General features: G+C 33.6%; 24 protein-coding genes and 6 long non-coding RNA genes across 56 annotated transcripts; 13 read left to right on the top strand and 17 right to left on the bottom strand.

Moving 5' to 3' along the window:
• The first annotated feature begins 2,199 nt into the window (after positions 1 to 2,199).
• On the top strand, positions 2,200 to 26,458 carry LOC111505795 (uncharacterized). Of its 3 annotated transcripts, none has more exons than XM_023160668.2 (8): positions 2,200 to 2,563; positions 15,014 to 15,371; positions 17,490 to 17,911; positions 18,117 to 18,288; positions 18,415 to 18,693; positions 19,170 to 19,465; positions 25,085 to 25,240; positions 26,187 to 26,458. In XM_023160668.2, exons 1-8 carry the CDS (start codon positions 2,510 to 2,512, stop codon positions 26,307 to 26,309), a joined length of 1,860 nt encoding a protein of 619 aa, XP_023016436.2. In that variant the 5' UTR covers positions 2,200 to 2,509; the 3' UTR covers positions 26,310 to 26,458. The 3 variants fall into 3 exon arrangements, with proteins under 3 accessions (XP_023016436.2, XP_074030079.1, XP_074030078.1); XM_074173978.1 differs by lacking the exon at positions 2,200 to 2,563 and adding an exon at positions 3,181 to 3,200; XM_074173977.1 differs by lacking the exon at positions 2,200 to 2,563 and adding an exon at positions 11,649 to 11,724.
• On the bottom strand, positions 9,940 to 11,863 carry LOC111505796 (uncharacterized). The gene is made up of 3 exons (XR_012465177.1): positions 11,657 to 11,863; positions 11,419 to 11,549; positions 9,940 to 10,602 (listed from the first exon to the last, which is right to left on the bottom strand). It is a non-coding gene; the product is annotated as an uncharacterized lncRNA (long non-coding RNA).
• Positions 26,459 to 30,526: 4,068 nt separating the features above from the next.
• LOC111505793 (uncharacterized) lies at positions 30,527 to 34,447 on the top strand. 2 transcript variants are annotated; one of them, XM_023160666.2, is made up of 5 exons: positions 30,528 to 30,733; positions 30,789 to 30,875; positions 32,664 to 32,879; positions 33,639 to 33,838; positions 33,890 to 34,447. In XM_023160666.2, exons 1-5 carry the CDS (start codon positions 30,679 to 30,681, stop codon positions 34,034 to 34,036), a joined length of 705 nt encoding a protein of 234 aa, XP_023016434.1. In that variant the 5' UTR covers positions 30,528 to 30,678; the 3' UTR covers positions 34,037 to 34,447. The 2 variants fall into 2 exon arrangements, with proteins under 2 accessions (XP_023016435.1, XP_023016434.1); XM_023160667.2 differs by lacking the exon at positions 32,664 to 32,879 and having other exon boundaries at positions 30,527 to 30,733.
• Positions 34,448 to 35,528: 1,081 nt separating this feature from the next.
• On the bottom strand, positions 35,529 to 38,007 carry LOC141481888 (uncharacterized). The gene is made up of 3 exons (XM_074174229.1): positions 37,828 to 38,007; positions 37,420 to 37,759; positions 35,529 to 36,040 (listed from the first exon to the last, which is right to left on the bottom strand). The coding sequence occupies exons 1-3, from the start codon at positions 38,005 to 38,007 to the stop codon at positions 35,529 to 35,531; spliced, it is 1,032 nt and encodes a 343-aa protein (XP_074030330.1).
• arg (arginase) lies at positions 37,936 to 49,206 on the top strand. Of its 2 annotated transcripts, none has more exons than XM_023160665.2 (3): positions 37,936 to 38,670; positions 45,479 to 46,102; positions 48,935 to 49,206. In XM_023160665.2, exons 1-3 carry the CDS (start codon positions 38,655 to 38,657, stop codon positions 49,186 to 49,188), a joined length of 894 nt encoding a protein of 297 aa, XP_023016433.1. In that variant the 5' UTR covers positions 37,936 to 38,654; the 3' UTR covers positions 49,189 to 49,206. The 2 variants fall into 2 exon arrangements, with proteins under 2 accessions (XP_023016433.1, XP_023016432.1); XM_023160664.2 differs by lacking the exon at positions 37,936 to 38,670 and adding an exon at positions 41,685 to 41,915.
• Positions 49,207 to 56,332: 7,126 nt separating this feature from the next.
• On the bottom strand, positions 56,333 to 70,212 carry LOC111505789 (fumarate hydratase, mitochondrial). The gene is made up of 6 exons (XM_023160662.2): positions 69,994 to 70,212; positions 69,754 to 69,879; positions 63,288 to 63,510; positions 62,239 to 62,554; positions 57,128 to 57,352; positions 56,333 to 57,035 (listed from the first exon to the last, which is right to left on the bottom strand). Exons 1-6 carry the CDS (start codon positions 70,096 to 70,098, stop codon positions 56,531 to 56,533), a joined length of 1,500 nt encoding a protein of 499 aa, XP_023016430.2. The 5' UTR covers positions 70,099 to 70,212; the 3' UTR covers positions 56,333 to 56,530.
• Positions 70,213 to 74,028: 3,816 nt separating this feature from the next.
• On the bottom strand, positions 74,029 to 75,758 carry LOC111505788 (dnaJ homolog subfamily A member 2). The gene is made up of 2 exons (XM_023160661.2): positions 75,598 to 75,758; positions 74,029 to 75,445 (listed from the first exon to the last, which is right to left on the bottom strand). The coding sequence occupies exons 1-2, from the start codon at positions 75,664 to 75,666 to the stop codon at positions 74,282 to 74,284; spliced, it is 1,233 nt and encodes a 410-aa protein (XP_023016429.1). The 5' UTR covers positions 75,667 to 75,758; the 3' UTR covers positions 74,029 to 74,281.
• Positions 75,759 to 76,820: 1,062 nt separating this feature from the next.
• Positions 76,821 to 81,512, bottom strand: LOC111505787 (uncharacterized). The gene is made up of 3 exons (XR_002722181.2): positions 80,873 to 81,512; positions 78,989 to 79,083; positions 76,821 to 78,886 (listed from the first exon to the last, which is right to left on the bottom strand). It is a non-coding gene; the product is annotated as an uncharacterized lncRNA (long non-coding RNA).
• Positions 81,513 to 83,370: 1,858 nt separating this feature from the next.
• Positions 83,371 to 84,109, top strand: LOC111505786 (alpha-crystallin A chain). Its single transcript, XM_023160659.2, has one exon. It carries the CDS (start codon positions 83,483 to 83,485, stop codon positions 83,993 to 83,995), a length of 513 nt encoding a protein of 170 aa, XP_023016427.1. The 5' UTR covers positions 83,371 to 83,482; the 3' UTR covers positions 83,996 to 84,109.
• A 14,607-nt stretch (positions 84,110 to 98,716) lies between these two features.
• On the top strand, positions 98,717 to 268,942 carry LOC111505785 (uncharacterized). Of its 6 annotated transcripts, none has more exons than XM_023160657.2 (7): positions 98,717 to 99,109; positions 178,025 to 178,090; positions 187,039 to 187,088; positions 233,905 to 234,773; positions 256,049 to 257,862; positions 260,220 to 260,415; positions 266,139 to 268,942. In XM_023160657.2, exons 4-7 carry the CDS (start codon positions 233,919 to 233,921, stop codon positions 268,620 to 268,622), a joined length of 5,349 nt encoding a protein of 1,782 aa, XP_023016425.2. In that variant the 5' UTR covers positions 98,717 to 99,109; positions 178,025 to 178,090; positions 187,039 to 187,088; positions 233,905 to 233,918; the 3' UTR covers positions 268,623 to 268,942. The 6 variants fall into 6 exon arrangements, with proteins under 6 accessions (XP_023016425.2, XP_074030075.1, XP_023016422.2 ...); XM_074173974.1 differs by having other exon boundaries at positions 98,718 to 99,109; positions 260,220 to 260,442; XM_023160658.2 differs by having other exon boundaries at positions 98,721 to 99,109; positions 260,220 to 260,346.
• On the bottom strand, positions 234,633 to 235,286 carry LOC141481786 (uncharacterized). Its single transcript, XR_012465176.1, has 2 exons — positions 235,035 to 235,286; positions 234,633 to 234,982 (listed from the first exon to the last, which is right to left on the bottom strand). It is a non-coding gene; the product is annotated as an uncharacterized lncRNA (long non-coding RNA).
• A 6,114-nt stretch (positions 268,943 to 275,056) lies between the features above and the next one.
• On the bottom strand, positions 275,057 to 275,871 carry LOC111505783 (alpha-crystallin B chain). The gene has a single exon (XM_023160649.2). It carries the CDS (start codon positions 275,737 to 275,739, stop codon positions 275,191 to 275,193), a length of 549 nt encoding a protein of 182 aa, XP_023016417.2. The 5' UTR covers positions 275,740 to 275,871; the 3' UTR covers positions 275,057 to 275,190.
• Positions 275,872 to 279,908: 4,037 nt separating this feature from the next.
• On the bottom strand, positions 279,909 to 280,753 carry LOC141481785 (alpha-crystallin B chain-like). The gene has a single exon (XM_074173972.1). The coding sequence runs from the start codon at positions 280,591 to 280,593 to the stop codon at positions 280,045 to 280,047; it is 549 nt and encodes a 182-aa protein (XP_074030073.1). The 5' UTR covers positions 280,594 to 280,753; the 3' UTR covers positions 279,909 to 280,044.
• An 11,203-nt stretch (positions 280,754 to 291,956) lies between these two features.
• On the bottom strand, positions 291,957 to 294,422 carry LOC141481784 (uncharacterized). The gene is made up of 2 exons (XM_074173971.1): positions 294,265 to 294,422; positions 291,957 to 293,030 (listed from the first exon to the last, which is right to left on the bottom strand). The coding sequence occupies exons 1-2, from the start codon at positions 294,279 to 294,281 to the stop codon at positions 292,571 to 292,573; spliced, it is 477 nt and encodes a 158-aa protein (XP_074030072.1). The 5' UTR covers positions 294,282 to 294,422; the 3' UTR covers positions 291,957 to 292,570.
• A 916-nt stretch (positions 294,423 to 295,338) lies between these two features.
• Positions 295,339 to 296,213, bottom strand: LOC111505784 (alpha-crystallin B chain-like). Its single transcript, XM_023160650.2, has one exon. It carries the CDS (start codon positions 296,021 to 296,023, stop codon positions 295,475 to 295,477), a length of 549 nt encoding a protein of 182 aa, XP_023016418.2. The 5' UTR covers positions 296,024 to 296,213; the 3' UTR covers positions 295,339 to 295,474.
• A 2,167-nt stretch (positions 296,214 to 298,380) lies between these two features.
• Positions 298,381 to 299,178, top strand: LOC111505782 (protein lethal(2)essential for life-like). Its single transcript, XM_023160648.2, has one exon. It carries the CDS (start codon positions 298,521 to 298,523, stop codon positions 299,070 to 299,072), a length of 552 nt encoding a protein of 183 aa, XP_023016416.1. The 5' UTR covers positions 298,381 to 298,520; the 3' UTR covers positions 299,073 to 299,178.
• Positions 299,179 to 302,705: 3,527 nt separating this feature from the next.
• On the top strand, positions 302,706 to 314,863 carry LOC111511080 (uncharacterized). 2 transcript variants are annotated; one of them, XM_023167084.2, is made up of 9 exons: positions 302,710 to 303,027; positions 304,027 to 304,161; positions 304,217 to 304,369; positions 304,424 to 304,573; positions 305,901 to 306,239; positions 307,612 to 307,769; positions 307,831 to 308,166; positions 310,633 to 310,818; positions 314,758 to 314,863. In XM_023167084.2, the coding sequence occupies exons 1-9, from the start codon at positions 302,890 to 302,892 to the stop codon at positions 314,804 to 314,806; spliced, it is 1,644 nt and encodes a 547-aa protein (XP_023022852.2). In that variant the 5' UTR covers positions 302,710 to 302,889; the 3' UTR covers positions 314,807 to 314,863. The 2 variants fall into 2 exon arrangements, with proteins under 2 accessions (XP_023022851.2, XP_023022852.2); XM_023167083.2 differs by lacking the exon at positions 314,758 to 314,863 and having other exon boundaries at positions 302,706 to 303,027; positions 304,217 to 304,573; positions 310,633 to 310,822.
• LOC111511081 (uncharacterized) lies at positions 314,860 to 379,067 on the bottom strand. 15 transcript variants are annotated; one of them, XM_074173954.1, is made up of 31 exons: positions 378,580 to 379,063; positions 378,367 to 378,519; positions 367,655 to 367,887; positions 367,510 to 367,534; positions 361,049 to 361,077; positions 360,900 to 360,993; positions 357,774 to 357,956; positions 353,626 to 353,670; positions 353,475 to 353,570; positions 353,255 to 353,413; positions 353,133 to 353,195; positions 352,999 to 353,079; positions 352,886 to 352,945; positions 352,483 to 352,578; positions 352,229 to 352,312; positions 352,126 to 352,179; positions 349,528 to 349,584; positions 349,232 to 349,459; positions 348,046 to 348,255; positions 347,349 to 347,411; positions 346,693 to 346,788; positions 341,324 to 341,407; positions 341,075 to 341,215; positions 340,833 to 340,967; positions 336,471 to 336,903; positions 330,243 to 330,544; positions 329,633 to 329,812; positions 328,895 to 329,296; positions 321,835 to 322,250; positions 316,981 to 317,173; positions 314,860 to 315,195 (listed from the first exon to the last, which is right to left on the bottom strand). In XM_074173954.1, the coding sequence occupies exons 1-31, from the start codon at positions 378,745 to 378,747 to the stop codon at positions 315,046 to 315,048; spliced, it is 4,713 nt and encodes a 1,570-aa protein (XP_074030055.1). In that variant the 5' UTR covers positions 378,748 to 379,063; the 3' UTR covers positions 314,860 to 315,045. The 15 variants fall into 15 exon arrangements, with proteins under 15 accessions (XP_074030055.1, XP_074030059.1, XP_074030058.1 ...); XM_074173958.1 differs by having other exon boundaries at positions 322,036 to 322,250; positions 378,580 to 379,062; XM_074173957.1 differs by lacking the exon at positions 357,774 to 357,956 and having other exon boundaries at positions 378,580 to 379,064.
• On the top strand, positions 322,700 to 325,079 carry LOC141481783 (uncharacterized). The gene is made up of 2 exons (XR_012465175.1): positions 322,700 to 323,417; positions 324,199 to 325,079. It is a non-coding gene; the product is annotated as an uncharacterized lncRNA (long non-coding RNA).
• A 2,719-nt stretch (positions 379,068 to 381,786) lies between the features above and the next one.
• LOC111517072 (uncharacterized) lies at positions 381,787 to 388,522 on the top strand. 2 transcript variants are annotated; one of them, XM_074173970.1, is made up of 4 exons: positions 381,787 to 382,217; positions 382,277 to 382,409; positions 382,454 to 382,661; positions 387,409 to 388,522. In XM_074173970.1, exons 1-4 carry the CDS (start codon positions 382,210 to 382,212, stop codon positions 387,477 to 387,479), a joined length of 420 nt encoding a protein of 139 aa, XP_074030071.1. In that variant the 5' UTR covers positions 381,787 to 382,209; the 3' UTR covers positions 387,480 to 388,522. The 2 variants fall into 2 exon arrangements, 1 of the variants encoding a protein (XP_074030071.1); XR_012465174.1 differs by lacking the exons at positions 381,787 to 382,217; positions 382,277 to 382,409; positions 382,454 to 382,661 and adding an exon at positions 386,427 to 386,679.
• A 3,974-nt stretch (positions 388,523 to 392,496) lies between these two features.
• LOC141481886 (uncharacterized) lies at positions 392,497 to 393,045 on the top strand. Its single transcript, XM_074174228.1, has one exon. The coding sequence runs from the start codon at positions 392,497 to 392,499 to the stop codon at positions 393,043 to 393,045; it is 549 nt and encodes a 182-aa protein (XP_074030329.1).
• Positions 393,046 to 395,183: 2,138 nt separating this feature from the next.
• LOC111506486 (aldehyde dehydrogenase 1A1) lies at positions 395,184 to 427,851 on the bottom strand. The gene is made up of 10 exons (XM_074173953.1): positions 427,693 to 427,851; positions 427,199 to 427,405; positions 417,201 to 417,366; positions 413,093 to 413,397; positions 405,608 to 405,710; positions 405,240 to 405,424; positions 401,415 to 401,579; positions 400,892 to 401,049; positions 395,616 to 395,687; positions 395,184 to 395,497 (listed from the first exon to the last, which is right to left on the bottom strand). Exons 1-10 carry the CDS (start codon positions 427,726 to 427,728, stop codon positions 395,428 to 395,430), a joined length of 1,467 nt encoding a protein of 488 aa, XP_074030054.1. The 5' UTR covers positions 427,729 to 427,851; the 3' UTR covers positions 395,184 to 395,427.
• Positions 427,852 to 428,264: 413 nt separating this feature from the next.
• Positions 428,265 to 434,195, bottom strand: LOC141481782 (uncharacterized). The gene is made up of 3 exons (XR_012465173.1): positions 431,555 to 434,195; positions 431,324 to 431,383; positions 428,265 to 431,219 (listed from the first exon to the last, which is right to left on the bottom strand). It is a non-coding gene; the product is annotated as an uncharacterized lncRNA (long non-coding RNA).
• A 14,544-nt stretch (positions 434,196 to 448,739) lies between these two features.
• LOC141481885 (uncharacterized) lies at positions 448,740 to 451,797 on the bottom strand. Its single transcript, XM_074174227.1, has 2 exons — positions 451,119 to 451,797; positions 448,740 to 451,054 (listed from the first exon to the last, which is right to left on the bottom strand). The coding sequence occupies exons 1-2, from the start codon at positions 451,795 to 451,797 to the stop codon at positions 448,740 to 448,742; spliced, it is 2,994 nt and encodes a 997-aa protein (XP_074030328.1).
• A 2,423-nt stretch (positions 451,798 to 454,220) lies between these two features.
• Rab5 (RAS oncogene family member Rab5) lies at positions 454,221 to 480,990 on the bottom strand. 2 transcript variants are annotated; one of them, XM_023161555.2, is made up of 4 exons: positions 480,792 to 480,990; positions 468,183 to 468,432; positions 463,624 to 463,913; positions 454,221 to 455,316 (listed from the first exon to the last, which is right to left on the bottom strand). In XM_023161555.2, exons 2-4 carry the CDS (start codon positions 468,425 to 468,427, stop codon positions 455,204 to 455,206), a joined length of 648 nt encoding a protein of 215 aa, XP_023017323.1. In that variant the 5' UTR covers positions 468,428 to 468,432; positions 480,792 to 480,990; the 3' UTR covers positions 454,221 to 455,203. The 2 variants fall into 2 exon arrangements, with proteins under 2 accessions (XP_023017323.1, XP_023017322.1); XM_023161554.2 differs by lacking the exon at positions 480,792 to 480,990 and adding an exon at positions 474,850 to 474,967.
• Positions 480,991 to 488,522: 7,532 nt separating this feature from the next.
• Positions 488,523 to 500,819, bottom strand: LOC141481781 (uncharacterized). Its single transcript, XR_012465172.1, has 2 exons — positions 498,435 to 500,819; positions 488,523 to 492,631 (listed from the first exon to the last, which is right to left on the bottom strand). It is a non-coding gene; the product is annotated as an uncharacterized lncRNA (long non-coding RNA).
• On the top strand, positions 488,637 to 498,173 carry Cdc6 (Cell division cycle 6). Its single transcript, XM_023161553.2, has 3 exons — positions 488,637 to 489,266; positions 494,437 to 494,603; positions 497,227 to 498,173. The coding sequence occupies exons 1-3, from the start codon at positions 488,637 to 488,639 to the stop codon at positions 498,074 to 498,076; spliced, it is 1,647 nt and encodes a 548-aa protein (XP_023017321.2). The 3' UTR covers positions 498,077 to 498,173.
• A 2,643-nt stretch (positions 500,820 to 503,462) lies between the features above and the next one.
• On the top strand, positions 503,463 to 515,313 carry LOC111506482 (aladin). Its single transcript, XM_074173951.1, has 5 exons — positions 503,463 to 503,720; positions 503,781 to 504,325; positions 510,136 to 510,389; positions 514,508 to 514,870; positions 515,071 to 515,313. The coding sequence occupies exons 1-5, from the start codon at positions 503,588 to 503,590 to the stop codon at positions 515,276 to 515,278; spliced, it is 1,503 nt and encodes a 500-aa protein (XP_074030052.1). The 5' UTR covers positions 503,463 to 503,587; the 3' UTR covers positions 515,279 to 515,313.
• A 33,389-nt stretch (positions 515,314 to 548,702) lies between these two features.
• Positions 548,703 to 557,486, bottom strand: LOC141481780 (uncharacterized). Its single transcript, XM_074173950.1, has 2 exons — positions 556,342 to 557,486; positions 548,703 to 551,098 (listed from the first exon to the last, which is right to left on the bottom strand). The coding sequence occupies exons 1-2, from the start codon at positions 556,359 to 556,361 to the stop codon at positions 549,223 to 549,225; spliced, it is 1,896 nt and encodes a 631-aa protein (XP_074030051.1). The 5' UTR covers positions 556,362 to 557,486; the 3' UTR covers positions 548,703 to 549,222.
• Positions 557,487 to 566,577: 9,091 nt separating this feature from the next.
• Positions 566,578 to 571,725, top strand: LOC141481884 (uncharacterized). The gene is made up of 2 exons (XM_074174226.1): positions 566,578 to 568,648; positions 569,045 to 571,725. The coding sequence occupies exons 1-2, from the start codon at positions 566,578 to 566,580 to the stop codon at positions 571,723 to 571,725; spliced, it is 4,752 nt and encodes a 1,583-aa protein (XP_074030327.1).
• Positions 571,726 to 576,716: the final 4,991 nt, after the last annotated feature.

The raw sequence follows: 576,716 nt of genomic DNA, 5'->3' as shown, positions 1-576,716 counted from the left end.
TAGATATAAGTGTGACACCCTGTAGAATCACTCCATTAACAGCATACCAAAATAAAACACACATACAAAATATTTAATCCTCCTGACAACACTGTTATGAAATAATGTACGAGATCACTAGAGGCTAAGGAGACACTTTCATTCTCAATCACGTACAAATCGAAACTAAGTCGAATCTTAGGTCTTCACTTGTTTTAATTTCGCACAAGAAGGTGCGTTGCAAAGGCGGTGGGCGTAACCCTGCACACACCCCCGCGAGACGACCAGCCCCAGAACTTGGGGACGATGCTCAACTATCTGTCGATGTACCTGAGGTAACACGATACCGATCGCGAAACAGCGACTATTTAGCATATCACAGGTATCGACTATACCTTGAGAGAATGATTTTAATGTGAATATGACTAGAATCCTTTGGTATAACAAAAAAGGACAGTTTTGAATCTAACCCATCATTTGTGTTCAATAACCAAAGAAGGACAAGGGTCAACAAGTACAACGGGTGTACAACGAGGGGAACGGTAGGAGGACGCAAATATAGACCGCTGACGCCCCTTAGCCCGCGGCTAGTTCCAAGGAAACATCTGACACAGGAGAAAGCCCTTAGCGGTGATCAGTAGCGGTACACTATAATTTATTATTCCACCTGCTGTGGAAATATGTGGGCTTGCAATAGGTAAATACATACTTGCAGAAACAAATAATAGGTATGTTATGAAAGTAATAAATGTGGCAATATATTACAAGGATACCCTGATGGGCCGTTGAACTGGGGAGGTAGGTGTATATGTTTATTTTACTGACTAGATTTTTGAACAAAAGAAAATAAATATATTTTGAATTTGAAATGTATTGAGGAAGTAAAATGAAATTGGAATTACCAATATAAAAAAATTGTACACGCCTGAATATTTTCGCGGAATTTGTATTATTTAAATTTGGGATTTTATTCTAAAAATTGGTATTTCGAGTAGAAAATACAAGTAGGTACAGTATGGAGTCGCGGTTACAGTATTTGAATGATATTTAGTCAAGAAACAGAAATAACAACATGTCTGAAGACTTTTGATAATTATGATTACTCATTGCATGGAATACGCATCGCATACGCATACCTATCGTGGTCGTCGTTAACCAGGGATATTTGTTTTAATACGACTTTTGTTTACGACGTTTCCAGGTTCCAGCAGTTACTTTGGTAATTTTTGTTGGTTGAAATTGTTAATAACAACCATAGGATAAGAAAAAAACTCTAAATATATAATATATATTTGCGATTAGGTAAAAGACAAATAGCTCAACAAAAGATAGCACTTTTCTCGCTCCGGGGCAACACACTCCCGAAATTTTGCCTCCGAAGCGGGTTCTAGTCATCAGTACATAATTATATTTCAGTTACCACCAACAAAATATAAAATTAGGCCACCACTTTTATCCTAATCGAATATCGTCGCAAACCAAGATGATTCTTCAAAACAGCAATAGGTACCTATCTTCTAAAATAATTATTTTTATAATCATCTAATGGCGCTGGGAAGGACAACAAAGTTTATCCACAAAACTTTCTTAATATATCAAATAGCCAATATTGAAATATTTTGAGGGTTCAAATTTATATAATATAACATCGATGAACTTGGTAATATATGTTTCAAATGAGCTAACTTAATTTACTGCTGAGTACACATTAGACAAAACTAATAAAACTTATTATTTCAATTCAATTGATGAGTTATATACCGAAGCGCAGAAGGGCCACATATTTTTATCATTTGTTTCTTGGAAATTACGACTTTGATTCTCGAAATTTCGACTTCAATCTTGAAATTTCGATTTTAAAGTTAAAATTTCGAGTTTGAAGTCGTATTTTCGAAATTACGAGATTAAAGTAGAAATTGCGAGATAAAAGTCGAAATTTTGAGATTAAAGTCGAAATTTTGAGATAAAAGTCGAAATTTCGAGATTCAAAATCGTAATTTCCAAGAAACAAATAATAAAAATGTGTGGCCCTCCTGCGCTTTTGTAGTTATAAGTCATTCGTCACATTCTAATTAAAGTGATCTATGAATGACAATTGTATTCTGAACAAATCTCCAAATAATTCCAGTAAATCGTTTCAAGTTTGGCCGCATCGTACCCCCGCCTATGGTACAGTAATGCAGTCGGTTACGTCGCCGGTCGCCAGCCGTTCTCTCTATACTCCCCCCACCAAAGCCAGTCCCAGAATGGCGTGGTTTGTGCCTTGTTTGCCCAGCCTGTAACTCTGAATTTAGCCAGCGTTGGGAGTTTTGAACCAAATTTATCACGCCCAATTGGTTACTTTGTCAATTAGCATTGTCCAAGAAGCTAATTTAACTAAATAGTTGAAACTAAAGTGAAATAGTTTTGTGACATAAAAGTGACCATCGATTTACGTGTAGTGCCTGTGTCTGGTGTAAGAACAGTTCACACAGCAGAAACGACTCGTAGTTAACAATGCACTTGTTATTTAATCTACTTTTGGAAAATAATGACTTCTGAAGTGGCAGAAGTTCGAGTGGAGTACATTGAAAATTCTACGCAGGTTAGTAAAGTTTTCTTCAAAAACACCCAATTCTGTCAAATACAGGGGCGGGCGGTACACCACACACTATCTGTGGGAGTTACTTTGTCCCGGTTTAGATAGGAGGAGGTCGAACATTCATGTACGGCGTATAGAGGTCGGATGGCTGTTCAGAACTCTTATTATTGAGTTAGTTTATGGGTGTGTTTTTTTGGCGCTCCACGTCCAATAATAGTCATTAAAACATTGCTGTTATAATTTTCTTGCATGCTGGGGGTCTTCGCACTTGAAAAAACTTGAGGTCGACAACTTGTGAGATTAAAAATAAAACTGAATGGACAATGTTAACTTCTTTCATGTACTCCTATATTTTTTCAATAAGATCTAGAACAGTAAAATAAAAGGTGTAAAATTCATAAATATTCAAGGGTTATATTCGAGTATACTTAATTCAGTCAGGAAATATGTCATAAATATTGATGTTGACAGCGTTTTATGTTTATTTTTTTCTTCGGTTAAATAGGTTTATGTATCTAAGCGCTAAAAAATACTGAAATATTGTTGTTTTACCCTGAACATTCCAATATTTTTTGGTACTGAAGGAAATAATCTCGCTGAACAATTAAATTGACAGCAAGGAGATGGGTGTAATTAATACGTAAGTACCTACCTACTATGTAGGCAACACCCATCGAAATTTGTCAATATTATCTACCAAGATTAAATTGAAAGTAGAGTATGCATATGTTTCATTATGTATAGGTAGGTAGAAACATACCTAGCTCCCGAGATATCTCCTTATCTATTTGACAAAGTATTTCTGTTCTTTTGTTGAAGTACCTACCACTTATCTATCTCTGTAGGTATTGTGAAGGAAAATTTTAAAAATCGTAGTCTAGGACTCAGTCCGAAATCGAATTTAATTTATTTATTCTTCAAATGTTACTTGAAATTTCAACTTTAATCTCGTAATTTCGAGTTAAAAAGTCTTAATTTCGAGGTTAAGGACATAATTTCTAGTTTGAAGTCGATATTTCAAAATCACGAGATCAAAATCGAAATTTCGAGATTCAGAGTCGTGATTTCCAAGAAACAAATTCAATTCTGTATTGAAATTTATAAGGTTCCAGTACCAGCACCAGCTTGAGGCTTCTATTGTCCTCGGTAGTATATTCGATTGAAAAGTATCAATTCACTATTCACTCCGACAAGGCCGTAGCCAGGGGGGGATCAAGGGGGATTCTCGTGAACAAGCACTCTAAGATTACTGAGAAAAAAATATTTTCTATAATTCACCATCCACTGTTTTTCATTATTTTCGATCAAAAATCGTTTTCCACGTATTTTCGTTTCAATCTCGTATAATTATTTATAATGCATTATAATTAAAGCCAGGTCTCGTGAACAAGCACTCACGATTACTGAGAAAAAAATATTTTCTATAATTCACAATCCACCATTTTTCATTATTTTCGATCGAAAATCGTTTTCTACGAATTTTTGTTTTAACTTCATATGAGTAAATACCTATATACAGAGTGGTCTCTTTTTTTGTAACTTGACGCAAAAATGCTCGGACAGGTCAATTTTGCTTTTGAGGGGGACACAATTCAGATGTATTTTTCTACCTGTGCCTTCAACCCCCTAGCGAGGGTGAGTAACAAGCCTAAAATTTCAAATGGAAAGTGGGGTCGAGTGATATATCATTTGAAAGGGCACAAAATCATCTTTCCAATGATACCTAATTTGTTGTATTTCACTCAAACATGTAGGTATTATGAAGAAAAACAACTACAACCCAGTACTTTCAAATGTGTAATTGACTTAGTAGAATCCTACTTCAGCAAGTGCTGAAAATGTGACCCATTTGCTTCCATACAATAATACAGATTTTGTTCAAATCTATTCCTAACATTTTGTAGCATCTCAGGTGTTATACTTCTACACTCTGCTGTAATTCGTTGGCGAAGATCTTCTATGGACTGGGGCTGCGTAGCAAAACATTTATTTTTCAAGTGTCCCCAAAGGAAAAAGTCTAAAGGCGATAAATCAGGTGACCTGGCAGGTCATTCGATGGGGCCTCTTCTTCCAATCCATCGTCCAGGAAACCGGCATCTAAAAACTCTCTTACCGGAGCAACATAGTGAGGAGGTGCTCCATCTTGCTGGAAATGAAGCCGATCATCATTATGATTTTGGTCATTTTCAATTATTTCTGTTATGAGAGGATCAATTGTATCTTCAAGCATGTTCAGGTAGACCTCACCAGTTAAATTCCCAGGAATAAAAAGTGGCCCTACGATATGACTACCTAATATGCCACACCAGACATTGATTTTTTGAGGGTACTGGGTATGGACCTCTCGGAATAAGTGAGGGTTACTGTCATCCCAGTAACGGCAATTATACCTATTCACAGCTCCATTCAAAAAAATGTACTCTCATCGGAAAAGCACGTGTTGAATGATAGGTGCTGATCATCAATTAGTAGCTGGCTCAGTTGTTCACAAATTTGCAGCCTTCTATCAGGATCATCTTCATTGAGTTCCTGTACTAATTTAATTTTGTACGAATGAAATTTATAGGCTTTTAATATCCGTATTATGAACGAACGGGAGACATCTGAGGCTGCAGCAAGCTGACGGGTACTTTGAGTATGATCCAATTCAACATGTCTCAAAACAGCGACTTCCACTGATCGGTTTCCGTGGCTGGTGTTTCACATTACAGACAGATCCGGTATCGGTATCAAACTTTTGGACTAACTTGGCAACGTACGAATCATTCACATTTTTCCCGGATGACTGTTATTAAAGAGGCGAGCAGTAAGTCTAGCACAACTATTATGTTGATAATAAAGTTTAACAATTTCAACTCGTTCGGGAATGGAATAAACCATTTTTACAGTAAAGTTGAAATAATTTCAAAAGCAACCGAACTGAATCAATGAACGTTTGCCTAAATTCTTTTTGTACACTTATCTGCTGTTGTTATTTGAACCAAAAAACGCACGAGAGAAATTGAGGAATGAATGTAGTAGTGATAAAAATGCTGTTTTTTCCGCATTTTCATTAACACCAAAAATATCGAGTAAATGTTCTTGCTTTTTTTATAACTATTCAAGTAAATACAACAAATTACCCTTTCAAATGATATATCACTCGACCCCACTTTCCATTTAAAATATTAGGGTTGTTACTCACCCTCGCTAGGGGGTTGAAGGCACCGGTAGAAAAATACATCTAAAATGTGTGTCCCTCAAAAGTAAAATTAACCTGTCCGAGCATTTTTGCGTTAAGTTACAAAAAAAGGAGAAAAGCAAGGTGCATACTTTTCGTTGGACCACTCGATATAATGTGTGGTGTGAAAAATTACATTTTAATGAATTCACGATTGTCAAAAAGCGACTTCTACAGATTTTCGGTTTTAAACATATTTTTTTTTATCAACTATGTATACAGTGCTAGTCAAAAGTCCCCTCCCCCCCTCGTATCTTTTGAACGGGTATACTTATAATAATGAAATTTGGAGGGTGGAAATAAACGGATGTAGGCTTCTTTACTGGTCATAACAGGTGACGCAATAGTCATAAATGACGTCACAAGGCCACTGTGACCAAAAATTTTAAATGGGACCCTATGGCAAGTGACAGCTCGTTTGAAAGGTATTGAAAATACCTATTCAGTCATACCAATTTTGTTTGGGTTTCGGCTGATTTTGATTGATAAATTGAAGAAATACGAAAATTATAGTTTCGCATTTAATTAATAAAGATTTAAGAACCAGTTCTTATAATAAGTGTTCAAAATGTGCTCCATCTACTTCCTGGCAGTAATGCATCCTATTGCTAAACTCTTGTCGTACTCGTCCCAGTGTGTCAGCGGAAATTGCCCTACATTCTTCAACAATTCGTTGTTTCAGAATGGCAATACTGTCAGGTGCTGTAGCGTAAACCTTAGATTTCAAGTACCCCCATAGAAAAAAATCTAATGGTGTAAGGTCCGGTGACCGAGCTGGCCATTCGATCGAACCTCGTCGTCCAATCCATCTACCACGATATTCTTCATCTAGGTAACGTCTTACTGCACCGTAATAGTGTGCAGGAGCACCATCTTGTTGAAACGTTATTTCCAAGTTGTCGAATTCATCTGGATTATCTTCTAGAATTTCAAGAATTAACGCCTCAATATCAGTTTGTAACATCTCCAGATACAATTCACCGGTTAAGTTAGCATTGAGAAAAAGAGGCCCAACTATGTGGTTTCCCAAAATACCTGCCCAAACATTTACTTTTTCTGGAAATTGAGTATGTTTTTCACGAAAGATGTGAGGATTTGTGTCACTCCAATACCTCACATTTTGAGTGTTAAAATTTCCATTGAGAAAGAAAGTACTTTCGTCACTAAAACAAATTGTCTGTGTGTAGCCTGGTTGTTGGTTCATTTTATCGGACATAGTTTCACAGAATTCTAGTCTTCGGTCGGGGTCATCATCTGAAAGTTGGTGCACCATTTTTAATTTGTATGGATGAAATTTGTTTTTAGCCAACACCCTATGTACTGTCCTTTGACTGACTTCACAGATAGACGCAACTTGGGCTGTGAAGAAGTAGGGTTCACTACCATTTCTCCAAGTATGTCAATTTTTTTGTCATCACTAATTGTTGGTCGACCAGATCGTTTGGCATCTTGAACACTACCTGATGCTTCAAACTTCCGAAGAAGCTCCCTCAAATAAACCCTCGATATAGGGCGATCGGGGTACCTCTCATTAAACAGTCGTTCCGCTGCATGGAAATTGTTTCTACATTCACCAATTATTAAGATAGCTGCTATTTTGTCGGCTACAGTACGTACCATTTTGCCTATGTAAACACTTAAACGTCTCGTTAAACAATAGCTTAGGTAAATTTTCAAGGTATAAACACTTTTGACAAGTAGATAATTCAAACACGTCAACCTTTTTGACAATGAACCAGAGGCGTACTTTAAAATCTTTATTAATTAAATGCGAAACAATAATTTTCGTATTTCTTCAATTTATCAATCAAAATCAGCCGAAACCCAAACAAAATTGGTATGACTGAATAGGTATTTTCAATACCTTTCAAACGAGCTGTCACTTGCCATAGGGTCCCATTTAAAATTTTTGGTCACAGTGGCCTTGTGACGTCATTTATGACTATTGCGTCACCTGTTATGACCAGTTAAGAAGCCTACATCCGTTTATTTCCACCCTCCAAATTTCATTATTATAAGTATACCCGTTCCAAAGATACGAGGGGGGGAGGGAACTTTTGACTAGCACTGTATATTGATTATTATTTTGCATTAGTTGTCGAGAAAAAACAGTTTGAGGCATTTGTGAATATAAGAGCACCAATCATAGTATCATACATTATTTCAATTTTTACGGACTTATGATGAAATTAATTTTTTTACTCTAGTAAGAATTGATGAACTCACCATAGATTGTCTCTACATCAGAAGTTGAGGATGAAAATTTATGAATAACTTCATACTAATCCAGATCAAACCAGCATCTATATTGTTTTTAAGGTATTTTATGTCGAGAATTATCTACCTACCCAATTCTTTTTGGGTACTTATTTAAAAATGTTCTTGATCAGAATAAACTTACCGAAGGTGATATTCAAATTGTTTTTGAAAAACTACTCACTTAATATAAATGATATAGTTTGTTGCTGATGGAATAATTGATCATTCGATCAAAAATTTGATCTGGTAATGTTTTCAGTACAAAATAAAAATTGTAAGAGCCCAGAAAGCTTCGATAAAATAATTGCTTTCAAAAAGTATCAAATTTATCAGTCTGTATTCATCAAACATAGATACTAAATTTTGTTTAAAGGTGGTTGACAATGTTTCGTGGTGCATTTCATTAGTTCGGACTTCCATTATCTAATCTAATACGATATAAATTGATTTGAAATCCCTGTAGAAAATAAAAAGATTAGCTGAAAAATAACAATCATATCAAGCAAAAAAAAACTGAAATTAAAATGAAATAAAATGCAAGCAACAACCGAAAAATTGAACTATTAACATGTGAATAAAATTTAAAAAAAATAAAAAATTATTAACAAGAAATGAAAATTAAAAATTAAAAGTTTCCAAACCAAGTTACTTCACGACGTTTCGATTGTTATATAGGTTATATATCCACAATCGTCTTCGGGTGATTTTTTGGTTGTTGCTTGTATTTTATTTCATTGTAATTTCAGTTTTTTTTTTGCTTAATATAGTTGCTATTTTTCAGCAAGTATTTTTAATTTTCTACATATTCTTTCAGGGATTTCAAAACAATTTACATCATATTAGACAATGGAAGTCCGAACTAATGAAATGTATAAAATTTTATTAGAACGATTATTACTTGTTCTCTAACTACCCACTCAAAGGAATGAGATAAAACGGTAGATATCAAGAAGTTGAACATATAAGTACCAATTGTGTAGATATCATTTTTGAGCTGATGTGTTATGTTTTTTCCGTTAACCACCTATTACACCCCTATGAACGACAGCCCTCAGAAGTCGAAACTTATGCGAGCTAAGGACTAACGAGGTCTTACCTTTTAACGTGTGATTCCTAACACGATGATATGATAAATAAAAATTTTAATGAAAAAGCCCGTATTCCTTGCGGATCTGAATTTCTACAATTCATTTCAGTCATGAATAAATTGTGAATCGAATTTATCACAAATAAATTATTTCTTAATTATGATGCTAGTCGACAATTCAGATTTAATATTCGCAAATAAGTACTATATAACTGATACTGATAAAGTTATACGTTGACGTCTCGACCCCTCCCCACCCTAATTTTTGGTATACCCACGCCTGCCTTATAGTACTGGTCGTAAAATTAGGCGAAGGATGTACGAGTCAGTGACTGAGGAAGGCTATTTTTCTAGGTAGTTAATTTTGGACCAAGAGGGTTGCGGGTAGGCTGTAGTCAAATGAAACGGATCGAAGGTTGTATTTCAAAGTCTCAGCAATGACTGGGATATAACCTTCGTCCTCGCAGTCAACGCACATACCACTGATGGTGTAGCAGACAAAACGTTCTGTAATAGAAGTTCCATTGACCACGGCCTATCAGCCCAGATTTTGTTTTCTCTATGTTCTTGTATTACAATCTTTGAGTTCAGTTTATTCTTGTCTCTACCAAGAAGTGAGACAATCCCTTGCGCGTCAAAAACTTTTAATTTTTTGTAAGAAGGCAGAAAAAATATAAATATGAGGACATGATACGAGTCGAAGAGTGCATTGAATATATAGGAAAGGAGTTTACATGGTTTTTCATAAGAAATGGATTTCATTTCATCTTTGATTACCAATAATTTTAATTTTTCAGATATATAGTGGCGGATTTTTGAGTCAAAAATATATTACGTCAACTCACTTGTTTCTAAACAACAATATTAATTTTTATGACTACATAAAAATGAATTACCATCCAGGCGATGGAAGAATACACATGCTTTATTAATTTATGCATCCGATATAAGTCGACAAACTAACGAAAACGAAAAGATGTGGTTACTTCTCTTATAATAGAAAATTGCTTTCAGTTTTGAAATGTATTAATAGTGAAAAACCCAGGTTGCGATTTTGGGTCGATTTTATAAAAAACATCAACACTATTAGGTCATTATTTTGTCAAAGCATTACAAGTAGTGGAAAGCTGCAGAGTCCAAAAACAAAGCATTCGTAATACAACACCAGCCAACGTTGTTTCGGTATACCATAGGAGTCTTCAGTGGTGCTGGGCTGAACCACGATGCATTATTGGATAAACACTGTCAGAAGACAAGCCACAGAAAGTAAAGGTGATGACGTCTCCCCTTAGGAAGACGCCAAAACATTAGATTTTATATTCCATTTTTACACTCCGATATCTGACAATTTCATTATTTCAGTATGTGGAATATTAGACAAAGCTATCGCTAATTTGGATTAAGAATTCATAAAACGATGTAAAATTCACTTTTTATTGAATTTTTTGGATTGTTGGTAATTCCACGTTCCACAATCTGAAAACAAAATTGTAATGAAAAACTTTATGCAGGTGTACTGCCAGTAGAATTAGTTTTCTCAAAAAAAAAAAAGATTAAATCAACACAGAAACAGAGGAGGGAAAGCTTCAGGCTTAATAAACACGGCCCATTTTTCAGCGACATCTGAACTTGAGAGCCGACAAGATCAGATGGGCGATCCAAAAATTTCATCCGTACAAATCACCAGGAGTGGATGGTCCTACTACCCAGTTCTACTACAAAAGGGTTTTGCTTATACTACATCTGAGCAGTATAGGTACGCTGTGTGGCCTGGGAATACATTCCACATGCATGGCAACAGATGAAAGCAGTCTTGCTGTCCAAAATAGAAAAAATATCAGACCAGACACAACAGTCAACGTTTTTTCTGAATAAAACCATATAGAAAGGTTGCTAGATCGATATATGAGAGACCAAACAAACGCTCAAGAAAAGACCTCTTGGGTAGTTCCCGTCAGTATGCGTACCAGACTGGTAAATCGACAGATCTAGCACTGGATGGTTTCAACAGGCTACTATTATAAGCCTCGATATAGGTACTATACGAGTATGTACCACTTTTTTCTTATTACCTCTTCTTCAATTGAGATCCCCAGTAATACGAGTATAATTTGATTTTCTCAAATATCAAATTAATTTTGTTCCAATCAAACATAGGCAGATCTTTTTCTTATGCATCGTCATTGGGATCAAAAATTATTCATCAATTTGTAGGACTTGATTGCAATTTATTTTGCTTTATAATTACTTGAAAATACCAATAATTAATTTGTCTTGTTATCTTGCATTTACCTGCACCAATATATCCAATATCTTTTTGTAAGTTTTCCTAAACCTTTGTTTTTCTTCTTTGTTTATGTTATTACGACAGAAAAAAATCTGTATTTTCACCAACTCTTTTCTCTTCAGACTTCATATTCCACCTACCAAGTTTTATAGCTATTTGAAACATGTTCAATTACGTAATTAGATCTAATCTAACTTTATCGAAATAATTATTTACACAAATAATATTTATCTTTGTGATTACCTCTATAGGTATATTGTCGAGTAATAACAATCCAAGAAGTGACAAGAAGTTTTGTAAAAGTTGGTTAGGTACGTATGGTTGTTGTGTCGCGTCGCGATAAAATACATACTTTAATAGATCATCGTTTTATTCCACAAGGTACCTAAATCGGACACAAAACAGTTAACGTTTGCGTTTAATCAGAGAGAGTACCTTGCACCTGCTTGCACTCAGTACATCGAAGAGAGACAGAGACACCAATTGATGACGTATTACTATCTTTTGATAATTTACATTGTTTCTATGAATTCGATTAAATACTCCATTACGGTGGAAAGTTTATTGAACAAAAGAGATTTTTCGTGAAAAATATCAAAGTTTTTCATCAACCTTTTTTTGGGAATTTTCACCATCCACAATTTGAAAAAAAATTATTGTAGAAATCCTCATACTTGGTTGGTGACACGCGCGCCGAGTATTGCATTTCTGGTGATTGAGAAAAGTGCTAGTTTTATTACTTCGATGAAACTCCTTAGCCCTAATATTGGCTTCTTCATATAGCTTGTATCCTCGGGTTTCTCAATCTCCCATGTCTTGCAGGCGCTTTGCATTCAAAGATCATGTGTAGTGCGGTCTCGTCTCCTTTCTGGCAGAATCTGCCTTAAATTTTCTGGTACACCCAGAATGCCCATATGTTTTTTGTTCCGACAATCCCCATTAGTAGACCTACAACTACCCTTACCACCTTGCGGTTGTGGTTCAATTCATATCGATTCAATTCAGAATGTTCTTTGTCGAAGAAAAAAAATTCTTATTGACAAGGCATAAATGAATAAAATAAATCAGTCAATTTACAGTAAATTATTTGAAGTAAAAATGGAACAATACAGGGTCTAACGCTTACATGTAGACAGGACATAAGATTCTACAAAGCAATTAAGAATTGATTTACATGTATAAATAAAATGAATCAGTCCTTTTAACCTCAATGGTTCAGGTATTCAAAATCTGTCTTCAAGATATTATTTCAAGCTATAATTTGCTTTCGTAAGTAAAAGTTCCTTCACATGTTTTCGGAATATTTTTGAGTCTGTATACTTTTAATTTCAAATGCTAGATGATTGAATATATTCCGACTCTCCAATATTATGGAATTTTTAGTTAGTTTTGAAGTTGGTTTTGGCAGAGGTATATTGGCATTTTGCTGGGTGTTATATTCTTTCGGAAGGAAATTTTTTTTTTGAATTAGACATACTGTTTCTAGAATGAAGATGTAGAAGATTGTTGGTATTCTACTCTCAATGAACAATGGTCTTCAGTGATCCAAACGCTTGGCTCTACATATATATCTTATCGCCCTTTTTTGTAGAACAAACACTGATTACATCAGCTGCCTGCTACAAAAACCCCAGAAAGCCAAACCATACCTCAAATGAGTTTCATGTCGTTTTGTGTTGATGTTGTCAACACAAAACGACATGAAATTTGGTTGTTGCTATGCTTTTTATTTTTCTTAATATGTATCTAATATGTTTTTAAAATAGTAATATTATCAACACGAAGAAACTACTTTTCGAGCCCTTAAGAAGAATTTAATTAAATTCGAAACTTAGGCAAAAAAGCAATTGTTTTTTAAAGAAAAAATCGATATTTTTACCCAACCAACCTTTCTTCAGAAAAATTATTGGATCACTAAACTAGTTAAATGAAAAATATTATGTTTTCCTGCTACTATTCCCAACCCCTTGGTGATGACCCTGATAGCATAGCAACCAGATGCAAGTTTTTTGTTCAGATATTTAAAGTGTTCATCAAACTTCAGAGTATTGTCAATCCATAATCCCAAGAATTTGGTGAACGTCTTATTTTCGATTATTCTGGAGGCTTAGGTTTCCAGAAACAAATTTAAACGAAATGTCATATTCAAATTGAAACCTAAAGAATTGGAATCACACCAAGATTTGACTTTCTCTAAATCAGCCTCAATTATATTTTTCAGAGAGTCTGTATCATTTCATCATTTCCATGCCATAGTAAGGTTGTATCGTCTGCAAACATTTTAAACTTCCCTTGTACATCGATATTAGATAGGTCATTCACATAGATAAGGAACAAAATAGGGCCGAGCACTGATCCTTGGGGGACTCCACCAGTTATTTTCAAGAGACTAGAATTTTGATTCTGTGACAAATATAGCATCAATTGTATTTTTGGATCTTTGAAAACCAAACTGTGAGCTACTCTGTCATCTTTGACAAAGCAGATATTAGTGAAATAGGACGAAAATTGCATGGCTCATCTAATTCACCCCCCTTGTGAATTAGAATCTTTATAGCAGTTTTCAGCACATCCGGAAATACATCAATTGAAAATGAGACATTAATTGATTCTGCCAGGGCAAAAAGGGCTTTTTCTAATACATTTACTGATATTTCATCAATTCCATGTGTTTTTTTATTTTTATTTCTCTAAATGTTTCCTCAAGTGTTTTCTCAGATATACATGGAGTAAAATGGTACTATAAGAAACTAAAAAATTTGAAGGATTAGAAATGATTTCTTGAAATTTAAGAATGTAATTAAGAATGTAATTTTTTATTTCCATGTTAATATACAATTTGTTGTATGACATACATAATTAATAAATTTCAATTATCTTGAATGAGTAACTTTCACCTAGACATTGAAATGCCTGTATTGTGATCTGTTACTCACCAAGATAAGAGCTCAGTAAGTACATTTTATAAAATAATAAAAAAATATGATAATATTATAATAATTCATGGTAATACGATTAGTGAGAAAGAGAAAAAAATAAACATTTTTTTTTCCAAACTCTGAGGAAACAAAAACAAAAAAAAATTATCTGAACTGTTAGGACAATATGTATGAAATAATATCTAAATAATGAGGAACTATATTTCTATTGCTCCTGGATCCACATGAAGTTATATCAAATATATATTCTGAGCAACATTCTGATATAACATTAAACATAAACGATATATATTTTATTAGATAATTAAACGAGGGGCAAACCGCTGGAGAAATGATGTAAACTAAATCCTTTATTTCCCGAGTAGTACCTCTAAATCCCGAGTAATTCCTCTAATTCCTCGGACCTGTACACCAAAATTTCACATGCGGTTTCCCCTCGTAATAACACAAATACTCCTACTGATTATAACAATTGTTAGCCAGTATGGTTTTGAAATAGAGGCCTAGGAAAGTAGGGAAGTGAGGGTAAACATCAAGCGTATGGGGAAGGTATTAAATATTCGGCTAATATTCAGGTTGTGTTGGTGAGACTAATGGGGATCCGGGGTCCTTTACCACTTATATTCTTCCTAGGCATAGTGTAACCTATTTAATTTTTCAGGAATCCAAACCAACCCCTTCGCCTCTGGCGCTACTGGCTGCGACTTGCATACGCCTAGGATCGACCTCGAGCGAGACTCCAGCAACAACCACGATGTCGTCCACTCCTACGCCAGGCACAGTCAAAGCTATGCCTGTAGGGGCAGGGCCACAGGTAGTGAGCGTCCCGGTAGGCATACCCCAGCAATTGCAACAACAACTGTTGCAACAACAAGCCGGAGCCCAGCAACTGGTTAACGCTGCTGCAGCTGCTGCTGCAAATCAAAACGCTGCTCTTGCGTATAACGTGATGCAGCCAATGCAAACAGTCACGGTGGACGGACAAGAAGCTTTGTTCATACCCGCCATGTCAATTGCAGGTATCTAGTTTAGATTGCGCTTGTATTTTCTCTGTATATACTTAATTTCGAATTCACTTTATCCATTTTACGAAACAAAAAGAAAGATTTTGGTTTTTGATATCTCCTTCAGAATACAATCATTCTTACAAGATCAAGGTACCGGTTTTTGGTAATTGCTAATTAGATAGTTCGAATTGTATTTTATATTCATAATGAATTAAGTTTGTAACAGTTATTCAAGTTTCCCAGATATTGTATAATATGCCAGAGAAATATGTTTTTAATTATTAGGTACGTAGCAGATCTACTCAAAATGAATATAGATTACAAAGAAGAAAATAAGTTCACTTTTGGAAAATGCGCTGAAAAAGACATATTTTTGTTCAAACGATTTGAAGTCAACATATTGGTCGATGTATTCATTGGTGAAAACTACGATGTCAATAAAAGAATAACGTAAATATATCAAGTAAAATGCCCCTGTCAGCGTGAATCTGGTGGATTCGACATTCAAAAATCGAAAAATTGCCACGGTATCAATTCTTTTTTGACAAATCTGCCTAAAATCCTAAGGTATTCATTTCAAAACGTACGTACTCTAGTAATCAAATTACGATATTCTTTCATATAAAATCAACACCTTCTTCAAATCAAAGACAATGCATGGTAACTTTTTTATGTCTGAAGAAGTTGTGTTCAACGTTGAGAGACAGAAGTTCGTGAATCGTCGGTTCTTTTTTTTTAATAATCCATTTTCCTAAGTGCATCTAACATTATATTCGTCAAATTTAATTTATTTCCGGATATTTTTTTTTGTAATAGAAGATTACATTTTGTGTGGAAGGATTTTAGATACAAGATAACCATTAGCATCGGATATAATCTACTCACATAATTTTTTGTAGATAGCCTTGCTCTTTTGAATTTCAGATGCTTGTCTTTGCCTTGAAATAATTTTATTTTTGTTTGAAATAAATTAAACAAACACCAAGACATCACACTTTTTCTGTAGAAAAATATATTAGCTTGCGCCCTTTTGAAATGAATAAAGATAACCCTAAATTCCTCGAATACCAAAAAGTAAAATGCATTAGACATTTTGTAGTAATCAATAGATTTAGTGAATTTTCAATAGAAACTGCCCAGTATTTGGATTCACCTAATTTCAATATTACATTATAGTCATTGCGTCATAAGAACTTTGATAACTACTTGTTAGTGTAGCTTTTCACGACACCCATTCCAACCATCTTGTACAATGTACAAGTTTTTACAGGAACCTTGCTGGATGCATGTCACCCAGTAGTAGTTATATAGTCAATCTATTCCTATCCAACAGATTCCTCAGTTCTTCACGACCTTCCCAGACTAGTCTTGATATTACTGTTAGGTTCATCAGTTACCCAAGCAACCTGACTTTCTGTAAAAATATCGATGTGTTCATTTGGTTGAGGTCTCAAATCAATGTACCTTGCGCATTGCAAGATTGCATACACTTCAGCCAGGAAGATTGATCTGTATTGACCAAGTGGGTAACTGAAATGGAGATTTTTTCCTGCACAGTAAATTCCAGCACCTATTTCATGTATATCAGGTGTTTCAAGCATGTTCTCAGGATGACTATTTTTTCTTCACTTTTCGCGGATATGCCGAAATTTCTATTTTGCCCGATCTCATGTAACTCTGTGAGGTGTCCAGTCTGATTTTGTCCACTCTCCCCCGTTATTACTAGATATAAAAGAGGAAGATCAAAAAGTGACTCCAATGCAGCTCTAGCTATATGGTTTTCATTGATTTCGTTATTGCCAAACATGCATCCTGCTTATCGGTCGTTCGTATTTATCTATTCAAGTTTCAGAGGTCCCCTCTGCCCTCTATTTTGATCCTTTCAGTAAGTTTTGGTAGGTACAGGTAGTTTAGCATAGGAACAATAACAGGTAGTAGTTAGGTACTACTGACAGGTAGTAGTTAGGCCACTAGCATATAAAATAAGTGACGTGGTAGTAAAATTCAGTCATAACGATCTCCTGAGACCGTCGTGAGACCGTAATTTTGTTCTGGTGTTGGGAAAGTGTTTTCAATAGAACAGTTCAGTGTCGACAGCTGAAAAATATCTTTACATTGCCTTTTTTGCAGGCGCTCAGCAGCCGCAGCAGATTTTTAGCCAAGGTCAAATACTTCGTTCCCCCAGCGTTCTCCCGGCTAATCTTCAGAACCTCCAGAATCTCCAAAATCTACAGAGTCTACAGAACCTGCCTACTGTACAATTGGCTAATGGTCAAAGCGTCACTGTCCGTCCCAACCTACCCCAAATGGTACAATTTCCAATGCAGCAAACCATTCCCATTCAAGTGCCAATCTCTACGGGAAATGGCCAAACAGTATACCAAACAATTCACTTTCCAGTTCAACTGTCCTCTCCGATGCCGAATATAATTCAGACACCTCAATTTGCAAATATTTTAACACCAAATGGACAAATACAACAACTGCAAATAGCTACTAGTGTAGCTGCCCCTCAAACGCCAACGTCTATGGCACAAAGCACTGCCCACATTGTAAGTATTTGATTACCATAATTTAGATTTTAGATATAATCAATGTAAGTGTTCTCCACGTTGACATTATCCCGGCATTTATTTACAGCAAAAAATACTGAATTCAGCAATCATTTTACTCATCAGTAGTTGTACTATTAACGTCTTCTGATTATGTGAAATGATTTCAAGACTAAAGTCTACAATTAAAATTATTTCTTTTCAGGTTGATGCTCCTCAACTGACATTTACAGGTGCCAATGGACAACAGTTTACTGTTATACCAGCTTCAAATCTACAACAAGTTAGGGGCGCAACTTTGGGAAATCTAGGAAATATAGGAAATATAATTCAAGTGCCTAACATTCAAGCAATACCAAACATTCAAAATATACCAGGTAATAATTGTTTCTACGCTTTTGGTTTAATAATATAATGAACATTCAATACCCCAAGTTTGAGAATAAAATATAAAGATTCTTAATAATGACACTTTCTAATAAATTCAAACGGTTATATTTCAGGTATCGGAAATGTACAAGTGATAACTCAGCAAGCTCCTCAGATCTCCGTAGGACAACACATTCAACAAGATCCCAATGATCCAAATAAATGGCAGGTGATACCAAATGTTACAGCCGCTGCTCAACCAGCCAACCCTGCCCCGCTCACCCCTAGCGTTGTAGTAACTTCTTCACCTATTGATAGTAATACTTCTTCAATGCAAAATGACCCTAATCAAGACGGTTTGCAGAAGCAGAGGGTTAGAAGGGTAGCTTGTACATGTCCTAACTGTCAAGAAGGTAAGCATTTTAGTTGAGTTTCTACTATTATTGGAGTTTCATGAATTTCACTGAATACAAAAAATATTATTCCATAAATCAAATTCCTATATCTAGGTTCAAAATAAGGATAAAAAAACCTAGATTCTTGATCAGAAACGACAAAAGTTATAATTTATGTTAGTTTAGCAGAAAAAAGAGTAACTATACGAATTTTCTAATGTATTATTCGTAAAAAATTCACGGCATGCACTTTTGGATTTTCACCCCTTTTTAAGAGCTTTTGATAAAAGCAACGAACATTTTGTAAATAATCTGTTTTTCCGTTAATCAGGCTGTGTTTGACAATATCACCATGAATAAGTCGAATAAGTTAAAAACCTCAAAAATTTTACTTTTAAAAAAGAACAACTTCAACAATTTTAAAAGCCTATTATGTAAAAGAAAATTTTGTTGAAGAATGAACACAAAGATGGATTGACTAATTATTGTTTCAGGCGAACGTCACACTGACCGAAAAAAACAACACATATGTCACATAGCAGGCTGCAACAAAGTATATGGTAAAACCAGCCATCTGAGAGCCCATCTTCGATGGCACACCGGTGAACGCCCCTTCGTGTGTACGTGGTTATTTTGTGGGAAACGGTTCACGAGATCTGATGAGCTTCAAAGACATCGAAGGACACATACTGGTGAGAAACGGTTTCAATGTAGTGAGTGTAATAAGAAGTTTATGAGGTCGGATCATCTATCAAAACATCTGAAGACGCATCAGAAGCAGAGGATAACAGTAAGTAAAGGCATACATCTTATTTGGAATTTGGATCTTGGCAAGAATGAATAAATTGATTAAAAAAGGAGTCTCTAAAAATTTTGCAAAAATCTATCTGCAAATGGAAAACCTCTGCACCACATTCAGTGGTTGCTCAGGGTTAGCTTGTTGAGGACATTATCAGAATACTTAAATACTAGGTTTATGACATATGAGTTGTACATGGAGGTCCTTTCCCAGTCAGGTACATGTCAATATCATCATTTCACAGGTGCAGGTGGCTGGCATCTTTAGAGATTTGTTTTATCACTCCCAATGCCGAAGGCAAACTGGCTGAAGGATGAAGGTTATATTCATGGTGACTCATTACCAATCACATGGAGGTTGTTTGGCTGGTGCTGCTAAGTCAGTCAGGACAGTCTTGTTGGTGTTTCGGTAAAGTTGGTGTCCAATATTTTGTTTATCTTCATTGTTTCTTCCTTCCCATAGAAATTGTTGATATGTATGTTAATTTCAATGGCTTCACAAACTAACCAGTTGTAAAAGCTTGACGAATATACACAAAGTTGGATGTCTTCGAAAAGTATACTGTGCTCTCCAAATCTCATTCATAATAATGATAAATAATATCGATACATAGTTATTAGTACTTAGATGCATATTCGTGAGTTTTTTTTTCAATGTTGAAGCATTTAGTTTTTCAATGCTTTTTTGTGTACACATTTTTACTTTGAAATATTATAAATTTGTGATGTACTGTTTGGAACTTTTGGTGTAGTAATGAATATTACTGAAGTTTTTTCCCCAACACCAAATCGTTATTTTTACACTTCGACATGTGTTTCGATCACCAAGTGATCATCTTCAAGAGGAAGATAAAAATAACGATTTGGTGTTGGGGAAAAAACTCCAGTAATATTCATATTGTACATTTATTTGATATTTTAGTTCATATTGTATTTTATTGCACATCTCAGGAATTACATATTTATTATAATCATTAGGATTTCCTACTGAAAGAATAAACATATATTCGTGTATCAATTGATCAACACTGGGAACTGGAAAGCATATAATAAACTGAAGATTGGGATACACGGAAAAATCAGCTATGGCAGGATAGGCACTAAGTTCTGGAGAGCACAGGATTCATTTTTTAGACACCCACCTTCTTTTCCACTAGTTTGCTTGATTGGTCAGGAGTAGCCATATTCATAACCTATGTCCGAGTGCACCAGTATATCTTCGACCTTGGAAGTGATAATACAAACCTCTAAAGATGAAACTCGATGAGTGCCAGATCTCCAAGTACTTCATTTGATTTATAAAAGCAGATGGTATTTCAATAATCTGCAAGCTTCTGCAGAGCGAAACAGGAATATGGCAGAACAGAACATATCACGGCAGAGGCTAGAGCCAGTATTGATGAATCAAAGGTTTCCTTTTATTACTGTAATATAAGCCAACGTGATACTTTATGACTTGACCTTTTTTTATTGTAAATAATACTTTTACCAAATAATTTACAACTAATTTTTTGTGAGAAAGAAAAGGCATTTGAAATATCATATGCTGAGAAATCATAAAGAGCATCTTTTCAGCTAATTTATTGTCAAGTGAACAAATTCTTTCTTCTATGACTTTTTTATTTACTGTTTGGCTTGTCGGCATAAATTACCATTTTTCATGGTACTTGAAAGTTCAATATCAATAATAATAATAATAATTTTTTATTATTTCCTTGTTAAAAAGTACATTGTTATACGTACAGTGACAAGGAAAACGTCTGAGGGTAGGACACGTTACAGAGTATAATGTTTGTAGTAATCAATAATCTAAAAATATGATACATATAGGTATATACATATAATTATTTGTTTGGCTTAGATTATGTAAAAAAATAACTATAAATAAATGAAAGTCAATTTCATCACATAGTTGTGATATTTTGTCATTAAAATATAAAAAAAACAGTTTAAAATTCGTCAAGTGTGTAGCAATTTTTTTCAATAAGTGCCTTTTTCAGTCTTGATTTGAAAATGTTAAGATTTGGTGATATTTCAATTGATTCTTGAATGAATTTATTAAACATTTTTGGTCCAAGATAAAGAAAACTTTTCTGATAAAGAGTTGTTCTATGAATATTGGGCATCAGTTTGCCTCTAGAACGAGTTGGATAATTATGTTGCTGGAAAGGTGTATTATGCTTGTTTCTATAAACGTATATACACAATTCATAAATATAGAGACCAGCAACAGTTAGTATCTTGAAATTTTTAAAAGCATTTCTACATGATTCTCTCCAACCAATACCGGCAATGATTCTTACTGCATATTTTTGCAAAATAAATATTCTTTCAGCAGCAGATCCGGTACCCCAATTCAAAATTCCATATCTCAAGTGGCAGTTTATGGTCGCATAGTATAAGCTCAGTAAAATCTCTTTACTACAAAAATTAGCCATGAATCTCAGAGCATAGCAGTTTTTTCTCAATTTAATACAGAGGGTCTCAATATGAGGAGTCCATGTGATTTTGTAGTCCAAGGTGACGCCTAACATTTTTGTAGAAGTACAAGATTCAATTGGCAGATCCCCATTTTCATGGATAACAAAATGTTCGGGCCACTTACTAATTGTGAACTTCATCATCACAGTTTTAGATGTATTGAGTGTTAGGTGATTTTTTTCTGCCCATATGTTTACTTGTTTATGTACATCCTGGGTTATTTCCTGTAGGGTCGTTACATCAATTTCCTTCACTATGAAATTTGTGTCATCTGCATACGCTACTGTGGTTCTAATGGCGCTGGAGGCTGAATGGATTCTACTATACTTTTTGAAATTTTCATTTTGCTATGGAGTTGTCGATATAAGATTCAGCACCATTGCTGGATTTCCAACCCCCATGGCGTTTTAAAGTTGAAAGATCTGTCCCTGCATTAACTAAAATAGTTGCAGATGACCTTTGGAAACAGTGGCCAGTTTATAATTCAGGGTTCGGTAATTGCAAAAATTTCAATATTTCTATTTTTGTAATTAAAAAAAAAACGTGTTTCATTTGTGCATGATCGAAGCTTCACATATTTTTTGTAAATTTGGTAGAATTCTCTTGTGACTGAAATTTCTAGCAACCTTGGTTTTAGTATCGGGTAATTTTATTAAAAGGGCCGAATTAAGATCTTCCATGTCATCAATTTTTAATTTTCAAGTTCATCACAATGGTATGCCCCTGTAAGGCCAATAACTAAAGCAGGCTGAAATCAAAAATAAACATTCATTTTTCGATAACAATTCATATCTTCATCAGCAAATACTTTTCATCAGGTGCATCTTTTAAAAATTGTTGAATTTTCCCAGAAGTTAATGTTTTTGACTGTTTTGGAGAATATTTTTCAGATTAGCGTTTTAAAAATGCATGTAGTTTTACGTATTTTGATATATCAACACAGTTTTTAGTAATTGAGGTACTACTCAGCATCGAGTACTGGGACCATAATGTTGATGATTTTAATCTTCTTGACAACTCTTCAAAATAAACTAACAAGGTATGTTCGTAACAAGAATTTACCTTGGCTTTCATTTTTCAGTTCATAAAGTTTCTGTAAGCGATTTAATATTTTTCACTTGATGTGCTTGGTAGCAAATTATTGCAAACATCTATTGCTTTTTGAACAATTTCTGGAGGTGTATTTTTCAACTCTAAATCTTCGTATTGCATTATATTCAATATTCAGTAAATCTGAACTATAACTATACTATAACAATCAACAATAAAACTATTTTCGTTGAGTAAGTTGACAGCAATAATTATGCAGTGCTTCGGTTTTGTTGTTATGGAAACGCCGACAATGGGCTACTTGGATATTGCACGCGAATCGTCGGCGTGGCGTTGTCAACATGAAGAACCTATCACATCAATCTGACATGTAACAATTGACTGACTTGGGTTCTCATGATAACAGTGAGAAATTATTTCTCACTGCGTGAGAAATTTTTCGTTTTGAACGTATGAGAGAAGTGGCACATTGTATAGCATCCATAGAAAAAGTACAGTGTACAATGCATAAGAAAATGACATATTTCTCACTCGTTATTGACTATTGACAAAAGTGTCAATTATGTGACCGTTTCCTGTTGAGTAAGTAGGCAAAATGATTCATAACTCATACGTTTGGACCAATCTCAATTGACCAGATTCATAACTCACACGTTTGGACCAATCTCAATTGACCAGATTCATAACTCACTACCTTCAAGACCAATCACAGTCGAGCAAATTCATTACTTTGTAGAATTGTTTTCAATCGCAAGTTAGCCTTGAGAATTTTCTGCTTGAAAATATGTTTACAAATGTCAAGCTTAATCAATGAACTGATATTTCGTTTTTAACGAAAAACAGGATTAAAAACATGGACTCGGGAACTGAAAACGGGTGTATCTCATCAGAAATTTCTATTAAGATGAAAAAATTTACACTTTTCAAAAATTTGTCTCTCAATAACAAAATGAGAGTTACTACAAACTTTATATCATACTAATTTGTAAGCTGCTTGTTGGAGTAGTTGTTAGAGCACAGGACTTGAGTGCCTGTGAACCTGGGTTCAATTCCCATTGGATTTCATTAAAAATATCTCGATATTCAATCTATTTGATGTTGGATGAAATGACAAAAATAGCAAATATTTTAAAATGCTTTTTTAGGTTGCTTTTGTTATGAAAGTGAATCGGGTATTCATTCAGGATATCACTCACAAATAAATCTTACTTTGAAATATTCCTTTTATAATTCATAGAAAAAGTATAGTATTCTTCGTAAAAAAGGCCATCACTCGTACGAATGATTTATGACGCTCACCTTCGGCTCGAATTGACAAACTTCATTCTCACAAGTAACGGTCACATTTTTTGCTCGTTGAATAATATACAATTACAAAAATGTGGCAATACAGTATTTACTATTTCTCTGGCCCCTGTACATTATACTAATTCTAGATAAATTGTTATAAATTATATTGAATGTTTTTCTCATCATTGAGGTTCATATGGATGACCACCGGTCGCTCATTTCAATTAGTTTCTACTCAAAAAGTTTATTCATACATTAGTTGTAATAAGTCTTTGCTTTCATTAGAAACCCAATTTTTATATGAACTTTCACTGAACTTCATTTTGTTTAATGGTTGTAATGAAACCAGGGACTCTGATTTAATGTTTCAACAACAAATTATATTTCACAGAATTATTTTGTGTTCTATATTTTAAAAAAGGATACTTTACGATTAAGTACGTTTAAAAACTTAGAAACTCATCTATATATTTTAACACTTTGTCTCATGCATTTCAGATGATACAGATATTTTTTAATATGTGATGAAATTTGCTGACAAACCAATTATTTAATAGTATTCCATTTGTAGATATTTTTTAAGAAATCAGATGCATATATTATGTTACATTTAAATATTATATTATTTTCCATTATTATCGTTATTATGTTCAGTCCTTAAAATTCAATAAGTTTTTTGAACATTATTTGTCACAGTACAAATCAGAAGGTAGCTCTTTTTGTTTTGAGTATAAATATGTTTCGTGAGTGTTTAACTTGTTTCACAAAATTTAATATATATTCTTTTTAGCGTCAAGATTTGACTGATGACCAAGATGAGGATGATGCCTGGGAACAGGATCAGCCAGATCCGGAGCCTGAACCACAAACTGATATGAAGCCAGTTTGGATTACAGATAGTAAAAACAATATCAAATATGCTATCACTCATGTAAATTACTCACAGGTATAGTCTTCAGTATTTTTTCTAGATCTTTTAGTTTGTAAAACAATAAAACTGATGTGATAGGTAGAATTGGAATCCTAATCAAATTATGGTGTTCTTGGATGGAAAGGTGCGACACAAAATTTTGTATCCTCGAGAAGTTTTTCATAAACTTTTTTTGAAAATTATAAGTGTCCTGATCCTTATATAAAACTCAATGTACTATTACGGAAATTAATCTATCTTTTTAAAAATAAAACAAATATTTATTTCAAGAATCATATTCATTGTACCCAAGATATAAAAAAAAACAAAACCAGAAGTTTGAAACTCAATGCATAAGTTTGAAAACGTCCTTATAGGACGAAAGTGCAGTAACGTTAGGTTACAAATAAAAGTGGTAAAAACAAAAAGTTTCAATTCTCTTTTTTTCATTATGATTTCCTACCACGTAGTAACGGCTACATCCATCAATTTATTTGATTCACTGCCAGATGATAAACAACTTGAACAAAGACAGTATATGCACACTAAAAGTAAAAAATTGGTGACTCACACATGATGTGCATATTATTCTTGATTCGCTATTGAAAATGTTAGTACCTCAATTTTATTATTTGAATTAGTACCTATAAGAAGTATTAGAAAAAATTAATATTCAATATAAATTTTGTTCCTTTGGAAATACTAACATTGATTTACTACAAGTATTATACTTATAGGGGATTTTCATTTCAGGAAGTTTATACATTATTTTTTATTGATTATATTTTGAATACATTTATATCATTATATATGTTAGATAGTATATTTGAGTTATTTCTTGTAATTTTGAATTTTTTGCTGAAAAAATTTTAAATAGTTGAAAAATATATTGAATTAAAATAAAATTCAATGAAACGTCTTCCATTTTCAATGAAATTTGTTCCTGCAGAAAACAGATAATCATATAACTTTTTTATTACAGGAGGCTGCTACATCAACCCAATCTGCATCTTCAGATAGTTCGAGTAATGAAGAAAAAATGATGATAACAATTAGTACTTCAGAACCTGATGATCTTATAATAGCTGATCCTTTAGATAGCTGAGCACAAATGTACATAGTAACGACCTCTTAAGATTGTTTATCGAATTCAAATTTTATTTAATGTTTGACTATTTATTGTAAGTTAGGAACATTTGTACTTAATGTTTGTACAGGAAGAAGGAAGAAATTATATACCTATTTTTATTATTACTTTCGTTTGGCTCATTTTTTTACACACTATACTCTTGAAAATACTTCAGTTGAACCCAATACAATTGAAAAATAATCAAAATTAAAATGGGATTCAGCTGAAGAATTTTATACGAATTGTTTTTCGGCCTTGCAGTGAAAACAAAAAACATGCAAATTGCGAATTTAAGTTTGACGATCAATGTCTAAAATTGCCTTTGTAAGGAACATCTTCTGAGAGCCTCATTTATCTTCAATATTCATGAAATGTGTCTTCTATTGATTTCGTAGATGGGGTCTTTGTAAGAGGATATTTCATTGCAGTCTATTCTCAGATTCATATTTGTTTTAAAAAACGTTTATGCCTGATTGTGTTTTTGTATTCTACATATTGATAATAATAATTGCTTTTATTAATAATTTATCTGGCAGAAAACTTTGGGATTTTTCCAGTATTTTTGAAAATGATTTATTGACATTGTGATACAAATTTTATGAGGGAATAATGAAAGAATATTGTTGAAAGGAAATTTAAGTACTAGGAAAATAATCATAAATAAGCATGTGGGTATTAATTTCTGCAGCAATTTGAAGATCCATAGTCAGTACAAATAAAAAAACGTCTTCTCTTTCCAGTTATACAAGCCTTGATTCGGTTTATTATGCTTTGAATGGTTTCAATAACATCTTGGTGAATAGAGTATATTCTTTACAAGACAGAATAACTTGATCAATAAAGACTCTCTTGTCAAGGTGGAATCTTGTAAAATTATTTCTAGGGTTTTCCCTGCAGCTAAAAAAATACTATCTAAAGAATGATTCATTGAATCTTCAAATATCATCATTACATTCAAGAGAAGTTTGAGAACAGACTACGCATAACATAACCAGGCATTGTGCATGAAAATGTGCAAACAACAAAGAAGAAGGCCCCATGAAATAATTTCAAATGACCAGATGAATTTGCAGAACAGGAGTGTTCGATTGATTAGAGTATAAGTACTTAGTACTTATACTTAGAGTAAGTTTTTGAGAGACATTCAGTTTTGAATTAGACCAAAAAAAGTAAAATAGTGCGATTATGAAATATAGTGTTTTTTCAGATGTAAATTGTGTGGTTGAATGAAGTTATTAAATTTGAATAAGCTTACCTATACATATATTTATTAAAAACCCATGTGTAGTCGGAAAATAGCAAACATTCGTGGCAGTGGTGACTTTAACGTAATGAGTAGTGGTGCTGAAGAAAGAAATTGAAGCAAATTCATTCTGGATAGTGAAAATCTATGTCAATAATTATGACACAATGAAAAGGCGTTCCCAGATATTGAGATTTGAAGGTAATGAAAGAACAAGATGAAAAGGAGAGAAAGAGGGAAAAAGAAAATAGGAGGAGGAAGCTTAGGAGAAAAAAGAAGACCAAGAATATACCTAAAACAATTGCAGCAACTAGAAATGGTAACAAAAAAACAAACAACAAAAACGTAAAAGAAAAAAAGAACTGAAAGAATCGAGAATGCTCGAGCATTTAAAGCAATAAAAAAATGGACTGTTTATACAAATTTATGAGTGCAAGCAAGAAATACTCAAAAGAGTAAAAACAAGTGCGAATCACCCAGCTAAAATATTGAAAGAAGTACAGTAAGTTTGAAAAAGTCACAAGCCAGTCATGGAAAAAGTGGGTTAAAATGTAATGACCTGTCAACAAATTGGAAGATCAACTTCAGCATACCCGCACGTGGCTAGTCAACCGATACCTCTTAGGCAGAGAAATACTGACGACAGCATACCAACAGCGACAAGACCATCACTAGGTAAACTTCTGAAGCCTTTACCTTTGTTAGCCAGTCATTGTGGGTATATACCATAGACAGTTCGAGGCAGCAGCAAATGCAAGCACCTGGACGGAGAAGTAAGAAACCACTGCAAGACAATGGAAATACTCCCATAACATTCATGAGAGAAGCCAAATACGGAGCAGACATCAACAACTATAGGAGAACTTGCAGGAGTATGGGGCAGATATATATATATATATATATATATATATATATATATATATATATATATATATATATATATATATATATATATATATATATATATATATATATATATATATATATATATATATATATATATATATGTATAAATAGAGATTTTATCGAGTGTGCATGATATAAATCAAAAATGAAAAATTCATGGATACAACACTCCAAACAGGGGGCAAACCGCGGACACGTGTTTCTGGCTATTGACCTCATCAGCGCGGTGCAGCCAAGTGTGAAGATGGGCAACACTTGTTTGCCGAAAGCAGGAAACAACACAAACGCACGGAGTCAACAACAGGAGCCAACCGCACATTTGTGGTTCCAGTTAGAAGACCTAGAATTCCCAGGCTACATCTAACACGACCACGTAGGCAGCTATAGCTACCTGCATGACATCCGGGTCCAGGATATAAATACAAATAGAAATTTTATCGAGTGTGCATGATATAAATCAAAAATGAAAAATTCGTGGATACAACACTCCAAACACGAATTTTTCATTTTTGATTTATATCGTGCACACTCGATAAAATCTCTATTTGTATTTACATCCTGGAACCGGATGTCACGCAGGTAGCTATAGCTGCCTACGTGGTCGTGTTATATGTAGCCCAACGATACACAGGGTGTTTATTAAACATGCCGCAAAAATTTAAGGGACTATTCTGAGGATATTTTGCCCTTCGATTATTTTTGATAGGACACTTTGTTTCGAAAATACGGAGCGAAAAAGAATTTCAACAATAACAATTTATTACCAAAAATTACATGTAATGTTTCTTAAAATACAAGAATTGTTGAAAATAAAAATATTCCAAGTTGTAGTAGAAGTACTTGGATCTTCTTTTATCATGAACAGCACATTATCTTCTACTTCTACTGTTCTTACTATCACTGACCTTCTTGGTCCTCCATTTCGCTTCAATGCTCCTGTTTCACAAAGTCATTGATGTATACTTTCGAATGTTTTTCTATTAGGCACACGATTAGGAATAAATCGTTTACTGTACAACTGCCTAGCTTCCAATAAATTGCCATCGACAAGTCCATAAATGAAATGCTTGTCAGCCATCTCTGCGTTAATATAGCCATTCATGATAGCCGACTTCACTAACAAGACTTTAAATAATAAACACAGAAAATGCACGTCAAATAGACAAAGTCAATCAGTTTCAACCTATTTGACACATACAAATGATCATCTACAAGACATACTATTCAAATTGAATATCTGCAGCCGTTTTTGTAGTAATCGGAATGTTATTGATAGGTACCAACGAAATTGTTAGATTGGTAGGTTCAGTGTGGTACGCTAATCGTATATTTCGGCTACGTTAATAATTTTAAAATCACCAAAATTGTTATTGTCGAAATTCTTTTTCGCCCCGTATCTTCGAAACAGCGCTATATCACAAATTATCAAAGAACAAAATACCCTCTGAATAGTCCAAGGAATAGTCGTTTATCTTTTGCCCCATGTTAAAAAACACCCTGCATATGTATTAGAGAATGCTGCAATGGAGTTCGAGGCTGCGAAAATTACTTCAGGAAGAATGAAAATGCACTTGAAAAATAAACTTTCCCGAAGAAGCAACGTTGAAGAAGAATATCAATATGTTCATACAAACCATCTGTAAATTGAGCGAGTCGTTTCATATCATATCGTATCATATTCTTCAGGAAGTGGCGTTGCAACAAATGCGAAAAGTTAAAGAACCTGCAAATGAACCATTGAAAACGAAACGATCAAGGCACGGATTACCAATGTCTCACATTATTCGAAGAAGGAATCAAAATGAATGATGAGGGATAACATGATATTTCTACATCAAAGTGAAGCAGTAGAAATATTTAAGAAACAGAAATATGAAATGTTAAGGCACTTTAGATCAAATCGACTGTATGTCTTTAGCATTGTCTAATAAATCTTTAGACAGTGTCTCTAGCCCTTAGTTTCAATTTGTTATGTAATCAACCATATCCCTGAGCGTATTGCGGGTGGCCTGGAACGAACGAATCTGTAGTACAGATACAGATATACGTTTTGTTTTGTATCAACCAGTAACGTCCGAGAATACCTGTAACGTCATGATTTATGATATATAAAAAAATTGCGGCATTCCGTGCGCCAATAATTCCGTGGAATTTCAAATTTATAACCTTAAAATAAACGTAACTGATAACCTATAAATGGATGAAAACAATTTATATAAGTCCTTTAATGAATTGATTGAAGAAAATGAAGGTAAAGTTATTGAACTCTCATGATGAATGTACACTCAAAATATGAATTATTGCAGGATGGATTTTGACAAAAAATGAACATGGAAAAGTAAAAGTTTCTTCTTGTAAAGAAGACGAGACAAATATCTATGAGAAAACAAGAGGTATAATGTATAATTCACATATGACCTTATGTAATACTTTTCATTCTGTTAATTCTAAGGCATTCTAAAAGGATTGGCTGTTAATAATGAGCAATTGAATAACAAAAAAAATCTTCCTGAAATAAGTCACGTTTCTGGAACAATATCCGTCATTGTCTTCAAAATGTACTTTGAAAAACAGTGTGCTAAACACAGAGCTGGATATGAAACTTAATAAGAGCGCCCGTACACGAGCCACATTTTGCATTTCACTAGTTCGGACTTCCATTGTCTACTATATAAAATGATTTGAAATCCCTGAAACAAGTAAAAAGGAATAATTAAAAAAAATAGCTGAAGATAACAATTATATTAAGCAAACAATAAACCTGAAATGAAATGATAGTGAAATAACCTTTTTTCATTCCTTTAATTTTTATTTATTCAATTATTATATTTTTACTTGTAGGTTATTTCACTATCATTTCATTTCAGGTTTATTGTTTGCTTAATATAATTGTTATCTTCAGCTATTCTTTTTTTAATTATTCCTTTTTACTTGTTTCAGGGATTTCAAATCATTTTATATAGTAGACAATGGAAGTCCGAACTAGTGAAATTCATCACGAAACATTGTCAATCACCTTCAAACCACATTTTGCAGTCGGATCGACCACACAATTGCAGTCGCTTTCCAGCGAACTCAAGCCGCCTATAAGAAATACTATACTACACGTACACGGGCGTTCACAAAAGTCAAAACGGACTTCTGCAGTCAACTTGCTGCTGATCTCCGCAGAGATGTCATCGCGGCATCTGCCGTACACTAACCACAAACTTGCAGTCGTTCCCAACAGCGTACATATTGGTCTCACAACATTCAATTTTTGATGTCAGTTGCCTCAACGGCAAGTGCGGTTTATAAGACCGCAAGTCAACCACAAAAAGTGCAGTCAAAATGGCCACAATATTGTGGTTGCCTCAACTGCAAATATGTGGTCCGTGTATGGCCGGACTAAGTCTCTATGTTGAAAACAATTTGAGCACTTCAACCCTTACCTCATCGCCTTTTGATGATAATCTCTACCGTAGTAGTAAATAAAACGTCAGGCATAACGACTTGTAGATCACAGCCGCAAAACCCAGAAAATAGCTTTAACACAGTTATCTTAGGCTGTGAAAGTTTACACTCTCATGTGATATTTTATATTTCAATATTTTTTATACGTCATCATTTCAACTTTCATTTTCAATTAACTATTCAATTAACCAACCAATGAGATACAATTGTTTTTTGTATTGCAGAAAAATCATTTTGATATCTCTGTGAAGCACTTTTTATTAAATATGAAATACTAATACAAAGTTTTTTGTTTTTTTTTTCTATAAACTAGTTTGATGAAGAGCTCCAACACCCTAATTTTCAACTATTTTGGTGAATTTTTATAGTGGGAGTCGAACTGAATGTAGCCATGTGATTTGATTCGTTTTTTTACAATAATTTCTTGATAATGTTTCATATAATGTTAACTTGAACAAGTATTGAAAACTTTTAGGGAAACATTTTCTCGATGTTTCAAGTGTTGATTAAAGTATTTGTTAACATTAAAAAATTTTCATAAATAATGAACAATAAACCAGAATTCAGATAAAATGTAGTTCGGTTGTACTGACCACTTTCTCTATTTTCATTATTTGTTAGTCTTGTTAAAAAATACAGTAGGTTGGTAGGTAGATAAGTCCTACAAATTCAAAAATAATTTATACAACTCTATCACAGTTGATTTTACTTTCATTTCTGTTTTTCAGATTGGTTAGTTATCGGATTTAATAAAACAAGAATTGATTTGCTGCAACTTCCAAAACCTGAATTAGGAAAAATTGTAAATTTATTTATTAGAGATTTGTTGAATTCAGAAAGAAAAAATGGATATTTTCTATTTAAAAGTGTCCCATATGTTGAAGTATTTATTTGTGGTACATTAGTTTCTTTTTATGTGAAAAACAATAAATATTATACAATAGGTAAGTCTATTCAAGATTGTAATGATTTTAATGTAACCGTTTCTATAAACTGTATTTTTAAGAAAAGTTTCAAAGATAGCATCTAAAACCTGTGGCGATTACTTCATTGATTTGATGGAACATTCATATTTGTAGTAATAGTTGGCTGACAATGTTGAAAATAATTATTACATATTTTTAGTTAGATATCATATAGAATAACAGTTGAATTGTTAGAAACATTAATTGTATTGTGACATGTACGTTTATAAAATTATAAAATCAAAACTGTATAATTGAACAAACAATAGATACAAAAATGCTTAGTTATCAAATCTCCATCCTGAATTTGACCTCAAGTTGGTTTGAATACTGAAAAGTGATTCACCATTCATTCTTACAGGAATGGTGAAATGCATTAGAATAAAAAAATATAAGAAGTATTATAGAATCAATATATTCACAATGATATTCAATTATCATCACACGAACAAGTTTCATTACTTTCTTTTTCTATTTACAGGGTTAGTTCACCTTCAGACCATCTAAGATGATAAGAACTATTTCTCAATTTATTATTTCTGTGTATAATTAACTTCTCAAACTACTATTTTATTAATAAATTACAGAAAAAATAAGTTGAATTTATTGTTTCTGAACTAAGGCTTCTTAAAAACTTTATGTATAGTTTCAGACTCTTTATTATAACTGGTATAATGAAATTTCCATTAAATAAACAAATACAAAAATAATCATTCCAAAATTATTGATCAATTTCAGTTGATGATGGGACGAGCTGTATAAAATGTATAATATCAAAAGATCATCTCTCAATACTTAAAGAAGACGAGGACTCAAATTCTTCGATTGAAAAAAGTGCAAGCAGTGTTACCATGAAAGCAGCAACCATGACAAATGTTTCTAAAACCTCTTTGAGAAACTCTGTTCCTGAATTCAGTGAACTAGAGCTGGGAAGTATAGTAAGTTTCACAATACCATATTTATTTTATAACATATATTTTAAATTTCAGATCAAAATTATTGGTACTATAGATGAATATGATGGAAATAGGTATATTTTCCCAAAGAAAATTGTAAAAGAACCGAAAGGGACAATATTTCACTGCACCCACCTCGAGAATTTGATACAGCAGTATACAGAAACATTCAACAAATAACTCTTAGTATTCATATAAATTGAGAGAAATGAATGAAGTCAGATTCAAATGATTTGTGATGTGTGCTTTTTTAGTTTCAAAAGTAAATAAGCGAACTGAATATTTTCCAGTCAATTTTAACATGTGATGGTAATATTGTTATCTACCGAACTCAAATCAAATCAAAGCATGCTTTATTATCTGAAGAACAGAATTCTTATTGACAAAGCTCCTAAATATAATAGTACATAAATCCTAACTGCTTAAAATGAGCAGGAAGTCATGATAATTAAATGAAATTAAAATTATGTAAACCAATATGGATTGTTGGATGTTAAAAGTGGATGTACTTAATGTATATATACAGTCATGTTTCTATAAAATATTTTCACAACAATACAGTAGAATAGAAATAAAAACAGTTTTCCCTAATTTATTCTGTATTAATTGGTTATAAATACAAAACAGGAAAGAATTGTCAGATGATAAAAACATTAAAATAATATATATATATATATATATATATATATATATATATATATATATATATATATATATATATATATATATATATATATATATATGTGGATATATACACATATACATATATATATATACATACACATATACATATATACACACATATATATATATATATATATATATATATATATATATATATATACACACATATATACACACACAGACATATATACATATACACACATATACACATACATAGACCCATGTACACACATATAATAATTTTATAAAATGTTTGATTTCTTAATACAGTTAATATGTACATACAGATATAGTCATACATACACACCTACCTTTAAAACTATTTAGTGAGAGACATAGATACGACATATTTTGTACTGCTGTCACAGCTATTCAAAATTTTGTTCAAAAAAATTCCCTCAAATCATAAAACGGTCTTGTTATTAAAAATTTTTTTACAGCCCTTCTGAATTTCGGAGTGCTATGAATATTTTTAATTTGCTTCGGTAGATGGTTGAACATTTTCGTACCATTGTAAACAATTGAATTTTGGTATTGGGTGGTTCTGGGGACTGATGAAGGTATATATTGGCCATTTGCCCTAGTATTACGTGCAGTGTCAGATTTTAATAAATGTAGTTTATGCTTATGAACTAAACTAGTTGATTCTAGCACGAAAATTGATGTTAACGTGAGTATCCTCTGAGATGTAAATAAGGGTTTACATGAAGTTTGGTGATTAACATGGCATAAGTATCTCAGTGCTCTCTTTTGTAGCTTAAAGATCATTGAGAACAACGCTTGCGAGCAGGCTCCCCAAAATGCTATCCCATATCTGATGTGAGATTCCAGGAGAGCAAAGTAGGCTTTTCTAGCAATAAGATAACCGATGTCATTTCTAATAACTCTGATAGCATAACACCCAGATGACAATTTCTCTGCCATTGCCATAATATGCTCATCAAACTTTAAATTATGGTCCAATACAACACCTAAGAATCTGTAATTATCAGATTTCATAAGTATCATCATCTAGTTGTATTTTGTCGATGTCCCATTTAAATGATAACACTTTAGTTTTCTTAGAGTTGAAGACCATTTGATTGGCATCGCACCACCTTTTTATTTCAGTTAGATCTAAGGAGATCAATTGGCCGAGAATATTCTTATCTTTAGTGTGCCACTCTATAGTTGCATCATCTGCAAATAAAGTGAACCTACCACTAATATTCAAGTTCGTGAGATCATTCACATATAGCAAAAATAATATGGGCCTCAAGGCAGAACCTTGTGGAACTCCGCTGGTCAATTTTTTTTCCTCAGATACTGCACCCGAAACTTTCACATATTGTTCCCGGTCTTGCAAGTAAGATGTCATCCATTTATGAGATATGCCTCTGATGCCATAGTACTCAAGCTTCTGCAACAGTATTCCATGATTCACACAATCAAAAGCTTTGGATAAGTCACAGAACACCGCCGCGGTCGCTTCTTGATTATTAAGAATAGTGTACACATTTTCTAAAAAAACTCTCCAATAATACGATAAAAAATTTGAATAAAACACTTCACATGCACATGTAAGTATACTATGTAAGTATAGACTAAAATTTAAAAAAGACTGTTAGAAGATTTATCTATAGTATAAGGCTCTAGATTGTATAAAAATTCGTTCACAGACTTCAAAAAAATGCTGCCATGTCTCTTATATCCTGTGGGAGAGAGTTAAAAAATTCAATTGCACCGTAAACAGTACTTCTTTCATACAGATATTTCTTATGTATCGGATATAAAAAATCATTCTTAAATCTCAAATCAAATCAAAATATGCTTTATTACCCAAGATATAAACATCTTATTGGCAAAGTCTAGTAAAGTAAAACATGTATAAGGGACAATTAACAAATATAAACTATAAAATAATGCTTAAACACCGGAGCAGAGTATATGGACAGAACAATATTAAGTCCAGCTGAACAGCTACAAATATAAGTACATGAATTTATGAATATTAAGTAAACGTAAATATATAATTCTATATAATGAACATTGATAGCCATTTTGTGTTGGTTTCAATAACTTGTTTACACAAAGCTACATGTCAATTATTCAATAGAGCCTTGGTAGAATTCGTCCACACTATAATAGGGCCTCCCAACAAGGTATTCTTTCACTTTCTTTCTGAATTTCTTTCCATTATATATTCGCCTTAAATTAATGGGAAGGTGGTTGAATAACTTCTTGCTATTGAAAATAATAGAATTTTGTGTAAGGGCTAGAGAAGGTGTGGGAAGGGAAACGGAGTAAGACTGACGTGTACTATAAGTTGCGGTGTTCCCAAATTGATTTTTATATTTTTTGTGGATAAGACACACTGTTTCCAAAATAAAAAGACATATTAAGGTCAGAATTTTTTGCTTCTCAAATAATGGGCGGCATGAATCCCTGTAGCTAGCCTTGCATAAATATCTGATGGCTCTTTTTTGTAGAGAGAATGCACAATTTCCCCAGAAACATATTCCATAACGTAAATAGGATTCAATTTGTGCAAAATAAATTGATCTTGAACTCTCTTGCAACAACTCTCACAGCATGACATCCTGCTGCTAGTCTTTTACATAAGTAGTCGACATGGAAATCAAATTTTAGATTTTCATCAATGAAGAGCCCTAAAAATTTGTTTTTCTCCAAATTTTCAATTTTTACATTTTCCAAGTGTACTTCCCCTATGTTACATCTAAACGTGATCACCTTTGTTTTATCGATGTTCAATGATACGAGATTGGAATCACACCACTATTTAACCGTTCTTATGTTGACGATGATTTGATCAAGTAAATTGGAGGATGTATTGCTATGCCAGAGGATAGTGGTGTCGTCAGCGAAACATGTGAATTTACCACTTATGTTAACATGGACCAAGTAATTGACATAAATGAGAAAGAACACCGGTCCCAAAACGGAACCTTGTGGAACCCCACTGTCAATGAAGCGTTCCTCTGATGAAATTACATCTAATAGAACATTCTGCCGCCGATGAGAAAGGTACGTCTCAAACCAAAGTAATGCCGATCCTCTAAATCCGTAAACTTCCAGCTTGCGAAGAAGCAGCATGTGGTCTACACAATCGAAGGCTTTGGTTAGGTCACAAAACATGGCCGCCGAAGATTCTCTGTCATTCAGATTGGTGTACAGGTTTTCCATGAGTGAAAATATGGCGTCTTGTGTACCTTTTGAAGACTGAAAGCCAAATTGGAATAAATTTATCACCTTGTTTTTCTCGAGGAAGGATATTACTCGTTTTTTACCAGTTTTTCTATGATTTTAGACAAGACGGGTAGCAAAGCAATTGGCCTAAAATTAGCTGGGTTGTCAAGATCGCCTCCTTTATGTAGAGGAATGATTGTGGCAATTTTCAGACATGATGGGAACATACCTTTAGAGAATGAGAAATTTCCATACTTGTTCCATACTTGTGTTCCATACATGTGTGTTCCATACTGGTTCCATACTTGTGTGTTTTATGATGCTATTGAAAGTACCTTTGTTAATTTATTGAAAATTTCAATGACTCAATAATGTATATCACTGGTACTGTTAACAACCTGTTCATTTTAAAAATTCCCCTACATGAGTCCCTGACCTTCATACCAAAGAGTATTCTGATAACACTTTTTTGGCAGACCACTACTCTGTTCAGCTCATGACTGGTGCCCCAAATGATGAAAACCTTATTGCAGAGTAATAATAAAGAGTATTGGGCCCAATATACTACCCTGTGGAACTCCCATATATGTCTCCAAAGCCTCTGATTGTGCTGTTGTATCTTTCAAGTTCATTTCTACGATTTGTTTTCTCAAATTCGAATTCCATTACTTCCAGAATTTTACTACTAAAATAACAAGAGCTGTCTCTATGGATTTCTTTTTCAAATAGGCATGTTGGTGACTGGAAAACATATTAAAGTTTGATAAGGAAGATGTTAGTCTTGTGGCCATTGCATTTTCGAATAGTTTTGATGTACATGTCAAAAGACTAATTGGTCTGAAATTATTAATGTATGACGTACTTACTTTATTATGGAGTGGTTTCACTATAGATCTTTTCAAATCATCAGGAAAAATTCCTTGCTCGAATGACATGTTTATCAGGCAAGTTAAAACACTATTTCATATATACAACTTTTAATGATATGTATTGGAACATCATCAATTCCACAGCTCTTTTTGTTTTCCATATTTTTAACAATTGCTATTAACTCATTTTCTGTGACTGGACTCAAAAACAAGGTGTGATTTTTGTAGGCTATCGAAGTATCAAAACCGCTCACTTTACCGATATTATTTTGTATTGACAAAATTTTGACAGCAGAATTTGCGAAATGGTTTTTAAAACTATTAGCCATTTCTACCAGATTTTCAGTATTTATCTGATTACAATGCAGTGAATCCGTTTCTTCTTTAATTATCTGCCACATCGTTTTGGTTTTGTTGTCTGATTGTACAATTCTCTTCCTATATGATCTTTCTTGGCATTCTCCAGATCTTTAGTTCCTTGTAAATTTCTTTATACAGATGATCAATGTGATATATTGATTCATAGAGAACTAGTTTATTTTTGATGTGGCTAATCTCAGGTGACATGAAAAATTTACTTATAGTCAACTTCTTCTTATATGATTTTGGAAAATAGAGATTAAAATAGTAGTTGAAAGTGTTACTGAAGGATGAGAATGCTTCATTTCGGTTTTCTACATTGTAAAGATTTGACCAATCCTCAGTAGATAATTTCATACGAAATTCCAGAATTGATTACAGATTATAGTATCGTGTCTAGATTCTAGAAGTGAGGTGAGTCTAATTCATTATATTACAAAGCAAGAGTTGTCGAGAATAATAAGAAATACTGGTTTGAATGACTATTAATTTTCTAAATCCATCAAAACTTGTTATAATATTATCTAAGCGTGAACTAGAATGAGAAGTTACCCTTGTTGGTTTCGTAATAGTTATAGTAGCATTGTAGCTGGTCAGCAGATCTCTGAAATCTCTTCTTTTTTTGACATTCAAATCACCTGCAATAAAATATACACAGTGTTTTTCATGTAATGTGTCCATCATATGTTGAAATTTAGATGAAAAAATTCCTATATCGCTTAATGGTGAGCTGTATACGCAGACCATGTTAAATTTGTTGTCGTCTAGTATTTTGCAAGCTGCGCTAGAGCATTCAAAAGCAAAATCCTCTGAGAGAGCGTTAATTTCATCAATGTGACTGCTGGAGATCTTCATCACATAATCTGCTGAAATTCCATGTTTGCCTTCCTCTCTGCAATGGCTTGATATTAGATTGAAATCATCAACTGTGTAGTATTATAGAGTATCCCATGCTCTGTTATGCATAAAACAGGGCAATTGAAATTTTCTATGACTTCTTGGAGCATATTCACAGTTTACTAGGGACTGTACATTGTGGTGCATTATGAAATTTTTCATATCATTTGGAACTTATTTATTTGATTCTTTTCTAAAAAATTACTCTGCGTGGTTTGCTTTACTTATTCGAGTTTCCATAGTTTCAAGGAGATGTCTTCCTCTCCCAAATATGTTTTCATTGCCACTTTTGAAGCCGAACAAAGTGGCATCGATTTGACGATTTATGTCCTGAAAACCATCGCTAATCTTCCTTTTCTATGAGCGGGAAAAAATAATCACCCATTATAAGTTAGCCTTTTAAGCAACAGCTTCACTGATATACCACGCATTCTGAATTTTCCCGATTTTAAAATGTCATTTAAATAAGGACTAAAATGGGCAACTTTTTTCTAATTTAGCGAACTTTATATTTCTCACAGTTTCTGATTTTCCCCTAGTGGCTCTTTTCGTCATAGATATATTGTATATAAAATTGTACAGTAAATTTTTAGTGAAACCAAGGAATATTTGAACATAATTGGTAATTCCAAAATTTAACTTAAGAACACACATGGTATTCATTTGAAATAAGATAATTACAATTATTTATCAATGATAATCAATATTGCTTTATTTTCAAATAGTTATTTCTATTGAATTGTTTTCTTACTGTGATGTTTTATCTTTTGATGATATTTTTGATATATTCATAGAATAGCAATTAATGTGAAATAATTAATTTATAGTGAAATAAAGTATTTTTGTAAAATTCATCTTCATACAAATACTCCTATATTTGAAAAAGGCTAGACAAGAATAGCTCCCTCTGACAATATGTGTTCAATTTTCATTTCAATCACATCATTCAAAAAATAAAAAATGGTTAACCTTTTGTCCACAAGTCAAATCTCAGTTTTCTTAAAATAAAATGAAAATCAGGGGTATTCAAGTCTATTAACTCTGAAGTAACTGAAATCAATAATATTCAATGAAAATGGCAATATTTCATATCGAGTGTTCTTAGGCTCACTTTCAAAATCGAGGGATTTTGTTGAATTTTTCATGACAAATCCTGTAACAACTACCTCAAATTTAAATGGTGTGCAAAAGACAAGATGAATGTTCAAGACATTCCAAAAAAATCAATGAATTAAATATAGGCCAGTAATGTGCAAGATAAATAGATGCTTTAAGGAAAAATATTTTAATTTTCTGCACCCTTAAGATTTTCTGCCCTGGAACCAACTTTGAATAATCGATTCCTGCAAACAAATTTGAATATTGAATAACTTCTTCAGGAAATATCATGAAAAAATTTTTTTTTAATCTATATGTGAATATAGATTCAAAAAACCGGAGGCTTTATTATGTGTGATTGACGACTTGTTTACTTTATGGTAATTCATGATCACTTAAATGAAATGAATAAAAACACTTTTGTCTAAATACCACTGGATTTTATTTTTATTTTACGACCGGTTTCGAGTTAGATCCCATTATCAAGTAGAGGCTTTATTTTTTTTAAGAACAAAACACAAGCACTACAGGAAAATCCTTAAGGCGCTCCAAGAGCGGTGCCTGTGCGAAATTTGTTGTGATGCATGACCACTTCATTGTATTTCCAAATGAAGTAAATTATTTGTCCTAATAATTTCATCGATTATGTCTATTTATATCATTAAATACAAAAGCTCATTAGATAATATTTACCCTTTGAACTTCTGATGTCGATAACAGAAAGTGATAAAAGCTTATAGAATAAATTACATTGAGAACTCAACATTGGTCAACTGAAGTGATAAATGAGATGTTTACAAAACCAAAAGTGGCGTTTAAAATCTTGAAAAGATGTATTCATACCAAGGAAGTGAAAATAGGAGTTATTGGAGTTCCATTTGATAAAGGACAGCCTAAAGTTGGAGTAGCTAATGGACCTGATGCATTAAGAAAAGCAGGACTCATTGAACAACTTGCCAACATTCGTAAGAAGATAGTTTTAAAATAATATTTCATCATAAATAGCAAATTTATTTATCGGTCAAGTACACTACAGAATTATTATAAAATCCCAAATGGTACATCAAGAAAGTTTCAATTGTTGAAACCAGTCAAGCATTAGAGTTCAGTTATGAACCCAACAAGTAAAATCCTCAATATAACTATTATAATTGCTTAAAAATAAATAAACCCATTTATTTTTTATCAGTCCTATACACCACAAACTATTAATAAAATACCAAATGGAACATAAAAAATATTAAAAAGACAAAAATAAGCTTAAAGACATTCAACACTAATGAATAATTAAATTATAAAACTAAAACGTAACTATGTCAAGTACATTACAGAATTGTAACAAAGTCCCAAATGTTACATCAATGTGCAAACAAACCCTAGAGTCAAATTATTACTTCATATTAAATAAAGGTATGCATTTTCATTTGTCAAATAGTGCATTAAGTTCAAATTAAAAAAAAGACATGTAGGAATACTAGAATAAGTTATGATTATTAAAAGAAATAATAAACGACTATTCAGAAGTTTAATGAACAATCTCTTGATGAAGTCGTCTAATTGCCATTTTTTTTGAATTTTAAATATGACAAATGAAAAAGATCAAGTTCTGAAAAGTATGTATTAAAATTTTTTTGAAGCCTACAACTTATTGCCATCGAGCTATAGTTAGTCTTGTGGAATCGCAACTCAAATGAAAAAATGCGATTGCTTCTTAAGGATCTTGAGTTAACAGAAAGGCAAAGGTCATCTAAAAAAGCTGAACAATTGTAGTGGAAGTTTATTATTTTATGAAGGAATAGAACCATTGCAAGTTTACGTCTGTCCTCAAGTGATAATAAATCTAATACAGACAGCCTCATTTGCGAGGTAAATCCATAGTAGGGTGGTAGGCCAAGTTTCCAAATTATATATTTAGAAAAGCGATTTTGCACTTTTTCAAGCCTCTCTTTATGACAAGAATAAAGAGGACACCAAATTACACTATTATATTCCAAAATACTCCGAACCAGTGAAAAGTATAATGTCTTTATAGCATCATATTCTGTAATATGCCGGGTATTCCTTTTGATGAATCACAGATATTATTGATATGATCAATTATCGAAAGTAATTTCCAAATCGCATAAGCTTTTGACAGTTTGAAGAGTTGCATCATTAATGGAGTAGTTTCCAATGACAGGCTGTCTCATTCTATAAAATCTCAACACATTACATTTCTTAATGTTAACTTTTAGACAATTAGTATCACAGTAGGTACAAAAGCTATCTAGGTCATTCTGTATACATTCAATATCATTAGTAGATTGCACTGTTTTGAAAAATTTAAGGTCGTCCGCATACAGAGAGATATTACAGTGTTTAAACACTGATTTAACATAATTAATAAAGAGTAGAAATAATATAGGACCAATGTGCGGAACCCCTGAAGTTAGATGAATTGTTTCTGACACATTGTCAGCTATCCTCACATTCTGCGATCCACCGGAAAGGTAGGTTTCAATAAATTTCAAGTATCTGCCCGTTATTCCAAGATTATTAAGTTTTAAAATTAATAGTTCATGACAAACTGAATCGAAGGCTTTAGCAAGGTCCGTGTAGATAACATCAACTTGGAACCCTTGCTCAAGCTTATTTGTGATGAAGTTTTGATAGACAGCCAAATTGGTGGCAGTAGACCTTCCCTTGTAGAATCCATGTTGTTCATCTATTATGACGTGTTTGAAATTATTGAATATTTCATCCGTAATTAAAGAATCAAATACTTTGGGAATACAAGAAATTTTCGAGATACCACTGTAATTCTGAATATCATTTCTGTTTCCACTTTTGAATACTGGAGAAAGGAAAGATTTCTTCCAAACACCTGGAAAAATCCCTGTATCAAATGATCTTTGAAAAAGTATTTTAAGGGGATGTGATAAACTGTGAAAGCAATTCCTTAACAATACTGGCGGAATTCCGTCAGGACCTGCGCCCTTTGAGACATCTAGGTTTTTCAATTTATTTTCAATTACCACTTCACTGAAGGTGTGGAAAGATAACGTGTTGTTAATATCGTAATTGGTATGGACTGGTACATAATTTTGAACAGGTGAATGAATCGAAAAGCAAGATTTGAAATGTACCGCAAAAGCATCGGCAATAGTTTTGGAGGGTCTCAAAGTTCAACCCATTATATGTCATAATAGTAGGTAACCCTTTATCTTTCCTCAATGAATTGAAAAATGACCAAAAATATTTGATGTTAGTAGGGATCATATCATAGGGATCTATATTAGATAGATATAGCAGATAACATTTATCTATATGATACTTGGTTTCCTTCTGCAACTTGGAGTAGGTATTCTTTGTAATCACAATCCACAATTTCTTGAATAAGGAGTTCTTTTTTTTATAAGTTGAATCAGAAAGGAGCTGTACTATTAAGGATACTTTGAATTAGTTATATACCGCTGTGGCACAAATCGAGTAAAACCTTCAAATAAAATTTCATAAAAGGATACAACTGCTAACTCAATTTCCGAATTAAGCTTAGAAGACCAATTAATGTCGGTTAAGTAGCTATTCAGCCCTTCGTAATCACGTTTATGAAATAAAAACACTTTTTCTCTATATCTGAATGTAGGCTGTAACATATTCTCTAAATCTAATTTAAGCTGGAGTGGAGGGTGATATGCATCTGCTGGAAAATTATTGAGCAGTGTAGTATCAGAAAGTCTTACGTCAATTGAAATTTCATCAGAGAAAACTAAGTCCCAAATTTTATCTTTAACATTTTTAACATCATTATATTGCTGAAAGCCCATAAACGGGAGTTCGTCGAGCAGAAATTCTACACGCTGGTCAGGTAAATACTCTGGAATCAAAACCTCATATGACCAAGTAACTCGGGGAAAGTTGAAGTCACCCACAATAATGAAATTTGCACCTATGTGATGTCTTTTCACCTCGATAATATGCTCAACAAATCTTTGATATGCATCGAGAGACGATTCAGGAACAAAGTAAACGACACACAATACAATCGATTTGTTGTTGATCTTAAGTTTCACCCAGACATCTTCAAACAAATTAGAATCAGAAACTCTTATTTCTGTAGCGTTATAGGATGATTTAATTGCTATCATAACACCACCTCCCCGCGTACAGTTAGTACTGTTGTAGTCACGATCTTTTCTAAAAATAAGATATTGAGAGTTACTGATTTCTGAATTAGCAAAAGTATTATTCAGCCAGGATTCCGTATTTAAAATAATATCTAAATATCTTATTAGGAGTGCTCTATTCAGTATCAACTTCTAAAAGTTATATTCTTCAAAATGAAGCAAAAGAAAATATTTTTGGGTTTGGTTGGAAATAAAATCAATTTTTTTCTGTTTTGTATGAACGGGACTTCCAAGAAACTCATGAATCTGAAATTTTATATGCTGAATATATTTGGATTATATTCATATTCGTCGCTATAAACTTTATAGCGATAATTAGAACATGAATAACTTTACTCTTTCAAAATGTTTCATTATTCTAGGGAACAATCTCACTATCAAAGACTATGGAAATATTTCTTATGAGGTCATGAAGGAAATAGATAGTGATATTCCAAACATGAAAGGATATGCACATGTAGCATCATGCACAAAATTATTATCTAATCAGGTGGAGAAAATTATCAGAGACGAAAGTATTTGTTTAACCCTTGGAGGCGATCATGCCATAGCTATTGGATCTGTAGATGGTCACATCAAAGCGAAAAACGAAGATATATGTGTTTTGTGGGTTGATGCTCATGCAGACTTGAATACAAACAAAACTTCTACCTCTGGAAATGTCCACGGAATGCCCATGGCTCTTTTAGCAACTGAACTTTCAGATTATTGGCCGTACTTACCTGGTATGGACTGGCAAAAACCAATCATTTCTATTAGAAATGTTGCATACATAGGGCTGAGATCAGTTGATTCTTATGAACGGCTGGTTATAGATAAACTTGGCATAACAGCTTTTGGAATGGAAGACGTTGAAAATTATGGCATAAGTACTATCGTTAATATGGCACTGAATAAAATAGATCCGGAAAAGAAGAGATCCATTCATGTTAGTTATGATATAGATTCTCTGGACTCTCTGGAAGCTCCTAGTACAGGAACCTCAGGTATGAAAAATTCATAAAACCAAACGAGTATAAAGGTAAATAAATTGAATTACTTCTTGATTAATGAATATTGTCAATCTATGAAGCCATAATTATTTCACTCATTTATTTCATTTGTTGGATAAATAATATATCAATAATTTTCAGAGAAGTTCTATTTATAATGGAAATACGTGATTTCAAACGGTTAATAGAAAGGAAATATCGGTTAAAAAATATTTTTTGGTCTAGAAAAAGTTTTTGTGGAGATGCAAAACCACTAGGTACAGAAAAACATTTGAGATGTTCTGAGAGCGGTGACATTGCAAAAATAACGATTTACTTTGCATTCCAAATGATTTAGATTATATTTATTCAACCTCTAGGGGTTTTATTTCAATTCTATTGCCAGGTAAATTGTGCGGAACCTTGAAGTGGTTAGTACATATACTTCCAATGTACAAATCACTAGGAGAATCAAGCAAGCTAAGTCAGGTAAACACTTCCTGTGAAATTCTTTGAGACAAGTTTAGAATTCTCCTTTTAATCTATCAAAGTTGTAGTTTCCAGCCGTTTTTAGAAACAATCCAGAAACCTTAGTATAATTTTAGCTTTATATAGATTTCTAACTTGCAGAATAAAAATGAATCATCTAATCTGAAACGAATCTAATAAAATCGCTTTTCCATACACTAGAATTAGAGCACTTTCTTTCGATCCACCAATTACTAAGTAAGTTACCATAATCAGAAATTGATGAAAACTAATTTCTCTCAACTAAATTAAAGCTGTTTATATTCATTTCTGCAAACTTTCACTTTGGTAATGAAGATCAAATGTGAAACACTTCTTAGTAAGGTTAGGTCTAAAGTTAGTGGGTCTATTCGACCCTCCACCGCAACCCGCAAGGGTTTATTGTGGTTCACGCCTATTCACACTTGGCCAAATAAACCCAGCTTCTGAACGAAGCCGATTAGTTTGTATGGTGAGTGGTCTTTCAGGTCAGATGGTAAGAGTACGGCTCTGCCGAACTCTAAGAACCCAGCGGGACAGGCACAAAGTGTATGCTCTGCTGTTTCATCATTTTCCAAACAGGCGACACACACACTGTCTTCCGACAGTCCAAGTCTCTGCATATGATTCAAATGACAGAAACCTGTAGGAAGGTCTATTATACATCCTAGTTCATCCCTACTGTAGCCAACATCTGTTTGGTATCAAGCTTCGATCCCTTCCCGACGTGGACCTTGCTGCCTTGGCAGCCCCTGGTGACCCTGAACCTAATGGACTCGCCTTTTGAAGAGTCGTAGTTCCAGTTCTGTTTACTAGCATGGCATAGATCCAGCCAGTTATGGTCGATTTTATACCCTTCCTAGCCAGAGACAATCCTATAGATTTAGCTAGTGCATTGTCAAATGCTCCTTCAATATACAGCAAGAAATACAAGGGATTGAGAGATTTTCTCAACGAGGTTGTTTAATGCTAAATCTGTTGATTTGCCGGCTTAACTGGTGGTTATTCAGGGTAGATGCATATAATGCTACCCTCCTGATGTGTCCGTCCAGTATCCTCTCAGGTCCTTTCAACAGGAAGGATGTAAGGCTGATTGGTCATACCGATTTAGGGTGTGGGTCTTCGACCCACTTTAGGTATATCCACCCTTGCTGCCAACCAACTGGTTGGTATATAGTTCCACGCCAGACTTCTTAGTAAGAATTATTTATAATAAGAGTAATAATTAGGACTAAAAATTAATTTTAGCCACTTCAAGGTAAGTTGAGAGTTTGTTTATGTAAATATAGATTTTTCTATGAAATCAGTTTTATTCATCTCCTAATGCTATTTGGGTTAGCGAAAAGCAAGTGATACTACAATTATAACTTCAAATAAAATGAAATAAAATAACTAGTGGAAATTAGACAAAAGTGTTTTCCTTCATTTCATTAAAGTGCTCGTGAATTTCCACAAAATAAACAAGTCATCAATCACGCAAATCAATTATATCACTTCACTATGAGATTTTGACAAAACAGTTTATAAAACTGCAATTAATTTTTCTTTCTGCAATATTGAACATGAATAAAGAAGCATTTGTATAGTAACTGTTCTGAAGAAGTCTCACAAAGTTATTGAATACGTTTTTCTTGAATTTGCATCAAGTATCAGTTAATTCCATCACATACAAGTTATGAACCCGAGTTCGCTAACCCAGCATTACTCAGGGATACAGTTACATCCGCTGTTCCAGACGCGACTACATGCTAAGTCGACAAAACTAAACTTATAAATTATTGTTAATTTAATAATTATGCATTCTTGTTACCTTGCTTGAACTGAAACGTTGTATTTGTTCAAAATATTTAAAAAAAAAAGTATTTTCGCATATCGCATACGTAACTGTTACATATCTGCTTTGTTTGAAATGTCTGGACTCCTCCTTAGGCCCTCAGTTTAACTCAATCCCTTTTTGGTGCACAGGAACGAAGAAAGTCACTAAAAGTCTCGATAAGTGCCGAAGAGTAAAAACCCACGTTTTTCTAGTCCGAAATCTGTTTCGATGCCGTGTATTTTTAACAAAAAACTGCACTTATCCTACCGACTGCGCCAGTTACGTATGCGATATACGGAAATACTTTTTTGAAAAGACTTTATTTTGAACAAATACAACGTTACAGTTCAAGCAAGGTAAGAAGAATGCATGATTATTAAATTAACAATTTAATTTGGTTTTGTCGACTTAGCATGTAGTTGGGTCTGGAACAGCGGATGTAACTCTATCCCTGAGTGATGCTGGGTCAGCGAACTCGGGTTCATAACTTACAACAACCATTTCCTAAACATCATATATTTCAGTTCGGGGAGGCCTTACTTTGAGAGAAGGTATTCAAATAATGGAAATGGTGTACAACACAGGCCGCTTGGGAGCAATGGATTTAGTGGAGGTAAACCCAAGTATAGGAACAGAACAGGATGTTAAAAAAACGATTGATGCTGCCATTCACATTATCTTAGCTGCCTTTGGCTATAGTAGAAGAGGACTGGTGCCAAAGAATGTAGATACCTTACCTTTACAAACATTTCCTCCAACTAGACAAATCATAAAGTAATATAACTTTATTTAAGAATCAATTTATTTGCATCAAAACCTTTTTAGTACATTTTGGAAAGGTTTTGCCTTTCTACTTCTCCATCTCTATAGGAAAAAATGTATAACCCTTCCAAAGAAAGGAATGAAGCAATTGATTACAGAATACCTAAACTCTACAAAGATGTGTAGATCATGCAAAAAAGTAACTTTCGGGCACAAACTGGAAGAATAGCCCTCTCGAAACAACTACTTTCATATAAACATTCAATTACAGAAAATGAAAAATACTTTTGAAACAACTTCTTTAATGTAAACATTGAATTATACAAAAAAACTTTCCTATTCAGTTTGTACTTCAAACATTCGTTATGGAATTGATTCAGGATTGCTACACAATATTGTACATGAAAGAGGTAACATTTCACTTACATGGAACACTGTCATCCTCAATGGCGGACTTCAATGTTTCGAAATAAGACACTTGCTTATTGCCTCTTCAGCACCAATATGGATAACATTACAAGATAAAGCACTCAATCTATTCATAAAATTACGACCTTATGTCACAAATGAGTTGAATCCACTCATGTCATCGATGACAGTATGTAATGACAGTCACTCATTTGATTTAATCCCAGCAATGAGAATCTTGTCTAAATTGAAAGTGGTATATTTTTAGAAGAGATTAATTTTTGGGAAAGAAAGGTTTTGGCTTTCTACTTCCCCATCTTTATACAAAAAATGTGGCAATCTTCCAAAGAAAAGAATGAAACAATCAATTTCAGAAAATGAACTCAAATATGTGTAGATCATGCAAAGAAGTAACTTCAAAACAAATACTTCTATATGAACAGTAAATTATACAAAAAACACTTATCTCTATTCAGTTTGTATTCTAAACATTCGTCATGGAATTGAATCAGGTATCATTCACAGGATTGCTATATAATATAGTATGTTTGGAGATCATTGGCCTAATGCAAATTAATGATACTATCCATGATAATAATGATAAAAAAATGATATAATTAGGCCAATAGACCTTAAAACCACAAAAAAATTATACCAGTTTCACAATATGATGTGAAAATTTCATAATTTTATTCATGGATATTATTATTAACTATATGTGGAAATGTAAATTTGATTCAAACCTATATTTTCACAACTACTGAAAGCTGAGCAAAATATGATAAATGTCTCTCACATTTGAAAATTGATTATGTCCGATGTTTCTACGGATTATTAGTTCAAAATATTTGTTTTGCTCATGTACTATCGAATTGTAATCAGATATATTTTGAATAGTCAGCAAAAATAGAAAGAATTTGAAAAGTTGTCGAACATAAAACTACGTCTTGTCATTCAAAGTATTTTATTTGAAAAAAAATATTAAAAACAACTGTTTCAAAATTTAAAGACACGTTAGTGATATTTTGATTAATCAAAAAATCTCCCTGTGAAAAATTGGCGGAAAGTAAATCTTTATCTCCAAGAAAAAGTGAAAGAAAAGCAAACGGAATGACAGTCATCACCCGAAGACGATTGTGGATACTATAACAATCGAAACGTTGTGAAGTAACTTGGCTTGAAATCTTTCATTTATTTTTTTTAATTGTTCAATTTTCAATTGTTGCTTGTATGTAATTTCATTCCAGGATTTTTTGTTTAATATAATTGTTATTTTCAGCTATTCATTTTAATTTTATTGATTATTTTAGGGATTTCAAATACATTGATGGATGTAGCCGTTACTACGTGGTAGGAAATCATAATGAAGAAATAAGAATTGAAACTTTCTATGTTTTTACCACTTTTATTTGTAACTAACGTTACCGCAATTTCGTCCTATAAGAACATTTTCAAACTTACACATTAAACTGTCTTTATAGGACGAAACTGCAGTAACGTTAGTTACAAATAAAAGTGGTAAAAAAACATAGATTTCAAATACCTTTATATCATATTAGACAATGGAAGTCCAAAATAATGAAATATGTAAGATATTATGTATTGTAAGTAATTGAATATAGTTTGAAAAGAAGAAACAAGTCTCAGTTCATTAGAAATAAACTATCACGATAAATAACAATCTTGGGGTGATTTATTGAGTAAATGTTGGTCCCAATCAACAAAACTAAATAGATTCGAAATCAGCATTTTTAAAATGATAATATTCAGCCATAGGAGTTATATTTTTATTTAAGGTACATTGATACTAGTAATATTAATATCATCCCCCTTTGGATAATATTTGTCCGGTGTTACGAAATGTTCATCGGATTTTGTTCAGAGTCGAAGGTTTGTTTTAGATATATTCAGAATCAGCACGTTAGCATCACACCTCATTTTTATTTTCTCAATATCAGAAGTAAGACACTTGACTAAGGCAGCACGATCTTTAATATGCCAGAGAATTGCAGCATCATTTACAAACAATGTGAATCGTTCAGAAATATTGATACAGCCTATAAGATAAATAATCAATAGAAGGAAAAAAAATTGAGCCCCGAACTAACCCACCACACACAATTATTTCACTTCCAGATATATTTCCACCCACTGTTACTCTCTGGTTTCTGCCAGCAAGGTATAAACTGAATAAATGAAGTTCTATACCTCGACTACCTATTCTATGCCTCATGACTTGAGCCATCTAAAGTCTTGGAAAAATCAAGAAACACTGCATTAGCCACCTCTTTTCCTTTCAGGCTCACATATACCTCTTCGAGAAAGTTGAAAATGGCATCTGTTGTTTTTTTCTTCAAGTCAGCAGCTAAAATTTTATGTCTCCCCAAGAAACTGACGACTCTTAAGTTTCACCAATTTCTCAATTATTTTTGAGTTTTGACAGAATTGAGATAGCTCTGAAGTTGAACGGATCATCAGTAGAACCTCCTTTGTTGAAGAGGTCTCAATTGCAAACTTCCAACTAGAAGGAATTACCATCAGTAAAAAATGAATTATTCATGGCCAAAACCAAAGCAACAAGTGCTTCATCATCTGCAGCAATAATTCTGCTGAAAATTTGTTGTCGCACGAAGTTTTGTTTAATATTGATATCAACTCAGTCGAATCAATATCATACAAAACCAGAGAATTTAATGTGTAGAACACCTTTTTCAAATTATCCAGAGGGTTGACAGCAGATTTTATATTCTCGGTTAATTGAGTGGCTATTGAGCAATAATATTTTTTCATAAATATAGATTCATATCAATTTCAGCTTGAATTCGGTTGTTTTTCTCCTGATATCATCAATTATAGCCCACGTTATTTTTTTGATTGTTTTAACTTATTTTTATAATATAAATCTTTCCGACACTTGAAGAAGCTGTTGTATAGCTAAGCACGTGTCACAGTTTTGTAAACTGTCATGTGGAAATAACACATTAAAGTGTTTCTGAATATATTTTTCTGTGTACTGCACATGTCTATACATATTTCTTTGTGCCAAAAAATCGTAACATAGAAAACTTTTGAAACCGGCAAAGTCTCAATGGATGAATATTCTATTTTGATTTATGTGGAAGAACTAGAACCTCTGGAACATGTTTCATAAGGAGAAATTACTTTCACATTATATTATGAGAGACAGTTTTCATGAACGAAGTTCATGTAAGATGTATTTCTTATGACCTCAAAAATATATCTCTCTATGTTTGCAAATGTTGAAGAACTTTATCAATATATTTTATTACATTTATTCTTGTACACATTCATAAACAGTTTCCATTTATCAAGTTTTTATAATTTTTCAATTTCTGTTAGGGTTTTGTTAGGAATGTAGGCTTTCACGGCTGGCGTCAATGTTTTGATTGGCTTCCGGGTTTTGCCGTGGTCTTCTATGGTTATAATTTCCAAACGTTTCAACTGCAACTGCGGCAGTCATCTTCACTGGCGTGGTTGAAGTATTCTTCTTGACGTGTCGAAATACTCTTATTGATGTGTCAACTGAAAAAGTTTCAGTTAACACGTCAAGTAGAGTACTTCGACCACACCACTGAAGATGACTGCCGCAGTTGCAGTTGAAACGTTTGGGGATTATAACCAAAGAAGACTACGGCAAAACCTGGAAGCCAATCAAAACTTTTGTTACCATACTCTGGCAAGTGTAAGCTGTATCAGCAATGACATTTATTGCATTTGAATTAATCACCCTGGTATCTGATCAACCATAATTTCGACTTGAAAGTCGTAATTTCGACTTTTATCTCGTAATTTTGACTTTTATCTCGTAATTTCGACTTTTATCTCGTAATTTCGACTTGAAAGTCCTAATTTTGGCTCAAAAGTAGAAATATGGTTCCTTGAGTGCATTATAATTTACTACAAGGTGATGTTAACAGGAGGTTTTTGAAATTGTTTTGCGATTGATATTTCAATGGAAATATTAGTATCAATAACTCACAACAGTAATTCTTTTATTGATATACATTCATCTCGAAATGAAATATATTTAATAATTTCTGTCACAACTATAGATACTTAAAAATGTAACTGGTGGAATATTCGCCAAACCTTTTCCTTTCTGATTATATATTTTATGTTTATGAGCTTTCAATATATGAAAAATATCAAGTTACACGGTATTTCCACAACTGTTTTATTTATACACATTTGAATATCCATATTTTTACTTGTTTCCCCTCGATAAAGTATATAAAAATTTGGGGAACCTCGGGTAGCAAAAAAATATAACTTACTGAATAGAACGATTTCTCGAAAGAAACAAGTTTTTTGATCTTATGAAGCACTTGTTTGCAACCTTTGATGTAGTAATGAATATTACTGGAATTTTTTCCCAACACCAAATCGTTATTTTTAACAACGATTTTAACAGTTATAAGATTAAAACAGTTCTAATATTTCTGTTTGAAGATGATCACTTGGTGATCGAAATACGTGTCAAGGTGGTAAAAATAACGATTTTGGTGTTGGGAAAAAACTCCAGTAATATTCAAGTTTTTTGATAATAAACATAGTACCTAAACCTTTAGAGATACTTGATTTTTTTCATAAATCTCAATTTACACATTATTTTTTGGGCATTTGTTCCAAATTTTTTGAACAACTCCTTGAAGTTTGTTCCACATATATGTATCTGTACTGTATAATGCAAAGAACGTGATGAAGAACAGTGTTAGCGTCCATAGTTCACATACATATGAGTTACTTAATTAACAGATTATTTTTTTTAAGGCTAATGATGACTTTTATGATCTTGTTGCTTCGTATTTTTCGTTAGGATTCCAATATAAAGAAACTCTAACATTTCTGAATGTTCTGCACAAAACAGATTTATCGTCGGACCTTGAAGACGTAAACATTTTTCAAGAATAGAAAATGTAGTGGTATTCACAGAAAACGAATTTAACACATCTGGTCAACTTCATGGTTACAAATGGATGCATTTACGTTGCTTGCAGAACAATTTCATTATAACATAGCAAATTGTTCAAGAACTCCTTAGTTTACTGGATCCAGTTGGAGTTGAAGGGCGCAAAAGATATCGGCTTCGTCGCAGGCAATACGACAATAAAGGTCCAAATTATCTATGGCATATGACAAATAAAAGTCCTAAGGTTAGACAAAATCATTAACTCTGAAACAATTAATAATTTGAACAATAATCATGTCGAACTAATGTTGAAACAAGAACAAATATTTCATTTGAATGTACACTTTTAAACATGCTCGTGTCAACGATATTTCATTAAATTTTACCACATTATTATTTCTCATTTTTACACTAGAAAAAATTTGTAATTTTGAAGATCATATCATCATCACATTCGTCATGATCAAAACAATAGAATCGAATGATACGAATTGATTTCTCTTTGATGTTCGTTTAGCTACCAATTGAAATTTTTTTCACAGAAATACAAATTTTTCCAGGTAATTGGAGGATGTTTCTTAGAAGCAGTGAAGTCCAACGGAGGATGTCCCAGAACTTTACGAACCGATATGGGCACTGAAAATGGAGTAATGAAGAGGATAGAAAAAGCCTTTCATGAAGTATTTGCTGAATCAACAAATTGACCATGTTTTTTGTATCGAAAAAGCATGCACAATCAAAGGATAGAATCTTGGTTGTCTATATTAAGCAAACATAATGCACAATACTGGATGAATTCATTTCAAACCCTAATAGAAGACAATTTATTTGATGGATCATTTATGGACAAGTCTCTAGTTTAATTTTGTTTCATACCATTAGTACAAGTGAGAGGTAAGTTGTTAATGAAATTTTAATTATGATTTTTATTTCAGAGTGATCTTGATCAAGTATGTTTGGAATGGAGTATTCATAGAATACGGAAAACAAGAAATGCTATTGCTCCAGCAGGGAGACCAAGTATATTGTATGCGATGCCTTCCCTTTATGGAGTTACAGATTACCTGATCAAGATTCCATCATTCGCTTTTAAACATTTTTCTTCGGAGTTTACATATCCCCGGACAGCCTGTGATGAAGATTTTTGGAAATTATGTTCAATTTTGATGAAAAAAAAAAATTGCACAAGGTCACCAAGATCCTTATGCCACAATTGATTTATACATTAACCTCAGAAGTGAATTAATTACGTTATTTCAATAAATTTTAGATTGATAATGCATTGATATTATTCAGTACCTTCGAAAAATGATGTTTCAAGATCTAATGACGCAAAAAAACTAACTGGAGCAGAATCGTTCCCGAACTTTCAATCAAAAAATGAGTAGGCTTTCTTCGTAAGAAACATACAACTATGAGAAGATTGGAGCACTGTCGAAGTGATTTGAAAAGAGTGTCGAAATTTCGAGATAAAAGTCGAAATTACGAGATAAAAGTTGAAGTTATGAGATAAAAGTGGAAATTATGAAATGAAAGTCGAAATTATGGTAGATCAAATAAACAAATAATCTTTGGCCCTTCTACATTTCAGGAGAACTCAATTGAATTAAACACTATTTTATAAGATTTTCATAAATTCGTACAACCTGGAGATTACATTTCTTTTCATATTTCAGAATATTAATTTCACTTCAAATGGAAACTTTCACTAATTGATAAATTCTGTGTTTGTGTGATCATTGTCATAAAACACATGTACTTCAATTCAATTTTCATTCGGAACTGAACCTAAAATTAAATTTCAAAGTATTTCAAATATTACTTTCTTTCCCAAGTTTCAAATATATTGAAAAAGGTTTCAATCTAGTTGTCTTATCACCATGTACACTATAATGATTCATCAGTACAAACATTTTTTGTTCATGATTTATATCATAGGACAATATTTTTCTTAAAAACAAAATACATATCAAACAAAACAATAATTAAAAAAATATAACATTCAGATCCGTCAATCCATTCATTTAGGTCCAAGCATCTCTTCTGGTTTCACCCACTGACTGAACTGTTCCTCGGTAAGATACCCTAATTTTATAGCAGTAGCTTTCAATGTAGAATTTTCTTTATGTGCAGTTTTCGCTATCGTTGCAGCTTTATCGTAACCAATATGGGGATTTAGGGCAGTAACTAACATAAGACTTTCGTGAAGTAGTTTATCGATTCTGTCCTCATTAGCTTTGATGCCTTCAACGCAGTTCGTTGTGAAGGCCTTTGTACTATCACCTAACAATCTGATTGATCTGAGAACATTTGCTACCATCATTGGTTTGAATACATTGAGTTCAAAATGGCCATTCGAGCCTCCTATTGTTACAGCAACATGATTACCCATAACCTGAGCTGCCACCATTGTGATGGCTTCACACTGGGTTGGATTTACTTTTCCTGGCATAATGGAGCTTCCTGGTTCATTTTCAGGAAGAGATAATTCTCCTAAACCACACCTTGGTCCAGAGGCTAAAAATCTGTAAAACATTTTTAATTTACCAGAATACATTGTGAACAATAAATGAAAGTCTGATGCAGTTCAAATAAATTAAATGAATATATTACTAACCTGATATCATTGGCGATTTTCATCAAAGAGCACGCTACAACATTGAGAGATCCCGAAACTTCCACCAATGCATCGTGTGCGGCAAGTGCTTCAAATTTATTTGGTGCTGAAGTAAATGGTAAACCAGTCAACTCAGAAATCTTGGCGGCACATTTTTCTGCAAAGCCTTTTCTAGTATTCAAACCAGTACCAACAGCAGTACCACCTATTGCCAGCATATACAACCTGAAAAATATAAAAGTTGAATATTATAGAATTCTTTTATGAGATGTAAGCAGACTTCAGTAGTGTTTTATGCGAAAAAAAGTAAATGAAAAAATATTACAATTGTATTTTACAATTATCATTCTTATTCATGTTTACATCCCACAGCCACTCGGGTATTGTTATTTAAAATAGAAAATAATATTCAATTTTAGGACTAGGAATCGCACGTTAAAAGGTAAAGACTTCCAATACCAATAAGACAATCGAAGGCCTGCAGTTTAATTTAAAAAATAACAAAACTAGAGGCACACCAGGATTTTAGGCCTAGAAATTTTCATGTTTCAAATGTTAGAAAGGTGAGAAATACATATGGCTTAAATACATGGACGATAATTGGTTTTTGAAAATAAATTGCACCCTTTTACAAGAACTTGAAGAAATGCATGGGTATTCACATCTACCTGAAAATTATCAAGTGATATTTGATGTACTTACATCCTCAAGTTCTAGATACAAAGATATTGGTCTCTACTTTTAGAGACATTTCTGACAGGAAATGTTGAGAAATGCATGTATGACAGTAGCTGTTTGGGTTGGCGTAAGTGGTTAATTGTCCATTGTATTGTGCAACCCGTACTAAAATTTGCAGGTTGAACGGTAAGACTTTGTTAATCCTTAGCTTGCAAAGTTTGATTTCTGAGGGTTGTCTTTCGTAGGGGGGCGTCAGTTGGTTAATGGGAAACCAAATTTCAACAGATTTAATTGATTATCATTAAAGAATAATTTCACAATAATCACTATATGAAATAGTGGCGGCAGACCAAGAAATGAAATCTAAAAATTATAGTTTTTTCGTGAATATCTCAGAAACGGTCATTGATAGTCGCGACCTAAAAAAATTTCATTGTCACCCTGATGAAAACTTTACTTTAATTTTAACATGAGGACAAAATAATACAGAGTCAAAAGGTACATCCTGTTACCCCTACCCGGGTGCAATTAAATTATAATTGATTTTGGCATGAAACAAAAAAAAAACTATAGGATTCATCAAGTGATATGAGAATTGAAATAAGTGTGACCAGGAATATGAATTTAAAATTTTCTTAAACTATGAGAGGAAAAACTAAACAAAAAATAAAAGTAAAGCTTTTGGTAAAGGAACTAGGCAGACATGGAACGTTTTATTATTATTATTATTATAGTTAAGTATTTAAAGTCATGAGAACATATTATTCACCTTGGTTCAGGTTCACATTCAAATACTATAACTACCTACTGCTCTAATATAAATTGAAAGGAAACATATTGTTTTGAAAAGATTAGTTTTCGAGAAAAAAATTCTCTTAGCGACTGGAGAAATGCACGGTAAAATAGATTCAGGGTCTCTCAGTCAAAAAATCAAACTCTGCTTTACTTTGCCAAGCTTTCGCTTCTAATGGGGTTTGACATTTGTCAAACCCACAAAAAAAATCCTATACATGTATAACTTTCTTGTCAATTTATATGTTCAATTTATTGTTTTTCTCTCAGATTTTTGATTTTTTGACTGAGAGACCCTGTTAATCTATTTTAATATATATGTATATTTTGCCAGGCGTGGATTCATTTCCTTGTGGTTTTTTTCTGTTTTGTTCATTTTATGATTGGTAAAATCGAAACATGTAATGAAATAGTATATATATACCGTGGTTCATTCTGTGTAGGTACTGTAGTTGATTTGACTTCAAAGATGGTTCTCATGAAAACTTCAGCAATTGTCTTTGCATTACTCTCTCAATATATTTTATAAACGTGAAGAATTTGTAATCACGCAGTTAGAGGAATATAATGAGATGATTCAGCTCGTAACATTCATTAACAATTTGCAAATATCTATCGATATTCCATCAAATGAGCTTTTTTCAATTCAATGGTTCATTTTTATCGATTCAAAAAAACATGAAAATTTATTTTTTGTTGGTCAAGGTCGCGCTAAATACTACTTGTGCTTCTCGATCGTTCTAGGTGTCGTGTTGCTTCGAGAATATTCCTGTCGGCTCCCGAAGACTTTCATATAAAATCACTACAAATAGGCAGAGAAGGGAGCCCAGTTGAAAGTACAGTACGAAGTAAGGCAATAGATATTTGAGTGTTAGTCTGAAGTTCAGTTGAAGTTTGTGTGTGGTATTGGCAGTGTAGCAGGGAAATAAAGTTGAGTTTAATTGTAGAGTGTGGTCAATTATTGTTGAACTCACGGGAAAAACGTAAGATTTGGTGTCGGAAATGAATCATTGATTGAAAATTATCTGCTTCGTGGTGAAAAAAAGAAGTGATGATTGCGATGGGATGGAAGAGCTAACAAAATGTTCGAGGTTTTGCAAGCGGACCTGGCGGATAATGAAAAACGCAGGAGAGAAGAATATGTACGAAGGATAGAAGAAAAACGTTTGCGAAAAATAGGAAAAAGACAGGAGACTTGCTGGTAAATATTCAGGAGAAACAAAAGAGAGAGATAGAGTGGAAGATCATAAATTATTTGTAAATATTGAGGAGAAACACCAGGAAGACACAATCAAATTTACCTTCATTTATTTACTCTCAAGTAAGTAAAGGGAAGGCATACGAGATTATTAAGGAAGAATTTGGGAAAGTATTTCAGGAAACAAAGAACGAATTTGAAAAAGTAGTCGACAGAAAATTCGAAGAGATTTTCCGGGAACTTCGGAAAGAATCACCAGAGCCGAAGAGGATCGCTGTGGAAAAATGCAAATTGGAAACAACACCTCGACTTTCTAGTAGTAATTTTGTTGAAACTCCAACTTTCAGAGGTGTATTTTCATGTTTAATTTATCGCAGACGATTTGAGACCGCTTGAAAAATGAGGAGAAAGCAGCAGCTCTTATACTAGCACTACAAGGAAAGACCTCCGAAATTTTGCAAAATATTCCAGTGAATAAGCAGAAGAATTATTGAGCAGTCCTATCAGCTTTGGAGGTCAGGTATGGTAGTGAGAACCTTCAACAAATCTACCAAGCACAACTGAAGGTGACAACTGAAGTCGAAAGGTTGGTAAGACTCACCTATACAGAAGCATCCGATAACTTCACCCACTGGATTAGTGTCTATAGTTTCATGAATGGGGTTCGTGACACGAAGCTGCAGTAGCCGCTAAGGATGGAGCATCATAAAAAATTAAATGTCCTAGAATTCGAAGTAGCCCAAAATGCTTCGCGCCAACAACAAAAAGTTCTAGTGAGGCCATCAATGAAAAAGAAATTGAAGGAACAGATCGATTTATGGCAGGTCTAGAGAAACTCTTTAAGAAATATTTGATGAATCGAACTACACCCAGTGAAGGAACATTAAATAGAAATGAAATTAAATAGAAACGATGGAGTGCTCATACTCATTCGCTCTCGTCCCCAGTATGAATTTAAAATCATGGCAATGTGTACTGCTATAAAGTTACAAGTTACCATAAATCAGATTAAACTTCTTACGGTTTTATATAGACCAAAAAAATATCGTCAATACAGAGCTATACAATTATATATCTATGAAGAAAAATAAATCAAATATTTTTCTTGGTGACATGAATATAGATTTACTTAAAGACAGCAATATTAATGTGGAATATTACAAAAATATATTGACTTCATTTAATTTCGTTTCTTTCATAAACAGTTTAACTGGACCAACCAGTAAAACATGTTTGGATCATATTTTTGTAAAAAACACTCTAAATCAAAACAACTATGACTCATTTGTCTTCAACTATGAAATAACAGATCACCTTCCCATAGCTTTCGGTAACATTTATAATGAAAAAACAACAGAAATTCTACGACAAAACAAATACAAAACATACATCAACTACAATACTCTGACATCTGATATTGAAAATGAACATTGGTTCGACATTGACTCTTGATGAAAAAATACCTATAGTATGCAGAACGAGATTTAAGACATATATGGAATTGTTTCAATTATAATAAACTAACATTAAATAAGCAAAAAACGCATTATCTTTAGTTTACACCTTATTCTAACCACCTGCAGTTGTTTAGTCGAAGTACTCTTCTTGACGTATCAACTGAAACTGATGCGCTCATTAGTACCATATTATTTATAGTGCTGATTTTTCGCGCACTTTCTGTAATAGCGGTTTCGCGCATACTTTCCACGCGATTTGGATGACTTGGCTTCGTTTTGGCGCCTTTCAAAACTGTGTGCCAGATCTTTGGTAGATATGTTTTCTCTTCCTTTTTGTTGGAGTTCTTTTGGTGTTTGTGTATTTATATGGTTTTTAAATACATTCTTGTTGAATAATGAATCGACGTTGTTAGTCTCTCGGTATTTTCGCCATTACAGAAAGTGCGCGGAAAATTAGCACTATAAATGCCAAGGCAGAAATTATAGCTTCGGTTTCAGTTGATATGCCAAGAAGAGTACTTCAACCCCGCCACTCGAGATGACTGCCACAATTGCAGTTGAAACGTATGGAGATTGTAACTAAAGAAGACCACGGCAAAGCCCGGAAACCAGCCATATACACACATACACTACATTGAAAAAATCTGGTATAAGTACTTATGAAGTTTGTATATAAATTGTTTTGCAATAAGGGCCTAACCTATTCTATTACTTTAGAAGGCCTTTACAAATTTATTGGCTGTTTCAAAAGAAAAACTAGGCATAGTTGAAATGTAACTTTAGAATAATATCTTGATCATTCAATATCAACAGTAGTATGAAGAATAATTTCAAATGATAAAAGGATTTCAAATTATAAAAAATATTTTAAAACATTTGCAGTATGAATTATTCGTACTGAAATCATTATTTTTATAAAAATATGAATCAAATAAGGTAACAAGTAAATGTATACAAGGATATCTTATTTTGGAAAACAAACTGACCTCGGTAAGGTAGCCTTAATTCTGTCGATACCAAACTGCATTTGTTGTACATATCCGCTGAATTCTTGTCCTAGGGTCAAAGGAACTGCATCTTGAGTGTGCGTTCGCCCAATTTTGATAATATTAGCAAATTCTTTAGCTTTTTTGTCAAGGGCTTCTGTCAGCGTTGTCATACCTGGTAACAGGGTGTGTTCTACTTCCATAGCTACAGCTATGTGCATTGCAGTGGGAAATGTATCGTTGCTGCTTTGACTCTTGTTTACATGGTCATTAGGATGGACTGGATCTTTCGAACCCAATTTACCTCCAAGAAGTTCTAAATGAATGCAATAATAAAACTATGAGTCTACATTCCATATGAATACCAATGAAAAAATGGGTTGACCAGTCAAAAAAAAACATGCAATTATTGTACGCAACGAGTATTAATGTGAGTACTACTACATTATCACAATGTAGATTCCAATATATTCCAATTAACCAACTGATCCAATGAACCGTCAAAAACTTATTGAATTCAAGTTTTAAAAATATATCTTCAATTGAAATTGATGGATGTTTATTGAAATATTCATTAAATAATTTACTTTGTTTTGTTGAAAAAAAAAGTGGATTAATTTGTTTCTCCTCTTTTGTGTAATTGATGACTTATTTATTTTGTGGAAATTCATGATCACTTTAATGAAATGAATGAAAATACTTTTGTCTAATTTCCACTAGTTATTCATTTATACGACCGGGTTCGGGTTTTATCGCGTTATGATTAGTTAGGTTTTATACTTGATAATGGGATAAAACCTGAAACCGATCGTGAAAATAAAATAACTAGTAAAAATTAAACATGTTTTCACTCATTTCATTTCATTCATTAAGTTATTTCTCCTCAATAATAGTCTACATCTTTGTTGGGATAATGTTCTGATGCCAACTTTTTGAAAAACTAAAGAATTTTTATTATTGAAGGTGCCACCAGAAGAAATATATTGAATTAGTTGCAATTTTGAAGCTATTCAAAGCACTGGTAATTAGTAGAAAAATAATCTTCTAACCTATTGCTCTATTGCTTATAACCTCGTTCGTGTTCATATTCGTTTGAGTTCCAGAACCAGTTTGCCAGATAACAAGAGGAAAGTGGTCACAGTAAAGTTTTCCTGAAATGACCTCATCAGCGGCTTGCGAAATGGCATCTGCTATTTTGGCATCAAGGCCATATTCTTTGTTAACAATTGCTGCAGCTTTCTTTAATATTCCCATTGCTGTTATAACTGGATACTGAAAAAAATAGGTATACTATTATAATCAGAATTGCAACAACTTGATTTACATTTTAGCAAAAAAACATTTTAAAATACAAATCAGTTAGATAGGTTTGGCAATCTACCCAATATAGTATTCCGCTAACCGTAATATATTTCTTTTTTGATTTAGTGATGGAAAAAAATAATGATCACTCTCTCATTTTCAAAAAATCGCCTCTAGGCTCTTAAGTAAGTGGAATGAATAATCTTTATTAACAAACTAGATGACCTCAAAAACAGTGACATCAATAATTATAGAACAATAATCTTATGAAAAAACTTAAATACTGTAAGTTTTCTCATTTAGATTGTATAGAACGTAAAAAGTTGAATAAATCCGAAACAAGCACTTTCCCCAATCGCGCACGTTTCATTAATCAAAATGAAGGAGATGGAAGAGTTTTCTTCGGTTGATAGTCTTAAAAAAATCCACTGTCCTTCATTGAATTTAGATTTGTAGCATTAGGACTGTTCATAAATTCACTCAGAATATGATGATCTCAATCCAAATTTTACATAAACGTACTTAGTATAAATAACTTAGCAATGTGTTTCTAATCATGTGATCATACTCTGCTCTATCAGAGTAAGTAAGTTTATGACACAACTTAGTCCAACTTTTCACAGGAAGTTACTTTGAATATTTTGTACTGTTTAAATTTGCCATTTGAACAGTACAAAATATTACTTATGAACTTATATCTCCAATAATCAGAGTAATAAGTGGATTTTATTACATTGTATAAAATTTCTCATGAATGATAAGACGTTTCAATATCCATTATGAACGTTTAGTGTTCCAAATGAGAAAAAAATAGTGATTTATGTGAAGTTTAATACAGGCAAGGAGAAGTAGTTGTTTGAAAAGGGTTTTTCTTTTTTTATTTATATCTGAAATAGTTTTCCCAAAACGAACCCTTTTACAACTTGCCAAAACTTTAACACTCTTTACTAATAAAGTTGGTGTTTAGGAGATGAACTGGAGAAATTTCTATTCACTATCGACATGGGTGGAAAAAACACGGTACCCGAAAAAACGCGAGTCCCGAGAGATGATGGGAATTAGTCAGTCAACTCGAGTGAGCCAGGTGAGAGCAATGTTATTCATTTAGTTGTTTATATCCAGATTGGAAAACGGGTGATGGTTTATTCGTTGAGTTCAATTGTGAATTGATGTATCTTTGGGTAAAATATATTTATACGATTATTATATCTGCTTTTCTTATAAAGCAGCGGTGGGATAGATTCACGTCTGTCATTGAACAAAGGTAGGAATTTTTCTTATTAATTGATCAGTTGAGATCAAATTATAGGAGTAAACAGGGAGACCTGAAAAGTCTAGTGTTGCTCAACACGCCTTGGAGTATAACCATAAAATAAATGAACATTATTTCAGATATGCACAGGCAGATGGGGCGACGACAAACCTGTTGTTTGCTGTATGCTTCAGCTTAATTCGAGGAATGATACTCTGACGGAATTCGATTTTCAATTATCGGAAATCATCGACTTTATGTTGATGATATATACTACTTTGCACTGACTAGTGGCCAAACAGCCCGAAACCGGTCTGCAAGTGTGTTCCAATAATTGAAAATCTATTGCGGCAGTTATATCGCCAATAGCATATGCAGGAATAACTTCAGTGAAGAATCCTGCACTGACACCTGTCGGATATAATCCAACGCCCTTCGTGGTATTAGGCAGGGGAGTAGTTGTTCTCTGAGAGGTGTCAGTCCATTAACCTACTGTGTAGGGAGTTGAGACTGGCCTGAACGAATTGTTCTTAGATAATTTGATTTATAGCCAGTCTTCAAGTATGCCCACTGACTATATGTGAAAATTTAACATTGTTGAGACCAGTACATGACACCAGGCTTTTGAATGCTTTCTAAATTCTGGAAATAGCAAACTGTGGCTTGAGAATTATGAACAGTGACAATTATTTAGTTTCAACCAACCCATTATTTTAATTTAAATCACTGTACAAATTAGCAGGAACTTGTTGAAGTTCCTGAGGTTCCAGTTCTACAGATGAGTACAAGCGATAAATCCTGGTACAGAATGGTTCAATGATTTCATAATCAAAAAATTGACTGTTCTAACACAGCTGAAACTACATTAGAGTAGGATTGAAATGGTTGAAAAGTTGTAATCCTATTTTAACAAAAAAGTTTGCAGCCTGACATTTGAACGTGGATGTGTATAGGTTGTGTTTTTAAAATTCACAAAACTCATTACACAGTTGCATAATGAATAATTTTAATAAAAAAATTATATTTCAACAACTCATGTTACCGAAACCAACCTTAACGCCTTGGTTTATTATCGTCAAATCTGTTGGAAAATGGTTTAACATTATGAAATAGGATTTACTGAGACCTGTAAACACCCATTGTGACCTTTATAACAATTAAGTCTATATTGTGAAAGAGTTATTTCAAGTTATATGCCCATGAATGAAAATGAGACTTGAGAACTACTAAACATTCATTGAAGTTTAAAATATTAAAAAGTTGCAAAATATAAAGTTCTTGCTAAATAAATAGACATGCACAAAAACATAAAAATTTATAGGAAATAATGTTAGTTTAATATTTAATGATGTCAAAACAAGGTTAAAATATACAAAATAATGAAACAATTTGAAATATTACAGTGAATAAAGCAAATCAAATATTTGTAAAAACTAAGACTATAGATAAGAATCATTAGGTTCATTAAGATTTAACTTTTTATTTGAGATACAATTTCAAAATTATTTATTTTTTTTTCAAATTTACCAAGTTTCCGATTTTTTGGCACGTTTTACTGAAGATGAATTTTGTCAATTCTTTTTTAAAAAGTAATGAATGTCACAAAACAAGCAGACTTTGTGTATGATTTATGAACGGGTTAGTAAGAACAGGCTACCCCTCAATATTGATAAAACAAATACAATTATTTCATGAAAAATGAGAATTAAAACTTTCTGTTTTTTACCACTTTGTCCTATAAGGACATTATCAAACTCTACATAATGTATAAGTTTGAAAATGTATACATAATAAATATATAGTAAGTTTGAAAATGTCCTTATAGGACGAAACTGCAGTAACGTTAGTTACAAATAAAAGGGGTAGAAAACATAGAAAGTTTCAATTCTCATTTTTTATGATGATTTCCTATGACGTAGTAACGGCTAAGTCCATCAATTTACAATTATTTTCGATAGAGACAATCAAATTCGCAACATTCAGAACAGATTCTTTCAAATGACGCCTCAATTAACTATATACAAAACAAGAAACTACTTGGATTAGTGAATGAATGCAATCTGAAATGGAATGGCCATATCAACTCGTTAGTGTGAAATTGTGTACATTATGTTATGCTCTTTGTGTATCCTCTCAACAATGTAACGTAGGCATTATCAACTTAAACCTACTGATTCGTTCAGAGAAATGATAATTTTAACTATAATACCACTCTATATTCATGAATTTTCTTGTTTCATGTACAAATATAGAAAAAAAAATTAAACAAGAGAGAGTTCAACTGTTCAACATTCCTATGAAACTTGAAACAAAGATTGGTACCACAAAACACTTGTCAAGTCTTTACCAGAAATGCATTTATCACAATGGGTTAAGGCTATTCAATAAGTTACCATATATCAAATATAGTTTGAAAAACCAATTGAGGAATTGGTAATTAGTGAAACTAATTATATTATTGAGGAATGCTTGATTTGATTTTACTGCCATTTTTTTATTTTTTTAATTTATTTACACAAGAGTAACTACCATCAAAACATCTATTCCTCCTTTTAATATTTATTTAATTATTTTCAAACAGGCAAAAACCTCATTACATGAAAATACAAATTCTCATAAATATGTCAATAATATAAATCATAAATAGAATTCTAATATTTATATGTGAATACAGTTACATTGTATATATGAGTAGCTACTACATAAAGCTGAATGGAAAAAAAACAAAGTTATTCTAAGCTTCAAAAGTATATTTTTAAACAACAGTAAACTTGTTTCGGAGGGAGAACAAAGATAATATTTTACATTAACAGGAAGTTGTTTGTTATTTTGATCATTGTAATGATAGGTGAACAGTAGATGTGTATGGTACATGCATATGGTACATCAAAAAATTTAATGAGTCTTGTTGTTCTTTTGGGAATTCTCTCTTTTAGTAAAGATTTGAGATTGGGACAGGTATATATTTTTTTATATATTTTGTAACACAACACTACTATTTTCTAGACTGGGTATTTTAAATTCATTTCGTAGTACTACTGATATAACTGTATTATAATCTGCGTATACTTTAATTTTTTGTAAAATAAATATCTCATAAATCTGTTTTTAAATTTTTTCTAATCTATTTTTATGAACAATATGGGAAGGATGCCATACTATAGCCCCATATTCAAGTTTAGGTCTGACCAAACTATTATAGAGTGTAGTAATCACTTTAATGTCATTGAAATGTGCATAATTAGTAGTGGTTGAGATGCTATGTAATCCAAATGTGGTTTATACTAGAGTATGAAGTCACAGCATATACCTAAATCTTTGGATAATTTAATACCATTCATCGAGTAATTCTATTTGTCTTAGTTAGTTTTCAGATACAAGACAGGACAGAACATTTGGTATATTGAACAGGTGCTCATTGTTCACACTCCATACATGAACACCATTGATGTCCTCTTGTATTTTGACACAACCTTGTGAGTTTTCGATCTATGTATAAAATTTAAGGTCGTCTGCGAATAACAGAGACTCAGAGTACTCAAGGGACCCCAGAGTTTGTGCAAAATTTCCCTATACAATTACCCCCATATGTTCCACTTTTTATTGCATATACTGCATAAGACTTTTTTAATGGTTAGTCCCTCTTTACTAGTTTTAGAATATTGACAAATCCTATAATCAATCATCTGTTAACTTCATGTAAGAATAGAATAGATGTTTTTCACTGATGATGGAATAAACAAATGAATAAATAATGATGACTATGTTTTTTAAGGCACTGAAATTTGTAATACAATCATAAATAGCTTATTGCATTTGAAATTTATATGTTTTTCTGTCGATGATTACTTAAAAGTATTTGACTTAATTCCCTAGTAGAATCGTAAACATGTATTCATTGCTAGTAATGACTGCTTTATTAGAACTGTTACATCTGGATGATGGACAATGCAGTTTTTCTATGTTGACTGGGAGAAGTTTATGCTCGAGCAAGTTTTTAAATTCAAAGTCTCACCATTGTCTGTAACTTTTGCCTTACAGAAAATTGTCAAATTCCAATAATATATGCTCTCAATTGAAAACATGACACTAAAATAAATATCAAATAGGATAGACCCCAAGACATCACGAGATTTCATATTAAATTTGCTACCATCTTAAACTACTCAAGTTACAATATATGAAACAAAAATAAGTAAAGTCCTGAAAAAAGTGATAATGAAATTTTTATTCAACAAGTTTTAAGATCATAACACAAGGGGTATAAACCCATTTATGTACAAATAAGGCACAAGCTGTGAAAGTTTTTAATGAATTGCCATTAGGTGTGGGCATGAGCTTTCTAACTTGTTAATTTTTTTAAAATTTTAAGGAAGGATCGATTATAACAGGTGTACTACATTGAACTTTGGTTTAAACATGAGCTTCAATCTATTTATTATATTTTGTTACATATATTACTGATGATCAGCATTAATGATATCCTAATGATGATGATGAATATGATTGTCCCTAATCATCAGTAATGCTGTTTTATGTAAGCTTACCTAAAATTTTATTTTGTCAGAATATCAAGTGCTTGTTATTTTTTCAAATTGAAAAAAATATTGTGGAACTAATACAAACCACTAAATATCATGGTGCCAGAAGGAAAGTAGGTATTCCCACCATCACAAAAGGTATTTTCCCAAAGTTAGTTAGGTGTGTAATTTTGTTAGTCAGGAATGTGTTTTATAAAGGGAGATGTGTACTTGAATTTGATCCATGTAAATACTTCCCTGAGAGTGGATGCTGAATCACAGACTGTTTTTACATGACTTAAAAAAAAGTTACTCCCCAATCTGTGGCTGAATGAGTATGGAATCTTTAAAACATAAAATTGAAATGAATCTATTTAAAGTTTGAGGAAACTGGTACATAACTGATTTTTCATAATAAAAATGTTATGGAAAAATAATTACCGGCATTCTTTCAAATTCACCCCCAATGGGAAAATTAATTGTTGATCTAACAGTTTGAGCCCCATAGTATCGATTTGATGGAACCTTCAATTCTCCAAAAGTATCCTTTTCAATTCTGTAATCAGCCTGTGGACAAGACGGACAATAATAATACATTTTATGTGGAACTACATGCCATTATATGTCAATATCTAGATATAGAATGACAATAATTCAATACTGATGACATAATCTACTCACCATAGTTGCAATTTGAGGAGCAAAAGATTCCTTGTATACTTTCAACACCGATTTAATACCAGCAGTCATACGACTGTGGGTTTTAGAAAGTCTTGATAAGGCCATTATTTGTTATTGAATTAAATCCACGTCCTTGAACCTTGCCAGAAATCAATTAAAAAAGTGGAACTGAAGAGAAGAATACAAACATCAAAAACCAGTTTTTGACAACTGTCAAATCCTGAGATAGATATCACTGAAGCCGTGTTGCCAGACTACCGAAACCAAATTTAAGATCATCATATTCATCCAATTATTTTATTTTATCGATACAAGACCTCAAAATTTTATTCATAAATTTTCATTTTTATCGAAAACTTTTATTATTGCTCGAAAATTATAAAGTTTGAATTGAAAACATTGACATATTATATTCTCAGTTGCATTCATAGATATAAGAATCAAATTAAATCAATTTTATTGATGACACATAAATGTTAATTTCATGGCTGTCAGTTTGATCGCTGTTCGGAAGAAGAGTTAAATCAATAATAATAACACAAGCCCTCAATATTTTATAAAAAAAATCAATGGTTTAATGAGAACTTGTTAGCTATACCATGAGAGCAAAAAATATGATAAAACCCTATTTTTTAGATTTCATTTAAATTCAGAATGACTATTTCATTCCAACTAAATATGATTAAGTTTCAATTATGATTCAAGATTTCTAAATAGTTGTTGGTATTCAAGAATGATTTATGTGAATCAGTTGTGAATCAGTGAAGTCTGACAATTCATTTTTCATCTAGGTCTCTGTTCTTTTTTGTATTGGTGAGCCTAATTTGATTTACATATTTGACTTTGCATTGTCTCAGTAGAGTTAGGATCTATAGTTACTGTCAGAAGTCAGAATCATAATATCAAATTGAACCTATGAATTTCTGTAGAAGCATTCGTCCAAAGTTATTATATTAGGTCACCATTATATTTTCATATTTTATTCCATTGATTCAATTCGATTAGAACAGTAACAGTGATTGAGATGCGAGAATGATGCATAACTAGCCCCCGAAAATCACGTATGATGCAAAAATAATTACAAGATATTAATTGCCAGTTTTATCGCTGTAAAATTCTGGTTCAGTGGCCTAGCCTTCATTTTTTTAATTTTATCGGTTTGAAAGAAATACTCGATTTAATACTGGTATTGGTGGCCTATCCTACTATTGTTTAATTACTTAATCGTTTTGAAGAAAATAATCACTGAAATCATTTCTACAGAAATTAAATTATAATTTTTCGAAATTAATATCTGCATCGATAACTATTTGGCAATACCTTGGCTCACTTTTTGTACATAGCCAATATTCATCATTTTTTTTTGTTACAATTTACGACCATAGCTTTTAAATTTTATATCTAAATTATTTCAAATTGATAGAATGCATTCATAAGTATAAATGGGTGTGCAAGAAATTGTTAAAAGTAATCTGTGACAAAAAGCTACATTACCATCTCTAAAATCGTTATGTTACCTTTTGATCCCAGTTGAAAATAATTGTAAACGACGCAAATAATGGTAACATGACAACGCTGCACGATGCCAGTTAAATCACAAAATACCTGTTTATAGGTAATAGGTATTGTATTGTGTGGCTGAGTTTTTTTCACTCTCTATCTAAGTAATTATGGCCTTTCTTTCTTGTTGGATAATGTGGCTGTGACGGAGGGATAATATACCCGCGGAAATAGTGTTTCGTTATTCTCTCTTTGATTACTCTCTGATACGAGCCAAAAACAACGGTCACTGCCTACCTATCTCAATTTTTCAACTTAATTTTCATGTTCAGTTTGAAATGAAAATGATAAATATTTCATGGTTTCGGCTGATAACATTGGTATTTACTTTTTCCAAAATAAAACTTACCTTTGAAACTATCGTATGTTATATGTTTAAAATATATTTTTTCCGTTAATCAGCTATCACACCCCTACGAACGACAACCCTCAGAAGTTGAAACTTGTGCAAGCTAAGGACTTACGAGGTATTATCTTTTAACGTGTGATTCCTAAGCCTGGGGCTTGAACCATCGCCGCACACATCGGCCGATTGACTGAGTGAACAAAGCACCCACGGCGAACCGCCCGGCCTAGGATAGAATTCTGCTGTACAGGAATATATCACCTTTGCATAAAGAGGTCACTTTTATTAAAAAAAAATCTATTTTCCTGCCCAATTTTTTACAGCCTTTGGTGAATAAATATGCCAGTCATGATTAATACAGTTGACTCGCAATAGTCCCGCATGTATGTATCGAGGTGCCAATAATAATTCTAATTAGATATTACATTGATAAACGCAGGAGGGCCACAGAGTGAGCGACATCTAGGCCATTTAATCTGAATATTAAACTCAGAAAATCACCGTAGTTAGACAATGACCTAGTCTCAAAACTTTTAATATTAGGTGTTACATTTATTTACTGAAATATTTGTTTCCATAAAGACTAAAAAATACAAAAATTGTGTTCAGTGAGGTAGTGTAAAAACAGTGTTTCGGAAAATGCAAGACCAGCCAAAAATCCGAAAGAACCAAAGGAAATAATAAAATTACGTTCACAATCACTAAACTATGGAAGTGCAGAAGGCCACATATTTTTATTATTTGTTTCTTGAAAATTACGAGTTTAAAGTCGCAATTTCAACTCCAAACTCAAAATTTCCAGTATAAAGTGGACATTTTCAGTTTTAAAGTCATAATTTCGTAAGAATATATAACAAAAGTAGAAACGTGGCTTTTCTGCGCTTGCGTAGTTGAGAACTTGTGAAGTTAATCTTCATTTCTTTGCATCTTTTGGATTGAAGCCGAAGTTTTAGTTCAAAGTGTTAATTTCAAGTATAAAATCGAAATTTCGAGATTGAAGTCGAAATTTCGAGTTTGAAGTCGTAATTTCGAGTAAGAACGATGACATTTCCCCTTACGAAGACGCCATCTATGGGATCGATAAAGAACTCAATCCTTGAATATAAAAAATAAGCAAGATTCCCAAAAGCAGTCAGTTTCAAAGCCAAGCTTTGACATTGGCTACCAACGAGTTTTGCCATCTCTCTTTCACTGCAAAGTAACTCGTTGTGAACTAGAGTCCAAACAAAAAGTATTTATGATTCAACATGAGCCATCACTATTTCGACCCGTCATAGGTTTAATCAGTAATGCTAGGCTGTGAGCCACAAATGCATAAGATTTATCCCATAAATGACATCTTCATAAGGGGAGATGTCATCGCTCTTACTTAGGCTTGTCTTTTCATGACAGTTTAGTCCAGCAATGCATTTGTGGTTCAGCCTAGCACCACTGATGAGACCTGAAAAAGACGTTACTTTTTCGAAATATTGTAAATATACATATACTTTACATTCACTATCAACATAATTTCTGCTAATATGACAATTTAATCGGCGATTTTTTGTTTTAGAATACATTCATGAATTCTCCTCAATAGACATTATTTTCTTATCAACATCCTTATATTTGTAATACATAGTGAAAGATGCATAGAACCCTTGATGTTTTGACGGACTTGTTTTTTCAAAAACTTTTGACATGTAAAATGAGATTGTATCAACTTTGTAAACATGTTGATTGATGAAAAGGTATCTGTCGCGCGTTTTTCGTCGAGATTTTTAATGTATGGACCTTAATGTAAAACAATCTTTCATCTTATATTGATTTATTCCAAAATGTAAACAACATTTTAAAGTAAGGTTCCAACTTGACATTGCCGAACTACGTCTTTGAGTTGTACTCATTGGATCTTTACTATTTATTTATCAAGAGTGCCCTAGGCTTCCAGTTTTCAACACAATATCTAACATGGGAAAGGGTTTTGAGTGGTCACATCAGGGATATTCTATGCATCGTGACATAGTTTTTGAGTGACTTTATTTGTATTATATTCTAAATTAGATCTATAGACAAATCAACATGAATGAATGACTAATTTATGAAAGTATCATACATTGGATGAACAGGGGAAAATAGAAATATTGGAATTTTACTTTAAAATAATTTGTATTATTTCACTCTACAGAGAAAATGAGTTAAATAAGTTCACATAATACATAACATTTAACATAAACAATGGTATACTGCATTTCTAAAAAATGTCAAAATTTGGTCAAAAAAATGTGGATAGAAAAATCTATGATCTGCAACTCATTTTTCTATAAGAGAATTTCATTTCACAATATCCTTATTTAGAAAGAAGCACAGAACAACATACATATTGGCAAAGGTAAAATTATCCTACTGATGTGCACATTGTATACCAGGTCCACCATGCATTTGATCTTCATCATCACTGGCATAAGCTTCTCCTCGACCTGAATTTGAACTTCTTTCGTTAGGGTCAAAGTCCAACAAATCCACCTCTTCAACATTTTCTCCTTGTGGCATTGTGAATGCAGATCGTGGAGGAAGTAATGTTTCCAAAACATTCAAATTAGCTTCAGTTGTGAAATGATTTTCAGGAAATTTAATTTCAAATGCAATATATAGGTTTCCCTTCTCGAAGGGATTTTTATAACGAGGCATACCTTCACCGATTACTGTCTTGACATCTCCAGGTTTAACTACGGTACCTGCAGGTTGTTTAATCAAAATTTCACGACCATCTAAATGACGCAAAACAAACGAAAATCCACACAATGCCTCGGTAAGTGAAATTGAGTGTTTCATATGGAGGTCATCACCGCTCCTTTCAAATTTTTCATGGGGTTTCTGCTGTAAAACTATAATCACATCCCCAGCTGCAACATCAGGTTGTTGATCACCTTCTCCACGGAAAAATATCTTTTGATTTTCTTTCATACCTTTATCAACATGAACTTCAAGAATTTTAGTTTCATTACAAACTTTCTTACCCTTGCAGGTAGTGCATCTATCTTTTTCTTTTATTACCTCACATTCACCTTTGCATTCTGGACATCGGACTTGTGTTTGTTGTGCCATTCCCGGGGCTATCTGGCGATAAGATACTTTAAGCCCACAACCATCACAAGTACGACATTTTTCAGTGTGACCACTTTTACTACCTTTGCCAGAACATGCAGAACATATTACATTTTTACTAAGTTGCAATTTAGATGTTTTACCACTGTACATGTCTTCCAATGTGACCTTCAGAGGATGAACTGTATCGTCACCTCTATGTGGTCGTCTATGCATGCCTGCTCCACCAAATCCTCCAAAACCCCCAAACAAATTTCCCCCGAAAATATGTGAGAGTAAATCATCGCTGCTGTGTCCTTCATGAGCTCCCTCTTGTAATCCCTTAAGCCCAACACGATCGTAAGTAGATCTTTTTCTTGAGTCTGATAAGATTTCATAAGCATAACTTATTTCTTTAAATTTATCGCCAGCTTCTGGATTTTTATCTGGATGGAACTCTTTGGCTAATTTTCTGTATTGCTGTAATTAAAAAAAACTTCCATAAAAATGTGACAAAGAATACATAGGTATCGGCCTTGTGAAAAAATTTTTGCCATCAGAACGGTCTGAACCACAGTTCTGATATAGTAATTAAATGAATGATTATAACAATAAAAAATCAGTAATCTCACCTTTTTTATTTCATTATCTGATGCAGTTCTACTCACTCCTAAAATATCATAAAGTTTGTTGTCTGCCATCTTTCTAAACAAGGAATGAAAGGATTAAAGATTGGAAGCACAGAACAAGAATGATGAACACTGCAAGTGACAATTGACAAGACATATTTCTTTTTAGAGAAAGAGTTGCCCTAGCAACTTTTGAACCAAATTACATGACACTTATCATTGATTCCTAACATTGTATACAAAGCAAACAATTTAAAATCTATTATTAGCTTACTGCCATTGAAAAGCGATATTGTCGTCAAAAATGTGATCATAATTATAAACTAACGTGCTCATCTGATTATCTAAATGAACAATTCGTTAAGGCTAGTCTTAACTATAGTATCTTTACACTATGTCTCCGACACCTATTAGAAAACAAGTACTCCACTGGCTAATACCACGAAGGGCGTTGGATTATATCCGTTAGGTATCAGTGCAGGATTCTTCACTGAAGTCATCACTGCATATGGCAATACAACTGCGGAAATCGATTTTCAGTTATTGGAACAGACTTGCAGGCCGGTTTCGGGCTGTTTGGCCACTCATCAGTGCAAGGTAGTTTCTATCATCGACATGAAGTCGATGATTTCCCATGATTGAAAATTGAATTCCTTTCAGAGTATCATTTCTCGAACTAGGCTGAAACGAACGACAAACAATATGTTGGTCATCGCCCCATCTGCCATGAACAAGGTAATCAACTGCATAGCCGAATTTGACCAATTCATCGTATAAGGAAGAAAACTTCACATTAACTGAGTGGGCACACTTAAAGACTGGCTGTATATCCAATTATCTAAAAGAACAATTCGTTCAGGCCAGTCTCACCTTGCCTACACTGTCGGTTAATGGACTGACAACTATCAGAAAACAACTACTTTCCTGGCTAATACCACGAAGGATATAAGTTATAAGGTATAAGTTATTCCTGCATATGCAATCCAAATAAATGATTCAATTATATAGTGATCCAATATTATTAGCCACAGGCATACCTCAGGGGACGGGCATATCTCATTGATATATATATATATATATATATATATATATATATATATATATATATATATATATATATATATATATATAGTGCTAGTCAAAAGTCCCCTCCCCCCCTCGTATCTTTGGAACGGGTATACTTATAATAATGAAATTTGGAGGGTGGAAATAAACGGATGTAGGCTTCTTAACTGGTCATAACAGGTGACGCAATAGTCATAAATGACGTCACAAGGCCACTGTGACCAAAAATTTTAAATGGGACCCTATGGCAAGTGACAGCTCGTTTGAAAGGTATTGAAAATACCTATTCAGTCATACCAATTTTGTTTGGGTTTCTGCTGATTTTGATTGATAAATTGAAGAAATACGAAAATTATTGTTTCGCATTTAATTAATAAAGATTTTAAAGTACGCCTCTGGTTCATTGTCAAAAAGGTTGACGTGTTTGAATTATCTACTTGTCAAAAGTGTTTATACCTTGAAAATTTACCTAAGCTATTGTTTAACGAGACGTTTAAGTGTTTACATAGGCAAAATGGTACGTACTGTAGCCGACAAAGTAGCAGCTATCTTAATAATTGGTGAATGTAGAAACAATTTCCATGCAGCGGAACGACTGTTTAATGAGAGGTACCCCGATCGCCCTATATCGAGGGTTTATTTGAGGGAGCTTCTTCGGAAGTTTGAAGCATCAGGTAGTGTTCAAGATGCCAAACGATCTGGTCGACCAACAATTAGTGATGACAAAAAAATTGACATACTTGGAGAAATGGTAGTGAACCCTACCTCTTCCACAGCCCAAGTTGCGTCTATCTGTGAAGTCAGTCAAAGGACAGTACATAGGGTGTTGGCTAAAAACAAATTTCATCCATACAAATTGAAAATGGTGCACCAACTTTCAGATGATGACCCTGACCGAAGACTAGAATTCTGTGAAACTATCCGATAAAATGAACCAACAACCAGGCTACATACAGACAATTTGTTTTAGTGACGAAAGTACTTTCTTTCTCAATGGAAATGTTAACACTCAAAATGTGAGGTATTGGAGTGACACAAATCCTCACATCTTTCGTGAAAAACATACTCAATTTCCAGAAAAAGTAAATGTTTGGGCAGGTATTTTGGGAAACCACATAGTTGGGCCTCTTTTTCTCAATGCTAACTTAACCGGTGAATTGTATGATTTTCACTATAAAGGGTTTTACACTACACCTACGTACATACGTACGTTCGAAGATAGAATATGCAAGGATCGTCTGGAGTCCATTCTATGAGATTCATAACATAGCCATTGAAAGAGTTCAAAGAAAGTTTTGTAAATTTCTAATTTTCAGAATAGATGGTTCTTACCCTGAGAGAGGTATCAGTAATGATGTCATATATGAACGTTTGGAACTTTTTAGTTTAGAGCATCGCAGAAAATGTGCGTCGCTCATATTTTTTCAAGTTAGTGAATGAGAGAGTTGACTGTCTAAAATTCTTGAACAAATTAACTTCAATGTACCACGGCCAGCTTCACAATCTAAATCCATTTTTAGACCTCTCAGAGCAAGAACTAACATTACGCTCAATTCCCCAATATATGTTATGTGCACAAATTTCAATAGCATTTGTACCCATGGTGATTTATTCTTCACTAACCATCATAACATTATTAATTAATTGCTAACATGTACTTGAAGTAGGTAATTAGAATTAGTTTTTCTTTTTTGTTCATTTTATTTTTCATTTATAGTTAAGTATTGTGAATAAAATTTTATATTGTCCTGTAAATGGGTAACTGTTGGACAATAAAGCTATTATTATTATTACAAAAACCGCCATACGTGTTTTGCTATACAATAGCTTCCTTAAGCGCTTGAGGAAGCTATTCAATAAACTGTATCAATTAGTTTCAAATAGAAAAGTGTCTTATTCAAATGCAAGACAATAGAAATCATTTATGTGTGAGGTTACTAAAGTTGAAGGTCTATTCACTGTGAGTTAGATTTTTCGAAAAGAATATGCTATACTTGAATTCATCAATCATCACGAAAGGTGCTTCTTCCTGAAATTTCGCTAATATTGAAAAAAAAAATTACCTATGATTTTTTACTTCAGTCCAGCTTGTTTCACCATGACAAACTTATTATAATGTGTTGAAATTGTTTATCTTGTTCCACGGGTATTGAAGCTACTATTTCAATTACTTCACTACCCGATGATGCCATTTTACCAAGCACTGAAGTCGATCCACCTCAAAGAGCTGAAAAATATGCACGGAGTTTAATTGTCATTGACCTGGTTTTCCTATGGAACATCAGAACTGACACTCGTTTCACCTATTGAACATAAAATATGCACTCACCTGGTGCTGGTTGTACTGTTAGGTTTAAATATTCTGTGGTTTTAGCAGTGACATGAGTTTTACCAATGGAAAACACAACAAAAAATTGATCACTCCTAAAAATATGCTCTTTTCAATTCATTAAAGCTGAGATTAAATGAAAAAAGCAAATTTGTTTGTTTCAATGATTTATAATCAAGATGTTATGAAAGAAATGAGTGATTCATCTTATAATGTTATCCAAAACGGTGCTAATAGACAAGTAAGTATTTTATCCAGGAACATCTAAGTACACAATTGAGGATGATAGTATTCCATGTAACTTTTTATATCAATACATTCTGTAGCGTTCCTATGAATGATATCTGAATAGAAAAAAATTATTTTCGTTAGTTTTTTCTTCCTTTTTTTTTGAAGTTTCTCACATTTTATGTTTAATGATGGAGAAGTAGAAAGCCAAAATGCTTCTTCCCATAAAGTACCCTCATTTTAAAGACTTGAAGAACAAAGAAATTTTACCTCAATTACCTCAGCAGTTAGATGAAATGCACATACTGATACAAAAACCTACTATCTATAACTTTCAACCAAAATCATGTGTATATGGACATTAATGTTAGTTTTAGTAACTTTGGTTGTCAGAAATCCTCCTTTGAGGTGCCATATGAACTGGTCATTAATATGGTGTCAGTGTGCTCTCCCAAACAATCAATTGGTAGGTATAGCCTTTCAATATGTATTGATCAATAGTAATGACTCAATTCCTCATTAAAAGTTGAACAACTTGCACTGATTGCATTTTCAGAACTAGTTGAACTTTGATTTCAATGTTAGGAAATTAAATTTCAATGTCTTGCAAAATGAAGATTTTATAAGAGTAGCCCTCAGGCCTAACTTTGTTCTAGGTACAATTATTGTTTTTATTGTAATTTGCTCAATAAAGTTGAATCATCGTTATTCTTACTGGGATGCAAGACTTTTCAATTATACTTCTATATTTTTTGAAGGTGGTTGACAATGTTTCGTGGTGCATTTCATCAGTTCGGACTTCCATTGTCTAATATGATATAAATTGATTTGAAATCCCAGGAAGAATCTGTAAAAAACTAAAAAGATTAGCTGAAAAAACAATTTTATTGAGCAAAAAATTGAAATTACAATGAAATAATCTACAAGCAACAACTAAAAAAATTGAACTATTAACACGAACTGAAAAATCAAAAAATAATCAACAAGAAATGAAAATTGAAAATATAAAATTAAAAGATTCCATACCAAGTTACTTCACGAAGTTTCTATTAGTATCCACAATCGTCTTCGGGTGATAACTTATATAGCAATCACCCGAAGACGATTGTGGATACTAACAATTGAAACGTCGTGAAGTAACTTGGCTTAGAACCTTTTAATTTTATATTTTTGATTTTCATTTTTTGTTAACAATTTTTTAATTTTTCAGGTTGTGTTAATAGTTCAATTGTTTTGGTTTTTTGGTTGTTGCTTGTATGTTATTTCATTGTAATTTCAGTTTTTTGCTTAATAAAATTGTTTTATCAGCTAATCTTTTTAATATTTTAGATTCTTCCAGGGATTTCAAATCAATTTATATCATATTAGACTATGGAAGTCCGAAATGATCTGTCTAAAATCTGTTTTTCCGTTAATCAGCTGTCGCCCCCATACGAATGACAACTCTCAGAAGTTGAGAAACTTGTGATGAAAATATACTTCTACACTTTCAACAAAATTTTTTGAAATTAAAGGGCCAAGTATATTAAAATAATTTATTATAAATCACCCAGGAGTAAAAAAATACTACTTTCTGAACACAGAATTTTTGAAATATTATTTTACACTTGGAATATCCACCAAATTAAGAATATATTCTTGTTGAACTTGTCTTACCCTAATATTAAAAAATTAGGAGGCCTCACATTTTCTTTTCTTACAAGCAGGTTCTTCTGTTTGGATGATCGGAATATTTCTACATTTTCTTTGGCTGTTCTTTATTGGGATCAAAACGTTCATAGTTAAGGCATAGTGCCTAATGAAATGTCTGAAAATTTGACCATATTCAACATTTTTCTCTTCATCTTCTCCAGTCACTTTTACAGATATTTCTTCAGGTTAGAAGTGTTGTTAAACGTTAAGATTGACCTGGAACTTATCTTCATCGACATCAACAGTCGAATCAAAATCTGCTTCGAAGGCAGTGGTTTTCCAATTCCCAAGTCTATCAGCCTTGGGGTCAAGTAACCTTTTGATAAATGTTAGTACCAAATCATTAGATGGTGGAAATTCATAAAAAGACAGGGGTTTCCAAGTCATTTTTTTCTCTCAATATAAGTCCTCTTCATACACCTAAACAAAATGTTTTAGTGTTTCATGATAAAATTTAGGTTTTTTAAAAAATACTCCCCAACTATTCAAAGAATCATTCTGGAACAATATTTTATGTATAAAACCTAATTTCTGGTTTATTCCAGCAAATTACGGCAAGCCGTAAACAGTAAACGTAAACAACGCCGTCTGCCGCCGCAAAATGAAAATTTTGACACCATTACTGGCAATTCATCGGATATTGATAATTTTGAACCCAAGAGGTAGAAATAACAAGTGATCAAGGAGAACAAAATTACGGTCGAATGGAACCTAGAAAACCAATCGTTTCGTCTGCTACTGAGGAAGATATAATCAGTAGTATGTTCGTTTACTGCGAAAACGAAAGTTATATCTCGTCTGTCGCAGTAGCAGACGAAACGCTTTTTGTACTCTCGGTTCTATTCGACCGCGACCTCCCAGCCTGGATTATGGTCTCTTTAATCATAACTGCGGTCACGAGAGCCTATGTTCTTATATTAACCAGTGACTATTTATATTGATGAAGGTTGGCAGAATTCTTTGATTATTTCTACTACAAATCACCTAATATTAATTAAAATTTGAAATATACGTTTTATACAATGAATTTGTAGTTGAAACAGTATGTAACAGTAATGTATTTAAATATTTACGATTTTACAAGTAAGGAATTGTACTGCAATAACTATTGAGAAGAGCTCCCAAGTTTTGTACTTGACACTGAGTACAAAAGATAAGGAGGTGCCAGTATGGAAAAATGAGAAACCGCGAGACATAAAAGGCCGGTTGAATTGTCATCTTATTTGAAAGACTTTTTCAATTCAGAAAGTTACAATTAATTCCGTAGAAAACCAAAGCTTGCCAATTACGTTTAGTTTTTTTCTGAGGTGATTCAAGAAGATATTGAAACTGTATATTATCGCGTGTATATTATTACAGATTTTTTACGACGTTTCGTCTCCAAGAAATCATCACAAATTAAAATTTTAATGTGGCAAAAATAATCACCCGGTCTAAGTTAGCATTTTGCTGGCAACTTCACCGATGCATCTCCTCAATTTAACCGAGTTTATATCTCCTAGGTTTCCGATTTCTTCCATATAGCAATCGCGATCCCTATCTTACAATTATTTTTCCATCGTCTTAAAAACTACCTAGACTAATTTCATTCCATTCAATAAAATGATTTAACTTTTTTTTTTCTTATATGCATGGTCAGAAAGTTAAGAAATAGGAAGGATAAAACAGGGAATTTGTATTAATTATATTATTTGAAAGGAATATTTTCTGCTTAATTCATTATAAATATAATAGAAAATTAGAAAAGATTATGTGATAGTTACCGACAATGTTGAATACTACAAAGCAGTCAGAAATTTCTACAAATCTACTGTTTGATCAAACTGTTTGATCTTCCTCTTGAAGATGATCACTTAGTGATCGAAACACGTGTCGAGGTGTTAAAATAACGGTTGGGTGTTGGGAAAAAACTCCAGTAATATTCATTATTACACCAAAGGTTCCAAACAGTTCATCACAGGTTCATGTGTTCTAATTTAAATATTTACGTTTTTTAATTTATTTCTGTTTGTATATTACCCGGATACAAATTCAAAAACACTATTTATTATTTCACTAACAGCCAAACAAATCTAAAAACTAAACTTTGTTAAAAATCATAAAAATAAAAGTTGTTTGGGAGGCATCATACTGCGCTTTATTTCAATCATAAAATATAAGAAAAAAAAATAATTTTCTTCTATTACCGTACAGAGCAAAAGCAAGAAAAGTACAATTATCTATAAGGATTCATAAGTATCAATTTGAATTTCAGTGTTTTTAAACGGTTTTTTACCTTACCCTGTTTGTTTTTTCAACGACAACCTTTGTATAGCGATAATAGCCGATGAATGAATAAGAGACGTTCGAGTTTACATCGTTTTAGACGAAGATAACCGAACATTCTAGAAATCGCCAATAAACATGCTGATAGAATGAGAAGAATTATCTAGATCTGGCCAATCAGGTATAAATAACCCAGTGGGCGCGTGGCGTGTCAGTTTGAATTTGAAAAGTCGCGATTTACTTCGAGTGGAATATTCCTACTTTTTATTAGTGAATTGTGAAGTGTTTCATTGACAACGTGTTTTTGAAATGTCGTTATTACCTTATTTTTTCGATGACCATTGGACGAGACCCGATTGGAGAAGAAATCGGGATTTATTCGACGTCGATTTCTTCCAACCCACAATTCCACGCTCTTTAATAAGATTTCCAGACTATTTTAGAAACTTAGAGGCAGCCCTTCAAGATACTGGATCTTCTGTAAAGTACGACAAGGATAAATTCTACGCTAATTTTGATGTGCAGCATTTCAAACCAAATGAAATATCGGTGAAAGTTACTGGAGATCGAACAGTGACGGTGGAAGGAAAACATGAAGAGAAACAAGACGAGCATGGGCACATCTACAGACATTTTGTGAGAAAATATGTCGTTCCCGAAAACTGCGACATGGAAAGATTGGAATCTAAGTTATCGACGGATGGTGTTCTTACAGTCAGTGTTCCCAGAACAGGTGAAAAGATAGATCAAACCAAAGAAATTCCCATTAGTCGAACGGGTAAACCGGCAAAATCTTTGGAAGACAAAAAATCTAAATTATGAATTGTGAAATTTCGAATTTCTGAATTGTAAAATTTCAAAGATTTGAATTGTACTTGGAAATTTAGAAGACTGGTTAATTGTGATTTTGTTGTTGAATAAAATTATATCTTGAAATTTTTTCTGTTTCATTATTCATGTAATGTAGATGATCAGATTCGTATTTTTCGACATGCAAGTTGTTTTTATCTTATAATATCCAAAATGATAATACATTTCATATATATATTCCACTTCGGATAGAAAGGAGTAGTTTTTCGATGACAAATTGCTTTCAAAGCGTCTCATCTAAAATGGTATATTCTTGTAATATACTTATCATTAATTCAGAGTGATTATAGTGTCAGTTGACTTTCGAAAGAGTTTAAAGTTATGTTTTAGAAAAGTAGTTCAAAAAGCTCATAACTTATAATAGTTCGATCCAATAACCTATTCCCTCTTTAGTCTTGAATTCAAATAGATTTTTGAACGAAAAAAAATGTTTGGATTATAAAGTATGATTTGTTCTGAATCGAATTCTATCATAAAATTAGAACTTTCAACGATTTTCCAACTCTGTAGTATTCTCATTTTTGTATCCCATATTCACGGAAACACGTGCACTACGATATGATGGTTGCGAACCACAAGGCGTAATTTTGTTTAACTATAACTTCATTCGCTTTTTACTTACATAAAATGAAATATAGAATTTGTAAATTTATTTATTGTAATAAGAAAAGTGATTCTATTACGGCCAATTGACTTTTTCTCTCACTAATAAATGTTTCAGAATTATTGAAGTTATTTACGATTCGTGTACTACTGGGGTAGACATTATCAAAGGCAATGAGGTAAAGACCGAAGTGCTCGAGTTGGTGCTCGAGTTGTTGTTCCCGTTGTTTCCAATGCAGAAACTACAATGCTTCAATTTGTATCCGGTTTTATATTATCATAAGTTTGCGTGGCTTGGTTTCCCTTAGTTGGATTACATGACCTTGTTTGTCTATTAAGGACAGGTATTTCTGTTCTGGTTTGCAGGCTGTCGATTTTTGAAAATTATTCCTGAAGTTTCGCTGGCGCGAGTGACTAGCTTCTACATAGTTTTATACATACTGAGTTTATCTCGGATGACTGAGTATTCCGACTGCGAAAATCATATCTATGTTGATTCAGGTAGTTTCTTGTGCTAGTTACGTTCTCAGGAAGTTTATTCCACATAAACGCAGTTCTCCAGATGAAAGAGTTCTTGAACAGTGAAGTTCGAGGTATGCTGAGTTGAATCTCAAAACGATGAGCAGCCACAGTCCGTTGATATGTATGTACCGATCTTGGTGAAATCAAATCCGCCAAGTCACTTGAACATCTCCCGTGAAAGTATCTATAGAAGAGAGACAAATCTCCAACCTTTCTTCGATTTTCTAGACTATCAAGGTTGCACGTGATGTTCGCGTCTCCAATCAGGTGGATGGCTCTTTTCTGGATGGAATCCAGCAACTTCAGGCTATGTTTGTTATCATGATGTTTGTTATCCTTGAACTTTTCTTAGAATGGGATTTCATATTCGTTGAGGTTATGAGGTTCACAGTTTCTTATCTACTGTTGAAATTATCCGTGTGTTTGTGGATCTCTATTGCATCCCGTACAAGTCGCCTATGGTTGGGGACAATGGGTTGGGGACAATGCGTTGGGGGCAGTGCGTGTTCCGCCACAACCGACTTCTTCGTTTGACCTAGTCTCAGAAGTGCACGGTATGCGATATTCCCCTGCTGCTGATAGTGGGTTCTTGGTGGGTTTGAAATCTGATTTATTGTTACGTTTCCTCAGGAGTTTTTTAATTCTGTCTGTGACCCTATGGTAGATACGCACGTGCAACCATCTGAGCCTCCTCCCCGTTTCAAAACGTGGAACTCTTCAGTTTCATGGCCTTGTTGGTCTCGGATAGACTGTATTCATTGGATCTCCAAGTCACTCGAATATGTTCCAGTTCTTCTTCTAGATACTTTGGTTCACATATTCTTCAAGCCCGTTCATTTCAGGGATGGACTAGGACGATGGTTAGATTTTGATAGGGCGTGCAGGTAACTATCCATTACACTTGGTGGGTTAGTCTAGCACCACATCGTTTGATGAATACATCTAGGAATACTATCCGCTGGTTCTATTCAGTCGCCATGGTCTCTATGCTGGGGCGTTGAGCGTTCAAGTGGTCTAGGAAACTTCCATGTTTCCAGATGACGAGGGTGTCATCCATGTAAAGTAAGCACAAAATCGGTTTCAACTCAAAGGCGTCGATTGCCTTCTCTTCAAAACTCCCCGCAAGAAATGCTCTGAAGAGTACGACGATATCACTCGGAAACAAGTAGGCCAGAGATAAGTCCCTTATTTTACCAACAAAGTCTGTCGATTTCCTGACGTAGGAATTCGTGTATCCCACATGAGACTGGAGGAACGAAGCCAGATGCTTCGCCGGGTGATAGGTAGGTGCAAACCTGGGTCAGTGATTATCGACCTCAGTGGCTTGTTGGGTTTATGTACCTTCGAAAGAACGTAGAGCTTGGATGTACGGTTTCCGACAGTGAGGAAGATTAAATGAGTTTGTTAAAGTTCCACAATCTTGATTGTGGTCAGATGAAGTTATAACAAGTTTAAGAATTTACTGTCTTAAACAAATTTATTTCTAACAATATTTTACTATCACAAACTAATATATATTCAACACTTAGCAACTAACGCTTAATTTATCTTCACTATTTGAATTCCTTGTTTAACCGCTCGATTCGCTTTCTGAATTCAACTCCCTTTCTGAACGAGGAGCTGGCTTTTTATATCGCTAAAGGTCCATCGTAGAATTCTGTAGTCGGTCAGGGCCGGCTTCAGATTCGTTACATTGCCCTCTTCTTAAAGATGTTCCATCACGAAATGTCATCCTTGGCGTGTGTCGATACCTGCAGGACTGTGAAGTTCGATGGAAGTAACACTCCACGGTCTTCATGCTCGGTCGTGGAAGATGGTTACCGCACACCAAAATCTTCTGGATCTGTAGATCGTTTCCAACATGCTTCTCACAATTCTCCAATCCAGCCTGTCGATCTCAGAGGCTAATTTCGAGATTGCCAAGTCCACGAGATTCTGGTCGAGCATCGTGTTCCTCAGTCTAGTAAGACTCTTCCAGACATCTTCATAGGACCGTTGTCTCGAGAATGCTTTTTGGTCACCAAGTAGAAAATGTTTCTCTGACCCTTCTTCAACTGTAGCACTCCTCCGACTTCAGGATTCTGTTCTCGTAATATTTGGAGCTGACCAAACTTCTTGCTGAATACCACAGCGATGCCCTTGGACATTTGGAGATCCTCTGCCACGCAGTGAGCAAGTGCGTATTCAATTGGAACCTTGAAAAGGTATCGTGGCTCTTCTTGAGTTACCCCATGTACGACCCATAAAGACATGAACTTCTGGAACGTTATTTCATCCTTGTTACCGTGTTAGGAATCACACATTAAAAGGTAATATCTCGTTAGTCCTTAGCTCGCACAAATTTCTCAACTTCTGAGAGTTGTCGTTCGTATGGGGGCGACAGCTGATTAACGGAAAAACAGATTTTAAACAGATCGTCTGTTGGTCTGGGGGCGCGAACTTGGTCGTGATTTCCAGCATAAGGAGCCAATCTATTGAAATGGACGACCCTAGGCTTTCCTCAAGGTGGCTCATGGATTCGGTAGACGAGGTCATTAATCTTTTTCTTGATTTTGTACGGACCTTCCCACGAGTTCCGCAACTTCGGTGATAAACCACGGTGTCGCTTAGGGTCACCTAGGTCACCGGTTTCAAATCCTCCAGCATTCGCCTTGATGTCATAGGCCTTCTCCATCCTATCGCTGGCACTCCGGATGTTCAGACGGACTTGTTCATGGATGTCGTCCATTCTCTGTCGAAGCTTGCTGACATAGTCTTCCTCCGCAGTGTCTTATTCTGGCGGCGTCCCAAATTTCAGATCGCAAGGAAGTCGCAGCTCTCCGCCCATTATAATACTGGCAGGAGTTTGGACGGTTGACTCGTGCACTGCTGAATGATAGGACAACAGGAACAGATGGAGGTACTGTTCCCAGTCTCTTTGATGGTCAGAGACTACCTTGGAGAAGTGGCGGTTTATGGTCCTTTTCATTCGTTCCACCATTCCGACTGTGGATGTAAGGCTGTGGTTCTGGTCTTTCGAATATCCAACAGTTTACATATTTCTTGGAACAGGTTTGACTCGAAATTTCTGCCCTGGTCCGAATGCAGTTTCAATAGGATACCGAATCGACATAGTCATTCCTTTACCAACCTTCCAGGTTGGCAAGGCATATGCTTCTGCCCACTTACTGAAGTAGTCCATGGCTACCAGGATGTATTTGTTCCCATGGTCGGACTCTGGGAACGGGCTGGCGATGTCGATGGGGATTCTCTCAAAAGGACTACCCACGTTATACTGGCGCATTGGAACTTTCGGTCGTATCCGAGGTCCATTACTGGCAGCGCATACAGCACACTTTCTGCACCAGTCCTTGACGTCGGCATGACAATTACCCCAGTAAAACCGTTTTCTTACTTTCTGGAGGGTCTTCGTTACTCTCAGATGTCCTCCAGTGAGTCCATCATGGATTTCTTTAAGCACCTCCTGTCGTCTATTCCTGGGTACCACTGTCTGGCGCCTGTCTCTACTACCGTCTTCAGACTCCAACACCCGCTTCAGAACCCCGTTTTCCAAGGTAAGGGAGTTCCATTGGGCACAGTAGGACTCAACGGCCGGCGAGTAACCTGCTACCTCCTGCCACGATGTTCTTTGATTACTTTTCTTGCATGTGATGATTAAACCAAGATCTGAGTCTTTTTCTTGGTCCTTCTTGATCTTATTGTCCACCCAGTTGTCTACAGCTGTAGTTCTATAAATAGCTGCTTCCTTTTCTTCTACTCGTCAGCAATGTGAGCGGTCATCGAGGCTTGATCTCCGTGACAAGGCATCTGCGTTTTTATGGCTAATCACAGCTCGATGTTCTATTCCGAAGTCAAATTCTTTGAAGTCCCTCAATCCAACGCGCTACTTGGCCCTCGGGATTTTTGAATTACAGAAGCCATTTGAGAGTTGCATGGTCCGTTCTCAACAGGACTCATCTTTCATACACGTATTTGTAGAAATGCTCTACACCTTTGACAACGGCCAACAGCTCTCACCTGGTGATACAATAGTTGCTGACTTCCGTATCTAAAATGAATTTTCCGAACGGAAAATTCATTTTAGATACGGAGGAGATACGGGCTTTTTTCTAGAACAGATGGCATTTCTTAGGACTAAGTTTCAATCCAGAACTCCTCAGACGCATGAATACCTCTTCCAGATTTTTCAAGTGATCGTCGAACGATTTTCCAACCACGATTATATCGTCGAAATACACTAGACACGTCTTCCATGAGAGCCCCTTGAGAACTGTCTCCATCAATCTCTCGAAGGTCGCTGGAGCATTACAAAGACCGAATGGCATAACCGTGAACTGCCATTATCATGAGCCGATGGTGAAAGCTGTCTTTTCTCGATCTTCTGCGGCCAATTCAACTTGCCATTATCCACTCTTCAAATCCAAAGTCGAGAAAATTGTGGAGCCGGCTAGCGTTTCTAGGGTATCGTCGATTCTTGGAAGAGGGTAGCTGTCTTTCTTCGTCACGTTATTTAGCTTGACCGAAACGGTCAAGATATAGAATAAGCGCTAGTAGCCTAAACTTTTTCACATCCATTGGTTTGAAGCTGCAATATAAAAAATAGTAATAACATGGCGACCATCACCACAAGTGATAAATTGAAGGTATTCGAGGAGCCCACGTTCGTACCCTCATTAGCCGACCAATCCAAGAGTGTATCACAGGATGTAACAAAATGAATACATGCGAATATCAATATTAATAATAATCTCAACGTAGCTACTATGATAAACCTATGAGTGAACCATAGAAACCCACTATCCATTATCGACTGCTCCCACCAACCCGATGCTATTAAGTCATCTACTGTCTACATCAAAATAGAGTTCGAGATGCGCAAAGTCAAGTTTCCAGCACACACCAAAGTATATGCACTCATCTTTGACGATGCTGTTTTGTCTCATAATGCCGTTAATGGCTGTGTTCAAACTGGAATATGATAAGATTGCCATGTGAATGTTTGATATTATCAAATAAAACACCAATAATTCTTTTCAAATTTAATTTTGAACAGATTGATATGTAAATGGTTGATATTGATAAATAAAACAATCAATAATTTTTGTGACTTCCATTCATTATCCTAATAGATATACGATATATATATATATATATATATATATATATATATATATATATATATATATATATATATATATATATATATATATATATATAATTCTACAAAAAGGATTTGAAGCTTTATATCTTCTATTTATTATCTGCGAGCGCTTTCGACAGTTGGTAGTACTGTCATCTTCTGGCACTCCTCAAACTGAACTGGTCATCCTGTTGTCTGTCTCTTTATACGGTCAGAGCGTCTTAACTCAGGTATTCCAGGTACTTTAGGTAAACTTGCCTGTATTTGTTCTGCATCAGGTACTCTTCTTCGTGTTAGATCTTCTCTAGGAATGTGTATGGTTTTGTTTAATATATTAAACAAAATATATTAAAATATATATTAAATTATTTATTATTTATATATTTTTATATTAAAAAATATATTAAACAAAACCATACACATTCCTAGAGAAGATCTAACACGAAGAAGAGTACCTGATGCAGAACAAATACAGGCAAATTTACCTAAAGTACCTCAAATACCTGAGTTAAGACGCTCTGACCGTATAAAGAGACAGACAACAGGATGACCATTTCAGTTTGAGGAGTGCCAGAAGATGACAGTACTACCAACTGTCGAAAGCGCTCGCAGATAATTAATAGAAGATATAAAGCTTCGAATCCTTTTTGTAGAATTTAATATATATATATATATATATATATATATATATATATATATATATATATATATATATATATATATATATATATATATATATTGTATCCTTTATACAACATATTTCAATTATGTACAATGTCATTATTCAAAACTACACTTTCTCCTACATTTTCTGCTTCCTCTTGTGAGGTTCAATCTCATGATTTTAATTGATATTACTCTATGATATTTTAGGGTAGGGAGCAGAATAATGAGAGGAAAGGCTTTAAGTCTGCTTCGATCATCAGCTCAGAAAATTCAATTTTGGTTCCAAACGAATATTTATGCCATATCGTCACACCAAGCTTATATTTCTTACTGCACTCTGACAGTTTCGCATCTCTCAAGTTCAAAATATACACACAAATCATAAATTGAATAATGCAAGTCATCCAAACTCAGATCGGCTAACTCCCATGACATCCTTCTAATAGCAGAATCCAAATTCACTGCTTTTGGCCAATTTTCAGCTGGGTAGTGCATCCACATATTTGAAGGAGGAGGAAGAGCTCTGAAAATATAAATTGTATTAATCAGTTTACATGTTTTGTTGTGAAAGGAAAAAGAGCACGCACTAAAATTTGAACATGTTTCAAGCGAGAGAGTTAATACATATACCATATTTCCACTATTTACAGTGATTTTGAAGAAATACTCAATATCTTCAATCTCAAATATCGAATTTTACCAACGAGGGGGTCTTAGCACCAGGATAATCTTGAGAATTTTAACCCATATATGTAAAAAATAATTTGGCTTTGGATGAATTCACTTCGCGAATTATATCTTCTGTGAATTGCTCTGTGACACGTTTTGGAAGCCATGATTTGAAAGAAGTATTACTTTCCTCATCCAATAATACTACTTGGATGGATTTACCATGTCGTGTAGAAAGTATAGACATTTTTTCAATGTTATAACCTTTATCTATAACCATTGATGTTATGGATCTCTGCTCTAAAACTTCGCTTTGACGAATAATCGCAAAATCAATCTTTTCAATATCAAATTTCAAATTATTAATTTCCAAAAAATGTAGAATAACAGTTTGAGAATATAAAATATGTTCATCTCTATGATAATGACGACGACAACACTCACTGCTTGGATTGGTAGATACTTGTTGCTGTCACCTTGGAACTCAACAAATACTCATCACCGATTCGAATACTTAAAGTCACCTGAGCCGAATGTGAAAGCAAGAAAAAACGTGATTATGTAGGAATTATCAGAACGGGGGGGGGGTTCAAAGTTACACTTCCTATACATTCAAGGTTATGTGATGTGGCCCTAGCTCATGGTCATGTATCAAGGACAAAGGGTCGTTACGGTCATATTATGTGCACATAATTCAAGATCGTGTGCCTATTCAGGGTCAGGATCGAGTGGTGTGGAGGCGGTTCAGAAGTGTCATTAGCACTCTACCACGACGATTCGCTGCAGCCAAGATTATTCAGTTGCTCGAAAAATATGTTCGTGACAGTTATACGAGTATTCCCCTAAATTCAGTTAGGAATTGTTAGAATTTGCACAAAAAAGTCTAAGAATAACAGCCAATAAATAGAAGGAACCTTGTTAAGAACCAATGAAAGAGAAACTGCCTTATTGTCAGTTTACAGATTTCCACGTGACGGTTTCCAAAAAATTCACTTGCTAGATTCTACTCTACCTTAAATTAGGCGAGTAAGCGAGTTTTTGTTATCGCATCTTCTGCGATTTTCTTCATCTCGAAAAAACATCCGAAAAACGGGACTTTTTTATTATTTGACTCGTGTGTTTGTTTGGGTTTATAGTATCAAGTGTAATTGTCAAATTTTGATAGTGTTAATGAAACCTTAGGGAAATACTCAATATCTTCAATTAAAAAATAGCGAATATTACCAACGAGGGGGTCTTAGCACCAGGATAATCTTGAGAATTTTGACCCATATATGTAAAAAATAATTTGGCGTTGGATGAATTCACTTCGCGAATTATATCTTTTGTGAATTGCTCTGTGACACGTTTTGGAAGCCATGATTTGAAAGAAGTATTACTTTCCTTGTTAGATATTGCAAATGTTTGCATTTCATTTCTTCGTACTTCCATTGTCTAGTATGATATAAATTGATTTGAAATCCCTGACAAAATGGAAAATTTGTAATGGAGAACTTTATGCAGGTATAGAACAACAAACATTTGCAACGTTTGTTTAAAGGTGGTTGACAATGTTTCATGGTGCATTTCATTAGTTTGGACTTCCATTGTTTAGAATGATATAAATTGATTTGGAATCCCTGAAAGAATCTATAAAAAAATGAAAAAATAAAAAGGTTACTTGAAAAAATAACAATTATAGTCGAATTGACTGCCGTGTTGGTCGGTGGTTCAAGCCCTAGTCTGAACGATCGATTTTCACTTGCTATCGTCCAACTCGTGTTAGGAATGTCACGTTAAAAGGTAATACCTCGTTAATCCTCAGCTCGCACAAGTTTCGACTTCTGAGGGTCGTTGTTCGTAGGGGTGTGACAGTTAGTTAACGGAAAAAGAGATTTTAAACAGATTTAAACAGATGTGTAGACCAGAAAAATCAGCAGTCGCCCATCATATTTTGCAACAAAACCATTCCATAGACTTTAATTCATTAAGATTAGTTAGAGAAGTTAACAACAACAGGCATCTAGATACCTATGAGAGTGTAGAAATAACTAAACATAATAATAATATAATGAATAACAATGGTGGAACCATACCTTATAGTATACTATATCTTGTTGAAATAATTTTAATTATTAGATTTATCTGACTATTACATAAGGACACATTGTAAAATTAATTTAAGACTAGTAGCTTTGTATATAGACTAACCAGTAGATAAGGCAATATTGTGAAATTAATTTAAGACACTCAAGAGGCAGGCACCTAGAGGAGATATCTATGGTATAAATAAGGATAACATTGTAAGTATACTTGATTTAATCTTCCTCTTGAAGTTGATCAATTGGTGATCGAAACACGTGTCGAGGTGTTAAAATAGAGGTTTGGTGTTGGGAAAAAACTCCAGTAATATTCATTACTACACCAATGGGGGTTCCAAATAGTGCGTCACAAGTTCAGTTTTTTTTATTATTAATTTCAAGATCGAGAATTCTATACTCTCATGTATCCAAAGTCACAAACAGAATCCACCCCTTTCGAAATAAAATAAATAAAAAAGTGTGAATATAGCTTACATCCAGGTTAGGCCATGTTGCCAGTAGCAGTCCAAGTTTTGACTTGTGTGTTCATTAGGTTTATGTCTGTTAATGACCAATATTAATGATGTTATGAATGACACCTTGGATGTTGCAAATGTTTGTCGTTCACATAGACCACTTAGCAACACTGCAGAGTATCTGATCATCAGCTCTTTCTTGAAGCTACTGGTTTACCACATAGTAGCGCTGCTGACGAAAATTGTTGGTACTTATCGACATGTCACTAAGTAGTTCGGTAAAGGAAAAAAATACTGAAAAAAAAAGGTCCTAGAACTTTCAAATGACTGGCCGCTTTTCATTCCCACTAATGAAATTAACACTCATCAGCGGTACAGACACAATTAGTGATATTACCGCAGAAATGTCTAAAAGTGGCGTTGTGTATAGAATGACTGTGTTCTCACCAAGATGCAGTCACTTCACCATGTCGGTGGCACTGCTTCCAGACATCAAGAATAAGATATTATGAATTGTGGTATCATTTGAAAAAAATGGCTACCGACTTCATGATAGCAATTTGAAATCGGCCAATATGTTGGACTTGGACTTCTCCTCTTATTCAGCTTTTCCCTTGGAGAATTAACTATAGGTATCGTTACCAATCACTTTTTTGTCCATTTTATCATGCTACGATGCACATGTTGCTGTTTTCTTGTATTTTTCAATATACCAAGAAGAATCACCAACGCGCTTCAGAAGCGCTACGAATGACCATCAAACAAATAAACTACCGTCATTACTTTGTTTTTCAACCTCATTGCTTTTCCGAAATAACCCGAGTTCTAAACTAATATCAAAACTACTCTTTAATGATCTGCGCCTCAATATATACCTCAAAAGATCACCTTCGAATTATTTCGAACTGTTCTAGTTCATTGAAGATTATCTCATGAGTTGTCATGTTGACAATTGACATCCTGATAAGAAGTCTGATCGCCACTTTCAGATGCACTACATTGTAGTCAGCAGCGTAACAATATTAGTCGTTATGAACGACAAATCAGGTAGTTTATGGAAATCATTGCCGAAATTATTTTAGAGAATTGTTTGGAGTATGTAAGTGCTAGGGGTCAGTTTTTGATGTATAATCTCAGGCACCAATCGTTGATTCTCAGGGGCGGAATGTTTGATAAAAAACTACTTAAATATAAAGCAAAACAAATATCTGGTAAGGCGTTGTACCTGCTTTAATTTTCAGTATTATTGTTTGTTGTACGAAGTGAAAAATAAAAAAGTAATTTTTGAGCAATTTAATTTCGTAGAAAGATGTAGTTGTTTCTAATACATTAACGAAGAAGTAGAAGGTTTTTCCCACAATATTCATTTCTTCAGAAAGCCCTTTTTTCAATAATGGATATACAGAAAAAATAATAATAATTGTTTGAAATTTTTTGTTTGTTCATCCATTTGTTATTTCCTTTCGAACAGAGCAATTCATGATAGAAAGTTGTTATTCCCAGCAATGGTTATTTTTCAAACTTATGCGATGAGTTTATTCACGATGGAATTATAGTGTGTCTTGTTAGATTGGTTATTTGAACACACAAAATTAATGTAAGTGAAAAGACCACATCAGGGCTCCAAAGGGGGTTGTGGAGGACGCATCTCGGCGCTCATGAAAAATGATAAATTCTAATTACCGCAACATCCTTGTTAGCAGAAATTTCGGCACGAAATACTTGAGGAAATTATACGGCAGTCTCTTGCAGCAGATACGGAGTACCCTTTTCTCCATACTCAACAAAATAATCTTCTGCAAGTACAAACAGAAGGAGTAGGACTCTTCGAGTGACACCGCTGACTAACAATGAGAGTACATGCCAATATTCAAAGCACTAAGAAGCATTCAACGGTCCTCAAGAAGTTTTTGGCGTAATTTGGCACTGCTCTTGTACAAGAATTCTAAGCATACATCTGTTTGAAATCTGTTTTTCCGTTAATCAGCTGTCGCCCCCATACGAACGACAACTCTCAGAAGTTGAGGAACTTGTGCGAGCTAAGGACTAACGAGGTCTTACCTTTTAACGTGTGATTCCTAACACATGGAAAAGATCATGGGAAAAATCATGGGATTGGAGGGATAGAGTGGAGTTAATTCATAACAGAACGTCGGAGGTCCCAAGAACATGTATCCGTCGTTAAGTAACTTCTGTATTCGAGACTTGACGGCGGTCAAACTGAAGATGATTGGTGAGGAAGGACATGAGAAAATCGCCATTGAATCAACGTACCTCCCATATGATAGTCAAAGAGCGCCATCAACCAGAGTTGTGAAAATGTTGGTGAGGGTCTCCCAAGCAGACAAATCACAGCTCATAATTGGCTGTGATGCCATCACCATCACCTGACCAGTGGGAGCACCAACCAAAATGAAAGAGGTGAGCATTTAGTACAGTTTGATATGACAAACAATATAGGTAATAAACTTACCTTGGTGAATACGAAACGTAAGAAATTGATAGATTAGTACGTACGTCATGTATAATAATAATAATAATAATAATAATATACTTTATTTCAAAAAAATGCAGACTAATACAGCTGAAGCAGTAATGAAGACATAGAATGAAAAGGCGTCACAGTGAAAAACATTAAACATTTGTATATATAAAATCTAAAAAAAATTAAATAATAAAGTAGATATGAAATATGTTGCAAAAATATTCATAAACATATATTGAAGACATATAGAGTTGCCTATCAGGTGGGAAAATTACAATTAAAATATTCACCAGTATTATATGGTTCATAAAGGCATACAGGAAGTTTAATCTTACAAGCCCACACGAATGTGTTGTCACTGAGGTATCCAATTTTTTATTGTAAAATCTTACATTTCATTCAACCATGTTTTGTAGTCTTTTCATCATCTTTTCTATGGATTTTCCGTATCAAATATATCCTTTGTCGTTCCTTTCGCTAGTTTTCACCTTACCTGACTTTTTGCATTGCAAATATTTTTAAGTGTTGTAACATTCTAAATACCAGTATCGTTTATTAATGAAAGTGAATTAATGTTAGAATATCAAATAATTATTTTATGGGAAAAAAAGGTTTTGCCTTTCTACTACTCCATCTTGATACTGTGGGATTCTTTCAAAGAAAGAAGAAAGCAATCAATTTAAAAAATTAACTCTATATAAAGATGTGGAGATAATGCAAAGAAGTAACTTTCAGACACAATCTGGAAGAAAAAGCCTTTTATAAACAGTTATTTTCATATAAACATTGAATTACATGAAAGACAGAAAATTTTGTTATTTTCGTGTAGGCACTACTCTTAGAACTTCTGTAGTGCTTCTGACCATTCACATTGGAAATGTTAGTAAGTATTGGCTCGTGGCGTATATATCAGCTAATTATTGTTCTTAATTTGTTAATATTTTTTCCTGACTATATTATTTCCTGTTTTATATTCCAAGACACTTATTTTTATTATTCTTTGAAACTAAATAAATTAATTCATTTCAACCTTTTTGCTGGTTCGGTATTTATTTCCTCATTTAAGAACACGCTTCCCAGATACTCACGAGTCACTTGCAGAAGTTTCGTTAACTTCCATTTCTTGCTCTGAGCTTTGCAAGTTCTGCATCTTCTTTTTAGTCTCTGTTTTATTTGATATTCGTGTTTATTACATATATGGTACGAACAGCATGAACAGCAACAGAATCACACTATCTCAAAAAATTTATGATATGTTGCCTGCTCTTCGCACTTCTACTATCATACTTTTTTGGTGCTTGCAGTTCTTCCATTCTTGTCCAGCCAATCTTTCTATTGAATCAAGGCATTGCTCAAGAATATGATTATTTACTTGTGTAGATCGAATGTTATACGGCCGTATGTAGGCGAATTTCTATGTACCTACCGCCCACTTTCTGTTTATTCTTCTTGAGGTTGTCCTCCGAATTACTGGAATCCAAAAACTTTCATTTTTAATTTCCATTTTGCTACAGCGAGTATATTTAGGTACGTCACTTGATACACGGATCTCTTAATTACTTCTCGTATATTTTTGTTTTGTATTTTATTTACCTCTGACTACCTATAATTTTTAACAAAAATTGACAAATAAAAAATTCGAAATTATTATTTCTTCCAGTTCATTTAAAAATTTTGTTGAGTAATTCTATCTTACAAGAAAATAATGTTTTCAATCAGTTGTGAAAAAATAACATATCTGACTTTTCTTAAATCATTTTGAATTTGCAATTGAAAATTTGCACTTGATAGAAAGTGCAGTCGAATTAAATTTTCAATAATAAACCAAAATCTCTCAACTGCTTATTCGGTATTGGTTCACCCACATATTATGAAATATTAATCATATGTAATCTGCATCACTAACAAATAAACAGTTGAACACTTTAATAAAGGGTTAATTCAGACCATCAAGAAGGAAAAATAGTTCAATGGCATCTGACAACGTAGTCTCTTGCAATCCCAAACGTCAGTTCGCTTGTGTCATAAATGTTCTTATCGTGTTTTACTTTTCAATGAAAGTTGAGAAAAGAAAAAAACAAGAAATTAAGAAAAGCATCAATGCAATTCAAATAACCTAGTTGTATACCTATATATTCCGATATCTCAACATTGTGTAACCAGTGGTAAGGACGCTGTCTAACTACAATAGAGTTTTATCAACAAGGAGGTGGTATTTCCAGCGAGCACTCTTCCAGACGTTCGGCAGTGTTCCTCGACTTCGAAAAGATTGGATTCATTGACGTAGTGACGCAAGACAGCGTTGGAAGCCTCGCATATCCACGGGTGGGAGACATCAGCCACTGCTAGCCAACGTCGCGCAATTGAGAACTGGAAGGCGCATTGTGAGTTGTGTTCTTTTTCGGGTGTCTGGAAAAGCCGATTTCACCCTTATATTGACTCTCGGTAAGTCCAGTTTGATTTCCTTTCGAATGAAACATCATCTTGCAAAATCGATACTGCTGTAGATTACTGTTTGGTAAAAGAAAATCGTTGAAGGTCCTTCTTTATCCAGCAAGAAAGACAGGTTAGGGTAGTTGTCCAACTGGTCATGTTACGCACGTGGGTTTTGGTCGGGTTGTTTCCGAATCCCGATAAATGTATCCCAAATTATTTCACGGCTCGACAGATCAGTCTTTGTGGCAACAACTTCTTTAACGTAGCCTTGTGATAAGGTTGTTATCAGTGTTTCATGGTGAGGGGGGTAAGGTGAGCGGAAGGCTAGCGTATACTTTTGAATTGGAGATGTGTAGGTGAATGCATGGCAACGATGTGCGATATATATATTATACTCGTATGTCCTCGATCATTGGATGGCTTCGCTAGTTTGTTCTTGAAATAATGCACTTGACTAGCCAGTGTTCGATCGAAATAATTCAATTGGACGTTGTTATGAAATGACGGGTTGACCCAAAGGTATCGTGCTACGTAATCGCATGACGCATTCATTATTCGGGTTTTCAGGATTTTGGGCTTTCTTCCAGCCTATGCAGACGAAACAAATTATTTTCTTACCTTTTATAAAAACAGTGCCGGCGAATGATAATGGCATTACCACTAAATAATATTTTATCTAACGAACGTTTGTTGATTGGAAAGGACAAAAATCCAACGATTTTATCATTTCTGAATCACCACTGTGAGTTATACGAATTTCAATTAAATTAAAAAAAAATCTTATGAAGAAATGACAATGACACTGACAATATAATATTTGAGATGAATTTTACTTTATAAATATGCACTGAATGATACACTTTTTACTGTTAAACTTACTTTATTACTCTGTCATTCAACCACTTTCTGTTTTTATAAAATATATGCGGGTGGTCAAAAATGAATAATAATTGAGATTTAACATTCTTTCTCATTTGCAATTGCGTTCAATAATGAATTGTAAAACAATCATGAGAAAAAACAATTAAAACTCTAGTCTCTTCACTTCATGACCAGATCTAATGACAGTTCGGTCAGGATCGACTTCTTCTTCTTTATTTTCCTCAAAAGTCTGCTAAACTTTTTTTCTTATCCTCATCCTCATTTCTACGTCACTTTTGAGTTTTCCCTTGTCCTCTCTGCTCTCGTTTCTTTTTGCTTTGTGCGCCTTGGCCTGTTTTACCGATTGATTGGAGCAGGGGTCGGCAAATAGTTTTAGGTGGGGTCCGGTAACTGCGGGAAAATTTTTACGAGGTCCAAAAAAACAACTGATAAAAATTAAGTGCAACCTATGTATTATTTTGGTTTCAAATCAAATTTTGAATTATAAAACATTTTTGGTCCAAAATTCTTCAGTGGATACCGTTTTACATATTTGCAAAGACACATCTTCTTGCATCTTTGGGTGCTCACAATATTTCAAAGGAATACAATATTGTATTCGTTTGAAAGCATACACGTTTTGTGTCATCACATATTATTTTCCATTTCCTTGTGATTCTGTGTTGAGCGCATTTGAATTTACAAAATATCTTTTAAAAAAGCCACGATCAGCATATTACGCTTGTTTGTGCTTTCTGGCTCCCTACACCTTCCGTATTTAATTTTTGCAAGAAGGAGGTTACTTCTTCTTTCATCAGCCAGTCAATAACTTGACCTTTACTTAGTTAACGAACATTTTGTCGTGTTGCAGTTAAGTCAGAATACGCTGTCAGAAAGAAACTCCCTGAAATGTCGATGCTGAAGAGCAGAATGAGATCTAATAAAATTAATCAACTTGACCAAGCTGTCTATCACTTCTTTCAGTGTAGCACTAAGTTTTCCACAAAGGGCTGCGTAGTGAATTATGCACTGATACGATATTAGACCTGAGTTTTTAGCCCTGATTTTCTTTACGACACATTTTTCATTGCCAATATTTGCTGGGGCCCCGTCAGTTGAAAGCGACGACACCATTTTATCTTAACTAATGTTAGATTTTGTAATAAATTCATCAATGACCTTGAATAAATCTTCACCTCGAGTGTAATCTTTCAATGGCAATATTGCTAGCAACTCTTCCCTAAAAATCTCACACTCAATATCAAGAAATCTTACGAAAATAAAAATTTGTTCATTATCAACAATGTCACATGATTCATCAAGTGCTATGGCGTAGCAAGGTGCCTTTTACAGGAGTTCAAGAAGAGTGTTTTCAATATCAGCAGCAAAAATTTCCGTTTTTCATGTATTACTTCTCGCTGATAATGGAATACTTTGAAATACAGCGACAACATATTTTTTTCTTTTGAAAGTACCGTGACTACTTCTAACATACATTTTTTCACCATCTCAGAATCTGAAAATGGTTTCTGCTGTTTATTAGGCGTACAGCTCACACGTAGCGCTGCTTCTATGGATTTTTCTTGCTCGCTGCAACGAACTATTAATTTTGTGTTTTTTTTTTTGTGGGAACTGAGATTGAAGTTTTACTTCACGAGCCTTACTGCCAAGAGGAAAGTTTTTATGGAATTGCAGATGAGTTGTTTCGTAGTGTCCAATTACCACCCTTAACAATAGCGACAGTTTTATTGCATATATGGCACACTGGAACCGCTTGAGGACTATTAGGCAGCGTACAACAATAATGTTCAGTCCATTCTGCCAGAAACCTCCTATTTTCACTGTCCACTTCCACGCTTTTTAGAATCCATATCAACATTAACAAATGAATGGTTGCTCCGCGGTTTGCACTACGATTGACAGTCTTGATTCCCTCGCTCGCACCCTCGATTTTGATACTCGCTTGTTTCAACAAAACAAAATAGTGGCAAGCGCGCACATACACACAGGGTAGATAGGAAACTAGTAAAACCATATCAGCTGTAGGTACTTGTAAAACAGGTTGACTAGGCAACTTGAAATAAAATAAGTACATACTTTGTTGAATTCTATTTTGCTTAAAAATATTACTTCAGTTAATACAGGTATAAAAAATATTACTTCAATTAATGAAGGTATCGTATACCTTATCTATGCATTAATTTTTATACTTGGTATATAACACATTACAATATTTGGCGGTCTGATGTTCGACTTTTCGCGGTCTACAAACGGACCGCGGTCTGCCTGTTGCCGACTGTTGGATTGGATTAGAGATTTCCTACGTTGCAAATATTCATACCTACTAGCTTGTCTGCGTCTTTGTTTTCCCTGTATGAAGTTTACTTAAACTTTATTTTTAGCCAGATTTTTTTCCAGTGGATTATTTCAGATTGAAACCTCTTGATGTTATGTTGATGGGTCCAAATATGCTTCGCTGTTCCCGATTTGATTGTTTCTCTTCGCTGAGTGCTTTTCTTATGGTCACCAAAACGGATTTTCAGTGGCCTTTTGATTTCATTGAGGTGGAACTTGTCGAACTCAAATGGTATTCACAATAACTAATACAATTTATTGCAATATTTTTACTATGAGAGTCTTATTAAAACCGCGACATATGTTTCGCTATATAATAGCTTATTCAAGTTTCCTCAACATTCACGTTTGAGGAAAGCTATGGTATATCGAAATACGTGTTGTGAAACTCTTACAGTGAAAATTTGGCAATAAATTTTATGAGTTATTGATAATATGGTGGATTGCTTTTTGTGAGGCTACTACGAATAGACCTGAAACAAGTTTCAATGCCTTTTAGACCTAACTCTTCTTATCCTCTCCGACAGTTTCTTGACATAAAGAAAAGATAGCACTGGTTGTGATGGTTCTTTTGTCTCATATCCAAGCTTATTGGGGCATCTATTCTACGTCAAAACTATTTTCCGAGTTTGTCGGCTGTGGTATATGCACAAACTTACCTCTATAAATGCGACAACAAAGACGATGAGACAATTTGCGAAGTGTTCCAGTGTCCTCACAGCAGATTCTGTAGTGGTTTGGTTTTTCAGTTTTCTTCCATTGGTGGTGGATGTAGCTTCGTTTCTATTGGTTGATTTGAATGACCTGACACGTGCGCAATCCAGTGCAGGTAATCAGATTTAAAAAAATTTAATTTCCTATTTTTTTCTATCTAGTCTTGCCTTGGATAGTAGTTCTAAGTTCTATCGAGCACTTGGATTTTTTCGAACGCGATAACATTGGTAGGTACTTTCTCTGATAGCATTGTAGCTCTACTGTAAACCGATACACAGCTACCCCCTCTGGAGTCCCTTGTTGTTCTTATGTTATCATGATGATTTTCGTTGGCCTGAATATAGATTTCACGTTGGGTTTCTCCAGAACTCCCCTAATTTTAACCATAACATTCTTTACATAGGTCCTGATCTACGATTTGGCATTCACCTTACTGGTCAAAATCGGCTTAGCTTCAGGTACTCATTCTCTTCGAAAGCATTTTTCAACTGAATCAGTTCCTCAAAGAGACTCTCAGGTTTACAGATGCGTTGTGTCCTCTCATCTAAAGTTTCGGTCAAAGGGATTTCAGATATAGAATATGTTCGTTTAGTTGGTCTTCATTCCTGATCTGCTTAATTCTTCGTCGAGACTTCACTTCGTGATGCAAAGACTAAGTTCACGCATGTTCTTGAAGATCACCTTCTTAGTAGATTAGGGGTGGTTGGATTCGTAATTCAGATACTTTTCCACTTATTGTTGGTCCTCTTCACCATTATATGTGTGGAAACGGCAATTCATAGTGGGATTCCTTTTCCATTGCATATGTTATTGAAGGTCTCACGCCTTTGGGGTGTAAAAAGGTGAAAACTTAGTTTGATTATCCATGTTTCTACATCATTTCATGAACTATTACAGTTATAATACAAAAAACCTTTCAAAAATATCAATATTATTTTATAGATCTCAAATAGGTTCTAACAAATTATTTAAATATTATTCGCTACTAAATTCTTAACATCAACGTTCTAGCCTGTCATTCTATACAAGTTATAACTTTTATAGGTCTACTATTATCATGGACCATGCACATTTGAAATAAAGAATATTTGTACTGGATCTTGATCTAGTAACAAAATCAAGTATCTACCTACAATATTTTTGAATTGAAAGGGGTATATTTTTAGGAGAGATTAGTTTTTGGGATGACTTCCTACTTTTCCATCTTCATAAAAAATGTGGGTAATTTCCAAAGGAAGGGAGAAATCAATTAATTTCAAAATAAACTTATAAGGTAAGTGGAAGTTTCCCAAATTTTCTATATGAAGATGGAGAAGTAGAAAAACCTTCAATTTCTTAGAATATTTTCTAATGTTAACTACTTCAACAACAGAGTGATTTTGAATACGGCGAAAATCAACATAAAAGACAAATTGACATTGACAGTATTGCGTCTTCATTGAAGATCACAATAAATGTTTAAATAATTTTCCAAAAAATGTTTCGCTTCGTGGAGCTCTTTTCTTCAGTGTACTTAATAAGATCACGTTATAAAATTTAAAAAAAAACTGATATTATAGTAACAAAAAATTAATGAATATTATATATATATATATATATATATATATATATATATATATATTTCTTTATATTTCTTTATATTCACTATTATATTCCCGTTTTTGTATGGAATATAGACATTCGGTAAGTTGAACAAAACGTTTTCAACGCCATAGACAATGTGAGTTGTCCCCATAACATAATGGTTTTATGTTAAAATATTTTCTTAACGACAATTTTTAATCGCTTATAATATTTTTTTTATTTCAGTTGTTTGAATAATTAGTTAAGAAATCTTTTCTATTTTGAAAATCATAATTGACATTCTTCTGCAAATTAAAAAAGTAATTTTTTAATAATAATTTCATTGTTTAATAACTTAACAATTTGTTATAAACAAATTCCCAACCACGATATATTTTTTCTTAAATTGCTTAATATTACAAAAACAATCATACGGTCCAAATTTTCGAAGAACATTTTTTGTAAATGAAATTTGAAAATTCGTGTATTGAGTAATATAATAATAATAATCGTCTTTAGTGTTTCTCAGCTGTAGTTTCATGGGTACATATATTTGAACAGATTACAGAGCTAGTTGCTGATATACAAAAGGCGAAGTTCAACTAAGTTGGCACAAGTGCTACTGAGTTGTTTTTCCACTTCCACTTTGAAATTATTAAAGGTATGAAAATAAATATTGAATTAATTTCATAGAGACATCAGTAAATGAAATCCTCCTAGACGAAGTATTAAGTTTTGTAAGATCTACTCTTTAGTATTACACAGTATTTGGTTAGGAAACACTTTCGACGTTCTGTATCTTTACAATATTGTGCAGCAAGAAAATTGCAATAAAATAAATTAATAGATGAAAAACCAAACAATTTTTTAATTAACAATAACATCTGTTACAGATCGAATCAATATTTGCGTTATTTATCATGCTAAAGTAAAAAATAGCGACAAACATAAAAAATGCTTGTTATTTTTATAAACAAATGCAAATAAGAATTAAATATTAATGTGAAAAATGAAAAATGTATTAATGTATGAATTTAATGTATGAGTTTAAAAATGTTCTTATAGGACGAACCTGCAGTAACTTTAGTTACAAATAAACGTGATAAATACATAGAAATTTTCATTTCCTCATTTTTCCTGATGATCTCCTACCACGTAGTAATGGCTACAACCATCAATTTATTGATTAATAATAGTTAAACATTTTTTGAAAAACTCATTTGAAATATCTATCAATTCTCTATGAAAATGTACTTGATAACATTTATTTTCATATCATTGATGGTTTCAAAGTTATATTAATTTTGAAATTTTGTGTTTCATGCAACTTTTGTAGCACATAATTTTAAAAATACAATGAAAAAAAAATCTTCGAAAGTTTGAAATGTATGATTGGTTTTTATAATTTTTAGCAGTTTAAGAAAAAAATTTATATCGCGAAAATTTGGGTATTTGTTTGTAACAAAGTGTTTAGTTAATAAATAATAAAATTAGATTTTTTCTTGTTAATTTAACCCTTAAACGGGCAAAATTTTAATACCAATAAAAAACATAAAATTTGGATTTTTTTAAGTATATATTATATAATGAAAATAATGAATAATCGAATATTTTTCGCCTCCTCACAAAAAAAATCAGAATGTGTCCTACAGGATACAATGCCCATTCATACGTTTCTCAGGTGGTAAATGGTGAAGCAGTTACGGGGACTATTGCCTGCCACGATACATAACCGTAGATTACATTTCTGACAAAAAACTGTTGTTTGGCCATTTGTGCAAAGTTTGCACCTCCCCTTCTCCACGAAAATCGGTAAATGTCCTACTTGGTCATATCTTATGTCATCCGTGGGTCTGGCACTCACAGGAACTCTAACTTTCTTGAATGGTTGCTCATTTTCAAGATCGGATTTTTGCATTTTCGTGAAGTCGAAATGTTTTTAAATTATCATGCTTTGTGTTCCCGAAAGCTTCCATGTCTCTTCTGTAAATCAGCCAAGCATTATTGACACCCATGTCTATGAGTTGACTGAATATCCCCAAATACCATCTCCTTGATTTGTAAGGCGTTTTATATAGGGCAGTTGGCATATCAGCCAAATCAACTCCCCCCATGTGGGTGTTGTACTGTTTTATAATTTAAGGACAATCTACACTAACTTTTTTCTTTTCCTCCTTACTATATCTTTTTACTTGAACTACAGATATGAGATACACAAGAGCTGGCAAGCGTAACACATTTGGTGTCTGCCCATTTCACTACTGCAATACTAGCTCCATTATCAACTCTATAGTCAAAATTTCCCCAGCCTTTCTTCAGAAGAGATTTGTCAGCCTCCAAATTATACCCTCGCAATCTATTATTTCTTATGGTTCCTAAACTATTTATTTTATATTCCTCCTTCAGTAAACAAATAAGTTCAATTGATGTGAACCAACTATCAAAATATACTGTACTCTTTTGAGGTTCTGGTATCGTTTTACAAAGTTGAATTACAACTTTACCACCTGAACCCAAATCGGATTCTTGTTCAGAAAAAATCATTTTCAAACCCAAAATCGCCGGGTGTCCTCAAAACGAAAATTTACCAAACTTTCTATCGAGAACCGTATAAATTTATCTTTCCTAAATTTCCCAAAAAATTATATTCACCTCGACTGCTGCATTAAGAACATTAGACAAGGCTTCGACTCCACCGACAAATGCTGTCCCAGCTGCTCGCAGCTTGCCACCATCATTTCCGTACTTTTTATGTTCTTGAATAGTGTCCACAATTGGTTGCGGATTTGCGAAATTGGCAATAAATTCCTGAAGCCTGCCATATTTATCATCCAGCTTAATTGGAATTGTCTCCAGATACCTCTGCTCCTGAACAGCCATGGTTCTTCCAGAGTCCGGAAAGGGAGGAACAAAAGAAATGGTCTAAAATAAATATATTATCGAATTGAAAATTTTGAATCACCTTCAGTGAAGAAGCGGGATTTCTGGCACTGCTCTCGTCTGTTTAAAAAAGAAGTCGTATTTTGTATTTTTTAATTTTTCAATTGTGATATTCAATGAGTTAGTACCCTGCTGGTGATAAAAGTTTTATTCATACCTCAAAAAAAGGTTTCGAAAATTGTATGTCGAACATAGATAACGATCATTACTTTGCCTAGGTTCTTCATCATACTGTTATAAATCATACTCGAAAGAAAATAACGCAGGCCGCCACTGTTAGCCACAAACCAATCGTGATGTAGCTAAGAGCACGCGAATGTACGATGTTCCCTGCCGCTCTAGAAGCAACGAGAATAATGCTACCGATTTCCATAGAACTTTAGCGAAATCTTTACTGCATTCAATTATGATATATAAATGCTACCCACGAGCATATCGGGACAGTCAAGTGGAAGATAAGTGCAGTACACGAAGCGATCAAGTAAGGCGATACACATTCGAATAATAGTTGAAGTTTTAGTTGAAGAGATTGTTGTATTTAAAGTGAAATAAAGTTAAGTTTAATTATTCAGTGACAGGTAACAATACCTCAGTTACACAAGTTTTTTTGGTATGTATTGCCTGAGATTCCCTGCTTTGGTTCCCTTATAAAGAATCATCATTTCGTCTATTGAGTAAAGTAATTCACCTTCAATTTGAGTATAATTCATTCGGACTTTCTCAAGCAGAGGCCTTATTTTGAACAAGCGATCTCCACCAATGAAAGACTTCATTTCAGAAGAAGATGTATTGATTGAAGATCCAGTTGCTAAAATGGAATAAACATTAGTTTGCTCCGTTATATATTGGAAAATTGGATCATCCCAAAATTTTTGAAAATATTGAAGACAAGTCAATATTACAAGCGCGGCTTCAAATTCGTTATCAATTGGAATTTGACTATGCTGGAAATATTTCTTTTTCCATTTGTAATTGGCTACTTTACATTTACTTTTTTGTTTTCGTGTTGTATTATTCATTTTTGAAGTTGAGGCAAAATTAGACATCATCATCAGTAGTCCAGGCATCATCATCATAATTATTCTGACCGGATATTTCTATGGGTAAATGGGGAAGGAAAACCACAGATTATCATGATCTGTTTGGATATAGTCCACATCTTCTTCAACAGATGACCCAACATCAGAAACATTGGTGTTTTCAGGCGGTAGAACTGCTATGTAGTCTTGTCTCCTATTTCTGCGGCCGTAAAAAGTAATAGGGCCAATTTCTGGAAACTGAAACAAATGCAAACTCACATTAGTTCCAGGTATATCTATGAATCCATTCCTTGAAATGTTATTACCAAAGTGGGCAATGTGTACTAGAGGATACAAACAATTGAAATCAACTTCTAGTGGGGTAAGAAAGTTCATATATGAAAACTGAGTACTGTACGAACAATTTGAAATATATAAAATTACCGTACAAAATACAAAATAAAAGTAAAACCTGATAATTACACTATTTAGCCAAGATTGTACTCACCTCGTCGGCGTTTGTTGACGACGCCATCGCTACTCGATAATAAATGTGGTTTCTAAACTTCACCGCAGCGGCTCAGTCTTCCCCACCACGCCAACACGCTTTGATGATTATGTACCTACCAGTATACATTGCCGGTTTCTCCATAACTGGCACACTATTTGCTTTGAAAATTTCCAATACAAATGTATTCCATGAGATACGTTAGCCGATTAAGGGAATGCCAATTATGATTTTTAAAATAGAACATTTCTTAACTAATCATTTGAACATTTGAAGTATGAAACAGAATGATTATAAACTTTTAATAATTGTTGTGACAGTGAACGTTTAGGTTGGTATTATTGGGAATACTATCATTGGATCTCCATTCATCGAGGAAAACCTAACTGGCGATCTCTACTTGAATCTGATTAGAGAAATAATAGACCCCTTAACTGTGTTCATTAAACACATTTTAGTGATTTGGTAAATTTGAAGAAAAAATTCACTGGGGCGTGTAGAGAATTTTGGACTGAAGTTTTTCAAAATGTTAGAGAGGACTTAGGGAGCAGACTTTATCATTGTTTAGAAAATAATGGATAATATTTCAAACATTTGATGATATAAATTTCTTCAAATTAAAAGGGGTATATTTTAGGAGAGATTAAGTTTTAGAAAAGAAAAGTTTTGGTTCACTTCTTCTCCATCTTTATACAAAAAATGTGGGAAACTCACAAAGGAAGGAAGAAAGCAATGCATTTCAAAATAAACTTTTTACAAAGAAAATTCATGATGTATTACCTACTTATTTGCATGATCTACTCATGTTTGTATATGTTTGGAACTTTCCCAAATTTTTTGTGTAAAGATGGAAAAGTAGAATGCCAAAAACTTTATCTTTCATAAATTACTTTTTATTAATTTTTCATGTTTTGTTTCAAAATACTTGTATGTGGTATTTGTGAAAATCTGATTTCAAAGGTGTTGTCTGCCCTTGCTAGGGGGTTGATGTAATTTAATTGAAGAGTACAAAATGTATCTTCCAAAAATCAATTTGCATGTTTTTAGATGCAAAACAGGGACCGAAATATGGAGGGTGGTACGTTTTTAAATTGACACCCTGTATACATGCATCAGTGTTTAGGTGCGTGCTAGATTTGCCGTCTTCCTTCGGTTGAGAAGCGAGGGTCTTTTCAACATCTGCCTGCTGGCACTAGCTGATTGTGATGGTGCATATTTCACATCAATTATATAGATGCAACATGTACCAGAGCGGGAAACGAATGAAAGCGTCCGGTACCAATTCCATTTTCTCTTCGTCGATGCTGAGTTAACGACTGTTTAATTCTTTGTATAATAAACTAGGCGTTTGTTGGTTAGATAAAATGTCACGGATGTGCGGTCATACAAGACAAGGCCCTTCCTCAATTGTTTCCGCCGCTTCGCGGACCATAAGGCGACACTTTTCTAGGCATATGTGTGTCTTTTCGTCATTTAGTCGTCTTTCGCAATCTTGAACAGGATGTCATTAGCGATAAATATGGGTTTTTTGGGTGATCTTGAAATTAGCAAATAGAATTTGACACGTTTTCAAGTATTTTATTATTTGAAACTATTCTGTTGCACTTGTTAAATATTTTCATTTCATTCTGTCCAGCACAGAAACAGAAACAGTTTCAACTTTTGACCGGTTCTCACTCAAAAATGATAATTAGCAATTTCACTAAAATATGTATGAAATGTAGAAGCTGTGCACAATATTTTTGTCATATTGACAAAAACTAATATTAATAACCATATACAATTATCATGGAAGTAACTGTCAGCATTAAAAGTCATAGCCAACTAGAAAAATACATACTGTGCGCCCTCGTCTCTAATATTTGATAGGGAAAACATTATGGCAATACATATACTCAATCAAATACTCTTCAACCAACCCAAATAAATGAAGAATGTCATGTAATCATAAAATAGACTCCAAACTATATTTTTTGTATTTTTTAGCTTCACAAAAATAAGTAATTTATATTTCATCTGGACCTATATCTATTGACACAGTTGAGGCACTTTTACTTATAAAATACATTTTCATACAAACTTGAGTAAGTGACAAAGATTGAAAAACTATGGAATGTACCTCCAATTTTAATTTCGAATATATTTTGCTTGACTAAAATTTGTATTTTTTTTTATTGGAGATTGTATCTTTTGATACCTGTTAATAATATTTAGCTCTTTTTACTTGTGAAATATATGTTTCTACTAATTTGACTGAATGGAAAATAGTAGAAAATTGTAAAATAGACTTCCAATTATAATATATATGTATAGTTATACATGCATAACTATAGTTATACTTGCATAACTATACATGTATAACTTTCTCGTCAATTTATATGTTCAATTTATTGTTTTTAGCTCATTTTTACTGCCCTGAAGAAGCGAAAGCTTGGCTGAGTGAAGCAGAGTTTGATTTTTGATTTTTTGACTGAGAGACCCTGTTAATCCATTTGCTTGAAGTCTCAGCTCTGTTACGCCAGCGACACAAAGTACGGAAATCGCATTTACAAAATGCCAAAATTAGGTACTTTTTAGGTACCGAAGTCAAAAATTAGGTGATCTGTAACTTACAACGCAACTCAATACTCAGAGCATTATGTAATGCTAGCAACGCAATGAAAATAATAATAAAATAATGAATGTTAAGGAAATACTATTAGGTGCTTATTAAGTGCTAAACGGTGAGGATCGTAAAATTTTCTAATTAATAAAGCTTCCAATTTCGCTAAACAACAGATCTAAGAATCAGGTCTCTCGAAAACGAAGACGAATGCTCAATCAGGTATAAACTAAGCGTGGTAATAAGGTGCTAATTAGGTACATGCAAGAAATTAAAATGAAAACGACCATGAATAGAGCGGAAAAAAATTTCGGGATACCTGATTTGAGAAAAAAAATCAACAATATGCAATAAAGTCTTGGAATGCTCGTAAACTAATACATAGACAATCAAAATAAAGTGCTCATTAAGTGCTCACTAAATATTTATAGCAAACCTAGATTCCATAATGGCTATAGGGCGCATGGATCTGAAAACCACTATGACTGAGTCAAATTTTACTTTAGACGAATTCAATAAAAAATTATCAATTTCATAAATTGAGAAAAATGAGAAATTATTGTCAGTTGAGCAAGATGCAATAATTGAAGCAACAATTTGTCAAAATAAACATGTCATTATTGCTGCAATGGATCAGTATTTTTAAGTTTTTTTTTCACTAATTATAGAAAATTATAAATTCAGTGAATTCCATAAAGAGTTGAGATATCGAGCTGTACTTCTGAAAGAATTTTTGTAACATTCTAAAAAAAAATTCTAGACGGTAAGCGGAAAACTGTTTTTATTGGATCACTCTATTCAATATAGACGAACCAGTTAAAAGTCATCTTGCAAACGCCTGCTAATAAAAAATATGTTTTTAAAATAAGAAAGTAATTAATTTTTTTTCAATTGTTTTATGTAAAAATGAGGATCGAAACGTTATTTTTTTCAATTCTTGACATATAAATATTTAATGAGCACCTAATTAGCATTTCATTCTCTTGCCCTTATTTATTGAAGAACGTACTGTAGGAACTCAGTCCATCAGGCATAGTGGTTTTCAAATCCATAAGCCCCATAGGCATTATGGAATTTAGGTTTACTATAAATATCTGTGAGCACCCAATAAGCATTTTATTCTCTTGCCCTTATTTATTGAGGAACGTACTGTAAGAACTCAGTCCATTAGGCATAATGGTTTTCAGATCCATAAGCCCCATAGGCATTATGGAATATAGTTTCACTATAAATATCTAGTGAGCACCTAATTAGCATTTTATTCTCTTGCCCTTATTTATTGAGGAACGTTCTATAAGAACTCAGTACATCAGTCATGGTGGTTATCGGGTCCATAAGCCCCATAGGAATTATGGAATCTAGATTTACTATGAATATCTAATGAGCACTTAATTAGCACTTTATTCTCATGCCCTTATTTATTGAGGAACGTACTATAAGAAATCAGTACATCAATCACGGTGGTTTTCAGGTCCATGAGATCCATATGCATTATAGAATCTAGGTTTACTATGAGTCCCATATGCATTATAGAATCTAGGATTACTATGAATATCAAGTGCATGAGTCCCATGCATATGGGACTCATGGACCTGAAAACCACCATGACTGATGTACTGTTTCTCAATAAATAAGGGCAAGAGAATAAAGTGCTAATTGGGTGCTCATTAGATATTTATAGTAAACCTAGATTCCATAATTGCTATGGGGCTCATGGATCTGAAAACCACCATGACTGATGTAGTGAGTTCTTATAGTATGTTCCTCAATAAATGAGGGCATGAGAATAAAGTGCTAATTAAGTGCATATTAGATATTCATAGTAAATCTAGATTCCATAATTCCTATGGGGCTTATGGACCCGATAACCACCATGACTGATGTACTGAGTTCTTATAGTACGTTCCTCAATAAATAAGGGCAAGAGAATAAAATGCTAATTAGGTTCTCACTAGATATTTATAGTAAACCTAAATTCCATAATGCTTATGGGGGTTATGGATCTGAAAATCACTATGCCTGATGGACTGAGTTCTTACGGTACGTTCTTCAATAAATAAGGGCAAGAGAATGAAATGCTAATTAGGTGCGTGCTGACTAGGTATTTATAGTAAACCTAGATTCCATATATATATATATATATATTTATATATATATATATATATATATACATCCCGATATCAATATGGCATCCATACATTGAATGCGCTGATAGGGCGTCCATCATAATTTGAAGAATTTACCGAATATATTTCATGGTAAGTACTAGAAAACTGATTTCTGTAGGCTGGCATGACATTTTTACCACCATAAAAAAATTGAGTTCACTATTGATTCGATAGTAGAGCGTCCGTCCGTCAAACATTCATAAGAACTCCTCAGTATACACCATCATCAGACATCTGATTGATAATAGGGAGTCCAATAAGTATATTTTCATACATGAAATAGATTATTGGGAATCCTTACAACGTTGCCAATATTTACCGCATTAAATGTAGGCAGCAAGTGGGTTTTAATTTCTTCACATCTGTTTTTCAACAAGCGTTGTGCCAACGACAAATTGCGTATGGATTTCAGGTAGCCGGTATGTATTTTATTTTTACATAGGTACCAAGTGATATTGACTGATCATGAAAAGTTTATTCCATAACGAAATTTTCAATATCATTCGATAATTTTTGTCTTGGTTGGCATATTTCCATTTTAACACTGTATGATATTTAAGCGAGCCGAATATAATGATAGGAGAAGTGAAACCGACACATGCATGGTGTGATTATTGAAAGTTCAACTTTAATTACAAAAAGTTCATTGTATATTTCCATTAGAAAACAGCAAGAATTCAAAGTATTCAAACTAGTTGAAGACGCCTAAATGACAGACGATAGGATAAATAATATGAATTACCAAAGAATGTAAATATTCACGGCCGTAGATGACAGTGTAAAATCTGTTTTCAGCGTTTGCGTGGTTTGCAGGTTTTTATGCCTGACGTTTCGTCTACTACTGCGGTATACATTATCAGAGGCGATGTGGTAACGGTTGCAAAGCCCGAGTTCGTGGTCGAGTTGTTGTTCCCGTTAACTGAGTTATTGAGCATTGAAAAATTTGGTTGTTGAAAATTGGACGTGCCTGAGTGTTTTGTTGAGCACAGTCATATTTACTCAGTGTCATATTTATTCCATTTGGCTGATACACACTACACAGGATAGCCATCTAGAAGGCATCAAGACCTGTCAAGATTCATTTCCGTGTATGGTATACGATTTTTCGAGTCATGCATTTTTCAATATTTCTTTAAGGACTGACCTAAATATTTTTTAATTTTTTCTAGAGTTTTTCGTTTTTAATACGCTTTTATTAGGTCGACCTGTATGTATGTATGTAACTATGTAGTCAAATCTAAGAAAACTAATTTAACCATCTTTTAAAGATCGTAGCGTTATGAAAATTGGCAGTTTTATGTGATTTTGATGACAATATGGTAGGTACTCTGGAGCTGATCTGATGATGGAGCCGGAAGATAGGCACTAGGATTCCATGATGAAATATCGTATCATAGTCGTGTTTGGTCTTGTAATGAACGTGAATCTCTTTTTATCAATGTGCTCCACAAGATCACATTATAAAAGTTCAAAAACATTATATTTTGTTCATTATGATTTTTTTTAGTAACATAACATATTGTTTTAATTTTTCTATATATTTATCATTATATCCTGTTTCTGTATCAAATAAAGACATTCGGTAAGTTGAACAAACTGTTTTAGCGCAATTTGTTTATAAATTGTGTATGACCGTATGGGAATTCAAAAAATTTTTATCTTCATAATATGATATTCAGAAAAAAATACGATTTTTAATTGTTTATGAACGTTTTTTTATATATCTCGAATGTTCAAATGATTATTCGGAGAATGTTTTCTATTTTGAAAATCATAATTGACATTTCTCTACAAATTGACAAAAACATTTTTCATAATTAATTTTATCATTTATTACCAAAACAATTTATTATTAACGCATTCTTAACCGTCAGAGTTAGTATCTGAGTTTGATACGTAGAATGCCTGAATCAGTTTTCGATATACTGGATGGTTAGTATTTTGTTGATCAACAATCATGCCGTACTCGAAGTTGAAATTGTCATCATCCCAACAACATCGGATGCACTCATCACTGTTTTTCTACTGCTTTAAGTTTTACTGCAGTTAGATACCTACTATGCAACTACAATGAACTAGTTTCAGTAATTCTAAACCTGCCAATGATTATGGTGTTTTCATGGGCAAAAACAGAGTCTCTGTTTTTTCTCATCCCCAATCTGTAGCTGTTGAAAGATTGTTAAGCTATGTTTGAACTTGACTAATCTGATCAAGAAGTGCTTTTTTCCGAACTTTCTTCAGCAGTCTCCGAAAATTATGGTTGAGGTGTCATTCGATTCGGAATAGCGTCTAGAAAGTTTTTGAAAACGGACGACTTCCGAAAATGAAAATAGCAAAAGTTATAAACAATTTAGAGAATAATAAAGAATGGATTTAATTTTTTGAAAATATTTCTAAAACTAATTGAGATTTTCAAAATCGAAAATTCGAAAATAGGAAGAAATTTCCTATAAAAAAGTTTCAACTCCCGGAACTGTAGGACCAATATATATAATTTTCCCGAAGCCCTGAAAATGAGCTCGAAATCGGCTGTCTGGCCGCGCGTGAGCCGTGCCTGTTTGGGCCATTTTTACTAAAAAAAATTTCAGCATTTAAAATATATAAATTAAGGAATGAAAGAATTCAGGCATATACTCAAATGATAAATGAACAATAATCTGTCGGTAAAAAATGTTTATTGCAGTTATTCGATTTATTACGCTATTGTTAATTAACAATTTTCTATCGCTCGATCATCAACAAATCAGAAGTTAGATGAACATATTTCTTTAAAATTTTTATCACTCATTGTTTAAAAATTTATTATAAACAAATGCATTGTTTATAACATGATTGAATTTTTTTTGGATCTTAATTTTTGATAAAAATCATGATTTTTTTCAATTGTCTCTTGAAGAAATTTTTACAATGCAAAAAAACGCATTTGTTGAGTAACAATTTTTTTACCACCAATTAATAATATTAAGAAACCAATTTTTTAAAATAATTATTCATCTTGTTTTTAATTCGGAACAAAAACAATTTAATTTTTAAAATTCTCCATTGTGTATTGAATAAACAATTTGTAATAAACAAATGAATTTTTTCATTTCATTTTTGTTCTTGTTGCAATTAATGAATGAAAAACAACCCTGTATTTTTTTTTAATTTTTTTAATTTTTTATCGAATTTTATAAATTTTGGCGCTCTATAATCAATCTATTTTTTCATCATTTAAATTATTATATTCATTAAACTAATGGAGATACAATGAAAAATCGCTAGACTCATTTTTTCTCCATTAATAAAAGAATATATTCAGCTGAAGTTTGATTTTTTTTATAAAATTATTCATTCGAATTATTCTAATTTTTTACAAATTTTTTTTTTTAAATATTGACAATTAGTGGTAAAAAAATTGTAAATTAACAAATGCGGTTTTTTGCATTGCACACAATTTTTCAAGAAACGCTATTTTTTTTTAATCATAATTTTTATTAAAGATTAGGATCCAAAATAAATTCAAATATGATATAAACGCATTTGTTTATAACAAATTTTTAAACAATAGGTGATGAAAAAAATATTTTTATGTAGCTTCTGATTTGAAAAAAAAATATACTAATAATAATAATCAAAAAAAAATTGTTCTTCGATTATTTAATAAACTTTTTAATTCAAAAATGCAGTAAATGGTTAATAAATAACTGAAAAATAATAATTTTTCAATATTTTGGAAGTAAATCAATTCCTAACCGTTATAATCATAACTCTATGGAAGGAAAAAAATTCCACACTTTTAGTTTGAAAAATATCACACTTGCAATAATGATAATCGAGTGATAAAAAATTGTTAATTAACAATAGCATAATAAATCTAATAATTGCATTAAAAATTTTTTACCGACAGATTACTGTTAATTTATCTTTTGAGTATATGACTGAATTTTTTCATTCCTCAATTTATATATTTTATATGCTATAAATTTTTTTTTGTAAAATTAACCTAAACACGCACGGCCTACACGCGGCTAAACACCCGATTTAGAGCTCTATTTCAGAGCTCCGGGAAAATTATAAATATTGGTCCTACAGTTCCGGTAGTCAGGACTTTTCGATAGGAAATTTCTTCCTCTTTTCGAATTTTTTTTTTTCGATTTTGAAAATTCCAATTAGTTTTTGAGATATTTCCAAAAAACTGGACCCATTTTTTATTTTTCACTAAATTGTTTATAACTTTCGCAATTTTCATTTCCGAAAGTCATTCCGAAACATTGGCAAATGTTTCTCTGAAAATAGCTCAGCATTCTTGGATTATTCTTTCCTTCAGTGGCTTTATTGAATCAGATTGCGTCGTCTTTAAAACAACCTATTTTAAGTAAGTGGCCCAGAGGAAAAAATCTAGAGGAGATAGGTCCAGGGATGTGAGAGGCCATTCAGTAGAATCTCTTCTTCCAATACATTGATCAGCATAATTATTATCTAACCATTGAATAACTGGAACTACAAAATAATAAGGTTCCCCATTCTGTTGAAAATGTAATACATTTTCTTTCAAAGATAAATTGCCGTGTATGTCTCTGTGATTCTCTAATTCATGAACTATCCGAGGTTCGATAGATCTTTCTAGCATGTGATCATACATTTCGCCATTTACATTTTCTTCTATATACAGTGTGTAACAACGAAAACCTAACAGAGCCGTTTTTGAATATAAAAAGTAAGATTTTCAAAAAAGCTCGGACACGTCGATTTCTAATTGAAGGGGGACACCTTTCAGACTAATCAGATTTTTTGTAGTACGCACCCCCTCAGAGAGGTGCGTCCGACGACCTTTATTTAGATGGGGAAAGTAGGTCGAGTGGCACCTTGTTTTAAAGGTCTTTCGAATACCTTCACAACTCTGTTAAAAGAAAATTTTTGTAACGATTAGTTTTCGAGATAATTTGAAGTTAAAATTGCCATGTTGATAATACATTAGACAGACCACTCGGTAACTTGTATGCCTAAATAAAAAAAATTTTAAGCAGTTCTTCTTATCAATTTTTTGTTAAATAACAACGTTCGATTGTTTTGTTGAAACGGGTCGTGTATTATTATTTGTTTAAACATTTCTTTCACTACTGCCGAAAGGGTTTCAGTTATTGCTTCATTTTTTGGCAACGACCAAAATGCTAATAAAACATCAATTTTATTTAACGAGCAAAAACCTGGTAAACACCTAAGCAGAAATCACGTTCTGGATTTGGTCACAAAATTCAGGGAGACAGGTTCGGTTTTAAATGAAAAAAGTGATGTTCAGAGAAGGGTAGTGAATGACGATAATGCGATTGTAGTGTTTGGTCAAGTCATCGCCAATCCCAGGTTAAGTACCAGAGGTTTATCCGCAATGGCAGGAATAAGCCATATGATCGCATGGAGAATCCTTAAAAACCACAAATACCATCCTTACAAAATTAAACTTGTTCGTGAACTCAATGAGGATGATTTTGACCGAAGACAGGAGTTTTGTGAGGGCATGAGTGAAATATTAATGCAAAATCCCGAACTGCTTTATAACATCTGTTATTCGGACGAAAGCTCATTTTATTCAAATGGTTGCGTGAACCGTTACAATTGCCGTTATTGGTCGGATGAAAACCCAAGACAATACGCAGAAATACATACCCAACATCCCCAAAAGTTGAATATCTGGGCCGGAATATTAGGCAATCATATTATAGGTTCATTTTTCATTGATGGAAATTCAACCGGTGATTCTTATTAACAACTTCTTGAAGAGGCAATTCAACCTTCATAAGTAGGTGCCACTCAATTTACCCAAAATGTAATGGTGGTAACCAACCCCATCCCCCGGAGAAATCTCCTCGTAATAAACAAATAATTCGACATCAAATGGACACGTATTAGCAGGTTGTCATAAAAAGCAAAAATTTATTTTTTTTATGAGAGTTCTGAACGTAACTTGCACCTTAAAAACAATTTGATTTATTTTAAAAAGAGTTGAACTCAATGCAAATACCTTTAAAACTTCAAATTATCTCGAAAACTAATCGTCACAAAAATTTTCTGTTGACAGAGTAGTAAAGGTATTCGAAAGACCTCTAAAACAAGGTGCCACTCTCCTTCCCTATCTATCCCTATCTATTATCGAGACGAATAAAAAAAAATAGAAGAGGCGTAAAATATTCAAGTCTTAATATTAATGCTACGATGGTAAAAATCATGTTTTTGAAAATTTACTAAATTAATAATAGAAAATAAAATTTATTCTGAATGAATTCTTTTATTTGATGAACCAAAACTTACTGCATCGAATGTAGCTTTGAAGAGTACCATTGAAGAGCATATCTTCAGAGCTTTCAGATAATGTATCACAAGTAGGTGGTTGCCTTTCAAAAATATGAAGTTGTGGTGGCTGGGGGCAAGGGTGTGAGAGAAAAAACAAGTTAGTCATCACATCATTTGTTTCTCCCTTTGTATTATGAAAGTTGTTTTCAGCGATTTCTTATATTTTATTTGGTTGCTCAGAGATAGACCTTGTAAGTTTTCAAATTGTCACCCTGTGTATGAAACCGGCGCCGACCTACAAACATACCAAATCAACGATATTTCTAACAAATCATTGAGACTTCCCTCTCGCAAAAACTATTGCATTGTTGTCAGTTATATGGACGCCTCATAATCGCTCACATGTATGAAAAATATACGGCACAAGTATACGCGTACCTCCCGAGCGCCACCAAAATAAAAAAGACTCAACTAGAATATACGCCAATACATATAATTTTGACAATGAAATTGATAAATAGGCGCCCATCTGAAATTTTGTCAGATGGAAGATAGGGAACCTCTGAACTGCCTGGCATGGTGAAACAATTCGGCGTCCATATATGGACGCCTCATTGAAACCGGACGCCCGATTGATAGAAAATTGTAAATGTACGGAAGCTCTATTGATAGTTGGATATATATATATATATATATATATATATATATATATATATATATATATATATATATATATATATATATATATATATATATGTATAACGTATATATTGTATATATTTCAAAACGAATTGTCAGTTCAATAAATAGGTTTGACGTTTGAGAACATTTTTGAAGTAGGTCAATTCTCAAAAATAATTGAAACACAACTGTAAAATAGAGAATTTACTTATCTTTGATTGCCTTCCAAGGAAGTTATGAATTTGATTGATTGATTTTGTTACCTAGTTACTCAAAAAGAAACGGTCACATATTGATGCTTTTTTCAATAGTCATAGAAATACTATTATTTTCCACGATCATCAGGATCCTTCCACTATCTCTCCACAAAGAAATAATATGGTAAATGAATTAGAGAACTATGTAAATTTGGTTCATCAACATCTGTAAAACAAATTCCCATCGTATTCTATGGTCAGTGCCAATTTTCTATCTCTCACTTACAATTTTTATACCCGATGGCATTGCTTTAGAATTTGTCTAGTTTAAATCTGTTTAAAATATGTTTTAATCTGTTTTTCGGCTAACCAGCTGTCGGCCCCCTACGAACTACAACCCACGAAAGTATAAACTTGTGCGAGCTAAGGATTAACGAGGTCTTGCATTTTGACGTGAGATTCCTAGCACGGGTTGAACGATAGGTAACGAAAATCGATCGTCCGACCTGTGGGCTCGAACCACCGTTTCATTTAGCCGTCGATTAAATGAGTGGAAGAAACCATTCATGGCAACCAACTATTGTCCGACCTGAACAAAGGAAGGAAGGATAGAAAGCACCAAAACTTCCAAACTGGAATGTATGTTTCAAGATAATATATTAAAATACCCTTAGTATCTCATCCTCAAATCAACACACAATAAGGTCTTTTCTTCCTTTGCAGATACCTTCGTTTTTTTTAAATCGAGCATCACATTTTTTAGAAATCAACTTCAGGTTGTTTCATTTTGCCAACTTCTTTGTTCATGGGAAATTAGAGCATAATTTTTTTATTGTTCTTATCTTCATGATCCTCATTGGTTAACACATTTGAAATTTTGCAGAATACACCATCTTTACTAAAATACTTTTAGTCTGATGATGCTACTTAGTTATCGAATCGCGCGTTCAGAGATAATATTTTTGATCTTGTATGGAAAAGTGTTTTCAATAGATCAATCACTTTCCATGTTGTTTTCTCTCTATGGGGCTAGTTTCATTTTTTCTCCAAAAATTCGAGAACTACTGTCACACTTCTTTCTACAACCTGTTTTTTTCAATTTTTTAAAGGAAATATCTCTAGATTTTTGGGAAATGAATAAAACGAATCACATTAAGATTTGATAAACTTTTTTATATTTTTTCTGGATATTCCGAAGTGTTTTTGAGAACTATAGGTTCCAGACTCTATTTCATTTCATTCTGTTTCTTTTCGCAAAATATATTTTTGGAAAATTTCTTTTAATTCTTCATCGTAACACCACGAAACATAATTTTATCTTCAGTACTTCGTTTATTCATCACTTCCTTACCCTATAGCATATACAGCGTGACTCACGGTCGACGGTAGGTTAGACGTTTCTGGAAAACGCAAAGTATGATTTTTCTGAAAATTTCACCTCTCACATTTCCTTACCTGCTCTATCGATCTAAAATATTTTCAGCATTGCGGCGTTGCCACTTCCATCAAAAAGTCCTAGCAACTTTATTTTTTTAAATGGAACACCCCGTATATTAATACATTTTTGGAATCGCCCTGGTATTTTAATACTTTTTTGTTGATAATGTCCTATACCTAATTGAAATTAAGTACATCAGTATTCTCAATTCATGAAAAGTTGATATTTTGATGATAGTTTGGACAAACTTGAAATATTCAAATAACACCAAGAAATCGACTCCGTATCATACAGGGCGTGCTAAAATTACTATTATTTCCATTGTGCATAAAAGTAGTCAAAAGTTAATTTTTTCAAATAAAACCCCCTGTATATTACTCGGTAAATTGAAAGATGGTGAAAAATGCTTTAAGATGATATTTCATGTCCTTTTACCTAAATCGTCAAGTTTTCTCAATAAAGTCGCTTCTTCTAGAAACATTTTTTTTTTAGAATTTGGATTTAGGTAGCAGTGGAATTATCAAGCTTATAGCAGTTCGCTTACTTTTATAAGTAATTTACAAAGAGTTATCGACGGTGTTTCGAATCATCTTCCAAAATGAATACAAATATCGATTATTCAAACGAAGTTCTTATGAAATTATTTATTATACACATGAACGAAGTGATCAAATCATTGTCAGAACGTGTAAAAAATTCAACCAAATGTATCCTGAATTAACACCAATGAACGAGAGGAAGTTTGTAGGGTTACAAAATATTCTTTAACTATGGCTCAAAGTTTCCAGGGAACAGCTGTACCAAAAATCAGTCATTTCTAGGTAAAAAGTAAAATTTTGTGGGCTAAAACATGTGAAAATACAGACAATAACAGAATAGGATGATTCAAAATAACAAAATTGTAAACAAAATATCACATTTTCACAATAAATGCTGAAAATGTTGTCTATTACATTCTAAACACTTTAAAATGTTTTTTTGTACGCGACTTGTGGTTGCTTTTTCAATTTCCTGGGGATCCAGATCTTCAATACTTCGCACTATTCGCCGTCGCAATTCTTCTTTGGTAGGCACTGGAGTACTGTATACCCTTTCTTTTAAAACACCCCATAAAAAAAGTCAACTGGCGTGAGATCGGTGACGATCGTCGAAGAGTTCGTCAAGTTTCCTGAAAACTTCCTGGGTGGAATGAGCTGGCGCTCCGTCCAGTTGAAACCACGAATTTCTATATTCCTCTAAAGGCAAATTTTCAAGAAAATCGGTTACAGTCGTCCTTAATATTTGGAGATATCTCTCTGCATTCAGTGTGTCTTCATAAATAAAAAAGCTAATTTTATTGTTCTTCAGAATACAGAAAACATTCAGGTCAAATTATTCTTGATAACCCATTTCTTTTGTAACATGAGGATTATGATCAGCCCAAAAATGTTTATTCCTTCTATTGAAAATACCATTCCTCGTAAATTTTGATTCGTCGCTCCAAATTATTTTTGACATAAATTCCCGATCTTCCTGTGTATGAACCAAAAGGGATTCACAAAAATGCATTCTACGTTCGAAGTCTTCTGCTTTTAGAGCTTGAACTTTGGTAAATTTATATAGATGCATTCCGTGATTTTTCAAAATTTGTTGTACTGAAACATGTGATACACCTAAATCTTTTTCTGCACTGCGAATGGAAGCTTTTGGATATGCATAAAAATATGCCAAAACGTTAACAGTATTGTCCTCAATTGAAGTAACAGGTTTTGGTAATGTTGAAAGCGCTTTTAACATGGAGCCATAGTAAAGAAAATTATTTTGTAATCTTACAAACTTCCTTTCGTTCATTGGTGTTAATTCAGGATACATTTGGTTGAATTTTCTACAAGTTCTGGCAATGATTTGATCACACTGTCCGTGTATAATAAATAATTTCATAAGAACTTCGTTTTAATAATCAATATTTGCATTCATTTTTGGCGATTTTTTGAAACACCGTCAATAACCATTTATCAATTACTTATAAAAGTCACCAAACTGTCATAAGCTTGATATTTCCACGGCTACCTAGAAATAAAATTCTTTAAAAATTATTTTTTGTGCAACTGTTATTGAAAATCTCTTTGATAGAAACACTTCAATCAGAACACCTACCAAAAAATCATTTAGAAAAGTTCACACATGCAGTTCGTGCTATTGGTAATATTAAATCCCTGTGAAGTTACTGACGATGACGAAGTAGTATTCAGTCCAACTGTAGAAAGTCCTTCATGACTAACTAATAATCCTCCTTAAAATAACGTGAGTTGGCGTATGTAGTTGTAACATATGCCTTGTAATCCAAAGATCGTGTGTTCAAAACCCATGGACCCTATAATTTTTTTTATTATCAGCAGTAACGTTATACAAAAAAAATTGTATGATACATTTGTTAAAAGATTTTATTTTGCTCGTGAGTTTGCTCCACTTGCTGACGCTCGTTTTGCAATAATCCCCACTCACAAAATAAAATGCCACTTTCACACTTGTAGGTAAAGTGTAGGTAAAAATAATCTTATTAAGAAAACTTGACGATTTAGGTATAGGGACATGTATATCATCTTGAAGCATTTTTCACCATCTTTCAATTTATGGAGTAATATACAGGGGGTTTTATTTGAAAAAATGAACTTTCGACTACTTTTATGCACAATGGAAATAATAGTAATTTTAGCACGCCCTGTATGATATGGAGTCGATTTCTTGGTGTTATTTGAATATTTTGAGTTTGTCCAAACTATCATCAAAATATCAACTTTTTATGAATTGAGAGTACTGATGTACTTAATTTCAATTGAGGCTATGTTTTGGTCCATATCTAGCACAATTTATTTTTTATCTCGAAAACAGATAGAGATAGGTATAGGACATTATCAACAAAAAAGTATCAAAATACTAGAGCGATTTCAAAAATGTATTAATATACGGGGTGTTCCATTAAAAAAATTATAATTGCTAGGACTTTTTGATAGAAGTGGCAACGCCGCAATGCTGAAAATATTTTAGATCGATAGAGCAGGTAAGGAAATGTGAGAGGTGAAATTTTCAGAAAAATCATGCTTTGCGTTTTCCAGAAACGTCTAACCTACCATCGACCGTGAGTCACGCTGTATAATAAATAAAATATCGATTTTTATTTGCAATAAACGTTCCGCTTCAGTTCAACAAATCGCGACGAATAGATTAGGCTTTCCTATATGGGTTTGAATAAATTTGAATTTCTTGTGGGCACAGGAAGAGTTCTGAACCATTAGGTACATTATCTTCTGAACTGTGTCACCAAAAACAATTAAATGGTGTCATCTCATTATTTTCAAAGCACTTCTAATCTCATTGTTAACTTCTGAAGGTTTAACGATAACTTCCGTATGCAAATTTTGGCAATATTTAGTCAAACGTTGGAACACCAGTCACAACACAAAAAAAGCGGACTTGATTTCGGCAAATTTGTTAAACGTGAAACTTAGAAGGCCGTATGGAAATGTTATACAATCTGAAAGTTTATCCCTAAATGTGTCTGAGAATAAAAAGAGACGATGTAAGATGGATGAGATCGAATGTGATCGTTTTTTATGGTGGATAAAAAAAATTGAACGAAATGAAAATTCTAGTCACCTACTGAAAATGCGACCTTGATTATCATAACGCTCGTCAAGAGATAGTATTTTGTTCTGGTGTGGAAAAAGTGTCTTCAATAGAATATGAAAGGCGGATATAGTGGGGAATGCAGTGAATATTTATATTGTATTTTTGTTGTTGTGGCACATCCAACTTCGAAATCTTTTTAAAAGTACCTTAAATCCCTTTGTATGGAATTATTGAGCACAGCTCGATTTTATAACATAAAAAACGTTTATACTAACACCGTAAAATCCAGTTTGGATTGTTTCAAAAGAAGTTGATGATCTAGAGGTCAATTACATACTTTATCTAAAAATAATAATGTCTTGTAGCGTTTGGTAAACTTAATTAAAATCACTGTGATAATATTTCGGGACGAGAAGTCATTTCGGATAATGATTATTATTTGAATTGAAAAGGTTATATTTTTAGGAGTGGTTAATTTCTACTACTCCATCTTGATACAAAAAATGTGGGAATCTTTCAAAGAAAGGAAGGAAGCAATTACTTTCAAAAATCAACTCTATACAAAGATGTGTAGATCATGCAAGATGGAGTAGTGGAAAGCCAAAAACTTTCTTTCCCCAAAAAATAATTATTATAATTTGAAGAGATTTGCCAGTACGGCCTAATTATCGGTGGTAAGACTACTGGGTTATTATTAGAGACTTATTTTTGATCGATTCAACAACTTATTTTTTCATAGAATGACATACGTATGACTTTTTCAACAAAATACTCAAAAGAATCACCCACCGAAATCTACAAATTGAAAAAGGGTTTTCTGTATACTTGCTGATTTCCATTCTAAACCAGTAAATTAATTGAAATAATTATTAAAAACTTTAGGAGAGTCTGCTGAAAATTTTGAAATTGTTCATCTAGCTAACCCAAATGGAATTCTTCATTTTCGCTATCAATTTAAAATCTTTTTGTGAAGAATGAAGTGGAAGCTACATTATTCCTTTTTTTATTGTGAGCTTATTCCGATTGTAGTCTCGAAAGAAAATTTCGGATTCTACCAATAAATTATCAGAAAATTTTCAATTGAATTTATTACCCAACCAGCAAAGTTGTTTTATAATTCCATGGTGTTGCAACAGTTTTATTTTATTAGTATTTTATAATTACTTCCAAAATGCTAATTGATTATATTAGATGGTCGGTGAACACAATACAGTTGTAGGCGATAAAAGTGTTTTATAAATTTGTCATAGAAACGTTTATGAAATAAAATTACAAAACCATTATAAAATAGTCAGGAAATTATCACAGAAACGTTTTTACAACTGACTTATAAAACTTATTTTCCTATAAAAGTGAATTGTTATGTAGCAGTTTTATAACACTTTTCTGCGAAATTTTATGATAGTTATAAAACTATTTCAAGCTTATTCTATAACTGTTTCCTGTAGCTTTAATGAAATTATTTTATTAAAATGCTTTCAGACACAATTTCATCTTCATTACCATATTGTCACTTCAATGATAATTTCGCAACTATTTTATAGTATGGTATATTTATTACAATTCCAAAACACTAACATAACTGTTATAAAATCAAATTGCTTTTGCTAATATATACTTGCTGCCACCAAAATGCAGCATTTGAGAACAACAGCTGACATCGATTCCTAATCACAGCTTTGGAAAATTCTTCAAAATTTTAGTTGTATTTAGTAAGAATATTTTTGTTACGTTATTCAAGTGGGGCACCATCGATGTCGTGGTGGAAATTAGTTCTTCAGCAACTTCTAAATATTTGATTTTTATTGAATATAGGTACCCCATAAGTGAATTCAATATTTTCAAGGCATTGGGTTTAGTAACTCAACTTTATTATTCACAATTTGGAAGACTGTAAAATACAAAGGGTTTGCACTTTCAAGTTTCAGTTTTTAGTTATCTATTTAGGAAACCTGGATATTTTGTTCTGAGTGAAGCAGTTTCGTGTTACAACTCTTTAAATGATGACAAATTCAGGTACAACAAGGTATGCTTCACAGACAGTATTCAGAAGTAACTCCTCGAATAACTAATAACTACTGTCATATAGACGGTGTCCCATAAAAGATACATAACTCTGGCTTTTTCACACTTTTTGTAACAACTTGTTTGAATGAAAATAACCCTGCTTGCTTTTTGGGTTGCATAGAATTGATAATTTTTTCTTGTTCTGTATCGTCATTCTTCAGCATTCGTTCTAATAGTTCTTCTTCAGCAATTTGGTAGGTCATCAAATGACTTTGTTTTAATTTATACATCATTGTGAACCAACTGGCTTCGGGCATAGAATTGTGGTTTCGTATTAGCTTATCAGCATCAATTTTTGGCCATGAGAGTTGGTTATTATTTACCCATGACGACGGAACTATGGTGAACATATAAACCTAAAACGTAGATAAAATGAGTCAAATCCAGCTTCAAAAAGACAAAACTATCAACTGAAAATATAGGCCTGAGTTATCAAATATCTGGTCAATTATTGAAGCTAATTAAAAGATATATTCTGACATCAAAAACTCACCCATCATTTCCACTAAACGCACGACAAATTAAATATCAACAATATTTAATCCGCGTTCATATAGGTTATGTCTAATATAACATGTATTTAGCATTAGACAACGAATATTTATCATAAAAAAGGTAATATGTGATGAATATAAGTAATTTATGTTCTAAGAGTCACCAAAGTGTCATTTATTAGCAAAAATGTTGCCAACTAACTTATAAACAATCACAATAGTTGTGTACCGACAGCAGAGCCACAGCGGAGCAGAAAGGCAAACAAATATTAATAGGGCCGTACTCTTAGTATTCTGTGTAAAAAAACCATCAAAATAACGGGATGCTTAGTTGTGTTTCGAAAAAATATTTCATATAGAAATGAGTTCTTAGGGTTGGATGGGAGTTCAGTTTTAGCAGCTAAACCATACAAGGTGATTCACGGCATTTAATTCATTTGGGAGTATCTAGGTTTCCGATAATTTTGTGATTTGAGCGTATGCGTTCGCGTTCAAATTCAATTGTATAGGTTCGCTACCCGCTTTCTATAATTAATTCGTGACAGTGTTCGTATCCATAAGTATTCGTTAGTGTAAATGGCTTTGATGTTGGGATGTTGACTAATTGACGTATGATTAATTTTTGTGGTGGGTTCGAATACTCTATTTGTAACAAATATTTTTTTATAATTTTTTGTTTAGTGAAAGAAGGGATAATGGTTGGTTTGGGTTAGTTTGATTTTGTTTCAGTTATTTCAGAAAATCCATCTATTAAAAAATATACGGTCGGAAATCTTAATAGTGAGTCTAGAACGGTTTGGTGTTGGGAGAAAACTCCAGTAATATGAGGTAACAATCTTGCAAAATACTTCCATATTTTTAATACATTGTAGCTTACAGCCAAAAAATAATCAGTTTCTATCGTTACTGTATTCAATTCTAATTCATCCTTAATTTTAGACACTATGATATGCATATATTAGTGTATTAATTTATACTTTCAATTTGATAATAATTCCTTTGTGTGGATACTGTAGTGGATTTTTCTGTTTGTATCCCGAATATATAAATAAAAATAAATAATAAGTCAATGGCGGCCATTTTGAACATTTATTGGGGGTATATAATAGTTTTAGATTCAGTTCAAGGTACCTCAAATAGACGAAGAAATGACTTGGTGTTCCATAAAAAAACTTTCTGGAAGCTTTTTGAGTTGCCCTGTATATTGTAAATACTAAAAAAACACTTTAAATTATTCCACCTAACCTAGTGCTTCAATTTTTTCTTGCGAAAATCAGGAAAAGGTTATGATAATGGTTAAAACCCGTCGTTTAGCCTTTATAATCGATAAAAAAACTTTTTAGCCAAAACATCAAAGACAGATAATATTTATCCAAACTATATGTGAGAAATCTTTTATTCATACTAGCACTTTTGTATAAACCTAAAGCTTTAAAAGTAGTCCGACTCTGCCGCAATACCATCACTCCCAGAACTAAGTGTTTCTTAACAGTTTTATAGGGGTAACATAGTAGCTAAAATACGTTGAAATGCTTGCTACTGATACCAATTCATTTTATAGAACGACGCCATTTGTAATGATAGCGATCCGGGATCTTGAAATTACATGAGTTGAAAATATGAAATACCGCACATATAGTGATATTTACAGCTGAAAAGTACATAAATATTATAAAATTATATTATTTAGAATCAAGTTAGTTAAGTTTGCGACTAGAAAATTAATATGTCGACAGAGTGAATTTTTGTATAATTAATAATTTTACCTAAAACATTTATAAATGAGTGGTGCGCTTAAATTTTGCTAATAATAGGCTATATATTTGTCAATAAAATTTCATTTGCAGTAAAAATATCAATCTTCGAAACATAAACAATGTCTTTAGTAGTTTTATGCAGAAGTGAAATTTTAAAATGGCTTCAACCTTTCTATTTGTTAGTTTTCAGTTGGTGACATATCTATTATATTTTCCTAGTGTCCAATACAAAATTACTTCTTGCGTCTTCAAGAAAACATTTTTACCACTTTTTCATTTTATTGTTATCGTTTTCGGCTGTATTATATTTTATAACGCCTTTTTGGAACTACTAAAAAACTCTTATAAAATTGTCTTCTGATTATTTTATAAGTATCGCTTAAATATGTTGCAAAAGTGCAGTGAGGGAAGTCTTTACAAAACTACTATTTAAGAGCGTTAGACAAATTTTATAGTAACTGCCAAAATGTTTATAAAACTGTTTTGTAGTGTTTGTAAAAGGCCTTACAAAATATTGATCATAACTATAATGCTTTATAAAACGGTGCCAATTTCCTATTTATAGCAGTTTTATAAACATATTGAAAACATTTCTGGGAGAAATGCAGTTTTATAATTTGTTTCTCCGAAACGTGTCCGCAACTATTATAAAATACGAAATTGCTAGTTGGGTAAACAACAGTATATTTTTTTACATGGTCTATAGTTAACCTCTAGGTCCTAGGCCATCAAGTTCTTCTGAGTTTGATTTCGAATGCACAATATCTAAATAAGAAATATTTATTCATATACATTATTGTATTAGTTATCATCTATTTTACGCTGATAGTATATAGTTCTAAAAAAAATCAAGGGTCTTTTATCAAGGTTACTGTTTCTACCGTATTTTTCAACAGATATGATCATTTACTCTCCAAAAATGTCCAATTATCACAGTCTCTCAATCTATCGAAAATGTGTTAAAAATAAAGGGTTCCATGCTTCAAAAGTCCATTATTATGTTTATATTGAATTTCAATAAAAGTTTTCTTGAATAACAATAACATGTCTGCAATATTATATTTTTACTGGGTAAAATTTTCTAGGAAAAACCCAATTTATTCAACAACACGTTTGTAAGAAGTTAGATTTTATGAAATATTTTTCGTAGCGTAATATAAACATATTAAGATAATGGCAACACTAAATGTAATTTTCTTGGTACAACCAATCATATTTGATCACCCAGATAAAATCAAATGGGAACAAATATGTCTTATGTAACCATATACGAGTAATCAAAAATCAACTGTAAAGGGTGAGCAAGGTCGACAAACATACGAGGTAGATAGTATATGCTAGTGCTTTAACAGGGTGTTAATGTACCATGTTTGCAGTAAATTTATTCGCAACATTTGAATTCCACCATCCAGTTGCTTTTGAGAAATTCTGATAATAGGGAACAGACGAGAAATGTAGAAAACTCATCTGTTTCAGAACATTTTGAAATATTTTTGAGTTCACTCCAATCGACTATTTATTTGAAGAAAATATATCCCTGAAGAAACATTTTTAAAAAACAGTTGCAGGTCGTGTCATTTTGTTTGACTTTAAGTAATTATCTTTTTGTCTTCAAGAAGCATTAGAGCATTATTTTTCTATTATCGAAATTGCTAATAAAATCTTTGAACATGTCATTTTGCATCTGCATCCTCTGTCAGAGGTAGCTAACTTAGTGATATAGTACTCAAGGTTCAGTTCTTGGTCCATTACTTTTCGTATTGTTTATTATAGATATCACTAAACTAAACAACTCGGCAATCATCACCGTTTTTGCGGACTGTACTAGTGTGCTGTGGTATAGTGAAACACCACAGCAACTCTTTGATACCATAGATAAATATAAACTCAATAAAACAATGGTGTTACTCCAATAGTTTAGCTTTGAACTTGTATAAAACTGGTAATATCAAATTCCGCTGCACTCTCCCTGATGTACCTATGGCAAATGATCAGATAAATACCTAATGAATCACGAACGAAATTTCTTGATCTCGAAATTGATAACAAATTGAAATAAATGCAATATTTTATATTTGTGTACGACACAAGCATTATGTTGTTACGCAGTTGGAGTTGGGTTACTCTGAGGCTTCAACTGCGTACTTCTCTTTGATAGAATCTCACATGAAATGTGGTATGGCATTCTGGGGTGTCTGTAGAACTTAGGGGTGAGTCTGTATTGCGACCACCTAAGAGCAGAGCAAAATGTCTGCGAAAAAATGATAAAAATAAAAATGTAAGTCTTTGTCTATGGTCGATTACTTGCAGTAAGTTGGGTAAGTTGAATTTTGTACGGGTGCAGGCCTAAGTCACGACGCAAAATTCGCCAAGTTATGGTCTGCGAAAGGCTAATTCCTTTGAACTACGCACGAAATCGACTGCCTTTGATTCTATTGCACACTCTCACAGACAGCGGAGATGTTTTCGACAGATCTCGTGTTTCGTCGACGTGTGCTAGTCGATCGTGTGCGGTAGGACGATTATGGCGACTGTAAAATGGGCGAAGCGCGCGGTACGCTGCCCAAACAGAACATCCATTTTGATAAAACTATTTTATTATTTGCACGTGTTGTTGAATGTTATATCCGTCAATGGTGATTTGGCAAAACAAACTGAATAAATTACAACTAATTTGACAGATGTAACCTCAACAAGGTGGATGGCCGTCATAAATTGTCATAGTTCGGAAGACCCTATTTATGAAAACACATTTATTTATCAGGTGCTAAAGCCATCGGTACCACTAACACAATAATATCCTCTGCTGAAACAGTATATCATGTAAGTTACTGTCCAGAGCTGATGATACAATTATTGAATGATCCATATCACTTTTTGACCTTTATTATTTTCGGCTACCTTTTGCAAAAAAGACTGATGAGTATACTTTCATTTTTGTTGTTATCTAAAAATGTCTCTTTAGAAATTTACATTCTTCAAATAAAAAATTTCAGATGATTAGGTTCCATCATTATTATAATAATAAAAAACAACTTGATTGATTAAAAAATTAGTCTGATAGATCAACTACTTTTTCATTGATATCAAGTGAATTTCTTCCTCTCAGTTGATCATTTTTACTTAGTCTGAAGGACCTTTCATGTACAGCATACCGTTTTTGGAAATTTAGACCACTTTGTCCCTGATAAACACTATTACACTACACTACTTGTCCACTTTATCTTTGGCATTGAAAAGAAAATCAGATAACCTGGCATATGGTCTGAATGCCGCTTCCGCATTGTTTTTTTTTGAAGAAACCCGCAATTATCTCTGTTCTTTTACCAAAATATGTTAGAGTTACCCATTTCTTAGGCCGCATAATAATGGTTTCAACGCAGATACAATCCAGAAGTTATTCATAAAACAAAGTCTAAATTCACAAATATAACCCCAGATCAAACATTCACAAATCAACAAATGGGTAACTCTAATATATTTTGGTAAAGGAACAGAGATAATTGCGGGTTTCTTCAGAAAAAACAATGTGGAAATGGCATTCATTCTGATTATTTCAATGCCAAAGATAAAATGGACAAGTTGGAGAAATCTGGAGTTTATAAGCTTAAGTGTCCGGAGTGTAGTAGGGTTTATATGGGACAATGTAGTCGAAATTTTCAAAAACGGTATGCTGAACGTGAAAGGTCCTTCAGATAAGGTAAAACTGATTCGACATTTTCAAACAATTTTTTGGCATGCAACCACAAGTTCCCGAATCTTAACGATACGGAAATTTTGCACTCTGCAAGGAAGGGTTGTAAACTCAATTATTTGGAATCCTTGGAAATTCATAAGCATAAACATTGCGGGTGCAACCTGTTAAATGATCAAATCGATCTCAGTTTACTCACCGGTTTTCAAATTAGCACAACCGCATTGTCACAAGTAATCAAAATTCAGGTACTCAGTTATGCACAGTACCTCTATTATTACCTACAGTGGTGTTATATAAGGGCTAATGTAATCAATCATTTTTAGTTTATTGTGTAAGTTTGAAAATGTCCAAATAGGACGAAACTGCAGTAATGTTAGTTACAAATAAAAGTGGTGAAAAACATAGAAAGTTTCAATTCTCTCCGTTCCTCTCCAATTCTCTCAAATTTCTCCATTCCTCTCATTTGGTTTCCTTTCTGGTAGATCTGAAAGCCAAAAAAACGTAGTGTTGATGAGATAGTATAAGATTCTTAGATATTCTCAACAGCTCGGTCGGTAGCCAGGCGGTTCGACGTGGGTGCTTTGTTCACTCACTCGAATTGACTGCCGTGTTGGTCGGTGGTTCAAGCCCTAGTCTGAACGATCGATTTTCACTTGCTATCGTTCAACCCGTGTTATCAAACACACGTTGAAAGGCAAGACCTCGTTAATCCTTAGCTCGCACAAGTTTCGACTTCTAAGGGCTGTCGTTTGTAGGGGTGCGACAGCTGGTTATTGGAAAAACATATTTTGAACAGATTTTTAAACAGATTTAAACAGAATTCCATCTCCACCAATTATCTCACTGGTTAAGAAAGTTTTCGGAACATTATCAAAATTAGTAATTTTTTTGCAATAAATATCTGAAACACCGGAACTAAAAATATATTTCAATAGGCAAACGCTAATTGATTATAATTTTGACACATGAAGCGATTTCAGTTTTTCATAAATGTAATTGTTCCATGGCATCAAAATTTTCTCCAAATATTGAGCCATTGATTAGATATTTGAATACTCAATGACTTCCGGTTCTACCGGAAACTCTTTTTTCTTCAATTTGATATATAATATTTGTTGCGTAACATATATTGTTGAAATATTCCAGTTGGTGCGCCTTGTATACCAACTTCTTGTAGGTACTCGGATATCCATCTCCTCAAGAAATAATTTTCATTTGTCAAAAGTCTGAATAGTTACGATTATGTTCTTGGCATTCCTCATCCTCATCAGTCGTCATGACCTCAAGAGTATTTCTTAAGGATGGCCTTCGCTAAAAAGGAAAGATGTCACATCTACAAGTTATAGCTCTCCTCCTTGACATTATGATAATGTGTTGAAGATGTTACATTCTAGTTCTTCGTTTGATTTTTTGTTCGAAATGAATATTTACATATTGGGTTAAAAGTCATGAAACTTATACGGGAGTAAAAAGAAATAATTTTTAGATTGCATGCCTATTTTCAGTACCATATTGTTGCTGTTTTGTTTACCACATGGTTACATTTTTGACTTTTTGGTTAAATTCCCGATTTTAATTCCTGAATTTGATTGCTGAAAAACCATAAAAAATAACAATTCTCCACGGAAAATAACTTTGGAGCAAAATATATCTACCATTTTCTTATAAATAGTACTTTCAACGGTTTTGTTTATAAAGGACTACCTATGTTCATTTCTGCAGGCTTTGTAGGGTAGGTTAGGTTAGATTTAGAGAGTTTGAAGGCCATTGTAGTTTGGAACTGGAAAGTCTCGGCCGCGAAAGTCCTAACCAATTTATGGTTAGATTTAGGTTCAATAAAAATATGTTTGTAAATATTTTTTTAAAATAAGCTCAAAACAATAACGAACGAAAAATACTAGTATTATTGTGAAAAAAGCGACGGGCGCTTGTCATACAAAAAATATGGCACAAAGCGCCCACTTTTTTTTCACAATAATACTAGTATTTTTCGTTTGTTATTGTTTCATGCTTATTTAAAAGAAATATTTTCAACTTTTTAGTTCGATGTTCTTTAAAAGCGTGTTTTTCAGTTTTATAAACTATATTTATTTATCATTTATTTATGCTATAAAAGCGTGTTTTCTTAGTCTTTTCAATCCATATTTATTTTATCTAAACTTTGGGATCAATCAGCCGTATATTGTTTAGAAAAATGACCATTGATATTTTCCGATTCTGGAGGCAGCAGGAGCGCGTGTTAATAAAAAAAAAACTTTTTTCAAATGAAGAAATATATTTAAAGTGAGTTCGAATTATATCAAGAAGGTTACGTACAGCGCCAAATGCCCGCGAATAGATCAAGCAATAATGTCGATATATCAAGAAGGACGTACAACGCCATCTGTCCGCGAATAGATCAAGCAATAATGTCGATAATTCTGTCAAATACAGATCCCGAGCTTGAGAGTTACAAACAAACAAACACATACATACAGGTGAAGCTAATAAAAGCGTGTTAAAAATAATATGTGTTTTGAGTATTTTCCGAACCAAGTATGGATAGGTTAGATTGCAGGTTAGATTTTGTTTCATTAAATAATTTACTATGAAAATATTTTTTTAGGCGGTTGTTTTATCGGAATTGACCAACCAATGCAACAGAGGAGCAAAGATCTATTTCCATGACTTTTTATAGGCTAGTCTTGAAACATCTCTGAGCGATTTCTTCCTTAATATTTTTCTATCTCTACTACGAAAATCATGACTGGTGTTTAATATTTGTCAGCTGAATCATATCGTCTGAATATGTATACGGGTTTATATTTACTTTACTGTGACAAATAAACTATTCATAGAATTATTTGAAAGTGGAATATTCATGTGGATCTTCTTCTCCTTAAAAATTTTGGGGATAAGTTGATAAAATTAAAAATAACTTGTTGCACTCGAATCAATTAATAACAAATTATATCGGGATATCCAGTAATTGTTGCCCTAATTATTATCGATTGGTATTAAGCGATTTATCGGGTGAAAAGAAAAGCTTATATCATTCAACAAACAAAACAAATACAAATACAGATATTGTCACTTTGAGTGGCAATTTTGCTGTAAGAATATTACAAATGGAGATAAAAAAGTAACATCTCATCAACTTACATCCACGTATATAGTAAATATTCCAAATTCATCAATATAATTTAAGTGAAAGTAGTACTCAATTCATACTCCCAAACAAATATGCTTGTTATCAAAGTTCAATCAATCAATCAATCAATATACTTTATTGTCCAAGAAAAGGTATTCTTATTGATTAAGCTTTCTATAATATAAAGTTAGTATGGGAGATATGCCTGAGATGACATACTTTTTTCCATACTTAATTATTAGTAGCTCCTTGAAGTTACAGAATGGGGAATGGTCCTCCTCACGAAAATCAAGTAGTTTTCATAAAAGAGCTCTAAAACAACGCATTTTAAACTTATCATTTCAACCTTTTTCTTTAAAAAATCATTTGAATACTTATTTAAAAAAGAGGAATGAAATAATGCATTCAACATTTAAAGGGATTCGTTTCTATTTCACCATTTGGCAACGTCGGTTATAGCTAATAAAGTACAATGAATCTGTTACCTGTATGAGACAAACAAAGATGACATATTTCAGAGATGTGCTGTTTTGTTTACTTATGTTCCGAGTTCCGAGACATTCTGTGACATATGACATTTTGTGCACCTAACCTATCTTCTTCTATATAAATAAATAACAAAACAACTGTTGTTTATGTGGCTTGTGGAGGTGGTATTGAACTATAATTTATATTTTGCCTTAATTGTTGATTTATAAAGATAATTCTCCTTTTTTAAAGTAGAATATCTAGGTACGTATAAATTATTTCAACTTGATATAGGCGCTGTTGCCAAGATGTGAATTAGAAACAAATCCCTTTAAAAATTCAAACCCAACATTTGAAACATCAATTTGAATTCTTTCCGAAGTGAATTTGAAAAACTCATGAATTAAACTCAACTTTATTTTGTTCAAACTTGCATTTGCTGTAATAACCCAAATTAAGGAACATTCCCCATTGGTAGGGAGTGAAATGAACATCCAAGACAATTATTTATTGAAACATATCTTTATTACTCTAAAAAACTTTGTACTTTTTTTTTTATACAAATTGAAAAAAAAAACTCTTCATATGTCATCTCATCAACACAATTGTTGGTAAGATGACATAGTGACATAGTGTAAAACTGCCTACTAAAGTTGGCATATATCGCAAACAAATATTTTTGTTGCTCTAAATACGCCGGCCTCGGCCCATTGCAAATAAGTCTGACATCGTACCCATGTTTCTCCCGCACGGGAACGCAAATATAATTCGTTACAAAATATACATGCAACATCATCCAAGTTGTGACTTTCAATTTCCGAATCGCTACCACAGTATTTCTGTATACAGTAGTTTCACTCAGCGTCGGTCCCTTTGATGTCGGTGTCCAGGAGTTTCATTTTTTATAATGATGACGTATTTGACACTAATGACATTTCTCCCTACTACAATCTCAACCAAAGCGTGTATACACTGCTCAACATAACAACTATTCATATAAACTGCTCAAAAAAAAAACAGTCTATGAAAACCATGTTGGGCACCTGAGAAAATTGTACAAATGATAATTTTGCATTTGTGTAATATTGAAGTAACCCAGATCATTTGGGCAATGATGAACTAAGTTTCAGGTAGATTTTAAAAATTCATGGAATCGGCAGATGTTCATATTCGAATGTGACAAAATATATTTTCATTTCAACAAGAAAAAAGACAAGATAAAGAACGTGTTTTGTTATTCATGAACCATGGTACGAATCCATGCGAAATTTCTTTGTAGTGATTTTTGGGGCCAAATATAGCATATTCATTTATTGATTGGAGAATTCAAGATGGCGGACGAGTTTGCCGATTCGATTATATTAAGGACCAATTATTAAAAATATTCCTAATCGAATTCATCACTCAAGATTAAGGAATCTGTAGAGCCTATTCTTTCTGAATTATGTAGTTACTATTCAGGACTTGAAGAAGTAAAAAAGTAATTAAGTATGTAGTGTTCAATCATACAAAAATAATTTTTTTGTGTGTATGTACTAACTATAAATGTATGTGAGAGTTTTCGGAGTCGGAAGTTATGAATTATTTACACTGTAAGATAATTTGCTGTTTCCAGCTTTTATCCAAGTAAAAATTGATGATAAAATCACTGACAAGTCCAAATGCATTTTGACTATACCATTATATATGTTTTCCGACAGAAAACAACTACTTCTTTAGCTAATAACTCGACATATATTGACAAATGTTGATATTTGAATCTATACAAGTCTAGATGTCTAATCAACCCCGAAAAGTTGCTGCGTAGATTAAAAACAGTTATTCTAAATGAAACATGTCCTATTAGTCAGCAACTTCTTATATAATGTAAATTTGACTATCAAAAATACCTTACGACTGTTAACCTTTCGGAATCCAAGTCGCCTCAGACATAATTGCAAAGATTCTCACTTTGAAGAAACAACTTTTTAAGAGCTCTCTAGGACAAATAGTGGGACTTCGCCTGATTCGAACAAGGAACCAACTGCGAACCGTTTTGAAGTGTTCCTCATCAGTGCAGACCATGCTATCACGGTTGTATACACACAGGGACTCGTTATTCCTTCTAGAGAGCTCTTGCACAGTACCATGGTTCATGAATAACAAAACTCGTTCTTCATCTTGTCTTTTTTCTTGTTGAAATTAAAGTATATTTTGTCACATCCGATCCCATGAATTTTTAAAATCTACTTGAAACATAGTTCATCATTGTCGAAATGATCTGGGTTACTTGAATATTACACAAATGCAAAATTATCATTTGTACAATTTTCTTAGGTGCCCAACATGGTTTTCATCGACTGTATTTTTTTGAGCAGTTTATATGAATATTTGTTATGTTGAGCAGTGTTTAAACGCTTTGATTGCATGCCTGTCTTAAACTCGTCGTTTGCGCAGACCTAAGACATCGACGCGTGGGTCTGCGCGTAGGAAACTTCAAACCACAAATCAGCCTTTATGAAATTACTGTATACAAAATACTGTGGTATTTCTGTATACAGTAGTTTCACTCAGCGTCGGTCCCTTTGATGTCGGTGTCCAGGAGTTTCATTTTTTATAATGATGACGTATTTGACACTAATGACATTTCTCCCTACTACAATCTCAACCAAAGCGTGTATACACTGCTCAACATAACAACTATTCATATAAACTGCTCAAAAAAAAAACAGTCTATGAAAACCATGTTGGGCACCTGAGAAAATTGTACAAATGATAATTTTGCATTTGTGTAATATTGAAGTAACCCAGATCATTTGGGCAATGATGAACTAAGTTTCAAGTAGATTTTAAAAATTCATGGAATCGGCAGATGTTCATATTCGAATGTGACAAAATATATTTTCATTTCAACAAGAAAAAAGACAAGATAAAGAACGTGTTTTGTTATTCATGAACCATGGTACGAATCCATGCGAAATTTCTTTGTAGTGATTTTTGGGGCCAAATATAGCATATTCATTTATTGATTGGAGAATTCAAGATGGCGGACGAGTTTGCCGATTCGATTATATTAAGGACCAATTATTAAAAATATTCCTAATCGAATTCATCACTCAAGATTAAGGAATCTGTAGAGCCTATTCTTTCTGAATTATGTAGTTACTATTCAGGACTTGAAGAAGTAAAAAAGTAATTAAGTATGTAGTGTTCAATCATACAAAAATAATTTTTTTGTGTGTATGTACTAACTATAAATGTATGTGAGAGTTTTCGGAGTCGGAAGTTATGAATTATTTACACTGTAAGATAATTTGCTGTTTCCAGCTTTTATCCAAGTAAAAATTGATGATAAAATCACTGACAAGTCCAAATGCATTTTGACTATACCATTATATATGTTTTCCGACAGAAAACAACTACTTCTTTAGCTAATAACTCGACATATATTGACAAATGTTGATATTTGAATCTATACAAGTCTAGATGTCTAATCAACCCCGAAAAGTTGCTGCGTAGATTAAAAACAGTTATTCTAAATGAAACATGTCCTATTAGTCAGCAACTTCTTATATAATGTAAATTTGACTATCAAAAATACCTTACGACTGTTAACCTTTCGGAATCCAAGTCGCCTCAGACATAATTGCAAAGATTCTCACTTTGAAGAAACAACTTTTTAAGAGCTCTCTAGGACAAATAGTGGGACTTCGCCTGATTCGAACAAGGAACCAACTGCGAACCGTTTTGAAGTGTTCCTCATCAGTGCAGACCATGCTATCACGGTTGTATACACACAGGGACTCGTTATTCCTTCTAGAGAGCTCTTGCACAGTACCATGGTTCATGAATAACAAAACTCGTTCTTCATCTTGTCTTTTTTCTTGTTGAAATTAAAGTATATTTTGTCACATCCGATCCCATGAATTTTTAAAATCTACTTGAAACATAGTTCATCATTGTCGAAATGATCTGGGTTACTTGAATATTACACAAATGCAAAATTATCATTTGTACAATTTTCTTAGGTGCCCAACATGGTTTTCATCGACTGTATTTTTTTGAGCAGTTTATATGAATATTTGTTATGTTGAGCAGTGTTTAAACGCTTTGATTGCATGCCTGTCTTAAACTCGTCGTTTGCGCAGACCTAAGACATCGACGCGTGGGTCTGCGCGTAGGAAACTTCAAACCACAAATCAGCCTTTATGAAATTACTGTATACAAAATACTGTGTCGCTACTATCCTTTTCACAGTCTTCTTCAGGTATTAAGACATTTTTTGCAGCTCGGGTGGATTTCCTTAGTGCGCTTTCTTGTCAGCAACTAGCTGCTTGTCTAAGTCAATATCTGGGGTGGTATTAATAACTCCATATTTTCCTTTTCTTCTATGAACAGGTCTTCTCTGTAACGCTGACGCTTTTAAGGTAATGGTGATATTTATGCCACAGAAATACTTCCAACTTCTCTATTTTCATCAAAATCACCCTTATTACTCATCACACCTGATGGTCATGGAGCAATGGAAACAACTTCTTCCTTCCGTTCTCGCTGAATACTTTCATCATTAGGAAAATCAGTATCATCGACAGGGCAAAACATCGGGAAATGTTATTTACAAAAGTTGTTCAGCATCGAAAAGTAGATCTAGATTTGAGGTCACGGCCATCTAAGTGAATATTTATTTTTTTACCAATTTTTTTAAATGGAGACCACGAAAAAATTTTTTTCTAAAAAGATAAATAGACAGTATCCTGCATATGACGGTTTATTTCAAAAGCCTGTAATTTTACGAATTATACAACTATGGTGTTAACCACGGTCAATTATTTTAAAGAGTAAAATAATTTTCAAGTTTTTAGTGCAAAGTTATTTTTATTTTTTGTTAACACCAAAAAGCACTCAAAATTATACAGTATTATAAGGAGAACTTAATATTCAATAATGCCAAAGTACAAAACATCAAAATGAATTGGGTATTTCGGAACAAACTCATTGATTTTTTGGAGATTTTCTTGTCCAAAATAATTCTCCAAAATAATCTCCAGAACATCGATGAGTTTGTTCCAAAATACCTATTTTATTTTGATGTTTTGTGATTTGATATTATTGAATATTGACTTCTTGTTATAATACTGTATAATTTTGAGTAATTTTCGGTGTTAACAAAAAATAACTTTGCACCAAAAACTTTGAAAAATTATTTCATTCTTCAAAAAAATTTATTGTGGTTTACACTATAGTTGTGTAATTCGTATTATTACAGGCTTTCAAGATAAACCGTCGTATACAGGATGCTGTGTATATATCATTTTAGCAAATTTTTTTTCGTAAACCCCACTTAAAAAAATGGGTAAAAAAATAAAACTCCACTCCGATGGCCATGACTTCAAATCCAGATTTATTTTTCAATGCTAAACAACTTTTCCAAATAACTTCTCCCGAGATTTTTCAAAATTAGAGTACTTTACTCTTGTCTCAAAATCAAATATTTGAAGGCTCCTCGTATATTACGTGTGCTTTACTGTATTTTGTTAGTGCATGTTTAGTTTTAGGGGATGCAAAAACTTTTATCAAGAATAACTTTTTGTCGAAAAACCCTTAATAAATAAGTTTCCCATATGGTGCATACTTTGGGGATGACACTGTATATGTTGTCCCCTTTTCGGCACTACTCAGAAAACCCACTTGTTTTCGCTTAGATGCAAAGATTTCAACATTTTCAGAAGGAACAGTTAACAACCCAGATTCATCGACATTCCAGATATCTCCTGATTTAAACGAGTACTGATGAATGACATCTAATTAACGTTGAAAATAATTTTCAATTTGCACTTTGTGGGAGGAACGGTCACAAACAGCAGTAATTCTGGTGTTCTCAGCGATATAGACGGATTCCGTTGCCTGAACCCTCTAAACCAGTCCCAGCCAGCCATTTGTTTCTCCCGCAAAAACTTTTGTAGGATAATTTTTCCTTCTGCTATCTGAAATGCTAGTTTTCGTTCATCAAAAGTTGACATCCCAAAAAGGCTAGTTTCCAAAGATTTAATGTGCTCTATCTACTAGCTCAATTTCTAATTCTTTGGAGAATGTAATTTGGTGGCCTCCCAGATAACCTTTGCTGGCACCTTTTGAGTAAGCAACTCAACGTCTCAACGTCAAAAAAAGAACATTGTATGTTTTTGATGTCATTAGTCATTCCATTCTTTTTTGTTTAACAGCATTCGATGGCTAGCTGCATTTTTGCTCGGAACAGTTTTGTCTGGATGATTTTCTCTCGTACCGACCCATCACTGTAATAATCAATAACTATGTTTGGAAATAAGCCATCAAATTAGCAAAATAAATATGATTGTATGAGATGGCATACATACTTGTATGAGAAAACATATCCTGCTATCTCATCCACACGAATAGTATGTCATCTCAGAAACAAATACAGGAAGATCCTTTTCCTAATTTATATTTTAGTAGCTCTGTTTTAATGACACCATAATATAGGATATACTAATTAAGCCACCAAAAAACATAAATACGTATTGGGACTTACCTTAATTTCAAATAATAATCAATAAGGAGGCAACAATCAGTTCATAAAAACGTATATGAGGCAAAAATCGAGTGACTAGCCTACTGCTGCCAAATGCTCAAGCATTCATGATATTTTTCGGTCAGAACAGCGCCAAATTTAAATAGGTTTACATAAAACACGTGTCATGCCGTCTCAGCCAGTATGCCATCTCAGACATATCTCCCCTACATAATTAAATTTGACAAATAGTATTATATATACGACAGGTAGACAAATAGAAAAATCTTCACACCACAAAAAGTAAGCATCAGCGTAAAAATATTTTAATTTGCATAGCTTATTATAATGTAAAATGAATATGCAAAATTTTATCAAAATACAAGAAAGTGAGGATCATCGTAAAACTCCTGTAGGGTATAAAATATGTTGTATGGAGATTTCTCTCAAGCAGGGTGGCAAATTGTTATATATCTTTTTACTCTCATACATTATTGATTTTTTCGTTAATTCTAAGTGGGGGATGGGAAGAGGTAAGTTTTTTCTTATTTGGCGAGTATTATGGCTTGTTCAAATGCGCTCTGTTTCGGAGACGTTGGACTTGTGCTTATGCTCCAAACAGAGTTTATAAAAAACGGTTTACAATGGTCGCATTCAGCTCTGGACATGAATCTGACTGCTCATGTCTGCAGGATGAAAATAGAATCAAACAATTGCTTGCTGCAATAACCCCAAAATGCAATACAATATCGCAGGTGTGATTCGATAAGTGAAAAATATGTCACCTTACTCATTGGCAGACACAGTTCCTCAGACACAACTCTTACTGCAAAGCAGCCCGAAGCCAGTTTCCTTTTGAGACTTTGGATGTGGATATGGAATTTTAGCTTACTATCAATTTCAATGCCAAAAAATGTTCCTTCTCCATCCATACAAGTAACTTTAAGAATGGGATTAAACTATACTTGACATTTCATAATGAAAATTTGCTATTTTTCATTACATTTTTGATGATGATAATAAAATTGATTTTTTTCATTTGGTTTTCGGAAAAATGTATTCAGAATAATTTGAAATTTGAAAACCTTACAGCTTCAGACTTTTGTTGAAAATGATTGAATGGTAAATAATGTGATTAAGTTTGCAATAAATGTAATGTGCTCATACTGCTCATTTCCAATATGTCAAGCGCAAGTTGTTGAAGTTTTTTGCCTAGAGTCGGTAAAAACTGAGACCTGGTAATACTTAGGTCAGCGAATCTCAGCTTTTTTATTTAACGAGACAGGCCCGTTGTTGCTTTGGAAAACATTTTCAGAATCGTTTTTTTTTTAACTTTTATTATCAATGTGCCCGTCCCTCAGTCTGCCTATCGTTTCAAAGTTTGATTAGTCATTATCTAGTGAATGAAACGAGATATCGATCTGAAATTCCACAGTTATAAAGTTTCACTTAATTTAGATGTCTTTAGTTTTTGAGGGTAATCCAAGAATAGGAAGGCAGTGTTTCCAGTAACTTTTCAATGTTTTTTTAAACTTCGAGTGACTTTGTTTCTGTAAAAAATTTTGGGAGTTATGAACATTGACATTTTTATTTCATTTTCATTTCAACTAAAATAGATCAGGCCATATGTAAACAAATTGTAATTTTCTGATTATACACTTCGTCAAAACGAGGAAGGTTGAATCTGAAAACTGGCGATATCGAATAAACTTACGAACGCTTCTTTGTTGGCCTCGGAGATCTCATCGAAAAACGTTATTACTGTTTTTTCGCAGTTACTATATATAGTTCAGGAAATATTTGTTAAAATTTAAGAAATCATGTATCAATTTCGACAATATTGAAAATATCAAAAAGTTACTTTTATTCAACTTTCTTCATCTCTCAGCGAGTGTTATAAAACGGGAATAGTTTAGGAATTGTTCGAGAGACTCAAATTATTTATCGGCTTAGAAAATTTCGGCAATGGGAGACAAACTGTACTGAAACTGACCATTATAAAAATTATAGAAAATTGTTTGCTGGCCATGCAGAAAACTTCATTACCGTTTTTTTGTAATTCTTAGTTCAGGAAATGTTGCTAAATAATGGTAAATACAACCCATATTCGAAATTCAGAAAGTTTTTTCGTGAAAGAAATAGTTTATAAATTGTCTCAAGAAGTCAATTCTCTCAAAAAGTCAATAGTTCAGGAATTATTTGCGAACTTGGAAACATGGTCATAATTCATATTATTGATATCCAATTATTTATAGTTGAAAAAATAATATGAAATATAGTTCATTAAAGCCACTCTCGGGTATACGATTGATCGTTATTTTCACGTAAATTCTATCTATTGATAGATTTAAAAATATTTCCATTGTAATACCGTCATTTTATGGTATAAAATTGAAATTACTAGTGGCAGATTTCCTTACGGTTGTAGTATTTACATATGAAAAATCACCCGTTTCGAGACTTTTCCCGTTCTTCAACTTCTACGTACTGGTTTGTTTATGATGATTTTCCGAGTTATTAACATTTTTCATTTCAATTGTGTCAGTATTGTTAGTTAAAACAAAGAAATGTATTTCGTCATTTTAATCGCCCGAAGCGTCATTTGGGAAGGCTGCTCAAAAATGACTGTGAAAAGGCTGCAATTTTTTATAGTTGAGAGTTCTGTCTTTCCGAGAGGGTTGCAGTCAAATAGAGCATGAGGGAGGCTCGTTGGTATCGAGGGAGGTAATGCACGAAAGGACGGAATCAGACTCTCTGGTATTGATCGACGGTCTTCAGGACTGTTGCTGGCCCTGGGCACAGCCACCTGCGTGAGTCGTGAGGGGAACGGTTCTTGCGAACCAGCAACGGGAGGCGATTCGCCCCTGAATGTTATTCGTTTATAAGTCCTCTCCAACTGTAATATTTATATTGTGTCAGCCCCAGATCAAGTTAGATTATTTTTTCCTTTGTCTGCAGCTTGCCGTTGCCGATCGCTCGAAGTTGAGGTAATGGAAATGTGGAGACGGAGTTTCATGTTCACTACAGGAAATATACTGAGCGAAATTAAAGTAATATTTTACCATGGGAATTATTGGATATCAAATTCGCTATGAAAATATTGAGGTGACAGTTTATTCGGAATTTACAAACTTATACAACAGAGGAGCTACCATATATTTTATTATTCTTTAGCCTAGTCTCAAACCATCTCTGAGCGATTTCTTCGCAAAACTATTTTCTATTTCTACTATGAATACCATGACTGATGTTCAGCTGAACCGTATCGTCTACTTGGAGTATCTTAAAAAATTATGCCTACATTAAAGACATCAGAACTGATATTTTCATTGTGATAGGTGATCAAGAGTCCTTCAGACAGGCACCGCTCTTAGAGCGCCTTAAGGATTTTTCTGTAGTGCTTGTTTTTTGTCCTAAAAGTTGGAAGTTACACAATTACACAAATCAAATGTTTTGGAAGGTTAATATGAAAAATTGAGTGACAAGTAAAACCCACAAGAGTCATGTGGAATATATTTGAGGAATTTCAATAATGCATTTGTTGCATTGTTGAATCACAGTTGAACCACCAATATTAGTCATTACACGGCACACTGAGGATACCTCTACAGTAGTATATGACGAATACAACGAGTGTCACCAATTGCATCGAACTCTCTAGTGAGTAGATGAATTTAGTCCTCCTCTTTTATGAAGAGGAGGACTAAATTGCATCTATGAGTTATCAGAAATTGGTGCCACTAATGTAGTGATTATTAATTATCATATTTTCAAACTTCTGTTTAATTTTTTTGTTGAAATTTCATGTTTTATTTATATTTCCTTAACTAAGTGTAAAAGTGGCACTTCAATCAATACACAGCAACTTTTTTCATATCCTATTCACTGATTCAACTCACTGTTGAGCTTGTAAATCCCATAGAAGTAGCTTCAGTTAGAAACCCTATCGATACCACAACCCAACTTAACTAAATCACAAGAATTCATCGCGAAGATCAAAGATGTAAGATTGCGAGAAGGAGAGATCTTAGTATCCTTTGACGTATCTTCGTTACTTCCAAGTGTAAACATACCAAAAACAATTGAATATTTGAAGGATCTTTCAGATATTTATGAAATAAGTGGTGAAGTAGTCGAAGAGCACATCCGGCTCACCAAAATTTGCATGGAACAAAATTGCTTCCAGTTCATCAACTTTTTTTATGGGCAACATGAGGGTATGGCAATGGGAAATCCGTTGTCTCCTTTCATGGCCAATCTGTTTATGACCAGATCTGAAATGGAAGCAAGGGAAGAGTTGAATTACTTTCCATGAACCTGGATCCGATACGTGGATGATGTATTTGCCATTCTCGATACGAATAGGAGTAAGGTAGATGACTTTGTATTTTGCCTCAACAACAGCTTTGCAAGTAAAAAATTCACCTATGACATTGAAAATAACGAAGAACTACTATTCTTGGATACACTAGTTATTAAAAATATGAAGTGTCTAGAGTTTGATGTATATGGAAAGAATACGAGCACTTTTAGGTATTTCCCTGACAGCTCCCATTATTGCCTACAACAAAAAATGGCATGACTTCAATTTCTTGTCCATAGATTGCTCAAATTTCCCTTGAGCAAAGAAAGGTATAAGATTGAGAAAAAAGTTGTTGAGGAAGTGGTTGAAAGCAACGAGTTCCATCAAACTTAGTGGATAAATTAATTAGAAAACAAAAACTTAGGAAGTATCTTCGTAATGCCTCGACTTTTCGAAACGAGAAAGATTCTAAATTCAAAGTGCTTCCATATGAACCCAAATACACCAGTGGGTTGGTCCGAACATAAAAAAATTGAATATAAGCGCATTCAAAACTGCACGTATACTTCAACAAGTGTTGGGCCGTCGGAAAGATAGGACGTTGGAAAAAGAAAAGTCTGGGATTTACGAAATCAGCTGCAAAGATTGTGATAAGAAATATGTTGGCCAAACCAAACTAACTATATGAGCTCCCTACAATGTTGCTTAAACTACGTTTTTTCCGTTAACTAGCTATCGCACCCCTACGAACGACAACCCTCAAAAGTCGAAGCTTGTCCAAGCTAAGGACTAACGAGGTCTTACCTTACGTGTGACTCCTAACACGGGTTGGACAATAGCAAGTGAAAATCGAGCGTTCAGCCTGGGGCTTGAACCATCGACACACCCATCGGCCAATTGACCTAGTGAACAAAGCTCCCACGTCGAACCGCCCGGCTACCAACCGGAACATGTTTCGCATGTTCGGTTTCATAGACCGGAGAAATCTAGTGTCGCTCAACATGCTATAGAGAACGATCATGGAATAAGTGAGAAATGTTTGAAATTGTTGAGACCGGTACATGACAACAGGTTTCTGGATGCCTTTGAAAGCTTGGAAATTGAAAAGTGCAGAATGAGTTCTTTGAATAGCGACAAAGGTCCTATTTCGAACATCCCTTTGTTTGGTCTTATACGTAATAATTCTTAATAAAAAACAGATAAATATTAGAGACAATCACTAACATAAAGAAAATACATAACAAATTAGAGGTATTAGAAACAGTCATAATGATCTCCTGAAGACGCTAACTTGATTTGCGAAACTCACGTCGAGAGACCGTAATTTTTGTTCTGGCGTTGGAAAAGTGTTTTCAATAGAAATATGAGCGCCTGAACTACATATTTCGCAGATTAGAGTATGTGTACTAGTTATTCAGGCAGCACTAGATTTGGGACTCTCAACTTTTAATGCTTGAACATATATGTAGGTAAATGAGTCTTTTTAATATACCACTATGGCAAAATTAGCTTTCGGAATCTTAAACCTTTCCAAAATGAAAGAGTTCATTAATATAAGGTTCAGATATTATTCCAGGAAACAGATAACGTGTTAATCTAAATTGTAAAAATGTTTAGTGTGATGCGAGGTCAGTCGCAGATATATTGAGTATTTTATGACTTTCTCGTTTTGTTTGAAGGTGATTGAAATTGTTTCTTGGTGAATTTCATTAGTTCGCACTTCCACTGGTTATTGCCAATATATATACGGAGTGGTTTGAAACTCTGGTCATTGAAGAAGCCCACAAGAAACCCCGAGTCTGGTTAAGATACGTTGACACCTTCATAATATAAAACAATGGGAATACTGCACTAGATGCCTTCCTGAAACAGCGTAAGACCTTCCATCACTTCCACAATGGAGAGGTACACAACAAATTGCCATTCTCAGACGTACTGGTGAAGAGGACCGATACTAAGTGGGAAACATCTGTATACCGAAAACTCACTCACACGGGACAGTATCTGAAATACGAATCCAACCACCATCAATCGACTAAAAGAGGAATCATCAAGACTGGATACCATGTGAGTGCGGAAAATTCTATATCGGTAAAAGTAAGAGGCCATTGAAAGTTCGCAATGCCGAGCACAAAAAACACATACAGCTAAAGGAAACCAGCAAATCAGAAATAGCAGAGATTGTTCGGAACTATCAACATAACATCGAGTGGTCCCAAGCTGAGATCGTACACAGGGTGGAACACTGGTTTAGGAGGAAATTCAAAGAAGCCGCACACATGTTGCACAACAATGTAAAGGCTAGCGCTTCACCGCTAAACCGGTGAAGCAGAAAGAGAGATAAGTGAAAGTACTCGAATGACCCATAAATAGTCATTTCTCGGAGGAATTAGTCCAGTCATCACCCGAAGACGATTGTGGATACTAACAATGGAAACGTCGTTTTAAAATATGTTTTTCCGTCAACCAGCTGTCGCACCCCTACGAACGACAACCCTCAGAAGTCGAAACTCGTGCGAGCTAAGGATGAGTTCGAAATATTTTGATGCAATTTACACCCAACATTGTGTAAACTGCATGGATGTAAACTGTTGAATGTAGTTATCGGGTAAAAAATAACGCTTCTTGAGTTAATTTCATGAATCTTATATTCTTTCTTTCACCATTAGATATGTGAATAACTTTAAACCAAATTCACAACATAACATCATATCATTCATTGATTTATCTCAATGATCTTATAAAAAACCCGAATTCATCATTCAGTATGCCGTCTTTTCATTCACAGACTTTGTGACATTTTTAATAAATAGGGGATTTTTTAGCACATCACTTCCGAATGGTATTCTCTGAATGTTCTTTGTTTGCAAGTGGTCTGTGCTTATACACTTTTTATTTCAGATAACCCCATAGAAAAAAGTCCATCAAAGTTAAGACTGGTGTTTTTGCCGGCCAATACTTTTCCCAATCTCGTTTTATCACTCTCCCTCAAACATCTGACTGATACACTGTTTCATTTCTACCGTTTGGTGGATAGATGCCAAGCTGATACCACAAATTCCGTCTAACACTTAGAAGCAGATTATCCAAAACTTCAGACAACTGATTCATAATTAAATTTCTTTACGTCTGCGTTCAAATTTTTTCCAAGAAAATATGATCCAATTATTTGGTTATGTAATAACTCTCACCACACATTTGCCTTGATTGATTTGCCTTGGTTACGGCATTCTATTTCAAAATTTGGATTATTGCTGAATCACCAGCGACAATTTTGGGAACTAAATGTTCCGTTCGACTTGAAAGTTGCCTCGTCTGTTCATAAAATCCTGTAGGGAAATGCGATATTATTTTGTCTCTCACCTTGGAAACAAAATGAAAATCCTACTCGAATATCGAAATCTATTCTTTCAATCTATTCGATATAGCACATTCTGACCACAGGTCAATGCGGGTATTTTCTGAGCAAGATATGACATTAAAGTCTCGTATTTATCAAAATTATGAAATTTGACAGGTTTAGAGTAGCACATGACAAAAAAAAAAAGAGGCTGTTTCTTACTCATTTGTCGAGCACAAACTAAATCAAAATCAAATCAAATCATTTTATTTCTTTAAGACAACATACAGTCGTATAAGAAAGAGTCATGGTTACAAACGCATGGTAGTACGGTCGGGATTTAAATGAAGAAATGTACAAAAGGAACATAACAGTACATTAAGGATTATGTAACACTGCGAAGACATGTTCACATATACATATACATAATACACAGAATATTGACTTAATAAAAATACAGATTCACATTAAATAAAAATTCAAGTTAAAAGTATTCATTTAAAGAGTATAGTCATTTCTCAACCAGGTATTCTATGAGTTTTTTTTAAAGTACGTTCATGTTTTAAGCTTTTAATGGAGGAAGGTAAGTTGTTGAAAATCTTTGCGCCGATTCGAGCTGGAGCTTTATAGGAAATATTGCGTTTAGAGAGTGGTAATCGTAAATCATCCTAACGACGTGTGTTGTATTCGTGGAAATCGTTATTTATGAGAAAAAAATCACTATTTTTGAACACAAAAATACAGACTTCAAATACGTAGAGGCCTGTACAGGTCAGAATTTCAAATCTTTTGAAGATTTCTCGACAAGAATAGTCTTTTTTCACTCCAGTAATACACCTAATGATTTTTTTCTGTGATACGAGGACGTTATTCGACAGTGTAGAGTCTCCCCATAGGCAAATACCATACCTCAGTCGACTTTCCACTTGTGCATAGTATAAGTTTATTAATTGTTGCTGTGTCAAAACAACTTTGAGATTTCTGAACATATAGTGGAGAGATGAAAGTTTGGAAATCAGGACCTTGCAATGTTCTTTCCAATCTAAATGTGAGTCAAAGAATAGTCCTAAGAATTTACAGCTGTTATTTATAGGCAGAGGTGTGTTATTTAAAATTCTATTTACATCTAACAGTTTCCTCTGATGGCTATGGAATTTCACAGGGTTAGTTTTGCCTGCATTAAAATAAAGAGTAATTTGATTGAACCAAGAAGTTAGTTGGCATAGAGCAGTTTCACAGATTTCTTTTAGTTCTATTTGATTTTTGTTGGAAATCAGTAGAGAAGTATCATCTGCATAAATAGTCATCTCAATATCCGGAAAGGAATTTGAGATTTCATTTATGTACAAAATAAAAAGAACTGGGCCCAAAATAGATCCTTGTGGAACACCTATATTAATATCGATATTGGCAGATGTAACATTACGAATTATATTATTTTGATGATGTTTCAGACTCACATACTGAGAATGACATCTAATAAATGATTCTAACCATTCCAGACAAACACCTCTAATACCACCAACTTTGATAAAAGAATATCGTGGTCCACACAGTCGAAAGCTCGACTCAGGTCACAGAAAATGCCCATTGGGACCTCTCCTTGTTCTATATGGTTTATGAGATTGTCATAGTACTCATAGATTGCGCTAGTTGTTGATTTACCAGGTGGAAAACCGTGCTGGCTATTTGTCAAAATATTATGCTCATTGATAAAATTCATCAGCCTGTCCAAAAATCCATATTCGAAAACTTTCGAGAAACTACTGCAAATCGTTATTGGTCTATAATTTTCCATGTAATCGGGACAGTGTTTTTTATAAATAGGAATGACTTTCCATTTCTTGAGGGTTGCGGGGAATTTTCCTGTTTCGAATGAAAGATTCAATAAAAAAGTCAAAGGTTCTATTATAACATTCATAACTTTTTTTAAAACGAAAGTGGGTATTTCATCTGGACCTGCGAATGTTTTATTTTTCAGCCTATCACTGAGCAGATTAAATAATTCCTTAAGTGAAAACGGTCTGAGAAATAGGAAAGGTATAAGAATTTCTGGGGTATTGTTTACTGCAGTATTTGACTGGGTGATCTTTTCTTTAAGTTCTAGCGGGACATTTTTGAAAAAGTTATTGAACAGATCTGATACAATAACTGGGTTTTCCACTTTTATATCATTGTATATCATTTGTGTCCTATTTTGTTTTTATTATTCATTTCGGATATTACTTTCCCGGATCATCAGAGTTGAGAATATTATTTTGATAGTATTTTTCTTTTTAGATTCCAAAAGCCGAGAGTGTCGTTGTTGTGCTTCTCTGTGAAAATCAGCCAGCACCGGGTATTTTTTTTTAATAAATAAAGATCCTTCAACTTACAACTAGATATTTTGACATCCATGTCCACCCATTTTTTAACGTTAGGTCTACTACACACCCGTCGTAATGGATAACTAATGTCAAAATAATAGAAGAACATCCCTATGAAAATATCGTATGCATGGTCAATAATATTAATTTGATAAAGTTCACTCCAGTTTTCATTACGGAGTGCAGTTTCGATATTCTTGTGAGATTCATCATTATATATTCTTGTATGAAACGTGAAGGAAGTGTCTCGCGTGTTTTGGGTGGTTTCCGAAATTTCATAGAAAATATATCTGTGGTCAGATATATTATTATCTAAAACAGCAGTGACTCTATTGCTTTGGAAATTAATGAAAATATTATTTATTGTGGAAAGGCTATTTCCTTGCACCCGAGTAGGGCAATTCACTTTGTGTATAAAGTTAAAACATGACAGCACATTGTTCAATTTAACAAAATATTTTGAGTTACTGTACGCGTCACAATTGAAATAGCCCACAAGTATAAAGCGAATATTTGGTTTAAACATAAACTCCAATATTTCTGTCAGTACGTCACAAAAAATATTAAGATCCCCACTGGGAGACCTGTAACAGTTTATTAAAATAAATTTTTGGTTATTGTCTCTCCAAGAGATGCCACATACTTCAATGTCCTTTTCTTTGCAATGGTTAGCTAGATATAAATCTTTGAAAATTAGATAATCTCTAACCCAGATGCCCACGCCACCTTTTTGGTGGTCTGTCCTACAGAAAGAGCTCGCTAGAGTGAAGCCTGGTATACATATGCTGTTTACAGAATCTGGTTTTTCATGTATCTCAGTCAAACATAAAAAGTTTAATTTTTTGTAAAAATATGTGTCGCAATGAAGTTCGTTTATCTTGTAAGGATTAATGCTAGCAATGTTGAGAACTAACAGATTCGGTGAAAAAGAATTACAGTCTATGTTTTGGTCGATTTCTTTTTCACAAACTCGAAAAAAACGTTGTACACTTGCCTCAAAGGGCCATATTTTAGGATCCATAGCCTTTCTAAAATTATGTTCAGAAATTGAAATTTTAAAGGAATAGGGTATTTGGTAGTAATACTTTCACATTTTACTTCAGGAAAGTGCATTTTCAACAGTTCCGTTAAATCATGAGGCGAGGTCTGTAGATCAATTCTGTAAACATGTAGATGTGTCAGTTTGGGGACACCTTTTACACGAGAATCTCCATCATAACTTCCAACAACCATTTGTCGTCTTCGCTTTCTTCCAATCGCTTCCTTCCACTGCCCATCATGCTGGTTTTCCGTGGTGGTGTTAGATGATCCCGACGGTGTAGGTGTGACATTTCTATCCGAGTTATCGGAGTTTATGTCAATAAATTTTCTTTATTTCAATGTATTTTCGACCTGGTTTATTCCATCACCCACATGTTGATGACTAATAACTGTTTGTTTATTGTTATTATCTGTTTTCTTTTTGTTCGAAGTATCAGCTTTTTTGAATGGTTTACTTTCGGCCTCATTTTTTGGATTTACTACCTTGTTAATGGCAGATGGTTTTTGCTTTGAAAGATGTGAATCTGTACTGACCACTTTTAGCAGATTTATATGATCATTCAAAATTTTTATTTGTTCTCGTAATTCACAAATTACGACGTCTTTCTGATTTATTATATATTTGAATAGATTAAAGTCTACCTTGTCATAGTCTTGGTCATCCATGGCATCAAAAAAATGTTCCATATCACAGGCTTCGGTGCTCACACAGCAGTTTATCACTTTGTTGCTGATGAATTTCACATTTTTTTTGTTTTGCACAACTTGGGTGATATACGTTGTGATATACATTTTCACATTTTGAAACTTGTTTCACGATAGAGTGTTTACATTTATTGCAATTATTGAGAGAAGTGTTCGACAGTACGTCCGTCTCGCCCGCCATATTGTATACACAACTAACTACGAAGTCAAATTTTCATTATATCTATTAATAAAAAAACATCCATATGTCGCGAACTTTATGTGTGACACTGTATATGATATATATCCAAAGCCCAGGGAATGGCATTCGGGATATTAGTAATGATTTGGGAAGGTGAACATCCCGAGTGAAGAAATATCAAAATAGAAAATTTATTATCATATTGCGATCTGTTGGAAGAAGAATCGCATTTTTCAACCTTTCTCATTCGTTAGCATCAACCGACTATCAGATTAATTTTTCTCACCTTTCTTAAGAATATTATTATCATTGATGATATCATGATATCAATTATTTCGTCTAAAATTTCACAAGGTTGTTAATTTGTGTAAATATATTTTCTATAAAGATAGTAAACGGCCTGATAATAATTTTTAACTGATTCACTTACTCTATCTATATTAATATCCAGACCATCCTGTATATTTCATCTCTTATCCAGTATCAAGAACTGCTGAATGCATTGACCTCAATGCATTGCTCTGCGTTAATTTCAATAATAATAGATGGGACACCGTGGTGAACTAGAAATCTTCATATAACCAGATCATAAAGTATTCTCTAGGTAAGTGAGAAGGCGATGGATGGGGTCAAAGGTATAGGGACAACGTAGAGGACGACTTACAAAAGATAAGCCCGCATGCTGTTCTGTAAAAAGAAATGAAAAAACCATCAGCGAACAGTGAGAACTACAATGTATTGCCTAGTAATCTCAGTAATGAGTATGAAAGATGTGAGGTCTTGTTTCGGTTGGTGAAATTTACAATTTGGTGTCGAGTTCATGAAACTGATTTTGAGTTCTCCGTAAATTAAAGGTAGCTTGTACTTTAAGTTTTTTCCTTCGTAGAAATGTTACCTTGATCATATGTAGTTACTACACTTCCAGTAACTTCTGGTATTTTCATTCAGCGGTGATTGTAACGGTATTTTTCGAGTGACTTTTTTTAATTTATAGCATTGTGTGTTTTCTTTCAATAGGCAACACCCTCTCATAGATAAACGAGGGTCTTCAAGGCGGATTGTTGTGAAACCAGGGTTCGACATCGAACACCAAATGAAAAATTGCTTCATGTCTCTTTCTAGCAGACAACTATTTGATAACAGAGCGAAATAGAAGAGTTTAGTAGTTACATCTATCCACGACCGGTTTTCAATCATAGATTCAGCGCTTTAGCTTTAGTTCTTGAGTTCGTGAGCAGTATTGATATAATGTACACATGATTTTGTGAAATAAAAGAAAGGGGCAAGTATTCCTTCTCAGTTGGTCGTCATTAGTATGGTGTTGTCAAATGTCACAATCGAAGAATTGCAAATTTCATTTTATTGATTTCATTAGATTTTTGGCTCACTCTGCAGTACCACACAAATGGTTGAAACTGGAATAGCATTGCAAGTCAAATATTTCACTATAAGGTAGGGTTTGTAGAGTTTTTATAGTGCAAGCAATATGTACTCGTCTTGGTAATACTCCACATGAACATGCTTTTGGTGGGATATACTTTCATTTCGTAAGTTGCTTGTAACAGTGTTCAACAATCGCACATAAATACCGATTTATTGAGCCTTCAACTTGTCCGATACAAGTATTTATTTTCTATTATGAGTATTGGAGGGATCACCTTGGAAATGTGTTGATTTACGCATTCGTAACAAATTGTCTGAATACCAGTTTTTATATATCTAGCTTGACAATTGACGGTAGTTTCATCCCCCGTATTGTAAGGGACGGAGGATAAAAAGTACATATTTCCTGATTTTTTGTGGATTGAGTGCTAATTCCAGCTCATATTACTGACTTTATGAAGTAGGCATTATTATGATCATCAGAAAGTGAGTTAGTGAGTGAAAAAAATCTGGGCTTTTCAAATCTAATATATGAAAATGGATGTTTGTTGGTTGGTTGGTAAGTGATAAACTTCTTCATCGCTCAACCGATCGTGATGAAACTTGACATGTATAAGTAATTTTTCATAGAGAAGGTTTTTAGGCTATACATTTTTCTGCAACTCGCCACTAGATGGCGCTTTAGAACAACTTTTTGAAAGCACTGTTCTATAACGCTGCGCACGCCGAAGTTCGTTGATTCTGATTCTGTCAAAACATTGGAACAGCAGCGATACAACAACAAAGTTTTAGTATTATATAATAACTAGAATATAACAGAGTATATACATTTGAAAAATGGTATATTCACGTAGACTTATGTAGATATCATAAACTCAGAATTTAGATTATCAAACCGAAACTTTTTCTACTTTTTCTGGATTTTCGTCAGTTATTTTTTTTATATTCAACCTGCTCTGTAGCGAAACCCGTGTAACATCGCACAATTTTCAGATCAGTAAATGGCATTTATCCTTTTATTATTTTAGTCATCCGCTATTAGTCTTCTTGTTATTTGAATTCGTGTTATGTAGTAGTAGCTTTAAAATTCACAAATTGTTATGACGCAAACGGCGAAGATATCTTGTCATCCTTTATTACTCCTGGAAAGTAAACTAATTTAAAGAGTAAACGAATTGGGCAAATTAGTGTCACACTCATATGTTCAGAACTTCTTTCGACATGTTTACACGAGGACTTATTTCATGACAATTTTATTAGGTACTCGTATTTCACAATTACGAGTATTGCATTCTTGGCTTTATTTTTCTCTCCAGAGAGTTTTATTTGAAGTTTTATAAATGTATCGGTTTATGTAAAAAATGTTTTTTCAAGTCCTTAGATTCTTTGAATTTTTTCTCATTACCCATCATTAGTATTTGATAGTGTAAATGGCTTAAAAACAATGCCACTTCTCACCTCACTCCCAATATCTCTTCTCTATTAGGAGAAGTAATTTTGAAGTTCTTGAAGTTTGCCTTCAGAAAGGCGATATAAATATTTGATGTCGGTAGCCAGTCGGTTCGACGTGGGTGTTTTGTTCACTCACTCGAATTGACTGCCGTGTTGGTCGGTGATTCAAGCCCTAGTCTGAACGATCGATTTTCACTTGCTAACGTCCAACCCGTGTTAGGAATCACACGTTGAAAGGTAAGACCTCGTTAATCCTTAGCTCGCACAAGTTTCGACTTCTGAGGGTTGTCGTTCGTAGGGGTGCGACAGCTGGTTAATGGAAAAACAAATTATTTTTTAACAGATAACACGCTAATATTTTTGAATTGACAGGGGTATATTTTTAGGAGTGACTAATTTTTTGGTGACGAAAGTTTTTGGCTTTCTACTACCCAATCTTGATATAAAAAATGGGGGAATCTTCCGAAGAAAGGAAGAAAGTAATCAACTTCAAAAAAAGTAACTCTTTTGAAATTGATTGCTTTCTTCCTTTCTCTGGAATATTCCCCCATTTTTTTTATATCAAGATGGAGTAGTAGAAGGCCAAAAAATTTCCTCCCCAAAAAACGCTAATACTCAAATGACCAGCTACATATTTTAACTAAAGAAGGAGCTTGACTCACTGTGGGATCTAATAACTTTTATAGTGCTTATCGAAATATACCACTTGTCTCGGCAATACTTTTCATGAAAATATTTCAACGGATTTTTTATTATTGCACTGAAATCGTCATTGTCAATGAACAACGTAAGTTGAGACTTCTCGCAGGAGACACTCAGAAAAAATAAATAAAAACATAGAGAATATGAAAAAATATGAAACGGTATATAAAAAAATGAGTTAGTAGGTATTTTTGTAATGGATTTATATTTTTTAATTTAAAGCTAAGGAAGGTAGATTGTTATTTGAAACATTTCGCAAAATGAAAGATACCAAAAAAATTTATGGGGTCAACAATATCCAATCTTGAACACCGATGTGAATTTTTTTGATACTGTTTGATTCTCTTTGGAGTTTCTCAATTTTTTTTAAATAAAAGTACTTATTAAAGACGAAAGTAATACAAATCATGAAATTATGAAATAACAACAAAAATTAATTGGCGCTCCCGGGCGACTTCATTGATTCCAGTGGCGCATATGTTTTTTCAGCTGCAGGAAAACCCAAAAAATCTGTAACATCACATCATCTGAAATTATTTATCTACTTTATTTGGGTAATTTTTGTTATTTTGGTAAATTTTCGAAATAACGTTCTATATTTTTCACCCAAGTCAGACAACACCCTCTATAAAAGGTCTGTCAACGTATTGTACGAATCTATTGAAAGTTTCTGTGACAAAGTTCAGACATATTTCTAATATTTATAAAAATGAACAAGATTGAGCCAAAAGTAGAATTTATATTTTTCCGGTTTTGTACTCATATCTCTGAAATCAAAAGAACTAAATTCGACTAATGGTACTCAATTTATCGCTTACGAGATCCATATACATAGAGTCTCGAATTTGAATAGCTCTCTATATGAGCAGATAAGATGGAATATCCATTGATTGAACACCAATACTAAAATAGCGATATCATCTACAAGGGACAATTTTATATCTCTTACAGCAAAAAACATATTTCTTTAACGGCATTCACTAAGGTATGAAACTAGTCAGTATTTCATTCCATTTTGGCAGCTCCAAGAGTTGTTATTCAAAATAGAATAAAAATACTAACATCAAAATTGTAAACAGCTTTTTTCAGATACAATCAATTATTCACCAAAGAGGCTTCTTACAAAACATAATATAAAGAACAATTATTGATTATCATGCATCCATGGAACACGATACCAAAGTAATTTAACCAGTAGAAGCCATTCAATATGATCCTCTACGCCCTCGCTATTAAATAACAGATATTGGCCAGTTTAATAGACCTGAATCTGTGAAGAGTTACTATTACAGGGGTTTTACGTTTATTACTTTTATATAGTATGTATTGTTTACTGGCTACTTTAATATTGATGTTTGTAATTTACCTAATAAATGAATTTTTAATTGTAGAAACTTATAAAAAAAGAAAGTAGTACAATTTATGAATCAACAACAAAAATTAATTGGCGCTCCAGGGCAACTTGATTGATTCCAGTGGCGCATTTGCTTTTTCAGCTGCAGGAAAACCCGGAAAAACCTGCAGCACCACATCATCTTAATCTGCCAATTTGTCTAAGATTTTCAGTTATTTTCAGCTATCTTCAAAAATATTTTTTTAATCATACCCCATTGACCAAAATGTATTGAATACGTTAGTATCAAACTCTTCAACATCTTTCTATAGCCCGTTTCAAATAGTCAAACTTCACTGATAGCTCAAAAATCATTTATTGATGAGTCGAAACTGACTACAAAGAAATCAAATATCCATGATGTTGGGAGAGCCCTGACCTAAGGACTATTTGCTTATTTTGAATCCCTGTTAGCCGTTATTTTAACTACTTACTATATACCGTTGTAGTCGACTAGAGCTCCAGCCACAGTTGTGATTTTTAGCAGAATAACCCAGATAAAAGTTTTTTTGTGAACTTCAGAATAGCCACTTTTACGTCTATGTTGATTACTTAATGATAACGGATACGCTTTTGAATTAAATTGAAATACAACTTGACACTATACTTCAATTACTGAGGATACACTACAAAAACACACTTTTGTCTATTTTCCACGATATTTCTTTATTGTTGACTAGTTTCGGCTATTACACCATTTTCAAAACTAGTAGTAGAATTATCGTGGAAAATAGACAAAAGTGTGTTTTTGTAGTGTATCCTCAGTGAACATGAATTTCCACAAAATAAACAAGTCGTCAATCAAAGAAATACTTCAATTACATTTTGAAATTATCATTACTCATTACTCTTTTTCAGAACTAATCTTCCAACTGATTTGAGAACTGATCTATTCTGTCTTTGCAACTTGATACACTCGCATATATAACCAAATCGTTATCCCTTGAGTTATCCGAAATCATCCGGAGTTAGCCGGATGTCAGCCGGATGATTTTTTTTCACTAAGTAAGAGACTTTCCATCTCTTTTCCAACTTGGAATAAACTGAAATTTGTACATCCACACAGTTCTCTCTGCTTGAAGAATATATCTCCTACTTCACTTCCTAGCTGCTTCTTTATCTTTATATGAAGAGGTTGTCTTATGAATTCCTGGACTTTTTTTTTGTTTGGATACACTATTTCTGTAAAAGTCGTAACGTTTACATTACTCTTACACGTCATGGCGATGGGTGATCCAGTAGTACTTCTTCCAAACTCGTGCCGGAGTCCAGTTGATACAGAACTACCACCCTACTCAAATCTCATGGAGTTAGTCCGGTACCTCTCTGTTTGTTTCATGGTAAAACCAGCAGATGTATTTTTTTGTATTATTTGCTAAAGAATAGGCCATCGCGTTGAGCCAGTTTCGAACTAACTCCACATCATTCTTTTTCTAAGATTTTTCCATCGTTTCTGGCACTTATCGATTGCTAAATTTCATCTTCTTCGGGGTTGCCGGGTCTGAAGTAGTTCTTTTACTACTAGGATTCCCTTTCAACAATTGATTGCATAGTTTTGTCTGGTCTCATTTTCGGGGTTAGTGATTCTAGCCTTCTCTCGAATATTGTTGATCTATTTTTTCATGCCTTGGTGACCTAAGCCTTCTCTTCTCCATCGTCGGATAGTGAATCTATTTTTCGTATATAGTGAAACATTGGTCGATCTGTAGGTGCTCTAGTTTTCCACAGTTATAGTAATATTATTTCGTTAAAATTCCGTTTTCTTGCATTACTTGATCAATTTATAGAAAGTAAACAAATCATCATTTGTTTACTTTCTTTTTCAATTTTGCTTCTTCGGACAAAGGTACTTTTCTGTACTGAATTGTCATTCTTCTGGAAGCCTCGAACTCTAATGTCACTATCAAAGCTTGTACTTCAATTTGCTTTACAAATCTTTTTATGACTTGAGGATAAGTCGTATTGATTTGTCGTTCAATATTGTTGGAGTTGACTCTGATATACTTGCTCCGAGTGTATCCATATCGCATTTCCAGAACTTCTTTCACTTTTGATAATCATTTTATTTACGGAACGTTAGGGAAACCTTCCAGTGCTTGACCTCACAGTGTTAGCATTAGTGCAGTAACTTTTTCCAGGTAGGCGTTGGCACTGGCTGTTACCTCAAATTATCAACCATGGCCCAAAACGACTTGTTGCCGAAATTTGAAAATTTTAGATTTTTTGCCTCGTAATGATCTTGTCGCTATTGGTAACAAGGAGGATCGGTTGGTTGGCCATTCGGGTATGAATAATATGTACCTCGCTCCAAACTTGTTGGACTTCTTTAGTCTTTTCTCTCTTCAGACTTGGATTGTATTGGTTCAGTTACCGGATTAACATATTTTTCTTCCGTCTCGTCTTGCACAGACTTTCTACATGTTAATCTTGCGAAAGATATTTCAGAAACCCCTCTTCTTCTTTTTTTAAATTTCTTCATTTTGTTCCATTTCAACAACGAACAGCCCTTTATCATTTGTTATTTTTCCAATTTCTATTTCGATTAGCTTATCCTAGATCAATTTGTTCGTCAGGTCAGACAATTGTGCTTTCTGCTTCGATAAGTTTGTTGGGGTTAAAATCGACACCAACATGTCTTGGCACAATCATGTCGCTGGAATTGCAAAGGCTGCTTCTCAAAAGCTTGGAACACTGTTCCGAACCAGAAAACTATACACAGCCGTGTTAGGAATCACAAGTTAAAAGGTGAGACCTTGTTAATCCTTAGCTCGCACAAGTTTCTACTTCTGAGGGTTGTCGTTCGTAGGGGTGCGACAGCTGGTTAACGGAAAAACAGTTTTTAAACCTGAACAACTTTTGATGCTCCATAAAGCTCAGATTAGACCTTATTTGGAATATTGTCCTCAAGTATACCCTGAAGTTGCTGGATTCCATCCAGAAAAGAGCCATCCGTCTGATTGGAGACGGGAACATCACGTGCAACCATGATAGCCTGGAACATCGAAGAAAGGTTGGAGACTTGTCTCTCTTCTATAGATACTTTCACGGGAGGTGTTCAAATGACTTGGCACATTTGATTCCACCAAGAGCGGTACATATAATCGTTTGGAAGTTCAATTCAGTACACTTCGAACCTCACTGTTTAAGAACTTTTTCATCTGGAGAACTGCGTTTACGTGAAATAAACTTCCTGAGAACTTTTTTCCAAATGGGTTTAATTTCCAGCGATTCAAATCGCTGTCCTTAAAAAAATATTCATTATATAGATGAGCCATACACGTTTTCACTTTGGAAATTACCTAGAAGAAAATACAGATTGTAATGTAATCACTCTTCGATTCAAAAATTGTTCGTTGTTGGTTTATTAACCCCATAAAAATGAATCAGTGGGAGCATGGAATATCTGCAATTTGATAGGGATCGAACAAGTAGGTATACTATCGTTCTATGTACGACAGCTTGTGCTTGCTTGCTGCAACCAAATCTTTTTGTTCTTGAAAGCACACAAATTGAAGAAGATCATTCGTCAAAAAATAGTTTGTGTAGAAAAATCTGAGAGACAGATTTGAGGAATGCCAGCGGCAGAATGAGCGATACCTGGATTTTAAAAGATAAAACTGGAACCACTGGCGTAGAATAAAAATCCAAAACAGGGACTTTTCTCAATCACCAGAAAAGCAATACTATTCTTAACGCGCGTTTCACCAACTAAGGCGTCTTCAGGAGGTGAAGATACTAATACTAGATATAATACTAAATATATACTAATACTCTCTATATCTAACAGGGTACTCTTCCACTTTTCGGGAACAAATTTTCGGGAAATTTTCTTGTCAAAGTTCCTGCAAATAACTCTTTGGAATGGGAACTTTGTCACTATTCATAGTTCTCATGCCACACCTTGCTATTTTCAAACTTTCGAAAGTATCTAAAAATCTAGTGTCATGTACCGACATCAATAATTTCAGACAGTTCCACGAGGAAATTTCTTGTAAATTTCTATTCGAAATCATTTATGTGTATCTCAATTGAAATTTGCGATGACTTTCACGAGACAGTTTCCCAAAAATATGTACTCGAAGTCGTTGATATGTGTCGGAAAGTGAAAGTGTATTCTTCAGATGTCTACTGAAGACGCCAATTTAGTTGGTGAAATGCACGCCAAAAAATTTGTATTTCTGGTGATTGGGAGAAGTGCTCGTTTTGAACCTGGATGATATCATTTTCAAAAGCACAGTAGATTTTTCCGTCTCGAAATCATATTTATACGTAAATGTCATATATAGTTGATTGTTATGCTCAATACTCGATAACGTGACTTAATTGATTCACCTCGAACTATTATACTGACCTTTAGATGACAGACTTCGTCAGGTAATTATTGTCAACGAGGTATCAAAGTACATCTTCTTTTACTGATTGTAGGACAAAAAAACTTGACTTCAATAACGTTCAACGAGTTTGAGTTATATAAGAAAAGTGAGCAGTTCAAAGGTAAAATTTACTTCGATGTTGTTTCGCAATTGAATCTCTTACAATTGACATTCTTTGGCATCGAAGACACGTGGAATGAATTTTTTTTGTATGAACCCATATGCATGAACGATGGCATGAAATCACAATGTACTATGACAATACAAGAAATATCGTATGACAACTTTCTGGTATTATTGCAATAAACATTGAGGAACTTGAATAATTCTTCTTAAATTTTTTTAATAGGTTTAGTCTTGAGGTCATCTTCATTTTATTTTCCGGTATCGTCCCTTAAATGGTTCTCATTTTTTCTATGTTCTCCTTTTTGTCTTTATAATTTGATATATCTCTGATTATTGTTCGCCTTTTTCTAATTTGTCAGGTACATGTTCACCGATTTACAGTAGGTGAAGTATTTCTATTAATCCGCCTCACTTAGAAAACTGCTTCTGGGTAAGATTTTTGAAGCCTTAATCTTTTATCTTTTGGCAAAATGTATATGAAATGTGCATTTAGAAAAAATGCATTCCAATACTTATTAAAATATTTTCCATCTTTTGAAAACCTGTATGTGTATAACTAGTTTTACTTTTGAAGTTTTCTCAGTGATTCATTAGTCAATCCGCTAGACTCTTGTATTTCTTTCCACACGCCATAAATAGTGTTGCAGTGTTGTGTAGCCAGTACTGCCCATTACTGCTTTTTCATAATATAATCATTTGGACTATATCACCTTCACAGGATCAAAACAATAGCTTCATGACATCCACATAGTCATCTGTTTTTCACAAGTTTTCATAACTTGATAGCATGTTGTGTCTTGTGTCGAGATTGCAAATAACGAAGGGCTATTTTAGGTTAGATTAGGTTAGGTTAGGTCAAAAGTGAGTGGGTCTATTCTACTCTCCATCGTAACCCGCAAAGGTTTATTGTGGCTCACACCTATTCCCAACTGACCAAATAAACTCAGATTCTTAACGAAGCCGATTAGTTTAAATGGTGAGTGGTCTTTCAGGTCAGCGAAGCATACACAAAGTATGTGCTCTGTTGTTTCATCATTTTCCAAACACAGGCGACACACACTGTCTTCCGGCAGTCCGAGTTTCTGCATATGATGATTCAAATGACAGTGACCTGTGACAAGGCCTATTAGACATCGTAATTCATCCCTACTGTAGTCCAACAACTATTAGGTATCAAGCTTCGACGGGTGAATAAACGCCTTGGAATGAGCTAATCCTGGAAGATTCTGCCAGAAGTCCATGAATCTTCTTGCCTTTCAGGTGTTCAATGTTTGATTGTCAAAGCCTAAAGCGATGCCAATGATAGTTTCTGGTCCGATGAAGCTGCTTGCAGCACCCTCCTTTGCAAGGGTGTCAGCAGCCTCATTGCCAGTATGGCTAGAAATTCAGACCAGAGACAATCTGTTAAGTTTTCCTATCGACGTCGTTCGACTGCCCGAGAATATTTTAATCGACTTGTGTATGAGGTTGAATTCTTCCAATCTTTCCGCACACAATTCAAAAGCGTAAATTTTCCGCATGAAATACAGTCGCTAAAGCTATCTTTCCTGAATGTTTTAATCACATAAAATACCAATAAAAAAGAATACTTACTTTTTCTGATATATTCGTAACAGCTCTTACTATAGTTCACAAAAAAATGGCGGTACAATATTTTCATATTCATAGGCTGGTTACAGGACAAGACAATTCAGTGTGGTCCTTTTCAATAAAACGAAGACACAAAATTTATAGTTCTCCCATATACACTAACGGATTGGTTCACTTCTGCAAAATACTGAATATGACTTTCAAAACTGCTCGTAGATTTCAAGAAATGTTGGGCAACCCGAAAATAAGACGACGAAAAAGGAAAAGTCTGAGATTTACGAAATAAGCTGTGAGGGATGCGATAAAAAGAATGTCTGTCAAACTAAGCGGATTATAATAGTTCGCTGTAAGGAACATATTTCACGTAGGTATTCGGTTTCATAGGCCTACAGGCTCAATGAGCCCAAGATATCGACAACAGGACAAGTGAGAAATACTTGAAATTGTTGAGACCGATACATGATTAGTCGTCTCCTGATTGCTTACTTTGTTCGCATCATTAACGCTCGAAAAAGCTATTGTATAGCCAAACAAGTGTCGCGGTTTTTGTAAAACCGTCTATAGGGAAAATCATACGATAAACTGTATTAATGAGTTTTGATATGGATTTTCATCAAGTATCGACCAGTTCTATTCAATTATATTAATTTCTTTTTCCCAAACAGAAAGAGGAACTACTTTATGATAAAGGAACATTTTTGAAATGAGATTTCTGTTTTTTTTTTGTTATGGTCTCCGAGACACAATTAAATCAACTATCTGGTTGTCACGATCGAAGATAAAATCCGTGTAGTAGGCCGTGGTGGAATGTAGCTTTCGTTATGTCTCGAAGACTCCGTTGTTACAGACTACTACACTACGAGATATAACTTCTGTCCCCGCAGTAAATGCATCTACCACTGATGATGTCTGCCGAAGTAGCCATCGGCCTGATTAGAGACGCGAACATCACGTGCATCCTTGATAGCCTGGAACATCGAAGAAAGGTTGGAGATTTGTCTCTCTTCTATAGATACTTTCACGGGAGGTGTTCAAATGACTTGGCATATTTGATTCCACCAAGAGCGGTACAAATCAGAAATACGCGACGGACTGTGGCTGCTCTCGTTTTGGGGTTCAACTCAGTACACCTCAAACTTCACTGTAAGAACTTTCATCTGGAGAACTTTCATCTGGAGAACTGCGTTTATGTTGATTAAACTTCCTGAGAAAGTTTTTTCTAATGGATTTAATCTCCAGCGATTCAAATCGCACAGGCACAGATATGAGAGCGCCTTAATGATTTTCCTGTAGTGCTTGTGTTTTGTCCTTAAAAAATGTTGAACCTTCGTTTATTCCAACTGAGGGGGTGGACGAACCAAAAGAAATTCCATATAATAAATGATTCAATACAATTAACTTTCACACAACTTTTTTTTATCTTTTGATGAAAATGTCATGACTTCCCTTAAGCAGTAAGAGTTTCAAACTTTTTACCGCTATCAGTGGGTAGAAAATTAACTAGTGGCAGATATCACGTACGCTCTGAATTGTCGTCAGCACTTGAGATGATTTTTGTTCTTATTGTGAAAGTAAAAAATCAAGGACTTTGTATAAGTGTCAAAAACAAACAGATTACATTCTATAAAATGATAAGATATACGATCAATCAATGGTGAAACAAAGAATAATTTCTGATATTCTTATACGCCGCATTTTATCTTGGCTTAATTATTTGTGTTACAAAAAAAAACCAACATTGCTAAAGATATTTGTTAATATCTTTAGAGACACTAAAACGAAATCCTTATCTTATCATTAGGTAAATACACAAGAAGTATGCAAGTACGGTGATGGTGTCATAGATTAAAAATCATGTGAAATTATTTTTTATCGCACCGCGATATCTTCTTTGTACAAGAATTTTCTACGAAAAAGAAAACTTAATTGTGAATAATAACCACTTCGCTGATTTTATCTATATGTTACTGCAAAGAAGGTGACTTGTTTCTAGTAAAAATATTTCTATGGATAATATTTGAACCAAATGAGTAACGAAACGTATTCAACACTTGATGTTGAGATTGTCAGAAAACCTTTTGCAAATGTGCAACACGTGGCATATTCAATGCAGTACTTAATACTTATATTTGCATAAAAAGGTGGGCATTGCCTTTTTGGCACCATCGAGGGCCTTTCTTCTGCATCTCTTACCATTCTTCTCCAGCTTTTTCTGTCAAGTACTTGTCTTCTCAATAATTTGTGAATCTACGTGGTTCTTCGCTTTTTCTTTTACCAGTAGAATAACACCCGAAAGCAAGCATGCTCACTATCATATTTGTGTTATGTGGACGTACATAACCACTATATAAGATTTTTTTCATAATCCATTCAGGTGAGGTGTTTTTTCTCATTCACAGAAAATTACAGCTGAAATTTATACATATATCTTTACGTTAACATTATAAGTTATGTTGTCTTCTGTAACCACACGTATAATCACGTATAACATTGCAATCACTACCTCAAGGATTTACCAATCAGCAAATTAAAAACCAAATTTGTATGGGAAAAGACATTACTGATAAATTCAAAAAAGATGGAGAGAATTTTGGTCAATCACAAACAAACTTTGAGCTTTCTTAACTCTCTCAATTATACCCAAGCACAAATTCATGCTGTAGATGTTAATGCTCAAAAATTAGGATTTTATTAACTAGGGTCTAGCTATATTTCTACTAGTTCCGACTTCCATTGTCTAATATGATATAATATGATTTGAAATCTCTGAAAGAATTAATAAAATTGAAAATTGAAATGAATAACTGAAAATAACAATTATATTGATCAATAAAGAGAATAAGCAAAACAAATAAAACAGAAATGAAATGAAAATTAAAAAGATTTCAAACCAAGTTACTTCACGAGGTTTCGATTATTCCTCTTCTGATTTCTTCGAAACGTTCTGTGGCCTCTTGCATCAGAGTTGACCTCTTCCAACGGTGGTAGTTGATTTGAGACCTTATTAGTGCTCGGCTGGCCGAGCGTTTGGCCGTTTCTCATGGGACTGGCAATTTCAGAAGAAAACCTTTGGGGATGTTCAACGTTTGTTTGGAAATGTTTGACAAAGGTTCGTGGTGAGTTTTACTAGTTCGGACTTCCATTGTCCAATATAATATCTGTGTACCTGAAACCTACTCACACGGGACAGTATATGAATCACGAATCCAACCACCATCAATTCACCAAAGGACAAATCATCAAGATTCTTGTGTATCGTGCTTTCGGGCTCTGTAATACGAAGCAAGGTCTCGAGAAGAAACCAGGCATCATCAAAAAAGATCTTTAACAGTTTAAGGTATAAGTTTGATAATGTCCTTATAGGACGAAACTGCAGTAACGTTAGTTACAAATAAAAGTGGTAAAAAACAGAAAGTTTCAATTCTCTTTTCTTCATGATGATGTATTTGGCGAAAGTGTTCCCCCTTGAAATAAAAATCGATGGGTCTGACCAATTTTCAATTTTTTTCATGAGTTCGCAGATTAGGGGGGGTGACAATTTTTAGCTGTATATGCCCCTCTCACACCAACTGCTCATATAGTGAGTAATACGACAAAAACTTCCTCGCACGGAATAGAAGTTGTCACATCCAGTGCCTGCCCTTCTGTACGTCAGAGGAAAAAGAAAATTGGGTCCAAGTTCAACATTAGAACCTGCTTCAGATCGGCAAACACCATCCGTAGCAGCCTCAAAAAAACCAAGCCATCAAACTCGGACTGCGATTCCAAAAATTGCATTAAGCGGATAACCTGTGAGTGAGGCTAATGAAATTCCGCATTGTCGAGCACAAGAGAAACACACATCTATGAGAAACCAGCAAATCGGGGATAGCAGAGCACGTTTGACATAACATCAAGAAGTACCAAGCTGAGATTATCCACAGGAAGGAACACTGCTTCAAGAAGAAGTACAAAGAAGCTGCATATATATTGCTCAACGAGGTAAGCAGTCGAACTAACGTAGATATACGCAACATATGGAAACCAATAATCAAGCGGAAAACAATCAACTCCCACTAAACCGGTGAAGCAGAGAGATAGAAGATGGGATAGGTGGAAGCATTCGAATGACCTATAAATAGATATCTCTTGGAGGAATAGTCCAGTCATCACCCGATGACGATTGTGGATACTAACAATCGAAACGCCGTGAAGTAACTTGGTTTGAAATCTTTTTAATTTTATTTTCATTTTTAATTGTTCAATTTTCAATGTTTTGCTTATTTTTTTTATTGTATTCAGTGCTCAATATAATTGTTATTTTTAGCTATTCGTTTTAATTTCATTTGAACTTTCAGAGATACTATACTATAAAATCAAATCAAATTCATTCATCACCGAAGTCCATACAAATGTTTAAAAGACATCATATAAACTTATTGTTCTGGTCATAACAGAACCTACAAACTACAGCAGTACAAATACAAAATGAGTATAATATTAAAAGTCAATAAACAATGAAGGTAACAAAAATACAAACATAAAATAAGTAGGTATATATTGAAAAGAAGTACTATCTGTTCATAAATAAAGGAACAATTAATTGTACAATCACAGAACATTAAAATAACAGAATGTTAATAATACTGATAATATAAGTTAATATAATAGTGCACATACACTCACATCAAAATTTCATCTGAGGAATAAAATACGTTTCCTTCCAAGTATTTGTGAAGAGCGTTCCTGAAGTAGTTTAGATTTGCAATTCGTGAGTTGGACCAGATAGTTCCTTAAAACGATTGAAACACCCTATAACTTGATAAATATAACAGTTTTGCTCAATCCTTAGACTGAAGAAAGGTTGGCGTACATTTTCAGTTGAATATTTGTGAATAGAACTAAGTATTTGATAACATTGAAGCCTCTTGTTTTTTATATTTACAGTAATTTGCGTTATATAAAGTGAAGGCAGTGTAAGAATTTGTAACTGTGAAAATAACCGTTTACATGAAGTCCTCGGATAAGCTCCCACCAGAGACCTAATAATTTTTTTCTGCATGAGAAATATTTTATTGACATGATCTGAATTGCCACAAAACATCAGACCATATGTTAATAGGGACTGGACAAGTCCATAATATGCCAATTTTAATACTTCCAAAGACACTGTTCTTTGTAGCTGTTTAATTATAAAGCACATAGTGCTTAATTTTCTCGCAAGAACATTGATGTGTTCCTCCCATGTCACCTTATAATTCCAAGAAATTTGATAGAATTCACTTGTTCAATGCTTTTATTATTGATTTTTATCAGATAACTAACATCATTGTTCATATTATGCGTTATGAATGTCATAAAAAAAGTTTTAGATACATTTACTAGTAGCAAAGATGAAATTCATTAACGGTGATATTTGCCCTCGCTACTGCATCCCATGTGTTAGTTTCTGAGACCAGTATATTCTTATTATATCATTTTAGACAATGGAAGTTCGAACTAGTAAAATTGATCATGAAACATTGTCAACTACTTTCAAACAAATGCCTAGCTATATGTTTCGTATAACATGTTGTTGAACAGCCCAGCAAATGTTCAACCTAGACTATGACATAAACCTCTCCATTCAGTATTTTCGAATTCGGTAGGCTTTTCCACTCTTTTATTGATAATCAAAAATATATTGATAACAATTTCACTTTTTTCTTATACAGTTTTTGCTTCTTTGTCTTTTAGCTAGTCCCAGGCTTAGGACAGTTGAAAATCGAAAAATGATACAAATAAAAAAATTCACAATGAATGCTATCGAATCATAAAAAAAAATCGAAAATAATCTATTGTTTCTTATTGAAACATAATTATAGTACTCTTGAAGTTATGACAAAGTAGATGCATTCCTTTGAGGTTCGTTTTGCTGCCGCAGTGCATATCGCACAAAAACGCTTACACTCACTTGTTTGTTGAAGAACCAAAGAACTGTGTCATCAGGTTAAATGGAACAAATTGCTTTGCTTTACTCTGCGGACTTGATATAAGTACAGTCAACGAAGAATCTGATGAGCTTTCTTCACTTATCGCTGGAAAAATTTAATTGTTGATAAGGCTACTGTTCCTTCTCATCTTCTCAATTATTGCAACAGAGTCGTAACAAATGTAGTTAATATATAAGAATTGAAAATTATTTTCATTTGTAAATTCTCTGCAACAAAATCTCCTTCCATTGAAAAAATATTTTATAAATTTCCTATTTTTTTCAAGGTCCATTGTTTTCGTGTGATGTCAGTTATAGGCGTCCTGTTTCGAGCCCATATTGGTTCATAGGGTTAACGGTAGAACCGAAACCTCTGGCGTAAAATAAATCCAAAACAAGCACTGTTTTCAAACATCAGAACTCCAAAACTCTTCTCTACCCCCGTTTCTCCAACCAAGGGTGCATCTTCAGAATATGAAGGAGAACAGTGGGAAAATTGCTTGTTGTAGATTGGTTTCAGGAGTCTAATTAATATTGGTCTCTATTTATTTCAGTGTCCAATAGTTACCGTCCTTCGTTTCTGTTTTGTTTCATTTCAGAAGGAAACGTTTTCATGTTGTAGTGTGCTTCCCCATCTTGTGACTGCAAGTCGTACAACAGTGATCAAAATTCTAACAATCACAGTAATGTATGAGTGTTACCCTCTTCCATATTGTATACATCACCTAACTGAATTCTATATCTCTTTCCTTCCTACTTTTGCCATTCCTTGTCTGAGAGTTCCATCTTCACCTTATAATATCTGAATTTTACTGTTCTATTGATTTCTTCACTATTTGAATCCTATACAAGTTGAAGTATTCCCTAATCTGATTTATCTCTGATAAACGATCAGTGAAGTTCAGGACGTTAGCAAATACATTGTTTACAGATTCTGCTCTAACCATTTCTTGGTTACTCTTCTGGTGATTAATTTCCTACTGCGTGGTTCTGGGCTATTGATTTCTTTTGAGGATCTGTATTCTGTACAGACTCTTATATCGTTCTGATATAAGATTTTTGACAGCCAATGAGCTAGAAACACATGTCTGCAGTTTGCTTATTTTTTGAGTGCTTTGTCCATGAATTTTCCTTGCTCTCGAATTTTTGAAATTCAGTTGGTTAACGGAAACACAGATTTTTTACCGTTTGTTTGAAGGTGATTGATAATGTTTCATGATGAATTTCATTAGTTCAGACTTCCATTGTCTAATATTATATAAAATGATTTGAAATCCCTAAAAAAACTAATAAAAAAAGAAGAATTAAAAAAATTGCTGAAAATAATAAATATATTAAGCAAATAAACCTGAAATGAAATAATACTGAAATGAAATACAAGTAAAAATAGAACAATTGAACAAAAAATAAAAAGTTGAGAGATTCTAATCCAAATTACTTCAAGACGTTTTGATTGCTAGTATCCACAATCGTCTTCGGGTGATGACTGTACTAATTCCTCCGAGAGATGACTATTTATGGGTCATTCAAGTACTTTCATTTATCTTCCCTTTCCTTTTTCCGCTTCACTGGTTTAGTGGGAAATGACCGTTTGGCGAGAATTGGCCATTTTTTACTTGATTATGGGTTTCCATATGTTGCGTATGCTTGCTTGGGTGAACATATTGTTGGACAACATGTATGCGGCTTCTTTGAATTTCCTTCTAAATCAATGTTCCTCCCTCTGTATAATCTCAGTTTGGGCCCACTCGATGTTATGTTGATTGGTCCAAACATGCTCTGCTATTCCGGATTTGCCGGTTTCCTTGTGCTCGGCAATGCGAATATTCAATGGCTTCTTAGTTTCACCGATATAAAATTTTCCGCACTCACAGGGTATCCGGTAAATGCAATTCTTGGAATCGCAGTCCGCGTTTGGTGGCCTGGTTTTCGTGAGGCTGCTACGGATAGTGTTTTCGGATCTGAGCAGGTTCTGATGTTGTTCTTGGCCCCAATTCTTCTTATCCTTTACGATAATCCTCTGATGTAGGAAAGTGCAAGCACTGGTTGTGACGGCTTGTCTTCCTTGCGAGGCTTCTGCTGTTTTTTAGACAAGAAGGACGTTCCGCACAGACCGGTCATCAGCTCCAGAGATTCGGCTACTAGATTTTAACTCCTCGCACGGATGCAAGAATCTAATCTAACCAGGATCGTTTCTGATTGCGTTACACCCAGCAATTATCCGATTTCTCAAATCTTCCACATGTTCCATAGGAGTTGTTGATAGATACCAACGGAGTTGTTAGATTTTTTATTACTTGGTAGGTCCAGTGTAGTACTCTATATGTTCATTTCGGCTACGTTAATAATTTTAAAATCACCAAAATTGTTATTGTAGAAAGTCTTTTTCGCCCCGTATGTTCGAAACAAAGCGCCCTATCAAAAATCATCTAAGGACAAAATATCCTTAGAATAGTCCAAGGAATAGTTCCTTAATTTTTGCTGCATGTTTAATGAACACCCTGTATTATATGATTATATGTTGTATAATTATAGATTTACCTATACCTGTTTACTGGTATACTGGTATAATGACTACTATAATGTTTACTGGTATAATGACTATAGTCATTAAATAGACTTTGGTCAGTAGACTGACCTATAGTCAGTCGACGATTAGCATTCGGAGCGATAAGTAACTACCTGCTAAAAACGAAGTGTTTATTGTTCTACTGCTGTATTCTAATTTTGTCAATTTTGTACATTTCTTCTTTGGACTAACTCTTCTACGCAGTGACTATCGTGCATTATTTTGACCTAACCATCCTGACAAGTAACATTAATAATAAAGGGGAATGGAACGTTGGCTTAAAGGCGTTAAAAACGTGTTTCAACAATATCCACTAACGAAGCTGAATGTTCAAAAGTAGTATGTGCGGAGTATACAGCAATTACCGAACCAGACGATGATGCAGCGACAGGTTCCACGGTTTCCTTTCAAAAAAAGGAAGTATGATGAATCATATATCAGTTTCGGATTTTTTGATTCCAACGTTTCACCTCTCCGCATGCTGTATAGTAAACTGCTTCCTAATAGTTCTATGACACTTGCTAAGTTGCGCCGACGTTTTAGAAACTGTACACCCCGAGTCTAAAGACAAGAATAAATAATTTTTTGTTGGTAAAAAAACAGTTATTGGAAAGTAAAAAAACTATGATGCATTTAACCTAAACTATCAATGAAAATGCCACGGAGGAATCATATTTAGGTAGCTATCGCATTGCACAAGCAGGTGAACTATCGCTGAGAATTCAATAAAACCATCTGTGTTAGAAATAACAAAATGTATGCTCGATGAAAAATCTGCAAAGCATCTTTCTACTTTGCCGCTATCAAACGATACTGTTTCACGAAGAATTCATGATCTGGCAAGCTACGTCTAACAAGAACTAGTAGGCCGGATTTCCTAAATAATTTGCTTTCCTCGAATGTTTCATTTACAACCAATATAACAATCCATTTAGCTACACTCAATGAAAAAATATACAACATAATTCTAACATTCATAATTAAATCTAAAATATCAATAACAAACGTAGTAACTCGATTTATTATGAAGTTTCTGTGGCAAAATGCACTCCTGTTTGATGACAGGGGGGTTAAAAAAAAGAACTAGTTACACGTCTATAAAAATACGATTCGTCTTGCAAATGGATGAGTCGACTGATATCGCTGGTCTGGCTATCTTGCTGGTTATCGTGAGCTATCCATATGAAACTTTTTTGAAGAGACACTAGCGGAGAAGAAATGTTTATTGAAATGAATATAATTTTTGAATAAAATAATCTCAGTTGGAACGATTGCATTGACATTTGTACAGATGGGACGATGACGGGTAAAACAGCAGAAGTAGTGTCACGAATAAAAAAATGAAGCGCCTAGTTAATTGTAGTTCAAGCTATTGTATCCTGCAAAGACGAGCACTTGAAGCAAATGCCGTCGAATCCAAAATCCCGATTGTTCTCATTATTGTTTGAAGATTATCGCAGCAAACATGAAACACTGCTGCGCTTTATAGAAGTGCTACGGCTGTCTCGGGGTAAAACTTTAAACAAGGCTATTTATTTGAACTTAGAGCCGAGTGACAAATGTTTCTTCCAGATACTTCTTTTAATTTGAAAGGCCGTTTCATTATAAAACTTGGTTGTTTTGACTGTCTTTTATGACGGATAAAAAACTGAATGGATTAAATTCATCACTGCGAGGTAAACAGACAACAGTGTTCCTGGCCTGTAACAAAATGAGTGCGTTAAAAAGAAAATTAGATTTTTGGATTATTTGCGTTGATAAGAGTAAAATAGAAAGCCTCACGTCACTCATGAGTGACGTGAGACTTAGAAATACTTCAAGATGAGGTATTTGAAGAATTGGTTCAATATCTTACTTCGATGCGCGCATCTTTTGAGAAATACTTTCCCGAAGAACAGAATAGAAAAATAAAACTGAATTCATGGATTCCTAATCCTTTTTTACTCAACTCTCTGTTTAAAACGACGCCTCTCAAAGATTTTTGGTGCAAAATCCGTGATGAATATCCAATGCTTGCCAAAATGACTGAATATTTTTCTCCCGTTCCCAACAACATATTTGTGCGAAACAGGATTCTCAACCTATGCAGCCACGAAAACAAAATACCTCAATAGACTGGTTACCGAACCTAATATGAGACTTCAACAGTCTTCTATCAAACCTAATATCAACCAATTGATGAAAAATTAAAAGACAGTTTCATACCTTCCATTAGTTAGATTTTTTTTAATATCTTCTATTATACTTGTTCTGTGAGTGAGTAATAAGTAACTGTTACATTGTATAGTTCGAGAAGCGTTGCTCTATACGTATTGGATACATCTCTCCTAGGGAAAGCCCATTCTTGGATTTCATGATAAACTTATGTAATTTATATGTTTTTCAAATCTGTTTCCTATTTCAGATACTGGAGATTTGGTGGAGTAGAGTGGCGTAGATTATAGAAGGTGGAAGAGTCGTATAAACGAAGGTAATCTTGAGTAATTTTTGTATGATAAAAATACTCTGCAGTTATTACGGATGACCTTATATTCTATTTGGAAGTTTATTCTAAACAGTGAACAGTTGTTTGGCTGGGTGCCCGGTCTTGTGCAAATATTAACAGAAATGCCACAACCCATCACCCATCGTATTTCTGAATCAGAATAACGTCTGCTGTTAGAATCATATGAATTTAACTTTTTACCCAAACACTACACGGTCAGCTTCTCATTCAGTTTCTATTGAATAATCATTAAGGTTTTTGCATTATAGGGAATTGGAACGAGAATGGGAAAATTTGGCAGAGTTAATGTTTTCAGAAGCCACACGTGTTTGACAAGGTCTTCTAATTTCAGATAATAGACCAGTTGATGGAGGGTTGTTTTTTTATTCAATTCACTACATTCATTTTCAATTTCATTTCGAATATGTGATCAACATCAGTCACATATAGATGTTTCGTTGTAATTTAGAATGTGGTTACTTTTCCACACATTTGAAATATTTTGAATAACACTGAATTTTTTAAAAAAAGTTCATTCTTTAACAATAAACATACAACATTATAAAACTCTTGTATAATGACAAAAAGAGAGAAAAATGTTCTTTAAATTCATTGAGAGGCAAATTTATTTGCAGTTCCGTTGCCCTCGATCATGAACTCATAATTTTTTTGGCCCTCGTACGCATAATCCGTTATAGTCAGAAACTAAATGTTATTCTTCTTTCCTTAACAAGGGATGGGTTTTTAAAGTATTACTTTTCCAACTCATCATAAAGGCCTGTTTGTCATGTCAGAGATAACTCTGCCCGTTGAAACTTTCCTACAATCGCCTGCAATGATTTTTATTAAAATTTTTGTTGCTTCAAATGCCTATGAAAAATGCGGTATAATTTGCAACATTTTCTTAAATAAAATTTCCAAATATCTACATTATAAGTCGGCCTACCCAAGGAAAATATTTATAACTTTTCGAATTTCTCCGTACGCCTCTATTTTTTTTATTCACTAGGTTTTGGTTTTGAGGGGTGTAAACGAGTTTCAACTACAATACTCTAGATAAATTTCGTTCCTTGAACGAAATAATACCGTCAAGACAAGGAAGCTATTACTAGGCGTGATCAATTTTTCCCCAAGTAAATCAATTTACTATTCAATAAGCTCGTGCATTTGGGAAACAATATTTGAAACGTCGAATAACATGGTTTCAGGTATTTTACCCCGATTGAGAAAACTTCTCAAACTTGTCGCTTCCTAAAACAAATGATTTCTTAATTTTTCGGATATGTTAGAACGAGTATTTATTCAATGTCGTGTCGTTTATCACTAAAACGATTCTGAACAATAGATACACCTGCTCGCACCTCTTTTTTACGTCCATCGGATAACCAGAGTAAATCGTTGGATGACTAAGAACCAATTCCAACATGAATGTCTGGAAACACTTAAATTACATTGTTGTGAAGAACGCGTAATTTAGTTGAATATTCATACACAAATGGAAAACTTGCCTCTTGAAAATCAGTGAGATGTGTTGTAACGTTACAATTATGAAGTCCAATTTGCTTTTTTGTCGCTTCTTCGAGGTTTTATCTATTCATTGGGTGACGTGATCAGGCAGAGTGTGATGTTGAATTATTCAAATAATTGATACAATGTAATTCTACTCTTTATTGCAAATGTGAAGTGATCCAAACGAGAATTAATGTGTTTGATAAACGTTTAAACTACAGAGACAAAGTAATATTCATATGAGCTAGAAAATAGGTGAAATTGAAAATATTGAAGAAGCCAATGTCTCCAAACTGGTTTCAGTAATAATGTAAGTAATGTTTTTCAGGAGGTATCTGATGAAACCCCCAATAGATAAATATATAAATCATTTATTTATATATTTTTCACTTTTACTAAAAAAAGTTATGACAATGTAAATAAATGGGAAGTATCCTTTGAAGTAAAAATGTGGTCCCATTCATTTGAATTGTGCCAACTTTCATAAATTAAGAATAAAAGATAAAAAAAGTAAAAGTTTGGCGTGTGAAACAATCATATTTCAAGGTGTAAAAAATTGATAATAAACATAATTATACAATCAATATTTCTCCGATGTATGTCTCTCTACACACAAATATTCTTCGGAATAGTTCATGCAAAGATAATGCGGTATTACCATTTATTGGAAACGAGATCATATGAAGCGATTTTGAAGTTTACGAAACTAGAATGAACTAAATCGACATATTTCAAGATATCAACACTTTTACACATTGTTATGATTGGGCAATGCAAATGGGTAAAGAGAAGTGAAATATTTGTTTAGACTTTGACGAAAGTCTAGGTACAATGAAATTCACAAATGTGATTAGATGAGCAGTTGACTTGAATCTTTCATATTAAGGGAAACCGGAAGAAGTTGGCATCAATTTTGATTTTTAACTTTTTTTCAATACTCGGAGAGATTCTAGTGAACGTACCACATAGCTTAACTTCAAGAGTACAAATTCATATAGGACCATTAAATCTATGTTCAGGTCACCCCAAGTATACTTTTCTGAACCCCGGATGCGGGGTTAAGTGACATAATGTGATATGGATAGGGATACTAAGCCAAACATTTTATTCAATCAAAAATTTTTCTTCGATGAATAAATAAATGAAAATGAAAAATCCTCGTGAAAAAATAAAACTCAAACAAGATAAAGTATGCTTGAATGTAGGAACAAACAATTAATTCTAAAAAACCAAAAACATAAAAGTAAATGATGTTTATTATCACCTATAGCTACCTTTGATTATATAGTTCTCTTAGATATGCGAACTGACCCCTTAACTAACTATGCTTCAGAAGGATATTCTAAACGGCATGGATACTACCCAGTATCACTCACCCGCAATAAAAAAATTTTGATACATCCTTGCAACGTCAGATTATTACTCTTTAAAAATCCGCCATCAGCAGCTCAATTCAATCTACGAATATACCAGATCAAAATAATTTACAATTTACTTGAAAGGCAGAAAAAGGATGAAACAGGTGTCCTTCTTTCGCGACAATTCCAAAGAGAAATACGTTACAATTGATGAGGCACATTACGTATACTCATTACTAGCAAGATGGCAACAACCTAAATCCAGAATAGCAGGAAGTAGAACTCCGGTCACCCCTACTGATCATTTCCCACAGAAATAACATATCTGATGTTTATATAACGAGTGAGGTTTAAACTTCTCTCTGAAGTAAATTTATTGTGGTTGGGATTCCAGATCATACTACAATAATCAAGTTTGATCCGTACTAACGCTACTTATGAACTAAATGTTGCAGTTAACGATGTCAATTATTTGCAGGAATAGGAAAAATTACTAAAGATGAGCTTTGCTTAGGAAATTATAGATGTACAGTTAAATTTTTCTTTCAAAAGTAACTTAGGTATCCTTATGTCATTGAGACAAAGCCAACACATTTCAAAACATAGTTGTACTCTCATATAATCATCGTATACCAGGTTTTTGAAAATGTGTGCAAGCAATGTGGCAGACTTGAAAAGGCAACAAACCCATATAATATGACGATTTCACATTCTATGTAGAAAGTCAGTCTGATATGTAATATCTCCATGTTGCTTGAATACTCTCGGTGATCCTGAATTTTGCGAGTATTTCCAATAGTTTTCCACGTAAGACTTTATAAAAGCCTCACTTGACTCCAAGTGAATTTTCACTCTACAGTCCAAGAAACTTGATACGTATACCGACAAGATGCCTAAATTAGTAGTGGTGCTACAAGTTTCAATAAAACCACACTGAAACAATTGAGTGCGAACGTGTCAAAATAACAGGTCTGCATATTTTAAATTGAAAAGAGAATCATTTTTTCAAGACAAGAAGCTCTTTGGCTATCATTGAACAAAAAATGAGAGAAACTACTCCAAAAAAGAAGAACTATTTATAAAGATGTGTAAAGGATACAAAGAAATTTATTTCAGATGAAAACTGTAAGAAAAAACTTTTTTTAATGCATCACAACCTCATATACGAAACCGGATCAAGAATTGAGTTAATGAAAAACTTGAAGAAGACAGAGAAAATACTCTGGAGTCCCCACGGCGAATCTGCTATGAAAAAATCATCTGAGAAAAGATCTGAAGAAATGTTTCAGCATGAAAGGAATCGTATCTTCCCTTACACCATCTATGCGATCGAAAGAATGTACAGTTGAGTCAAACAAAGCAGTTGTGGTTGACACCACTGATGAAGCCTACGGATGATCGAAACAGTACTATCTGGTGTTGATCTGTTTTTTACTTTCATTCAGAATAGTACAGGTCTACTCACTGGCCATTCACAGGATATCTGAACAAAACGGGGTGTATTAAGGAGACAATCGCTAAAGACAGTGGAAAAAAGACAGCTTGTTATATTTCTTGATAATGATAGGTATTGCAAACAAGCAGTTTATAGAAAACCACAACGAAGTTCAGAATAATACAACAAATATTCAGCAAACGACCTGTATAGAATGTACGAGAACAAGATTGTTGGAATGAATGCAATGTTCTTCAGAAACTTCATGAAAATGGAAAAGTCAGAGGATACTTGAGTAGCAAAACAATAGAATTTACTCGTCGAAAATCATTTTCTGAAGCTCAAGAACATTACCATCAGTATTCAAAAAGCAGAAAAATGGGTGAATATAGTTTTTCTAAAGAACCCTCTGCCAGACATAGTCAGATGTTGTTTCTGTCTAGGTTTTCCAAAACAGTTAATTTTATGTGATCGGAAATGCCTCTGCATCAACTATATACAGTGCGAACGTTAAAAGTCCCTCCTCTTAACAGAACAAGATATCAAGGTCGTATAAAATTCACATTGAAAGGTATTATTTTCAGTACTTTTTGATGAGACTAGACTTGTCGTCTAGAGGATGCTTTCAACATTTTTTCAAATAGAAAGGGGTCTTATAGTAACCCGTTTGACAGGAGTTTCAATTTTCTATCCAACATTTTTTCAGTTTGAAAATAAAATCAGCTGTTTCTGAGTGATTAACAATTGTATTCTAAACTCGCTTCAGTTCATTTCAGTATATGTTCAAATTGGCCACAATTCACTTCCTGACAGTTAGTCATTCATTATGGAATGTTTATGGGGTAATTTCGTTAGAAGCACCTTTCATTCTAACCATGAGCTCTGGAATAAACTGTGGTTTAAACATAAACTTTAGAATTTACCAGTCCTCACAAAAATCTGAGAATGTCAGATCAGGTAATGCAGCTGGTCATTTTAAGGGACCACAATTACCTTTCTACAAATTTTAATAATTGTCACCTAGCCACTTTCAAGAAAGCTCGTCGTAATAAAGAGAACGCAATAGATTACCTGATATGACTCCTCTGGATGTTTTTGAGGATATATCTGACATCTGAAGTGTAGGATACACAGCCGCTAATAGTTTCAGCACTCGTGGATGGAAAAAGAGTTGCTTGTAACGATGTTACTTCAGGATAGTTGAATAACATAGGAACAACATTGTAAACAAACTTCATTATTGACAGAGAGTCTATGATAAAAATTTATTCAAATGAACTGGAGTGAGTTTTGAATATTTTTTTGAGATTTTGATATTTATAGTTTGCAGATTCTTGAAACGAATATAAAACTGCTAATTACTCGAGAACGGCTGATTTGATTTTCAACAATAAAAATATATTAGATATGAATCAAGGTATCACAAGACCCCCCCTTTATATTCGAAAAATAAAATTAGTTGCGCTCTCTCGGCGATGAGAGCCTACATTCCTACATAACTTTTCACGTAAATTTGGTCCTACGTTCATAACTTGTTTCTTTCAAAAGTTAACAGTAATGGCTAAATGCGCCGTACGGATGCAAAGGCCAAGAAAACCTAAAGAGAGAGAGAGAGACCAGAAGCCCTATTTGCGTTCGTACTGTAATTTCATGATGAATTTTAATTTTATGTTGTAGTTTTTTAGTCAGCCTTCCTACTATTGAATATATTTTCTTCATCACCTTTTTTAAGTGGGAAGTTAGGAACTCATAAATATTATGAAATCAAATATAAAATGACCTTAAGGCAAACTATTAATTAGGACTCTCTGAAAATGAAGAGTTTACAAAATAACTCACCGCAAAAAGCAACGCCATCGTTTCTATTCGATTATTGTACATGTGGCTGGTAATAGTCGATAATTGTTATTTCTTTGTTTAGTTGTGAGGCCATCCGACATATAAAACCTTTTGTCTTATTAGCTTTAAATGTGTTAAGTGCGGCACGTGTTGTGTAATTTATGGAGTTGTTGGGTCAGCAAGTATACTTTGGTTAACCAAGATGCCATCCTTGCATATTCATACCTTTCGGATATGGAATACTCGAAGGTCAACTCTTCTTCTTTTTAGGACTGGTGTCGCAGTTGATCATCTTTATGGCATTTCAATGTCGAAATGGTGCGAGATAGATTTGAAAATGTAAATAAAGGTAACGCTCTGATCGAAGGTCTCTTATTAATTATTAAACTGTTTTATTTAGCTTGCCCTGTTTGTTTATTTGGGTCAAATTTAGCAAATGAAGTTCTGTTGACAAATTGATCATATATTTGATTCATTTAGTTTTCATTACAATACAATTTAATAAATTCTGTATTATCCAAGATGGCCGCAGCTACAAAATGGCCGATTACATATTTTTCACAACTACCTCAATATGGGTTTCAAATGACAAGGCTTCACTAGTAGAGTAGTAATACATTTTGAAAAAGATGCAAATTCAAGATGGCCGCAACTACAAAATGGTGGATTACATACTTTTTCACAACTATTTCAATATGAGTATCAAATGATAGGACTTGATTATTAGAATAGTAGTACACTTTAAAAAAGATGCAAATTCAAGATGGCTGCAGCTACAAAATGGCGGATCACATATTATTTCACAACTACCTCAATATGGGTATCAAATGATAGGGCTTGACTAGTACTATAGTAGTACTCTATGAAAAAGACGCAAATCCAATATAATCTATAAAAATAACTTTGTCAACACAGAACTGGGCTACAAGAAATGGATCTCCCATCCAAGTCAAAATTTTGTATCGTGTCGAGGACTGTGTGGCATTGGGGTGCATAAAAATTAGAAGGTAAAACTTGAAAATGAAATAAGTAAAAAAAAATATGTTAAACAAATTTCTTGAAAAAAAAGATATAGATAATATACTAAAAACTAAAAAATAATTCGGAAGATCCTAGGTACAGTCATCATACCACTCTCCTCAGAAATCTAGGATAGTAATCAGATAAAAAAATAATAAAATCGTATTTACTCAGGATACGCCACGTCCAACGATTTTATTATCTTTTCATCTGATCAATACCGTAAATTGTTGAGGAAAGTGGTGTAGGAACTCTCGAAATATTTTTTATAGTGTCCGACCGAAAGTTCGGTTTCGGTCGAGTTTCGGCAAAAACACGAATTTCGGTTTAGTTTCGGTTTTGGCGGCAAACCTGCCGAAACTACGACCGAAACCGAAACTGCATACGGGAATTCCCGCGCTGTGATCGGTAATGTTCGGCGCGTTGAATTTCATACAAGCGACGAAAACATTTTGCTGCGTCCACGTGCCTAATCATGTCATGACTCGAGACTCACTTTTTGATTTACCTACTTTGTTTATTACATAAATATTAAGTACCTATTGTGATATTAGGTAACAACCTAATAAGTAATTTTATGTTTATTAGTTTTGAAAAACCATCAATAATATTCAAATAAATACCTCACCTATTTTAAGTATTTTTAAGATGCAATTAATATTTTTTCTTAAATAAAATAAGGGTTTGTTATGTTGATTATCAATAAGTAAAAATGTCGAAGAGTGCATAACGTTGTCATTTAAAGATAAAAAAATAAAGACTGACTGATTATAATAACGTTTTCTTTATTTTTCCCTCAAAACATAATCCTTGTAAGGAAGTTTCGGTTTTCAGCCGAAATTCGTTTTCGGTTTCGGTCGTAAAAACCAGTTTCGGTCGGACACTAATTTTTTAGTTTCCAGTACATTATCTACATTATTATTATTATTTTTTTTTAATAAAACCGTTTACCATCATTTTTTTTACTTATTTTATTTTTATCATTAGAGAGGTGGGTGGAAAATGGAATCCACTATATTCAGCTCGATTGGATCTAAATATGCTGGTTAAATAATTGCGTTTAATTGTTTCTAATGGATTACTATCACCAAGACTGCTAGAGAGTCCTAGCATTGGCAAAATGCTGGACATTCATACTTTGAACAAACAAAATGTTTCGAGAGACAGGCTTCAGGGGGCTTCTACAGACTCAACAGACAAATAGTCAAGTGGTCACATCGCCAAAAAACGACGCAAATTACCGGTAAAATTATTTATTCAAATCACGCCCAATGAGGATTTTACTCTAGATATAACACAGCTAACACCAGCAACAGTCCATGATGAGGAAGAAGCAGAAACTGTCCAAGGTCAAATGTTTTCGAAATTAGGTCATTTCTGATAAAAATTAAATAGTTTTTCTGTGATTTCACAGCTTTTTTACTTTGTTATTTGAGTGTCAACATGCATTCACGATGCGAAAGTACCTTTTAGATGAAACTAAAATTTAAGAGAACCGCACTGGAGTTGAATTGATTGATAGTTATACGAGGTTTTAGATTAGTTCGGAGTTCCTACAAGAGACGAGATTGCAGGTGACAGTGAACCAGTGAAACAAGTGCTACAATTATAAGTGTTATTCAAGTACAGTGTTCAGTTATAATTTTCAATTATTGAATAAAGTTTTTAAATTTTTTCAAATGTATTACTTATTTATTAAAAATCCACGCATGTACGTAATATTAGTGCCAACGATAGTTCGCAACAATATGTCAGCTATGTTTTTATTCCAGATGGAAAACCAGATAAAAATCAACACTGATCTGATAAGTGAATATATTCGGTAAGTCTATCAGATACCATTACATATCGTAAAACCTAATTTTCTGTCGATTTTCTATCCAAGATTCATAATGGTCCCATTAGAGCTTTGTGAAAATTAATCCGCTCATGTATCCGATAAGATCGTCGAACATCTGTAAAGTTTACAACTTGACCATGTAGTAACGTGAGTGGTCACGCTGACACATAGCCTCGGGCTAGATGATACTTGGAATTTCGTTCCGATTATACGGACCATTATGAATGGGCGTCCTTTCCGTAACCACTTTCGTTATCGTTTGCATCTTTCAACTTCGCTCAGTATACGAGGTGATTTTGAAATGTTCATTCAGTTCACAACATTGTACTATGTTTCCAAATAGTAATAAGTACAAAACGGTAACAAAGTGCTCAAACAAAATTTTGTGATTTCATTATGATTTGCCACAGCTTGTATAGGCGGATTTATAATACTTTGCCGGGTACACCATATTTTATTATCGCAAACGGGTCGCAAACGAAATATTTTTATAAGCGTTGGGGTCGTTTTCTACCTGCAGCGGCGTGCGTATGGGTAATGGACGTTAAAACTAATAACTATGTTTATTTATTTATATACAATCAATATTGTTATATCATTTTGATTTGAAATTTTTACATAATAATAAAAATAGATATACTTATTTAAGAAAATATTAGATATTAGCAAAAATTATGGAGTTTTATCATCAAATAAATCTTGAGCCCAAACGAGTTCAATGTGATTGATTTCGGAATGTGAGGGGGGCAGGCGCAATTGGCGTGAAGTTATCCACAGATTTCTGACCACACATGCTGACGTAGAGGAAAATAAAAATCTGTGGTTGGGATACGAAATTATTAGCACCCGTACTAATATCTGTGGCTGGAAATACCTATTCACTATAGGTTGAACGTGAAATTATTGAGACTATTTGGTGTTTAACTTATTTGTAGAATCTTGACTAGATTGACGCGTCGATAATCGTTTTCTCATCAACAATACAGATTTAGGGAATAATAAAATTGTAAATATTAGACTTACTTTCCAGTTACCCATATAGAAATGATATCAGATGATGTGCGTCCATCAAAATCACACAACTTCTATAGTTTCGTGAGAATATTAACTTGGTGATGACAGTTTTCTTGTCATCTAAACAGATTTCGAAAAAGAAATTGTTGAAACAATCAGACTCATTTTTGAGATTCCTTGTATTCATGAAAATCACACAACTCTTATAGAACCTTGGGTAGATCGATAAAGTGAAAACTGTTTTCTTGTCACCCATACAGATTTCGAGAAAAAAATTGTTGCAACAATCAGACTCACTTTTTAAAACACCTTGTAGAATTGGAACCAGAAAATGTGCGTTCATGAAAATTACACAACTGTTATAGAATGTTGGGTAGATCAATATAGTGAAAACCGTTTTCTTGTCACCCATACAGATTTCGAGAGAAAAATTGTTGCAACAATCAGACTCACTTTTTAAAACACCTTGTAGAATTGGAACCAGAAAATGTGCGTTCATGAAAATTACACAACTGTTATAAAATATTGGGTAGATCAATATAGTGAAAACCGTTTTCTTGTCACCCATACAGATTTCGAGAGAAAAATTGTTGCAACAATCCGACTCACTTTTTAAAACACCTTGTAGAATTGGGACCAGAAGATGTGCGTTCATGAAAATTACACAACTGTTATAGAATCTTGGGTAGATTGATATAGTGAAAACCGTTTCCTTGTCACCCATACAGATTTCGAGAGAAAAATTGCTGCAACAATCCGACTCACTTTTTAAAACACCTTGTAGAATTGGAACCAGAAGATGTGCGTTCATGAAAATTACACAACTGTTATAGAATCTCGGGTAGATTGATATAGTGAAAACCGTTTTCTGGTCACCCATACAGATTTCGAGAGAAAAATTGTTGCAACAATCAGAGTCACTTTTTAAAACACCTTGTAGAATTGGAACCAGAAGATGTGCGTTCATGAAAATTACACAACTGTTATAGAATCTTAGGTAGATTGATAGAGTGAAAACTGTTTTCTTGTCACCCATACAGATTTCTATAAAAAAAATTGTTGCATCAGACTCATATTTTGAGTCTGTAAATCTGCATGGGTGACAAGAAAACGGTTTTCACTATATCGATCTACCCAAGATTCTATAAGAGTTGTGTGATTTTCATGAACACATAACATATGGTTCCAATTCTACAAGGTGTTTTAAAAAGTGAGTCTGATTGTTGCAACAATTTTTTTCTCGAAATCTGTGTGGGTGACCAGAAATCGGTTTTCACTGTGTTTATCTATCCAAGATTGTATGAGAGTTGTGTGATTTTCATGAACGCACATCTTCTGGTTCCAATTCCACAAGGAATCTCAAAAAATGAGTCTGATTGTTTCAACATTTTTGTTTTCGAAATCTGTTCGGTTGACATGAAAATTGTTATCACTACATCAATCTACCTAAGACCCCATAAGAGATGTGCGATTTTTATGCACACACATCATCTGGTTTCAATTCCACAAGGGGTTTTAAAAAGTGAGTCTGATTGTTGCAACAATTTTTCTCTCGAAATCTGTATGGGTGACAAGAAAATGGTTTTCACTATATTGATATACCCAAGATTCTATAGGAGTTGTGTGATTTTCATGAATCCAAGGAATCTCAAAAAATTATTCTGATTGTTTCAACAATTTCTTTTTTGATATCTGTTTAGATGACAAGAAAACTGTCATCACCAAGTTAATCTACTCAAGAAACTATGGAAGTTGTGTGATTTTGATGGACGCACATCATCGGATATCATTTTTATATGGGGTATTGGAAAGTAAGTCTAATATTAACCATTTTATTATTCCCTAAATCTGTATTGTTGATGAGAAAACGATTATCGACGCGTCAATCTAGTCAAGATTCTATAAAAAAGTTAAACACCAAATAGTCTCAATAATTTCACGTTCAACCTATAGTGAATAGGTATTTCCAGCCACAGATATTAGTACGGGTGCTAATAATTTCGTATCCCAACCACAGATTTTTATTTTCCTCTAGGTCAGTATGTGTGGCCAGAAATCTGTGGATAACTTCACGCCAATGCAGGCGCAGTATAATAATAATTTCGTTTCTTTGGTATCTTTTCGGCTACATATTCCGTGAAACAAGCTTTATTCAAATCAACTATGAACAATAGTTCTCTTTTAACCATACTTTCGTCAAATGGTATATTTTTTGTCGAAGCGACTCGATGATATCCACTTTTCTCCATATATTAGTTGGTATTATCTCAACTTTCCTGGAATGATAACTTGCATTATTCATCACAATAACAGAGTTTGTTCGAATGTACCTACGCCTATGGACCAGCCACTTGAGAATGATTTGTCACTCCGTTGCATAATGAAATAGACTATAGATCATATATGCAGTCGAAGGATGTTCATATTATATGCAACATCTATTTTAATATTATTTTGGAGGATCAAAATATTGGAACATGTAGTAATTGAAAAATACATGAATTTGAATAATGAGCTAGTTGCGAGGTTCGCTATTTTGACTTGAATGTAAATAAAACCCGCCTATCTATCATGACATGAGTTGCTTCTCTCAAACGAAGATGTATGTCATAGTGACGTCACAAATATGTACCTACCAATATTGCGCGCACCAGTTTTGTTATTCGCCATAACAAGTTTCACCTGGTCTTTGTATAAGTGAGCAAAGACATCTCGCCTTAGAAGAAATCATTTGTGGGGTCGACTGAAAAATCAATCCTTTCTTATCCAAGATAAACAAAGATCCCTACCGAAGGTAGGCTTTGACATCGATTGCCGAACTAGAAATTTTCTTCTGTGGTTTTGTTCAGCTTTCACTGCAAAAAACTAAATGAAACCTAAGCTCAAAGATGAAGCATGAAAGTGTTCGTGATCTGAAAGTAAACGCTACTAGTTCGACAAGGTCTCGTCTGTTCCATCTAGTTGCCAGGGAAAACTCATAATAGTTTTCTGCCGAGATCATAGATGGCTTCTTCGCAAGTGGAGATATCATGCCTATTTATACTCAAGCTTGACCTTTGAGGACAGTGTTCAGCTAGCATCACTGTTTTATCTGTTGAAAGGGTAAGGGAGCCAGGCTGCAACCTGACCTAAACCGAGACGACTTCCCACCACTGTCTTGTGCTGAATTACGAATGTTTTTTCAAGCTCAGGTTTGAATCACGTGGTCATAGTTATTAAATATTTGTGATCATGGTGTCAAACGTTGTATGATGCCAATAATATGGCACCATGCAATATTTCTTGTTCGATTGATGACTTATTTATTTTGTAGAAATTCATATTGAATATAGAATAAAGAAAATAACTTTTGTCTAATTTCTACTAAGTTTATTATTTGTTACGACCGGTTTCGGTCTAATAAATAATAAACTCAGTATAAATTAGACAAAAGTTATTTTCTGTAATCTATGTTCACCATGCAATGTTCATAAACCAGTACTTTCCTAATGCATATTCTGCAACTGCCGATTTATCTGTTTGGCCATAGCAGTAACTTCTTGACTGAGCTGGCATACACATAAAATATTTTCAATTTTAAGGAAGAGAGCTTAAACATAAAAAAAACATGGATTCCGGCACTTCATAACACAACGACTCTCCCAATAATTGAAGAAGAGTCAGATCAATCAGGTACAAGAGCAGTCACTCATTCGACTCCTAGTCCCATTATAAGTACAAACGCACCAGGACCATTTTAATTTTTTTTTATCGTGGCAAACTAGATCACTTCGATCGTTGCCGCTTCGCCTTTGATAATTTCGCTGCAATATCAGACGAAACGTCAGGTATACAAATCTACAGACACCGGCTAACAAGCCCAAAAACATCGGACCATTTGATAATCATGTATATTGGTCTAGCGAGGTACATGTACAAATATGTATGTACATGTTGCTAGTCAAAAATGAATAAACTTCAGAAATAAATAAATAGAAGTGAATAAATATACTAAAATTTCTGAAAATGTTATTCAAAACTAACATAAGGTCGGAGCAATTTCTTGCCCAACAAATACTGGCCTATTAGCCATTAAGAAATTCAGTCTTCTTTCGTTTCTGCATAAAAAAGATTCTAAAGACATTATTTGTTGTTGCTCAACTAATGTTCAATGCAATATGTGGATATACCACCGTTTTCTGGCGAAGTAGGCTGTGTTGAGTTTTACAGAAATCATAAAACGGATATTTTGTAAAACAATAAAACGGTTTTTTTGAAAATGTTTTTAACTTTTTGTGAAAACTTAAAAAGTGGCCCTCGTACTCGGCAGTTCTGTTTGTTGGTAATTGTGGCCATTTACCCTGCTCTACCTAGATGTCAGTTTCGAAAAAAATTACCGATTTGTTTGAAGTCAGTTTCGACAGAAATAAAAACAGAGAAAGTGCAATATCAATTATTCGTATAATAGATATCTAACAAGAGAAAATAAAATATCGCGTGTAACTCAATAACTAGCCGGTCGAAGGTAATAGTTAGAGTTGTTGAGGGTAGAGTCAGCGTCTTCGCGGCCTATCGATTGACGTTTGGAATCCATAAAAGCGTCAACGTTCGGCAGGGTGGTAGGTAACCAACCAACCAACCCTCAGCCATCATCGAGCAGTCCATCGATTTCTTGGCGAGGTCGCAACACTGCTGGCTCCCCCGTTAGCAACGACGTTGGTCGTCGTGTGCATGTGCTTCGCAGCCGAAGATGGAACAATCAACAAACAGAGCACCGATTTCTGCAGTATACCCCAGGCCTTTGGGCCAGATGTACGTGTTGCAAAGCGTCGGAGACCTCCTGGTCTGCGCCAAGACAAGCGCGCATCGAGCCACCGCTGACTACGACGTCCCCTGCTGTTAGGATTGCGACATCATCATCGCCTGCTAGATAACGAGGTATTACATCCATATCATTAATTATTCGCTAGTTCTAAGTTTGCTTGGCCGTTGGATTCGCGGAGGAGAGCCAGATCCATCGACATGTGTGCCGAGTGGATTCTTTAACGCCCACGAGATACATTTTTAGACGGTGCTCTTTTTGTGCGCCAAAGGTCGATCAAAGGTTGAGCCGTCTCTTTATGTTACCTTAAGCGAGTGCCGATTTCAAATTTGATCGAGCCACCGCGCCACTTACTCCCTTTGCATTTAATAACTGCACACACTCTCGCCGATCACTATTGCATCTCCGAATCCATGACATTGGTATGATACGAGGGGGGAACGTTTATTTACGTGTTTCACTATTTGCTCTGTATTTGTATAAGTCTACATTCCTAAATGTATTTGATTTGAGGCTCACCAGTTTAACGACAGATGGAGTTCAAAATAATTGAACCTCCGTTAATCTGTAACAGGGGACAATCAACAAATAACTAGAAGTGAGTTATAAACGAAAAATCAGTACGCAGTCAATAAGCAAAAAGACTGACTATGGTATGTATACCTTACTGAAAGTTCCTCATACTTGGATTGAGCAAGTGGTAGAGAAGGGACAAAGGTCTCTCATTTTATTTCATTTTCAGTTTCTCATGAATGGTTGCTCATTAAAACAATTGACTTTTCATATACAATTGCGGAACTCATCATATTTTTCATCCATTACGTTTCCTTCATCTTCAACAACTAATAAATTTTTCACTAAACTTTTCACTCAGAAAGTTACAGAGAATTAGTTTTCTCTGAAAATAGTTCCTTGGTTAATAATAATTTTATGTGAATAATGGAATAGAACCTTCCTGTTAGTGATTAGAAGTACTCAATACTTAATATAAAATTATGTACAAAAAGTAAAAAAAAAAAAATCTGTTTAAAATCTGTTTTTCCGTTAACCAGCTGTCGCACCCCTACGAATGACAACCCTCAGAAGTCGAAACTTGTGCGAGCTAAGGATTAACGAGGTCTTACCTTTTAACGTGTGATTCCTAACACGGGTTGGACGATAGCAAGTGAAGATCGATCGTTCAGACTAGGGCTTGAACCACCGACCAACACGGCAGTCAATTCGAGTGAGTGAACAAAGCACCCATGCCGAACCGCTTGGCTATCGACCGACCGAATGTTTCTTGAAATCACTTTTATCTATCACCACCGCTGATTTCAGTAAAAAATTTGAAAATTCTCAACTCTGGATTGAATTTACATTAAATTATAGTCCAGAGACCTGTTTTGAATAACTGGATTTTTCTCAAAATCCTTTCGTGAGATTTTTTTGTGGAATTGAGGTTTGAGGCGTCAGAAAGAGGAGAATAGCAAAAACTTATTTGTTTATCAGCTGAAAATTTTCATTGCATGACTACTCGGTTATACTTAAACTTTATTGAAATGCAACTGTACTTACGTTATAAAATAGAAGCTGAACTTTGTATTTGTTTTTTGTTTTAGAATAAGATGTTCTTCAGAGACCGGAAAGTTTCGACAGTTCTAACACCTGACCAGGCAAACTTAAAGATTAGGACTAGATGCGTGCTCTAATAATATACTTAGATCTAACTGGACTTTGTTGTTCATCTTTCGTTTCTAATGCAATCCTAATTTTCTGTTTTTTGTTAACAATGTATCTTAGCGAAAATTCTCTGTATACAGAATATAATAATAAATGCAAAAAAAATCAAAGACGTCATATAGCAGCTGGTTGCCTAGCTTCAGTGGTTCGTTCTACTATCCAATCAACCGCTATGTAAACGTTGGGTCAATTTCAACTGTGGAATTTCAAATTTTCACTGTGGATCGTCAAACCCTTGGTAAAAGTTGCACGCTAAACGGCAACAGCTCGATAATCCCTAACCTTATCTGAAGTCCTGAGGTTTGTCGATCTTAGGGGGGCGATAACTGATTGACAAGAAAACATATTCGAACTTAACAACCAGGTAATAGTTTATGAAGTGCACAAACGAATTTTGAAATATATCCTGAATGTATAACTCAACACGTCAACGAAGGATGCGCAACATAAGACATAACTCACCATCTCACTCTCATTCGCTTGGATGTATGAGTATAGGGCCTCGCGCTCGCATCTACACCAAACCTTAAAATTTGTCTGGCCAGAACTGTCCGCATTGAGGAAACATCCTCTCATAGTTATCAAAATAACATACAATATTCATCTTCCATACTATAATTTAATTACAGTTACAATTAATTAAAGTTTGAAGGTATCCGGCGAGAGGTTTTCACACCTTTGCTACCTATTAACTGCCAAAGTAAAGAGGATACAAACTTTATAGTAGTCCATCGTTCCCTACCTATGTCGGGGCTACGAAATGGGAAACTTTAAGCTTTAATAAAATAACGAAAGTCTGATATTCACGGGCTCTTGAACCAATGAATGATGTTTTTTATCAATATTCAAAACAGTGTCAGAGTGGATTCATGAACTAGTCTTAGGTCGCAAGATTTAAGTCGTAAATATTTATGTGATGTACTGTTTAGAACCTTTGGTATAGTAATGAATATTAGTGGAGTTTAGTCCCAACACCAAATCGTTATTTTTAACACCTCGACGCGTGATTCAATCACCAATTATTAGGTGTAATCTTCCTCTTGAAAATAACGATTTGGTGTTGGGATTAAATTTCAGTAATATTCGTAAATATTCATGTTCTCCATTTGTTACTAGTAAAAACTGACGACTCGCATAGGAATATCGCAATTGGAAGTCAGTGATTCAACTAATTAGTCAAATTGTTACTCAATTGCGATTCAAGACTAGTGCATGAATCCATCTTAAATTATTGATTTTTGTAGATAGAAGCTCAAGAACTCTCACTATGTTACACTATAAGTAGTCCAAATATCTTACCCTAGTTGGTATTTCTGCTTATTAACTTTCTGTCACTAATTTTTCGTTGACTAAATTATTAGTTTATTTACATACGTTTACTGAAGTTGAATAAAAAATAAATATTTAATTCTCAATTAAAATTGGTGAAAATCAAGTGGTTTTTTTATCTAATTGTAACCAAAATACAGACTCAGATGGAAGATTACCAAAGAGATTTCATGAAAACCGTCTATTTCATTCTTTTATAATTTCCTTAACACGAACATTACGATGATCTACAATAACAATAATAATAATTGATGTGAGATTTATTACACTCATAAAAGTATGTGAGTCCCTTTGGATATCTTTGAATATATCAATTAAAAAAATTTGAAATTCCTTGCACGTGATTAAAAAAAAACACTTTCCAACGTTATTAGATCACAACTCAACCAATATATAGAAATAATATATCATATTGTCAAATTGAATATATCAATTATTTTTCAATGGCTGGAACAATGAGTCTAAAAACAAACTTGGAGTCATTTGTGAAATTTACCTGTAAGTCGATATACAAAATGCTCTGACGAGTAATGCGATCATGGTGGATCATAGGGTATTCCACAGATGAAAAAAATTGAGATTATTTGGCTTTATACAGCACACTATGAAAGGCCATTTTCGTTTCCTTCTGGCTTGTCCATTTCTTCCAAGTCTCCGGAAAACACTGCATCCTCAAGGGCTCATTGTGTTTTCTCCCCATCTTTTTCATGCCACCCATTCCAACAATATTGTTTCCTGTTCTAGTTTGTACAGGTCTTTTCTGGACACAATTTGGTGTCCTCTTGATGGACAGTGTCCATTGAGTAGCCCTGTAATTATTCTAAGCCGATTTCTGCTTTGTAGAAGCATCAGTTTTTCGGTTCTTTTCTCGGACGATCCCTTCATAAAGGTTTTTCCGTATGTGTTTTCTCAGTATTATGTTTCTTACAGTCCTATTTCCCAATCTGTATCAATAACAATAAATTTGGTACTCCCGCAGATGGTTCAGGGCCTTTATATGGAGTTGAGGATCCGTGTCTGGGACACTTATCAACTTTTTCATTGCCCATGATACCTAAGAGTCCTGTCACCCAGTATATAGTCAATATATTTATGTTCGCCAGTTTCTCAAGGCATTTCCAGAGCAGCACTCTCGATGTCACTTTCGGGTTCGTCAGTGCCTCTAGTGCAGCCTGGCTATCTGTAAAAATATTGATCCGTTCATTTTGTTGAGGCCTCGAATCAATGTTCTTTGCGCATTGCAAGATTGCATATATTTCAGCCTAGAAGACTGATGTGTACTGACCGAGCGGGTAACTGAATTGAAGATTTCTCCCCGCACAGTATAATTCAGTTCCCGACTCATGTTCGGTTTCCGATCCGTCCCGTATACCAGGTGTTTCTGGCGAACATGTTCTCGGGATGATTGTTCATTCTCCACTCTTTGCGTTCTAACACTTTTACATGTGGAATATGAATGTCTGTGACTTGTGGTCCGAGAGCATAATAGATATTCTTTTCTCCATATATTCTGAAATTTCTGTTTTGCTCCATCCCATGTAGGCCGGTGAGTTTCTCAGTCACAATTGGGCCAGTCTTGCTCTTCCAATTGCTACAAAATGTAAAAGGAAAAGATTCAAGAATGTCTCCATAGTTGTGTATGTCATCATGGGTTCAACACAATCACAATAGTATAGAGCCAATATATGTCTGGTTTCAGTCCACATGTCTTTCCATAGGTGCATCTAACTAGCATCAGTGCTACCTCCGCCATTCTTTTCACTCTTTGTAGAGGTTGGTACCAGGTCAGCCTGGTGTCTAGTATAACTCCCAAGTATTCGACCTTTCCCGGCAGTTGTATCTCTTCACCTCGAAGTTTTAAATGTTCTAGGCCTTTTATATGGGTCCTTTAGGTGAATGTTAGTTTAGTATATTCCGTTGGGCTTATATTGAGCCCTACTCCGTCGATCCATTATGTTTTAATATTCAGAAGATGATGTAACTCGTCCACTACAATATTCCTTAACACTGCGAACAAAACTCCTTCCCTGAGGAAAGCAACTTAGCAACTTACAACCCTTGCCACTACTGTTTCTTTCATAGCCAGAGCTATGTCCCTAATGTGTTTGTCATGTAGTTGTTTTAATCGGTCTCAAAGCCATTTGATTCGATATGACTTCCCAAATCTGGAATTGAAATTTCCTAGGGAACCTAACAGATTTGTGAATGATGAACTATATATACATACATATACATACATATAATATATATATATATATATATATATATATATATATATATATATACATATATATACATATATATATATATATATATATATATATATATATATATATATATATATATATATATATATATATATATATATATACATATATATGCATATATATATATATATATATATATATATATATATATATATATATATATATATATATATATATATATATATATATATATATACATCTATCGAGATGTTCCTACGCAAATTTTAACTTACACCATCATCTTTATTAAAATGACATCACATCTTGTTCATTGGTGAAAACTATTTGAAAATCCATTCTTCAGTTTTCGAGTTTATCGTAGTCGGACAGGCAGATATACACGAAGCGAGGGACTTTGTATAATATGTATTGGTTTGAAAAACAGAGACCATTCATATTACTTTTATATTTAATCTATTTACTTTAATCCTAGCCAGAAGTACTAGATTTACGATGTATTTCATGGAGATGATTGTTAATTGAATGCACTTTCATATTACTCGGAAATATATAGTATGAAAACCAAAACAAATTTATGTGTGACGTACTTCTCTTTGGGGAAAAAACGAGTTCTTACTTTTCTACTCATTCATCTGTGCAAAATTTAGGAGAAGTTGGATCTAGGTTCTTGGAGTTGCCAAGTGATCGTGTGTTGGGCCATTTCCAAGTCTATGACGGCCCATGTCGTCGTGTATGGACTGATTTAATTGTGATTTCAATCGGACACATTTTAATTATACAAATCGAAGAAGTCGCCATTGAAATTGTTTATGTAGTTTCTTTAAATTACAATAAGAAACGTAACCCATTGTTAACGAGTTCTCAAACTATGTATATTCATATAACATTTCATTATTCTTGGAGGATATTGTCAAGGTTTCCGTTCCATACATGCAAGGAAATTGATAATTTTTCGACGTTTATAAGAATTTTCTAAATACACCACTTATGTGACACCATTATTTTAATGATGATCTATAGATGTGATATGATGCAGGAAAAAGCCGGAAACGAGAAAATGACAGATTTTAATGAACGATGTTTTCACCAAATATAAACTATTAAATTTTCTTCCTGAAGTCATTTGGAACGTGATTAATTTTCTGAATAGGAAAATCTCATTTAGTATTTTCAAAGCAACTACGAATCTCCTCATGTTTTGAAATGTTACTGAACACACAGCATTATTAAATAGTTTATAAAATTGAGGCACGTGTTACCGCTTACTAACTACAGATATTGTACAGGGTGAATCAACTGGGTGATTCAGCCGAGCGTGGCCAACCAAAGTTATATATTTTTAAATGGAACACCCAGTATATGAATACGTCATTCGATTTCATATTTTTTTAGCTCTCTCAAGAATTTCTATTTTCGAATTTCCATTGCGGCATTGCAAAATTATTCCAGAAAAACCTATTTTAATTCACCACCCGCATGTCTACAGCAATCAAGTGGATTTTTTAGGAATAGTTAGTATCACTATGATAATTTCTGGAATCTCAACTTTTAGAAACCGGTCAAGTTTCATTCATTTTCAAACACTCATAATTCAACTTTTTCAAATGTAACACCCTGTATTTTTTCATTTGTATGAAATGTTTTCAATACATTTTTATCGTAGGTATACTATACGAAAAACAGATATTTTACAAATTATCCCCAGTTCAATCAATTGTTGTAACGTAACCACAAATAATTCATTTATTTACGTTCACTTACTCAAAATTTTTTCAATGTGAACAATGACGCCTAAATTTTTTATTGAAGAGCGGAGTCCAAAAGATGTTCAAAATGGCGACTATTTTCCGCAACACATAATGTCAGTCTTTTTTTAAACGAATTCTGTACACGTTCCAGCATATCCTCTGGGATTTCCCTGAAAGATCTAGTGATTCTTCGTTTCATGTCTTTTATAAATGTGGTAGGAGTTTGGTAGACAATCCATTCGATATACCCCTATAAAAAATCCATTTTGGTCAGGTCAGGTGATCTGGGTGGCCACGCCACAGGCCCACCTCTACTTACCCATTTTTGATTGAAATTATCGTTGAGGTTTTCCCATACCTCAGTTTTAAAATGTGGTGGTGCTCCGTCTTGTTGCAGCTACATTCTAAGTCTTGTTCCATATCGAACCCCGTCCAATAAATTCGAAAACTCATGCCGAAGAAAACTTACGTATTTTCTTCCCATTCCAAAATTACGGACCGATAACTCTTTTTCCAATAATTCCACCCCAAACATTCAGTGACCAACGCTGTTGATGGTTTAGGCAACGAACAAAATGGGGGTTTTCCGTTGCATTGCATGTTATGTCGAATCACAGTTCCATTTTTATGAAAAATCACGAAATCAAAAAAATAATTTTCCTGTTTGATCTTTTCTAACTCCCATCGGCAAAATTGAACACGTTTTTCAAAATCTCTATCTTTTAACTCTTGCATCAATTGGATGTGCTAAGGATGAAATTTGTTTGCTCGTATCATTCGAGACACGCCGGTTTGAGAAAATCCCAATTTCTTGAGTACTCACATGGGGATTTTCAACAAGGTGAAGAGCAATTTGGAATCTCCTCTTTTTTTTGTTACAGTGCAGGTACGTTCGAACTTCTCGTGATTGACATTACCAGTTCTTTCAAATTTTGTTTTTAGAGCCTGAAATGCCCTTCCATCTGATTGTCTTCTTTAGGGGAACTTCTCTTTGTAAATCCTAGATGCAAGGAGACAGTTTCCGTCACTTTCACCCAAAGCATAGATTATATCTTCCAATATATAATTCATAATGAAAATGATTCATTCTACACACGAAAGAAACTTCAACACATGGCGTTATTGATAAATTCCGAGATTCATTTTTTGATGTCAGACATGGATAACTGGGTTATTAAAGAAAAAAACAGTATAAACATTCTTTAGGTTTTTTACGCATTTCTTACCGTTGAAACCGCTGATAAGTATCACTAGATGGTATGAAAAATACTAATGTACTTGCAATTAGTTTGAATATTCGAAAAACAAATTTAAGTAAGTGAACGTAAGAAAATACATTTTTTGTGGTTACAAAAATGTTGTGAAATGTTGAAACATTTCATACAAATGAAAAAATACAGAATATTCCATTTGAAAAAGGTCATTATGTCTGTTTGGAAATCAATGAAACTTGACCGGTTTTACCCAGCACTCTATATATATTGTTTCCGAAAGTTGAGATTCCAGAAATTATCATAATGATGTTGACTACTCCTAAAAAAATACCTAATTGCTGTAGACATGCGGGTGGTGAATTAAAAAAATATTGTCAGCAAAATAGGTTTTTCTGAAATAACTTAGCAAAGCCGCAATGTAAATTCGAAAACAAAAATTCCTTAGAGAGCTAAAAAATATGGAATCGAATGACGTATTCATATACTGGGTGTTCTATTTAAAAAAATAACTTTGGTTGGCCACGCTCGGCTGAATCACTCAGTATGCGAGAAAATAATTTTGAAAGATAGTATTTATCGATATGATCTTGGTATCTACTTCCCTTTAAACGTTAAGAGAGAAGGGATTTTTAATGTCCGTACTGTATACCATAGCTCTTAAGTCTAAATTAGGAAAATGATATACTGAAAATTTGATTTCCTGCATTTCGAAACTGAAACGTTTTGATAGTTTAGAATTAGTCGAAACCCCAACAGTACCATAAATAATTACAATAAGTTAAAAGCATTCTGATTTATTCTGAAACCTTGTTTTGAATGTGCATTTCAAGTGTGTGATAAACAAAATGGGGACAAAATTGGAATTTTAAATAGGACTATAGAAGTTCGTAACAATTATGAAATGATTCTCTAAACTTTTGATTTGAATACATTTCAGAAGAGTCTGTTCTGCAGTCATTAATTAATTGCGTTAAGGAGTATTGAAACATATGAATCATAAACATTATTTATCTTATTTCATCAGTTCGGACTTCCATTGTCTAATATAAATTGATTTGAAATCCCTGAAAGAAATTAAATAGAATAACCGAAAAAATAACAATTTTATCAAACAAAAAACTGAAATTACAAAGAAATAACATACAAGCAACAACCAAAAAAAATAAAAAATAGAAAAATTGAAAAGTTAATACAAGCTGAAAATAAATAAAAAATTAAAAAATATTATTAACAAGAAATGAAACTAGAAATTAAACAATTCCAAACCAAGTTACGTCACGACGTTTCGATTGTTAGTATCCACAATCGTCTTCGGGTGATAACTGGACTTATTCCTCCGAGATCTGACTATTTATAGGTCATTCGAGTGCTTTCACCTATCCCCTCTTCCCTCTCTTCGCTTCATTGGTTTTAGCGTGAGATGACCGTTTGGAGGAAGTTGGCTGTTTTCCGCTTGATTAGAGGTTTCCATATGTTACGTATCTCTACGCTAGCTCGACTAAATGCGTTGTTGGACAACATATACGGGGCTTCTTTGAATTTTCTCCTAAACCTCCTCGCGAAGAGAAACCAGCAAATCCGGAGTAGCAGAGCATGTTTGGTCTCATCAACATAACATCAAGTGCGCTCAAGCTGAAATCCTCCACAAGGAGGAACACTGGTTTAGGAGAAAATTCAAAGAAGCCGCGTATATGTTGTCCAACAACGCATTTAGTAGAGCTAGCGTAGAGATACGTAACATATGGAAACCTCTAATCAAGCGGAAAACAGCCAACTTCCTCCAAACGGTCATCTCCCGGGGTCTTCCTCAACAACTTTGAAGACCTCGGATTATCGAAGCACTCCAGTGGCGTGCTCGAAGTACTCTTCCTGACGTATTAACCGCAGTTGCAGTTGAACCGTTTGGAAATTGTAAGCAAAGAAGACCACAGCAAAATCGGAAACCTACCAAAACATTGACGCCAACCTACATTCCTATACTAGTGATTACTTACCCGATGGCTCACTAAAGCAGATTAAAATGAAACAAAAACAAAAAACGAATATCTCTTGAATCCAATGGCTGAAATATAGTAAATAATGGAAAAACTATAAAAGACATAAATCGTAAAAATTTGCCAACATGTTAATACTGCATTCTTTTGAGAAAAAATAGCACATGGGAAAAAATTGCATTTTGTAATTTTTTTTCGATTTATGAGAACAAATTAAAAATAGAAGTTTGACTTCGAAATTGAAGGTCAAGGGTTCAAATTCACAAGTCGTTTATAATTTTCAGCTAGAGAAAGCCGTTAAACCGAGATCGATATATTTTTTAATCAAGAGGTAATTCCTCTTTGATTTTTTTTTATTTTGATCTCCTTAAGTGGGGAGTGGTCATTAGTTAGTGATGCCCATCGAAGACAGGGCCCGACCGGCATAACCTCTTTGTTAAATAATGATAATTGGTCCTAATGATAATACTTTTATTTAAGGGCAAAAATGGTATGTGAAGATTATGATTTATCGTAGATTACATGATAAAAGCAATAATCATCGAAAGTTTCACATATATATTAAAATAATAGGAGATTTAAAAAACATTGATTCGACTAATACCTAATGCGTTTTTTATTGTGATTTTATTTATGACATGCGAATACTGCTCAAACTCAACAGGTAGGGAAAGTCAAGTTCTTCTTACCTGAAACTAGAGCACATCTTGTGTATCCCTGTTCTTCATTTGTAAATGAATTAATAGATGATATAAATATACTGGATGTGTTTTGCTAGCTGAAAAAGCTATAAATAAAAGAAATTGGTCAAAAAGAGTACGACTTTTTACAAACTCAGCAAAGTACTATTCATGAGACTATATAGAGATTTAGATATTCCATTACAACTCTATAATTTAATCGTCATTGAAGTGATTTATTATTATTTTGTAAACACATTCGTATATATGTTAACAACAATGTTGGAAAAGTCATAAATTATGTCTTTATCTCGAATCTATTCATCTAAATATATTAAAAATTCATAAGTAAATTGATTTAAAACATTTTGTTAAATGAACATCATACAAATTAAGGCACCGGAACATCGCGTTTTTCCGGTAATATATTCCCTTTTGTTCTGGCAAAACACTATATCAGCAGTTATATAAGGAGATAATTGTTACCGAGTTCTTTATCCAATTAGAGACTTGTCCTTGAAGATATATGTCTGGGTATTGTGGTCATCAATTCATTCATTTCAATTGCTCACAGGAGTGGACTGGTCCTCAGAGCGATCCGATGCATGTGAACATATTTTTTACTCTGCCAAAATATAACATTACATAATCTTGTAATGTTACATCACAGTTTTTTCTGACATCTGAATCACACATTAAAAAATTGTATGTAGCTGAATTATTAATTAATTTATGTATTATACCCAATAATAACAAGATATGATTTTGACGTAATCAAATCAATGAAACAATTACACCCCACTACTAAAGAACTATTTTAAACATATGTATTAATAATAAAACTAATGCTTGATGAATCCTCAAATTCAATCACCTATATCCTTCTAATTTAAAAAAAATCCACCTATACTAATAGAAAATGATCTAATTTTCTGAATTTTAGATATGGATATCGTTACTTACAAAATTGTAGATCGCATCAAAAAAGTGTTTTCCAAATTTATATATGAAGATTTGACGTACATTGAATTTTAGATATATACCTACTACTACTTTTTTTCCACAAAGCGCCAAGCCAATATAAAAGTTTCACGGTCCTTTACTTATTCAGAGTTCAGAGAAAAACTATTAATATAGAGCAACATATTCTATCATAGATCGGTTGATAACTAAAATAAATTAGAAATATTCACCTACTTTCCAAGTCACACAAATATATGACTTGGGAAGTACTCGTATGTCTCCTATAACGCATTTCAGGGAGATGCCCTCCCATGGCTGCAAGGCACTAACTTCTGGAATATTATCTACGGCACCCATGAAATATTCCAGTTTGTTGGCTGATATCGATGTTGTCGGATGTGGAAGTGCAATATTCCCACCTTAATGATCGTAGTTACCTTTGCATAAAAGATAATCCGTAGGTTAGTCTGAAGATACACTGGATTCTGCCACGCATAATGTTTCAGAGTTGGAGCGTAATCGTTTGCTGAACTGCTAAAAGAGAGTTTGTTTCTTCTCCTGATGCAGATTTCGCCTCTGTTGCAAAGTAGATCCATACTATATCCTGCCCTTGAGGTGGCAATAAATCGCTTCACAACTGCACCAGGTAACCTCCTAGGTTTCTGAACAGGATCGAGAGTTTGAGAACTCTTGCTCTTGATCAAATGTTGAAGTGGGGACAGTTGTAGTCGTTCAGTCAACGTCCACCTCCTTTGTAGGTAGACTCAGGAACGGGTTCTATGGTTACTTCATGGTTTATAAGGGGTTTCGCAGATAGCTAGGGAAAGGAGGTTCATTATGGCAAAGCCCCACATTACCGTGATAAAGCTTTCTACGATGAGAGGGCGCCCGATATCTCGAAAGTTCCGTTAGTGAATAAAATAGGGTTACCTAACCTTTGCTACGAGCAAAGCAACAAATGTTCAGATGACTGATCATGTTTTAAATATAAATGTGAAGCCCTGAATCACAGGAAGAAAGCAATTGTTGGACAACCCAAACTATGTCCATAATAATGAAACAAACATCCAACAAGAGAACTGTACAAAATTGTAGGAATGAGTGTCTTGGAAAGTTGGGAGAAAAACGCAAAAAGATCATTTATTCGGGACACTTGGAGAAAATGGTCAAGTGGGACGGCTCCCAAGTGTTAAACGAAATATAATTCTGATGTGTAGGAGAAGTGTTTTGTTGGATTCATTATATACCAGAAGTTTCAATTTTCTGATTCATTCAAAACAACCCTAAATTACAATACCTTCCTGTCACTCATACATCAATTTTTCAGCTGTTCTCTGCGTCCAATCGTCTATTGGTTATATCTGAATGTGTTCATTGTTCAGTAGTAAATTATTTTGAATACAGTGCCATGAGTCTATTAAAAAGGAGAAAGGTCCCTTTCCGGTATGATTTATTTACCAACAAACTAGTCCGGATCTGCAGACATTCACCCAACGAAATATCGAAACCCAATAAGTTGAACTTTCTTTTTCTTATCATATTTTTTATCAGCGCCTATCTCCGTCAAGTTTTGAGTTAGCCTCGTTTGTGTAAATAATCAACTTCTTAACAAGCCATACCTAGTTGAATATCGATTTTATCTTTGTACGAGCCTATTATTGATATTTTTAAATTAACCGCAAACTAAACGACCGACAAATGAAATAAGACGTGAACAGTAGGTACTTTATGTTTGTGGTTACAGCTTATCGCTAAAGTTTGCATGAATGTCAAACGGGTTTCAAAGTGAGCAATTTTGCGAAACTGACATAATAAACATTCAGTGTTTTGTTTTTTTTATATTTCATTTAGATTCTAGTTGGGGATCCTCTCAAATGTTTTTTTTTGAAACTTTCCAAGAAAATCCTGAATTTGTCACTTAGAAGGATAATGCCTAAAATACTAGCTATGCAATAGATATTTGGATGCACAAGTAATATAGTCAAATCCTCGTTTATGATTGATGTCTATGCAAGTTGAATTCACTGTAGACTAAATTCGTCTGGCAAAACTTCTTTCCATGATGACCCCTCCAAGATAAGAGTTTAAACATCAGGCCAGGTATGTTTCAAGTTGAAATTTCTAAAGCAGGTTCTGCTCGCTGCATAATTTCGACATTCCCCGCCATCGGCCAAGCTGATTGTCGAACGTAAAAGTATCTATAGAAAAATGACAAATCCCTTTACTTCGGGATTCTAGACTGTCAAGGTTGTTGTTCTCAGGTTGTGCTTGGGTTTAGAGGTTCATAAAAATATGTGTTCAAAATTTCAAAGAAATAGTGCTCCACTTTTCTGGGAATCCATATTTGTCAGTCAATCCAGCAACGTAATTGTGTCAAATTATCAACTATCATTCACTTTCTTAGATAAACATCTGAGTTTTCTCTTGATGCGGGGTCATTGTGCTGAAGCTACAAAAATTGCTACTGATGTAGTCGGCTACACGAGTATGAGGAACATATACAAATCCTATGCAGTTATCACTACCAATCTGATTAAGAGCTCATTTTTCAGGTACGACGACGGAATAGTAGACAGTTTACAATTGAATTGAAGTTCACGATTAAATCATTGCTTCCCAACACATAGAATTTTCATATTTCTGTTTAACCTCAACTTTGAGTAGCTTCATCTTCTTTGTCATTGGAAGATCAGTGTTAATGAAATTGATAGAGTTTCATATGTTATTAAATTGTTAGTGGAAATTACGTCAAAAGGTGTAGACGATGTTCAGGCAGCTGTTCAACTGATGATTTCATATCTTCAAAACTGATCACAATTTTATTATAATAGTCAATCCAATGAAAGCCTTGCAGTAAACAATAGAGGTCCCCAGTAAGGTAGTGTGATGGGACCACTATCTACCCGATAGTATGAAGGCTTTGACTTCTTTGTTTGCGGATGATGCAACAGTAAGAATTAATGACAGATCATCAGTAATAAACGAGTTGAAAGAAAGCTTAATACATCAATCCACGGAATGTTTTAGTATTTTACAGCTGATAAACTTATACTTGATGAAAGTAAAACCAAAACATTCATTTTTGGAAGGAGGAACTTTGTTGAAGACAATCTTCGATTTTCAGGACATATCATCAATGCAAGTTTAAGTTTGAAAAACACATCCAACAGTTAACCAACAAATTGTCCAAATCGATATTTGCAATAAGAATAATGAAATCAGTCGTGAACTTCGAAGCTGCTCTCTGCTTTTTATGAGATGTTTCACAGCATCATGGTTTTTAGAATCATTTATTGGGTACATTTCTGTCTCACTCGATCAGTATTTACCTTCCATAATAGTCTGATCTCTAGCATCGCCCGCTTTAAGCGCCATTTTCGCCTCTCAGTTAAAATTATAAATATTGGTGATAGAGTTCCGGGAGTGTGATTTTTTTTTAGAAAATTTCCTTCTCTTTAAGGATCTTTTTTCATATTTCGGATATCTTTCATATTTTCCGAGATATTTGCAAAAACCAAAACCCCCTTTTTTTAAATATTTATCAACTTTTGCAATTTTTCGAGCCACTCTTGGAATTTTTCAAAAAGTTGCTAGAGGTCATTCCGAATCGAATGAGCCCTGGATCATAATTTTCGGTGCCCTTGGACAGAAGTTTCAAAAAAAGGATCTTGTGACCCAGATTATAAAAGGGTATACCAAACACTGAGAGTTGTAAACCATGGAATATCAAATTAAAGGTAGATATACTTCCCTCAGCACACAAACATAAGTAACAGGTGAATGGAGATATCCAAAACTATCCCATGAGGACAAACTCTCGGTTGGTAATTCCTCACAACTGGTTGACATCCACCAAAAAAAATTGATAGGTGTCAATTCTTTTCTACAATCACTGGAATATGTCCCACTATCCAAATTTAAACGAGTGCTGAACTTCAACTTCTACAAGCAGAATAATGAATTTTCATTTATGTTAGTACCCATCATTTTAAAAAAAAGTGTAACTGTATTTGATTATTTCAATTAATGATTACTTATTCGTATGTCTCTGTTCAATCCATATGCATATTGTCCAAATTGTTTTTAAACACTGTTTATTAGCTGTAAGCAGCATATGACTCGTCAAAACACATTTGTGGGAATGATGAATGAAGTACAAACATTCATACATATTTTCAGTCAAAAAATGATATATAAATCACTCTTGCCAAGCAGAAGTTAATGGTAGTACATTAATCATTGAGACTATAATTGATATTGATTTAGAATATGATTGAACGAAAGTTATTCTTTGTGGAAGAAAGTCAGTTTTTTATCGACCTTCTTTAAGTATCTTTACCTTCCGATAAGTTACTGTGTAAATTCAAAGTATTTTTAACAAAGAAAAATGTTCCATTCATCATTAACTTGTTGTGAATGATGTTGTTGCAGAAGCCACAAATTACCCTTTAAGGAAATATTTTTTGTAAAAAAAGAACTAATTTATCGGGAAACATATCACTAATGATTACCAAACCAATAGACCTTTCGAATTATGTTATTTACGATTATATGTTATGACAACTCAACCTGGTCTCCAAACCTTTTTAGCAACTTCAGGTTCAGCATTAAAGATGAGTCATCCCGAACAAATGTGTTCAATTTCAATTGAACTTTTTGTAAAGAATAAGAACAAAGACACCGGGCTGTTTGTCAGTCGAGATAGACGAAAAACAATTTCAACATAGAAGATAACAGTTACTAACCGCATGATAAGATAACACCGATGACAATTCTGTTGAAGTGTAATGAAAAATACCTGGAAGTTCTTTGTGTGCAGACTTATAAGTATAATCATTCTTCTGGCACGCGAGCGTTTTATTATAGTTATAGTTATTGCACAATTCAATGTCAACTTGAGTTTGAGATCTGAAAAAATTTTCCCTCTGTCGGATATTATCACAAATGAAATGTATCTGGGAAAACATACTCAAGGAGTGTGGCCAACAATAAATCAATATGTAGATTCAACCAAGTTTATAGTTACGTAAATAACTATCATTTGATTTTAGTGAATATACTACTTTTCGAATCAATATTCAGTTTCTAAGAACTCTCAATTAGCATATCCCAGTTGTGGACGGCATTCAATCAAAATGTGAATATTTCGAATCTGTAGTAAAGTCCACAATAACGAAACATAGATAAGTAGCTATGCTAATTCCTTTGATCTTCAGATTGCTGCTTCTGTGACCTCGAGCATTTGAAATGGTTGAGCACTTGATGATGATTGTTCAATAGTAACAGATTCAGCACTAAAGTATATCAATAATTTAGCAATAATTTATAAGTAACATCAGAAGGGAGATGAAATTAAAGATAATTTTCAGCCTATTTTCTGCAGAAAGATTATTCAATCAAATTTTCAAATATAATTTTAATGTTTCTGATAAACTCTGGAATTTTTATGCATTAATACACTCTTGGGAAACAAATGTTTTGAAGAGAGCAATCAATTTCAAAAATTACTTCTATATAAAGATGTGAAGATCATGGGAAGAAGTAAATTTCAGACACAAACTGGAAGAAAAAACCCTCTCGAAACAGCTGTTTTCATATGAACATTGAATTATACGAAAAACACTTTTCTCTATTCCGTTTGTATTCCAAATATTCGTATGAAATCGAATCAGATATTATTCACAGGATTCCTACACAGTATAATCAATGAATATTACTGAAGTTTTTTCCCAACACCTCAGAGGTGTTAAAATAACGGTTTGATGTTGGAAAAAACTCCAGTAATATTCACTACTAGACCAAAGGTTCCAAACAGTGCATCACAAGTACAGGATAATAAATGAAAGAAGTAAAATTTCACGAATGCTTGGAATACAAACGGAATAGAGAAAATTGTTTTTCGTTCCTATAAAAATATTCGTTTCAAAAGAATTTTTCCTTCATATTATCAATCCCTTCTAAAAATATACCCCTTCTATTTAATATTTTTATTTTTTGTATAACACAAAAGGAAACGTTTTACCTTCATCTTTAAAAATTACTTCTGAATTATTACTTTTAAGTGGTTCTATGTGGCTTTGGTATGCTCCATCACAACAAGATATTTCACACAGTATCAACGATTCTACAAGGGAATGATATAAAATGTTCTGATGTCTATACTTTCTACGTCGAGAAGAGACGTTCTGATGATTGGGAAAAGTGCTTGTTTTTGAAGTCATTCTACGCCAGTGGTTCCAGTTTTACCTATTATTTGACTACTGTACTCAAACAATTCAATAAAATGTTTTCCATCGTTTTCTAAATAATAGAAGTACATCGTGAGCAGTCATTGAAATTGATGATATATCATTCATTTCAATGACTGCTTTCTAAATAATGATTTGATTATGGCAATGCCTCAGAAAATTCACCATTTTGTTTATTAGGTTGTGCCAGTAGTTTTTTTTTGAAAAATTCAATTAAAACTTCACGATTTTTAGAGGCCATCAATTCCAGGATATTTATGATTTGGTAGTAATTTCGTCGGTTAAAGTACTTCCGTTTCGTTTGTAAGTTTCATGAATTCAGAAATATCTGAGAAAAACTCCTTTGACAACTGTCGAAGAAGTTGAGAAATAAAAAGAAACAGCATAGGAAAAACTGTGTTAAGTATTATATAGTTTCTTAACTCTGTTTTTGATAGTTAAAATTATTAAATATGACAAACTACAAGTGTTTAAATTTCTCCATTACAACTTTAATATTTTTCTGATTGTGGGAGGTGAAAATACCAAAAAAGGTTGATAAAAACTCATTTTTCTCTACAAAAAATGTCTATCGTTCGAAAATCAAAAATATTTCATACATAAAAATATGGTTTGGTGATTTAATAGCTAACTTTTTAACCTAGACTGCTTCAGTATCGATTGAAAACTGATGTATTATTAAAGTAATTCAGTCGAACCTTTCATGATTTGCCCTCTCACACACACCTAAGTGTGACAAATATTCATCAAGTATCGTCATGATTCAACTACTCTCGATTCTTGGTATCGCCATCCAACCTATATATTTCCTCGGCGAATACGCCCTAAAACAAGATACCTCTCCCGTTTCCGTTTGCTGCAGAGACGAGACGAACGTCACAATTTCCGCGTCGTTCTTGCCATGACTCATGTCTGATATCGTATGTTATTTTTTCGTGCAATTATAACCTCCATCGCTCGAGAGCTGTTCCCATATAAACTAGCATTCTGAAGTTGTTTCGCCAGGAAAAGATCTCCAAGTCTAAGCTTATGCAATCATTTTTAGTAAAGACTGAATTCCAACCCGGATTTAATTATCTCCAATCGTGACTCCGGTCGTGAATGCCTATGTTTTCATATTTTTCACTGAGCAGTTTACAAAACTGCAACACGTGTTTCACTATACAATAACTTATTGATGCGAGCCTGAGCTGTGTAGATTATTCACAAATTAATTTCTTATATCACGAAATATTCCTAGGGTTGTATTTTGAATGGTTTCCGGATTTTGCCGTGGTCTTCTTTGGTTATAATCTTCAAACGTTTCAACTGCAACTGCGGCAGTCATCTTGACGTGTCAAGTTAAAATGAAACTCCCATTTCTGCCGTATCATTTATAGTGCTGATTTGTCGCGCACTTTCTGTAATGGCGGGTTCGCGCGTACTTCCTGCGCGATTTGGTTGACTTGGCTTCGTTTTAGCGCTTTTCAATGTTGTTTGTCAGATCTTTGGTAGATATGTTCTCACTTTCCTTCTGTTGAAGTTCTCTTGGTATTTGTGTATTTCTATAGCTTCTGAATACATTTTTGTTGAATAATGATTCGACGTTGTTATAGCCTTTCGGTATTTTCGAACAGGATCTTGTTTTGTGTTCACGTCAGCTGTGATTTTTTTGCAAGCATCTTTTTTACATCCACGAGTTCTGAATCGAAATGTGTGCATTTTCTAGAGAAATGTGTAAGTCATACACAAATTTATTCTAAAGTCTATCCCAAACGACCACTTTATCCTCTTTGCAATGTACACAGAAATCCTTCATTACGTAAATAGTAATCATGAAGGATTTGGCCCCATTTTGAGCGCCTAATTTTTCACTACGTTTTTTTGTGACTTCTATTGTAATTATGGAAAGACTTATGATTTACCTTCTTAAGAACCAAAATGTTCATCAACAAAAATTAACTCTATATAAAGATGCAAAGAAGTAACTTTCAGACAAACTGAAAAAAAGCCCTCTCGAAACAGCTACTTTCATATAAACATCAAACTACACGAAAGAAAAATACTTTCGAAACGAATACTTTTATATCAGATATCATTCACATGACTGATGCCCAATATAGTAAATGAAAGAGGTAAAATTTCACTCGTATATAGAGCACTGTCATCCTCTCTGGTGGACATCCGATTTTTTTGCATAAGACACTCGCCTTATCGCCTCTTCAGCACAAATCTTGATAACATTAAAAGAAGTACTCAATTCATTCTACTCAGTTCTATCTACTCACGTCATCGATGAAAAATATAAGAACATAGGCTTATACGACCAGAGTCACGAATGAAGGGAATTTAATCCAACCTGGAATTCAATCAGACGTTGCTGAGACTACAAGATATATCCTTCGTCCTCACAGTCAAGTCACATATCACTGAGGATGGCTGTCGCAGTAGTAGATGTTACTTTGGTTCTACACGACCACGGCCTTCCAGCCCGGATTTCGTTCTCTTCAATTGTTCAGTGAAAATTTAACAATGACGTCTTACTGAATAGACAAAAGTGTTTTTTGTATAATTCAGTGTTCATATAAAGAATATTTATTTGTATTGAGAGTAAAATTCAATGTTTGTATGAATGGAGCTGTTTCGAGAAGGCTTTTCTTCCAGTTTGTGTTTGAAAGTTACTTCTTTGCATGATTTACACATCTTTATATAGAGTTAATTTTTTTAAATTGATTGCTTCCTTCCGTTCTTTGAAAGAATCCCACATTTTTTTTGTATCAAGATGGAGTAGTAGAAAGGCAAAACCTTTCTTTCCCAAAAATATATCTCTCCTAAAAGCCCTACCTAAAAATTTAATGGTTTCATTTTGGTATATGTCTCAACTATCAACTAACTTATGAATTTATTTTTTGTTTTTAATAATTGTGCTGCCTATCACATACAGAGTCTTATCTTCAATCAATGCATTTATTTTTATTGTTTTTTTTAACTACGTTCAACATTCTCTACAACATTCCTGATGACCCCCGTAATGTTAGAAATGATATAGTTACGTGACCTTCCATACCTCAAGTATAGTTATTCTGATAATGATTATAATAGTGGTAGGGTGGGCATTCAGGTATTATTTTTGTTAACGAGCAGCTAATAGGTTACTGATAACATACAAAAACATTCTTTAAATTGACTTATCACTCCGAAAGGAACAGGTGTCGCCTAAATTCGAAATGAACGGTGTAAACCCAAGCATCTCCGTTATGTTTTCGATTTCGATGGAATCCTGTTTGTTTACATAATGCGACCAACTCTTAATTTCATTTGTCCACCATGACACAATGTGTTGAATTTTCCTTTTAAATTTAACGGTGACGTTTTTGTTTGCATGCTCATAACAGCCTGCTTGTATTTGTGCAGTATTTTATCTCGGATGACCTCTAAAGGAAAAATGTCATAGCTGTTGCATAACCGTGAAGAGAATCATTGCACGCCGAACGTGAAGGACATTCTTCCTTGACATAGTTTACATATACAAAGGCAGATTAAGTCGTGAGATTTTTCTTATACATTGCCTATGTATACCTATGTATAAAACAACGATAAAAATAAAAACAACGATATGTATACATTACTAATTATATCTTGCCAAACACTAATGACAACTTCAATAGATCGTCCAAAATCCAGAATTTCGCGACATTTGGCATGATTTGTGCTCTTAAATTTATATAGAAAACTGGCTTGGAACTTGAAAACAACTGTGTCCCATGAGGTCTTTGCTGGTGTTGTAATCGTCAATCTTAGATCTAATTTTAAAAAAATGTGAGAAACATCTGCCACTATGTCGACCTACTCGAGGAGGACCCCAGCAAATCTAGTTGTTTTTTTTGTTCTCGAAGACGATGTTGAAGAGCGGCCAAAGTTACTCCTGTTATTAGGAGAACATAACGAAAGCGCAGGTCTACTCGTGACGCACCAACGTTTATACATCAATTCTCAAGTTGTACGCTGTTGCCAGCTTTAGCTGTTATAAAATCAAACCTACAGCTACAAATTTCAGAGGAGATGAAATTGCAATTTGATGAGTCTTTCTTTTTCTCGAAGTTATGCGTCAACCAATTGTTTGACTTTAATCTGAAGCAGACTTTGTTTTTCCTTTTTTCCTCCGCTATCGCCCATTTTTGTCAGTAACCCTAGGAAGATTTAAATATTTTTCATTCACTAATACGAATTGTCCTTTTTCTTCGAGTTGTATATAACTAATCCCATTAGGTAATTTGTTCATTAATAATAATAATGTTGTTTGAAGCAAATCTTTATAAACACATATATTTTTCGTTAATATTACTCAAATGTGGTGCTATAAATGGAATATAAATAAAAGTACTTGTGCAAAAGATAATATTAATGAATAACACGTAGTGAAAAAATCTGAATCAATTTTAGTCAAAATATTTTGAAATTAGACTATAGGGAACCCATTTGTTGTTATTGAATAAAATAGAAAAAATCTAATTGCACCATAGACAATGAAAATAGCTTTCACTTGTGGTGAACAAATGTCATTATTGTGGGTCTAACATATTTGAATTTTTGGTGGGCATCAAGGTTAAATCAACTGAATCAAATACATTCAAAAAACCCCAAAGCTTAGAGATTAATCATTTAGTTAAATATGTGTTCATGATGAAAATGGAATAATTTTTTTGGTGTCACTTCTCCAGTATGTAAATGCCCACCGGTAAGAAATTCCGTTCGAATGAATTGCTGAAACTGAGGCCTATTTTGAGGCAAAAACAACTGAATTCACATAAACATTAAATTACATGAAAGAACATGTTTTTTAAACAACTACTTTCACATGAATATTGAATTATATAAAAATCGGACATTGCTTTGGAGTTGGAGTATGAATGTTTGAAATACAAACTGAATAAAAAAAAGTGTTTCGTACTCGAATGTCTGGAGTACAAACTGAATAGATAAAAGTGATATTCGTATTATCCAATATTCATATGAGAGTAATTGTTTCGAAAGTATTTTTATGTCATTCAATGTTCATGTGAAAGTAGTTGTTTCGGAGGGGCTTTTCCTTCAGTTTGTATCTGACCGTAACTTCAATGTATGATCTACACTACACATCATATAAGTTTATTTTGAAATGAATATCTTTCTTTATTCCTTAGGAAGTTTCCCATAATTTTTTGTATAAAGATGGTGAAGTGAAAGCCAAAAAGCTCTCTCCTAAAAATACATTTCTTTCAATTTGTTTATAATGTTGGTTATATGAGAAGAATATGTGAAATTTTAATTATGTTTATGAAGGGGTCAAAGGAAACTACATATTTCAATACATATAATGTATCATGGAGGTCATCTTTGAGTTTGATGACTTGGTGAGTTATTAGAATTGTAGGTGGTAGAGATTGTAGACTACCGGAATCAATATTCCTTCAAAACATGTATATGTTCAATAGGACAGTTTCAGCAGAACCGAGACACGTATTTTGCTATACAATAGCTTTCTCAAACGAGAATTCATACTCCTCTCAGGAAAGTATCGAATATCGAAATATGTATCGTGATTTTTTACATATCCCTTAATAGTGAAAATCATACAGTGAATAGTATCAGTTTCAATAAAACTGTAGTTGTACTATATTTTTCTACACTTTTATTAAATTGTCGAATTAGGTAATGAAAAATACTGCATCATCTCCTCTCTTTTGTTCTATTTTTTTACCCACAGCGATATTGCTAACTAAATTATATATTTGACTCAGGGAAATTTAGAAGCGTCGGCAACCTCGCCAACTGCGTAAATGTTGGCAATTTGAATATTTCTTCTCCTGTTCTGACTCTATAGATACATGCACGTTTGAACATCTGTTTTTCTTCGCTTATCGTTATTGCAAGGAAAGTCATTTTCAGGCGCAGTTTTCTACGTAATCCCTATTACTCATACAACGCTCCATAGATGTTCGCGCTGTTAATCATTTGCGATGGCTCATGTATGTTCCTCTGATATTACTTTATTCTTCAAAACATCTTCGGGAACTTTCAGGAAATTTCCAATGAGTAACGACCGATTGAAAGATACCTACTCATACCAATTATTTGATTTTCGATAAGACGGGTTTTATTGATAGTTAGTTATTCGTGTTCACTCTGATGTGTCTACATTGCCATATTTCTTGACCACATGAACCATGAGGACACGTTTTCTAAATCACTTGAAAACGTGTTCGTATTTGAAAGAAAGGAAAAATATATATCTATGAATCCCTATAAAAACTTTTTGGGAACATGTGAAATCACCCAGATATGTTTAATTCAAATATATTCAATAGTAAATATTTTTTTGGCTTTCCTCTTTTTTTTCAATTCTGTTTTTCCATTAGCCAGATGTCGCTGAATGTAAAGAACGGAAAACTTGCTTCCTCCTGCTGATGAGGAGTTGCGATAAAATATGATTCTCATATAGGTAGAATTTCAAATCATTACTCTTCCATTTCCCATAAATGATAAATCCATAAATATTTAAGAAAGAGAGAAATTATAAAAAATTTTAAGAAATTTTATTATTTCCTACTGTTCTCTGGGTCATATAGTTGGTACTTAGAGTATGCGTTTTTAGTGGTTGTATTTAAAAATGATTTTCCTATTAATACATTTGCAGTAATTAGTTCAACAGGGTTTGCTAATTTTGTAATCCTATTAAAATTCGTCATGGGGATTGTTGTAGCTGACAGCTATACCACTTTTGTAAATTTTTGCAGAATAACCCCACAGAAAGTTTTCCAAAAAACACAAATAGAAGATTTGTCTACATTTTAAGGCATCATATTTTACATACTATTTTGGATATTTTTAACTGCCGTTTCATTTTATTGACAGCTTCTGGTTTACAATATTATAGCTACGAAATCAATTCACAGAAAGCATTTTTTACAAGTTTAATCATTTATGATCAGGTAAACAGATTATTATTTATATTATCGCTAAGGGGTCGGGAACTATAAAGGAATTGATCTCTTGAAATATTTTCTAAGAAGCTATTTAATATATAAGGCCTAACATTACTGTATAGTCGAAGTGAACGATATTGTGCACTCTTAAAGTTGGCGGCACTCTCAAAGGCCAAAAAAACCAATACATAGAAATGAACCGGCAGGGAACTATTCCACGTGGACTGTAGACTTGGCGGTTCGTATTGGATAATTTTTATTAACCGAGTTTTATGATTGGCTGAAGAGTCATAAAATTGAATTTGAAGACATGTTACGGTGACGAATAAAAATCGTGGAATGCGGGAATGGTTGTCGCCGTCGTGTTCAGTTCAGGAACTGATCGCGATCTGAGTGTTGAAATTCAAAATAGTGCAGTTATAATTACTTAAAATTTTTGTTATTTGTTCAAAATGTGGCGTCCTTGGACAAGTACTAATAGTAATAACGAGTGTGATAACACAGACTTTTTTCAGTATAGTGATTCCAATAGCGATGGTGAACAATGCGAAAAAGAGATACTAGAGAATAAGATTCGGATGCATTTGAATATTGAAACACAGAGAGTATGTTTCAATGTATACAAGAATCTACATCTCAAGTTTGGTTTACAAACAACATCAGATTTGACCGAAATTCCTTTCTCAAATGTACGTAAAATAGTGAAATCATAAGGAAGAAATTGAATACTTTCGGCCATAACGTAAGCTGTTGTGACAAAACTCTTCAGAATTGGATAAAGAAACTAAGATTTAAATTCAAAATAATGAACAAACGTCAAGCAATTATGGAAAGCAGAAGAATAGTGAAATTGCGTAACAAATACTTAGAACAAATAGCTAAATAACTTGAGGACTGCAATGTTGACTATCATAAGAACATGAAAGCAATTTTTTTCGAGGAATGGTTTGAAAACACATTGATCCCAAATTTGGATGCGAATAGTGTAATAGTTCTTGACAAAGCTTCCTATCATTCGCGACAGCACATCTAAGTACCAATTAAAAATTCGAGGAAAGATGAAATACAAAGTTTTTTAATGGATAATAATTTGTATTTTGAAGATTACTATACCAAAAACCAACTACTTGAAGTTTTACAGACAAAACATTTGAAAAAGTGTATTATTCCCTTATGAGTATTGCTGAAAAGTATGGACACACCATACTGAGACTTCCCCCCTATTTTTGTATTTTCAATCCCATTGGGTTGATTAGGGGAGAATTAAAACAGAGCGTCAGGTATAAAAATGATTTTCCAAAATTTGATAAGAAGGTAATAGAGCTAATTAAAGAAAAAGTATATAATATTATCGAAGAAGACTGGCAGAAAAGGATTGAAAAAGACTATAATTCCTATATAATCAGAAATGATTATTGAATAACGAAATTAGTTAGCTCCCTAACGATGTTATTAAAGGGGAGCTGTTGGAAGGTAGGTTACACTATATCGTATCGTTTACTTAAACTATACCTACCTGTTAAACGATGACGAACGCACTCCACACCCATTAGGCGATTATTTTCTGTTGTTTTATTCCAATTATTCAAACTAACCATTTTATTTTTCATGTGGGTATAAGTCATGGTAGTCCGTGACTGCCCCACTTGTATTTAAACATTATAGACAAGGAAGAACTAATTAGCATTTATTAGCAAGTATAAAAGAATCTAATGTACGTATCGACATAAACATCAACACGAAGTTCTTTGAAGGTCAGCAGAGCAACTTGTGTTATTAAATGTGTATCTAGGTACAGGCAAACGTAATCGACTCAGTAAATATTTGCCAATAAAATTTGAAATACTGTCGTCGTAATAAACGTCTGCATACCATGTTTAACTCCAATATTAAACAAGTTAAAGTGATCTATGCGACCTATTTATCACATGTAGACAATTGTGTAATACTGCCAGATTGAGAAAATAGACCACACAAGAATTCAAGGTCTCAGCTTGCTTCTTTATTTAATTGGCTTCCGTTTCAAGACGTATGATAATTATTTTCCAGCGCGTTCACAGTGCATATGGATATTAGATATTTTACGGAGAAGAACCTACCTGTACCACTTTTCAGTGTAATTTCCAAGATTATTTTTATTGATATTCGCTGAAGTTGATTTTTCCCTCTGTATTTGCTGTGAAGTCATGATTTTTATCGGGGCCAAGCAATTTCGTTGAACGCGGGTAATTAATTTTTTTCAATCACATCACAGTAGAATAAATACTTCATTTTATCCTTTACTTCAATAAATAAAATATATGTAACAAGGCTCGGAAGTGTGTGTGAAAATATTTCGTACGGTTCAGATTATGCGAAAAATATGGCCTACTTGGCCTACAAACATTCATCAAAACATTTATTTTGTAGAAAATGGAATCTGATAGAGAATTGGAGAGAATCGTCCCAAAACTAAAGAAAAAGACATACATTTGTCGCTAGGTATTTTACCACAAACATTCAAATGTAGGTATGAGGCAGCATATGAAAAGTTTCAGAAGATGCGAAATTCCAGTAGGATTGAACCATTTTATGAAAACGTTGTGTTGGTGTACTTTGAGAAATTATTCAAGAAATATATATTTACACGTATCTGTACCAAAAGAATGTATATCTTTCAGCAATACTAATGGAACCTTGGGGATACCGGGCGCCGTCTCGTCGTAGAAAGCCTCACCACGGTAATGCTGGGCTCTGCCGTGATGGACCTCCTTTCCCTAGTTACTTGTGCGACCCTTTATGGACCATGAAGTTTCACCAAAGAAACCGAACCTAAGTTGACTAAAGGACTCCAAATGTCCTCCTTGTAATATCGAATCAAAAACAAGAGCTTTTCAGTTCTCCAAGTCTTGATCCTCGACAAACTTTAAAGACTAGGTGGTGCTACCAGGAAGCGACTTATCGTCTCCCTCAAAAGCAGGATATCTTATGAATCTGTCTTGCACCAAATTCTTGAGTAGCAGAAGCAAAATCTGCATGAGGAGAGGAAACAAACAGTTTTGAGCAGGTCAGCAGGTTGATAATGATTTGAACAAACCATGGGCGAAAAAGTATCGTCAGGTAAAGCTCACGTATGGGTGCCCTCATATGGGTAGGTTCCTGCAGACACAAGATTGAAATCTTGCAACTTGAACCTCAATATCGACCAATTAACTGGAATCTCCTCAGAGTATGGCATACTCCTAAATAACTACACATTCCGACCTGGATGGCTACAGCCAGACTCTCTCCTGACATACCAGGAGAGAGTCTAGCTGCTAGGTAGCTAGGTGGTACCCTGCGACCATGGAAAGGCGTCCAAAATGCGTCATAGGAGTCCTAGATTCATGAAAATGTAGCATGGTCTGCCAACCCCGGAGTGAATTATTCTGATTATTTTTCACAAGGAAACTTAGGCTCTCTTAGCAGAGCATACACTCTGTGTATGCCCGCTGCGGACTCTTCTCTTTTATTTTTTAATAACGAGAGTTTAGAAAATGATCCAAATTTTTTGAAATTCATTAAATTTAAAAACAAATATTTTCGAATTCATTACAACCTCCAATGATATCTTAGAGTCTGTCTGATGAGACACATGCCTCTTCCTTGGATTCCATACCACAGACACGAGCTTTTCCTTTTTATAAACTTTTTGACAAGATAATGGACAGTTGACTTGGATATGTCCTTTCCACAATGTGTATATTTTTTCAAATTATTTTGAAACAAATCTAATGTTATTAGTCATCCATTATTTTTACAATGTTTTCATGTTTCTCAAGTGATTTAATTTTATGAGTGTTCCTCACATGTTGCAGTTTTTAAAGAAAGCAATATTTCTCATGCTTGCATCTTATGTATAACCTCAAAATTCGTAAGTATTTTGCAACAGACTTTTGCAATTGTTGAACTTTTACTTTATTACTATAGAGTTCAGGAAGAAGAGACAATAGAGCCTCGACAGCTTGAACAAAAAAAAACAGTTCTCATTTTCTCAAAATATCAAGCAAAAACATCTATCACAAAATTTTTGCTGGGTGATTTACCCAAATATATTTATTATTCATATGAGAACAGCATTAAAAAATTGGAGAATACGAATTTATTGTTTACTAAACTCAAAAACTCGGAATCTTGGGCCTTGGTGAAATAAAAATAACCCGCCGTTGATTTTTCATTTGCAGACGCCAACATTATCCTATTGAGTAAACGATAGAAACTTAATCTTCGCCTAGAACAGATATATCTAATTCGCTTGTGGCCTATTTCTTGAACCAGACTGTATTCGTTATGTAACGACGGACTACTAAAATAGCGTTATATGTATATTCGGCTTATAAATTGTTAGAGCATCTGTTTATTGCTAAAGATAATTGTGAGAGGAATTCGGCCCTGAAAATTGCATGTGTGTTTCATCCACAGTTTCCATGTCGATATGATTGGAATAATACCGTAACCTTTTTTCGCAGATGGAGTTAACATGTCGTTTTGAACAGGAAATGTTTAGCAGGATGTACGAAGTTTGGTGAACAAACATGAGTATCGCTAAATTCCATGAGATTGAACTTTGTCCGTATCAATTCTTGCTTAAAATATTTTTCTTCAGAAATATTTGTATCCAAATTATTATTATCGGAATTTTTCTGTATTGAAAATATCTCAAAAATTGATCCTAAACAGTTAACTTTCACAGCTTGTTGTCTTGGATTTGTCAGACAAACATTTTTCATGTATTATTCAACGTATGGCATGAGCCAGTATATAACTTTTTTTAGTCAGTGGTTGACAATTTTATTAGTTTGGACTTCCATTGTCTGATATGATTCTACTATGATTCAAAATCGAGTTAGTTCACGACGTTTCGATTGTTAGTATCCACAATCGTCTTCGGGTGATGACTGGACTATTCTTCCGAGAGATGACTATTATGTTCCATCATAACTTTGGAATAACCATTACATTGAAGCGGAGAGAAGGAAGAGGGGATACGTGAAAGCGCTCGAATGACCTATAAATAGTCACAAGCAACCTTGATATCGAAGTGAAACTTGAGGCCTGTCACTTTTCCGCAGACTCAACCCGATTGATTCCATCTAGAGGTGGCAAACTACAGCTGCTCAATAGAGACATCAAGGAATATTAACGTTTCATTAGTTCGGACTTCCATTGGCTGGTATGATATAAATTGATTTGAAATCCCTGAAAGAATCTCTAAAAAATTTAAAATAAAAAGGTTAGGTGAAAAAAAATAACCATTATATTAAACAAAAAAAACTGAAATTATAAAGGAATAAAATGCAAGTAACAACCAAAAAATCAAAAGAATGAAATATTAACACGAAACGAAAATTTGAAAAAAATTAACAATGAAAATAAAAATACAAAATCAAAAAATTCCAAACCAAGTTAATTCAAGTGAATTAACCTTGGTTTGATACTGATGACAGCTAATATATATATATATATATATATATATATATATATATATATATATATATATATATATATATATATATAAAATCTAGAAAGGTTAATACAGTCAAGCTGCTGGAAAATAATTCCATGAAAATCAAAAAATAAATAGATGAGTACTTTTTGATCATTCCCATATTGATTTCAATGTAAGAGCCACCGGTAGACAGCTGTTTTTTCTCATTTTGTCTTCAATCGAGGAACGCCTGCCCGGTACTGACGATGCCCAATAGGCTGAAACAGCTGTCTACCGGTGGCTCCTAAATTGAAATCAATATGGAAATGATCAAAAAATACTCATCTATATATATATATATATATATATATATATATATATATATATATATATATATATATATATATATATATATATATATATATATCTATATATATATATTTATTTATTTATATATATTTATTCATTTTTCAAAAATTTGGATTAGTTCATTGCTGTATTTTGGCTCATAGAAAAAACTATAAACTTGGAGTTTTCGCATTTCTGAAAAACCTAGGAATCACCAAGATATTCTATTTTTAACGTTTGAAGGTGGTTGACAATGTTTCGTGGTATATTTCATCAGTTCGGACTTTCATTGTCTAATATAATATAAATTGATTTGAAGTTCCTGAAAAAATATTAATAAGATTAACCGAAAATAACAATTTTATTTGAACAAAAAAACTGAAATTACTCGAAAACGATTGTGGATACTAACAATCGAAACGTCGTGACATAACTTTGTTTGGAATCTTTTAATTTTAATTCTTCATTTTTTGTTAATAATAATTTTCAATTTTCAGCTTTTATTAATATTTCAATTTTAATTTTTTTTTGGTTGTTGTTTGGTAACATAAAACCAAACAACTTCTTTGTAATTTCAGTTTTTTTGTTCAAATAAAATTGTTATTTTCGGTTAATCTTTTTAATATTTTTTCAGCAACTTCAAATCAATTTATATTATATTAGACAATGGAAGTCCGAACTGATGAAATTCTATTTTAAGGTTTCCCTTTCTTTTCCTTTTCTGTCATCCTGTCTTTCGGTTGGCCTAGTACTCGTTGTAGTATACAAGCAGTATTGAAAGCTACTTTCATGTTTAATTTTTCTGTCAAGCCAGCGTTCGGTAAATTCATTGTCTTCGTCAGGACAACTAAAATAGAAGATATTTTTTACAAAGATGTAAATATGGAACGGTTACTAACGAGCGAATAATAAATAAACTGGAACAAAACCAACGGAAAAGAAATTATGTGTCATGGGAAAATTCTGAATACTAACTGATTTTTTCTTATCTTTCTTTACATTTTAATCATCGTTGTACTACTTTTGTCATATTTTTGGAAAATCGCTGAATCGAACTGAACCCATAGCCTTAACTAGTACGTCGCCTTGTGAAAATGCCCAACTTAAAACACAAAACCACTTTTCACGGTTCCAGTACAACAATTCGAAATATACCGGCCTAAAAGCATTAGAAATATTCATTTTTCAAACCGTTCTAAATCTGACATATCTACGTCGTCAATGTTCTTGTAGATCAACAATTAGAACGGGAAAAAAGGGGTCAAGGAAATGGCCAGGGGCCAAGAGTCAATAGGCGGAATTAACATACAATTGCTGAAGTAGCTGCTAGGACGACATTCGAGCTCGTCTTTGCCGGGATTCATAACAGAAGAGCCAACGACGGAAAACCAACGCAACGGCAGGATAAATCTAGATGTTGCCCAGCCTGTTGAAAATATCGATTATGTTATTTCGAAGAGTTCTATTCCGGGACTCTTGTTACCTGTAGCACGCTAATGGTTATGGATTGCGGTGGTTTCGTGATTAATATGCTAGAAGTTCACAAAAAGAAAAACACTTGACCAAAGACATACACTCGGAGGGATACAGGGAAGCATTACCAATGTCATTATTTTCCTATACCAATATTTTCTTACTTCCAGTCCGCATTTTAAATGATAACGATTGTCTCAGTAGACTGTTGCCATGCGCAAAGTGGCAGAAACCGTCACAGCCTTACGAGAATTTGCTCAAGATGTTCCTCTTGTCAGTGGGGAATGAATACTTTCATGTTGTCTTATGAAAGTATTGAAATGGTGCATTCTGTCAAGAACTCTTTAGTCAACCAACATCAACTATGCAACAACTGTAGAACCTTGTGACTTAAAGCCAGCATCACTGCCCAGAATCAGCATGGTTTCTTAAAATTTGGTGGTAGCTAGTTAAAAAACTCATTTCACTCGATAGGTGGTTTTGAGCCAAAATGCAACAATTGTTCAATTCGAATTTTTGGAAAATCAAACATGAAAGTAGGCTTTCAACAAGTATTGGGACACCTAAATGACAGGATGACAGAAAAGAAAACGGAAGGGATAGTTAATAAATATAGTTTAGGAAACTAAAAAACACGCTTTTAAAGAACATCGAACTAAAAAGTTAAAAATATTTTTTTAAATAAGCTCAAAACAAAAACGAATGAAAAAACTAGCATTATTGTGAAAAAAGCGTGGGCGCTTTGTGCCGTATTTTTTGTTTATCAGGCGCCCGTTTTTTTTTTTTTTTTTCACAATAATACTAGTATTTTTCGTTCGTTTTTGTTTTAAGCGACGGGCGCTTGATATACAAAAAATATGGCACAAAGCGCCCACGCTTTTTCCACAATAATACTAGTATTTTTCATTCGCTTTTGTTTTAAGCTCATTTAAAAAAATATTTTTAACTTTTCAGTTCGATGTTCTTTAGAAGTGTGTTTTTTAGTTTTTTAAACTATGTCTATTTTTCATTTTTTAGTTTCATATGCTATAAAAGCGTGTTTTTTATACTTTTTAAACTATATTTATTTCATCTAAACTTTGGGATCAATCAGCTGTATATTGTTTAGAAAAATTACCATTGATATTTTCCGATTCCGGAAAGGGAGCCTGAAAATGAGCTACCAAGCCCAAGGCAGCAGTCGCGCAAAGGAGGGTTACAAAAAAGGCAGCAGGCGCGCGTGTTGATAAAAAAACTTTTTACAGATGAATAAATACATGTAAAGTGAGTTCGAATTATATCAAGGAGGTTTCGTACAGCGCCATCTGCCCGCGAATAGATCGAGCAATAATGTCGATAATTCTGTCAAATACAGATCCAGAGCTTGAGAGTTACAAACAAACAAACATACATACATATATACATACACGTGAAGCTAATATAAAGTGTGTAATAAAAATAGAATGTCTTCGTGACTCATAGGCTTTTCAGAAAGATGAAGACTCCAAATTTATATTTTTTTCTATGAGCCAGAATACACCGATGGACTGGTCAAAATTTTCGAAAAATCGATCATTGAAGTAGTTTTCCAAACTGCTTGTATATTTCAACAAGTTTTGGGCAACCAAAAAAATATATAGTGGCAGAAAAGAAAAAGCCCTTCCTATGCGGTTTCGTGAAACTACATGTAGTCTCACAATTGTTTTACGTTTGTCGATGGTACTACTATTATACTCAAATAAAGTCAAGTCAAATGAATGCTGACATATGGTTCAGAAACAATAATCTGATGTTGAACCAAACTCTTTTACTTTTAACACATTTTTTGCTAAAGGACACACTTTTTTAGGTACACATCTAGACTATACTTTGAACTGATACATTGAAAAACTTAGCATTGAACAAAAGTATTCAAAAATACTTTATTGTGGGATTTTCACTAAACAGTTTTACAAAAAAGCAACGCGTGTTTCGCCCGAGGAAGCCATTGTATAACTAAACACGTGTTGCGTTTTCGTAAAACTGTAGTGAAAATCTCACAATGAAATGTTTTTGAATACGTTAGTTATGGATTTTCATCAAGTATCGGCCACCTTTTTTCTTCCGAAATTAAAAACCCAATCTCTTAACAGGCTCTTCCATCACTTAATTACGTTTTTTCCATTCAAATATTGAAATATTTCATACTACACACATAGTTGCTTTCACATAATAAACTGCGGACATTTCACATTTCCTAGTAAGTAAACTGTATATCGTGATTATACGTTAATTTTTTATATACTGAAGTATTGTAATTGTCATATATCGGAATTGATATATGGAATATAAAATGTAAGAATTCTAGAATTCTTAAAGATAAAATAACTTCACATAAAAGTGATATGAAGCTTAATAAGAAATCATGTGCATTAGCGCAACATTCTATAGAAACAGGACATAAACCAAATTACTCTAATATCAAAGTTTTACATACAGAAAATTTCCAAACGCCTTTTTATTGAAATGATTGAAATTAATAAGTCTTCTAATTGTATGAATAAGAGAACTGACATTGATAATCTCAGCAGTATATACATTAACTTACTGGAACTACATCAAAAATCATAATGATAATAATGAAAATTGTATCAATCAACTTTCCCTTTAGAGTCAAGGATTATCAAATCATCATGCCCATTGAAAAATGCCATTTATGTGAAGGTATGACATTTGTCAAACCAAAAAAATCCAATAATGTTTAACTTTCTTTCGTCGATTTATATGTTCAATTTATTGTTTTTTACTCATTTTTACTGTATGGTTTGTAATTCTATTCATTGGTAAAAAAACCCACAACTCAATAAATTATAGGCCCTGAAGAAGCTTCAAGATTCTCCGGTGAGGAATGTTATTATTTAAGCCAGGTATGAAATTGTTTTCGGATATTTCATGGAGGTGCAAAAGCAATACACCAAAGTCATGAAACGCTGAGAGGCCGATGAATGTTCAAAAGTAGCAAAAATGAATTCACATCGCTGTATATCATATTTATTTGGAGAAACTGTTTCTGGAAGATTGTTCCACATGACATCCATCTCCACTCCCACTCCATCAATCAAACACTTCCCATGAAAACATCTATAGAAAAAAATCCCCGACTCTTCTTCGATTTTCAAGGTGACCACTAGATAAAATTTAGCATTTTCTGGGTATGCTTAGGGGTGGAGCTCCATATATGGAGGCAATATAAAGAAGAAAAGCTCTGTGAAGCATTGAAGTCGGTGGGAGATTTACAACAAACTAATTGCTAAATCGCCGGTTTTGCTATTTCAGGACTGTGCCAGACATATTGCTATACAATAAGACACTCAACAAATTCACCTCATTCACCTTCACATAGAAAACTGATTCCTTGATTATTGTAGCATTAAATTCTACTTGGTTACTATCATCCCAAACCGATATTTCTTGCAGATCTTTAGCTATAAAACATCTTGTTGTCGTTAAAAATGTGCATTGGCAGCTGGCAATACTGGATTTGTGTTCTTTTCCAGTAGGTTTTTGATGTATAGAGAAAAGTTGCAGGTTATTTTTGATGGAACAGAAATAATGTTTCATAAAAAATTATCTATCTGACTAGTTCTAGTAGGGAGGCTGTCCTATATAAAACAATGTATTTTTTATAGAATTTCTCAGTCATCATCGTAAACATACTTACTATTGAAGTTCGTCTTTGCCTTAAAAGATATTGAGACTAACAACTTCAATATGACAAATCTTTTTAAATATATTTCGTTATTGAAACTACTTCAGAAATATTCTATGATCCTTTCACAAACAGGCAGATGAAAGAGTCAGGCGATTATTATAAAAAGTTTGATTCAAATGCAGAATTGATTAGAAGTGTTATCATAATGTTTGTTCAGAAAACATGATTTTCAAAAAGAAATCAATTGAAGCTGTTTGAATTTACCTTCTCTCTTTATTCATTTTTAGACTAGTTTCAAAAACGAAATATATTTAAAAAGATTTGACATATTATAATTGTTATTCTCAATATCTTTTGAGGCAAGAAAAACTTTTATTCTCAACTAGCAAAAGTAAATATGTGTATGATGATGACTCAGAAATTCTAGGAGATTGATATGTGAGGAGGTTGGCCTCAGATTCAATAATTGATAACTTCAAGAAAACCCAATAAATAAGTTCATACAGGGAATTTAAAGAAAATTAACGAATATGTATCAGTATACAGTGTGACACACTTAAGATGAAGACACAAATGTATTTTAGTCATTTTTGAAAGCAGATATTTGATTTTTGGTACAGGCATAGACCTTTAGGGGCTGCACTTTTCGCAATACTTAGGCCTTACACCTAACCCAATGCGATCCCGTGAAAACGGCAAATTCTCGAAATTTTCTCGCGTTGAAGATACCGAAAAAATGTATTTGAAAAAGTTTCTTGGAAATCGATTATGACCCCACATAAAGAATTTGAACCCAAAATTTGAAATTTAATTTTTTTTATAATTTTCATATTCAAATCCGATTTTCAGTTAATGGTTCCGAATAAGAAGCTACAAAAATGATGAAATAGTAAAAATGAATGAAATGTATGTATTGAAATAACTGAAATTTAATATTATTATTTTATCAAAAGTAAGTTAATCGATTAATCCTTCACTAGTCTGTCTCCAATTTTGCCCTTTTCGTGGAAACGCAGAAAGCTAGCTTCAAGGCTGTCACTTGAACTGAGTATTGGGAAAAGTGCGGCTCATGAAGGTCTCTGCTTGTACCAAAAATCAAATATCTGCTTTCATCTTCATCTTAATATAATATAAGAAAACGAGTTTCGTGTATCTTTCGGCTTATAGATCAAAATGAATGTTTAGTATATAAATAGAAAAATAAAAGTAATTTGTAACCCAGTATGTAACATTTGAAACAAACATTTGTGGATATGTAAACATTTCCTTAAATATTTTTATTGACTCTGAATTTCTGAAAACGTGATTTATTTTCTAATACAGTTTTGTTTTCCATTAGAATATTAATCCTTATATATAGCTTCGCCCTACTTGTTAACAGAGCAGAAACAAGAAATACCATCAATAATATAAAAAATCACAAGTCTGCTTGGATAAGTAATAATGGCAGATAAAACAGTCTTAGCAGACATGTTTATGAAATTAAAAACAAATTAGGAATGTTTTTTGTCTCCCGTTCAAAACATAAATGATTCAGCTGAAGTTTTTCTATCGAATTAGGTGCAGTAGTTATTATTTGCCATGTGTTGTTTGTCATCCAAGTTCATTTCAAATTACCGAACAAAATTTTTGGTAGTCATATCAATCTTCAGTTATTCGTGATTGTATGTTGTATGCATAGGCTGCTCGTTTACCATTCTGAAAGAGAAACGCGTCACATTTGGCAGAAATAATTGCTTATTGAGGATTATTTTTTGTTCGATAAGGTAACACGTTTTTCTGCCTTCGTTGGAAATTCTTGAAATAACTTTTAATTTCAAGAAACCGTTTCAATAAAAATATTCGATTTTACATCACGGGTTATTTTCTTTGAAACACCAATAATTGAAGCGATGATTATCAAAGAAATAAATTCCTCAGAAAAAATTCATATTTGTAACTTTTCCATGATAGGATTTGAGTTGGCAGAAATAGTGTTAAAATAATTGATAAAATGGCGAACATACTCAAATACATTATATAAAGTAAGGTGAATCAATCAGAATACTAGGAATTCACATGTTGAAAAAAGTCAAACGTCCATAAGATTTCATAAATATCCATATCTTCAACCTATTCATGGACAAAATAACCTTTGATAGTAGTGTAAGTTGGGAAACAGCTCAAAGAGATACCTTGGAAAAGTGATGGAATAATAACCGATAAAAAGTCAAACAAATTAGAATATAAGAATATGTGATATATAAATACATATATTGTATATTTTATATTGAAAAATATGAATATGTTATGATATGTTATGGTTTGTAAACAAAAATTGAACCCCAATTCCAAACGGCACTAAAAACTAATTGAGTTTAAAATTTTTTACTTGAAACCAATGTTGGGAATACAACTTCTCATTTTGGTAGAGATAATATAATCCAATAATTTCACACAATGGAATGAGGAAGAAACAAAAAACTCTGGTTTTAAAATGCGGAGATACATCATCTACGCCCATTCAGGTTCCATCAGGGGTAGGTACCACAGGGATCCCATATGGGCCCACTGCTGTTCAACTTGTTTGTATCGGACATAGAGTTTGTTTTCAAATATTCAGTATGTCTTATGTTTTTGGACGATCTCAAATTTTATCGAGCAATTACTTGCCGGGAAGATGCTGAATTAGTTCAAAAAGATCTCGAAGCTTTTTCCATGTGGTGTAGAAAACTTTTGTTAGAAGTAAACATCGATAAGTGTCAAATCATTACGTTCGCTAAAGTTAGAATATTCTTTGAATATAAATTGAATGCTATAGCTCATAAATGAGAAACATTTATTCGCGATCTGGGAGTTAAATTTGATAGCGAAATTAATTTTAATCTTCAAGTATCAGAAGTTGTAGCAAAAAGTCTCAAAATGCTAGGTTTTGTGTTGAGTATTTCTACTGACTTTTCAAATTAAAACAAAAAAGATTTTATATTGTGCTTTCGTAAGATCTGTTCTTGAATATTATTCGGTTATATGGGACCCATACTATAATGTAAATATCAAAATGATTGAGAATGTTCAAAAGAAATTCTTAAGGAGTTGTGCTTTTCACTTTGGTATTCAACGAAATGAATGTGAGTACAGTCAACTCTTAACCAAGTTAAATATAAAATCATTGGAAGATAGGAGAATTTCTATGAACTTGAGTTTCCTCTGCAAATTAATAAATAGTGAGATAAACTGCCAGAACTACTTCAACTAATAACTTTTCATATCAAACAAAAAAATACGAGAAATCCTTACTCGTATTCTGAAGCTGGGAAATCAATATCATAATAACTTAGATATGTTTAATATGTCACTTCAGGTCTTTAAATTGTAAGTACCAGATTCATTTCAACTTTTAGTAATGTAGTCACTAGACATAAGAATTTATTAATATTTTATATTTCACACTTCGCTACATGTAATATAGACATTAGACATGAGCATTCAAAAATACTTCGTAGTTCTTCACACTTTGTTAAATATGTTTTTGTAAATTGGCGTTGCCGTTAAATAAATAAATAAATATTGAAAAATAATCCAAATGAATAAAAATCTCAGACATGATGACTTGAAATGACTCATATTCTTGGGATTAAATCAGCAGAACTTAAATTCATGAAGTTAATTATAAAAAACATTTGAAAATAAGATGGATTAATGAAAATTCAAAATTGATATTCATTGCAGATTCCTATACAAATCCTGAATTTTTGATATATCTGTTGAACTGGGATCTGTGGGGAAGGAAATTACCCCCTCTTTGAAAGTGGTTTGAAATAGATATAGAGACAAATTACATCGAAACCCAGTGTCAGTAATTTCACATTGGTTTTATCAAAACATGATTGGTTATATCAAAATCAATAATTGACTTTTCTAAATTCGGTTCAAACAAATAGAAATACATTCAATGTCAGTTTAACTTTGTATTATCAAGTTCACCTATATATTTCAAAAACCAAAAATATGCGAATTTTCAATGAAAAATAGTTTCTTCCACCCAAGTTTCATTTCTTGAAACCTAAAAACGTGGAAAAATATAGATTTGAGGTTTTTATCATCCTGTGCAATTTTCAGGAGTTTTCTTCAAGGATTCGAGATGTAGTTTAAGAAATGACATCCAAAGTAGAAAGTATGTTTTCATTTGAAATGCATATACTTGTATTTTTCTGAAGTATGTTTTAGGTAAAAATCCTAATGAACCATGTTACTTCGAGTGATATTGACAAATTGAATAAATTTTTATCTGAATTTTATTCAAATGCAGTAACATTTCTGGGTAAATTTGGTAATTTAACATCGTATTGGATATTGAACGATAATCATTTTTTAACCATCTTCTTTGGGTATTTTCCACTCCACAATCTTGATATTTTTAGATTTTGGAAGATGAAAATACCCAAAGAAGATCGATAAAATGTTTCAAATATGTTTCACACCCAAACTGAAAATTGTTGTCGTTGAAAAGTATATCTTGACACTCTTATTACGTTAATTTTTAAACCTAACTGGCATATTATTAGCTAACTTGGTAATATTCTTTTCGTTCATACTTTTTTCTCTGTAACTCAAACAGTCCTTCACATAATGATAGGCCACGTTTTATCAATATATTTCTTCATAATATAGATTCTTAACGCATTTCTACCAATTATGAAAGAGCTATTATTGAAAAACCTTTGGGAAGAAACCAACACACACACACACACACACACACACACATAAGAAAGATGAACACAACCTAACATAAAACCTATTTTTTTATTGCTGTGATCTAAATAGTTCTTCACGTAATAATAGATCACGTTCTATTATTATATTTCTTCCTGTATAGATTTTAGCGCATTCCAGCCAATAATGAAAGAGCTATTATTGAACGACCTTTAGGAAGAAACCAACACACACACATAAGAAAGAACTCGACTCGACATAAAACCTAAATTCTTTATTTGCAGGAGCTCGAGTTAGTATGTCAGTGCCTTCGATGGTACATCGATCTGGAAACTCTCTGATAGTGCGCAGCTTGGTGAGTGGCGACGCTTTGTACGACTCGGCGGGGAACGCCGAAGACGCTAACGACGACGACGACTGTTGCGACCAACTCAAAGACTTGCCGGACTGCAAAGTTAAAAGGAACTACACGTGCTCGACGTGCGACTTTTTTACGCAAAATCCGCGAGTGTATCTTTACCACCTCCGCGATGTTCACCAGGAAAAGGTGAAGATATACGAGTGCCCGAGTTGTCTGTACGCGTCCAAGCATTTCCAAAAGCTGCTGCGCCACACCAAGATGGTCCACGGGGAAGGCGTCGTCGCGAAGAGGAAGACACCACCGCCCTTGGATGAGGAGGAGCCCGAGGAAGACCTGGAGGAAGTGGATGGGCGGCCGACCCTGTTCAAGTGTTCGGTGTGCGACTTCACGAGCAGGAACCAGTCGCTGATGTCGAGACACGAACGCGAAGAACACATCAAAACGAAGTTTTTCCGGTGCTCCAAGTGCACTTACGTAACGCACATCAAGGCGAGGTACACGAAACACGTCAAGTACCATTCGATGCCGATGATCAAGTGCGACATGTGCGATTTTCGAACGCCGTACAAGTGGAACCTCGACAGGCACTGCAAGAACCACAACGGGAACGGCGCTTTCAAGTGTTCGGCGTGCAATTTCACCGCGGACATCAAGCAAAGTTTGACGGTGCACGAGATGAACCACCATGTGCCTCCCGTGGGTCAGGCCGCGGGATTGGGCGTCGGACGTCGACGCAACAAAGTCGGCGCCAGCGACGCCACCGCCGCCGAGGAAGCGGCACAGAAGGCGCAGGTATGTAACTTTCAAAAATATCATTTATTTTTTCGTCCTTTGATAAATAATCTGGAATAAGGGGTAGCAGTTTGTGGACACCAAATTAGATTTGTTGAATTTACGATGTTTCGATGTTTTTTACCCCTTTTACGTTTAAAATTTCCACCCTCCGGCCATTGAAAATTTGAAAAATTAAATAACCCTTGGAAAAGTATCACTTGAAGTTTCTGAAAGTTAACAATTAAACAAATTTCAACGCTCATTTTGATTTCCTCTTACCGCTACTTCGTCCAGTTACATTCAACCACAATATTTTTCCCTTTCGATATTCCCAGAAAGAAAAAGTATGTCCATAGCCTATTTCACCAGAGCAGGTATCCGTGACACAAAAACACAATGCATACGGTATCTTACTCGTCCAAAATAGCGAGTCTGGAAGTTATTTCTTTTTTTTATTCCGACAGAAGCCATTTTTTTCCTCTTCTTTCCTTTTTTGTCTCGTGTATTGAAATATTTTTTTAATTCGAGTAAACGCACCATCGTATGTCTATCAATAATCTTATAGAAGTTCGATAGACAGTTTATTTTCTGTCTTTCTATGGGAAAATTATATTTATTGGAAAATTATTTTAAAAATTTGGTTTATTTATCTGGCTGCGTTCTATATCTATTTCAATGCAATTCTGAATGTTTAGATTACAAACTGAATAGGAGTAGGTGATTTCCGTGTAATTCAATGTTCATAAATTTAATTCTATTAGTTATTTTGGATGGATTTTTTATTCTAGTTTGTTTCATTCTAAGTATACATTTATCGATAAGTAGAAAACCAAAAGGTTTTTTTCTCGAAAACTAATCTCTTCAATAGTTTTATGAACTGGCATTGTGAAGAAAGCAGATGTATCTCTTGCAATGAATGTTTGCAGGGATTGTGAGAATGGTTTTCCATACATTTGAAAGTAGTTGTTTCAAATGGATTGTTTTCTTCCGGTTTATATCTGAAAGAAACTTTTGTGCATTATCCACACAACTTTGTAAATAGTTTATTTTGAGGTTAATTTTTTCATCTTGTATTGATTTTTTTTTCTTTCTTCCTTCGGAATCTTCTTACTTTCTATATAATGATGGAGAAGGAAAACGTTAAAGGTTTTCGTTCAAAAAAAATATTTATTTTATTTCTATAGTTTTTAACAGAATTCTTCTACCAAAATTATTGTTGATTGTCAGATTGCTAAAAAAAAATAAGAATTGGCCTAATTTTCAAATGAATAAAATTTTCGGAACAATTTTATACAATACATGCAAATATTTTTACATCGGAAGTATGAGAAATGTAGTTTTATTTAAAAATTTGTTATCTTCTGTTTTAAAAATGAAAATAAATTGTTTACACATATTTCATACACAGATAAATTAATCTGTAATACCAAATGCCAGTGATGTTCTACTTTGGAAAGTGTAAACTTGACTGAGATAATATCTCAAAAAAATTGAATGTTTGTCGTTGCTTTTTCTATCATCCTAGACCTTCTCGATAAAATGAACTAAAAAACTTTGAGACTGAAAACAAGCTTTGAGATACTACAAATTGTGTTATGTACCTATATGAATTTTACTGTATTACTAACTTTTTAAAACTTAATTTTGATTTATTTGTGATGCACTCTTTGGAACCATTGGTGTAGTAATGAATATTACTGGAGTTTTTTCCCAACACCAAACCGTTATTTTAAAACCTCGACACGTGTTTCGATCATCAAGTGATCATTTCCACGGTTTCGTGTTGGGAAAAAACTCCAGTAATATTTAATTTTGATTTGTTGTATATGGGATTTTGACAGAATTGTGGTATAGGGTTTTGGAATATTTGTGGATAATCATTAGGAAAAACTAAAAGAAATTTTATAGATTAAGGCGTTGTGATGCACTGTTTGGAACCTTTGGTGTAGTAATGAATATTACTGGAGAGGAAGATGATCACTTGGTGATCGAAACAAGTGTCGAGGTATTGAAATAACGATTTGGTGTTGGGGAAAAAACTCCAGTAATATTTTTTAGGTTAAGGCGATTTGAGATCGGACATATAATGGTATTTCATAATTTGAGGTTGATACAAGGTGTTCAAATAATTTTCGAACAAATGAAGAAATAGTTAGAAAGAGTTTGTAGGTTCTGATGTTTGAGAATCTAGAAAGTTATGCAAAATATAAAATATAATAAATAAAAATATAATCTAACTATACAGTATGTTATCCATTATTGTACACCGACGAACTTGTGCTAGAGCTAGAGGATGCAGAAAATTTAGCTGACAGAAAATAATGATCGATGTATTGAATAATTTAGAGATTGGCATAGGGCCTTGAAAAATTTTTAAGACATATTAATACACTTTTCTTCGTCAAATAGAATATTCGACAGAATAAGAAATGTGTTTCCGATATTCAGCTGGATCCGGTCTTCCATTACAGTTAATAATACATGTGACACCTGAAATTTGGGTATGCATTAATTCTTGCTAGTTAATACATGTATATTCTTCTTTACATTTTTTGTTATTAATGGTGACTGTTTTGCTGTGGTATCCAATTTTCTAAAAAAGAATTAATTGAAATGGCGTCTACTTGCTAAAACAAAAATTTTGCTGCCTCAGAAAATAATTATGATGAAATTTTGAATGCACTACTGCACACTTTTGGAGAAGAATTATCCACGATTTTCAACCATTCGATGGACTACCAAAACCAAAAAGGTAGAAATCTGATTCGTTATTTTTATTACACATACATGAAACCTGAGAAACCGATGCGACACGCCTGATGAAGATCGATTTCAATTGCGTAGTGAATCATTTTAAAGGTTAAGGTCGCATTTTTGTCTTGTGTCGTCTTTAGCTAGATAGGTGGCTACTTACTTAGTTCAAAATTAAATTGATAAGTAAGAACATACTTTGTTTGTATGATTTTTATCAAATATCATTATTTTTAGTTACTAGCGGCTACCCTCAGGGAGTTGAATTATTCGAAAGATCGGGAGAGAGATTATGGGAGAGATCGGATCTTGTTTTATATACTTCTACCAATGGACAGTCCCACCTAAACAAAAAGGGTTTCGAATGGTCCACATATAACACCATATAACTTCCTTGATTGTGCCAGATTAGTCTGGGATGTTCAAAAATTTTTCCCAATGTTTCAGACTATTTCGAACATTCCGCAACTTTCCAGAATGTTCAGGGATGTTCTAGTAATGCTAAAAACGCTTTTGGATACCCCCTAACTTTTTGGATTGTTCTAGTACTTTTTAAAAGACGAAACTTCCAGCACTTATATCTTCAAAAGCACGCTCATCAGGTAAACTCAAAAACCTTTTTCATGGGCAAGCTCATGGTTACACTATAACAGAAAAAATGTAGGCATATATGTTTTGCCCTCGTGCGGAGCCGGGTCGGCCGCTAGTCTTTTATAAAACTGAAGCACATTTTTATAAAAAAATGTAACGATAGTATAAAGTATGTCTTTCTCGATTTTGAACATTAGAGAAATTTTCATGTGTTGAATATGTGGTATTTGAAATATTTCGTTTCATTGCGAACTATTGTTCTTATTGTAGATCATAATTGGTCGAAGCTGATACAATCAGAATTGAATATTTTTCATGCTAATTGGAATCACGGAGATAAACTTAACTAGTAAACATTTATTCAAACGATTCGTAGAAAACAACTAATACCTGTCTAAGAAGTATTTTTCAAAGGAACGTGAAATGTTTTTGTTAGTAATCTTTGTGGTGATGGTTTAAAATTGCAGAATGATAAATAATGTTCAAGTAGGTCATTGTAAGGTGGGTTTGAGGGTAATGAGGCAATGGGCGGTATCGATCACAAACTGCAATATGCTCGACATGAAACTAGGAAGATAAGATAAGGCACATTCCTGAGAGTTTGTTAGTAATTCTGTAACTAGTTTTCAAGGTACTGAAAATGGTAACTAAATGTTGAATTGGGTAATGAACATAATAATAGGGGAGCCCAAGCAGGGATTTCGGGATTTACTAAAGCGCGGCAGATTAATATAAAGGGGGATATCTTGTACCCGGTTTAGTACCTCCACCAAATATGAGCCCCATATATAAGGCCGCCTGTGAGGGATAAAGGTTCAGATTAGTAAAAAAAAATTGCTCATCAGAAATTCTCGAGTGCGTCAGATTAAGGTAGGGTGAGTTAATTACCTGCTAAAAAGTTTATATTCCAGTAATCTGACAATTTGAGAGTGACGTAAAGAATGGGAAGGGCAACAAAGTTGTAAAAAAATAACGTCATTTCAACATTTTCGAGCGTAGCTGATGTTTTTTTTATTTTGAAGGAAGTAATTCAAGGATAACAGAAAATATAGGACGAAACTGCAGTAACGTTAGTTACAAATAAAAGTGGTGAAAAACATAGAAAGTTTCATTTCTCTTTTCTTTTTTAATTAATCAATTGATTATAAAAAATTAATTTTTTTTAGCATTTTTTTTTAATTATTTTCTTATAAATACAACTATTTTACTTGAAAAATATACACTTATTTATTTGCATGCTATTTTCTGAGCTTTTCAATGAATCAAGTTCTATGAATTAAAAAAAAATTGTTTTTGTCAGATTAAGCGAATCCCTTTAGATAATCGTCAGATTATGAGACAGCACGTCTAAAACATAGAGATGAACCATATATATTTTAATCTGACGCGCTTGAGTATTTCAAAATGCCGATTTTTTTGCACATTATAATAATGGCCGCGAGTTTGCGTCAGATCGAAATCGTCAGATTATTGAATGAGACCTTTTTTTTTGTTGCACTTAACACCCCCTTAGAAAATCTGCCGCGCTCGATTAAAATTTTTTTCTTTTCACTTTTAACCCTTATACGTATAACTACCCATATCATGCAAACGATCAGATTAACATACCAACATTATTAAAAATACGTAGGACTTTGATGCTATCAATATCTGCCTCGAGTATGTCCATGCAACAGTATTTTTTTATATATTTAAAGATGTATAGCCGCTTCCCCCACCGATGAAAAGGTATATATTATATAACATTTCTTTCTTCTTATTGTCTAAGCTTTGCAACCTCATATGTCTAAATGACGATCGAGTAAATCCCCATTTTGCATCGTGCATCATTTCAATGAAAAATTACAGTAATATTAGTTAGTAGTTTAGTGTAGTTCGAAACTTACCTAACAATAATTTCATAAATCATTGATTTAGGATAGTCCGGTAAAAATAAACGAATTTTTTGAATTGCATATTTATGTATCCATTATTACTAAAAAGTGAGTTAACATTATGCAAATTCCGATTACTAATGAATCGTTAAAGGAAAACTTATTTTATTGTTAAGCCGTAGTTCGCAGGTTTGTATACCAGACGTTTTGTGTACCATTGCGGTAAACATTATCAAAGGCAATGAAGCCCCGAATGGAGTGCTCGGGTTGTCCTCACATACAATGCATTTGTTTAATGTCCCCCCTTTTTTATTTTTTGAACGGGTCAACTTAAAAAAATTGAAATTTAGGATGATGAAATTAACGTATGAATACTTTATTTTGAAGTGAAATTGACAGATGAAACTTTTAAGATGGCGACTGGGCGCCATCTGAGAAAAAAAACTAAATCGAAAGGGGGGTCTTGTGACACATCATTTTCAAGTTCCTGACGAATACTTCACAACCCTAGATTATGAAGACAATATATTCACCTACTACAAAATGGCGGAACATTTAATAATTTCCTGAAGACAAAAACATTAATATCGATATTTCTAGAAATATTTTTTTTTATCTGCCATATGGCAATTCAAACAACCTGATAAGGTTTGTTAAGTTATTTTTTGTTTATAAAAACGACAAAATGTCAGTCGACAATGAACATCATCAGTTAGAATATTCTCATTTAGTTTTCAGTTTTACTAGTAGAAAAGTACCACGTCAACAATCTCTAAAATGGTCAATTCTCGTCCATTGGCAGAAAAAATTGAAGAGATTTTTATTTACGGTGCGACGCGTAACTTTCACGAGACCGAAAGAATTTTCAATGAACGTTTTCCAAATCGTCCTATCTGTGGAAAATATTTGAGGGAACTTGTATCCAAATTCACAACTTCCGGTATTATACATATCAAAAAACCCCCAGGTCATCCGTCCATTCTGGAAGAACAGCAAGTGCAAATAATTGGTGAGATGGTAGTAAATCCTGAACAGTCTACTTATTCCGTCACGAATGTTTTTGAGGTGTCTTCTTCTACTGTGTGGAGACTTTTGAAGAGGAATAGGTATCATCCATACATAATGAAAATGGTACACCCATTAACTGAAGATGACTCTGATCGAAGAACAGAATTCTGCGAAATCATGATGGAAACCATTGCAAGGCATCCTACCTATCTCTACAATATTTGTTTTAGTGACGATGTACATTTTTTTAAACGGCAATGTTCACAGACAAAATTACCGATATAGAAGTCACAACAACCCTTCCGGGAAACACATACCCAATATCCAGAAAAAATCAACATTTGGGCAGGAATATTGGGAAACCATATTGTAGGACCTCTATTTATGGATCAAAATTCAACAGGGGAACTGTATTTGAATATGCTGGAAACTACTGTTGACCCTCTCATCACTGAAATTGTTGAAGCGAATCCTAATGAATTCGATATGGATGTTATATTCCAACAAGATGGAGCACCACCACACTTCTCCAAGCAAGTAAGAAACTATTTGGATACTATTTTTCCCGGACGTTGGATTGGCCGTCGATGTCCTACAGAATGGCCAGCCCGCTCGCCAGATTTGACACCTTTGGACTTTTTTTATGGGGCTATTTGAAGCAAAAGATGTACGAAACTGAACCTGCTTCAATATTGGATATACGGCGGAGAATAATAAATATTTGTAGGGATATTGACGTTACTGTGTTAGAAAATCTTCGGCGTGAAATATCGGATAGGCTGTTCATATGTCAAGAAGTTCAAGGCAACCATTTCGAGCATATTCTGAACTGACCTCAAGCTCATTACCTCACATTATGTAGGTGAACGTCAATGTATTCAGGCTATTATTAAAAGTTCCGCCATTTTGTAGTAGTTGAAGATATCGATATTATATTCTAGGGTTGTGAAGCATTTGTCAGGAGTTAAAAAAAAAATGTTTGCCAGATGTCGCCCAGTCGCCATCTTGAAAGTTTCATCTGTCAATTTCACTTCAAAATAAATCATTCATGCATTAATTTCATTATCCCAAATTTCAATTTTTCTGAGTTGACCCGTTTGAAAAATAAAAGGGGGGGGGACATTACAGAAATGCACTGTATACTACATTCCAGGTTTGAGTCTCCAGCTTTATTTCATGGATGATAAGCGTGGCTTGATTTTTGTCTGAATAAATGACCTCTTTTTACAAGTGTAATTTAATGCAGGTAGCCAGACTTGACCAATGACCAATGTTGGAACAGAAACCATATATATCTCAATTGATGAAATTATGATCCTTGATACTTTTTGGCTTTTCAACCTTCCACGATCTAAAATATGAATAATTAACAAATCTAGGTAAAGAAGGGCAAATCGAAAAGTTGTCGATTTTATATATTTTGCCTATACATAAAACTTTTTGGAAAGTTATTTCTTTCTTTCCGTTCTCAAAACCTAAAAAAAATTGTAATTGCTTTGGCATTCTCTTTCCCGAAGCGAATTCAGCTTCACTGTACCCATTAACGTTAGGTTAAGTTAGGTCCAAAATGAGTGGGTCTATTCGACTCTCCACCGCAACCCGCAAGAGTTTATTGTGGCTCACAATTATTCACACTCAACCATATAAATCCAGCCTCTTAACGAAACCTATTGGTTTGTACTCATTTACTCTGAAGACATTTTTCAAATTATTGAACTTCTCGAGGAGACAACCAGGTACATGAACCGGATCCTCTCCGCTGAAACTTCAGTTTGATTGAGAGAACTCAGAGCTACTACCTAAGACTATATGGGGAGGTGATTAAAAATCAAAAACATCAAAAAACCATTTGTGATTTTTTTCTTTTTTTCATGTGTGTATTATTATTTTATAAATATACGTTTAGGTAGGTAAACGTGACAGATTCTTCTTACTAATTTTTCTGAAGGTAATGATCTAAATCTGTAAGAAATGAGATATGTTGAAGTACATAAATCGTGTAAGAAGCCAATGAATATTACTGGAGTTTTTTTCCCCAACACCAAATCGTTTTTTTTTAACACCTCGACACGTGTTTCGATCACCAAGTGATCATCTTCAAAGAGGAAGATTAAGCCAATGTAAAGCCAAAGTAAGAAGCCAATGTTATCACCAGATAATTTGCAAACTGCTTATAACAATGGATAAGCTATTGTTAGCCGTTATGTGGTATGTCAAGAACTGTATATAGACGTTCATTTATAGGTAGCATTAATATATTGGCTCTCTGATGAAATTTTATTTCGGAATGTAGAAACAAAACTCAATTGATGATGCAATACAGTCGGTCAGTTCCCGTCTTCATTCTATCTATGTGGAGCAACCTTCGACGCAATCAAGTCTTTCGTTCGTTTAGAGGAAGCCTCTTGAAAAAATAAATGAAAATAGCATACGTGGGTTGAATCCTATTTGTGAGTTAGGCAATGCTCCAAAAATGTGTCTACGAAATTGCTTGACGGCGCGCATCAGGAACCAAGCAAGGAAGATGAAAACGCAAAACTTCGTCGTCAAACGTCATTTAGTTAAAATAATCTAAGGTTATAGTTTCCACTGGAGTCCTTATATAATCTCATGGATAATGAATCAATTTCAAGATTGTTAGTTCAAAAATGACTAGAGGATGAAATTGTTGCAGAATTATGTATTTTATGTACATTCCGGTGCATCCTTTGAGTTTTAACAACTTAGTAAATGTTAATTTTGAATATATTCTTGTTATCATTTTGGAAAAAATAGAAAGGTGAAATATGCTTTTTATTACTGAAAATGAATTTTACTCGGAAATTATTATTTACTCCTGAAACTTCTCCATTTTACAATAAGTATACCTCCAAATGATAAAATAATTTCAAATATCTGACATCCATTCGTGGATGAAAAAAAACATGTCAACAACTGCTTCGCATATCTGAAACTCAATCATGAAAAGAATTGATACATTAACTAGAAAATTCTACACAACTCAACGAAAAGAGTATTGAAGTAATATTCCACAGTAAGAGTTGTCTTTTTATTTTATTCTTGAAATTCAGGCTACTTAAAGTTGAAATGTATTTAATTTCAACTTTTTCTCTATAGAGAATGTTTTACTGCATGATATTTGTGTAATGGATATGTAGGTAGTACTTCCACTAATGATTTAGTTATTGATTTTTTTCAAATAATAACAGTGATATTATTGGAAACAATGATGAGTTTGAATTTCCCGACATTTTCTTACCCACTTCAATGAAAAAGTTATTGAGAGTGTAAGCTTTTTCTTTTTTTTTTCAAAACAGTGGCCACTTTCGTTCATGATATTCTTAAACTGGTTTTTACTAATGGCCCCAGAAAAAATATCAACTACAGTCTATATTTTTCTATTTTATTTTTATAAAAAATATTTTTTGTTTTCTTTATCAAAGTGTTAAGTTTGTTCATACAGTGTCATCCCCAGCATCCTGTGTACCACGGTTTATTTCAGAATCCTGTAATATTACGAATAGCACAACTATGGTGTTAACTACTGTCAATTTTTTTGAAGAGTAAAATTATTTTTAAAGTTTTTGTTAACACCGAAAAGTACTCAAAATTATAAAGTATTGTAACGAGAACTTAATATTCAATAATATCAAATCACAGAACATCAAAATAAAATAGGTATTTCGGAACAAACTCATTAATTTTCTGGAGATTTTTTTGTCCAGAATAATTCTCCAATATAATCTCCAGAAAATCAATGAGTTTGTCCCAAAATACCTATTTTATTTTTGATGTTTTGTGATTTGATATTATTGAATATTAAGTTCGTGTTACAATTCTTTATAATTTTGAGTAATTTTCGGTGTTAAAAAATAAAAATAACTTTGCACCAAAAAATTTAAAAATAATTTCATTCTTCAAAAAAATTGACCGTGGTTAACACCATAGTTGTGTAATTCGTATTATTACAGGCTTTCAAAATAAACTGTCGTATACAGGATGCTGTGTATTTATTGTTAGTAGTAAATTGTTAGTAAATTTTATTTTTCGTAGCCCCCATTTTTTAAAAAATAGGTAAAAAATAAAACTTCACTTAGATGACCATGACTTCAAATCTAGATGAATTTTTTAATGCTGAACAACTTTTCTAAATAACAGAAGATCGCGTTTAGTGATGTTACAAGGCCAATAGTTATCCCAGGTTATGGTTTAATTTTTTTTCTGTTCTATCAAGTTTAGTAAAAATGAAATCACACGAGTTTTGTGATTTCTTATGAATCGGCTAATATAGTATACGAAATTTGTTCGAAAAAAAGGTGAATTTTTCCCCTTCAAAGTAGCCCTCTTCCGATATAATACATTTGTGCCGGAGTTTTTTCAAATCCTCGAAGCAGTTCTGATATGCACTTTTTGGTATGTTCTTGAGCTTCCTCAGCTTTCAGGAAAAACTTGTTAAAGGTTCTTGTTTACTGTGAAATATTACGTGTTAATATCCATTTAGTTGCCTCATGACCATCTCTGGATTGAAAAAATCTAATTAATTCTTTTGTTACCAAGTTTTGTTGTAAAGGTTATGACAGTGATTCTAATACATTGGATTCAACAAAGGAAAGTGTAGATTATGAGAGAGAGAATGCGAAAGTATTTAAAGTAGGACACACATCAATACAATGAAATTGTAACTTATCGCTGTCTGTACAAAAGATATTTGAGAAGAGCTCTTATCTACGGAATAGAACCAGTGCTGCAATCGTAAATGCTTTTTTTTCTAAACTTAAGGTAGGAACGTATTATACAAAAATGTTTTCACTTGAACACCACGGGGACGCAGTAGCGCTTAACAATAATTTTTTAAATTTTTGTCTATGCTTTTTCTGATTGATTCGGCCGTTACTTGATGAAGATCCATAGTAATTTCATAAACTACACCTCACGATTTGATCTCCACAAATTTTATTTGAAAAATATATCACGACATGTTTCACTAACACAGTGATTTTATCTATGCGTTTGTTAAGTTTAAAAAATTCTTAACCGATACAAGTGCTGTTTTCACTAGTGTATTGTGATGAGCTACACTTATTATTTAATGTTTGACTTATTTCAATCGGTGTTAGGAATCACACGTGTAAAGAGAAGGCCTCGTTAGTCCTTAGCTCGCACAAGTTTCTCAACTTCTGAGAGTTGTCGTTCGTATGGGGGCGACAACTGATTAACGGAAAAACAGATTTTAAACAGGTTCACAAATAAAAAAGTTTTCCATTCGTCGAAATTGAAAAAAAGATTCCAAACAAGGATATTATTGGGGGGAAAGTATCTCCAAAATAGCTTTTATACGGGAAAATGCGAGGATATCATAAAACATAGCTTTTAAACAAATTAGATCTGTTTCTAGCAGAAATTACTTTTTTGAAAGATGATTGTTTTGGTGTATGAACTTTATCAAAAAGAATAGAATATTACTGGAATTTAATCCAAACACCAAACCGTTATTTTTAACGTGTCAAGGTGTTAAAAATAACGGTTTGGTGTTTGGATTAAACTCCAGTAGTATTCATTACTACACCAAAGGTTCCAAACAGTGCATCACAAGAACAAAAAGTATAGGTATGCAGGATATCATTTCTCGATGATAAATACCAGATTTACACAAAAAGCAGTTTCCTGAAAAATAAGTTTCAGTTCTCTCCAATTCTGAACTCAAATAATTTTTTGTGGAGCAAAGCAGAGTAAAGATAAGAATCAGTATAATTTCTCAACTATGTTTTGATATGTGGAGAATAAAAACTCTCCACAATTTATCACCACAATTTATTATCAGTATCAGATGTTAAAACGTTAAAACCCTCAATCAGTACATGTTTCGAATCTATATAGGTTCATCATCAGCTAATTATTTAAAATTCTACAATTAAAGAAGAACAACATAACAATAGTTAATACAATGAAGTATGAAATACTTACATGGGGAAGAAAATATTCGATGGTGGAAGGTAAAAATACCCAAAAAAGGTCGATAAAAAATGTCAAGTATTCACTAAAAATATTTTGTTTTTGAATTGTTTCTATCGGTTTACAAAGATGATATTGTTAGGGGAGTGGGTAACAAATGAATATACTCTTTTGATGAGCGAAATACCAAGTTGTCACAAGAAGTAAGTAATATCCTAAAAAATAAATTTCAGTCTGTATTGAATATTATTTTTTGAAATGTTTACATCAGTTTGAGGGTATAATATTTTCAAGGGAGTAGCTGAATCGAATCTTTTGATAAGCGAATTACCAGATTATCATAAGAAGTAGTTTCTTGAAAATTGAATTTCATTTTTTCCAATTTTTTTTGAAAATCAGTTTGGGACAATGATATTTTCAGGGGAGTATCTAATGAATGCAATTTTTCGATGAGATAAATGATAGGTTGTCACAAGTAAAATAAATTGTCCAATCGCAGGCATCAGCTAGTATTGAACTATTTCGGAAAAGATCAAGTACAACAAGACAGAAATAGAGAAGTTATGAGTTGTTCAATTCTGAAAATGTTTACTTATTTTTTCTGTCACTTTTTAACCATTATCGAAAAAATGAATTGAATGGTCTGTAGCTCTCAACAAGATTAAATACAATTTTAACAATGGTGAATAAACACTGCAATAAAGATATCGATTCTTTGTTCGGTTGTCGACAATTAATCAGAACGTGATATTTCTAGTAATTATATCATTGATAAGAAATATATCAATTTGATTAAATCTACCTGTAAGTTCAATTCGTTGAATTTCTTAGAATTGATTACGCAACAGTTATTTGTGTTATTTTACATTTGAATAATTTAGTGCAATGAAAAATTCATAATAAAAGTAAAATCAAGAAAGTAAAGTGGTACATTTATTCAAGAAAATATTGAACGGCATTTATCTTTTCGCTATTTCTGGAAATAAACTAAATAGTGAGAAATGGAAAAGTTTCCTACTACGTAGTTAATAAACTTAATCATAATTTTAATTCTATATTTATTGAAAAATACATCATATATTTCGAAATAAAGTTTGTGAAGATCAAATCGTGAGGTGTAGTTTTTGAAACTTTATTTATTTTATAATCTATTCTATTTCATGAGTATCTATAATTCGTTATATATTTTGATGCAACCAAACTTATATTTTTTCTTGTTAGGAATCGCTCGCTAAAAGACCACTTTGTTTTGTTCAGGTCCTTTATTGCATTGTCTGCATCTATATAAGGTCTCCATCATACTATCCTAAGTTCTTTTGAAATTTTGAAAAAAAATATTATCTAATATGAAACTGATGACTGATATGGATGATATAAACAGGTACCAATTTGGCAGTCATGGTGTCGTGAGTGTCATACCAAGCTTCGTCCAAATAGAAAATTTGCCGTTGTTCTTGTCTATATTTAGTTATTTGTTCTATTTGTTACGCAATTCCACTATTCTTCTACTTTCCATAACTGCTTGACGTTTGTTTATTTTTTTGCTTAGCTTAGTTTCTTTATCCAATTCTGAAGAGTTTTGTCACAGCAGCTCACGTTATGGCCGAAAGTATTCAATTTCTTCCTTATGATTTCAGTTGTAGGAATCTCATTACTTTTGTAACTGTTGTATATTGTTTTTTCAATGATTTTATTAGATGAACATCTAAAGGTTTTGGTAATCCCGTATCACATCGCGTCTTGCGTTCATAAGGTTTGTTTTTGACTATTTTGCGTACAGTTGAGAAAGGAATTTTGATCAAATCTGATGTTGCTTGTAACAATTTATTTCCCTCGAAACCAAACTTGAGATGTAGATTCTTATGGGATGCATTGAAACATACTCTCTATGTTTCAATATTGAAATGCATCCGAATCTTATTCACTGGTATCTCTTTTTCGCATTGTTCACCATCGCTATTGGAATCACTACACTGGAAAAAGTCTGCGTTGTTATCACACTCGTTATTACTATCAGTACTTGTCCAAGGACGCCACATTTTAAACAGATAACAAAAGTTTTAAGTAATTATAACTGCACCAATAACGAATTTCAACACTCAGATCGCGATCAGTTCCTGAACTGAACACGAAGGTTATAACCAATGCCGCATTCTCCGATTTCTATTCGTCACCGTAACATGACTTCAAATCTGATTTTATGACTCTTGAGACAATCATAAAACTCGGTCAGTAAAAATTATCCAATACGAACCGCGTGTACTAGTTTGCTTCCGGTTTATTTCTATGTATTGGTTTTTTTGGCCTTTGAGTGTGCCGACAATTTTAAGAGTGCACAGTATCGTTTACTTCGACTATACTATTGACTATCCCGTATGTGATTAGTAAAAGAGGGTAACTTTCTGTCACTTGTTCGGGCAAAGGATATTCTTTTGAAAGAATGTGTTGCATGTCATTTTTCTCTGATATACAGATCGGAAGGAAAACAGGTCCCATATCAAACGTCAAATAATCAGAAACAATTTTGTTGTTCCAGTGAGTACTCGCAAAATTAGCGATTAACTATCGAATGACTGCACTATATAATGTCTATATTTAAAATTGTGAAAAACAATGGATTATTATAACAACCGGTTTAAGCTGCAATTAGCTGTTTTACGTAACTGAAGAAGGATGCAGAAAAATTCCACCTTCAATACCTAGTCACGAGATTATGACTTGTTGCCACAATACTCAGAGGATGTGACTCTTAACATTTTATTCAGTTATAAAAATTTTATACATTGCATAATATTTACTTCCTTGTATATTTAATTTCGCAGGCGGTTATCTCAAAATAAATAGCCGTCTAAAAATAAAAGCACTACTAACTGGCGGAATATCGGGAAAAAAGAAAGCCACGTGCTGCGAATGATTTCGAATTTGTTTTCTTCGCGACATCTATTTTCTCCAAAATAATCATAAGTTTTTTGTTATTCCGTGTAACGTTTCAGGTGGCCTTGACCGAGTGGAATGATTCACATTACTAATTCATTTCACGTAATGAATATTATAGAGAGAAATAATATCGCGGATAGATGAATAAATAACGCAGTTGTAATCAATTTATCATTTTATTTGCGTGGCGTGTGGCAGATTTAAGATTGTATTATTTGGTGTATGCGGGAAGTCAGGAAATATACTCAATGGAAAATGAAATATCTATCGTTGAATATGACAGCTGAACTCAGGTCGACTTCATCAAGATTGGGAAGTGAAAACGTAGTTTCTTGAAAAGTTTTCATTCCTTCTCGAGTAATCGACTAAGAGTATCTACCCACATCTACACAACACTAATTATGAATGATTGAAACGTGGAATGTTTGATCTGAATAAGTCCTCGGGGTTTCGATTAGGTTTCCGTAGATACTTTGTTTTAAAAAATTATAAATTCAATAAACTACATTTTATTCATCTAATAATTCCTTGTATCCGAAACACATTTTTTTTATCCCACTTCCCTTCGCACTTTACGCTCTGTGGTTCCTACAGTCTCATGAAGGCTTCTGAGAGTAAGACCAGTTTAAGTAGCACAAAGAAATAACTCAGCTGAATTTTTTGAAAGGCAATTACATGAAAACAATGTGCCAATGTGTCTAAGAAAATTGTAATAAAATTAAAACTATTATGGGTAATTTATTCAGAAAATATTCATATTCACACCAATACATTCTGAATAATGTATTCGTATGGAACAAAAAATATTATTTGAATCGCTGTTTAGTGTTATTTTTATTATCAACACGCTTTTATTAGCTTCACCTGTATGTATGTATGTGTTTGTTTGTTTGTAACTCTCAAGCTCGGGATCTGTATTTGACAAAATTATCGACATTATTGCTCGATCTATTCGCGGGCAGATGGCGCTGTATATAACCTCCTTGATATGTCGAAATTATTGTTTGATCTATTCGCAGGCAGATGGCGATGTACGTAACCTCTTTGATATATCGACATCATTGCTTGATTTATTCGGGGGCAGATGGCGCTGTACGTAACCTTCTTGATATAATTCGAACTCACTTTACATGTATTTCTTCATTTGAAAAAAGTATTTTTTTTATTGACACGTGTGCCTGCTTCTTTATTTGTAACCCTCCTTTGTGCGCCTGTTGCCTTGGGCTTGGTAGCTAATTTTCAGGCTCCCTCTCTGGAATCGGAAAATATCATTTTTCTAAACAATATACGGCTGATTGATCCCAAAGTTTAGATGAAATAAATATAGTTTGAAAAGACCAAAAACGCGCTTTTACAGCATACGAAACTAAATAGTGAAAATTAAATATAGTGTAAATAACTAAAAACCACGCTTTTAAAGATCATCGAACTGAAAAGTTAAAAATATTTTTTTAAATAAGCTTAAAACAATAACGAATGAAAAATACTAATATTATTGTGAAAAATGCGTGGGCGCTTTGTGCTATATTTTTTGTATATCAAGCTTCCGTCGCTTTTTTCACAATAATACTAGTATTTTTCGTTCGTTATTGTTTTAAGCTCATTTAAAAAAATATATTTTCAACTTTTTAGTTAGATGTTCTTTAAAGGCGTGTTTTTTAGTTTTTCAAACTATATTTTTTTGGTATTTAACCTTCCATAATCTGCTCAAGTATAATAAAGGGCACAATGCATAATATAAACCTCTGAAGAATTCAATTGGCCAATAACTTTTCATATTTTTCAGTTATATACTTAACTTCCCTCAAAACTTTTCTTTACGATGGCTGAAAGTAGTTTCTTTCCGTTCGTAAATTTTGAAATTATAGTTGTTCGAGTTTTTTATACTTCAAGATAGCTTTATTTTGAAATTTGGAATACCTAATTATAAAACAACGGCAGTGGTAATGTGCCGTACCTAGAAATAGTTTAAGTGGGATATTGATCCATTTGTTCATTTTTCCTGCGTGGATTGTTTTGGTTTTTTATCATGATAGAGCTGCGAGAAAGACTAAACTAATGTTAGTAATGGATTTTTTGAACTTACAACCCATTTTTGTTGTAGCCGATTCTCGTTTAATTCCATGCAGTCAAGTTTTCATACATTTAGGGTATCATACTGTATTGTTTTACAATACGTCAATAACTTCCTTAAACTCCCTCTTGAGCCAATGGTCTTTTATAGATGGCATCGTTTTCGAACCGCTTGACATGAATTCAGACATGTATTGTTCTTGCTAGTTTCCTCCCAATGTACATTTTCATATTCACCAGTCCTGACGTTCAATCTATTTAATGTTTCCAAGTCTTAAACTTATCACAATGTGAGATTGATACGCTCAGTAATTCTTGAATTGAAATACATTTTTTGTGTACAGGTTCAGTCCGATGATCTTTTTCTGAATAGTTTATTTAATAATATAGATATTTGGATGTGAATTGGTACTTGAGGTTTTTCAACTTGAAAAATTCAAATTTGATCCTAGTGTTGCTCTTATTCGTAGAGGACGCTACCTACTAATAACTCGACACTTTTTCCTGCATTCAATATCCAGCATTTATAATGATCGTAAGGATCACTTAACTGTTCGTTAACATGGCAACGCAAAAAATAAAATAAACTTACTAGCCTACTTGATACTTTGAAGGTGGGCCTTCACAATATTGTTCATTTGATTTAATTTTTCAGTAATTTTTCCGTTGTTTATTGTTGTTCAAAAATTAACGAGGAAAATGGTTGTACGTTGAATAGAAACAGTTTAAATAAAAATATCTCTATAGCAACTGCTTGAAGCGACTTTTGACCTGAATATATTTTTTTTGCTATACAAACATAGATACTCAAAAAAGTTATGACTCTTCAAAAGAGAAAAGACAAGAGCGAAACTAAAATCAACTTTGAGTTTCTCATGTTAAAAAACCAGTAACCAATTTATAACCAGATATTGACATTTTTTCAAATGAATATAAATACATTTTTCATATCAGAAACGAACGCTCATTACGCTCATTCGTGATATAAGCCCGTAATTTTATGAATGGATTGAGTGATTTATCTTATAATGTTATCCAGATTCTGAAGAGGCAATAAGACAAGTTTGTTATTCCGAAACTCCGATGTCCGCCATTGAGATTGACAGTGTTCCATATAAGGGAAATATCACCTCCTTCAATTACTATATCGTGTAGAAATCTTATGAATGATATCTCATTCATTGTTCATATAGAAGTAATTGAGTCGTAAGTATTTTTTCTTCCGTGTAATTCAATGTTTATATGAAAGTAGCTGTTTCGAGAGGGCTTTTCTTCCAGTTTGTGTCTGAAAGTTTCTTTTTTGTATTGAGAAGAGTTTATTCTGTAATCAATGGCTTCATTCCTTGCTTTGTCTCCCACATTTTTTTGTATAGAGATGGAGAAGTAGAAAATCAAAACCTTTTTCACCCAGAAATCTCATGCTTTTATAAACTTTTTCGAATTGACCATGCCCAAAAAATCATTCTGACACTTATCAAAAACCCTCTTTATAGTGCATATGGCCAATATGAATCACACACATGTATTTGAGTTGTTGTTTTTCAAAGATTTCAATGATTTCAATATGATATTGAGGAACAAGTAATCAGATCAATCTGAATAGTAGACACTTATTTAGCTTTAGAGTCGTGAAGTATTATTTTTTCACTCTTCTTCACTTTTTGGAAAGAAAAGTAGTTTCTTATAGTCATGTGAGTATATATAATGATATTCATTGAAGCAGGTGTTGCAGAATTGTGGAACAGAAAAAAAGCATTGTAAAACATTATTTTTAAGTATATTGTGTTATACTCCCTCTTTTTGCATGTTTCAGTGATCAAAACTGATTGAAATTAAAAAAATTTATCGAATTGATTAATTTAAAAATGAAATTACTACCATAGACTGTAAACAATGTACAAGGTTTTTATTAAACGTGCGGCAAAAAATTGAAGAATTATTACTTGGACTATTCTAAGGATATTTTGTCCTTTGGTGATTTTCGATTGGGCGCTTTCTTTCGAATTAACGGGGCGAATAAGAGCTTGGACAATAACAATTTTTGTAATAACGTAGCCATAATAAAAGTATAGCGTACTACACTGGACCTACCCAGTAATAAAAAATCTACCAATTCTATTGGTACCTATCAACAACATTCTGATAACTACAAACGGCTGCACACATTCAATTTGAATAGTATATCTCTTGTGATCCTGGTGTTTTTGAAAGAGTTCGAGAGTCGATGAAGAGAAGATTGGATTCTTGCATCTGAGCGGGGGGTAGTCATTTTCAACAGTTCTTGTAGATTAAGAAACATTACATGTAATTTTTGGTAATAAATTGTTATTGTAGAAATTCTAAATTCTTTTTTGCTCCGTATCTTCGAAACAAAGATCCCTATCAAAAATCATCAAAGGACAAAATATCTTTAGAATAGTCCAAGGAATAGTCCTTTAAATTTTTGCCGCATGTTTAATAAACACCCTGTATAATCGAAACTACAAGACTGAGTAAGTCTTGAACTATTTAGTAAGTTCGGACAAAATACGTAATCAATAACACATTCAGCATTATGAGCCATGTTTACTTTCGCATTTTCCAACATGGTACAATTCATGATTTATCGTAATCTTTTGTTAGTTTTCGGAGTTTCATACTGCTCTGAATAGACGAAGGACACGTAGAAAAACACAAGTGGAATACTGTAACAGGGTCGGATTGAGATCAGGAAATTAAAAATCTTTTTAATTAATAGATATTTACGATGACTCACAATTTTTTTATATATTTTTTTACTGAATGTTCCTATCACGTTGATTTCTAATGATAGACTGGATGACATGAGAAAAAAAATATTATTTTTGAAATAATTCATATTATTATAAAAACAATTTTGTTTTTTTCCTTATATACTTGAATATGTTGCTGCAATATTCAAATTCAATTTAAACGATAAAAATAGATAATCTAGTAAATATTTTACATGTTTGTGTCAAATACACGTAATAGCAAAATATTATACTTATGAAAATACATCATAATTCATAATTTTTTATTATGCGAAATATTGATTACGTTTTGTAGTTTTTCTGTTCATGAGTACGTGATACACAAAATGGGAAAGAAAAAGAGATTTCTTTCGAATTCAATATACGTTCCAGTTAGTATATCTAGTGCCAATAAATTTGGTTGTTTTTTTCTAATATGTATGGATATGGATATGTATGGATATATATATATATATATATATATATATATATATATATATATATATATATATATATATAATTACAATAATCACTTATTTAGACGTTTTGTAATCTTTACAATGGAAAATAAGAACACAAAACGAAAAGAGTTTTCAAAACATTATTGTCCTCAAATAATACACATTCGAATGAATCCATTTTTGAGATTGTTAAATTGTATTTTTACGTTTTCAATTTCAGGTATCACTTATCAATGTGTTTCTTTGAAAGAACACAATTGTTTCATCTGTTGTGTTCATGTCTGAACCTCTGCCATCGTATCATACTGGTACTAAATAATTTTTCGAAGGCATTGTAAATGTTCTTGCAGAAAAAATGTCTTGATTCATCTATTCAGTCATTGAAATTAGATAGATATTTAACTTCAATAAGTAGAATTTGAAACCTCTGTTGTAAAATAAATCTTTGAAAACACTTTTCCAGAAACTGGCTCCTAACCTAACCTTAAGCCATCAGTCTCCTGATGCTGCTAACTCTCCTGATGTTGCTTACTAGATTATTGAAATGCACGTCGAGGGACAGTATTTTTGGCGGGAAAAGAGTTTTCAAAAGGTTTAACTTCAAACATTTGAAGTTATTATTATTTAGTAAATGAGTCCGGTCCTGATGAAAAACATGAATAATATCTTATAGGTGTGCCTTACCTGCCGATACCGCTTATCACTAGCGCGTTAAACGGTGTGTGCAGTACAGCGCGCGATATGTGATAACACCACACCGATCTTTGCTTTGGGCGGTACAAAATCGTGCTTTCTTGGTTATAATTTCGAACGTCCATTGATTTCCGCTCGGCTTTCTTAAGATAAGTGTTTACTTTGTCGGGTTTACTAAAGTCGCGCTTTATTTGTGTTCGCAGGCCGCTAAGAGTTCAACAGAATCGCCAGAGAATCCAGCGGAAGAGACCAAAAAGAAACCGAAACCAAAATTAACAATACCCAAAAAACCGAAAGCTGCGGAAATTTCAAGCATTGAAGGGAAGCAATTTGGCGGATCGGACTTCATAAACCCCGATGACATAATCCATCACGCCAATGGAAAAGTTTATTTCAAGAATAAATGCAAATTATGTAATTTCAAGACCGCCTGGGACACGGAAATGGCCAAACATGAAAAGAAAGCACACAACATCGACAGAGAGGAGAACATACAGCCGGTGATCAAGAAACCTCCGAGACCTATACCAAATCTCATTCCCATTCCTCCCCAGATGTCCCTTCTGAAGTCAAACCAACCAAGACCAGACTACCAGTCGAAAACAGTCGAACTTCCAAAACCCAGTGAACCAATCATGAGCCAAAAGGATATTAACGACATTTGTGCGAAATCCTCTAACAGTGTACTCAAAGACTTCGCTTCATTGTTCAGTGCTGAAGACGTATTCAAATCGTCTGCATCAAAGGTACCTGATCTGATACCAGCATCCATGTACAATAATTTCTCGTCGCCGAAAAGTGATCGGCTAACTGAAGTATTGAAACAAAAGAATGCTTCTTTCTTCGACAGCCTCAGAGAAAAGTTGGAGCTAGGTACCGGAGGAAGTTGCAATCTAACCTGTAACGTGTGCGGACATGAAAGCAAATGTCTCACGGAACATGCTAAACACCAAAAATCGTGCGGAATCCAAACGGGGAAAGTCCAAAGCGTGATTCCAATGCACAACATCAGTTCTTCACGGTGTCAGTTTTGCAGACAAAGGTGCAAGTCTAGCACGGACCTATACAATCATCTCCAAATGTGCCCTGACGCACACAAGGCCCAAATGCTGACGATAAAGAAAGAGGAAATCGATTCGGAGAACGAAAGCGAGCTGACGATAAAGGAAGAACAGGTTAGCGATAACTCAGAAACTAAGCCGCACCCGATGGAAAACAAAGTGTTCGTGTGGAACGACATTCTGGTGCCAATGGACATCGAAGTGGATGACTCGAACTACGAGTACACTGAGGACAAAGTCGACGACAATGTCTCTTTGGATCTGTCCATTCGTACTCAATCGCCAATGGATAGCGAAAGCAGCTTTTTGGGCCAAGAAGTCAACAATCCCGGCAGTGTCCACCACTCACCGCTGCCCACGGGGTCCGATAAGGTGCCGACTCATGGTAACGATATATCGGTGGCTCAACACAAACGTGTCTTCAGGTGTCCACATTGCACCTTCTGGGCTTCTACGGCATCTCGTTTCCATGTTCACATTGTCGGTCACTTGAATAAGAAACCGTTTGAGTGCTCTTTGTGCGCTTACAGGTCGAATTGGCGATGGGACATCACGAAACATATCAAATTGAAGTCTGTGCGAGATCAAGCTCACGAATCTGCTAGAGTTTTGATGACAGATGAGACGGGGCGAAGGAATTATACCAAATATAATAAATACTTGACAGAGATTCCTGTGAGCGGTAATCAAACGATGGACACCAGCGGTGGTTGCGGTACCAGACCCAAGCACTACCACGAGAGGAATTCATCTCCTTCTACAAGCAAATCTGATACACCAAAACTGAACAGGGCTCCAAACAGCAACGACTTCAGTCCCTTGCTGAAGAACTCTCTGAGACCTCCACCAGCTCTAAAAACTGCCGATGGCTCGTTCTTGACTCAGTTTGCAGACAAGAAACGGCCGAGCAATGAGGGAAAGCGAACGCTATTCAAGTGCAAAAAATGCAATTTCAAGTAAGTAACATTATTTTATGTTTGCATTCATTGGATACGTGTTCTGCATTCAAGGTTTCACTTTTTGAATGCGTATCGTTATGTAATAACTTCTATTGAAATAAGCTTTATTTCAACCACGAAATATTGCAAATCAGTAATCTGGAATTGCTTTGTCGATAAGTTTTTATGGGCTACTAAGGAATGGTTAACGATATTACTCTCAACAAAGACTTTATCTTTTGCGAAAAATAAAACTTTCTGACAATGGAATTACTCATAACACTAGTTGAATTTGCTGTATCCAGATGTTGATAATTGAAAAATATTATTTATTCATCATTCATTTACGATCTCATTTATTCAAACGTCATTTCAAAGGATGAGTTTCTAAACCCAAATTTTTTATCATTCATTTACGATCTTATTTATTCAAACATCATTTCAAAGGATAAGTATCCAAACCCAAATTCATTGAGACGGACACAAACATTAGATGGATATATTAGAATTTTCTTCTACTTTTTAAACATTTTCTACCAATATTGTTCTTTTATTATTAACTCAAATATATTTTTGCCGATTTGAATGAAACGAGTTGTGTTTGTTAGTAGTAAGTAACAAGCGGCTTTTTTTCATGAAATTAGATTACGGATAATAATTTCAGTGACGTCGCAGAGGTTTACCTACCTGATTGATATTTATGGAAAAAATTATTGTACGCAACTATTTTTCTCCAAGTTTGATATTTTTATCAGATTGAACAATTAATAAAAAAACCGGTTTGAAAACAAGCTTTTACACAAACGTTCTAATTTAAAAAATTTATTTCTTCAATTGTTTGATCTAGGTTATTCTGCAACATATTCAAAATCTTTCCGCGTAAGATAACCTACTTTGTAACCTCTTTACTCACAGAATAACCTAGATCAAACAACAACAAATTATTTTTATATTTTTAGTGCTTTCCTTTAAAAAAAATTTTTATTTTTAATTTTTAAACATTTTCCGTTATTCGGAAACGAAGCAAGTTAAGACATACGTTCATACACCACCTTTAATTACTACTACTACTACTATACTAATTCGTGAGACGAAAATCTATTTCTTCAGAAATGATTCGTATTCAATTAAATATTGAATGAGGGAATGGGAATCTTGGCTTTTGTACTTTCGTCACGAGAATTGAAAATTACCACTATACGTTTTACGTCGCTAAAGGCGTAATTAGTTGTGGACATACTCTCATCTCATTACAATGGAAACTTTAATACCTAGTATGTAATACTAGCTATATATAGGTATACAGTTCTCCCTGAATCGTATAGGTATACACATAATTTTACCACTTCATTCGTTCTCTCTCTCTCTCTCATGAAACAAGTGAGGTAACGGATGAAGGGTGCAGTAGGGAGAGTATAAAATGGAATATTTAATGAGTAGGAGGAGTGGGACACTATTAATTCATACCATTTATCTATATTGAAACCTATAGTATTTTTACCATTCACAAGGTCTTGCAAAGTAATGTAAGTTGATCAACTTTCAGTACCCACTAAAGAATAACACTGAAACACTGATATAGAAATACTCCTTCGGTATCCCTACAACGTTTCATGGGAACTTTCTTCTAATTTTTGTAATATTTCTATGTTTAATTTGTCCATCTATATTCAGATGAATACACTGCTGTAGTTGCAGTTGCCACAGAATAAGGAAATTTCAAGAATATATCGCGAAGAACATCCCAAGAACATGCTCGATCGTTAAGAACTTAGAAAATTACTGGACAAGGGTGAATTAACTCTATGCTGGGTGTTATAGCCAAGGAAAAACAGCATGAGATTGATTAACATGGATCATGTCCATATGTAGGCTCAGAACCAGCTGTGGAGGTAACAAAACCTTTGGTACTGAACCAGATTGGAAATAAGAAACATAAAGAGTACTGGAAAAATATACCCAGTAATGCACAAAAGATGGCTTCCAAGTATCAGGAAAAAACACTTCCTAATTGAATAGCATTATGGCATTATTGAAGAGCGTTTTGTATTGAAATTTTTCAGGTCGTTGCCAAATTTAATCCATCATGTTTCGTTAATTTCCTGGAAAACAACTCCACTCAACACTAGTTATTGTGTGAGTTGTTCAGCTCTAGTATCAGTTGTATACACCATTCGAGAACTAGACATTCTATCTATAGAATGAAAAAAAAATCGCACTATAGAACATTGTAAAATTTGATACTCATCAATTTCTCTCTCACCACTTCTAATTCGCCATCTAAGTATTATTCGTTGGTTCTCCAGCTTTATACTAATCAAAAGCCTAAATATTGTAGTCGATATGAACTTCTAATTCTTTATCAAAATTTACAGAGACGCATCTAGGGATATTCTGCTGCAGCATGTGAAGGATCACTACCGTGTTCAACAACTGAGCGGAGCAGAAGCATCAACAAGCGAACAGGATATGATAAGGGGTACGAGTCCTGATAAAGATGAGGCAAGTGTAAATAACCTAACGGGGGGGAAGGGAGGCCCGGCACCCTTCCGTTGCGGTCATTGTAACCAGGTATCTAACTGGAAGCATGTAATTCAGGTACTAACCTTACTAACCGATTAACTATCATTTTTCTCACTGGCACAATCGGGAGGGAAGTTAGGAAATATTCTTGATCAAATTTCTTCACAAAATTATGGGCTTCGGTTTTTCATATGTAATATGTGGAATTGAGACAACTCATAATGAGCAGCTCTCAACTTTTTCATAAGACAAAAAAGGTCACTTTGATTGTGATTCTATGTGTTTATTAATGTGATGAAATGATTTCTGATTTAAAAATCGTTGTGAAATAAAAGTAAAGCAATGATCAATTTTTAATTATGAAAAGTAGGACAAGTCTTCATATCGAGAGCTTTTTTATCTATTCAAAAACAAAAATTGTGACTCAAAACTAGTTTTCAGCTTTTCATAGTTTTTTTGCTTCAAAATTTCAAGACAATTATTGTTATTCAGTCGTCTTTTATTGACTTATCTGGTAGTCAGGTAAATCTGATGACTAAAAATATTATTTCAACAAGCTATATATTATAAACTATTAAGTATTGGTCCACCATCAGTATTCATAATATTATCATGTTGACTTATTTCTAAGCTCCCAAACGCATCTAAATGCCTGTTGTTAACTTGTCCAACTAATCTTAATGAAAAGAATGGTTTTGTTGCAAAACATGATGGGTGACTGCTGATTTTTCTGGTCTTTCATATTTTAGATTTACGGTAAGTGTTTTTTATATCTTATTTTAATAGACCTTTTAGTTTTGCAACAAAACCTTTCCATAGACTTCAGTTCATTGAGATTAATTAGACAAGTTAACAACAAAAGGCATCCAAATGCCTATGAGAGCTTAGAAATAAGTCAATAATATATGACTGACAACGATGGTGGACCAATACCTAATAGTTTACTATATAGCTTGTTGAAATGATATATTTAGTCATCAGATTTACCTGACTAGCAGATAAGGCAATATTGTGAAATCATTTTTAACACAATTAAGACGCAGGTACCTGGAATAAATAAGGACAACATGGTATGTAGATTTAGTTCAATCTTCCTCGTGAAGATGATCACTTGGTGATTGAAACACGTGTCGAGGTGTTAAAAATAGCAGTGTGATGTTGTGATAGAACTCCACTGTTACTACACCAAAGGTTCCAAACAGTGCATCACAAGTTCATTAGGTTAGTCCTTTGAAACCACAATATTCAAATCCAAATTTAAACTTTCTGCTTTCTTCCTCTGATTAAATTTCTAATCTTCATACTACAGCTTTTTATTTTATTGTTATTATAATGTGATAATCAATATGTGCAGTCTGTTTCATTGATTGATTAGAATTCGAATAAATCCTAAACAAGCACTTTTCCCAATCACCAAAAATGCAATACTCTTCTCGACGCAGGTTTCACCAGCTAAGTTGGCGTCTTCAGGAGATGAAGAAAATTCTGCTGAAGACGTCAACTTGGTTTGTGAAATTAATACTTGGATTTTAATACAGCTTCTTCTATTCGAAAATGAATTAGTTCAGATAAACCAATGAATCACTTGCAGACAGAACTTTGTGGGTATCGACTGTTGATCAGAACTATCAATGAAGCTCATCCTGAAATATCAATCGTTACATACAAATGTACAATTAATTCCCGACCTGATTGTGCCAACGCTTGTTTTCATCAAAACGCTTCATTAGTTTATGTAAAAAGTCCAGACTTTTTTCAAAGTCACAAGGACATTTTGTAAATTACTTGTATCGAACACCGTTTAGTAGTGATTATTTTAATGACCAACTGCTGACGTAAAACCAATTGTATTTTGATCATAAGTTAGTGATCGCAATACTAAAGGTTTTTGTCTGTACTTGGATACAGTGAGACGTTTTACTCAAAAATTTCAGCTTGATATTTAAAATATGGAAACATCTCAAAATCTTTGCACATTATGCTACTTGTTCAATACAGAAACTAACACATTACTTTAATATCCTGCTGAACATAATCTAACGGAATAACAGGGTTGTAAATTTTGGATATTCATGCTTCCACTTCAAATTTTAATGTAAAGAACACAAAACATCAAATATAAGGAAGAATGAAAGGTGATTTTTGTATATCAGAATACCTCGAATAAGTGGACTTGACGATTATTCTTATGAAGACGCCATCTATGAGATTGATAAAAAACCCAAAACCTGCCATTCAAAAATAAATGCGGGTTCCAACGGTGGTCCTTGCAATCAATATTGATGAAAATTTATACCCATCCTATGAACTTTTTTAGTTCATATTCATTTTATCAGTGGTACTTTAACAAGGACAATCCTGAGTAAGAACTGAAGATAACAGTCCACTTCATAAATACGCCATCTATTAGATCTACAGAAAACTGTAACTTAAAAAATAAAAAAAAAGTCCTGTCCTTGGGACCTTTCAAGCTGAGCTAAGTCATGGGAGTTTTTCAGGAATGGATTTGATAAAAAGTAAAATTACCACCTTTCCGTTTCTCACACAAATCTCTAGTTGGTTGTCCCTTGGAAAAAATTTTTGAACATACAAAAATGCCGTTAACTATCATTATTTCTTGATTTCATATTTGAAGAAATAGGACAAAACACACATTTTCATTATAGTATGTAAAAAACGTTTGAAAAAAAAAATATAATGAAAGTCGAGTGGAGTCGAATATTTTATTTTTTGTGAAACTAATAAACTCGTCCTTCAGCAAATGTTAAATATAGACTAATGAAGCGTTTATGCATGTGCATGTCTTTTTTCAGAACCATTATTACTAACGTCTAGAGGTTTATATTCTTGTGAATATATTTATTGTTATCATAGACAACTCCAACCTGACTTATCAATTTTCACTCTATTAACGAAAATAACAAGTCTGTAAGCAAGTAGTCTTGACTTGTAAATTTCAAATATTCTGTAATCAACTTTCGGATAACAAAGGCCTTTTTTTTTAATCACCTCCGTTGATAACATGTAGAATTTCATGTTCAGCTTTAAAATGGTTTAGAATTCAGGAAACAGTAGATTCCTTTTTTTACACTGGCACTACGTCACTCTCATACTAATAATTCATCAAATATGTTTTAAAAGAATAATGTTATAATTAATTTTGCACTGAAAATCTATGTAAAAATTCAATGTCTATTTAAATAAAAATAGATAAGGAAGATCTTTGAAAGTTAGTTTAATGCATAAGTTCGAAAATGTCCTTATAGAACGAAACTGTAGTAACGTTAGTTACAAATAAAAGTGGTAAAAAACATAGGAACTTTCAATTCTCTTTTCTTCATTATGATTTCCTAGGACGTAGTAATGGCTACATCCATCAATTTATCTTTGAAACAATTTGTTTTGACAATTGAATCAGAATTATTACTTATTTATATATAAGAATTACATAAAAAAATGTGAGTAAGACATTGTCTTTTAAAAGAAAATAATAGTTTTAATTTGTCAAAATCATTTAATACAAATAATTGTACTGTAAAAAATGAAAAAAAAATATCCCAAATTCATGAGAATTGGCCAAAATTGTTGTTAAAACGATACGAAAATCTACTAAAAATGCTTTTCACATAAATTGGAAGTGTTTACTTGCAAAAAAAAGTTATTATGAGCGTAGGGTAATTTAGAAATAGATTCGAATGCATAAATTAAATACTCAACTACTTTTTGAAACTTTTCCAAAACTGTGGAAAATATGTAACGTTTTCATTCAGATACAAATCGGAAGTAAAACCCCTTCAAAACATAATTTTTTCGCATTCAATTTGTCCACCAAATGATATGAATATGAATGTTCTCTATGGTGCTTTTGGTATTTGAAAAAAGAAAAACAATAGTTGGTAAAAGTATTATACAGAAAAATGATAAAAGTAAATTTTCTTTTTATTTCGTTTCTTTAGGTAACTATGTTTTTAAAAATTGTCTACATTAAACTGTTACATTCACAAGATGATGTCTTTTCTTTTAAAAAATGTCTCGATTGGTGAAACTAAGAGGCCATTGAAAGTCTGAATTACCCAGCACAAGAGAAACCAGCAAATTGGGAATAGCAGAGCATGTTTGTACTCATCAACATAACATCAAGTGGGCCTGAGATGAGATTATCCACCGGAAGGAACATTGGTTTAGGAGAAAATTCAAAGAAGTTGCATATATGTTGTCCAACGACGTTTTCAGAAAGATAGCGTAGGGATACGCAACATATGGAAACCTATAATCAAGCGAAAAACGGCCAACTCCCACTAAACCGGTGGAGCGGAAAGAGGGACGAGGGGATAGGTGAAACCGTTCGAATGGCCTGTAAATAGTCTTTTCTCCGAGGAATAGTCCAGTTATTAATCATCACCCGAAAATGACTGTGGATACTAACAATTGAAACATTGTGAAGTTTTACTTTTTTTAATTTCATTTGTAACTGTTCAATTTTATAATTTTTGCTCATTTTCATTTTATTGCAATTTAATTTCACGTTTTTATTGTTCAATATTAGGTACTGTTTACCAAACTTGCTTATGTGATAAAGAGAATGTTTATTCTCAACATCGAGAATAAATTGAGACAGATGAGTGATCATAAAAGAATAAAAAAATAATTGAACCTACTAGAATTGTTTTCAAGAGGATTGTGACCCAAAATTGATTTTGATAAACGGTGCTACAAAAGACAGATTCTGAAACTCCTTGAAACATTTGATTATTAACTGTTTCAGTACATAATGAGAACTAATGTAATTAATTATTTTGTGAATATTCTTGCAACTGATTTTTTTTAACGTTAGTTCTATTTCAAAATAGAGTAAGGTCGATATTTATGTGTTGAATTTGTTATTTTTCATTTTATTCAAGTTTCCTTCAAATTATAAGAAATTGTAAAATCATTTTCAGTGATGAAATCAACATTAACAAAAAGTCTATAAACACTTCAGTAATTTCTATAAAAAGAATGTGCCTACCTTGAGGAGAGAATATTTTTTTAGAAAAAACCTTTTTGGATGCTTCTTCTCCATTAATGTATAAAGAATGTTTGATATACATCTATGTAATTCAATATTCATAACGAAAATTATTTGTTTCAGAGGGTCTTTTTTTCGATTTGTATATGGAAAAAACATTTACTTTTTTTCCATTATTTATATTGTTAACGAAAAAGTAAAACGCAAAACAACTTAAAGTTTGATTTACCTTGAGGTGTTCCAATTGTGTCACATTTACTTCATATTAACGTAACTCTAATTTTAAAATTTAATATTTTTCATATTGGACGGACATGCTCTTTGAGTCTCAATAGATGTCTCCTAACAACCTGAAATATCTGCCCCAAAAGAAACTATACCTTAGTATAGTGTCTCTACTAATTGAATAGAAGATTGACTATGCAAATTATAAGTTTGGTATCTTTCTCCGTATGTCTAATTTTCATTTTCAAAGTCTGTACATTGTGCGGCCTTGGGATCAAGAAAACTATTATAACAATTATTTTTGTTATAATTATCCACTTGTGAACAGGTACACAGATGACTTCATATATTCTATAGTTTGTACAATTATGAAAGCTATCAACTCACTAAAGTTGATTCGCCTGCTTCTTTGAAAAATTCAATTTTACACTATACACTGTTTCTAATTAAGAATCCTGTGGAGCACTATATGTTTTTACGCTTTTTATGTTCAAAGATGTATCTGAATTTCAATTTCAATATATATTTTTTTTTACAGAGACACTGCAGATTGAAACACAGTGGAGATATCCGAGTGGTAAGCAACAAAAATGGTCAAGTAAAAATTGAAGTTGAAGAATTAACCGACGAACCAGACCACATTGACATTTCTCAGGAAGGCACATTCAAATGCACTTTCTGTCCGTTTTCTAATGATGACAACATGGAGTTTGAACAACATTTGGCGGGACATATACCAGCAACTAATAGTATTTTGAAATGTTATTACTGCAAGTATTTCGTCTCTAAGAAAGAAGACATGTACGATCATCTCCGGTTACATGGAATAAATGATCCTGAAGAATTCCTAGAGAAGTTAGCATCAGAAAAAGCTGCAAATGATAGTGATGGAAAGAAGTTCAGGTGTGTGACCTGTCCTTATGTTACCAACTCCAAGTCGCAATTCACCTACCACAAGCAGTTTCATAAGCCAAGGGGTGGCCAGTATACTTGCTCACACTGCTCTTATAATGTAAGCAAGCGGCATTTGCTTCACCAGCACCTGAAGGTTCATGGCATCAATGTAGCTTCCCACAAGCAGAATGGTGAAGCAATGTACTTGGATGAAATAACAGATGAAATTGAAGAAGTTCCACAGATACCATTCCCCATTGATCTTCAAAATTTCCCGGACATACCTTTGGTCTGGGTATCGAAAAATGGAAAATTCTCCAAAATGTTCAAGTGCCGCTATTGTCCCCATGTCAACTTGCGGAAAGTTAATATACAAGAACACGAGAAGATGCATAGTATTCGAGAAAAGAATCCAAATGCTACTAGGTTAAGTGACATTGAACACAGGTGTACGGAATGCAACTATGTCTGCAATAATGCAGGTGTGTTATCATCACACTCGAAAGTACATCAGGGTTTATACGGTAGTGTTCACCGCTTGGTAGATCCATCCAAAACTGACGAAGAACAAATAAAAGAGCTTAGTAGGAGTACCGGTATCCATCCTGTTTCGGAGAATACCTCCCAAGACGATTCTGAAGCTGTTGATTCCCCTGTAATGGAAACAGATGAAATTGATAGCTCTTCAGGTTCTGGATCTATTTTGTACTTTTGCAAAGAATGTCCGGCAAGATTTTTGAAAGAAACTGAGTTCGGTATTCACAAAAGGTTCCACGGATCAAGGTTATTTTATAAATGTGATCACTGCAGTTACACCTCTAGAGAAAGACCTCATTTAACCTCCCATTCCAAGGTACATACAAGTGAATACCAAGATCGAACCAAAACTCTACAAAACATGTATCTGACGAGTTCCAACTATTCTCAACCAAAGATTCATGTTGGAAAAACCATAGACTGTGAACCAGTTTGGGTTGTTGTTGAAAACAGCAAGAGTAACCATATGGAAATGAGTACTTTATGTAGCATATTAAGTAAGCCCGTGAAATCTACACAGAATGTGCCATTATCTGGAACAGACTTGTTTCTTCAAAAATCGGAGGCTCAACAGAAACAAGCTGCTGAGTTGAACAGAGAGCCTCCTTCACCCCCTCCGCCCAAATTGTTGGATCTGGATATCAAAGAGTTAATGCATGGAAATCCAGATTTCATCTACCAACCCTACTTGAAAAACGGCCGTTTGAAAGAGAAGAGATACAAGTGCCATATGTGCCCCACTGCATTCGAAAAACGAGAACAGTACAGAGTTCATTTGGGTCTCCATGGTTCAAAGCAACGTTACAAATGTGATTACTGTGATTATTCAGTAAAGTATTACGCTAATTATGTACAACACTTAAAGAAACATAAGATGAATGCTGATGCACATGCTGCCAGACGTTCAAGTGACGAAGCAGAGTTAGAAATTGACGAAAGTTCAGAAGTTACCAATGAAGTTATTCCTTGTGGTTCTCGAGTAGAAGACACTAAACCAGGTGTAGCTGACCAGCAAGTTGCCAATCTGATACATCAGCGACAAGCCGGCCAGGTCAAAGATCCCATTGTTGAGGAGAAGAAGATTTTCTGGTGTCCGAGCTGCCCGTACACAAGCAGCAGAAAAGACGCAGTCGACAATCACCAAAAGCGGCACGTGTGCGTTTCAGGTGTGAAATGTACTTATACTTGCGAACACTGTGATTATTCTGTGCCCCAAAGTCACTTCTTGAGAGAACATAACAAACTTCATTTCATGCCAAATAAAGTGAACCAAGTAGAAGGTTTCATGAGTTGTGATAATATAAAGTTAACATCAAACCAAATCAATGAGGCCAGTAGTTCAGACGAAGACAGCATCGATGATAAAAGATTAATTTTTGAGGAACATGGGTCCAAATTTACCGAAATACTTTTTCAACCTCAATTAACTGCTGACGTCGCAGAACGTTTCAACAATAATGAAGGTGAAAAACAATTTGTCAATATACAAACTGGTGAAGTAGTTGATAGAAATGTCATTAGTGATATGCAATCCTCTCAGATGACAATCAAAGAGGAGTGTAAAATGGAAGTAATTCAGTCAAACTTCTAGTGATAATTATAAATTTATTATATCTTATTTATCAGAAATTTACTTAAAATTAATTAATGAATTGAATTATCGTGTTAACAATGCCTTAGTCATAGAGTATTTTTACAAAGTATTTTCACACGATGGTAGTTAAAAATTTAATACTGTGTAGTATTATCAACCATTTAATACCATATTAGATGTACATATTTTGTTTTGTTAAGAAGTATTAATTATTATTTTCATGGGGTTTAATGCCAAAGCATTCAATGCCAAAATTTGCCATAACTTTATTGTTGTTTTTGTTTTGCAGATGAGAAAATATATGAATTACAAATCAATTGTTAATTCAGTTTCAAGTTTATCCCAAACCTCATTGATTTTGCCTTTTCTAGAAGGTCTAGACTTCATTCTGAAAAGAGACAATTTTTCTCGTGTAAAACAGTGACAAATGCAGTTTCATTTATTTACTTGATAGAATAATTATTTCTAACAGCTGAGTTGATAATAAATTCAATATACATTGTACATTATTTTTTTAAGAAATTCAATTTCAAAGTGTATATATTTGAAAAGAGCGCCAGTTTTGGCGAACCTAATACGTAATATTTCATCAAATTGTTTAACGCTCAGAAAGACCATAATATATTAACAATGTAACCAATACTTCAGTACTTACTTTTTCTAATACCACTAATATCATATGAAGTGGAATTAGGTGTTCATAAACACTAGAGAAATGAATAACATCCCATCTATCAACTCATACCTTTAATATGGTTTCATTAACTTTCATTAAATCTAATTACAAATTACCATCTAAATAGAGAAATTATAGGGCAAACTCAAGTATAGGTTTAAAAAAATGTTTAGTTTACTTCAAGTCATTTTTTCAAATAATGAATTCTCTATCCAAGTTAGATTAAAATTTCCTAGAAAGGTATCAGCAAATGAATAAATATTGATGATATGTAGTTTAGGTTAACCCATTACAAGGCATTCATGCATTCTTCAAAGAATATTACTAAACATGTTATATCACATTAGGGGTGACCTATGTTCTCTAACAGCCCTATTTACATCATATGAAGAGAATTGGATAGTCGAAAAAGTCAGTGCATACCATCTCTGTTTGGTAGATGATAAAACAGCAGAGCACACACTCTGAACCTTTCGAGAGTTTCAATTTTACCGTCTCATCTCAATAGGCTCATCTGAATGCGTTTGTTATGAGGCTGGACTTATTTGGCCCAATATTATGTAAGAAAGTGAATAATGCGGTGTTTGGAATGAAAATGTTGTTGCTGCTCATATATCTCATTCCGCGTTTTTGTATTTTTAACCTTTCAAAGGCATCTAAGAAGAGTTTTTTCAACCTCTTCAAATTTGAAACAATCTATTGCAACAGAGCATAATCAGGTGGTGGTACTGCTGTTTTTTCCAGAAAGGTTGACTGATTAACAGGATCAATCATTCTTAGAAAAAAAAAATTCTTGCAAGTGTTTCGAGTTTAATTAATGTGAAACGTAAAAATACATTTTTGTGTGATGGAATTGGCTGGTACCTGATGAAATTCCATAACTTATTCAAGTAGTACTTAACTATAGGAAGATTTCTGGTAGACAGTTCACAGTTTCACTATACAATAAGTTTATCAACCGTTTTCATAAAATAACTACTTCTCTAGAGTAGGTAAACTCTTGATGAAGTCATTGTATAGAGAAACAACTGTTGCGATTTTGCAAACTGTCTATAGTCGGAATCTCACAATAAAGTGTTACTTGAATAAATACATTTTTAATAAAATTACTTACCGAAAAGAAGTTTTTTCATAAGAACAATATAACTTTTAACAATTAGACAATTAAATACATAATATAAAATAAAAACGCTATTCAAGACAAAAACTACACAATACTTAAATCAAACGAAGAGCTTTATCTAGAATTTTGATGAAGTTTTGCCTGTTTTTTTTTGATGTAGGAAAGAACCAGAAAAAAAAGACTTATTTTCGGTATTTTACTGATTGAATTGAAATATGCAGTATCAAGACCATTGACTCCTTGTATCATTGACACTATCATGTTTGAGGATATGTATAATTTCGCTCAGAAGTCTTTTTTATATATATGATTAAACATCAGGAATGTTGAATTGTATGTCTGCGGTCTCTCAGATTTTTGTTTTTGGAAAAAAAAATCCAGATGTATTTTCATTTGAATATATATCTCTGAAGCTAATTTACTTTCCACTTATTCATTCGAAATTATAGTGTTTAATCAGCATATGGAGAACTGCTTCAAATACAATTTTGAAACCACTGAGAAGTTTACAAAATGAGGCCCTTAAAATGTATTCTTCATCTTCTTTTCTGAGAACCGACTAAAAATCGATGGACAGCAAACGGTTTACTCAACATCAATTCTGTTTATAAATCAAAAGTATGCATTTTTCTGCAGTTTTGAAGAATAGAAAAAATTACACTTCAAAATTTATAGAAATGTACTCGTTTAAAAAACAGATGAGCTCAATAATCTGTCAAAAAAGTCTCAAATCTGCATTTTTTTCAGAAAATCCATTTTAAAAAAGGAATAAGTGCCTATAATTAATTCACAAAAAAATCTGAACTATGATATCCAATGAATTTTGTATTGACAAAAGAAAATTCCTTATTTGTCAATATTCATAAAAGAGTTGTTAACTGTACATATTTCCTAAGAAAGAAAAAATTTGTACACCTGTCACATATCTATATATTGTGGTGAAAATCTATTATTTCTATAATTAGGGAAGCAGAAAAATTCAGTGAATATATCTTTAATTAGATTATGAAATAGTTTGTAAATGTTCAAAAGAGGCAAAGAAATCATAAATGAACCTCCCTTACACTTCAATTGTTCACTTTGAAAAAAGAAATATCGTCTCTAAACGACTTTCAAAGGTTGTTTCCAAGTAACTCAGAATATATTTAACCCAGACCAAAGAAAAGTCATATATTTTAATGAAGCGAAGAAATTCGGATGAAAATAAGTCAGTATCAATGATGTGTTTCCTAGATATTCTTTAATATTCCTAAAATAAATAGATAGCCATGAAATCAGACTCAAATGGCATTTGGATGAGAGATCTGATGATTATATACCAATAAAATTTTAGTGTGCTGATGGTAAGTTTATTAAAATACTAAAAAGTGTTGAACATTTGTTCTGATAGTCAAATCAGACTGTTTTACAGTAGAAGCATATTAAAAATGCATTCATTTTTATAATCCTGCTTTTTTGCAACCTATTTTGAGTAACAGATTTGTATTTGTTAAAAGAAAATATGGCACACGAAAAGATATCCTAGCATCCAACTGAAGAGGACTAAGGATCAATACATGAAATATTTGATATTTTCAGTGTATATTTTCACACGTTTTTTTATTCATTGTTTAAAATCGCAATAATCAAATGTTTATTAGCGACTATGTAACAAAAACTAGTTAAATGTAATTAATTCAATATAGTTGATATCTTCAATGTTCGTCAGATGTATTAAATTTTCTAATATCTTTCTGCGACTGAAACATTTTTTATTTGTCTTAAGTTCATATTTTGTACCCTCTAAAATAATGTGCTTTACATATAATTGTTTATTACACACATCACATGTAAGTTTATCACTTCGGTCACTTCGTTTGATAAGGTATTCATGGATGTAATTCCTGGAAGAGAATTTTATGTGCCAGTACTGATTTCATTCGGTACTGTAATTTTTAGATTTGTGAGCCATGGATGACTTGTATAGCATAGAAAAAAAATTGTTCCAGGGGGGAGGGGGGGCAAATAATATGAAGAATCCCAATATTGAATATGAATAGTTGTGTATGATATGAAATGAAATCAGCGTTAGTGCCAGTCAGTGCTATAAATCTCAAATCAAGACCTACATGACAATATATCTTTTTTTTAAACATTTTCAAGTTACAGAAAAATCTGTTTATGCTATAAATCTCAAATCAAGACCTACATGACAATATATCTTTTTATTAATACATTTTCAAGTTACAGAAAAATCTGTTTCGAATCTACTTTTTCCTTTTTTCATCTCTTCCTTTGGGCGAAGTGTTCAAAAACTATTGCATTTCAATTTGCTCTTCAACACACTTCCACAAATTACAAATTCTCTATTGATTCGTCTTTGTATAGGTATAGGTTATACACCAAAAAGACAGTAAGAAACCTATGAATTTATATTTATAAACTGCCGTTTTTATAATCAACGTCAAATTTATGCAAACCTAGAAAATTATAACAAATCTACTGACTCATTCCTACAATTACAATAAAAGAAAACACTAACTGGGAATTCAAAATCATAGCCAACTATATTATAATTATTAAATTGCAAATTATTTTTTATGGTGTACAAAATAAATTAAAACATACCATGCAAAGTGGTTCATTTCATATGATGGGATACATATATATATATATATATATATATATATATATATATATATATATATATATATATATATATATATATATATATATATATATTGTAATTGAAAAAAATACCTAGTAGATACTATTTATTATACATTATGAAAAGTACTTATTCAAAATGTTCATGTTGAAGAGCTGAAGTTCATGATGTTTCTTAGGAATAATAATACTAGAATTATTTTTATAATACATAGGTACATAGAATACTTTGAATCCAATTAATAAAAATATTTATACGTATACAGTTAGTATGAAAGTACATGAATTCAACTGTGACGCAGTTCGAATGATTAAGGAGTCACTTATCCAGAAGTGTCAAATATTCGAAAAGCTTGAAGAATTTGAGCTAGCAGACATTCAAACTATCACATTTTTTACTTTCTGTTTCACAAATGTTTACACACAAATTAATATTATATTACATAATTGATACGTAAAACAGTCTTTAAAGCCTAGGTTTATTTATTCTCATCAACCTCCATCTCTTGACCCTTCAGTGAAGAGCCTGGGGTTTTGACCTCGGATCTCACAGATCGTGAAATAGATATATTTTATAAAACCATCTCGAGGCAAAGTTGAACAACAATTATTTTCATCAAAAAGTTTGGAAAAATATCTACCAGCATATAAAGAAAATATTCAGGTGGGACGGTAGCCTGGTGGGTTGACGTGGGTGGTTTGCTTCACTCAATCAACCTCTCTATGAACCGGTGGTTCAAACCGCAAGGACGATTTCACTTCCTATCGTCACACGTTGAAAGTTAAGACCTCGTCAGTCCTTAGCTCGCACAAGTTTCGACTTTTGAGAGTTATCGTTCGTAGGAAGGCGACAGCTGGTTAACGGAAAAATAGATTTATTTTAACATATGTTTGCCGTAAGGCAAGTGTTTTAAGGCAAAACATTGATGTCTGCCAGTGAAGATGATGACCGAGTTCCATGTAAGTGAAATTTTTACCTTTCATTTAGTATATTGTGTAGGAATGCTGTGAGTGATATCTGATTCAATTCCATAATGATTGTTTGGAATACAAACTGAATGAAGAAAAAAGTTTTTTGTATAATTCAACGTTCATGTAAAAGTACCTATTTGTTTCGAAAGAATGTTTCTTTCATGTAATTCAATGTTTATATGAAAGTATCTGTTTCAGGAGGGCTTTTTCTTCCAGTTTGTGTCTGAAAGTTCCTTTTTTGAATGATCTACATCTACACATATATGTATGGAGTTACTTCTTTTGAAATTTATTGCTTTCTTTATTTCTTTGGAAGATTCCCACATTTTTCTGTATCAAGATGGAATAGTAAAAAGCCAATAACTTTCTTTCCCAAAAATAAGTAATCTCTTCTAAAATATAACCCTTCAAAATAAAAAAAAAAGTATATTTTGTCATTTTTTTTTGAAATATTCATTATTTGCTCATTTTTTAAAAAACTTTCTCTTCCTTTGGTAAAAACTCTACATCCTAATCTGTGTTATAGAAATAGAAGACAATTATAGATTTTTTAAATGTAAACTGTTTAAACAAACAAATATTTTGTTAATTAATATATATTTTTATTTCAATATTCATAATTTACTTTTTTTTTGTAATAGCTTTACCTTCTTTCACAAAAAATATGCTATGGCCTAATCTGTGTTATGGTATATAGTTTATTGCAATCCTCAATTTCTACAATTTAAAAGTCAAATGCACAAATTCCGAATACGTAGAGATTCTCATTTATGTTATTCACAACACAATCCTGAAAAAATTATTCAATTTCACTACTTAAAATTAATAAAAATTCAACAATCTTTTGTGGTTTCAGATTTCAACCCAAATGAAAAACAAAACATGCTTAATCTTCAAATATTTTTATTTGCAGTAAAAAATCAATTAGCATTGGTTTCAAGGACCACCCTTCTGTTTCTTCATGTCATTTGGTTTTTAGAGTATACTCTCACAGATTTAAGAGAACAACAAAGATTTTGATAAACAAATTTATTTAAAAATGCATAAAAAATTAACATAACTTGGAAACATCTAGTAGCAAAAATAATACTCAAAAAAGTCTTTTCAAAGTAAATGTGAACTATTCCATTTAATTATACAGCCTTGGTTTATTTCTTCTCATCAACCTCCATCTTGTCTTCCTTTTTCTCAATAGATTTAGCTGGTTTACCAGTTTGCGAAATGGGAATGGATCTATGTTCTACCTTTTCACCAGTCGTAGGAGCAGTAATGGTCAAAACACCATCAGAGGAAAGTTTGGATTCAATACGTCCAATATCACACTGCTTTGGAAGGACGTATTTTCTTACGAAGTGTCTATAAATTTGGCCATGCTCATCTTGCTTTTCCTCGTGTTTAGCCTCAATCGTGATGGTGTTATCCCCAGTTACCTTTACTGAAATTTCTTCGGGTTTGAAATGTTGAACATCAAAGTTTGCTTGGAATTTGTCCTTGTCGAAACTAACTGACGATCCGGCGTCTTGTTGAAGGGCGGCACTGAGATTTCTCAAATCTCTCAAGTAATCTGGATACTGCAGCATCGATCTGGAAATGGGAAGAGGGCGGAAAAAATCGTCATCTGTCAGGATCCCCAAATTTCTTTGGCGGGGTCTCCACATGTCGGGTTCGTCAAAAATCAAATATGGTAGTAAAGACATCACGTTTCAATGATTTGAAATATTATGTCGATATCAACACTTGCAGTAAACAACTTTTAGTACTTTTCAAATTGTACTTCACCTCACTTCTCCACTCAAATAATATAACTGACTCGGCAAACTTCGCCGACGGATTATATACTGCTATTGGCGGACTCTAGATTGTTCGTGAAAGATTTGAATCTTATTGGCTGTCAAGCTGCCGCTTCTAGATGTTTCGTTTATGTTCGGAGGAGGATCGAGAACCAACCAGTCATCGGATATGAACTCTGGGAATATAACTATGGTTTAAGAAGATGAATAAAGAAACTTGTTTGCATGGAAAGGGGTATATTTTTAGGAAAAGATAATTTTTAGAAAAGAAATGTTTTGGCTTTCTACTTCTCCATATTTGTACAAAAAATGTAAATGAGAATCTTCCAAAGGGCGGAAGAAAACAATTACACTATACAACTCGGTAAGTCGAAAAATGTTTTTTTCCCACAGTAAATTGTTGGATATCTTAATTGGTGAATATCACTTGAACCATCCATTATTTCCATTTATCAAAATTTTTCAGTAAGTACCCTTTTTATATATGAGGATTGGTTTAGTGAGTAACAAATTTCGAAAGATTTGACAGTTTTTTTATATTGTTTTATCTGAATCATGAATATATCTGAAAGTGAAAAATTAATTAGTCACCGAAACTGCGTTTCCAAGAAGTACTGCTTACACATCTAAGTATCTAACGTAAAAATATAATTCATCATAATTCACTTATCTTTATTACATTGCTTTTCTGAACTGCTAATCCATCTCCATTTAGGACAGTGACGTTTGCGAAAGACCAGACCTTTATATTTACCTTATAAATGTCAAATCCGTTCAACTCAGAAAAATATCCTTCTGTATTGAAAAAAGGGCATTGAAAAAAAGTCTTTGAAAAAAAAAGTCCAACTTTGAATTTACCTGCATCATTACTGAAGAGAAATATTAAGTCAGGTCATTAAACCCGAGATGACCTGATCGAAACCACAAAGTGCGGCTGACTTCTGTTGATGACTGATATTGTTAATATGTTATTTTGTAATTGCAAAAAGGGATGCATGCGGAATCCGAAAAAGTGGATTAGGTATACTGTTAAACTGTAGCATGCCTACAGTGCAACGGCAACAGTCGTTTAAATACTGCGCCAATGATTCGAATAGATGAAATAGAGGACGATATTCAGTAAGTTTCAAAAAGTTTGCACCATATAGGATTTTTTTTTATTATTCATTTGTTAGAACAGTTTATTCTTGCTAAAATTGGTGCATTGCGGGAAACTTGGATGTGAGTTGACAAAATTCTAAATTTCCGAACGGGGTACAGGGAGAAAAAAAATAGAAATTTTGATCAAGAGTAAACTACCCTTATTTTCGACATTTTTGTCGTTGTTCACTTAGAAAAGTTGTTTAAATTTGAAAACAATATTCAGATTTGAAATCACACCCACCTACGTAACAAAACAAAAAAAATATATTTTATGGTTCTAGCTAGCCTCTTAAAAGAGTACTAGTATCTCATATATACCTTAGGCGCCTCCCTCCTATTACTATTATAATATTTCAATGCGAAATTAAGTCAAATTTATTATTCGAACTAGTACCTATATCGATGTTTGTTGAAAATAGTTTAAACTTTTACTAGTTTTTTTAGTGCAAAATTGATATTTCACTCTGTATGTGTCAATAATAACTATCAGTATGATTTAATGATAAGAAGTAATGACTAAATTTATGAATCTAAACAATTGAGTAATACAAATCGGTAAGTTTACGGTCACTTTAATTATGGTATTACCTCAAAGGTTAGTCCTAATTTACATATGTATTGAACATAAATAAAAACCAAATTACAAAAACGTTGAGAAACTTGAATAATGAATCAGTAAATCCTTCAATTTCCACTTGTCTTCTTTCCATCGCTAAACATTTTATTGTTCGTGCACAAAATTCTTTATTGACATTTTCTAAAAAAGATTTCGGTATACTGGCACAACACTGCCTAATAACATTTTATAATCCATCGATATTTTGAAATGGTCTTCAAGCATACACATTCTCCTTAAGGTATCCCCATAGAAAAAAATCTAAAGGAGTGAGATCGGGAGTCCTTGCTGGCCATGGATTTATCGAGTATCTACCAATCCATTTACTCTCAAATTTGCCATCAAGATATTCTTTAATTAATGTCGTACTATGACACGGCGCTCCGTCAAGCTGGAACCATAGCCGTTCTCTTTCTTGTTGTGAGAATTGATCAACAATTGGCTCTATCTCAATCATCAAAAAATGTAAGAACATTTCACTGTTCATACTGTCACGGAAAAATAATGGACCAGCATTTAATTTGTTATTGAAAATGCCTTACCAGACGTTTGTTTTAAAGGAATAATGGTTCTTGCATTCTCTTTTAAAATTTGGGTTTTCGTCGGCCCACCACCGGCAATTTTGCCAACTTACCGCTCCATTTGCGGTGAAACATGCCTCATCAGAAAACAACACATATTTGGAAAACTGTCTACATTCTTCTGTCTCTCCTTGTACCCACCCTCAGGATTCAAATCTTCGATCGAATTCTCATTCTTTCATCGTATGTATAAATTTGGGTTTTGATAATATTCTTTGTGCTGATGTTTTACTTAGGCCTGTTATGGATGATACAGCAGCAAGACTAGGTACTTCTCGGATTCTCAGTTACTGTTAATAATACATTTTGTTGTAATTAATTGTTCCCAGTTACCCATTTAGGATGTTTTTTGATAAATTTGTTGTCCACAGATCCCGTGGCCAAAAATTTTTGATAAATCCTCCCTACAGTTGTGTTACATGACGTAGATTAAATATTTCTGCTATTTCTCTGTTTGTTCTATTTTCCCAATGAATTAGAGTCATTTCAATTTTGTCATTTGCACTCAGCATTGTGAATAAATTTATAAGGACAAATCTCTAATTAGGTAATAAATTTCACGATGCTAATACTCACAGTTTAGAAACGCAAAATTATTTACTTCTTATAATATCAAAAAGTCAAAGGTAATGTGATTTTAATAATTCATAGACTAATTTTCAATGTGAAATATGAAATTCTTCCTAATCCATACACGATAAACGTTAATATGTACTGTTTTGGAAAAAAATACTTTTTTCAAGAAAAAAGTGTATGCTGAAAGACCATTTCAAAATATTAATGGATTAGAAAATGTTATTAGGCAGTGTTGTACCGAAATCTATTTTAGAAAATGTCAATAAAGAATTTTGTGCACGAACAATAAATTGTTTAACGATGGAAGGAAGACATGTGGAAATTTAAGGATTCAGTGATTCATTATTCAGGTTCCTGAATGTTTTTGTAATTTGTTTTTTTATTTATGTTCAATACATATGTAAATTAGGACTACCCACAATAAACCCTTGCAGGTTGTGGAGGAGGGCCGCCTAACCCTTTGTGGTGACACTATGATTAAAGTGATCGTAAACTTACAGAGGTTTTAATTAATTGTTTAGCATTAATTAATTTAGTCAATTATTTCTTGTCATTTTATCATACTGATAGTTATTATGGACATACATACAGAGTGAAATATCAATTTTGCACCAAAAAACTAGTAAAAATTCAAACCATCTTCAACAAACGTCGATATACTAGTTCGAATAATAAACTGGACTGAATTTCGCATCGAAATATTATTATGGTAATATGAGGGAGGCGCCTAAGGTGTATATAAGATACTAGTACTCTTTTAAGAGGCTAGCTAGAACCATAATTTTTTTTTTGTTTTGTTCGGTAGGAGGATGTGACTTCAAATCTGTATATTGTTTTTAAATTTGAACAACTTTTCTAAAAAAATTTTAATAATGTCGAAAATAAGGGTAGTTTACTTCTGAATAAAATTTCTATTTTTTGTTCTCTCCTCCATTTAGAATTTTGACAACTCGAATCCAAGTTTCCCGTAATGCACCAATTTTTATCATGATTGAAATTTTCTGACAAATGGATACTAAAAAAAGTTACCCATACGATGCAAACTTTTTGAAACAAATTGTATGATATTTTTAAAAATGTAAACTTTTAAAATCCTTTTTTTAATAGCATTGAGTTTTTAGGGTATAGGTACTACCACAGATTTAAGAGGACAACAAAGATTTTGATGAACAAATTTATTAAAAAATGTATAAAAAATTAACATAACTTGAAAACATTGAATAGCGAAAATAATACTCAAAACAGTCTTTTCAAAGTAAATGTGGATTATTCTACATTTAATTATACAGCCTTGCTTTATTTCTTCTCATCAACCTCCATCTTGTTTTTCTTTTTCTCAATAGATTTAGCTGGTTTACCAGTTTGCGAAATCGGAATGGATCTATGTTCTACCTTTTCACCAGTGGTTGGAGCAGTAATGGTCAAAACACCATCAGAGGAAAGTTTGGATTCAATACGTCCAATGTCGCACTGCTTTGGAAGGACATATTTTCTTACGAAGTGTCTATAAATTTGGCCATGCTCATCTTGCTTTTCCTCGTGTTTAGCCTCAATCGTGATGGTGTTATCCCCAGTAACCTTTACTGAAATTTCTTCAGGTTGGAAATGTTGAACGTCAAAGTTTGCTTGAAATGTATCCTTGTCAAAACTAACAGACGATGCAGCTTCTTGTTGAAGAGCGGTACTAAGATTCCTCAAATCCCTCAAGTAATCCGGAAACCCTAACAATGATCTGGAAATGGACAGAGGTCGGAAAAAATCGTCATCTGTCAGGACCCCTAAATTTCTTTGACGAGTTCTCCACGTGCCGGGTTCGTCGAAAAACAAATACGGTAGTGAATACATCACGTTTGAATGATTCGAAGTATATATCGGTTTCAACACTTAAACTGAACACGTTTTTATCACTTGGTGTTCTGCAGCTTCCCCTTATTGAAGAAAACTCAACTACCAAATATAACAAACTGTCTAGCCAATTTCCTCGACAGCTTATATACTACTATTGGCGGTTTCTCGATTGTTCCCGACAGATTTGAATTTCATTGGCTGATATGTTGCCGCTTCTCGATGTTTCGTATATATTCGGAGAACGATCTAGAATAGTTCGCAACTGATCATCGGATATGAACTGTGGTCGGTTCGAAGGTGGGAATTTTCAACAGCTAATTAAAAATAGAAATGGTATGGTAGAAATGATATGAGTTGCATTGAGCTAATAATATTTAAAGAAACGATGTTAACGAATATCACTCGATCTAAAAAAAAATTTTAGATGAATGTCCATTTTTTTTAAACTGTAATTTTATTTTTGAGAAATACTAATAAAGTCATCAGAAATAAATAACACCACCAGTTCGTAGAACGCTAGCTGCTCTCATTTCATAAAAATGACATCAGTTTCGATAATTTCTTTCATAGAAAACCATCGCATGTAATAATTATCGATGCAAAATATGTCTTCATATTTATTTAATATTTTTATATTGATTAATATGTTATAGAAAGTTACTGTTTTCTGGAGATTCAACTTTGATATATTTCAATAAAGATTTACAAGTAATTCAACAACGAATGATTTGCTGAAGAGAGTCCACCTTCGCATCGTTTATACATACTTATAATTACATACAGTGCATTTCTTTAAAGCCCTCCCTTTTATTTTTCCAACGGGTAAACTCAAAAAATTGAAATTTGGGATAATGAAATTAACGCATGAGTACTTTATTTTGAAGTGAAATTGACAGATGAAACTTTCAAGATGGTGACTGGGCGCCAATTAAATGGAAAGGGGGGTCTTGTGACACATCTTTTTGAAGCTCCTGACAAATCCTTCACAACCCTAGAATATATTGTCAATATCTTCGAATACTACAAAATGGCGGAACTTTTAATAATTGCCTGAATACATTGACATTTAACTACATAATATGAGAAAATGAGCTTGAGGTCAGTTCAGAAGATGCTCGGAATGGTTCCCTTGAACTTCTTGACATATAAACAGACATATAAACAGCCTATCCGATATTTCACGCCGAACATTTTCTAACACAGTAACGTCAATATCTCTAGGTACAAATATTTATTATTCTCTGCCGTATATCCAATATTGAAGCAGGTTCGGTTTCGTACACCTTTTGCTTCAAATGGCCCCATAAAAAAAGTCCAAAGGTGTCAAATCTGACGAGCGGGCTGGCCATTCTGTAGAACCTCGACGGCCAATCCAACGACCAGGAAAAGTAGTATCCAAATAGTTTTTTACTTATCTGGAGTAATGTGGTGGTGCTCCATCTTGTTGGTTTGCAATATCTTTATCGAATTCATTAGAATTTGCTTCGACGATTTCAGTGATGAGACGGTCAACAGTAGTTTCCAGCATATTCAAACAATTCCTGTTAAATTTTGATCAATAAATAAAGGTCCTACAATATGGTTTCCCAATATTCCTGTCCAAACGTTAATTTTTTCTGGAAATTGGGTATGTGTTTCCCGGAAAACGTGAATGTTGGTGTCACTCTAATAACGGCAATTTTGTCTGTGAACATCGCCGTTTAAAAAAAATATACATTCGTTATTAAAACAAATATTGTAGAGATAGGTAGGATGCCTTGCAATGGTTTCCGTCATGATTTCACAGAATTCTGTTCTTCGATCAGGGTCATCTTCAGTTAATTGGTGTACCATTTTAATTTCGTATGGATGATACCTATTCCTCTTCAAAAGTCTCCACACAGTAAAAGGAGACACCTCACAAACATTCGCGACAGAATGAGTAGACTTCAGGATTTACTACCATCTCACCAATTATTTGCACTTGCTGTTCTTCCGGAATGGACGGATAATCTGGGGACTTTTTTCTACAGATAGGACGAAACGAAAAACGTTCATTGAAAATCCTTTCGCTCCGTAAATAAAAATTGCTTGAATTTTATTTTACAATGGACGATAATTGACCATTTCAGAGATTGTTGACGTGGTACCTTCCTACTAGTAAAACCGAAAAGTAAATGAGAATATTCTAACTGAACAATTCTATTGACATTTTTTGCCGTTTTTATAAACAAAAATTAACTTAACAAACCTTATCAGGTTGTTGGAATTGCCATATGGCAGATAAAAAGGAATATTTCTAGAAGTATCGATATTAATGTGTTTATCTTCAGGAAATTATTAAATGTTTCGCCATTTTGTAGTAGGTGAAGATATTGACTTCATATTCTAGAGTTGTGAAGTATTCGTCAGGAGCTTCAAAATTATGTGTCACAAGACCCCCTTTTCCATTTATTTTTTTCCCGATGGGGCCCAGTCGCCAACTTGAAAGTTTCATCTGTGAATTTCACTTCAAAATAAAGTATCCATGCATTGATTTCATTACCCCAAATTTCAACTTTTTGAGTTGACCCGTTCAAAAAATAAAAGGTTGGGGGGCATTAAAGAAATGCACATAGTATGGTCTTGTCCGCAGTGAATGAAGCAACCACAGCAACAGATGAAATACAATTATAAATTTGAGATAGATCACGAAACTATCTGAACAAATTTTCATCTAATTTTTTTTCTTGTGGTTTTATCGTTTCGGTAATTTTTATAGCAGTCCTCATTTGATTGTATATTTGGGTTTGCATAGATTGTAATAACTAGTAGGTATAAAGGATTATAACAGAGCTAATATTATAACAGGTGCTAATATGATAACATTTAGAAATCTGTTATTGTCAGAAGAGTGGTACGATACTTATAACTCTAGTACGGTTGATGAAGCGTTCAATAACTTCTATGCCACTTACGAATATAATTTCCAAATGGCTTTTCCTCTAAAACGTAAATTCCTTAAAAACGGTAAGAAGCCTTGGTTTACTTCAGAAATAAAAGAGCTCCATCAAACTTTATGTGAAATGGCTAAAGTTGCAAAAATTACTAATATTGATGTTATTCGAGAACGGTACAGAAATTTAAAAGTTATTTATAGACATAAGGTACGGCAAGCTAAATTGGAATATAATGATGCAAGACTTGTTGAGACCAGTAATATATCTAAAGAAAGCTGGCAAATAATTAATGAAGCAAAAGACAACACAATATCTGTTACACCATTGCAAATAAATATAGAAGATAAACTTGAAAATGATAAATTCAAAATAGGTAATTACTTCAATGAGTTTTTCATGAATGTGGTGAATACAAAACCAGATCTGAACAACCATAAATTCTCCCCCTTTTCTTATAACACAATGTTTCTGTATCCGACAAGTCCACCTGAAATCGAAGACATTATAAAAAAAACAACTAAGAAACCTTCTGCAGGAATTGATGATGTTTCTGGGGTTACCCTTAAATTTGTCAGTGATATAATATGTAATGCACTATCTTTCATAATTAATAAATCCTATGAAAAAGGAAAATATCCAGAAGTTCTCAAAACCTCAAAGTCTGTGCCAATATTTAAGGGTAAGGGATCTAGAAATGACGTCGGAAGTTATAGAAACGTGTGTATACAATCTCAATTCGCGAAAGTCCTCGAAAGCAGTTACAATACACGGTTAAGCAATTTTATAGAACAAAATAATCTTATTCTAAATTGTCAGCATGGCTTCAGGCATAAAAAATCTACAGAAACTGCTATAAAAGAATTATGTAACCATATTTATTACTCCTTGAATGAAAAACAAAATCCAATAGCCGTTTATTATGACCTTAGTAGGGCTTTTGATACTATAGATCATAGATTATTAATAGAGAAACTTTATAGGATAGGTATTCGAGGAGTGGCCAACACTTGGATAGAATCCTATTTAAAGGATAGGTCACAGATAGTGGTTGTAGACAAAGTGAAATCTAACCGATTAAAAGTAACAACTGGTGTACCTCAAGGCTCTATTTTAGGTCCTTCACTATGTATTGCTTTCATTAATGATATTATATATTCATGTACATCTCATAACAAAATGATTATCTATGCAGATGATACAAACCAGCTGGTGGCTGAAAAATCTCTAGCAGGCACTGTTACAACTAGCAATACATGTGCGCGCGAATTCCAACAATGGTGCGAGAATAATGGATTATCAGTCAACATCAATAAAACTAGTCCATAGTCCATTAATAAGAATGGATCATAGGTCCATAGAGCAAGTAAAATATTGTAAATTCCTTGGAGTATACATAGATCAGAAGCTCACATGGAATGTTCATACAGATCATATTGTATCCAAACTAAGCAGTGTTTGCTTTGTTATTCGACAACTACAAGGAACAGTATCTCTGGAAACTCTTAAGCTAGCTTATTATGGTCTTGTTCAGTCCACACTGAGTTATGGTCTTATTGTTTGGGGCAATTCTGCTCATATTCAAAAGGTGTTTATAATACAGAAAAGAATTTTAAGATGTATGGTGAGAGCCAACCCTCGAGAGAGCTGTAGAGAAATCTTTGTTCGTTTGAAAATTCTAACTCTTTCATGCTTATATATATATATATTTAATAACTCTTGAGGTAAAAAAACGGCACTTCAGCCATGAGAGGGGTTTTATGATCCACAATTATAGTACACGCAACGCTAATTGTATACGTTTGCCATTCTCTCGCTTATCACTGGGACAGAATTCATATATGTATCAGGGAATTATTTGCTATAATCACACAGCCACACTAATGGGTGAAATTGAGAGCTTTAAATTATTTAAATCAAAATTGTTTGATATTTTATGTTCAAATGCCTTTTATTCAATGGACGAGTTCTTAGCATTCTGTTCATAGTATATATAAATTGGTATAGGGTAGCTTATGCTTTTATTTTTATACTAATTGTATTTGTTGTATGTCTGACTAGTCCGATAAGTTTTAGGGAAGCAAGTTTATATGCTGTATCTTGTAAAACTTCAGTGATGAATAAACATATCTATCTATCTATCTATCTATCTATCTATCTATCTAATCTTTCATAAAAGTAGATTACGAGTAAACTCGATATTACACTTCATAATGGAATAACTTTTTAGCTTTTGGACTATTTTGGAGGAATATCACCCGATTTATACATGGGCATATGTTGGGTTTTTGGTTACAAACATTTTAGGTAAACTTGGAACTGTTTTCTCATTCCAAAAAACTTCTAGACAAAATCAAAACACTTAAATCGTGAAATGTTTTTTATCTCATATTAGTTAACACAGCCAAAAGTTTTCTGACATCCTTTTGCCTGGAGTTATCTTCAATATTTCTTCATTTTCGGTGAACTTTTTTCCTCCATTTTCAATGGCCCTTTGATTCACTTGTTATGCTCAAATTCAGCTACATTATGGTATACGTTGAAAGATTGATAAGAAAAATGTTTAACTCGACTTAGTTATGTAACTTTGTATGTTATAGGTGTTCTTATAATTTTACAGTATACCTTGATTAAAAATGTCGAAAACTTATACGAGTGACTTATTTGAACTTTTCCCTATATCTGCATGATGTTTCATGTTGTATATGGCGTGTCAATTTGAGATATATATTTATTTCTCAACTATTTTTAACAGGTGTATTTTATTATTCATCTATGTTGTATTAGTTTAGCCTTGTATAACAAGTTAGTTGTTAACTGTCAAAGGGAGAACTAGAGACGTCATAAAAATATTTTGGCATTTTCTTGACAAATACAGAAAAAAAAATACAAAAAAATGCGGTCTTCCGACGGGCGTTTCGCTAACCAAGTTAGCATCATCAGGAATTGACTAGAAATATTTCTTACAAGCTATTCTAATGTTTCCATATGCATCTAGAAGAACCATTACCTTGCATTGAGGCTTTTTAAATTGATTCCTCATATATGTTGTCCTATTATTATTGACTACCTGCCTTATAACTATAATCTTTACCGTTTCTCTATCTGTGTTTACATACGAGTGCAAAAAATGGGATATTAGGAATGGGACCTAAGCTACCAAACTTTTTGCGTCAGAGTAGATCAAACCACATCTGCGAATCATCCGATTAAAGCAGATGTCCCGCAGGGGTCCTGCTCATCACCGCATCTTTATTCCTTATATACGCACGACTTTCCTATGTTTTCTAGATATACGCAAATGATATTGCGATATACGAACAACCGTTCTCGAGCGAGATGGCGAAGCAACAGCTTCAAATCCACCATGATAGGATGATCGTGCCATATTAACAAAAATGAAATAAAAATCATCCCGAGGAAGACAGAACTCGTCAACTTCTCGAGGAGATTAACGAACGTGCCACAATTTTCAGGAACACTTGAACTTGGCGACCCAATGAGCGGGTGCGGCGCGGCGGTAAAACGCACATATTTGCTCATTGCACGGAACTCTAAGCTCAGTGTTGACAACAAGTTGCTACTTTACAAACAAATAATCAGACCAGCTATGTTGTACGCTTGTCTTATATTCTGCAGTCTCAAAGGTACACCCTTGTGGAGACTCGAGAGGATGCAGAATAAGGTGCTCCATATTTCATTAAATGATCTGTTAGATCTGGCAGAAGTTGAGACAGTCACTGATCACATCTGAAGGCTGTCTCAAAAATGCTTCATGTTCTTTCTATCGAAAAGCCAAGGGACGTCACGGCAATTGAAGTTATCATTATCCTCGTAAGCACGGACTGATTTATGAAACTCTTGATATAGTGACAAACCTAAATACAGGTTATGAATAGCAACAATAAGACAATTCTCGCGTGAGCCTGGGCAAGAAGCGAGATGCTTTAAGCGGAGGACGTAATATAGCTCTGCTGGGCAGGGAGCCACCCATCACCATCAGCGGAGAAGTCCCCCATTCCTCACCATGGGGCTATGTGGTGACGTTTCTATCATGAAAATCCTGGGGCTCAACATTGAAATCTCCTCTTGCTTACGCCCCCCCCCCCCATTTCGTTATTTTCAATTTCATACGTGAATTTCATCAGTTCGGACTTCCATTATCTAAAATAATATAAATTGATTTGGAATCCCTGAAAAAAATTATAAAGATTTACCAAAAATAGCAACTTTATTAAACAAAAAAACTGAAATTACAAAGAACTAACATTCAAGCAACAACCAAAAAAATAAAAAATTGAAATATTAATAAAAGCTGAAAATTAAAAAATCTTATTAACAAAAAATGAAAAATTAAAAGATTCCAATCCAAGTTACGTCATTACGTTTCGATTGTTAGTAGTGATAACAGTTATCACCCGAAGACGATTGTGAATACTAACAATCGAAACGTCGAGACGTAACTTGGTTTGGAATCTTTTAAATTTTTATTTTAAATTTTTTGTTAATAATATTTTTTACTTTTCAGCTTTTATTAATATTCCAATTTTTTATTGTTTTGGTTGTTGCTAGTATGTTATTTCTTTGTAATTTCAGTTTTTTGTTTAATAAAATTGTTATTTTCGGATAATCTTTTTAATTTTTTTCAGGGATTTCAAATCAATTTATATTTTATTAGACAATGGAAGTCCGAACTGATGAAATACACCACGAAATATTGTCAACCACCTTCAAACAAACGTTCGTACGTGAACTTTATATTTGGGGATCTGTTGTTGAGATAAGTCGCAAAATCCTCTATTTTAGTCTTATAGGTGTCGAAAATAGCAAATACATCATCCACGTATCGGATCCAAGTTCGTGGAAAGTAATCCTACTCTTCCCTTGTTTCCATTTCATATCTGCCCATGAACAGATTAGACATGAAAGGAGATACAATCATTGCCGTACCCTCATGCTGCTTGTGAAACCGGAAACAACTGTCCCGTGCAAATTTGTTTGGGTTGGATGTATTCTTCCACTACTTCACCACATAGTTCATTTGTTTTAAAAAGATCCTCCAGATAATTGATTGTTTTTGATATGTTACTATTAACATATTTTTTTAAAACTATTCACATATTTTATATTATATACAAAAACCGCTAATGTAAGCTGAAGTACAAATTTATTTTTCTAACATGTGTAAATTATCTGACTAGTTTTCTTTTTTCATTTGTTTGAATTCATATTGACCAAGAATACTACAAATTTCTATGCATATATGGTCCCCATTGTTCTTCTTTTTGTATCACGAATCATAAATACATTTGGAGTCAATAAAATTAGAATGCAATATTTACTTTCTTGTACTTGGTGATAATAATGGCGTGAAATGTTTTTATAACTGCTTTATCGTTATCATAGTGAATGATGTAATTTTTGTCGAGAAGTGACTCTTTCAAAGGAGGAAGTCAACTTATAGGCACTTCACGAATAATTTTCTCGTACAATACCATCTGGACTGGCTTCCATAACCCATATCCATTTAACCACACTTCATAAGGTGAAATTTGGAACCTTTGGCGTGAAATGTGTGTGGTTTTCACACAAAAACAAAAATACTGTCTCTTCCAACAAGCATTTTGTTATTCAAATTAGAGTTATTAAAAGATAACTGAGACTGTAGTAATAAACAGTATTTCTGGAAAATTCCTCAATTCTCTTTTTACATGTTCTCTCTCCCCCACTGCACTGCTAGAACTTTGTCGCTAACTTCCCACATCCCACTAAACTTTGTTGCAAGCAACTGCATTTAGTACGCTTCTAAATTTATTTGCAGTTAATATGTATATGTAATATGTAAAATATGTACACCAAAGGAAAAAAATTAAAATGAATAAAGAATAGGCATATCTTTATATGATATCTCTGACATTTCTCTGAATGTTCATATTTCAATTTAGACATGGGGAGCAGCTCTCTGTTTCCCCCTGGATGAGAAGAGAATTGAAAATATGTCCCTCTTCTTCTAATGTGGTAATTAAAGAGTGATATAAATAGTTTCAATCCGCTCTTTGAGGAAATTGAAGCTGTTGACATAACCAGTGTTATTGACATTATACTTATCATTAATAACATCTTTCAATCTCATCAATAAATTTCCATTTCAGATACGAATTTTGTACCTATCAGCATTCTCACACGTTTACATTACATACCAATGGTTTATTTTTTAGATAGGAAAATTCTGAACATCTATAACATTTACCGATAAACATTGTCAACCACAATTAAACAAAGGTTTACGGGTTTTGTATCTGCCGTGTGTGCAAGAGCAATTCGAAGTTCTAAACGGTAATAATTACCATTCTGGAATAGTTCCGAATCGGTTCGGAGAAAACCAAAACACTTTGTGAACGATTGTAACTGAACCAAAACACATTTTAATAACTGCGCATGATCGAACTGTACAGAATTGTGAACTAAAACAAACCTATTATTTACCAAATCGGTAGAACTACCGATAAATAGGTAGGATTGGCAGCGACTGTTAGCTACCCAATTCTGTTGATACATTAAATACTGATATCTTTGTATATGGTTAGTCTATATACAAAGCTGACATCTTTGTCTGACATCGCACTGCCATCGCCCTCTAGTGGTCAGGATAAGTACTAAAAATTTTAGGTGACACGAAATGCCACTTCTGAGCTTCTATGGGCTTTGTATTCTTTGCTGCTACCTCTTACACCCAAGACCACATCACTTTCTACATGCAATAACATTTTCTCTCTTGTGGAGGTGTAAATGTTTCTTGCTGTTTTTCTGGGTTTTTAGCCTTTCTTAATCTGAAAAATAAATCGAAAATTTACTTCCAGAAAGTAATCTGAAAAATAAGTCGAGAGTTTATTTCCAGAAAGCATTGTCTAAGGATTTATAGTCAACCACAATGTAAAAAGCATTGGATGGAGGTTGCCAGAGCCACCTATACTGTTTTTACTAAAAATTCTGAAATTGTATCCCGTTATGTGGCGCCTTCATCGGAAGGAAAGCAAACTTTCATTGATGAAAGTGCAACAAAAAAGTATGAATGAAATAATGTTGACTTGAATTAAAGTCGAGATATAGTTTGCATTCAGATGTTTTAAAATATCAGATTTACTGAAATAATAACCAAGTATAGATATTGAGGTATATCGTTTCGAGGCAATTCCACTTATCCTATTTTCTTGAAATTTGGCAGGGATACATAATTCGAGTGACAATGCTTTAACGACATTTATAATAGAAGAAATAGAGGTTGAGTTTGGTGAATTGAAAGATTTTTATCAACATTCATGATAGATGAAGAGTTTTGTAATTCAATTCCGATTCTATTAAAAATTGGTATTTTGAAGTCGAAGACTAGATATTTTTACAAGAATCAAGATAGCGGATAAGCTAGGTGATTTATGATCTGATTCCATTTAAAATTAGTATACAGGTGCTTTTTGGGCCATGATTTTTATTACGTTTTTATTGACTCGGTTTCTTGTCTCTTTGTTCTGTACAAATCCTGTGAAGTGAAATTTGTTCAACTTCTTATTGAAATTTGGCAGATGTTCATAATTTCCGTGAGAATGCATTAAGAAATTTTTGTTACAGAAAAAGAAAACAAAATGGACGTGATATATGATTATGGTCAGATTTTATTAAAAATTGGTTTGCGGGGGTTTTTGGAGCCAGATATTATGAATTGATAGTCAAGATTACTAAAATCAAGATGGCGGCTCCAAGATGGCTACGAGTTTACTGATTTTGATCCGATTCAATTGAAAACTGATATGTGGGGGTTTTAGGGATCCGGGATTGTGAATTTTTAGACAATTCTCAAATTCAAGATGGCGAACGGGTTTTGTGATTATGGTTAGATTCGATTCAAAATTAGTATGTGGGGAATAAAGAGGTCGCAGATTAGGAATCTTTTGTAAAAAGAGAATTAAATAGGAATTCAATGACATTTTTGGTTGTTGCCAACCCCAAAATCTCGGTCTGCGACCGCGCCTGTTCAAAAAATGTACTCACCAGAAAGCATTCATAACATATTTATGATGCAGAATGGCATCTCACTATACACAGACCTCTATTATATTTTTATCTATCAAAATATATTTCTCCTTTCAATCAGTTATCTCAATGAAAATAAATCTTTACTTTCAGACTTTTCCAAATTTTTTATGATTTCTATTCCTGAATGTTTAATATTCAATATGAATGCCTCAATTAAAATTAAAAGATTATTGCGGAATTAGAAATTTTTCATCAGAGTTTTTATAATTAAAAAAAAATATTGTATGGTCTGTGTGTGTGCCTGTGTCAAAATAAAAAAAAAGATGACAGAATCAATGAAACCATATGAAAATTTTATTCTGTTTATTTGTATGAAAACGAAATAATAATAATAATAATATAATTCTTATAAGATATTTATTCACCTTCAAAAAAGTTTTACAGAAAACATATGTTACAATAGTCACACAGTTTTTTGTTTAGGTACGTCACAATATTGTAGAGAGTATTCTCAAACTAAAAAATATATAAGAATAAAGAAGAAAATTGTTAGTGTATCAAAAATTAGATATTTACATATATAAAACCAGTTACGCACATATACATATATAAACAGTTTGAACTTTAGAGGCACACAGATGGAAAACACAGAAACATTAATCACAAAATATGTAGTCCACACTCTTAACAAGCAAAATATAAGTATTAAGACCCATGAATTGAGAAAAAATTCATTTATATCCTATAGTGGATTCAGTAGCAACTAATTATGTTTTTAAATACCAAGTTTGTGATTTGTTGTCCCTGCCCTTGTTTTTATTCTACTTGAAATATCTTTACAGTATTTGAAAACTTGTGTGCTAAACAATAGATCAACAATATATTTTTAGTGTTCTTTACATTTTTCTTGTGCCTCAAACCATTCAGGAAGATACTTAAAAAGTTGTTTATTTGCTTTGTCTCTAATATTGCTGATTAAGTTTTTGGCACAGTACTTTTTGATATACTGTTTATAACACAGCATTGTTTTATGTGAATTGCCTCATAAAATTTGAGGGCGTTTTCAAACCACTTGAGTTTTTAATATTGTAATTTTTGTAAAAAGTCAATAACTCATCATCATCTGCCAAATCTTCCTCATTTTGTAAAATATCTCTACATTCACAACATTTATATCGGTCTAAACATTTTTTTACTAAGTAACCAGCAAGGAATACTACTGCGCAGGATTCCACTGTTGCGGAAAAATCATCTATTGGGTCTGCAGGTGCATTTGATGTTTCTGATACTTTACTTGAATTTGAAGACTCCTCCTCCTCCTCCTCGGTGGTCTCTAGAGAACTGTCCTCTACTGTATTAAAAATGTTTTCGTCCTCATCCAATGATCCTGGCAACCATTTGTGTTGAAAAAATCGTGGGTCGAAATGTCTGCTGCACAAAAATTTGTTTCTTAGTGATTTGGGCTCAGACCAGGCAATGTGATGTTGCCTGAAAAAAAAATACTACTAATTGGTAACTCGATAAAACAACTTGTTGAAGTTTTTATTTTTACAAGATTTCATTAAGTTTCACCTATATCGGTATCTGTCTGTGTGTCTGTAATCAAATCTTGCAAGTTAAATTTGACACACTTTCCATCTGATTGATTTGAAATTTGGTAAGTGTAGATAATTCGGGTTAAAATGCATTATGAAATTTTTGTTAGAAAAAACAAAACAAAATGGCGGCTCCATTATGGCGAACAAGTTTTGTGGTTATGGTCTAATTCTATTCAAAATTGGTATCTGAAGGGTTTTCAGGGTGGGAGATTTTTACCTGTTTCGGTATCTGACTGTGTCCACATACTCCACCTTGTGTGACTTTCATAATAAATATTCATCATTTCGTGTTTTTTCTTCAATAAATTTTAGAGTAGTAAAAAGTTATTTTCAAAATTCGATATCTCGAAAACGGCTGAATTTAGGAAATGATGTGTGCTATATCAATTTTGTTCAGAATTTCAATCAGAATGTAATATGGAATAATACATAAGGTGTTCTATTGAAAAAAAAGCAACTTTATTTCTTCAAGACTTTTTGACTTGTCTTGCTTACCTAATTTTCATTTAGTGTGGTAGATTTGGAAAAACCCTAAAACTTCTGTATTATAATATTTTTAGCTATCTTACTTTAAAAGATAATCGACCCTTTCCATACAAATCAGGGACCCTTTATAAAAAAAATGATGCAACAATCGTGGATAATCACCAACTGATAATTATTATTTTTTAATATTCAACAAAGTGGTGGTGGTGGTGACAAGCGTGGTTGAAGAACTTGAGCAAGGCAATCAAATTACCCAAAAGCTTTTCGATCTAACCCAAACTGTGCCTTTTGAAAAAATTAGGGATCAGGTACAGGTATTTCGATTGATTAAATAAGAACCTATCTGACAAACTGCCAACAACTAGTAGGTAATGTTCATGGTACTCTGTCAAACTTCCAAACTGTCAAAAACAGCTTCCCAAAAGGGTCTGTTTTGGTGGTCCAATTAGATAACGGTGACAAGAAGAACCATATATCATTATTCGTTTGCAAAACTTTTACATGAAGATAGTTGTTAAATTTTTTTGTAATATTGATATAAGAGTAGGACTCTTGCAGAATAATAGATCCATTGGAAGTTACTTTACATCAACATATTTTGAAATTGATATATTTTGGGAACTGTTGAGGTTTCTTACCTGAATGGAAAATCCATTGTTTACATCTTGTGGGATCTTTGACTGAAAAACGCAAAAAACTCAAACTATGGTCATTTCTAGTTTAGAGTCCACATTTGTTGTAGACACATTTATTGCCACACATCTGTAAATGATGATGAAATTGTAAAAGAAACAAAAGGCTAACAACTCTTGCTGATGAAAATAATTTCATTATTCATAAATTTTTCAACAGTTAGAGCACATTCATCACATATTTTGAAATATAAAAGTATTTTTTTGGAAAATGACCAACACCAACTTGAAAATTAGGTCACTTATTTTACAAGGGTACTAGCCAAAGGTCAAAGAACTAAATAAATTAAAATGGCAAATTTTAATGTATAATTTTTCACATTAGGTATGTGAAGAGGGTGCACCAGAAGGTGAAATGTAAAAAGATTAAAACTTCCTCTTTGAAGATGATCACTTGGTGATCGAAACACGTGTCGAGGTGTTAAAAATAACGATTTGGTGTTGGGAAAAAACTCCAGTAATATTCTTTACGCAATATCAACTGTGACAAATTTCAAAAGAAATATACCTGCCTATTTCCAGCTGAGGCGTTTTTCAGCAATATTTTTATTTGGTTTTCAGAATGAAAAGGGATTGTTTTCCGAATTTTTTTTTCATGGACTATTCAATTTATTTTCGAATTGGAAACTTCAGTGGTTTTTATTAAGTAACTTTTCAGCTTACCCTTCAGCAGACTCTTTGTAGATTTTTAGATTGTGTTAAACTGAAAAACCTAAATAACATTTTTTATTTGATTTGAAAGGGTTATATTTTTAGGAGTGATTAATTTTTTGGGAAAGAAAGTTTTTGGCTTTCTACTACTTTCAGTTTGTGTCTGAAAGTTACTTCTTTGCATGATCTACACATCCATGTATAGAGTTACTTATTTTCAAATTGATTAATCCTTCCTTTCTTTGGAAGATTCTCTCATCCATTTTTTAGTATCAGATGGAGTAGTAGAAAGGCAAAAACTTTCTTTCCCAAAACATTTTTTAATTTTCACCATGAAAGGAAATATTTCCTTTTCATATAAAAACACAATTTTCAATTTTCACTATTTATTAAAGAAATGATACAATATATAATGTACTCCTAGAAAAAAAAAACAGTCTTATTGAATTACAAAAATGTAATTATAATATTAAATATTACTTCTTCATGTAATAGTATTAACATATTATTTCTTCTCATCAACCTCCATCTTGTCTTCCTTTTTCTCAATAGATTTAGCTGGTTTACCAGTTTGCGAAATGGGAATGGATCTATGTTCTACCTTTTCACCAGTCGTTGGAGCAGTAATGGTCAAAACACCATCAGAGGAAAGTTTGGATTCAATACGTCCAATATCGCACTGCTTTGGAAGGACGTATTTTCTTACGAAGTGTCTATAAATTTGGCCATGCTCATCTTGCTTTTCCTCGTGTTTAGCCTCAATCGTGATGGTGTTATCCCCAGTTACCTTTACTGAAATTTCTTCGGGTTTGAAATGTTGAACATCAAAGTTTGCTTGGAATTTGTCCTTGTCGAAACTAACCGACGATCCGGCGTCTTGTTGAAGGGCGGCACTGAGATTTCTCAAATCTCTCAAGTAATCTGGATACTGCAGCATCGATCTGGAAATGGGCAGAGGGCGGAAAAAATCGTCATCTGTCAGGATCCCCAAATTTCTTTGGCGGGGTCTCCACATGTCGGGTTCGTCAAAAATCAAATATGGTAGTAAAGACATCACGTTTCAATGATTCGAAATAAATGTCGAACACTTGCACTAAACAACTTTTAGGTACTTTTCAAATTGTACTTCGCCTTTTACTGAATAAAACGTAACTTGGCAAATAATATAACTGACACAGTAAACTTCGCCGACGGATTATATACTGCTATTGGCGGACTCTAGATTGTTCGTGATAGATTTGAATTTTATTGGCTGTCAGGCTGCAGCTTCTAGATATTTCGTTTATGTTCGGGAGAGGATCGAGAACTAATCATCGGATATGAACTCTGGAAATAACTATGGTTATTTGAATAAATAATGAAGATTCTTGTTTGAATTGAAAGGGTTATATTTTTAGGACAGATTAATCTTTGGGAAATTTACTTCTCCATCTTTATACACAAAATGTTGAAATCTTCCAAAGAGAACAAGGAAACAATTATTTTCAAATAAAAAAAAGGACATTCGAAAAAACTACTTTTATATGAACATTGATACAAAAAACACTTTTTCCTATTAAGTTTGTACTCCAAACATTCGTTATGGAATTGAATCAGATATCATTTATAGGATTGTTACACAATATAGTATCTGCCATGAAACACTGTCTTCCTCAATGGCGGACATTCGATGTATCGTAATAAGAAACTTGCCTTATTGCCTCTTCAGATAGAGAAATAGAAAGCCAAAACCTTCCTTTCCTGAAAATCAACCTCTCCTAAAATATACCCCTTCCATATTAAACAAGATTCCTATGGCTGGGATTGAATAAAATACGTGAATGAATATCATTACGTACTGTCGTCGATGGCATGAGTATCTGTATTTGTAGAGTAGGGAGGGGGAGTGTAGCACAGCACTTAGGCCATATGTAACCCGTTGTACATCCTCCCGAGGAGTTGTCCTCCTAGGTCATATCCATCCTGTCCATTCCAGGAAGGTGAACAGGTCACTAGTAGACATCTCCTTTATATTGGCAGGTGTAGGTCAAGACTCGCCGAACACACACTCTCTTTGGCAACCTTGAGGTGTCTCACGGTGGCCTCCGCGAAGGTTTTGGAAGGTGCAGCGATATTACTGTCGTTGCGCGGCGATAACATGAGTAAATTCAACTCATTCCTGACATAGAGAGACATAATTTTATGAAATAATTGAGTAATTCATCTTGTATTGTTATTCAGATGAATGCTGAAGAGGCAATAAGGAACGTGCCTTATTCCGAAATATCAGATGTCCACCATTAGGGAACACATTGTTCCATGTCGGTGAAATTTTACTTTTTTCATATACTATATTGTGTAGCAATCCTGTAAATAATATCTAATTCAATGTTATAACGAATATTTGGAGTACATATTGAATAGGAAAAAGTGCTTTTTATATAATTCAATGTTCATAAAAAAGTAGTTTGTTTCGAAATATTTTTTTGATAATTCGAAGTTTATATGAAAGTAGTTGTTTCAAGAGGGCTTTTTCTTTCAGATATGAATTTGGAAAACAACGCAGATATTAACAAAACACATTTTCAGTGACGTAGAATAAAATTTCAATGTATTTTTCCCAGAATATATGATATGCAATGAAATCTCTATTAAAGAATTAAAAAATTATTAATTTTCAGTTGGGCCGGAACTCTACAACTCGGTAAGTCGAAAAAGATTTTTTCTAAGAAGCGAGATCGAAATTCACTTATCTTTATTACATTGCTCTTCTGAACTACTAATCCATTTCCATTTAGGACAGCGGCGTTTGCGAAAGATCAGATCTTTATATATGTCAAATTTGTTCAATAAAAACAAACTAACAAAAATATCCCTTTGTATTGAAAAAAAAATATTTGAAAAAATCCAACTCCAAGTTTACTTACATCATTACTAAAGAGAAATATTAAGTCAGTTCAGTAGACTCCAGTCATTAGGAGGAACGCCCTTTTAGCATAAAATTGAGTTTTTTACATTTGATTAATGACAGTTAAACAGATATAGTCAAACAATCAACAAATGTTTTTCAATAAAATATAATGATGAAAAGGAGTGCATAAGAGATCTGATCAGATAATCAACAATAAATAATATTCGTTCAAAGTCCAATAACATTTTCAACATATTCTTGGGTTCATAATATCACATAATCTGAAAAAAATCCAAGCCTGTCTTATTTCCTCATTTGAATAAAGATATCTAGGTGAATTGTGGTACATATTAAAAGGATTCATTTGGTGTTAGTCTTAATTCTCAAATATACTTTATTTCCCAAAAGTGTTCATATCCGATGAACGACTTTAACAGGAAAGATCTGGAACGTGTGCCGATTTGGTATCGATCGCGGCCGAACAAACTCGAGTATTCTAGAATAATATATGATCAATATATAAATTCATGCATTTTGTGTTGCCGTGTATCAGTCGCAGTTGTGGCAGTCGTAGACAAAAAACAAACGAGTAAACGTCAAAAGCCGAAGCCGGTAAAACCGATTAGTGATTCAAAGAAAATAGAAAAATTGTGATTGCAGTATGTCTTTATTACCGTTTTTGCTCGACGATTCTTTGGTGCGTCCCTCCAGAATCATGGATCAGCACTTCGGACTTGTTCTGGATCCAGAAGATCTTTTGCAACCCATGACGGTTCCTAGGATGCTTCTTCGTTGCCCTGCAGGATATATCAGGAACTGGAAGTCTACAGCTTCCAGTGATGATTCCGGATCCACCGTGAATTATGGCAGCGACAAGTTTCTGGCCAATTTGGATGTTCAGCAATTCAAGCCTGAAGAAATATCTGTAAAAGTAACAGGAGAAAATACTATAACAATTGAGGGGAAGCATGAAGAAAAGGAGGATGAGCACGGGCATATATATAGACACTTTGTCAGGAGGTATGTTCTCCCTAAGACCTACGATATCAACAAGGTTGAATCAAAGTTGTCTTCTGATGGAGTACTGTCAATATGTGCTCCGAAAGTAGATGGAGAGCAGATTGAACATAAAAATATTCCTGTTACTCAAACGGGGGAACCAGCTAAAACCGTGGATAGAAAATGTGATGGTGACAAACAAAATGCTAAGTAGGAAAAAGTTGATCTTTTAGCAACTTTCCATTTTCGAAGACTGCATTAATTTTTTTAATTTTTTTTTGTATGTCCAATAAGGAAATAATAAATTTTGTTCAATTATGCGTTTTTGTTTTATTTTACTCTAAAAGTTGAACTTCCATTCAGGATTTTTTTTTGTAGGATAAAAGCGTTCTCATTCAACTGAGTAGAGTTATTTACACTCTGAAAAAGATTTACTTGTTGTTTTCAAAAAAAAGTTTTCATTGGTGCTTCAACTTTTTTAAAATAAGGAGACCAAGAAGTTGGTCTTTTTATGTTAGAATGCTTTTTATATTTTCGTATTTTAGTTTTGAACTATTAATTAGAATATTCAATTTTTGCAGTTTATTCCAATATCCCTAGAGTAGAAGACTTATCAGTTCTCTTGAAAGTTTTGACCTAATGGTAGTCCATTTTACCATTTTTATTACCTAATTGCCGTTCCGAATTGTTTATGAAATAAAAAAAAATCAATTTTGCTACCTAGAAAAATATAAGGTAATTAATATCTATTTAAATAAAATCATATGACTTAACATTCAAAAAACTCGAAAAGTTAAAAAAAGTAGAATACATCTAGAATTTATTGACGTTTGGATATTTAACCTTTCACAATCTGAAAAATTGATCCGATTCAAGCTGGTTAAATTTATGAATCATCATTCACAAAACTCAGAAGGTGGAAGAAAGTAGAAAATACCTATAGTTTCTTGATGTTGGATATTCAACTTTCCACAATCCGAAAAATTAATATAGAGTAACAGAGCACACCTAAAGAATGGATAAATGATTGTCATAGAAAGGATCAGGAATACAGTTAGTTTTGGTAAAAGAATAACATATGACTTCAATGGAATTCATTGTATGAAACATATCTACTCTATAGTACGTAGCGAGTATACCTCGATGATATGGAATCTCAGAACTCGTTCTGACAAACAAGAAACAGAAACAATTTTATAAAATTTCTCTTGTACAAGTCATACAAAAAAATCCTCAGTTACCTACTCAATTTTCTTCTTATGCACAAATCCGATTCGAACTGAAAATTTCAAAACTAGAAGAAAGATTGGAACAGTGAAACGTTGTTTTCTTAACAAATTTGTTAAACAACATAATAGATTATACTGAATTGCCTGAAAAATATGTTTCTCTGTCCCTCTATCATGTTTTCTTACTGGCAAAAGGTAATTTGTTCTAGAGGTACCATACTGGATAACATGATGTGCACTTCATATGAAAGTTTCTCAAGAAGATTAAATATTGGCATGTACGATATCACTGCATCTAGGCTGAAATATGAACTCATCAAACTATTTTCTTTGAATTTGAAAATTGAAATAGGACTACTGTTGTGAATGAGTGGTATTTGATCTGATTCACGTATTAATAACACTTCATAAATGAATATGTGACGTTCTTTTTAATTGACATACCTATGAAAACTTGATAACTTTTTGAATAAGAATATGAGTGTCCCAAATAAGATAAATATATGTAATACACCACAACTACCTACTTACAAATGTCGATATTCCTGCAACTAGTAGGTACTGTAAGTACGTGGACTGTTCAAAAAGTAAGGTGAATGTTCAATTTTCAGGGGCTACATACATCGATTAACGATTTTTTATTTTTTCATGTTGGTACACTCGTCTCAAAAATATGTTCACAGTTTCAGCTGTTTAGCATGTTAAGTTTATTGGTAGAAGGTATAGAAGTCGCAAGTGTTTCGCGTGTTCAGCGATTTTCTGCTATCGAAAAAATGGATCAAAGGATTTGCATCAAATTATGTATAAAAAATGGAATTAAGTGCTCGAAAACACAGTGGAATGTTGACAGTGGCATACAGTGACTGTACTCAGAGTCAGAAAAATGTTTACGATTGGTACACGCTTTTCACAGAACACAGAAGGTCGAGAAGATCTGAATTATGAAGCTCGCCCTGGACGCATAATACAACAACAACCGATGAAAATGTTGAGTAAGAGAAGAAAATTGTTAAGGAGAACCGTCGGATCATTACTAGAGATGATGCTAAGGATGTTGACATATTGGTTGGCTCATGCCATGCAATTTTTTCAGAAATGTTGGGCATGAAGCGTATAGCAGGGCCACATCTGGTGGCGAATCATGGGACCAAAGTCTAATCGTTCCAATGGAATAGCACAGGAGAGCCAAGACCAAAAAAAAGCAGGCCTAGTTCGATCAAATGTCAAGGTTTTGCTCACTATTTTCTTCGATTACCGTGGCGTAGTACATCAGGAGTTCTTGCCACATGGTCGTACGGTCAATAAGGAATATTATCTTGAAGTTATGCGCTGCTTGCAAGAAGCAATACGAAGAAAACGTCCTGATTGTGAAAAAAACTATTCGTGGCTTTTGCATTACAATCACTCGTCATTGCTTGTTCGTAATTTTTTGACCAAAAACAATACGGTAATCATGCCTCAGCCACCGTATTCACCAGATTTGCCTCTTGCGACTTTTTCGTGTTTTCAAGATTGAAGAGTCCCATGATAGGATGGTGTTTTGCGACAATTGAGGAGATAAAAACCGAATCGCTGAGAGAGCTCAAGGATATACATACAAAAAGTGCATATCAGAACTGCTTCGAGGACTGGAATAAACGCTGTATTATATCTGAGGGGAACTACTTTGAAGGTGACGAAATAGAAATTAATGAACAAATAAATAATTTTTGAGAAAAATTAAAATTTACCAAATTTTTTGAACAGACAGCGTAGTCTCAAAATGAATATAAAATATTGAAGAAGAATTAAAACTAAAAAGGTTAAATGTTTTATAAATACATATATATATTTATAACTTGTGATTAGTCATCTAGCCTGTTTGTTATTAATTGAATAAACAAATTCTTAGAGAGAAAAAGAAAGAGATTGACAGAGGATCTGGTCATGTGTGAAGGTTTAATGGAAATTTTCACGTGCGTCAAATAAACCTCTGAAGAGTATATGATTAACTTGTATTTATAAATTTTTTATATTGTGTTTAAAAAAAACTTAGTTTTGACATTTCGGAAACAGTCTCTCTTCAAAAAAAACACTGAAGAAAAATATACCTAAAATATTATACATATATAATAAACGAGTACCTATATGTAACAGCTAAGAAGTGAAAGTTCTTATGTTTCACGATATTATATTAAGTTCAAAGGGTGTGCCAAAATATTTGTATTCATCTATAACCCTTCTTAGAATTTTATTAAATTTTGACTTTGAACTCGAAGTTTTTTTTTCGAAATCATTTGTGGATATTCTATGCCTTCTTAGAATTCTGATTATTTTTCCTGAATAATTTCATTAAATTTGAATACCACTCAATTTCAGTTGATACTACTGTCAACACTGTATTGGTAAAACTGGTAATATAACATGACATTTTGGAGAATCGAGGACAACATGTTTTTACATAATTATTGAATACTTGTAAATCAATTTTTCATAGAATATAGGGCCAAAAGATCTGATTCAAAAATTCGATATATTATTGTTTTCATTTATCTTGGTAGGGATGTTTAGTTGACTTAAAACTACTTATATTAGTTCAAATTTAGCGCGGTTTTGGACATAAGCTGCGCAATACGTTGTTTTGTTTGTCATCTGATTCTCAATGGTTCAGCCTCGGGACATATTTCGTGGAATTGTTCAGATGCGCCATTTTGCAAGTTTTACGTGGTAAACTGTTGTGGGAAGCTGGAAATTGAAAACTGTAGTGTTGATCGAAGACTTACGTTCGTGTCAGAATAAACGTTTGTGATTTCTGAAGGAATAATGGATATGAGCTCATATTTGACGGCCCCTCTGCAGCTAGATAAGATTTGCAGAGCATGTTTGACAGAAAAGGGAGATATGAGGCCCTTATTTGGAGCTTGTTTGGATGAAATGCTACATTCCTTTGCTGCCATAGAGGTGACACCTAATTTGTTTTGTGAAATCTCCTACACATTTCATTTTCTATGTTTCCTGTAGCTCAGGTTTTATTGTTGATTTTATTTATTATACAGGATGAAAAAAATTCAGTAATAATTTTTTTAAAAGACAATTTTGTGAAAGAATCAATATTTTTCAATTTTCGACCTTTCACAATTCGAAAAATAAATCTATATCAACCAGAGGGGTGAATTGAAATAAATCTCCGAAAAGCTACTAATAAATACAAACTTCTGAACAAAAGTATAATTATTTATTGAGTATATTTACTGACTTTTGCCTATCAAATGAGGTGAAATAAAAGAGAAAATTTATGTGTACACTGCTTTATCCTAGCTAACCAAAACAAGTCACAGTAACAATAAGTTGAAAAGAATTAACTCTTATATTTTTGTAAATGAATTGAGTTAACCTATTTTAAAAGAAATCTTCACTCAATAAAAAGTCAAATAAAATGTTTAGTGCATTCAAAAAATTGTTAGAATAAACATTTCTATTTCGATTCATTATGTTCACTTTGCTTATTTTTGGGTACATCCCTCATACCTTAATATAATGGGTTTCCTGCCACAAACATTCTTGATCTTCCTCAACACCAAAAAACTCAGCCTTATATTGTTAGGTACTCCTTATTTAGTTCAACATAACTTGTCTTTGGCTCTAAAGGTTAAATACTTCTTGTATTGTGGAGATTCCGGCCTACATTTTCAATTGAAGTAGGCAATGGTAAAACCAATAATGTATTACGATAATTGAATAATTTTTATTTCATAGAAACTCTTTGTTAGCCTCTGATATACTGCGAACCACTCTAATGGTTTTTATATATCATACAAGCAGCAGAGTTACTTTACTTGATTGTTCACAAAAAACCCTGAGATAAGAATCCAATTCTCTAAAGAAATTAACTATCTTCATAATGCAATTCAGACTCTTTTTCACTGAGAAATCAGTTTAAATTGTTTACTTCAATTTCAGGTATCAGAAGATGATTCATTCCCTTCTCTTATGTGTGTTCAATGTGTTCTGCAGTGTAGTAGAGCATACACTTTCAAACAGTTATGTGAAAGATCTGACAACATCTTGAGACAATATCTCTCTCCTGAATTTCAGGTAAACACATAACTTGAATGAAACCATAAAGTTATCAAGTGAATTCGGATTTCAGCAACAACTTGCTCAATCATTATCAGAGCAACAACAACAACAAGCTAAGCAAGAATTACAAGAACAGCTACAGTTTGCTGATGATATAAGTAATGTGGTCATAGAGGAGGATATATCAGAATTTGTTACTTATACTGATGAAGATCCTATAGCTGTGAGTGTACTCTTTTTTATTAAATATGTGTTTGTTGATGATTTTTTTGTTCAGGGAAAGGAAGGAATCTACACCATAGAAGCTACTACAGAGCCTGACAATTTAGATGAAAATCTACTAGAAGATATTAAGGTGCATAATGATAAGCTGAAATATCCTTGCCCAAAGTGTAATTTAGCATTTGCTTTGAAAGTAGATTTGAAGGTAAGATTAATATAAATTATTCATCAAATGAATCAAATCCTGTGATCCATTTCCTGATCATTGTCCAATTTTCTTTTTCTTTGGTAATTATCTTTAAAACAAACACAACTGCGGTGCATTTGTTTCTAGAGGTTTCTTAATATTTGTACTGTGTACATTGAAAGGGGATATATTTTGTGTATTTATACAAAAATTGAATATTTTTGTAAAATATTTTTTCTATTGTGATTTTCTGAGTATTTGTACCCTATCTTCAAAAATTGTCTTTTCTTTGTTTTACTGAATAAATTTTCTTTTGAATATTTTGATATTGAACACGAAACAGGAGTAATGTACCTTTTTTTACCCCTTTACAAAGGAAATTTGAAGTGTATACATTATATCAATTACAAAAAAAAGATTTCACATTAAATAACTTTTATGATTTTTAGTCAATGGGATTTGTTATGAATTTTGAAATATCTAGTTTCGAAAGAATAATTTTTTTTATTAAATCAGAGAAGTGTACATGGTTTGAGGTAAACGATATTATTATAAACTAAAATAAGTGGATTGTTGACTGAAAAATGATTTTTAAAATCTCAGGCGGATAATCTCCCAGAAGTAGACATAATGGTGGTGTTTTTTTTTAATAATTCATTGTTTGCTTTTGCGGAAATGTGGAGTGTCAAAGCCAAGGAGTAGGTAGGAAATACTGATTTTTAGTACAGAATTATCCTGAATATGGAATATGTAAATACAGAATGTCTTGATAGCGATAGAAATTTTTGGTTTCATATTTTACCTAATACTCATGAAATTCATGAAAACAGTCAATGAATAAATAGTGCTTCACGTTATTAGATTAAGTAAAAAATTAAGAAACTGTAACTCAATTATGCTACATTCTCTGCAAGTACTGAGAAAATATTTGTTTTTACTTGTTACAAAATTATTACAAATTTTACCTACAAAAAATAGTTTTTGCAAGTGAAAAGAGTGCCCTTTATTGATAACTCTTGGGAATCTTGTTCGTACCAAGTATTTTCTTCATAAAAGTTTTTTGGCATAGAATCGGTGGTTCTTTTGTAATGTGGCAACAAACAATATTTGTAGAAGTCACAATTTTTTTTGTCGCATTTTTTTTGTATGTTTGAATTTTTATCGTTTGTATCACTTTCTAAAATTGTTGTATTTGAAAAATCATCATCATAATCAGTATAAAAAAATACGTGTAAGTGGCCTATTGCAGAGGTCAATATAATGATGGATTGTTTGAATTTTGAATCTTGCTCTTGAAACTGCCGTGAACTGTATGTTTGAAAAATATAATTATTATCATTTTTAGGTCCATATGATGGCTCATCCCAAAGACCTTGACTTTGTGTGTGAAGTATGTAATAAAGGATTTGCAGAAGCAAGGATTCTGAAGCGCCACCTTAAGATACATTTACAGAGTAAACCTCATCAGTGTGATCAATGTGATATGTCATTTACGGAAAGTTCGAATCTTAGCAAACACAAAAAGAAGCACACCGGAGAATTAAGGAATATCAAAGGCAAACCACATTTATGCTCAGTTTGTGGTAGGGCTTTTAAATGGGCATCAAGCCTTTCAAAACACATGAAGTATCATACTGGTCACAAGCTGTTGTCTTGTGAATATTGTGCAAAGCAGTATGTTGAGGTATGCTGAGGATACCTCTAGTATCTGACAAAAATACTTTTTGCACGCTTGTGAACTGTGACATAAGTTTTCTTGATATGCGTTTTGCCAATCCAGTTTGGAAAATTACCTAAACTAATTCCTGAAAAATGAGTTAACGTTTATATAGCTAACAAGGTGAATTTCCACAATGAAAATCATTAAATCAATGATTCCTTGAAAATGTTCGGATGGAAGTGGAATTTTTTGTAGCTGTTTGTTATTCTCATGCCATTTGTTATGTGGAATGTTGTGAAAAATGTGTTGGTAACTAAAAGCTATATTCAAAAGTATGGGTATTTTTCCTGTAAACATCATCGTTACTCATTTCATCCGGACATAGTAGTTATTCATTGTTTTCAATTTCATATGTAAATTTAACATGTCATTAAGAGTTGACACTTTTTTCACTTGCTCTCTTCATTTAATTTTTTGATAAACAGATTAGCCAGGAAGGGAAATAATAGATGGGTGTCCTTTTGTTGTGCCATAATGACTGTAGAAACAGTTGTTAAACTGCAAACAATTCTGCTTCATGTAGATTCATTGATTTCAAATATTCAATGGCCTTTTTTGTAGGAACTCTTGGGAACAAAAAGATAGGAAAGAACACTAAAATCTCTCAATATTGCTTGACTGACTTGCTGAATTCATGAAAATTCAAGCCATTTCAATTTATAGTAAAATTTAAGAGTGTTTTTTTATTATTGTGTTAGTTATTTGGCCATAAGAGCGGACTTCAATTTTTGGGTTTTGCAGTCTTGAAGAATATTCAGGAATAGTCTGAAATCTTCAGAAACATTCAAAGTCAGCGTGGAACATTTTTTTTGTATGGGTGGAGCTACACATTGTTAGTAGTATAGTGTGTTGTGCTGCTAACATTCATTTATTTGGAATTGTATGATGGGAAAGGCAGTTATAATGTGATTAAAGTATCTAATGTATTTTTTTGGATAAGAATCAATATTGTATCCGCCTAAATAGCTTTCCAATACCATTATTTCAAACAATAAAATGGGTTTACTGTTCAACAATGGTTATGTCATTGCTGACTTTTTTGAAAACCTATAGAAAAATAACAATATGCAGTGGGTTAATTGTATTTCTGTTCAGACAGAATTGGTGGGGGACTATAATTTATGATATACAATGAAGTTGTGATGATTGCAATAAAAGTGTGTCGGTTGAATAAAAGATACCAGTTCCATTTCATTGGTACCCATTATTATCATTAATTGTTGGCAAAGCGTGTTAAAACAGTTTGTTATTGTTCTGATGTATGAAAATATTTTTGTTGGATTCATAGAATTTCATTTCTGTTTCTTTTAGATTTTAGAAACATTCTAATTTTCAGGCTAGAAGTTTGAGAATTCACGTCAGGTCTCACACAGGGGAACGCCCTTATGTTTGTGAAGTTTGTCAAAAACGATTCACTCAAGTATGTAACTTGGAAAAACATCTAAGAGTTCACACTGGTGAAAAGCCCTTTCAGTGTCCAGTTTGTGGGAAACGGTGAGTTCTAATAAGAAAGAATATTGAGAGACAAACCAAATGAAATAAATGACTTCTTCAGATTCACCCAATCTGGTTACGTAGGCATTCACATGAGAACTCACACAGGCGCCCGACCTTATGTATGTCAGACTTGTGGTAAGGCATTCGCTGGTTCCAGTACCCTCAATATCCACCAGCTGACACATACCGGCGAAAGGCCCCACAGTTGCAACATTTGCGGAAAAGCTTTCAGTCGCCATGAATCACTTGTCATCCACACTCGTTTGCACACAGGAGAAAAACCACACGTTTGCAGTGTTTGTAACAGAGGCTTCACATCCTCGGGTCTACTATCTGGCCATATGAGAACACACACTGGAGAGAAGCCCCATTCTTGCGATTCTTGTGGGAAAAAGTAAGTTTAAAATTTCACCCTATTCGAAATCTTCACAGAGACAACACAGACAAGCGATTGAGCGCGTATGTGAACCTCGTCTTTTTTGGCTCATAATGGCAATGTATTTCAACAACATCCGCATAATTTGCAGGGCGTTGATTGTATGCCTGTCTGCTCCGGGTCCACGTTGGTGATATTTACCTTTTACATTCAACAACCTCAATATTGACTAGTCATCTGAAACTCCTTCAGTATGCCATTATGTATATTTTCAAAGAATACAAAGCCAGTACCATGTCATAAGCCCCAGAGAGCGATGGCAGTACGATATCGGTATTTAATATGGTTACCAACAGAATTGGGTAGCATTCGCTGACAACCAGAGGGCAATTTAATTTAATATTGGCATACATCTGGACTTCAATATAATCCAACCTACTGGTTGTCAGCAATTGCTACCCAAATATGTTGGTGACCACATTAAAAACCGACATCGTACCGCCATCGCACTCTGGTGATCGTTATTGATTAGTTTCCTGCAATTTATGTCAACCAAATGAAGAGTCTACTTCATTTCAAAAAACATTTTTAGTGACATGTTTGCTTTTATTATTTCAATAGCACTTGATACATTTCAACTCTGAGAAACTTCAGGAAAATGACTTTCAAATTTTTGTTTGTTTTGTTGTCAGATAATCCTGAATGAGCCGATAAAAAATGTATGCGAGCAGAAAGTATGTTTTCAATCTGCAGCTCCTTAAAGTTCAATTATTCTGTACACATTGTGTAGCAACTATGATTTTGCAATTGATGAAGAAAATACTATCAGATATTCAGTGTTTATTTTATAAATTTGCTTATAGTCTTGATTATATGTAAAACCAAAATGAATTTCACTAGTTCGGACTTCCATTGTCTACTATATAAAATGATTTGAAATCCCTGAAACAAGTAAAAAAGAATAGTTGAAAATAACAATTATATTAAGCAACAATAAACATGAAATGAAATGATAGTGAAATAACCCACAAGTAAAAATATAATAATTGAATAAATAAAAATTAAACGAATGAAAAAAGAAAATAATAAAAAATAAAAAAGTGTAGAGATTCCAAGTCACGTTAATTCACGACGTTTCGATTGTTGGTATCTACAATCGTCTTCGGGTGATGACTGGACTGATTCCTCCGAGAGATGACTATTTTATAGGTCGTTGAAATACTTTCACTTTCTCTACTTTCCATTTTCCGCTTCACTGATTCCGTGAGAGATGACCGTTTTGGCGGGAGTTGGTCATTTTTTGTTTGATGATGGCTTTCCATATGTTTCGTATATCTACGCTGGCCTGGCTGAATACGTTGTTGGAAAACATGTATGCGGCTTCCTTAAAAAAAAAAATAATATAATTGTTATTTTCAACTATTCTTTTTTAATTATTCTTTTTTACTTGTTTCAGGGATTTCAAATCATTTTATATAGTAGACAATGGAAGTCCGAACTAGTGAAATTCATCACGAAACATTGTCAATCACCTTCAAACAAACCAAAATCTTACAAAGTACCAGGATTTGTGGCTAGAGTAAAGTACTCCGTAAAATTGCCACCGTGGCATATTTACTTTTAGAGAATAATTTTTTCACTTGATAATATTAATGTCGAAATGTTTTATGTTCTATACTTACCTATATTGAATCTTTCATTTAAAAATCCAATTGTTGATAATTTATACTTTATATTGAATACTAATAGTAGTATTTAATCCTTGCCAAGTTGAAGCAATCTTTCATTCTAATTTATAAATTAATTATTTCAACAAGAAAACTACAAATAATTGCTATAAAGTTTGAGTTCAATTCGATTCGGTGGTACTACATTACCAAGTTAACTGAGAAATGCCTATGCTCATTATAAAAAACATTTCTGTTTATTATTCTATCAAAAAATATTTTAAAAAAATGGTATATTTTTACATTGTTAAAAGTCCTTTATAATTAATTGAATGTGAAGATGAGGTGAAATATAGTGAGCATTGAATTTGAAATAATAAAAGAGACAATGTTTTTCATTGGTTCATAGATAAGTCTGACAAATTAATTTCACTTTCCAGAATGCATTATTTCCTAATTTGACACAGAATATGTCTTGCAGTATTTAAAGTTCCTGTTCTAGCATTATTCGAATTTTATTCCAAACTCCAAAAAACCATGTTTCTAAGATACATATTCTTTCCACGGATGTGACTTTGTACCCTATTCCAGAAAATTTTGTATACGAAGAAGGTGGGGAAAATCTCTATAACCCGCAAATTTCAGGTTGTGGTATAGAATTTCAGTACAATTATTCCACTTTTCAAAAAAATCCTTAAATAGTACATTACTTTTTGTAATAGGCTACAATACTCATGAATAAAAATTTGAGTAGTCAATTTTTATTCAACTAAATGATCATGATGAATCACTCATAATCCAAATATTTTTTTTTTAGATTTGCTAGTTCCAGTAGTCTAAAAGTACATATGCGGTCTCACACTGGAGATAAGCCTTATATTTGTAAAGTGTGCAATAGGGCTTTTTCCCAATCTGGACGCCTAACCCTACATTTGGCAACACATTCTATTGAGGAAAAAACAGGCATTTCAAAACTCGAGACCGTGCAAGTAGCAGAGTTGATGTGAGTAGAACCTAAGTATTTTTATGAACTAAAAAACTCTGGAAATAAATCCAGTCATATAATCTCAGACAGTCTTAATGTTTTTTCTGTAGTGCCTGTGTTTTGTTCTTGTAAAACAAACTTCAATATGGACTGGAATGATATAAAATAAAGCTTTGTTTTTGTTGTTACACTTGGTCGCTTCACCAAGTATATTTTTCTGTAACATTGAGATGGCAACTTGAAATGTATATCGAGTAGAGTCCTTCCAACTACACCCTAAATTAGTGCTTTTCTTCTTTAAAATTCCACCATTTCCACAATCATCACCATTTCTCTGTGTTTTAGTTTTACTCCAACAAAATAATGACTTACATTTTCATTCAAGTTATCCAAATAACAATAAAATGAAGTAATGATTTTCAAATATGCTTGAGAGTAAATATTAGTGACATTTTTTGAATACTGGATCATATGTTCTATTTTCCTTAATACATGTCTATTAATATGTTGTCTTAAAACAACGATAAAAATAAAATAAAAACAACAATAAAAATTAATTGGCGCTCCGGGGCAACTTCATTGATTTCAGTGGCGCATTTGCTTTTTCAGCCGCAGGAAAACCCGGAAAAACCTGCAGCACCACATCATCTGAAGATCTTGATCTAACAATGTCCTCTCTCTTATAAAACAAAATGTAGGGTGTCTCCAGAGGCTCCAATAAATTCAATGCATCGCCAGAACACTTTGTGACACGACTATCGTCAAACTTAAACCAGTCCGTTTCGTCTTTGACCAAGGCGTAATAATGACCAAATTCAACGCCAGAACCACGGTGAACAATGACTGCATGAATATTATAATAGTGGTCTGCTAGGTTGAAATGTTCATCTATTTCGAACCTTCCAAAAAGTTTCTTGCTTCCGTTAGAGGTTGAGTCTTGTTTGAAAATCATCAGTGTTATTATTAGATTGACTGGTGCCTCAGCTATACTTGTTTCCTTATAACAGTCAGTTAGTTTGGCGCATGTTTGACAATAACGTCGATCATCACCTGTTAAAAATTCCATTTTCAGATGATTTAACAATAAACTTCGCACGGACTGGTTATTAGTCATATTAGGAAAAGCTAGATGAAGTTCCAGAAATTCACATAAGTTTTCGGTACTTCTTGAATATTTACCACAAAGTAAACAAGTGAGGATTTTTCCAGCAAAAGATTTACAAACACAAGACGAGATGGGCTGTACGGAATCATTCAGTCCAGACCGGTCAGGAGTATAGATTCTGCTATTGTTTTGCTCATGAAGAGTATTCAACAAGAACCCCAAGAATTCGGAACAATCGTCTTGTTGTCCTAACGAGTATCTAGTGGACTTCAAAAACTCCAGGAAATCGGTTGGAGGGAAAGATGATACCTTCTTACGAAACTGCAGCTGCATGAACAGGTGTTTGAGTTTGATGAATAAGTAGGAAACAATCCCGTTCTCGTTCATCATTCATCTGGATAATATGATTTTTGCAACATTGAACTTTTGTCGAGTTTAAATTTGATTCTCATCATCCAAATAATTAGTCCATGTTCCTAAAAGTTTCTATGATATCTGGAAAATAATAAGAATGTTATTGCACTATGTACATAAAAAATGCAAAAGCAAGTCAGAGGCAGAAATGTCCAGTGCAAATACATAAATACATATTTAGATCATAGAGACAGAATGCAACGAGATGTGAATAATAGTACCTACTGCCAGTCTTCAGTAATAGAACAAGGATTTCTTCGGATCCATTCTTGGGGCATTATTTTTTTGATTAACGTTAATGATCTCATAAAATATCTTCATATACTTACCCGAGTTCATAAAACAGCATATGCGGATGATGCTGATCAGGTAGAGAACTAGTGGTAATCTACCTGATCTCCAGAAATGAATGAAAACTGTTTATGACAGAGTCATTTAGGCAAACAAAATTCAGGTGGCTCTCGTTAACAGTAACAGTAAAGAGGTTTACATTGCAATCCTTAGCACAATTATTCAAAAATTCTGAAAACCGCGAATGTTGTTGACAGTTCAAAAACCAAAATGCTTGGGCTCACTCTGAATCATAAGTTCACATAGGGGACCTCTGTGATAAAGTACTTAGAAATTAAGAAATTATTACAAATCAAGATTGATGGCAAATAACTGCAGTAGAATCTTTTACTAAACCTATATCATGCAGCTATCATCTGTCATATCCATTTTTTTAAGAAAAAACACAAGCAGTACAGGAAAATCCTTAAGGCGCTCTAAGAGCGGTGCCTGTGCGAAAGTAGCAATTCACATTGGATTTGAATCGTTGGAGATTAAATCCATTTGGAAAAACGTTCTCAGGATGTTTATTCTGCATAAACGCAGTTTATGAGGGAATGGAATCTTCAGCAAATAGAAAAGTATGCAGTTCGAATCCTTGCTCAAATAGATTGGAGACAAACTTGTAGAAATATTTTCAAGCACCTCAAAATACTCACTGTGACTAGTCTCAATATTTTTGTGTGCATTTATGTATACAAAAATAAGTCTTAAGTTTAATGCAAATCAACCTGTACTGCTCTAGAAACTAGAGCAGTGTAGGTAACTAGTACAAATCTCCCACCCGAAATTCTGTGTTCCAGAGGAGCCATCTTTTTCCTGGGTCTAAATTATACAAAAAGCTAGATGAATTTTTTAAAAACTCACCAAATAATTACAACTTCAAATCAAAATTGAAAACTTGCCTTGTTGAAAAAAATTGCTACTCCATAGATAAATTCAACTATGATCTTCATTGTATTTCCATTATTTCATGTATATCTTATACTAACTACACTTATTGATAAGACGGAAGTATTCAAGCGAAGTTTCATATTTCAATGCTGCCAAGCTTTATAATCAGCTGTCTCCCTAATTTATAGATTTCAGTATATTTAACTTGAAAAAAATATTCTTTTTTTTTTGCTTGAAGGTACTTGACAATGTTTCATGATAAATTTCATGAAGAGCTGAAATAACAATTATATTAGGCAAAGAAAACCTGAAATGACAAAAAAAAATACAGGCAACAATTGAAAATAAATAAAAATTAAAATATTTCAAGCCAAGGTACTTCATATCGTTTCGATTGTTAGTATTCACGATCGTCTTCGGGTGATGATGGATGAAATTTCTTCTTCTCGACCAAATATAAGAACTTGTTCTGATGATCTGGCTTTTCCATTGTTCATGATCTGTTATTATAATTTTTTATTATTGATCATTGAACCCTATATCGTTATTGTCTCAATATTGTTTCAGTTTCGTTATTTGTCTAATTGATTTATCATATTACAGTGTTTTGTCAAAATCTGTTAGAAATGTGAATACATTCGATTTATTACTTATTATTATTTTTAACTCAAATAAAACACGTTTTATGAATATTTTAATAAATCTTTCAAATATATACTGAACTGCAACTCTATTATTTTTTTTGCATCTGCCGATCTTTTGCCAATAAGAAAATCCTAGTATACAATCCTTTCGAACATTTCGAATAACTTTTATATAGTGTAGACTTTGGAATCTCTCTAAGTTGTTTTTGAAAAATCTCGATGACCACTGTTGGTCCTTGTCTACCAATTTATCCACTTTCCAGATGGAGATTTTTCCTACCAATTTCCAGCCTCATCAGAATTCATTTAGAAAAACATGGTTTGCCATTGCATAAATCCTGCAAAGAACTTTGTAGGGAGATCAGAACTTTTTAGATAACCATAATAAATTCAAGATGATATGATATGTCAAATTGACGTCTTTAAGGAATTTTATAAAAAAAAAATTGTCCGTGAAATAATGATTTTGTCCATGATTTAGCAATTTGTATTATTCTTTAATAATACTGATTGGTATAAAACCATAGATACAAACATTACATTCAACTGAAATTTAATGATTTTTTTCAGAACTGCTGACAACCAGACAATCCAAGTGCAGGCAATAACTACAATCTAAAACCTTCCCAATGTCATAAGTTTTGTGAATTGTGTTGTAATTAAAAACTCAACTTTATTGGACATTTTATTCATATAAAAACAGTAATTTTGACCAGTTTGATCAGTTGTAGACCAGATGTTATAAAAATAAAAAAAACTTATGCAATACAATAAATAATCACTTAACTACACATATTCATTATAAAAAATTCACACAAAACATATCTAATGGTCAGTAGAAAATCAAAATTTTGTTAGTTATTTTTTGGCATCTTTAGATACAGTATATTCGGAGTTGCCCATTTTATTTTTCCACATCTTATTTGTTCGTCTGACTTGAGCTGCCAAATCTTCCACTTTGCTAACCCAGTCTTCTTCCTCTTCTTCTTCCTCCTCCTCAGACTCATTCTGGAAAAAACATTTGTTTGACATTCTTTGTTTCATTATATTGTTGAAAGCCTTTGCTGAAAAACTTACTGACAGTTTTTATTTCATTATAAAAATTGACATTCGTGTTATTAATAACCTGAAAAATTATTTATTCATAAAGTATCAGCCAGTTTTTCACAAACAAATGTTTGTGAAGATTAAATCGTTAGGTTTACTTTGTGAAATTACTGTGGATCTTCATCAAGTAACTACCGAGACGATCAGAAAAAAGTATCATCATTTTGATGTTTAATTTGAATATTTTTTTTTATTGAAAGGCATTTTTTTTCAAGTTTTCAAATACGAAAATTGTAATTTTTGAGTTAGAAAAAAGTAAACAAGTAAATTTGTGCTCATATTATTTCAGTTAGTTGTATTTAAGTAAGTATCCCAAGTGTATTACTTACATGTTGTCAAACTTTACATCACATGTAATGAAATTATAATAGTACTATTTGAATTTTGTAGAAAAACACACATTTTATATTGAAAAATGTGTCCGGAATGAATGATTGTCAAAATTATAAAGTTTTGTGTAGGTTGCAACAAGTTTTACTTTGCAACAGTGCAATTTAATAAAGATTTAAGGTGAGATTTTGAATACAGTCTGAAAATTGCATTTAGAAAAACTAACCATTTTCAATATTTTTGAAACTTAAAACATATACTGTAGGCTTTACTCGTTATATTGTATATTCAAACCAGTAGAGAACCGGATTTGGAGTATGACAACTTATCTGTGTAGGACAGATCCAACTAAGACAGCAGTGTGTCCAGGACTTAACGAACTTCCATCGTATAAATATAGATGATAAATCAAATTTCAGTGAACACATTCGAATTTCATCTATTAAGTTTTCAGGACTACATAGATAAAAATTCATTGTGGTGTGAACATATGAAAATTTTACATAATCAAATATCTCACATAATTGATATACTTTTCTAGAAATTTTTTACAATTGAAATTTTCAAAATGTATTTATTAATTTTTGGTTCATTCAGAACTGTAGTATGGCATCGGTATAGGAAGAAGCATCGAATGACATAAATAAAAATACAAAAAAATAACAAAAAAAAATTGTAGCTATGTGAATCATATTATTTATAATATAAATGAAGTTTTCAGACCATATTCCAGGCACAATTTATTCACAGATAAAATTTTTTTATTTTTTTTTATAAAATTCAAATAGAGTTATTATAATTTGATCAAATGTAAAGTTTATTTGACAACTTTTTTTACAATAAACAATAACTTCTGCTTTGTTTTAGAGCAGAAATGTAAGTAAACACTATTGATAGCAGTTCAAATACCGAAATACAACAAACACAACTCATTCTTATTTTGTTTACCAACTTTGCATCCAACTTCAAATTTCATATTTGAAAACTTAAAAAATAATACCTTTAAATATAAAAAATTAATATAATGAAGATCAAAATGTCTTCTACGAAATATATTTTAGATTGTGTAGGTACAGAATCCCTGTGGGATCGCTGAGGGTATTTTTTTCAAATTTTAGAAGGAAATTCGAAATGGAATTAAAAATATTTTGGGTAATATAAGCGTGGTTTTTAACTACATATATGTTGGGATATCCATATTAGTTATCGAGACTAACAAATATCAATAAGGAATTCTGTGAAGAAAAATTAAGTTACATCCTTGGATACTAGGTGTGTCACTTGTTTTATGTATCTCAATTTCAATTAGAGTAATGATGCTTGTTTGTTCGTACTGTTGAAACAAAACATTCTCACCCTGAAAGTTGAAGAATACCAGTCACATTCGTTTGGATACGGACTTCTAGAGGGACTGTCATCGTGGACTGAAGCTGTTCCTTGAGAGCCCAAACTCCAGGGTGATTGACATGTTGGTGGCGCGAATTTAGGGCAACGGATAACTCTGGGACACTGCCTTTGTACAGGCGGAACACACTGATATCGAAGATCTCTGAAATTTGAAAATAATAATTGCGAATGACCAATGTTTTAACAATTTAATGATTGGTTAATATGTGATGCTTCACAATCTTGGAACATATTAATTATATTGAACAAGACAATTTCATTAGAACTGTTCATACTATGTACAATCCCCCAACACTGGTTTTAAACATCTTTTGAATTGCCATTGAGTGTGTGTGGTACTTTCCTACTGTTCATTTTTGAAAAGTTTGAAATATATTATGAGGGAAATAATTGTAACACCTGTAGTACTATATTTTTGTTTCGATATAAATTTTATTCTTTCTATTATATTTGTTTATATGTTTGTTGTACCTATGCTTATGGAGTCCCGGGACCAACAATACTATTGATCTGGGATAATATTTATACTGTAAATATATTTTAAAATACATTCAATTTCGTTTATTTCCACATACATGAATGATCTTTGCATAGTTCTTGGAATCGAAAATACATCTGTTATCTATAAGATTATTTATGAAATTTTATTTTCTATTAGAGAGAACAAAATCCGAGCTGGTAGACCATTGTCGAAAACATTTTGTAGAACAAACATTCCGTCTGCTACTGCACCAGATATCTTCAGTGGTATGTGATGACAAAAGTAGTATCTCGAAATCCCAGCAACGACTGAATGGGGAGCTGTGTTCACTTCTATTAATAAATTTGGTGTTGGTGGTAGGGTGTCCATACGAATGTCACTCATGAATGATCTGCATTTGTGCTAGGTTGTACTGATTGATCCACGTTGTTGACGAGTATGTTACTAGTGGGATGTTGATGGGAGTTGTATTCTACTTCATTTCTGACCTTAAGTACTGGATATCATGGTAATGGGTTGAATTAGATAGGACGGCAGTTTCTTCATATTTTATTACGTGGTCTGTTACTACTAAATGTTCAGCAATTGGGAATTCATCCAGTTGCATAAGTCGGCAGCTACGCTTGTTTCTTGTATCCTGGTGTTGATGCTGTGTTTAGTAGTCCCAATGTAAACTGAGCCACAGCAACAGGAAATCCTGTAAACACCGGCGGATGTCAGATGCTCTCTTTTGTCTTGGGCCAATCTGATTGTGTTGCATAGTTGATTAGTTGGCTTGTAAATAGTCTTAATCTTGTGATGTTATTATGCAAGGCAATAGGAAGTAGAATATTTCTTCTAAAATGTAGGTCCCCATTGATATATTGTGCTGTAAACCCTTTAGCCTGGAAAGTTTGGTCTAGATGACGAAGTTCTTTAAGAAAATGTGTCTCACAAATCCTAGTAGCACGATCAGCAAGGGTTTTCAAAATAGCACGTTCTGCCCTGGATGGTGGTTTGGGGTCTTGTTGAGATACCAATAAGTGTTTTTCTGTTCACCAGTACATCAAAAAATGGTGTTGTTCCTGTAAGGCCAATAGCTAAAGCAGCCTGATATCAAAACCAAACATTCATTTTTCGATAACAATTTAAAAAATTTCAATTCATACCTTTATCAGCAAATACTTTTCATCAGGTGCATCTTTTAAAAATTGTTGAATTTTTTCAGATGTTAATGTTTTGGAGCATATTTTTCAGATTTTTGTTTAAAAAATGCACGTAGTTTTATGTATTTTGATATATCAACACAGTTTTTAACAATAATTAAGGTACTCCTCAGCATTGAGTACTGAGACCATGTTGATGATTTCAATCTTCTTGACAACTCTTCAAAATAAACTAGCAAGGTATTTTCGGAACAAGATTTTCCTTGATCATAAAGTTTCTGTAAGCGATTTCATAATTTTTTCTTGGTGTGCTTGGTAGCAAATTATTCCAAACATCTATTGCTTTCTGAACAATTCTGGAGGTGTATTTTCCAACTCTAAATCTTCGTATTCATTATTTAATAAATCTGAACTGTTTATACTATAACAATCAACAATAAAACTATTTTCGTTGGGTAAGTTGACAGCAATAATTATGCAGTGCTTCGGTTTTGTTGTTATGGAAACGCCGACAGTGAGCTACTTGGATATTGCACGCGAATCGTCGGCGTAGCGTTGTCAACATGGAGAACGTGTCATATCAATCTAACATGGAGAACGTGTCATATCAATGTGACATGTAACAATTCATGACTGACTTGGGTTATCGTGATAACAGTAAGAAATTATTTCTCACTGTAATGGCGGATATTTCTCACTGCGTGATAAATCTTTTGTTCTGAACGTATGAAAGCGATGAGAGAAGAGGTACATTGTATAGCATCCGCAGAAAAACAATTATTCCATTGAAAATATACAAAAAGATAAGCAGGGGATCCAATGGTGCTATCAAAATTAGACGAAGTGGAAGGTTTGGCTTGTGAATCTTAGGAAGGCTGTAGGGTCTATACGGTAAGGCTTCAGATTTCCGTAATTGGCAGTTGGACTTGAAGAAGCATGGAGTGTTCATGAGAATGGTTGGACACCCCACCAGCATCACTCACATCCCCCTTAAATTCCAATACGAGTGAACACGGATCTCCCTAGTCAGTCATTACTCAGACTTCGAAATACTACCTTCGACCTTGCAGTCAAGACATACATCATTGAAGATGCCTGCCGCAGTAGAAGGAGAAACGTGACTCCAGCTGTAAAAACGTATATTCTCATACATGCGTTTACTGCACAGTAGCTTCATCAGTTGCATTAGTGTAGGTATATTCTTGTTTTGACTTGTCTATGAGAGATTATTCATTCTAAGATATGAATCAAAATGCCATCAGAGAATGCAGCACAATACATTTTCACAACTTGAAAATAGTTCAAGAAAATGCTTATTCACATTGAAAACTGCCTCATTGAGCATTATCGTTCAGATGTTTTGGTAATAATGTTTTAAGGGTACAGGCCACAAGATTATTACTAATTCATCGTATGAGGAAAGACTTAAGAATCGTAAAAATCGCAACAGAAATTATCGTTGAACGGTGATTTTGATGTCAAATTTGATCTACTTCTATTTGATATAGGAAGAATTTCTTCAAAAAGTTGTTAAGTTTTGATTCATGGGCGAAAAAATGAAGAAAATAACAAAAAATCAAAGTTGAAATTCGGATTTAGCATCCGAAAAAACATACAGATTGAATAGGAAACCTACTTCTATAATTTTCTTTGTTCATATTTCCGCTACACTATATTTTACTTTTCATTATCAACTCTACTGACAGAATTTACTAATTTTTGTTTTTTTTTTCTTTGTACTTTTAATACCTTTTATGAGTTTTGGACAGTCATATGTTCATTATTTATATTGAGTTATAAATTAACATACATGAATAGTCTTATACCAGTGTAAGTGCTGTTTAATATTTATGTTATGGTATAATATGTATGATCTATACTTCTATCGGCGAGAATACTTTCATTATTGAAACACATGTTGTAATGTTATGAAATGCTGTCTTTGGTTGACGATGTTTCATGCTACATTTCATCAGTTTAGAGTTCCATTGTCTAATATGATATAAAATGATTTGAAATCCCTGACAGAATCAATAAAATTAAAACAATTAGCTAAAATAATTCAATTATATTAAGCAAAAAAAAAACTGAAATTACAATGAAATAAAATACAAGCAACAATTGAAAATTGAATAATTAACAAGAAATGAAAATTAAAATTAATGACAGTCATCACCCGAAGACTGTCATCGCCCGAATCTTTCAATTTTAATTTTCATTTTTATTTTTTTTAGCTAATATTTTATTGATTCTTTCAGGGATTTCATATTAGAAAATGGAAGTTCGAAGTAATGAAATGTAGTATACATGTTGTTGAATATTGACCTTACCTTTTTATTATTATTTTACCACTGTCAGAATTAAGGAATTGTGTTGTAATTTATTGTTTTCCTTCTTGGGTTTATCCTGTTAATGAATAAAATAAATATATAGTCACAGTGACAGATATTCAAATTTTTATCGAAGTCAGGAAAGGTATCTAGGAGGATACAATCATTAAATTTTTTTATCACCCTTCTTAGAAGAAAAAAATCTGCCAGTCTTATTTTTTTGTACTCTGTTGCACAATCAAGGAAACTGTAGTATGCTTTTATTGCAACTAAATTACCCAGATTTCATTCACGTCAATACCTCACATTTCACCATTGATTTAACTAAAAGAAATTTGAATCGAAGTATGGAAATGATTTGTTGGTACAAGGGCTGGCAAGCTGTGATCGAATAAAACCTGTGGTACCAAACATTTCGTCGGCTGCAGTAGCATATGTAACGTTTGGATACTGCAGGTTCAATTCGACTTCGGCCTACCAGCCCGGGTATTGTTCTCTTTATTCATTACTCCGGCTGTGAAAGCCTATGTTTCTATATTAATTTGTTGGTATTTGTTTTCTATTCTAGAATACTATTGTCATTATTGCTGTACTATTCATTTATTATTGTTGCATTAATGCAATTTTCCCTTTTAGTCATTCCCAAGTCTTACGAATTATACCCTACATATCTTTCATGTACTGTAAATGGGTGAATTTTGTTGGGCGATCAACGATTTATTATTATAATAGTAGAAAAGTAGTTAGTTGTCGAATCATTATTCAAAGTTATTAGGGTTGAAAACTTGTATTAGTACTATTAATATTAGTTAGTGTCTCCCATGCAGAAAACCATATCTGAACATACTCTGCTTCTCGTTTCAACATATCTATGGTATTGCAATACTCTCTTTCCTTAGACATCACATACTGGTTTATCTTGTTCTGCTCTTGTAACCAGGATCGAAAATAATCAATAACATTTTTACTCTCGAAACAAATCTCATCTCGGCTATTTTTTACTTCATTGAGCTCAGTTTGTAACATTTGAATTGAGTCTTGATTATACCTTTGTTGTTTATTAGCAGAACTGTAAGAGGATTGCAGAGATCTCAGTTCGGTAAGGAGGTCATGGTTCTTTCGCATGAGGGCATCTTTTTCATTCTGGACCATCTGGAGCTCGGAAAGATACTGCTCAACCTGACCTTTCAGAAGCTGGCTTGATTCTTCTAGACCTGATACCGTGGACTGCATTCGAAGACTTTGCGAATGAAGTCGTTCATTCTGAAAAAAGATTAAAATCAATTTTTATCGAGACTTTTATCAAATTGTATGTATTATTTTTCAAATCTGAAAAAGGGACTATTCATTTTATACATTTAATACACAGATTTGAAAGGAAACTTACAAAGAAACACATAATTAAAACCAAAAGAGTTGTTCAGAATGCTCCTAAAAATAGTTCCTTTAAAATCAAATTGATTTTTATTACAAATTCAAAATGTACTCCAACTATTTATTAAGTTGGGAAAAAGCGGTTTGACTTTCTATTTCTTCCAAAGAAAGAAAAACATTTAATCGCACACTAGGAAGGTGAAAAACCTTTTCTTTCAGAAAGTCTTCCTTTTTTTTTCAATTTATTCTTTTCGTGAAATAACTTCATTAATATATTTTCATCTGATTTAAATAATATAATATATTTCATTAGATAGATAGATAGATAGATGCGTTATTCACCTCCAATTAATTTGCTTAGGAAAGTCAAAAATATATCAATGCAGCAATGCATGAATAGAATCTTACAGATACTAACATACAGGGTCGCTGATATGTATGGAAACGATCTATTATCTCTTTAAAGTAAGATGGCTAGCGAAGAATGTTAAGATACAAAAGTTTTAGGGTTTTCAAAATCTATCACACTAAGTTAAAATTGAGTAAACAGGATCAGTCAATAAGTCTTAAAGAAATAAAACTTTTTTTCTTTAATAAAACACCCTATATATTATACCATATTTCAATTCTGCTCGAAATACTGAACAAAATTGATATAACACATTATTTCCTGAATACAACCGTTTTCGAAATATCGAATGTTTTAGTCCATTAAGTTCATAGTCCATCAAGTTTCCTTTTGAGAGTTTCCAGCTTCATAACAACGCCGCGTTGATATTTTGTCTAACAGTGATGATCGTGACAACACATATCAAAAAGACATTTAGCGTAAATAATTTTCGAGCAAAAATGTCACGTTTAACTGATACTGAGCCTATTGAAATGTTAATAATCATAAGATACGGTGATAGAAGATAGAGTTGTGACCAAGTAGTGGATAATTTTATTGAATTGCATCCCAATCGGGAACCCATTTCTGAATCAACCGTTTCAAAAACATTGCAGCGTTTTCATAAAACTGGAGGTGTCAAAGATCGACCAAAAAGTGGAAGACAAGTAAGCGTTACAAATGAAGAAAATTCTCTGAATGTCATGTTAGATGTGGTGGAAAATCCAATAAATTTGGCACAACACAGGGCTTTGAATCATAACATGAGTCGATATTCCATTGAAAAAATTTGTAAACTGCAAAAATTTCATCTATATAATAATAATAATAATAATAATAAATATACTTTATTGTCTGAAGATACAATAATCTTATCGACAAAGTGTAGACATTCATAAAACTTGATATATCATGGTTCACATGATATTGTCAATAAAATATATGACTATCAATTAATTTAATTTTCAATTGGTTGTAACTAGTATTGAGATAAATAAATTAAATAACACATATAACATACTGAGCTGATGTTAGACGTCAGTGAACACTGTCTCAAAAAATTCCGTAATACTATATAAAGCCAGATCCAGAAGAGAAGTTTTCAATTTTTTTCTGAACACAGCATATGTTTCAGAATGTTTTATTTCTGTTGGCAGATGATTGAATATTTTGGCAGCGTTATATATGCATGAATTTTTTATGAAATTTGTTTTTGGGATTGGAAGTTTTATGTCATTTCTCTGGCGGGTGATTCCATCAGCGAACTTGTAAAGTGTTTTGTTTTTATATACTAGACAGGCAGTTTCGAGAATGAACAATGAGGGCAGAGTTAACAACTTACGAGTTTTGAATAGTTCTTTACAAGATACCCTGGGAGCCGCCTTACAAAGATAGCGAATTGCACGTTTTTGAAGAACAAAGATTGAGTTAAAATGTACTTGATTACAGACTCCCCAGAAAGCGATTCCATATCGAATGTGCGATTCGATCAAGGCATGATAATCCTGCATTGCTGTCGCTGTACCTAGTTCATTAACAACGATGCGTAGTGCATAACCACCCGAGGCGATCCTTGAACCTAGCTGTCTAACATGATGCTGGAAGTTTAGTTCCCCATCCATGTGCACCCCTAGAAACTTATTACATGCATTATTTCTTATTGCACCATCACCCAGAGGGATATCCGGCAAAGCACAGTGGAATGATACGCAGTTAGTTTTTTTAATATTGAAGGAGAGTAAATTAGCATCGCACCACTCTTTGATCTTTGTAATCTTTTGTAATCTTTTTGATCTTTGTAATCTTTGTAATAAAATTCATTTGGTATAAGATTTGACTGAAGACGATTTTGGTCGTAGAATCGAGTTCTGTGAAGTTATTATGGATAAATTAAATGAAAATGTCAACTTTGTCAACAACATATTATTTTCTAACAAATATACATTTTGTTTAAACGGGCACATAAATCGACATAACTGTAGGTATTGGTCAGACCAAAATCAATTTTGGATGGAAGAAGTTCACACTCAACGGCCACAAAAAGTAAATGTCTGGTGTGGCATTATTGGTGGACACGTCATGGAACCCTATTTTATAAACCCTGGATAGAATCTAGCAACATCCGGCTATGCTTACGTGCGTAGGCAGATATTCATATATGTGAGAAATATTCCAAGGAAAAGGTTTAATTTGAACTGTATAGAGCATCCACAGTTTCTCTGGTGTGTACAACTTTCTAGTTCGCCATAGCATTTGTTTCTGAAAAACTGCTTTTGGTTTCCCTCTTTTTTATTAATGATCCCTCTCTGAAATTACAATGCTCCACCCTATTATACAGTGCCTTCATTTCAAAACTCCCACCCCTAGTACTTCGTTTAGCAGGAAGAATTTGCCGTAGGCAAAAAACACGTCAATTTAGAAATCGAAGGGGAAGTTTAAAACCAGTCCCAGTGGTATTTTAGGTTTAACCCCCTTAACCCTAGCTACCCCCACTTAATAATTTTAATGGCACCCCTTTCTTGTAACACATCATTTTGAAGATCTTAAAAATCCTCACTTAACCCCGTTTAGAAAACTGAAATTGGTTGATCCGTTCTCGTAAAATAGGGCAAAAAGAAAATGAATTATAACTAAATGCAAAAATTTATGGAACCGCTACCACTGACTCAATAACGGTATGTTTATGTCCCTTTTTTAAATAGAGTTTTTTGCTTTAGTTGAAAGTGAGATAAGGGGACACAGTTGCTTCTTGGCGTCAGTTACAATTAAATGGTGAAAACATTTACTGATTTTAAACTGTTTGTCAAGTGGTGTCAGTTGCACCGACAGTAATACAAATCGTAATGGTGTACACTTTCCAAGAAAGAACTGAAATTATTTTTATTATGATGATGGTGCTGAAGATAGGTGTGCTCGTAGGACAGCCCGGGTTTTTAATGAAAGGCATGCAGGCCAAAATGTGAGTCACCGATATGTTCTAGAACTTGTTCGAAAATTTGAAGAGACCGGTTCTGTGTGTAACAAAGCAGTAAAGCAGCCGAGATTTCTTACGGAAGCCGCACAGATTGAGATTTTAGGCCAATTCGCCGTTGAGCCTACTACTTCAATTGCGAAAGTCGCAAAGTTAGTAAATATTTCAGTTGATTCTATACACAAAAATGTTCTTTCCTTACAAAATGAGTATTCTTCAGCAACTCTGTGAGGATGACTATGATAGGAGAATTGAATTTTGTGAAATAATGACTGCGAGAATTCAAAATGACCCGAATTTAAAAAAAAAACATTTGCTTCAGTGATGAATCAACTTTTTTTCTTAATGGCTCTGTAAATAAGCATAACTGCAAATACTGGGGTAATGAAAATCCACACTTGTTTCGAGAGGATCATACGCAATATCCACAAAAAATAAACGTCTGGGCTGGAATTCTGGAAAACGAAATAATTGGCCCTATTTTTATTCAAGAAAATTTAACTGGTATTTAAACTTATTGGAAAATGTAATCGATCCACTCATAACACAGTCCTTAGAACGCCAAGTTGATGAAGAAGACAACCCGCTCTTGGATGAACAAAATTTACATTTTCAACAGGACGGCGCACCGCCACACTACGCATTGCATGTCCGACAGTGGCTTGATAAACAATATCCTGACAAATGGATTGGCAGAAGAGGCGCTCTGGAATGGCCAGCGAGATCTTCGGATTTAACGCCATTGGATTTCTTTCTCTGGGGTTATTTGAAGACAATGGTATACAAAACTTCCCCACAGGACATTCAGGATCTAAGACACAGGATTACTGACACATGCAGACAAATTAATAACGAAACATTTACAAAAGTTCGACAGTAATTCGAGAATAGATTGTACTTTTGCTTAGCTACCAATGGTGAATATTTTGAACACCTAATAAAGTAAGGTACATTTATTCAATTGCAATAGCTATTATTTTATTTTTTATTATAATTAATTTTCTTTTTGCCCTATTTTACGAGAACGGATCAACCAATTTAAGTTTTTTAAACGGGGTTGAGTGAGAATTTTTAAAATCTTTAAAATTATGTGTTACAAGATAGGGGTGCCATTTAAAATTATCAAGTGGGGGTAGCTAGGGGTAAGGGGGTTAAACCTAAAATACCAATGGCACTGGTTTTAAACCTCCCCCTCGATATCTAAATTGACGTGTTTTTTGCCATTGCCCAAATTCTCCCTGCTAAACGAAGTACTAGGGGCGGGAAGTTTTGAAATGGAGGCACTGTATGTTGATGCTTTGAGATGCCATTTAATCCTCATCTAAAAAATTGGAGCATTAACATGGTATTTCCATGATGCAACCTAAATCAGTATTAGAGTGCGTTTTTTTGAACATTCCTATTTTAAAAATATAGTATTCACCCAGATGGCAACATTGATTACTCAATACTAGTCAACCAAAGCAATTTCATCCCATTGAATACTAGATGTATCAATGCTCCTTTTTGACGAACTGCCCAATAACATAAGCTGGGAGTTTCTTTTAGCAAACATTCCATTTAATATACCTCCAATAAGTAGGCATGCAAAGATATTTTACTGTGATCATGTTAGAACAGACATATTGAAGAGATCACCAGTTTCAATCATTTGTAACAATTTTAACCTAATATATGGTAGGTACATGTGATATTGATATCTTAATTATCTTTCATATTCTCTTTGTAGTAGCTAGTTTTGCTTAGAAATTCATACATACATTTATGCAGTGTGAACACGAATAGTGCCCCCCTCCTAACATTCGAACAGGGTGAGATATCAGAGCTTGTTGGAAAACAACTGGATTTTTGAATTAATTCTGATTATTGGCCACAATTTTCTGAATCGGTGGGTGAATGAGGTTTTGAAGAATTTTCAAATATAAATCACCAGTCAGATTTGCCTCTGGATATATGGAACCAACAATATGATTTCCCACCATTTCTGCACAGACATTTATTTTCTCAGGAGTGAGAGGGACCTCGAAAAATATGTGGGTTTATATCTAACCAATATCGCACATTTTGGCGGTTGACATTTCTGTTTGAGAAAAAAGTGCATATGTCACTAAAACAAATGCAGTTACGATTCACAATCAAACTTTCGGACATCAATCACAAAACTACATTCGTCTGTCAGGGTCATATTTCAATTCATGTAATATCTTCAGTTTACAGTGGTGAAACTTATCTGAGGTATTTCTTGATGGTGGTTATTGAGACATTATTCTCTCGATTAACTGTTGCCTTGATCTGCAGGGGGTCATTCACTACAGATGCAACAATTTCTATATGTTTCTTGTCCGAGATAGATTTTCCCTCAGCTCCACTAGCTCTAGCCATACTTCCAGTTGTTTGAAATTTCTCAACCAATTCTCTGAAATGATTTCTTCAGATCGGATTATCAAAAAATCTTGCATTGAATAGGTACTCTTTCTGCCTTATAAAAATTACGGCAGGCCTCTGTTTTTTCCTCTATCGACCTGGCGCAAACACAATATTCTCTGTTACTAGGGTAACATGGTATGGATTTCTATCTACATAGTCGATCATCAGAAAAGCCTAAATCGGATTAAGAACAGAAATGCGCTTATTTGTCAAATACCTTGATTCAATTTTATTTTAAATACGATTCATTTCCATGAATAATATCTTTCTCTTACACATTACAAACTTTGTGTAACCTGTGATAAGTAACTTTGAAGTTGTTTCAAGCCCCTTTTTGTTGCAAAGCTATGAATTATCATTTTTTCCATCTCCAATTCATACACCAATAACTCTGTTACCGGTGATCTAAAGTATTCAAAACACTAAAAAAGTAGTATTGAAAATTGTGAGTAAGTGAGCTAAGGGTCACAAGACTCCCTTTTTCCTGCGGCGAGTGATGTCTTACCATTCATTTGTTTATCAAAAAGTACAAAAAGTTATTCCCTTTCATCAATTTTGTCTGACTCTGATATCTTGCCCTATTCAAAGGTTAAGAGGGGTCTATTTACGTCCGAACTGTATAATTATTTGCCTTTGAAATATTTTCTATACATTTATCTAGTTTATACATTACATAAATTGTTATCGGATGTATTTATACCTGTTGGGAGTAAAGAATTATCTATCTGTTATTAAATTGTAACTGACCTCAACATTTAGCGCGCAATGTTTTCTAAGCAACTTGTTCAGATCTTCTTTAAGAGTGCTAACTTCTTCCTGTGCACACGCAAGCTGAACACATCTGGAACTGTTTGTTTCCTGCGCACTTTTCTTACATTCGTCCAGCTGTAAAGTTTTTAATTCCAATTGCTGCCTGAGAGATCCCAGTTCTCTCTGGAATTGGCTGGCCTGTTCCAAGTAGCGAGATTCTTCCATTTCTGCTTGCTTCAGTTTTTGCATTAATTTCTGTTTCAGATCATTGTATTCTCGATCTCTTTCCATTTGAGATTTCGATATCTGAGCTAAGTGCAATTGTGTGCGTTTACTTTCTTCTTCCAGTTGTTGATTCCTTTTCTGAGTTTCCGTTAATTTTTTTTTGAGTTCTATTACCTGAAAAGATTGAATGGTTATTATGACGTAGGTATACAGTTCATTGAACAAATTGATAAAAACTGAAAATATGTCATAGAATCGACCGATAGTAATGAGAATCTATAACCCATTCAAGAAACCCTTTGTGAGATTTTCACTACAGAGTTTTACAAAAAAGCAACACGTGTTTTGCCATACAATAGCTTCTTCAGGAGTCTCTATACTAAGTTAATATAGACACGCCTTGAAAATCTATTGTATAGTGAAACACGTGTTGCATTATTGTAAAACTCTAGTGAAAATCACACAATAAAGTGTTTTTAGAATATATAATAACTGAAAATATATAACTACCGATTTCTTGAGCGTTTCCACAATAGATTGATAAAATTCAACTTCACATGGGCAGTTGAGACAAATATCTTGATCCGTCTCCTCCCCAGTCTGTTCCATGTATTTCCTACAATCATCATTGTTGCATTTACTTTCGAATTGAATATTTCTTTTACTTAAGTTCTTGTTCAAATCCATTAGCTGAAAAAAAAACAACGGAAAATGAGTCAATTAATACATGCAATAAAAGAGTAACTGATCGCTGTCTATAAATAAAAGATATATTGAATAAAATATTGTATGGGGGGGGGTCTTTATTGATGCAATAGAACCCAAAACAAATTTTAGAATGTTCGTCTGTGCTTCTATACACACTGAAATCAAAAACAGGTTAAACGATTTGGGTGCGGCTTTCAATATTGTGTTGTGGTAAGCTTCGCTTAACATTTAATGTTTGATTTATTCAAATCGGCTCGTAAGTGAAAAACGTTATGCTAATCTGAAGAATCATTTGTTGGACAACTATGGAAATACTTTTCACGTTGGTTAACTATGAAACAGAGATAGGCAATTACATGGAGGCATTCTACTGTCAGAGAATCAGCGAAAATTCCGAATACTGACTACTCACGGTTTTTTTCAAGTCCCCTATTATTTTTCTATATCGTTTTATTTCTACTTCCTTGACAGTATCTTTTCTCGTCACAATGCCTAGCTGTGTTTTCAATTGATGAAGTTCCTCTCTTGCATGCCTATATTTTTCTTCACTCTTTGCTAGTTTGTCTTTCATATCTTCAATTATGCATTTTAAATGACACTGCTTATTTTTTTCTTTTTCTTTCATTTCATTCAACTCCATCTGGGCAGATTTCAAAGTTCGATTTTGATTGTTATAGGCCATCTCTAGCTTACACAGTTCAGCCGTTTTCTTTTCTGAAAATTACAGTAACGTGTATGAGGGGATTGTCTAACTGAAAAAATTAACATAAGTTGATTAAATAATTATTTTTATCAAAGAGTTTGAACTTCAATATAAGTACCATATAGATTGTTAATGAAGCAGACAGCTTAAGAGTATCTAAATCTACGTTTACACGGCATCCTAGGGGAGGATTTCTAACAACCAATGTTACTAAAAATAACATTAACGTTTATATAAACACCATTTTCATCGAACATTATCAAACCAGTTACTCAATGCCTAATATTTCGGAAAAAGGATTAACGTCATTAAACCGAATTTATTGGGTCGTGTACACCTACTTTGAGCAGTGTAATAATTTAGTGGCAAGAAAATTCCCTAATGCTTCAGAATGTGAATCAAATAGTATAACAGCGTTCTCGGTTCGACTTAATATTAGAAGGCAATTGGTGGATGAAATTAGACGGAAAAAAATTTAGGTTGACCAAGTATTTTCCCTATGATTAGGTACATATATTTTTGGTTTCATTGGTATTCGACAGAATCGTCCTTACATACTTTTCTATTCAGACGTTTAATAACGATAATTTATAATGAACTTTGAATTATAGCTTCAATTTGATCATATGTAAATATTTTGGGGATATATCGTACAATTCCTTTAGATATGACGAAGTTTTGGGGAAAGCATATGTTATAGCCTTCGTTTCTCAATTTCTCAGGAATTACAACAGGGATGGCTATCAAATGAAGAAATCGACAAAATGATTCATAAGAAAGGCCATCCTGAGTCATATTGAAACACACCTTGATGCAGCACAAATAACTCCTGTCACAAACGAACAACATAATACACACAATGAAACAAATAACAAAGTGTCATCGCCCAAATGTATTCAGAACATGCAAAGTAGTTTACCAATTAAGGTCAACCAGCAGACATTTTGTGAAGTTGGAAAAAGTTGTCTTCATACCAGACTATCCCAGTTTACACCCCAACTGAACCATCTTATGAATTCCACCGCTTATCATGGGTACTTAATTCCAATTGCCCAAGAAATTCAAGAAGTCGAAAAAAATACAAACCTGATCAACCAAAATGTCATTAGTGATTTTTTATACACGCGAATGCTTCAGAGCGAATTGGAGCACGCATAAATTTACCAACTGGGAAGAAAAGTACAACCAAAACACAATGCGCCAATATCAAAACTACCCTCTCTTCATTCTTACTTAATATCCAATCAGTAAGATACAAAACTTATAAAATCTTGATTTTCCTCGAATCACAGAATATGCCAGATTTCGTTCTTCTCACTGAACACTGGTTAAGAGAGGATGAATCATGTTATATTCCAAATTATGTCACTGTAGCCAAATATTGCAGAAATAACTCGGCACATGGTGGAAATATGATTCTAGCGAATGATGAAATAGTCAATGATCTTATATTAGTGAACATTGATAAGAATGACTTTCTTTTAGTAGAAAATGAATCAGAATTCTATTTGGTGCATGAAAAAAAGAACAATCTGCACCATGGACAAACGTTTTGAACTTTGATTGTTCAGTTAACATGTTTCAAAACTACCTGAGAGATATATTCGAGAAATGTTTTTCAATGAAAAAGTTCAAAATCAAAAATAAAGAAAAAACCCCTGGATAACCCAAGGAATAAAAAAAATCGGCAATAAATCTGAGATCACTACATACTATTAAAAAATTCATAACTGATGAAATTTTCACATATCATATTTCAATACATACAGAACCATTTATAGAAAACTAATAAAGCTTGCCAAACAACAATATTTTGAAGACAAACTATACATGGCTGAAAATAAAACAAAAGATAACTGGGCTATAACAAATAAAGTACGTGGAAAAGGTAATATATTGGGTATTAATGCGGATAGAGATCCTAACGTGTTAAACAACTTCTACTGTACGATAGCACAAAAAATAACATCAGAATTACAACCGACAATTCATCCAACTGAGTTTATAAAAAATATAAATATTACAGATAACTTTCACCTATTTGATACAGACATATATGAACTGAAGCAAACTATAAATGAAATAAAGAACAAAGCATTATCTGTTTATGAATGAAATATCAGTTAAAATTTTAGAAAAGAGAATTTTTAACTGCTTAAGTATTCATAACATACTATGCGAATCTCAATATGGAATCCAAAGTCATAAAAACATAGGCGATGCAATCTTCTTTTTTCTGGAAGATGTATAAATTGCTTTAAATAATAACAAATCTGTTGAGGCAGTATTCAGTGATTTCTCAAAAGCGTTCGACAGCGTGAACCATGAAACACTATTATTTAAACTTCAGTGCTATGGCTCTAGAGGATTGTCAAATAACTGGCTTTACAGTTATCTAACAGGCAGGAAGCAGTTAGTAAACCTCCAAGAAAATATATCGCATATTGAGAATAATACATCAGGTGTACCACAAGGTTTGGTTCTGGGTCCTATAATTTTTCTGCTTTATCTGAATGATCTGGTAACCATTGACATTAAAGGGAAATTCACACTTTTTGCGGATGGCACCACGATTCTTTGTCGTGGGACAAATGAAGATAATCTCAAAGACATCATAACTCTGGGTCTCTATAGGGTTGAACAGTGGTGCGATTCAAATTCCTTATGTTTCAACACAAATGAAACAAACATACTTTGCGTCAAACTCAATTTTGACGACTTACTTATAGAAAATCATATAGTTAACAAAACTCACACAAAATTTTTAGGGGTAACAAAATAGCATGTGGCTGCTATGCAGTTCGAGTTGTTTCTAACGAACTCAATCAATCCTCAGCCAGAACTGTGTATTTTTCCTTGATAGAGTCGACCTGAGATATGTAATTGCCGTTTGGGGTTTTGAAGTCGGCAACTACTAAATTCAGTATTCGTTCTACAAAAAAGGGCTGTCATGTAGGGCAAAATCACAAGACCATTGCAAACCACTTTTCATCAGTCAGAAAATTCTTACTGTACCTTGTTTATTCCTTTTAGAAACTGTTTGTCTAATTCACAAAAAGTTCTCCAACTCAGCAGCAAATAATGACAGACGTTACCACTCTAGAGGAAGTCGGAATTTACCCTTGCCAATCCCAAAATCAGCAATTACAAAATTTTCTTTGATATACGAGAGCAAGAAAATATACAACCACCTTCCAATGTGCTATAGGGCAATAGTTTAAAAATATTCAGTAAATTAGTTAAAGGAGTACTTCTGACTCGAAGGAATATTACTATGATGTATTTCAACTCTTAGTATTTCAGATGTTTACTACATATCTGTAATGATTTATTCATTTATTATCTGTGATGGTTTATACAGGGCTATTCAAATTCGTTTCTGTACATGGGGATCTCGTAAACGATAAAAGATAGAGTGTCGGTTAAATTGTGGCAAAGTTGTGTATTTCAGGGACCTATTCAATGATGTAAACAAATCGAATGTAGCCCTTTTGGTTCTTGAGATATACAGGGAAAACAAAAAAATCCCAAATTATTTTTTGCCTATATCTTCTTTATTCGCAGACATATTGAAAATCTGTCCGCATTTTGCTATTGGCACTTGATGTGGGCTCTCAGAATATATCCATGAATTTTTTATACAGGGTGTCATCTGACTTGGGGCACCCCTATCTTTGAATTTTTAAATACGGACCTGTATTTTTGTTGTAGTTTTTAGATCGTAGACGTTCACTTCAAACTGAGAAATTAAATTAAATTTTATATTTCTGGATGTTTCGGTAATATTCGATTATAATTGTGTGAATTATTCCGTTTTAAATTACGGCCCTGGAAATTGGTTGACTCTGAGTTGAATAAAAACATAATAGCAACTTTCACGTCTCCCTATGTATCGTAGAGTTTTTCGAGAGCTTTTTTTCATTTTTAGGTACCTATTCATATTTTTTCCATTGCTCTGAGCGTTTTCTACAATGAACTTCGAATAAGAAAACCTTTTATGATTATTTGAAACATATCTACATTGTTGTTATCTAAATAATGTTTCTCCAACATTATTTTCGATACTTTGCTACTCCAAATATAACAGAATTGAAATGATAAATTTTACACAGGATATGTGACAGAAATGGCCGATACTTGAAAACCCGAAACTTTCTCAAGTAACACGTTATTGAGAGATTTTCACTAGACAGTTAAAAAACTGAAACTGTTCAGTGGAAATTTCAGAATAAAGTGTTATTTAAATTACAAAAGATAGTTGGTTAGTAAATTAAATGAGTCACTTGGTTTCAAGTTTCAAAACACATTCGTCCGATATGAAATCTATACACCGTAATCCCATAAAACAGTGTCTTTGGGATCATTTAACACACCCATGACAATTGAGGTGACTATCCGTCACTGACAAGTCCGACAACATAACGTGCTAACGTCACCGGAGATAACTTGCTAGAATTCATGCGAGCGCTAACAAAGACAGACAGACAGTTTTGAATTAGTTTGACCTAGATCGCAAGGAGGTAGACAGATAGTTTCATCTGGAGCGCAGAATTTGAAAATGAAGAAGGCGATACAGTGCGATTATTAGGTGCGACTGAAGTAATGAATTCATTCAGTGTTATTTGTATGATCAAATAATTGTATTTGAATAAGCATACCACTCACGACTAGACGACAGTCAATAAAATCACAAGTAACACTTCTGAAAGTAACAGACGATATTCATATGTCCACGGTTCATAATTTACTAACCACCTTGGTGCTGCTTGACTTCTCCAAGGCATTTGATCTTACTCATATAAATCATGAAACTAACTTGCTCGGAGAACACAGTCAGTGCTTTTTAACAATCAAATTTCAATTTCTTCCCAAATTCATTCAGGAGTTCCCCAGGGATCAATCATAAGGCCACTCCTTTTCTTGATATATACATTACAATTTCCTTCCAGAATTCAACACTGTTCAGTCTATATCTATGCTGACGATACTCAAATATACCTTTCTTTTGATGAAAACAACTTAAATCATGCTACCAACTTACTTAATAATGATCCCAACTCTCTCATGCAGCTATCTGATCAACATTGTTTGAAGATAAATCCATCCAAGTCGATAGTTTTATTGTTTGGAAGAACGACAGCTAGGAAGATATGCCTATCTGAATTGAAAATTGTGATAGGCGATGAGTATGTACCTATAGAGAATAGTACAAAAAATCTGGGACTCATTATCGACAACACCCTCGATATTTCTCCCATGTGTTTTTGATTCAAAAAAGAGCCTATAATGTCCTGAGAGTAATATACTCGAATAAAAATATTCTGAATAAGCGATTGAAAATAACTTTATGAAAGTGTCTCGTGTTCTCACGCAAACTATGACGATGTTATTTTTGGTTCTTCCGTTTTGAAATGTGATAAAACTAGATTGTAAAAATTACAGAACACCTTTGTTCGCCTCATATGCGGCTTACGTAGGAGATACCATGTAACAAATGCTTTGAAATGAACAGCTCTCTTCAAAGCTTTATTTTCTAATTATGTAGCTTGACTAATAAATTGGATTCCACCTGGTTATAAAGACTTACCATTGACTTTGATTCAAGAAACACATTAAAAATGAAATGTTGAACAAATTCCTTGCGCTAAAGATGAAATGATCCAAAATTGATCCAAATAACTGCATCAGTATTTCACATTATTGAACGTCCTTCTGTGCATCTACTTGAGATCCACGTTTTATGGTTGAGTGGAAGAAGTATCTTCTGCTGAATAGACTTGAACTCTGCCTTTTGACTGACATTCTTTTCTATTTATTTTGTATTGTTATATTATCATGTATTCATATAATTTGTATTTCAGTCAGTAGAAACGATTATCATTAAGTTCATAGTATGGCCTAAATATAATCATGTAAAAAATCTAAAAAAATTCTTACCTAGTGCCTCTTTCAATCCTATCAGCTTCTCTTTGCAAGAATTGATTTGCGCTTGACAATTCTCGGCAATTTCTCTCGATTTACCATTATCAATCTCATAGTTCCTGATAGCATTTTGCAATTTCATGATAGTTTCATTCAATGAAACAATTGTGGCATGTAAGTCTTCATTCTGTTTCAAGGAACACTGTAATGTATGTCTGATATTCGCAATAGCTTGGTCGTGACGACCGAGATCAATTTCTTTTTCGCTAACTAATCTTTCTAGTTCGGATATTTTCGCTTCGTGAAGCTGATTCATCTGGTTCTCGAGGAGTACTGTTTGCTCAGCAGCATTTAACTGAGTTGAAAGTTGTTGATTCAGGGACTGAACATTCATAAACGCCTGCATCAATTTCGAAGACTCCTCGTGAGCCGAATTGTTCGACAGTGTCTAAAAATATAAATAGAGTAATATAGAAGTTGTGAAGCTTTCTGGGCCAAAGTCAATGTTAAGTCGGGTTTAAAACATTGTATCACGGACTTTTTTCCCTGACGTTTCGCCAGCAGTGAGAAATTCCATTATACGGGGCGGCCTTTAAAAACTTAGGGATATAAAAGGGTGATAGCTGTGTTTGTTCAGTTTTTTCAATAACGAGTTTGAAATATTGATGTAATTTTTTATGGTGTATGATTTGAAATGAACATATCCCGTACTAGGAACTTGTCCTAGATTGTTGCCGAAATTCGTTTTCGGCTGTAAAAACCAGTTTCGAATATATATATATATATATATATATATATATATATATATATATATATATATATATATATATATATATATATATATATATATATACATCGGAAAAGTCTAGAGATATTTTTAAAAATGACAATCGCTTTAGGGAAAAAAGTTGACGGGTGATTATTAAACGAATGTAACTTACAACAAAATTTATTAAATGGTCAAAAATACTGAGTGCGCATATAAGCAAAACTAAAAAAAAAATATGGCTCTTCTTTGACACCACGAAAAAAAATCATAATACAAAAAAAAATGGAATCAGTACGTACAGTACGTTTCGCTATACAATAGCTTTCTCAAGCGTAAACTGTCCAACTGTCATATTGAAGTAGTGAGTCTGGTGACTGGTGATATGGAAAATCAAATGAACATTTTAGGATATTTTTATGCATATCTTCATGCATCAGTATCTAGTGCTGCGGTTGATTTGGGAATATCTCGAATTTCTATATGGAGAATTTTACAAAAACCATTATAAATTAATTAGGCTGCAAGCTTTGCATAAAGATGATCCACTAAAACGGGTAGAATTTTGCGAACAATTTGGCACTAACATGGACATACGAAAATCCAAACTTTTTGAAAAAAATTATATGGACTGATGAATCACAATTTTCACGTGAAGGAATATTCAATTGTCGAAATAATCACTTCTGAGCAAAGGGGATTCCAAAAAAAGTCAGTTTTGATGTTTTTTGTATGTTCATGGATGATAAAGTTTCTATTTGCATATTTATGAAGAAAAGTTGAATTCCGAAAAATATTTTGATATTCTGAGATAGACTGTGAGTATTTTCTGGATAATTTGCCCTTGAACTTGTCTCGGAATTGTTGGTATTAGTTGAATGGAGCTCCTAGATATTGCACACGTGAAGTGAGTAGGGAACTAACCGATATGTTCGAAGATCGGTGGATACGTCGTTTGGGTCTTTGGATTTGACCGCTTCGATCACCGGATCTGACTTTCCTAGATTTTCGCCTCTGGGGAAAAATCAAAGAAAAAGTATATAGAACACCTATCAATACGAAACAGGAACTGAAAGATCTGGTTAGATGTGTCTTCGAGGAAATCAAGGCGTCGAAAATCCGCAGAGCCACGATGACTGATCACGTAATAACATCAATCCATCAATGTTTACAAGTAAATGGTCAGTATTTCAAGCAACTGAGCTACTGAATTTTTGTCATATCAGTATCAAATGTCAAATAATTGCGAAGCAAGTTTCACAATATTATCTCTTGTTTTCTAGTGTAGAATTTTTTGTGTTATCAATTTAATTTTGAAAAGTGTCCGTTCTTGTGTCGAAATAGTAATGTTTGTCATACGTGTATTTCAATAAACTTTTCTGAACTAATGTAAAGCCATTATTCATTATTCGATATGTTCATTAATACATTTTCCCCCGAATTTTCTCATTTGTAATGTTATATTTGTATAGAAGAAAAAAATTATAGAAGAATTCATTTCTCATAAACGGTCAGAGATAGTTATCGGACATAGTTGATAAAAGTTGTTCACATTAGTTGACTGAATTCGACAATTGAATAATATACAGGGTGTTCCATTTGAAAAAAATTAGTTACGGTCGTTTATAGAAGATACATATTGAGATGTATTTTTCAGACACTCTGTATAAAATAATATTTGAAATCCATTCTGAAGTAACAACTACCATATCTTATCTCAATGTTGCCAGAAGTTGAGTTCGATGTATCAGTTAATTCATGCGACATTGAATATTAAAAATACCATGTTTTCGCCAAAAAAAAATTGTAAAACAATATTTTAAAAATGATGAGAAATGAGTAAAGAATATGTTCAACAAAAGTAATTTGGATTTTGATGCAGAATTTAAAAATGATATAATATATAGGGTGTTCCATTTGAAATTTCCAAGTTGATGTCTGTTACATGTAGATGTGGCAACATTGCGGTCATGAAAATATTTTCGAACGATAGATCACAACCATTTACATCGGTAACCAAAATTTAAAACTCTCATCTTTTTTTGTTCTCTAGATACGTCTTATAGACCATCGAATATGGAATACCCTGTATATATAGGTATTCATCTTTTATAACTAAATATATTTTTCCTTCCTATCCGTATCTTTATTTGATTTTCAAAAATACCGGAATAGTCTAATTAGTGAACAACAGAATTGCCTTAACTGAAAGAAATTATATAGAAGTACTTTAAACAATCTGTCAGAAATTATGAGAAACGATTTCATATAAGAACACATTTCAACGCTGAATTTGGAGTTTCTGTGTAGTATTTTCAGATTTTCATTACTAAATGTTATAAAAAGTGAGTATGATAACGACTCCACCTGCAAAGACACCATCTATGACATCTAGTAGCCTGTTTCCAACAGAAGCTACAGAAAGAAATGAAAAGTGATTTTCCATCAGGCGAAGCAGCTTCGATGTCAAAGCTAAGGTTTGCAAAAGATTACTGTTAGGAACCCCAGTTCAATATATGTGAACACGCTTTGAGTTTTCAGCCGATCCCACAGATGGGATTTTTTTCCAGGGATTTCAAATCAATTTATATTATATTAGACAATGGAAATCCGAACTGATGAAATACCCATAGATGAAGTCTTCATAAGGGGAGTTGACATGTCCACTTCTCAATCGGGATTATTGTTTGCATTCATGGCCACTCGGCTTTTTACGATATGAATGGAACCACTGTTGAGATGTATGTTATATTGAAACTATTTTGGTTGACATTGAATTATAAACCTGTTCACAATAAATAAAAGATTTTTTTTCAGTAAAATACAATAATTGACTATGTGATATTATTTCAGAAAACAAAATCAAAAATATAATAATAGTCTTTGCCTTTGTTTCATAAGAACAAAACTAATCGAAGCTTAAGAAAAAGAACTGTTTTTCATAACCACTTTTAACGAAAATTCTAACAATTCGGTACCTAATAATTAGGATACGAAAATGTAATTACAATTGCACAAAATACACTAACGTAGAAATTCTAATGCTATAAGAGTAATATATGGAGTAGGTAGCCTGAAATACCTCCCCAAAAAATTTGCATACGGAATTTGTATAGGTACGTAAATGTCATTAATCATCATCATCATTATATGGAATGATCAACTCAGATGATTTAACGAATCCCAAGGACAGGGATGTTGACTGATTGTAGAGTTTTGTACAAATATTCATAATGATCCATTGAAAAAAATAGTTCCCTTAATGTGTTCATTTATACCTCCAAGTTATATTTTTTGAGCAACCTTGCGTATTGTTTCCCGATCAATCAAAGACTGATAAAGATTAACGAGTCTTGTAATGAGACTGAAATGAGTTTTAAACTGTGTTTTTCAATTTTAGTTTGTATGTATATAATTCATCATGCTTACCTTACCTCCGAATTGATATGCCACAAGAACACTTCTAAACTTTTTAACAGTCAATGATGAAACTAGTACAAATACGAAAAAGCAGAAAATAATATCTCTGAATGAGGAGATACACATGGATATTTTACAGAATAAATTCAACTTTGAACCATCCAACAATGTTTAAAATAATCCAAACTCACCAATAATTCTTGTAGATTTTGTAATTGCTCCGACATCAAGCCCATCTCATGTTTAAAATAAATAATAACTTCCTCATAGCATTTTTTCTGTTTCTTCACCTTATTGAAACTACTTCTAAATGTCCTATTTTCCTCCTGAAAATGTATAAATCATTTTCACAACTACATATATCAAAAGACTATGTGAATATATTTCATTAGGCAGGTAGGCACTATGAGCAAAGCAAAACTACTGAAAATACCTCAGCTGCTTTCAATAGATGTTGATATTTGAAAAGATTATTATCAAGACCATCAACATCTTGCAAGCTATTACAATGCTCTATTTCCACATTAAGGTTCAGTTCTTGTAAGCGCTCATATTCCTCAAGTATATAATTGAACTGAAAAGTAAAATAAATGTCATTCATATTTTCAAATCTCAAAAAAAAGATCGTTAACGATTTGTTATTTCAGAACTAAGAATATAACTTCAAGATAACAAAACTTACTCGTTTATCAAGTATATTTTTTTCAAGTTCCATATCAGCCATTATAGAAGTGTACCCACTCATAACTTTTTGTTTATCCACTTCCTGAGAAATTATGTAAATATATGAGCTCTACGAATGTTGTAATAGATTTAGTTACATGCAATTTCTTTTTGAACAAAAGCTTTTCCAAAACATGCGAACAATCTTGAATAAAATAAAATATCATACCAAGAAATATATTTACTTTCAAAGCTACCAATACAAACATTTTAGTTAAAAGGCAATTTCTGAGTATATTAATTGAACTACACCAACCACACACATATAAATTACAAGTTTCTATAGACAATGTTTGAAAACCAACAATGCAATGGTCACGTTTGTTAAATATTCATCTGATGATTGAAGAATAAGATGATCTACAGATGATATAATATTTAGGTAGTAAGCAACCTGAAAGTACATTTTTTATAGAAATCTGCTTCTCAACCATTGGCAACAATTTTCATCTCCACAGTATTATACCAGACTTGGTATATTCATTTTCAATGCACTATTATTTGGATTCCTTTGTGAGATTTTGATTATCTAGCTCATCAATATTCCTATTATATATAAATTAAATTTTGGAACTTGTCCTAAGTTATATATTGGTCAAACTGGCAGAATCGCATCTAGGACAATCAAATGAGCTATGTAAATAAGAAAACAAGTTCAACATATTCAAATCATCTTTTAGAGGAAAATCATATCTTTAACGGAGATTTCGAAATTTTCCTTATCGAAAATAAAGGTTTAAAGCTGAATCATTTGGAAGCAATGGAAATTAATAAAACTTAAATATTCAAATAATTTACTGAATGCCAAACTGGATTTAAATAGATCACCATTATTGATCACTTAGACTTCATAGACCTATTATAATAATTGATGTAGAATTTATATAATAATATGACATAAAAGTTGAGTAGATGCTTTAGGAAATTAAGATGGAGTAAGTACCTGAGTAGGTAGTTCTCATGGTGATTACATGAGAGAAATAAAAATAATTAGAGTAAAGAAGTAACTTTTAGTAGTTTATTTACTACAAAAAAGCTACTGTATTAGCGAAACATGTGATAATTTTGAGAATAAAGTTTGAAAAGATCAAATCGTAAGGTGTAGTTTATGAAATTACTATGGATATTCATCAAGTACGGCCGAATAAATCAGATAAATAACCATTGTTAGTTTTGAAACATCTTGAACATTCAATATTGTTGTACATTACGAATATGCTTCAATTTGCAATTCTAATACAAGCTTTTTCAAATCTAATATTAATGTTACAAAAGTCGGTTTTCATGAGCATGCATAATTTTTAAACACATTTGGATTTTAATTATGTAAATCAAACAGGTCCCACTACCAATAGAAATGTAAAAATAACACCTGATTCAACTACTTAATCTAATCGTTTAAATACACTCTGGGACAAAAATAGGGCATATTTTATTTCAAGATTTTCTTTCATGTTAATTTCTTTTCCCTCAACACGTTATTTATTTTTATTGATAAATCTTCAAAGGCCAAAGTATTTTACGTAAATTTCCATTCAGTAAAAATAAAAAAATGTTTGCACATAGTCGCTATTGCTGAATAAGTAAAATAATGGTACAAATTACAAACTTTGAATAATAGTGTGCCTTTGCCACTATTAATGTCTATTATTTTGTTCATTGTTGTCAGAATGACATTTTGAGTACTTTATGTCTTGATTCTGTAGTTTTCCTAGTGAGATGCCGCATTTGAGCAAATTAGTATGTGTTAAAATTGTTGCAATGAGGGAGGCAGACAAGGAGATATTGTGCGGAGATTGCGTATCCATCAATCAACTGTTTTTGGTATTCTGAAGCGACAATGAGACTGGGGAGTACAAAAGGAGGCCTGGTCAAGGATGTAAGAGATGTACAACGCGAAGAGATGATCAATATTTGAAAATAAAATCTTTGCAAAATTGCACGCTTACAGCTCCGGATATCAGAAATGGTTTACTGAGTGTCAAAACAGTAATAATAAGACTCAAAGAAGTCGGTTTGAATCCACGTAACAAATCTAGACGGTTATAATTTGCCATAGCCCATGTCAAATGGAATGAACAGCAGTTGGGACAAATTTTTTTCACAGATGAAACAAGAATACAGTTGTGGAAATCAGATGGACGTGGTCGAGTATTCAGAAGATCTGGAGAACGTTTTGCGAAATGTAATCTTGTACATAACGTTAGCTTTGGTGGTGGTTCCGTTATGTTGTGTGGTGGCATTAGTTGAGACAGTCGTACCGAGCTCATAGAGGTGAATTTAAGAATGAATGTTGACTAGTACATACACAACATCCTTGAAGAGTATGTTTTACCTTAAGGCGGCTTAATTGGTTACGACAATTTCTTGCTAATGCATAATAATGCTCGTGCACATGCTGCAAGAACAGTCACCCAGTATCTTGAAGTTGTTGGACTTGAGGAAGTGGAGTGGCCACCAAACAGTCCTGATGCAAATCCCATAGAATATATTTGGGACATCCTAAAAAGACACATACGAGCATGAAATCCAACCCCTAACTCACACAGGAAGAATGGAATCGAATTCCACAAGGAACCATCATTTTTTTTAACAAATTTTTACCAAAACTAGTCTATACCATTACTTCTTCTACAAGTGTGTATAGTTTCAATATCTGGATTATTTGGCAATCAATATACGTTAAATACTTCAGCATATACCATTTAGTAATGAAAACTGCATAAAGATTCAGACAAATAGAAATAAACATGAAACCAAGGCTTAAAATAAAATGTGCAATATTTTTGTCTGTGAGTATATAATATAGGACATTATTTTATTAGAAGAAATAACTTTTATGAAAACAACAAAAAAACTATATTCTTCTTAATGCTGTTTACCATTCAAGACGTTACAAATAAACCAGCTGATCTAAACTTTCTCTATATTATTTTACTGATTGAGCGCTGGCTTACAGTAGATGAGCCATTTTCTTTGACAACCTATACAAAAGTTTTATATCTCATGGCGGAACTATGATACTGATGAAAAATTCAGTTCTAGACAACTTACCATTTGTCAACATTTCAAACTATGACTATTTGTTAATGAAGAATTCGTCCTTAGTTTCTGCAAAAGTATCAATTATATTCAATAAGTATATATAATTAGGGGAAAACTAAGACTTAATCATCTCCTGTTGAAAAAAGATAATTTATTCTGGTATGAGAAAATGTTTTCAATATATTCACTTCACGCCAGAGGTTCTAATTACACCTAGCAATATTGTTTTTTATTTTTATAGTTGTTTTAATAAAATAAATTTACGAATTGTTGTAAATCATGCCCGAAAGAAAATAACGCCGGCTGCCACTGGTAACCATAAACCAAACGTGACGTAGCTAAGAGAGCGCGAATGCACAATGTTCCCTGCCGCTCTAGAAGCAGCGAGAATAATGCTACCGATTTCGATGGAACTTCGGCGAAATGTCTACGGTATTCGATTACGATATTTAAACGCTGGCCGCGAGCATATCGACACAGTCAAGTGGACGTTATAGTGCGGTACGCGAAGAGTTCCAGTAAGGCGATAGACATTCAAATAATAGTTAAAAGTTTTAGTTGAAATAAAGTTAGGTTTGATTATTCAGTGTAGTCAATTATTGGTCAACCCACCCACCCGAATATTTCAATGATAAGACCTTTTGAAACTTTCTCTCTCAAGATTTTATTTCAATAATTGTGAATTATGTTATTCTGTTTGTTTTTTGACAAGGCACTCAACGCATTCCAAAATCTTTTCTGCTTTCAGAAATCAGTGCATAATGCATACATTCTGATTTCTGATGTAAAAATATTGGATATGTCAAATAGTTCCAATCAACGAATTATACCTTGAAATATGTAGGTATATTTTTCATTTTATATGTGAAGATCGACTTTTGTAATATTGCATTTGAAATTAATATATTAATAAACTTCCACCAAAGGACATGACAAAAAATTTGCAAAATCTACTCCAAAAGTGACGAAAACTAAATATACCTAATACATTATCGTTCTTTTGTAAAAAATATACTTATTTGTTATGGTTGTTTTTCTACTTCGATGTTTAAATAAATGCCTTTACAAAGAGTAGAATATAATATACAATCGTTCGAGATATAACTTTTGTCCTCGCAGTCTATGCACAAACCAGTGATAATGCCACAGTTGCAGATGGAACGTTTAGTACTTCAGCTTTCGATTACGACCCACTAGCCCGGATTTTGATCTCTTCAATCGTGACTTTGGCCGTGGAAGCCTATATGTTCTTATACTATTAAAATAATTGAAAAGATGAAAATGCCAGAGTTAGTTATTGGACACACACTGCTATGTTTTAGGCAAGTCTATATGTCTAAGTTATTTTCAAAATATTCATCTAGGGTGTAATTTATTTCAATGCCTGAGACAACATCAAAAGGCATGTAACCTTTTTATTTTAGAATAAATCAAGTATTTTTAACCATTCTATACAAACACCGAAGTAGAAAGAGTATTAAAAATCTAAAACATATTTTTTACTAGATAGGTGACTTGTTTCCCAAGTTGAGACACATGCAGAAAATAAGTATTGCGAAAGTAATTTTATATTTTATATATATATATATATATATATATATATATATATATATATATATATATATATATATATATATATATACAGTAAAATGGATTAACGGGGTCTCTCATCAAGGCTCTACTCAAACTGCAGTTTGAGTTGAGCCTTGATGATGACAGGACGACCAGTTGTCGAAAGCGCTCGCAGATAATGAATAGAAGATATAAAGCTTCAAATCCTTTTTGTAAAATTTAATATTGAAATATATATATATATATATATATATATATATATATATATAAATGTATATATATGTATATACATAAAAATTATGAAAGCTAAAGTCAAGCTAAAATATAAACAGATTAAATTTTAAGAAAAATTAATGATTCCAACTCAGGAAGCATTTCACAGAATACAACAAAAAATCATAATAGGTTGCTTAACTACATTATTTGTTATGAACACAAAAAATACTGAAAAAATAACACTCTTTATAAATAAATAAATCAAATTAAATAAGTGCATAAATAAATAAATTAATATTTCTGTTACAATTTGAACATAAGGTGTGCAATAATTGTATCAATGTTAGTAGTCCTACTTACATTCGAAAAAAATCTATTAAGTATTCACCAAAATCAACAAAAAAATCAAATATCATGCACGGGTCTTTGTTCATTATTTGGCGGTTTAGATTCAGAAAATCCAAACCATCTAGTAGTCCAATAACTTGAACTCACATTCTCTTCACATTTTTGCTTAGTAGTGTCAAGTTCCTGTTTTGTATCCACCAAAGCTTTCTGTAGATTTGAAATTGTAGCTCTTTGTTGATCGATCTATACCAAACAAGAAACAACTAGACTTCATTTGAGAAAAGTAGAGTAATAATAAATTTGTCACACTTCAACAGAATAATAATAATTCATTCTAGGAAATTAAAACAACAACAGTAAAAATATTCATAAATTGTACCATCACATGAAAATATTATTTTCATTTGATTTAAATTCACTTATGTGTAAGTAAGTTTGAGAAATATCTTAATCAATACGTGATCTGTGTGGGTTATTTCACTGTTTCTTCAATTAAAGCATGTGTCACTTGAGTAAGAAGCCATAGAAGAGCTATATTTTTCACTTAACTCGCCTTTTTTATCGAGATCCTAACTTTTTATAGAGATCTCAACTTTTCTTGAAGCTCAAGATATCGACATAAAAATCGTGATCCCGGAAAATACATTATATACAATATCAGAAATAGAATATGTACCCAACACTACCTGATGATTTTACTTGGACACAATTTTATCAGATATCATAAACTGTAAGTGTGTAGTAATTAAAAATGTAGAATATATGTTAATAATATTCTCAATTTTATTGCAACATGAACTTACCTCAATTTCGTATTTGGTTTGCGATGCTTCAAGGACATTTATCGAATTCATATATAAATCCACCTAATTGACATAAAATTATTTATGTACAATCTTGTAAAGAAAAACAAAGCAAAAAAAATAAAAAGCTCAAGCACAAAAAGCTAAATAGAATATTTCTTCCACTACTAAGTGCCTAAAAATATATGATACTTTCTAAATACGAGTACAGTAGAACCCTGGTTAACCGAAAAGAAAGGGGGGTTTGAGAGTTCGAAAGACATTTCGGATAACTAAACATCTGATAATATCCTAATAAAATGTGTATGTAGGAGCAATAGATTACAAATTATTTCTTTATATGATACTTTGTTTTTTATTTTGAAACAAGTATGCTAGTTACAATTTATTTTTTCTCAGTAACAAAACTCATGTATTAAAACATTTGGTGATTCTTGTTTGTTTTTATTTAATGAATCATTTCGGTTGACCTGGGTTTTAGATGACCCAAGATCGGTAATCTGAGGTTTCATGGTATGTTAAATGAATGTGTCCTACAATATATAGATATTTATCATAAATGCATGTCTTATAATATATTTTTTGCAAAAGGCTGTAAAATTTCAGAGGCTTTTCTTCATATAATTATGAATTATTTTGTGTTATATGTTTGTTGTAGAATATTAAAATTTTTGTACATCAGAAAAAAGTTACCCACCGCCATTTGTAGATTATCAGCTCTACCATCAGAGTTTTGTAAGGTAACTTCCAATTCGTTTATTCTATTTTTTAAATGTTGTATATTTTGATTATATTTTTCTCTTTCTGATTTCATACTTGTTTCTCCTTCTTTCAATGATTCTAACTCTTGTTGCATTAAAACCATTGTTTCATTTTGATTTCTAATTATTTCATCCCTATTTTGAACCTAAAAAATGTAGGAGACATATAGATAAATACTTAGGGTTAGTTTATAGGTTTGGTTTAAACTAGGACTGAAGTTTGAACTATAGAATTGACAAGTTTGAACATTCTCATCAAGGAGTATCTTTAGATTAACCTCTGACGACTGTTCGTTTATGTAAATGATGGGATGGGGTATGCATATTAGCTAAGGAAGTGAATATGCTGACGAGTAATTTGTTGATGTATAGGAATCGGTAGAAAATTGAAGAAATCAAATAAGTTTCTCTTGATGTTTTGTTTTAATTAAGGTCTAAAATTTGATTTTTTTTATCAGATCGTCTTTTCTGAAATATTTAATAAGACGTTTATCAGGGCAATAGATGTAAAGTGTAATATCAAAGTTTGGTCATTTTTTTGAAAAAAAAAACAGAATTTGACCCAATTCCACTAACTCCTCAATGATGTGAGCCTGCATTTGTGAAAGTTCACTTGATCATTGTTTTGTGAGGAATATTGGAATTTCATCCAATCCAGTTGACTTTTGTTTTTCAGTTTCAATATTATTCCTTCAATTTCATGTTCGATGAACATCTAGAAAATTTCATCAATAACATTCGATTGCAGATCTTTTGGCAAATATTAGAATATCAGTCTTGGAACAGGCGCTGCAGATAAAAGCAATGAACTTCTTTTGATAAAACTGAAGTTGAAAAATATACTTTGAAAATTATAAATAAAAGTTTGAAACAAAAGAAAGGACTAGACTACTTATTGACAAAACAATCTCTGCAATTCTGTCACTAATCATGAATTCCCCAGAAAATGTCAAGTTATATACAATGAATATAACAGTTATAATCGGAACCTATGAAACATTGAAGAGCTGCTCGAGGTTCAAATTCAGTTTGAACTCTAGTTCAAACCGAATATATAAAACTGATCTTTACTACTACAGATAAAATAATTATTTTGAATTGATAGAACATATTCAGCCTCACCAGTTCCATCAACTTATTGATATTCATGTTGTCCTTAATATCACCATTACTATCTGCCTCAACGTGTTCTAATTCATAAATTTTACTTTTCAAGCATTCAATATTCTGGCAAAATTCTTCTTTTTCACGTCTCAGGTCTAGTTCAGTTTCTTTTAGGGATTGCAGTTCTTGCTGCATCATATTCAAAGTATCATTCTGGGATTTGATTATATTATCTCTATGTTCCAACTGAAAAGTTTGAGAATTAGTAAAGAATATAAATATAATACAGATATCCTTTTCCTATAAGTACATACCAAATCAAGTTGGATATCTTGTTCCAATTGTTCTGGGTCAATGAGATCCGTTTGCACCTACAGAAAGAGGTATTCAAAATAAACTACATATTTTGATCTATTTATACATTCTGTCTATATTTAGAACCAGATGGCATAGGCAAAAGAAGTAAATTACCTCGTAATACCTATGAATGTAAAAAATAAATAATCTATTATAAAAAAACAGATTAATATATTTATGAAAAAATATTGTTATAGAAAAGATACACAATACATGGATTAATAAATTTATAAAGTTTCCTTTGGGATATTTGCAACCCTAAACCATTCTAGAAACAAAATCATTAAACCAAAGCTATATTAAATACAAAAACAAAATTTTTTATTTCTGAATAGAAAAATAATTGATATCGTTAATGTGATAAGAATATACCAATACGTTCAAAAATTATGAATTTTCTAGAATGAATATCGAATGTGCGATAAATTAACGTGGATAACTGTGAAGAAACCTTAAAAAATACATATCAATATTGACGTGAGTAAGGGGAGGGGGGGGGGGGAATTTGCTTACTTTCGCTGACAAGGAGAAGTGGCGTTAAAAATGACTAAAATTGGTCTTAAATAATAATTAAATGACTCCTAATCTATATCGGAAACAGTGAGCTGATTTACAAAGTGGAAGAACGGGCTGTTTTAAGAATCTCTTGCTGAATGGTGATTGAATTTTAATTTTCTGAAAAAAAAAATTACTCATCAGAATGAGCTTTCATTGTTATTGTTTTATCTACCCACTTTTTTATAGGGTAGTTCAGATTTTCAATGTATATCTTTAACGACCAAAATTTTCAGAAAACGTTTTTGGTGTTGAAGAAACACGAGCTGGTGTTTAATTCATCCTGTGAATGGATTTGTCGGGGCGAATGGCGGGGGATCACTGTCTCTCTCTTATGGGTGTTTGACAGTCCCCCGGTGCAGACCACACGGCACTCACCCAGTAAAGTTATCGGACAACCACCCAATCCCGCGCCTGCGGGTAACAGGCGTTGGCCGGTTTCAAGCTAGATGTGTGGGAGAGGTGTCTCGCAAGAGCCCTCGGCGGTTACTCATCCAACGCTGGAAAGGTAACTTTCCTAACATGAGTGCAACTCGGGGTAACGTAAGGGTATGCGGTGCAGACCACACGGCGTACACCCAAAAGTTGTTGATGAACCGCCCTATCCCGCACCTACACTGGTAATGGGCGCGACATCTTCGACATATGATGTGTGGTAGAGGATGCTCGAAAGAGTCCTCGACGGTTACTCATCAAACGTTGGAAAGGGAACTTTCCTAACATGAGTTCTAGGGGGGAGGTGAGTGCCCGCACGCGGCTGGAGGCTAGCGAGCCTCATCTCCAACTGGCGTTGGCCTCTTAGGGGCAGCGGCTCCACTAGCGGGTAAAGGGATACAGGGTTGCGGTAATCCATTCATGGGTGCATTGCAGCCCCATACCGAGGCACTGGACGGCTTATGCTGTTCCGTGATCCTCGCCTGCTTCTGTACGGATCCGAGCGTTCGAGGTGTCGGGGCTCGCGGTCCTTCCGGGATCTAGTATCCGAGTCTAGTCTTGGAGGGCACCAAGGCAGACGCTTGAGGTGTCGGACCCCGGTTGGACGGAGCTACTAGTATCCGAGCTTAGGACCCCGACCGGCCACTTCCGGGACCATATTCCCAACTGATTTGGCATGGTTGGCGGGGGCAGGTGTGCGACGCGAGCACTCTCTGGCGAAAGAAGAGCTTAGTTAACTTGTACGAACGTTCGGTCGAACGCTGCCGATGGTCCTGTCTGTTGGTTAGCCACACTAAGTAGATGTAAGGAGGCAACTCCGGGTTCGGTGAGCGGGAGGAAGCCCTGCGAAATCCTGTTGGTGTGGGGTGAGGGGCGGTACCCGCAAGGATTTCCCGAAAATCCACCCCTCCACACCCGATCGCATCCAACGCCAGGGTGCGTCTAGGGGGCCTAACCGGCCCCCAGGCCCCCCGGTGCGGTCGTAACTATGACTCTCTTAATTTGAAGCTCATACGAAAGTTCTGTTATTCAGAAAATTTACCAAAATAAAATATACTACCGAAAGTGGACGCCGAATTTTGTTTCTTCAGTATCATTGAAAATGGATTTTTTTATTATTCTTTTCCAGAATATGCAAGTTTTCGTCTCAGAACCTTAGTATGAGCTTCAAATTAGAATGAGAGATAAATCCATTTATAGGAAAAGGTCAACACTAGCTTACTCTTCTAAACACTGATACGAATTGTTTATTATTTATTGACTCCTGCAAGATGTAGATGTCAGAATTTAATAAAATTCCAAGTTTCAAGTCGTAAAATGGATGCAACAAAATATGTTTAACCTTTAAATCTGATCATTGTGGATAAATTTACCTAAATTATAAATGAAATAGACGTTTCATTATATAAAACTTTTTCTACACTACTCGCGAAGTTATCTCGACGACGTTAATTGCAGTCCAAAGTACGTGTTAGTAGTGTTGGGGGCTCTTCAAATTCATAAAATTAAACTACAATAACCTGTTTGAAAGCTTGTGTAAAATTGTATGGATTCGAATTCCTTACCTCTGTGTTATCTGCAAATCCCACTCTGGAACGTCCTCTGCAGATTTTACATACCTGAAAAACTAATATTTAAGGAATATTCCAGACATTTCAGGCATATTACCTTGGTCTTTTCTTGAGCTTCTTTCAATTTATTTTCAAATTCTTCAATCATATTTTTCAATGTGTTGATTTTTTGAACATTTTTCTAGAAAAATAAAATGTGCATGAGAACCATTTGGACTCAATGTAAACAATAATCTATTAACGTTTTAGATATCCGAATACTATCTAATACCTTGATCAAAAATTGAAAACATCGCTTGAAACAGAATTCATAATACACTGATTAAAAAGAAAATTGAAATAAATACTTACATTTTCTTCGTCTTCTTGCAGTTGCTTTGTTTTCTGCAAAGTACCTTGAAGTTCATCTATCGTTCTAGTCAAATTACCGATTTCGTCTTGTGTAACCTGGATTATATTACATTATACATTCAGAAAGAAGCAGGTGATAGTTACAAATGAAAAAAAATTATAATATCCATTCAAAAATTATAAAAAAAAAAATTGAAAGAACTGGTTTGGAACAGGAAAACGGATATGATTGTATTTAAGGAAAATCCTCAAAATTTGTTCAATTATAATATTGGCAGATGAACATTAAAAATGTTATGAACTAATTATGTTGATCACGATGTACGAGAATTGGTGAATAAAGAATTATTTATTATTATCTGTAGGAAAGAATAATGGTTTGTATTTATTTTCTAAGACTTACTGTTATCATAAGACATATTCGCTTCTTCTGATCATCCACTGTACTTAGTAAATTTCGATTCTAAAAAATTGTTTTCTATATTTGATGTGTGATGGGTGTTTCTCATTTTTTACCTCTTCATTCATTTGACACAATTCATTCATTAGCTTTTTGTTTTCTTTCGAAAGACTTTCCACCTTTTTAATGCAATTATCCTGGAAATACATTTCTGACATGGAATTTCAATGGATGGTATACTAAATATTACCTCTGCATTTATAAAATTATTAATGTCTTCCTTCAATTTCGTCATTTCAATCTCAAGGAGTCTCTGAATATTAAACATGTGTTTTAAACCATACATGAATAATTACTTCCGGATTACCTTACTTTATCTGTAGTATACTTGAGAACTTTCTCCTTCAAATTTTCCGTTTCATTTCTGAAGTTTTTGTTATCTACCAATAATTTTTCGTTTTCCTCTTGGATACATTTGCATTTTCTCTCAAAGATTTTACATTTTTCTTTAAGTTGTGACCTATCCTTAATCTACATAGCAAAACATATTCAAACTATTTTCAAATGTTCAGAAAACTTTCATACAACCTACAAATTCCTTAAATTGTTTTTCCAAATCCATAATTTGAATTTTCTCTTCTTTTACGTTCACTTCCAAAATATGTTTTTCTTTTTCTAAATTGACTAACTAAAAGTGAAAAATAAGATGTATTTTGGTTCTGCAAATCTTTAAAATAAAATACCTTTGATCCGAGAGTTTCTTTCTGACTTCCAAGGCAAAAACATTTCTGCAAAAATTATGGATGAAGAGAAAAAAAACGTAGGAAATAACATTGGAATAAAGAAACTGTCCTTAGGTCAAGTGAATGAAATAAATCTAAATATGTACCTATATATTTAAAATATTTACCCAAAACTTAAATTAATAAAAAACATTTATTATGAGTGCATTATTTACAATAAATACAATTCATACGAAAGATTTCACAAAAATGACTGCTCTTGTCATACAGAGGCCTTCAAATTATACTTATTAGTGTTGATGGCGGAAAACTGGTTTCTTTTTCAACTTTTCCAAACATTGATTATTGTTTTTCTTCAGTTGTAGTAATAAGTCTTGAAATTTAATGACATCTCTGATTTTTGTAAATACGTTTTCAGCAGTAATATCACACTAAACGACATAAAATCTAAATTTTTATTCCAAAAATACAATTTGTGGTCTTACAACAGATCGAGTTCTCTCTTCCAAAAATTTCAAGCCATTGTCGACAATATACAGCCTCTCGACCAAAACTTTTACAAGACTGAGTAATTCTTTCAGTTGCTTTTGTTTTATTTCAATCAATTCATTCAATTGAATAATTTCATATTCCATAAAACCATACAGATTATCTTTTGTTATTTTTGAAAAATTGCCCAAATCCTCAAAAATTTTGTCTCTATCCCTAGTATCTTTTGGCATAGATTTCTGCAGATTATGTTGCAAATTTTCTACTGAAACTTGAACATTGTACTTCAGCAGTTCTAGTTCATTTGCCTAGAAACAATTGGTCGGGTATCAAACATATAAAATATGAAAACTCATTTATATTTGATACAAAATGCTTACCAAAAATATTGATTTTTCAAGTAATTTTTGCTCTTCAGTTCTCAATTCTCGATTTTCCTAAAAGGAATGTTCCACGATTTCTTTCTTTTATTAAAAACATTAGTTACTTCTTTCAAGAATTAAAAACAATACAAATCAACGTTGAGCTTTATTAACCTCTAAGTTATCAACATACATTTTCACAGGTATATGATTAGGTATCGATATATTGGTTTTCTTCAACCTAGATTCAAAATCAGTAGTTTTCTTAACATCACAGGTACTATCAATAAAAGTATTACATCTGTTCATACTGTAATTTGTTAGCTTAGATCGATCTTTAACAGGGCGTAGTAGCTTCTTGAAGTCGATCAAATCATTTTCAGATTTACAAAGATGCAGAGACTTTTCATTCTGAACGGTGCCTTTGTACCTTGTCGTCAAAGCTATTTTTTCGGCATCTTCATTTTTAAATTTATGTTTGCATTTTGAACAATTAGGTGCATGCTCTGTAAAAGTATTATCAATTTTTTTATCTTTTCGTACATCACAATCCTGACGCAAATATATTAGAGTCGATTTTCCCGATTGAACAATTTTCTTAGTATGGTTGACAACCAAAATTTGTTCTCTGTCAGTAGTTTTTCGATGGATATCGGGAGGACTGACTTTTGAAGGTTTATCAGGACAGGAGACCTATGGACAAGGAGAAGGTGGCAGATTGGATTTGGACTTTGTTCATCAATCACTTTCAATTATTGAATACATAAGTTATGATTTAAAAAAATACAGAGTTACTTATAGAAAAATTTCATCAGACATTTTTCAGGAATTGTTCCATCTGTAATACTGATATTCTACCTTTTCGAAATTTTTCAAAAAATGACACAGGAACTTTGTTTAATGTTTTTCATAATTTGGTTCAATCTATTTTCCAATGCAACGTTTCGTTTATTTAAATCCATCATCAATATACTTTTTTTAATACGAACCTGTATATTTTTTATATATTTTGGTAGTCATTGTAATTACAAATTTATCGGTATATTACAACATACGTATTTCTTATGTTTTTTCCAAAAACACATCATCAATATACCATTTATTAAGAGCTCGAATTTCCGAATGTTACTGAAATCCAAACAGAGTTCTCCCGTTGGGTGATGACGTTCATTGAGAGCCTGAATATTCAGTGAAATCCAAATAATAGATTTTTGTCAGGGTTGTCTTGATGAAGAGATGCCAAAATCTCTGTATCAATATTTCTGTTCAGAAAATGAGTATATCAACAAGAATTAACTAATAAAAATACTGTATCAAAAAAGTCATAGACGATATTCAGGAGAAACATGATAAGCGATAATTTCTTTTTGAAGTAAGCCATAAAATAAATGTGAGTGGCAAGTTAATTGAAAAACACAAAATAAAACAGTTATTCAATTTCGTGGGCAATTTCAAGGGAAAAACACTAATTTTCCCAATGACGAAAAAGTGTATATGCTTTTTGTTTATTCGAGATGTTTGGGAAATGATACCAAATCTCTGACAATGTATCAGGAATTGTATCCTGAACTACGACCCCCTGAACATAGATATTATAAATGTATCGAAAATAGTTTAAAAAATTATGAATCCTTTGAAAAACCCTCCAAATGAAAATGTACGGTTACTGAATATGGTGGCGATAATGAAATCGGCATTTTAGGTGAGTTCAAAAAAGATTCACAATAATGATAAAGTGGCATTCATTTGATTTAGCATTTGTATTGAAAGAAAAAATGAGAACAAGGGAGTATCTCTGAGAGAGATTATTGCTCATAATTCGGCCGTCTCTCATACATCTGTTCGGAAAATTTTTAAGAAAAATAAATTCAAGCCTTATCGAGTCAGGAAAGTCTATCATTTGCGTTTGATGGACTTCAATAGGGGAAAAGTTTTTTGTAGTGGCTCATTAGAAAATTTCGCCAAAATACTGAAATTTGAAAAAAAAATTGTGGTGTGATGAAAGTATATTTACCAATAACGGATGGTTCAACAGGAATATACATTATCATTGGTGACAAGGAAATGAATATTTACATAAAGTTACCAATTTTCAAGAGATATATGGTGTTAAATTATAACTTGGTGTTCTTGGTAATAAAATTATTGGCCTCCACTTTTTTTAAACATCTCTTATCGGAAAATTATACTTGGACTTCTTATCAGGGACTCCAATTGAGTTTCTAGAAGATTTTCCACTGACCCTAATAAGGGAATATGAGTAGTTCCAATACGACGGAACTCCACCGCATAGCAGGAGAATGTGCAGAGATTTCCTCAATACAACTATGCCAGGATGATTTATAGGATATTATGGTTCTATCGAATAGCCACCACGTTCACCGGACCTTACTCTTCTACATTTTTTGTTATAGGAATTCACAAAAAATAAAGTGTGCCACAAGCACACTATTTCTTGAGCTAGTATTTGTTTAAGAAATGATGGAAGTCAATTTGAACATTCAATGCGATATCTCGTGAGACGGTAACTTAGAAAATGTAACTTGAGGCATTCCGTTATGATGTTCATTTTCTACGATTTATTATTGACATTCTCTTTCGCAACAGTTTTTTTTCAATGTGGTTTATTACGATACTATTAACCATGTGCTTGCAACGATATTTAGAAATTCGATTTAAAAAATATTTTAATGATTGATTTCAATGAACGAAACGTCGTATTGAAAAATGGGTCGAACCAGATCATGAAAAACATAAAATAAAGTAAAAAATTCCTCTGTCATTTTCAGTTTTTTGCAAATATCTCAGAAACGACTGGTGATTTTGTCAATCTGAGAATACCATTATCTTGCATCCCCAAGAAGGCAACTTTTGTTCCATTCAGCCGTTCTTGTTGGACCTACCATTTCAGAGATAGCAATAGAGGTAGGTATCAGCTAAAAAATGGCCTGTATATATTTTAAAGATTTCATTTCAAAGTAAACTCAAGATTACTAAGCATTCTTGACACCATGTAAAGACAAAAAATATGATATTGATAATTAAATGGAGGATATCTGATAAATTGAATATTTTTTGTTTTAATATGATATTGTTTTTTATTTTGTTTTTCTCCAAAATCCTCTGAAAGATGCTTTTAGTTGGATATATTTCTTTTATTATTTGAGAAAAGTCATGAAAAAGACTTACAAAATATTTCATCTAGGTGATCTATATCTTGATGGAATATTTTGTATCGTTAAACTGTGCAAATATGTATCACTAAAAATTTTGAAATTTTATCAAGTCTTAATATACCTGGTGTTTCAGCTGTTTTATTTCCTTCCTCAATTCCCTGATTATATCATCTTTGAAAGCTATTTGTTTATCAGCTTGAATACACCTATCTTCTAATTCTTGACAATCCCTCTTCAGTTTCAGTATTGTATCATGTTTGGAAGCAACCTCTTCTGTCAAAGCTTGTCTCATGTCAACCATATTCTAAAAAAGCAAGGAATTAGGTTAACGTTATTGATACTTAATTTCCATATTACCTAACTCGCTCAATTACATTTTGAATTGAATTTTGCCTCAACATTTCTCAATCTTAACCAATGCACAATATGTAACGAAGTTAGTTTTTGATAAAAATTCTCACTTGATCATGTAATCATGTCACAGTTCATATTGTAGTTTCAAATTAAAAGAATATATCGAGAGTACAAGACACTTCATTTCTTAACATCGTTGTACCCATTTCATTTATCATGAGTATAAGTCTTTAGAAAGATTTTTTGGCAATTCACTCGAAGCCTCGTCAATCACTTTCTATTGGGATGAAATTGGAACACGATCAAAAATCGAAGTATTTCTGTATTTATTCATAGTCCAGAAACATGTTTTCTGTTGAAACTTTTGAATACAGAAAACGCATTTTTATAGCATTTTTTCAATTTCATTTGAAATATTTTGAAAGCATAATTTGCTTCTGGAATATGTCGCTCAGTTTTCTTTGTTTTCCAAAGATTTCTGACTACAAATGGTCAAATAGATAATTGAATTATCCATTATGAAATTCCCTAGAAAAACTGGCTACTTTTTTTTTTATGCAAAATATTCCTTTGTCGAATTTATGTCGTATTCAGCTACTGATGCCCTACAGTTTTCCAAAACAAGCACTTTCCCCAAGCACCAGAACTACAATACTTTTCTCGATGAGAGTTTCAACAACCAAAATGGCATCTTTAAAATAGTTTTCATCATTTTTGGAAAAACAAGCCTTTGGCTGCTTTTTGACACAAAATGGAAGAAAAAGCACTCTCAAAACAACTACTTGACTTTTCAGCACCAATCTGGATCGCTCAATTTATTCATAACTTTATATTATTATGTCACAGATGGGTCATGTCACGATGACAGTATGTAATGACATCCATTTGCTTAGGAGTACAAATTGAATAGAAAAAAGTGTTTTTATAGAATTCGATGCTCATATAAAAGATGTTTTAAAGTATTCTTTCTTTGGTCTCCTGAAGACGCCAACTTGGTTGGTGAAACACGTGTCAAGAATAGTATTGCATTTTCGATGTATGGAAAAATTACTAGTTTTGGATTGATTTTAAGCTAGAGGTTCCAGTTTTACCTTTTATTAATCCTAAAATTTTAGTTTTTCTCAAATCATTGTCAATAAAATAATTTGATACTTGATTCACTATGAACTAACGATTTCAGTACAAAAATGTCTATATATTTTCAAACAAAAAAGTTACAGGTATGGTAAGAGTTCAAATGAATAAAAAGGGTGATTTTGTTACATTTCAGTTTCCAGGACCATCCTAAAACTGAATGAATGTTAATAGTAATAAGAGTTGTATAAACTTTAATTTTCAGATCACAGAAATCAAAATAAAACTCATATTTTTTTGTGATAGTTTTACAATCTACTTTGATTTTGACTAGCAAATCAAACAAACATGGGTAACAATTTTCATGCGATTTGGTTCTCATATGAGGAGATAAGCTGAGAGTAAAGTAGAAATAATTGAAAAGAAAAACGTATTGTCCAAAAACGCTATCTTCTATGAAATTGAATGAGGTTACATTGGGTGACCATCTGAACTGTAGTAATTAATAAAATAATTGTAAATACCTGTTAAGAATGTAAACTTTCAGAGTCGGAGATTAATGTGTGAAATTGATTGTCCGTTTTTTTGGCCATGGTCTGCATGATTTAATTCCTGACGTTTCTTCTACTACTGCGATATCAAAGGCATAGTGCCCGAGTTTGTTCTCGAGTTGTTGTTTCCTTCGTTCGGGGCACTGCGACCGTTACCATATCGCCTTTGATAATATCTACCGTAGTAGTAGACAAAACGGCAGACATAACAACCTACAGACCACGACCAAAAAACTCAGAAAATAGCTTTCACACAGCAATGATTTTGTTCAGAAGCAAATATTTATCAATTAACGGCATAAACTCTGAATGTAGTTTCAATAATGAAAAGAAAAAAAAAAGGACTTAAAAACAATGTTTTTGAGTTTTAGCTAAAACAAAAAAGTTAGCAAAAAGATTTCTATGATACAGACACTTCCAATTGACGGGACCGAAGTGATCCAGTAACCCTGTATTTAGGAATTTCTTTAATTCCCGAGCCGAAAGCAAAACAATTTTAATATAATAAATTCAAATTAATCTTACGATTAATTGGATATACCCCACTGATATATATTTAATTTTTGCGGTTTTGGTATTCCAATCCAGCTTTTTAGAGAAATTACCTATTTCACAATACAGTGTGATGCTATAGAAAAAGAAAATATGTTCGATTGGAGATTAGAGACCTATTTTCATATCTCACTCTAAAGCTACGTCAATTTTTAGTAAACCACTGTTCACAAGATAGTTTCTCAACAATTACAAAACCACGTTGCTCTAGGCCTATATGGTTTCTATAGTCTGAGGCAAGTGTTCAACAAAAGGCAAACTGAAATACTGTGTGTGATTAAAAGAGAAGATTGAACCCCGGGGATTTTTATGGTTTTTTATGGTTTCTATTACCTACAAAATAATATAACAGAATTCTCTCATTGACTCTGCTTGTTCTGAGAGAGAAATTGAAATAGGTACTAAAAATGGAAACAATAATCTTGAAAGTATGAACTGTCTTAAGTTTGGTAACATTTCTATTAGATTTCCTTTTCTCTTCCTCCTGTTTCCTTTGAAAAACCATATTTTTTTGGAGTAATAGAAAAACAAGAGAGTAGAAATAAAGGAATTATTTCCTTCTATCGAAATCAAGAATAACGGTCCTGAAATGTCTCAAGGTATATATCTCAAAATATATACATTTAGTTACGGATATAGATATTTGTATTCAAAAACAAAACAAATGAATTGATAAGACAAATTTAAATAATGATAACATAGTATTTTATATTTACCTGTTGCAAAGTATCACACTCTTCTTTTTTGGATTGAAGTTCTCTTGTTAGAATTTCGATATCATCAATTTTCATTTGCAATTCCTGAATTTTGCTGCGAAAATAAATAAATTTCATAAATTATACTCAAACATGTTCATCAAATTTACCATTCTCTATCTTTGACTTTCTTCTCCTCCTGCAAAACAATGAAAAATGAGAGTCAATATAAATAAATGTATGGTAAAATGTAGTGTTCCATTAGGGTTATGTTAGTCTTTCTTATTCCAGTCTTTTGAAGCCAGAAAGCACTTGGTTGCTCAAAAATGAAATTGACCTATAACTCATCCACAAAAGGTTTAGTTATATTCCTCAAAAGCCCTGATTTTTTTACAAAAGAAGCTTGAAATATTATTTCATGGTCTTAAGATTGCAATTTACTCTAGTCAAGATAGTTATTGGAAAACAAGAGCACCTTCCTATTAGTATATATTTATACTGTATCGTATATCTCTTCTTATTTTGAAGTATTGAAGTATTACTACATACAACTTTTAATTTTCATCACTTCTGACATGATTCATGATTCATATAAAACTTAAATATTTGTGTTTTAAGTTGATATTCTTATAATACCCATCACCAAGCATTCATATTGATAGAGACATTACAAATGCTGAAACAAGCAGTGAACTTCAAACTCATGTAATATAATGGTTAGGATTGTCACTGTTTCTTAATTATTACTGTGGAACCGCCATTGGTTGATGAATAAATAACATAAATTACATTTTCGTTGTAGTTTTTATATAAAGTAATTAAAGTCTCAAAAACTTTTTCGAAGACCGATTTCAGTTCTCACACAAGTTCTACATGTTCATGACATATTATACTTGTTATTCGATTACACTAACATACGATGATTTCCAGTATGTATATAGGGTACCTCTTGAGTGCTGTAACTAGTTTTGAGGGGTGATTTCCATTTGATATTTTATGAAGAACAGTTTCTATGAACATCCGTTCAAAATTCCTTAGTTTTGAATGTGATTTTTCGTAACATCTCTGAAAATACTAAAAATGAAAACTACATACTTGGAAAAAGGTTATACTTCCCCAGCGGTGAATTAGCGCAGTGGTGGTGCGTCCAACTCACATTCGAAAAGTTATAAGTTGAATCTCTACCTCTACCAGATATTTTTCACGGTAGAACTTATCTAGATCATTAATGCTGTGGCATCCAAAAAAAGCATATACCATATAATATCGTAAATTTCATGAAGATAGATCCAAGTTATACGAAGTCCACGAAGGGAAGTTGACATTGTAGATCAACTTTTTTTTATTTGGAATGTTTTGAAAAACTTTTAAGTAGAAATGACTATTTGAAATGAATAGAATAATTCGAATAAGTGCATATAATCGTTTTTACCTGATATTTTGAACATCAAAGGAGTAGAAGACAAAAACTATCTATCCTTGATATTTTATCCAATACTAGATTCAAAAGAATTTTAAGTTTCGGATGAACTTGATAAGGCTGAAATGAATGAAAAACCGGTGCAACCCTATTACTTTTCTTTTTTTAAATAATTTCCAGTAAAAACTAGACTTCCAAAATTATTCTTTGTGAATCTCTGCACCTGTGTTCACATTTGTAATGGAAATTGTCCAGTCAATTTACATAACAATTCATTTCCCAAATAAGAAGGTATATGCATGTGTTTATCTATGCAGACCTTTCAAATATGTTACTGAATGACCTAGCACGCCGACCACTAACTAGACCACGGTTAGAAGAACCAATTGTACAAGAAATTGATGATAATTTTTCAATTAGTACTGGAAATAATGAGCCATTACCTCAGCCATTCAACTGTTTGGAGAATTTTGAATGCAAATAAACTGTAACTATATTCATTCAATGTGTATAGACTGTGCCTTATAGACCCAGACTTCTGGGCCTATAAAAGTCAACATGCCATTGTGGTGGACACAACGTATGGTTTGATAATAATTAGATAGGTCATTCACGATCTTTAAGTAGCTACCAAGATTGCCAAACTTGCATCCTTTTCCAGTTATTTTTACATTTGTGTAGCAAACGATGGGAAGACTTCATTTACGCATCTTAACCTAAGATGCTTCAATTAATGAAAATACCATTTTTAGAATGCGTTTTTACAAATACAATACTGAATAAAATACCACCATCAATGATAATTTTTGTGATATGCTACTCCTCCTTCTCCTCTTCAAAGAATAATTATCCGACATTGGAAATTTCGAGAACAAATGCATTTGATTGGATTAGTCTATTTTTCTCGGAAGCGACACTTATACCTACCGAAAACTAAAAAAAATTGAATGTTCCTCACCTCCCATGTACACTACTGACTTTCTATTGCTAACAAATATCATCACAAAACGAATGATTTACTCCACAACAGTAACAACGTTATATGATATAACTTTTGACTAACATATTGTAACGAATCTGAAGCCGCCCGACTCATATACCAGCCAATTCATCGAATAAATACATGACTCACCGCGAAAGAATCCAGCCTGAAACCGCCGCGAAAATTCTAGACGAGTACCGAACAGACTACAGAATTCTACGATGGACCTTTACCGATATTACCGGCTACTCGTCCAGAGAGGGCAGTTGAATTCAGAAAGTGAATCGAGTGGTTAAACAAGGAATTCAAATAGTGGAAATAAATTAAGCTTTAGTTGCTAAGTGTTGACTATACCGATCAGATAGAATAGTACCTAAAGGCTGGCTTTCGACCAAAAGAGGTCAGATGTCAATCTTGCTGAAGTGCCCATCAGTAAGTTGAGGACCGCTCGGAGAGCGGGGGTGGATGGAGTGGGGTATTAGGTTCTCCTCGCTAACTAGCTGGGGGGGGGAAGCTTCTACTTCAAGGCACTCAACCCGGGAGGGGGCATGGGGGAAAGTGTTGAATATATATTAGTTTGTGATAGTGAAATAATGTTAGAAATAAATTTGTTTAAGACAGATAATTCTTTAATTCGTTACAATTGGTGATCAGAAGTGGATTTGTAAAATAAATATGTGAGCGCGTGGTGGACAATCTTTTGTATTGCGGTGAAATTTATTATAAGACTTATTTGTTCGCGCAGATAGACTGGTGATTCGTTGTGTTTCGCGAAGTGGACAGTACCGGACTACGGAAACATAAACTGATAGACCTTTCTCGCGAAAAATAGACTTGTGAAAGTAAATAAGTGTTTTTCGGATTCGATAAAAATAAATGCAAAAAATGGGTTGATGAATCTGTAATTCATTCTAGTTCCAACTTGAGAAGGAGCTGAAAAAACATATCCTGATTCAACAGATACATAAAATGATGCTAAACGTAAACATTGATCTCTACTAATTGAAAAAAGGAAAAGCTACTATCAAAATCGTATATTTAACTCATCGAATACTATGCGTACGTCTTGGACAATTATTTCAGAATTATCGAACAACTATAAGAAAACTGACCAAAATATAGTAATCAATAATAACGGAGAATTGACAGAAGATGCATCTGAAATAGCTTCTCTCTTCAACCAATTCTTCATCAACACTCCTATTAATCTATCGAACAATATTCCTAAACTTAGTCATCTCAAGCGTAACAACGATTTCAATAAGGTGAGCATGTTCTTGCAACCGTTTTCCGAAAGAGAAGTTCTTTACTTTTAAAGAGAAGAATAAAAAATAAAAATTCTGCTGGATCAGATGAGATCCCAGGATTTATTTTGAGGGATGTCCTCGAGAATATTATTGCTCTCCTAACTCATTTGGTGAATTTATCTTTTGAAAGAGGTTCATTTCCAAATGCTATTAAAATTGGAAAAGTCATACCTATTCACAAGAAAAATGATTCTAAATTATTATAAAATTACAGACCGATAACTATTCCATCTGTATTTTCAAAGTTATTTGAATATGCCTTTCTCGACCGTCTTTAGAGTTTCATTGAGAATCATAAGATTTTATCTGATAAACAAAATGGGTTCCAGGGCGGAAAATCAACATCAACCGCTGTATTATCTTTTTTTAACCAAATAATCGAACATATTGCTGCTGATGAATGTCAATCTTCTGCGATTTAAGCCGAGCGTTTGACTGTGTAAACCACGGAAAACTATTGGAATTGTTAGAACTATATGGTTTGAGGGGTCTCCCATTAAAATAGATTGAATCATTTCTGGTGTCACCTGACACTAATTTAATAAATGCTAATTGTAGTGATGTGATGAATATCAAATTTTTTCAATGAACGTTCTTTATTTTTCAACGGGAGGTGCTCAAAGAAATCCATGACGGAGTCACTGGGGGACACCTGGGAGTAACGAAGACCCTCCAGATAGTAAGATAACGGTTTTACTGGGTTAAATGCCAAGCCGAAGTCAAGGACTGGTGTAGAAAATGTGCTGTATGTGCTGCCAGTAACGGACTTCCAATGCGCCAGTATAACGTGGGTAGTCCCTTTGAGAGAATCGCCATCGACATCGCCGGCCCGTTCCCAGAGTCTGACCATGGGAACAAATACATCCTGGTAGCCATGGACTACTTCAGTAAGTGGGCAGAAGCCTATGCCCTGTCCAACCAGGAAGCCTTTACCGTCGCTGACGTCCTGGTAAAGGAATGGATATGTCGATTCGGTGTCCCATTGGAGGTGCATTCGGACTAGGGCAGAAATTTCGAGCCCAACCTGTTGGACATTTGAAAGACCAGAACCACAGCCTTACATCCACTGTCCGATGGAACGGTGGAACGAATGAATAAGCCCATAAACCGCCACTTGTCCAAGGTAGTATCTGACCATCAAAGAGACTGGGACCAGTAACTTCACCTGTTCCTGCTGGCCTATCGTTTGGCAGTGCACGAGTCAACCAGCCAAACTCCTGCCAGTATTATAATGGGCCGAGAGCTGCGGCTTCCTTGCGATCTGATATTTGGGACGCCGGCAGAACAAAACATTGCGGGGGAAGTCTATGTCAGCAAGCATCGGCAGATAATGGACGACATCCATGAACGAGTCCGTCTCAACAGCGATAAGTTGAAGAAGGCCTATGACATCAAAGCGAATGCTGAAGGATTCGAAACCGGTGACCTAGTTTGGCTGTACAACCCAAAGCGACGCCGTGGTTTATCATTGAAGTTGCGGAACTCGTGGGAAGGTCCGTACAAAATCATGAAAAAGATTAATGACCTCGTCTACCAAATCCATAAGCCACCTCGAGGAAAACCTAGGGTCGTCCATTCTAATAGATTGGCTCCTTATGCTGGAAAGCACGACCAAGTTCGCGCCCTCAGACCACCAGAGGATGAAATAACGTTCCAGAAGTTCATGTCTTTAAACTCGAACGGACAGAAGGTCAAGGTTTCAGTTGAATACGCACTAGCTCACTGCGTGGCAGTGAGCCAAATGTCCAGAGGTATCGCTGTGGTATTCAACAAGAGATTCAGTCAGCTCCAAACATTACGAGAACAGAATCCTGAAGTCGGAGGAGTGCTACAGTTGAAGAAGACCAGAGAAACGTCTTCTACTTGGTGACCAAAAAGCATTCTCGAGACAAACCGTCCTATGAAGATGTCTTGAGGAGTCTTACCAGACCGAGGGAACGATGCTTGACCAGAATCTCGTGGACTTGGCAATCCCGAAAATAGCCTCTGGGCTCGACAGGCTGAGTTGGAGAATTGTGAGAAGCATGTTGGAAACGATCTTCAGATCCAGCGGCATCAAGATTTTGGTGTGCGGTAACCATCTTCCACGACCGAGCATGAAGACTGTGGAGTATTACTTCCATCAAACTTCAGAGTGCAGATATGGGGAGTCCTGCAGGTATCGACACACGCCAAGGATGACATTTCGGGGCGAAACGTCATTAAGAAGAGGGCAATGTAACAAATCTGAAGCCACCCCTGACCCATACGCCAGCCAATTCATCGAATAAATACATGACTCACCGAGAAAGAATGCAGTCTGAAACCACAGCGAAAATTCTAGACGAGTACCGAACAGACTACAGAATTCTACGATGGACCTTTACCGATATAAAAGGCCGGCTACTCGTCTCAGAGAGGGCAGTTGAATCGAGCGGTTAAACAAGGAATTCAAATAGTGGAAATAAATTAAGCGTTAGTTGCTGAGTGTTGCATATAAATTAAGTTTGTGATAGTGGAATATTGTTAGAAATAAATTTGTTTAAGACAGATAATTTTTTAATTCATTACAATATTAAGTTTTCATTTTCAGCAGTTTCCGGAATTTATACAAAAAAGTACATTTTTACATCAACTTTCGAAACACCGTATTTCCGTAACTAACGAGTTTTGAACTCATAGGAACTTGTCCTTTGAAAATATCATTGTATATTGAAAAATATTGAAAAAATTCGAAATATTGTCTTTGCCTGTATGCAATAAAAGAGAAACAATTTAATGACGATGTAATATCAATGGAAACATATAGGTTTGTTCACATATTATTAATTTTACTAAAATATTTATTTAAGAATTTTAAAGTACCATAACACTCAACACAAGTTGTTAACTGCTGTTAATGAAGCACTGCACATATTAGAAAGCAGTATAATTTTTTCCTACCTTAATGATATCACCAATTAAAGACCTGAAAGAATAAAACTATTAAAAGAGAAGAAACATCACCTTGATCCCAGCTTATTATTGTCATTTTGTTAATCGATACAAATACAAGAAAACAATTATTATTTGAATGTACATCACAGACCTAGAAATATTGTTTTTTGTCACAAAAAAATCTGCTTCGCCATTTTTTCCGAAAAGGTCCTGATAGGATATTTCATAAAATTTTAAACCTCCTACACTCCATTCATTATCTTCGCGTATGCGCCTTATAAATTCCATTAAATTCTTCAGGTCATTCTCCAGATTGAATATTTTTTGTTGTGGTTCTTTCAGTATGGCACTTGTGACATCATATTCCCTGTATCTGTTCATCACCTGTATGAAAGCAACTGATAGGTGTTAAAGAATTTTGATGACATATAACTTACGGGGTCATCTTATATAGTTTTTCCTGACTTGAATCAATTTTAGCAACTAGTATCAAAAGCACTCGCTTTTAGAGTTTGATAAAAATGAAAACACCAGGTAATTATCTTTGATAAAAATGAATCAGTATCAACATTTCATTTGAGAAAAAAGTAAACAGATGGGGGGGGGGAGAGAATAAATTTCATTGAACAAAAAGCCCATGAAAAATTTGTAAAATCATCAAAGTAAACGCAGTTATCACATAAACATACATAGGACTTTTTAAATAATGAAATATAATGAGGTGAACATCTAAATATTTACAATTCCACATTCTATAAACATAAAAAAAATATATCCGAATTTATTTTCAAAAATATATCACGACAAGTTTTGAATATTACTGGAGTTTTTTCCCAACACCAAACCGTTATTTTAACACCTCGACACGTGTTTCGATCACCAAGTGATCATCTTCAAGAGAAAGATCAAACTGTTTAAATCTAATTGGTCATTCAGTAAAATGTTTGAATTATTTTTATTTCCATTGTTTCTAAGTAATTTAGCTTCAAATCTTTATTTTCTAAATGTAAAATTTCGGAATATCCGTTAAAGATATGATTTTTTTCTAAAAGATGATTTGAGAGTGTCGGACTTGTCTCATTCACAACTCAAATGATGTTACTGGATGTGATTCCTAAATTTTCTGCCTGATTGATCAATATACCTACAGGGTGTTAATTAAGTATGTACCATAAATTTAACAGACGATTCTTTAGGTAACTTTGAGACGAAATGTTTATATAAACATGAGTCCGCAAATCCTTCGTTCTCAAGATACAGGGTGTTAAATTAAAAATTTAAAAAAAATTATTCGTAAATATCTTAAATATCCTTCAGCTAATTTTCTTGTAATTTGGCAATGGTATTTATAATATTAAGGAGCTAATTGAGCCCGAACGTGATTCAATTTATTGAGTCCAGTGGCGTCTCGAGCGGGATTTGAACGAATATTTTTGACTTAAAAATGTACACCACTGACTTTTGGGCAATTTTTATTATTTTTTTGGATTAAGCAATTAGAAATACAACTTTTTTGTCTCTTGAATTTTTTTTGTATCTTGCTTAGTTTTTAAGAAAAAAAAGTCGACATAATTGCTATCCCTGGACCTCACAAGGAATAATATGGGGAATTAAATGTTTCTTTTGGAAATTATTATTTTAACAATTTTGCATTACTAATTATGTGAGAATAACAACAAATATTAAATAACATTAACATCTAGACTAACGAATTGCACTAAATTAAGTGTTGGAAATGGCCTCCTTCGGCTTCAATACAACCGGCTAGCCACCGCATCATTGAATTTCGCACACTTCTGAAAATATCATAAATAATAATCGAGGGTTGCCTTGGAAAACGATTGCAGCATTTAATAAACAACTTGACAGTTGTTGTCAACTTTATAATCTTTTAATTTATAATTGTTATAAAAAGTGTGTTTAGTGGTTACTTTTCGAACCTTTCTTGTAAAACATGGTTCAATTTACTAACAGTGAAATGGTAGATATGCATTTCTATTATGGAATGGCTCACGGAAACTCGAATGCTGCAAGACGCATTTACCATGAAAGATTTCCTCAGCGTGTAGTGCCTAATAGAGGAACTTTTGTACATCTCCATGCACGACTTTCTGAAACAGTCAGCTTTAAAAGATCGACAGTTGTCATTGGGAGGCCTGCAACGGTACGAACAGTTCAAATTGAAGAAGCTGTTTTAAATGAGATTGAAGTAAATCCTCATACCAGTACTCGGAAAATAGCTGAAGAACTGAATATTACCCATGTCACAGTGTGACAGATTTTAAGAGCCCAGCAGCTATATCCCTATCACATGCAACGTGTGCAAGCTCTATTGCCCAGAGATTTGGCTGTAAGACTAGCTTTTTCTAATTGGTTACGCGGTAAAATAAGAAGAAATCCAGGTTTCCTATATCGAATATTGTTTACAGATGAAGCTTGTTTTTCTCGCAATTCAATTATTAACTTCCACAACAATCACATTTGGGCCGAAAACAATCCACACACCTTGATAGAAAATAACTTTCAAGAACAGTTTTCTTTTAATATTTGGGTTGGAATTGTCGGTGACCATCTCATTGGGCCTCACTTCCTTCCACCTAGACTTAATGGAGAAGAATACTGAAGATTTTTAGAATTTGTTTTACCTGGACTTCTAAAAGAAATTCCAGTCATGGAAAGATTCCGTATGTGGTACATGCACGATGGTGCTCCACCACACTTAAGTGTAGTGGCACGGCAATTTTTGGATAAAAATTACCATAATCGCTGGATTGGGAGAGCAGGCCCACACCCATGGCAACCTCGCTCGCCCGAAATGAATCCCTTAGTGTCCCTCTGGGGACACCTTAAAGCGTTGGTATACAAAACTGCTATTCAAAGTGAAGAGGATTTACGGAATAAAATCATTAATTCATGTGACATAATAAAAAATACGACAGGTATTTTCAGAAGAGTGCGAAATTCAATGATGCGGCGGCTAGATGGATGTATTGAAGCCGAAGGAGGCCATTTCCAACACTTAATTTAGTGCAATTCGTTAGTCTAGATGTTAATGTTATTTAATATTTATTGTTATTGTCACATAAATAGTAATGCAAAATTGTAAAAATAATAATTTCCAAAAGAAACATTTAATTCCCCATATTATTCCTTGTGAGGTCCAGGGATATGCAATTAGGTCGACTTTTTTTTCTTAAAAACTAAGCAAGATATGAAAAAAATTCAGGAGACAAAAAAGTTGTATTTCTAATTGCTTAATCCAAAGAAATAGTAAAAATTGCACAAAAGTCAGTGGCGTACATTTTTAAGTCAAAAATATTCGTTCAAATCCCGCTCGAGACGCCACTGGACTTAATAAATTGAATCACGTTCGGGCTAAATTAGCTCCTTAATGTTATAAATACCATTGCCAAATTACAAAAAAATTAGGTAAAGGATATTTGAGATATTTACTAATAACTTTTTTTATTTTTATTTTAACACCCTGTATCTTGAGAACGAAAGATTTGCGGACCCATGTTTATTTGAACATTTCGTCTTAAAATTACCTAAAGAATCGTCTGGTACATACTTAATTAACACCCTGTATACCTTAGGACAAGTTCTACAATTTAATTTATGGGAGGTTTTTCCTACCGCTGAGTAAGATAATCAAAATAACAGAAAGATTGGCTTTATTTTTGAATCTGTTAAATCTGTTTTTCCGTTAAACCAGCTGTCGCACCCCTACGAAAGATAACTCTCAAAAGTCGAAACTTGTGCGAGCTAAGGAATAAACAAGATATTAAAATTACATATATAACAGGATATAACTTGTGAAACTTAGTTAAAATTGATAAAGACAAAACATCCAAGTTCGAGAAATCAGGAGTATATAAATTAAATTGTGGAACTTGTCTTACAGTATATATTGGTCAAACTGGCAAAACATTTAGCATCGCACCCAGGAACATCATATAAGTTATGTAAATAAGAAAACAAATTTAACATATTCAAATCATCTTTTAGCAGAAAATCATATTAACGGAAATTTCAAAATTTTATGCATAGGAAAAAAAAGGTTTAAAGATAAACTATTTGAAAGCAATGGAAATTAATAAACTTGAAAATTTAAATATTTTACTGAATGACCAATTGGATTTAAATAGATCACCATTAGTGAACTTACTGAAACAGGTATATCTGAGTTTTCAAAGACATTGTATTTTTGATGTAGAATTGATATAATAGACTTTAGTTACTCATAATTTGAGGATATACCTTAGGCATATATAAAAACCCACTGTATAGCGGAACATGTGATATATTTTTGAAAATAAAGTGAAGATCAAATCGTAAGGAGTAGTTTATGAAAGTAACGGTCGAATCAAACAGAAAAAAAAAATGCAAAATATGTTGCCAAGTTTCTTATTTATTGTACTTAACTTTGCCTTAGAAAAAATCAACACTCATTTTTAAAGCTCACTTTCTTATTTGTCAACGTGTAAATTCTTTCTTTTGATTATAAAATATTTCCAACAAAAAAAATTAATATTGATTATAAAGTGCGAACGTAAAAAATAGTTCGCTTCCCTCTTAGCTTTTCAATGGGGAAAGATAACAAAGTCGGGCAAAATATGTTAAATCATGTTTACTACTTTTTGATGAAAAGGCTAATAGTGTGACGTCACTCGTCTCAGAGAGGGCGCTATCAACTTTTTTTTTAATAGAATAGGGGTTTTGTGACCCTTCTTTTGATTCTCTATAGAACGACTCTCACTGTTTTAAATTTTATAAGATACGAAGATAAGAATCCACTCAGTGTTACCCTAGTGACAAAGACTATTATGTTTGCTTGACAGCTGTCACTATTGACATTGAGAATTGGCTTCATTTCATTTAAATTTTCAAAAATGGTTTGCCCCATATCTTCAGAGATAAAATAGAAGCAATCGTTAATTACGCCGAGGCCGGCTATAATTTTCATGAGACAGACAGAGTGTTCAATGCAAGATTTTCTGATAATCCTGATAACCAATGAAAATAATGAAAAAAATAAATGAAAGTGTGTTGAACATTAAAAAAAAATATTTTCAGTAGCACCTATAGTAAAATGTCAAATGAAGAATAATTGTGGTTATTCAAGAAACACTTTATTGCGAGATATTCACTAGTGAACATGCTTAGTGAAAATCTCACAATAAAGTGTTTCTTGAATACGTTATGGATTTTCAAGTATCGGCCGATTCTATTAAATATATAAAAAAATGTGTGTATATGTTAAAATGTGCATAAACAGGACACTTTTCTTAGAGCCTTACTATTTATTGGGTTTAGTCCTTAGGTATTGTTGCCTCAACCCTCTATTGGATCAGACATACCCAGGCATGTTACTTTGAGGGTATATCAAATAGAAAGTTTATGTTAGGCAAACTGGAACAATAGGGGAACTTAGGGATAGAATTACCAAAACTAAAAATAATATAAGTTTATTCATGATATTTATAATATATACATAGGAAATAATAAACAAACTCTTAAATAAACTGATGATAACCTTGAAAAGTGAAACTGGTGCCAAGGTAAGTCATACAGAAATATTCATTTTCACAAATACAATCTCACATATATTCATATACAAAGTATATGAACATATGTGTAAGAGAAAAAAAAGAAAACAAATGAATACATAAATTTATAATATGTGCTTAATAACAATATATGAGTTAAATAAAATTATTCAGAAAAGCAGTTAATGAAATGTATATCATGATTTATCGAAATTCATTATATCATGGAAAAATGTTCGTATTTTTTTTATATAATGAGGCAGCTTATCAAATATATAAGGAATTATATACATGTAATTTTTTGAGATATCGTTTTCTTCACTCTATTTTTTAAAGAATACGTTAATTTATTTCATGTGTCTACTCATGATTATTATATTGAATGTTTGATTCATCTTTATACATATATATCAAAAGATTATAAAAATATAATTGACTTATATTAAATTTTTTACTAATTTTGAAAAGATGTTCACTTGAAAAATTATATTTTTATTATAGATTATTTTTAGAAAGTATTTTTGAATAACTTCAAGTTTAGTCCAGTAGGCCTCTAATATTCCATATTGTAGTTCTGATTGAACCAGAGCAAAATGAAGTAAAATCGGATGGCAGGAGGACCCTTGATTTTTTCAGCAAATAACTGATTTGATGATCCCATCTCAAATGTTTGTCAATCATTATGCCCAAGTACTTGATACAGTCAGCCTCAAAGATTTGGATACTCTCACTAATTTTCAATGGACCTAATTTTGGTGAAAAATTTTGGTAAGCACTGAAAGTCAAATGTTAGGTTTTTATCAAAATTTATCGTTCATAAATTACTATCAAACCATTTCTTGATAATTTAGAAATCTGCATCCACACTTACTTTCAAATTATACCAGATATTAGCGGTATATGAAATCACCGTATCACCTTCAGAAGATCGAATTTTCCCTTCAGTTTGCATATAAAAAAAATCATTGATGAACAATTACGGGCCCAAAACAGAATCTTGAGGAATCCCATAAATACATATTTTTTTTGTCATTGTATATATCATTAGTTTTAACTTGTTGATTTCTATTTTTCTAATAACTTTCCATTAGATTGTATGTAGTTCCACGAAATCCAATTGCTTGCATTTTTTCCAAAAGTATTGAATGGCTGACTATATCAAAAGCTTCAGCTAAATCAAGAATAACAGATAAAGTTGGTATTTTATCATAAATATATTATTTACTATGTAACAAATTGCATTCTGTGTAGACTAATTTTGTCTGAATACGAATTGAGTATTTGAGAAAAAATGGATTTTATCTGAATATTTTTCAATTCTATACTTAAGCATTTTTTCAAATATTTTTGCTAAACTAGATATCAATGTGATAGATCGATAATAGCCAGGTGGTTCGACGTGGGTGCTTTATTCACTCACTCGAATTGACTGCCGTTTTGGCCGGTGGTCCAAGCCCCAGTCTGAACGATCGATTTTCAAGAAAAAACGTTCAATCCGTAATAAGAATCACACGTTAAAAGGTAAGACCTCGTTAATCCTTAGCTCGCACAAGTTTTGACTTCTGAGGGTTGTCGTTCGTAGGGGTGCAACAGCTCGTTAACGGAAAACAGATTTAAAACAGACAGATACGGATGAATATATATCAAGGCGAACTACGAATCATTTGGAAACCTATGTAATCTAACACCATGGGCAAACGTTTTGAACTTTGATGATTCAGTTAACATGTTTCAAAACTGCCTGAGAGATATATATTCGAAAAATGTTTTCCAATGAAAAAGGTCAACAATAAGATTAAAAATAAAGAAAAAAGCCCTGGATACCCCAAAGAATAAGAATGAAGCAAAAGATAACTGGGATATAATAAATAAATTACGTGGAAAAGGTAATATATTGCCTAATAATGCAGATATAGATTCTAACATGTTAAATGACTTCTACTGTACGATAGCACAAAAAATAACATCAGAATTACAACCGACAATCCACCCAATTGAGTTTATGAAAAATATAAATATTCCAGATAACTTTCACCTATTTGATACAGATATATACGAACTGAAGCAAACTATAAATGAAATAACGAACAAAGCATCGTCTGGTTATGCTGAAATATCAGTTAAAATTTTAGAAAATCTCCCAGAAAACGCTTAAAATATTCTTGTTGAGGTCATTAAATCATTCCATTCTGGCAGACTTCCTACATGTCTGAAACTAGCAATAGTCATTCTGCTTTATAAAGGTAGTGAAATGAATGATCCATCAAACTTCCGGCATATATCATTGCTTCCAACAATCTCAAAAATAATTGAAAAACTGGTTAAAAAGAGGATGCTTAACTTCTTAAGTAATCATGACATACTATGTGAATCTTAATATGGATTCCAAAGCCATAAAAACACAGGCGATGCAATCTCTTCGTTTCTGGAAGATGTATATATTGGTTTAAATAATAACGAATCTATTGGGGCAATATTCTGTGATTTCTCAGAAGCGTTTGACTGCGTGAACCATGAAACACTATTATTTAAACTTTAGTGCTATGGTTTTAGAGGACTGGCTTTACAGTTATCTAACAGGCAGGAAGCAGTTAGTAAAACTCCAAGGAAATATATCGCATATTGAGACTAATACATCAGGTGTACCACAAGGTTAGGTTCTGCTTTATCTGAATGATCTGGTAACCACTGATATTAAAGGGAAGTTCATACTTTTTTGTGGATGACACCACGATCCTTTGGCGTGGGACAAATGAAGGTAATCTCAGAGACATCATAACTCTGGATCTGTATAGGGTTAAACAGTGGTGCAATTCAAACTCCTTATGTTTCAACATAAATAAAACAAACATGGTTTGCTTCAAACTCAGTTTTGATGACTTACTTATAGAAAACCACGCTACAGTTAACAAAACGCACACAAAACTTTTAGGAATATTTATAGATGATAAATTAAAATTTGATGAGCATATAAAAAATGTATGCAAAATAACTGCATCTGGCTGCTATGCACTTCAAGTTTTTCCTAACGAACTCAATCAATCATCAGCCAGAGTTATATTTTTCCTTGATAGAGTCGCACGTGAGATATGGAATTGCCTTTTGGGGCTATTGTAGTCAGCAACTATTAGCAAATACAAATTTTTCTGTGATATATGAGAGCAAGAAAATATACAACCACCTTCCAATGTGCTATAGGGCAATAGCAAATTTAAAAAAATTCAGAAAATTTGTTAAAGAAGTACTTCTGCAAAAAGCCTATTATAACTTAAAGAAATATTACAATGATGTATTTTAACTCTTAGTATTTCAGATGCTTACATATATGTACTGATTTATTCATTTATTACCTGTAATGGTTTATATATTGTTTTATTTATGTGTATTCGTATATGTACATTTTTAAGTCTATAATGATTGTTCACTGTATATCATAATTTTAATATTTTTTAAAAACTTTATCATCATTGACTTCATAAAGTTTCACTAGCTTTGCAATAAGGATTGCTTGGACAATAAGCATGATTGATTGATTAGCCATAACTTTTGTATCTGTTGTAGTTACGCCATAAGTCATTTTTATGCATTCAATGTTATTATTTTCAGATTCATTACATATTTTTCAATACAACTCCATAGTTCTTTGGATGTTCTACTATTTTTGTTAATTTCACTCTAATAAAAGTCAATTTTAGCTTTATTCAGAATGGTTGTTAATTCATTCATTTATACTCGTTTTCACGTAGTTTATTATTTCCGTTTTTTTTGCAACTTAGTATATAGTTCATGCTTTTTATTTACAGAATTTTATAATCCACAGGTCATCCACTCTTTTCTTATTGTTTTTTTTATTTGGACTTTTTTCGTATTTTCATCAATACAATTTTGAATACTTATGACAAGATGATTAGCAAGATTGTTTACACACCTCATTTTATAAAAATCATTTCAATTCAAATTCCTGAAGGATTTATATAACTTCTCATAATCAATAAAAAAATTGTATTTCACTTCATTGGTATTTTTAGTAAATTTTATATAGTTAATTTGAAGAACTGTAGCATAATGATCAGTAACATCACATTTATAAATAATTGGTTTGAATATTTTTGATGATTATTTACTTCTTATGAATATGTGATCAATACAAAATTTTTAATTTTTTTTAATGAATCAATCATTCAATGAATGAATTAAATTACACAGTACATTTTTCATTAAAACAAAATGAAAAAATAAAAAATTCATTAAAACCAACAAAAAATCAAATTTGATAAAAACTCAAAAGAGAAATTTCGTAAGATTCTACACGCTGAAGTCTACAATTACTCACTTCTCTAGTGAATTCATTGATGAATGAAACAAAAAACCATTTGCATTCATTAAATTACAGAATTCGTGAACATTCATTGTTAGAAATTAATTCGGAAATATACTATTTTACTGTCAGGTTTAAGAAGAATACTTTCAACATTTGCTGAAATTATTTTTTATGTATAAGATAAATAATAATGAGGTTAAAACAAAATGCTACAGTTTTCTGCTCTTGAAATTACTATTTATCTGTTGAAAAAGATGCTACTAATTCATTTCTCTTTCCAATCTGACATAGGGTGGCAGAGTTACGAAATCCCTAGTTCCAAATCCAAACATCAATAACTCCGTGACCCTGTTATAGAAATTAAAAAAGTGAAGGTCATTGTATAGAGAATTGAAATACCTTTCATATGAAATGTCACAAGACCCTATTTCTCAATCCAAGATACAATGTTTCATCTCATAGTCTCAGAAACGACTGACTGTACATGCTGCCTAGCCTTCTACTGTTTTATGGTTTTTATGTATTGAGGGACATAATCATTTGAATTTGACACAGCACAATCATTTTCTTGGTTAATTTCGAAACAGTGTCAACAGAACTAATGAAAAAGTCTTTTGTAAAAGTGTCATTCACTAAAAAAGCGTGAACCTTGTATCCAAATAATTAACAAAATAAGTTCTGGAAAATATGATTCTTAGCTACAATTAGATTACAAATTCAATTGTTTGAGAAATTGATAAAAAAACTTGATCACTGATCATTAAGTTATTTCACAGAGGAATAATGATGTAACCTAGAGCGCAAATATGATAATGGAAATCTTTCAAAGTACTATAAAATTATCTTTAGTATGGATACTGAAAAGTGAATCATTTAATTTTAAGGTAACTTAAATCTACTGTCGACTTTGAAAATATTGATTTCCAGTTCAATTGGTAGCGATTTTTCCATTTATATCGGTTTTATATTCTAAAATAATACAAAATTTCTCACCTCACAGATGCATTGAGCACTTTGCTGTAATTTGTCTTCCAGCATATTTACTCTTTCTGTAGCTTCATGTTCCAATTCTTCAACAGCTCTTACGAGCATTTCATTCTGTTCTGTTAGGTCACCAATCCAGTCTTGCTGGAGCTTAATTTTTTCCTTGAATATCAAATCATTATTTCACTTGTAACAGAAGAAAATTACATCTATCAGAAATACCTGCATACAATCTCCACCACCAGCGTTATCTATTTCTTTGATTTTTTCTTCATAGAGTCTTTTAAATTCATTTATTATATCCAATGTCCTTGTTTCACCACAAATACCCTTACCGACAGGTACTTGACATCCATCAGGACCAAAAGGCCTACCTTGTGTTCTATTCATGGTATATGTTTTATAAAAACTAATTTAAAACGTAAATTTTATGTATAAATATAAAATCAGTTTTTATGGATATGTGTATAACATTTCATATTGTGACATTTATGTGGCTTTTGCTCTTCATCTATTACCATAGAAATATATAATATATTAGTAGTTCATCACTTGCTTTGATCAATTTTTATTTTCCAAAATCTTCATCCTTCATTCGGAATGAACGCCCTCGTAGGTCTTTAATTTCTATATTTAAAATTCATCTTACTGTCTTCTGTCATTCTACAATATTTATCAACAGCATATGTAGAGTGGATCACATGGTATGGACCAATACTCCATTCCGTATTTCTCTCTCTTTTATTTTCATGAACACGAATATGACCTTGTTCTTTTTTCTCTCTTCTTTCTCAGTTTCAATGTAACAGAATGAATGATAAATGTGAATTGGGTCCAAAAAATCATAATACAGGGTGATACACGGTATAATTTCTACAAGCTTTTGTTTAACTTGTCTTGTTATAGGTTATTTCAAAAGTTTTGTCCGTTTTAATGTCATGTGTTTTTGCAGCTATATACTAATCAATAGAGAATTTTGTACTCTATACATTGATGCTGTTTTTTTTTAAATTTTAATAGTATAGTAATAAGCCTCTCTTCGGCTTATTACTATCCGTGAGTTCCACTAACCGCTCACAACGATCACGCTCACGACTGCAGTTTTTCTCGTTCCACTTGCTTGCGAGCGTTACTGTCATAAACTCAAGTGGAATGGATTATGGAACGTTTAGGGCGTTCATGTAAATAATACAAATGACGAGGTTGGTTGAAAAAAATGAGTTTCAATAATTGCAAGCTAACTTTATTTATATTAAAAAAGAAGTATAAATTATTAAACAAATTGAGTTTGAATGTAATCAAAATGTCTTATACGGCAATTGGAAATTTGTAGATGTGTCGCAATAGTGATCCAGAAACTAGTTCATCTAGTTCAGATGGAGGAGTGGAATGCAACTTTCCAAAATTATAATCGTGAAAACCGAAAACTTATGCCACGTATAACTGTGAGAATGTATTTCATCGTTATTCAGATGAAGAATTCAAAAGTCATTTCAGGTACATGATTTTCTATCATATATTACTCTGTAAATTTTGAAAATGTCATGTCTAATTGCACACTTAAATTATACTCTAAATTTATGCTACTCTTAAATTTACTTCTTTATGTGTAACTAATTATTCCATTGATTACTTATGAGATTGAATATTGAAATAAGTTGAGAAATTAGAAATCAATTACGAATGACAGATAACGTTAATGTCATATTTCAACAAAATTGCGCCCAAACATTCTCAACCTCCACTCGATCCACCTCTTCAGGTGGGTCGAGTGGCCTTCAGGCATTGTCTATGTCTAAATCTTTAGACAATGCCCAGGCATTGTCTAAGGACATTGTCTATATGCCATAGAAATAGATTTATTAGAAATAGATGTCCTAATATACATAAAGATAAACATAAGTCTGTTGTTCATTGCAAATGAGTATAGATATATTGTTTTTTGCAAACTACAACCTAAGGAAGTAAAAATCATACAATTTTTACATATTGATCTTCATTCACGCAACCAGCAAATATTTGTGTCATAATAGCAACTTACATAAATAAAATTAGATGGTGATGTAACCAGGGCCGTCGCGAAAAGAAAAACCAGGGGGGGAGGGAATCCAAATTTTCCCAACCCCACCAGCAAAATTTCCCAATTTTCGAAGAAATGAAAGCCGAGAGATTAGTTACTACTATAATATATTAATTTTCTTACTTAGCTATCCAAAGATTGGCTGAATGCTTATGCCTTTTAGGGTATGCACAAACAAAAATAAATTTTGATGATTATAAAAATAATAATGGGAATTATTCTACTTCGGACCAAGGTCCTTGGTCTTCCACCATATCCACCATGTATAGGAATATTCAATACAAATGAAAGGAAACAACACTTGAATAATATTGTGCTTATTGTTTTCTATTATCTTTTTTTCTATCTTCACGGCCCGAAATTTCCCAACTTTTCCAAGTCGAAAAAACAGCGAAAAGTTGTGAATTTTGTAAAATTGTCACTTCAAAATTTGTGAACTTTTCAGGACTGTTTTCTTACTTGTGAGAAATTAAAATTTTTTGAAGATTTCAATCAACTCAGAATTCTCTTCAAGTTATGCATGTTGGGAAATCCCAACCTTCTCCTGGTTCTTTCCCTTTTCTTATTAACTCTCGTTTTCATTTCTCTCATTTTTATTTTTTTAACTTTTATTCATTTTTTTACTATTATTTTTTTCTATCTTCAGGGCCCAAAATTTATCAACTTTTTCCCAAGTTGAAAAAGCAAGGGGTGAGGCTCCCCCCATCCACCCCCATGGCGACGCCCCTGGATGTAACATCAGTAGAAATAATACTAAAATAATAATTGCAAACAATTGATAATGATACATTAGTATAAATAGATTCAAACAATTGAATATGGGTTCGATTTTGTTTAATTGAATAGAGAAGCAACTGTTCCAGACTACAATAAAATAGTCCAATGAGTTATATAGGGACAGTTCTTAGCAATTCACATGGTAAATGTAACTTCATATCATTACTTATTTTTGCGAAAATACTCAATGCAATTTCTCAGGAAATTGCACTGTTATTATTTACAATTTTCACATTTTTTAAAGAATAACTACGAAGTCGACGACGCCTATGAACAAAATGGTCGTAGCCTTGTGACAACGTCTGAAATGTGAGATTTGTTAAAACTGGAAACACGTGACTGATAAATCAGGAAGGGGATCGTATTTCGTGTAAAAAAAATTATTTGTAAATTGCAAAGCGCTTTCGGCTGTTACGTCATCATCAGTGCGATACCTGCAAGTAAGTAATATTCAATGATATTCATTTTAATTTTCTATTCTTTTAATATTGTAGAATTACTTACTCGATGAGTACTTGACAAGTAAGTAATTCTACATTATTAAGAGAATTTAAAGTTCAATCTGAAATAAATATCATTAAATATTACTTACTTGCAGGCAGTTCTGCCGTTTAGGTACTATTGTACCGCATTCGGTACTATTCCATGATTTTGATACGAAGGTACTACCTGGATCAATATGTAGACTATTCCGTACTATTTACTATAATCTAAATTTTTTTAACATTTTCACGTTGACTCCCATCGAGTACAATAAAAAATAACAACAATATGTGTGGCAACAATGCAATTCCGTGTTTCAAGTTCCAGATCAGCAAATACCGCACTTGGGTCAAAATTGCGATCTATCATCACAACTCTGCATTATTTAATCTTGTGTTCTGTGAACTGTGGTTCTGTCATCAGTCAGTCAGCAGAACAGTAGTTTTAACTTTTAACCTCAGATCTCACCTTTGAGAAATTGGTTTTATTGTTTTGTCAAAATAAATAGGAATATGGACAGGTAAAAATAAAATTGACTAAAAATGAACTTGAAATATGTATTCCTTTGTTTATTATTAGGTACCTGCTAGCATTGAGTTTGAGAATCAAAGATCAGACAGATCTGGAAAATAATCCTGGGGATAGAGGTGATGATACATTCCATAAAAAGAAGTATAAAAGAACTTATAAGTATAATTTTAAATGGAATGATGTGAGTAAAAATAAAAAATGTGTATTTTGAAGGAGACTTTTAAGGAGTTCTCAGAGTGGTTGACAAATAGGGAAAGTAAACCATACTGCAAATCATGCAATCTCATTTTAGAGGGAAGTGAGAGTCACATTGTTCGTTACAGCAAGACTAGAAAGCTTATAGCCAAGATGTGTTTTTTGAAAAGATCCCAGAATATTCAAGTTGTAATGGAAAACCTTCCTTCAACAGAGCTGGCTACATCTGTGCAAAAAAGTGAGCTGAAGTTATGCATGTTTTTGTCAGAGCATAATCTTCGGCATTGTTCATTTGAAAGATTTTATGATTGTTTTTTATTCATTTTTGTGATGTAGATACAAAAAAAATTCAGTTCCATAATATTTTTTTTTGATTTTCATATTCAATATCACACAGAAACAGAACTCAACATCTCTTAGTTTCCAGCAAATTTTTTATTCCATATATTTTCCGACTTTAAATGGATAACGTTATTACACGTTTGGCAATACTGGCATTTGGTCTGAATTGACTTATGCGCATGTGCCATGCCTAGGCTTGCGCGGTACATTTTGGGTACTATTTTCTTGAAAATTTCGGTACTTTTTGAATTAACGTTGCGGCAGCACTGCTTGCAGGTATCGCACTGATGATGGCGTAACAGCCGAAAGTGCTTTGCAATTTACAAATAATTTTTTTTACACAGAATACGATTCCTTTTCCTTTACAGCACGTTGATAAAAGCTTTTTTTTTAAACAGGTATTATTAATTTATTAAAAATAAATTTGAATAGGTACTCCAGAAGCTAAAGGACGATAATTTAGGTACAAGTGTCAGGGCAGGAACAATATTAATTATTTGAATTGAAGGGGTTATATTTTTAGGAGTGATTAATTTTTGGAAAAGAAAGTTTTTGGCTTTCTACTACTCCATCTCGATACAGAAAAAAAATCGTTTTTCATGAATGAATTGTGTGTATTTTCTATAATATTATCCAATTTGGTACTGAAGAGCCTTAGGGCAAGTGTCTTACGGCGAAACATCGATGTATACCAGTGAGGATGACAGTGTTCCATGTAAGTGCAATTTGTTACCATTCATTTAAAGTAGAACTCATGTGAATGATATCTGATTTTATTCCACAACGAATGATTGAAATACAAACTGAGTAAAGAAAAGTATCTTCTGTATAATTCAGTGTATTTGTTTCGAAAGATTTTTTTCTTTCGTGTAATTCAATGTTTATATGAAAGTAGCTGTTTCAGGAGGACTTCCTTTCAGTTTGTGTCTGAAAGTTACTTCTTTGCATGATCTACACATCCATGTATAGAGTTATACTTATTTTCAAATTGATTACTTTCTTTCTTTCTTTGGAAGATTCCCTCATCTTTTTTTTTGTATCGAGATGAAGTAGTAGAAAGCCAAAAACTTTCTTTCCCAAACATATAAATTACTTAACAATAATAATTTTTCAACAAAAGGATTGTATTGTCAACCAAATATTATCATTGTTACGATCTTGTGATAATATAATGCATTCTTGACTCATGAAAAACTCTATACCAGTAAATTTTGGAAAAATATCCAAAATATGTTTTTTCAGGAAAAGAAAGGTTTTGGCTTTCTGCTTCTCCATCTTGATACAGAAGCATGTAAAGATCTTCCAAAGAAGGATGATTTCCACATGTTTTTGTATCAAGATGGAGAAGTAGAAAAAACCATTCTTTACCAAAAAAATTAACCTCTCTTAAAATATACCCCTATCAATGTAGCTATATTTTTTCAATATATCAAAATAATTATCACCTTTTGTATCCCACTGGCTACGTTCATGATTTTCGTTACAAATAAGTGTTCCTATACTTTTATGTTTCATTTCTACTGTTTCAAATAATATATCGAATTCATTCAGATATTCACGCATCTGCAAGTTCAATATTTTTTCAAAAACGTTCGATAGTGAACATAAGATGCTAATTAGCCGGAGATCGCCCAAATTTTCGGGGTTAGAATTTTTGGCCAACGGAAAAACATTTGCTTGCTTGCAGATATGGATAGATATAAATTAGTCGATATGCAGTGATTGAATAAGTGAGTGATATGTGGAAGGATTGTGGGGCAGCAGTTCAGCAACATTTTAATGCATATCTCATCAGGTCCTACAGTATTCGACTTCATGTTCAGAATAAACATAGATTTCATCGTCATGAGTAGTATAGGAGAAGTTGGGATTGTTTATATTGTTGTAAATCATGAACGAAAGAAAATAACACCGGCCGCCACTGGTAATCATAAACCAGACGTGATGTAGGTAAGAGAGCGGAAATGCACAATGTTCCCTGCCGTTCGAGAAGCAGCGAGAATAATGCTACCGATTTCGACGGAACTTCCGCGAATTTTCTACGGTATACGATTACGATATTTAAACGCTAGCTGTGAGCATATCCAGACAGTCAAGTACACAGTCAAGTAGACGTTACAGTGCGATACACTAAGTTATCAAGTAAGAGTAAGGCGATAGACATTCACACAATCAAGTACACAGTCAAGTGGAAGCTACAGTTCAGTACGCGATGTGATCCAGTTAGGCGATATACATTCAAATAATACTTGAAGTTTTAGTTGAAGTGTTTGTTGTATTTGAAGTAAAATAAAGTTTATTTTGATTATTCAGTGTAGTCAATTATTGGTGAACCCACGAGGAAAAACGTAACAATATTATTACCCGAAAAAAAATTCATAATTTCATCATCAGGGGAAGAGTTGCCGTTGGATATACTTCCAAAAAATTTTTTGATATCTTCAACGTTCAGTAAGTGGTCTGGAATGGATTTGAGATATCTTTTATAGTGCATATTCAAATCGGATAAATCTTTCCATATCTACTTACTTTTTGTAAGCCGATGATTGAGATATGCTTTTTTCTCCACAGTCCGATTTGTTAAATTCCTCAATTCTTTGTAATATTCCATTCCACTGATGCTGTAACTTTGTCTTTCTAAATCTGGTAATAAGAGCTCTATCTCTTAGTTTTAACATGAGTGTCAGATTGTCTGTGAGCCAAGGGACCCTTTTCTTGGAAATTTTAACAGTTTTAATAGGAGAATGTTTTTCAAAGCGATCGGTTAATGTCCCATTGAAAAGAGCCAATTTGTCATTGGTATTCTCGATGTGGTGAAGAGAACGAAAATCCGCTCTAATGAAAAAAGAGCTAAATGAAATTTGCTGAAGTCTCTATAAGTGTGCATGAAATTTGTATCTTCTATTTTGATTAAGCCCACCTTGCAAAACACTAAAAAATGATCATAAAATGAACTACAGTCGATCGTCAGATATAGTTAATAATTCTGAATAGACCCACCCAAAAAAAACGGGGACACCTAATGCATCATAATGTACAAGATAGAAATCGTAATACACAGAAATTTACTCCATCATAACGTCAAACGATAGAAATCGCAATTGATCATATAGTACAAGATAGAAAAGTACAGCGGCATAATGTACAGTTTCATAACGTAATTCATCATAATATACTTCATCATAACGTACTTTTCATAACGTACTCCGTCATAACGCTAACGCATCATAATATCATTCGATCATAAACACAATGCATCATAACATCAAACGATCATAATCGTAATCGATAGAAACCGTAACTTCATCATAACGTAAAACATCATAACGTAATGTATCATAACGTACTTTGTCATAATCCTATAGTCCATGCGCTCGCTTATACTACGTGGGAATAATGGCGGAAGTTGAAGTTTTGAACTTATTGAAGATCTAAGAAGAGCCCTATGACAGTGAAGAAGTTAAAATATGATGAATTACTTGAATTTATTATTTCATTGTTTCTAATTTTTCATAATTCTGCATCATAATGTTGAGTGAAATTTTGAGACGGTTGGCTGCCTTGAAGACCCATTTACACCATAAAACCATTCGCCATCGGCCATTGCTATTGGTTGATTCGATCTGTGTTTTCTTTAAACTTTAAAACTGAAGGTTATTATCATAAATATATTCTAGATTATATTATAGATTTATTTGCTTTTATTTTGTGTCTGAAGTTTTCAAATTGTTAATAGAATGACATGAAAGTAATGGTAGCGCCAAATTATTTTGTGTGAACAAAATTAATGTGTGAACAAAATTAATGAAAAACCAAGTTACAAAACTATCAATATAGGTACTTTGAATTCTGTCAAAAGTGTGACTTTGTTGGTGTCAAGGTTCCAAAATTAAGAACCACGATATGTGCATAAGGTTAGTAATTTATCACATTGGTACAATATTTTAAATCAACCCAATTATAATCAAAACCAAACCAAAACAACCGAAACAACAAACAAACAATTCCTGTCCAACTTGCTTCAGCAGAAAGATGCGGTTTGTTCTGATGTGTGGACACAGGCTCTGTGGGTACTGCTCGGAGAGGAGTTAATATCCAAGCCGTCTGGATTTGAGTCGTTGCCCAGTCTGCAGAACAAATATCACTCTCCCACCTATAAGTTATTTTTAATAATACTCATGTTATTTGAAGAATTTTTTATAACTGTTTTAGGTCATAGGAGCACTTTTTTTTGAAATTCTTTATTTGAAATAGAAAATCCCAACATATAGTTTTGCCCAACATATAGTTTTAGACTATTGCATTTAAACTTGGGTTCTATCTGAATATATAAATAAAAATAAATCTGGCAACGATATAATATATTCTTTGACAATGGCACTCAATTTGTATTGTATGTACAAGTATGACCGTGTAATTCCCAAAGAGAATATTTTATAACAAATGTTATGACATTTTTAGATGCTAGCTGAGAAAAATTATGTATGTTTTTCTTTTTGCACTACAGTTTTTTTTGTACTTACACATTCCGTACACTTACACATGCATATATACCTGTGATGCTTCTAGTAAAAATCATACCAGTGTTTACTAAATTATTATTTACTTTGCTATTAACTGTGATTATTATTGTTTTTCCTTAGACAAGTTCCAGTCAAGCCTTCCCCTTGAAGCTCCGACACATACGAAGGGCGCGGTGGTGCCATTCTTGTAAATGTTATTTGGTCTCAGAAATTGCGGATTCTGAAAAGACGAAGTGAGCCAAATACAGCGACTTTCTGTATTAGTCAGGCTAAGATTTGTGCCGTCTTAAAGCTAGACACTATCATGATTCCACACAAGTGTTATTCATCCAAGGACCATGATTTCACTAGAATTTATTTGATTTTCAGTATTATTATTTAGTGTAGTTGTTATATTTCATTATATTTATTTATAACGTATACAAAAAACACTTTATTGTGAGATTTTCACATCAGAACATTTTGCTATTTCTCTACGGCATATGTTGCAGCACATAATCTGTGTTGGGTTCAATCAAGGTCTCATGACGGACCGTTACCACAAACTGAAACTGATGAGGTGGAAAAGGAGGTGTACCTTGAGAGAAATAATGATATTGGTTTCATAAGGAGTCACACGGGATGTATATTGCTTACCTTTATTGTTTAATTTGTCAATGAATGATATTGAGACACTCCAACTTTAGAAAATACTTAATTTCTCCGACGACCAAGATCTCTTAAAAGATGTTGAAAATTTGTCAACTAACAGAGATACAGCCACTTTTTTCAACGAGAAGTATTAGTATCACCCACAGTACACCATGTACTCTGGATGCTATTTCTAAGGAGTCCTCAAAATATGAGTAATTCATTTCTAACAATATTCCTTTTCATATTCATATGAGATGGAATTCAGCAAAGTGTTGGGCATGTGTACATCATTGATTTTTAGATTCTTTTGTTTACTGTTGCATACTAGTGTTTTTTTGTAATTTGGTACTTTTTCTTATACTTTTGTAGTCTACAGGAAAATAAAGCTATTTATTCATTAGTTATTTATTTATGAATAATGTCTAATCTTATTTAGTTTTAAAATTTTATGAAAGTGGTTGAGTTGTTTTAAATTTGTTGATTTTTTATTGCCTGAGAATATTTTTGTACTGTTTCATTTAGGTTGTTCTTTTATTATCTGAGAATATACATTCGTTGTTTGAAAATTTTTTTTTATGTTAACAATAAAATATTATTTTGTGTCATTAATTTTAATCTCGAAATAATTAACCTTTCAATGCTATTGAAATTGTCCAGTCAACAACTAAGAAGAATGTGCTCCAATATTCAAATAATAAAATTGGTTCACATTGAAGTTCAAATTAAGGTACCCACAACCAAGTTCCCGCAGTAGCTTTGTTTTTGATACTGACGACTAAAATCTGTTTTTCACTTGTGATTTTGATATGAAAAACATGACCTTTCAGCACCAATATAACAAGTAAATATATTTTTGCACTAGTCGAAATTATTTCTATGGGCTCAGGATTTTTCTGGTGAAGAGTTTTTTCAGAATTCATTATTTTTGTCAGAATTCATTATATCGTCATGGTATTTTTATTACATTTGAGTAACCATGTGAAAACATTACATAGCTTACAAACCATAGCTACCACAGACATCTTAGTACATCGGTAGCCGGTCGGTTCGACGTGGGTGCTTTGTTCACTCACTCGAATTGATCGCCGTGGTGGTCGTTGGTTCAAGCACCAGGCTGAACGATCGATTTTCACTTGCTATCGTCCAACTCGTGTTAGGAATCACACGTTAAATCCTTAGGGTTATCGTTCGTAGGGGTGCGACAGCTGGAAAAACAGATTTTAAACAGAAATAGGCTGATGAGAAGTGTTTCAATAAGGCTCGTGTTTCAAACTCTCACTTTTTACATTGTTATTCATCAAAGGCGTAACGTATAGGTGTTTATGGCTTCGGCGCGAATAGTGTAACGATGGCGATAAACTGTACTTACAGCCTGCTAGGTAGCTAGGTAGCTAAAAAGTATAGAAAAAATGCTATTTCAACACTTCAGTAATGATCTGAAAATATGAATTTTCTATCCTGCAAATCATGAGACTTCTGAACAACAATAAATTTTGAAAACGTTAATTTGCTAACTCTGATTTCGACAGGTTAACTACAACTCTTCAGAATTGGAATACATTCCTATTTCAAATATGCAAATATGAAAAGTTTGTCGGATAATGAACAATATTTATCTTTGTTTTTTATTATTATTATTACACGCTTTATATTAGCTTCACCTGTATGTATGTATGTATGTTTGTATGTATGTATGTACCTATATGTTTGTTTGTAACTCTCAAGCTTGGGATCTGTATTGACAGAATTATCGGCATTATTGCTTGATCTATTCGCGGGCAGATGGCGCTGTTCGTAACCTCATTGCATTGTCTAAAGATTGATATTTCTTGATCTATTCGCGGGCAGATACGTATTTATCAATTATTGCTTGAGCTATTCGCGGGCAGATGGCGCTATACGTAACCTCCTTGATAGGTTGTTCAAAAGAAAATCAAAATAAAAACATATTTTAAGAATTATAAGTGTAAGCGAAATTTTGTACTACAGAAGAAATATTTAAATATTTTCAATTACCCGTGATTCACTACAAAAAAAAGTTTTGAACGAAACGGAAGATACATTTTAAAATCTAATTCGATTATTTGAAAGCAAACCAGAATATGGATTTCAACAATGAAAACGTTATCGTAAATTGTACCTAGACCTGCAAAATTCAGTTACCTAAATATTTAAAAAAATCGAAAAATTAGAATTTAGGTGCTTGACATACATATCAAATCAAGAGATTGGTTTGAAAAATAAAATTATTCACTGAAAAAATATTTTTAGTCCATTAATATTTTGAATGAAATTTCAAATCAAAACATCAAGACTGAATTGTTTTCTGAAACTATTACTGCAAATTTTTCCTTTACTTCCAAACAAATAAACTTTTTAGTTCGATGTTCTTTAAAAGCGTGTGTTTTAGTTTTTTAAAACTATATTTATTTAGTCCACATTCGATTCATTTCTATTTGAATTTTTTGATTGCTCGACAAATATTTTTCATATTCAAAATGCCTCCCGCTACTATTCGCTGTCTTTGAACTCGAAAGTTAGTATCAGTATCACATTCAAAATAAAAATCATCCTCCCATCGGTTATTAGTGCCATCCACATTACGTCGGGCATCAAGTAACACTCCTGTCGGAAATGCTCAATCTCATTTCGAATTTTACAATAAATTGGCTCACTAGTAGCCGATAATTTAAATAGTTCACAGATCAGATCCACATTAGGTCTCATGCTAGTCAAAAAATACTTGCCAGCAAAATTTATTCATATTCTGGGAGAGTTTCGTCTAAGTTGTCAACCTATATTTTACATGAAAATACATCTTTCGCTTCAATTGTCCTAATTTTCATATAATTGTGTATACAAATTGAAAATATATACATAACATATTAGTTTTGGTCATAATTGCTCAGATAGAATTTAGTTTTTTCTATTTGTTCTGTTGGTTGCATAAACTGCTAAGCATCTCAATAAAACTAGATGTTCGTTTTATGACTAAAAATTATTCCAGAACAATTAAAAATGAGAAACTGCATGATATTCTAATGCTTGTATCCATCCTCAAAAATGAACGTTGTGAAATTGGTGAATGGCATAGCATCTGTCAAAAATATCCCTAGTAATCAAACATAACACACAACATTAGTTTTCATTTCTGTACAAGAATTTATATAAATTTCTACAATTAAAGTGATAGAGATTTTTCATGAAAAATGTTGGTTGGCAACTTGAACAAAAATCTCTCTTTGAGTGATGATATTTTTTATTGTTTATAGTTTCAGAATGAGGTTAACTTGAAATGTAGGCAGGAGTCATAAACTTTATTATCTTTAAAAAAAGTATCAGCTCAGAATACTAATGCATAAATACGTATTTTCCAACTGGCAATGTCAGCGTAGTTCAAAATATCTGAAAAACTGTTTTCAGCTCTCGAAATCTTCAACAATTTGTTCAAATTTGAATCACAATTCAATAAAACACTATAGTCGTGGCATTTGGCAGATGCCAAATCTAGTAAAACGAATTTCGCGAATAGGGCAGACAAAAAGCAAAAAGTTATAATTACCCAGTGTCTCTCGGCAAATGGTTCGATAGAACTGCTCTTCAAACAATTTCAAGAAACCGATAGAAATGACGTCATTTCAAAGCAATATTATCCAACAGTACGACGGTGAGCCACAAGCTTCAATGAAATAGTAGAAAATATTAACGTTAGATTCTATTGAGTTACGTAAATCAACAATGATTTGAGACTGAACCGCTACGAAGAGTACCTAATATGCCAAACGATGAAATACAGGAACTAAATTTATATACAATAAAGACTCTTATAATCAATATACACCAAAACAGATGTAATTATGTATCTGATCGGCCATTTTGAAGTACCTGATATCTACTTACAAAATGTTGTTATTACATATGTTTAATGGAAATGAAAAAAAAATAATTATCATAATAATAATTTTATCAATCATCTCTCTAGTAATTATACTGAATCTTTCATTAACAGTTCCACTATCAATGAAAAATTAGAAAACGTTTAATATTAGTTTAAAGCATCAATTAAATCGACAATCGACATAATTTTGTTTATCTTTGATGAAACTCGAAGTAAAATGCATTTGAAATAAATTCTACCTTTCGTAGTATAGCAAATTTCCGCTAAGAATATGATGGTTATTCTGCTTAGAATATTTGTGTTCGGTCCATCGACTATGACAGATGACACCAGTAAGCTATTGTGAGACAGACTTGATGCGCGCGCAACTAAATTATGACGGATTACGTTATTGTTAGATATTCAGTGTATTTGTAACACACCTGTTCTCTGAACGCACCTTGTCACTTGTCAGAAAGCAAGCGTGGACACTTGTCACATTGTGTCGATGAGTTGGCTGGTGCTTCCGTTTATTGTATGACACGTTGTCACGTCGGTGTTACAGAAATAAAGTAAAAACTGTAAAAGTCGTTTATTTCAAAGTCCAACCTAGTCAAGGATATAACATTAATTGGCGACGAGCCGGAGATCGAATCTATACACATATATGAAAGTGTAAAAGTCTAGTTGAAACCGAAATGTCCTTAATCGGCAACATAGAACAGTTCAATGCAAGGGAAGGTGAAATATCTTCATACCTAGAAAGGTTGGAGCAACTATTTAATTGTAATGAAATCGCCAATGCAGAGAAAAAAGTTGCACTATTATTAACATTAATAGGAGGTGAAGCCTATGGAGTTCTCAGGGATTTGTTAGCACCAACCTTACCTAGTCAAAAGTCATATGATGAATTAGTAGCAGAGTTAAAAAAACATTATAGTCCTAAAAGGTTGGTTATAGCTGAAAGGTATAAGTTCCACAGTGCTCATCAAGAACAGCAAGAAGACATAAAAGGTTTTGTTGCCAGGCTTAAAAATCTTGCTAAATTCTGTGAGTTTGGTGAATTTCTAAACGATTCGCTCAGAGACAGACTAGTTTGTGGCCTTAAGTCAGAAAATATCAAAAGGAGGCTTTTAACCGAAGAAAACCTCACACTGGAAAGTGTATTTGTAACACACCTGTTCTCTGAACGCACCTTGTCACTTGTCAGAAAGCAAGCGTGGACACTTGTCACATTGTGTCGATGAGTTGGCTGGTGCTTCCGTTTATTGTATGACACGTTGTCACGTCGGTGTTACAGAAATAAAGTAAAAACTGTAAAAGTCGTTTATTTCAAAGTCCAACCTAGTCAAGGATATAACAGTTATGATACTTTACGGATTGTATACATTACGGTTATGATGGAATACGGATTCTGTACTATGCGGTTTCTACGCTTTAGCGATATGATACATTGAGTTTATGATACAATGTGGATATGATGCATTGCGATTATGATCGGTTGACGTTTCTATAAGTACTTTATGATTTTGTACTTTATGACAAAGTACGTTCTGATGTTTTACGTTATGATGAATTGCAATTATGACGGCTTACGATTATGATCTTGCAGCGTTATGATGCATTGCGATTTCTCTCCTTTGATGTTATGATGGAGTACATTATGATGAATTGCATGAACCCGATCAAAACGTCTAATATTTTCCAACCTGTCGAAGAGTACAGTGTGGGTCGGTCTACTACTTGTCTTAAACAATACGAATCTAGAATGTGATCCAGTTAAACACACTGACTATTAATAGGATCTGAATAATTCACATTTAGATCCGTCTGGCTGTATACAGTTCCAAACCACGAAGGCCTTCAAACCCGAACGAAGACCGTAACACTGAAAATCTTGGCCGCGAAAGCCTTAGTAGCGCCTGTGTGTGATAAACGGCCGTCAAGCTCAGATCGTGCATCATTCCGCATCCTAGCCATCCTGTCCATATATTCAATAACACATGGAGCAGTCGTGAAATTGGAATTCAATAGTAAATCTTCAATCATCCGATGCTGCAAAGCAGCAAACACGAAAAGTGAAAGTTTACTTAGTTATTCATCAATCAAAGAAAAGCTGGAACATGGACTTTCGTGGCATACCACCCATGGTCATGTCCGGTAACCTTGCCGAAAAGTGGAGGTTCTGGAAGCAGAGGTTTTTAACATATTTGAAAGCAACTGAAATCGCTAAGAAGGAAGAAGCGACGAAATGTGCTCAACTCCTGACGTTGATAGGAGAAGAAGGTATGAGAATTTACTGCACTGCAGATGAGAAAGATACCTTAGACGCATTATTGAAGAAGTTTGACCAGCATTTCATTCCTAAAAGCACCCTGACATACGAAAGACATAAGTTTTTGACATATAAACAAAAAGAAGGGCAAACCCTCGAACAATTTATAACAGATATCAAGCATTTATCACATAATTGTGAGCTAGGTGACCATAGAGACAGTTGACTTGACAGTTGGCACTCAGGCATTTTGTATCGTACTTATTACAGCCTGCTTAATTTCTACGAAATTATTTAAAATTGATCTCGTGTTTATGTGACAAATCGTTATGTTCTGCATATTTCATCAATCTTTGGTCCTACTTTCGAGCCCAAAAAATATTCAATAAAAAAACAACAATTCGAATCAATGAAAATTTTAAGGCACAACTATTACTGAAATATTACAAAAAAATTGAAAAACAGCACGACGCGGATTATCCCTCGGGGTTTCCTTGGAAGCTGTTTTTTCCAAAGAAGTGAGTTCATCTAAGATTGAAGAATCTTGCTGTAGCTCTTCCAAGCAGTATCTTTTATCATTCAGTACCAATTCATTATATTTCATGGTTGCTTTGATTCCATTCTGTTTCACTTTATTTAGATACTGAGGCAAATATTTATTCACCTTCTGGTCACCAACATTCAAGTCGTCCACTGCACAGGGCAAGGGCTTTAAATTCTGATCACGTTGCGATAGAAAATATTATGGACTTGGTCCATACTTGAAGACTTAGTGGAAGTGGTATATTATGAAACTACTCCTATAGTTACCCAGTGGATGCTCCTAATTTAGCAAATGCTAGATATCTCGCATTATAATGCGATATAATCTTATAATTTCGCATGTTTGTTGAATTAACAACATCGCATCATTTGTAAATGTCATATATGAAAGAATTTTTGTGACGAAATTGACAATAATATGTCATTTTACGGCACAAGTGTTAGAAAGTGATGGAATATTATTAATGATATTGACAATCATAATTGTTTCTTAAACTGAACCCCAATAATCAATAATAGCGTGCGCTGTTGCAACTGTCTAAAGAAATTATTGAATAGCAAAACACGTTTTGTGTTAACATAGTTTATTATCGTTTAACTTTGAATATATTTTAATATAAGATCGGGAACAATCATAATAATTTTGTATATACATCCGTATATATTCGAAATAATTTACCAATATTAATTCTAAAATGAAATTACAAAACCCATAATAATTCCAGGCAGATTTTAAATTGAATAGTTTATAAATTACGTCCAGAGTTCACATTTTTTTAAATTTTGAATACCAGTATTTCTTTCCATGTAATCAACATTTCATTGGTAATTTTATCGAAATAGTCTTCGTCTCAAGGTAGTCTTGTATGGATTCTTCTCCCCTAAAAGTAAAAAACAAAACAATTGTATCGATTTTCAAATCAATGTACCAAATTTCTGTTACAAATCAATTTTATGATTTGTGTCGAATAAGAATGATTGAAAAATCGTTATACTTACAAATCTCTTCCAATGCCAGATTGTTTGTATCCACCGAAAGGAGTTTGAGGGGCAGAACCAAAACAGTTTACCCTTAAAAAAAATATTGGAATGGGAACATAATTAAAATCATTAAAAAATATTGGCTTAACAACCTGCCGAAATGACATCGTAATAATTTCTCGACTGCAATTAAATCAAATCCGATAAGTTTCAAATAATTTGAATTTACCTCTAAAAATTACATTTAACACAAATATAGGTCACAGAAACTTGACCCCTCAATATCAAAGTTCCGCCAGGTGAGTGTCTTTTCTCTAAGGTATTCTGTGCATAGAATGTTTGTTCCACTATCGATGAGTGACAAATTTTGAAAGTAATACTTGATCACAACTTTTGTTTTTAATGATTTGTCATTAGAAAATTAGTTCATTTAAAAGAGACTCATCCATGCCTGTTAGAATGAACCCAGTGACTTCGGAAGCACAGTTCGATAAATTATAAGTTGAAACAAATGCTTATCCAGGAGAAAGTCCGAAAACAGGTTTGGAGAACTTTTGATTTAACAGATCAAATTGTCAAACCACAAGTATAATGCTGAAAGAACCAGTTGCTTTACCTTTTGTCGGAAACTTTGATGTTTCTGTCTGACAATTTTACTTTTTTAGGACTATTGCGCATCCATAAATTACCTGGATTTGTCAGTGTTTCCAAACACTGCTCAACAAGTAAATAATAGATATAAACGGTTCGACAGTAAAACTAATTTCATCCGAACAAAGTTCGGAAAGCGTGTCGGAGAGTTTCAAAAGAATTTAAAAAAATTGATTTGGTGCACACATAGATGCCAGATGTCCGTAAGGGATACCAGTTGGTTTCTGACTGATATTTGCCTACAGGTGGGCACCCTGCCCGTATCGAAACAACATTCTGCTAGTTGGTTTTAGCTTGGATGCCCTTGTAACTTGATTCCTGTTCTCTGAGAAACATCGCACAAGAATTTTTTTGATATAATTCAATACCCGTTATGGCATTAGAAAGGGTAGTGGTTGATCTGATAGGTGTCGTTTCTGAACGATTTCCCAAAAGATATCTGAGTTTGGTGCCATATTTGAATATAATGATTATTAAAATGTTGATGATATCAATATGCCATATACCATTATTCAATAAAATACTTCTAGAAAATTGGGATGAGTTATGAAGAGAGTTAGGAATCTCCTGTAACTATTGTTTTGCACTACGAAAGTCATATCAACTATTGTCAGTTTTTTCAACGACATTTCTCACTACACTCCTTACTGTATGTATCCAAAGTTTGTCGTTCTAAATATTACGAGTATATTCAAATCTAATGCAATCACTTTATCAACCAATCAACTTCATGCAAGAATATTCGATATATGTTTTTTTAATGAATTAAAAAAATAATTTGATGACTTCATATCGAAAAAATAAATTATAAAATCTTCTGTTAATCTGACTATTGTTGGAAATGAGTGTAGGCCCATTTTTTGTTTGGTTAATGACATCCAGAAAATGTGATACAAATAAGAACAAAACAATTTACTTGAATTATTCATTGAGCCCGGTATGAAAATATATTATTTGTATCTGCTACAAATACACCTCTTGATTACATTTAAAAATATAAGTACAAAATATTAAATTTCCATATACAATATATGGACTTTAGTGAAAAACTTGTATGTGACATAATATTGCATACACTGAACTGGCCTGAACAATTCGTTCAGGCCAGTCTCAACTCCCTACACTGTAGGTTAATGTACTGACACTTATCAGGAAACAACTACTTCCCTGGCTAATACCATGAAGGGCGTTGGATTATATCCGACAGGTGTCAGTGCATCATTGACTTTATGCTGATGATAGACACTACCTTGCAAACAGCCCGAAATCGGTCTGCAAGTGTGTTCCAATAATTGAAAATTTATTGCGGCAGTTGCATCGCCAACAGCATATGCTGGAATAACTTCAGTGAAGAATCCTGCACTAACACCTGTCGGATATAATCCAACAACCAGTCCAATAGCCAGTCTTCAAGTATGCGCACTAACTATATATGAAATGAATCAATTATAATACTCTATAAATATTGAGGTAATGATTACGAAAGAAGAAAATTATATTTATAAATATTGTAAATTCAGTATTTTTTCAATTGTTTTCTAGCATTCCAACTGTGGGTTTATAAACTTGATGAAAACAAAATCCGATCTCTCACAAACAACGATAATAAATAAAATCCATTGAAATATCCTTACAAGGATGAAAAAAAGAGATTGTTGAACATTGCTCTTTTATAATTTTTCCAACATTTTGCAGGACTGAAATGATTCCCTAACGAGTCAATTAACTCAACAAAAAAAGTGTGGGGACACTGTAAATTTCCAAATACCTATATCATGGTAAGTATTTGGATTTGCTCTGAAATGTGAATAGATATATTCCATATTGAGAGTATGGTTTTTTTCCAAATTCTTAACATATATATTGGAATATTTCTGGCGAAGTGGTAATATTAGCCACAACAAAATTTTTCTTTATAATGATTCCACTAGCGAAACGTCGTCAGTCTGCTATGCCAAAAGCAGTAAATCACAAACTACTTATAGTAGGTGGTTTGTGCAGTAAATTGACCTTATTAAGTGATGCGACCCCATGGTTACCAACTGTGATAGAATAATGACATTTGACAATTTGACATTTGCTAATAAATAAATAACCTATCTTTCTGAGTTCCTTCTGCATTTTTCTTCACAGAAAGATGCAAGAAAAAAAACATCAAATTCTTTGTCCAAGGTCTCTTCGGCAAACTAAAATTGAACAATGGCACTTTAATAATTTAAAAATAAACAAACACACTTGACTTACCTTGATTTCATTTTTTGCATTTTGAAGAATAATTGATTTGGGGAAACAAATGAGTAAATATACGAAAACAGCAAAAATAAGCACATCTACAATGCTACAAGGACAAAATACAAGAACAAAAATGAAAATGCAGAAGGAACTCAAAAAGATAGGTTATTTATTTATTAGCAAATGTCAAATGTCATTATTTTACCGCAGTTGGCAACCACGGGGTCGCATTACTTAATAAGGTCAATTACATAAAAAATTTCAGACATGAAAACGTTGCCGATTATCGAGGAAATTCACGACGCATCCAAAAACTACTTGCTACAATTTGATCATGCGCGATGTGATTTATTACCAATAAGTGGAGATACTCGGAGAACTGATTTTAGCTATTTTAGCTGTTGAGTGATTCACTAAAAACCGAAGATGTAAAAATTTTTATGATTTAATATTTTTGTTTGTATCACTAGTTATTAGAATGAATTATTACTCATCTTCTTTGATAAATGTATGTTTTTTTAAAGCATATATTTATCAAACTCTCACAACAACGATATAATGTTCTAGTTAGCGTAAAATGTTCTCGGTAGCGTAAATTCATCTTCTATAGAAACGTCATCGTCATATGAAATTTTGATAAATACTCGTATGTACAATCAAGTTTTCCATCACTTTCTCATGAAAACCATACCCTTTATACCTTTCACAATGTAATGTAGAATTCATATTTAAATACTTGGTGTTATTGACGTGTCTTCAAAAGCTTGGAATACTGTTCCGAACCAGAAAAATGTACACATCTCAGCAACTTTTGATGCTTTGTAAAGCTCAGATCAGACCTTTTTTGGAGTATTGTTCTCATGCATGGACCTCTGCCCCCAAACATACCATGGAGTTTCTGGATTCCATCCATAAAAGAGCTACTAGCCTGATTGGAGACGCGAACATTACGTGCAATCTTGATAGCCTGGAACATCGAAGAAAGGTTGGAGATTTGTCTCTCTTCTATGGATACTTTCACGGAAAGTGTTCAAGTGACTTGGCACATTTGATTCCACCATTAAAACGATGCTAATCGTTTTAAGGTTCAACCCATTACACCTCGCACTTCACTGTTTACGAACTCTCTCATCTGGAGAACGTTTTTCCAAATGGATTTAATCTCCAGCGATTCAAATCCAATGTGAATCGCTACTTTTGCACAGGCACCGCTCCGAGAGTGCCTTAAGGATTTTCCTGTAGTGCTTGTGTTGTCTTTAAAAAAAAAAGAAACATGTGATTGTCTAATCTGGCTGGAATCACACAGATTGAACAGCATAATCAAATCTTGAAGTATGTTTCTTCTGACTCGTTTTCTGAATTCAAAATGATGTTGAATATCCTTATTATTCAGTGTTTGAATGTGAACGAAATGGAAACGAACTCCTGCTTATACTCCGTTCATTTCAGTTGAGAATGATCGGCTGACGTCAACAATACAAAATGGACCATCGAAAACGTACATCACAGAAAAACTATCAGAGAAATAACTTTTCACTGAAATCTTTTCAAGTTTGTGAGGGGGAAAAACGGATCATCCCCTAAATTTTTCGACGGAAAGGGGGGTTAGTAATATATAAGAGATTTTTATTCTCAATATTTTGCTGCTTCACTTTGGAAAATCGGTCTATTCGTTCAGAAGATGCAACTATGAAATTTCAAAATGCCAACGATACGCTTCCCGAAAGCTGGCTGTTAAATTCAAAAAGGGTATCAAATTAGTTTCATATACCCATCTGAGTCCTTTGGTAAGCAAAACCTGATACTCGCTGAACGTCAAAAACTATAAACTGTGAGGAATTCATCTGTACTATTCAGATTAATTTGATAGGTTGTTATTCTAAACTGATTTAACGTTTGCATTTTTCAAAAAATTTATTTTTATCGTTTGGAAACTATATAAGTTCTAAATACATGTACAGATTTTCAAGACTGAAAATAATTATCCAAAGCTTTTTTTAATGAAGTTTCACTCGACCCACTTACATATCCCCGTTTAGAGCGTTGAGTTTTGTAATCGATTTTAGGTCAAAACTTGTAACCCGTACAAACAAACTTGACGTGTTTTCAGATGTTTGCGATGAGTTCTTTGGTAAAAAAGCCTATTGGTTTTATACTTCTCCAACCGTATACAAGAAATATCGGAAACTTCCAAAAAATTAATCTCTCTTGAAAAATATTTCCCTCGATTTCTTTTTCTGGCAGTACTGCCTTCTTTTCAAAAAGTTGGGAAAAACTATTTTGTATCTATTCAAATTCGAGAACAATTGTCAAGGTCACATAATCCACCAACTTTCGAATAAAACCAAGGAATACCTATTAATAGTGTATCACAAATCACTATCAGAAGAAAATTATTCTCCTTTACTTACCAGACAGAACCAGCTTCGACTGACTGAGCAAAAACTAAAGCTGTATTAATATCTTTAGTTATTATCCCAGCTGCGAGTCCATAATAAGTATCATTTGCTCTTTCAATAACTTCTTCTAAAGTTTCAAATTTCAGAATTGATTGCACCGGCCCAAATATCTGTGAAATTATAGTATCAGAAGTTTTACTACAGTCTGTTAAATATTCTTTTTTTTTCAGTACATTCTTGTTGTTTCAATTGTATAGTCTCAGTAGAGCTGATTTTATCCAATTATAGGCAGTTCTCTTTGTATGACTATAATAAACTTAAATATAAGTTACAAAGTTATTATAGTCTTCACCTTCAACAACACTTGCTAGAGAAAATTTTTAGTTTTTTGATAAACTATTAGTAACTAAGCGGTTTTGGGACGTTGTTACTAAGAGAAATTAATGTAACTTGGTTTGAACTCAATCAGTGTTAACTATTCCAGATTTTTTCAGAAATTCAACATGATGTAGGTTTATTTCATGAATTAACGTACCTCTTCTCTTGCAATTGTCATATCATCAGTCACACTAGAGAATATTGTAGGTTCAACGAAATATCCCTCATTGCCAATTCTGTTTCCGCCTGTTTCCAGTGTGGCTCCTTGTCTTTTACCCTCCTCAATCATAAACATGATTTTTTCAAATGAGGGTTTGTCAATCTGTAACGTCGAATGATTAAAAAAGAATTTCCATTCATACGTTAATCATAAAAAGTATATACACAATATTTCAAAAACACGCCAATAAGGAGTAGAAAAACTCTTTTGATTTTCCACTTATCTATTGATTTATAAAGAATAAAAACCTTCCAATGCGACAATAGATAGAAGATAGAAACTTTTTGGCACAATGTATACAGGGTGTTCCTGGACTTCCTCTTTTCCTCTTGGGAATGTATAGATGGGGTCAAAATATCACCAGTACTTCATATAACTTTTTTTCCTAAAAGTCTTCGTAACCAAGTTACGGGCCCTCGAAGTTACAAAATGAAAAATGTTTTTCTTTGATAACTTTTCGAGTGAATATTCAAAATCATCCAAATTTTGGTAATTGACTAAACAAATGAATTCCGTCGATGAGCTTTCATGCAGGAGTCAGTTGTTTTGCTACAAAGTCAGGAACGGACTACCCCCGATGGTCCACACCCCAAAACTTTGAAATGACAGATATTTTTCAATATTTTTCAACAAAATAAGGTTACTTGGACAATTTTATGAATAAAAGTACTCGTGTGGAAAGTCGATCGGAGCAACGAGTCTTGATAAAAATGTAGTTCTACTCGACGACATCAAACCCGCTCGTCCACCATTATTTGAAATGAATAATTATTAAAGCAGAAATAATAATGATAACGTTAATTCAACAACATTTATAACAGGAATAATACAAAGTATGCTAAAATGAAGTCGTAAACAAAAAGTACAGTACCTATATGGAAGTTTAAGTCACAATTGTGATAGCAGATATTTTTTCAAAAGAAATATCAAGTTCTGTAGATTCGTGGTGTTTTTAAACTAACAAGCTACTCTACTATGAAATATCGAATTTATTCCATATTTTGTATGTACATAATACGTGTGGAATAATCACGTTTTGTGTTGATCAGTTATCTGAATCTCATGAAACTCAACATTCGAATGTTTCAAATTCTTCTTCACAGCTAAACTGTTGAGGAGTTTCACTGATAATTATAATTTTATGGGAGAAATTCTTTAACACGAATCTAAATTTAGCTGAAAAAACGCACATCGGAAAAAATATTTACTATACTAATAAAAAGCAAACGAATGAACTACAAAAACGGCTGCACATGATCAGGTGAAAAATATCCAGGGAATAATTATGTTCCATTTCTTTCACAGATGTTGACAAAAAAACCTTTCAGAAAGTTTTGATAAAAAATGAGAAACTGGAATGCGATTTTGTTTTGTTGAGTGGTGCGTTGTCATATGACTATCATTGTATTGTCAATATTCTATAGGATATTTTGAATTTTTTTGATATGGCCGAACAGTTTACATTCAATGAATATGCAGATATGCATGTATTTTATGGACGAGCATTTTGTAATGCTGCAGAAGCTCGTCGTCTGTATTCCGAGCATTTTCCCAATCGAACGGTACCGTCAAGAGAAACATTCGAGCGTGTCGATCGCAGCTTGAGGGAGACAGGTATGTAATAATTGATAATTAATTTGAGCACGTTGTTTTATTTCGATATTATTGTAGGTACAGTTTTGCCAAAACGAGGTGGTGAGGGCGCTCCTAGGAATGTACGTACCGTTGTATTGGAGGAAAATATTTTGGAAGCCGTCGCTGATGATCCTTCAATGAGCATCAGAAATCTATCAGAACAGTTCCATAAATCCAAGTCCATTATTCATAGAATAATTAGGGAACAACTGCTCCACCCATTTCACATCCAGAAGGTACATGCCATGCCACCTCAAGATTTTCCAGCACGACTGGAATATGCCAATTGGTTCATGGATAGGCAAAGAGAGGATATGACTTTTATTAATCGAGTTTTATTCACTGATGAAGCAGGTTTCAGTAGAGATGGAGTTATCAACTCTCATAATCTCCATATATGGGCCGAAGAAAATCCCCATGGGATATTGCAAACCAAACACCAACGGAAATTCAACGTGAATGTTTGGGCTGGTATCATAGGAAACCATCTTATAGGACCATTCGTTCTACAGGACCGATTGAATGGAGAACGTTATTTGGAGTTCATTCAGAACGATTTGAATGGACTTTTGGAACATGTTCCATTGCAAACCCGAAGAGATATGTGGTTTATGCATGATGGCGCTCCTCCTCATTTTAGTTTGATTGTGCGTGACCATCTGAACCATATTTTCCACAATAGATGGATTGGTAGAGGTGGGCCATATTCATGGCCATCGCGGTCTCCGGATTTAAATCCATTGGATTTCTTTCTGTGGGGGCATCTAAAAAGCCTTGTTTACGCTACACCTATTCACACAAGAGATGCATTGTTGAATAGAATAACATTACATTGTGAAGCCATACGAAACGACCCTGGAATGCTATTTCAAGTACAGAGAGGGTGTCTTCGCAGACTAAGAAAATGTATAGAGAGAGAACGTGGTCATATCGAGCAGTTTCTGTAGCGGATTTTTCATTTCTGTTTGCTCTTGAGGCTCTTGAGTTTCGTTAGTTAAACGTGTTTGCATTATAAAAATTCGTTATGAACATTTTACCTATCATTTCCATTTTCCTTAAAAACTAATAATTTCGAATAATGGTAGACATCTCAGGATAAATGTTGTTGAATTAACGTTATCATTATTATTTCTGCTTTGATAATTATTCATTTCAAATAATGGTGGACGAGCGGGTTTGATGTCGTCGAGTGAAACTACATTTTTATCAAGACTCGTTGCTCCGATCGACTTTCCACACGAGTATTTTTATTCATAAAATTGTCCAAGTAACCTTAATTTGTTGAAAAATATTGAAAAATATCTGTCATTTCAAAGTTTTGGGGTGTGGACCATCGGGGGTAGTCCGTTCCTGACTTTGTAGCAAAACAACTGACTCCTGCATGAAAGGTCATCGAAGGAATTCATTTGTTTAGTCAATTACCAAAATTTGGATGATTTTGAATATTCACTTGAAAAGTTATCAAAGAAAAACATTTTTCATTTTGTAACTTCGAGGGCCCGTTACTTGGTAACGAAGGATTTTAGGAAAAAAAGTTATATGAAGTACTGGTGATATTTTGACCCCATCTATACATTCCCGAGAGGAAAAGAGGAAGTCCAGGGACACCCTGTATAATGCTTTTTACATCATAAACACACCTGAAAGAAAATCCTATCCAAAACAAGTATTTCCCATATGGACATTGAATTAAACACAAATTTACATTTTTTTTTAATTTGTACACCAAACAGTCATATGGAGATTGAAAAAACATGCCATTCATACTATAAAAGATGCATAGAAATTCTGGTGTTTTTACCGATACGCTTTCGTTCAAAATGTTTCGACGCGAGAAATGGAGTTGACCCAACTTTGTACACATGTTGATAGATGGAACAGGAATCTTTTCCAAATGTTAACATTGGTGTGCGCTTCGCGCCTCTGAATGGAATGCCGAAGTAAGTTGGATCTCTATTTTATGAAGAATCAAGAGGCAGTAGATCGAGTGTTTCTTCGAAATGGTTTACACAGGGACAGCTCCAAGTGTTTACACCATGGTATTTCTATTCATTTTGATACTACATATGTGATGTGTACAAATTTAATATTCATGCCATTTGTTGAAGTTGAATGCACTATACTTACTTGTGGTCCCTGTTCTGTTTCAGGTTTGAAGGGATCACCCACTTTTTTAGCCTTCGCCTTTTCAATGGACTTCCTTAGGAATTCTTCATATATACCAGACTGAACGAAGGTCCTGGAGCCTGCACAGCATGTTTGTCCGTGATTTACATATGCCGCGATATGAGCCAGTTCAACCGCTTCATTAACTGAAAAGATATTACAAGTATTATTAATTAAGTTATGGTTTATGCATCCGATAAACTGACAAATTATTTATTTTGTTTTCAAAACAGAACAATTGTCATTGTCATAAATGGGTTATTTTGAATTTTATACCGATTCAATTTTTTTCGCATATTTAAAAGTTAATATGTTTCGTCAAATCTCACCATCGGCATCATTGAATATAACAAATGGACTTTTGCCACCTAGTTCTAGTGATACTTTCTTCAAATTAGACTTGGCAGCATACTCCATAATGCGGTGTCCAACCTGAAGAAAAAAAATCTTATCAGTGTAAAATCTAATAAACCGTATACTTTCAATTGAAATTCGAACCAAAATAATGAATAGGTAGGTACTGACGATGTCTAATAGAGAAAAAAATATATTTCCATATTCCCTAAAAACAAAAATTCATAGATTTTTTTTCCTGCATATTTTCATTTTATAGATTCACTGTTGAAGTGCAAAATGCTAACGACTGTATCAATAGTTATTTATTATACAAGGGAAAAAAGTACTAGATTTTAGCTCGAGGTTGTGTTGTCTCCCGACGAGAAGCTTGGGAGAGACAAAAAACCGAAAGCTAAAATCTAAAATTTTTCCCGTGTATAATACACAATTTTTTTCTGTAACGGGAAAAACGACGATTTAATATTGAAAAAAACATATTATTACAATATGTTAAAGTCAGAAAATTATCGATGTGAAATTTGAATTTTTCAACAGTATAAGAATGTCTGCAGAATGCTGTATAATGTCCGCTGTAGGTAGATCCACTGTGATTTGAAAGTGCATATAGATTATAACGACAAGGAGTCACATTTTCTACTGCATAATTGTTCATGTCTAATCCATCTAGAGGAAATTCGATGGCAACATTTAACTTGCCTCTAAATCTTTCTGTTTGAGAAAATCTTTTAAAATGAATGACTGAAATACGGGGAAACTTATGGATCGATAGAGACTTTGTGCATTTTCTTCTTTCCTTGCAACTTGAACACGTCGGTTTGTCCATCCAAAGTTTCCTCTCTTGTGAAGAAATCCAAGCATTGTGATACATTCAATTGGCCAGTTCTTTGTGGTATGGGAAGTGGCAAGTCCCAGAAAGGATCGAAGGTAACAGATGAGTCTCCACAATGTGTGCACTTCATCGTGGATTTTAATTAACCAACGAAATTATCTACAATCTTAGAGTTATATGTACTCAAATAAATCAGCCATGACTCTTGCGCTTTTTCGCTGTCGCTCAATTTTTCGTTAATCTCTGTTAAGGTCGGTTTAGGTTTCTCAATAATTCTATTTACGTCATCATGTAAACCTTCTAAAAGATAACGAAGGAACTCATGGGCGGCTTGATGCGCATGACCCATGAATCGAGGGGCAAAACTCTGAATCTGACTTTTTAACGAGACTGTGTTCACTGCTCTATCAGATGAATCTTCTGACCTCAATTCTTTGATAACTTCTGCGAAATTTTTGTTTAAAACACCCTCCGTATTAGAAATATTAGTATTGATATCCATTGATATCCATATTCCAGTAATCATCTCGTATTTGATAAACATTGGATTGCACTGTTCATGAAACAGGTGTTGCCAATATTTTTCAACCCATTAAGCCCAAGGCTTTTGACTGAGGAATGTCTCACTGATTCAATTGTGTTGTAGCTGTTGGTGATACGTTCGCCACCGCTGTTTTCATTCCAGTAATCACGGATGTAATGATTCTTCCCATTATTGGACAAACGGAATGAGGAATTTGAAGTCAAATTTCTTGAAATTGAATCAGAATCGCTCATGGTGGTTTTTTCGAATTTGTGAAAGAAAGATAATTCCAGAACTTTTTTCTTTGCATCTTCTGAGACAATTGGGCAATGCTCAAGCTGCTGACTCCATTTTGCGTTGTTCATAGAAAATTTTGATTTGATTTGTGGGTTCAGGAATAATTCATCTAATTTTTGAGTAGACGGAAGAGTACCTACCCAATATCGATGTGGCATTACCCCTTTGAATGGCGATACTGATTCTTTGAATTAAAAATGAATAGGCTCGGTTGTCATTGGTAGAATTCATCATTCTTCTACCAATTTCTTCAGTTGTGTTCAGTTGTAGAAGATAGTTCCTCTGTGATCTGCGCATCATGACTGATGATAAAGTATGCTCTTAGAATTCTATCCTGAAAATGTTTCTCTACAGCAGGCCTTGTTGTTTCAGGTGTAGTGCATTGCATTTTGGTTTATAACGGAGTGCAAAAAAAACTTGACATGACAATTTAATTCTGTGATTTGATTTAAAAATTGCAAACTTAGTGGTCAGTAGTTATTTTGAAAAATGTCTAATTCCCATTTTTCTCTGACTTCACCGGAGTTAGTAGAAGCAGCGAAAGTAGCGCCACAAAAATTATTGCCAGCTAAATCGCGGAAAATTTATGAAACCGCGTATTCAAGATTCATGGAATGGAAGATGAAAAAGACATGCAGCTCTTTCTGGGAGACGGTGTTATTGGCTTATTTTTCGGAACTGGCACAACAACAAAAGTCATCAACAGTGTGGTCGAATTATTCAATGATTAAAAGTATGTTACAATCCAATAATAATGTAGACATTTCAAAATATTTCAAACTAATTACATTTCTGGAACAAAATGAGAAAGGTTACTCGCCCAAGAAAGCTGCGATATTTACGAGTACACATATTAGTGACTTTTTAAGTAATGTTTCCGAAGAAGTTTATTTAATGGCTAAAGTTGTTGTTATAGGTAGGTATTTGGGATTGCAGGAGTTTGTCGAATTTGTGAAATCAGCCAGGTAACATTAGATGATATTGAAGATTCGGGAACGTTATTAATTGTGAAACTCAAGCAAACAAAAAATGATGTAAACAGGAGATTTGTAGTTACTGAATGTACATAGCCCTTCATCCAAAAGCAGCAAAGGATCGCCGCCTGTTTTATGCATATTGCAATGGAAAATGTATCAATCAGGTTGTGGGTAGCAATCAGTTTTATAAGGTACCTGCAGCAGTGGCTAATTTTCTTCAACTTGACATTCATATACAGGTCATTCATTTCGAAGATCGTCTGTTACACTTTTAGTGTTGAATCTGGGGGAGACTTGACACTAAAGAAACATGGCGGTTGGAACTCATCAACGGTCGCTGAAGGGTATGTTGATGAATCTGTAGCACACAGGACAGAAATAGCTAATAAAGTGTTTAGAACGTTTGGCAGTGCAGAAATAACACCCACACCCGATTTGCGACCAGGTACATTAACGGCAGTTGAAATATAATTTCAACACAAGAAAATTCGACTAACGTACCGAATAGTTCGAAGAACATATCATTCATGCAATGCACATTTAATAATTGTACTTTTGATATAAAGGAAATGAAACTTTTGTATAAGAAAATATTCTAAAATTAAATTTCTACCTTTAGGTACCCTATTTTCTCCCCATAAGGATTATTTTCACAACGTTTCGGCAAAGTCTCATTTGCCATCTTCTGGTGATGTCTGGTTTTTTCAACTAGACTGATTGATTCGAATTCTGTGTCTCAATTTATAGGGATGGATGTTTCCCTTTACCTGCGTTGCTGCCACTACCTGTGTTTGCTCGACTACCTGTTTTGGTCTTATTACCTGAGCTGCCTCTCCTGTCTCTGTTATTGTACCTGTATTGTCCTGTACCGAGTTTTGCCTCTGGAGTTGAGCAGTCTGATTGCTTGTGCGAAGTGATAAAACGGATCTCCATGTTGATGGTAATCTTTGCGCATCATCCCTCTTGTTCATAATAATATGATCCGTTTTATCACTTCGCACAAGCAATCAGACTGCTCAACTCCAGAGGCAAAACTCGGTACAGGACAATACAGGTACAATAACAGAGACAGGAGAGGCAGCTCAGGTAATAAGACCAAAACAGGTAGTCGAGCAAACACAGGTAGTGGCAGCAACGCAGGTTGCAGACATCACCAGAAGATGGCAAATATATATATATATATATATATATATATATATATATATATATATATCCGTGAAAAAAGTACTCATTTGTTTTCCGGGGAAAAAAGTAATTTCATAAAAAGTGACATTTTGTTACCTGTCATCAAAGATAAAATGTTAAATTTTTTTCCCGTCACAGAAAAAAATTTTAAATTCGGAAATGAAAGTTTTCGAAAAAAATGTATGAATTAAAAGTAAATTAAAGCCATCAGTTCACTACATTACACAATTCATAAAATATAAAAACTTGTCTGGATATCAACCATTTTTAATTTAAAAACTCATAATTTTTTCTTAGAGTTACTTATGTCAAGATCAAGTCATATATTGTATTCACATAGGTGAATCTGGCGACAAGCTAGTTATATCATAAGAATATGTAATGTAATTAATTGATGGATTTGACTTCAATCTAAAGTTTATTGTCTTCTTTTCGAAGCATGTATTTTTTTCAACTTTTTAGTTATTGTTGAACAAATTCCTTGATCTGTTCATTTCATTCAATGCCTCATCGTTGTATAGTCGATATCAAAAATATTTGTTCGAGCACCACCAAACTATTCTTAATATGTCAAGCTATAAACTCTTTGAAATTACTACGACGACCATTTTGTTTTCTTCCAATTCGAAATTCTTTACTCTTGACCCCCTTCCATTTGATATCCGCATCAATATGAATGCATAAAAAACATTGTTCACTATCTTTCGTAGTCCGCCATTTGGTATTTATAGTGATGTCAGGTTATTTTTCGTATTCTTCACATCAAACTCTTTCATTTGATACCCATATTCGGAGGGTGCATAAAAATTAATCAGTCTGTCATAATGGGCAGTCCGCCATATTGAATTTACAGTGACGTCATGTTATTTTCATATTCCCTTATTCAGCACTCTTTCATTTGATACCCATATCAGAGGGTGCATAAAACCTAGTTAGTCATCTTGGGCGGTCCGCTGTATTGAATATAGAAGTTCGTCAACTGAATAAAACTGAGGATAATTACTTTGAAATTCTATTTCAAGATTTGAACTAACATACATAGGTACATAGTTATATATACTTGTGATGCACTGCTTGGAACACTCTTTCACTTTTTTCATGGTATTCGATGAAAAGAAAACAGTTTGTGATCTAGGCAATAACAGAATATCTGATCTACAGCCGATTGAGATCGGAGTTCCTCAAAGATCCGTGCTGGGGTCTCTATTTAAAGTTCAAATAAAATATCTCTTCTATGAACTATTACCTAACACATGTCATTTATGCTGATGACACATCGATCTTGTGCTCTGACAACAAATGTCAGCATCTGCTTGCAGCCATGACATTTGCAGAAAGATAAACTGAATCGTGGTTCAATTCAAACATTCTCGGACTGTTAGTACAGAAACTCTTACGCATGTTTTTATTTTCATGCTAAGCTATGGAACTCTACTTTGGGGCAACTCCTCCAATGCCACAAACGTTTTCACGCTTCAAAATCGTGCAATTAGAATTATATCAAACGCAGGTTTTGGCGATTCATGCAGGCCATTTTTCAAAAGACTAATAGGCATTATGATGTTACCATCTATTTCATATATCCGAAAAACTCCCAATTTCACGGTTATAATACTCGTGGAGCTAATCTTTTGAGACCTCACCGATTCAATTTACAAAAATCCTCTAAGAACTGACTCGATGTCAATTTATATAATATTCTACCACCAGGTGTCATAAATTTACCCTCGCCAAGTTTCAGAAAGCATATCAAGGACTTTCTAATAAAACAAAGTTCATAGTACGGAGGTATATGTTACCACAACTTCAATGCTTGAACTTTTATAATATCATGCACATTCCATGTTCACTTTCCTTGTGAAATTGTATGTAGGTATATTTTATTCAATTGCTTTCCTGTATATTTCAACTGTTACTATTTTTTTATGTTTTTTGTTCAGTTGTGCTGTTAATTTACATTCTGTACCACAGACTTGCTACTTATGTACCTTTATATACCGTAGTCAATAAACATATATCTATTTATCTACCTATGTATCTATCTTTTTTTTGTTGGAGGAGCAAGGGAAATCTTCATAGACTCTGTGCCGGATTTCTAACGACTTGAACCTCTCCCCCGTTGCCAAGAATTAAAGAAATATCAGTTATTATCACGAACTTTTCGCATCTATCACATTTGGTCATCGATTTGTGCTCCGACTGATCTCAAGTTTTCTTGAGCTTATTACATGAGTTTCTCGTCACCTGCTCTCTCTTTCCTTAGTTTTGATTATTTCTCTCATCGTCCTATAGGTTTGTTTCACGTGCATACAGAAGTCTCGCATTTTCCCATCTTATACAGACAAAAAGGGTGTGTTCTATGTCGTCGTCTGCATTGCAGTAAAGACAATCTGGAGATTATGCTCTTCTGCAGTTATATTGTGGAATTGGCCGCGGTGGTAGTGCGCCCGACTCACAATCGGAAGGCCGTGGGTTCGATTCTCGTCTCGACCAGATATTTTTCTCGAGAGAATTTATCTGGTTGAAGCTGGGATGATTCTGCAACCGTGTTAGGAAATCACACGTTAAAAGGTGAGACCTCGTTAGTACTTAGCTCGCACACGTTTCTCAACTTCTGAGAGTTGTCGTTCGTATGGGGGAGCCAGCTGATTAACGGAAAAACAGATTTAAATAGATATAGGTACCTACGGAAACAACTGTGCCCCGACAGTAGTACACCTCTCCTTAGGTTCGATTCAACCAATTCTCCATTGCAGCAGGTATTAATCGGTGTGTCCATCTACCGTATTGACCGCTATGCCATTTTCGTTGACAATTATTCATCAAAATTTCCCTAGAGATTCCCTTGGAAATGCCTGCATATTTCTCTTTTCTCTCGATGACTTGGAGCTCTATTGGTGTAATTCCAGCAATAACACATGCTGTTTCTGCAGATATAGTTCTATATGCACTACATATTCTAACTGTTAATTTATTTTGTAGGCCGGTGTGTTTTTGGGCTGATTTTTTGTTTTGCGTTATTGTGTGCCATGATGGTGAACCGTATAAAAACTGGGAGTGTACTACTCCAGACAAAATATTTCTCTTGGAGGACCTAGGACCTCCAACATTGGGCATCAGATTGGCCAGCGCAAAAACTGTTCGTTCTGCCTTGAGGATACTTTGGATTACGTGTTCGGCAAAGGTGAGCTTCGTGTCAAGCCATACCCCAAGATACTTATTATCAGCTTTACTCAGGACTATATCTGTGCCTTGCAGATCACAGGTTATTGGTCCCAGTTTTCTCGTTTTAGTGAGCACTACTGCTTCAGTTTTTTCTGGAGCTAAACTAAGAAGTGTACATTCCATCCAGTCTGCCACCAGCAAAAGTGCGCTGTTTGCAGTGTTTATTAAAAATTATTTTTTTTCTGCAACGATCATCGCCACATCATCAGCAATTCCGACCAATTTGACTCCTTCGGGCATTTTTATCGAAAACAAATATATTCCACAAAGTAGGGCCAAGAATTGAGCCCTAACGCACGTCGCTATTGATGCTAACTAGTTTTGCCCCTTCCTTTACCTATCTATCTATCATACATACATACATACATACAATAATATAAACATTGCAAGTTGAAAGAATGCTTGTAATAAAAATGAATACTTTTGTTGATCCTGTGAACGCCACTTTCCTAACATCGTTATGTAAACAAAGAGCTTCTCCAGCAATAGGACCAAACCCTGGTATGACGTTTATAACACCTGGGGGAAAGCCTGCCTCCTTGACTAGAGCGGCAACCGCCAAAGCTGTGAGGGGCGTTTGTTCTGCGGGCTTCGTTACGATTGTACAACCAGTTGCCAGTGCCGGACCCCATTTCCAAATCATCAAAGTGATAGGAAAATTCCAAGGTACGATTTGACCTACCACCCCTATAGGTTCTTTACGAGTTAGGCTGAAATAATTTCCATCTGAAATTGAAAATATTTCGTCAAGATCAGGTACTTTTCAAAATGATAACAATTGGAATACATGAATTTGATCAATCCATTTCATGAGTTCGAACTTACATTGTCTAATATAATATAAATTGATTTGAAATCCCTGAAAGAATCTATAAAAAATTAAAAAGACTAATCTAACCGAAAAATAACAATATTTATTAAACAAAAAACTGAAATTACAAAGAAATAACATACAAGCAATAACCAAAAAAATAAAAAAATTATATATTAATACAAGCTGTAAATTAAAAAATATTATTAACAAGAAATGAAAAATCAAAACGTCGTGACGTAACTTGGTTTGGACTGTTTTAATTTTTAATTTTAATTTCTTGTTAATAATATTTTTTAACTTTTTAATTTTCAGCTTATATTATTATTTCAATTTTTTATATATTTTTTTGGTTGTTGCTTGTATGTTATTTCTTTGTAATTTCAGTTTTTTGTTCAATAAAAAGTGTTATTTTTCGGTTATTTTTTTTAAATTTTTACAGATTGTTTCAGGGATTTCAAATCAATTTATACTATACTTATTAGACAATGGAAGTCCGAACTGATGAAATACAGCACGAAACATTGTCAACCACCTTCAAACAAACGATGATCAATCCTCGATAACAATTATTATAGAATTTTCACAATGAATTTCATTTATGAAACGTTTCGCTACACAGTAGCTTCATCAGTTAGACTGGTACCGGTATTCCATGCGTTTGAGTTACATGGTCACCCAAACATGGAATGGGTGACATGGTCACCCAACATGGGATACCGGAAACTCATACAACGCAGAAACATTGTTTGTCTCTTTCTTTCTACCCCCAATCGCGAGTCAAAGTTGTGACATAATATGCCAGTCGAGCAAGCCCTTTCGTCGTTGTGGCAGTATTTTGTTACTTTCGCGTAAAATTCTAAGGTTTGTTACAAAACGTGCACAGTTTTGTTTAATCTCCAACCTTTCTTCGATGTTCCAAACTATCAAGGTTGCAAGTGATGTTTGCGTCTCCAATCAGGCGAATGGCTGTTTTCTGGATTGACTCCAGCAGCTTCAGGGTATGCTTAGGGGCGGAGCTCCATACAAGAGAACAATACTCCAGAGAAGATCTGATCTGAGCTTCATAAAGCATCAAAAGTTGCTGAGGTGTGTACAATTGTCTGATTCGGAGTGTTCCAAGCTTTTGAGAAGAGGATTTTGCAATTCCATCGACATAATTGTGCCAAGACATTTTGGTTTCCATTTAACCGACAACAAACTTATCGAAGCAGAAAGTGAAATTGTCTGGCCTGACATTATTATATCCAGTCCGGAGTCATTTATCTTTTTGGAGAAAACCAATACCTGAGTTTTTGCGGCATTGAATTGAACCTGGTTACTTTCACCCCAATTCTAGATCATCAATAAGATATACAACCTCCTGCTGCCGGTGAAGATGTGTATCCGCCGCCGATGTCCTGGAATCCAAATGGAATAACGAAACAAGTGTGCTCTCGTTAGCAAAGCAATATATTGGAGTCTTGTTTTTTTCCCATAAGTCGTTGATATGCAATAGAAAGAGGGTTAGAGACAATATAGATCCTTTGGAAGCTGAAGAGCTATACACAGACATGATCCGACAAGCCATAGCTTCGAAGTTTGGCCAGCAAAGCCTCATGCCACATACGGTCAAAGGCTTTAGAAGTATCGAGTGCAGCAGCTCTTGACTCTCCATGTTTCTCGATTGCGTTATTCCAAATATGGGTGACATACGATAGAAGGTCGCCTATTGATCTTTGTTTCCGAAAGCCATATTGATGATCGCTTAAGATGTTGAAGCCTTCCAAATATTTGAGGATATGGTGGTTTACGGCTTTCTCCATGAGTTTTGATATCACTGATAGCAAAGCGATTGGTCTATAGTTATTTGGAAGATTTTTCTTGCCCTTTTTGGTAATAGGCTGAATGCGAGCAATTTTCCAACAAGAAGGAAAAATCTATTTTTTGAAAAGTCTGCAGAATACTGGTGCGAGTTCATTCGCGCACTTTTTAAGTACGATGACGGGCACTTTCATCAGGACCAGTTGCCTTGTTGATATTGAGCTGTTTCAGAATTCGCCTGACTAGACGTTGTCGAAAAGTAATTTCCGGCATTGTGGATTCTAGTTTCGAAATGGTGTGTGGTACCTTTCCCAGAAAATCTACTGTGGAGTGGGACGCAAATTGTTCAGCTAGTAGATTTGCCTATTTTATGACGTTTGTTGCAATTGAACTATCTGCTTGGGTTGGTGGTGGAATTGTGAATTTTATAAAGTTTTCATCAACAGCTTCAGCTACCGACCAGAAGAATCTAGAATGTTGGAATTGGAAATCAGATTATCCCTTATTCTCTGATTGTGAATTTTTTGCTTTCATTTATCCTAAGTTTGCAGCTGTTGCGAGCATTAACAAACTTAGTTCGATTTTCGGAACTGGGATTTTTGCGCTACCGCCGGTAGGCATGATTTTTGGAGGCGACAGCTTGCTCGTAATTTCTGTTGAACCAAGGTTTCCCGTTAGAAGTTCTTTTCATTGAAAAAGGAATATATGCAACCCTGGATGATAGAATAACTTCCGTGACTTCAGAAGACCAACTAGATGGATCATTAGAGCTGAAACAAACATCTAGCAAGGGGAATTTTCGGAAATGATGTTGAAAATCCTTCCACTCAGCAGATCCGTAATACCAAACTTTGCGCCCGAGATTGGTCCCCAACAATTATCGGCAGTTCACTCAACACTAAAATGAGTTTGTGAATAGAAGATCCCAATGGATACCTTACGGTCATGGTCAGGAATCTTGGTTGGCTCATTTATAATCTGAGTAAGTCCGCTGCTTATTGCAAAAGCCTCAGCTTCGCGACATTGTTTGTCGTTGATATTCGAAAATTTGAGCCATTCGATATTGTGGACATTGAAGTCACCGAATATGGAAATTTCGGCACTGAGATGATTGATTTGCAGAAAGTCAATGGGTTCGAAAGTGAAGAGAATAGTGCCCTATATTGTGTTTCGCTTGGTGATCTGTAAACGAAGCATATGAATTCAGTGATCTTCTGTGATATAATTTTGAACCACATAAAATCAAAGTTTCGGAGTTCCAGCATTTCCTCTCGTTGACAAGTGAGATCGCTTCGGATGAAAAGAGATATTCCAAAGTTACGTCTGTATCGGAAATAAAGAAAATTGACGGGGTTTGTTGAAGCACTGACTTTGCTTTTTGTGAGTGCAATATGAGGACTATTTGTTTGCAGATATGTTTGTGCACTGAGTTTATATTTGAGTTGAGTCCTCTGATGTTACAGAAAACGATTTTGAAGTTGCTAGTGGGACTCTTAGCAACTGCAGTTTTCATGCTATTTTTCTGTGGACTGATGTTAGGAAGACCCTGTTAACTGCCAGACATAGTGGTTTTCGAATAACTTCTGCAGGATGATACCCACGAATCAACCCTCACTTGGAGATCCGATTGGGGAACTATTTCACCTCCGGAGTATTTTGATCCTAGAAGCGCCATCATGAAATTTTTACTTATATTCCCACCCTTGAAACCGAAAACAGTGGTATAGCAACGAAAGGTTAGTCCAAAGGTTAGCCCGGTGAAATACCATCACAACGGCCTAAGTCGTTGTGATGGTATTTCACCGGGAGATGCCGGGTGTCCCACCCGGCATCTCCCAGCATCTACCATCTGAATCCACAATATTAAATTGATAATGAAATGTTGGTGAAAGAGATAAATGTCCTATATTCTTACCTGCAGGAATGGTATTTCCATGAATTTTGTCACAATATCCAGCATAATATCTTAAAACGTTTGCGGCTCCATATATTTCACGAACAGCATTTGAATATATTTTACCGCAATTCAAACTTTCCAACCCTCCAATTTCCTTTGCATTCCTGTCCATAAGGTCAGCTAACTATAATATAAACAGATTATTAAGAATTTCATTTCATCGGTACCGAAATAAATATTTCAAAATCTACAATGGATTCTTGGATATAATATTCAAAAAATTATAGAGAAATCTAAAGTAAATGGAACTTCAAACGTTCCAGCCAGTCTCTATATACCTACACAGTAGGTTTAATGGACTGACACCTATCAGAAAACAACTACTCCCCTGGCTAATACCACGAAGGGCGTTGGATTATATCCGACAGGCGTCAGTGGAGGAATTTTCACAGAAAATGTCCTGCATATGCAATTGGCAATACAACTGAAAGAGTTGACCTTCAATTATGGAACGGGCACACTTGCAGACCGGTTTCGGGCTTATTAGCCACTCATCAGTGCAAGATAGTGACCATCATCGACCTGAAGTCAATGATATTCCACAATTGAAAATCGGAAATCTCTCAGAGTATTTCATTCCTCTTCCGAAGTTGGAGCGAACATCGCAAATGTCACTCCATCTCGTGGACGAGGTACTAACCAACTGCATATCCGTAATTTGCCCGATTCCTCTGAATAAGGAAAAAAACTTTCTTATTAGTCAGTGGGCTATGCTTGAAGACTGGCCGTAAACAAATCTAAAGTAAATGGAACTTCAAACGTTCCAGCCAGTCTCTATATACCTACAATGTAGGTTTAATGGACTGACACCTATCAGAAAACAACTACTCCCCTGGCTAATACCACGAAGGGCGTTGGATTATATCCGACAGGCGTCAGTGCAGGAATTTTCACAGAAAATGTCCTGCATATGCAATTGGCAATACAACTGAAAGAGTCGACAAGTGTGCCCGTTCCATAATTGAAGGTCGACTCTTTCAGTTGTATTGCCAATTGCATATGCAGGACATTTTCTGTGAAAATTCCTGCACTGACGCCTGTCGGATATAATCCAACGCCCTTCGTGGTATTAGCCAGGGGAGTAGTTGTTTTCTGATAGGTGTCAGTCCATTAAACCTACTGTGTAGGTATATAGAGACTGGCTGGAACGTTTGAAGTTCCATTTACTTTAGATTTGTTTACGGCCAGTCTTCAAGCATAGCCCACTGACTAATAAGAAAATTATAGGGAAGTTTAAACAAACTCAATGCCCAATTTCATTAGTAACATCTAGCCCACTTTTATTTCATTATACTAAATACATCCTATATTAGGTGACCGAAAATAATGAGAAGGAAAAAAAATATTCGATGTGCGTATCAATATTTCAATTGGTCTGGTATGGTGTAGAAAATATTGAATTACACAATTTTTCAAGATTAGAATTTTTCACAAGCAAAAAAACAGCTTGTAAAAAGTTAAAAACATTGAACTTTTGATCGAAGAAATTTATTGAGAAGACAACCTTGCAATTTTTCATATTTAGGTATACGGTCACCTCAACATGATCGTAAATGAACTACGTATTATACTAACTTACTTATTTTTTATAATAATCTCAGGAGCTAATGAGTCCATATTTGCATATGACGGATCTGCTATATAATCAGCGTTATACTTTCGGACTAAAATATTGCATATTTTATTTCAAGATTTTTTCATGTTAATTTCGTTTCCCTTAACACGTTATTTATTTTTATTGATAAATGTTTAAAAGCCAAAGTATTTTACGTAAATTTCCATTCAGTATAGATGAAATAATGCTTGGACATAGCTAAATGAGTAAAATAATGGTACAAACTACAAACTTTGAACAGTGTGCCGTGTGCCTTCGCCACTATTAATGTCTATTGTATTGTTCATTGTTGTCAGTTGTCAGAATGACATTTCGAATACTTTATGCCTTGATTCTGTAGTTTTCTTAGTGAGATGCCGCATTTGATCGAATTAGTGTATATTAAAATTGTTACTTTAGTTAATGGGGGATGCAAACAAAAAGATATTGTGCATATCCATCAATCCACTCTTCTCGTATCATGAAGCGATACAATGAGACTGGGGAGTAAAAAAAGCGGCCTGGCCAAGAATGTAAGAGATGTACAATGCCAAGAGATGACCAATATTTGAAAATTCTATCTTTGCAAAATCGCACGCTTACAGCTCCGCATCTCAGAAATAATTTACTGAGCACACGACAAGTTAACATAAGTATCAATACAGTAATAAGAAGACTCAAAGAAGTTGTTTTAAATCCAAAACGACCTGCCAGAGTTCCTAGGCTTCTCCCACGTCACAAATCTAAATGGGAACTAATTGCGATAGCCCATGTCAATTGGAATGAACAAAATAGGGGAAAATTTATTTTCACAGATGAAACAAGAATACAGTTATGGAAACCAGATGGACGTGGTGGAGTAGGTATACAGAAGATCTGGAGGACGTTTCGCAGAATGTAATTCTGTACATAGGATTAACGTGGTTTCTGTCAAAGAGACGCTCATCAAGCTCAATTGTTTCAATTGGAGGTATACTGGGACATAAATAAGTTTCTGGTACAGAGTTGTAGGACCATCCTTCATAATCTCGTAGGTTTCTAAATTGAGAAAATCTAGAGGTTTACTAACGTATTCGTTTTTGTCTAAAGCAATAACAGTTCTTCAGTTTGTTCTCGTGAATAACAGTTCGACCTTTGCCTGGTCTCGTGAATATAACGGCATTATCATTGGCTTTCTGTTTAATTGATTTTGCAATTGTCATTTCATTATTGGAATGGATTTGATCAATAGGTTCAGACTTCAATATATTTGCAGCCACGACTATGAAATATTACATTTTGGTGAGAAGGGTTTGAAACTCAATGTTTCGAAATGCTTGGAAGTGAATAGATTTTAGAATTCTGAAAATTCACTTATGACTAAATAGAATTGGTTTCTTTTCTTCTTCTGAATCTGTTTTCTAAAGTGAGAGATGTTAATCAGTTTATTACATGCCCAGTTAATTTTCTTCAATGATGTTTAAATTTTTAACTAGTTTTTATCTAACCTCAGAATAAATTATGAATCTTTAAGTGGGTGGAAGATTATATGATATAAGGCACTTATTAGGCAGGATTTAGTAGTATGGAAACTCTTGAGGAAGCTATTGTATAGCAAAATATGTGTTGCGGTTTTTTATACCGTTCAGTGAAAATCTCACATATGGAGTTTTACTTGAATATTCTCAGCTGAATGCATTGATATACGAATGAAGTTTAAATTAATTTTATTAAAGACACAAATCTTAATAGCATAACTGCCAGTTTTATGGCTGTCATTTTTTTCGTTGTTCAGAAGAAGAGTTTTATCACTTCGAAACTCTGGGCGAAAAAGGCTTCAAAAAGTCAGTTTAGTCTAGACGTCGGCGAGTGGAAAAAGAAAGAGAAACGAAGATAACGATTTAGAAGTTTTCCGCTATCTATATCAATACATTTCTGACCTCATCGTTTTATTTTTTTGTATTTGTACTTGGAGCGTGAGCTCTTAGTAACACTAATATAGTATTTTTCCTTTTCAAATATTATTTATCATCTTTTTCAAATGTTTGAATTTTGAGGTAGCTAACTGCATATCCAGTATTTACCATTTCAGCTTTTTTTCCAACGGTAATATTCAACCAAGATATGATTTCACTAAAAGAAACGTCATTTAAATTGAGTCAATTTTGCAGAGGAGAAATATAAAATCGCTCACGAAACTATCACAAAAGATACGAAAGTGAAACTTTTTTAAAATGTCATAAATTTCAGGTGGCAGAATAAAAAGACACTCTATAGTTTAACGGTGTTGATGAGATTAAAAACTGTATTTCGGTGGGGGTCTTGAATGACTTTTTTGTTGAAAATGATTCAGAAAAATGTGTTCTGCAATGCAGTTAGAATATACTAATATTTTTTAAAACATTTCATTGGAGCTATATGAGACACTGTGGAAGGCCTGTATTTATTAAAGATTTAACGAACTCTATTTAGACAAGTTCAATAACGATTTATCTTTAACGATAACGGACGCTAAGCCATGCTTATGACTTTCACTCAGAAACCATTGTTTTTGTATGTTTTTTATGAGCTTATATTTAGCTTACAATGGTTTCAAGTATGCATGTATATATGCATGTTAGTTCAAGTCAAATCTTGAACGTGAATTTTAAAGCAGTTTTCCTAAACCGTTTGTGCTGAAATTTTGCATGGAAGTTTAGGGTGCATATACGCATATTTGACGTCATTCTGCAACAAATATGGCGTTTGTTTTTATGAAATACTTGGGTATCAAATGAAAAAGTTTGCTGAAAAGAAGTTCGCCATAGATTGCGGACTAGTTTTTGGAAAGACTACGATAAATACCATGACGTTACTATGAATTCAATATGGCGAACCGCCTAAAATGAAAATTTTTATGCACACCCATCAAATGAAATATTCATTCTAAATTCATAATGGCGGACTAGTTTTTTTATGCACCCTCATAATGTCGGTATCAAATGGAAGCGTTCACTGAAAATGAAATAAAATGAAGTCACTAAAAATATTACATAATGGACAAGATGGTCATTGTCCATCTTGTCCATTATGTGAAATGGGTAGCTAATGGAAGGATTTGATTTAAAGAATACCAAAAATAACAGGGCGCCACTCTCAATCCAATATTACAGCGGACTAAGTATTTTCATACTCCCAACGACAAATGTATTAAATGAAAGGGTTGGAAGAAAAGTATACAAAAGCAATTACAAATCCAACATGTATAATGGTCTCCCAAAGATAGTGGATTATTTTTCAATGAACCCTCATGATATGAATATCCCATCAAAGGGTTCAAGAGAAAAAACAATAATGGCGGAAAACAAGATGACCCACATAAGGAATTTTAAATAGTTATAACTCGACAATGGTTAGAGATAGCTTGGTGGTGCTCAAATTCATGTTGTGAAGATCAACCGTGCTTTCAATGACGCATTGAATGAAATGAACATACTTAGGAACATGATATAAAAGCTTGTCAAGAGAGTTTTACCTATGTAGATAAACAAGAATACAATATGTAACCAAATTTCGACATTACATAATTCTGATATTTTTTAAATAGGTAGGTCTCGCGACAAGATTTTATATCATATAAATTGTGTGATTTCATAAATTGGTTGATTTGATTTAATTAAAAATAAATAATTTTTTGATCCTGTCAAGAAAAGATTGATCTTAAAAGTATTTTTCAATATGAATTTATGTAGAATAAACATAAAAAAATCGTTGCTCGTTGCTCTCAAATGAAATGTTAAGAGTCGTTCCGAATATTTGTACTCAACCTCTTGAACTCTTTAGAAATCTTCGCATTAATATTCAGTTTTCTTGGTACCGAAGCAAATGTTGGAAAATTCATTGGGAAAATGAATCGAATGGCACATGTTTCGGCCACAGGAATTGTAGCAGGTTGGTTAGCGCTTGGTGGTTCAAGCCCGACGGTCGAAAAATCGCTTTTAACCGTGTATCTTCCAACCCGTACTATGAATCACACGTCATAAGGGAATATCCCGTTAATCCTTGGCTAGCACAAGCTTCAACTTCTGAATGTTGTCGTTTGATGAGTGATTAACAGGGAAACATTTTTTGTTTCAGATATCAGGGTTATCATTCACATCATGTACATTCCCAAGTGGAAAGATAACATGCAAAGAGGCTGGGTTACTTTTACTGTGGTGGTATTCTAGCACTTAAAACAAATCCAACCCTTCATCATTTTCTTTCAATTTGATACCTATAGAAAATAATTATTGATGATGTTTCTATATCTGAGTTGCTGACTCATTATTAATCAAAGACGTTTTCCATCGCGTATGCCAAAGTATTACTTTTATAGGCGAATTTTTGATACCTCAGACTAAAATTCTTGCAATTTTCGTAGGCAACTGTATTTTTCGTAGTTTATCTATCACAAACATATAAAAAAATTAATTTTGTCTCGCTATAATATTAATGCAGAGTCTATGACATTTGGCGTTTTATAATTCAATTTTTGAATTCTAGAATCATTTCCAGAACTACGATTATTAAAAAAAAATGTGTGAAATTAATTTCATTTAATCAATTTGTGTATAATTTAAAATTACTTTTCATTTGATGTATTACAAGAACTGAAAATTAATCTAACATTCTGAAATGAGAAAAATACATGGTATGTACATTACATATGACACTAGAAAAATTGTTATGGCCATTAACCCATAACAGACTGGCGTTACCATATGGCAATGCTTATCTACCTGACATCAATACTGTTTTTTGAAAAGAACATAATCAATTTTTACAGTTTTCTGCTATGGTGCAGTTCACGAATTGTTTACGTTACTTCTAAATAGTGTGATTGAATATTCTAGCGTGTTATATTTGCTGACTGCAAAATGGATATAAACTTCATGTAGGTACAACAAAATATCTTCTGTTATGGTCTATAGTAGCATGCAAATCTAAATAAATGATGATTTTCCATACAAATAGCACTTTTGACTGAAATAATCCGCTAATTAGATATTTAATTGATTCCTAACCTCAGAATTGCCATATGGCAATGCTAGGCTTCACAGGCTGCATGTTTATATGATGTTCCTTTTTGTTGTTAGAGATGGGTTAACTCTGGAAGAAGCATTGCAAATGGCTTATTCAGACGACCTCGATGTTCGAAACATCTTTATAGAACCGCCAGATGTGAATGAATTGACTGATGAAGATTCTGGCGAGGAGGATGAAGGAGGGCTTGTTGACATTTTGTCAAGAAATCAACTGAAGGCATCCGCTCAGTTAGAAGTTTTTCAAAACGATTCCCTCGAAGATGACGAACCAGTTACTCTCGACGAACATAATGAGGGGATGCGCGAAAATTTTGTAGAAGGAAACAATCGAGAAGAAACTGTTTTCGCGCAAGCAGAAAAAATTGATTATGACAAAATTGAATGGATCGAAGGTGATCTTATAATGACGGCGAAAGAATTTTCTAAGGGAAATTATGAGAGTTTCAAAACTTTCACGCCTGTCGAAATGTTCGAACTGTTCTTTGATGACGACATGATTGATTTTTTCTTGGAAGAGACGTCAAGATATGCCCTTTTCGAAAATCATCCCAATCCCCAAATAACTCGAGAGGAAATGCGGTGTTTTCTCGCAATCCTAATATTGTCTGGATATAACTGGATGCCAGGCAAAAAATTATTTTGGGATACTGCTGGAGATTTGGGCAACCAATTGGTTATAGAGGCAATGAGAAGAGATCGGTTTTTGACAATTTGGAAATATTTCCATTTAGCAAATAATAATGATATCGATCAATTCGATAAGTACTACAAATTGCGACCACTCGTAGAAAAATTGCAAGCCAAATTTATGAAATATTACGTACCCGAGAGAGATTTGAATTACGATGAATCCATGGTAAAATATTTTGGTAGGCATTCATGTAAACAATTTATAAAGGGAAAACTAATACGTTTTGGGTACAAGGTTTGGTGTATCAATGGTACAAGCGGATATCTTGCGAATTTCATGTATATCAAGGAAAGGATCCAAAATATAATGACAATTATAATGCGGTGTTTGGAACTTCTTCTGCACCATTTGTCACATTATTGAACGAGATGCCTGAGGAGAAACGAAATCTACGATATTCTCTATTTTGTGATAACCTCTTCACTAGTTTCCATCTATTGACTCACCTCAAACAAATGGGATATGATGCAACAGGCACAATTAGAGAAAACCGTATCCCAAAAAGCTGTCCTCTAATTTCGAAAAAAGCTATGAAAAAGAAGAACAGGGGAGAAGTCGGTTATGTATTGGATAAGTAAATGGAATTATATTGGTGAGGTGGGTTGATAACAATGTGGTAACTGTTGCATCTACTTCTGATGGAGTATCTCCAATGGGCAGCGTCAAACGATATTCCAAGGTAGAAAAGAAAAACATCAACATCCGAAGACCTTGTGTGATTGGAAAATACAATTCATCAATGGGTGGCACAGACTTGATGGATGAGAACATTTCCCGTTATAGAATTGGATTACGATCAAAAAAATGGTGGTGGTGTCTCTTCACCTGGTTAATAGATGCTACTTTACAAAACGCTTGGATTTTACACAAGAAAGCAGGAAATAATTTGACTCAACTGCAATTCAGGAGAGAGATTGTCAAAGCATACCTCATAAAATATCGCAATCCTCGGAAACCTGGTGGCAGGCCATCAAGCAGTGCATCAAGTAGATCTGTTAGCCGTATTTCTGATGACATAAGATTTGATAATGTGGGACATTATCTGACTTCTGTACCAAATAACAAGAAAAAAAATTGTGCTGGTGAACAATGCAAGTCAATTATGAGAACAATGTGTATCAAATGTGGCGTAGGGCTTTGCCTAAAATGCAATTTATTGTTCCATACCCGTTTGTAAATCTTCCTGACAATTCTGACATTTTTTCAATAAAAACATTTCATTCAAGTCGTTATTTTACTAATTCTGCACCAGAAGACCACATCCACTCATTGCAATGCCTAGCATTGCCATATGGCAACCAGCAATATTTTGAAGAAAAATGCATATTTCAATAATTGGTTGTTATTTTCTTGATCACTAGAATTAATTGAAGCACTTTCACTTGAAATTATCATTTTTTTGAAAAAACAAGAAAACTCCGTCCCTGATGGGTTAACAATACAGGCTAGACTTTCCATCTTAGATTTTTTAAGTTGTTCATTCATTGTTGTAAAACTTCGAATAAAATCAGATCGAACTCGAATTTTCAGCCATAAAATATGACTGGTACATTTTGAAGACGATACACAAACATGACGTCTTCCAATAGGGAATTCCGTCATATTGAGAGGGCTATTCGCAAGGGCTAAATTTGAGCCCATTTGTTCAGTAAATGATCGACCAACACCCGTACATCGATAAAACGCAAGATCTACAGAAAACATTTCCGCTGTCTGTGAGACTGTGCAGGAGAATCCGAGGCAGTCAATTTTGCGCGTCGCTCACAAGGTTTTGGCCTTTCGCAGACCCATACAACATTCAACTGACCCAGGAACTGAAGGTAAACGACCATAAACAACGATGTGTGTTCGCTGAATGGGCTCTGGAGCAGTTGGAAACTGACCCTAATTTTCATCTAAAAATCATCTTCAGCGATGAGGCCCATTTCTGGATGAATTGGTACGTGAACAAACAAAATTGTAAAAGTTGGGGCGACACCAATCCACATGAGTCTATATTCCTTCGAGAAAGACGTTGACCAGGCCGTCATTGTCAACGGCGAGCACTATAGGTCAATGATTACCAATTTCTTTTGGTCTGAATTGGATGATCTGGAACCCAACGACATGTAGGTTAAACAGGACGGAACTAAATACTACACAGCTCATGCCACATTGGATATTCTGCACGAGCGATTTGAGGCATGGTCATCTCGCGTGATGGTGATGTAAACTGGCCACCGAGATTGTACGATTTGACCCCGTTAGACTTTTTCTTGTGGGGTTTTCTTAAGTCGCAGGTGTGCTTTATGTTAATAAGCCACAAACCACTGAGGTCCTCAAAGCCAACATAACCCATGCCATCTATCAAATTCAGCCTGATTTATGCGCCTGAGTAATGGAAAATTGAAAGTTTCGCATACGCTCCGACGCCGTGTCGAACATTTTAACGATGTTATATTCCACACATAATCGCATCAATAGGTATTTCAAACGAATGAAAAAAAATTGATATCTCTCACACACACATTGTTTTGTTTAAATTTAAATATTTACATATAGGAAGCGCCTAATGAAAGATCCTATTTGAATAAATTCGATAGACACTCTTCAAAACTGAAAAAAGGAAAAATACTTCTCAACACACCTTATTAATCAGTTTTCCTCTCTGCGAAGCATCCATGGACCTCCATTCTGAACCTCTTAAAAAAGCAGCTTTAGCGGCTGCAACTGCTTTGTCTACATCTGCCTTGTCAGCTTCAGCAATTTCGGCAATGATTTTTTCAGTGGAAGGATTGATTACTTTGAATGTCTTGTTACTCACGGCATCAACGAATTCGTTATTGATAAATAACTGAAAAATAAAAAACCTAACTATTTGCATATAGGCAATATATAACTCAAAAACTCGTACTCAACAATGAAGCATTTTATGTTTCCTTAGAATTTGCAGAGCTAATAGATATTTTGTATAAGTATGGTAAAAGTAAAAAAAAAGTTTTCAGTTCCATAATACAGAAATTTACTTGTTGCGTATTTGTAAAACTGTGTTGTGAAAATCTCACAATAAAGTGTTCATTGAGTTAATAATTTTATCTATATATTATAGCATGAAATTGGTGAAAAAGTTAACTTTCTTACCTTGTTGTATTTCACTTCTATGATTCCAGGGTCCATGTTCAAAGTCAAAGTTGATCTCCAAGGAATAGGATTCAAGTTAATGTTTTAATATGTTTTATATATCAGTGGTATCAGTGTTATATATCAGTGGTATTATTCAAGTAACAAGTAACGAATAATCTTATCTTAATACGAAGATACTTTTATTTCGTCGTCTGTTGAACTCGGAATATTTGATAAAGCAGACCCGGATGAGTTGCGTTTGTTATTGTTGAAAGCGTTTTGTGTAGGTACAGATAATGAACCTCAGAAATTCTGCAGAAATATGATTTCCCATTTAAATATGAACTCTCAAAAACCTATAAATTTGATTATCGTTCATATATACGAGAAAATTACGTAAAACGCATAAACTCGAAAAGCTCAGAAACGTTGTATCGAGTGGAATTTTGAGCGCAAAAGCATAGAATTAGCGGGAAGTTACAGGGATGGCCTTTAGGGTCAACCGTTTTCCAATTTTTTTTTCTGCTGACATGATTATATTTCTTGAATAAAAATCTTCTTTTTCTGAAATAGATCATAAATTAAATAAATAAATTAGAAATATTTATTTAAAAACTATTAAAATCAGTAGGCATTGAAATTCTATTGCGAATACTGTGAGTTACAACAGTGTTTCTCAATCTGTGGTCGCGACCCCTAGGAGGGTCACCGTCCTCGGCCATCCCAGTGCAAAGGGCCTCGCCCTTCAATGTCGAAAATCTTTTTTAAAAGATGGAAAATCCAAAGTACACACCATGAGCATTTCTATATGAATAATATATTAGAAAATTGTCAACTTAAAAATATTCCACTCTTCGGCGCACGAAAGCATATGAATGAAAAATTCGTGAATATACAGTGCATTCTATTTAAAACGAGCCCCCTTGAATGACTTTTGGTACAATGTCTTTCAGGAAAAATAAAAAAACACGCCAACAATAGTATACAGGGGGACACAGTTTGGCATATTCACATTTGATGTTACTTTCCCTATCGTACCCCCAGAGCATGTCATCATTTTTTTTTTAATTGGATCACCCTATATTGTTTCGCAGTATCAGATGCTCCATGATGAGCAGATTTCAATAAAGTATAATACATATCAATGGTCTGAAGCTTATGGTTCGGGAGCCACAAATTATTCGAGTTGAAAACGAGCCACCCTGAATCATCATATTCGTCAAGCTTGTTAAAGCAAATAGCTCCCAACCAGCAATATTGTTTTATAATTTCATGGTGCTGCAACCGTTTTATTTTGTTGTTATTTTATAATTACCTCCAAAATGCTAATTGATTATATTATACGAGCCGTGAACATAACACAGTTGTGAGCAATAAAAGTATATTATAAATTTGTCATAGAAACGTTTATAAAATAAAATTGAAAATCCGTTATAAAATAGTCACGAAATTATCACAGAAACGTTTTTACAATTAACTTATAAAACACATTCTATGAAAGTAAATTGTTTTGTAGCAGTTTTATAGCACTTTCCTGTGAGATTTTTATGCTCTTTATAAAACTATTTCAAGATTATTTTATAACTGCTTCCTGTAGCTTTAATGAAATTATTTTATTGGAATGCTTTCAAACACAACTTTGTTTTCATTACCATATTGTCGCTTTATTAATAATTTCCCAACTATTTTATAGTATGGTATATTTACTACAATTCCATAACAATAAAATAACTGTTATAAAATAAAATTGCTTCCGCTAATATATATTTTCTGTCGCCAAGAATGAAATGAAGCATTTAATAAGAACCAGCTGACATTGATTTTAGATGTCGTGTGAAGTATAATTTGTCAGTTTTATTTGACTAGCGTCCTATTAACTATATACCTAATAACGTCGTGTCATATTGGTCATTAAAAAAAAATAAGAAAAGTGGTTCGTTTTAGACGAAGACCCACGTAACCTAGTGCTTCAATTTTGTTTTTGCTAAAATCAGGAAAAGTTTATCGATGAATAAAATCCGTCGATTTAAGTAGAGCACCGTGTTTATATACACTAAAATCACACCGATGTCCCAGTCAGCACACGCGAAACAGCGCGAAAGGTGTGGATGGGTCCCGAAATCCGCAGAGAGATCCGGAACGTTCGTTGACGATATAAAAAGGTCGCTCTCCGTTCCAAGGAGTAGTGAATCGTGCGTTTAAAGAAAGGAATCTAAGTGTCGTATATAAATTAGTTGTGATAGTGAAATATTGTTAAAAATAAATTTGATTAAGACAGTTAATTCTTTAATTCGTTACAATACGTTAAAACTCTTGCTATAGATATCAAATTATATTCCAGAACGACGTCATTTTAAAATGATAGCAATTTAGAATACTGATATTAGATGAGTTGAAAATATGAAATACTGCACATAAAGTGATACTTACAGATGAAAAGTAAATAGATATTATAAGATTATATTATTTAGAACAAACAGAATTAATTTGCGACAAGAAAATTAATGCATCGACAGAGTGAATTTTTGTATAATTGATAATTTTTTAAAAATTTCAATAAAAGATTGGCGCGCTTAAATTTTGCTAATAATATGCTATATATTTGTCAATAAAATTTCATTCGCAGGTAAAATATTAATCTTTGCAGCAAAAACAATGTCTTTAACAGTTTTATATGTCCCCTACCGTTCTGTTTGTTGGTTTTTAGTTGGTGACATATCTATTATATTTTCCTAGTGTCCAATACAAAATTACTTCTTGCGCATTTAAGGAAACATTTTGAATACTTTTTTATTTTATTCTTATCATTTTAGGCTGCATTATATTTTAAAAAGCTTACTTGGAATTACTAAAAAACTGTTATAAAATTGTATTTCAGTTATTTTATTTACGAATAGTGTTGGAAAATTTGTATAGTAACTGCCGAAAGTAACTGTTTTGTAGTGTTTGTGAAAGGCCTTACAAAATATTAATAAAGACTATAATGTTTTATAAAACGGTACCAATTTCCTATTTATAGCTGTTTTATAAACATATTGAAAACATTTCTGGGAGAAGTACAGTTTTTTAATTTGTTTCTCCGAAACGTTTTCACAACCAATATAAAATTGCTAGTTGGGCTCAAATTTGCTCATAATTGATGTATTAATGTTGGGCGATTTCCTTGCAACAAATAAAGAATTTTGCTCGTCTGAGTTTAGAAACGTAAAGACTTCCTTGTAAGTAAATTTTGTATTTATCTTTACCCTAGATACAACCAATTTATATATAATCAAACTCGTTTTGAACTTATGCGAGTTCTCATAAGTAAGTTAGTACCTGAACTACCGAATGCAATTTCTTCGAAACTTGATGTTCTGTAACTATACATTTATCTTCGAATTCCTTTTTACACTCTTCAAGAATCATCATTTATTGCTTCTTAGCTATATAGGGTCGCTCTTTTGTGTCAGACGTTCGTGGTTTCCTGTCTGGTGGGCCTATACATTTATGGGGCATATATCTTGGTTTTATACGTACTTGTGATACTGACCCCATCACATGATCTGTTTAAAATCAGATTTTTCGTTAATCACCTGTCGCCCCCATACGAACGACAACTCTCAGAAGTTGAGAAATTTGTGCGAGCTAAGGACTAACGAGGTCTTACCTTTTAACGTGTGATTCCTAACACATGATACTCCATATAATTTTCCATATCATTTGGTAACTGCAAAAAGAAAAGTAAACGAATAAAATTGATAATGAGAATCATAACCAAGATCAATACAAACGTAACCCCAATAAAGTAGTCATTCCATATCCTCAATATTTCAACTATTTTACCTCAAACAAACGTTTCAAGTTTAATACCTATCAATAAATATGGTAACATACTCACATCAAAGTGGTCTTCACAAAAATAAAGTGGCGAATTCGTGACAACGTCGTTCGGGTTTCGCCGTGCGAGCTTAATCCCTTTGTTGGGTGTTTTTATTAACGTGTTTTTACAATGCGGTATTGTCTATCCATTCCCAATTGGAACGGCAATAAAAATAAGAGCGCTACGAGTGCTTTTATGTTCAAAGCGTTCCTGGTCCAGTCATAAACATTTCTGCCCTGTGGCTCCTAGTCACCCAGATAGTTAGTAAACGTGCTATCAAATGTAGTTGAGGAATAAAGGCTTGGCTAGCTGGACTGGCTGAATACTAATTATTTGGCCGTTTCACAATATTTCTTTATCAGTGTCGTGTATTCGTGGGGTTAGGTGAGGTAGTGAGTGGTTTTGCAAACCGATTTTTGAAAACTTTTTCTAGAGATCAATTACCCTAACAGCAAAGTGATATTTTTGCACTCGACGCGCGTTTCGCTAACAAGGTTAGCATCTTCAGGAGAAGCAAATTGATACTGAATCTAAAGACAAGGGTTAGCTGTTTATATACCTAAAGTTTTTTGGTCCGATGTGGACTTTGTTTGTTAAATGATGATTATCCTAATTGATTTTTCGGTTAGTGGAACCACTACCTGCAAATTAATTTGTGAACGATAGATTAAAAAACGGACAACTATTAATGCTTTATGATCGCCCTCAACTTCTAAATACTTATTCAAATCCATAAGTAAAATAGATGAATTTTTCGAAGGTAAAAACTAGAGTCAGAAGTGTGTGTGCTCATTTCTTTTCGAGGCGAAAGCTACAGGATGACCTGTTTGTAGGAAACCACACCCTAAACCTTTACTTGTATGACAAAAGGTAAATTTGGGTAAAGAATTTTTAGAGTAGGTGATTTTGAATTAATCGCTTTCAATGAATGTTGTTGTTTTCAATGCATGCTGATTCTCTTAGTTGAATTTCTTGAAATCCTAGTCAGTTCTGAAAAATTAGAGAAAAATTTCACAAGTCAGGAATTTTGATCGCCAATATTATCTTTACTAGGCTTTACACCTTTTGCTGACATAATTTGTCCAAGAAATTTAATTTCTTTCTATTTATATTGTTGTTTCTTGAAATTAAATTTGACATTATTTTATATTGCTCTAATCGAAACTTCTTTCGAATGTATTATCATGAGAGTTTTCATCAAAACCTGATATTTTATAGTGTCAAAATATATTTCTATCCCTGGTATATTGCGAAATATTTCAAAAACTGTTTTGGAATATTTCTGGAGTACTATACAAATCCCAAAGAGGATCTCTATTGACTCTGTATCTTCCAAAAGGTGAGGTGTATTGAATGTGCACAAGTCTGCACTCTTATCATCTAATTTTAGTTGCCAAAATCCATCTTTCATATCTGTAACAAAAAAATACTTTTCCAGTAAGTCTACTAACAATATCGTTACTTGTGGGAATAATGAAATGTTCTCTTTGTTGATTGGTTTTGGATCAATACAAAGCCTGAAGGATCTATCTGGTTTTTCTACGATTATCAAACTATTCATCCAATTGGAGGGATAACCAACTTTACTATATAATGCAAATTTTCAAATTAAATGAATAGAACATAATTCAAGAATTTTACCTCTTCCTTCAAAAACTTGTTTATATATTTCATGAATGTTTGTTGTTTTATTGTGGCAGAACATTTATTTCATTAACCTTTGTATAATTAAATTTAAATTCAGACAATCTTGAAGACCCAAAATTGGCTCGGAACTCAAGTCAACAATAAATTTGATTTGCTGGACTATATCTTTGAAATGGAATTTCAATGTAATTGCACCTAAGGGTTTGAAACGAAATGTTACCATAAAATACCTAAGTTGCAATGCAGGGCTTCAAAATTGGATTAGGAATGATTTGTTTGAGCTGTGAAATAGGTAAAATTCTACCGACACTAGCAAAATCAAGCTAAAATTTCAATTTACAATTTTCAATTGTGACTATTTCATACCATGAATTCAATAGCAGAGTCATCTTGCTCTCCTTCCTGAATGCAGTAACAAGAGTTACCCTCTTCCTAGAATAGGAAAAGAGTAACTGTCCTATCTAGTGTCATTGAGCCTCATGTAGTCTACGCAAAATCTCGTCGATCCATCTTTCTTTGTAACTAATACAACAGGTGACGACCAGGGGCTGTTTGATTCCCCGATTACTCATTCCTCCAACATGCCATCAACAATGGATGCAGCTTCGTCTTGCTTTACGAAGGGAAGAGGTCTCGGTGGATGACGTATGGGTTTGGCATCACCAGTATCGATGCGATGTTGAACTAAATCCGTTCGACCAATGATTTTGTCCTTCACAAACATATATTTCTCTTCCTCGACGAATCGGATGGCTTTGTGTTGTAATTAATTAATTTTTTTCGCTCACCATTTTGGAGAGCAATGTCAAACTTTGAGAGATATGTCATAGAGATATTGTTTCTTTTTGTAATGGAAGTAATTTTGTACTATTTTTGTACTTTTCATATATTAAATTTAAATTGAACTTCGTCGAACATTTCTACACACCCAGAACCAGTAACCAAAAATCCTGACCGATATTTTCAACACTTACATAGTTCTTCTTCAGGCAGATGGTTCCACGTCTTCTTGAAAGACTCTATGAGTTCCTTTGCGGGTTGTTGGGCACGCTGTAGAGCACGCTGGTAGAGCACGATAGGTTCGCAGGTGCCTATTACTAGCCCTTTCTTAAGAGTCACCCTATTATTATTGGGGTTGATTATTCTTACTGGAATGGTCTGATTGTTACTATTGACGAGGGATCTGGCCACGATAATTCATGTACTCAAGCCGCCAGGTCCAGCAATTTCCCCTTGAATAATTTTCTCGGTGTTCGGAAGAGATTCTGAAATCTTCCAGTATAATCACCTTGGCGATGTCATAAGGCACGAATTCGTAGGGGGACATGATGTTTAATCCCAAAATGAACTCATCGACGATGTTGGCCACTAATACCTTCGCAGTGTCCAAGCCTAAGTCTCACTTCAGCTTCTCCATAGACAGTCAATCTATCTCCAATGGCTGTTTCCAGAACAGGTACTACTAATATTTTCTACTGCTTCTGTTGGAAATTTCGACTCTCATTACTGACCTCATTGCTGCAGTATCGATGGTGAAAAGGCACTGATGATTATTCAGAGATCCGTCGATAACTAAGCTGTTACTGTTGCGTCCAATCATGGAAATCGAATAACTGTGGGCTTGGGATGCAGCGGCCAATGTACCCCCCCCCCTCCCTTAACACTGGCTGAATTTAGTTTTCCGAACCCCGACGCTCTAGTTCACAAGGTTCAATATTAGGACCGCTGATGTTTTCAATCTATATAAATGATCTCCCGAAATATATCAAACATGGTTACACCGTAATGTTCGCAGATGACACTATCATATCAGTGTCTGGTAACACAATAGATGAGTTAGAATTCAATATAAACTCAGTCATTGACGCTATGATTTCTTGGTGTGACAGAAACCAACTGAAACTGAATGCAAATAAAATAATTCACTTGGGTTTCTCCTTGAGAAATACATTGAATCTTAAAAACGTCCAACTATCTGATACAGCCAAACTCTTAGGTATGTACTTAGATAAAACCTTGTCGTGGGAGCCTCACATTGATCATGTGTGTAAAAATTGAACCAGGCAATATTTGCAATACGCCAGCTCAAAGAGTTGCTTGACTTAGATGGTATCAAGATGGTCTATTATTCTTTGGCCTATTCTCACATGGCTCAAAATATACTAATGTGGGGTACTTCTACTGGGGTACCTTTTAATTGTATATAATTATATTATGTTGTTTTATAATATTTTCTCTATGATTTTAAAATTTGCATCAGTATGTCGCTTGTAGTGTTTTGTAGTGCCAGTTTCATTTGATAGATATATGCTTATTTATTTATATTTATATAGTTATTTATTGTTATTTTTATTATTGACATGTCTAATATTATAATGATCTGAAATATGAATAAATACAACAGCAACAATAATAACTGCTGCAGCTCCGTCTCACGAACCCCGTGTATGAAACTATGGACACTAATCCAGTGGGTGAAGTTATCCGGTGCTTTTGGGTAGGCGAGACTACTAACCTACTAACCTTTCGACTTCAGCCCCAAATTCTTGCAAACTTTCTGATTGACCTTGAGTTCTCATCTTCAGTTGAGCTTGGTAGACTTGTTGATGGTGCTCACTACCATATCTGACCTCCAAAGCTGATACGACTGCTTCATAATCATTCTGCCTATTCACTGGAATATTTTGCAGAATTTCGGAGGCTTCTTCTCGTAGTGCCAGTATAAGAGCTGTTGCTTTCTCCTCATTTCTCCAACCCATTATTTTCCGCAACGGCTTCAAATTGTCTATGATGAAGTGACCATGAAGATTCGCCATCAAAATTTGGAGTTTTAATAAAACTACTGCTAGAAGGGAAAGGTGTCGTTTCCGATTCGCATTTTTCCACAGCAAGCCTTTTCGGTTCCGGTAATTCTGTCCGAAGTTCCCGGAAAATCTCTTCAGATTTTTTGTCGACTCCTTCAAACTTTTTGTCAACTCTTTCAAGTTTCCCTCCGACTCCTTCAAACTCCTCTTCAAATTTACTTTCATTCCCTTCAAGCTTCTCATCGACTACTTTTTCCAACCCCTCCTTTGTTTCCTGAAATACTTTTCCAAATTCTTCCTGAATAAATTCCTGTACCTCCTCTTTACTCACTTGGAAAAATTTAAAATCTTCCAATAAATGAAGGTACATCTGATAGTCTTTTTCCTGCTTTTCTTGAATACCTAATAGTATTTCATGATCTTCATTTCGGCGTAACTTTTCTTCCTCCCTCCGTTCATCTTCTTCATTTCGGCGTAATTGTTTTCATCTCCTCTTCGTTCATCTTCCTCTCTTTTGCATTCATCTTCCTCTCTTCTGTGTTCATCTTCCTTTTTTTTGCGTCCATCTTCCTCTCTTCTGCGTTTTTCATTCTCCGCCAGGCTCGCTTGCAAAGCCTCGAACATTTTCTTAAGCTCTTTCATGTCGTCGTAATCACCACTCCTTGTTTCCATCATAAAACAGAAAATTTTCAGTCAATTATTCCACTTCCGACACCAAATGTTACGTTTTTCCCCGTGGGCTGACCAATAATTGACTACACTGATTAATCAAACTTAACTTTATTTCACTTTAAATACAACATCACTTCAACTATTATTTGAATATCTATCGCCTTACTAGATCACTTCGCGTACCGCATTGTAACGTCCACTTGACTATGCCGATATCCCCATGGCTAGCCTTTAAATATCGTAATCGAATGTCGTAGAAATTTCGGTATCATTTATTCTCGGGTGGCGGGGAATCATCGTACACTCGCGCGCTCTTAGCCACGTCACGCCTGGTTTATGGCTACCAGCGGCGGCCAGGGTTATTTTCTTTCGGGCATGATTTTCAACAATATAAATCACATAATCTAGCTTGCTTGTTTAGCTCAGTAAGATACTGCTCAGTGGTCCTTGATTCACCTTGGACAATATGTTAATAAATTTGAGTGATTCTAAAGGTATACTTTTTCTCGGTAGAAAATAGTTATCAAAGGCAGAAGTCGTCGCCGATAAAATTGAAGAGCATGGCTATCTTCACATCCTCTTGAATTTCAGGTTTATCAGATATATTTCGAATTTTTGTTTCCAAATTGACCGCTTTTTAATGTCATAATCAGTTAACGGGCTCGGGAGCTAGTACAGAGACGTCATTTTTGACTTCACCAAATGTCAAATGATTTTCTTTATACAGTTTTCTTGAATTATAGGCTGGAATTCTCACAAACGAGTAGCTATTTCTGACACCATTTTATGAGCCTTTGAAAACAGCAATAAACGGAAACAAACCTTATTATTTATTCGTTTAATAACAGTTTGGTACTTTCAAATTGTACCTTCTTTGTTGTTATTTCACAAATACTTATATAAAACTAATAGAAAACAATAATAAATGGTTTTTAAGAACAGAATGAAGCAGGTATCTGTTTCTTTCTTTGGCCTAATCCTTCTTTTTGTTACATAAAAAAAATTTCAATTTCGGGTACTTCATACCAGGGTGGTCTCAGAAGTACCCGGCCTGACCTAGAGATGGCGGTAGTTGTTTCAAGTTTGAAGAGGCTGCGTTGTTTTAGTATTTGTTTGGCAGCGAACGTTGGTAGCGAACGTTTTCGGTGAATTTGTGAAAATGGAGAAAATTAGTCATCGTTATGTGGTGCAATACTTTCATTTGAAAGGCCTCAGTCCAACTATATATCCTGAACTAGATTCCGCTCTGGGTAAGTCTGCTCCTTCGTTCACAACAGTAAAATATTGCGTAGCGAGATTGGCCAAGGCCGTACGAGCTGCCAAGACTAGCATCGTAGTGGTCGACCAAATGAGGTGACAACTCCAGAAACGGTGAAAAAATCCACAAAGCGACACTGATTGATCATCGACTGAAAGTGCGCGAGCTATCAGAGTTAGTAGGCATTTCAAAAAGTGCGGTACATCGTATGTTATTTGAAAATTCGGACATGAGAAAACTTTGTGCACGATAGGTGCCGCATTTGCTCACACTCGAGCAAAACCCGATGTTTCAATTGAGTGTTTAGCGAAGTTTCACAGCAACAAAGCAGAATTCTTGTGACGTTTCATAACCACGGTTGAAACATGAGTCCATCACTTTACACCCTGGACAAAAGAACAACCAAAACAGTGGACTCAAAAGACAAAACCGGCTCCAAAGAAGGCGAAGACTGTTTCATTTGCTTGCAAGGTCATGGCATCGATTTTTTTTTGGATGCCCGTGGGATAATTTTTATTGACTACCTTAAAAAGGTAAAACTATCAACGGCGAGTATTATGCGAACTTATTGCAAAGTTCGAGTTAAGAAATCAAGCATAAACGGCAGCACTTGGCTAAGAAAAAAGTGTTGTTTCATCAAGACAATGCACCAGCTCACGAATCCATTGCTATCTCAAGCGCTCTCTATTCGCCAGATTCAGCCCCCTCAGAGTATTTCATGTTCCTAAACTTTCAAAAAATGGTTCAGTTGTCAAATATTTTCCAACGATGAAGAAGTGACGGCGCTGGGAAAAGTGTATAGAGATTGTGTTGAAAAATAAATAATTTTTTTTTTTTAATTTTTGTTTTCTTTGTTGGACCGGGTACTTCTGGGACTATTCTCGTATATGACTCGTTTATTTATCATTTCTCACTTCTGCTAAATTATTATTATCTACATATTTTTGAATATCAGAAAACAATCACTGCGTCAGTGTGACGGTTAAGTTGCTTTATAGCATCTATACACACCATAATAATGACTCTTTTGATAAGGTGAATCCAGGTTCTGCAATGTGAAAAATACATCTTACTAAAATTTTTTTTTGTTAACACCGTGTCGTAACCAATTTTTCTCTACACAGGAGCTTTTCCAGATAGTTTCTCGACAAGAGTTGTTGTTCTCGGAATGCCAAATTGCTCTCAAAGCGGGCATTCCGTTTCTCAATGCTGCAAGAGCATACATCATGCTCCAGTGGCGGTTCGTGCATTGGAGAACAGGGGAAGCTAAAGTCATAAAGACTATATCCACACAGAAAAGCCCGCCGGAGGCGCGAAAATTTTTTGGGGTATCGCACCTATTTAAAGCAAAATACGTAATATTTGCATAAATGCAAACAAAAATTGTGTATTGCCGAAAATTATACGTATAAAATTGACCATTGAAAAACAAAAACAAGAAAAAAGTGTTGTCTTTGAGTTATTTAACATAAATGAACTTTTCTCAGTCAATAAATAATACTTTTCTCTTCTAATATAACAGTTTTGTTAAAATTGCTACAAATATTTTATAAGCACAAGTACTTCATTATACTTATAAAAACAGGTCTATAAAAGTAAATTTTATTGTCCAGTAAGAACCAACGGGGAGGTGAGAGTCGTGTCTTGAGGAAAGGAAAGGAAGGATGGAGTAGGAAGGAAGATTAAATGTGGTTGGTTTGAGTGAATTCACAAGGCACCCGCAAACTACTTTTAATCGGCGGTCATTCAAGTTCAATATAGTCTGCGAGGGTCCCGCATTTTGAAAGGTGAATTGAAAGGTGTATGTTTAAAATTATAGGTGCCACACGTACGAATTAAAAAATTAAACAAATCGTCAGCTGTGCGCCCAGATGAAACATCATGAAAACCCATAAATAAAACGTTCTACCACATTACCTTCTTTGATATATCTAAAAACGATTGAAAGTTGCGATGTACAGGTAATATCGGTAGTTTCAAGTTTCTCAACTTCTTCAACAGATATCAAAAGAGTTTTGATGAAACATTTATTTGATGTTGTACAAGGTGTTCTCTGATATCATTCTGTTGCTATTTCGCTACTATCTATATTTTTATTCAAGATCCATTTCTAAGGAGCTGTCCGAAATACACTTCTCTCCAGTTCTAAGAACATACGCTGATTTTTCAACTTTACGTCTCTTAAAGTGAGGTTCATTGGCAGTCATTCTCGTCTTGTTCCACTAAATTCGATGGTCACCGTCTCTGATTAAAATATGTAATCTTACAAATGTTGAACCTGTTAATTGTACATTTTTTATGTTATCTCAATGTTCATTCTCACGCACTTCCAATGGTCTCGAAGTTTCACCAATATAACTTTCATCACAAGAACAAGGAATCTCATAAATGAAATTTGTTGTTTTTTTTGTGTTGTTGGGTTTTGTATGTGTGGGTATAGATCTCAGTGAATTTTTTGTTTTAAAATAAGTTCTGTCTATTTCCAATTATTATTATTTTTTCAGATAGTCCTGGAATGTACGGTATAACGTTGGTTGTGAAAGGTGTCGGTAATGTTGAGTTTGTAACTGTTGAGTTGTAGGTTGTTGAATTTGTGATGTTGTTTGTAGGGTCATTTGGTTTTAAATTGACTATTTTTCTATTGCATTTATCATTGAATTTATGAACGATTTATATAATCGTTCTCTTTCAGAACAGATTTCATTAACGATACTTCTTCAGTTGAATTACATATCGTTTTTGCTCTGTAAAGACAATTCGTTACACCTTTTTCAACACTCGCATTATGATTTGATGTATAGTGATAAACATTTCGATAAACATTTGAAGACCTCTCCAACATTACACCAAGGAAAGGGAGTTGGGCGTCTTGTTCAATCTCTATCGTGAACTTTATTTCAAAGGAAAAACTACGTATAAACTTGAATTTTGTCCATATCTGAAGACAGAGGCAGATTTTAGAATACGAAACGTTAAGATAAGTATTGTATAATTTCTTAGCACTTTTTTGATAGGCAAAATTATTAAATACGACAAGTTATTGATAAATAGAACAGTTTTCTTTGTGGAAAAATACTTTGAATTTATTCAGTAACTAATTGGGGTGAAATAAAAAGTGTGGCCTTTCTACTTGTATATTAAGTTCTCCATTACAATTTTCATATTTTTTAGCTGTGATAGGTGAAAATACCCAAAGTAGGTAGATAAAAAATTCGTTTGATATCCTGACATCAATGTGTTATAGGTACTTGATAATTTTTATTGTTTACAGTCTTCTTTGATTATCATAGAAAGTGAACTGAGTCATCAGTGAAATTTAACTCTCAAACATTAGAACACTAGCTAGACAGCCAAAACTGGAGATCTACTGCAAAACAGTAGACCTGGCAACCCTGAACACAGCGCTCTTTTCGGGCGACCTCTTCATCTTCAGTAGATTGATTCAGAATGTGCCGCAGTTCAAGTACATTACGATTTCCTCGAACTTTTCAGTTTACCCTTTATTACCTACATTCTAGCAGATTACTGATTTAGTTTTGTTTATTGTTCAGATTGTAGAAAGTTAAATACCCACAAAACAAAGAGAAACATCGACTCCTCCAGAAAAAATCTTTTGAAGAATCTCATTTGATACATATTTTGATTGTCCATACAACACTGCCTAAATTTGATAAGGACCAGCTGTTTCTGAGTAATTTGGTATTTTCTGATAGTGTTATTGAAAAGAAAGAAATACACGTTTTGTAATATTGTTAAAATATAAAACAGACTGAAAGGCACTATCGCACAAAACTGAGGAAAAGACTGATCTGTAAAATGACACTTTTATTAATGAATAATCCCTTCCGTAATAAACTGAAACATCAGACAATGAATAATATCAAGAATGAATTATAACCCCTGTTGATCCAGACGGCAAGGAGCGATGCCCATAACAATATTGTGATGATTTGAAGCAAATAGTTTTTACCACTTTTTGTTATTATTGAAAATGGATGCACTGGAGCATAGAAACGAAATCGTTATCTTCAGTTTTCTGCAAATATCCCATAAAAGTTTGGACGAATTTTTGGATTAAGGAATATCAGTTTTTAAAAATACAAACTTTGTTCCATTCAACAAAACTTGTAGGACCTATAATTTCCAAGATAACAATTGTGATATAACCTAAAAAAATGACCTGTTCCAATATGATTAATTGGTATTAGGTATTTTGTATTCATTCTTGTCTTCATGATTATCTGGCATTAACGTTTTGGTGTTATTTCTTAATTTGAAACTTTGTTTTGCTGTTCTATCATTTGATTTTTTACTAATGAATAGCAATATGATTATTTGTCGTTTTGTTTACATTTGGCTTATGAAATAGTAGCATTCATTAACTTTCAATTTATATCTTGTCATTATGATTTCACATATGTGTAATCTATTCAGTAATCATTCAATGAATATCCTGAGTCCAATCCCAAACCTTATTAAGTAACATTATCTCCTAACCATAATTTCACCTTATTTCTTAGTAAACACCCAAAGACATCGAAGACTATATTGTGAAGCTGAAGGCTTAGATGAAATTTCTGGTGAAACTATAAAATATTTCAAAAAAATCATAAGTACAACTTACTATAAATTAAACTTTACCAAAGTTGGGAAACAACTAGAAGTCTAAAGTAAGTCAAACCAAGAATAATCAATATCGGTGTACCACAAGAAGTTATCTCCGATCCAGTTTTATTTATCATCTTCATGAATGACATGGCACACTTCTGTCCTTATACAAAAGATATTTTCATATTTACCGATGATACACGGGACCGTAGTAGCGATGGCGAGTATCTCAGTAAGAGGCATTAAAAAAATGTTCACTGTATAAGAGTACGAGCAATGATATCAGGTATTCGTAAAAACCACTTACACAAACATTGAACAAAAGAATTCTATAAAGTTTCTTAGCGTTACATGGACTTGCAAAGAAATAAAACACTATGCTTCCTAAAAAGTAAACTATGAAGATCATTATTTATGAAGTATTGAAATTGACTTATTATAGCCTTGTCTTTATTAACATATGTTCTGATTTGAAAGGCAGACTTGCAATTTCTGGCGCAAAATGAACTTGAGAAATCTAACGGTCATGTCGCCAACAAAGAGAATGGAATAAAAATTAACCAAACTGGAAACCTTCAATGAAGTGTTTTTTATAATCAGTTTCTATGCTAAGCTAGATTACTTCAGAGTCTAGTGAAGGAATTTTTGGTTGAACAATGTGTGAACAAATAGTGACTACTTACATATAGATTAATCTCAATCTTCCTACTAATATTCCTTTTATCACAAAATTTCATGTACCCAAATATCATTCATCGATAGTTATCCCACTCAGATTGAACAATGGCTGCTCTTTACCTCACCTTGCTAGAATAGGTATAGTAAAACCAATAAATGTCCTTGTAATGATTCATTGATCAGAGATTTAAATCATATATTTTTCGAAAGTTCAATTTTCAGTACAGATTGGAACTTCTGGCAAAATTGGCATTAAGTAATATTATCTTTCCAGACCACTACCACTTAACGATAAGAAAGTTTACGACGCAATTATTGATTTTTTTGAAAAAATATGTATATGTAATGTAAAGATATAGACCTTTCTACTATTACACCGATGTTCACTTTATACAGGATGTTTATTAAACATGAGGCAAAAAATTAAGGGACTATTCTACGGATATTTTATCCTTCGATGATTCTTGATAAGGCGCTTCGTTTTGAAGATACAGGACAAAAAAGAATTCCGACAACAATTTTGGTAATTTATTTATTTATTTATTTATTTATTCAACTAACGGGCAGCACCCAATATACAAATATGTTTTTATAAAGGTGTACATAAATACTTATGATTAAGATCCATATTAAAATTAAACCTAAGAGAAATAAAAACTAAGATTAAACCCAAAGGCAATGAATGATTGCAGTGAGATACATTTATATATATACATGTGCACATCTATGTATTGTTTTTTAGAAGTGATGGCAAACTTCGTTTCAAGCTACTTTCAGAGATATTGAACAAATCTACTTGAATATCATTCGCATTCAATACAATCCTAGATAATGGTGAGTGTTTTCCATAATTGCATCTATGGAAATCAATTGCAAACGTCTGAGTGTTTCGAGTTACTCTGGCTGGAACATGTAAACCAATTTTGGACAAGAGGTATGGACAGTCAATATTGTTATTCAAAATCTTATGTAGAAATCTGATGTCTGCACAAACTCTACGAGTACTCAGTTTTACTATTTCTGTTATAGCACGAACTTCACTAAGTGTGTTTTCAGTTAAAGGTATATTCAATTTATAAGCTAGAAATCTTAAAAATTTGTTCTGAGTTTTTTCTATTTTATTAATATGTATTTCATATGTTGGCGACCACACACATGAACAGTACTCCAATATTGATCTGACCAAAGAGTAATAAAGAGTTCTGATGGAGTTGACATTAGTGAATTCTCTTGTGGTCCTGCACACAAAACCCAGCATTTTTGTCGCACTATTCACAACCTGTTCATAGTGAAGATGGAAATCAACCTTGGTGTCAAAAAGAACACCTAGGTCCCGAACATTGTTTGCTTTTGTGAGGGGTTTGCCATCAATGTTATAATCAAATTCAATATGTTCAATTGATCGATAAAATGACATAGCATTGCATTTATTTACATTCAGCTCCATGTAGTTTTCGGAGCACCATTTGACAATTGCGGTGAGGTCCCTTTGAACGTTCTCACAATGTTGTTTGCTGATGACACGGCTAAAGATTTTGAGATCGTCTGCAAACAGCAAAAACTTTGAATGTTTGATTATTTCTTCAATATCATTGATGAATATATTGAACAAGAAAGGGCCTAAGTGGCTTCCTTGTGGCACTCCTGACGTGACGTAAATCTCCTCAGATATGAAACTCTTGATTTTTACATATTGATTTCTATCTCGAAGATAGCTTGCAAACCAATTCAATAAATCTCCGTAAAACCCTATCGCTTTAAGTTTCCCGAGCAATACTGTGTCGAATGCCTTTGAAAAGTCTGTATAGATTACGTCCACTTGGTACTTTTGTTCCAAGGCATTCAGCACAAATTGAGTTAACGTTAACAAATTTGTGGTTGTTGATTTACCCAGGCAAAAACCGTGTTGTTCTTGTATAATGACTTGGTTCAATGGATTCTTTATTTGATCACATATCAAACTCTCTAATAATTTTGGGATTGCACTTAGAATTGTGATCGGTCTATAATTTTTTATATTTGCTTTATCCCCCGACTTGAGTATTGGGGTAATAAAACTAGATTTCCACGAGCGTGGAAATTGTCCTAAATTCAGTGATGCAGTAAATAGTAGAAACAAAGGTTTTGCCAAGGTAAATCTACATTTCTTTAATAATAAAGGAGCTATTCCGTCAGGTCCCGGACCTTTGTTCGGGTCTAATTGGTATAATTTATTCAATATGGTTTCCAAGCTGAAGTTACAGGAATTCATATTGATAGTTTTTTCGTAACTGAATTCAAATAAATGAGTACCATCAGTGTCTTGTTTGTAGACTGATTGGAACTGTCGTGCAAAGCCATTAGCAATTTCATTTCCTGTTATACATGATTGTTCCCCCAAGTACATTGTGTCCGGAAAGCCATGATTTTTCCTCTTTTGGTTAACAAAGTTCCAGAAATGCTTAATGTTCATACCCACGTTATTTTCCACCCCTTTTATATAGTTATCATAACATTCTTTACTCATTATTTTACACTGTTTTCTTAGTTCAGAGAAAATCAAATAGTCGTCCCATCTGTTACTACTTTTGTAATTTTTGTGAGCTATTTTCTTTTCAAATATCAAATATTTTATATCATTGCTAAACCAACGAGGAAATTTTGGCTTGCTAGAGCGAATATAAGGTATGAAATTGCTTATGCCTCTATATAAAATATCGTAGAAAATTTCTGTGGCATGATTTATATCTGTTATTCTGTCTAGCTGATAGTCCCAGTCTACCGTGGACAGGTAGAAGTTAAGTCCAATGTAATCTCCTCTCTTGAAGTCGAAGTAAAAGTTTTCATATTCCAGATTGTTGAATTCTTCGTTAGAGGTAATTGATGAAACTGTGGCTGGGTGATATGGATCACAAGGCAGCAAACAGTCATCAGCAATTTCAACCGTGATTATGTAATTATAATTAGTGAATATCAGGTCTAGCATAACACCAAAGCAGTTTTTAATTGAATTTGATTGAAATATATTATGGAATGCTAGACAATCAACAAGGATTTGAGCGGCACTATTATTATTATGTATTGCAATTACACCTAATTCATCATTATACCATTCGACATTTGGTAAGTTATAGTCACCGTACAGAAGCAGTTTCTTCTCGGGAAATCTCTCCAACACACTATCTATAGTTGCACAATGATCCTCATATAACTCCTGACGAGAGCTGGGTGGAAGATAAACTCCTCCAATAATTAGTTCATTGCCGTAAGCAGATACGTTGACAAATATTTGTTCCACATTATCTTTGTTGATATATATGACATTACTGGAAAAATGCTTCTTCACTGCTAAGAGAACTCCCCCTCCACGAGATTTCTGACTTGTTAGTATAGACCGATCTTTCCTGTATAAGTTGTATTGAGATAAACCAAGTTCCTCAACATGGATATTATCGTAGAGCCAGGTTACAGTGAAAACAATAACATCATAAGCACTGATAGCTGCGTTAAGTTCTAATGTCGTGATTTTAGTTCTAATGCCTCTAACATTTTGGTAGTATATGCGCAATATGTTCTGTTCATTCCGAGAGCTACCCGTATAATTTAGTTTTTTCTTTGAGAAGTGGTGGAAACAATTTTCGGCATTCCCTGTAAGTATCGGATGGTCAGATTGTTTTCTCCTTTTTCCTTCCTATCGTTGAGCTGTTATCGAAGATTTCTAAGGTAGTTTCTCTGATGAAGAGTTAAATCAGAACCGATTTTAATTTCTGGAGAGGTTAATTTAATTTTATTCCGAAGAATGAATAAAGCATCGTCACTACTGTCTAGAACAACTTTTATTGGCCGAGAGGTGTTAGTGTTCTTGCCAACCCGAAATATTTTTTTGATATGTAACTGTGGATCTAAGCCATGTAATATATCGTTGACTTTAGAATTATCATCATCGATTTTGGCTTTAGTTGTAGCTGCATTGGACTCAGGGATGTTGTACATCATTATGTTGCTGGATCTTCTTCTGCGTTCTTCCAGTTCATAGACCACTGAATCGAAATCAGTTTGTTGAACCGGAGATGCTTTGGCGTGCTCAAGTGTAGTGAGTTTGTCAACAAGCTCATTCACCTTTTGTTCGAGAGTTACAATTTGTTTTTTCATAATTGGCAATAGTCTAAGCCCTTCCTCACAGTCCTTGCAAAAATATTTCAATACTCTTTTATTTTTTAGCTGCATACATCTGATTTCAGAAGAGGTAAGCTCAGCACATATGAAGTGCATTCTTGTGTGACATCCATCACATTGACAAGAATCCTCTTCATTGCACTTTGTATCACACTTGAAGCATTGCATGGTTCCTTGGTGTCGAAAGTGTATCACTTTTGACTACTACTCCTGGCCTATTGTTTTCTGGGTCTTATGTTTTTATACTTGGAACTTTTTTTAGGCAAATAAAAAGGGCAACGAGATAGGAGTTCTTTCCAGGACAAAAAACAATTTATACTGAACGAAATGCAGTGATAATGGTTGAAAATGCACTTCCGGAATTGAAATTTATGAAATGAATGTGATGACAAGATCCACTGATTCACTATCAACCTTTTGTCAAAGACTAAACTTTTCAACTGCAGTACTTCAGCTAATATTTCAGTTTTTATCAGAATAAGTAAACCACATGTATTTACTGTACACTGTACTATATGATTTTAACATTATTAACGTTGTCAAAATAAAAGTATAGCGTACTACACTGACTTAATAACAATTCCGTTGGAACCTATCAACAACATGCCGATTACTACAAACAGCTGCAGACATTAAATTTGCTGGGTGTAACGCAATCAGAAACAATCCTGGTGTTTTTGAAAGAGTTCGGGAGTCGATGAGGAGAAGATTGGATTCATGCATCCGAGCGTGGGGTAGTCAATTTCAACATTTCTTGTAGATTAAGAAACATTACATGTAATTTTTGGTAATAAATTGATATTACCGAAAAACTTTTTCGCTCCGTATCTTCGAAACAAGCGTCCTATCAAAAATCATCAAAGGACAAAATATCCTTAGAATAGTCCATGGAATAGACCCTTAAATTTCTGCCGCATGTTTAATAAACACCATCTATAGTCATCAAATAGCCTCATTCACAAATATACAATATGCAACAAAACTGTTTTCAGTTCATTGGTTTACCAAGCAACATGAGGCAACCCATTCTCTTCTTTCATGACTAATCTGTTAAGTAGCAGTTTTGAGATGGAAGCAAGACAAGAGTTTGATTAGTTTCCACGAACTTGAGTCCGATATGTGGAAGACTTATTTGCCATTTTCAAAACAAGACTATTGTAAATGGGATGGATTCTTATAATTTTATCGGTTTTAAAATAGACTTTGACTTTTCTCGTAATGACTTTTATTAATAATTTTTAACAACTGAACTCTACTTTATACAATAGTTACCAAAAACATAAAACAAAATTATTCCTATAGGGAGATAAAATATTAACATCGATATATTATAATAAACAATTCCAACATTCTCCCCCCATTTTGCAATCTAATTGCAAAATCATTCCAACCCAAAACGCTTCGGTATCTTCACTCTTCTTCCAGATCTTGTTATTACTTGTGATGAAGCCGTCGCATCTTGGTGTCTTCTTTCGCATCTATTTTCTCCCTCTTCATCTTCTCCTTGCTGTGTTACCTTTCCATTGTATATGCTATTGTTTTCTACGTTTCGATTTTCTGGTATCTCGTTAGTATCCCCTTCTCTAGTCTCCTTTAATTGGTTCGCCGTGTCTGCCTCAATTTCTAATGGAAACAATCGCTGAAGAGGACGAATTAATTCCCCTCGTTCTGTTTTAACACGTGCTACCCTTTCTATTCCATCTCTTCCTGGAAACAGTTGTAAAATTTTCCCCAATGGCCAGTTTACTCGTTTTTTGTTGTCACTTCCAATGAGTACAATATCTCCAATTTTGAGTGAAGTTACCCTTTTTTGACCAGTATGGACTAATTCTGCCAGATATTCCTTCCTAAATCGACTACGAAGGCCCTCTCGAAGTTTTTGCAGATACTTGTACCTTTTCAGTAGATGACCTCTATCAACCATATCCAACTCTGGAGTATCGGTGCTTGAATTTGAACTGATAAACATCAAAGGCGTTAATGGAATCAGATCCTCTTCGCTACTTGAGATATATGTGAGAGGTCGAGCATTAATATTTGCTTCACAGTCACACAAAACAGTCATGAGTTCTTCGTAATTTAACGATGATTTTCCCAAATTACGACGCAATAGTTCCTTTATAATTCTGACTATTCGCTCCCACCATCCTCCCCACCAAGGAGCAGTTGGAGCATTGAAAATCCATTTAATTTTTCTAGTTGTCGAATATTCTTCAATCTCTTTCCACGAAATTTTCTGCAGCAAATTCCAAGTACCTACAAAATTCCCACCGTTATCCGAATAGATTACAGAAATATTTCCTCTTCTCGCCACGAATCGTCTGAGTGCCATCAAGAAATCCTCAGTAGACAGGGATCGCACTAATTCAAAATGTACTGCCCTGTATACCGCACACGTGAAGATAACAATCCAAGATTTCTCGCCTCCTTTAAGAAAAAGCGGTCCTGCCAAATCCACACCAGTTACTTGGAATGGTGAAGACTGTTTGATTCTATTCAAAGGTAACGGTGCATACGGTGTATCTGCGGGGTTTTTCTTATGTTTCATACAAATCAAACATTTTGCCACAACATCCTTGACAAACTTCCTTCCTTTCAGTATCCAAAATTTTTCTCTCAATAATCCTAGAAGAGTTTGGACTCCTATATGACAATGTATTCGATGTTGTTGTCTAATCATTCTTTCTACAAGTTCGTGTTTGTATGGCAATATAATAGGATATTTGAAATCAAATGAATCATCACTTAGGATTAATTTAGTTTTTACCCTCAACAGACCATCTTCTGAACGAAACAAATTGATATTTTGAAGAACGTCCATATTTTCAGAAAAACTTTCATTCTGTATTGCTCTGAATAAACAAATTTCAGCATGTTCAATTTCATCGAAAGTTAATGGACCTGATTTTCTATGATTCTCTTTATTCGCATTATAACAAAATCTGAATAGCCAAGCAATCATCCTAGTAATTTTCGTGAACACAGAAAAATATTTGAATATTTGTGTAAACCACTGGTTTTGATTACTGACACAAGAAGTTACAGTCTTTTTTCTTTCTTTATCAACTTCATCATTCGTACAGTAAATCTCTACGTTTGGCCAGTGTTTTGGATCATTCTTCAACCACTCTGGTCCCTTCCACCATTGTTTCTCAACCAAAGTCTTACTCGAGCAACCTCTTGAAGCAACGTCTGCCGGATTTAAGTGACCAGGTACATGTCGCCAATCATTAACATTGCTCACTGAAGTTATTTCTTTCACTCTGTTACCTACGAAAGTATTCCAGTGACCTTGTGTTTTAATCCATGTGAGAGCAACCATCGAATCACTCCAGAAGTACGTTTTCAGAACACTCAGTTCATTCACACTTTTTACAGTTTTCCAAAGTCTGACCCCTATAACAGTGGCTAACAATTCCAACCTAGGTAGGGTTATATTTTTAGGAGCTATTCTTGATTTGGCCTCAACAAGTTCAACAAACACTCTTCCTTCCACTACATTTCTCAGAAATACGCAGCAAGCATAAGCAGATTTACTAGCATCCGAAAACACATGAATCGTTGCATGGTCATAATCAACTCTTTGGCCACTACTGAGTGATCTTGGAATTTTACACAGACTGAGAAAATGTATTTGTTTCAACCACATATCGAACGGTTTTACAATATCACTTGGCAAAACTTCATCCCAAGCAACTTTTAGATTCCAAAGCTCTTAACTGGGTTTCAAGTTTATCATACAGATTGGAAAGAGACATACCTGTTTTAGCTTTTGAAGATTGTTGCAGTACAAGTTGTAATAGTTCCCTTACGTAAACTTCGATTAGGAATTCGTCCCTGGCAAAACGAGTCTTCAACTGGTCAATGGCTTTAATGTAATTGGGCCCAGACGGGGGGTAACTTTCTACTAAATCTCGAGCAACTGAACCAATTTCCGTCGCTTGTAAAAGATACTGAAACTTGTCTTCATTATCTATTTCTGGGTCGTTGTGAATCTTCTTGAATTGTCCCCAGAACCCAATCCAGTTCTTCACGTTCCCATCGAATTTCTTCAGTTCTATTCTTGGTAAATGAAATTTTCTCTGAATTTTCTCCGTTATAGAGAAATTGGCACAGCTCAAATTATCTTCTTGGGTCTTCGTAATCTCGTTCAATCGGAATTCGCATTTGGATTTATATTTTATCAGTTCGTCTCTGTAATATTCTACCTCGTCGTACTCCTCTTCTAATTCAATATCATCGACGGCTTCTAATGACAATTTTTCTTTAACTCCTTCATCTGCCTCGAATAATCTGCTACTCTTATCCTCCAATTGTCTCAGTAGAAACAGTAAATCATCTTTGGTCGAATCTCTCAGCTTCAAAGCTCCATCAAGCGCTTCAACAGATTTTTTGAAAAGTCTCCTCAACTGCTGCCTATTTTTCTTCAAACTATCCATCTTTTATGTCCTGTCACGGTCGCCAAATATTGTAAATGGGATGGATTCTTATAATTTTATCGGTTTTAAAATAGACTTTGACTTTTCTCGTAATGACTTTTATTAATAATTTTTAACAACTGAACTCTACTTTATACAATAGTTACCAAAAACATAAAACAAAATTATTCCTATAGGGAGATAAAATATTAACATCGATATATTATAATAAACAATTCCAACAAAGACTAAGGTAGAGGATTTTATAAGTTGTCTCAATAACAGATCTCCAAATAGAGTTAGCATTCTTTGATGTCCTAGTTATGAGGAAAATTGATAAGGGTGGTGTATACGGCAAGAATACTAGCAATTTTGGATATATCCCTGACTGCTCCCACCATTGCCCTCAACAAAAATTTGCGGAGCTGCATTTTCTTGTGCATAAGCTGGTCACGTTCCCTTAGAGCAAAGAAAAATATTATTTTGAGAAAATAGTTATCAAGAGATAGCTAAAAGTAACTGATATCCATCAAACATAGTGAACAAATCAATTAGGAAAAGAAAATTTAGAGAGTACCTTCGTAAATACCCGACGGTGAACACTCAAAGTTCTTCAATACAAAACAAAATTCATCAACGGATTGGTTCAAATTTTTGAAAACTTGAATATGATAGTGGCTTTCAAAACTTCTCGTTCACCTCAACAAGTGTTGGGCAACCCGAAAGACAATACGAATGAAAGGAAAAGTCTGGAATTTATGAAATAGGTTGTGAGGTTTGAGATAAAAAATATGTAAGTCAAACTACACGAAAAATGTTTCACAGAATGAGAGAGGGATGCTTGAAATTGTTGAGAACGGTACATGACAAGTTTTCAGATGCCTTCAAAAGTTTATAAATAGAAAAACGTGGAATGAGATAAATGAATGATATTGAAATTCCCATTCCTAATAACTTAATGTTTTGCACAGGCACATAATTTCTGGTAGTAAAAAGGTGAAGTCTAGATATCAGTCAGAGAGTAAATGACAATTAAGCCATGACAAAATAATAGAAATGAATTAATTGACGTTCATTATGCAAGGTAATAATTCGTGTAGATACACGTAAAACATCAACATATCGCTAGTTGCACACACATTGATTTTGGACGGCCAGTATAAAATCGCCCGATATTTTATTGGTAGCGAGTGTTTGCAGACTCACCTGATTTTTACTGGTCACCGTAATTAGCACGCACTACCAAAACTGAGCTAATACGTAGTAACTACAATTTCACCGAGCAGTCGAAACTAGAATGGTCAGAAAAAAATCGGTGGGTATGCAAGAGTGTATTTAGTCACGTACGCCACTACTTCCCGGTACTGCCGGCGATACAGTGACAGTGGACGGCTGCTCACCGGTATTTTACCGGCGACGATCACCGGTCAGCGTGTGTGCCTGGTCCCGTTCCCACATGTGGTTCACTATTGGAATTTGGACGACCGGTATAAAATCGGCCGTCCAAAATCAGTGTGTGTGCAATTAGCGTATCTTGTCAGATGTAGTTTCAGTAATCTCCTAATGATGCTATCTTGGGTAGTGAAATGCGCATTGAGACACAGCATTATTGTTCTGGTGAAAGTATTTTCAATAAATGCACAAGAATATGTAGAAATTTACATCAACTTTACTCCATGCTAACGAATAGGCAAAACAGTGTTTTTTCAATATAAAATGTACCTGTTTCAGAAAAATATTTGGGTTTAATGGTTACATTCAAATGGATTCAGGAATGCTCTTCGTGAATACTCATAAATTGTTCTCTCATTTACATAGTATTATAATTATTTTATTGTTTGAACCTTCCATTATTACACTGATTATAGTGTCTTGTTCTATTGTTGTAGCTTTTAAGTACTGTTGTAGATTTATATGATGTTTCTTTACACATCACCCTAAAGATGAATTTTGATTTAATTTTAGAAAAGTGTTTAACCTTGCACTTCAATTATATGTTATGTGTTCCATTGGGTTAATAAATTCGAAGACTTTAGATTACCAGTTTATTCACTATTAGAAAATATCAAAAAATTTGAACGTCTTAAGAAGCTTTGCGATCTCCGTCCTACACTTGCACGACATTTGTTAATTCATTTGTAAGTGTACTTAGTCCGTGTAGATCCCGATTTTCATTCATGCACTTCAAAAGATCATCAATAACAGTGAAAATAAATATTGTATGGCACAAAATTCCATAATACCTCAAAAAAAAAAGGAAGGTTGAATATGTTTCCATTTCAAATTCCGATTATTGCACTGAAGCAACATCAGCTAAGAAAGCTACCAAACATAATGTTAATTGTATATCATAACTTTATTGAGTATGTTCTTATCTTCCTGTACAACCTGATTCTGCACAAACAGAATTATAACCATGTATAATAAGCGAGCAAATAAAATAATAAAATTAATAATATTATATTCAGTTATAATACAATGATACTTGACATTTTCCTTCTGAATTATAGGTAATAACATATATTCCGACACTAAGTGGAAACTATAAACGCAACAGTATACAATGCAATTACCCCAAGATATAGAATTAGCCTTTTTTTTTTATTTAAAATTCTGTACAACCACCTCACTACATTGTACAGCTACTAAATTATGTGTATGTAAAATTTATTATGGTCAATCACCCCCTTTGATATTCAAAACGGACAAGTTTGAAATGCCAACAATTTTCAATAATTTGACACATGACTTTGCAATAATGATCAGATCAACTATGCTTTCCAGTGATTAAATAAAAAAATAAAAATATAGGAAAACTCAAGTCATGCATCACTATCAGAAAGTAAGTTTTAGAACAGACCAATTATAAAAACTCGACAGAAGGGTTCAGGACTAAATTGTTATGAAACGTACTTTTAATTTAAATTACACTAATAAAATACATGTATTTATCCCCCTCGCAATTTACACCCAATCAAATAAAGTGTAAATTGAAAGTCACCTGAGCTTAGCCTGGCTGTATTATAGAATCAAAAATTGATAAAATATAAAATTACTTCAAGTCTACATCAGAATTTCGATCTCTTAGTAATTCAGTGGGTGCAGACAAAATACAGTCAGCCTAACCAGACGTTTTCACTTTTCCACACTGCCACATATTGATGATTAATTATTAAACAAAATATCATATTATACAATTATCACAAATTTGAATGCCAAGAAGACAATAAAAATATATTCAACACAATAAATGACAATTCTTTGATTTGCGTGTAACAACATAACAGTTTAAATATATGACAGTGTACTCTAAGTGGTTTTTTTTTGATAAAAGGACCTTTATTACACTTATATATCACTAGAGCGCTGCAGCACAGTCCAGTTCTTTTTGATGAAAAATTAACACTCGTCCAGCAAGAGTATACCATCACTTGCAGCAGTTACCCGGAGCTTTAGCCCCCGCATCGCCCTCTGCCAGTCGTCTACCTTGAGCACTTCCTCCCTGACCGGTAGTTTGTTCATTCTTAGGAAGTTTCTTAGCTGAAGTGGAAAAATCATTGAAAGGTTGAATTTGAAACGTATGTGAAAAACATTTTAGGACTTTTCAACTCTATATAATCAACACATCAAAATATTGTTTCAGTTCCGTACATTAAAGTTTTGCATTGAAGAATTATTAGAATAGAGAAGTATCCTTCCAATAATATCTGGAAATAAACTGATTCCACTGTCGTACTTTGTAGCTAACTAATAGAAATATGGGTAGTCCATGACTTCAATTTCTTGGGGTTAGAAACTGTATATTTCGAAATGAACTTTCAGTTAATTTTTGAGAACATATTTTGAATTAGGTAAATTCTCAACGTTGATTGGTTCAAAGATGTGAGTTGTAGTTCATTTTGCTTACTTACCCAACAAGAAATAGTCACATAATTGACGCTTTTTTCAATAGTCATAAAAACAGTATATTTTTGTTTATTATATTAGGGTGATCCACAAATAAATCATGTTCTTTTTCTTCAGACATGATATTAAAAAAAATTGGATAAGGTTGCTACGCAATTAGATTTATCACCAAGGAACTCTGAATAAAGGCAGACAGAATGGCTTATTTTTCTCTCATTGAGTTACACTTAGCGTATGGCATTTCATTCTGAGGTTTTTGCTGTAATCAGCTAATGAGCATAGTGTTTGTCTTACAGAAAAAAGCTAGTAGATATCTATCCAAAGCTAAATCCAGAGATCACTTGTAAACTGCTTTTTCTGAAACATGGATTTTTGACTCTATGCAGTATTTTTATCCTCGAGACAGTGTGCTTGATGCATGTGAAAAAATCCAATATGACAATTATAAGACCATATAATACTCGTCAAAATAACGACTTACCCCTACCGTAACCAAAAACGACTTTAACAAAAAATTATGTTTGAGAGTAAAAAACTCTTTAATCATCTGCCGATCCAAATAGAAAATATATCAAGCCCGACAATCGTTAGAAAAACCGTTAAAATCAAATTATTAACTAAAGATACACACTTTTGTCTATTTTCCACGATAGTTATATATTTGTTGACTAGTTTCGGTCATTACACCATTTTCAAAACTGTGTGTTTTTATAGTGTATACTCAGTGAACATGAATTTTCACAAAATAAACAAGTCATCAATCAAAGAAGTATTAACTAAAGGATACTACAGCCTCCAGGAATATTATAGTGACAGTATCTTGAGCTAACTGTAGCTTTAGCTATAAGTTCAAATTATCTGTGTTCTACATTTACTTGTGATTTCATCATGAGATGTAATAAAATTTACTTATATGTTTTGTTCTTTTACAACTAGACCAAATATATATGTATATCTATTGTTGTTTATATCTGCAAAGTTTTAACAATTTTATATGATACACTGACAAATCAATAAGCTAATACTATTGTATTGTACATGTGAACCATGCTTTGTCAGCAAGAGTTTTCCCTCTTAGACAATAAAGTAACTTTTTGATTGACTGATTGAAAAAAAGGGGAAACCTTTTATGCATTAACATTTTCAAATACTATATACATGTATATATACATCTAACTAAATTATACAAATATATTTCTATCTGAACAATTATCAGTAAAATAAGATTAACATTATAATAAAATATTTTCATAACCGGTGACAAAATTATAGCATGATTGATAACTTGAAAATATGTTTTATTTTACCTATGCTCAAAAATCTTATCGTGTTTCTATTTGATAAATATTCATTTTATATTTCAGTTTCAGTTTTCACCCAATATGAAATATTCATCTAAAGTTCTGTGTCTCATATTTCAGTTTCACTTATCCTAACTATGATATCTGGAAATGAAAAGTGATTCTTTGGCAAGCTCCATAATTTTGAATGAATAGATTTATATTCCTGGAATCCCGTCCATCTGCATCTATTCTAATAGTTTATTATCTCTTTTAGAATGAAACAAATCAGTCTAGGGGAAACAACCCAATTGCAAGACAAAATATTAAGTAACTTACAACAGATATTCCAGTAGGTACATCTTCAAAAAAAGTTATGTGTGAGTCAGTTTGTAAGGTAAACAAAACGAGTAACCGGAATACCATTCTGTTTTTTCTCAATCAAAATGAAATAAACAGATTACAAAAGATACAGAATCGTGCTATGCGAATAATCTTACAAAGTTCGAGGATAACACCGATAGCAAATATGTTTCAAACCATTCAATGGCTACCAGTGAAGAAACTCTCTGAGTAACAAACACTAATTTTTATTTTTAATATCAAAATTGGATATTCACCTGTATATCTACAGAATAAATTAACTGATATGGCTGAAATACATTAGTATAATACAAGAAACAGAAACAATATAAAAGTTGAAACAGAAAAAAATATAAAAGTTGAAAAATATAAAAAAAACAGTACACATAGTTATTTATTTTATAAAGGAGTAGATTGTTTTAATAACATCCTACAAAACATTAAAAATAGTGGTTCGATTAATATATTCAAAAGACGATTGAAGGATTACTTATGTATTTTCAATCAGGTTGTTTGTATTTTTTCATGTTAATTTGATTTTATTTATAATGTTACAATGTATTTACTATTGTAAATGAATTAGTTTCTCAACTAAATAAATAGGGTAGGTAGGGTTCAGACAGCGTTTGCAATGTAAGCACAAAAAATGTGTATCAGTGTTTCTCTACTATATTATGTATGTTATATACAAAGAATAAATTCATTATTTCAGTTACAGTAGGTATATATTTTAACAAAATCCCGAAACACGTCAAATTTAAATTATAATTTGACATACTTCAACGGAAAAATGCTACCCCTACCTTTAACCCCCGTCGAATGACAAGTGGAACCCCCAATTTTTTAAATGGGAAATATAGGCCTGGGATATATCGTTTGAAAGGTATCTTCATTGTCTATTCAAATATGTTATCGCTTTCAAGTTTACTGCAACAATTAAGATAAAATAAAATCATGTGGTTACCGAAATTCAATAAAATACACCCAAAACGTTTTTCAATATACTCAAAACTTATTTCATGTTGAGGCATTGATAATAAGAGAGTAAGTAAAAACCATAGCAATGTTCTTTTTAGATGACACCCTTTAAAAACTGTAAAAAAATTCCGTGGCAACGTTAGTTTAAAACGCCTTGTCAACTTATTTTGTATGTTACATTAGTTGTCAGCATTTTAATTTGAGTTTAAAGTTCATTAACTTCAAGTCTGACAAATGGTTAGATTAACGGAAATGCATAAAATAACAGTTTTACAAATGATTGGTTACAGAGATAAAACCCGAACACAACAGGAAGTAGCTCGCCTATTTCATGAGAAATTTACTAATATTCCGCCCATATCTCAAGGAACAATAAGCAAAATAGAGAAGCAGTTTCGCGAGCTTGGTCATGTGGTGCAGATAAAAAAAGCAGCTGCCAATGCAATGAATGATGAACTCAAATTAGATGTGACGCTTGAGTTTGAGGAAAACCCACATACATCGAGTAGACAGGCATCCTTTACATTCAATGTTAGCCATAGTAAACATATTAAAATAAAATGAATCCCTTTAAAATGATACCTACTCAGGAGCTCATGGAAGACTAGTTTGATAGAAGAACTTATTTTTGTGAGCAAATGATGGACAGTTTAAATCTGTTTTCCGTTAATCAGCTGTCGCTCCCATACGAACGACAACTCTCAGAAGGACTAACGAAGTCTTACCTTTTCTGTGTGATTCCTAACACGGTTACAGAATCATCCCAGCTTCAATCAGATGAATTCTCTCGAGAAAAATATCTTGTCGAGGCAGGAATCAAACTCACGGTCTTCCGATCGTGAGTCGGGCGCACTACCACCGCGGCCAATTCCACATGTTCATCCAATTAGAAGACGTTATGTTTTCTGATGAGTGTACTTTTTATCTAATCATGCTAATCGGCAAAATTGCCGCTACTGGTCAACGGAAAATCCTCACTGGATGAGAGAAGAACCCTCAAAATGTTTGGACAGGTATTGTAGAAAACCATATCACTGGTCTCTTTTTTACTGAGGGTAAATTGAATGGCTATAATTATTTGGCACTACTTCAAAATTATGTCATTCCAAGTTTAGCAAATTTATATACTGATCAAGGAAACTCTCAAGTTTCAGTGAATACGATATGGTTTCAGCAGGATGGAGCACCACCACATTACCAAGTTAATGTCCAGCAATACCTGAATACAACATTTTCCAATTGGTGGATAGGGAGGTGAGGATCGATTGAATGGCCAGCGCAATCACCTGATCTTTCATCATTAGATTTATTTTTATGGGGATGTGTGAAGAGCAATGTGTACAAAACTAAACCTTCAGATTTGAATGACTTAAAAGAATGAATAACGCTTGCGATTAGGTCGGTAATGCCTGATATGTTAAATAATGTTAGAAGACAGTTTCATTTGAGATTAGGATGTTGCCAAGACGTTCGCGGTGAACACTTTGAACATCTACTTCGTTAACATCCATAGTTGCTTTTCGTATTTCACATTTCATTATGTTTTGCATTACATTTTAGTTTTTCAGTGTATTTTATCGAATTTCGTTAAACACATGATTTCAATTTATCTTATTTTAATTGTTGCAATAAACTTGAAAGCGATAACATTTTTGAAAATAGAATGAAGAGAATTTCAAACGATAATATCACAAACCTATACTTCCCATTTAAAAAATTGGGGGTTGTACCTGTCATTTGAAGGCGGTTGAAGGTAGGTGTGGCATTTTTACGTTGGAGAATGTCATATTATAATTTACTGACTTCTTCTCTCTTGTAATGGGAGGATGAAGGACACTGAGCCTATCAGCTGTCTCTACGGAACCTTCGAGATACCGGGCGTCCTCTCGTCGTAGCATCGCCTTGTCACGGTAATGCGGGGCTCTGCCGTGATTGACCTTCTTTCCCTAGCTACTCGTGAGACCTTTAAGGACAGAGTGAACTTAAAAATTCTTTCTGACGCTGAGTTTATAGAGGTGATGGATGTCGAGCTTACGACTCTAACTGACCTCCCTGTAAACTTGGATCAGAAGCGAGTGTACTGAGGAGATGGATGTCGAGTTTACGACTCCAACTGATCTTCCTGTAAAATTTAATCCAGGAGCGAGTCTACAAAGGAGATGGATGTCGAGTTTACGACTCTAACTGACCTCCCTGTAAATTCAGTTCAGGGGCGAGTCTACAGAGGAGATGGATGTCGAGTTTACGACTCCAACTGACCTCCCTGAAAATTTAGTTCAGGAGCGAGTCTACAGAGGAGATGAATGTCGAGTTTACGACTTCAACGAACCTCTATGTGAATTTAGTTCAGGAGCGAGTCTACAGAGGAGATGGATGTCGAGTTAACGACTCCAACTGACCTCCCTGTAAATTTAGTTCAGGAGCGAGTCTACAGAGGAGATGGACGTCGAGTTCACGACTCCAACGGACCTCACTGTAAATTTAGTTCAGGAGTGAGTCTACAGAGGAGATGGATGTCGAGTTTACGACTCCAATTGACCTCCCTGTAAATTTAGTTCAGGAGCGAGTCTCCAGAGGAGACGGATGTCGAGTTTACGACTCCAACGGACCTCCCTGAAAATTTAGTTCAGGAGCGAGTCTACAGAGGAGATGAATGTCGAGTTTACGACTTCAACGAACCTCTATGTAAATTTAGTTCAGGAGCGAGTCTACAGAGGAGATGGATGTCGAGTTAACGACTCCAACTGACCTCCCTGTAAATTTAGTTCAGGAGCGAGTCTACTGAGGAGATGAATGTCGAGTTTACGACTTCAACGAACCTCTATGTAAATTTAGTTCAGGAGCGAGTCTACAGAGGAGATGGATGTCGATTTAACGACTCCAATTGACCTCCCTGTAAATTTAGTTCAGGAGCGAGAGCTGCGGCGTACGCAGAATCTGTCTCAGGTGGGGGAACTAACTCCCCGTGAGCAGGTTAGCAAACGTTTGAGCTCAAGTGAGGTTTCACCAAAACCAGAAGCAAAAAAGCCCTGCACGGCTGAATCTAAGGCATCGTCAGGTGTAGCTGACGTGAAAAAACCCTCATATGGGAAGGTTGACTGGTTGAAGGTTCAGCAGAGCCGAACTCTTAACATTTGACCTGAAAGACCACTCACCATACAAACTAATCGGCTTCGTTAAGAAGCTGGGTTTGTTTGGCCGAGTGAGAATAGGTGTGAGCCACAATAAATCCTTGCGGGTTGCGGTGGAGGGTCGAATAGACCCACTCACTTTGGACCTAACCTAACCTAACCTCTCTTGCAAGTACTTTCAAAACTATTTTCATTGCTTCTTCTAAAAATTACATAGGAGAAAATTTAATTTCTCTCTCAGTTAACTCACATTCAAAACATGATATTCCTAACTGGATTATTAAATGGAGAACGAGCAATCTAATATTTGCTTATTTCTAAAAGGAAAACTGTAAAATGTATAATGTCAGACTAAAATAGAATTCTGCTTTGTTACTTGATAAATACATCAGGGATTATGGGATATTGAATCAAGCAATACAAACTAGATATGGTTTGGTGATTCAATATTGATTTATGCAGGATGGTGTTGAAAAAACTTTCAGTCAATTTATTTTTTAGTCATTTCAAGATATTCGATATATAACCTCTATTCCATGAACTGTTGACTGAGAGATGTTATTTGTATTAATAAAATACTAGAAAAAATATCATAATTCAACAAAATTGTGATGAATGTATCATCAGAGTTAATAACATACCTAATTAAAAAATCCTACAAAAAACCATCAACGGCAGAAAACATTTTAGTTCAACACAGATGGAAAATAACTTTGTCTTCCTGCACCATTCCCTGCAAGTACTGAACTAAATGATGAAAACACGCATCAGAAATCCACTATAGATACAGTCACAGATCTCATTAATGGTACTTGACTGGATCACGATTTGAGAATTGAACTCAAATATTCTTCTGTGGGGCAAAAGTAAAATTCAAAATAGTTCTTTAGAGATGAACTCGGATTTATTACAATACGTACGAACTCGTCACAAAAAAAATGGGACAACCGCAAATATCACTTCGTTGCAAATGATAAGCAGCACATATCTTAACGCACTTCATTTAGTAATAATGTAACAGGCAAAATAATACGAATTCGAAATAATGGGGACAATGAACAATTCTTTAAATAAACGATTGAAAAAATGCTCCGTAAATATTTTTGAAATGATTGAAAAAATGTTTTGTTAATATTTAGCCAAACAAAAATTATATTATCATTCAAGTAACACTTTGTTAGATTTTCACTGGACAGTTTCCAAAACCGCAACACAGTTTTCGCTATACAATAGTTTCGTTAAACTCAAGTATGAACATACTTGAGGAAGTTATTGTAAAGCGAAACACGTGTTTTGGTTTTGTAAACTATCCAATGAAAATCTCACAATAAAGTATTAATTGAATAAGCTATAGATTTTCATCAAACATCGACCAATTTCATGACATATAATAGGACATTTAAAAAACAGTCACAAATTAGATATATTTCATTTGAAATAATAAAGTTGAGGTTTACTGCTAAAATTTTTTAGCTGTGACAGTGAAACTGATATAATTTTTTGAGTTTTCAAAAATCTATAGGTGATGACTAATCAAAAAACAGAAACAATTGAACTGAAACAAATCAAGAATGTATTTAACTGAACTCCTTTATATAAAAAGTGGAACACATTCTTTGAGTAGTATTCTGTTATTTACATATGCAATCTTTAAACTTTTTAATTTTTGAATGAATCACTTTTCTCAAATTAGACACTCCAAATAAAGCGATAAAAATATTATTTGACAAATATTAGACAACTCAAAAAAATTGATAATACCTATTCCTAGACAAAAATTGGCTTACTGAAGTGTCATATTCATTACAAACTTTGATTACTATTTGATAAGTATCTATTTTGGTATTTGACTATTTATAAGGTGAGAAACTTTCAATTATCTTTTTATCCTGTTGCAAATAGGGACCTGAAATGTATTAAATGAGTTATTTATATCAGTGATAGTCTCTAAGCCATTTATATAATGGATGCTACTGAAAGATGTAAAACTTATTTTCGAATCCTAGCATGTAACAAATGTAAATGTTCATTAATAAACCAATAGGCATGTTCGGAACGCTCGTTTCCAAGCTAGATAAACAGTTTTTTCCGTTCAATCAATAATATAGTTTCACTGAAAGCATGTTAAAATTATGAACTTCTATGACGTCAATAGACAATATAACTAATTGATATTAACATATACTCACCTATTGCTAGAAATATATCATTAACATTCATTGCTGTTTTGGCAGAGGTCTCCATAAACAGTAACCCGTTTTCATCTGCATATGTTTGGGCCTCTTCATACTCGACCATGCGTTTGTTCGCAAGATCCTGTTTGTTACCAGCTAGAGCTATGACAATTGTGGGGCTAGCTTGCCTCTGGAGTTCTTTTACCCACGTCTTAGCCCTACCAAACGTATCTTGATTGGTTATATCGTAAACTACGATAGCTGCCTGAGCTCCTCTGTAGTACATTGGAGCCAAACTGTGGTACCTTATTTCAGAAATAGAGAGGTTATCAGTTATTTTATATCAAAACAAATATGTGTTATGACAGTATATCGAACGAATAGTAAAGTATCTATCATGTGAATAAAGAAATTCCTTGTGAAGCGTGTGATGTTTTGGAAGGACAATGATAATTTCGACCTAGTTTACAGCTCGAACATATCTGATCTGTAATTTTTTTATTCCAAAATTAAATTGTAAACAGGCATTTTATACTTTTTGAATTCTATTTTTATTATTGCTTCCAAGGAAGGGCCGTATAAGAGGTCACAATGTTTGAATTGCAATAAGAAAAACGAATCACATACCAATTTTTTTTTCTTGTTGAAAAGGTATCTGAAGTAGATTACAGTATGCTTTGAGTATTCAAACTTGAGACGTGGAGTTTGAAACAGAGTTCACAATCAATTACTAAACCAAGGTTTTTTAATGTTTCACATTTATCTAATGGGATATTATGAATTTGGATATCTAAGATTGTTCGTTTAAAGTTTTGGGTGCAAATACTATACAGCACTTTGTCAAGTTGGAAATCAGAGAACATTTTAAATAACTAAATAATATGTTCAGATCTTCATTAATACAGTTTATACTTTTGTTTAGCTTTGCTGGAGAAAAAACAAAATATACTTGAGTATCGTCAGTGTAGCTTTGATGTTTACACAAGTAAGTAGGTACTCAAGTCTGTTATTGAGAAAGTATTAAAAAAAACGTTGTTTCTACTTCAGATAAAAACTGTAGTATTGCAAAAAAGAAGTCATAATCCGAGGGTTGAATGCTCTGTAACAGTCATTTGACTGATTACAATCAACGGAAATGTTCTGGTTAATCATTTTGATATTTTTGTTTTCGAAAGTATATTTTTGATTTGAAATTAATTAAGGAGCAATTTTACAAGATTTTTTCACGTTTCGATAGTTAGAAGATAATGTAACGAATATGAAGCCGACCCTGACCGATATCTCAGCCAGCAAACGCATGACATCACCGCGAAAGAAGCGGTCTGACTCGCCGGGAAAATACTAGGCAAGTACAGAGACCTCTAGATAAATCTAGAACGATAGTTAGCGGTATAAAAGCCCTGCTTCCCTTCCATAGAAGGAGTCTGTATTCAGAAAGCGAATCGAGTGGTTAACAAACAGTGAAGATAAATTAAGCGTTATTTGCTAAGTGGTGTATATAATTTAGTTGTGATAGTGAAGTATTGTTAAAATGGCGAATAATTCAGTTCATAAGATATTGACAGTTTTTTAATTTTTTTATTTCCATACTCTCCAACAGGTTGAGTTTCAAACTTACTTCTGGAAATGGAGGGGCTTGAATTCATGGTTGAACTCATGTCCCTCTGTAATTAAATGAGTGGCATATGTGGAATTTATTTTTCAATTCTGGAAACTATTTTTGTGTTCCTTTATGCGGGCTTTGAACATTCTTTCACTTTGACCTATATAAAACATTGGACATGACCCACATGATAATTTATACACTCCCAATTTTTCTGAAACTGAACTTTTATCTCTGTTGTTCTTAATGTCCATGATGGCAATATTTACACATTTGTTGTACAGAAAATCTGAAATATTTGTAGTGGGTTGGCCTAAGTAGGTTAAGGTTTATTAACTTTTATCCTCTTCTTTTCGAATTGGATAAACTTCCTTCAAAACTTGACTGTAAACTTTTTTGATAATAAAGAATGTATTAGACTGCTATCGTAATAATTGTTGATGACTATTTGTTTTATTATGTTCAGTTCTTTATTGAAATTCGCCTCTGACAAGGAAAGATTTATCAGTCTATGGATCAGATTGTTGAATGCTGCTACTTTGTGCTGATACGGGTGGGTGGACGAATTATGAATGATAATATATGTATGTGCTGGTTTACGATAAATTGAAAAATCATGTTTGTTGTTGAATTTTGTTATTGTCAAGTACAAAACAACAAACATGATTTTTCAATTTTTCACAAACCAGCACATACAGATATTATCATTCATAATTCGTCCACCCACCCATATCATCATAACATAGCAGCATTCAACAGTATGATCCACAGACTGATAAATGTTCCCTTGTCAGAGGCGAATTTCAATAAAGAACTGAACATAATGAAACAAATAGCCGTCAACAATGATTACAATAGCAGTCTAATACATTCATCATTATTGAAAAAGTTATAGAGCCAAACTTTGAAGGAAGTTTACCCAATTCGAAGAGAAGAGGATACAAGTTATAGAACCTTAACCTACTTAGACCAACCCACTACAAATATTTCAGATTTTCTGCACAACAAAGGTGTAAATATTTCTTTCAAAACCAACAAAAACGTAGGCATGCACATTAAGAATAACAAAGATAAAAGTTCAGTTTCAGAAAAATCGGGAGTGTATAAATTATCATGTGGGTCATGTCCGATGTTTTATATAGGTCAAAGTGGAAGAATGTTCAAAGCCCGCATAAAGGAACACAAAAATAGTTTTCGGAATGGAAAACTAAATTCCACATATGCCACACATTTAATCACAGAGGGACATGAGTTCAACCATGAATTCAAGCCCCTCCATTTCCAGAAGAAAGTTTGAAACTCAACCTGTTGGAGAGTATGGAAATAAACAAATTCAAAAACTCTCAATATCTCATGAACTATCAAACTGAACTGAATAATTCGCCATTATTGAATCTGTTTATTTCCAGCTAAGAATAGTTAAGTATATTTGTACTGTAAATATACTTTGAAAAATTTAATCTATTCATATAGTTAATGAATTCATACCCGCCTTTTTTAGGTACATTCATTCATTAGAAAGTAGGTATACAAGTAGGTACTATGTTAGAGTATAAAATAGTTGTAATTTAGAAGTAACTTTTAGTTTATGCTTGAGGAAGCTATTGTATAACGAAACTCGTGTCGCCCTTTATAGTGAAAATCATACAATAAACTATTAATTAGTTTCAATATGGATTTTCATCAAGTATCGGCCAGTTCTATTCAATGTATTGTATAAGTTTAAAAATCTCCTTATAGGACGAAACTGCAGTAACGTTAGTTACATATACAAGTGGTGAAAAAACATAGGAAGTTTTATTTCTCTGTTTTATAAAAATAACTTTCGCTCTTGACTTCATCAGCCTAGATAGACCCTACTCCCGTGGGATTGTCTACAAAGAAAGTAGCATTTGTTACTTCTGGATAATGTAGACAAAAATAAATACTATAGTAATATTCATACAAATTATATGTCGTCAATTAGCAGCATTACAATGCATATATAAATAATAAAAGTTCCAGCATGGTTGAGTTTTTCTTAAGCAAATGGAGGGTTGGGATACCAACAAATTTAATAATCAATTAAAAGTTCTGTGGGCATATTCTGATAAGTATTGAAAGTTCCTAAAACAAACTTCTAACACATTTTCAATAAATCAGAAATTGGAATTTGCCGTACCTACCTATATCTTTGGGATCCAAATAGCTGAAGTCGATTATTTGGTAATAAAGGTATCCGAAGATAGTCAACTTTGTCACAAGTTGAAAATCTGTATCTTACCATTTACGAGATTCCCATATATTTGAAAAATCACATGATTTTTGTCCAAAATTTTGGAAACAACCCTTTTATAAATAAATTATTGTTTTATATGTATAAGACATCGATTAGTATTCCATCATTTCGATATTTGTCGGCTGTAGCTGTAATTATTTCTGGACTGTACAACTATTTTCTGGTTTTTCTTTGTTATATTCACCTAAAAAATGTATTATTTACCCCCTAAATTTCCCTCAGAAAATTGAAAAAGGAATTTTTTTTATAGAACATATTCGAAGAATTCGACAAACTAGTATAAAATATTTCATGGATTCAAAAAAAGTTTCTGACTTTATCTGCTGACACAGTCGTTTCCATAACAATGTTCCTGGTTATCGTTTTTATAGAAGTCTATATCAAATTTGAACTGATTTTGGATGGCCCTGGACTCACAGAGTATTTGACATCTTCTAGTATGTACACAATATATGAAAATTGTTTGCATAATTACGAAAATATTTGACGTACGTGATTTTATCGAAAAAAAAAAGAAACAACTAACAATCAACATTTTTCAAGGTACCAGCAATAGCAAACAGTGAAAAACATCAATAATAATTTTATGATTTATGTCAAAAGTATTTTAATCATCAAAATATCACAGTCTGTAAAATTGAATTAGTTGTAAATTGATTTCGGTTATATGAAGAAAAGTATGGATTGATTTACCTTTCCTGACCTGCTGTATCCCAAATTTCGAACTTCACAGTGGTGTCGTCTAAGCAGATAGTTTGTGTAAGGAAAGCAGCACCGATGGTACTCTCCTGGTACTCATGGAACTGCCCTTTGACAAACCTCAATACCAAACTGGATTTGCCGACCGCACTCTCTCCTAGCAGAACGAGTTTGAACTGGCAGATCTTGCCCTGAGTGGAACCATTTGGTCGTTGAGCTGTACCAGTCCTGTTTGCCATTTTACCTGATGATGCAAGGAAACTAATCAAAGCATGAAAAAAGCCCGAGTCACGCCATAAGTAGTACCAAATGATACTTTTTGCCTTAAATAGTTGTAAGTGAAAATTTTATTGTTACAGCTATCACTGTTACATCTATGTGTGGGTTATTGATGAATAAGTGGTATGCGTATTTGAATGCGTATTTAATAGTTCAAAATATAATATGTAGTTGGCATATTATATTTGTTCGAATAATGACCTATTTATTTTGTAGAAATTCATATTGAATTGGGATAAAGAAAATAACTTTTGTCTAATTTCTACTACGATTTTTATTTGTTATGACCGGTTTCAGTTTATTGAACAACTTCAAGTAAACCAATCATTGTCTCAGTTTAATAAACCGAAACCGGTCGCTAAGTAGTCGTCAGGCATAGTCTCATGAATTCATGGACTTTTTCGGTCGATACCTGACAACCTCGACGTACTTGAGTATTTTAATTGGACGGTGAATCAAATAGTGGGTCTGTAGGTAGTCTCATTTTTTTTCTAATTATTAGAATCGATGGAGAAAATCCAGTGCTTTTTCTTCACGTCAATGCGACAGTGAGACCAGTAATATCTCCTTTGAATTCCAGGAGCCAGGATCCTTTTGATAACAAAGTGCCCCTTGCTCAGCTACACTATGAAGTTTTTCCATAAAATCTTTGATTTGTGCTGCAAGAGTTCCAAGGAACTAATGAAACCAAGGCAAAAAACAAACTTCTCTTCTGATGACGGATGCACTTTAGCATAACGCATAAAGCTACCTTCTTGGTCTCTTTGTTGTATCGTATGAAAGTTAACAAAGCCTAGGTTTTTATCGTCTTCCTCTTCTTGAAAAGAAGGGAAGTTAGGACTATGAAACTATCAAATGAATAAGGAAGAGTATAAGAGCCAAACAACATGATAAAATATGACGCAAAACTGGAAATTTTTCTCTATATTTCTGAGAAAACAAACGGTTATCTATCTAATGATTCATCTCTTGACCCACATTTAGGTATGTTTCTAAAAGTTCAAGCAACAATTTTTTAGCACACTTTTGGTTGTTTAGTATCACCGGTGAGAGCTGTTACCGATTGGAACAGGGATTAAATAAAAATGGGATTGATAAAGGATGCAATATTTTAGCTTTCGTATCTAATTACAAGCTTGCAGTAAAAGCTGCAGAGAGGCAGAAATCGATGTCTCATTCGACGGTCAATGTCGAAGGTTAGTTTTGCAATGGATCGCTGTTGAGACCCTTGTTGTGGAAGGAAGAGTTGAAAATCCTATGTGATTCACATACAAATTTACTCCCAGAACGAACATTTCTCGAAAAAATTTAAATATTCTTCTTTTTTTTTACTTCTATTGAATATTTTTTTAAATAATATCAAAATTGGATTCTGATACCTTATTATTGAAAATGAGTATGGTATAAATTTCATATTTTGATAACGGAACCCAATTTATTAAAAAAAAAGTTAATGTGAATGTAATGGGCGCCACTGAAAACTACACTTTAGTCAAATGGAACAATGTGAAAAAAATCAGGAGTGAACTTTTTTGAAAACTTATAGGTTTTTATATATGTTAAAAACTCGATTTTCAAACGGATGTGAATTTGTCGACGTAGACAAGTAGGTACACTCATAGAAAAACAACACCATGAACTTTACCTCCAGGTTTTCCAAGTCGTCTGAGAGGTGAAAATATTCTGGAATTACATTTCATGGGTGGTAATGGGTTGAAAATTATAAACTCATATAACTAAAAATTTAATTTATACGTCTATAAGATTAAGATATTATATTTATGGGGCGATTGATTCAATGAAAAACATCATGTACGAGTTTTCCAAACCATCTGAAAGAGTTAAAATGTAGCGAAATATTGCGATGTGGCGGTGAAATTGAAATATTTATGTTATAACAGCTGGTCGGATCTATACATTGAACCTCGCATTGAACATGTTCGAGGCTTAGAATTAGGGTGCAAAAATAATATTCTTTATAAACAGTTTTATTATTGGAATGATTCGATTTAGTGAGACATTTCAAAAATTCGGTATCAGGTGAAATAGTCCCGCCAAACAACCTGGAAAACCCGGACGTTATGTTCATCTTATTGTAAAACCCGGACGTTATGTTCATCTTATTAAACTCAATTTATTATTGGATGGATCATCAGGGCTAACATACTTATATCAATTTTAACAAGTGTATAAATTCAATTTTCAATGATATGAGTTACAACCCTTCGGGTGGCCTGAAAAGCCAGACGTGATACTTACCTTGTTGAATCGATCACTACGAATAACATCTCAATCTTGTAGGTGTACAAATTCAACTTTTGATGATACGGATTTTTTAAAAGTTCGGTCCGATTTTCACTTGTTCAATAGGAATAACATATCCCAATCTTTTATATGCACATATCTTGTAGATGTATGCATTTAATTTTCAATTACAAGGTTTTCTCAATTATCACCCCATTTCCAGCCCGGAAAACTCTGAGGTGAAGTTAATCTTGGGCAAGCGATCAACAGGAATAACTTACCTCAATCTTGTAATTGCACAAAGTGAATTTTTCATGGTACGATTTTTCAAAATATTTCCACCCTATTGTCACGTCTTCAGATTATTCGGAAAACTAGTACAGTTTACTTAGTTCACTAAATCTATCAATAGGCATATTTTAATGAAAGATGGTAGGTATACAAAGGTGTTGAAGGAAAAGAATAATCATTTAATATTTCTCTCAGTGTACTCTGTGGATAACGTCACACTGGTGATTTTCAATTCTTCCTCGCACAATCAAACTTCACGATGGTTGCTGGTTGGATGGATTCAATGGTTCTTTCTACTTATTCAATCAACTGCTATATGAGAACGTTGGTTCGATCCCAACCATATGACTATCGAAGTTTATTGCCTATTGTCAAACCCATGTTGGGAATAACATATTTCAGATTTTGATGCTTTGGATTTTAGAAATTTTTTGGGGACAAATAGGTACACCCTTTGAATGTGATAGTAGTAGGCTTGTGTTTTTGTAGCTCCATATCTCAATAAATATTTATTCTACTGTGTCGTATTATACAGGGTGTCAATTTGAAAACTTTCCACCCTTAATATCTTTCTTCCAGTAAACAACATGAGGAATAAAAAAAAAACAGGTCAATTTTATTGTCAAGGGGGACACTTTTAGGGATTATTTTTAGCCCCAGTGGTTCAACCCCGTAGGAGGGGTAGATGTTACCCATAGAATTTTAAATGGGAAGAGGGGTCAAGTGGCACATCATTTTGATATCCTTACCAGAAGTGGTGAGAATATTAGGTTGTAACTTTCCAACCCTTTATTAGGGGTAACATTATCTATTAGCTCCAATTAATTTACATCAAAAAGTAGTCTAATGGTAGTTGTGTTTAATAAATGCTGAATTTGTAATTTTCATCGCGAAGAGTGTACAGATAGCCGTCCTTTTTTGCTACTTTTGCTTTAAAAAGTTCCTGATTACAGACAAAAAAATAGGTTCGCAAATTTGAACGATGTGGTAGTATTATGCATACAGTTATACCTGTTGGACCGTGATTACTTTAAGAAGTGTATAAAAGGTTTACATTTTTCAAGACAGAATTGAAATTGATGTAATTTATGAAGAAATTTAAAAGTGCGCACGAAGGGCAGTATGTCTTTTTAACGAAAAACTACAAATTGTAATGTAAGTCACCGGTTTGTGCTTGATTTGGTGAATAAGTTTTACGATACTTGTTCAGTGACAAAAAAAAAGAAATAACCCCAGAGTACTAAATGAAGCAGCTCAGAGTGGGCTTCAGAGCCCACGAGAACCTTACGATCAGTATCGGAACAGACGGGAATGAAATTTATGCATTGAAAATGCATAAATTTCATCCTTATAAAATGCAGATTCTTCAAAAGTTCCACGAGGATGATTATGATAGAAGAATAGAGTTTTATGAAATCATGTCTCATCGAGCCAATACCATCCCTAATCTTCTGTTAAACGTCTGTTTCAGCGATGAGTGTTAATTTTTTCTGAATGGCAATGTTAATAGGAAGGACATACACAAAAAGTAAATCTTTGGTCTGGTATTCTTGGAAATGCCATTATTGGGCTATTATTTCAGGAATAAAACTTGACTGGCAATATGTACCTTGAAATGCTTGAAGATACTCTTATAACTCACGAGCTAGAAACTCAAATAGATGCAGAAGGTAATGAACTTTTGCAGGGGTATCTGTTACGTTTTCAGCTAGACAGTGCTCCACCTCATTATATTCTTTCCGTCCGACAGTGATTAAACGAGAGATTTCCGGATAGATGGATTGGCAGAAGGGGAGCAATTGAACGGCCTCCGAGATCACCGGATTAAACACCCTTTGATTTCTTTCTTTGGGGCCATCTTAAATCCGTTGTTTATAAAACACAACTTTCTGATGTTAAAGAACTTAAAAGACGAATTACAGCAGCATGGCAGTCAATTCCTAGTGAAGTTATCCGTAATGTTACAGGGAAATTCGAAAACAGATTTTATTACTGTTTAGAGCAAAATGGACATTTCGAACAGTTTATAAGATAAGCGTAAGTAGATTTTATGTTTGTCGCAAATTAAATTTTATTTTGTAAAAGGACAATAAACAAATAAAGAATCCCACGCATAATACATTTATTCCTGTCATTCAAGGGTTGGAACGGTGCCACCTACTCTTCTAACCATTTTTATTAAAAGGACTCTATACAATAATGCATGTCAGAACAGGCAAATTATAATTACATGTATAAGTTTAGAACGCTATTTTTCGAAAACTGCTCATCATTGGAAGCAGAATTGAACGCCAACCAAAATGATGTGCCACTTGACATCCCTTACCATTTAAGATTCTAAGGGTAACATCTACCCCCCTTGGGAGTTGAACCACGAGGGCAACAAATATTCCTTGAAAGTGTCCCTTTTGAAAGATAATAAGGATGGGAAGTTTTCGAATTGACAACCTGTATACCGAGAATTTTGTACTCGATACATTGCAGCTTATTATTGTCGTTAAGCGATTTTTGGCCAATTTTTCTTTAAGAATTCAAATTGAACTAAAGCTCTGCCGAAACAGTCCGAAAAAACTACCAGGCATTAAGCCAATGATATAGTGTTAATGAACGCACTGTTCGACGTTGGTTTGCAAAATTCCGAAGTGGTCACCTACAGTGATCCAGGACGAGGATTTGAGGTCCCTGATGAAGACTGACCCATCACAAACAGTGCGTGAGATGGCGGAAGAACTGGGCATCAGCTCTAATGCGGTTTTTGATGGTTTAAAACGTATTGGAAAGTTCAAAAACCCCAAAAATAAGTGCCCCACGTATGAACCATCGACAGCAATTGTCACGTTTAGAGGTCTGTTTTTTTTTGCTTTTGTGCAACCAAAACGATCTTTCTTTGGAACGGATCGTCACGTGTGATAAAAAGTTGATCCTCTACCTACAACATGAGACGTTCAGGACAGTAATTGGACACCGATGAGTCAGTCACCCAAGCACTACCCAATGGCGAAAACCCATCAAAAAAAGACCGGGGTTACTGTATGGTGGTCAGCAGCTGGTGTGAATCAGTATAATTGTCTGCAACCGGGCAAAGAATCACAGCAGAGTTCTACTGGGAGGAAATCGACGAAATGTACCGAAAATTGCGTCAGCAGCAGCCGACGCTATATTTTCAAGCTCATCGTAAATTTTCTCAGCGGTAGAATCTCAACCAATCAGGACCAGACAAAAACGGCCTTCGTCGACTTTATTGAATTCCAAGCACGCAATGTTTATGTTGACGAACTTAATCGACTTGCGTTACGTTAACAAAACTGCATTGACTCAAATGGCGCTCATTTCGATTAAATTGAATAAGCATTCACTGAAATATTACAGTTTAAAGTAGACTCATGAAAACGGACAAAACTTTTTAGACAACCCAATAATTCATTACAATCAAACCTGTGATAGATAAATTAGCGCATTTTGAATCAATGAATTGTTTATTTTGAAATTCAGTTTTTATTTAACATATTATAGATAGTAAAACTCTTTTCACAAATGGTTCACAATAAAAACACAAACAGAAAGGCAATGTTAATAAAAAATTTTGAGAAACGAAATATCCAATCCCAAGTTAAATCCACACGACCCTACTACATAACAATTCATAAAAGTCAGTCATCGTATATCTACAAAACCATAAAAAAATACCTATTTTCACAATATTCAAATAAACTTTATGTCACCTTACTGGACAATATTAGTCAACCAACATATTTCACATCAAATAACACCCTCTTCAACTAGTATTAACGGCAAATATGTATGGCTTCACACAAAAATATAAATACCTGCGAAGCTTCATACTCACGTGGCAATGTAGGAGTGGATTTCATTTACACTAATATTATCCTTTCAGAGAAAATACGCTGATATGAGGTGTAAACATATTTTTAGTGTACTTCGAGATAATTTAGATAAATGAAGTGGTTCTGCCATAATTGTAGTCTCCCACTGCCAGGTTCAAGGTACAAGTTAATTCAGGGATTTCCCTACATTGAATAGTTCAACTGGAGCCAGTGGACAAATTCAAATAATTTATTCACATACAAATACATAAAACAGATGAGTTGTCTAATAATAATATGGTGAATAAATGGAGATTTAACTCACGAGGTGGAATTCCACCTGTTAGTGAGCATTGACAACTGGTGTTACTTCGCATGAATCTGTATGTATTCATAGATTTTGGAATTGGGAAAACTCCGAATATACTTTGTCATAAGAAACATTTCTTGTTGAAATAAACATGTAATACAAAGGTAACAAATCTAAGAAACTGATAAAAACTATAAGAACAGAAATTACTATAATAGATACGAAATTCAATTTAAAAAGTAACCTTAAAAATTCATGTAGACTATACTATGGTCGATTTACGATAAAACAGTTTTTCTAAACCGATCTATCAGTTAAAACCGTTTTAGGAAGTATAGGGATTTGAAAGTGGACAAAGAGAGGTTTACAAAACTTCCTGTTTTGCCTTGGTCAAGTATCAAACAGCATGCTTCTGCAATACAAAAGTATTGCTGATAAAATGAATGCTGTTCATACCGAAAAAAATAAACCATACCTAATTGGTATTTTGTCAAAGAGTGGTATGTTTTTGCTACGGACACAACAAATCGCTAATCTTCATTTTGCCATCAAAATACTTGACAGCCGTATTTTTGCTATACCCGAGTTTTTTGCTACAATTCTGAAACTAGAATGGCCGAGATTGTTATGCTCTTTGGAACCATATAGTTGCTATCGTTCATTCTCTGTTGATTGATGGAATCTTTGGAATGAAGTAATGGGAGGACTCAAATCAAAGACTACGTTTAAATAATCTTGTCAAAATGTTCAGCACTGCCAATGTTATTCTTGACGTTTCTTTGGTGTGAGTATTTGATTATTCTACTGATGCTGCTTGGAAACCAAGAAAACACTAAATAGACTTACCAGGAAACATAAAAAAGTGAAAATAGAGTATTAACCCAGCTAATGAGTGGCTCAACAGCTAACTGTAGACTGAATACAAAATTTTCAAGAGGAAGCAAAACAAGGAAATTTAGTTAATTAAAGGTTTCAGAGGATATTCAAGAAACATTTTATTGCTAGATTTCCACTACAGTTTGTTAGGCAATAAGTGGACTGTGTGGTTTTTAGAAAAAAAAAAAAAACAAATTTCTGGATGAATACATCTAATTTAAAAGACATGTTGGTTGCCTTTCATAGTAGGTACTATATAATCTTCTCTTGTTTTCGTACTGGTGTATATGACCCTTGGGAGTACAGGAATGCATGCTTTCTGTTGACAGGTATAAAGTGCCAAAGGTATACGGCCACTGAGTTTTTAGGCGTTAACACAGTTTTGAAAAAAAGCAAGAAGTTTAGGAATCACGTTTTAGGAATCACACGTTAAAAGGTAAGATCCCGTTGGTCCTTAGCTGGCACAAGTTTCGACTTCTGAGGGTTGTCGTTCGTAGGGGTGCGACAGCTGGTCAACGGAAAAACAGATTTTTTTAAAACAGATTTCACTACACAATAGACGTATCTATATACCTGAAGAAGCTATTATATAGCAAAACACGTGTTACATTTTTGTAAGACTGTGTAGTGAAAATCTCACATTGAAATGGAGTCCATGAAGCTGCAGTATTTTCCAGGAACAAGTCACACAGCTCCCAAGCAGCAAATAAAAAAAAAATACTTGGTATGACCCAGCACGTCTTGCTTCACAGGTGGCTATGGCTACAGTTGTGTTGGCTGCCATTTAATACGGATGTACAAAATGGCAGAAGAGTTTAATTTTGTGAGATCCTTTGGAATGTGCCAATAGTAATCCAGTTTTGTTGGATACATGTTTCTAGGAAGAATGTACTTTTGTCTGAATGAACAAGTAAATCGTTCTAATTTCCGATACTGAAGTGACTCAAATTCCAATCCGGCTAAATTCACACAGAATATCCCTAAAAATCTAAATGTTTGGTCAGAAACTTCGAATAGAAGAAGAAGGAGAACTTTATTTAGAAATAGGAACCCCTAATATACAAACAAATAACTTAAACAAAAACGAATATTAAAGTATAAAAAAGTATAAAAATATATACTGAAGATTTAACCTAATGGCAATCAATTATGTTATCTCTACTAACACTCCTTCATATATAGTCTTACTGAACGTAAAGATACAAGTAACGTATTCCAAAAACACTTTGTTGTGAGATTTTCACTAAATTGTTTTACAAAAACGCAACACGTGTTTCGCCATACAATGGCTTCATCTGGCGTGACACGCCAGATGAAGCCATTGTATGGCGAAACACGTGTTGCGTTTTTGTAAAACAATTTAGTGAAAATCTCACAATAAAGTGTTTTTGGAATACGTTAGTTATGGATTTTCATCAAGTATCGGCCGATTCCATCATATATCTGATACAAGTAAAATGAACAATGACACATTACCATACTGGACAAGGTGGAACAAACATAAAACAAAAATCAAATATTATAGGATCATTTAAATTTGCTGAATAATCAAGTAATGCAAGCTGAGATAGTTTTTCATCAAGACGGGACTCCTCCTCATCACATGTACAAGGAACAGTTCCTCCTCAATAATAACTTTTGGGTCGATAGATTGCAAGGAAAAGTACTACAAAATGTCCAGCCAGATTCCCAATTTGACTTCACTGTGTATTTTTTGGAGATGATGAAATCAAAAGTCTATGAGATGCAGTTACCTATTGTAAAAACTTTACGAAAGGGAATTACTAGGTGCTGAAGGCTACTAACATCTGATATTCTTCAGAAGGTAAGGAGAAAACCGATGTTCATTTATACCATTATATGCAGTTTAGTTGTGCTTATTAAACCTTGTCTGTTATTCTTCTTTTTTTTTAATCTCCCAGCTTTACTCGAACTTCACTCCTAACTCGGTAAATATAGAGACCAGGCGGGCCAGTGGCCTGGGACAGAGAAAATTCTTCAAATGTCATTGTTTTTATAAATGTATAAACTGATTCATTGTATTTTTTTATTTTTCATTATTTTGTGAAAAAAATTGAATATGCAATGTGATGAACTTGAAAGAGGACATAAACGAAAAAAAAAGAACACTTTAGGAATTTAATCAGCTGCAGTGAGAAAAAATAATACATTGAAATTTTGCTGTCTTGAAGAATCCTTTAGTTATAGAGGCATACAAAGGGTATCAGTTGATATGAACACATTAGTTTATAAAAAATGCTGTAACACCATCATGTCCAAAAGAAAACATATCTGTTAAGTTGTTAACTCTGTCAATAACTTCAATGACAATGATTTCAAAATGAATAATGTTACCCGATCTTCCATAGTTATAATGGGGGATTTCTATGTTACCATAGCAAGTGAAAAATATGTAGCAAAAAAATCAACAATTCCCTACAAACTATTTTCATATTGGGTATACAAGTACATTGAGTTGATGCCAGAATCACATGGGATTTACATTTATCATATATTCTATATCTCGAATGTATTGAGTATAACAGGATTTACTACAGGAATTGCTGAGTTATTTACATTTACTACATGAATTTGAAAAAAAACCATAATAATCATAATCCACTATCGGCTTATACTTTCTGTGAAATTTGGTGGTTTCTCTTACTAAGCACTTCAGTACAGGAAAAAGTGGAGGTTTATGAACTTTTACAAGAACGGTTCATCATATCATAAATAACATCATATAACATGTTGACAGCTTCATTAACATCTGCGAAATTTAATTGTTTTTAAATTATAAATACACTGACACCTTACTTATGAAAATTAATAACACTACTCATGACGTTAGGAATCACACGTTAAAAGGTAAGACCTCGTTAGTCCTTAGCTCGAACAAGTTTCTCAACATCTGAGAGTTGTCGTTCGTATGGAAGCGACAGCTGATTTACGGAAAAACAGATTTCAAACAGATGATAGTCATAGAATTTTCACAATAAATTTTGTTCAAAATGTGTTTTGTTTTACAGTAGTCCAACTGATGAAGCTACAGTGCAGCAATAAATAAAATTTATTATGAGAATTCTATAATTATTATCATGGATACTTAGTTATTTTTTCATTAATACAATAAATTTGGTTTGAATAAATAACCAAAAGTGTTAGTAAGTAGTAGAGCTCATGAGTAGTTTGAATTTCTGACAGTAACTCCCAAGGTTCATTATATCAAGATGCATCCTGATTTTATGATCACCAAATTGATAAAATAGCAGTTTTTATTTGCCACAAGCAATGACTCCACTGAACAACTAACAATGGTGTTCATATAATCTTATGTCCAAAGATGATAGAATATAGCAACTTACTAAAATATAAATTTGAAATGAACTGGTATAAATGGATGTTCAACTTATTGTCCAACAATAGCCACATTCTTGTTTTTAAATACTTTCCAATAGTTATCAATCATACAATGCTTGTCCAAGTATAAGCCGAAAAATCAATTGGTCAAATATCTAACTCAGCTTTTTTTGATGACTTGTGAAAGGTAAATCACTAAAAAACTAGTGTAATTTTGAAAAAATGTTTATTTTCTTTGATATATTGACCAATGGATGTGTATTGGTCAAGTTATCTCATAAAAGTGATGAAAAGGTTTCCGAATGATAACTTTATATTATAAAATTAATGTAAATAACATTCTATAAGTCACAGTTAACTGCAGTTATTTCAATATTCTCATTCATAAATTCGCTGTACTCAACAAAATATTTTTTACTTTCATGAAGGGCCACACATTACACGAAACTGTTTTGTAAAGTTAAATCTCAATTGTTTCAAGTTATATAAGGAAATTGTTACTAATAATCTTATTGATAAAATAGAAAATTGAGAACTTTTGTTCGTTAATACTATGACGATGGTTATGTTTTAAAATCAATGTTATCCAATATAAATAGTTTCAATCAAAAATATTTCAAAGATGCTCCTGTCAATTGTTAATGAAACTTTGTTCAAGTGACGTAAATGTGCTACAGGGTTTTAAATCATCATCAGTATCGCCACTGACTACCTCTCTATGAGGTGAACAGTAATTGTAACTCATTTTATTAATACTATTGTTATGATAACCACTTCCTGATTTTGGAAATACAGTATAATTTTTTCCAACATCCTTTTTGAATAAACCCAATATGTGACCAGACAGATTGGAAACATATCCAGCACATTTCTCAATAAATTCAAATGGCAGTAAGACATTTTAATTTTACAAAAAACGAATTTCTATGTTCTCAAAACTACCACTTTCTCTAGATACCCAGCGAAGTTCATCGAGTAACAAACAAACCATATAATGTAAGTTACAGCTAGCAATATCATAATCAAGAGGTAAAAATAGTATTACTATCAGAAGTTAATTAGGTATCTGTGATACAAATATTTTGGATACCTACTATGTTGGAAAATAGTAGCATTCACAAAACATTTCACTTGAACTGCTCCTAGCAATCATATAATTACTGAATGATTAGTAGGATGTAGAAACAAAGAGGGGGGCGTATTGTGAATACAAGGATTCTGGAGAAATTCAAGGGCGTTTACATGTTCAAGACATCAGCTGACTTTTTCAACAGTAGGTCTGCATTTAGTTTTATTTATTTCTTATCAACAGGTACGACAAATTGAAATATTAGATTGAATTCAAAAATCATATAAGAAAAATTGTAAAATATCAATGACGCATTTTGACATGAAAAACATCTAAGTAGACTAACCTACCTTAAAGAGTTATTCCTTTTTCCTTATCACGAGATCACGTATCACTAATATAGAAAACACTTCTCTGAGACATAAAAAACACCTATTAAATTGTAATTTCAATACGTTAGCACCAATTTTATATACAAAAGACGAAATTTAGAACAGACAAGACGACACTTCCACTAATGACGTCGACAGGTGTACCAACACAGATTTGACTTGATACTTGACAGCGAGAACGACAATCAGTGCGTCAACTACTCTACATCGCCCAAACCGCGAAAAAAGAGGTGTTTAAAAAACTCATCAATCTTGAAAAAAAACTGCGTAGTTTTCGTCAGTTTCAAATATTTTCCATTTTCTTTTTTGTATTTTTCAACTATGAAACCATTGATTACCCAATTACAATTGAGCAAATATTACCTATATATTACCGTTATCCTCAGATAACGTCAGCAATTTCTCTAAACTCTTTTCTCTTTTCAAATTCAATTTGACTTTAAATACGAATAACTTCACCACCAACGCTAGCGTCACTCGTGGTTATGAACATTTGGAAAAATCAGACTTTAACCTATTATTAATTATGATGCAATGGTCTCCATAAATGAACTGTCAATAATAAAAAATAAATAACTCCAAATTTCTTTCTCCTGATCAAAATAATAATAAAAACCATCCTTAGAAAGCATCGGATAACAATTTTGACAAGCGAAAGCTCTGTTAAATTTGAAAATTTGTCTTATGGACAAACTGGTTTCAAGCAACTTTCACTGATCAGATTTAAAAACACATGCCTATTGTCCATCGCACGTTTCTGCCATTTGGAACAGCACATTGATTTTCCATTATTAATGTTGATATTTCTCCCTCTTAGTTTTGAACCCCAAACTAATGTAAAATACAGTTGTAACTATAAAGATATTTGATGAAGTTCTAATATTCTTTTTTTCATTCATAATTTGCACATGTTGCGTCTTGCGAACCAACCTCTTATAAAAAGAACAAGAAATGATACCTATGAAAATTCATAATTATCATAAGCATAATACAATAGAGTAAAAAATCCAGATGCAACTACAAAACCCGTATTTGAATAAAACATTCATGAACAAAAGTAATGGGTGTTCAACTGATGGGTATACGAAAAGAAATTGACATTTTAATAAACTCTTAAAACACAAAAAAGGTAAAGATACACACTGAAATACACCCTTGCATAGTATTATTAAAAAAGAATCTCGCCATCGTTTATGAAACTGTCACCAAACTTTGTCTTTCTCTTTATATACATATATTCTTCCTTACACAAGATATTCTAGCAAATGAAATCAAAGAGGCAGATTTTTTTTAAATATTTTTATTATTTTTTTGGTGTCATCACAATGTACATGTCAATGATACAAGTAGTCACTGGATGAATTTTGAAGTTTTGAATGTTTCAACAGAAACTCCCCAGAGTAAAAAAACTGATGAAATTCCTGAAACAAAATAAAAGAATTAACTATAACAATCGCAGAAGAAAAGAAAATAATCTTTTTGGCTTTCTACTAAAGTATTCATTATAAAAAAGGAAAACTTCCAAGAAAAAAATTAGCATCTAAAGGTTACCCAAAAATCTAGGTCCAGTTTGAGAGTTATAGTGATTCTTATATAAATTGTATATGGTTTTTATGATGCATATTCTTCTGTTTCAATTACGAATGTCTGGTGTGTTTAGGTACAAAATATCTTACAGAAGAGACACTTTAATGTCATGGGGTAAGGTCTGTGGTTCAGGAAAGAAACATTTCAATTCCGTATCTGCAAGGTAAAGTACACCTATTTTATATGTATTGAAGAAGTAGAAAACCAAAAAGGACATTTTCCAAACCGGGATATTTTTGAAGCTAACCACTAGTTCTAAATAACAGGTGGAATGTCCAATCGGAAAATTTTTAATAATGGAAAATAACTCTTTTTAAGTAATATACTGAAAAATATACGCAATCTTGAAAAGATTGTATCCCAAAGTTCATTTATTCTCGATCTGTATCTAGTAGCAAAGTGAATACTAGACGTAATGTTTGAAGAAATGTCCAAATACCTTTGAAAGATTCCTCAAGCCACAAAAACCTTTTGAAATTGAAATAGTTCGACATCTTAATAGATTTAATCTGCTTGTAATGAGGAATAAAAATATAGTATTCTTTCTTCAATGTGCTAATTAAGGGATGATAAATGGGAATAGACTTTACAAGAAGATGGAAGTTGTTAACCTAAATTAATGATATTCATTATTTGATTTCTGCCAATTATTATTCCAAGTTTTAGCTATTCTTAGGCAAAGAGCAACCATTTTTTCATAGTTGCACAAAGATGAATGGAATGATAAAGAGAATGTAAGAAAAAAATTGAAACACTTAATGAAATAACATTCAATAGGAAATTTAGAAGATGATTAAAATAAATTTATACCATCTTCAATTTAAATGTATCTTGAAAACTGAAGGTGGAATAATGCACCAGTCCCAAGTTGAAGTTCACAGTCACAAGTTGTTAGTATAAAATCTCAAGTTGTGAGTATAAAGTCCTAAGCAGTTGTCAGAGATTTTCGGTGGCAATATCCATGCATGAGCATGTATATATTATACCTATACACTTACATCTACGTGTACGATTCTCAGTTATTAATAATAACAAATGGAAGAAAACATGGAAATGGAATTTCTTCAATTTGAATCATGCAAGGCAGCTTAACAATGGTGCTTGATTCCACATTGAAGTTGAATTACCTACTATGATAGATTTCTTATTTCGAAATATATGCAATTTAACAATTGGAAAGAAAATAATGAAAACTGTGAGAAATTGTTAGATAAACTTACCATAATATACATCTACTTAGATCTCGCACGCATCTTCCTGCGTTTTCGCTTTAGCCTTCGCATACGCTTCTTACGCCACTGCAAAAATTATATCAATGTTCAAATGAACCCACACTCAAAATTAACTAAATATTTATAGTAAAACATGTTTTGGATTCTTAGACTGTATCTGTTATCAACTAAACAGACCAGGTGGAGACCCAAATTAATATACCCACAGACAAAATTTTTCATACATGCATAACAGTATTCAAATTTTCTCCAAGGGAAGGAATCTTTATCACATCCTCATGTACTGTGTACACTCGGGTTTCCAATGGTTTGATGACCTCAAAAATGTCACTAATTGTTAATTTGTACGAAAAATACGTTTTCTCAAATACATAATACCTACTAATATAAAAGTAATGAAAAAAAAAATGTAAAAATTAAATATAAAAATGGGAGACAATGTGGTTACATTTATAAAACGTGCATCGATAATACATTACACTTCAAGAACATAGCATCTAAATTAACAACTATTAAATGTAATTCAAAAATATTATCAATTCTTACCTTAGCCCTCATGTTTTGGCTGTTGAAAAAAGTCTAGTTAGCAAAAAACTAGACGATTCCCTTTATAACAGCAGAAGTATTCTCTGTACAATACCTCAAACACAAATGAAAGATGAAATCGAGGAAACAACTTTCGCAACCTCGGTAACTAAAAATATTCTTCTTCTTATTTTCTGTGAAGTGTCCAGTGTTGCCGAAGTGAATAAAAGAGATCTATGGAGTGAGCGACATCTAGGAATAATCAAAACGTTAAACTTTAGGAAAATGCTTATACGTTACTACAGGAACAAACATTCAAATAATCGTTTTTCTACTGTCTTATAATGTGAAAGTCAGCTTTTCGTAATGACTAGTGAATTCTAAAAGTATTATTCAGTGAGCCAGGATGATTATTATATATCAGAAAATGTGTCCCGCACAGTTTTAACTGATACCTGACACTGGCAAAGGGATGCAAAACATACTCCTAGAATCAGTAAATCAATCAACAAGTTCATACGGAAGTTAATATGTGTTTAACGAAAAAACGCAGTGAGACAGATGCTTTTAATAAATTGATGGATGTAGTCGTTATTACGTGGAAAATGAGAAATAAAACTTTCTATGATTTTTGCAACTTGTATTTGTAATTAACGTTACTGCAGTTTCGTTCTATAAGGACATTTTCAAATGAATACAAAACATTTTTGTATTCATGTGTATGCATAATGTATATATACATATATATGTTTGATATGATCTATATATTTTAGATACCGAAGCTAAAAAGTTGATGAGGCTGAAAAATGAGTTATTTCATCTCATAAACCGCATAAACGAAAATCAATTAACTCTTTAACCAAACAAAATATTCATTATAACGATAGTGTGCAGTAATTAAACTCACCTACTTCACTTCACACAACACTTTTTATCCACATCATTCATCGAAGATACCAGAATGAATCTCACGTCATGAATAGATGATTTCAATGAAGATCTTTGTAGGCAAATGGTAAACAATTTTCGCCAAATCGTCTACAACATTTATCATCACATATATGACCCTGAAACTGCTTCTCGGCAAATTAATGCGTAGAAATGTTCATAATTCGTGCTTTTTGATTCATAAACATTGTTATACCTCTAGAAATGCAACGCAGCGTTCTCGAGGGACTAGTAAGATTCCAGTAAGGAAGTAGAAAACGAACGCCCTAGAAAATTTCTCCTGATAATAACAGGGTTTCGGTTTCTAACACCTGCTAGATCTAACCAAGTATAGAAAAAGGTAAGTGTTTTTTTCTTCACTATTTTTCTAAGACTATCAGTTAGTATCCAGAAAGGAATCACACGCTTGACTGGAGCTCACTGAATTTGTGAGAAAATGATCAACTTTGACCCTTTTTCTGATTTCAATGAATGAATGAATATCTTTGGACTAAAACACTTTTGGAACTTGGCTTCCGTGTTAACAGGGGGAACTTTCGATAGCTGTAGTTGTTATACATTATATATTGATCTATGCTCGTGATTCGATGGTAGGTTAAACGTTTATGATAAACGTGACACAGGATTTTTCTGAAAATTTCACGTCTTACATTTCCTTACCTGTTCTATCGATCTAAAATATCGTGTCGACAGCTGAATGGCCGCAGGGTGAAATGCGGTTACGAACAGTCCTCTTGGGAACTGGACGAAACCTCAATGTAACCACCCTACCACTGGTGATGAGGGGCTTTGCCAGAGGTGACCAACTCTTCCCTTATTGCTACTCGTGGGAACATACATGAATGAAACAAACAGAAAAACAGATAGAACAAAAACAAAAATTAATCCCGAGGCTGGACAGAAGTGCTCACTTCAATCTAAGGCGTAAGCGCATTTGCGACGCCGAGGCCAAAAGGAGTAAGAGAGCGAAGGAGACAGGAGTGGCAGCAACTATAAGTGCACCCTCCTCTTCCCCCACTCCACCTCCAATAGCAAGGGCACTTCCTGCGGCGGACGCCAACAGCTCCGCTTTAAATAAAGGCAAGGAACCGGCTGCCCCTGAAGGAAAGCTCCCTCGCTTGTATACTTCCACGGAGGGAACCCCAATAAGGTTGAAGAAGCCACGGAACGACAGTAATGTCGCTGCACCTTCCAAAACTTTCGGCGAGTCTTGGCCTATACCTGCCAATATTGAGGAGATGTATCATAGTGACCTGTCCATCTTTCTGGAAAGGACAGGATGGGCGAACAACTCCTCGCAAGTATGTACAATGGGTCACATGTAGCCTAAGTACTGTGGATCTAATACACTCACCCTCCCGACTCTACAGATACAGAGACGGATCGATTATTCAAACAAAGTACCAAAAATCAGACACATTTCTAGGTGAAAAGTAAGATTTTCTGGGTTATACATGTGAAAGTACAGAATAACAGAATTAGGATGATTGAAAATAATAAAATTGTAAACAAAATGTCACATTTTCTGCATTTTCCTGTATGTGTATTAAAAGGGATTCTCAAAAATGCATTCTGCGTTCAAAGTCTGCTCTGAGAACTTGAACTTTGGTAAATTTATACTGATGCATTTAGTAATTTTTCAGAATTTGTTGTACTGAAGCATGTGATGCACCCAAATTTTCTCTGCACTGCGAATGGAAGCTTCTGGATATGCATTAAAATATACCAAAACGTTAATAGTACTGTCCTCTTTTAAAATAACACGTGTTGGTAATGTTGAAGGCGCTTTTTACCTTGAGCTATAGTTGAGGAAATTATTTTTTAGTGTTACAAACTTCCTCTCGTTCATTGGTGTTGATTCAGGATACATTTGGTTGAATTTTCTGACAATGATTTGATCACACTGTCTCTGTATAATAAATAATTTCATAAGAACTTCATTGAATAATCAATAACCATTTATCAATCACTTATAAACGTTACCAAACTGTCATGAACTTAATATTTCCACGGCGACCTAAAACCAAATTCTTGAAAAAATGTTTCCAGAAGAAGTGAGTTTATCAAAAAAACTTTATGATTTAGGTATAGGGACATGATATATCATCTTGAAACATTTTTCATCATCCTTCAATTTATTGAGTAATGTACAGGGGGTTTCATTAGAAAAAAAGTACTTTTGACCACTTTTATGCAAAATAGGAATAATAGTAATTTTAGCACGCCCTGTATGATATGGAGTCAATTTCTTGGTGTTCAATAAATATTTCGAGTTTGTCCAAAGTGTCATCAAAATATTAACTTTTCATGAATTGAGAGTACTGATGTACTTAAGTTCAATTAGGACTATATTTTAGACCCTATTTAGCACAAATTATTTTTCATCTCGAAAACCGATAGAGACAGATCGATAGAACACGTAGGGAAATGTAAAATTTTCAGAAAAATCCTGCAATGCGTTTTCCAGAAACATCTAACCTACCACCAACCGTGAGTCACGCTGTATACATCTCATTTGCTGTTTTGAACATCTTCCCCATTTTCGAAACAGTTGTACCTATAAAAGCGTGAAACAGTTACACTGGATAGATTTTTGATATTATTCACTTCAACAAGATTTTTTCATATTCAACTAGGAAATTTAGTCTTGAAACTTGAATTTATGTGATTTCCGAATAAGTGTAAGTTATGTCGAAATATTAGAGGTTGCGTTGTAATAAAAATGTTCAAATTCAGAGTTTGGAGTGGAAATTTCCGAATTAACTTATAGAAAGTGAAATTAAGTTTTTAATAAATTGATGATGTAGCCGGTACTATGTGGTAGGAGATCATCATGAAAAATGATAAATGAAACTTTCTATGTTTTTACCACTTTTATTAGTAACTATCGTTACTGCAGTTTCATCCTCTGTAGATATTTTCAAACTAATACAATAAAACTGACAGTTTCATTGTATTAGTACTTAGTACTTTTAATTTTCTACCATTCAGCTAAATATTGAGTTGAAAGTTTGATGTGCTCCTCATGTTCGAATTTGCAACAAATTTTATTACCATGACCTGTTCATTAGAAAGGCAATAATAAACACACACACACACACACATACACTACTTTTACGTTAGTCTTTCAACCTTTGTTTATGGTAGTAGAAGTCAAATTTCAAATAATGCCCTTATGGCCTCCCGTCAGTCGTTTTGAAATGTCATAAGATATCATGTCATGTCGGAATAACCTGTCAACAATGTCAGATTCATTGCACTTCTACCACAGATATTTAATCTGTGCTTCTACGAGAAACGAGAATAGTAACAATTCAATTCTGTTGTGTCATCATTATACTTAATCAGGCGTCAAACCGAATGCAGCTAAAAAATGACAGTTATATTTTTGCGGGAAAATAGAAAACCGTAAAATTAGAGGTTAGTCAAAAAGACCCTGAGAGAAAAATCAAAACATATGTTACAGGTGAATCCAAATGTTTAGAGTAATATTTGTTTCAATCAGACAACAATGAAAATGAACACCAGATCATCAACAAGAAAAACTCAAAGCGTTCAATCAAGTCAGAACAGAACGGCTCCTAGAAAAATTCCAAAGGCCCTCTCATCTTGTGATTATGAATGTAAAGCAGATGACAATGAAACTGCAAATATGAAAAATACTAGAAAAATTAAATCAAGAGCGAATAATGACCTCTACGTGTCACCTCCTAAGCAAAGGAAAACTGTGAATACAGATAACAGTGATACTTTTAATACATCATCTAATTTATTTGAACAGTTATCATTAAAAAGCCCAATTAAAAATGAATCAAAGAAGCAAATTACCAAACTGAACTATGATACCGTCACCGAAACATGTTCTGAGGAGTTAGTTGATGTGAAAGACTATGTGAATGTTTCCAAAAATAGTATTGGTCACAAATCCCCATTGAAAAGAAACAGTGTTTATCAGAGTGCACGTCAAGCTCTTCATAGTACGGCACCTACTAATATGCCTGGAAGAGAAAATGAATTGAAGGATATGAGAAGTTTTATTAAGAATCATTTGGAAAATAAATCTTCTGGATCCATGTATGTTAGTGGACCACCTGGAACAGGAAAAACTGCTTCTCTCAATATGATATTGAAAGAGGATGATGTAAGTTTGATATTTTAACAAAATATTATTAGCTGCTTTTGTTTTGAAATTATTAGGTGCTATTTACAAATTAAAGAGATTATCAAGGTTACATTTTCACACAGTTGATGCCTATTAAGTGAAGCATCCAAGAGGTGTGTTTGGTTTTGAAAATCTGGAGCCTAGCAAACAGATGCAGATTTGATACCACGTAATTAAGGAGACAATGGACGAACTCACCATTCTATCTGGAATGACAAGTTGACATTTGTGGTATTATTTGTATCACAAAACCTTCAACATATGATCGGAGAATATTTTTTTTACAACAGAACTGCAATTTTCTTTTTAAAATGTAAACCTTTTATTTTACAACTATATAAGAATGACTAGCATTGAAGATGGCTTCATTATGTCAATAAGAATGTGTTCTGAATATTTCTTTGAAAAATGGTATGTGTCAAAAAATACCTAGAACTCAACAATTTTTTTTTAATATGACAACTGACTACTAAAAAAAATGTCTGATCTTGACTTTGATCTCAGAGCTAATCAATCAAATTTATTTCATTGCTCTTGCAAATACTAAACATTGAGCAGATGTAACTAAGATAACAGATCTGCATTATCGAAAGCTTGTCAGGCAAAGCAAGCTATTCAATCGCTCATATATGTATTAAACAAACACGCCCAACATATGTGATATTGATGTGTTATTTTATGCCTTTGTTTACAAACAAGTTATTATAATGAATATCACAAATGAATTAGTTACTGCCTTCAATAAAGGTTAGATTAGGTCTAAAGTGAGTGGGTCCACTATACACTCATAACGGTATGCCGACGCGCATCTCTCTGACCGCTCTGTCCTGACTTGTGACGTCACTGCGAAACACGGAGCCGGACAACGCCCAATTCATTAGAAGGAGAATGAGATTCGGTCGAATATCTCCAGGCATTTTCGCATGAAAATGGAATTATTAGTCTTGATGCATAAATACATACATGTTGATTTTTTCAGAAGTAGGTATATTTGTTTCCTGAGTGTACTGAATACTAAAATTATGAGTCATTTTCTCACCCTATTGATTAAACTGAGGGTGATACATACTGTGATGATATTTCCGACTTTTGACAATATTTTTGACAAATTCAATCGGCTAGGTAATAAAATACATATTTTTTGAAGTACTTTTGTTTTCAAAAAAGATAAATTGCACATGGGTCAAATTTGGTAATTCATTGAGTTTTCTTTCGTTGATTTACGAACTTATTAATTTTTTTCCCATCCTGTTTTTCAAATTATGGAAACTTATTTGTTTGTTAATCTCCTGCAATCTTATATAGATCCTTGTTCTGCACAAACAATGTAATGCATCGTATGGTATTGGGTTTTCTATCTTTTCTATGGTTCTTTGCGTTAAAGTTTTGAAGATACCTTTTTCTCTGGATAATGTATTTCCATGCATTTTCTGAAATTCGGTTTCCATTATTTGTGCTGCTTGAAGGAATGAGTTATTGGGTCTTAGAAGACCTCCCCTTGATATGAATTGCAACCAATCCAAATCTTTGGAAGAAGCTGGAAGAACTTCCGTTCCCAAATTATATTTTTTCTTGAATTTATGAGCCACATAACCCGCTATAAGTTAATGAGTCATTGTTTATTTTTTCTTTCAATCCGAGTAACTCCAACGCCTCTTGCGACATATCTGGTCCATCAGTGTGACATTTTTCATAACATGGGTTTATAAAGGAATAAGGAATCAAATTTTCTTCATCTTGTAATTCCCGGGAGTTTTCCAGACATTCCGCTCCCGTTGATATATTCCCAAAAATATCAGCAGTAATGCAGTTTAACTCTTCAAACTCAGGATGTTCTGAAGTTTGTTCTAGAGGTTGGATTAAACATTGCTCTCCGGTTTTTTCGGTATTCCTGTTCTCAGTGAAAACTGATGCTGAGTGTTTTCCCAAAATGAACCATACATTCTATAAATGAAATTCAGAGGATTTGGATGATCATTAGATGACCCCATCCCTCTCATGTAAGAAAAGAAGTTTTCCAGAATATCCTGATTCAGTCGAGTAGTAAGAATATATTGGACATCAGAGTGCCTCTTCTGAAGATAAAGGAAGAGCTCAACAATTGATTTATTACTCAAAAGTATACCTTTCTGAAATTGAATCAAGAATTTATGTTTTCCCACTCGTAGTGTTTTATTCACATCGGAAGTTTTTTCTAGTACTTTTTTCTGATCCTCTAAATTTATACCAAATGCGTTTTTAGATGGTTCGTTAACCCTTATTTTCGTTTTCGAATTCATAACGTCAAACCATCTGTTAATGAGCTGAACGAACTAGGATACTTGTTCCCAGGGTAACTCTAATGGCATTAATCCGCTTTTTCCACCATATGAAACTGCCTTCGAAACAGAATTAGAGAACAGTTGCACTGCTGGCCTAACTTTTTTCAGTTCCCTTCAATTCGATATGGTACTTGCTGACTTTATGTACTATAGAAAGCTCTGATGTAGATACCTATATCTCGGAGACTTTCGAAACAGGATTTATCCATAAATGTACCATTTAACCAAAATCCTTGATCAATGAAGTGATTTCTCAATAACTTGATTAGATGAGGTACATCGACAAACAAAAAAATCCTCATAGATTCATTACAAGGATGTGGGAATGAACAATCCTTATCGTGAGCAATATTCATTTCCGAGAAATATTTCATATTCATAAGACCCATGTCACTTACTATGGCTACCACGGTGAAACCGGCATTGAATAATGCAGATATAATTTGGTTTAAAATTTCTTTTTTCATTGGCTGATCAAAATCATAAAATACTGGTTGCTTCCAGTTACTAATCAGCCCTCGTGCCATTACAGTTTGGCAAGTCTTACGTGGGCCTATCACTTGTTCATCTTTTTTATTTATATCAATCCTATTGGATACATGGATTTCGTCGAAGGAAAGAACACACAACTTTTCAATGTCTTTCAATTGAAATGACTTTTTTTGCATGAGATTGATAACATTGGTCAAAAGTCCGGGGCTGAGATTGAATGAAGAAGCCCATTTCCTTAAAGTAGAGAGTGCTGGTAGGGGCAATGCGTTCGCTCTTAAATAGTGATAGGCCTTTGGACTAACACTTCTCAATGATATGGATGATGCAATATCCTCTGCTGACCACTTTCTAAGATTCTTATGGGGATTCAATAGTCTTTCTATTTGACCAGACGAAAAACATTTCTCCAATGATTTTCTGCATGTCTTCATATCTTTCTTCAGCTGTAAATTTTCATCGTACAGCTCCCTATTTAACGATTCCAAATGTGCAACCTTTTCTTCTAGTTCTGCTATACGTAACTCCACAATTCTGAAAAAAATTTAAAAATGGATAAAGAAAAAAAATCGATTAGAGGCAATATTCACAGTGACAATAAGTTCGATTGATAAAAGAACCTAACGTCTCTTTTTCTGTTTTTTGTTGTGCTCTGGTAAAAGAGTTGATTTTCTCCTTTTAGCAAAATGAATTGTTCTTTTTGATTCTTCAGTTTGCTTTCTCTTAAATAAAAGGTTCAGAGTGGGCACAGCATCAGTTTTCAAAATACGGGCGTTTTTTGTTGAAAAAGTACCATATTGCTCTTTGACTGATAAATCTTCGAAACAATCTTTATGGAAATGAATACAACAAATAGTTACTGAAAACCATTGAATACCTAATAAATTATGTGTCACCATTGCTTTAATTAATACACACCATTTTTCAAATTGATGTTGTCCTTCCGTCCCTTTTGTCACTCTGTTGTAATTATTACAACCAAAAACCGCACATCCAGGCATTCTTAGTTATATACCTACCTACTCGTATTTTTGTTTAATTATTGAAGCTTCGAATACGACACTAAATTGACAAAAGCTAATTAAAAATGTTTGAAAACCACTCTTGACAATAATTTCGTAATAATTCTTAAACTTCACAGCACAACAGATAACTTGTGAGAAATTCAAATTGAATTTAGGCAAGTCTACGAAGTTACAACCCCGATATGCTTCGCACTCACGTCATCTGCGCGAACTGGATGCGTTTGGAACTAAGGAGTAGCATACCGTTATGAGTGTATCGTGAGTGGGTCTATTCCACCATCCACCGCAACTCGCAAGGGTTTATGGTGGCTCACACCTATTCACACTCAACCAAATAAACCCAGCTGTTTAATGAAACCGATTAGTTTGTATGGTGAGTGGTCTTTCAGGTCAGATGGTAAGAGTACGGCTTTGCCGAACTCTAAAAACCTGATTTGGTCCCCAGCGGGGCAGGCACAAAGTATGTATTCTGCTGTTTCATCATTTTCCAAACAGAGGCGACACACACTGTCTTCCGACAGTCCGAGGCTCTGCATATGATGATTCAAATGACAGTGACCTGTAAGAAGGCCTGTTAGACATCGTAGTTCATTCCTACTGTAGTCCAACAACTGTTTGGTATCAGTTTGCAATAAAAGTAAATTAGTCATTGAAGTCTAATTCAGAAGTATATATCGATAAGTTTTCAATAGAATGTTTGGTCCATAATTGTTGGAATATAATTTACTTTTCAAGTATTTATTTGTTAGTTCATTTTGATATATTCAAATCAAAAGCAATTATCTGATGGCTATCCATGATAATAATTTTAAAATTTGTCACAATAAATTTTAGTTGAGACATGTTTCTCTTCATGGTAGCTTCATTAGTTGTACTGGTGACAAGTGATTCTGAAAATTTTATAATAATTATCATGGATTGTGTAATAAATTTTTATCAGGTTACATGTCAGTATATTCATAATTTTTTTATGTAATATAAAAATTTAAACAACTCAAACTTGAAAACAAATAGATAAGGAACAAACTGTAAATAAAAGAATCACTTTTAACCTATATTGAGACCTTATTTGACTATTGAACAAGTCATTTTTTGAGGAGAAAATCGGAATTTTTTCATCAACCTTTCTGGGGATTTTCACCTCTTGCAATCCAAAATCTTCGGAAAAGATTTCGTGAGAAGCTTTCATATCTATAAATTGTGTAATATAATAAATTGTTGGGTTTAATTTAATTCAAAGTTTACTTTCTTCTTTTTAGATTATGTAAATAAAAGTATGTTTTGAAAAATATTTTTTTTACTTATTGATTTCAGGTCACATCTAAGTTAACAACAGTATATGTCAACTGTACAGCCATCAAATCACCTACTGCTATATATTCAAGAATAGTTTCAGAACTGAATATTAAAGTTCATGGAAGAACAGAAAAAGACTACTTGTTGGTTTTGGAAAATTATTTGAAGAGAAAGCACAAAATGATGTATGTTTTTTTAGGTTTAAAAGTTCTGCTATTTATTATTGAGATTTCAGTGTGATTACCGAAATATTTAACTATCAGTGTGGAAAATATTTTATGTATGAAGGTATCATTCATTATTTATAGATAGTACTGGTATTCCAGCTCATCAATCATAGGTGTATATGATTCCCCAAATTTTGATAGACTTGTAAACAAATTTTACTTCGTTATGTTATGTGTAATGCTTGCAGATTCTCCACATTAAAAGGGACATTTCAAAGTAGTAATAAAATAAAAACAGTAAAATTTTAAGATAAGTAATATTTGAACGTTAATAGCAAAATCTAGAAACAATTTCAACTATTTATGTGCAGTAACAAAATCCTATAATAATTAACTTTTTTTCAAAAATAATCTCCAAATTTACTTCTAAGAGTCAGTGGAAAATATCCTTTCATTTTTACAAACCTCTAGCAAATGAATTGGGAATAAAAGTGAAAGACAAAATGTTGCATACGAAAAACCCCCAGAGCATTAGAAGATTTTTGCAACATTACTATGCTTATATATGGTGCCAATAAAATGTTCATTGATAGGAAAATAGGGATAATAAATTGGCATTACACAATTTTGTAGTGTTTTTTTCCAATTTAAAGTTGGGTCATGAATTGTGTTGCCCAATAATTTGACGTGTCGGTTTATAATAATTAATACATTGCATTGAACTAAGAGCCCAAAAGCTTTACATTTGGTGTCCATTCCCAGTCAACGCCTTTTCGCACTGCTCTGGATCCAATTGACAGTACCCGATTGGGATAAAAATGCAACATTTGATCTCAGCGATCCATAATAATTTTGTGTGAGTAGTGTAAATATTAACTTCCTTTATGAAATCGACATCAATAGGACAGAATATATCTTGGGTTTTGTCCCTATTGAATTTGAATTTTTTTAAAGTATATTCCCTGCTTTTTCTCCAACTTTGTTGGTCATATCTAGTAATTTACTGATGATCGAATTTGAGTCGAATTGAGTCATCTGTGGTGCGCAATTTATTTACATAAATTGAAAGGGGTATATTTTTAGGAGAGATTAAATTTTGGGAAAGGTTTTGGCTTTCTGCTTCTCCATCTTGATACAAAAAAAATGTGGAAATTTTTCAAAGAAAGGAAGGAAGCAATCAATTGCAAAAAAGTAATCTATACAAAGATGCATGATCTACACGTCTTTGTATTATGTTAGACAAAGAGTGGTCTTCAGATTGGCCTATGAGATATGCATCAGAAACTAATGCCTCCTCTACTAAATCACAATTTATTTAAAACAACTTGTTTTATTAAAGTAATTGTAACTTTGGCAATCTTGTTTCAAAGAATATGAGTAAGTTTTGCAAAAATTAATTGGGTATCATGAACAATATGGATGTAGAATATCCTGAATCTCCCTTCTATTACATATATGGAAACAAAAATATTATTGTATCTGTTAAACTTTTTAGACTCATTTTCCTGTTTGGTTCAGTTATGAACTCATGCTCTAGTAGTGTTTGAGAAGAAAATGTTTTGTAAGAGGTCGCAATTACTGGGTCACTTTGATCTCAATATGTTTCGTAATTTATTCATTGTGACAGGGTGAGCAAAGACTGTTTCGCTAATGACATAAATAACTCTGAAAACAGTTTCAATAATGAGATATATAAAAAATCGTCGGAAAAATTACATTTTTCTATTTTTCCAATTCTATTATTTCTAGAATTAGATTAGTAATTTTAGTCTAGTCTAATCATTTTACATTGATATTTAATAATATTCAGAACCATTTAAGTTTCAACAACAGATTTTTGGAATCTTCAAATGTCACTTCATATAGCATTTAATAAATCAAAATTAATTATCTTTACTGACAAACTGCCTTTCAAACTGAAACTGAAATTGTGAAAACATTAGCTTGAGAGTTTAGAAACATATGTATCAGTGAACAACATGGATTCATTCAGAATAATTCAACACTAACATCCTATCAATTTATCAAAATTACGTTACTAAAGCCATAGATAACAAATTACCAGTTGATTCTATATATATATATATATATATATATATATATATATATATATATATATATATATATATATATATATATATATATATATATATATTGCTAAGTTGCTAAGTGACCAGATAGAGAAAAATAATTTATTTTGAATGTCATGTCAACTTTTGATTAAATATTCAAATTACGAACAAGAATTTAATTAGCAATTAAAAAATGGATAAACGAATACTCATTATAATCATTTCACCAAGTATTTATGATTACACTAGTTCCTCTTATTAAACTGTCCGACACTGAACTTCATTCACATTCACCACTTCTTCTAGTATCTATCACCTCAAATCAAGATAGGTAACTGAGTAAGCAGGACCATATTTGTCCTATTTACAGTAGTATGATATAGCTTGAAGTACCTACTACCCCTTTAGTAAGAAGAAAAAGTTAATGGGTTTAGGTGGACTAGAAAAATAATGAGGTGTAACTTTACTCCTGAATGGAAGAATTTTATACTTTTTTGTCATATTTGATATAAATACTTTAAATGTATGCTGAATAGTTATGTGAAAATATTATTATTTGATAATTTCAGATTATTAGTTCTGGACGAAATTGATCAACTTGACAACAAAAATCAATCAATTCTTTATACTATTTTTGAATGGCCTTCCAAACCAAATTCTCAGCTCATTCTGATTGGAATTGCCAATGCCCTAGATTTGACAGACAGAATACTTCCAAGGCTGCAGGCTCGTTGTGAACTAAAGCCAACACTTATGCACTTTGCTCCATATACCAAACAACAAATCATCGAAATATTTACTTCTCGTCTAAAGTCAGCAGGAGTTTTGGATGTATTTTCTCCACCAGCAATTCAGATGCTGGCTGGGAAGGTAGCAGCAATTTCTGGCGATGTTAGAAGGGCATTGGATATTGGAAGGAGAGTGGTGGAACTAGTGGACCAAAGCAGAAAAGGGGAGATACTGAAACCAATAGAAAATCTTGCCAAAGACTTAATTGAAGATGAAATGAAGACTGTTGAATTGAAAGAAGTATTGAATGTTTTAAACAACGTTTATGGCACATCTCAGAATTTGAATGAAGAAACAGAGGAATCATTTCCTTTGCAACAAAAAATTTTAATTTGTTCTTTATTGTTGATATTGAAAAAAGGAAAGAACAAAGATGTGACAGTAGGTAAACTGCATGAAGTATATGGAAGAGCATGTAAAAAAAGGAATATACAGGCTGTAGATCAAGCAGAGTTTGTAGGACTTTGTTCTCTTCTAGAAACTAGAGGAATTATCAGAGTTTCAGGAAAAAAGGAACCCAGATTACACAAGGTGTGTTTGGAATGGAATGAAGAAGAGGTGAATGCTGCTCTGAAAGATAAACAGCTAATGTCAATAATTTTGCAAGATGACAGCTGTTTAGGAAAATAATGAGATTTGAAAAACCAATTTTAATGAATGTTTATTATAAGCATTTTTTAAATTATTAACGTCGAAAAAGATATTGATTAAATTATTTTACTACTAATTTTGTTTTTTTTATCCAACACCTGGTTTTACAACTTAACCAATGAATATTGAACTACTTGTTTAACTGATAGAAGTAATGAAAGATGATGGTAATGAGAAAACTACAAGCTATTAGATAAGTAATGCAATTCAGGAGATTATAAAAATGAATCTCACAACTAGGTTAGGTAATGAGAGTCATCAAATGGGGATTGGCCTAAATGAATTTCTATAGTATTAGTTATTGTGTTAGTTTGTGATGATATATGAATACACTGACCCATTACTTGCGTGCCTATAAATAGCGGGATGAAGGCCGCACTTCGCATTTCATGATTAGCAGCGGTTGCACGCGTTTTAATTTCAGCATTGTCGTGCGAAGCCAGGGCGGTTCGCTAGTAGTATCTGAGAAAACGAATAATCATCTAGAAAATTCATGTGATCAGCTGTTGAGTAATATGAATAACTATTAATGTCTGAGCCCTCAGGAAACAAACTATGTATTTTCAATTTCAAAACAAGTCTCAGAATTGTAAACACTGATTTAAAAAAACAACAAGTTATGAAATTCCGTGGAGGACACATCAATGAACCTTTGAGATTCAGAACTCAGTATTTTCAATTTGTCTCTGGTTCAAACTCTGAGGCGTATAAATTGAGAACATTTCTTGTTCTCACCGAAAACCAACTGATAAATCTATTATGCTTTTGTTGAGTCTAGGCTGCGATATCGACTTATTCTGGAAACCTTCCACATCATTTGATGATGTTTTTAGAGATCAGAAAAATTGGTTGTTTGATATTTGGTTGGTGTAGGAACCTTTTCTATATATTATAAAACTATCTCTGTATGTTTTTTGAAACAAGTCACAGTTTGAACATAATAGTATTCTCAACTATCAAGATAAATGCTGAATTATCATATATTACATGCCAGCAAAGGTAGTATCATGTAAGGGGTACTCCGAGGGTAAATTCTTGGACCCTTACTCTTCTTGTTATATGTGAATGATATAATGATATTTCTTAAGCATTGAAACTTGGTAGTATATATCAGTTTGCTGATGACATCGGTTGTTGTTACAAGAAATAATATGTCGGAGCTTTCGACAATAGCTTCAACTGTCTTATAAACCATGAGAACGTGGTGTAAAGAAAATATGCTTAAGTTAAATGTTGGAAAAATGGTCCTAATAACTTTCTGTTACAGAAACAACTTTGAAGAGTCCCCATATGTGAAACTCAAATGCAACAACACTTTCCAACACATCATATCATATAAAATTTCTGAGCGTTATACTAGATCTGATCCTAAGCTGGGGCTGAACGCAATCTGCGGAGTTATACGATATCTACAGGACCAAGTATCTGTCAGCTGTTTGCGAACATATTACTATGCTAATGTTCAGTCAATTGTTTTCTGTGGGATCAAATTTTTGGGCTCTTCACCAAGCTCGCAAAAAATATTCATAGCACGAAAAAAATTATAAGATGTATATTAAGATATCATAATACTCCATTCTTTTCTGAACTTGACAGTGCCTTCATTGTATTTCATGGGCCTTGTAAACTTTCAGTCGACGATCATTCAGTACGGCTTTGTGTAGTTTCTTCGCCATTTCTGGAGTTACCTCATTTGGTCAATCTCTGCGATGCTTGTCTTAGCAGCCCGTACGGCATTGTTTAAACTTTACTACTCAATATTTGACTGTTGTAAACGAAGGAGCAGACTCACTCGGAGTAGAATCCAGTTCTGCTTTTACTTTGGTTGAGCTGAGGCTTTTCACTTGAAACGCCTCAGGCCTTTCATTTGAAACGCCTCAGCACACCAATTTTCTCCATTTTCACAAATTTATCGAAAACATTCGCTATTGATTTCTGCCATCAAATACCAAACAACGCAGCGTCTTCAAACTTGAAACATATGCTTCATAGATTGTGTACTTTATAATACCATGATATTTTTCAAACAACTACCGCCATCTCTAGTCAGGTCGGGTACTTCTGGGATCACCCACGTAGACTTCGAAATAAACCACTCCCGTATAAGGGTGAATTGGTGAAATTCGTGTCAGTTTTTCAATATAAGCAAACGTGTTATTCGAATTACTGGGGCCTTGTTTGGGAGGACCTTTTCTGGCCAGCAAAGTATTTTCTCCCTTCCCGCCCTTTTGTACGTTGGGTTCTGTGCATTGATTTTGCGTCAGTTCAATTATTCGAAATGTTCATCCAACATTTTGTAATACAGAACCAAAACAAACCTTTTAATGATCGCTTGATGCATGAAAAATTGTTGAAATAAAAAAATTATAAAAATATACAACCAGAGTTGCCACTCGACATTTTATTTTCGTACTAAAATAAAATTTAGATAATTCAGTAATGAATTCAGCGGTTTCGTAACTTAGGTATATGTGCATGCTCTTAGAGGAACAAAAGACACTGAGTGCATGCTCCATATATCAAGGTCAAATTTTCTGAAGCCTGGCTGGCTGGACTCGCAGAACAAAAACCCAAATTTATGTCTATACGGTATTTTGCTTAAACGGTCAATGGAAATTTTACGTAAGCTGTCAAAATGATGAGCACAAGCAAACTGTATTCAACAAATGTGGTGACAACGAAATAAAATAAATTCATTACGGAGGTAATAAAAGATATACGCGCCAACTAAGTTGAGTCAGCGCCGAAACTTAAAATCGCTCTGTGTTAATAGACTTCGCCAACTTATGAACAATTTACATCAGTTTGTGCGACCAATAGCTATCTTCTGGGCGGGTACAATTGGTTTTAAATGCACATCAAAATCTCATCTGAGTTGGCGCATATTTATACATCCTTGTTGGCAAAATTTTTATACAGTTCTACCAACCTAAAAATCACGATAAACTATATTTATTATGGACGAGTTCTTGAATTCACCGATTTGTCCACCGATGCTTTCTTTCATCGATTGCTCCATTCAAATTTTTTTCTTACTTTACGGTTTCATAATCTTTTTTGCATGATCTACACATCTCTTTGTATAGAGTTATTTTTTTGAAATCGATTGCTTCCTTCCTTTCTTTGGAAGATTCCTACAAATTTTTGTATCAAGATGAAGAAGTAGAAAGACAAAACCTTTCTTTCCCAAAAATCTTTCTCTCCTAAAAATATACCCCTTTAAATTTAAACAAGATTCCTATGGCTGGGATTTAATCAAATAAGGGAATGAATGTCATTACGTACTTTCATCGATTACATGAGTTGATTCAACTTATTCCGTGACATTCCTTCAACTTTTCGGAAGTTTATTATTATATTATCATAAGAAATCATATTTATGCTGAAGTCTGAGAATACGCCACTAGGGGACACATTTTTCAACTTTGTGCTTGAAAATCCAAATCCTTTCTTTCCCTTATTTATATAAGTTTAAGCAAGTGTTGTGAATTTATTTCAGCTTAATACTACCCTATATTTATTTTTATCACCTAATATTGAAAATACATGATTTCGTTGACATAAAAACGAAATGTTGTTATGTTTTTAATTTTTGAATACATTATAAATTTGTCCGACAGTTTATAGTTTTCAATATAATTTTTGCTTGTATTTTCAGTTGAATGAAGACCGTAAGTTGTACAAAACACTGGTTTGCTTCACTACAGCTGGAGTGCGGCAGATATTTGAAACAAGCTCAGATGCATTCTCTGGACATCATAAAATCGGTGATGCTCATAATGTACAAAGGAAAGTTTACCTCATATCATTCGTAAAAAAACGAAAAAAAAACTTCTAACGAAATATACCTTCTCCTATTATTGCTGATATTTCATTGATATATATATATATATATATATATATATATATATATATATATATATATATATATATATATATATATATATATATATAATGTAATACTACAGAGTCAAATAGTCAAATACTTTGCTCTGGACGATGTAGGTAACTAAATTACATCTCCACATCTAACTCTCCATTTCATATCTCGGAAACATACACTGATTTTCTCCAGAAGATGTTAATTACATCTTGTTGATTGAATTGAAGAGGTTATATTTTTGGGAGTGCTTAATTTTCGGGAAAGAAAGTTTTTGGCTTTCTACTACTCCATCTTGATACAAAAAAATCTGGGAATCTTCCAAAAAAAGGAAGGAAGTAATCAATTTGAAAATAAGTAACTCTATACATGGATGTGTAGATCATGCAAAGAAGTAACTTTCAGACACAAACTGGAAGAAAGCCCTCCTCCATTCGTTATGGAATAAAATCAGATATCATTCACAGGAGTTCTACTTTAAATGAATGGTAACAAATTGCACTTACATGAAACACTGTCATCCTCACTGGTAAACATCGATGTTTCGCCGTAAGACACTTGCCTTAAGGCTCTTCAGTACCAAATTGGATAACATTATAGAAAATACACAATTCATTCATGAATTACGATTTTTAATGTCACGGAATAATTAATTTTTTAATATCTTGTTGATATTAAAAAGTTAATCGCAATATCGCAAAGAAATCTTCCGCCTTCCGCGGTACTCGTCAGAATACCACTGATAGATAAAATTTCAACATGTCACAATGTGATATTTCAGAGATGTCGAAGGCCAAAATTTTGTTAGTCGGATTGGACGACAATAAAAAGATGTATGGGAACACAAATTTAAGACTCGTAAAATCTATCCCCAATATTTCAAAATGAATATTGCTCGCAACTCATAATTTCCGATTGTTATGACGTATATTATACATCTTACTCAGAAATAATATACATCCATTTCTACCAAAGAAGCTACTGTGTTAGTTAAACACGTCTAGAAATTGAAATGTTTGTGAAAATTGTGTGATTATTATTATGGATAAGAATAATTAAATCATCAATACTCTCTGTACATGCATTTTATTCTGTGTAACTACCAGTCAGAACAAAATTATGGAGGTATAGACGGATCACATTTACGAAAAAAAAAATATCGGGAAATTCCAATTTCAAAGTAGAAATGCAAGGATGCCGTCCTTGAAATGCAAGGACGGCATGGTAGAAGCATATATGATTTTTTCAAGATGGAATTAAATATAAACTCCGAGTTTGGACTTCAAAAGTTTTTGACAAATCCGAGATCGAAGTCGGAAATTAACAAAATGTTATAATTATACAATTTTTCAGTTTCCTATCAGTATTTTGACATTTGACATTGAATCACAATTTCGAATAACTCTGAGGATAAATTGAAAATTTCATTATATTCTACTTTCGAAATCTACATTTTGTTAAATAAACTTCAAAACTTCATTTAAAAAAATGTGTCCCTTCTAGTTTATCTTCACGATTTGGCAACGCTGCTAAAAAAATATAATCAAATCTCAATGTTCTATTATTTCTAAATAAAAAAATTCAAAAATTTTAACAGTCGTAGGATAGTAATGTTGAAAATGAGAAATTTACATGATTTTGATCTTCCTAATGACGGTGAGATATCTTTGTGTGAAATTAACGGACGTGTTCATTCTATGAATCACGATTATACGAATGTTAGCGCCTTTACGACCACTGTAGGTATTCACAATTTATGTTTATGTTCAATATTCCTAATATGATATGTTTGATTATAGGTAGATAACCACCCGAAAGTTCACATTACTAGAGATTTACTTCATCCCCTGAGTTCAGGTGACGAAGGCAAGGCTTTATTTTTACCTGTTAATATATCATTTTTGAAGCAACTAACTCAGGTTTATTGTGAACAAGGATTCATTGAAGCTTTACATACAGCTTCTTCACATAACCAATTACTCATATCATCTAGTGCTTCAATAATACTGGATGTTTTGAAGTACATTAGAAAAGTGAGACTGGTTTTGAATCCTAATTTAAAGTATAGTGGACCTGTTATTATTAAAGACTTTTCTCAAACAAGAAATTGGCAAAGCTTCACAATCAGATGCATAGCATGGCATCTCTACGAAACGAAAGTAGCTGTTGTAACTTGTGATGATAGTGTTAGAATTTTTAGTGGTGATAGTAGTATTATAACACCACTGTTGAGATGTAAACAACAGAAACATATTACTAGCATTGCTTGGAGACCACTATCAAATACGGAAATAGCTGTAGGTCATGAAAATGGAATAATTATTTGGAATGTGGATGCAAATTCGCTGGTAAGGGCTCATTTTATGAAACTGTTTGCTATAATTGAGTTGATGTGGATTTATTAAAATTATGACACAATGCAAATTCCTATAGATAAAAAATGGCAACTTATGGCAATAAATTGATCATATATAATAATAAATGACAATTGAACAAACATTAACTCAGATGAACTCCCTATGGGTTCAAAGTCATTTATTCTTGTAGGGTTTTTTCTTACATATACCGCCTCATGAAACGACTAATCTCTATAGGATGATCAAATGAATGACTGTTTTTACTCACAGAAATGTATCACCTTTGCAGATAGAAATATCCAGTCTCGAAGAACCAAATTAAAATCCAAAATTTTTCTGTCAAAATAACAATGGTCTTTTTTTTCAACATTGTCACAGGTAACTTATACATACCTATTAGTTTTACAAAATATCTAATATAAAATTGTATAGAATGTGAAAAATTTGAGCCAATCAAACAAAATAAACAACATTTTTCCCTTCAGTAACTGTTCCATCAACAATTACCTATTTTTCGTTTTGGTCAAGTACTGGCAACACACATAATCTGGAGACTGGTCTTCGGAAAATTATTTTTTTGGCTGTCATAACGTCAGCTACATATATTTTTCCATCCTTTGCTGGATGAAGATGAACTATTCTTTCTTTGAGCCAACAGTTCCGAGATGAATTAGGTTCATAGATTAAACAATGTTATCTATTTTGATAGGACTCTGTTAGTTGTGTCATTTGCTTAGGATGAAATAAAATCACAACCAGCTTCTGTCTCATTAGGAGTTCCACAAGGGTCAACATTGGCTCCGCTTCTCTTAATAATATTTATGAGTGATATTGAAATTTGATGTGTATCTCCCCAAAAAACAGTAATATATGCTGATGATACCTATCAAATAGTAGCAGAAAATGAACTTCTCCTCTCTGTTCAAGCTGCAAATAAAACTACTGATGAATTTTCACAATGGGCACAAATAACGGTCTACATGTTGATGTAAATAAAACTTTTGTTTGAAGGTGATTGACAATGTTTCATGATGAATTTCACTAGTTCGGACTTCCATTGTCTACTATATAAAATGATTTGAAATTCCTGAAACAACTAAAAAAGAAGAATTAAAAATGAGATAGCTGAAAATAATAATTATATTAACCAAAATAAACCTGAAATGAAATAATAGTGAAATAAAATACAATTCAATTGTTCTATTTTTACTTGTATTTTATTTCACTATTATTTCATTTCAGGTTTATTTTGGTTAATATAATCATTATTTTCAGCTGTCTCATTTTTAATTCTTCTTTTTTAGTTGTTTCAGGGATTTCAAATCATTTTATATAGTAGACAATGGCAGTCCAAACTAGTGAAATTCGTAAATAAAACCGTTTTCATGAATTATCAACAAAAGAATTTTACTGATTATCATTGTTTGCTAATAAAAATACATCACAGATCTATAGAGCAGGTGAATCAATATGAGTATCTAAGATTAGTAATTGATCAGAAGTTAACTCGGCGAAAACACACAGATTATCTAATAACAAAACTGAGTAGAATCTGCTTCACAATAAGACAACTACATGGAACAAGTATCTCTAGAACTGCTCAAATTGGCCTATTTCGGATTAGTACAATCTAATATCTCAAATGGGTTAATGTTCTGGGGAAACTCAGCATACCTAACAAAAGTGTTTGTTATAAAAAAAAAATAATTAGATGTATCGCTGGCATACATTGTAGACAATCATGCAAGACAGTTTTTAAAGATCTAGCTATTTTAACATGAATATCAAAATAAATGAATCACACCATACAAAAAACAGTATGATACATGATCACAAGACTTGCAGAGAAAATCAACTGAGACTACCTTACTCACGATTAGCCCTTGGGCAAGACTCAGCAAGCTATCAAGGAGTCATATGTTATAACAAAGCAACTAGGTTACTAGGAAATATTGAAAATTACAATATATTCAAAAAAGCTTTAATAGACCTTCTCCTAGAAAATGCCTTTTACAATGTCGAAGAATTTTTAGATTTGAATATATAAGCTGCTTTTTCTACAGTTTGAACGGAGTTCAGTAACTTCTTTCAATCACTTGGAGCCAGGTTGATTGCAGGAGGTGATATAAATGCCAAGCATTCGTTTTGGGGTTCCAGGCTTGTCCTACCCAGAGGACGAGAATTCCTCGAATGCATACAAAAAATAAATTTGAATGTGGTATCTGACGATACTGCTATATTAGCTACACATAGCGACCCGAAAATGGCCTCACAAATTCTCCAAAAAGGGCTAAATGACATATCTCACTGGCTCAAAAAGTGGCAGGAAAAGCATATGGAGCAAAATCAGTCAATGTAACAGTCATCCTGAGAAGAGGCTCTTTTTCTCCAGTCACACTTAACAACATTGCAACTGCACATGCAGATCATGTGAGATACCTTGGATTGCACTTGGACAAAAGACTTACCTGGCAAAACATATTTTCACTGAGACAAAGCAACTTGGTATTCAAACGCGAAAACTTTACCGACTGACTCACCTAGCATGTTTTATGTATATGTATGTTTCAACCATTGTTTGTGGTTTTTTATTCAGTGTTTTTATACGTTAGTTTATATTATATTTTATCTAGATTTTTATATTCATATGACATTTATGTATTCTTTTATATTTATTCTCTAACTTTCTCAAGATTCTTTCTTTGGACAATAAAGTATATATAATAATAAAAATAAAAAATAAAACACTCCGCATGATAATCAATGCCCCCTGGTTTGTACCTAACGAGTTATCACACCATGATCTATGCTTGACAACTGTGAAACAATACGCCATACCCGAACCTGTAAAGAGCACATTGAACGACAGCCAAATTCTCTGGCCCGGCCACTTATGCCAAACCACAACAAAGCGCGACGTTTAAAGCATAAAATACCTCAAGATTTAATACAATTACAGTAAACATAGCTACTGTTTTAACAATAAGGATGGTTCACAGGTCACATACAGAACACACCAGCGATAGCACCACCTAACATACTGCAGAATGTCTCACAGAGCCGACAGATTGTAGCAAATAAAGAAATAAAAAAAATATTTCTTGATGGATTGTTTCAAACGTTCCCATACGCCACCCATATGCGGTGCTAACGGTGGGTTGAATGTCCATTTTGCATTTTTCAATGTGCAAGATTTTTGAATTTCCTCTTGATCCACATTCTGAAGATTTTCTGCCGGTTCCGTTTCCGCTCCTTGGAAGTTGGTTCTATTGTCGCTAAAAATTTCTTCTGGGAAACCTTCTGCAACCAAACTGTCTGAATACATGAATGAATCCATTGATGGTCATATTTTGGGCTATTTCTAAGCGCACAGCTCATGTAACCATACGTGTGATCTTTTCACAGTTATTTCAATTGGTCCAAAATGGTCGACTCCGGTTTTGATAAACGATTCGATAAACGGGTTCGAGTTGACAAATTGGTAATTGTCCCATAAGATGTATCTTTGGAGAACTACTTCTGTTTTAACAAATTTGGTCATTTTTTCCAACAACTTCGAACTGCTTGGTGAATTTTGGAGTAGATTATTGACAACTGTTTCTTGACCGTGATGGTTCACAAGTTCATGATGCAATTTGATGATTAATTTTGTGATTTTATGTTTGGCATTCAATATAACAGACCTTTTGGTGTTGTCATTCACAAATGCATTATACATTCTTCCATAACATTTTATGAGTCCTACGATTTCATCAAATAAACAATCAAATGTGTACAATTTATTTGCCATAGACAATTTTCCCTTTCTTTTGAGGATCAATATTTCTTCAGGGTATGATTCAAACTGTACCTTTTTCAATAACTGAATTTTTGCTCTGTCCAACTCCGGTATCATCAAGTTTTCCATCTTTTTTGTTTTATCTGCAATTATTTATGAATCCATGCTGTTTAAAGTAGTAATTTTTGCCATTTTGAAAAATGTTTCACCTGTGGAGTTGGGATTTCACTAAGCACATTCTGTACGAAAACAAAATCATTCCTCATTTCTAATTTTGCTTGATTGAAACATTGCTTGATTGAACTGTCTTTTCTGGAAACATCTTCTTTCGGCCAATATTCAAAAACTTCCCATAGAAAGTCAGGACCATTTATCCATCTGCTTTCAGTTGAGAAATTCGTTTTAGCATAACTCTTGGTTGCTTCATCTGCAACGTTCTGCTTTGACGGAACTTAATTCCACTCAAAAACGTTGCTTGATTCTTGGATTTCTTCAAATTGTTGTGCAAGGAACATTTCAAATTGTTTTGCTTCTGACCATATCCAATGGAGTACGATTTGTGAATCAGTCCAATAGAATGTTCTTGAAATATTGAGTTGCAGAGATTTGGTCAAATGAAACCCAATCTATCTCCCATCAATGCAGCCTGCAATTCCAGGAGGAGTATTGATAGAGGTTTTAGAGGTGATACTAGAGTTTTGACATTTACGAAGCAAACTTTCTCATTTTTGTTTTGTTCCCAACGAATGTAACCACAGCAGCATAGGCATTTTCAGAAGAATCAGAAAAAATGTGAAGTTGAAGAATATTTTTCTCTCTATTGTGCAAAATTGTTGTGGAAGTTTGAAGTGATGAATATTTTGTAGATCGTCAATCCATTCTGTCCATTTCATGTCGAAATTTTTTTCGCAGCTAATAACTTATCATCTACATCTTTTAATATATTTGAATCATTAGCTTTCCAATTACAATTTTCAAAATTTCCTTAACTAAGTACATATATTACATAATTTATAATCTGTGCTGCCTCTTCTGTTGTATCTGCTCCTCCAAGATAGTCATCCATGTAGTGAGCATCGATTATATCCCTTGCTGCATTTGGGTGGTACTGGCTGAAGACTCTAACGTTTCTATTTTTTGCTTCTTGTGCTAAGTAGGGGCTATAAGTTGAGTCGAAGAAACCAACGTTTATTTCGTAAATGTCTCTCTCCATTCCTTTGTATACAATTGGTTGAGAGATTCGATCTTTATTTCTCACATTGACCCTAAGAAACATTTCTTTGATGTTAGAAGTGAAAGCAAACTTTTTTATGCGAAAGTTAGGAAGAATGTTTTGCAATGAATTATAGAGATCAAGTCCAGTTGACAGAGAATCATTCAATAATTAATAAAAGCTAATTTATGTATTCTATTAAACTTTCAAATTTTATGGGGGATTCACTCCAGAGCCGAATACTTATTTCGGGAACGGTTCATGTTTGATTTAAGGAAGTTGCTACCAACTTCCGGTATAATCGGAAGTGTTGGAAAAAAGCCATTATTTTGATAGAGCAAAGCATATTAAAAAAACTGTATTTGCCAATTTTCAGGATATGAATCCTATTATTTCCAAAATACGGCTAACTGATTGTCATAGAGTACTTTATTCAAATGGTTTTTGTTTTTAGCTGTGATAAATAAAATCGCAAAACGTTAATAAACATGTAGATTGTTTGGGAAATAAAATTTTTGGCTTTCTACTACTCCATCTGATACAAATAAATTATGTAATATATGTACTTAGTTAAGGAAATTTTGAAAATTGTAATTGGAAAGTTAATGATTCAAATATATTAAAAGATGTAGATGATAAGTTATTCATTTTTTTGTATCAGATGGAGTAGTAGAAAGCCAAAAACTTTCTTTCCCAAAAATTATTCACTCCTAAAAATATAACCCTTTCAAATCATGTAGATTGTGTTTTGTGTCAATTCCCAGCAATTTTTCCACATGGTAACTTATTAATTTCACTCAATCAATTTAGGTAACTCGGCCATCTGTCAGTAATGCCCTTATGTTGTCTAGAGATGACCACAGACCTGTTATGAGCATAGCCTGGTCTCCCAAAGGTGATAAATTAGTAAGTGCTGCTGCCTGCGATAATACTATCCTTGTGTGGGACGTGGAACTAGATAAGACAAGTTCCTTAAAGAGGCCTGCTGGATCTGGTAATGTTTTGGTGAAATGGTCACCTAGTGGTGAAAAATTGTTTAGTTGTTCTGATGGTTTGGTATTTAGGTAATAATAACAACTTTTATTTCGTAGAAGTTTCATTCATCTGTAAATCTTTTTGAGAGTACTGGCCCCCTACTATTTGATATCTTGCTTGAATTATCAACACGCATACACCTTCAAACAAACGTTGAATTATCAAATTGTCAGGATCTAAAAGGATCATTGTTGTCATGGAAGCCAGGTAATGACAACAAAACTTACATATTTGAGACTTATCAACCAAAATGTGCTTTATCGTCTAAGACAAAGCTTGCGTGGAAAAATTTGGAAAAAGTATATATATACAGTGTCACCATTAAAGTGCGCACCATATGGGAAACTTTTTTTTCGAAAAGTTTCAATGAAGTTTAACTTCGGCACTTGTTTGTGCTTTAAATTTAACTTAAAATGATGCGGCCAACTGCGACCCACTGACGTTCAGTGTTTGTCAAATTCAACTTTTTTTTTTGAAAAAAAATTGAAAAAGTGCATTTCTAGATCGAATTAAACAAAAAGTTACTTGAAAAAGTTGTGTCTACGGCAATTTTATATCCATATGCCAAATTATATGCAACTAGGATAAAGTTAACGTTTTGCTTATTTTTGACAGATATCCCCTTTATTTTAAAAAACAAGTTCGGTTAATTGTCATCAATTCATGTATACATAACAAACTCATCATGGACTTTAACTTTTCTGATACATTTTTACTTATACGGACATTTTTAGAAGTCTGTCTACTTCTCCATCTTCATACAAAAAATATGGAAATTTTCCAAAAAAAAGAAGAAAGCAATTTTTTTCAAAATAAATTCTTTACAAAGATGTGCTGATCATGCAAAGAAGTAAGTTTTAGACATAAACTGGAAGAAAAAGACCTCTCGAAACAACTTCTTTCATATAAACATTGAGTTACACAATAGAAAAAATAATTTAAAAACAACTACTTTCATTTGATCCCAGCCATAGTAAACTTGTTTGAATTGAAATTGACTCTTTTTCAAAGCCTACAATTTCATTTTGATTATTGTACAACATTACTTTCTTTACTTGGTGAAATAAAATAGCTCAATTGCAAAAGCTTCAAAATCGGGGTTTGCAAATAAAAGAATTGGAATGTAGCCATTATACAGCAATTAAATTGATATTACAGTGTCTAAAACTAGTTTTCAGTTGAAGAACCTATATTATTTATGACTATGATCTTTATTGTCAAGCTGCATAAAGAATTGCTACCCAATTACTTTCAAAAGTTCTTATTGAGAAATAATTAAGTTCATGATTACAATACGAGAAGAAATAACAATTTTTACATTAATAAAACTAGCACTAAATTTGGAATGAATAATATATTTAATGAAGGCTTAAACGAATTTATTAAACTACCACAGATTCAGTCATCATTAAAGAAGTATATTAGTGACAGCTCATGATATTTGTTTTTTTTTTGTTGGTGTTTCGTTAATGTGATGTAACCTTACAATCTATAGATATATATGTATATTTTGTTTTCCTTTAAATGTCATTTCAAATGTACTTTCATTATATTTACATAGTTTAATAATGTTCTAAGATATTTACAAATTTGTATTTTTTTTTATATCAGGCTTGCCTACTAAATATATAAATAATGAAAATATTTTTAGGAGCGCTTAATATTTGGGAAAGGTTTTGGTTTTCTACTTCTCCATCTTCATACAAAAAGTGGAAATCTTCCAAAGAAAAGAAGATGGGCAGATCATGCAAAGAAGTGACTTTCAGACATAAACTGGAAGAAGAAAGACTTCTCGATATAACTACATACTTCCATATAAACATTGAATTACACGAAAGAAAAAATACTTTCAATACAACAACTTTTATACGAAAAAAGTAGAATATGAATTTATCCTTTCATAAAATTTGTTCTACAGGAAATTTCAATGACATATTTCACCAACCATTCTTTGTTTTTTTTATGGAGGAATATTTTAAAGACGCGTTGAGATCCCCTGAATGCCAGACCTTTATTATTTTATAAAAGATGAAAGTTTTTCAGCGCATTGCTGAATAGATGGATACAATGTGCTAATATGAAGTTTGTTTGTTTGTAGGTGTTTGACAATGTTTCGTGGTGAATTTCATTATTTCCGACTTCCATTGTCTGATATGATTTGAATTCAGTATTAGTATCCACAATCGAAACTTCGTGAAGTAACTTGGTTTGAAATCTTTAATTTTGATTTCACTTTAATTGTTCAATTTTCTTATTTTGCTAATTTTTTTTTCACTGTAATTTCATTTCAGGATTTTTTGCTTAATATAATTGTTATTTTCAGGTATTACTTTTCAATTTTAATTTTCATTTGTTATTTCAGAGATTTCAAATCATATCATATTAGACAATGGAAGTCCGAACTAATGAAATTCTTTATGAAGTTTAGATCATTGTGGCTTTAGCTGTTAACAGGTAGCAAAGATGTGAAAACTTCTCTAACTCAATTGTTTCGTTAGCCTTTTAGCAATTTTAGGGGAACTTATGGCGAAGACAATTGGTCACACCGACTTGCCAGATTTTGACACTTCTTCACACCATCGGAAGCAATTGGTTCCTTGGTGATTTTTTATAGGGACCATTCTCAATTAAATTATCCATTCTCTCATAGCATTCTGATTTGTCCAATATCACCACCTTATTACGTTCATCTGCCTTCAGATATAAAACGTCTTTTCTCTTTCAATCATTTGATGAATTATCTTCCTTTTTCTCTTTTTCTACCTGAAATCATTTATTTGATACTAAAAATCAAAGTGTACCTTGTTAGATATAGATTGAGACCAGTTTTAGACTTGGGAATTAATGTATTTCATCTTCTTGGTTGTTGAAACGGTCGAGGAGAGTGTTGCAGTTCTGGTGTTTGGGGACAGTGTTCGTTTTGAACATTCAATACATTGCAAATGGTATTCTAATATATACAAGAACATAGTTTCATATATAAATTTTTCCTCCTAAAAAATTAAAAATTACCCGCTCACGAAATTCAGGAGAGGGTCCCGAAATGTAGATCTGTTCGTTATTCCCTATCTATGTTGGGACCATGCGCTGAGAAATTTTCAGTTTTATAAAATACTGAAGGTGTTCACGGACTTTCGCTGTATAAATAATGCAGTTAAATTCTCAGTATTCAGAATTCAAGTATATACAGAAAAGTTGCTTTTGGAGAACATCACAATGACATGCCCCCCAAAATAAGATTGTATATGCACCACGGCTCTGTTCCTGATTTGCAATTGTGTCATATTTAAATGTATTCTTTGTGTTTTTTGGCTCATGACTATTCATCTTATTTAATAAACTAATTTCCCCTTTTGGATCTCATGAAGGGTTTTTTCTAACGATTGATAATTCTTTGAAGAATCTTTTCAACTTTGTTCATTATAACATTCAAAAAATACGAAAAGAACTAAATAATAAATTTATGAAATATAATGAAAATTTTTCACAAAAATTAGCATTAATTATAAAACTGAAAATGAATAGAATATTAGGAATATGTAGAACAAATAATAATGAAATTTGCAATTCAGTTATTTCCAATTTTTGTTGTTATTCAATATTCTATACTTCTTTTGTTTTCACATACTAAAAGTATAACTATTTTAAAAATTACTTCTTTATATATTTTAATGTTGATTGCTTGTGCTAAATAAAGGAATTAATAAATAAATTAAAAATTGTTTGATGGCTAATATTTACAATCATCTTCAGGCCTTCTTGCCTCTTCTATTTCAAATCTGTCAATACATTTAGTTAATGGAAATTCTGAATCTTTATTGTTCACCAAAAACACTGTTGACCATATTCAACTTACTCTTTAAGTTTTTTTTTATAGAGGTTACGATAGGAAAGGTTTTACCTTTTTTTGTGAACCAGTAGTCAAAAAGTTGAACATTCATTAAAGTAATATAAAAATAATATTTAATTTCATGAAATTTCTGATGTATATTTTGTAGATCTATGATTATTATTAGATTAATACTAGTTTATCAAGGCTAATAAAATTGCTTTGTTTAAAGTATATCTGCATTAAAAATGTATAGATAAAAATAATTATAACCAACTGACATGAATTTCTGTTTATACACCAACAAAATATTTTTAGGGTATGGGATTGCCGAAATTGGGAATGTGAGCGATGGACAGTACTTAGTGGAAGGGTTCAGTCAGCTTGTTGGTCAAATTGTGGAAATACTTTACTATTCGCCAGCAATACTGAACCTATAATATATGGAGTAATGATCAAAAATGATTTGGTTTTCAAGAATGATTCAGACAGTTCGTCTAATCAAGCTTTGCCTTTGTTCGAAACTAGTAAAATTGAGATAGATGGCGTGATTGTTGGTGGTTTGGTTCAATGTCTGGAAAGTGATCCCAAAGGAAAGCACCTGGCTGTCCTATTTCAAGATACAAACTTGGTAGCTGTTTTCAATATTATCAGACATCCAACATTGCAGTTGATAGCTAGGTAAGTAGTAGTTGGCATTTACTTCAATCGATTGAACTTGCGATGCACAGTTTATTCTTCGTCTTGAAGATGATCACTTGGTGATCGAAACACGTGTCGAGGAGTTGAAAATAACTGTTTGGTGTTGGGATAAAACTCCAGTAATAACTCAATTGAAGTGAACAGAGTGACTGCTACTTGTTTAATCATTCTTTTTTCAGTTCTCTGGTAATAGGAATGGCAGAAGAACAACCAAGTACAATAAGTTTTCTTCAACAATTTGAAGCTGGAGCTTGTTTGACTATTGGATGGTCTAGTGGAAGAATACAGTACTATCCAATTATTTATACTGATTTGTCATGCAATTTAAACTATACTGAACAATTAGATTCACGTTTATATAGTTCTTCTAGAATAACACCTTTTTAATTTTAATCAATAAAATAAATATTTTTCCTTTCACATCTTTTGGTTTTAATTATAACTATTTAATGGAAATTAAATATATCCTAATTTTGGGACACATTTTCCTGAAAATATTCAAGAGTTATTGAGTTGTGGAGTAATATCCATTAGTTTTCTGGTGCTAATAATTCTAAATATTCAATACATTTCTACATTTCGGCAGAATTTTTATTGATTCAACAAAACACCCTGATTTGAGGTTGAGAAAATTGGAGAATATAAAATTGAGGTCTTGAACAGTCGGGGATTGGAAGTTGAAATCATACTCTATCTCGATGAATTTTTCATATATTTCTGATGTAGGTGACTGAATTTATTTATTTATTTTATGATCAAACAGATCTAAACAGTCCAATAACACGATTAATATATACAAAATTATTAATTAATAGGATTGAAAGACCATCCTGTATAATTTTTCAAATCACGAACTGCAGAGGTTTGTCTAGTAAAATATATGTCCAATATGTATAAGTTTATATAATGTATGGAGGCATAGATATGTATGTTTGTTAGTAAATTATGATATGCTTATTTCAAAATAATCGTGAGGGAAGCTCTCTTTGCTATAAGTGTGCATTGACTGTGAAGATGAAGGTTATATCTTGCAGTCTCAGCAACGAGTCAGTCGAGGTCAATGATATATAACTGATGATGTGTGTCGCGTAGTAGACAAAACATTTGGTAGTTCAAGTTCCATTCGGATTTCCCATTCCAACGGATCCGCCTCTGGTTGTTTGACTGGAGCTGGAAAAAAGAATGTGTTAATTAGTTTAGGTATAGGAACTATTTGTTATGATTTTATGGTGAATCGAACAATTCACTAGTAACGACCACATACATGAATGATGAAGCAGTACCTACCTTCTTTCAGTAGTTGCAGAATAAGAGTCATAAGCGTTTTGTTTATTTGTTTTCGTTAATCGAAAATCACTGAACGTAAACATTGTTCCGATCAGCTGATTCAAGTCGGACATCTAGCTAGCTTCTTCGAAATCTAATTGTTGGATTTCATAGGTTACGAGAGTCTAGTTTCATGAGTAGCCGTAACTTGAAGAAAACTTATTATATAGTAGATTACATATTTGTGCATAAATCTTAGTAACGAGTATTTAGAAATTTGTGACACTAATATATGTAATGGTCGGATGTTTAAATTTGTCTTGGAAATATTATTTAGAACATGCGTGAGCCATCTATGTGTAGAAGTGATAGGTAGGGATTTGTCATTTTTGATCAGGCTGAAAGGTGTTCACTTTCGTTGGAACGTGTTCTTGTGAAAATAAGCACTGTTTGAATTCGAGTTGTTTAATGATTTTCCAATCATTCTCAGTTGGGATAATCTCGAACTTCACCATTAAAGAGTTCTGTAGGCTGCATAGTGTATTTGATGGGTTTGTTATTTTGAATACAATTCAGAACTGATCTCGTAAGAGGATTTTAAGTGGTATTTTTTTTGTACGACGACAGAGTACAACGCGTACACGATGCTGTAAAGCTGTTACCATCTTGTGTGATACATGGCAATTTTCTACAGTTCACGGAAGTGATAAAACCCCTTAGCCAGGGTAAGTTAACCTTTGTATATATGTATTTGTTGAGATTTATGTAACATTTCTGCTTCAATAAAGAGACAACTGTAGGGCAGATTTACCTGACCCTCCACCTCAGCTTGTTCTCTGTGGTTTAGCTGTGGTGAAATTGCAGTCTTTCGTCTTTAGAAATTATTTGTCATTGTTTTTCTTGTTTGTTTTGTGTTAAAATCATGTTCTGTTGGGAGTTTAAATAACCGTATAAGGTTTTAAGGCATTCTCCTTTTTTTTGGGTAATTTTTATTTTCGTACCTTCTACGCTGGATTCCAAGCATTGTAAGCACCTAACCAAGAGGCAGAAATCCACACATCAACTGGGTGATCTATCATAACAGGCACCACCACCGGTGTAATTTTCCACTGTGACCCGGAGCATACTACAGGGTGTCCCGAGTTCTGAGGACTTTGATGCTGGTACTCAACGCCGTGGGAGAGAGGCAAGTTTAGATTTCATTTATCTTAAAGATTTATAGAACGCTATTGTGCTTATGTATCTGTTTCATTGCAAATTTGATGCTTTATTATGATACATGTGAAGGGAAAATTTAATGCTTACTATTTAATGCTTGATTATGATACTGTGCACCTACGCTTGAGCTCTCGCGACGCTGCCCTCACATGTTGCATGCATTTTAATTTCAGCCATGATATTTTTCAACACGATTCATGCTCGTGTTTGGTAGGTAGTGACAGATTAAGTTGACGCTTACCAGGTTTGCTTGTGCTTTTATTCGTTAATGTTCGCATTGCTAGGAACGTTAAATTCATCGTTGGGTAAATGAATATATGCATAGCTAAAATTTTGCTTAGTTTATGGAAATTGGTGTTGAAGCTGTGAAATATAGTTTATGGGGTATCATGGTATCACGACTGTATATATAATTTGGATACTTGTTATCAGAGTTGCGCATTGCCTTCTTATATTGCTATAAATTACTACTGCTATAGCTACCGTTACTCTCGCTTAATTATTATAGGAATTTTTCAGAAGAAGTCAACAAACCATCCAGTTGAGTTTTAAACTTGTTAATATTGAATAGTTCAGTTAATTTGCATATGTTGTTGATAAAGTACACTGGTTCTGAATAAATATATTTTGTGAACCCTTTGTTTCCATGTTCTTTGGTAAATTAGGGATATAGGCACATAACTAAGGGTATTTGTGGGTAAATATACCTGGCGCCCATTATTATTTCTTTAGTACCTGTTCTTATCGAACCACTTCCGTCTTCACTGAGTGTAGCCGCAAATACCCACTTGACAGTCGTTGTTGGTCAAGTGCAATGCGTCTTCGGTAGATCTGAAGGTCGCACTTTTGGCGCCCAACGTGGGGCCTGGATAGGCCAGTAGAAATAATAATAATTATAATAATAATAAAATTTTATTAAAAAAAAATATAAAATAATTTTTTTGAACTATTCATATTTCTGTCTTCATCAAGATGGCATATAGAATTCAAATTATAAGGTTAGCCCAGGATGCACTTGAGTATGAGCTCAGGGTCAGAGGTATTGCGATTGGAACAGTTGAAGAAATGAGACACTCCTTGTCTATGGCAATTCGTCTCGAACAGTCTGGCGATTCTGTAAAGTACCCTGCATATCCGTTCACGGTCGAAGAGGATGAAAAAGCCGTAGAAGGTAAATTAGTAGCTATAGTTCTATTGGTAGATGACTACATGCACGATCCGTCGGGGAATCAATTCAACAAGTTGCAGCCAAAGCTTGCGCATGTGCGGAATCGCATCGATCACATGTATGAAGAAAAGTCACAAAAGCGTCCACATCTGCGCAATGAAGCACTTGCAGTTATGGATAACCTTCATCAGAAAGTACAAGATGAAGGAAGTTCAGAAGTTCCACCTCAACTTAGTTTCATGGAACAAAGCTTGGCATTCAATCCTTCCCGGAGATCTTCGAGTCCTTCACTGCCTAATCCGATTGGGTCCCCTAGTACCTCAAGTCAAGTTAAGCCAATATTGCCAATAAAGTGGGATATCGAGTTTTCAGGTGATAGGAAAGGTCCTTTTCTGAGTTCTTTTCTCGAAAGAGTTGAAAAGCTTAGGCAGGCCAGGCATGTGTCTAAAGCCACTCTATTAGAATCTGGAATAGATTTAAATAAATTGATGGATGTAGACGTTACTATGTGGTAGGATATCATGATGAAAAGAGAAATGAAAATTTCTATGTTTTTTACCACTTTTATTTGTAACTAACGTTACTGCAGTTTCGTCCTATATGGACATTTTCAAACTTAAAAAATAAACTATGAATGATTCATTACATTCGCTAATATATACCATTCAGGTACTTGATTGAGTACCTGAATTTACAGTTCACAATGCGCATGTGCCAATTTAAAAACCGGAGAGTAAATTAAATCGATTTGGTCATTTAACAGGTTGCACCCGCAATGTTTATGCTTCTGAATTTCCAAGGATTCTAAATAATTGAGTTTGCAACCCTTCCTTGCATAGTGCAGAATTTCCGTATCGTTTAGATTCGGAAACTTGTGGTTGCATGCCAAGGAATGGTTTGAAAACGTCGAATCATTTTTTCCCAGTCTGAAGGACCTTTCATGTTCAGCATACCGTTTTTGGAAATTTCGTCCGCATTGTCCCACATAAACACTATTACACTCCGGACACTTAAGCTTATAAACTCCAGATTTTTCCAACTTGTCGACCTTATCTTTGGCATTGAAAAGAAAATGAGATAACCTGGCATGTGGTCTGAATGCTACTTCCACATTGTTTTTTCTGAAGAAACCTGCGATAATTTCTGTTCTTTTTCCAAAATATGTTAGCGTTACCCATTTCTTGATTTCTGGTTGTTTGACCTGAGGATATATTAATCTGCAAGTGAATTTCCGGCTTTGTTTCCTGACTAACTTCTGGATAGTATCTGCGTTGAAACCGTTATTATGACCTATCTGTGTAATTGTATCAATTTCCCTAGCTATAGATTGTCTGCAGACAAAGGCAGTGAGAATGCTCTGTGCAGCATTGAATTGTAGGCTGCTAATTTATGACTGTCTGGATGGAAAGAATCGCTTGGGATGGTGATGTCTGTATAGCCAGGTTTTCTGAAAACATTGAACTCGAATTTATTCTGATTGTGTGTAATGGCCAGGTCTAAGAAACAAATAAACAAAAAACAAAGAAACAAATAAATTTGTTACACGGCATTTACTGTACCAAACAGAGGGTTGTACCAATTTTGGAGGTTACCGTTCGGTTTGCGCAACGCTCCGGCAACGTAGCAACGATTAATTGACAACGTTTTAGGGCATGATTTGGAACCCAATGTATTTGTTTACCTGGACGATATTGTCATAGTCACGTCGACTTTCGAACAACACTTGAAAGTCTTGGATGAAGTTTTTAGACGTTTAAGGGGAAGCTAACATAACTGTAAGTGTTGACAAGTGTCAGTTTTTGTCGCCCGGAAATGAGATACCTTGGTTACATCGTAGTTGGGAACGGACTCCATGTCGACCCGGAAAAAGTTCGAGCTATGTTTGATCTTCCCCCTCCAACTAATGTCACGGAAGTTAGTCGTACAGTGAGGACATTTTCTTGGTATAGGAGATTTATAGAGAATTTCTCGTCATTTATAGTTCCGATTACAGCATTGCTCCGGAAGAATTCCAAGTTTGGATGGACTAGCGAATGTGATGATTCATTTCGGCGAATTAAAGAAAGTCTGGTGTCAGCACCGATTCTTAGCTGTCCCGATTACTGCCATTTGTGGTTCAAACAGATGTGTGCGGCTATTGTATCGGAGCGGTTTTGATGCAGCCTCATGAGACAGGGGATAAGGTTATATGTTATTTGAGTCGATCTCTGACGCGTGCAGAGAGGAATTATACTACTACGGAACGTGAGTGCCTTGCCGTTCTTTGGGCAATCGAGAAACTGAGGCCATATTTGGAAGCGGTTAAGTTCACCGTCGTGACTGACCATTATAGTCTTCTCTGGCTCCAGAGCCTTAAAGACTTAACTGGTCTTTTAGCGCGCTGGGCAGTGAGACTCCAGCAGTACAGTTTAAAAGTGATTCATCGGAAGGGAAAGGATAACGTAGTCCCCGATGCACTTTCTCGGTCGGTTCTCGTTGTAGACTTAGTTGAGAGTGCTGAGGGTCCGTTAGTGTGAAGGTACCGAGAATGACAGATGATGTAGATCTATGAGAGAAAGAATCCAAAGGAATCCCTTGAAATTTGGTTGTTGGAGGGAATCCAATGGCAAGTTGTGGAAGCATGTACGTGCCGATTATCCCAGATTGTCGCCTCATAGTGACTCCTGGAAAATCGTTGTACCCAAATGTGACCGATACAATATTATGGTTGCTGCTCATGAACCACCTACTTCAGGGCATACCGGTGGGTGTTTTCAAGACCTACGCCAGAATAGCGTAGCGTATTGGCCCAAGATGAGAAGTGATGTAGCTCGATTTGTACGTCGTTGTAATATTTGCGCTGCTCATAAAGTTTCTCAGGATGGCCCGGTAGATGAAATGGTTTCGCACCCTAAAGTTTCTAGACCATGGAAAATGATTTCAACGGACATACTGGGTCCGCTACCACGTTCAAAACGAGGAAATTGTTTTATATTGGTGGTTACTGATTATCTCGCTGAGTTTCCAGTCGTCTTTTCTCTCAGGAAGGCTACTTCCACTGCCATAATTAATAAATTGGAAAGTGACGTGTTCTTACTGTTTGGAGTGCCTAAGATAATCAATATCGTAGTAAAGAGTCTAAGAAATTCGCTGATAAATACCAATGCCACATTAAATTTAGTACTAATTACCATCCTAGGGCAAATCCCACAGAGAGGGTAAATAGAACCCTGAAAACAATGCTTTCTATGTATATTTCAGATAATCATCGCTGATGGGATGAAAATCTCGACAAGATTGCTTGTTCAATTCATACTTCCAAGCACGAAGTCACTGAAGTCACCCCATACTTTGCAAATTTCGGCCGGAATATGGCGTTGTCTGGTGCAGATTATGTCAAGGGAGAAGTTGTTGATCCGGAAAGTGAATATCGTATAGATGGTAGTCATAGGAATGAAGCCCTCAAGGAAATGTTCAGGGATGTTCGTCGGCGTCTAGAACTTGCTGGAAATAGGAATTGCGAACGATATAATCTTCGTGGTCGACATGTGGAGTACCTACCTAATGCCGTAGTATTAGAAGAATTAGTATTATCGGATGCCTCCAAATATTTTTCCTCCAAGTTAGCTCCTCGTTATGTTGGTCCGTATTACATTAAGAAGCGTGTCTCTCCGTGGATGTACGAATTGAGAGATGCGGCCGGTAACTCGAAGGGAATATGGCATACAAAGGATTTGAAGCCAGCTTCAAATGAGTCTACTAAGTTTTAAGAGAAATTTACTGGGTGAATTTCTTGAACTAAGGGGGGATTTGTAACGTTCAAATTTCATTCTAAGAGTACATTAGTAATTACACGCCCTGTAGGTGAAATTACTCTCATTTATTCAGCACACTTGTACATACAATTTCAAAAAATAAGAGGATATCCCATTCCAACGGATCCGCCTCTGGTTGTTTGACAGGAGCTGGAAAAAAGAATGTATCAATTAGTATAGGTAGAGGAAATATTTGTTATGATTTTATGGTGAATCGAACAATTCACTATTAACGACCACATACATGTATGATGAAGCAGTACTCACCTTCTTTCAGTAGTTGCAGAATAAGAGTCATAAAGGTTTTGTTTATTGTGTAATTAGTGTAAAGTTAACCACAACTTTTCATCCACAGTTTATGACGAGGGACAATCGAACAGGGTTTAGAATGAGATTTGCGATGTTATCATTTTAACAACACGATATATTATTGAATCATGTCGAATAAATGAGTCAGCATTCTACATAAACTCATTCTATCAGCCAACTTTTCCTATACAAGCATTAATACCGAAAAACATGTGAAATAAGAGTATAATATTATTCAGGAAAAATTCATTTTCACCGAAACAGGTAGCGTATGGGAACTGGAAAATTGGTTTCGTGGTAAAAATTTTATGACTTGTAAAAAATATGTAATTTGAAATATCCTGCCTTGAACAACACCGAATGCCCAGGAAAGACTGATCTACAAAATATCAAATTTCTCACTTATCAAAAATAGTTTGTTAAGGAAAACTTCACAATATATTCTTCGACAGTATATCTATCGACGTATTTGAACAGATTTGCGTACCATACGTTCTTTCGGTGCGAAAAAATAGTTCCTTATATTCGGAACTGAATCACTCAAAAAAGTCAAATTTCTCACTTATCAAAAATAGTTTGTCGATGAAAATTTCATAGTACATTCTTCGAAAGTATTTCTATTGACGTATCTTGATAGATTTGCGTATAGTGTATCCATTCCCAATTGGAACGGCAATAAAAATAAAAGTACAGTCATAAACATTTCTTGCCTGTGGCGTCTAGTCGCCCAGATAGTTAGTAAATGTGCTGTCCTCCAAAACTGTAAGTGGTGTTTTGGTTGGGGTGGGGCTCATCGTCCAGCCGGGTACGCTGGGCGTTGCTTTCCCACAACCCGTATGCTTCGGGGTATGCGGAGGCGTGTTCGACTACACCGACTCCGCTGTCCACCTCGGCCACCGTTTCGTTTCGTCGAGACGGCCGGCAGGCCTCCCAGACCTGAGCCTTAGGGATTTCGGGACTCAGCTTCTGTCTGAGCTCGACGGGAGGTTGTTTCGTTGCTCCGACTAGTTGGTTGAATGCTGCTATCTGTTGTAGCAACCTCACCCGCCATGAGGGAATCCCCAAGGCCCTGCTGCCTTCAGGATGCCTCCCTGGCATTCCACCTCCCCCTAGCACTTCTGCTAGGGTCTCAGTTGCTCCTTCCTGAGAGACGTAGGGCGCTCCTGTGCGCTGAACGTCTCCCTCCCAGGAACCTCTAAGGGTTTGGACCTGGGGGCGTCGCGACGCCTGGCGTCAGACGACCATCCCTGCGTCCCCGTTTATACGTTTAACACCCGCCGGTGACCCATCGAAGATACATCCCGCGTTGGAGTATCCATCTCCCAGATACTCATCCTTGAAGATGTCCTCTTCACTTCCGAAACACCCTGTGTTTCGGGAAGCCTCCTTTCTGCGTTTTACGCCCGCCGGCGACCTGAAGATGTACTCTTCATTTCGGAAATACGGATTTCCGAAATACGGAGTATTTCGCGGATCCTCTTTTGGTTCGGGGACTTTCGGTTTGGTTTACCTCTTTTATTGTGTTTTTGTCCTCTTTGTCCTGCTCCGGGGTTTTCTCTTGGTCCTTGCTTGGGTTTTTTCGCCCTTAATTTTTCTTTTCATTTCTGTATTTTCTGCAGTCAGTTCGGCTATCCGTTGTTCTCTCTCTCTGCTCCTTCTTTCTCGGCTTTGTCTAGCCTGTTTTTGAGTTCGTCTATTGCTTCCTTGCATCTAATAAACTCTCTCATATACTTTTCTTGCCAGATGGCAATGTCCGCCTTCATTTCCTCGTTTTCCTCCCTTAGCTTTTTGTTCTCCTCCTCCATGTTTCAGCAGGCAGGGTCCTAATAGGCCTAAAAGAGAAAAATAGTCGAATTCTTTTTTTTTGTGTGTGCTTACGCACACTTAGTTCTGAAAAGAACTGGATTCTCAGTGTTTTGTTTGAACGCAACACTGAAACCGCTTGATAATCGCTCTGAATTTAAATTCTTATCACAACACTTTAGGTAACACTTCAGCTTTCACTTTGATGTTAGCACTTCGGCGTCTCGAATCCAATCTGTGACTAATGAGTATCTGACCGAAGAATGCAAAAACCTGTATATTTATCCAATCGTGGACGAACTCTATTCGGCCAATCACATCGCTCAAAAAAATCACATCCATTTCGATCGACCAGAAAATCAATAATCACGCGATTCCTTCCAGCCAATCAGACGCCGGCTAGCCGGTGGCGTGATTTTGCCCTGAGGCGAAACCGTTGCAAACAAAGACATGATAATAACGGAATTATTCCGATTTCTCAAAATTGCCCCAGAAAAATTTCAACTTCATATTCGGATAGTATTCAACAATCCAAACCGAAAAGTTAAATAACATTTTTCGATATTTTGACTCCTTATGGCTGTAAAATGCATTTGAAAACCCCCAATGCATATGTGTTTCGATAATCATCATTCTGTCTCTTTCTAACTCAAGAGACCGGCATATCCAATTTCTTCAGACAAAATCTACGATTTGCTCGAAGATTTCGGCGAAATTCCTCCGAAGATTATAATTTCGCATCGGACAAAAATCTACATAAAATCTGAACCAGTCATACAACAGAAATGGTTCTGGTATCAAAAGAAAGCTAGTTGAAAGTTCTATCGATGTTTCTTTGACGAAAACATGATTTCCCTATCTAACTGAATGAAAACGGCATTTTCCTGAAAATCGCCGTTTCCCCTATGTAGAAATCTAAACAAATGCTATTAAATCTTGCAAGATATTCTTTCTAACACTTAGGAGATGATATTCCAATGCTGAGTTTTCATAACTAAGCTGAAATATCATAGAAAACATATTTCCCAATTTTCCAATTGTGTCCTCAGAGTGGGCGGAGCTCGCACTGAGGCTCGGGAAACAAAGCAACCAGTGTTGTTTCATGACAGTGCTATCAAATGCAGTTGAGGAATAAAGGCGCGGCTAGCTGGACTGGCTGAATACTAATTTTTTGCCCGTTTCACAATATTTCTTATCAGTGCCGTGTGTTCGTGGGGTTAGGTGAGGTAGTGAGTGGTTTTGCAAACCGATTTTTGAAAACTTTTTCTAGAGATCAATTACCCTAACACCAAACTGATATTTTTGCACTTGACGCGCGTTTCGCTAACAAGGTTAGCATCTTCAGGAGAAGCAAATTGATACTGAATCTAAAGACAAGGGTTAGCTGTTTATATACCTAAAGTTTTTTGGTCCGAAGTGGACTTTGTTTGTTAAATGATGATTATCCTAATTGTAATTTCGGTAATTAACTAGTGCAGGTAGTGGTTCCACTTAACAAACAAAGTCCACATCGGACCAAAAAACTTTAGGTAGATAAACAGCTAACCTTTGTCTTTAAATTCAGTATCAATTTCTTGTTAGCGAAACGCGCGTCGAGTGCAAAAATATCAGTTTGGTGTTAGGGTAATTGATCTCTAGAAAAAGTTTTCAACTTTTACACCAAAGGTTCCAATCTCATCGTTTAAACCGATTTTTGTGAAAATCTTAATGTTTTTGGGTACTTTCATCAATATGGCTTTCTGGAGACCTTTTGAAACAAATGATAATATTACGTGTGAGGAATCTGTGTCAATCGACAGGGATCCGGAATTTGAAAATAAGGACTTACATGTTCAAGTTCAGCGAGTAATTTTAAATATTCATGAATGCTTGAAGAAGGAAAACTGTCACACTTCACAGAATGCTATTGTGAATAGAATATGCGAGTTAACGAAACTATCTCGTTCGACAGTTCTTCGAGTCATTAAAATAGGAGATGTCATTGACCATGCAATGAAACGAAAACAAAGGAATAAAACATTCGCAAACGTTGATGGTGGTACAAAAGATGAAGTACCAACCTTGGAAATGATTTGGTATAAATTACTCGACTATCCCGATTACAAATCTTTAGAAACTCTACGAGGTGTCTTATTGACTTGTGTCAAATATAAAAAATTGAGCAATCGGATGGTCATAATGGAATCGAAACACATTGTTCAACTCCGACAAGAATATTTGCGGCGAATGAAAAGCTACCGATAATTCAGCAGACATATAATCTACCTCGACGAAACTTGGTTTGACACCCATGATGTTGTAAAATATGTCTGGGTAGACGAAACCAAGTATTGTGCTTTGAACACACCTTCTTCAAGGGGAAAACGTTATAATTTTGCATGCCGGGAACGCTTTGCATCTGTCGGCCAAAAATATAAAAGATTCGTCTGCTGATTACCACGAAGATATGACTGCGGCCTTTTCATCAACAATAAGAGACCAACCACTAGAGGGAAACATTTTCATACATACTCCTAATTGCCAAACTCCTTTAATTTGTTCTTGTCCACATATAAAGAAAACGGATACAATGAAATATCTGGGTGTGATACTTGACCAACATGTACTCTGGGACAAACATGTAGATTTTCTCGTGAAAAGACTTAAAAAACTTATTTTTAAATTCTACCAACTCAAACATACTAAATAAACATTTATTACTGATGACATACGATGCATTAGCTGAATCAGTTATAAGGTACTGTATTATTGTTTGGGGTGGGTTGAATAAAACACTTACATAATCTTCAAGTGATACAAAATACTAGCTGAAAATAGTATTGATAGAAGACATCCAACTGATAGCTTATATAAGGAGGCTACTTTATTCAATATCAGAAAATTATACACCTATCTCTGTGCACTATGGACGTTGAACTCGCCTCTCACATATCTGACACACATACACGACACCCGAGCCAAATCCGAGAAAACAATTATTGTTCCTTTTTGTAAAAACGTATGTACCCAAAGGTTTGTTACTTACTTTGGACCGAAACGTGTCAATCAAGTTCCCATTGAATTAAGAAATATAAAAAAAAAATAATGAACGCAAGAAAACAATTAGATCCTTCATTGATCACAACTTTGATTTCTTAAAAGAAATATTTGAATCAACTCAGTGAATCATGTCTGTTTTTTTTATTTATCACACACCTGCCTCCTCTTCGCCTTATTGTCTGGTTCAATACTTCTTCAGGTTGATCATTGCTTTCTATTATTATTTTTTTTATTATAATATAATAAATATATTTATAAATTTTTATATCTTACCGAAAGGAATGAATATTTTTTTTTTCCCACATTCATGGTTGTGTTCAGATCTGGGAAAATACGCAACACAAGCTTTGCTTAGGCGTTTCCCAAGAACTGAACACCATCACTTATTTATTGTTATTTATTTATATTTTGATTTTTTTTTAATCTACTGTAATTATCATTGAAGATATACTAACATCTATTATAGACAAGAATATGCATGTGAATTGAATAAATTGATTCGGAACTGATTTACTCAAATAAGTCAAATTTCTCACTTATCAAAATAGTTTGTTAATGAAAATTTCAGAATATATTCTTCGAAAGTACATTTATCGACGTGTTCAAACAGATTTGCGTACCATACGTCCCTTCGGTGCGAAAAAAAATTGTTCCTTATATTTGGAACTGAATTACTCAAAAAAGTCAGTTCTCACTGATCAAAAATAGTTTGTTGATGAAAATTTCAGAATATGTTCTTCGAAAGTATATCATTCGACGTGCTCAAACAGATCTGCAAACAATACGTTCCGTCGGTGCGAAAAAAAATATTTCCGTATATCCAAAACTGAATTACTCAAAATAATTAAATTTCTCACTTATCAAAAATAATTTGTTAATGAAAATTTCAGAATATATTCTTTGAAAGTATATCTATCGACGTGCTTGAACAAATTTGCGTATCATACGTTTCTTCGGTGCGAAAAAAATAGTTCCTTATATTCGGGACTGAATTACTCAAAAAATTCAAATTCCTTACTTATCAAAAATAGTTTATCGATGAAAATTTCAGAGTTCATCCTTCGAAAGTATGTCTATTGACGTATCTTAACAGATTTGCGTACCATACGTTCCTTCGGTGCGAAACAAAAATAGTTCCGTATATTCGGAACTGAATTACTCAAAATAGTCAAATTTCTCACTTATCAAAAATAGTTTGTTGATGAAAATTTCAGAGTACATTCTTCGAAAGTATGTCTATGGACGTATCTCAACAGATTTGCGTACCATACGTTCCTTCGGTGCGAAAAAAAAATGTTTCGTATATTCGGAACTGAATTACTCAAAAAAGTCAAATTTCTCACCTATCAAAAATAGTTTGTTGATGAAAATTTCAGAATATATTCTGTTCTTTTCTGAACATATTCCAACTTGTTGTGTTTCCGTAAACTCTCTGAACTTTTTATAATACACACTATTTTTTACAAGGTGTTGGCATCAGTATCTACTTCTTGTGCAGATATCTGATCACTGTTCAAATTTAATGTATTCGGTAAAACTAATGCTTTTTTTGTCAAAATATGTTTTGCTCTTAAAACAGATTTAGTTTCTGTGGTGCTACTCAGTAGAATTACCAGACACTTGAGCCACTTAAATATTTCTTTCAATTCGTTGAGCTCAAATAAGGCAGCAAATTTGAATTTCAATGTGTTTCGAGGTGTTAAAAATAACGATTTGGTGGTGGGAAAAATCTCCAGTAATATTCTTTAGTAGTTGTTTACAGCTGATTCTCGGCCTCCCCCCACCACTATGACGTATTAATTGCTTTTTTTATTGGTTGTTGTTTGGTGAAGTTTTTTTGTTGTGCAGTGAAGTCAAGGCGTTGTGACCTTGAAGTGTCTGGTGCATGGATCGTTCAGATTTTTTTTTCATATGAGATTTTGTGTGTTTATGTGTGTGTGTGTGTGTAGGAGAATGCACGGTACAGGGTTTCATCATGTGCTTGTTTGTCTATGTACAAACATACGTCTGCATACTTCGAAGATCCTCCAAGTAATAAATGCTCCATCGGTGTTAGGGCACCAAGTTAGTAGTGGAGTGACGTCACAGCAATAACCGTTCAACGGCTAGAGAGCGACATGTTCACTCCACGACGTGTGGCAGAGTAATGCGTATTCATCGGTCTGCCCTCACCTCTCCCGAAGCGATGAAGGTTCGCTCTAGCCCCGCTATCGATGGTGACACAACGGCAGCCGAGGACCGTTTGCCTAGCGTCTACCCTCTCCGAGACCGCAACGACCACTGCTTGCTCGTATATCGACATCTGTTATCGCATTCAGTTGGGAGGTAATCTTGGCGCATGTAGTTGAGAAGTGGGGTTGGCTATGACGTCTTGACGGGTCCTATCAGAGTGTATTTAAGAAGCGTACGAGTGTTGGCTATGTCAGTTTACATCAAGTGAGTTAGTGAGAACTATTATATAAAATGTATTCCTGTGACTGTGGTAAATCTTTCACTCGTAGTGATAATCTTCGTCGGCATCAGCTCCAGAGTTGCCAAGGAGGGCCTGCAGTGAAACGGGTGAGAGTGGATAATGCAACACCTATGTATACGTGCAATTGTTGTAATGTGACAATTCCTATGAGCCAAGTGAATTCTCACCGAAGAACCATGAGTCATAAAAATAATGCATGTGTTCAATTGTCTGACGGTGTTCAAATTATAACGAATGCATTCAATTGCCGCATTGCTACATACAGGGTGGAGAGTTCGATTGTAACCAGTGACTACATGTCATTTTTCAATAAGATTAGGCAGAAGGTCATTGAATTACTGGAATCAGCCATCAGGATCCATAAAAGCATCAAGGTGAATATGGAAGTTTTTGGGAATTATATTCTTCAGACTGATGATTCGAGGGACACGAAGTCATTTAATTCCCAAAATAAAATAGTGGACCAATCTTCAGATTTGAATGCTGTTTTTGATGGATTCCGTGATGTAATTGTGGCTCAAACGACTGAGTTCCAGGATCGTGACTCAGGTATTTATTTTTTAAAAATTTCAATAAGATTGAATAGTAATATTTTTTTTTTTATAATTCAGGTTGGACTTGTGAAAAAATATTGTTTCTCGAGGTCAACATTAATAAATACAGTCCACTGGAAGGACGTTCATATGTGAAGCTGCCTCAATGTATTCAATGGAAGAAAGCTGTTGTGAATGTTCGTAATGAAGATCAATATTGTTTTGCTTGGGCTATAACATCAGCATTATATCCTGCAGATAGTCGAGTGTCCGAACTTACGTCATATCCACATTTTTCCACTGTTTTAGATGTCACAGGTATGGATTTTCCGGTTAAAGTTAATAATAAGAGTATCGAAATATTCGAAGATAGGAATGATATTTCAATTAATGTTTACGGTTTAGAGAGTACATTTGAGAAGGGTAAAATGAAGTATGAAGTGATTGGTCCATTGCGATACTCACAGAGAAGACTCCGGAGACATGTCAATTTGTTGTTTATAACTGATGACTCCGGTAATGGTCACTATTGTTGGATCAAAGATCTTTCAAGATTAGTTTCTAATCAACTATCAGCTCATAGACAGAAAAAATATTTTTGTGACGGATGTTTGATATATTTTTCTGATGAGAGATTGCTTTTACGTCATAATATGTATGATTGTAATCACATTAGTACCACAACACCAACTACTAATTTAAAGATCAATAAATATGGTAGAATGGTTGCGGAAAATAAACTAATGTTTGAAAACTTTGAGAGGCAAATGAGGGTGCCATTTGTAGTGTATGCTGATTTTGAATCAGTGCTTAAACCGATTCATGTGAATGAGCCAAATCCTGGAAGTTCATACACGATTAAAACATTCAAACATGCCCCATATTCATTTGCTTATTTGATAAAGTGTTCATATAATGATGATTTGACAAAATTTGTTACATATAGGGGTGTAGATGCAGCTCAGAAATTTGTGAGTAGCATTGAAGATGATTTGAAAGAGATACATGAAAATCATCTCAGAAACCCTAAACCAATGGATACACAAACTGTCGAAGAAGAAGAACAGTTTGTTGCAGCCAGAACTTGTGGTATATGTAATAAAGCATTTACTGATGGTGACGTCAAAGTAAGAGATCATTGTCATGTCACAGGAAAGAAAAGATCACATGCCGCTCACTCGAAATGTAATTTAAATTTCAAAATACCAAACTTCATACCTATCATTTTTCATAATTTAAGTGGTTATGATTGTCATTTATTCATAAAAGAATTGTATAGGAATAAAGAGAAAGTTGATGTTATCCCGCAAACTAAAGAGAAATATATATCTTTCACGAAGCATCTCTTTACACACAGCTATACCGATAAAGATGGTGTGGTTAGGAAGAATTATCTCAAAATGAGATTTATCGATAGTTATAAATTTATGACTAATTCGTTGGAGAAGTTGGGTGCAAACTTGACCTCCGATCAATGTTTGGAGATGCACAAACATTTCCCACAAATTGAGAAATTCAATTTGATGAGACAGAAAGGTGTATTTCCATATAGTTTTGTTGATGACATTGACAAATTGAATTATCCATTACTTCCGACAAAAAATCAGTTTTATGACACACTCAATTGTGAACATATATCGGAAACTGATTATGATAGGGCTAGAAATGTTTGGAATTTATTCGAGTGTCAGAATTTGGGGGAATACTCTGATTTGTATTTGAAGTCGGATGTATTGCTACTATGTGATATTTTTGAAAATTTCCGCACCACAAGTTTACAGATATATAACTTAGATCCGGCACAATATTACACTGCACCTGGATTATCATGGGATGCCATGTTGAAGTTCACTAATGTTGAATTGGAATTACTAACTGACATTGATATGATTCACTTTTTTCAAAAAGGTATACGAGGTGGAATTAGTCAATGTAGCGAGAGGAAACATATAGCAAATAATAGATTTTTACCCAATTATAATCCCAATGAACCTTCCACATTCATTACATATTTAGATGCAACAAATCTATACGGTCACAGTATGTCACAACCTCTACCAACAAGTGAATTTACATGGTTGACACCAAATGAAATTCTTAATCTTGATGTGATGGATGTGAGTACTGATAGTCCGTATGGGTATGTATTTGAAGTGGACATTCATTATCCACAAGAGTTGCATGATAAACATTCTGACCTTCCATTTTTAGTCGAAAAAATAATACCACCTCGTACACAATCGAAAATTCCCAAATTAATTCCAAATTTGAATGATAAAAGAAAATATATTGTTCATTATAGGAATCTACAGCAAGCTGTCAAAAATGGATTGATTGTAATGAATACACATAGAGTATTGAAATTCAAACAATCATGCTGGATGAAACCCTATATAGATCTTAATACTGAAATGCGTAATAGGTCTAACAACAAATCTGTTAAAGATTTCTATAAACTAATGAATAATGCGGTGTATGGAAAGACAATGGAGAATGTAGATAATCGAATTGATGTTAGACTCGTTACACATTGGGAAAATATAAAGAAAAATATAGGTGCCAGCACTCTCATAGCCAAACCAAATTTCAAAAATTGTTCAATTTTCACTGATAATTTCGTTGCCATTCAATTGGGTAGAGTGAAGGTTCATTACGATAAACCATTATATTTGGGATTTTCCATATTAGAATTATCTAAAACAGTCATGTATGACTTTTTCTATGGATGCATCAAACAACACTTTGATGAAAATGTCTCTTTACTTTACACAGATACCGACTCGCTCATTCTTAAAGTAAACACAGAAAATTTTTATGAATTCATAAAAACTAACATAAGTAGATTTGATACATCCAATTACAGTATAGTTAACCAATTCAATATTCCAGTAACAAGTTCAGTCTTGGGTAACTTCAAAGATGAATTTCCAAATGATCCAATCATGAGTTTTTATGGTACAGGTGCTAAAGCATATTATGTGAAATCTGTTGATGGTGAATTTAAGAAAGCCAAAGGGGTTAAACGATCTGTAATAAAGAATGAATTGACATGCGAAGATTATCAAAAAATCGTCGAACAAGGTGGTATGATATTCAGAAAGATGAATTCATTTAGAAGCGTGTTACATGATATGTATACTGAATTGAAAAATAAAGTTGCATTATCATATCACGACGATAAACGATTTATCATTCCGAATACTACCCACACTCTTCCTTGGGGTCATAATGATATTGAATTTTATGAAAACGATCCAAATGAGAACATTCGTTGGATAAGTAATATTATTCAACAATCACAATCTCAGGAGACTCCATTGGATCAATTGATTAATTTATTATCTGCCGAGATCAATGATTGAAATATCATTCAATATCTTCAAAACCGGAAAATTCAATATTGATATTTATGTAGCCATTTATAATTAATAATATATGACAGAAGTAATGTGATATTAATGTATTATGTATGTATGTATATGTATTACTGTAATGAATATAAAATGATTAAAATTTTATTTGTATTATTTCTATTTCCCTAATCAATTACTGCAATATATAGTATAATGTAAATGACAGAAATATCAGTTTGAAGAGAATCATCGTAGAGTGCACAATGTCTAAAACAATCGATAAGTTTGGTAGAAAAAGAAAATGGGGTGGTAATGTCATTCGAGGTCCTCCTGGGAATGGTTTTAAATTAACAAAAGATGGTCATTATGACATGCAAAGGAAAATATTGAAAAATACAAGTGAACCAATTGACAAGAGTGATTGTGTAACTGTATCATATCTTGAGGGGGAAATTAATGGAGCAAAGGAAGTTATACTTCTAGCCTTACAAGCTGCAATACAATCCACAATAGGCAATATTGCTCGGGACGCCCGGCAAGCATTTGACGATAAAATTGCAGAGGCTCGGATAACTTTCACTCGTAAATTTGACAAACTTACAAGTGATGTAGACATAAAAATGTCTGACATAACAGCGTCTACAAATAAAAAATTTGATGCTATGTCAAACATAACAGGGACTACAATGAAAAAGTATGATGTACTGGAACAGAGAGTTGAAGTATTGGAGAAAAACCATAAAGAAGTTTTGGAGAGAAACTATAAAGTCAAGCCATCATCATCAGGTGGACTGGGATATCCAGGACTGAACATTAATCCAAATCATAGAATAATACAACCAAAACCAAAACCAACTGATGATGTATTAATGGAACCAACATGGTGAATGTATTCCCTCGTTAGGTTAGGTTAATAGTTACGTTAGGTTAGCTGCATAGTTACGTTAGGTTAGGTGTTAGGTTAGTATTCCCTCGTTAGGTTAGGTTAACAGTTACGTTAGGTTAGCTGCATACTTACGTTAGGTTAATAGGCGATCGCGAAGCGATCGCTTCGCGATCATGAAGCGATCGCTCAGCAGGCCGCTTCGCGGCCTGGGGCGCTCAACATCCACCACTTGCATCCGGGGCGCGTTTTTTGCCCCTTCTCGAAGCCCCGCCCCCTTTCCGAAGCCCCGCCCCTCCCCTCCCCGAAGCCCCGCCCCCCCCGACTCCCAACATTTGCGCATGTACACCCCTACCCTCAACGCGCATGTGCGCTCCCACCATTTTCCCACCACTCACGCATCGAAGTCGATACCCTCCGGAGAGCACTCCACAACATTCAGTTCGAGACGTCATCTCATCGAGAGCAGTCCACTCCACTTCAAGGCAGTAGCTTTCGACGACTAACTTGACATTTGAGTAAGTAAATTAAGAATGTTATTTTTTTATATCAACTAACTTTGTATTATTTCTTCTTTTTCAGAATGGCAACCAATACACAGGAGGTGAATAATGCTGTGGCGTCTATTCTGCCGGTGTCCGCTGACCAGGAGGAGGCAGCATCTTCGAGAGCGGTGACGGGTGACCAGGCAACCACTTCGCGTTCGCGAGTTAGGTGTAGATCTTCTAGCCCTGACTTATTCGAGGAGGAGGAGGAAGTCAGGGCTGTGAAGAAGGTTTGCCAACGACCTGCAGCAAGGGTTGGTCCTATTTCAAAGTACCGAGCTACTTGCAATAGGACTAATCCTTATGCAGGTAGTTTTTCGACCTCTCGTAAGAGGGCCTCCACACCAGCAGCAGCACCAGCAGCAGTGGAAACTCCGAGGATTCCTTCCCCGGAGTTGGTGATATTGTCCCCGTTGGTGGTGCGACTACCACCGCTGCCAGCGACACCGGCGGATCCTGAGGTGTTGGTGCCACAAGTGCGACAGCCTATCGGAGAGGTGAGTGAAAAGATGAATACTTTTCTACAGAGATGCAAAGAAATAGAACATGCTGCCCGATCTAGTGAGGCCGCGTTGACTAACATGAACCGCCTAAAGGGTGAAAAGGTTAAGCGACGTAGGGAATTAGAGAAAGAAATGGCCGAACTAGATCGTGACATTGCATCTCTGGAGGAAAGGTGTGAAGCGGCAACCTCTTCGATAGAGCTACACAAAAGGTTATGGACAGCTATGGACCCTTTTTTGTAGATTAAGTATAAATATAAGATTAGTTTTAGGTTAGTTAGGAATATTTAATTATGGTAGTTTTAAGTTTATATTTGTTAAGTTTATATTGAATAAAGGAAAAGGAAGTGAAATAAAGGGTGTACACTGTTTTTTGGTTTGGTACACATTGAACAATGCGATGGTTGGAGCATTTTTCTTCACTTCCTCTTATTATTATTATTATTTTTTTATTTCAATTCCAAGTTCTTCTAGACAAATACCTCACATCAATTTTTGTGTTCTCTAATCACTTGTAAATAATTCCATGTGAAGAAAATTTAAAAAATAAAAAAATAGACATGTTTCATAGTGAAATCGACAAGTATATTTCATTTGTATTTTATCCATTCAAGTATCTCTTTCATTGAATATGTCTTATGTCACTTTGCAATTTACCCCTACTCATTGAATATGTCTTATGTCTCACTGCAATTTACCCCTACTCAATGTCCCACTCCTCTCCCACTCCCTGTCGAAAGTATAAAAGTAGAAATCATCTGATGAAACATTCAGTTGATCAGCTAGCATCGAGATGGAACCCGATTCAACCTCCGAACCCTATAGCTGCCCGGATCAGGGGTACAACTTCAATTACTGGGATAACAGCCAGGTACAGGTAGTCTCTTCCACCACGGAACCCCACAGTCCGCCATATGAATACCAGGATCACGACATCAGGATGCAAGTTCAACATGTCACTGGCAGTGACGAAGGACACTTGGACGATTCGGAATATCCAGATCCTGACGGATGGTGGGACCCTGCTTATGATGACATTGTCCCAATGAGCAGCGACGACGACGATGATGACGACGACGACTCTGGCGATGATGCTGATGACGAGCTTGACGTTAGACGTCCTCCACCATCCCCTATCCTCATCGAGGATAGTCCTCCGCCATCCCCAATCCTGATCGATGATGATGTCCTCAATTCCGATGATGACATATAATCATCTACTCGTCCATCATTTCCTTTCCTTTCCTTCCACGGAGTACACACTTTTTGGTTGGTGTACACGAGGCACTGCGAGGCTGGGGCAGTGTCTTCCTCCCTTCCTCTCCCTTCCTCCCCCTCTTATTAGTTTTTTTTTCCATAATAATCACTAAGAATTTCTCCTAATAATCGCTCAGAGTTTCATTCTTGATGTTTTCGAATCTCAAACACTGTTCTACATTTCACCCCCTCCATTTCATTTCTTCCAATATAAATATAGCAACAATCCCAGTTCTATATCATTCTTCCACAATGTCGAGTACAGGACCCATCCAAGTACATGAAATAGATTCAACGTCTGATCATTTGAGTACAACCTTCGCTCAATTTCTGCAGCGAATCTATGATCTTCCTGATGATTTCGCAGAACGAGTGGAACAAGGTATTCAGGACGACATAGATGCTGTTGACGATAATAATGCGGATGATGTGATTAGTATATCATCTGATTCAGATGATTATGACGACGACGACATCATGAGTATATCATCTGATTCAGATGACTACTATGAGGATGATATCATTAGTATATCATCTGATTCAGATGACGATACCATAATTATTGTTTCTGATGATGAGGAGCGTTAGTCCATATCATTGCATGGATTAATAAAAAATAACAGCCCTTTTCAGGGCTACAATTAAAGACTGAAACAATAAAAAAATAGCTCTTTTCAGAGCTACCATTATACTTTCAAACAGAAACAGATTCATACCATTGTTAACATTATGTTAACATTATAATCTCAAACGAAATATATGTATGTGAAAGTATTCATCATTATATGCATATGAATGATTGACAAATGCCAACTTCAACTTTCATTTAAAGTAGTACTCATCATATGCATAGATATTCAATGACTATCAAATTCCAAATTTCGACTTTTCAGTCAAAGTAGTAATTTATTTGTCATATAATGTATAGATATTCAAAGACTAACAAATAGTAATTTATTTGTCATATAATGTATAGATATTCAAAGACTAACAAATTTCCAACTTAGACTTTTATTAGTCAAAGTATTCATTTGTCACATAATCTATGAATACTAATACAACTAACTACTGTTTGTGTGAATAATGTAGCCCTGAAAAGGGCTGTTGTTTTTTTTTGACCAGTAGGTCCACGGTTATTGTGCCACAGGTTGGACATTATTACATATAATACATGTAGATACTCGGGTGAAGTTTGTTAGTGGCCTCTCGCAATCTTCACACCAATTCTGTCCCATTTCCATAATTGAGACAGTGTTGTGGGTGTTGACATGGGCATACCACCCTCCATTATTGTTTCTATGCGAATAAAACCGAAAGCAGCACCAACATAGTTTTTTGTTCTCTCCATCTATTGTGCTGATCAATACGTATGCATCCAATGCACAATACAAATCCAAGGGATCTTCCAGTGTCTCACTGACATTGAGTGTTCGCATACCGATCCTCATAGCACCATCACCTTCAGTTGTGTCAGCTTCTATCCCTTCATCATCTCCTTCTTCATCCATGACCCTCTCAAACTCCATCACGTCATCATCTTCGTCGCTTTGGTTGGCCTCGTTTTCAACTTCGTCTATCTCATCTTCATCGACTCCAACATCTTCTGCTTCAACTATTACTTCCTCTAGCGGAACATTGTCATCCTCATCATCTGATTCGTCTATCCAATTGTTTTCATCAACAGCAGCTATTCTATTTAATGCAGCATTTATTTTTGCAGAATTCATCTTGTTGTTGTTTGCTCACAGTTGTAGAGAGTGAATGAATGAACTCTAGGTTTGCAAGTCAACTTATATAGGAGGTGATGCGACTCCCACTTGACTCGTTTAGAGTGGAATAGTAGGAGAAGTTATCCCACTATACTTCCACATGATGTTGATTTGTATAAATAGAGATCGTAGGTATAGGAGAGAGCATTCAGAGTTTCTGTAAGTCATCTCTTAATATTTCTAATCGAATTAGTAAAATGCCGTTTCCAAAAGAGTGGAATGAAAAACCAAAAGTGTGTGTCTACCCAATGATGATTGCAGGGGCTATTGTGTGCTACTTTTGTCAAATAAGTAGACCTAAGGATTCAATCAATCCATGTACTGGTATGTGTAGTGATTGCGTGTTGCGGATTCAACTATCGCCTCCTTCTCATCCACCGAAGCGAACAAAATCGGATTATCGTCAACAACAGTTACAGTGTCTGAAGTGTTCCGAACCTATAATATTTAACAATATAGGTATCTGTAGAAATATTTGTGGTACCTGTGCTGCCGTTCCAACTCCACTGCAACGTTGTTTGCGTTGTGATACATATTCCATGAATTGTTGGAATCATGTATGCAATGCATGTAGAAGTACTTGGGATCTGTGTGAGAAGGTTGGTCAACTCTACCCCAATAGGAGAATCCATTTTTTTCAATGTTGGTGTTTGACGCACGAGCAACAACTATTGAGGAATAGAGTCAAAGAACGTTCCACATCCACAGAGACATATTAACATTTTTCATTTTTTATTATCGTTATTGTCCTCTATTATTAATAAATATATATATTTTGAATTTATTTGTATTATTTTCTAACATTTAAAAATACATGCATGCAACACAAAGTTTTCCTCTTAAATGACAAAGATTGTTACATGCGTGAATAGTTTAGTGAGAGAGCGCATGTGTCAGTTGATGAAAGAGCGCATGCGCTAGTTTATTTTCTTCTATAAATGGTGAGGTCTCAGTAACATCATCACCTTTCCTATCCACATTCTATTGCTATCACATATCATTCCTCAGACCTTAATAATCATGAGCTCTATGCCGCTATTGATTGCTGAAGATGGTTCACCACTTGTTGATATCGATCAGACTGATTTTGAAAATATTCCAGTATTACATTTATCGAGTCAAGATTCGATAAATGATTTTGATATTAACGACTTCGTTAACTTTGCAGATGTGCCAGAACCAAATGAGCAAATTATTATTGAAAATCCGATCGTTTCGCAATTATCATCACTCAAACACTCTTCATCTACCCTTCCTCTTGGTGTTGATAAGAAATCTAGAACAATCAAGAGGAAGGTTACTAAGGCATCTTCATCGATTGTCACTGACTTTAAAGAAAAGAAAGAATCCAAAAGTGTTGTGCGACAGAAAAAACCCGCAACGAAAAGTGACAGATCGAAGAGGAAGCCAAAAGGTACTCCTAAAGAAATGAAGAGTGATTTGAAAGCTGAACCGCTATCTTCTTTCAGCCCCCTCCATCGGTTTGGGGAAATGAAAAGGAAAGCAAAATGCCGTCTTGTAAAGGCACAGATGACTATTGCTGAACTTGAAAAGAGTGAGCGAGCTATTAATGCTAATAATGAAACTCTTGAAGCATTAGATGCCAAGATTGCATTAGCGAAGGTTGAATTGGCTAGAATGTCTAAAGATGCTGATGAACTCCGTTCAAAAATTGGTGAAGATAAGCAATTCCATCAACGTTCGAGAATGCAAGCTCAGGCTGAGCTTGAGGAGTCGACTAAGCTTTATGAGACAGCATTATCAGTGAGAGATAATTGGCAAAAAGAGTTGGATACTGCATTTCAAAGTGACGGCGATTAGTTTTGGGAATGATAATGTGTTTTCAATATCGTGAGTTGAAAAATATAAGCGGGAATGGAGTATACAATTAATTTGGTTTGGTATACACAGAACATTGCGAATGGCTGGGGCAATGTTTACCGCTGCAATATTTTTCAGTTCACATACTTATAATTGAAATGAAAACAATAATGAACTTTAATATTACTTTATTCATAAAAGTCACTATTATATACATTTAAACCATATTTGATTCATCAATCCAAGAATTTTGTTCGCTAGGAAGGCCTAACCACTTTACATATACTTTATTTTTTCTTCTCTTCAACACCTTCTCAATCAGATATACGTCAGGATTCTCGGTTCGTAATAACTCTTCTTCGTAAAAACATCCTCTAATCGGCTGTTCATTCATATCTTCAAGATTATAAGTCGTTGGGATGGTTTTATTAATTTTAACAATCTTGAATAGCTCCGTGGTAAAATTCGCAGTGTAAGACTTTTCAAAAATATGTTTGTATTTACTTATACGTACAATATCATTTAATTGGAATTTGGGTTTACTTTGTCTTCCTCCAATTCCATTGATACCCTTGAATTTTAATTTTGTTGTTGAATCAACATTGATGGGTGCCATACCTATTGTACGATGAACTTTATTATTATATCTACTAGTTATAATTGGAAGAATATCAAGCCATTTGTGGTGACCTCTCATCGAAAATTCCTTGTAGAGCCATGCCTTTATTGTACGAATCACTCTTTCTGCTATAGCTGCCTTCTTTGTGCTAAATGTTGAATAATGATTGATATTATATTCTCGCATGAGAGATGAGAAGCTTTTATTGAAAAATTCTTTCCCTTGATCGCTTTGTATGTGTTTGGGGGAGTATTTGGCTTCTTTCAGTACATGTTTCATTGCATTAGTTACTGTACTACCTGTTTTATCTTTAACTGCTACAGTCCACAGATATTTGGAGTAACAATCTATCACTACAAGTATATATCGGTATCCTTCATTACTTTTTGCATAAGGTTGCAGTTCAGCTAAATCTATTTGCCATAGATCTGCAAAACCTTTGATGGTGGTTATTCTTCTACGAAAATTACGTCTTGCAGGTTTATGTAATTCATTAACAACTTGTCGTTTGACATCACTTATTTCATTAGTCATTCTATTTCAATATGATTAAAGAGAAAAGGTGATAATGTTACTGCATTGAATGATGATGTGACAGTGATCATTACATGTGAATATGTTAATATATTATACCTTCTTCACGTAATTCTTCAATTATTGAAATTATTTCATTATCATGTCCGGTATGTCCGGCTGACTTTGAAGCTACCAATAGTCGTAGGCGAGCAACTAACTCTTTCGGTGAATTCCAGTACACATAATTCACAGGTTTAGAATTATATATTTTCTCCATTTTCACTCGTTTGAGTGCTCCACCAATTTTACTTCTACTTCTTATTGGATATTGTCGTGAGTCTAATAGAGGTTTGATAACTTCACGAAATTTTTTAGAATTTGTATTTTTAAAACCATTCTTCAGATGATATTGTTTATATGGAGCATTCGTTATTTTCAATATTTTGGAATATACTTGACGAGTTTCTTCATTATCAACATCTTGTGGATTCTTCAAAAAAATCATATCATACAATTCTGGACTACCTGCGCATTCATATTTTTTCACTTTATTAGCATCCCAAAATGAAATGTTTCCATCTTTGAAATTTACCACTAGACTTCCCATTTTCAGCTTTTGTGTAATTGGATCCATACGTACGCCAAATGTTCCATCATATGCTGGATTTCTAGATTTTATATTATTCAAATGTTTCATCAAAACATCTTCACCACTTTCATTCATAACAGGTGAGATGTCAGGATCCGAGGAATCGATGTGGGACGATGATGGTGTTTCGAATAGAGTTGTTCTCATATCGTCTTGAAGTGTGCTCGTGTCACTATTCACAGATGATACACTACCAAAAGATTGTTTTCTTCCTATTGGAGTACTCATGGGATAATTTGAAGTAGATTGAACAGTTCCATGATTTGGTGATAACACTGGTGATTTAGAAGTAGCGTTTGATGATAAAACATTCAATGGTTTCATTATGGGCTCATACAATCTTTCAAGTGTCGTACGATTTTCAATATTATCATTCTTGATAGAGTTGAATTTCTGCCTGACAGCTTCTGTTGTCTCTACTAGTTGACGTTTCAAATTTATTTCATTGTTTTTATTTTCAGGATCTTTTTTTGTATTCATAATGCCCTTTTTTTGAATTAAAGCTTAATTCGTTGGTGAAGTGACCACTACAATATTCAGTGATCGAATAAGTTCCAAAAACAAGATCATGGGTATATAAAACTATCGAATCCTTTGCGATATCTACCTTCATCTATTTTTCTATCCTTATCAATGACTAGAAATCCATATTGGTCCTCCCAGCATTTAACACACATCAATTGGAATTGTTTGAATGTTACATCGGGTGAAACATGATCTGAATAAATGTGATGTAAATTCGTCTCATCTTGTTTGAACATTATAATGAAATTGGTATTGTCACGCACTAACTGTTTGGGTACCCGTGAATATGTCTGTGCTAGATAAAAACAATCAACATCCTTATGACGTCCCATACAGAAATATGATCTAATAATATCTTGCTTTTCACATATCACATCATCGAAAATGAAAACAGAATTAGGCTTAGCGTCGGAGGGTTCCACTATTTCTGCATTATTGCTGAATGTATAAAAACCTAATCCTTTTATAGGTTCCAAAACACTTCGCAAGTACTGATATTTAGGTTGATTGAGTGATTTCGAATAGAGATACACATTTCTAAATCTCAGTCCTTGTGGATGTGTTAATAGTGATATCATTGCATTCGTCTTTCCACAATTTGAAGGTCCTATAATGAGTCCTCGAACTGATGATGGAAGTAGTGGACCATGTCTGAATACCCTTTGTCCATTCAATCCACAACCAAATTTCTCATCTAGATTATCTACAGCAAACTTTTCTTTCTGTTTTACAATGCGCATCGTGCCGTGGTTGGAGACTATATAAATGTTATTAGCTTATTCATTTCAATGTGTACCATCAAACGATACGGACGTATTGAAAGTGATCGTAAAATTAAAAGAGGTTGTGGTTTTGTTAATGATTTAATAAACAAACTTCCTTTCGAATTACATCTACCCGGAGGTTATCAATACTGTGGACCGGGTACAAAATTGAAACAACGTTTAGCTCGTAACGACCCTGGAATCAATAAATTAGATATTGAATGCAAAAAACACGATATTCAATATTCTAAGCATCCATCCGATCTTGCAGCAAGACATTTAGCCGACAAAGAACTTGAATACAGCGCTTGGGATAGGGTTAAATCGAAGGACGCGAGTATTGGGGAAAGAGCAGCTGCATTACTTGTCACCAACATTATGAAAGCGAAAAGACATATGGGCATGGGTTGTAGTACCAATAAGAAAAAATGTAAGAGGAAACAAACGAAGAAAAATAAAATTAAAAAAGTTGCATTTGGTGCTGGGATAGTCCATAAAGTGCGAAATGTATTGAAGAAAGCTGGTGGGAATCAATTTGTGACGAATAATAGCAAAAAAGCTATCACTGTGGCATTGCAGGCGGCACGTAAATACCTTAAAGCTGCCGGTGGAAAGAAGAAAATCCGCACACCACGCATAATTCCTGTTCCCAAGATCGGTGGACTTTTACCATTGATACCAATTTTTGCTGGACTATCCGCACTAGGAAGTTTGGCGGGAGCCGCTGCTGGTATTACCAAGGCCGTGAATTCGGCAAAAGCCAGCAGAGCGGCTTTAATGGAAGCCAATCGTCACAATAAAACCATGGAGGCTGTAGCATTAGGCAAACGCGGAAGTGGAATATATCTCAAACCATACCGTAAAGGTTTAGGACTATATTTAAAACCATACAAAGCCACAAACAAAACAAAAAACTAATTGAACCCCTACCTCAGAGGCCTCTTACTGATCTCGATCTCAGTTATTATGCACAAAAAATGAAAATTCCACATTTTCGTGGTGTTTTTATGCGTGATAGATTACCATCTTCAGGTCCAAAACAAAACGAGACAGCTATTGTTAATTTAGATGGAATAAGTGGACCAGGAACACATTGGGTGGCATATAAAAAATGTGGGAAAGAAGTCACATATTTCGATAGTTTTGGAGATCTACCCCCACCATTGGAATTGACTCGATTCTTTCGAAAATGTTCGAATGTAAAAATCAAATATAACTATGATCGACAACAGAAATTTAATACAGTTCTCTGTGGTCACTTGTGCTTGCAGTTTCTCTCTAAATAATTTTCCAAATAAAAATGGATTCAACACCAAAACTGGATCGGGAGGCTATCAAGGGAATGGGGTTTTCACTTAGAATGTTTTCAAAATATGGTACCTTGAAAAAAATGGATAAAGTGATGCTTGCAAATATGCCTAAGGAAGTGATACTTGCATGTGTTGCACATGAGATTGCATATGTTTGGGAAAAGTTGCCTTAGCATCTGCAAGATGACATCGATATAATGAAACATAGATATTGTTATGAGCACCACCACCACGATCAAAATTCAGAATCGGATGTTAATGACGGTCCTATACCTCGGAAATCTATGTGTTGTATTTGTAATATAGAGGATGTGAATATTGGTATCAATAAAAATGATACTTATTACAATACAACACCTTCCAAAAAGTGTAAATTGTCTCAAATGTGCTGTTGCTGTGTACAATAATAAATTGAAATGTGTTTCAAAATATTCATCAGTCATGTCACGAAAGTTCGAGCTACAAGCTGTCGGGACAAGTGTCTTGAGTGCGGATTTTTTTCCACCAATTGAATTGGATAGGAACAGTCGTTATGGATTAGGACTTTTGGGATTCTATGGGTGCAATACAATCAATAATATAACTGAAGCTAATAACTTAGTTAGTTTTAGAATCAGTAATGACAACTCATCGATACCCCAAAAGTTGACAATTGAAATTCCATGTGGTGCTTATGAAATAGAAGAGATCAATGCCGTCATACAGAAACATATCATGTTCAGATTGTTTCATGATAAAAAACCAAATGATGTCGTTGCAGATGATATTTTCTATCTACACGCCAATAATAATACATTCAAATGTGAAATGCGATCCAAATATGAAATTGATCTGACACATCCAAATTCAATAGCAGAAATGATGGGGTTCGCTCATGAAATATTTCCACCAAATCAGATACATGAATCATCATTACCAATAAACATTACAACTGTGAGACTTATCCGCTTAGATTGCAATATAATATCTGGTTCATATATAAATGGTGAAGAATCCCACATTCTTTTCTCATTCGATATTGATGTTGAACCTGGCTACAATCTCACTAAAGAACCACACAGTATTATATATATGCCTGTCAGTCCAGAAGGTCGTCAATTGATTCACAACATTACAGTGCGTATTTTGGATGAAAAAAATAACCTTATCGATTTTGGAAGTGAAGAAGAGATTTTCATTATTTTGGAATTGAAGAAAATCGAATAACTGTTGTTATGGGTTTCATTTATAATAGACAAAATCGCATTGAACAATCCCAAACGAGTTGCACTATCAAAAAGAAAGGTGTGCATAAAAAGAAGCTCATTCCACAAGTGTATGCTGAACAGTTAGCACATAACGCTCTGTCTGTGAGTGATCTTAAATTTTTGAAATCGATTGGATTGAAAGTGAGAAAATAACAATGGTGCTCGAAACAAACAATGAAAAGTTGAATATATTCAATGAACCAGTGCTCGATCATTCTCTCATAAGTTTACATGAGCACACATATAAGCCCTATGGATCACCGCTATTCAGGAATTCGGATGAAATCAGAATTGCAATCAATAATCAAGATGTTATACTAGATATTGCCGAGAGCTTCATTTACATAGAAGGTAAATTCACCCCCAAAGATGTAGCGAAAACATGCTATCTCTCGAATAATGCAATTGCATTTCTCTTGGACGAAATTCGTTATGAAATGGGTGGTGAACAAGTGGCTGTTGTTAGAAAACCTGGGATAACATCTACAATGAAAACCATGATATCATTTGGACAATCTCATGCTAACACATTATTGACATCTGGTTGGGGACTTTCACAATTGAAGCAAGATATCTTGGATACAAACAGTCATGTTTTTAGTGGAAAACTACCACTGAAATATTTGATGGGTTTTGCTGAAGATTACAACAAAAGTATCTTGAATGCCAAACAGGAATTGATTTTGATTATCGCTCGATCATTCAAAAACTCATATATAGGTGAGGTTGATGCTGATTTGGAAATAAATAAAATCGAATGGAAAATAAGGCATATTGTACCAGATGATAAACACAAGCTCAAACTTTTGAGTAGAATAAACAAAAGCGGTCTGAATGCCAAAATCAAGTTGGCGTATCGTATGTGGGACCTCTATGAACTACCATCATTACGTGGGACTTCTTCAGACATATGGGCCATCAAAACAACTAACGCATTGGAAACTCCTCGTTTTGTCATCATCGCATTCCAAAGTACTACCACATCTGAAGATAGAACACAAGATATTACAAAATTCACAACTGCTGATATCAATAGTATTCGAGTATACTTGAATTCTGAAGTTTATCCATATGAGCGTTGGAATTTGAATTTCGATAAAAAACTTGATGCTCCTGCTTATTATGCTTTTGAGAGTTTCCAGCGAAGTTATTATGATAAAGATATGAGTGAACCTCTGATGGACATTGGACAATTTAGAGAGAATCCACTATTCGTCATCGATTGTTCCCATCAAACGAATGCAACAAAATCATCAACTATTGATATAAAGATTGAGTTTGAGACGAGGAAGACCAAGTTTCCAGACAACACTAAAGTATATGCATTAATTTTGCATGATACAGTTTTAACATACAATGCATTGGATGGTTCAGTTCATAGCAGATATTGACACTTTTTTTTCACTCTATCATGTACTGTTTTATGATCTTTTTTTTTTTATTTGTTACTGACTTATATCATGTATTGTATTTTATATCATATTTATTGTTTTGTAATCATTTTCTATTGTATTTCATCAGATTTAAATAAATAAAACATGAAAATAATACAAAGTTTTTTATTTGACATTATTTATGATTTACAGGAACATACAGACTATCTAAAATAACTTCTTCCTCATAATCATCATTTTCGCGACCATCTTCAATTTCCTCTCGATTTTCATCATTCAATTCAAAGTGATGAATAATCCATTCTGGCAAGTATGGTTGGAGGCTATACAGGAATCTTCTTAGGTTCAGTTCAATCATAACCTCACAAAGTTGCCACAATTCCAATTCATTATCCAAAAATTTGTTGCAAACTTCTGCACCACTCCAATAGTTCTCAGCATCACGAAGGCATAATTCGATTTGTTTTTCATCATAGCATACACTCATATCATAAACGCTTGCATGTTCGGCTCCATCACCCAACACCTTCAATTTAGACGACAAATGTTGAACCGATGATTTGAGATCTACAATATCGACCCAATCTTGACTTGCGTACTGCATCCACATCTTTAAATGGTGGAACTGAAATCGAATAAAAAAACAATAAGCAACCTCCAATTTTTCAGTGATATAATACTCACATTCCCATTTTACTTGTAGTTACAAAGTGAGTGTATTCAACTAAGTTAGTAATGTTTATATTTCCATATAATTATCATCTAATATATGAATATTAATAAAACAATAAGAAATTCATTATAATTACTATTATTATTCAATCATATTGAATTTGACTAGAGTTATCGTTTTCACACCAAAAAAACTTTGTAAGCTATGACCTAAAGAAATTCACTATAAATTATTACTATTATTCAATCATATTGAATTTGACTAGAGATCGCGTTTTCATGCCAGCAAAACTTTGTTGGCTCTGTCCTAAATACATGTTGTATCGTAGCTTTGCTCGAAGACTTTTTAAAAAACACTTTTTATTTGTTACTTGTTTATTGTTTCGTTGTTTGTTTCTTTGTTGCTTTCTTATCCTATACTGGTTAGGTTCACCAGGAAACTAGTCGATATTACGATAGCAAGTGACCGTACTAGAACCGTGTTGAATCGCGCCAGGACTCTAGGAGATGTGACGTTAGTCAGGGACCGCGCTAGTAATGCGGGCGAGTCTCGAAGAATTGAATTTATAAGTTTCCAAGTGATGATTTAGCATCTGGAAACACAGGAAATGAATCCGCGCTTTTAAATAAGACGCACTAGTTTCAGGGTGACCTTTATACATAATACGCAATAGGGTTATAAAAGACCCATTGTATTGGAATATATAACAACTCCCTTCCGTAGAAAAAAGTTAATGCGAAGTTGCATTGACTTTTAGGAAATTCAATAATGGCTTTCCAAAATTACTTGATTTGTTCAATGCACCTCCGTTAAATAAAATAATATAATTAAACATCAAAAGCAATATGGTTATGATAAATGGTTAAATATAGGTATATACGAATATAAATGTTTCCACACTTATGGTGAAAAGTCTCTTAATGGGGTGTCTTGATCATCCTCATCGGAGTATTCTCTAATGTTGGGTCGTCTTCTGGGTAAAATACGTAAAATTCTGCGTAAAGACTTGTTTCTGCTTCGGTCTGAAGGTGGAGAAGGTGGAGAGTCTCCAGGTTGTATGGCCAATACTGCTCGTCTTCGTCTTTTGCATTGGTAACAGCACAACACGATTATAATTATTACAACAATGGTAATAGTAAAGTAAGTGAACCAGGAAACATGTTTATTCACAAAGGGTTCATTAATAAGATCGTCAAGTACTTTAGAATTTTGGTCAAGCTTATGTTTTGCAATTTCCAAATCGTCTATATTCAAGTTACTTAGCTTTAAAGGTTTTAAATCAGGCAACTTCAATTTAGCTGGCAAATCTGCACAACAATCATAAGGAATGCTAATCGAATGTGGATCTGCTTCGACATAGGTAGAATCTTTAGCATATTTTGATATAGCTTGGACTTTAGTTATGCCTATAAATGCATTGCATGAAGTTTTCAGCTCAAAAATACAGTTTCGATAGATTACTTCTGTAACTGTGTTTTTACTTTCACAATTGATTGTAATGTGCAATGGTTCTGCAACAATGATTAGCCATATATTATCTTCAAGTTGTTGAATGTTATACCCTTGTGTATATATTATAAGACTTTGACAATTGTCAGGAATGACTTTAGAATTTCTGAATAGTTTCGCTTCACATGGAGCGTATTCATTAATAGGATATACATATAATTTGGAACATAGCAATAGCTTAGGTAATAATGTTTTACATAGTTTTGGATCTGGTACAATAGCATATAGTAAGCTGTCATCATCTTTCGCGATATATTTTGAGTTTACCGAAAGGACGTGATGTAAATCAGTTCTGTTGTCCTTAATAGGGATAGGGAACAGGTTATACATAGTAAATATTTGTGAATCAATTAAAGGTATTTTCAAAATGAATATTAAATTTTGCTGAGTTTGAAAAGCTTCTAACTCGATGATTTCTAAATATTGGGCAATTTTTGAGGTTTTCGCTAGTAAAGGTAGATTATGTCTTTGTAAGCTTTGAGAGATTTCTTGCAATGAACTTACTAATTGTTCAGGTGTTATTATTGAAGAATGGATTATTCCTAATCTTGCAAAAGTGATAGCGTTTAAGATATCATCTAAGTTCTCTTCAATATAGTTATAGCTTATCATGAGTTGATCAGCTAATTCCAAAAATTTTAATTTTATTGTGATTAAGGAAAATTCGTCTGCATAATCTTGAAGTGTAGTCTGTATTACTTGAATATCTCTGTTGAAAGTTTCTTCATCTATCTGAAGTTTTCTAATGGTATTATTAAAATTTTTTATTACAGATGTTGTCACGGAAATTTGATTTTTCATCAGATTTTCAAGTTCATGTTCGTCGTTATTTATTTTGTTTATACAGTTTGTATAATATTCACCATCGGAAGCGTCTAAGTTTCCTGTAATGGCTTTGAATATTGTTCCTATACCGTCTATGATTCCTCGTTTGTAACGTTTAGAATCGAGAGAGATTTCTTGAAATTTCTCTTGAATAGATTTTGAAAGTTGTGTCAAAAGACTGATATGTGTTTTGACTTCAGCGAAAAATGCTCGGGTTTGGATTGTTTCTATATTTTTAGGAAAAATGGTTAAAAGAGATTCTAAAATTCTATTATTATTTTCGTAAGTTTGGTGTAAAACGCTCGTATTTTTGTTTACCAGTAATTTCCAATTCTCGTTGGATATAACCATATCCGAATCTTCATGGTAGTATATTCCTAAGGTATTGTTGATTGGCTTGATCGTGTATTGGGTTGCTATTATCCGAAAAAGCAAGGAAAATCTGAAACAGATTATTCCAGATTATTCTATTGTAGTATAGGGTTTCATTTTATCAAAATTATATTTTGATTTTTGTTTAGTTTCCTCATTTACCACAATAGCTGAATTTTGAAAAATTTCTTCTATTTTGAAGGGTCCTTTAAATTTATCTTGTAGTTTATTTCCTATTTGAGATTCCTTTATATATACTAAATCTCCGATTTTATATTCGTATTGATTTTCCGAGATCCGTTCGTCAAAGCGTTCTTTAGCCTTTTGTTTGGTTTCTTGCATTCGTTTTCTCGCAATTTTATAGTAATAAGATATTCTATTATTTAAGTCTCTTATGTATTTTGTAATAAGGGACTTTTCGTTATAGAGAGTATCCGGGGGTCTACCAGAGGTATGTCCAAAGATTAACTCGTACGGAGTGAATCCATGGGTTCGATTCTTTGAGTTGTTGTACGTAATTACCGCGTATGGCAGTACATTAAAGGGGTGTTCGTCAGGGTGGTTTGACATGTGTATTCTAATGATTTCCATAAGGGTAGCATGGAATCGTTCTATAGATCCATTCGATTGTGGATGGTCTATACTTGAATGTGTCAATTTAATGTCATAAAGATTGCATAAATCTTTCATTAAGGCTGAAGTAAATTCTTTACCAGAGTCACAATGTATTCTTAAAGGGGTACCGTAGTGTTGGAAAAATAACGATAGTGTATTTACAATCGTTTGTGATGTTTTATCTGGGATTGGATATATTTGAACAAATTTTGTCAATTCATCATTAATTGTAAGGGCGTAATTTTTCGTTGGGACTTCTAGAATGTCAATATTAATTCGTTCGAAGGGTGCTTTAGGTGCTTCGGTAATTACGAAGGGATTACTTAGATTCCTTCTACAAATTTTAGTTCTTTGACATAATTCACATTTTTTAATATAGTTTTCAACGTCTTTTGATAATCCCGTCCAATTATATTTATTTCTTATGCGTCTGATCGTTTCGTTTATTCCGCGATGTAAGTTCGTTTTTCCGTTATGGTATTGATCTAATATGATTGGAATTTCAGCTTGACTTGGGGTGGTTACTACGTTTTGACAAATTATAAATTTGGTATTTTCATTTTCAGCAAGAATGTATGATAACATTTCTTGAATTGGGAGTTCTAAATTGTTTTCAAGATGATACGTTTCGTTGGGTTTGAATTCATTTTGACTTTTATATAAAGTTACAAACATTTGTTCTAAAGCATCGTTGTTTTCAAAAGGAATTAATATTATAAAATATTTCCTATCTTTTATTGTTCTGCTGGGAACTATGATTATTTTGTTATAGCTAAATTCTATTTCTTCGTCGTCTATCAAATCTTCTAATATTGTTTCATGAAGTTCAATAGTTTTATTTTGTTGTAGGATAGTTACAATATTTTTATGTTTTTTATCTAGTAGTTGGTCGTTAGTAGTTTCAAATTTTGAATAATCAATTAGGGATTTTGTTTCGAGTAATGAAGTAAATCGTTCGAATTCTTCGTTTATAGTTTCGGGTGAAATTTCAGTTTCAGTGTCTGAAAATTCGTTATCTGTGTTTGCCATTAGTATTGAATGAAATTTTGAGTATTCTTTAAGATGATTGATTTTTATTCTTGAAAGAGCATCCGCATTTTTATTTATTCTTCCAGGTTTGTAAACGATTTCGTAATCGTATTCCTCTAATTTCAATCTCCAGCGAGCTAGTCTGCTGCCAGGATCTTTAATCGAAAATAGCCATGTAAGAGGTCTATGATCGGTAATCAATTTAAATTTTCTTCCATACAAGTAGGGTCGAAAATGTTTGACGGACCATACTATAGCAAGTAATTCTCGCTCTATGGTTGAATACTTTGTTTCTGCTGGGCATAATGTTCTTGAAGCGTAAGCAATGGGAAGATCCTTTCCTATTGGTCCTTGGGAAAGAATAGCACCAATTGCGAATGAGCTTGCGTCAGTTGTTAATAGAAATTCATCATTAAAATCAGGGTATCTTAGTATTGGGGAATTCATTAGTTTTTCTTTTAGTTCCTCGAAGGATTTTTTACATTCGGTGTCAAAATTAAAAGGAATATCTTTTTGAAGCAATTTTGTTAATGGCTTTGAAATTTTGGCATAATTTGGGATGAAACGTCGGTAATATCCGGTTAATCCTAAAAATGATTTTATTTCTTTTACGTTTGTGGGTTGTGGGAAATTTTGTATAGCTTTGACTTTGTCTGCGTTTGGTTGTACACCGTCTTTCGTTATTATGTGTCCTAAATATGCAACTTCTGTGCGTAAGAATTCACATTTGTCAGGTTGTAATTTCAGGTTAGCTTTTCTTAATCGTTTGAAGATGTCTGAAAGTCTTTCTATGTGTTCGTCTACTGTTGCGGAGTATACTATGATATCGTCCATGTATACTAAGCATCGTTCACCTTGTAAACCTAGTAGAATGTTATCTAGGAGTCTACAAAAAACACTTGGACTATTTTTCATTCCAAACGGCATTCTAAGGTATTCGTAATGTCCGTTTTCAACCGAAAAAGCTGTTTTTTCAATGTCACTTTCTTGTATTTCAATTTGGTGAAAACCAGAAGCTAAATCTAAAGTCGTAAAACATGTGCATTTACCAAGTTGATCTAATATGTCAGATATGTTCGGAAGTGGATATTTATCATTAATCGTGACTTCATTTAGTTTCCTGTAATCGATAACGATTCGCCATTTTTGTTTTCCCGAGGCGTCGATTTTTTTTGGGACTACCCAAACCGGGGAAGACCAGGGAGATATTGAAGGTCTTATAATTCCTTGTTGTAACATTTTATTAATTTGATTTTTGACTTCTTGTTTGTGTATTTGTGGATACCTATACGATTTTGTGAAAATTGGTTTTGCATTGCCCGTATCTATGCTGTGTTTGATTTCGTTTGTAAATGTCAGTTTGTCTCCATCAAGGTAGAAAATGTCAGAAAAATTTAAACATAGTTCAGTGATTTTTTTCTCTATCTTCATCATTTAAATGTTCTAATCTCAATTGATTTTTTATTTCATGAGCTCTATCCAAATTTGGTTGTATGGTTTCATCAAGGGAATTTATTTGAAAATTTTGAATTGATTCAATTTTTTCAAGTTGAATATTTTCAAAATTTACAGTTTTTGAAATTGCGTTTGGATTTATTATGGAAGTTAGAAATTCTCCTTTTTCATTAATCTTTACTAGTGCGTTCGGAAGACGTACTTTTTCAATTACTTGAGCTACCAGTATAGCTTCGCAATTTTCTAGGGTCGAATTCAGTTTAATTATTTTTTCTGTACGAGGTTCAATCTCAATGATGTTGGTAATTTTTGAAATTTGTCTTATGTTAGGTTGTTCTAAGTTTTCATTTGGGATTTCAATTCGAATCTCGTTTGGATTTTCTTGTTCATCACCTATTTTAAAAAGTGGTACGGTTTTGAAATTTGTTATGAGTTTTCGATTTTTTATGTCTAGTATACAATCGTAATGTTCTAGAAAGTCTGAACCTAAAAGTCCATCAAATTGTATATCAAGATTATAAATAAAAACTTTGTGTGGATCATCAGTTTTGAAAGGAACGAGTGTTGATTCGTCTATGTGAATTTTTTGATCAGTGATTCCTTGAATTGTTACGTTTTCTTTGCATTTGTTTTTATAATTTTCTACAGTATGAGGTTTGAAAATAGAAATTCCTGCACCGCTGTCTATTAATATTTTGAATTTTTTTGTGATGTCTTTAATGTAATAAACATTTCTATTGTCCATCGACATTAGAGGTTGATTTAAATAAAAAGTTGTTCTAGTTTTGCTTTGTTCGATTTTTGGATCGACAAGATTTGAGTTGGAGTTTCTACAGGTATATCTGGGGGTTTGGTATCGATAGTTGTAGGAAAATTTTCGTTTTGAACGTTTTCTTGAGGGTAATAATAATTGGGGTCGTTATTTTGGTACGGGTCTTGAATATAATCAGTATTATATTCATTCATTTCGTCATAGTAGGGGTTTTGGTCATTGAAACACGCATTTTCGTAATTTCCCGAAAAGTATTCATCATTCACTGTACTATTATCAGTGTAATAGTATTCGGGTTGATGATCGAAGTTTATTACGTGTGCTCTTTGAGGATTCTGCTGAATAACAGAAGGTCTTTGCTGATTATTAGATTTATTTTGTTGAGTCGTATGTGGGTTAGTTTGCTGCTGTTGTCTATTCTGATAAGAATTAGCAGAGTACTGTTGTTGCTGCGGATAAGAATATCGCTGATAATTTGAACTCTGATTTAATTGAGGTCTCGCGAAGTTTTGTCTTGGCATATTATAATTGTTAGAATAATGCTGAGCTTGTGGGTGATTTATTCTTTGTGGATTTGAGTTAAAAGTCTTTTGTTGAAAATTTGGTTTTAGTGGTGGAGGGTTTCGTTGCAAATTTTGTTTAAATTGGGGAGGTTTTGAGAATTTTTGATTTTCAAAATAACTTAGTTGTAATTCTCTTTTAATTCTTTCGGAAGCTGTTAGAATATTACCAGGGTTACTAGCTCTTATAATTTGACCTAATTTGGGCTCTAAACCAGTAAGAAGTGTATTTAGGCTCATTGAGTCAATTAGTTCGGTTTGTGCATTTTTCTGTGCCGGTGTTAGATTTTGTTTATTGATTGCAGAATAGAGTTTCGCTACGTGTGTTTGAAGTCGTGAAACAAATGTCAAGGAATTTTCGTTTGGCATCTGTCTCATGCGTTGCAAGTCTTGAATTAGAGAATTGAGATCACGGGTATCTCCAAAATGTGTCTCTAACAAGTCTTGAATTTCAGGCCATGTTTCTGGGTTTCTGGAGTTTACTACTTCAGAAGCTTTACCTCTTAATTTGTTTTTTATATGCAGAGTGACGAAAACCTTTTGATCGTCTACTGCCATTCGATGTGCTGTTGAACATGCTCTAATGAAAGTCGAAAGAAAAATTGGGTTTCCATCATATTCAGGTACAATGGAGAAAATTTCAACTAGTTTATATGGTTCAACGTCGTTAGCCATTTTATGGAAATTTTTGGAATTGTACTCTCAAAATTATTTTCAGATGGTTTTGAAAAAATTATATAATTATTTCCAGAAATTATATTCAATTGGTGGATAGATATTAAATGTTCAGGGGATATCAGGAACAGAACAGATCACACCATGTACATAAATAAATATTCAAATGAAATTTGAAATAAAAGGAAAATCGAGATGACGACTTACCCTAATAATACAATTTTCATTTCGTTGTGGACTTGGGCGAAGAAGATGAAATCCTACTCTGTAAGCCAGGAGTCCAGTTCTGTAGGAACCGTCAGAGAGACCGTCTTCTAGGGATCAGGATGGGTTGTTGTGGTTTCTGGGTGTAAAGAAGATGAAATCCTTGCTCTGCAAACCAGGAGTCCAGTTCTTGTGGGAACCGTCAGAGAGACCGTCTTCTTTGGGGTTGTGGGATTCTTCGATGACTTAAGGGTTGGAAACCGCCGTTGATGAGATTTCAGCAACGTTGAGTCATCCTACCGACTGCGCCAATTGTTGTATCGTAGCTTTGCTCGAAGACTTTTTAAAAAACACTTTTTATTTGTTACTTGTTTATTGTTTCGTTGTTTGTTTCTTTGTTGCTTTCTTATCCTATACTGGTTAGGTTCACCAGGAAACTAGTCGATATTACGATAGCAAGTGACCGTACTAGAACCGTGTTGAATCGCGCCAGGACTCTAGGAGATGTGACGTTAGTCAGGGACCGCGCTAGTAATGCGGGCGAGTCTCGAAGAATTGAATTTATAAGTTTCCAAGTGATGATTTAGCATCTGGAAACACAGGAAATGAATCCGCGCTTTTAAATAAGACGCACTAGTTTCAGGGTGACCTTTATACATAATACGCAATAGGGTTATAAAAGACCCATTGTATTGGAATATATAACATACATCATCGTATATTTACCACCTGATGAGTTGATACAAGATATATCGTCATCACTGAATTGCAACGAAATACGTTTTGGTAGCCATGTTTTAAATAATTTATCATTGCTCACATCTTGCAAAGTTAATAAAATTGATTTACCAAATCGTGTAGAATAAGTTGACATATTTTCAATTATGTACACTTCATCAATTGGCAATGATGATAAGGCCTTTTGCTCTAGTATTTCAACCTCCTGTACAATCAAATTATTAATTTTATTCAAGTCTACTTTTGAAACGGACATGATGAAAATATATATGAAAATATAAACAATTTCCAACAGACAAATACACTCACCGTCTTCCTTCTATTACGAACTGAATAACACTCTACCAATTGCTAACTGCTGCAGATATATTCGTCTACTGATTTCATAGTGTGCCAGGCATTTCTTTTATATTAAACAGTGTGAGTCACCCCCACCAGGAAACCGTGAAAGATTCACATTGCTAGTTGCTATCCACTAGAGATGCCTGACGTCACAGCCAAGCCCATCTCCCAACTTGATGCGATAACAGTTGCCGGTACGAGCAAGCAATGGTCGTTGCGGTCTCGGAGAGGGTAGACGCTAGGCAAACGGTCCTCGGCTGCCGTTGTGTCACCATCGATAGCGGGGCTAGAGCGAACCTTCATCGCTTCGGGAGAGGTGAGGGCAGACCGATGAATACGCATTACTCTGCCACACGTCGTGGAGTGAACATGTCGCTCTCTAGCCGTTGAACGGTTATTGCTGTGACGTCACTCCACTACTAACTTGGTGCCCTAACACCGATGGAGCATTTATTACTTGGAGGATCTTCGAAGTATGCAGACGTATGTTTGTACATAGACAAACAAGCACATGATGAAACCCTGTACCGTGCATTCTCCTACACACACACACACACATAAACACACAAAATCTCATATGAAAAAAAAATTGAACGATCCATGCACCAGACACTTCAAGGTCACAACGCCTTGACTTCACTGCACAACAAAAAAACTTCACCAAACAACAACCAATAAAAAAAGCAATTAATACGTCATAGTGGTGGGGGAGGCCGAGAATCAGCTGTAAACAACTACTTTCTTTAAATTCTTTATGTGTTAAAATGAAAGAGCCTTCGAACATGTTACAATGTGAGTATTTTGGTCGCATCCAGCTTGGATTCTTTAGATTTTTACTTCCAACTGGTAATAGATCCAATGTTGACTTATCATCTTTATTGATTTTTTAAAACACTTTTGGCACAACATATTTTTCGCTTGAGACGGAATCATACAAACTGATATCGGAAGTGTCTATTGAAGTTTTCTCGTAAGTTGAATGTACACTTTCTTTCACTGACTTGAAACAATGGTTTTTCTCATTTTCAGTAATTATATTTTTTTCTACCGCTCCGTCACCTTCTGCTGCAAAATAATCTGACTTTCTTTTTTTTTTAATTTCAATATTCGTTTTTTTTGTGAAAATAACTGAAATATTCAAGGATGAATTGACGCTCTTCAAATTTTCAGACATAATTATATTGTTTTCTATAAATTCTATCACTTTCTATTGCGAAAGAATCTGATTTTCTAATTTTTTTAATTTCTGTATTAGTTTTTTTTTGTCAAAATAACTGAAATATTCAAGGATGAATTGACACTCTTTAAATTTTCAGAAAATGGAGTTGACGATCTGAATTTTCTTAATTTATGTTTGTTTCTATTATGGAAAGCTTTTAATCTCAATCTATTTTTTAGCGAATTCCGTTTTCCAAGAAATATACAAAGTTTAGAGTAACTACTTTCTTCACTATAATATGATTCTGATAAATATATTTTGAGTACTGCTACAGCTTTTTTGATTTGTTGTAATAAGTCACTTGTCATAATATGGTTTTCGTTATGAGACACGATGAGTTCCTTTATATTTCCGTAATTGAATCTGATAGCACGGTATATATTGAACATATTTCTCTTTTATTCACTCACATATTATTTTTGCCGATTGAATTGAAGGGGTTATATTTTTAGGAAGGATTAATTTTTGTGAATTCCTGTGAATGATTTCTGAATTTCATTCCAAAACGGTTGTTTGGAAAACAAACTGAGTAGAGAAAAGTATCTTCTGTATAATTCAGTGTTCATGTAAAAGTATTTGTTTCGAAAGAATTTTTTTCTTTTGTGTAATTCAATGTTAATATGAAAGTAGCTGTTTCAGGAGGGCTTTTTTCCAGTTTGTTTCTGAAAGTTGCTCCTTTGCATGATCTATACATCCATGAATAGAGTTACTTATTTTCAAATTGATTACTTCCTTTCTTTCTTTGGAAGATTTCCACATTTTTTTGTATCGAGATGGAGTAGTAGAAAGCTAAAAACTTTCTTTCCCAAAAATCATCGGTATATTTAATATTTTTCAACAAATCGTAAGTATAAGCTTTCGAAATTTCTTGTGTCAGAGAGTTTATAATCAATCTTATTTTTTCGAAAAACCATATTGAATTTTCTATAAGACGTTGGTCATTAAAAATATAATTGTGATGAATAAAACAACAATAAACTATGTATTTAATTGAAAGTGTCTAAATAATAAACTATTATTAATATAACTTCTAATCTAATCAATTATGGTAACATACCTTCACTAAAAACAATTTTTAAACAAACAGCTACCCGAACCGAAATCAAGTGAACCAGCAAGTTCTATGTGAAAAATAAATCCTCTGATACAATCGGAACCGAAAATTTACCTACTATTTTGAGGTCTGCAGGTCAGAAAATTGTTTTCAGTAGACATTGGTCTCGTAATCTTGAAGGAGGGCAGAAAATCTTGCAGGCTAATCATTTTCGACAATTCAAACCCCCACCCTTGGGGTGTGGAAAAATTTTCCATTTCTCATAAAATTAAAAATAAACCGTCCAGGTCAATAAAAATTCTTGCAGGTCGGGTCTCCCAGTTATGAATTTCAACCAGATTATTCATTTTCAACAAAAAAATTTCCAACCCCCTCCCAAAAATTTCATAATTCTCAAAAAACTGAAAATACATTTTACAGGTCGGCAGAAATTCTTGCAGGTCAGGTCTCCCAGACATGAATCTCCACCAGGTTAATCATATTCGACAACAAAAATTTCTACTCCCATCGTTCGTGTATGCATAAAAATTCACAATTCAAATGGAGAACTTGATCCGAAAGAATGGACACTTTACTGCCCGCCAGATATACCAACACATTCAAACTCTTGATGCCTCCTTTTTACTTAAAAAATAACCATCTGAAATGTTCCAAATCTGATATGTACGGAATATTACAATCAACCTCTAATGTATGATTTCAGAAAAAGAAAGTAACCCGACCTGCAAAGTTCATTTTCAATTTCATGGGGATTGTGAAATATTTTCATACTCGAAGGGTGGAGATTGATTTTTTTTGTCGAAAATGATTAACCTGGTCGAGATTCATATCGGAGAGACCGACTTATAAGTTCACGCACCATCTTGACAAAACTGAACAGGTCTTTGGCATAACACTGTGCGAAAACCGTAATTTCTGGGATATTCGTGAGATTTTTATTATATTTCGAAGAAATGTGAAGACATTCCAGTGCCTACTAATGAGTACCTTAATCAGAATATACTCCCATTAATATACTAGAGACGTCGTTGCCAGGACATTTAGTCCTGGCAACGACGCCCAATATGGACTCGGCGGTATTGGCACTATTAATTTTCTGGTTTTCACATGGCAGCGGTTAATGTTTATAAAGAATGAATGTCATTACGATGTCATCGATGACATAAGCAGATCAAGCTTATTTCGTGACATTAAAAATCGTAATTCATGAATGAATTGTATGTATTTTCTATAATGTTATCCAATTTGGTACTGAAGAGCCCTAGGGCAAGTGTCTTAAGGCGAAACATCGATGTATACCAGTGAGGATGACAGTGTTCCATGTCAGTGTAATTTGTTACTATTCATTTATAGTAGAACTCATGTGAATGATATCTGATTTTTATTCCACAACGAATGTTTGAAATACAAACTGAGTAGAGAAAAGTATCTTCTGTATAATTCAGTGTTCATATAGAAGTATTTATTTCGAATTTTTTTTTTCTTTCGTGTAATTCAATGTTTATATGAAAGTAGCTGTTTCAGGAGGATTTTCTTTCAGTTTGTGTCTGAAAGTTACTTCTTTGCATGATCTACACATCCATGTATAGAGTTAGTTATTTTCAAATTGATTATTTCCTTCCTTTCTTTGGAAGATTCCCTCATCCTTTTTTTTTGTATCAAGATGGAGTAGTAGAAAGCCAAAAACTTTCTTTCCCAAAAATTTATGAAGAAGTTCCCGAAGAATATATTCTGAAATTTTCACTAACAAACTATTTTTGATAAGTGAGAAATTTGACTTTTTTGAGTAATTCAGTTTCGAATATAAAGAACAATTTTTTTTCGCAGCGAAGGAACGTATGGTACGCAAATCTGTTTGAGTACGTCGATAGACATACTTTCGAAGAATATACTCTGAAATTTTCATTAACAAACTATTTTTGATAAGTGAGAAATTTGACTTGACCTGCAGTAATTATAACGTTACAAATTTTCATCGACAAACTATTTTTAATAAGTGAGAAATTTGACTTTTTTGGTTAATTCAGTTTCGAATATAAGGAACCATTTATTTTTCGCACCGAAGGAACGTATGGTAAGCAAATCTGTTTGAGCACGTCGATAGATATACTTTCGAAGAATGTATTCTGAAATTTTCATTAACACACTATTTTTGATGAGTGAGAAATTTGACTTTTTTGAGTAATTCAGGTCCGAATATACGGAACTTTTTTTTCGCACCGAAGGAACGTATCGTACGCAAATCTGTTTGGACACGTCGATAGATATACTTTCGAAGAATATATTCTGAAATTTTCATTAACTATTTTTGATGAGTGAAAAATTTGACTTTTTTGAGTAATTCAGTTCCGAATATACGGAACAAATTTTTTTCGCACCGAAGGAACATATGGTACGCAAATCTGTTTGAGCACGTCGATAGATATACTTTCGAAGAATATATTCTGAAATTTTTATCAACAAACTATTTTTGATAAGTGAGAAATTTGACTTTTTTGAGTAATTCAGTTCCGAATATAAGGAACTTTTTTTTTCGCACCGAAGGAACATATGGTAAGCAAATCTGTTAAGATACACCAATAGACATACTTTCGAAGAATGTACTATGAAATTTTCATCGACAAACTATTTTTGATAAGTGAGAAATTTGACTTTTTTGAGTAACTCAGTTTCGAATATAAGGAACTATTTTTTTCGCACCAGAGGAACGTATGGTACGGAAATCTGTTCAAATATGTCGATAGATATACTTTCGAAGAATATATTCTGAAGTTTTCATTAACAAACTATTTTTGATAAGTGAGAAATTTGATATTTGGTGGATGAGTCTTTCCTGGGCATTCCGTATTGTTCAAGGCAGGATATTTCGAATGACATACTTTTTACAAGTTATAAAATTTTTACCGAGAAACCAGTTTTCCAGTTTCCATACGCTACCTGTTTCGGTGAAAATGAATTTTTCCTGAATATTATTATACTCTTATTTTACATGTTTTTCGGTATTAATGCTTGTATAGGAAAAGTTGGCTTATAGAATGAGTTTATGTAGAATGGTGACTCATTTATTCGACATGTGTCAATAATATATCGTGTTGTTAAAATGATAACATCGAAATACAGGTAAAATTCTTAATATTTGCAATCTGGCACCAATATTCGCAAATCTCATTCTAAACCCTGTTCGATAATCCTCCTCATAATCTGTGGATGAAAAGTTGTGGGTAACTTCACACTAATACATAACTAAGGGTATTTGTGGGTAAATTTACCTGGCGCCCAATATTATTTCTTCAATACCTGTTCTTAACGAACCACTCCCGTCTTCACTGAGTGTAGCCGCAAATACCCACTTGACACTTGTTGTTGGTCAAGTGCAATGCGTCTTCGGTAAATCTGAAGGTCGCAATAGATACGTCATTAACAGGTATTAACACTTCGGCCACTAGCAACACATCAACAAGAGAGGCGGACGAACTAGAAATCACCAGTCATCGGTGAATCATCAAGATGAATAAACCTCTGAAGAAACCAGGCACTTGTGCTGGCGAAACGTTAGGATGCAGTTCCAAACTACGACGGCCTTCAAACCTGAATGAAGATAGTAACACTGAAAATCTCGCACACGAAAGCCTCAACCAATTTATATTAGCCCGACGTAAGATCTAATGTACAAAACAATTTATTTCCAGTAATTCAAAACAATCGTCACTAAGCGGGAGTGGAAAATTTTTCAATACAGTTTGAGAGTTCAATTTTCTAAAGTCTATCACTAACCTTTTCTCGTCCGACAATTTAGGTACTAGTAAAACTGGTGAAGCATAAGGATAGTTTGTGCCGCAAACAATACCACACTTCCGCCATTCTTCGACGATATCATTTATAATTGTCCGATCAGTAAAATTAGCACGATAAAGTTTCTTTTTGACAGGTATGCCGGTGTCTTGAATTTTCACCTAATTCGTTTATATTGATTGCAAAACATTCATGAAATTCAGTTATCAATTCTAAAAGTTCTTGTCTGTTATCAAGTCATTCGCTTTAATCAGCATTAATCATTTCTAGTGTAATGGGGAGTCTCTTATTAATCGCTTGTACTTTCGATTCAACAAAACTATCATTGTTTCCTCGTATTTCTCCAATACGATCTTCAAATTTCAGGTCTAATGTCACAGTCAGTTATCATTGGTAAATGTGATACTTCCTCACCAATTTGTACGACTAAATCCACTCTATTTCTTTCAAAACTCACATCTTTTCGGACCTGTACAGCAGTTTTCTTATATTCCTTTCAATTTTATATTTCTGAATGGTTACACGTTTTTATATCCAAAATACAAATTATCTGATATTCTATCGTAAGCTATTCCTGGTAGTTCAGTCAATGTTCGGCCATAGGTTGAGCGCTGTCTGGTGCTACAAGAGCCTCGACATCTTCTTTAACTTCATCTATATTTATCAATATTTTACTTACAGTGTTCTGTCCTCCAAAACCATACAAGCTCTGATGAGTCTATGAACATTTCAAACGATTAGATATCATTACCGTTTTTTTTATTGTGTATACTGCACTTTCAGGATGAAAAAAGCTGAAACAGCAATATTAGAACTCGTCACACATCGATTTGTGTTTTTGGTACAATGCTTCTTTAAATGACCTCTCTTCTTGCAACGAAAACCAATTACTCTAAAATTAGAAGGTACTCATTGACTTTCTCTTCTAGTCTACTCGTTATTTTACATATGTAGGTAATGGACGTCACTTCATTTTTGGAATAGTTGTTTCATGTACATTTTTATTGTTAAGTCCGTCCAAAATTCTGATCATGACATTGACTTTTGAAATAATTTGCATTATTTATGTTTTCAAATCGAATGATTTCATGTAACAATTCATCACTAGCTATTGTTTTTATAGAAAGCAAACCAGAAATAATTTTTTGTTATACAGGCCTATAACAACTATTTCTTTGGTTTCGTCATTATTATAACCAAGAGCATGAGGAACCGTTCAAGTATTACGTATGCACTATAGAAGGGCGAGGGAGTCTAGATGATGATTACGTCAGCAGTAGCTATTTACTTTTTTACAAATATGGCTACCCACACATTGTCTATGTTTGAAAACGAAACGCATTTTTGGGGATTCCCACAAATAATTTTTACGTTTAGGTACTCGCTTAGACCGAGTAGGGAAATTACCGCGCGCTATTCACTTGTCCAAATTCCTTCTCATTCTACTGTTTAGTTTCCATACGATTGACGATTTGACATATTGTAAGCAAAGCAAAACACGTTGAAGATTATGTTATCGTTGATCTACTTTCGCCAAAGTTGAATTATTCAATTAATATGTTGTTTCAAATAGACAAATCAAAGTTATACCAGAAATTGAATAATAATTTCAAGCTGCGACTAAGGACAAATCCAATCGATGAAAGGGAGCAGACACACAGCATTAATCAGCAAACATCCAATGTCATTGAAAACTTAGAATCATGGATTTGAGTGTCATGGACTGAAGACTGTTAACTGGATTTTTTTTTATTATAATTATTTTCTCTATTTGGAACAGTCATGAAATACAAATCAATTTAAAGGACTAAGATTATAGAAAAAAGGAAAGAAGAAAAAAAAATCACATCAAAGGTGCTGCTTCGTTCCCTCCTGTTCATAAAAGAGGACATATGCCTCATCGCTCACAAGTGATTTTGGCGAAATTGGGAACACGTCTGAATCGTTGTATTCATGCCACGTGCCACTATATGGGTGTCTGTATACCAAAAATTTCAAAGAATTTTGTTATGTTCGTAATATTACTCAAGATTATAATATTTGTACCTTACTCTTTGTTGAATACCGTGTCAATAAAGTTCGTTTCAATGAATATTATGTTCTCTATCCTGAATTTATTTCCTTATTTCTATTTCTAGAATAACTGCTGCTCATGAATCAATAAAAAACAGAATACATTAAAAGAAATATGCATATAACAATGTTTACATAAGCATGGTGTTGCGGAACGGCTAACATATTCATTTTTATTTTCTTAATTTTGCCTCACCCTGTACCCTCAAAACGACTTCATTATGATTGCGCCCTCTGTGGTGTGTTGGAGCGATGAAAAGGGACGAACAGTGTTGTTGTATTGTTCTTCTAAGTGGTTGATTGTCCGCCATTTCTCGACTGCCCAGTTCAACTGTGAATATTCGTTGTTTGCTGATAATATTTGTTTATCACACCGCATAATATCGTGCTTCTTGATATACGGATTAGCTTCGATTCCAAGAACTGGTACCAATCTCAGGACTCTGATGAGACAGTCGCAATCCACTCAAGGTAAGTCGTCTTTGAGGGATTTACTTTAACATTTGTTAAGTATCATAACGGTATACAGTCCCTACTATTCCTATTACCGTTCCGTTACATGGTCCTTCGAGCCGCGATTAGAATCATTCCTGTTGAGTCAGAGTTTTCTATAAGAATTTTTTTTATATCATTCAAAAGAAAAAAATTTTTTTTTGAACCGCTCATTTTTGAATTTCATTCTGAAAATTGCTAATTTCAAAGTGACTCTCTCAAATCTGCATAATTTTGTGAATTCCGTAGCGAAATTATAATTTCTAATAAACATAAAATTGAATTTTCGTCTCTATTTTCATATTCTTGCCAAACAGTACTTTCGTTGAAAAGTGGAAGTGTATCTACAACGCATGACCAACTAATTATCTTGCGCTCAACATACCATTGCTCCGTCGATCGCTGAACTGCTTTTATATTTTTTGGAATTCCTCAATTCCCGCTGTCGTTTTTGCTCGCGTTTTTTATCACCTGTTACTTTCTGGGTATTCCTTTCGAATTCACTTTGTTTATTTGCTCCCATATCAAAATGGATAAGGTTAAAAAATACAAAATTTATCGTAATTCTGCTATAAATGAAATTACAGTATTGAGAGCCCTTGCAGATAGGGTTAAAACTGATAAGTCTATTCGAACTTTATTTAAAGTTAGATGCGAAGAGTTGGACTCGATAAAAGACGAGTTCACAAAACAGCATAATTGTATTATCAGTACATTGCTTACACTTCCAGATGAAGATGCCGCTCCAGAGGACGCGGTAAAAGAAGCGTTTCTTGCAGAGTTTTACGCTGTAAAGGCTGTTTATATGGAATTCATTGATGACGTGGTTAATACCACACAGGCACCTGTTTCATTTCTTCAAACGAGTACGAATTATTCTAAAGTTAAGCTTCCAAAAATAGAACTTAAAAAATTTTACGGTGAATATAAGAATTTTCCATCCTTTATCGATCATTTCAACTCAGTTATTCACAATAATGATACCTTATCGAATGTGGACAAATTCGATTATTTGATTTCTGCTTTGCAAGGTCCGGCCTCAGGAATTGTAAGGACATTGAAAGTAACAGATGAAAATTATGAAATTGCATACAATGCATTGAATAAACGTTATTCGAATCGGAGATTGTGCGCCCAAGATCTTTGGTATGAGATTGATGGAACTTCAAGAGTGAATGGTGATTGTTCTTCTTCAATCCGAAAATTATTAGATACATTCGAGGAAAATATAGCTTCTCTCAAATCTATGAATTTTCCCACAGATGAATGGGATTTTATGTTGGTTATGATGCTTTTGAAACGTTTAGACGATAATACAGTCACCATGTTTGAAATGAAACATTGTTCATCCGAAGTTCCAACATTTTCAGTTTTAGTTGAATTTTTGAATGACCGCTGTGTTACTCTTGATACTTTGAAAATTTCTCGTACTCAATCGAAAAAAGCTATTGGCATATCCAATACTAGAACATACAATTCTCCAGCTCGAATAACGTCTTTATTTGCGAATAAATCTCCTGCATCAAATTGTTTATTCTGTCAGGAGAGTCATTCACTTTATACATGCCCAGCTTTCGCGAATAAACTACCTTCTGAGCGTTATAACTTTTGTAAAAACAAACATCTATGCTTCAATTGTTTGAGTAGATCACATGATTTGAATAAATGCCGATCGACTGCTTGTTGTAAAAAATGTTCTTCGCGTAGTCATCATACTCTTCTACATTTCGATAAAAATCCTGCTGTGGGGGGAAGTGGTGCTACTTCATCCACAACTACTTCTGTGGAAATTATGAATGCCAATCAAGATAATTCTCCTCATCTTACCGCTACTAGTATTCTCGCTGCTTCGAATGTTACTGCCAAATCTCATAATGTTTTATTGGCAACCGCTCTTATTGATATTTCCGACAATTCAGGAAACTATCAAACCTTTCGCTGTTTAATTGATAGTGGAAGTATGAGTTCGTTTATCACGAAACGAGTTGTAATGCAATTGGGATTGCCAAAAAAAGCCTTTTCTATTGAAGTCAAAGCGTTGGGTTCGATGAAATCCTCGACTTCTGAAGGACAAGTTTCTCTTTCGTTCAAGCCCTCATTTAAAAATGAACCGATATTCCACACTGATGCTATTATTCTTGATAAAATATGTGACAATCTTCCCAATTTCCGCATTGAATACAAATCATGGAATCATATTTTGAATTTGCAACTTGCTGATCCTAAATTTTATTGTCCAGGGAATATTGATATTCTTCTCGGGGCAGACGTCTTCTCTCAGATCATATTGAATGGAAAAATATCTGGGAAGTGTGATGAACCATATGCTCTGAATACAGTTTTAGGTTATATTTTAATAGGAAAGACCAATAACCACCCGCCTGCCATAACTTCTTCATTTTTTTGTGAGGCTTATGAGCCTAACAATGTAGAAAAAATTCTCAAATCTTTTTGGGAAGTAGAGTCTGTTCCTGATACTCCACACAATACATCTGATGATATTGCTTGCGAAAAAAGTTTTGTCGACAACGTAACTCGAGATGAAACCGGTCGATATATAGTTGCATTGCCCTTGAAGAATGAAACGGTCCAATACCAAGGTATTCGTGACCTTGCTGTCACTAGGTTTTTATCATTAGAACGCCGCTTAATCAAAAACTCGGAGTTATACCAGCAATATTCTGCGTTTATGAAAGAATATTTAGACCTTAATCATATGGAGCTGATCTCTAGTATGGACATTCCATCCACATGTTATTACATTCCACACCATTGTGTTTTGAAACCCGATAGCACGACTACAAAATTGCGAGTGGTATTCAATGCCTCAGCAAAGTCTTCGAATCAAATATCGCTCAATGATAATTTATACACTGGTCGAAAATTGCAACAAAATCTTTTCAATATTATCGTCAATTTCCGCATTCATCCTTACGTATTGTGTATGGATGTGACAAAAATGTATAGAATGATTCTTGTTAATCCTTCTCATCGAGATTTTCAAAGAATCATTTGGAGATTTGATCCCAAATTACCGCTACAAGATTATCGTCTTCGTACTGTAACTTACGGTATGAACTGCTCGCCCTTTCTTGCGCTCAGAACACTTGAACAATTAGTTAAAGATGAAGGTGGTACTTTTCCGCTCGCTTCACTCGCACTCAGTTCCACCTGCTATATTGACGACTTCGTGATGTCTATTCCTACATTTGAAAAGGCTCACCAACTCAAAACTGAAATTATTACCTTATTACGAAGAGGAGGCTTCGAACTTCGAAAGTGGTCTAGCAATGACCTTTCTTTGCTCTCTGATTTGCCTCCCTCTTATTTGTCCAACGAACCGCACACGTTTTCTGAAGATATCGATTCTTGTCTGAAAATTTTGGGATTGCGTTGGAATCCTTCTGCTGATTGTTTTTCTTTTATTGTCTCTGCAATTCCAAATCGTCCTTGTACTAAACGAACAATTTTATCCGAATTAGCTCGCATATATGATCCCTTAGGATTCATTTCTCCAGTTACATTTTTTTGCAAACATCTCATTCAACAACTATGGTTGTCCGGTATTGGTTGGGATGATATTCCCAATAATGAAATTATTCGTATCTGGAATCAGTATCAAACTGATCTACCCGTTTTATCCAGTCTCAAAATTCCGCGGATGTTCACAAACTCCCAAGCAATCGCTTATGAAATTCACGGATTTAGCGATGCATCTGAGAAAGGATATGCTTGTGTTATTTATCTGCGTTCTTTTGATGCCAATGGACTGAATCATGTTAGCTTCGTATGTGGAAAGTCCAAAGTTGCACCAACTAAGAAAATTACTATTCCGCGTTTGGAGTTATGTGCAGCCGTTTTATTAACGAAGCTGATTTCATCAATCATTTATCTTATTACACCCCAATTAAATCTGAAACGTGTTTACTGTTGGTCCGACTCCCAAATAGTGTTATATTGGATTAAGGGTCATCCACACCGTTGGAAGACATTTGTATCAAATCGTGTGACATTCATCAGGGAAAAAGTCGCTCCTGAACATTGGTATTACGTAGATACCACCAATAATCCGGCGGATGCTGCTTCCAGAGGTTTGTTACCCCGTCAGATGATATCACATTCTATGTGGTTCACCGGTCCGCCTTTCCTTAAAAAACAAGATGAATGGCCTAATTCGCCTTCTCTGCCCCCTGCACCCCCGGTGGAGGAGGAAAAATCAATTCCAGTATTTTTAACCTCTAGTAATGACCATGTCATTGATATTTTATTAGAAACGCATTCTTGTTTCAGATCGCTACAAAATGTTCTAGTTTACTTGCTACGTTTCATCAACAATTCGAAAAAACCTTCTCAAAAATTCTTAGGCTCAATTGTGCCATGCGAGCGCCACAACGCTCTTGTTAGACTTGTTCGACATGTCCAAAGTATCCATTTTTCTGAAGAAATCGAAACTAAACGTTTTTCAAAACCTTTGAGAAAACTTCAAGTTTTTTTGGATTCTGAGGGAATTTTACGTGTTGGAGGTCGTCTGAAACATGCCTCCCTCTCCCATTCTGCCAAATATCCTATGTTGCTTCCACGTTCAAGTCGTTTGACTATACTTTTGATCAAATATTTTCATGAGAAGTTTTTTCATGCAGGTTTTCGCACGACTCATTTCCTTCTGTCGCAACAATTTTGGATTTTATCTCCAAAAAGAGCTATCAATTCAGTTCTCTCTCAATGTATTCCATGCTGGAAACAAAATCCTAAGACTTTTCAACCCCTCATGGGGAATTTGCCTATTTCTCGAGTTTCTCAAGTTAAACCATTTTCTCACTCAGGTGTCGATTATGGGGGACCCTTTTCGATAACTCTCAGTCGCCATCGTGGTGTGAAAACAATAAAAGCATATTTATGCATTTTTGTTTGTTTCGCTACCAAGGCGGTTCATCTTCAACTTGCCAGCGATCTCTCTACTGACAGTTTTTTAGCAGCTTTGCAAAGGTTTATTGCACGTCGTGGACGTGTATCCCATATTTATAGCGACTGTGGCACCAATTGCTTAGGTGCCCAGCGTTTGCTCGAATCTTCAGCTTCTCACGAGAATATTGTTTTTCATCCTACTCCGGCAAGTGCACCTCATTTCAATGGGTTATGCGAAGCCGGAGTAAAGAGCGTTAAATCACATTTGGCTCGTGTTATCGGCCAACAAATCCTCACCTACGAAGAATTTTATACCGTGTTAACATTAATTGAATCCATCTTGAATTCGCGACCCTTAACGCTTATGAGCGCCGATGTTGATGATCTCAACACTCTCACTCCCGGCCATTTTTTAACTATGGAACCTGTCTCCAGTCTACCGCTGCCTGATTATTCTGATGTACCCCTAAATCGTTTAACGAGATGGCAACTATTACAACGCCTACATCGGGATTTCTGGCATAGGTGGCATAAAGAATATTTGCACACTTTGCAGCAAAGAGGTAGGTGGTTGAATGGCGGTACTTCCCCTCGCATCGGTACTCTTGTACTTATCAAAACTGATAACCTTCCCCCATGCAAGTGGTCGCTCGGTCGTATCTCCAAATTGCATTTTGGTGATGATCAAGTCGCGAGGGTAGCAACAATTAAAACAACGCATGGTACCTTGAAGCGCCCCCTGGTCAAGTTGTGTCCACTTCCACTTGAATAGTACACGACTTTTCACTTTTCTTTTCAGCATTTTTGTTTTATTTGATGTTTTGAATATTTATTATTAATTTTATTCAGTTATATATTAGAAAATGCCTTCTGCATTTTGCGGGCCAGTAAATGTTGCGGAACGGCTAACATATTCATTTTTATTTTCTTAATTTTGCCTCACCCTGTACCCTCAAAACGACTTCATTATGATTGCGCCCTCTGTGGTGTGTTGGAGCGATGAAAAGGGACGAACAGTGTTGTTGTATTGTTCTTCTAAGTGGTTGATTGTCCGCCATTTCTCGACTGCCCAGTTCAACTGTGAATATTCGTTGTTTGCTGATAATATTTGTTTATCACACCGCATAATATCGTGCTTCTTGATATACGGATTAGCTTCGATTCCAAGAACTGGTACCAATCTCAGGACTCTGATGAGACAGTCGCAATCCACTCAAGGTAAGTCGTCTTTGAGGGATTTACTTTAACATTTGTTAAGTATCATAACGGTATACAGTCCCTACTATTCCTATTACCGTTCCGTTACACATGGGAGATGGGGTAAAAACTTTGCTCACTTTTACTGACAAGGAGGTGAGGGGAGGAGAGTAAATAATTGTAATAAATATGCTTGCGTAATACTTGAACGGCCCCCCGACAAAGAATGACTATCTTGGAAATAAGAAAAAAAAAACGATTCATTCCAACCTCGGTATCTCTTTTTCATCTTTTCCCACACCTCATCTTTGTTCATTTCGGAATTGAAAGTTTTTTTAAAATCTGATTTTGAAATATTCAGAAGTTTTTATTTCAGAAGCTCTTTCTATATAGCATTTCTTCGCAGTACCAACCATATGGATTTTCGCAGTTTCTGAAATAAACTCCTGAGGCCAATTATGTGGAAAACCACATAATTGGCCAAGAACATATAAAATAAAAAAAAATTGAAATCGGCAGATCGGTTTCTACTATTTTGTTGCTGATACTCAAGGTGTATTTGAGTACTCTCCTGATGAGCAACAAATTTGAAACACTTTTCATCCCAAAGAAAAGCAGTTTCAAGGTAGCAAGAATAAGGAAAATGAAAAAAAATCTTAAAATCGGCCGATTTGTTTCAAATATTTTGTTGCTGTGAGCTGGTGAGCAACAAATTTGAAACACTTTTTATTCTAAGGAAAACCAGTTTCAAGATTGCAAGAACGTGGAAAATGAATAAAAAATTGAATATTGGCCGATCGGTTTCAACAATTTTGTTGGTGATACTCAAGGTGTATTTAAGTTCATTCTTGGTGAGCAACAAATTTAGAACATCTTCAATTCCAAGAAAAATCAGTTTCAAGATAGCAAGATCATAAGAAATTAAAAAAAATATTTAAATTTTTTTCGCTATATCCAATGTTTAGCAACTAAATCTTCTGTAAAGATCAAAGGGGAAGATATGTGACAATATGTCGAACAGTGCAGACGTACGTCTAGAGCTCGCTCATTATTTAATTAGTAAATGTGTAAAATGTAATAGAAGGATTGCCAAAGGGGTGAAATGTGTGCTTTGTTCCGCATCCGTACATTTCAAATGTGCAAATGTTGATGAAAACTCAGTTCCAAATGATTTCAAGTGTGAACAGTGTGAACCAATAGATTCTGTATTCTACGATGCAGTAGAAGAAGCCGGAGATAAACTGGATTCAACTATATTCAAGTATATTCTCAGGCAGAGAGACAAAATGATTTCCGTATTGAATAATAAAATAGCAATTCTCAATAATCACGTTGATCTTCTGAATAAATGCATTAATAACACCAGTACGGTGATTCCTATCAGCTGTTCACCGGAAAAAAACGCTGTAGGAATGTCCTTAAAAAAATTAGTAACAAATACTTCATCTCATCCTGGGACGAGCAAAGAAACAAAAGAAAAAATTGTAGACAATAGAAGGAAAGAAAATTGTAACGATAATTTGGATGTTCGAAGCGATTTGATGATAAAACAGAATAAAATCACGGTACCACAAGTATCATCAAATTTACTGAAAATTGAAAGTGAAAGAAAATGCAAGGAGATCATCAATTTAGTTAGGGATCCAACTGAGGGTGTAATGGAACAGGGACGGGAAGATTGGAAAGAAGTCAATAACAGAAAAAAGAGATTCAGAAAAAAAGTCTTGTTTATGGTGAAAATGTCGACCTCACCGTTAAAGGAGTACCGAAACTGAAATCTCTGCATGTATGCAGAGTAAATAGGAATACCACATCCGAGGAACTAAAAAATGTTTTAAAAACACATTTTCCTGAAGTTGAATGTCAATCACTAGCTGTCAAATCCTCAAATCCTCAAATCCTCAAATCTGGCCTGTGGGAACTCGTGTTAGCGAGTTTTTTCACCTGAGACCCAAGATGACATTAGAAACTTGAACATTTCGAGTTTTGATTTTTCGAATTCGAATAAATTGAGCGTTTTTCATATCAATGTTCAATGCATATCAAATGAAATCGATGAGATAAATATATTCTTAAGTAAGTACAGCTTTGATGTATTTTGTGTCTCTGAACACTGGTTGAGTGAAATTGATCTCAAAGTAATGAACTTATCAGGTTACGATTTAGCCAGTTACCACGGTAGACAAAAAATATTCATGGAGGTGTTACCATTTTTGTTAAAAAAACTATTACTTATAAACCTCTCAATTTTAAGGAATTTTGTATTGATTTGGATATAGAAATATGTGGCATTGAGGTTTCGGGTGTACACGTTGTTAGTTTGTATAGATCTTGTAATGGAAATTTTGATAGTTTTATGAATACATTCGATGCTTGGCTACAAAAGATACTAAAGAAAAAAGTAAAGTGATACTTCTCGGTGATTTCAATATAATTTTTTATCAACAACACGTTATTGTTCTAAACTAACAAATTTATTCGAATCTTTTGATTAGACTGTCACAATCAAGGAACCCACAAGAATTTCCGTAGACACTGCTACCTGCATAGATAATATCATAACTAATATTCCTGATGACCTTTTTGTGACGGGTGCTCTTGAACCCTGTCTATCGGATCACTTGGGACAATACATGCTGAGGGAATTTACAGTTGCATAAAAAAAAACGCAATTTATAGACGATTTATTTCTTTTTCAGCTATAGACACATTTAAGGGCGCCCTTGAATGTTTCGACTGGAGTATTTTCGAAAACACGGATCGTTCTCCGGATGCTTTGGGTGAACTTCTTGTGGAGGTCTTGAATGGCTATGTGGTCAAGATGTTTCCTTTGAGGAGGGCGAGACATCATCGCGATCAAAGACCTCCAGTCAGTTGGTTCGGTGATGAATTGCGCTATAAGAGGGAAATCCTCTCAAACATAAGGGTTGTCCAAAACGCTAGGAAAGATTTGGTAACCGAAAAAATCTTCAAAACATTACGCAAAGGTTACAAAAAGTCTATACAACTGGCAAAACGGGAATCGTATGAAAGTTTTTTGGCATGTTCTCCAAATATCAGTAGAGATACTTGGAGGATCATCAATTATGAATGTAATAGGAGACATTCAAGGAACGTTGATACACCGCATTCGGAGAACGACTTCAATGATTATTTTGTTGACATTCTAGATTATCTCATTTCATCTCTTCCTGAAGTAAATTATGAAGCGACAGATTTCTTGAAAAATCTTAAAACACCAGTTAACTCCTTCGTATTGTTCCCCACGACCCCGAGGGAAGTAATGGAAAGTATCCAGTCTCTCAAGAACTCCAATTGTTCGGACTATTTTGAGCTTAACAGTAGAATCATCAAAAGTATTGCCAATATGATTGCGTACCCATTATCCCTATTAATAAATGAATGTTTTTCTCATGGGGTTTTTCCTGCAATATTAAAAAAATCTGTAGTCCTATCTCTTTTTAAAAAAGGAGACCCTCATATTATTGACAACTTTCGACCTATTTCAATAATACCTATACTTGGAAAAGTTATCGAGGTAATTGTCAAAAGCAGATTAATAGCATACTTAGAAGCTAATTCTCTTTTCTGCCCTGGACAATTTGCGTATAGAAAGGGTAAGTCCACAATCGATGCTCTTTTGAATATCATATCCAGTATAGTGATAGGTTTTGAGGAGGACAGACATTCATTCATAACGTTGTGCGATCTATCGAAGGCATCCTATTTGCACAATAGATCACAGTGTGTATCATTACATGGGATTAAATCGAATGTGAAATCTGTCAACCATGGTGTGCCCCAGGGTTCTGTACTGGGACCAATCTTGTTTATACTATATATAAATGACCTATACTACCACATACTTCCTAAAAATGTTTTCTTTTTGCGGATGATACCACTTTGGTGGACTGTCACGGTAGTGTTAATGATTTGAGTGTTTCTTCCAACGCCACCATGAAGTCTGCAAGTAACTGGTTTGTTTCGAATAGACTTCTCCTTAATGAGGCTAAAAATCAAAATCTTATAATTTCCACAAATACGCATTTAACCTCGGGTAAAAGTGTTAAGCTACTGGGGGTTCATATACACGACAGATTGAACTGGTCATGTCATGTTGACAAACTGGCCAAGAAATTATCAAATGTAATATTTATGATTCGTAGACTGAAGGATTTCGCTGGTATCAGAGCGGTCAAATCTTCGTACTTGGGACTCTTCCATAGTCACATGGTATATGGTATAGTGTTGTGGGGGAATTCTTGTCTTTCCAAAAAAAAATTATATTGCAAAAAAGAGTTATACGTCTAATATCTAATGCCAACTTTGAAGATCATTGTCGCCCACTTTTTATTCATCTCAAAATTATGCCGCTTTCTACAGCTTTTGTATATGAAACATTGATTGAAATTCATAAAAATAAATCAAAATACATTTTACAATCGCAACAACATGAATGTCCTACAAGATCAGGAAATCTGATAAGAATTGAGAGATTCAGACTGAGCACCTCACAAAATAATTCATTGAATTTGAAATTCTATAATAAGTTACCATGTCACATAA

Source organism: Leptinotarsa decemlineata, unplaced genomic scaffold (genome assembly GCF_025532065.1).
Source record: "Leptinotarsa decemlineata unplaced genomic scaffold, Ldec_3_MD MMD2_tig00000505_RagTag_RagTag, whole genome shotgun sequence".
In the NCBI taxonomy this organism is placed as follows: Eukaryota; Metazoa; Arthropoda; class Insecta; order Coleoptera; family Chrysomelidae; genus Leptinotarsa; species Leptinotarsa decemlineata.
Note: the sequence above shows the minus strand (reverse complement) of the source record. Positions and strands in the feature narration are given on the sequence as shown.

Bases quoted from the DNA above. Each gene is read 5' to 3' on its own strand.
- LOC111505795 (XM_023160668.2), top strand. From the start codon at position 2,510: ATGACTTCTGAAGTGGCAGAAGTTCGAGTGGAGTACATTGAAAATTCT. The intron at 18,694-19,169 runs GTAAGCATTTTA...TTATTGTTTCAG, and splicing joins ATGTCCTAACTGTCAAGAAG to GCGAACGTCACACTGACCGA. The intron at 25,241-26,186 runs GTATAGTCTTCA...TTTTTATTACAG, and splicing joins CTCATGTAAATTACTCACAG to GAGGCTGCTACATCAACCCA.
- LOC111505793 (XM_023160666.2), top strand. From the start codon at position 30,679: ATGGATGAAAACAATTTATATAAGTCCTTTAATGAATTGATTGAAGAA. The intron at 32,880-33,638 runs GTAAGTCTATTC...GATCAATTTCAG, and splicing joins CAATAAATATTATACAATAG to TTGATGATGGGACGAGCTGT. The intron at 33,839-33,889 runs GTAAGTTTCACA...TTTAAATTTCAG, and splicing joins AACTAGAGCTGGGAAGTATA to ATCAAAATTATTGGTACTAT.
- LOC141481888 (XM_074174229.1), bottom strand. From the start codon at position 38,007: ATGTATGGAACACAAGTATGGAACAAGTATGGAAATTTCTCATTCTCT. The intron at 37,760-37,827 runs GTAAAAAACGAG...TTTGGCTTTCAG, and splicing joins CTAAAATCATAGAAAAACTG to TCTTCAAAAGGTACACAAGA. The intron at 36,041-37,419 runs GTAAATTCACAT...GAGTTTTTTTAG, and splicing joins GGTCCATGTTAACATAAGTG to AAAATGTGTACACTATTCTT.
- arg (XM_023160664.2), top strand. From the start codon at position 41,741: ATGTTTACAAAACCAAAAGTGGCGTTTAAAATCTTGAAAAGATGTATT. The intron at 41,916-45,478 runs GTAAGAAGATAG...TCATTATTCTAG, and splicing joins TGAACAACTTGCCAACATTC to GGAACAATCTCACTATCAAA. The intron at 46,103-48,934 runs GTATGAAAAATT...CATATATTTCAG, and splicing joins TCCTAGTACAGGAACCTCAG to TTCGGGGAGGCCTTACTTTG.
- LOC111505789 (XM_023160662.2), bottom strand. From the start codon at position 70,098: ATGGCCTTATCAAGACTTTCTAAAACCCACAGTCGTATGACTGCTGGT. The intron at 62,555-63,287 runs GTTAGAAGATTA...GCATTCATTTAG, and splicing joins TATAAGCAATAGAGCAATAG to AACTTCTTGGAGGTAAATTG. The intron at 57,036-57,127 runs GTTAGTAATATA...AATGTTTTACAG, and splicing joins AAAATCGCCAATGATATCAG to ATTTTTAGCCTCTGGACCAA.
- LOC111505788 (XM_023160661.2), bottom strand. From the start codon at position 75,666: ATGGCAGACAACAAACTTTATGATATTTTAGGAGTGAGTAGAACTGCA. The intron at 75,446-75,597 runs GTGAGATTACTG...TTTTAATTACAG, and splicing joins CAGATAATGAAATAAAAAAG to CAATACAGAAAATTAGCCAA.
- LOC111505786 (XM_023160659.2), top strand. From the start codon at position 83,483: ATGTCGTTATTACCTTATTTTTTCGATGACCATTGGACGAGACCCGAT.
- LOC111505785 (XM_023160654.2), top strand. From the start codon at position 233,919: ATGTCAGTGCCTTCGATGGTACATCGATCTGGAAACTCTCTGATAGTG. The intron at 234,774-256,048 runs GTATGTAACTTT...TTGTGTTCGCAG, and splicing joins AAGCGGCACAGAAGGCGCAG to GCCGCTAAGAGTTCAACAGA. The intron at 260,443-266,138 runs GTACTAACCTTA...TTTTTTTTACAG, and splicing joins ACTGGAAGCATGTAATTCAG to AGACACTGCAGATTGAAACA.
- LOC111505783 (XM_023160649.2), bottom strand. From the start codon at position 275,739: ATGTCTTTACTACCATATTTGATTTTTGACGAACCCGACATGTGGAGA.
- LOC141481785 (XM_074173972.1), bottom strand. From the start codon at position 280,593: ATGTATTCACTACCGTATTTGTTTTTCGACGAACCCGGCACGTGGAGA.
- LOC111505784 (XM_023160650.2), bottom strand. From the start codon at position 296,023: ATGTCTTTACTACCATATTTGATTTTTGACGAACCCGACATGTGGAGA.
- LOC111505782 (XM_023160648.2), top strand. From the start codon at position 298,521: ATGTCTTTATTACCGTTTTTGCTCGACGATTCTTTGGTGCGTCCCTCC.
- LOC111511080 (XM_023167083.2), top strand. From the start codon at position 302,890: ATGGATATGAGCTCATATTTGACGGCCCCTCTGCAGCTAGATAAGATT. The intron at 303,028-304,026 runs GTGACACCTAAT...CTTCAATTTCAG, and splicing joins ATTCCTTTGCTGCCATAGAG to GTATCAGAAGATGATTCATT. The intron at 304,162-304,216 runs GTAAACACATAA...TTCGGATTTCAG, and splicing joins ATCTCTCTCCTGAATTTCAG to CAACAACTTGCTCAATCATT.
- LOC111511081 (XM_074173954.1), bottom strand. From the start codon at position 378,747: ATGAATAGAACACAAGGTAGGCCTTTTGGTCCTGATGGATGTCAAGTA. The intron at 353,671-357,773 runs GTATATTAAGAC...TAATTTTTGCAG, and splicing joins TAAAACAGCTGAAACACCAG to AAATGTTTTTGCCTTGGAAG. The intron at 353,080-353,132 runs GTAATATTTAGT...ATGTATTTCCAG, and splicing joins ATAATTTTATAAATGCAGAG to GATAATTGCATTAAAAAGGT.
- LOC111517072 (XM_074173970.1), top strand. The intron at 382,410-382,453 runs GTGAGTAAAAAT...GAGACTTTTAAG, and splicing joins ATAATTTTAAATGGAATGAT to GAGTTCTCAGAGTGGTTGAC. The intron at 382,662-387,408 runs GTGAGCTGAAGT...GTTTTTCCTTAG, and splicing joins GGCTACATCTGTGCAAAAAA to ACAAGTTCCAGTCAAGCCTT.
- LOC141481886 (XM_074174228.1), top strand. From the start codon at position 392,497: ATGTCCTTAATCGGCAACATAGAACAGTTCAATGCAAGGGAAGGTGAA.
- LOC111506486 (XM_074173953.1), bottom strand. From the start codon at position 427,728: ATGGACCCTGGAATCATAGAAGTGAAATACAACAAG. The intron at 413,398-417,200 runs GTAAGAATATAG...TTTCAATTTCAG, and splicing joins TGGAAATACCATTCCTGCAG to ATGGAAATTATTTCAGCCTA. The intron at 405,711-413,092 runs GTATTCATTTTT...TTTTTTCTTCAG, and splicing joins CGTTCACAGGATCAACAAAA to GTTGGACACCGCATTATGGA.
- LOC141481885 (XM_074174227.1), bottom strand. From the start codon at position 451,797: ATGGATAGTTTGAAGAAAAATAGGCAGCAGTTGAGGAGACTTTTCAAA. The intron at 451,055-451,118 runs GTATGTCTCTTT...GGAATCTAAAAG, and splicing joins ATCTTCAAAAGCTAAAACAG to TTGCTTGGGATGAAGTTTTG.
- Rab5 (XM_023161554.2), bottom strand. From the start codon at position 474,874: ATGAAATCCACTCCTACATTGCCAC. The intron at 468,433-474,849 runs GTGAGTATGAAG...TTGCATCATCAG, and splicing joins ATCCACTCCTACATTGCCAC to GTAAAATGGCAAACAGGACT. The intron at 455,317-463,623 runs GTGAGTATATGT...TTTCCACTTCAG, and splicing joins TGATATATTTCTAGCAATAG to CTAAGAAACTTCCTAAGAAT.
- Cdc6 (XM_023161553.2), top strand. From the start codon at position 488,637: ATGAAAATGAACACCAGATCATCAACAAGAAAAACTCAAAGCGTTCAA. The intron at 489,267-494,436 runs GTAAGTTTGATA...TATTGATTTCAG, and splicing joins TGATATTGAAAGAGGATGAT to GTCACATCTAAGTTAACAAC. The intron at 494,604-497,226 runs GTATGTTTTTTT...TGATAATTTCAG, and splicing joins AAGAGAAAGCACAAAATGAT to ATTATTAGTTCTGGACGAAA.
- LOC111506482 (XM_074173951.1), top strand. From the start codon at position 503,588: ATGTTGAAAATGAGAAATTTACATGATTTTGATCTTCCTAATGACGGT. The intron at 503,721-503,780 runs GTATTCACAATT...GATTATAGGTAG, and splicing joins CGCCTTTACGACCACTGTAG to ATAACCACCCGAAAGTTCAC. The intron at 510,390-514,507 runs GTAATAATAACA...AAATATTTTTAG, and splicing joins TCTGATGGTTTGGTATTTAG to GGTATGGGATTGCCGAAATT.
- LOC141481780 (XM_074173950.1), bottom strand. From the start codon at position 556,361: ATGAAAATTGTATTATTAGG. The intron at 551,099-556,341 runs GTAAGTCGTCAT...AATCTGTTTCAG, and splicing joins ATGAAAATTGTATTATTAGG to ATTTTCCTTGCTTTTTCGGA.
- LOC141481884 (XM_074174226.1), top strand. From the start codon at position 566,578: ATGGATAAGGTTAAAAAATACAAAATTTATCGTAATTCTGCTATAAAT. The intron at 568,649-569,044 runs GTATTCGTGACC...CTTCTCATCGAG, and splicing joins TGAAACGGTCCAATACCAAG to ATTTTCAAAGAATCATTTGG.